The sequence below is a fragment of the Eschrichtius robustus genome, chromosome 9 (assembly GCF_028021215.1).
Source record: "Eschrichtius robustus isolate mEscRob2 chromosome 9, mEscRob2.pri, whole genome shotgun sequence".
Taxonomy (NCBI): domain Eukaryota; kingdom Metazoa; phylum Chordata; class Mammalia; order Artiodactyla; family Eschrichtiidae; genus Eschrichtius; species Eschrichtius robustus.
The window spans coordinates 15,135,465-15,564,135 of NC_090832.1; the positions used below are offsets into that span (position 1 = coordinate 15,135,465).

At 42.4% G+C, this 428,671-nt stretch overlaps 2 protein-coding genes and 1 non-coding gene across 9 annotated transcripts; all 3 read right to left on the reverse strand.

Annotated features, from left to right (window-relative positions):
* Positions 1–201: 201 nt before the first annotated feature.
* AKAP12 (A-kinase anchoring protein 12) lies at positions 202–101,291 on the reverse strand. 2 transcript variants are annotated; one of them, XM_068550744.1, is made up of 4 exons: positions 100,982–101,291; positions 45,952–46,066; positions 3,941–8,936; positions 202–2,934 (listed from the first exon to the last, which is right to left on the reverse strand). In XM_068550744.1, exons 1-3 carry the CDS (start codon positions 101,153–101,155, stop codon positions 3,949–3,951), a joined length of 5,277 nt encoding a protein of 1,758 aa, XP_068406845.1. In that variant the 5' UTR covers positions 101,156–101,291; the 3' UTR covers positions 202–2,934; positions 3,941–3,948. The 2 variants fall into 2 exon arrangements, with proteins under 2 accessions (XP_068406845.1, XP_068406846.1); XM_068550745.1 differs by lacking the exons at positions 45,952–46,066; positions 100,982–101,291 and adding an exon at positions 26,056–26,438.
* A 75,352-nt stretch (positions 101,292–176,643) lies between these two features.
* MTHFD1L (methylenetetrahydrofolate dehydrogenase (NADP+ dependent) 1 like) lies at positions 176,644–418,949 on the reverse strand. 6 transcript variants are annotated; one of them, XR_011074944.1, is made up of 29 exons: positions 418,507–418,949; positions 413,414–413,498; positions 412,196–412,246; positions 412,037–412,090; positions 407,713–407,837; positions 405,579–405,679; positions 404,022–404,158; positions 389,034–389,145; positions 382,873–382,961; positions 381,272–381,369; positions 378,149–378,322; positions 364,085–364,221; positions 362,582–362,628; positions 360,217–360,324; positions 359,259–359,333; positions 357,560–357,662; positions 346,247–346,323; positions 339,910–340,050; positions 337,405–337,473; positions 332,048–332,159; positions 301,131–301,270; positions 295,729–295,770; positions 294,559–294,659; positions 293,829–294,006; positions 270,623–270,730; positions 268,350–268,502; positions 226,132–226,252; positions 199,056–199,171; positions 176,644–176,659 (listed from the first exon to the last, which is right to left on the reverse strand). XR_011074944.1 is itself a non-coding variant. In XM_068551138.1 (28 exons), exons 1-27 carry the CDS (start codon positions 418,725–418,727, stop codon positions 226,163–226,165), a joined length of 2,928 nt encoding a protein of 975 aa, XP_068407239.1. In that variant the 5' UTR covers positions 418,728–418,949; the 3' UTR covers positions 216,812–217,985; positions 226,132–226,162. The 6 variants fall into 6 exon arrangements, 4 of the variants coding, with proteins under 4 accessions (XP_068407239.1, XP_068407241.1, XP_068407240.1 ...); XM_068551138.1 differs by lacking the exons at positions 176,644–176,659; positions 199,056–199,171 and adding an exon at positions 216,812–217,985; XM_068551139.1 differs by lacking the exons at positions 176,644–176,659; positions 199,056–199,171 and adding an exon at positions 220,011–220,371.
* On the reverse strand, positions 404,686–404,819 carry LOC137769765 (small nucleolar RNA SNORA70). Its single transcript, XR_011075077.1, has one exon. It is a non-coding gene; the product is annotated as a small nucleolar RNA SNORA70 (small nucleolar RNA).
* Positions 418,950–428,671: the final 9,722 nt, after the last annotated feature.

Below are 428,671 nucleotides of genomic sequence, written 5' to 3' on the forward strand. Positions count from 1 at the left end.
ACTGATAGAGACTTCTGTGCACTCACACAATTTGAGATACATTCCAAACTCCCACGAAGCTTTGTGGACAGTATCTCAAAGGATGATTTAGTTAAAAGTAGAAGTGAAATGTGTGATGAATCTCATAACAGCTAAGAGCAATCAAAACTGAATTATGGTGAAATTATAGAAAGAAAATCCATGGCATTTAATTAGGTTGCATTTTATTTAGATAAATGAAAATTTGCCCCCCAAACAGAACTAGGAATCAAATACTGTCTCAGATTAAAAAGGAAACTGCTAAGCTTGAAGCTTACACTGAAAAGCTAAAATTTCCAGCCCTTCACTCACTACCTGTAGTTCCAAACATCAAAGGAAAATACCGGAAAAAAGTATCTGTGTGACAGAGAGAGGCAACTCGGGTGTACCATTAGCAAAAGAACCTGAGGGGCAACATTTTATATTCTTCGATTACAAGAAATGGCGAGAGTTTACAAGTCTTGCATTGCTTTCTATTGAACATGGCTCCATAGTAATGCCAAAAATAGCAAAGTTTAGGCACTTGCTCCAACTTCTGCAGTTTGCATTTGATTATTACGTACTTCACAAATTAACAGCAGCTTTAGAGTTATAATACAGAATTGTATTTCATGCTACTGTTAATAGCATTCCTCCTGTTAATAAAACAATGATGCTTAACGGACATAGGTCCAGAGCTTGTACGGAAGTAATCCAGGGCACATCAAGAGCACAGTCACGAAGCAACCACCACCGGAAAACCAATTGTGATGGCCAGAATGACCTGGCCACGTGTATTCAGATAAGACCAAATACAAATGGGATGAAGTGGCAGGATGGAATTTACACCCCCCAAAAAATGATTACCACAAACTACACAAATCTTTAATCTGTTCAAAATAGCACGAAGTTTCTTCCTGCCGTAGAAAGGAAGTTAGTTGATATTTAGAAGTATAATGGACTCCTTAAAAGCTGCTACCATCTCCAAATTTCAGTTGATCTTCAAAAATTGACACCAGCATTTGGATTTTTTTAAAGTACCAAGTTGGAAAAAGAAATATCTTTAGATCAGAGGGTGTTTTTTTAATTTGGGGATTTTAAAGCTTAGTAATTAAGCACAAGTGGCTATTATATGTGTGAAAAACTCCCAAAAAGATACTAAATGTTTTCCAACTACAAGACCATATGCTGTTACCATGAGGGGGTCTTTCTAATATGGCCAATTTTTTTATCGTAGTCAGGTTTGTTGGTTTAGGAGAAACTACTTTCCAGTTTTGACAGCAAACTGTCTTTCTGCTAAAAGACTATTCTAGTTTTGCTAGAATGTTATACTTCAAAATAATTTAATTGGCAGTTGAAATTTAAGTTCTCAAACTGGAGTACTGAGTTTGAGTACAATTTAAGAAGTGTGCACACCAGGCCAGTGCTACCCATGAAAAACTGGGACTTTCTGGTAGATGGGGGACTGTTCTTTGTGTGGCACTTGTCTGACAGAATCCTTTAGGTATTAGCGTGAATCAGAAATCATTTTGACACTTTAAAAATTTCTTCCAAGATCACCTGTTAAGTAAGGCATTTTTACTACTAAGCCTTCTTAAAATGTCTTTCTAGAGACATTTGTCATTAACAGATATTAACAAAGAAAACTGACTTTTTCAGGAAGGCACCACCAGATGGTAGCATTGTTTCAGTACCGTCAATCTAAAAAGCTCCTGGTTTATTTCAGCGGATCCCTCTCTGCCTCTGACTTCCTCTGATCCCCAACTCAAACTGGTGTAAACTGGTGGCATCGTGTAGTGACATTAGAAACTTCTAGCTTCTCTGCTTTTAGAATGCAGTAAACATATGTCCCAGGCTTCCTATTCTCTAACAAATCCAACAAATCTAAGTGAAGCAAATGTTTTATTGAAATCAGTTGTCAAATCACAATTTATCCAAATGATGCTACATTGTTCTTAAGAGTGGGCACAAATATGGCACAGACACAATCCAGCATCTATCAAAATACCATCTGTAAAGAACCTGACTTATTTCATGCTGTGTGTGAATGTGGTCCAGCATAGAAGGTAGACTCAAAACCAGTCGATTTTTTTCTTGATAACATGAAAAACATTTCACGACTTTGCCTCAAAATTAAGCACACTCATCTGTCCGTAACAACCGTATAACAATTAGCAGAGAAGACTTCAAATTAATCTGCTACTGAAAAAAACTTCCTTCCAACCTCCACTGGGGGGACAGAAAGAAAAATTTCCCAGTAACAATGGAACATTCTATATGTTTCCCCCCCAAAAACACTTTTTATTTTTAGTGCACTGTGCATAATAGGAAAGTGACCAATTTCAGAGTGATACTAAACACTCTGAAAGGACATAATCCTTAGTGAATTTTAAAACAAGAAGTGTAGCTTCTGATCAGGAATGTTAATTCTAGGAAGCTCTGTTTTCAAAGGTTGTAACTGAGGCAGACAGCTTCCTGAGACTTCACTGTGGTTACATGCCCCGTCGTATACTGTGTGATACAGAAGGAATGCACTATACTGTAATTACCTTAAACATTAAGAAAAAAATATACAATAGATACAGAAGGAGGATTACTTAAAACATACACTTAAATACATAAAGAATGATACTCCAGTTTGAGAAGCAGAACTAGGTATTGCCAACTCCAGTTCCGGGCTAAGAATTAAGGACCTTGAATCAGAAACATTATATGGTACCAAGGGAAAATATCAGGGTGGTCTTGAAAGGAAGAAACGTTATCTGGCTACAGCTCCCGATGAAGCCTCAGGATTGTCAGGGGTTCTCTAGAAATGAGAGCAGTTGATGTTTCTGTTCTTCCGTTCCCAAAGTTCTGTTAAGATTGGTCTCGTCAGCAGCATTCGTTTTCTTCTCCCACTCGTCTTCACATTCTGGTCTTGCAAATACACAACTGTAACTGTAGAAGGAAGTCAGAATCAAAAGTAAATAACATCTCCTTCGCCTCCCTCTTTTATTCAACAACAGAAGAGTTGTGAAAGTGAGTTGCAGCCAGTGGGAACCCTAGTGAAAACCACAGTTTAACTCTGTAAGAAAGAAAGATGGTGAAGGCCCATAATACAGCATCCTTTGCTACCCGAACACCAGTAGGCAGGCTCTCACATGCCCTGGAAATTTTTTTAACTGCTTCTTACTACTGCTGGAAGAAATCCAAGTTTTCCCAGAGAGCTATAAACTAAGTTTCAAGCACTACCTTATAAACCTACCTTGGACTTCTAGTTATTAAAAAAATGCAACAAAGTAGCTGTGAGCACAACATATTTCTTATGTCTTTGAGCCAAACACACACACAGACATACTGGGGGTAAAACGAAGTCATTACTTTCGGGACACCAGTAAGACTGAAGAGCATGTCAATAAGAAAAAGGAAACTAACCCTGGGGGCTTCCCTGGTGGCGAGTGGTTAAGAATCTGCCTGCCAGTGCAGGGGACACGGGTTCGAGCCCTGGTCCAGGAAGATCCCACCAGCCACGGAGCAACTAAGCCCATGCACCACAACTACTGAGCCTGTGCTCTAGAGCCCACGAGCTGCAACTACTGAGCCTGCGTGCCACAACTACTGAAGCCCGCACGCTTAGAGCCTGTGCTCCGCAACAAGAGGAGCCGCTGCAGTGAGAAGCCCACGCACGGCGACAAAGAGGAGCCCCATTCGCCGCAACTAGGGAAATCCCACGCGCAGCAACGAAGGCCCAATGCAGCCCAAAATTAAATAAATAAATAAATAAACAAATTTTTACAAAGGGAAACTAACCTGGATCTCCTAGTCTGGTTGAGGGTTATTTCCCCAGATGTAGGTTCTGCATAAAATCCTAATTATTTGAATTCCTGCTTCCCTCGTAACAAATCTGCCATCAGATGACAGAAAAGAGGGCAAAATTACTTTCAAAAAAAAGGAAGTTACTTACGTGATGTTTTAGGATTCTGTGGGTTCCGGTTTTGCCGGTTCTCTCTCTTGGTCCTGTGTCTCCTCCTGCGTTGGTGTTTTGATCTCTTTTTCTGACTCGCTCTGCCCTTTTTCTTCCTGAAATTCTACTTCCTGGCCATCTCCCTTCTCTTTCAGTTTGGGTCCAATTGTATCTGGAGACTCGCTGGTTGAGCCTCCTGATGCCTCAGCATCTTCCGGGGCTGAGGTTTGGTTCCCGGGGTCATCAGCAGCATCACCTTTTTCATCTTCTTGTGATTCAAACGGTGACTTCTCTGTTCTTTCTCCAAACCCGGCACCACCGTCATCTTCTGGCACAGACTTTGTTTCAGGGGCTTCTCTCTTTTCCTTGGATGGGAAAGCTACCTCTTCAAGCTGCTGGCCATCTACCCGGGAACTTTCTACCCTAGTGGCCGCCATCTTCTCTAAAGCTTCATTCACATCTTTGGAAACATCTGGATGTGTGTGTTCCCCGGCACTTAGTGGGGACTCCTCTTTGGCTTCGATGGTTTGTGTTTCATCCAATGTGCAGGCCTGAAGTTTGCTTTCTTCTTTCTCGATTTTCTGTCCAGCCTCCTGGCTGTCAGCTTCCATCAGTTGAGCCTGGGTCTGGAAAGCAGCGGCCGTTTCTTCTGTACTCCCCAACTGGTCAACAACTGTCTGAATTACGTTTTGTACAAGCTTGCAGCTCTCTGTCTGAAGTTTCAAAATCTCATTTTCAGCCTTTAAATCTTCCTCTCTTGTTTTGCTTACTCTGCCTTCCTGACAACCAACCTGCTCACTGTCTCCATCTGACTCCCATTTCTGTGATGTGGTTTTATCTCCTTCCAGGTCAGCGATGATGCCTTTTTCAGGTGTAACAGATACTATTACCGGTATTGATACGGCCTGAGACTCAGTCCCTGTGGGCACCGCATCTTCTCCCGGCTGAGCAGGAGAGACTTCGTCTTTTTCTGAGGACTCTTCTTCCGGTGCTAAACGTGCCTCTGCAGATTCCAAAGTTTCCGCTGTTTCTAAAATCTTGATAGCTTCTGCTAAGACCTTCTCCCCCACTGCTGCAGCTGTTAGAGCTAATGATGCCTCAGAGCTTTGAACTTGAATTTCTGTGCATGCCTCTTCCTCGTGAACGGGCAGAGAAGAACTTCCTTCAAAACTGATGACTTCCTTTTCCCCGTCTATGACGGTTACATTCACTGCCTGAACCAGTTGCTTAGTGAGCTCTTCACATGTGGTAACAGCTGGTTTGCACTCAAGTTTCTCTTCATTTACTTGAGTTGGCTCTAATTCCGTTTTGTCCCTTCCCACTTGAACTACCCTCTCTCTCTCCACTGGGGTTGGAAGAGACTTAGCAGGACTCTGGAGTTGGAGATCATCATTCTGAAATTCAGCTTTTTTCGTAACTTCGTCCTCAAGGGCAACTTCAGTTATCTTTTTCTCGGTTATCTCTGTGTCAGCAGACACCACAAGTCCTTCGACAGATGTTTCCTCTTCGGTTTCCTCATCAGCACGTCGGCCAGCCTCTTGAATCACCTCAGTCTCTGAAAGGATGGGTACAGTTTCCACTGTTACCTCTTTATCTGTATGTTCTAGAACCTCTTCCATTTCTGAATGCTTTTCTTCCTGGGATTGAAAATTGGAAGGTTCTGGAGGCATCTCTTTCAGTGCAGGAAGTGCCTCACCTTCTGTGACCTGGTATTGGGTACCGGATAGAACCTCACCATCTTCATCGATTTCCATGATCTTGGTCTGCTGGCTTACACTGGTAGCTTCAAAATCTGCTACTGGGGTGCTTCTATTGGTCTCACTGTCTGTGAGGGTTTCAGCTGAGTCAGGAGCAACAGCCTGTTCTGGGACAGTCTCTGGTTTTACCGCAGCCACGGTTTCAGCTGGACAAGTGCTTGTAAGCTCCCTGGCCTCTGCACTCTCTGTGCCTGGAGGAACTTTTTCCAAGCTTTCTGGGGTGGCCTGTACAATCATCGTCCCCTGTGTCAAAGTCTCAGTTTTCGTTTCTTGTACATGTACTTTGGATGCTCCATCCATTGCTTCCTTCCAATCGAGTGCATGAGAATCCTCTTCTGCTTCTTCCACCTGCTCCAGTATTTTTGCTTGTCCTTTCTGGGTTGTCTGGATGGTGTCGTCTAGCCCTCTGGCGTCAGGCAGCTGTGATTCTTCTTTAACTTTTTCTGCAACGGCCTGCAGCACCTCTTGGGTCCTCTTCGCCTGGTCTTCCACGTCGGGCACGCTGCCCTCCACCTCCTGAACCGGTGTTGCTTCCTCGGTGGTGTCTGGAAAGTCGGTTAACTGGGAAACAGCCGAAACCATGTCGGTGGTCTCTTCAGCACCAGAGGCTTCCGTGGCTTCTTCAGCACCGGATGCCTCTGTGGTTTCTGCGGCCGTCAGAGCTTCGGGGGTCAATTCCACCTTGCTGGTGATTGTGTCATCAGCGGCCTCCTGGCTCTCTGGCAGCATTTTGGTATCGACGGGGGTTTCCTCTGCAACAACTTCTTTTTCAAATACCTCCCCAGATGGTGACTTGTCTTCGTCTTCTGCTTGTTCAAGAGGTTCTGTCACCGAAGCAGAGATCCAGGAAGGTGCCCTTTCTTCGATGTTGGTAACGGCCCTTGTCCCGTCCATGACAGCCACAGTCACGGCGTGAACCAGACTCTTGCTGAGCTCCTCCGACACGTCGACAGCCAGCTTCTGCTCGGGGCCCTCCTCGCTCTTCGGAGCCTGTTGTGCTTCTGTTTTCTCCCTTTCCACCGCATCGTACTCGGACAGAGGCACCACGGCTGGGACGTCCGAATCGTCCTCGTTGACCTCCGTTGGGCCCGTATCTTCCATCGCCGCTTGTTCTTGTTTCCCATCCAGCCTTTTCTTCCTTCGCCCAGGAATAAACTTCCTGATTGAAACCCAAGACTCTTCTTTCCCCAGCTCAGCATCTGAGGCTGAATATTCTAGGCCGGACCCAGCTACCAAGTCCTCGCTTTTCTCTTCCGGTTTTGACTTCGATTTTTTTCTCGAGGTGACTAATCTTTTAAATGACTCCCAGGTGGAGACCCCCTCCCCTTCGCAGGGGCTGCCGGCCTGCTCGGGTGAGGAACTTCCTGGGGGCTGGTCGTGGTCTTGGGAGCCGGCAGGGAGCGCGTCTGTGGCCGGCTCCCTGTCTCTCCCTGCTTCCTCTGGTTTTTGGCTGTCTCCTCCTCCCAGGGGTTTTGGTCCCCCTTCGTCGTCGGAAGAGGATGCTTTTCTTGCTCTTTTCTTGGATGACCCCACACAAATCAGAGCTTCCCAGGACACGGAGGTGTCAACCTTGCGCTTTGGCTCTTCCGGCTTCTGCTCCTCTCCGTTTCCCTTCCCCTCTTCCTGCACTTCAGAGGCGGCGCTCTCCGTGGAGGACAGGGTGGCGCTCTTGACCTTGTCCACTTCGTCCTCCTTGTCACTTTCAGAGAGCCTTCTCACGCGTTTCTTGGGCGTCACCATCTTTTTGAAAGATGCCCAGGGGGTAACACCTTCCCTCTTCTTCTCTCCGTCGGAAGTGGTCCCTTCCTCCGTCTCCCCGTCCTGGGGGGCCGCGGCCACGCCTTTCTCCAGGCACGTGATCTCCTCGGGCTCCTCGGGGGACGAGGCCGAGCTCTCGGCCTTGGGTTCGTCTGGACTGTCGGGAGAATCCGCTGAGGCTGGATGCTGCTCCCCGGACTCCTCGTCTCCTCCTCTTCTCCCTTTCTGTTTCTTTCCAGAGAGCTTTTTTAAGCCGCTGCTAGTGAACAGCTTCTTTAAAGGGCTTCCCTGCACCTTAACTCTCTCCTGCGAGGACGGCATTTCCGCCTCCCCGACGATGCCCTCAGGGGGCGTGGGCGGCGCTTTCGCGTCTGCGCCTGCGCCGAGCTCGGCCGGCTGGGCGTGGCCCCCGCTGGCGGCGCCCGCCTCTTCCTCCATCCTCAGCGGCGCCTCCGTGGGCTCGGCGTCCTGGAGGTCGGCGTCCGTTTCAAGCGGTTGCTCAGGCGGCGAGGGCTCTACTGTTTCTTCCACCTGGGCTTTCTGCTCCTCCGTGTCCTTCTCTGCAGTGCTGACGTGGACCTCCGCGACAATCTCTACTTTTTCATCGAATACTTCCGTTGCTAACGGGGCGGGTTTCTCTTCGGGAGGTGCTTGCACTTGGTCTTCGGGGGGCAGCTCCACTTTTTCATACTCAGCCGACAGCCTGGCATCCTGGGCACTCTCGCGGGCCTCCTGTGAGGGCGGCCGCTCGGAGAGATCTTCCGTCTTCTCGTTTTCTTCTGTGTCTGCCTTTTCTGGCTCTTGCTCCTTTTTCTTCTCTGAAGCCTCCAGCTCATCCTCCCGAGCCTTCCTGAAACTGGTCTTTTTTCGCCAGCCGGCCCAACCTTGAGTGAAGAATTTTTTGAAGGGCGATGCGGTTTCGCTGGCCACTGGACTCGTCGGAGAGTCTGGAGATCTGGCGGGTTCTTTCTCTTCTTTTTCTTCTCCTTCGTCTTTGCCTTCCTCGGCTGGTGGAGCGGACTCCGCCTGAAGGGAGACTTCTGGGCGGCTCTGCTCGTGTCTGGGCGTCTCTTCGGGTTTCTCTGTGGACCCCTTCAGTTCAGTGTCTTTGGGTGTCGCGTCCCCCGTCTCCTGGCTGGGCTCCCGGTGATCACCAGCCCCGTCGGGCCCTCCTGGCCCTCCGCCTTCCTCCTTTTTGACGGTGAGGAGCTGCACAGCGTCAGACTTTTCTGTCTTATCCTTTTTCACAGTGAATTTGAAGCCGACAAACTTGAACACCTTCTTAAATCCTACGTCGTTCGCCTGGGCCTCAGCGGGTTGCGTCAGCTCGTCTACACTGCTTTCTGAGGCAGGGGTCTGTTCCATCATCTCAGGCATTTCCTCCTGCCCCTCCTTCGTGATGTCTTGAACCGCTGCTGAGTCAGCAGCCATGTCTTTGTCTGAGTCCCTTTCACTCGCATCTTCAGACTCTCTCTGTCCAACTATTAACAGAAAAAAAAAAGAGGGGGGTGGGGTGGGGAAGAAAAAGGTTGAAAGTGATTACAATTCAAGACAATTAAATATTTAAAAAACACGGCCAATGAGTACTTTCTTTAACATCAGTCAGTTCCAAGATCGGGTAATGGTCTTACCAGTATCTGTAAATCTCAATAGATTAGGCAAAAAAATTAGTTACAGGTAAAGCGGCCGCAACATCACTAAGGGTAGGTCAACCAGACGGCGTATGCAAAGTGGAATCACACATCACACCTAGGATCTAGAATCCATCAAGCTTTAAAGATAACTTCCACTTTATAGGAAATATAAGGTTAGAGAAACTAAGCTAAATAAGTACCTAGGCAAATCTAAAGGAGGGGCATTCTATGTGATAACTACCTGGCCTGTTCAACAAGTCCCCAAAGGCGACCAGAGCTCCTTGGGGAAATTCTGGGCTAGGTCAGGGAAAGTACAAGGAACATTTTATTGCGACAAAAGGGGGTGCTCAAAAGCTTGGGGGGGGTGGTGCATATCCAAAGGACACAGGAGCCAGCTTGAAAGGGCTCCTGCTGGCCAAACTTTGAAGCGTAAAAAAAATAACAACAATGACAGGTTATAATACATTGAATAAAAATAGACTCTATGAACCAAGAGTGACACTACAAATACAACATTGTAAATCAACTATACTTCAATTAAAAAAGAGTGATACCAAAAAAGTAAATGTGAAGCAGGGGATACTTCCTTATGAAAAAACGCCGATCAATAAATTTAGATATAACTTCCACTTTGGTCCTTAGAGTCATTTCTTTAGAATTCAGAATTCTACCACATCAAGATTCATATTTATTACGGACGAGAGTTAAGAAAAACGGTTCTTTTATAGACAATTGCTCAGGCTCTTCCTAGGCCGCAGCAAACTGCCGTTCAGCCTTGAAAATGCAGAGCATCACTGTCTCTGAACACGTATTTGTATCATTCATCAAACAATTAACTTAAAGGAAATAATATAAGTGGATTTTCGCTTGCAGTTAATTTGGAGAGGAGAAAGCCATGTTTTAATTCGCTTCAACTGTAGGGTCAACTGAACTGAACTTTTTCAGTTGCTTAGAAAAATAAAAATAATTTCTCATTATATAAAATAAATGCAACACTGTTTCATGGCCAATGAGGTTACTCTTTTGAATGTGGGCCTGACTGAAGGCATTTGGAACTAGTCATATCACTATTAAAATCAGCTATTCAGAAACAAATTTTAAAAAGACAGGAATTAGGGGGAAAGTTTTTAATAGATGAGACTTGGAAGCAAAGCAAGGAAATTGACTGGCTGTAGCTTAAGCGGTTGCCTTGTTTGATAAAGCCTAGTGGCTGTTTGTCAGTAGGCTTAGAAAAACCATGTTTACTAACAACATTCTAATAACTCATTCAGTCAAGAATCAAGAGATGCTAAAACTTTTGGGTGAAAGGTTTCCAGCACACTTACAGTTTTAGAGTATCAACACACAGATTTCTTCGTTTCAAAAGCAACAACTTCCTTTATAATGGAGAAATCCGCCAGGCACCACCTTAACCAAGCAATCAGAATTAACATCTCCAGTAATGGGACAAAACTGTCATCATGCTTCGTGATGTGAGGCACTGACAAGGCCAATAAATCACCTACACAGTACTCCTGACAAAAATGTTTAACAGAATTGAATCGTGTGGAAACAGACAACAGCCCACATTGAAGCCTGGCCTGAAATATAAATGTCGCAAAGGACAAAAATCAAACATAAATACAAATGGATTGTCTGCAAGTAACTTTCAAATAGTTTAAGGAGAGAGAATGAGGGAGTACGGGTAGAGGAGAAAGAAAATGTGGTAAAATATCAGTGAATGGTGAATAAGGTCAAGTGTATATGGGTGTTTATTGTATTTTTCTTTAGGTTTGAATTTTAAAACTTGTTGGGGGTTAAAGAAGCAACTCAATGTGATTTGATAAAGGGTGGGATTCTGTGCTAAATTTAAAAATTTAAGAAACATAACAACCAGAGACAGCAGGCATGGTCCTGGGTTGGATATTTGTTAGGGCAAGCCAGCTCAATTTTTGGGTCTCCTTGGGATACTCGATGTGAGATTAGAGGAGATGAGTTCTTACCAAAATGAAAGGGTAGAAATTTTGACTGAAGAAAAGCAGGTTACCAAACAGTATATGTACTATGACCTCACTTTGGTTTAAACTCTCTCTCTCTCTCTCTCTCTCTCTCTCTCTCTCTCTCTCTCTCACACACACACACACACACACACACACACACACACACACACCCCTCACATACGACTTCTGGAGGATGGGAATGTGATATATTTTAGTTTTGCTGGTCTGAATTTTCTCATTTTCTATTTAGTATTGCTTTCTGTAATAAACAAAAAGGTCAATTAAAACTGACGCACAAAAAGGTCCCAATAATGTTGGAACAACATACTTAATGCCTGCTGCACAAAATGAAGCTTAATAATTATAACCAGTTCCAATACCAGTGCTTAGAACGTGGCAATAAGTATTTGAAATACAGAAATATGTGGAAATACAGAAACCATATGCATATCCAAATGCATAAATTCCTTTAATTTACATCATCTTATTTCTCCAAGAAAATAATTTTATACTTTATGTGAAATATTACAAACCTATGTCTACAAATTTGCATTTTACTATTTATTGGGTTTCATTTTGAAAGTGAAGCCTAGAAAGTTCACTGAAAAACTGTCCAAAGTACCACCCAAGTGAAGACCAAAGCCTGCATGCAGAGCCCTGTTTGAACATGCCTTGTACTGTGCTAGAAATCAACCTAAAGTCCTTTTCCCCTTGCTTTTTCTTTTCTAACATTACCAGATGTATGGCTAATCACAGATAAAACCTGTGACCATCTGGGCCTCTTCTTCTGCAGAGAGGAAGGAAGGATACTGAGGAGGCGCTCTGACCCTGCCCACGTACTTACAGGGGTGGGCAGGGCCTCGGCTTTGGTGACAGTGCGTAGTTGTCTCTGTAAGAGTTTTTTTTGGGAGTTTCAGCCAATTCTCATTTTTTTCTAACTGATATCAGCATCTAAGGTAGCATTAAAAAATAATAATAATAAAACTGAACTGAACATTTTTTTTTTTTTTTTTGGCCTCGCCACAAGGCTTGCAGGATCTCAGTTCCCCGACCAGGGATTGAACCCAGGCCACGCCAGTGAAAGCTCGGACTCCTAACCACTAGGCAACCAGGGAACTCCCCGAACTGAACATTTTTTAAAAAAATTCATTTATTAATTTATTTATTTTTGGCTGCGTTGGGTCTTCGTTGCTGCCCGTGGGCTTTCTCTAGTTGCGGTGAGCGGGGGCTACTCTTCGTTGCGGTGCACGGGCTTTTCATTGCAGTGCCTTCTCTTGTTGCGGAGCACAGGCTCTAGGAGCATGGGCTTCAGTAGTTGTGGCGCACAGGCTTTAGTTGCTCTGCAGCATGTGGGCTCTTCCCGGACCAAGGCTCGAACCTATGTCTCCCGCACTGGCAGGCAGATTCTTAACCACTGTGCCACCAGGGAAGCCCCCCGAACTGAACATTTTAGGTAAGGAAGGTCTGAAGAAAAACCAACTTGACTACTTTCAAGTACACTTCTTAAAGGGAACTTTTTCCTTTTCTTTTTTAAAAAAATCAATTTGAGAACCAAACACTGAACTCTAGTTAATAACATGCATGCTGAAGTGTTTAGGGGTGAAGCATACTGATGCCTGCAACTTACTTTGCAATGCATAAAAGAGAAGTAAGACGGACTCATGAACAGATACAAGGATGGATAGCTGAAGAGATATGTGAGAAGGCAAGTATGGCAAAACATTAATTATACAATCTAGATAAATATACATGTCTAATATTCACTTTTCTTTCAACTTTTTCATATCTTAAAATTTTTCATAAATAAATAAATTTGGGGGGAAAAGCTCCCCAGGTGATAAAAAAAAATCACTTTGAAATACACATTTGTGACCAACTTTAGACTTTAGGACTTCCCTGGTGGCGCAGTGGTTAAGAATCCGTCTGCCAATGCAGGCGACACGGGTTCGATCCCTGGTCCAGGAAGATCCCACATGCCGTGGAGCAACTAAGCCTGTGCGCCACAACTACTGAGCCTGCGTGCCGCAACTACTGAAACCTGCACAGCTAGAGCCCGTGCTCCGCCACATGAAAAGCCACTGCAATAAGAAGCCCGCGCAGTGCAAAGAAGAGTATCCCCCGCTCACCACAACAAGAGAAAGCCCGTGCCCAGCAACGAAGACCCAATGCAGCCAAAAATAAATTAATTTTAAAAAAAGGCCCAATACAGCCAAAAATAAATTTATTTTTTTTTAAAAATAAAGGAAAAATTACAACCCACATTAAATACTGAGGCAAATATCCCAAGGGAAAGAAAAATTCAGACATATGTGATAGACTGTCCAGAGTATCCAACCCTGACATTCCTTTCCTTCTGGGAACACTTTCTCCCCATTATTTTTTTAAAAGTATGTATAATCTTCTGAAATAAGAAGAATATGCTGTTTATTTATCTCTTGTAAAAATAAAATACAGTGTGTGTGAAAAAAAAAGAATATGCTGTAAGTTTCCATTTGTTCCTATTATAATCCAGTTTATACAGTTAAGTCTAAGGATTTCTTGAAGTTAAGTGCATTTCGATGAACTACTTTACAAATTTTCCCAATTATAAAAGCATACTCATCAGAGAACTTTCTGCAAACACTTCTAATGCAACACAAGAGATGTGACCTTTTTTTTAAAGATGGATGATACCATTGGAAATACACTAGAGGAAAAAGTCAAAGCCCAATAATAAACTCTATTCTACTATAAATTTACTAGTAATGCACACATATAAAAATTAAATTTCCTGCCAGCAAGCAGGAGGTAAAATCACTCATTAACTAACCTCTCTAGAAACCATTAGAAAATGCAGAGACGTTTTGCTAACATAGTAGGAGAAAGTAGGTGTTATACACACACCATTTCCCCCCTGTTTCCCCTCCATGCTCCTAAATCTGTGTTGCAATTTGAAACACCTTTTATAAAACTCTGGGATGACTGGAATGTTTACAGTCAAAACTCGGGAAACAAGGATGAACAGCTGCTAACTGGTATTACAAAACAACTATTGATGGTTCCTTATAGCTTAGCAATATTCAGATGTTCTCTTTAGAGTGTTGTATGGCTGAACCCATTAAAAAAGAAAAGTATTTAAGATCACAGGAAAATTTAAAATCCTAACTGGTCAACTGGTCTGCAGTCTCTTTTTACCTAAGTAATCCTAGGAGCTACTATTGTCAGAACAATCTTCCAGACTGGGCAAGGCCCCTGCTGGCCCAGATGGTGCCTTTGTGCTTTGTGCAAAAGGCTGGAAAAACCCAACTCAGCCCTGATTTCCACTTGGCCTTCTGTACCAGCTAGACCTGTACAGACCTTACAGAGAGGCCCTGTTTCCTAAAATACCCCTTTGATCACATCACGAAGCTAGCTGCCAAACATCCCTAAGGGCTCCAGGATCTAGGGGAGTGTCTTCTAAAGCACTAACCTGGCAGCCAAGGCTGTCTAAATTACATTCTAACATATAAGCCAACTTAAAAAAAAATTTTTTTATTGGATATATGCATATGTATAACTGATTCACTTTGCTGTATACCTGAAACTAACACAACATTGTAAATCAACTACACGCCAACAAAAATAAGCCAACTTTGATCGCACACTTGCGCTTTAGAGGTCTGTAATCTGCCTCAAACACGTGCGGCCACGTGGCTACCCACTCAGCTGGGAACCCGTAGGTAGTGAAACTTAGATCATTTTTTTTCAGCCTCGTTTCCTATGACTGGGCCAGGCGCTCGGCATGCTGCAGCCCAAGTAGCAAGGCCTGCTCCGTCCTGTTCTGCATCCCCCATTTTGCTCGCCTGCCTCTGGGCTCTCCGGGGGGGAGCAACTTTCTGGTCTTGCCTAAATCCTTGTGATTTTTCGAGGCCTGTATCGTTTTCTACCTCGCCCGCCTGCCGGGCAAAGACCCTCCCAGGTGACCCCAGCCTGCACAGTCTCTATCCCAATCCTCACCCCCCTCCTTCTAGGCCATTGTCTTCCCGGAGGTGCCTCTTTCCGGCAAGAAGCAACATGCAGCCTAGGGCCTCCCTTGCGCTGCGGTTCTCTTTTTCAGTCTCCGGGCGAGGTGCTGGCTCGGAGAGTGCAGGGTTCGGGCACATGCTCCGCGGGCCTCAGCGAACCCTGTGGAGTCCAGAGGGTGGCTCTGCAGCCCTGGGCATGGTGTCCTGTGGTGTCCCTTCCTAACACCCGCCCCTGCGCGCTCCTGCGCCGGCAGCTTGATCAACGCAAGGGAAAGGAGGAAGGATGGAAACCCACACACCCATGTAACTGACACCTCGGGGGGCGCTCCCGGCGATCCGGCCCGCCAGGCCACGGGACGAACCGCCGCTGGGGGGCGCGCGCTACTCACGGCAGATACTCCAGCAGGGCATGGCGCGCGCCGCTGGCCGGCAGGGGCAATCCGACAGAGGCGCCGGAGGCCCCAGCCTTCCTCTGCCGGCTGCCCCATCGCTGCATGGAGACGCCCCCGGGGGAGTCGCGCGCGTCACAAAGGGCGCAGCCTCCTCGTCAGCCTGCAACGGGAGGCCCTGAGCATCACCCCCAGGGCCCCCTCTTCCAGGCGAAGCACACCAGATGCCGGAAACCAGCCAAACCTCCCTGGCCAAAGGCCGCCAAACCTCACTGCCGCAGCGTTCCTGTACTGCCTCTCTCTTACCCGCACAACATTCCATCGAGTAGTTGATCCAAAACCCGCATTGCCTATCAGTGGCCCAGGGCATGGCAGGCACCTGTGCCTGGGCGGGTTTGTTTGTAAGTGCTTTAATTTCCTAAGTACTAGAATAAGAACTGGGTTCCCATTACGAAGCTATCATTTCCAATCATAGAGCCTTAGAGCTGGAAAGCAGAGGTCACCTGGTCCCCCCAGCTGGTTTACAGGGGAATAAACTGACTTCAAACATGGTTGTATGTGGGAAATGCAAAACGGTATAGCCACTTGGGAAGACAGTGGGGCAGTTTCTTGCAAAACTAAACACGCTCTTACCATCTGATCCAGCAATTATGCTCCTTGGTTTTTCCCTAAATATTCTTGGTATTTACTCATACCCACATCTGGTATGAGTTGAAAACATGTCCACACAAGAACCCACACACGGATGTTTATAGCAGCCTTACTCACAATTGCAAAAACTTGGAAGCAACCAAGACGTTCTTCATAGGTGAATGGATAAATAAACTGTGGTATATCCAGGCAATAAAATATTATTCAGCACTAAAGACAAGCTAGCAAATCATGAAGACGTGGAGGAGCCTTAACGAGCGCATATTACTAAGTGAAAGGAGCCAAACTGAAAAGGCTACATACTGTACGATTGCAACTCCACAGCATTCTGGAAAAGGCAAAACTGTGGAGACAGTAAAAAGATCAGTGTTACGGGGTTAGGGAGGTGGGAGGGATGAACAGGCAGAGCACGGAGGACTTTTTAGGACAGTGAAATACTCTGCATGATACTCTAGATACACGTCATTATACATTTGTTCAAACCCACAGAATGTACACCACCAAGAGTGAACCAATGTAAACGAACCCACACCAATGTAAACTATGGACTTTGAGTGCTAATGATGTCAGTGTAGGCTCATGGATGGTAACAAATGTACCGCTCTGGTGTGGGACGCTGATAGTGGGAGAGGCTAGGCATGTGTGGGGTTAGGGAGTATATAGGAACTGTACTTTCCACTCTTTCTTGCTGTGACCCTAAAACTGCTCTAAGAAATAAAGTCTATTTTTTACAAAATGGTAAACACAAAGTTTGTCTTTTTAAAAGAAAAATAAACTCCATGTACTCTCAAAGCATTAAAATTCTTATTCTCCAAGCATTGTAACTTTACAATTTGTAAATGCCACTTATGACAAGAAAAATTATTTAGACATGTCAACACCTACACTTAAGAGAAAAATTGCTATATGTCTGATGTGGACAGCAATTCAAATTCTATTTCAGTGTAAAAAGCAGTTTTTTCATGGTTACAGTCATGAAAGAAGAAAGAACACATATATCCTACACACCCACTCAAAGATAATGATTCAAAAGATCACCTGAGTACACCTGTAAATTATGTAATATTGTACATCAACTCTACTTCAATAAAAAAAATTTTTTTAATGTTGTAAGATCACCTGACCATCATTTTGTCACTTTGTCAAGGTAAAGACTGGATAAAAGCGAGAATCAATGGGTGCTGGACTTCCCTGGTGGTGCAGTGGTTAAGAATCCGCCTGCCAATGCAGGAGACACGCGTTCGATCCCTGGTCCGGGAAGATCCCACATGCCGCGGAGCAACTAAGCCCGTGCGCCACAACTGCTGAGCCCACGAGCCCTAGCTCTGCAACAAGAGAAGCCACTGCACTGCAACAAAGAGTAGCCCCCGCTCGCCGCAACTAGAGAAAGTCCGCGTGCAGCCACGAAGACCCAACTCGGCCGTAAATAAATAAATAAAAAAGAATCAATGGGTGCTAAATGGGGGAGGGGGGAGTTGGGCTGGATACTTACATGCCTAATGGTCGAAAGGGTGGTGAAATCGGACAACAGCTCAACATCAACCTATGAGGGACAGATGGACATTGTGTACAATACCTTGAGAAGGAAACAATGTCATCTGTGGCTAAGAATGCACAACCTAAATTCAATTAGGAGAAAAGAAACACAAAATAAGGAATGTGGTAGAAGTGGGAAGAGAACTATATGCTTTGAACATGCCAATATCTAAAAGACAAAGGTTATACAGATGTTCCAGATTAAAAGAGGCTAAACAGATTATGACGTAATACCTGACCTGAGGATGGATCTTGCAATGCAAGGGGAGAAGGCTAAAAAGGACCTTATTAGATAACTGACAAGATTGAAAAAAGAATGGTAGATTATAAAATAAGTATTGTGATAATGTAAATATCCGACATTGATAACGGTACTATGATTACAAAAGGAAATATCTATTCTTAGGAAATACACACTGAAGCATTTAGGAGTGAAGGACCATGAAGTACATAACCTATCCTCAGATGATTCAGAAAGCGTCACATCTCATGCCTACATAAGACATAACAGGAACCTGTATGTTGGTTTTTTATTTTGTTTTGTTTTCCAACATAGAGCGAGAGAGTAAATAATGAAGCAAATGAGGCAAATGTTAAGAAGTGAATCTAGGTGAAGAGTACATGATGTGTCCTGTACTATTTTTATTTTTGCTACTTCCTCTAAGTTTGAAGTTATTGTTTTAAACAATCAATCAGAAGAATGAACAAGTGCAGATGACTAATGAAAATATAGAGAACAACAAAAATGGAGAGGGTAATGATTCACCCTACCTGATTTTAGTGGCTCTTTGCCTCACATTATATACCATAAAACAAATTTTTTTTAAATTTATCGATTTATTATTTATTTTTGACTGTGTTGGGTCTTCGTTTCTGTGCGAGGGCTTTCTCTAGTTGCGGCAAGCAGGGGTCACTCTTCATCGCGGTGCGTGGGCCTCTCACTATCGCAGCCTCTCTTGTTGCGGAGCACAGGCTCCAGATGCGCAGGCTCAGTAGTTGCGGCACACAGGCTTAGCTGCTCCGCGGCATGTGGGATCTTCCCAGACCAGGGCTCGAACCCGTGTCCCCTGCATTGGCAGGCAGATTCTCAACCACTGCGCCACCAGGGAAACCCCAACAAATTTTTATCAATGAATTAAACAACAGAAAAACTCTTCCCCTACCCCTCAAAGAAGAGACAGAATTCAGGTAGAAAGGAAGAAGATTAAAGACCAGAAGTTCTAGAGACAGACTGGTGTTTAAATTTCAGCTGCACCACCTTCTAGCACTGGGCCCTTGGGCACATCTCTTGAAGTTTCTGTTCTTAGTGCCCTCACCTATAACATAGGTCCCCCTCCACTACTAGCAAAGGCTAGTTAGGAGGGTAAAACATCAGCTGGCAGTCTAGAATAAAAATAAAACAAAAGCCATTAGAATGGCTTTTTTTTTTTTTTTTTGCTTCACTGTTCTCCTCAGAACAGAAATACTTCCTTTTAATTACTTTTTACCAATTCCCACGGTGATCTATATGAATTGTAGATGATTTAAAAATACAGAAAATTGGGAATAACATCCATAAAGACAATGGCCAGTGATAACGGCTATTAATATCTGTATTTTCTTCTGGATAAATTATCTAATACTCTTCAAGACTATGACATACTGGTTGCATAATTTATTTTTATGTCCCCTTGTTTTTAGACAATTTATGTTGGTCCAATTTTTCATTATCACATTCACATGTATAAAGTCATTGTCCAAACCCGGGAAGGAGTTTTTGAACAGAAGAGGGCAGTCTTGAGCAGACTTCAGCTCTCCAGACCTGGCAGCCTTGAGACACTCCTAGACCTTCAGCACCACAAGACGCTGCAGAAACCCATCAATACATAACGTTTAGGTGCTCTTTCAAATTCTGTGAAGTCATATCGCACCTGTTTTTACCTCTTTGACTCCCAGCATAAACACTTCAAGGGGGAAAATGGGCATTCTGAGTTAGCTCCCTATCTGCTCTCTTCTTCTTTATTTGCACCCAGATCTAGATCCTTTTCCCCGATTTTGGGCCAAGTTAAGGTCACATGTAGATGAGCCCTACTTTCTGCCTGGAACTCCCTTCCTCCCCTTCCCTGCTTTCCCAGCCCAACTGTACACAGTACAGCAAAATCACCCCACATTTCCCAGGTTCTGGCTGAAGGCGGAGACTCCCAGACCATCATCCGTCCCACCCACGTTCCAGTTTGTGGTTAGCAGAAAGCTCTTTAAAGGTGTTTCTATGAGCTGTCTGCATGCAGGTTCTAAGTGAGTTCAAAGATCTTAGCTTGGTGAGCAAACAGGAGGCTGTTAAACGCATAAAAGAACAGCTAAATAAATAAATATCAGTGTAAAAATATAACAGTACAGCTTATAATCCATGAAATTATAATCAACTTATCAAAAAAAAAGAAAGAAAAAAGAACAGCCAAAAACTGTGGGGCGGCAGGGAGGAGCGGACCACGCCAGCAGGTTCAGCTGTTGGGAGTGGAAGAAGCAGGTGAGTGATAGGAAGCAGGTAAGAATGGTGGAGACGGCTTTCGGGGAAGACAGTCCAGTGTTCACCTGTTCGGACTTAGCGTAGCAGAATCTACTCGCAGCCACACTTACAAGCATTTCACTAATACATTTACTTTTAAATGAGTTCAAAACCTCCTCTGCTCTAATCTGACACATCAGCTCCCTATGGAATTGCTGTCTGCCTTAGATTTGTCCAATTGGATAGGAAGAGGAAAATCAAAAAGCTTGGTCATTTAAGCATCACTGATTTGGGGATGCACTTTCTTGGCATCCAAAAAGTCCTTCCACAGAATAACTGGTTTAGGGTGGGCCTTTCTGATACAGTGTATAATTATCCCTCATGCGGGGCTTTGAGTTATCCAGCCATTTTGCAGAACGCTGCCATTAATCCTACAAGTTTCTCAAATACCCAGAAAGTCCAAACACAATGCTCCCATATTCAGTGATGCTGCAGTTTACCTAGAAACTCCACGTTCTCGCCAGGTATCAAAGATGGCCAAAAGGTTGGGAAAGGGAGCCGGTCAATGTGTCAACTGGGAAAGCTCTAGGGGGCAGGACCGGCAAATGCTTCATCTTCACGCAGTCCTGCTCGTCACTGGTCCTCTCCCCACCCCACAGACACTTCAAAGGGCGAGGAAATACTACAGTCCTTGCAAGGATCCCCACACTCATCGGCAGCACCCTAAACATAGTCTTACCTGGACACGTGATTTGTGTCAACATGGTTTTCCACTAAAACCGTCAGTGGCATCAACATCATATAAGTCTTGCTTCGTAAATAAACATCAACATAGAAAGCAAATATTTCTAGTCCCTTTTTCTGGGAGAAGATTCTAGTCATACGCTTTTGTGAGTGAGTGTTACTATGTTGGAAACATTACTTGGAAAAGAAAAAGATGATTTAAAAATGACATAGGAAGTGCTTTCACTCACTTAATTGTCTGCATATGTCCCAGAAGGAGCCTCTTTAGGGTGGACATACAGCTTTATAGATGCAGAAAAGATAAAGGCGAGTGACGGGTGAAGCGACGGTGCAGCTTCTGAAGTTGTTTTATCAAAGACTTTGAATAAGCTTTTTGTTTGTCCTTATGTTTTTCTAAGACAAATGAAAGGTCTCCTTTTCTTTTCTTTTTTTTTTTAGCCACACTGCCGCTTGTGGGATCTTAGTTCCCCAACCAGGGATCGAACCCTGGCCCCCGGCAGTGGAAGTGCAGAGTCTTAACCACTGGACTGCCAGGGAAGTCCCGAAAGGTCTCCTTAAAGAAAAAAGTGTGGAAAGTGAAACGGAGAAGAAAAAGGACAGCTGGTAGGACATACTTTCTGCCCCTATATTTTTACTTTTAAAAGTATAAACTATCCTCAGGTATTACATAAGAGGAAAACTTATAGCATATCTGTAATAGTAATAACCTATGAGTTGTTTAATATTTTGAACAGCTTAACAAGCCCTTCCAAGACTAAAAAAACCTACAGAACATTAATGAAGTCAAATAAATGTGAAAATATACGAATAGTGATATCTTTAGTAATGTCGAAAGAAACCAAAACTTGAAAGCATTTCGTGGACAGAAACTCCACTTTGGAAGAGAACTGTCAAAGCTTTTCCTTTTTCGGTGTTATCGTCTACTAAACTATGTTTATCTGCAGATAAATGTCCAGTCAATCCCAATTTATAAAATCAACCACAAGAGATCTATGAGTATGGGCGAATATACATTTTCCCTGTGCAAAATTTCATAATCCTCCACCTCCCAAGCCCCAAAGGGCCCATGATCACAAGAGGTTAAAGGTCCTGTACTGAATCCTGCGCTCTCCATGCAGACACCCTGCTCCCAAGCTCCACAAAAAGCATCCACCATTTGTGGGTCCAAAAGCTGCAAGATCAGCATTCTTTTCTCACTCTTCCAAATACTCAGAGATTAAGAGATAAAAGTATGACTTGTTTTCTTTTACTTTAGAGGTTTAAAAGAAAAAAAAAACTTTTAAGGAACATGTCATATTATAGATTACAAAATGTTAAAGTTTTTATCCAAACTTAGATATATTTGTCAGATAAAAAGTGCAATATTGTGAACAGCTATAACGTTGATTTTTTTTTTCGGTTTAGTATAACCCGCGCTCTCCATTCCCCACGCGAATCGGGGCTGCTTGCTGTGACATCTGGAACTGGTTAACTTTCCCCCATGATTTGCAGCATTGCCCTGAAATTTTTCCAGGAATTCTCCACATTCTAAATCCATCTCTGTATCTTACACACCCAACCAACTATTCTCATTCTAATGCTCATCAACCACGAAACCTCCAAGGGGAGATGTGTAACTGGGGTTGAAACTCAGAGAAGCAAAACCCCACACAGGAATGCATACAGGTGATGCTCATCATTGGCCCTGGCCTTGATAGTGGCGTTCAGTGGTCCCTTAGACACCTGGGCAGGCATGTAAAAATGTGGGCACCACGAAGTCAGTATCAGCATCCGTTACACAACGAGAAAGAGGTCCTTTACAAGCTACTCTACAGCTGTGCTTCTTAGTAGCTGTGGAACACCAAGAGAAACTTAGTTTTCATGATAAAAAGGGGTTAAAAAACCACTTTTTGCAGGATTTTTGTGGGAAATCATGATAACGGCCACTCAGAGTGGGCACTCGGTACACGGCAGTTACTGGGCCAGAGTTGTGAGGGTATTAATTTCAGGTTTCACAAATCCCTTGGTAACTAGTCTGCCTGCATGGCAGAGAGAAGCAGCCATGTGGGGGGGGGGGGATTTTTTCAATCTTGTAAAGTGATTTGCATAAAGAAGTGCATTATGAATCATCTAGAACTTTTGTGAATACTGGAGGATTCTTTCTTCCCAGTTTACTTTAGAGATAAAGAATACTGTTGCCCTAATTCCTCATGATAACTCTATATTTTGTCTCAATACTGTGTGTGAGTTAGGGAAAACAGGAAAGATATTTTCGTAATTCAAAAAGGTGGTGTTTTTTTTGGTTTTTTTTGCTGGCATGCCACTGATACATGGGTGGGGAGGGGATACCTCTTTCATCATTGTGTCCAATTACTTATTTTCTAGTTTTTAAACTAAGCTACTGCTAACATGATGTGAGGGAAAGACTTCAGGAAAGGCAACAGAATGTGATGTGAATAATCAATCATCTCCTACTTGAAGGTCTGCTGTATTCACTTCAGGGGATTGTGTGCACAGGGTCTGAGGAGGGGAGAATAATGGTCAGTATTAGGTGACAGCTTTCCCCTGCTTTACAAAATGAAAACTCATTCCTAAGCAGTTCTACAAAAATGTCATCAATCCTGCTCCCTTCCTATGAATTGTGAAACTGAAACACATTCTCACATAAGGCAGTCCTACTAAAGCAGCCGAGAATAACTTTCTCCTACATTATTTATTTATTTATTTAAAAAAAAATTTTTTTTAAATTTATTTAGGCTACTCTGGATCTTAGTTACCGCATGCGGGATCTTTAGTTGTGGCACGCAGGCTCTTAGTTGCAGCATGGGGGGATCTAGTTCCCCGACCAGGGATGGAACCCAGGCCCCCTGCATTGGCAGCGCGGGGTCTTAACCACTGAACCATCAGGGAAGTCCCTCTCCTACATTATTTAAATGAGCAATCCCAAAGTTACAAAAAACCTTTGCTATTCAATTACTTCTGAATGCCAATTTTAAAAGCCTTCATTGCTTTTCAAGATCCTGACCAGTTATTTAAAGACCATTGATTGTAAATCTTCCTCATCAGAATAACTTGCAGAAGAAAAAAAAAAAAAAGACGGTTGAAACTCCTTTTTAATTTTTACTCCTTCCATTATGAAATGTTTATTTGCGATAAACTTTTTGGAGTTTAAGATTTTCTGCACACTTTCTTTTTACCAGGAAAAAACAACATTTTGCCACATCCTTCATATCAACATTGTAATAAAAGTAAAACTCAGAAAGCAATTGATCCAATTATTTAAAGTTGCCTTAAAGATTAGACAGTCCTTGCAACTGTTTCCATTCATTTAGCATCCCATTAGGATTATCTGAACCAATTTTTTAAAGCCCCCAAGTATCCCAAGTTTGTTAACTCAACTTCTGCTTAAAAAGGCCCACCTTCCTTTCCCATAAGAAACTGAGCATGTGATAAACTCATCAAATAGTGAATATAATAAAGATCATACTGTACACAAAAAGCACCCGGAAAAAGTCATCATCATAGAAGCCCCACCCCCAGCTGTGACACCCCACAAACCACACTCCCAGGCAGCCTCTCTCAGGGTTGAGCATTTTATGTCTCATTCATAGAAAAATTAATGATCTGGGGAAAAAATGAATTTTGTGTTTTTAATTTTTAAGTTTTGTGTAGTCTAATAATACTTTCTAGGTATCATGTAAATTTTCACGCTACATACAGGGTAGAAAGGCAAGTCGAGTTAACTTGGGGAAGGAATTTTAAGGAAATTTCAAAGTAAACAAGCTTATCTATAGGAAGTGAGAGATACGGAGAAAAATTTCAAGTCCTAGAAATTCTATACTGCACTTTTTGGAGAACAAAGATCTCAAATATTCAGAGAAGAGCTGGTCTTATAAACCTAAATTAGCAAATGGAGTTTAATTTTGATGAGGGCAAAAGGCAGAAAGGAGGAGAAAACAGGCAGGTTCCTAAGGATTCAGGCTGCAGTACATTAGCATTAGAAGATCAAATGACAAGCAAGAGGAGCTCTGAGTACATTCCACAAGTTTGATACCTGTAACTAATTTGCTGGAGGTAGGTATTAAACATTATCATTCACACTCAACAGCCAGATTTCTAGAAAGCAAGCTTAAGATCATACATTTTTATTATTCACTGCCCAAATACTGTAGCCTGTTAGTCACCAATTTTACAGTAACTATGGCTTTATTAAAACCACCACACAGGCCTTTCTCACCTTCTGAGATGGGCCACACTCTGTCCTGTAGAGTGTGTTTCCCTCTGAATAAATCCGCTTCGTGCCTATCACTTTGTCTCTCACTGGATTCCTTCTGCGATGAGACATCAAGAACCTGAGCTTCATTAAGCCCTGACACCAGGCAAGACTCCAGCCCCCATGACCTTCCCTGAGTTCCAACGGGTGGATTCGAACAGTTGCTAATCAAGGAAGGAGCAGCCAAGAAACCATCTGAGGCAAGATTCAAGGGACCAGAGAAGCTCCTCAAGATTAGGAGACCAACCACCTGAGACCCTGCACGCACCCTAATCTTGTCAGCAACCCCGCCCCTGAAGTATCCTTATAAAGCTCCTCATCAAATTCTGTGTCCCGCGTTGGGACACAGTTTTTCAAGGCAAGACCTGCTGTGTCCCCTTTTGCCTGGCAAAGCAATAAAGCTATCCCTTTCTACTTCACACCCCCCCCAAAAAAAACCACCACACAAACCACAGCTAATATTTTCATCCCCTAAATGGCCAAGTGTACCTTCATTGCCAGTTCCTAATAAGCAGGTCAAAATGTCAAATACGGCAATTTCTCAACAACATGAATTTACCTTTTTTTAATGACTATAGCAAGCAATTAGGCTTTCACAACCTATTTTCAAATTCACCCCAATCTAACATGCATCTGTTGGGGTGGGGTTGTCGTTCCCCTCCACCAGGGGAAGAGGTGCAACCCCTCACAAAATGCATTCCAGGTCTCCCCTGGGCCCGGGTCAGGAAGATTCCTGCAGAGGCAAAAAGAAAACGTTGGGTTTGCTGGGTGCCTGCTGAGCCGAAAAGAGAATGATCTTCTGATCAAAAAGTCAGCACAGTGAGAGCGTTAAATGCCCATCAGGATGTCCAGCCGCTGCCCTGCGGCCCCCGACCCGCCCATGTCCAAATGCAGGTTCCTCCACCTGCCACGGAGACAGGACACAGCTGACCCGGCTTCCGCCTTACCTGTGATGGCGATGATCCCCAGCATCTTGGACGGCGCACCTCCGAGCGGGGAGAGCGGCCGCCCTCGGCCTCTTCGGGCGGTTGGCTGGAGCCGCACGGGGTCTTGCCGGCGCCCCGCCCCCCGCCCCCCGCGGCGGTCTACGCTGTGATCGGAAAGAACGAAGCGCCAGGCCACCCTCGGAAGATCAGGGAGAGCCAGAGGTGCCTGCGGAGCTGCAGCCAGAAGCGGACGGAGGCTGCGTTTCCCTGGCTAATTATGCGAGGACCCACCCACCCATCCGGGCCGGCGGGCTGGGGGCCCGGGGCTGGGCTCGGCGCTCTCCAGTCATGTGTTTCGCTTTAAAGGAGAGGAGCCCTCCCCGTAGCTGGCCTCCGTTCGTGGTCAGTAAGGCTCTGCAGAGACCCAGGGAGGGTTTCCGAGTTGCTGGGATGAATAAGACCAGAGTCAGCGGCATTTTATCTAAACCGTTACTTCATTCCTGGCACCGATTTACTTCTCTGTCTCTTAGCTCTGAATATTACTTAAAGGAAATAACCACACAGATATTAAATTCCACTGCCATTTTAAAAAAAGACTGTGTTCTGTACCCTTATGCTTGTTTAGAGGCTGATGAGGTGCAAAAATGCTGTTTCCTTTTTAGCACCTATAGCATTTTATATTTTCACCATCTGCTTCTCACACAGGCACACACTCTGCACTGATCTGGGGTTGGCAACCCTCAGCTGTCCTGTTTCCTGAACTCTCTGAGAAGGGCTGTTATAAGGAGAACATGTGTCTTCAACACTTGGTCCAGGCAACTTTTTCGAAGTCCAAGTACTAGAGCCTTACGTCTGTTCCCCGCCCCCCGCCAAGCCGTGGTAGAAGTTAGTTAAACTTTCAAATCAAACTATGCCGTATTCCAATTTAGAGACACTATGGCATCTCTAACATACAGGCACACAGCATGAAAATCAGTCAGAGCCGACATTTAAAGTTCAGAAATTTTCGAGCAGCCTTAAATTTGTAAAATCTTTTTTTCACTGAAACTTCAGATTTGTTCTATATAAAGACACAGGATAAGTGAAAAGTTGGGGGGGTTCTTACGATTTTGACACACTATTTCCATTTAGGCCCTCCTGGGTTTGTTTCTTTTTTCATCCTTTTTATCACTTCATGCCTTGCCTGTCTGACCCCATTAGCACAGGCTCTCCCCCTAAGTAAACAAAAGAAAGGTTTTACTATTGCTTCTTTTCTTCAGGCAGTGAAGATTTTGTTCATCATTGCTCGGGGGCAGGGAGGAAGGTGGGGGGCTTGGAGTGGACCAGAGTGGGCACAGGAAAGAGGAGGGGGGAGGGGAACAGAATTATCAAGAAAGGCTAATAAGGGCTTCCCTGGTGGCGCAGTGGTAAAGAATCCGTCTGCCAATGCAGGGCACACGGGTTCGAGCCCTGGTCTGGGAAGATCCCACATGCCGTGGAGCAACTAAGCCCGTGCGCCACAACTACTGAGCCTGCACTCTAGAGCCCGCGAGCCACACTACTCCCACGTGCCACAACTACTGAAGCCAGCACGCCTAGAGCCCCCTGCTCCGCAATAAGAGAAGCCACCGCAATGAGAAGCCTAAGCACCGCAACGAAGAGTAGTCCCCGCTTGCTGCAACTAGAGAAGGCCCGCGAGCAGCAATTAAGACCCAACGCGGCCAAGAATTAAAAAGAAAAGAAAAGAAAAGAAAATGCTAATGAGGACAGACGTGTTGGCTGGCATGGCACGTAGTTGCTCCCTCTGGCCACCAGGGGGCGCTACGCACCCTATCAGGCCTACACCGAGCAAGGTTAAGGCGGCACCGCTGCTGGCAACCAGACCTTGTTACAGAAATCAGCTTCAGCCTCCATAGACTGGATTTCCCTCATGTTCCGGCGAACACCCAGCCTGGCCATACGTCCAAGTGGGAACAGGGAGTGATGTGCCTTGTCCTGAGGCCTGGGAGCTGATTCCCAGAGTGAGCCACTTAGCAGTTTCCTAACCTTTATCTTCCCTAGCAGAGTCTTCACTTTGGTTCACAAATTGCTTCAATTACAGTGAGGGTCTGGTGTGTGTGAAACGTTGCTGGAGCTAATGGCCCCTGTGCAGTCCATAGAGTTAAGGGGTCCGGGCAGCTCCACATTCCTCTCTTCCGCCACCTCACCCCCAACCCTCGAGAGCCCTAGCTGTGCAAATCATGGATAAAGCCGACCCTGAAGGCCGCATTTAATGTAGACCACTCTACATTAAATGAGTGGTCTACAGCCTTCCCAAGCGTGTGTATCGGCCTGGGCTACCTACGGGATCTGACCTCCCAGCTCGGCATCATTTCTCAGCACCAGCAGTTGGGACCGCAGATGGCTATCATCTGGCGCCACCTCAAATACACATATTCAAGTTCTGGGTGCATCCGTTGACTGTCACCTTGCTTGGCTGTGCCACCAGCTCCTTTCCTTTCTAAAAGTCCAAATTCTAACAATAGGACAGGCATCAGCTGTTCGCCTGAGCTGAATGGAAGAAACATCACTAGTTACAAATGCAAGGTCCAGGGCTTCCCTGGTGGCGCGGTGGTTGAGAACCCGCCTGCCAATGCAGGGGACACGGGTTCGAGCCCTGGTCCCGGAAGATCCCACATGCTGCAGAGCAACTAAGCCCGTGCGCCACAACTACTGAGCCTGCGTGCCCAGAGCCTGTGAGCCACAACTACTGAAGCCCGCGCACTGCAATGAAGAGCAGCCCCCGCTCGCCGCAACTAGAGAAAGCCTGTGTGCAGCAACGAAGACCCAAGGCAGCCAAAAATAGATAAATAAAAAATAAAATTAAAAACCAACAACATTTAAAAAGGTAAATGTATCGCTATTCAGCTTTGGTGCATAAACTTTGTTTCTTTTCAAGACATTGGTGAAGACAGTGACACAGCCTGTTTGATATTCTTGGAGTGGTGGTTTAAACCAGGAGGCAGAGCAAGGGATCACGTGGCAAGTTGTTGCCTCTCTTAGCAGACAGTCCTCCTTTGACCTCCATCCACCTTGAAGAGTAATCAAGGACAGGGCATGTGGCACGGCTGCCTGATAAGCCGCTGTGTGTCTTGGATTTACAAAGAAAGGTCATCAATCAGGATAAAAGCTGGAGTAAAGATCAGACTTGAGGTCAGTGTACAATGCAGGCAACTTTCTTTGGTTACTACTTTCATTCCCTGTTTGCTTGTCTTTGTTACATCAGAATTTTTAGAGGAAGACGTCATCACCAAAGCAAAAATGATGGGAAAATGTTTACCAATATCATAAATGGGTGGATGACAAAAAAAGTGTTTTCCCAAAACTTCATGGTTCATTCAACAAATATTTACCAAATTTTTGCTCCACGTTAATTATGCTAAGCCCCTAGGGATACAATTGGATACTGTCCTTCACCTCGGGGAGCTCAGTCTTGGGTGGTAGACACACCCAAAGGAAGAAGTAGGCATACTCCAGTTTAACCCACCTCAGGTAACATCTCTGCTAGCCTCTGAAAGGATGGGGGATGCGAGGGGATAGCCCTACCTGAGGCCCAGAGGAAGGCAGTCCCACAGAGGGCGGAAAGGCATGCCGGAACACAACATTTAGGGAATATAAGTGAGTTCTTTATAGCTACAGGCTCAGAGTCTACTCGGGGAGACCAGGAGAAGGGAGGGACAGAGGTGATAACCGGAAATGAGACAAGAAAGATTACATTGGAGGCCAGGTTATGAAGGGCTTTGAATGACATCTTAAGAACTTTGTAGCAAATAACCCAGTTTAAAAATGGATCAGGAATTCCTCAGCGGTCCAGTGGTTAGGACTCAGTGCTTTTACTGCTGTGGCCCAGGTTCAACCCCTGGTCAGGGAACTAAGATCCCACAAGCTGTGCAGCGTGGCCAAAAAAAGAAAGGATGAAGGATCTGAGTAGACGTTCCTCTAAGGCAGATAACACAAATGGCCGAGGAGCACGTGAAAAGATGCTCAACATCGTGAGCCATTAGGAAAATGCAAATCAAACCCCACAGTGAGATATCAATTCACACTCACTAGGATGGCTGTAATCAAACAGACAGACAATATAACAAAGAAAGGAGAAACTGGACCCTCATACGTTGGTAGTGGGAATGTAAAAGGTGCAGCTGCTTTGGAAAACAGTGGCGATTCCTCAAAATGTTAAACATAAATTTACCGTATGACCCAGCAATTCCACTCCTAGATATAGACCCAAGAAAAGTGAAAACCTATGTCCACACAAAAACTTGTACAAGAATATTGGTAGCAGCATTATTTATAGCAGGCAGAAAAGTAGAAGCAATCCAAATGTCCATCAACTGATGCATGGAAGAATAAAATCTGCTTTTCTTTCCAATGGAACATTATTCAGTAACAAAAAGAAATGAACTACTTATACATGTTATAACATGGAGAACCACTGAAAAGATATTGCTAAGTGAAAGAAGCTAGTCACAAAAGAGCACACAGTGACATATTATTTAATTCCATTAGGAACAGGCAAATCTATAAAGACATAAAGCGCACTAGCGGTTACTCAGAACCGAAGAGTTGGAAAGACCGCTAACAGGTAAGGGGGTTCTTTACGAGGAAATGAAAATGTGCTAAAATTGACTGTGGTGATGGTGGTACAATTCTGTGAATATACTAAAAACCACTGACATGTATACTTTTTTGGGCTGCATTGGGTCTTCATTGCTTCGTGCAGGCCTTTTCTAGTTGCGGCGAGCGGGGGTTACTCTTCGATGCGGTGCGCGGGCTTCTCATTGTGGTGGCTTCTCTTGTTGTGAAGCACGGGCTCTAGGTGCGCAGGCATCAGTAGTTGTGACATGTGGGCTCAATAGTTGTGGCTTGCAGGCTCAGTAGTTGTGGCGCACGGGCTTAGTTGCTCTGCGGCATGTGGGATCTTCCCGGACCAGGGCTCGAACCCGTGTCCCCTGCAATGGCAGGCGGATTCTTAACCACTGCGCCACCAGGGAAGTTCCAGACGTTATACTTTAAATGGATCAATTGCATGGTATGTGAATATTTCATTAAAGCTGTTTTTTTAAGAAAAAAAAAAAAAGAATTTTGTATGAGTTCTGGAGGCTGCAGGGAACCATTGGAGGTTTTAGAGCAGAGTTGGTGGCACAAAATTTGAACTGTGATTTAGAAAAAGTAACCAGGCAGTAATGACAAGGAGGAAGATGTTCTAGAAAGAAAATTGATGGAAACCGTGGTGACCAAGGAGAGGAAGGAGTCAAAAGTTACATCACCCACTGTTGGATGAAGGAAGGCAGCAGCAGCCACGTGCATCTCTGAGATCATCGGAATGGCATGAGGCAGGTGAAGTCAAAGGTCTGGAACCCTGAGGAAGAGGAATCTGAAGAAGGGCTCTGACAATGGACAGAGATTAGCGGCCATCAAGGAGAAAATGCCATCAGAAGTCCAAAGTGGAGAGGATTAGGAGATGGAAACAGTGGAAACAGTTGGACACAACTCACAAAGTGGTGACTCAGGATGAGAGCTGAGGAAGCCTGGCAGTCAGGGGAGGCTGGACTAGTGGACGAAACGCTGCAATAAAGACAAGGACCAAGACACCAGGGTCAGCACTGACACTATGTTCATTAACTTCTTCTTCTTCTTTTTTTAAAGGTTTCACATTTATTTATTTATTTATTTATTTATTTATTTATTTATTTATGGCTGTGTTGGGTCTTCGTTTCTGTGCGAGGGCTTTCTCTAGTTGCAGCAAGTGGGGGCCACTCTTCATCGCGGTGCGCGGGCCTCTCACCATCGCGGCCTCTCTTGTTGCGGAGCACAGGCTCCAGACGCGCAGGCTCAGTAATTGTGGCTCACGGGCCTACTTGCTCCGCGGCATGTGGGATCCTCCCAGACCAGGGCTCGAACCCGTGTCCCCTGCATTGGCAGGCAGATTCTCAACCACTGCGCCACCAGGGAAGCCCTCATTAACTTCTTCCAAGGAGGTGTGAGTATTTAACCCAAAATTGAGCATCATCGGGAACTGTCGACTTGGACTCACACCAAATCCAGCCCCCGCCCATCACCCCATCCTTCCGTTTTCTTTTCACCCCAGTTTTACGCTCGGAGGAAAATAAACCCAAACCCAGTGAGGTCACTTTTCCTCTGGCTGGAAAGGGCAGGTGAGATCTAAAGGAGCATCTATGCACTGTTACTCCTTTAAAATACTTCAGAGATAATCTCAGGTTGAGTTAGAAGCTGCTGCAAACTAATAACCATGAAGAAGATGAATATATACACTGAATTAAATTCATTGGGCAGGTTCTCCTGGGCTCAGTGTATTTTCAAGTCTCTGCTGCTCTGCTATGAACACAGACAAATACCAGCTAATTGGATTTTACGGTCCAGTTGAGTTGGACATGTTTGTGTAGACATGGTTATTTTGATTCAAAATCCTCAAGACAAATAATCTGAAGACTAGCTCCTCAAAGGGACTATTGTAATACAATAGAAAAGCTAAGGGGGATTTAAAAGTCACTTAACAAGATAATTTATCCAAAAAAAAAAAAAAAGAAAAAAAAAAACAGGCAAGGGGAAAATTACTAAAAAACTCAATCCAAGTAATAAAAGTGATGCAGAATAAGTTTATTTCTCCTCTTATTGAGTTCACATGTTTTTATATTTTTTGCTTTGGCAGTTCTGCTTTTATTAGCTATACCAAATGAAAGTATAGATTTACGTATGAAAATTTAACTGCTTGGGACATATAATATTTAAAGAACCTAAGTGTCCCAATACTAGGAAAATAGTACATTTAACTCTTCATTGGACTATCTGGCAAAACAACATGTTTGCAGCAGTTAATGACATGGAGAAATGCTTACATTGATAGAGAAAGCCACACACCTCTTTGTTCAGTATATAAACTATATATTCAACATAATTTTAGCTTTGCTTTCTAAAATGCATATATATCTGCACATATGTGAGGGTGAGGAAAAAAAGAGCCCAGAAAGAAAACTAACAAAAGCCAACCATAGTGGAATTATGGGCAATTTCTGCCCTGATATTTTCCTACACTTTACACATCTTCTACAACAACCTCTGTTACTTTCACGGTTAGAATGCAGGCACATTTGACATCCAGCTTGGGGTTGCACGGGGTGGTCCAGCACTGCCGGACTTTGAACATTAGAGCAATACCTCCGATTTTCCATTAAAAATGCAAGGCAGTCTAAACCATGATCAATTCCCAATCATGGAATATATAAACTAGCAAGCTGAAAGCAGATTAAAGTCAAAGTGTGATCTTTTAAAAATTAGGAAATAAGCAAAAAGGTGTTTCATTACCAAATTTGGTCAAGTATTTGCATAGATTTCAAATTCTTTCCTGAGTGCCTTGTGTTCAACTCTTCTATTCCTCTTAGGACTCTGAACTCTCATCTTTGGTTTAGTCTAAAAAAGATTCCAAAGTGTTGAAAAACTAGTTGCAGTTCTGGTTCTTCTGATAGCAATGTGGCCGGGGTAAAATATTCTTTTAAATCTCTGGGCTTCAACTGACGGGAGAATAAATACACCACCCATGCTAATGTTATTCTGAGGTGCAAATAAAGGTTAGCCTCAGCACTACTGAGTGTACTCTAAAAGCATAATAAATGTTAGCTATTGTGCTTACTTTAAACTATACATTCCCCCATGGGGTAAAAATTAGTTCATGGTTCATCTTACTCTTTATATATGAAGCACAGATTTTATATATATATATATGTGTGTGTGTGTGTGTGTGTGTGTGTGTGTATGTATATATATACATACATACATACTTAGATAGATATAGATATAGATATTACATAAACTGATATACAGTATATCTCTTCTATTAAAATTTTAGGTGGGGGGTGGGTACCGTTAGGGAAAAAAATGTCTGAAAAGACTCAGTGGGGCAGGGCAGCGGTAATGAAAAGAAGGTTGAGAAATACTGCTTTAAATATAGTTAAGCCTCATTTTAAAAATCCTTTGAAAAATACTTCTATAAAGAGCAAGAATGCCTTTTATCATCAGTTTCTCAGAAATGCATCCTAATAAGAGAAGCATCATCTTGCACTAAAAGTAATTAACTTGAGGCTCCCTCTCGATTTTTCAGAAGAGAATGAGACAATCTTTGATTTGTCTGAAGTCTTTCTCAAAAGGAGTGGGAGCGAGGGGCCAGCTGAAGGTTCACGCTGGGAAGAAATAATGATAATTACCTACCCAAGACCCACTGACATTCCACAGCTGCCCATCTGAATTGTGATGTGAACCCGTCAGCAAGCCACATGCAAGACTTCAAATTTTCTTTCTTTTTTTGGGTGCCCAGCATGACTTGCAGGATCTTAGTTGCCTCCCGGGCAGTGAAAGCGCCAAGTCCTAACCACTGGACTGCCAGGGAATTCCCGACTTTAAGTTTTCCGGTAGTCACATCAAAAAGAATAAAAATAAACACTTGAGGTTAATTGTAATATATTTTACCAAACCCAGTATGTCCAGTTACGTCAATAGGTACTCAATAAGAAAAATTATTAGGGAAATATTTTACATTCCTTTTTTGTACTATTTCACATGTAGAACACATCTCAAATAGGATCAGCCACATTCCAAGGGCTCAACAGCCACATATGGCCAGAGCACAACTTCTAAAACTACAAAAATAACTGAACATCCCTCCTTTATGCTAACTCATTTCCCAGTGACAATTCATGTGGGATCTTAGTTCCCCGACCAGGGGTGCAACCTGCACCCCCTGCATTGGAAGCGTGGAGTCTTAACCACTGGACCGCCAGGGAAGTCCCCTGCAATGACAATTCTAGCCCTGCTTCCATCTCCTTGCCTCCTGGACAGAAACAACCAAGCTATCCAATCACAGAACTGCCCTTACTTCAGCATCCAATCTAGAGATGACTCCTTTGTTGTCTCAGAATCATCCAGCATAAGCCCAAATCCTATAATAAAGTCCTCCCACCTCCCACATTACTCCATTACTGAGCCACCCATGCTAGAATCCTCCCTTGGTGCAGCAGACTAAATAAACCTAACTTGGTTTGACTACACATGAGTTCCTGCTGGTCTCTAAGTGGCAAGGAATTAAATTGCCATCGATAGATTTAATTGGTACATCTATCTCTTTCATTATCTCTTAATTTGAGTTAATATATTCGAATCTATTATTTTCCCAGCAACTTTTACTGTAATCATACACAATGGATAAAGTGCTTAAAATGACTTTTCTTTTTTTTTTTTTACTTAAAAGGTCAGCTAGTATATTTAGACTGGCTTCAAAAATAATTGCAAAGCAAAAATTTACACTTGCAGGAGTAATAAATTTATTTAACCTGTAGTCACGTGAATTAAAATTTACTTGTAAAGACAACTTTTCTACAAATCTAGAGTGTGATCGTTAAAAGTACATCTTTTTTTAAAGTCAAGGTAGAATTCACTGCCTAGACAAAGACCAAATTCTGAATGACAGAATTTACTTCTAATCCCTCCAGAAAACATAGTCCTGCTCACCAAAATTTATTGCATAAACTCCAAGGTCATGGGAATTCCCTGGCGGTCCAGTGGTTAGGACTCCCAGCTTTCACTGCTGAGGGCCCAGTTTCAATCTCCCTGGTCGGGGAACTAAGATCCCGCAAGCCAATCAGCGCAGTCCAAAAAAAAAAAGGAATGAATGTTTAGAACAAAAAAATCAGTTCTTAGAAATTAAAAATATAGTGACAAGATGAAATCTATTCTCGAGGACGTTCTCCAAGAGTAAAGAGATACAAACTAGAGAAAAAAAAAGTTTTACTTAGAACCATTCTAGAAGTTCTGAAATCTGAATAATAGTAATCTTGAAAAGAGAGCAAAGAAAAAGAGGGAAATGGAAGACATAACTTCCTGCAAATGAAGTGCATGGGTTTCTAGACGGAAAGAGGTCACACGAACCCAGCATGTTGAATAAGTGGATTCACATGAAGATCCATCATTGTTAGATCTTCCGAACTCCGTGAGATAATGAGCTATCAGAGGGATTAAGATCAGAATAGCATCAGATGCCAACAGTAATACATTTATCAAGATGACATTGATAGAATCCTACTGTGTTACAACACTGATCAGAAATTAACACAACTGGGGCTTCCCTGGTGGCGCAGTGGTTAAGAATCTGCCTGCTAATGCAGGGGACACGGGTTCGAGCCCTGGTCTGGGAAGATCCCACATGCCGCGGAGCAACTAGGCCCGTGAGCCACAACTACTGAGCCTGCGCGTCTGGAGCCTGTGCTTCGCAACAAGAGAGGCCACGATAGTGAGAGGCCCGCGCACCGCGATGAAGAGTGGCCCCCGCTTGCCGCAACTAGAGAAAGCCCTAGCACAGAAACGAAGACCCAACATAGCGACCAATCAATCAACCAATAAAAAAATAAATAAATCTTAAAAGCAGAAACCTACCATTTAAAAAAAAAAGAAAAGAAAAGAAATTAACACAACTGGGGGAACGGTCAGGGCCAAGATTTGACACGCGTGAGGAAGACATCACATTTCCGTACACTGAGCTTACTAAGTGAGGCCACAGAGCTTGAGGTGAATCCCGGGGGCTCTGCAAGAGGCTGCTTAGGGGCAAACCGTGGCTCTGCTAAGGAGACCTTTTCGACCTTCCACTTTATTTACAACTAACAATGACTTGAAAAGTGGGATTTCTCTTATTCTTATCTCTAGCTACTGTTATCATGTAAAGGCTGTCATCTGCTTATGATCATGTTGGGTGAAGTACCAAAAGGGTGACTAAGGATTCCAGCGTTAGAAATACCAACGTGCATGGATATTTTCTTCTATCGTTTTCATTCTATTTGGCAGTAGTTCCTTTAGCAACATCCTTGATAGGGGAACTCCTTTATATACTTCTGAATCAATTTACTTCTCTCCTCCAATCAATTCTTTCAGTACGTAATCCTTGGTTTAAAGCAAACTAAGCTGTTCTCATGTTTTAAAGAGTCTGAGAAATAAACGCTTCTTTAAAAGTGGGAATATTGAAATTAAAACCCCGTTATGCTTGGCAAGCTTCCATCAAGCACATCCATATCTGAAATATATATATCAGCCCTGGCATTTTTCTTTGAATGTGAGACAGCTTGTCTTCTCTGGGGCGGTTCTGCTCAGAAGAGAAAAGATGAAAGGAAAGACACGATAAATGTTTTCAAATACTTAGAGGGCCGCGATGTGGAAAAGGGAGGTGAGTTTGTTCTATGTAGTCCCAGAAGGCAGCACCGGGAGCAGCTGGAGGAGGCATATTCTCACTCCAGTGGAATAACTGGTTTCCTTTTATGGAGAAACTCCCTAAACCTTCCCGTGTTTAAGCACAAGAGCCTTCTGAGTGGGGGCAGGAGCCTGGCGTAGACAGCCTTAGAGTTCCTTCCCACGGAGGCTTCCTGGTCCCAAACCTGGCTTTCCAGCTGACAATCATAAAGGCAGGTGTCCCGGGCTGAACTGCATCCTCTCCAAATTTGTATGTTGAAGCTCTAAGCCCCAGCACATAAGAACGTAGCTGTATTTGGAGAGAAAGTTTCTAAAGAGGTGACTAAGTTAAAATGAGACTGTAAGGGTGGACCTGAATCCACTCTGACTGGTGCCTTATAGAAGGGGATTAGGACACACAGAGACACCAGGGATGGGCACACACAGAGGAAAGACCAAATTCTGGATGACAGAACTTACTTCTAATCCCTCCGGAAAACATAGTCCTGCTCACCACAATTTATTACATAAACTCCAAGGTCATGGGAATTCCCTGGCGGTCCAGTGGTGAGGACACAGTGAGGACACAGCGAGAAGCCGGCATCCACAAGCCAAGAAGAGGCCTCAGAGAAACTAAACCTGAGGGCACCTTGATCTTGGTGAGAAAATAAATTTCTGATATTCAAGCCACCCATTCTGTGATATATTATTATGGCAGCCCGAGCAAACTAATACAGCAGGATAACTTCCTGGTACTTGGTGTCAGTCTAAATACTGCATGTCCGGTTTAAGACACATTAAAGCAACCAGTTCATTCAATTAATTCAATCCAGCATATATCAGTTTTCACCAAAATAACTAATGCATGCATTGTTAACTGGGGGGCAGGGGGGACTACTTGATATCACATTGTACCGACACATTAATTACAAAAACAGTTTGTAAAAATTCAAAGTATGGCGCTCAAGAATAAGACTCAATTGATAGGCTAAAAAGTTGTAGAACTTAAGCTCAGAGAATATACCTTCCAGAGATATATACAAATAAAGATCAGAGGATTTATGTTATCAAAGCATCCTTTCATATAATATAGGGACATTGTGCTCTAGAATATACATTGCCAGGACCATTTGGGGGTTGCTGTATTAGGTGAAACTGGAGCTGTTTTAAGAACGTCTTTCAGACCTAAATGTCAAAAACCTAAAATTTTTTTTTTTTTTTTTTTGGCTGCGCCACGCAGCACGTGGAATCTTATTTCCCCCAACAGGGATTGAACCCGTACGTCCTGCAGTAGAAGCATGGAGTCTTAACCACTGGACAGCCTGGGAAGTCCCCTAAAGAATTTTTATTAAATAAATAAAATGCTAAATTTAATGTTTCCTTTCTTGGCTTAGTTACCATTAGAAAACCATTAACTGCCTCGATCCCTCCAAGGGAAAGGGTCTGAATCTTGGTATGTTACTTGGACAAGCTATAGGCCATCTTACCTAGGCTCCTCCTCAAGTGGGCCAGAGCATCCATCCTATTCATGGGTGCCCTGGAGTAGCCTCAAAATTACAGCCATTTATAGGTAAGTCTTTGCAGTAATTTAAGATTAACTGACAGTCTTTAGGGCATTTATCAACATCTTGCACTCATTCTGGGCCAGAACCAACCCCTAATTACATGATTCTGATCTCCTCCCATGTAGGGGGAGAAAAACGTTACTTTGTGGCCACATTTATGAAGCTCCTTATCTTTCTTTCATACCTAAATAATTACATATGGAGACATTCTTGAATGTTTTCCCATCCTGAACTTTTTTTTTTTTTTTTTTAATTTACTTATTTTTGGCTGCATTGGGTCTTCGTTGCTGTGCGTGAGCTTTCTCTAGTTGTGGTCAGCGGGGGCTACTCTTCGTTGCGGTGCGCGGGCTTCTCATTGCGGTGGCTTCTCTTGTTGCGGAGCACGGGATCTAGGCGCGTGAGCTTCAGTAGCTGTGGCACGTGGGCTTCAGTAGTTGTGGCTCGCGGGCTCTAGAGCGCAGGCTAGGTAGTTGTGGCGCACGGGCTTAGTTGCTCTGCGGCATGTGGGATCTTCCCGGACCAGGGCTCGAACCCGTGTCCCCTGCATTGGCAGGCGGATTCTAAACCACTGCACCACCAGGGAAGTCCCCCTTTTGAATTTTTTGTTCATTAAAGTAAAAACTTCAAATCTAGAAGATGGCTTTTAAGATCAAACTAAAAAGAAAAAACATAAAAGTGTTTTTATAAAAAGGCATAATGAAATTGCCAAGTAGATTCCCACCTGCCTAAAGTCACTTGCATATCTTCAACAGTTAATCCATCATTGGCTTTGTAATGCCTATATTACCAGTACTGCTGATGGGACTCAGTCACAGAATTTCAGAGACGGACGAGGATGTTCATTTTACAGATGAAAACTGCTGCTCAATGAGATAAAGGGATGTATTCAAGGTCACACAGAAAAACACTGAGAAAGGCAGTCTCGCCCGTGTTTTACTCTCCTGGAATTAACTGATTATAAAAGGGAGGGAGGGTGGATAGAAGCCTTACTCCTTCTTCCTTCACCCAGCCCACCCCAAATTTTCAAGTTAGAACAAAAGTAAAGGTTCATTGCACTGTCAGACTTAAATAGACTTCAGAGGGAAGAAAGCTCTATATAGCTTGGATGTTAGTTACTGAAAAATAAATCTGTGTTTCTTTAAAGATGAAAGCAGTAGAGTATTTGTACCAGAAATTTGTCAATGACATAACTAATTTCAGAGAGGCACGCTAAAAATATTGCTGCGGAGCAGAGGACTGAATTAAAACCAGTTCCCAGAAAGTGCAGACTGTAGGACTTCTGCCTAAGTTCAAGGCCTATTTTGTGAGTGTTTCAAAACATTACAAAACAGGATACAGCTTGAGAAAATGTCATGTATTAATATTGTATTTGAAGTACCAAAGCGTTGGAAGGGAGACCCCTCTCTGTCTATCCAGCCTTCATATTTCATAGCATCACTGGGCGTTCTTATTTAGTTGCAGGCAGGTCAGGGTCTGATTTCATGTTTCCAGGCAACAACACCTGGATAACCAATAGTGGGCACCTGTGAGAGCCCAGCACTGAAAAGTACCAGCTTTGTCAGTGCTGATGCAACAAAGGAAAGGGAGCCTTGGATACATCTAGAAAGCTCTGGTATTTACATAGGGAATGAATTGATATAAAGGGAAAAGCAAACAGATCCTCCTCTCCCATATGAGTGAAAATGTAATATTGTTAACTCTAACTTAAAACTGTGTCTTCACTTATTCAAATATTTTTTTTTTGAGCACTTACTATGTGTCAGACACTGTTCTAGGCTCAGGGGATTCAACACTGAAACATAAAGATCCCACCCCGACCCCCCATCCCAAGAAATGTCTGCTCTCATGGTTCTTATATTTTAGCAGAGGTGGGAGGTAAGAGACAGGCATACTAAACACCAAATGTTGACAACTGATGTAGAGAAAAATAAAGGAGGCGTGGAGGGTAGTATTTGTGCAACACACGTGTCTTCATGAGAATACTAACAAGGTACCAATTATGTCACAAATTGAAGGAGAAAAGGGATTGACTCATAAAAACATTTCTTCCCAGTTGGGAAAACTGTATCACAGAAAAACAAGTATTTCAGAGGGTCATCTTTTAACAGAAACCTAGAGCAGCACTTGGGGTACTCATTCTTCACATAAAGTTATTAAATGATCAAAAAGCAAAGAAGAACAACTTGTAACTTCCGAATGGATTTTCTGTAAGGTAACAAGATCCACGGGGAGGGCTGTGATCGCTTGGCAGTAATCTCCGGCCTTCCCATATCCCAAAGGCACTGTACACCAGAAGCTGCCAGGTTCAAACAGCAAATTCAATAAAGGCCAAGACAGTGACATTCAGCACCGTTAGAAACATGAAATTCTCCACAGTGCTGCAGATTCAGCTTCTAGATAACTGAGCAACGGATCCTCCATTTTTGTTACTGTATCTGCGGGGAAAATATCAGGACGTAGAAGACTAGAACCTTGAGAAGGATAAGGAACACACTCTCTTAAAGACTTCTGCTTTAAGTGACAAGATTTTTTTGGCGCGGTGGGTATTTCTTCTTGGGGGTGAGAGGATGTTTTCCAGGCTCGCCTCCCAGGTCAGAGAAATCACGTGCAGCGATTCACGTGCGTAGTTCCTTAAGCGGCCTCTTCACCATGCTGCTCAGCAGAGCAAAGCCTGTTCCCCCCGTTTGCTGGCTGATACTTGCGGCTGACCCCAGAGTAGCAAATGCCAAGGGCAGAGCTCCCAGCTGCAGCTGCTGGTGTAAATGCCCTCACTCAGGGTATGCAAATAGTATAAGGCATATGTGGACAAAAATTCAAAAACCAAGGAGAGGACCACCATTGTGTGTTTGTTTCACACAAGCAAATGTGACCTGTGAAGGATGGAGAAAACATAACATTCACAGGCTTTACAATGTTTGCTGTAGCTACTCTGCAGAAAGACAAATCTCAAAGAACCCCAAAAATAACTGCCTTGTAAATGATATATTCAAATGTACTAAGATCACAGTCACATGATTAACTCGTATATGGCAATGAGTTCGGTAGGCACTTTAACAAATATGTTATTATCAAAATAAAGAGGTCTCGGGACTTCCCTGGTGGCGCAGTGGTTAAGAATTCACCTGCCAATGCAAGGGACACGGGTTCAAGCCCTGGTCCAGGAAGATCCCACATGCCACAGAGCAACTAAGCCCGTGCACCACAACTACTGAGCCCGCATGCCACAACTACTGAAGCCCGTGCTCCTAGAGTCCATGCTCCACAACAAGAGAAGTCACCTCAATGAGAAGCCCACGCACCAAAATGAAGAGTAGCCCCAGCTCGCGGCAACTAGAGAAAGCCCATGTGCAGCAACGAAGACCCAAACCAGCCAAAAATAAACAAATAAATAAATTAATTTTTTAAAAAAAGAGGTCTTATGTTTTTTGATTTTGTAATACTTAATTTCCCCATCTGTTTGGAAAGAAAATAATCTGCCCAACAGATATTAAGACTGAATCAAAAAAAGAAAAATCTAAAAGTTTTAATTTGCAAAAATTTGAAATCTAAAGTTGGACCCGGACTGAGATATAATGTTTTAAAAATCATTCTTGTTCAGGCACCCATAGAAACTCATAGAAAACCATATAAACGATAGACTATAAAACAAATGATAATCTGGGTTGGGAGGGGTCTTCTTTTTTATTAATCTTTCCAGCAGAAGAGATTAAAATCAGCAGAAGCAGATTTTCCACAAAACTAATGGCACTTGTGCAGCCCCTGTGAATGCTAGGCATGGCATGGCTGGATAGAACTTTCTGGTTGGGAAAAGGCTGTATTTCTGTATAAGCATTGTGATAAATGATAAATCGCCTAAAAAGAACTCAGAAAAAAGGGACTAACTCCAAGGCTAAAGTAATTTGTTGTGAATTCTTTTTTTTTCATTTTAATAAATATTTGTTTTCATGCCTGACTGTATACTCTCTAAAAGATGGCCCCTGAAATTATATGATCTTCAAACTCCCTCCAAAACACACACACACACGTGTGTGTATATATATATATCTATATATAGATATATATATGTGTGTGTGTGTATATATATATATATATATATATATATATATATATATCTGAACCCTACTGCATAGTTTTGAAAATATTTAGTAAGCAGGTCCCTTTTTCTGTCATTTAAAGAAAGTTTACAAGGAAATAGGATTTCATTTTCACTATAGGAAGAGGATTGGTTCTGAATTACCAGTATTTCTGGTTTCAGAAAGAGAGCAAGTCAAGGTAGAAGAATATTTTGCATTCTACATTTGTCTAAATATTGTCTGTCACTTTAAATTAAAAGCCCTCGAGCAGGAAGGCCCCTCATTTGTAGTTTTCTCCCATCCAAGGATCCACCTATGGCAGGACCAAATTCCACTGCTGGCCAATCCTCCCAGGGACCAGGATGGCTCAGAGCTTTCCTTACTGAAGTGGGCAAGAGTAGAAACAAAGGCCCACCAAATCCTACAAATAAGCATTACATACCAAATTATGCCTTCATTTACATTACAGTAAGCTGCCATGTAGAACACGGATTCCTGGAAATACATAAAATCTAACCACAGGTTATCACCTATGTCAAAAGAAAAGCATGAAAATATACTGTTTAATAATTTAACATAAAGAATTTTCTGCATTTGCATTGCTAGGCAGACAAAATAGGAAAAGAAAAAATAATAAAAACAAGTGTACCAGGCTGCCTCAGAGACACCCTAACAAGCCAAAGCAATAACAGTTCTGCTTAAAACAGTAAAAGCTCAGCCCAAAGGCAGAGCCTCCAGAAATGCCTCTGGGGGGTGGCCTCTGCAGCCCTGGGCCACATGGGGGTCCTTTCTAGGCCCCCAGGCCTTTTCAGGATCTGTGACGGACCAGGTATATTAATTACCGCTCTTCCTTCGAGAGGCATCAGTATTTGCTCAGACCCCCAAGGCCATGGTAGGCTCAGGGAGACAATGGAATAATCACAGGGTGGGAACAGAGTCACTTTCCGTAAAAATCAGTGTTTAAACACATGGCTGAAAAGTGAAAGAAACTACATCTGGACTAAACGAAGATAGCCAGCTGATCTCCGGTAAACAGGCCACAGATTAGACAGGATTTCCACGCTACCTAGGATTGTATGGAAACAAGGGCATCGACTGAAGCCCCTCCCTTCTCTTATCAACACTCCACACCAGATCTGATAAAAAGGCCTGGCCCGACACTCCCTTGGGGGCATATTTCAGTGATCCCACATTGCCAAAATACTTTCTGAAGCCACTCGCCTTTCAGTAGAGCCCTCCGACCCAGCGCATTTTCGCTTCTGGGTTTTCATTCTACCCCTTGCTCAGACGATGCCATCCCAGTGGGCAAGCCTGTGGACGTGCCCCGCACAGCGGGTGAGAGCTCGTGCTTGGAAATCTGCTGATCTGGGTTTGAATCGAGATAGGACCTGTCTCACAGGGTTACTGCTAGAGGCCATACTGCACAAAAGGCACAGTTCCAGGACCCATAATAAAAGCTTGTGAAGTGCTGGCTGTTCTTGTTCTCCTCCCTTCGGCTGGCAGCCCCTGTCCCAACAAATCTAAACCTAACCTCCCCTCAGTCCCCAGACCTTATCCCACCCCCTGACCTCAAACGAGGGCTCCTCCAGAACTCTGAGCAGCTCTCATCTCTTGCAAAATTCATTAGATAATCAACATGTTGCCTTGTCTTAACCTTTTTTTTTTTTTTTTTTTTGGCCACGCAGCATGTGGGATCAAACCGACCAGGGATCAAACCCGTGCCCCCTGCATTGGAAGCCTGGAGTCTTAACCACTGGACCGCCCGGGAAGTCCCCCTTACTTTCATCTTAGGGAGCCTTCCATAGAACTAGCTTGTCTCCCCTGATGGACCGTTTCTTAGCTTTCTTCATCCTCCCTGAAGCACAGGGCACGGTGGCTTGCCCATCCATGGAAGGCTCCGAAACGGCTGTGGCTTGATTTGATTCAAAAGTTATCATGGGAAGGACAGGGCGTGGGACTCTGGAATTTGAGTTGGGGCCGTTCCAATTACTTTGGTAGAAATTATTTGAAACTCTCGCACTAGGTCGTGCAGATCCTCTTTCTGTGAGGCTGTATGTATTTCTAGCTTTATATGGTGCCTGTGGTGCTATAGAAAGATCAGGATTCCCACCAACTTCAAAAGCAGCCCCCTGCTTGCAGCAGCTCCACAGGGGCATTGAACACGAGGAGAAACAGGTTCCACATGTTAGAAGAATCTCATCTCAACGAGGCAATGGCCAGTCTCCTTTCACAAGACTTTCCCTTCATTTGTCTTATTCACATTACATGTAAGCATGAGTTCACTGTATGGAAAATGACCATTCTGAGCCTCTTCAACATCAGTGGTTAATGATTCCTTTATGACTAAATGGAACAACGAGACAAGAAACAGGAACAGAGGAAGGTTCTCCAACACGTGGCCTTTGCAAGAGACCTACTTGTCAAGGTGCTTGATTCTGACCCCCAGGTGTAGTCCCCAGCCCCTCCATGGGCTGAAATCAAACCAGTGATAGCGTGGTCACAGATGTGCTTTCCAATAACCACCTCTTGAGGATCTCTGGGCTCAAGAGCTATAACACATGCAGCATACCATAGTTTGGGCAAAGATGTATGCACCTTGAAATGCACACTACCAGAAAAATCTTCGCAAGGCCAGTAGGCTACTCTAGAGTGAGAGATACTGACTCTGAAAGCAACCAACACTTCAGCATTTCCAACAAGAATTCACATTCGACATCAGACAAGTAGTTGGAATAAGGCAACAATAACAACAACAAAAAGATCATGAAGTTTCAGGTAAGGATGCCTGAGAAAAAGGAAAAACAACTTCACTTTGGATACCCAAGCGTTACTATAAGCTCCCACGGGGCTATGCAAATGGCCAGATAAATACTTCTTTTTGCAATCAATTGATTGCTTTTGTCAACATCACCCACCCCCAGGTAGGATGACAGTGCCCATTCTACCCAGGCCTGTTTTTATTGTTCTGCGGGGATTGCAGGTGTTGTTTGTTCTCCAGCCCCCGGTTCTACCCAGCCCCCGGCAAGGTGACTTACCATCTGTGACAGTGACTTCCTCCGCCTGGCCATTCAGGGCTCCCTCCTGGAGGCCGAGCTCTCCTTGCTCGGCTAAGCCGTTCACAGTGGACAGCTGACCATTCTTCTGTAGTAGCTACGGGGAAGACAGAACCATGTAAACTTAATTTCAATCTTCACAACCAAGTTAGAAACGATACTGTAAGTTCAAGAATATAAATCATTTAGAGGAGAAATACAGAGAAATGGAGGGCTGGTGACAGTGAAGATTTAAGTCTTTTTTTTTTTTTTTGTCTGAATGATCCAGCTATCTTACAAAAGATACAAGGAGCTATGAGCAAGCAGATAGGACTCTGTATCTGGATAAAGGTACACACCATTCATGCATTCCTTCACTCTTCTGAAAAACCAGGCATAGGCATGATACACAACACCCATCATTCCAGGCCTGTTTGAGATTTCACAACGACTAAGTCAGGTGTGGTCCCAGACACTTTGAGCTTACAAACTACTGTGGAAGGCAGACAGCCCTCTGAAAAATATTTTTTACTTTAAAATAATGTTTCCTTGTGATTAGACACAAGTTATGCATATTTGGCTGGAATACATATCTAAGTGACAATGTGTCCTTCTCGGGGAAGAAGGCAGACATTTAAATAAATAATTACTGAATTGCAGCTATGGAAACTGTCACGAAGAAGGAATACACACAGCAAATGACAACAAACAGAGGGCCATGACCTAGGCCAGGGTGTCGTGAAGGCTTCTCTGAGGAAGTAAAGGTAAAGCTGAGATCTAAGATGTCAGCAAGGGGTATGTGAGCAAAAGGTAGGGGAGGCAAGTGAGAAGGCCCCGTGGTTCAAAGGCCAGTATATCCAGAGCCAAGTGAACAAAGAAGAAACGCCTAACACGTGTATTCATGAGTCATTGTATTTTCCTTAAAAATATTACTAAAACGGTGGTTTACAATCGTCCCCATAGGATAGCCCATGCAATTGACGTCATCAGATGCAAAAACAGTAGACATATAGACATGCCCAGTTTTTTTTTTTTTCCGCCCCAGGGCTTGCAGGATCTTAGTTCCCCAACCAGGGATTGAACCCGGGCCCACAGCAGTGAAAGCGTGAGCCCTAACCACTGGACTGCCAGGGAATTCCTAAGACATGCCCTAATTTTTTAAATCCTGAGAATACAGGTAAAAAGTTTTAAGCCAAATAAAAATCGTACAATAACCATTAGGAACCTAAGGATTTCAACAATGCTTTATGGTCCACATACATTTCTCATTTTCCTTAAAACCAACTTAGTGAGGTGCTAGTATTTCCATTTTACAGATGAAGACACTGAGACTCAAAGTGATTACAGAGGGGAAGGCTGGCTGGCCACGGGTCCCACAGCTCAGCCATGGCCTGAAAGCCAGAGCTCACCACCAAGTACTTCCAGAGATTTTTCTTTTTCTTCTTCTTCTTTTTTTTAATATACAGATGGTTTCTTTTTTCTTTTTTTTTTTTTTTTAGTATTTCTTTATTTGGCTGCACTGGGTCTTCGTTGCGGCATGCGGGATCTTTAGCTGAGGCATACGGGATCTAGTTCCCTGACCAGGGATGGAACCCGGGCACCTTGCATTGGGAATGCAGAGTCTTAACCACTGGACCACCAGGGAAGCCCCCAGAGATTTTTCCGCAACACAACAGAGTGTTGGAGGACGTGTTACTACGCACAATGACAAAATGCCTTAAATAGTATCCCATAGTACCCAGACCCGATCATGCCAAAGTAATCTCAAAGCTGGACACTGTTTGGCATCATTCTATGCCATTTACAGGCCAATGGAGCATGCTGGCCGAACCATAGGCTTCCATCAGAGCCTTGAAGGGAGTAGATCCAATTCAAGACGATCAATCCAGAAGGCTCGAACGGTGCTGAAATGGATCTCACCTGGCTGTTCCCTGCTCCCAGCAAAGATGCCCTGCAGCTGCAAAAGCTGCCCTCTGAAATACCGTCACTGTACGCTAATACTCTCACTACAGATGGGAGAGCTGGCTTCAAAATGCCCATGCTGAGTCCGTGTATTAGAAAGGATGCTCAGATTACACTTCCACTTAAAGTCTGCTCTTACCAAAATATGAAAGATGGGAGTTTTAAATGAAACCTAAAGACGAAAGCACAGGAGACGGGGCAGGGGGGTATCCCCACAATGCTCATCAGCAAAAATGTCAGCGTTTAAGAGTATTTTAACTAAATCCACTAGTCTTATGCACACGTTAGACTGAGATTTCATTAATAATGTGATGAAGAGCTAGTGGGGGAAAGCAGGAAATGCATATTATTGTGGGCTACATGGTCAACCAATAAATCTTAAACCTAAAATATTTAACACAGATAGCATGGCATGGCAACCTAAGCAGGGGAATGAAAGACAGCCATTCTAATACCTCGATTTCAAGTCAAAAAACGTTGGTCAACTGTGCTACTAGTTTAGGACCCAGGACTCTGAAGTTTATTACAGAGTCTAGAGTTCTACAGAGTTTCTGTAATTCTTCAGCTATTTCTCACAATTCGTCATGAATTGTCAAATCCAAGACATCTTTAGCAGGAGCCAAATTGAGTATCTTTAAACTTGAGGGATCTACAGGACACGGCACAAATTTTCATCTACTCTTTTAGAAGTGTTACACGTATACAATGATGTATTACATTAGATGATATAAAATAAAATGAGTCTTTGAGATCACCTGCCAGCCCCCTTTATAGTCAAGCGTGATAAGTAAATTGTGGATTAGTTATTCCCCGTGACCACAGGGCAACTGTCTTTACCTCAGAAAGGCACTTGCTGACTTAACTTTGGTGACAATTTATGACAGCAACATTACTGAAACTGAGTTTTGAGCTTATTTTATCATATGCATAGCTTGGGTCCAGCAAGTGTGCCCAAGCTCTGACCCATGAGTGATGTCTTGAGCATTCAAAGCCCGTGACACACCAGCCCTCCACACAACAGTGGGACGTCATTCCATTCAGCCATACTCAGACATGTCCACCATTCTGTGTTTCACTTAGAGATGCTTTTTACAAAATCTCACGTGTTCTTGTAGATGGATAATTCACTTTTTGGGCAACCCAATCTATGGCATTTTTGTTTTCCTTTTCTCCCATTCCCAACCATCTAAACAATTCACACTATTGTTAAGGGTTCAGGTGCTTCCAAGAGTGATCAGCACGTTAAAGTCACCTCAAATCCCAAGAAATCTAACCCACGGTTCCTTAACGCTTAAGTTCTTTCTGTCTTTTCTATGTGTTTACATGCACACAAGCTTTCTTTTTTTAAAAAACAAAAATGGGGACTTCCCTGGTGGCACAGTGGTTAGGAATCTGCCTGCCAGTGCAGGGGACATGGGTTTGAGCCCTGCGGGAAGATCCCACATGCCGCAGAGCAACTGAGCCCGTGCGCCACAACTACTGAGCCTGTGCTCTAGAGCCCACCAGCCACAACTGAGCCCATGTGCCACAACTGCTGAAGCCTGCGTGCCTAGAGCCCGTGCTCCACAACAAGAGAAGCCACTGCAATGAGAAGCCCACACACCGCAACGAAGAGTAGCCCCCGCTCGCCGCAACTAGGGAAAACCCGCGTGCAGCAACGAAGAACCAATGCGGCCGAAAATAAATAAATTTATTTTAAAAAAAAGAATACAGGCTTTTATAACCCGATTGCTTCGTACATTGTGGATGCATTTCTTTGTCACTAAACACACATCTGGCTCGTCCTCAGTCTTTCTCTCTTTTCTCTGTAACTCAGATGCCCACAGAAGACAAGGATTTCAGTTAAGCCCAGATAGACCCTGAAAGACGTACAGACACAACTCAGTGACACATGGGGTGGGAAGGGCCGGAGCCAGACGAGATGTGAGGGGAGGAAAGCGGTATAGGATTGAAGTTTCCAAACGCATTCATGCTGAAGCTTCCTCACATAGCTTTATCCATCCACCTTGTTCTTACTTTTATGAACAGTTAGGTCTTTTGAGATGAGAACTAGACTTCAAAGGCATGCTTTTTGCACTGAAACACAGCTAGCACCGGGAAATCTATTTTCCCACTGGATTTCTGCTTCAAAAACGATAAACGCCCCCTTTGAGCAAATCAAAACCCTAAATGTTTTCAAGCTTATCTCCCTTGAGTGGGTCAGCCAGAGTTTATTCCCGTAAAGCACTACCACATTACAACTAAACAAGCTTTAAAAACAAGTCTCGAATGCTTCCAGAAACAGTGTTGTCCTCTCATTCCTCTAAGAACAACAACAGAAAACATCAAAATGGTAGCTGAGGCATGGCAGAAAAGCCACCCAATGTCTCTGTCCCCTTTCCTTCTCCACAGGACGGCCCACACTTGCTCTGAACCCCTTTGCAGAGTAAGCTGTAGGGATATCAAGCTCTTTAATGAACATGCTAAACCATGAACAAAACAGGTGAGCTCTTGACGTGTGTCGGGATGCTGGGGGAAAAGGAGGCGAGCCTGCGAACCATTTCCTCCGCAGGAGTGATTCTCCCAGCTCCACCATCTCACTGGAGGACCAGCACAGGCGGGAGAGGCCAGAGCCCTGCAGTCCACAGAGCAGATGAGGCTCTGAGCAGTGCAACTGGTCCCAACGATAACAGCAAAACCCAAGAAGCAGAACTGTTACATGGCTGTAACCAGGAAGGAACCAGAACCTTGTCAATATAAGGAAGACACATGCACAAATGATGAGAAAAAAAAAGATAATCTGGAAATGATTTTAAATCCCATGTCAGAACTTATAAAGAAGACTCTTCAGGGACTTCCCTGGTGGCGCAGTGGTTAAGAATCCGCCTGCCAGTGCAGGGGACACGGGATCAAGCCCTGGTCCGGGAAGATCCCACATGCTGCCGAGCAACTAAGCCCATGTGCCACAACTACTGAGCCTGCGAGTCACAACTACTGAGCCTGCATGCCACAACTACTGAAGTCTGTGCGCCTAGAGCCCGTGCTCCGCAACAAGAGAAGCCACTGCAATGAGAAGCCTGCGCACTGCAATGAAGAGTAGCCCCCGCTCTCTGCAACTAGAGAAAGCCCGCGCGCAGCAACAAAGACCCAATGCAGCCAATAAATACATAAATTAATTAATTTTAAAAAATGGTACCAACAAAGCGCATGTAATAGAGATGTATTTTATGTTGTAATATTAAATTTAAAAAGCAAACTAAACAGTTATAGATACAATATGATTACAAATATATATAAGAACATACCCCAAACAGCTAAATATATGGTGATAACAATATTACCAAATTGTTAATATCACAGTATACCAAATAATCATCGGGGAGGGAACTATGAATTTTTCATATCCTTTGTTTTTCTACTTTTCTGTGTTCTGTTCCTTGTCTAATACACCTGATTACTTTTATAACTGGGTGGTGGGAGAGAAGCTTTTCCTTCACAAGTTATTGTCTTAGTTTGTTTATTGTTAGTATGGCTGGGAGACAGTTAAGAAAATTTTGCTTTACCGATTGCCAGTCACATGAATTTTCATGGGAAAAGAGAACTGCTTTAAGATAGGAACTTGACATTGAGATCATATTTCAGGAGCCTTTTCATACAAACTAAGCCATATTCACTCCTCAACCGTGGATGATATGGTGGGCTTAGAAGCACAGCAGAGGGCTGGGTGCTCTGGGGCAAGATGAACTACTTCAAATCTGGTATTTTATAATTGTCACAGGCTGAAACTTGGTAATTCCAGGTCAGCAAACAGGAGGTGGCCGGGAGAGCAGGGTCTGATCTGCCATCTACTTGATCTTTGGCCTTGGGAACGTTATTTAGCTTCTCACAGCCTCCTCTCTTTTTCTGTAAACTGGGATAAGAATTCATTTTTACCTACTGTAATGAATATCTGCAGCATCACCCCACACATGTTAAGTGGCTAATCAGTCAACTATTAACATAAGTTTTGGCAGTTTTTGTTCTACCATTTGCTCAACAACTGCGATCTAATGGGAATGAACTGTGCTGTGCCCATTTCCCCTCTAAAATGAAACCTCCAAGACTTCCTTCCTGTTGCCGCCAAGCTCTGCACCCAACAGAACACCTGGCGTGAAGACTCCTAATTCTTCTAATTTTCTAATGGTCTGGGTGGGAGAAGAGGAGCAAGGTAGTTTATACAAAGGTCTAAATGGAGGGGAGCCACCTGAGTTTTTCCTTTTCGTTTTTCTTTTCTTAACCCTAGAAGGTACAGGGGAAACAGCAGACAGAGCACAGTCAAGCTCCTGTCAGCCATGGAACCTTATCTCTGAGCTCATTTTCCCAATTATAAATTGAAACTAATACCATCTCTATTTTCAGGCTGGTTGAGATTCAAATGAAATAATATTTGGGAAAGTTCTCTCTCTAAATGGAAAAGCACTCAGAAGCCATTTTATAAGTCTGTCCACTTGATCAAATCAAGGCAAAGGTTGTACTCCAGTATTTTTCTAGCCCTTATATCACACTAAGGGTGCCTTTTAAAAATTGCCCTCATGTTTGTGTTAAAGAGGGTTTCTTTCTTTCTTTCTTTTTTTTAATTTTATTGGATTATAGCTGATTTACAATGTTGTGTTAGTTTCAGGTGTACAGCAAAGTGATTCCGTTTTCAGATTCTTCTCTCATACAGCTTTTTCAGATTCTTTTCTCATATAGGTTAGTTATCACAGAATATTGAGTAGAATTCCCTGTGCTATACAGTAGGTCCTTGTTGGTAGTGTGTGTATGTTAATCCCAAACTCCTGATTTATTCCCCCCGACCCCCCCCACCCCCGCAAGGAGGGTTTGGAAGGAGGCAGCGTTAGATGTGAGATGATAAGGAATCCAACAAAATGAGACATCTGTGTACAGGGACCGCATCTCACTATACCCACTCACGGGCACTCGAACGGGGTTGTAGCGCAAGACTCAGGCAGCCCTACAGTAAAATGGCTGTACCTTGCTTGGTCACAAGAAGAGAAAACAATGGCTGGAGAGACGTAGCCTTTTCTGCCTAGGATTCCTGCTTGGTTTGACCCTCAGGTAGCAAAAGCAACTTATGGTGCTGTGGGAATGGGGCTGTAAATGACATACCACGCATCCACACCTCCACACCCAGAGCTGCATGGGAGCTGTGAGTGAGCCCATCCATCAACACCGACCAAAAAGCTGACCATCCTTACAGCTGAAGACTCACCTTGTTCAATAGCCACAGCTCCAAACAGTATATTAACTCTAGAGCCATGCTGTCCAAACAGCAAACGCGAGGACCATGGTGAAAGTATTTCATTCCCCCTTTTATTTAAACACAGGCACACAAAGCATTTTCCAATGTATTTTAAAATTTCTAGAAATAGGCTGAAAATAAGAGGCTAAATGCAGAAACTGATGACTCCATCAGCAGTCCGTATTTATAAGAATTTTAGAGGGGCAACAGTCCTAACTGTTGTGAGCAAACTGGATTGAATTCTTTAATCCCTCTATGCCTTCCCCTACACAGCCATGCTTTCCAACAAGTTAGCCTTAAGATGCTGTGTCTTGATATGAAACCTCTCTACCACAAGGACACGTCTCCTCTGAGATGCAGAAATAAAACCGTATGAAAACATCAGTTGTTAAAATAATTTTTTAAAGATTTTCTTTAAGATTCTAAAAAATTATTGTTAATTCTATAAAGAGTGACAATAACGTGGTTAGCTTTTTATAAAGCCCTCAACTGGGGACTTCCCTGGTGGCGCAGTGGTTAAGAATCTGCCTGCCAATGCAGGGGACACGGGTTCGAGCCCTGGTCCGGGAAGATCCCACATGCCGCAGAGCAACTAAGCCCCTGCACCACAACTACTGAGCCTGCGCTCTAGAGCCTGCGAGCCACAACTACTGAGCCCTTGTGCCACAACTACTGAAGTCCACGCGCCTAGAGCCCATGCTCCGCAACAAGAGAAGCCACCACAATGAGAAGCACGCCCACCGCAAGGAAGAGTAGCCCCCGCTCGCTGCAACTAGAGAAAGCCTGCATGCAGCAACGAAGGCCCAACGCAGCCAAAAATACATAAATAAATAAATAAAATTTATTTTAAAAAAAGTCCTCAACTGTTAGAGATACATAATAATGGATCTATAGATGACATATCTTGTATTTGTTTTAAAATAGGCAAATAAAATTTAAAAATTAAAGTTAGACAAAATAAGACTGGCAAAATGTTGATTACAGTTGAAGCTAGGTGACGGGTACTTGTTGTTATTCTCTACTCTTGTATACATTTTGAAATCTTCCAGAATTAAAAGAAAAAATAAAATTTTCTTTAGTGAACCTTCTCACAGAGTTAAATTTTGGGGTATAGCCAATAAAATCTGTAGACTCAAGAAAACCCCAGTGCAGTCGAGAAAATTTCAAAATTTTTATATTTTAAACAGTAAAATGTTTCACTCCTTGGTAATGATCTAATTTCTAATTAGCTCAAGATATACAGTAAGCAGGGCTAAGGCAATTCTTAAATAGTAAGAAAGATATATTTCTAGTCTATGAATTTAAAAAAAGACTTAAGGCAATCTATAAAAGAAAAATGAGAACTTTTAACTTGCAAAGCTTTTCAAAGAGAGAGAATATGAACTACTTATCAAGTTTCAGAGGTATTGTCAAAACATCGGGCCAAAAGCTCTCTCAAACCACATGAAATTGAGAAGAGCATGTACCCCAGGTCAGGAGTGCTTCTAGTGACCTCTAAAAAGGAGAAGTCCTTGTCTCCAAGAAACTGGCCTTTAGAGATCTCTTTCTGATGCCAGTTTTCCTCCTGAAAAGGAGGACAGACCCTCCTGTCAGTGTGGCAACTGCCCCACCTCTTAAAATCCTGGTGCCCTGAAGCCTCTGATCTTTAAATAAAACCTCTGTTTATTTTTAATTTCATGCTACTTTTTTCTACTCATATATTCAGCAAAACAAAACCGACAAACAGAAATACCCCCTTACTGGCTGGTAACATTGCTTTAAATATGAGTGAGTTCATTTGAAGGACCAGAAAAGGGGGCGGCATCTCATCACCATCACCCAGAGTCAGTGCGGCCCCCTTCCTTCCAGCCCCACCCAATGAAAACAGTGGTCCAGCTGTCTGACCCTGCACATACTACCAATTTATCCTGCTGGTCTTTACTTAGAAATCTGACTGTGAGTCTACAGTGCTGTTCAACTAGACAACATCCTCCAACCCACAGCCAGAAGTAAAAATATTGGCCAGAAAGCCACATTTAACCAAGATTATACCTAACTGGCTGAGAGCAGTTTTGTTGTGCTGCTGTTTATTTTATTAATTTAATTTAATCCAAGTGGAAAAAATTCTGATGTTCAGAATACAAAGATTAATCTTATTTTGCTTTTGAAATTGCATTGCTCCCTATTTATGGAAAGTTTCTGGAACATTATCTGCACAGCACATGAGGGTCCTTAAATGCCACTTGGTGAAGGGTGTACATACCAGATAGACAGTCTCTGGTCATTGTCTACAAATCACTAATTTTCCTGTTTCTCGTAGTTTTCAGTAAAATTTGTGAAAATTACTTAATATAGTTTTAGGAGGAATAACACAGACTCACCCCTAGACATGAGAAAGAATGAAAACTAAGAGATATCCATTAAAGTCCCTAGTTTGCTTTTAGCCTGCAAAATTAAATTTCAATTCAATTGAATGTTTCTACTCAAATATTCAAATTGTTGAGTGTCTTAGAAAGTAATATCTCTCATATTATTTATTTAAATCCCAAGGGACTTGGCCACTACAGGTGAAGTCATTTTACTAGCAATGGTGTCTACAATTTAGGCCTCTAAATCTCAAAGATCAGCATTTTTCAAACTGGTATCCAAGAATATCAGTATGCCAGGTATATCAATACCTGTGTATTACCAGGCTTCTCTCAGAAGTGTTCTGGGCTCAAAATCAGCTTGCGAAACTCTGATCTAGACAGTTAAGCAGATTTACTTAGAATTTAGAGACTCTTTAATGTGCATCCTGAACCTCTAAGGAACAAATCATTACAGCATTTTCTCAAATGACTTGCCCACAGAACCCTTTTTGAACCGCATCCATTAACATCTGCCATAAGTAAAGACACCAAGATAAATGCAATATGTTTTAACACACAACATTTCAGTCAAATATTCCCCTACATTAAAAAGTTATAGTTGTTTTAAAAAGTATTAAAACTCCCGGGTTCTCTGGGAAAGTATGTAAAAGAAAACAAAGAGCTCTAAATCTGGTGAGGTAGGAGATCAGCCATGCTGATTTCAAGCAAAGGGAATTTATAAGATCTCTGCTTGAGATGAAGGAAATAAAAAGCACCACCGACCCAAGACAGCAATTCACTGCGTGAAGATAGGTCACCACAATTCCATTACGTGAAATGCCTACCTGGTATTGTTTGGAGTCCTCACACAATTGAGGTCTGTATCATACTTAGGACAGAGAGATGCTTGATAAACACAACTTAAGAAACCTGTGTGGACAACTAAGTCAGAGGACTGATACTACCTAACTTACTATAAAACTACAGTCATCAAAAGACAGTACGGTACTGGTGAAAGAATAGACAAACAAATCATGGGAACAGAATAAATTGCCCAGAAATAGACACACACAGATACAATTCTAATCTTTGACAACGGAGGCAATTTAATGGAGAAAGGAGAGTCTTCTCAACAAATGATCCTGGAAAAACTGGATATCCACTTGCGAATAAAGCTGTGTGAACATTCATGTACAAGTCTTTGTTTAGATACATGCTTTCATTCCTCCTGGATAAATACCTAGGTGTATTTCCTAGGTATTTATATATTTATATACCTAGGTTATATTGTCGGTATATGTTCAACTTGTTAAAAAACTTCCAAACTCAGAGCTTCCCTGGTGGCACAGTGGTTAAGAATCCGCCTGCCAATGCAGGGGACACAGGTTCGAGCCCTGGTCCAGGAAGATCCCACATGCCGCGGAGCAACTAAGTCCGTGAACCACAACTGCTGAGCCTGCGCTCTAGAGCCTGCGAGCCACAACTACTAAAGCCCTCATGCCTAGAGCCCGTGCTCCGCAATAAGTGAACGCACCGCAATGAGAAGCCTGCGCACCGCAACAAAGAGTAACCTCTGCTCACCGCAACTAGAGAAAGCCCGTGCGCAGCATCGAAGACCCGACACAGCCAAAAATAAATAAATAAAATAAATTTTTAAAAAAACGCAAAACTTCCAAACTGAACAACATGGATTAATTTTATTTTATTTACTTTTTTTTAAGTTTTTTTTTTTTTTTTGATGTGGACCATTTTTAAAGTCTTTACTGAATTTGTTACAAGGTTGTCTCTGTCTTATGTTTTGGTTTTTTGGCCCAGAGGCATGTGCGATCTTAGCTCCCCAACCAGGGATCAAACCTGCACCCCCTACATTGGAAGGTGAAGTCTTAACCACTGGACCATCAAGGAAGTCCCAACATAGATTAATTTTAAAATAATTATGCTGAGTGAAAAAAGCAAGAGAAAATTATACATGTGGTATATTCCATTTATATACATTTCTAGAAAATCCAAACTGATAACAGTAACAGAAAGAAGATCAGACGTTACAGAAAGGAGGGGGAGATTACAAAGAGGCATGCAATTTGGGGATGTGTTTGATATGCTCACTATCTTGATGGTGACGATGGTTAGACAGATGTAGATATACGTTGAAATTTATCAAACTGCACACTGTCAATTATTTCTCAATAAAGTTGTTAAATGCAATGAAATAAAAAAAAGAAAGAAAGAAACCTGGGAATCCTAGGCCAAGTCTCTGAATCACCAGCGTCCTCCTCTATGTGGAAACTATGCAGAGGAATTAGGACATGAGGCTTCCCTGATGGTCCCCACAGCACACGCCACGTGTGCCATCTCTCCTCAGGGGGTAGTGCTAACACTGGTTAAGGACCAGTCAGTCCTCAGCCTCATAGAATCAGAAATGAACTCTAAGGATTGAACTTGAAGAACTGTTTTTTTTTCCCTCCACCAACTTGTCCTAAACCAAGAAAACACAATCCTACTTCTATTATGTTGGATCAATGATACAATCCATCTTACTTGAGTGAACTATGGCTGAACTGAGGTGTCCAACTGAGGAAAAAGACTAAGCATAAGCAGCCCAACAACTCAAAAGATTCTTGTGTTAGGACAGGGAACACGTCCCACTCAAGTTACTCTGTAAGCTCCAAAACCTGCTGAAGTTCCCTGTTTTACAGAAAAGTGAGCACCTACCATCTGTTGGTTGGTTATTTGACTGTGGGCCCCAGTGGGATGAGGCTCTACAGATCTTGTCAAGTTAGACATCTCAGGATACAGAGCCGGAAAGCTTATATTCTCGTGTTATGACAGAGCACGAATGTCAAGTTACTTTCTTCCCTTTTGACCTGTTGCACCTATAAGATGTACAGGGCAAAGCAACTGCCTCCACAAATCCCAAAAGCAAAGTAAGAAAACTATTACTGTGAAGAGAACAATAAAAATGAGTAGCCTAAAAACACAAGATTGGTGTTTTGAAACACTTCTGACAATTGTCATGCCTAGTTCCTTTTGAACCCTTGCACCAGAGTTTCATTCTTGTAGATTTAGAAGTCACGATCCCAATTCCCACCTAATCCCTACACACCATGTCATATTCCGGGAATTACTCTCTTGTTAAATGGCTGCTTCTTTCAAAGGATGTGCGTTTGGTAGTAAAATAATTACATCACATCCTTGCTTAGGAATTTGATAATACAAGATGTTCTGAAATCCACCACATGCCATGGGAAGGCTAAATAGTTTCTGAGCCTGACAGATAAACAGTTTTGACAAAGGAGGAAACCAGCGTCATCTCAAGTAAAGTTTAGATTTTAAGGTTCAAAAAATTTTAGATGCTAATATTACTTCTTTTTCTTTTTGGCCACGCCCCACGGCTTGTGGGATCTTAGTCCCCCGACCAGGGATTGAACCCAAGCCCTCAGCAGTGAAAGCACCAGGGAACTCCCAGCGACATACCATTTAATTAGGAATATAATTGAGACCACTGTCAAAGTTAAATAGCATACTTTATCAGTATGCAAATTTAGTGGCCATACTGCTTTTGAAACACATTGCTTAAAATCACTACTGATTTAAAAAAAAAAAAAATTCAGTTAGAGAGAACATATTGATCAGCTTGTTGCTACTTCAGTTCTAAGCCTGTGATCCATTTGACTGAAAAAGAAAACAGGCAAAGTTGCTTGTCTTATTTTCAGTAAAATGAACTTAATTTGCAAAGATGGCCCATCTAAGATAATATGATTTAGAATCAACAATTGCTATCCTATAATGTTCTACTCTAAATATTTCTAGCACAATCACTGGAAAAGCTAAGATACAGAATAGAAAACCTGCCAATTGCTACTCCACAAAGAGCCGTGCTGCGTTTGCTAAAAAGCATCTATTGCTTCCTGGCCTGAATTCTAAACTGCTTTTTGATTGATTAAATGTCTGCCTCACATCTGCTTCTTTTTGAAGCCTGCTAAGCAGGGGGTTTCACTGCTAGAACCTCTCCTGCCTGAAGCTTTTAGGAGAGAAGGCACCCAGCAAGGAAGGAAGGGGAGGGGGCCAGCCAGCGGCCAGTGAGGGCTTTGTTAAGCCATCCCCAGGGACGTCCAGAAACGCCTCCTTCTGTGTGAAAAAACACTAAAGAAAGTTTCCTATACACCGTGGCATGGATTATTTAACAAAGTTATTAAACATTTAGCTCTGATAATGGGCTTGAAGATGCCATTCTGGAGGAATCCATTTAGGGTCTGTGATGGTTAATAGCAGAATTAAAATGATAAATTGAAATGGGTTTCTCTGACGTGTGTGCTTAGCCCTGTACTCCCCGGAATTCGAATGGCCTGCTGCATACCAGAAGAAGTGATGTGATCCAGTCCTGCAGCAACTGCAGTACGGCTACTGTTTATCAGTAAGTCTGGTCGGACTAAAACAAGGCCTTTGTCTAGGCCCACGGATTCATAAAGGCAGCTAATGGCAGGACCCTTCCTAACTGGTAGAAATGCTACAAAGCTTCTCTGGATCCACACAGCACAGCGCAGCACATGAAAAGCGGGCATTACAAGCAGACAGATGGGGAGGGGTGCCCAGATCAGTTGCTTATTAGTTGTAAGAGCTTTGAGCACATTTGCCATCCGCTGAGCCTCTGTTTCTTCACCTGTACAATGGTGCTAATACTACGCAGAGTTGTCATTGTGGCCACTCCCCAACTCAATTAGGCCAGCATCTCTGGGAATGGGACCCAGGGGCATAATATTGACAAAGGAACCTGATCATTGGTGAATGGGGATACCGGATTCGGTCACTGGCAGAGACTGGAACCCAGCTCTCAAAAGGAAAACAAGGGGGGAGGGATAAATTAGGAGTTTGGGATTAGCAGATACACACTACTATATATAAGACAGATAAACAACAAGGTCCTACTGTATAGCACAGGGAACTATATATACTCCATATCCTGTAACAGACCATAATGGAAAAGAATATGAAAAAGAATATGTATATATGACTGATTCATTTTGCTGTACACCAGAAACTAACACAACATTGTGAATCAACTATACTTCAGTTAAAAAAGCAAGACAGGGCTTCCCTGATGGCGCAGTGGTTGAGAATCTGCCTGCCAATGCAGGGGACACGGGTTCGAGCCCTGGTCTGGGAAGGTCCCACATGCCGCGGAGCAACTAGGCCCGTGAGCCACAATTACTGAGCCTGCGCGTCTGGAGCCTGTGCTCCGCAACAAGAGAGGCTGCGATAATGAGAGGCCCGCGCACCGCGATGAAGAGTGGCCCCCACTTGCCGCAACTAGAGAAAGCCCTCACACAGAAACGAAGACCCAACACAGCCATAAATAAATAAATAAATAAATAAAACCTTTAAAAAAAAGCAAGACAAAAGAAAAGAAAAGAAAAGAAATAGTGACTATTCTAAGAACAGGTTGATGTTGGTCCATACACTTCTTCGGTCTCAAGTGTAGGCTTCCACACCATCTTGTTGAGATGCCTCTTCCCAAGCCATGCCTCCTGGACAAATGAAAGCATCTTCAAACCAGACAAAGCAAAACCAAACCCAAACTGACGCAAACCCTAAACACGCTAGTCATCGTGTTCCCCAAGGAATAAAGAGTCACAACCAATGTCTCTGCAAGTTAAGCATCTCTCAGCCTTTACTTTGTAAATTTATGTATTTCATTTATTTTTATTTTTGGCTGCGTTGGGTCCTCGGTGCTGCGCGCAGGCTTTCTCTAGTTGCAACGCGCGGGGACTACTCTTTGTTGCGGTGCGCAGGCTTCTCACTGTGGTGGCTTCTCTTGTTGTGGAGCACGGGCTCTAGGCGCGCGGGCCCAGTAGTTGCAGCACACGGGCTCAGTAGTTGTGGCTCGCGGAATCTAGAGCGCAGGTTCAGTAGTTGTAGCACACGGGCTTAGTTGTTTGGCGGCATGTGGGATCTTCCCGGACCAGGGCTCGAACCCCCGTGTCCCCTGCATTGGCAGGTGGATTCTTAACCACTGCGCCACCAGGGAAGCCCCTTGGCCTTTACTCTGAATGAGCTAAGAGTCAAGCCTGTTACTAAAACTTCAGGAGGGAAGGTGACGGGGGCAGCCCCACTGACCTCACTTACAAAACCGGCCCGGCTGCAGCATCTACACTCAACAGCCCTTGTGCCCCTTTTCTCCAGGAAAACCTAGGCTGGCCTAGGCTGTACTAAGGAAGTTACTCTGAGAGACAATGCCGAGACTGAAAAATGGCAGCTCTGGTTTCTTTTCTTTCTTATTTTCCTGGGTTTCAAAAATTACTCAATAAATGTATGTCATTTACACTGCACAGAACACCAACTTTCTTATCAGGATCAAACTCTACCCCAGGGAAAGGGGAGGGTGTTTCTAAAGAAGTAGGCATTGCACAGAGCCTTTCCGCTGGCAAAGCCCTATAAATACCACATCAGCTACAAGGTATTTGGGGAGTTTTGCGTTGGTTTGACTGGTTTTTGCTACCAAATCTATTCCCTCACACTTCTGCTTCTGACACATACAGGTGGTCAGAACATTCACTAATATACAAACACTCTAAAAAGCATCACCTAATGAAAAATGCGTTCACAGTCTAACCAAGCATCATGGTGGATTTGCAGAGGAACTTAAAGCTGTATAACGCTCTCTCTCAGCATTTGGGGTGGAGAAGATCAGCTTCAATCTCTTAACCTGCACTTAAAGGGAAGAAGAAAAAAAAAAAAATGCCCCATGCCTAGTAAAAAAAAAAAAAAAAAAGTCCTCCAGAATAATACAAGCCTAAGAGGGGAAAGCACTTGCAATAGGTAAAACTACTTGAATAAGTGATCTTATACAAGCGCATTTCCCATTAAAAAATAATCCATTAACCTAATTTATAAATCATGTTATACCTGTCAAAATAGCTTTTAGAGCTGCCAGTTATTACAGAGAACATCTAGTAATGCCATTAATACTTTTTTTTTTTTTTTTTTGCTTTATCAGTAATACAGGGGAACACAGAGTGGGCCTAATTTCGCACATAAACACACTCAAGCAATCTGTCCTAATTCAGGAAGCAGAAAGCATTCATTAGGGAGAAACTCAATCTATTCTCCACTCTGAATGGGGGGTGGGAGCAGTGAGAGGCAATTCAGGTGCATCCCAAACGCAACAAAAATATGAATTAACTATTCCAGGAGATCTCTGTCGTCCTGAGTTATAACTACCAAATTCAGAATAGCAATTAGCTTATCACAGCACCTACTGTTTGAAAAGTCAGTTTGAAGAATGTGCTCCTGGGTTTTTTAACCTAATAAAATATATTTACCCCCATCTCAGCTGGCCTGTCCATCCCAACAACGGTGGTGTCTTGATCAAGTCAACAGCTGCAGTTCTGGTTCTTGTTTGATTGTTTTGTTCTATAAAATATAAGCCCTGACCTCCTTTGAGCTCTGGGCTCTAACCTTATTTGAATCCGATCGTTTTCAGGACTCTTAGTCAAAAGGAACAAATTACTCTGTTTTGAGACCTGGATAGACAAAGAGTAGGAAAGGGCTTGTTTCCTCCACAAGTGCTTCAATAAATAAAAATGAGCATCTAAGTGGAGATGGCTGATTCTTTTACCACTTGGCAAAAGATGTGTAAGCAAAGTAAATGATTTCCAGAAGTACAGACTTTAACTGCTGGTGAAATAGTCTCCAATACTCCCATCTGAGTGACTAGCGAGGGAAAGCTCCTTTGTTTTTGCTATTTTAGAATGCAAGCAACACCTTGTCTAACTAGGGTGGGGACTCCTCATGAAGCAGTGAGGGCTTCTGGGAAATGCCTTGCCCACTGTGCCATTGATCTTGAATCTTGAAAGCAAGCAAGGGAGAAACTACCTGGCTACCAGGACACAGAGCTGGGCAGACAGGTGCCAGCCCTCTCTGCTGACTTTATTTGAAATACGAACAAAATCCTTTCAACTTGATGCTATTCTTCCGCAAGTTTGCTTCCCCAGGGAAGAGAGCTGTGTCTAAACAGTGTCCTATCAGTGACCCTCTCTCAAAATTGCCTTCATTGTTTCTAAATTACAGCCTCCAAAAGATGATCGTATTATACATGTCAATGATCACAAAGCCTTTGCTCTTTTTGGACTAAATGCTGACTTAAATGAAACAATTTGCTTTAAATTCACAGCATGCAAAAATTACTAGAAACTGGAAAATATATATGGCTTTCTTCACCATATAGACTGTCCAAACAATTTCCCTTTCCCTCTACAACTCACCCAAACAGTAAACAGTAATACTTTGAATATTTTTCTGTTTTCTTTACATAATCGACTCCTCCCTTTTGGCATGAAACTTTTTTTCTTCCCTAAAAAAGAGTAAATTGCTACTGGAGAAGTTCGTATAAAAAAAAAAACTTTTGATTGTCTTAATACTCATTTGTCTCAGACTTGTGCATTGTTCTTTTAAAAAATCCCCTTTTCATCTTTTCCATAAACTCTCCATTGAGGATCGGAAGCTCTCTGGTAATCAGTAGTTTGAAACAGACACACACAGAAAATGAAATGCAGTTTTCTCTGATGGGTACTATTACCTCCTGGCAAGGAAAAAACAGTTCAATAGCAAACAATAATGTGAATCATTGCCAAGACAGGAAATTATTTGGTATCCATTCATATAATAATGGGGAAATTGTTTTGAGAATGAAAAGTTTTTATATCAATTAGGTTAGCAAATATCCTATAAAACTGTCTCTAGTTATTGCCTCTGGGAAACAGGGGACGACATTTTGCTTTAATATGTAAGTTTTTATGATGGAATAGTATTACTTGAACTCAATAGACTCCCCACTCTGTTGCTTCATAAATTATGTTCTTCACAGTAATTATTCTTTTTTTAATATAAATTTATTTATTTATTTATTTATGGCTGTGTTGGGTCTTCGTTGCTGCACGCGGGCTTTCTCTAGTTGCGGCGAGCGGGGGCGACTCTTGGTTGTGGTGCGCGGGCTTCTCATTGCGGTGGCTTCTCTTGTTGCGGAGCAGCGGGTCTAGGCACACGGGCTTCAGTAGTTGTGGCACGCGGGTTCAGTAGTTGTGGCTCGCAGGCTCTAGAGCACAGGCTCAGTAGTTGTGGTGCACGGGCTTAGTTGCTTCACAGCATATGGGATCTTCCCAGACCAGGGTTGGAACCCATGTCCCCTGCACTGGCAGGCGGATTCTCAACCACTGCACCACCAGGGAAGTCCCACAGTAATTATTCTTTTTTTTTTTTTTAATTTATTTATTTATTTTTGGCTGTGTTGGGTCTTCATTTCTGTGCGAGGGCTTTCTCTAGTTGCGGCGAGCGGGGGCCAGTCTTCATCGCGGTACGCGGGCCTCTCACTATCGCGGCCTCTCTTGTTGCGGAGCACAAGCTCCAGACACGCAGGCTCAGTAGTTGTGGCTCATGGGCCTAGTTGCTCCGCGGCATGTGGGATCTTCCCAGACCAGGGCTTGAACCCGTGTCCCCTGCATTGGCAGGCAGACTCTCAACCACTGCGCCACCAGGGAAGCCCAGTAATTATTCTTAAGGTCACAGAATCTCATAAGTTAGACCACTACACACTCACATCTTGCACTGCGGTCTCCTGACTGACCTTCTAAGTTCACTCTCCAAAGTCAATTGTATGAGTCTGCTCGAGCTGCTATAACAAAATACCACAGACTGGGTGGTTTAAACAACAGAGATTTATTTCTCATGGTTTTGGAGGCTGGGAAGTCTAAGATAAAGGCCCTAGCCAATTTGATTTCTGGTGAGGGCCTGCTTCTTAGCTTGTAGATGGCCACCTTCTCCCCATGCGCGCTCACACGGCGAAGGGAGAGCACCGCCTGGTATCTCTCCTTATAACGACACAAATCCTTTCAGGCACTACTCTATGACCTCATTTAGCCTTAATTACCTCTCTCCAAATACAGTCACACTGTGGGTCAGGCCTTCAACACGTGAATTTTAGGGGGATGCAGTCTGTCCACAGCAGGAAGTAATCACTAGAAGGGGCCACAGGGAGGTTTCTGGGACGCTGGGAACGGTCTACAAACTGACGTGGAAGCTCTTTACACACGTGTGTTCATTTTTAAGAAGGCATCAAGCTATACACTTAAGGTTTGTAGGCTTCACTGGATGTAAGTGGACCATAAGCAAACAAACCTAAAACCCCCTCAAACCACAGGACAGGAATAAAGATGCAGACGTAGAGAATGGACTTGAGGACACGGGGAGGGGGAAGGGTAAGCTGGGACGAAGTGAGAGAGTGGCATGGACATATATACACTACCAAATGTAAAATAGATAGCTAGTGGGAAGCAGCTGCATAGCACAGGGAGGTCAGCTCGGTGCTTTGTGACCACCTAGAGGGGTGGGACAGGGAGAGTGGGAGGGAGATGCAAGAGGGAGGAGATATGGGGATATATGTATACGTATAGCTGATTCACTTTGTTATAAAGCAGAAACTAACACACATTGTAAAGCAATTATACTTCAATAAAGATGTTAAAAAAAAAAAACCATCAATCTGGCTGCCCAGAGGACAATGGAATGAAGGAGGCCAAGAACAGAGGCAGGGAGACTGCTGCTGCCGCGTCCAGCGCAGAGCTAGAAGCAGGGAGGAGACCCTGGGGACAGGAAGGGTCAACCTGAAATAATGGACATGAAGCCAGCAGCACCTGCCAATGGAAAAAGAAAGACTTCCAGATTTGAGGCTGGGTTATGTCAGTGACAGTTCCTAAGTTTAGAAAAAAAAACTTGTCCCTGTTGACTGCTTAAAACCCCAAGCTTTTGGTCTTTATACTGAATTTCTCTCTCTTTCTCTCTTACACACACACACATTCTCTGAGCCAGAATGTCTGTTCCTGACAAGAGACCCTAGCTGTACGGTTCCTTAATCTCTACATACTGCCTGTTTCCTCACTGGTAGAAAGAGGATTTACAAGTTTACTTGTACAAAGCACTTAAGACAACACCTGACACGTAGTACACACTCAATTAATGCTAGCTATTAGTATTACACAAATAACAAATCATGCTTTTGTTACCCCTTCCCTCTGTTTTGCTAGCCAACAGTTCATTCATGTCTTTTCTCGACACTACTCTCTAGGAGAGGAATAACACCTCAGATGCAAGAGCCTAGACACTTGGGGATCACCTTGGGCTTTTCTGCTTCTCTTTCATCCCCAAGTGCCATTCCACCAACTGCCATCATTTCTTATGTCTTCAATGCTGTCTATACCCATTCCTTGATTTCTGCCCTAGCTCAGGCTTCAACGTTTCATTGAATCAATGTCTGATTTAATGCAATATCCTAAAAGCTGATCTCCCTGACTCTGGTTAGTTCTCTAACTCAATCTGTCACACCAGTCTCATTTAGTTCCTAACCGTAATTCCCCGCCATCAACTACAGAGACCCAGCCTCCTTATCTAAGAGCCTCTGCCTTTCCATGATTTCCTACTACCCTCTTCCTTAAAGGCTCCGCCCTGGGCTAATCAGGAAGAAATTCTCAATGTTCTTCACCAGTCACCTCTGAATTTTTATACAATGCAGGCTATGCTGTGGGAAGCTTCAAGGGCTAAGCTAAGATAAAAAATCTACTCCATGAGGATGCGGGACACACCCAGCACCGCACACATAATACGCTTTAGGTAAATAGTTATTGAATTCAAGTGTGACTAGCTTGAACAGAAACTGGAGGTAGACAGCAGGGAACGAATCAAGTCAACAGACAAGAGGCAAAAGGGAAAAAGCAATTACATCGAATCCCTACAAGCGATAACACCATTAGACCCAGGCCAAAGAGGCTCTCACTTTGGACAGTCCATGCTGGCCGTCCTCTGGCCCTTCCCTCCCCTACAGGAACCAAGAGGGCAAACCTACCTGAAGTTACCATCCCACCCACCCTGGGACCCAAGATTGTGGAGTTCCCCGGGCACCCCAAGGCCAGGGGCCTGCCAAAGGCTGTTTGTTATGATGGAGTTTGAGGGGTAGGGACAAAGTTTGGACAGTGGGCTGGTTAATCACATCCATGTGCTGAAGGCCTCTCAGGGGCAGCCAGGAGTGGGAAGAAGGCAGGCTGGAGGCTGGCCCCCTTCCAGCCTGCCTCCTTTCTGGTAGGGAAGGTCTAGGGGTCTAAGAATTCTAAACTCAGATCTGGCCTTCTAGGTCATTATGAAGGTATGTTTTTCAAGATAAGACGATAGCATTTCATTTAACAGTGTGTTAGCTTGATTAATAGTTTTAAAATATTTTGACATGTAGTACATGTGTCTTCATTTGTATTCTTGTCCTGGGCCCTGCAAACATGAGGGGTGAGCCTATGAGAACCAAATCCGGGTTATGAGCAGCCCAAGGCCTAAAGGGAAAAACCCAGCACCATCCATTAGAGTCAGCCCAGAGGGGTGAAGAGCCAACCTCCAGGATTCTACTCAGGCTCTGCTTCCTGGAGCTGGGTGACCTTCGTTAAGCTGCTTCACCACTCAGCCTGTGCCTCAGTTTCCTCATCTGTAAAATGGATCTAATAGTACCTACATCTCAAAAGGTTGTTGAAAGGATTACATGAGTTAATATTTGTAAAGTTCCTGAAACAACCCCTGGGACATAATAAGCACTATGTAAGAATTTGTTAAAGAAACAAAACATAGGGACTTCCCTGGTGGCACAGTGGTTAAGAATCCGCCTGCCAATGCAGGGAACACAGGTTCGAGCCCTGGTCCAGGAAGATCCCACATGCCACGGAGCAACTAAGCCTGCGAGGCACAACTACTGAGCCCGCGCACCTAGAGCCCATGCTCCACAGCAAGAGAAGCCACCGCCATGAGAAGCCCGTGCACCACAACGAAGAGTAGCCCCTGCTCGCGGCAACTAGAGAAAGCCCACGTGCAGCAACGAAGACCCAACGCAGCCAAAAATAAATAAATAAATAGAAAAATATATTTAAAAAAAGAAAAGAAACAAAACGTATGTGGAGAAAAGGAGCCACAGGAAATCAGGTCCCAACCTCACAAAGAATGCATTAACCACAAAACCCAAGACTTAAAAATCCATGATGTAAATAACAAAGGGTTAAGTTCAGGATTGGGGGCTTGGCCTGTAAACCCAATCCTTATGTGTAGGAAACTTCTAAGGGAAGACACTTCCAGCAACTCAACTCACCAAAAAAATTAGAAAAAAATTGTTTGCCGAGAGACTGCCCACAGATGCAAAACTATAAACCGTGAGTTTTGAAGCATATAATAAGACCCCAATAGATAAAATGGGCAAAGAATACCGTTCGTAACATGAAACTAAATCAGTAAATCAACACATGGAAATATATTCACCTGCTCTAATAAAGTAAAAGAATACAAAAACCGAAGCAAACTTAAGATGCCATCCTTCACCTGTCAAAGTAAACTCTACCAATATCAGTGACATGGCAGTAAAATCTGAACACTTATTTGTTCCCAGCGGCATCAAAATTAGCATGACTTGTGAAAGCACACCCTTAACCACCAATTTGTAGAGGAAGGCTCACAAGTTAAGCCACTTATCTTGGGTAAGTGGCAGACTGAGGGTTCAAATCCATATCTTGATGACAAAACATTTGCTGTTTCTACTATTCGTGAAACCGGGAAGTTTACCCTCAGGAAATAAGAGAAGAAGGTCACAGAAACAGACACTCCCTGCAGAATGGAAATCAGCTGTCAGTGTGTTCACTGGCAAATAAAAAGAATGACTTAGTTAGCTGTAATGTATTTTTTAAAATGACATGGAGACACAGGGAATTCTATAAGTGAACGCAAAATGGGAGTGTTTCACGCTAACTGCAACTCAATAAAAATTCATATGCTTATGAATCACAAAGTATGGATTAAATATACTGAATACATATAAATTTAAAATTCTTACGCCAAAAGGGAGGGAGTGTTCTGAGTATTTTTTAAAGTATCTAATATTATAATATCTTTAAGAAGGAGGGAGACAGAATACAATTATGAAACATTAGAGCTTGACGTGTTCATCTTCGAGACCATCTAGAACAGTCTCTCCATTACACTGCTGAGAACCCAGCCCTGAAAGAATGTTATTTGTCCAAGGTCACAGACCTCGTTAGGAATAGAAACCACACTAAAAAATTCTCAGCTTCAAGGCCACTGTTCCCATCTCCTTCTCTATCTCTACCTTTCTTTTAAAAAGATAACACTGGGTTTCCCTGATGGCGCAGCGGTTAAGAATCCGCCTGCCAATTCAGGGGACACGGGTTCAAGCCCTGGTCCGGGAAGATCCCACATGCTGCGGAGCAACTAAGCCCATGCGCCACAACTACTGAGCCTGCACTCTAGAGCCCGCGAGCCACAACTACTGAACCCCGTGGGCCCAGAGCCTGTGCTCCACAACTAGAGAAGCCACCGCAATGAGAAGTCCGCGCACCACAATGAAGAGTAGCCCCCGCTCACCACAACTAGAGAGAGCCCATGTAGCAATGAAGACCCAATGCAGCCAAAAATCAATAAATAAAATAAATTAATTAATTAAAATAAATAAGTAAATAAATTAATTTCAAAAAAAAAAGAAAACAATAAATAGCCCTTGGATTCTCCCTCATTGTGAGTCTATCCACATTCATACATTACAGACCCAAAGATTTCCTTCCACATAGAAATTAATATGAAATTGGAATTCCCGGGCAGTCCAGTGGTTAGGACTCTGAACTTTTACTGCTGAGGGCCCGGGTTCAATCCCTGGTCAGGGAACTAAGATCCCACAAACCATGTGGCATGGCCAAAAAAAAAAAAAAAAATTAACATAAAATTAACTCATGAACCTTTCAAATACTATCTGAAGTGATACATTTCATTTTCATCATTGTAGATGTTAAGTAAGATATGAAAATATGAAAGAGAAGATGAACAGTGTTTACTATCCCCCTTTCACAGTAGTAAGAAAAAAGAAATGTTTCTTCTCTACTAGGAACACACACACACAGACACACACTCACACACACACCTATTAGCTGTTCCCTAAGGATCTGAAAGGGAAGGCTTAACAAGTCTCATATATTCCAGTGATTAATGCTTTATTTAACATTACCAAAAATACCAGTACCAGGCGAACCAATGCAGTTGAAGAATAAATTCTTACAAAATGCACACATTACTCCTAAAATCTGTTCCTATGTATATTCTTATTAGCATTTAAAATGACTTTAATCTCTGTTCAAAAAGAACAGAAGGGAAATGCTAAAAAAGAAGGAGGATTTATAGTCCTGTTAAAATACAGTATACTAAAGAAAATGGTTAAATAGGAGGCAATAGTCTACTTGCAGGTTAAGCTTGCTCATTTTATTAAGGAAACAGGTTATTTTTAAGACCTAAGAATTAAACTCATTCAATAAATACCTACTGAGTGTCTATTACTAATCAAGCATCAAATTTTCAGTTAAAGGAATGTAACGGGAATTTTTTCAAAGTATTTCAGTTCTACAAATTTCTCTCGTTGTAAAACTCTAGATGCTTAGAAACTGTATGTGTCCTCTTTCCATCCATTTTGCATTTTAAAAACTCTTCTTCAAGAGGAGTAGATCCAGAAAATGAGTTTTATCTGCCTGGGCGTGGTTATCTTAGGAGGATTCCACCCCCAAAGAAAAACTCAAGGCTTTCCCTTAACTTAGGAACATACACATTGCTGAGGAAAGCACTCCAGTCTATGTAACATTTACAACTGACAAATGGTTCTTGTAGCCCCGTCGATTAATAAGTGATCCCCATCTGCTCCAACGGAAATCGGGAGCCCCAGTGTACAGAACCTACCTTGAAACAGCTGCATAAGTAATTACCCCTAGGAAAGGATGGATGCATTTTCTTCTGTATCTTCGAGATTTTATAAGTCGCTGTATTTGTTTTTAGGTTTGTTTGTTTTCGTGTTCACTAAATGACCATGAGCAAGATTTGTTTAAAATGGCTTAAACTGAGTATGTGCCTGTAGAGATGCACACACAAGGAATTCCTCCTCAAAACTGCCGAGAAAAAGGCAATCCTTCCATATCAATCCACGAAAGAGAGTCTTTTAAACAACAGGTCCCCTTGTATTCTTACTAATTGGATAAATCAACAAAAAGGGCTATCTAAATCTTTCACAAAAAGATAGGATTGTGATCAAACACAATCAGAGACTTCCTAGGAGGAAAAGGTAAAATAAACGATACGTAAATAAAATAAGTTCCTCCAAATCTTCGGATCTCCCGGTGTACTGTGCTCCTGGAACCACTCCCAGCCCCGCTGGCTTCCCTTTGTGTGAGCCACCGGGAAGCTCTGTCCACAGGGAGAGGCGACGCAGTGAGTGTGAGGCAGGTTCAGAGCTGGGAGGGAACCGTATCCCTTCAGCTGCCCAGACCGCTGACAAAGCTAACTTGGTTTCATTAGCCATCCTCTCTCAGTTCCACTAACGCCCTGAGCACAAACAGAAACAGCAATCCAGGGCGTTGGCACCTATGAAAATGTCTTCATCACTTTCCAACGTGTAGCGAACATTTGGAGGAAGAAATCTACATTTTCAATTCCTTCTTGGCTCTGCTAGCAAGACTTTGCAACAATGACTAACCAGCAGAACACCATGCTATTACACTGAACTTTTACAGCTATAGCTTTGCTACATTTAAATTCTGTGCAAGATTTTAAAAAGTGTTCCGGAGGTCCAAGAGAGAGGGGATATATGTATACATATAGCTGATTCACTTCGTTGTACAGCAGAAACTAACACAACATTGTAAAGCAATTACACTCCAAAAAAAAAAAAAAGTGTCCCAGGAACATGGAAAGATAAAAAAAATAGGAGATTCATTGTTCTACACTGAAAATTGTATTTCAAGGTCTCTTTAAGCTCACCACTACCCTAATGACGTTTATACACAAAATTTCAGTCTGATCAATTTGTTAACCAACAATTGTTAGACCAAGAAAAATTGTCAGGGGTGTCATCGATTAATAATTATGGTCAACCTAATTTTTATCCTTTATTAGCTATTTTCTTCCTGCAAAGATGAATGCTAATGAACACTTAAAACCAGTCTAGATGTCTAGATAAATAGAACAGTTTTCCAAGTCAATGAGGCATTCTGTTGGTTTAACCTGCATAAAGTCATTCAGCAAAAATAAGACTAGAAAACAGTCCTGCAATCCCCACTCTGGAGTGAAAAATACAAACGCACAACTTGCAGGCAGACAATGAAATGCAGGTGGTTTTTTGAGACAGGTCACAGGAAAATAATTATTTAAAATCTTATTCCTTCCAATGATAGTCATAGTATAAGATTTCTTGTTTTTAACATTCAAAGTACTAAATCAATATAAAACGTATAAATGTTCTGATTTTTAAAAAAAGACTTACTGATTCATTCAAGTGTCTCCTACAACAAAAATATGAGCCTAGGAAATGTGGCATCTCCTATAATGGAGTTTCTAAGGGAAGGTCTCAGCCAGGCAGTTTTTTTGGATCACCTTGTTGGAGGGTAGATTCATTTTGCAAAAATCTAGTCTTCAACAGGTTTTCCCCTTTTCTAGATGTAAAATGTACATGCATTCTTCAAGGATTACTCTGAGGGTTCAACATCCAAAATGCAAATAACATAGGAGACCTCAAACTTGACACAAGGGACACTACCCAGTTCTAGGTTCTCTCAGATGCAAAACCTCTGCCCTTTCCAACGCCTTCTAAACACAGCAAGCTAAGGAGCTAGGAAGATGACGGTTTAGGCACCCTTGCTGCGAAGCTCAAAATGGCCATCAGGGCGATCCATCTGCAACATTGCTTGACCACGTCTGGGTCAAACAGGTTTGTGAGAACTGGCTTGGAATTCTAACCTCTGCTTTCGTACATTGTCTCTATGAACCTGAGTTTGTGTGTGTGTATTTTTAATGCTTTTGAAGTTAGAAACTATAAAATTGTGAAATGGCACCCAGTCACAAATATTCCTTTTTTCTAAGAATATGCAAAAGAGATAACGGTTGTGTTAACTTGGAATTTCCACTTTTTTCCCCCCTCTGCTACTTTTTAATCTTTCTACAATTTCTAATTTCCATATTTATAATACGTAAAGACCCTTACCTGGTCAGGGACAGAACTTTTTTGTTTTGTTTTATAATTGACAACTTCTTCCAGGAAAAAAAAAAAAAGAACACTTCTGACAAAATATTTCTAATTCACTTTAATGAAATTAAGGTCTATTATTCTAGTCAACTGCCTTGCTTCCCTGCTACGCTACCCCTCCCTCCTCTTCCATCACCACAACTCACACCCAGGTGATCCTCAGGAACCGAGGGTAACGACCATCTTGATCCCATTTTTTTAACCAGTCTAAGCAATAACTATCTAACCATTCTCTTGTTCTGTTAAATAAATATGCTCATAACGTTTTTATCGGGAAAAATTTTTTTACCTTTAAGAGGAAAACGAAGGGAGAGAAGAGGATACAAAGGAAAAGCTCTTCTCTACAGAAGAACGCCAGATGGAGAAATGTAGAAAGAATGGTGGATGAGAAGGTTACCATTTTGCATCCCCCAATGTGATTCAGTCGAGGATCATCAATGGATGCTAAAACACTGTTTGGCAACAGAATAATCAGCATCAAACTCTCATATTATCCCACAGGGAAAAGCATGCCTTCATAATGAAGAGATCTGGTTCGAACCGTTAATCAAATCGTCAAACTCAGCATCACCTATTGATACGATCGGGCAGCCAGGCGTTATATGACTCCCGGGGTGATGTAATAGTAGGTACTCAGTAACACCTAGGTGTATGCTTGCTAAGACTGTTCAGCCTCAATCTAATCATAGAAAAAAAAATCCAATGAGCCCACTATCCAATAGACTGGCCTGGGCTCTTTATAAAAATAAATCCCACAAAAAACAAAAAGACAGGAGAAGTATTCTAGTTTAAGAGACTAATAGAAACATAACTGAATGCAATATGGGACTTTTGATTAGATCCTGGATCCAATTTTTTGAAATGCAGGTATAAAATATGTTTAAGGAATAGCAGACGTTTGAATACGGACTCTATATTAGATGATATCATCAATTTTATGTTAAATTTCTCAAGTGTGATAATGCTACTGTGGTTAAGCAGAAGAATGCAAGAATTTATTCTTAGGAGGCAGTGCTAGACTCTTTAGAAGTATTTTGATGTCTAAAAGAGTTCAGTAACCACACACACGCACAAAAGTATACAAACAAGACAAGGAAAAGCAAATCTGGCAAATGTTGATGACTGGTGAATTTACACAAGTAACTGCTACCACGTTATTTGGTGAGAAACATATTTAACCAACAGAAATTCTCACCACCTCGTCACCATGGAAACATTTAATTATTCCAGCAACTCCCCCATCTAGAAACAGTATTTCTTATCTATTAAGTCAGGACTGTAAGAACCATTTTTCAGAAGCCGGAACGCGCTTTAACTGCCAAGGATGCACAATGCATACTGTTCCCTTGGATCCGCTGTGCTGTTTGCTGTACAAACATTCATTTCAGAAGGCATCTTTATTTTTAGCTTTACTTGGCTGTATAAGAATACCAGATATTTAGCTCACTAAAAACAAATGGGATCAACATGATTGGCGATCAGGGAAATGCAAATCAAAGCCACAGTGAGATACCACTTCACAGATTACAAGTGCTGGAGAGCATGTGGAGAAACTGGAACCCTCGTATACTGCTGGGGGGAAGGTAAAAGCTGCCTTGGAAACCAGTCTGCTAGTTAACATATAACCCAGCGATTCTACTCCTAGACAAATACCCAAGAGAAATGAACACATATGTCTAAGCAAAAACTTGTACACTAATGTTCTTAGCAAAAAGTGGAAACAACCCAATGTCCATCAACATGGATGGATGCATGGATAAACAAAATGTGGGGTATAGCCACACAATACAAAATTATTCGGCAATAAAAAGAAATGAAGTACTGATACTTGCTGCAACATGGATAAACCTGGCAAACATTAAACTAAGTGAAAAAAGTCAGACACAAAAGGCCACATACTATGTGATTCCATTTATAAGAAACGTCCAGAATAGGAAAATCTTCAGAGATAGAAAGGAGGTTAGTGGTTACCAGGGACTGAGGGGAAGGGAAATGGGGAATGATTGCTAATGGCTATGAGGTTCCTTTTGGGGGTCAAAATGTTCTAAAATTGATTGTTGTGATGGTAAGTGTACGCAACACAGTGAATGTACTAAAACCCACTGAATTGTACACTTTAAATGGTAAACTGGGGACTTCCCTGGAGGCGCAGTGGTTAAGAATCCACCTGCCAACGCAGGGGACATGGGTTTGATCCGTGGGATCCGGGAAGATCTCACATGCTGCGGAGCAACTAAGTCCGTGTGCCACAACTATCGAGCCTGTGCTCTAGAGCCCGCGAGCCACAACTACTGAAGCCCACGTGCCGCAACTACTGAGGCCCGTGCGCCTAGAGCCCGTGCTCTGCAACAAGAGAAGCCACAACAATGAGAAGCCCGCACACCGCAACGAAGAGTAGCCCCCGCTCGCCACAACTAGAGAAAGCCCGCGCGCAGCAACAAAGACCCAACGCAGCCAAAAATAATAATAAATAAATAAATAAATAAATAAATGGTAAATTGTAGGGTATGTGAATTATATCTTAATAAATTCTTCCAGCAATTGAGACTAGGAAATATCTCAGAGGGAAAGTCACCCATGGATGTCTTCCTGGAGTAAATATATCTGTTCATTTCCTATTAATCACAAGCCAAGATCTACAATGTTGCTTGAGCAACAGTAAAATGTCATGACAAATCAGAGTTAAGTGGTGTTGATTCCTGAAGGAAATAAAATGCATTCTTTTAATTATGTAAGCCTCCCCAGATGTTTCGGCCAGTTCTTATGATAGAAATAAGCTCCTTTTCCACTAAATTTGGAGAGGAAGACTGAATAGGATGACAAACGAGTCTAAAGTGTTATTGAAAGATATTCTGCACTAAATTTTAAAAATTTAGGAAGGATATATAAAACAAACAAAAAAATACCCTTAAAACTCTGGTGACATTTTGGGATTATCATCCATCTTTGAATGGGCTGTCCGACAGGCCATAGCTGTCTTTAAAAAGACAGTGAAATCTAAAGAAAGCCATCTGTAGCGTCTATATTCGTACGTCTCCAGAAATCTTTTCACTTAAGATCGAACATCCTTCATCCTGACCATGAGATTTAGTCATTAGACATTAAACATTTTCCACACCTAGTACTGGGGACAGCTTCCTTTCAGCATTCTTAATACAGAACTCATATTACACTAAACTTCGATATGCCCCAAGTTCTAATTTTCTTTCTAATATTAAAACAAGGGTTTGAAAGCTGGTCAAATACCCTGCAAATGATAAACACAGGTCTGTTCCAAAATTGAAAGTTTCCATATAATGTAGGTATTTGATTAGATGTCACACCTTCACTTGTAAAGCAAAAAGAACAATATTGACAGATTCACATTAAATTTAGTTAGATATATGTATACCTGCCAAAGTTTTATTTTTGTTTTAAATACACATATTTGAGAACATGTCCCATTGTTTTAATAATGGCTACTTGCTTGGTCCCATATGAAGACTCCTGGATCTCACTTAGTAGAAAAGAAAAAGATAAAGTGGGGGTCTTGCAGGGGGATAATGGTGGGTGGTATCTGTCAGGCAGAAAGGTGATGCCCAGTGAGTGTGGGTAGGAATCAGAGTACCTGGGGAGGCCTAAAGGATGATCACTTAGCTCTCTCCATCAGCAATACCTGAAGAGAAAGGTTCAGAGAGCCCAAAGAATGGATGTCTCCCTATTGGCAATGGAAAAAACTGGCAGCCTGGAGACCTTGCCTTTGAACTATCTCAGCTGCCACTAAAAAGAAACCACATCCTACACCTTCCTGGAACTTGTCACACTCTGTTCCTGCCATTATCCCTGTTATGTTTGCCTGTGAAAAAGCCTTATTAAATTAACAGTGATATGTTACCTTGCCAACCTGTGAGAACAGTTATGGCGTCTTTCCATGGTTGCATTCTAGACATTTAATAGGCCCTGATAACAGGAGTCAAAAATGGTATACAATGACTACAGATGCAAAAGCAGGTCCCTTGTTCTACAAGATCTATAACTTACCTGCAAAACTTATCGCAGGAAACAAAGCTGACACTCTGAAGACCACTCTTTTCAAAATAACCCTATTCCAAGCCCTACATTCTCTGTTCACCAGGGTTTTGTGGATTCTGCTGTGACAACTGTCTCTCAAGGCACTGAAAATATTCATGAGTCTTTTAAGGACCAAAATCTACACTTCTGGCTTTAATGTAGCAATATCTGGCACTAAAATGTGACTCTGGGGACTAAGTACTATACTCCAAGTGGACATTGACCAGTGCAAACCACGGGACACTATTTCTATCAATATAGCATAAGAGGGACTTCCCTGGTCGCGCAGTGGTTAAGAATCCACCTGCCAGTGCAGGGGACTTGGGTTCAATCCCTGGTCCAGGAAGATTCCACATGCTGTGGAGTGGCTGGGCCCACGCACCACAACTACCGAGCCTGTCCTCTGTAGCCCATGCGCCACAACTACTGAGCCCACACACCACAACTACTGAAGCCGGAGCACCTACAGCCCATGCTCGGCAGCAAGAGAAGCTACCGCAGTGAGAAGCCCGCGCACTGCAATGAAGAGTAGCTCCCTCTGGCCACAACTACAGACAGCCCGCACCCAGCAACAAAGACCCAATGCAGCCAAAAAAACATAAATAAATAAAGTAATTAATTAATTTAAAAAAATATATATAGCATGAGTATATTTGGTATTAGCCACCCGCTCTCATTTTATACTATAGTTAACAGAAAATCAATTAAACCCCCAGTGTTTTACTTCCCTTCTGTTTTGGGGTTCTTTTAAAAATTTTTGGCTGCATTGGGTCTTCGTTGCTGCACGCGGGCTTTCTCTAGTTACAGTGAGCGGGGGCTACTCTTCATTGCAGTGCATGGGCTTCTCTTTTTGCGGAGCACAGGCTCTAGGCACGCGGGCTTCAGTAATTGCAGCACATGGGCTCACTAGTTGTGGCTCGCGGGCTTTAGAGTGCAGGCTCAGTAGTTGTGGCGCGCGGGCTTAGTTGCTCTGTGGCATGTGGGATCTTCCTGGACCAGGAATTGAACCCATGTTCCCTGCATTGGCAGGTAGATTCTTAACCACTGTGCCACCAGGGAAGTCCCTCCTTCTGCTTTTAAACTAGATCCTCTTTCATCCTAAATTCCCTCTCATGTTGATCTATCTGCTGGTTTCTCAATAAGCTTAAAAGGGGAAAATATTAAAGAAAGTTTTTAAAAGTTGAAATGACCTAAACCACTGTCGTCCTAACACCTCTTCATTTTCATGTGCTCCCTTCAATTTTTAGCCACATACACACACTTGGATTATATACGGTTCCGCATATTTTCCCCAATTTGAAACCATAACCGTCTTTTTCCCAACTTGCTACCAATTCTCCTCATGTACCCTTTAACGACAAAGGATCAGGTGTATGTACCACACATAATTCACTTATCCAGTCTTTCAAAATCTTAAACAAGACACCGATAAACATTTGTAACACATTTTATGTAACATAGTTTACCTTCCTTTATATTATTTATTTGCTGAATTTCCAGAACCAGGTGCGCTGGAACAAAGGATGTGAACACTTACATGGTTCGATGCATTGCCAAATTGCTCTATAAATTTTTTTTTTTTAAGCACGGGAATGGATGCATTTCATGGATGTTTCATAGATGTTTTCCTTCTATCGTATTAGAGGCCCTCCTTGCTCCCCATTCTTCCACAGATCCAGTGCCTTCCTCTGTCTCTACTGGATGCCCTGGGTCTGCCTGCTCCAGTGCATTGAGCTAAACTGGCTCTCCTCTTGATCCCGAAATACTGTCACCATACCTACGTTTGAAAAAAGAAGTCATCCAGCGTTTGCTTTCCAGCCTAACTTTAAAAAAAATCTTTTGTCAATTTGAGACATCTGCCTTCACTTCTGCTGCAAGGTGATAAAATAGCAGGCAACTCTTACCAGGATGATCAATCGATTATGTTTATTCAACTGTATGTGTGACTAGACCACATTTATAAGGAGAGGTGCTGAACGACTCAGTTTTGTCAGACCTCTCTCGTGAAATCCAGAATCACCATCAGTCCATTCCCCTGAAATCTTATAGTTCAGGAACCTGAACAACAATAAAAGACCAAGAAAGGAAGGGAAAAAAAAAATTAAATAAATTTGATTATTAGGTTTATTCTCAATTAAGTGAACCCAAGCTGACCCCTAATGATCACCAATTTTTTCTCACACAACTGTTGAGCCATCCATTCTAGGCTGGGAAGGATGTTATAACCTCCATTATCGGTTCCTTCTGATAAGGAAGACTGACTGATGGGGGGATGGAAGGGTAAGGAGAAAGAATGGCTTTTATATAGTTATGTATGTACTATCAGATTTTTTAAAGCACTATTATTCTTTTTTTTTTTAAGCACTATTATTCTTGAATTTTAAAAACATGAATTTAAGTGGGCCTTTCTCCACAAAGGTTAATATATTCAAATGTTTGTCTTCTGCTACAGTCTTCTACTAGATTTAAAATGCAGCAGAAGAAAATGAATTTGAAAGCTCCTGGGTTGAAGTTGTTTTAGCTAACTGATTTAATGGGTCATGAAATCCCTACAGCGACTAAACTTCAGACAGTAAACAGGAGTTCCCTTCCTCTACTTCGATTTTTGAAAAATTTTTTAGAAGGGGCCAACTGGATTCCTATGAAGGAAAGTATTAAACAGTCGTAAGAACCTAAGTCAAATCAGTTAACAAATATCACTTCCTTTTAGTCATTCAGCAATAACATTTTTTTCAGTAAAGAATGTTTTGATTACTAAAAACCATTGAATTGTACACTTTTTTTTTTGGCTGAGCCTAACACTGGACCGCCAGGGAATTCCCCTGACCTGTAACACTTTAAATGGGTGAAATGTATGTTAGGTGAATTATATATTAATAAAACTGTTGCAGAAAGAAAAAAATGCTTTCATTTACATGTATAAATTTAACTTTGTCCTTAAAAACGTAAGCTTTTACTACAAATTCTATTTACTACAGACAAATTCGGTCTGTATCATCCAAACAAATGAGATTTTTGCGTCTGAATTTACTTTTTTTTTTTTTTTTAAAGATTTAATTTTATTTATTTTTGGCCGCATTGGGTCTTCGTTGCTGCGCGCGGGCCCTCTCCAGTCGCGGCGAGCAGGGGCCACTCTTCGCCGCGGTGCGCAGGCTTCTCACTGCGGTGGCTTCTCTTGTTGCGGAGCACTGGCTCTAGGCACGTGGGCTTCAGTAGTTGTGGCACGTGGGCTCAGTAGTTGTGGCACACGGGCTTAGTTGCTCCGTGGCATGTGGGATCTTCCCAGACCAGGGCTCGAACCCGTGTTCCCTGCATTGGCAGGCGGATTCTTATCCACTGCACCACCAGGGAAGCCCCTGAATCTACTTTTTTTTACCAGAAATATTACATACATATTTATATTATATAAAAATCTATCTTTAACAGGCATTTGTGATTCCTACTATCTTGATGTAGAATTTGTTGGCAAAAGAACCACCTAGAATTTTGCATTAAATATAGATCTTATTCTTTTATGATGTTAGCAAAGCAACAAAGCAAAACTAGTAAATTGCTTTCAACACATATTTTAGAGCTAATAGGTTCTTGTCTATTGTCCTTAAGGCATTCAAGCATCCTTGCAGAACCACACCTTGCTTAAGCTTTCTTCTTGGTGCACTTAGACTGTTGGGCCATCTGCCAAGCTGATGTTCTCTGTTCCCTTCCTCTCTGTCACTCAATCCCTTCTGTGTATCGCTGGCTTTTCTCCCAGAAGTCTCCTCTCCACCTGCCCCAAGCTGGAGACTGCATGGACCATCAGGGAAGAGAGCGGGGGAAGGTATAGACTTGGGGTAGGTGGTCTCAGCTTGAAGGGGCAAAAGACAACAAACTAGAGGTGTCCCTGGCAGAGAGATGGATAGTTTCAGGATTCGACAGCATGTAGTTGTATCGAAAGCCAAGATGGTGCACAAGATATCTCCCAAGAGCTTGTGGAGCAAAAACAACTGAAGAAATAGCAACAGGAGTTTAGTATGTGTTGAATGGATGCCCCAGTGACCAGCTTTGCATGGATACAGCTAAAAAAGGACTGAGTTAGAGAAAGCCCAGTAAGTTAAGTGGTGATTCTAGTTCAGGAAGTAATGGTAATTATCCTGCCATTAAGTTATCCAGACTCTCAGCGAATCACCATGTGAGACAAAGAGAAAATTTAAGAGAAGACTCTGAAAAAGTCACATGTACACATTTTTCACCTATAAGGAAGAAATCTAAAGGCTAACAACTTCAATTAATTAACTATCTTTTATATTCAGGCAAAGAAAATGGGCTTAAACTCTGAAGAATAAGGAAATTAAGACCCAAAAAACTTGTTAAAGCCTTAGACTTGAAGTTGTGAAATGTCTCTTTAGCTTTAAAAAAAAGAACTGTAATAGTGTCCACCTGGGAAACAGTCCTGATAAACAATGGCTTCAACTGTTTTATGACAGAAATTATAAAAAGCTTTAGGAATTTTCTCTTTTTTGGAGGTGGGAAGAGGAGAAGGAAAACAAAGAATTTCTAAACTTTATTTAATTCATACCAGATACCTGCTCGTTGAAAATGAAAATGCCAATAAATCAAACGCTGGAACATTTTAAGTCAATTGGCCATGTTTCTGCTTCAGATAGAATTCCCAAAATAAAAACCAACCCAAGAATGGAATAAATTTATAGCCCAAACTATGTTTCTATACAAATATGATGAAGATACCATAGTTTTCATTTATCTTAAGATGCCCGTAGTGGTAGAAAATTGACTTCAGTTACGTAGACATTTCTCGGTGGCCATGTTACTGCAGTACATGGAAAAGTATTTAAAATCAAACAAAGGCAATAGAAAGAGCTTCCATTTATTGCTACATTCACTGACTGAATGGAAGAAAAATATATAGAAGAGCAAAAGAAAGCATCTAACAAACCACTGGTTTTTATCTTCTCTCCCAACCCTCAAGATGCAACCTGGGGAATGAAGGATAACAAACACATAAGTGTGTGACTGGAGGCAAAGAGGAAAAGTCTGGAGAACACTCTCAGATCACAGGGTTCCAGGTACTTCTACTACCTAACTATCTACATCTATAAAGCAGTCATACACAGAGAAAAATGGCTAGAAGCAGGAAGACTAGTTTGAAGGCTAATGTTGCAGTATATGGCATGAGATAATTAAAATTTGGAAATGAGAAAAAGATCTGAGGAAGCAAGTGAAAGGAAAAGCCAGTAAGACAGAACCATTCTACAAGATGCTAAAGGCACCAGAAGAGAGTTCTCTTATGGCAGGGGTCCCCAAACCCTGGGCCCCAGACCGGTACCAGTCCTGGAGGTGAGCGGCAGGTGATCGAGCAAAGCTTCAACTGTATTTACAGCTGCTCCCCATCGCTCACATTACCGCCTGAGCTCCACCTCCTGTGAGATCAGTGGCGGCATTAGACTCTCACAGGAGCTCGAACCCTACTGTGAACTGTGCACGCGAGGGATCTAGGTTGCACGCTCCTTATGAGAATCTAATGCCTGATGATCTGAGGTGGAGCTGAGGTGGTGCTAGGGCTGGGGAGCAGCTGCAAATACAGATTATCATTAGCAGAGAGGTTTGACTGCACAGAGACCATAATAAATCAATTGCTTGCAGACTCATATCAAAACCCTATCAGTGGACTTCCCTGGTGGCACAGTGGGTAAGAATCCACCTGCCAATGCAAGGGACACCAGTTCAATCCCTGGTCCGGGAAGATCCCATAGGCCACGGAGCAACTAAGCCCATGCGCCACAACTACTGAGCCTGCGCTCTAGAGCCCACGCACCACAACTACTGAGCCCACGTGCCACAACTACTGAAGCCTGTGCGCCTAGAGCCTGTGCTCCACAACAAGAGAAGCCACCACAATGAGAAGCCCGCACACCGCAACAAAGAGTAGGCCCCGCTCGCCGCAACTAGAGAAAGCCCACGCGCAACAACAAAGACCCAACGCAGCCAAAAATAAATTAATAAATTAATTTTTTTTAAAAAAAGGAAAAACAACCCTATCAGTGAGTGGCAAGTGAAAACAAGCTCAGGGCTCCCACTGATTCTGCATTATGGTGAGTTGTATAATTATTTCATTATATATTACAATGTAATAATAATAAAGTGCACAATAAATGTAATATGCTTGAATCATCCCGAAACCATCCCCCTCCGCTGGGTCCGTGCAAAAACTGTCTTCCACGAAACCGGTCCCTGGGGCCAAAAAGGTTGGGGACCACTGTTTTATGGGAAGAGGAGGCGGGCAAAGGGGACAGAAGAGAACACTGTTCTTGAGGTAAACTTGTCCAGTACATAGACGCATATGTGGGACTGAAACTTGGTGGACATAACTGAGTTTTAAAACCCTGGGAGAGGGGCTTCCCTGGTGGCACAGTGGTTAAGAATCCACCTGCCAATGCAGGGGACACGGGTTCCAGCCCTGGTCCGAGAAGATCCCACATGCCACGGAGCAACTAAGCCCGTGCACCACAACTACGGACCCTGCACTCTAGAGCCCGCGAGCCACAACTACTGAGCCCGCATGCCACAACTAGTGAAGCCCACGCGCCTAGAGCCCATGCTAAGAGAAGCCAACGCAATGAGAAGCCTGTGCACTGCAACAAAGAGTAGCCCCCTCTCGCCACAACTAGAGAAAGCCCGTGCGCAGCAGCGAAGACCCAACGCAGCCAAAAATAAATAATAATAAATAAAATAAATATTTTAATAATCGTTAAAAAAACAAAACAAACAAACAAACAAAAAACCCTGGGAGAGGGCTTCCCTGGTGGCGCAGTGGTTAAGAATCCACCTGCCAATGCAGGGGACACGGGTTCGAGCCCTGGTCCGGGAAGATCCCACATGCCGCGGAGCAACTAAGCCCGTGCGCCACAACTACTGAGCCCGTGCACCACAACTACTGAAGCCCATGTGCCACAACTACTGAAGCCTGTGCGCCTAGAGCCTGTGCTCCGCAACAAGAGAAGCCATCGTAATGAGAAGCCTGCGCACCACAACGAAGAGTAGACCCTGCTCGCCGCAACTAGAGAAAGCCCGCGCGCAGCAACGAAGACCCAACGCAGCGAAAAATAAATTAATTAATTTTTTTTTTTTAAAAAGAGAGAGAGAAAAGAATCAAAATAAAATTAAATTAATATTAAAAAAAAAAAACAAAACAAAACAAATAAAACCCTGGAAGAGCACAGTATCCCCGGAGGACAAAGCCTTGATCTGGGCTGGCAAATCAGCTGGGGGATGATCCTTAGAGAGGAAATGGAATGGGTTTTACACGGGTACAGTTGGATGGATGATGCACTGGGAGGTCAGGTTGGCAGAGCAATAGGGGAAGGGAGAAAACAGTGATTGTAGGTGCGTGGCATTCAGTCAAACCCAAATGAAAGAGAAAAATGAGTGGTATCGATTCTTTAGGTCATATGACTTGCCTCCAAGCCCAAGAAGCTCTTACAGCCTGGCATCAGCTATCTCCCCTCTCAGATGGGATGGGAAGAGTGGGGACAGGGTCTGAAATAACCGGTTGGCCCACAAAGATGAATCGTTTGCCATTTACTTGACAGCAGATCGCGTGGTACATCCTAAAATACCTAGAGAGGCAGAGCGCCCTGGGATCTGAGGAGGGTCTAGTGTGTCAGCAGTTATTAGGACCCGTCTTCTCAGCATCACAGCCAAGGCCCATTTCACACTGCAGTGGTCTCATACCCAGCAGTCCCAGCCCGGGACCTGACCAAATCGGGGGGGTGCCCTCAAGAGCTAGTGAATCCTCCCAAATGTAAAATAGATAGCTAGTGGGAAGCAGCCGCATAGCACAGGGAGATCAGCTCCATGCTTTGTGACCACCTGGAGGCGGGGGATAGGGAGGGTGGAAGGGAGAAGCAAGAGGGAGGGGATATGGGGATATATGTATACATATAGCTGATGCACTTTGTTATACGGCAGAAACTAACACACCATTGTAAAGCAATTATACTCCAATAAAGATGTTAAAAAAAAAAAGAACCTGCTGTATAAAAAGTAAATAAATAAAATTCAAAACAAAACAGAAAAAAAGAGCTAATGAATCAAAAGCTCCATAAATATTCACTTTGTTGGCTCCTTTTTTAAATGGGGATGACACCACTTAGCTCATAGAAGTTATAAGTGACCGGTAAGATAGGAAAAAGCATGTACAAGTGCCCCCAAAACTGTCTGGTACCTGATAGATACTCAACCCGACAAATGAGCTGACAGTCAGTGAGAGAAGGGACTACATTTTTTAATATTTCTACACGTACCTGACCCTTAAGGCTGTGGCATTAGTTCATCCCCTACAGCTTTCACCCTTGTAATCAACCCAGAAACACACAGTAAAATAACTGTGTGAGGAGCCTCGGGCATGGGCAGAGCACACAAAACTGGCACAGCAAGGCTCCTCTTCCACTCACAGAAAGTTCACGCTTTGTTTGAGAATAAGCACAGAAAGTTACACTGAGGAAAAGGGTCAATGCGTGGGTATATGAAACATGTTTCTATATGAGCTAATTTTTAAAGTAAATGCAGTATTAGTAAATGTTTACTAAGAAGCAGGAATCATTACTTTATGCCTAGATTGAGTCACTCCCACTTAAAGGGCCTAAAGCAATCTTACAAGAACATCCCTACATTGATTTTTAGGTTTTCCAAAGGAGCGACTTACTTAAAAATTTAGCTTCGTTAACAGTCCCAGGATACGGTTATTTGCTTTGATTTGCTTTGATGAGACTCAAGGAAAAAAGAAATCAGTGTGTGTCTCAGCTTCTTATCCGAAGCCAAAATAAGCCAGCTGGTCAGCTCATAGCAAAGGAATCAGAAGCTTTGGGGATTTTTTCCTTCTCCATGACCATAAAAAGCAACAAATGGGTGACATTTCCCTTTACTCTTATTTGCCAGAGGAAGAATTTGCAACTCCATTCAAGAAGGTTCTCTTTTGACCTTCCCCTGATCTTCGTTCAAGTTCACATACAGTTACAATACCTCCAGTATTCACTGCAGGAGCTGGAAAGGGTTTGAGGAACACAATAATTTACAGCATTTAACTCCACAGTAGTCCGATTGTCTTTGGCCCCAGAAAATCTGGTTAAGGGAAAGTTTCAGGACATAATGTGCCTTGTCCTAGGATGTTCAGCTCTACGTGCAATTAATTAAGTGCCACAGAAACTGAGTCAATAAAGTTATTGGACTCACTGCACAGTGAAAATAAAAACTAAACCTGATATGCAATTACCTGGATTATCTGAACAATGAAATAAATCCAAAGTATATTCAATTTCCAAATTTTTAATCATCCTTATTGTTGCTCCCCGCAACCCCCCAAAATATATCAGGAACTCTAACCATAACTTAATGAGGATGTAAAAATATGAAATATTTCATCTCAGGATAATCTGAGGCATTTCCCAATAATGTACATTTAAAAGCTGGGATATATTCCATATTTTTCCATTTTAATCTGAGAGTAAGAATCTCTCTACATATGGTTCATTTTAAAAATTAGATATAAAAATGCAATCATCTTTATATGAAAGAAATGAAAATCCATCCTCCTTGCTCCCCTCCTCCAAAAGAGAACAAATTTCCTTAGTATCTCAGAATTATTCTCTGTCTCAGATTCAAAATAGAAAGTTAAGTCCCCGCCTCCACCCTAACAGATGTAGATGTAGATCCCAATTAATTATTGGCTTAACATTGCCAATTACAATAAATGTAGAAGTCACATTCTGGTATTCAAATTCTCCACGGCAGAGCCACAAGATACCTTTCCTGGCTTCTCAATCACCACTCTCTAATTGTGCTCTCTTCACTAGCCTGGCATTTCCCAGTTGTATTTGGGTAAAGATGCATACTATATGTCTCCTTTGGGAGAAGCATAATTAGTAATAACATATTAAAGGTTCTGGGACTTCCCTGGTGGTCCAGTGGTTAAGACTTTGCCTTCCAATGCAGGGGGTGTGGGTTCGACCCCTGGTCAGGGAGCTAAGATCCCACGTGCATCACGGCCAAAAAACTAAAACATAAAACGGAAGCAATACTGTAACAAATTCAATAAAGACTTTAAAAGTGGTCCACATCAAAAAAAACTGTAAGAAAATAAAATTAAATAAAATAAAGGTTCTGCAGAAGTCCTGCAGTTAAAAAATGAAATCTTTAACCCAACTTTTCCTAGACTATTTTTCACTCAGTATTTGTCTCAACATGATGAGGTTCTCTCTTGCCTCCTTATTTCATTATTTATTTTTATTATTTTTAAAAATTACTTAATTATTTTCTTGCCTCCTTCTCTCAAGCATCTCCACTCTTCAGCAATTCACCATAAATTCCATTTCCTCTGTCTTAGTTCGGGCTGCTATGACAAATTACCATAGACTGGACAGCCAAGGCAACTAACATTTATTTCTCACAGTCCTGGAGGCTCAAAGTCCAAGATGAAAGTGCAAGCTGATTTGGTTCTTAGTGAGAGTTCTCCTCCTGCTTTGGAGAGGGTATCTTTTGGGGGGTGGGGAGGGCAGCAAGCTCTCTGGTGTCTCCTCTTATAAGGGCACTAATTCCTTAATAAGGGTTCCACCCTCATGACTTAATTACCTCCCAAGGACTCCATCTCCTAATATCATCACACTGGGGATTAGAGTTTCAACATATGAATTTTGAGGGACACAAACACTCAGTCCATAGCATCCTCCACGCCACCTTTCCTGCTACCCCAGTATGTGCTCTCTCTCTTGCCTTTGAACCCTGTCATGTTAGTGCCTCTTTGTCCAGCACTCAGCTACAATTCAGGGCAAGATATGGTTTCCACAGGCTTAAGTCCACAATAAACTGTGGGCACTATGGTCACACTTAGGTAGAGCGGACTCAGCTGGTTCCCGCAGCGCTTAATCTTGGCAGCAAAGAAATACCCCCAGTTCACTTAAAAGGTACTCTCTAATTTTCCTAAGTATACTTACACATCATCTGCCTATTTCCTATTTAAAAAAATTTTATTCCAAGATTGTGCAATTAAGAGAAAACACTTATCACATCTATGATTTTCTTTTTTTTTTAAAAATAAATTTACTTATTTTATTTATTTATTTTAGGCTGCACTGGGTCTTCATTGCTGCGTGCGGGCTTTCTCTAGTTGCAGAGAGTGGGGGCTACTCTTCGTTGCAGTGCGCGGCCTTCTCATTGCGGGGGCTTCTCTTGTTGCAGAGCACAGGCTCTAGGCGCAGGCTTCAGTAGTTGTGGCTCATGGGCTCAGTAGTGGCACACGGGATTAATTGCTCCGTGGCATGTGGGATCTTCCCTGACTAGGGCTCGAACCCGTGTCCCCTGCACTGGCAGGCAGATTCTTAACCACTGTGCCACCAGGGAAGCCCACATCTATGGTTTTCCAGTCACTAGTCTATAGCCCTAACTCTTTTTGGTGTTGGGAGTACAGGCACATGTGGTGAATCTGTTACTTTTAGTCCACCCCTCCTAGAAACTAACAAGTTAATTTAGCCACCTAATTTGCCTAAGACTATAGAACCCTGAGTAAGGAATTAGCAGGGACCCAGCAATCATAAGGACTGCTTGAGAAACTTTCTCTGACAAATGTAAGGCTTTAAACCATGACCTACTTCCCTGAAGTAGAATGCATTCTTCGCATTCCTCCCTGTCCTGGAGGACTGTTTATCAGGCACAGTTCCAGAAGTGACTTGAAATCTCTGTCACTGTTGCAATTCTAGATAACATTGTAGGTCCTCTTAGCTCCATTTAGGACAAAAATCTTTTCAGCATTCAAAAGACCTTAGTGTGTCTTTAATTAATAACAAAAGAACAACCAGTCTGCATTTTAATTGAAGCAAAACAAATTTCCTATATTACAAACAAAAAAGACAGCTCTAACACTGCCATCAAACTGAATTTAAAGGAAACTTAAACTCCTGAAGGTTTTAAAAAAAAATCAGATATAAAATCAAATCAATTTGAGTTTTGCACCCGGTACTGTCAAGAATTTTTGGTTTAAATTTTATACACTTTTGTCAGGATTGGAGAAAAGATCTTAATAATCAGGACTGATTTAGTAAACTTTAGTGCTGACATTTTCCACTGCTTTTCAGTAACTCACTTCATATGAAACAGAGCAGAACAAGAACAAAAATTTCCACTCAAATATTTAGATTAACATTATAGGAGTCAGGAACTCGTGTCTAAATATTGGTTAAACGTGTCATTTCTGAAACAATTAAGAAAAATTCGTCATAGAGAGACTGTCTAATTTTTAGCAATTTCCTGTAGATTTCAATCCTTTCTCCACCTCCCCCATCCCACCCCAGTTGGTACTGCAGTGTATATCAATTGTAAATTCAACCACATCTAAGGTTGAACTTTGCATAGCATTCAACGTTACTGGAGTGGAATAAGACTGTTTTACATACATACCCAAGTGAAGGATAATTTCAAACACAAGTTTCTTAAAAAGCATTATGCAAGCAGTTTGTTACCTTAGTGAAAAATTATCACCCAGAACTGAAAATGTAAAAAAAAGCAAACAACCATAACATACATCAACAATCTTGTTTTATGCATCACACCAATATGTATTTCAAAGATAAGGAAAACCATCAAGGACGTGATGAAGCATGGCTTCAATAAGGATGGTCAATATCTGGAGCGAGGACAGAAAATTGATCATGAAGCAGACAAAACCCAGAGCCTTATGTAATGGCTCAATTCAGTAAGAAATCATACGCTCAGACATGAAGAAAAATAGCAAACCATAAATCGTCCTCCGAACGACACACCGAAGGGCATACACTGGAGATGGAAAAAGTTGCGAAGAAGAAATACCTTCTTTGAAAGTGAAGATAAACCTTCGCCAAGCCACCTAGATTCTTTGCCTACAAATGGAAGAAATGCTACTCAACCATCAGTCTCTTTCATTTTTAGGTGGACCCAGATGTGCTGCGGTAAACTAGTCACTGTTGCATGATGAAGCAGTGACCCAATGGCTGGTGGAGCCAGTGTCATCTGTTTTTGCTAGTCTTCTCCTCTATTAATATTCACTGTTGCTTCCACCTTCTCCCCAGCCGCCACTCTCAGCTCCTTCGGTGTCATCACCTCTTATCCTGTGATATTTAATCTTTCCCTGTGCCCCCCACTCTGCAAGCCTGGATTGCTCCCAGTGCCGGTGATCTGGGCTCCGAGCAGATCACTACTTAGAGAAACGCTGCTGATCTCATGGATGCCCTCTGTCATTCCCTAGACTCTGCTGCAAACCTCTTCTTTACATTAAAAAAAAAATCCCAAGCTGTTACTATCAAGTGATGTTCTCTCTTCTACAGATACTCTTGGTTTAAGCGGTTGTTTGGCACAGTTGGTTACACAGCAATAGACAACTGAAACCGACATCCTGAGGGGAACGTCCTTGTCTACTGGAGAAACTGAGGCACTCCGTATTCCAAGTCTTGAAACCTCAGTTGTTTTTGGCTGCCCCCGTGCCGAGCCTACACCCTGCACCCATCCCACTGCACGGGCTAATATCTGCCCCCCATGCTCCTAGGGGTGTCCTCTCTGCCGAGTGTGAGAGGGTCTGCCTCTTTGCTTTGTTTTTTATCGGAAGCCTTCACTTCACTGGCTCTCTGCTGCCTGTGCAGCTCTTACCATGACTGACTGCAATTCTATCGGCATCTTCCCATTATCCTCTTACAACATTCAGCTCTTTCATATGCCCTGTACCTCCTGGCCTCCCGACTAATGGCCTTTATCTGCCTCCAACACTTGCCAAGATCTTCTTTTCTTTGTACATCAGTTATCTGGACAATTCACTGAATAGACATGTACCAACTAATGGCAATTCTTCTATTGTCTACCCAACTTATTTGAATCTTTCTTATTGAATCTTTTCCTCTAGAGGGATCCTATACCTCACCTAGATCCTGAGGTGCTCAAGGACAATGCTGTGTGTAATTTACCTCAGGAAGCATCTAGACCAGGGCCTTTCATAGGCTAAGTGGTTAGGAAATACTTGAGTGACTATTTTTAATGCGCAATGTTATCACACACCAAGAAAATATATTCACTTCTGAAGACAACACAGGCTCCCCACTTTTTCATATTTATGTGTGCATAAACTTACGATAGCCACGAGACGGGGGTGAGCCCAGAGATGTAGAATATAAAAGTATTTTAAACCATGGGTCTGCCATTAAAATCGATTACATTTTTAGCCACTCTCTTAATGCTTTTAACTACGTGTACAAATAAAGAGTAGGAAAAATTTTTAAAGTAAAAAGAAATCAATAAACATATATGCATATGGAAACTCGAGTTTTAACCGGAGGGACTATTTAGTCAATGGTACTGGAACAACAGGTAACCAGTATGGAAAACGAATTAAATTTCTCCCTCTAGACAGAAAATAATCCATTTTAGTGGAATGGGAGCACTTTCACCTTTTTTTTAGCACCGAGCTCTGGGATTTCTCTCTTCTTCCATCCCCAGTTCCCGGAGTACAGGTGCCAGTAAAGAAATGTTAATGAAATCAAGTGGTGGGGAAAGCCATACAGCCCTCTTCCACTTTTTTTTTTTTTGTTTAATTAAAAAAAAATTTGGGCTTCCCTGGTGGCGCGGTGGTTAAGAATCCGCCTGCCAATGCAGGGGACACGGGTTCGAGCCCTGGTCCGGGAAGATCCCACGTGCCGCGGAGCAACTAAGCCCGTGTGCCACAACTACTGAGCCTGCACTCTAGAGCCCACGAGCCACAACTACTGAAGCCCGTGTGCCACAACTACTGAAGCCCGTGAGCCTAGAGCCTGTGCTCCGCAACAAGAGAAGCCACCGCAATGAGAAGCCCGCGCACCGCAACGAAGAGTAGCCCCCACTCGCCGCAACTAGAGAAAGCCCGCGTGCAGCAGCGAAGACCCAATGCAGCCAAAAAAATTAAATAAATGAATAAATAAATAAATCTATTAAAAAAAAAATTTTTTTAGACAGCCCCCTCTTCTGATCTTCAGGAACTTGGTTAGGTGTTAAGATTTCTTCAGGGATTTTCAGACCAGCCAAAGGCCATAAACTAAGCCATCAGCTACTGTCTACTTACCCAACACAAGTGACGTTTTAAATTGATAAATGAGGGATGAGGATTAAGAGGCAGTCAGGTGGGAACAAAAAGTGAACTTTGACAAGTAGCTCCTGGCTCAGAAACGATGAGAGCATTTGATTCCACACCTATTTACCCTGAAGAGCACATTCCATTCAGAAAAAGCCTCTACTAGTAGCACACTTGGTTTCAAGACAGTGGAATAGGGACTTCTCTGGTGGCACAGTGGTTAAGAATCCGCTTGCCAATGCAGGGGACACGGGTTCGAGTCCTGGCCCGGGAAGATCCCACATGCTGCGGAGCAACTAAGCCCATGCGCCACAACTACTGAGCCCGTGAGCCACAGCTACTGAAGCCCTCACACCTAGAGCCCGTGCTCCACAACAAGAGAAGCCACCGCAATGAGAAGCCCGCGCACCACAACAAAGAGTAGCCGCCGCTCGCCTCAACTAGAGAAAGCCTGTGCACAGCAACAAAGACCCAGTGCAGCCAAAAATAAAAAAATAAATTAAAAAAAAAAAGACAGTAGAATAAAGGAGGGAAATTATGTAGGAGAAATGTTTCCCTTTATTTTCTCCTCTGTTGTAGGGAGGGGAAACACCTAATTCTTCTAGCATCATCTGAAACCCTCCCTCCCACCCACACAAGCACCAATGTCAATCAGTCTGTGCTGCTGTTACCTCTGAATGCCTCGCCCAGGTCTACACCCCAAACCGCTTCCTCCAGGCAATGGTGGCCTAACTAGGCAAATTAGGATCCCTGATGAGCATTAAGGCTACAGAATCTCAGACGCTGGTGTGGCCTGGGATTCTGACTGAATAATCTAGAAGGGGGACCAGTGGTGTCTTTAAAAAGCTCCCCAGGTGACTCAACTGCACAACCAGGTTTGGGAACCACAGAAAATTTAATCTCTCCAAACTCCACAATTTGCAATGTCTGCATATGACGAACAGAAGATCTGCCAATGATTTATAGTAATCTCCCCTTCTTAAAATTTGGCTTATCTCATTTACATAACATCATGAAGAAACTGTAGGGAAGATGAAAACCTTTGAACTTGAATGAATACTTGTATTAAGAGAAGCCTAACAGTGTCCGGGAAAGACCCTGTAGTTTCCAGTGCTTTTAACACCTACATTTTCCTGGGAAAACACATTTATTCCAGTTAACAGAGCCAGGCTGTCATTTGTTATGAGAAATGAGAACAGCGCCCAGGGGAAGGGACTACTGTTTTCCCAGGAGGTGGATTTCTGCTGCCCGCAATCCCTGATTCCAACATTTCATGGATCAGATGTATGAAGAAATTTCTGGCAACTGGATGATTTTAGATTGTTCCCAGAGGAGAAATTTTTAAACTGATAGCTAAAGAAGTAGGTCATTGCAAAGTCAATCCAAGTAAATAAAATTAAAGACAGTTTACTAATTTGGGAAGGAAAGGGAACAATAAAATACCTCAGCCCCCTTTTTACTCTAAACTTGCTTTTTCCCAATTTTGATTAATTTCTGGAGGGAAAAAGTCTTTTAAAGTTACCTAGCAATAAAATAAGCTATACCCTTTAATGCCCTGAAAGCCAGTCCAGTTCCTGATGGAGTGGTGCACAGAAAAAAAGCATATGGTCAATATACCTGACAGGGCACCCAACTTCATAATTAAAAATGCATCGAGGAAACTGAGGTGCCAACTGAGGTACAGATTGGCAAATACTAGAAAAATCTTCTATCCACTGAGGCAAGGGAAAGTGAGTGCTGCTCTCCACAGAGTAGGGATGCAAAGTGGATGAATCTCTTCAGAAAGTAAATTTAGCAAAAGGACTATCAAAATTTTAAATGCATGTAAATCCTGTGATCCAGCAATCCCACTTCCAGAAATATATCCTAGAGATACATTCGCACACATACAAAGATGTCTGAACTAGGATATTCCCTGTGTCAATTTAATATAACAAAAGACTAGGAAAATCTAAATATAAACACAGGGGATTGGTTAAATCATTACGGCACTTCAATCCATAAATGAGAAATTTATGTAGCCAATAAGAATGAGGGTAGATCTTTATGTCCTGATATGAAAAGATATCCAAACTCTAAAGTTGCAGAATATATGTGTTATGATCTTATTTGTTGAAAGCAAAAGATAGAGCTATTCTTATTTATATACTTGCACATGCATAAAGCTTTCAAAAGAATATGCTAGAAACAACCAACATTGATTTCAAACTATTGTTAACAGTGAGTACTTTACGGGTGGGGAGGAACACGAGGCTTTCCCTTTTTACCATACTCTACAAATTAAGGATCTCAACCATTAACATTTTTAGAAAAATAAACATTAAATGAATCCTGTTTGCTATGACTTTAAATAAAAATCATTTTAATAAGAGTAAGCAAGTACTGGGCTTCCCTGGTGGCACAGCGGTTGAGAATCTGCCTGCCAATGCAGGGAACACGGGTTCGAGCCCTGGTCTGGGAAGATCCCACATGCCGCGGAGCAACTGGGCCCGTGAGCCACAGCTGCTGAGCCTGCGCGTCTGGAGCCTGTGCTCCGCAACAAGAGAGGCCTCGATAATGAGAGGCCCGCGCACCGCGATAAAGAGTGGCCCCCGCTTGCCGCAACTAGAGAAAGCCCTCGCACAGAAACGAAGACCCGACACAACAAAAAATAAATATAAATAAATAAAAATTAAAAAAAAAAAAGAGTAAGCAAGTACTTTTGATCATCTTTTTATAAAGCCTTTATTATTCAAGAATGATGATGTCAGGTCTACAGTCAGATTTAAATAAGTAAACTTAATTATTCACGATAAGAAATAAAAATGTATATATAATCAAAATTATTACAGATTAATATCTTCACCTTTTATTAGATGTACTAACAAGTAAGAACATAGGTATAAAACCCATACCCATTCTCTAATAAGGTGCTAACTTGCAGGAAAATAGCCCAAAATCTAAACAGACAAGACAAATAATTATAATTATAGATTTTTAAAGAATTTATTGAAAATAAGCTTGCTGGGCTTCCCTGGTGGCGCAGTGGTTAAGAATCCACCTGCCAATGCAGGGGATACCGGTTCGAGCCCTGGTCCGGCAAGATCCCACATACTGCGGAGCAACTAAGCCCGTGCACCACAACTACGGACCCTGCACTCTAGAGCCCGCGAGCCACAACTACTGAGCCCGCATGCCACAACTACTGAAGCCCGCGCGCCTAGAGCCCATGCTCTGCAACAAGAGAAGCCACCACAATGAGAAGCACGCCCACCACAAGGAAGAGTAGCCCCCGCTCGCCGCAGCTAGAGAAAGCCTGCATGCAGCAACGAAGACCCGATGCAGCCAAAAATAAATGTAAATAAATTTTTAAAAAAAGAAAGAAAGTAAGCTTGCCTACTTACAAGATATAATGCATCTCCCTCCCAAACCCAGCTTTTTCCATATTTTTCTATTATTTTAAAATGAAACTTCTTCTAAACTATAATTTTTTAGGTTATAAGAGAACTAAGAATTGGCTTCAAGGATTTTTAGTTTTATATTTTTCATGTGATAAAAGTACTGATATATTTTTCTCACAACGCTAAGCGCTGTAGATTCTAATTTCTCACTTCATGAATGACTACAGCATTAAAAATTATAGAGGCCAAGGACGAGCACCATTTAGCTGGATTTTCTTTTCATTGGTATTCCTGTAACACTGAATAGGCGTTAAAACTGGTAAAGAAAAAGAAACCATTTCTTAGTACCTTTTATTTTATTTTTCTTTCATTTTTTAAAAAACATTTATTTATTTATTTGGCTGTGTAGGGTCTTAGTTGCGGCGCATGGGCTCTTTGTTGTGGCACGAGGGCTTCTCTCTAGTTGTGGCATGCGGGCTCCAGAGCACGCGGGCTCAGTAGTTGCAGTGCGTGGGCTTAGTTGCCCTGCAGCATGTGGGATCTTGGTTCTCCAACCAGGGATCGAACTCGCGTCCCCTGCATTGGAAGGTGGATTCTTAACCACTGGACCACCAGGGAAGTCCCCTTTGTACCTTTTAAAACAAAACATTTTATTTATTATCCTGTAAGATACCAAGCTGGAATCATCCTTTTAATGTAGTTTAAAGCTATCCCGGCACAGAGATTAGTCAAAGCACAGCGAATTCAAAGAGGATGCACATTTGGGGCCTGTTCCTCATCAAGGGAAGTATTTTAAGTGGAAATCTTCACTGATCTCACAAATCTAAGAGCTTAAAAGGCTATAATGGATTAAAGGGAAGGCACTGCAGTCCCCACAGGCTATCAGTATCCTAAACGACCATCTTCACACCCACAGCTCCAATTTCTAGACTGTGTTCTAATCAGAAAGTAGTACCTCTTCTAATCTGAGGGAAATGCACATGAATACAGGTAGCCACACACAAAAAAACCCACTCTGTTAACATATAGTTCTCTCGAAATCATCTTAAATTCTGGCCCTCCTAGTGTAAAACTGGTGACAATCACATTACAGCCATCTCCATTCCCATTCCGTAAACACAGGGTAAGTGGGAAACAGCACATACCTTGTGCTGGGAGAGGAATTATGAAATGCAGCTGGCCAAATCAATTGTCTGGGTTTTTTTTAATTTTTAATTTTATTTTATTTATTTATGGCTGTGTTGGGTCTTCGTTTCTGTGCGAGGGCTTTCTCTAGTTGTGGCAAGCGGGGGCCACTCTTCATCGTGGTGCGCGGGCCTCTCACTATGGCGGCCTCTCTTGTTGCGGAGCACAGGCTCCAGATGCGCAGGCTCAGTAATTGTGGCTCACGGGCCTAGTTGCTCCGCGGCATGTAGGATCTTCCCAGGCCAGGGCTCGAACCTGTGTCCCCTGCATTGGCAGGCAGATTCTCAACAACTGTGCCACCAGGGAAGCCCCAATTGTCTGTTTTAATGCACAAAAGGTAAGGGTGTCCTTAACTTTATTAATTGGGACAGTGGATTCTTCTATTTGAATACATCTATTTGAGTCACAGCTCTTGTAACCAAATGGAACCACAGCTTGAAAGACTGACAAGGGTCCCAGTCTCCCCACCTGCCGGGAACCTAGGCCTCACACTGTTGCAACTGAGAACTGTTCCATTTCTAGCTCTGAGTCACTGAACAGAAAAGACAGAAAGGCTAATTTAGAGGATTGTGATTGTCCAGATTTAGCCTGAAGCTTGGCTCCAGAAATCAAGATTTGCCAGAGATATGGAAGTTTGTCACTGGCCACCCCACCCTACACTGCTAACTGAGTGAAAACAGGCTTTTCATCTTTTAAAAGCAGATGACTTCAAATGTTTAAAAGCAGATGATTGAGGAATACCATGAGGCTTTGTTTACCACCTGTGTTCAGGTGGTCTAATCTTCCTGCACCCTGCAGTGGCCAAGATGGCAAACTCTCAAAATTAAACCTGGAAAATAACCGATCAAGCCATTTCCCCTCAGAATTAACATACAAAGATTGCAAAAGATTGACTGGAAGATAAGACTCCTTCCATTTCCATTAAAATACATCACAGATAAAACCAGGACTTGTCTCAGTGCATCTAAACGTGAGGCTTCAGTAATCAAGTTTTACCTATGGGGAAAAAAAATCTGCTAACAGCCTTTAATTAATGATCAGCATTCTACTGGGGGAGGAGGGAAGCATTAGTCTAAACCTCCCCAAATGTCCACAGACCCAATCAAAAAAGCTCAAGATGTAATTCATCACTAATCCAATGTATGAAGCGGTCTCATCTGAGCCACTTGCATTTATAATGCATTTGTCTATTTGAGATTAAAGGCAATTTGAAACTGCAACGGTAACAAGCCATTCTAAAGAAACAGAAATCAGAGTCCCCAAATCTTAGTTTTTTGCTAGATATTCACCTGGTCTGTGAATAACCAGACTCACTTTGACTTAGTCACTATCTGATAAGTGACACAGATCATGATGATGAGAAAGTCAAAGAACAAGTAGATGGGCCAAGGTATTCCCCAACTTGACAGTCTCCAATCAAAATCAGGGAGCCAGCATCATCCTACCGGCCAGCCACACACGTCACACATGGGGCAACACCTGTTATGAGCCAAACCAGATATGGTCCCTGCCCTTGTGGAGCATTCAGAACAGCCAGAAGAACACAAGTCACTAAACCCACAAATATGGAAACTGCTGGAAAGAAGGGTCCATGGTGCTATGGGAACCCAGAATGGCAGATGAGATTACTCAGAGGTCAAGAACTGGGGCTGAACAGGGCAAAGAGGGGAGGCAAAAGCTATGTGCTGAATCATTCTTAATTAGACCATCCTTTCGAAAAGACTTAGGTCTTCAAAACCTGAGTAATAAATTTTGCTAGTTGAAATGAAAAACTACACATTTTCTAAGGATTCATGCAAGTTTATTGATTTGTCTCCAAATTGATAACTGGGCCGTATGCCAAAAAGTTCAATGATATTCTGGATGTCATTTAGGTAATTTTTTAAAGGAGGTCATCTGGCTGTTTCAAGATGGTGGTGACTAAGAAAAAGGGAGGATAAGGTTATGGAAGAAAGATAAAGAGAACAGAAAGGAAGGAATATTTTAAATGAACACACTGAAGTTATTGAGAAGGGAATAAGTACCATATCTCAGTGTGAACTGTTGATTAAGACCTGAAGGACTGGTAAAAGCCAAGGAAAAAAATGTTCCCCAACTGCGAGCTTTTAGCAACTACACCTTAAAATTACTTTCATTATTACCGGACTCTAAATACTGGTTATACAGCCATTTTGACAGTAGTTGGCATCAAAAAGTGATGTACAGTAAATATTAAAACCTAACTGAGATCTCAAAAGGATATAGTACATTTCTTAGGCATCTCTTAGAAAATCTAGACATTCCAGGCACAGTTGGTACTTGTCAGCATCTACAGCTCTAGGGATCGTGCGTTTTACAAGTAGTTATGTTAACGACTAGAGGTAATCTAGTTAACGGCAGTCTCTCAGCTCAAACTAAACTGGGACAGCGAAAAGGTCAAGGCGATTAGGTCATATAATTGTGTGATTTTTACCTAGATTTCAGGGTTGTTGTTTTTTTCCCCCGCACTGTAAACATCTATACTTCCTGAGATAACTCCTAAAGGTCCTCATGTACTCTGTATATCCACAAATTTGACACAAGGGGTTTTCTTTTTTCCTTTTAAGTATTAAATATGGTTATCCACGTCTTCTATAAAAATATCACAAAAAGGGTTGGGTGAAGCCTGGCTAATGAACATACATGCTGGAAAATAGATCTAAAAGACAACGATCTGAACAAGTCACAATCTTGGCGACTGTAGTCGCCAAGAATAAATATTTCAGCCTTGAAGACTAAGACTATAAAATGCAAAATGTCTAGGAGGTTCAGCACTGCCTCCAGAGACCAGAGTAGAGGGAATGCTGGCTTACGCCTCTGACCGCATCCTTTGAGAACTTCTAACTACTCCTCCAGTATTTGTTTATCCAACTGAGTGCAATGAACTGAGCGAAAAGGAGGACGCCGCCGTGTTTGCGAAACCTGTCATTCCTTCTGGAAATGCAGCGTCGGCTCAGATTTTCTCTGGCTCCGAGCGAGCTACACCCCAGGCTTTCTCTGCATCAGGAAGGCGGTGTCTGCTCGAGCTGCTGCCGCAGGAGGACTGGGTACCAAACCCGGGTCGCTCCAGACACAGCTGGTATCACGGACAGTGCGCTGCGGGGAACCCACGGGTGGAGGGCTCGCCAGGCTGCAACACGCGTCAGGGCCCAACAGCGGACTTTCCGCTGGGGGAGATAGGAGGGCGGGGGCTCGACACGCTCGGCTCGGGGGTCAGTCCTCCGCGGACTCCCGCAAGCAGCTCGCCGGTACCGGGCTGGGTCGCTCCCACCGGAAGAGCGTGGAGAAAGGCTCAGTTAGCGGCGGGCAGCCGGCGGATTTTATTACTGCGGATGGCGCAGTCGCCACCCCTGGAGACCCACTACAAAGATGCAAGCCCCCCGCCGCGCTCGCCGCTGCTGTGGTCCCGCCCTGGCGCTAAAGACCCTGAAAAGCCTAGAAAGAGGGATTTATGCTCCCGAGTTTGCAGATGGGCTGGACCGGCCGGGAAGTTATCGCAGGGACGCCCCCCAACACACACACACACACACACACACACACACACACACACACACACACCCCACCCTCCGCCTCCCCGGGGCAGGTGGCCCGGCGCGCCGGTACCTTGGTGGTGGGGTCCGCAGCGGCGATGGTCGCGTCCGCCGACGATCCGGGCGCCGCCTCCGCCGCAGAGCCTCCGCCGCTGGGCTCGGGCTCGGGCTCGGGCTCGGCCGGCGTCGCGCTCCCCGCCTCCGGCTGCTCCGGGCTCCTCTGTTCGGTGGAGCTCCCGGCGCCCATGGCTTGTCTGCGGTTCTCCCGCGCCCAGCAGCCGGGTTACGCCTTCCCCAAATAGCAGGGACGCGGAGAAGAGCCAGGAGCCGTGCACCCGCGAGGTCCCAGGAGCGCCTTCCTCTCCCGTCGTCCTCCTCCGAACCCGCCCAGACAGCGAATGAAGGAGACGCGCTCGCTGCAAACTCCTTAAAAGAAAAAAAAAAAAAGCCACCTCTTCGCCTCCTCCTCCTCCCCCTTGTTTTCCCCTCGCTTCATCACATGAGCACAGCCCCAGACACGCCTTGCAGCATCTCCTGCTAGGCTGCTAGGACCCGAGGAGCGGCCAGAGCCTCGAGCCAAGGGGCAGGCGAGCAGCCCACCGCGACCCCCAGGACGCCTCCCGTTCCTGTACGGGGACAGGAGCTGGGGGACCACCACCCAGGGCTGCCTCCCCGAAGGGGAGGGGAGGCCGAGAAAGAGGGGAGGGCAGAAAGCCCCCCGAGGAGATCGGATTCCCTGGGGGTTTATTAAATGATTGATGACCCGAGGCAGGACTTCTGCTGCAGCCCACTTTCAGCTGGCCCAGAAGCGAACCCAGATCCCCGTATGCTTGCCTTCAGAGTGTTTGCTTCCTCCCCATTAGCAGGAGAAAGGCAAGCGCTCCTGGGCTCCTCCGGAGTCTGACCATATTAGGACACCTCACGTGGCAGGAGCTGGGAACCAAGAGGTTAATACAGTCAGACCACGGATGAGGTGGCCCGGCGGCCCCACGCTCTCCTATCACCCGGAACAAGTGATATCAGGCGATGCCGTGGGCAACACCGACTGCCCTCCTTCCCCGGGGAATCTGGGGAATTGAGACTGTTACTGGAAATGTGCCTGTCCTTAAGGGCCTGATGCTGGCGGTCCAGGCCACCTCTCCCTCACGCCACCGCTGAAACAGGATGACATGGATCTGCTCGTTTGCTGTCAGTATTTCTCCATTGATAAGGGCTTTCAATAATAACTGCCTAAGTGGCTTGCATTCTGTCCCTTCATACTCTTGAATATAATACTTGTCATATGAACATAGCAGGCAGTCAATATATATTTGAACTAAATTAAAATGTTAGCTGAATTATCTGGGACGTAAGCAGGAAGGTAGTGGGGCTGAAAGAAAAATTATCCCAGTTTCAACCGACAACTAGGCGCCTTAGTTTTCACAAACAGAAGCTCATTAAAAATGAAGAAACTTTTGGAATATTGCCACTAGATACCAGATAAATATCCCATACCCAGATGTAGGACAATCTAGTAGAGAATTGATGTAAACAATAGTTCAGCACCAGGATGTTTGTGCCTAATTAACTGCATGTAGTAAAATGGCTCCTTGGGAACCATAGGTTAGTTATCCAGCATAAAATTTTTCTGAATTTATCATTTTTATTTGAAAGGAGTACAGAATGGCCACCTTCTCTGGAATCTATCCCTTAAGAAGCAGTATATTTGGAAAATGGTTGGTTTTCCGAAGTTTTAAGCATTTCACCCATTTTGACTTAAATATTTAGGAAACATTTGAGTACTTACTCAGTACCAGACATTGTGAATGCACTTTGTGTGTATAATCCCATTTCATCCTTACAGCAATACTGCGATGCTGGTCCTATTGTTCTCATTTTACCAATGGAGTGGGGGAAAGTAGGCCCGGAGAGGTTAAGTCAGGCCTTCAAGGCTTCAGAGCTGGTACGTGGAAGACAGTTTCCGCCCTGGCCAACCACTGGCCAACATTTCACTCCCCTTCTGTGGGAAGCTTGGAATGTGTTCTCTCTTCTTCTCAGGGATGTCAGTGAAAAGTGGCGTTTAGACCTCACCTGGGATGTTAAGAGCAAAAAACGCTGTTAAAACCTATTTGAGAATGAGTAACCTCAGCACATATGAAAATGTACCATTAAGTAGTACAAATACTTGCAAAATTCCCCATTCTGTGAGATTATATTTATTCAGTTCTTGGGAAATTCTTAAAGCTTTTCACATCACACTAGCCTTTCAATTTTCAGAAGAGATTGCAAGGTCAAAGATTTCAAGCTGGCAGTGTATACCCGCATTTTGAGGAAGACAGTGCCAATGTCTGATTAGATTAGCAATTGCTTGCTTTGTGTTTATTTTTCAGTGTGAAATGCTCAGATTCTTACTTTTTAATTGCAAAATCTTACTTTAAGAAATGTGCATGTGGGCTTCCGTGGTGGCGCAGTGGTTAAGAATATGCTTGCCAATGCAGGGGACACGGGTTCGAGCCCTGGTCCGGGAAGATCCCACGTGCCGCGGAGCAACTAAGCCCATGCACCACAACTACTGAGCCTGAGCTCTAGAGCCCATATGCCACAACTACTGAAGCCCGTGCACCTAGAGCCCTGCTCGGCAACAGGAGAAACCACGGAAATGAGAAGCCCGTACACCACAACAAAGAGTAGCCCCTGCTCGCTGCAACTAGAGAAAGCCCGCACGCAGCAATGAAGACCCAATGCAGCCAAAAATAAAGTAAATTAAAAATAAATTAAAAAAAAAAAAAAGAAATGTGCATGTTCTAGCACTCCCTATTCTTCCTGAAACAGCACCATGATAAGGAGGTATTAAGGATAACGGGCTGCTTTGTAGATTCACACAAACACACACATTAAGTATCTTTGATTTTTAGACTGACCAAAGAATCATTTCCATCTTACTCAGAGACTGTGGAATTACTCTTTGTTATTTTTTTTAAGATGCTTCATTCTTTTTTTAAAAAATTTCTTCATCAGATCATGCATTCAGCTTTGTTTTGTTTTTTTTAAATTTTTATTGAAATATAGTTGATTTACAATGTTGTGATATGTTAGTTTCAGATGTACAGCAAAGTGATTCAGATATATATATATATATACCTTTTTAGATTCTTTTCCATTATAAGTTATTACAAGATTTTTAAAAAAATAAGTTCATTTATTTATTTTTGGCTGCATTGGGTCTTCGTTGCTGTGTGCGGGCTCCTCATTGTGGTGGCTTCTCTTGTTGCGGAGCACGGGCTTCAGTAGTTGTTGCACGCGAGCTCAGTTGCTCCATGGCATGTGGGATCTTCCCGGACCAGGGCTTGAACCCATGTCCCCTGTATTGGCAGGCGAATTCTTAACCACTGTACCACCAGGGAAGCCCAACCAAGGTTTTCTTTTCCAGAGTTTTGGAGACACCTTCAGAATTGCTTGCATCAATGTCAGCGATGGAGAGGAAGGCAGCTGTTCTCTGTTTTCCACTACTCAGTCCAAGGCTGTCAGTTACCCCGATTTCTCACCAGCAGCCCTTTCTCCTCCAAACAGCAGGACGCAGGTGTCCCCGCACATCTTCTCCCATGGGGCAGTTGGTGGTAGAGTCGTTTCCCTGAGAGAGTTAATGCTCTCATAAAAACAGTTTGAGATTTCTCAAAAACAAATACACGTTGCCCATATAGCAGGCTGAACTTGTATGTCTAATGCTTACTTCTCCAGAAAGGCAGGTCACATGGGATTTGCCAATAAAATTTAGAGTCATAGCTGGGCATCTTGTGCATACAAAGCATTTTCAAATATGTTTGAAAATAATTCACAGATGTTAATACAACCCCTTGAAAGCACAATAATAACTATAGTGATTAAAACAGAATTTAAAACCAACACTCTATCCCCCGGATTCATTCTCTCGATACAAAGCCTTCAGACAATTTCACTTAAAACTGGCAACTCTTCACCCTTGAAACTACCACTTATCACTTGTTTTCCCTAAATAAAAAGTCCACTTTTTTTCTGAAGCAATTACTTACATAAAGTTATCTAAGAGCCCAACTCTTACTCTCCTCTCCTGTATTTGCTGATTATTAACTAGAACACTAGAAAAATTAACAACTTTATTCAATTCATGAGTAGCTAATAATCCAATATTTGTATAGAAACTACAGAAAAAGTTCAACATACAGATTAAGTTCAAAGGTCAACTTCCTGTAAATATACATTATGTATATAGGCAAATGTTATTCTCCTAACTTTTAAGGAATGTATTGCTTTGGGTTTAAGTATAAAGCCTGCTATTCATATATCTGTTTCATTTACCAAGATTTAAAATTGGCTCCTGACTCAAATCTAAGATTACTCTAAAGTAACAAAGCGAGGGAGCCGTGAGTTGAGGGTTGCGGAGGTGGGGTGTTGGAAGGGGACAGTTAATTCTTTAATTCATGTCATTTACATATACATATACCTTTGTTCCCCCTCCAGCCACTGTGGAAGTCTTTCTAGAAGCAATTATTTACAGAGAACTGATTTAACATAGCTCCCACCACTTTGTTCAAAATGTGTCTAAATGTAAACAAATAAACAAATAAATGAATACTATTGAAATGTAGTCCCCAGTAGGCCCATATAGCTTTGGCTTCTCATTTTTCTAGAGTTGGGCTGCTCTCCACCTATTATGGAGTGACTAGAACGCAGATACAGTAAATGATTTGCCCAATATGGAGAGAGAGTTTCTCAGGATACATACATGGAGGGTGCCTGAAGGTATCTGGAAGGTTTCTGCACTCCAGGGCAGATCAAGTTACCATAATCCAACAACTTCAAATCCCTTCACAAATTCTTCAAAGGGTCCTGTAAATATCCAACATTAAAAAAAAATATTTTGACTTATTAATTCGACAAACTTTTATTGAGTTAAGTGCCAGGAAAAATGCTTGGGGCTTTTCAAAGCTGGAAACTGGTTTCATAAGTCAACATTGCTTACTGGAAAAAAGACATTATAGAGACATACATTTTAAATTATTGAGAGATTTTTATGTTCCTCTATTAACTTGAATACCTTTATGAATTTTTAATCTTAGATCTGTTATATGTTGTCTCTGACATTAAAAAATACTTCAATTATTTTTTGCGTGTGATTAAGAACCCAATGAAAAGACCAATGCTTGATCTAAAGAATTACTAAGATTATATAGAAGAGAGGTTGACTATTTTATCCCATGTTATAGAGCTCCCATCCAAATCTCAGAGGTTGTCCTGAGATTCTGTATTTGAATTGATCTCAGTTGTATTGGGATTGATCTCAATTCTATCAGCTGCTTTTTGTTTGTTTGTTTGTTTTTTAATGACTTCTGTCACTCCTACAAATGCAGTATTTATAGGAGAGGTAGTAGAGTCAATGGTAACTTTGAAAAGTGAAACAATCACTTGATAAGTTGTTTTGAATGTTATGATGCTCTTTGGCAATTCTATGGAAGAAATTATGAGTAAAATATTTGAATTTTCCTTTCTGTTGGAGAATTTGAAACACTGATTATTTCAGAGTGTGAAATTATGGGGTGTCTTCCTGAGTAAAAATGATGGGTTAGTGAAAATAATATCCAGTAAGTGACTGCAATATCCAGGATTTCAAGCAAAACTTTACAGAACAAATTCCATGATTGGAAGTTGCCAACAGTTCCTTATTGTTTTGACAGATTTATGGAGGTATAATTGCCATAGAAGGAACTGCACACATTTAAAGTGTACAATGTGATGGGTTTTAGGACAAATGTATACATCCTTGAAATCGTCACCACAATCAAGTTAATGGGCATAAACATTCACCCAAAAATATCTCTGTGTGTCCTTGTAATCCCTCTGTTCAGCCCCTCCTGGTCCCCATCTTGCCTGCCCAGGCAGCCACTTACCTGCTTTCTGTCACTATAGAATAATTTGCATTTTCCACAATTTTATAGGAATTCATAGAAATGGAATAATCTACTATATGCTCTTCTTTGTCTGGCTTCTGTTACTCAGCATAATTATACTGAGATGCATTCATAATTATATTGAGTTGTTGCATTTAACAGTAGTTACAGGCAGATTTTTATTTTTAAAAAATTTTGAGGGGGGTACTTCCCTGGCAGTCCAGTGGTTAAGACTCCGTGCTTCCATTGCAGGGGGTGCGGGTTCCATCCCTGATAGGGGAACTAAGATCCCACATGCCATGCAGTGCAGCCAAAAAAAAAAAAAAAATTTTTTTTAATTGTTTATGACTTTCCTAAATATTTAGTAGTGAATATGTATCAGTTTTTTCCCTTGTAGTGCAAAGATATAGGCATATGTTCATGATATATGCATACATATCTCCTCCCATTGAAATCTAGAGAATAAAAATTCAACTGGCATTTGAGTCTGAGTTAGAGGAACGCAATTCCATTCTGTATTTAATAAGTCTGTATTCACTTTATGTGTTTTTCCTGGTTCATATCCTTATTCTAGTCTGAGTAGTTGAAGGATTTAGAAAAAGAAATTAACTTTATTATCTTTACACAATAGTCATCAGTTTGGCTGGTAGTGATGCATTTTTGGTCATAATTCCAAAGCTACATATGATAGCAGTACTTTGTCAACTTAGGGGGAAGATATTATGGGAAGTATAGTCATATGCCTTAAATGTTGTTTTGTAACAATGTAAAGTGACTTATTAAAGGGTATGTCTTACCTGCTTATATCCATGACCCAGATCAAGGTGTGTGAAAGTGTAAAAATTATGACAGTTGCAAACCAATACTGATTTCACACTTTCTGCTATTGATACTAATTTTTGCATTTATTTATGAGATTTCTAAAATAACATATAAAACTATATTTTCAATATCATCTCAATGTTGAAAGAATAAAAGCTGAATGTATATATATATATATATATACATATATGTTAATGTATGTGTATATACCTAATAAAAAAAACTAGAATGTTACAATAATTCTTTCTGGATGATAGAATTTAAAATGATTTTTTTCCCCTTCATTATGCTTGCCTGTCTTTTCCCCAAATTTTCTTCATTGAATATGTGTTACTCTTCCCAACAGAATAAAAAGAATGTTAGAAATTTTAAAATTATCCAAGGAAGAGTGAAACCTGAAAGATATAAGTTCACATAGTATATTATGACAACCCAGTACACTGTATTCACAGTATTGAGTGATAAATGATAGTAATATAAAGTTTCATAAAGAAATAAACAAAAGAAGAGAGCTTAACAATTGAGCAGTATTCTCAAACTTGGCTGCGTACGGGAATAACCTGGGAGTTTTAACAAATCCTAATACCTGCATCCTAACCCCAGAGATTCTGATTTAATTGGTCCAGGGTGCAGCATGGGTATTGGGATTGTAAAAATCTCCCCAGGTGATGCTAATGTGTAGCCAGCGGTTGAGAACCACTGCTCGAGGGCCTTGAAATTGAACTGATTTTCTTGATGCCACCTGGCTTCCTGATGGGAATTAATAGTCAACTGTAATAAGCAAGGATGTGGGAGAAAAGCAATTTCCTTTTAGCACAGTTTTTAAATGATATTACAGGAGGGGAAGTTCTATGCTCTGGAATCATCATAATTACATATATTCAATCTAATCCTTCCAAGAAAATCAATCCACCTGGAAGGGGTCCAACATAGGGTTTCATGGCATAATGAATTTTGTTTTACAGTGGGAATATCTTATAGTGAGACTGTATTTTTTAAAATCATGCCAAAGAAGATGGTTATTCCAGTATATAGTTACAGATAAATATAAAATTATCTATATTCAATTATATACTACTTATCATATTCCTAGGCAGAAAACCATTAGGTTATGAAATGTTGAATATTTGCTCTTAAATATAGAATTTAATCACTATAGAAAAATATTTGGTCAGCCAAAACCCACATGCCTTTAGTCATGAAAATAACCAGAGTGTGAACTGATAAACATCTTAACTAGGAATAAATTGAAGAAAGGCAGCTAAATTCATCTAACATTTCTTTTGCATTCTTTTAAGTTGACTTGCTATATGCTTTTAAAATAAATGTAAAATAATTTTGTAACAATTTCAATAAACCCATACAAATATGAAAAACCGATTTTTTACAAAGGTCCAAAAGCAATTCAATGAAGGGAAAATACCCTTTTCAACAAATGATGCTGCAACAATTGGACATTCACAGGTAAAAATACTAACCTTGACCTAAAGCTCGTATCTTATTAAAAAAAATTAACTCAAAATGGATGATCAGGGACTTAAATGTAAAACATAACACTGTAATACTTTTAGAAAAAAAAAAATAGGAGAAAATCTTAGGGACATAGGCCTCGGCAAAAAGCATGATCCATAAGAAGAAAAACTGATAAATTATGCTTCTTCAAAATTAAAAATTTTGCTCTGCATAAAACCCAGTTAGAGAATGAAAAGATAAGCTACAGATTGGGAAAATATTTGCAAACCACATATCCAGTAAAGAACTAGTATATAGATATACAGATGTCACCAACTTATGATGGTTCGACTTACAATTTTTGGACTTTATGGTAGTGTGAAAGTGACATGCATTCAGTAGAAATTGTACTTCAAATTTTGAATTTTAATATTTTCCCAGGCTAGCAATATGTAGTACCTGCCTCTCTTGTGATGCTGGGCAGTGGCAAGAAGCTGCACTGACTAGACTAGACTAAGCTATGATATTCTGTAGGTAAAGTGTATTAAATGCACTTTTGACTAATGATATTTTCAAGTTACCATGGGTTTATGGGGATGTAAGTTTATTGTGAGTTGAGGAAGACCTGTATAAGGAATTCTCAAAACCCAACACACAAAAAAACAAACAATCCAATTAGAAAATGGGCAAAAGAATTGAAGAGACTTCACCAAAGAGGATATACAGATGGCAAATAAATACATTAAAAAGTGTGCCACTTGCGGGCTTCCCTGGTGGTGCAGTGGTTAAGAATCAGCCTGCCAGTGCAGGGGACACGGGTTGGAGCCCTGGTCCGTGAAGATCCCACATGCCTCGGAGCAACTAAGCCCGTGCACCACAACTACTGAGCCTGAGCTCTAGACCCCGCAAGACACAACTACTGAGCCCACGCGCCACAACCACTGAAGCCTGCGTGCCTAGAGCCGGTGCTCTGCAACAAGAGAAGCCACCGCATTGAGAAGCCTGCGCACTGCAATGAGGAGTAGCCCCCGCTCGCCACAACTAGAGAAAGCCTGCGTGCAGCAATGAGGACCCAACACAGCCAAAAATAAATTAAAAAAAAAAAAAAGAAACAGGCAACTACCACATGGTGCAGCAACTGCACCTTGGACCTTTACAGACTTATGTTAACACCAAAACCTGTACATGAGTGTTTATAGCAGCTTTATTTGTAATAGCCCCAAGGGAAAAACAACCCAGATATCCTTTAACACATTCAATGGTTAAATAAACTGTGGTATGTCTACACCATGAAACGCTGCCCAACAGTATAAAGAAACAAACTCCCCATATGTGCAGCAATCTGGACAAATCTCCAGAGAATTATACTGAAAGAAAACCAGCAATCCCCAAAAGTTATATACTGTATGACTCCATTTATATAACAGTCTTGAAATGCAAAATTGTAGAAATGGAGAAGAGATTAGCGGTAGCCAAGGGTTAGGGAAGGGTGAGGGAGGAGAGAGTGGGTATGGCCATAAAACTGCAACAAGAGGGATGCTTGTGGGTTGGGAATGTTCTGTACTTTGACTGTATCAATGTCAATATCCCGAGTGATATAGACTACAGTTTTGCAACATGTTACCATGGGGGAAACTGGGTGAAAGGTATATGGGCTCTCTCCTGTACTATTTCTTACAACTGCTGTGTCTACAATTAACTTTAAAAAAAAAAGATTTAATTTTTTTAAAAAAAGAACAATAAAATATATATTCTTGGATGGGCTACAGTAAAGGTCTAAGATACCTGTTTTTATTCAATTTACAGTCTCCTCAACTTTCCAGCATCCTTGAAATGCCCTTTAAAATGAAAACTAAGCCAAATTAGATGTCAACTCAGTGTTAGTAAGTTGGTATTTTGTTTTGCTTCTGAGCTTGTTAACTCTGAAACAATCAGACTTGATAAAATACAGAAACAATAGATTTCCTGACTCTGCCCTGCTGTGTAAATACACTCTTTTAAGTCCTTAGCTTTATCTGCCAATGTAGTTGTGGACCCACCTATAATTATCCTGGCCAATATCATTTCCAAATTCTCCTGCTTGTGAAGGGCCTCAAAGGAACCAGATCAAACAAGAAATGAAGCAAGGAACATCTTAGACTCAAGAACAGTTTCTGCAAAGGTCCCTCCCATTTCTGCTTCTCTCATCACCAGCGTTTAGCATGGCTTTAGTTAGCAAAATACACATAGGAATCCAGCAATATTATATCAGCTATAAGATAAAGAAAGATAAAAAAGATCAGTTAAAGAAAGAATAGGATGGGGCACTTAGGGTTTTAAAATGCTAATTTCTAGGGTAAATTTAACTGGAACAAAATTGGATTTTATACGGTTTATATTTTCTGGATTTTAAAAAATGCACATCTTTCTTTGGCCTATATTTAATAACGACTATTATATATTTGCTTTTTTAATAAACATTTGCAACATGCAAGGCAATGCAGCAAAGCATTCCCCAAGATTAAGAAATTAATAACCGTTTATAATCATGTTTTTTAAAAACTCCAGTAATGGTAAAGCTCTCAGGCAGCACATAGTAGCCACCAATATTTGAAGCTGATATTTTAGCAGAGTAAGACTCCAACCTGGGCAGTGGAGCTAGACTTAGCCCAGAAATGTCCACATGAGAGTTTTTACTTCCCACATTTCATTGTACTCAAGTAAAATGGTTTCTGGATAGTTTGGAGATTTGCAGAGAAAAATCCCATTTTAGCCTCTTTTCAAAATAATGCTATGCCTAACTTTGGTGGCCGAGAGAAGAGGTCAGAAGATTTTTAAAGATCTCAACAGTTTAAATAGCTCTTTTGCCAGTCTGGGGAGGAAGACACTGAACTTTCCCCATTCCTGTAAAGAAACTGCTCAGGACACTAATTTCCCATTGTCTCTGGCTCCCAGGTTTCTTTGACATCCGGGAGATGGGTTTGGTCTGAACAAATTAGCAACTGACGTGAAGAATGGTTGCTTTTATTATCAGATAATCTTTCTCTTACTGATTTTTCTCAGCATAAGTTGCAAAAGCAGCTCCTTTTAAATGCATTATCGTCCAAAACTCAAAGCCAAGTGGCTAACTAAACAGGAGTCTCTTCCTTCCCACTCAAGCCACAGTCGGGATTCAGAAAAGTGTGTGGAGCTGGTAAAAATGTTTGGCCTTGACCCTCACTTGGGTTCTTCTTTCCTAAAACTGCAAAGTTCCAGTTTGTGTCCTGTCACTCCATCTTTATAAATTTATTTGGTTCTGGTTCATAATTCGCTGTGGAAACTGCTGTTCTGGTTTGAAGTCCCTTGTCTGTCCCCATCCGACCCCACCACTTCCAGCTGCCCTCTCTTGGGTTCTCCTCCTGAATTCCTTTGCCAGCCCTGGGACTCCAAGGATGAGGGAGGGACTTTGCTGTGGGGGAAGCTCATCTGGGACTCCCTCCCTCTTCCTGGGGCCTCTAGCGGCCTAAGCCAAGGGTCCTGGAACCCCAGACTCCTGGAGAAGCAAGGGCAATGATGGGTCTCTTCGGAGGGGGTGGAGGTGGTGGGCTTAGAGAGGAGGAGGGGCCGATGTGGGGCAGGGCCCAAGGACAATGAAATGACACTCTTTTTCTTAAACATATGGAATTTATTGTTTTCTGGTTTTCCCTCCTGACATGATACCATTTATTTATTTATTTATTTATTATTTTTAACATCTTTATTGGAGTATAATTGCTTTACAATGGTGTGTTAGTTTCTGCTTTATAACAAAGTGAATCAGTTATACATATACATATCTCTTCCCTCTTGAATCTCCTTCCCTCCCACCCTCCCTATCCCACCCCTCTAGGTGGTCACAAAGCACCGAGCTGATCTCCCTGTGCTATGAAGCTGCTTCCCACTAGCTATCTATTTTACCTTTGGTAGTGTATATATGTCCATGCCACTCTCTCACTTTGTCCCAGCTTACCATTCCCCCTCCCCATGTCCTCAAGTCCATTCCCTAGTAGGTCTGTGTCTTTATTCCCACCTTGCCCCTAGGTTCTTCATGACCTTTTTCTTTTTAGATTCCATATATATGTGTTAGCATACGGTATTTGTTTTTCTCTTTCTGACTTACTTCATTCACTCTGTGTGACAGACTCTAGGTCCATCCTCCTCACTGCAAATAACTCAATTTCGTTTCTTTTTATGGCTGAGTAATATTCCATTGTATATATGTGCCACATCTTCTTTATCCATTCATCTGTTGATGGACATTTAGGTTGCTTCCATGTCCTGGCTATTGTAAATAGAGCTGCAATGAACATTGTGGTACATGACTCTTTTTGAACTATGGTTTTCTCAGGGTATATGCCCAGTAGTGGGATTGCTGGGTCGTATGGTAGTTCTATTTTTCGTTTTTTAAGGAACCTCCATACTGTTCTCCATAGTGGCTGTATCAATTTACATTCCCACCCACAGTGCAAGAGGGTTCCCTTTTCTCCACACTCTCTCCAGCATTTATTGTTTGTAGATTTTTTGATGATGGCCATTCTGACCGGTGTGAGATGATATCTCATGGTAGTTTTGATTTGCGTGAAATGGCACTCTTGATAAACCTGACACGTAAACTGGCACATCTGGCTTTTTTCTTGTTTGCTTTTGTTTTTTTCTTTTTGACTACGAAATAGGAAAACTTAAAAGTGATTTATTTCACCAACCACTGTGTGGTCCAAAAAGGATGTCTTGACCAGTTGTAGGTGAGGATTTTGTCTGTGGAGCAATAGCACTCAAATAAGAGGTGAGATCAATTATATTACAGCTTCACCACCTGGAGGACTTTTTTTCTAGAGGGATCATTGGCGGAAACAATAGGAATTAAACTGTCCTTATGACCAAGAAAATGAGGAGCACTACTTAGTTTGAAAATAATCATTTGGATATGATCATTATAGCACGTTCATTCAGATTCTCTCTTCCAGGTGCACCCTAGCGTCAAAATTTCCCACTAACTTAAGAATTCTGAGACTGAGATTCTACGGAAATTTTCCATGAGCAACCTTTCTGAGTGGCACAAAGGTGCATCTTGGAGGGCTGCCCCTAACAGGCCAGTTCTCAGAGGACTCATGAAGTACAGGAAGAACACAGGAAAACCTCTATTTACATGTATTTAATCTCATCCTATCTAAATTACTAATTTGAGTATATGATATGACATACCTAACATATTAGTGCTATAGGAATATAAGTATAATATTTATAAATAAATACAAATATGTATATTGGATCTGAATGCTCAAGTTTAAAAAAATTGATGCAGTACACAATTAAAAAGGCCGGAGACCACTTTGCTAAAGGCAAAGAAAATCAGTCTTCTTCAATCAAGTCCATAGAAAGTGACTTGTGCTTTATAACCAGAAATTCATAACTGGTATTAGCTGCTGACTATTAGTTCATTCACACATCACAGAGCTCCCCAAGGATGGGACCACATTTTATACCTTTTTATTTCCCCATGACCTAGCATTGTCCTTGAGAGTGTAAGAGAATTGTTAATGAGGGTAAACTGGATTGTGAGAGGAGGTTGAGAGGGATGGAGAGGAACTGTTCTTAAGTTAGTTTACTTGGATTTGAGTCTCGGTCAGCCACTTGGTAGCTGTGTGACTTCAGGCAAGTTGTTTAACCTCTCTGTGCTTTGTTTTGCTCAACTCTACAATAAGAATAATATTAATGTCTGCCTTATAAGGTCATGAAGAGTAATTGTAAGGATACATATAAAGGGCTAAGAACAGTGCCTGGCACCTACAAAATATTTCCAAAGCAGGATTTCTTGTTTTCTGGGTCAGTGGTCTCCAGCCTTTTTGACTATATGCTCCATCAATTAAAAAAAAAAAAAAAAAAGCATTTAGCTTCAATATATGTATACATTATTTATTTAAATATTCTTCTCTATAATATATTCTTTCCATTAATTAACCCCTTGGGGCACTAGTACCACAAGGCAAAATGTTACGTGAAGTTTTACCAGGATTGGACTGCATGCCTGGTAGAACATGGCAGAAGTGATGGTATCACTTCTGAGATTAGGATATGAGAGACCTCTGCTTCCACCTTGGATGCCCACTGGCTCCCACTCTCTTGTTCATTCTCTCGTCTCTCACTTTGAGGAAAGCAGGCTGCCAGCTTGTGAGCAGCCCAGTGGAGGCGCCCATGACATGAGAGACTGAAGCCCTGTGCCAGCAGCCAGCTAGGAACTGATGACACTAACCAGTTACCAAGAGAGTGAGCTGGAAGTGGATTCTTCAGCTCCCTACGAGCTCGGGGGTGACAACAACCCTGACCAACAGCCCGAAGGCAACCTCATGAGAGACCCCGAGCCAGAATCCCACAGCTAAGCCATCTCCAGGTTCCCGAGACAGTGTGAAATCATAAATGTCTATTGCTTTAAGGGGTTAAAAAATGCTATGTGTTTAAAGGACAAATAAACTACATTTTTTTTTTTTTTTTTTTTGCCACATCGTGCTTCATGTGGGATCTTAGTTCCCTAACCAGGGATGGAACCGGAGCCCCCTGCAGTGGAAGGCGAAGTCTTAACCACTGGACTGCCAGGGAAGTCCCCAGATAAATTACATTTGAATTGGTATGCCCAAGAATTTTTAGATGCTTATAAAAGAAGAAGATGGTAGATTCTTATGATTTTTAGCCAGTGTATATTCCTAGTGGTCACTTGACCTATCTGAGTTGAGGGCTCGGTATTTTTTGCGTCACAGTTTGGTGACAGCCGTACTCTGCAAGGCTGCCGCATCATTTAGTTTCCGAACAAGATCTAGATCAAGCTCTCAGAGGCAAATGTACGACCAGGAAATGAGCTCATTAAATGGCAGGCAGAGCCACAGAACAATTTCACAACAAAGATATTGCTACAGAGTGGACCTGTGCAATGACCACAGAGGCAGAGGCAGGATGGGCTGTGATAATCCCATGTGCAAATAAAAACCCAGGAGGTGCTCAGTTCAAACCAGTTTAAATAGGACTGTAGGTATAATGGCCTTTTTCTTATACCTGGGGGCTGTTTGAGAGGCTCCAGAATTTTATATGATGACACTAAAACAATACCTATTTTCAGACCTCATAGTGGAGGGGAAAATATATGTAAATTTAAATACCAAAGGGGCAAGATAGGGGTAGAGGATTAAGAGGTACAAACTACTACATATAAAATAAATAAGCTACAAAGATAGAGTGTACAACACAAGGAACATAGCCAATATTTTACAATACTTTAATTAATTTTTTATTAAAATATGGTTGATTTACAATGTTGTGTTAGTTTCAGGTGTACAGCAAAGTGATTCAGTTATGTGTACATGTATATGTATTTTTTCCCTTATAGGTTATTACAAAATATTGAGTGTAGTTCCCTGTGCTATACAGTAGATCCTTGTTGGTTATCTATTTTATATATAGTAGTGTGTATATGTAATCCCAACCTCCTAATTGTAATAACTTTAAATGGAGTATAATCTATAGAAAATATCGAATCACTCTGTTGTAATATAATGTTGTAAATCAACTATACCTTAATTTAAAAATCAAAATAAATAGATAACCAATTTTCATGTGGAATAGGCTTAGGATCTGGAAGAGTTTCCCTGGAGGTGCCGGAGGTATCTGGAGTAGCAACCAGGAAAGGTAAAGAGCCCACTGCGGAAGGGGTGATATTGCCAAGGCGGCCAAGCACAAGTCGACCGTTTATCCCATACGGATGAAACTGCAAAGGATTATAAATGCAGCAACTAAAATCAATATTTGTAAAGGACACAACAGGTTGGCTTGAAGATGATTCAAGTAGGTCTCTCAGGTCTAGGTGGAAATTTGTAGGGTCCCATCTTTTCATCGAAAGGAGTGATTTTTAAACATCTCTGGCTTTTAAATGTGAGATTTCTTTTTTCTTTCTCTCCCCCCACCCCACCCCATGTGGCTTGGGGGATCTTAGTTCCCGACCAGGGATGGAACCCCTGCCCCCTGCAATGGAAGCACGGAGTCCTAACCACTGGACTGCCAGGGAATTCTCTAAATGCGAGATTTCAGTCATATTCAGTTCTAATTTAACAAAGACAATGATTCTAGGATGTGACCTTTCTGGGCACTGTGATCTTTAATAACAGGTGGCCCACTTTTGGATTCTCATAGCAAAATTAAACAGTAGGACTCTTATGTGACACTGTTATTTAAATTTGTAGACATTGGGCCTTGTACTTTTGTTCCGTGTTGCGTCATTGCGTCCTCCAAGGTAGATAGCTGTGATGAGGAGGCCGTGGTCCCTGCTGCCCTCTGTGCACTGTTAGTGGACCCCCTGGTCCCCCATCTACCATAGGAGGTGTGTGTCTCTGTGTGTGTCCAGTACCATCTCCCCAGGTGGAGACTGTTAACATATTGCAAATGGATCAGAGTTTTCTAATTTCTTTTTCCCCCAAAACAGCATCTCCTGTCCTTCCTTGTCACCGAGATCCCATTAATTCTCCAACTTAGCTGTTTAGGCAACTTCTCCCAGTATCCTAGCAGATGGATGACAGAGTCCCCTATTTACACTGGGCTGCTGCCACTCTATGGGCTCCCCACATAGTACCCCTCCCCCGCCCCCAGCATATCTGAATTCTCTTCCTCTGTTGAATTTTCTTTTATACAAGTGCTTAAATCTATTTGAGATTTAAAAATAAACAACCAGTGAGCTTTGCTCAATGCCCTTAGAGATTGCTGTTCTTTCACAATCCAGTTTCTTGGAAGAACAGTCTCTACAGCACATTGATCTTCACCTTACCCTCTTTCATTCCTCAACTCTCTGCCATCTGGCATCTGTCCCCACCATGGCAGTGGGCTGCTCTCTTGTCCTGCTCGCCTGCAGCAGAGAACAGGCCTCAGCCCCTATCTTTGTTCCCACTGTGCAATTTGACACTGTGGACCACTTCTCTTGGGAAATTTCTTCAGCGGCCTCCCAGCTCTAACTTTTTCTCAGGCCACTGCAGGCTGATCTCCTGCAGAGGTACTTTTGACCCTCTCTCTATGTGGCTGCTCCTCCAGCCCCGCCCCACGCCCTCTCCTGTTCTTTTCCCACCTTGTCTCACACTCCATCTCTGTCCTGAGTGGCTCAGCCCATCCACAGCTTTAGAAGCCACTTCATGTCCGAATGTGCCCCTCAGCCCAGGCCCTTTCTGTAACCAGGACAGATTATCCAACTGTGTTTGGTACATCGACAAGTACAGGCAGACCTCGGAGATTTCGAAGGTTCGGTTCCAGATCACAGTGATAAAGCGAATATCACAATAAAGCGAGTCACATGAATTTTTTGGTTTCCCAGTGCCTATAAAAGTTATGTTTATACTATACTCTCTATGGAGTGTGCAATAGCATTCTGTCTTTAAAAAGACAATGTACATACTTTAATTAAAAATACCTTGGGTCCAGTGGTTAAGACTCCGCGCTTCCACTGCAGGGGGCATGGATTCGATCCCTGGTCAGGGAACTAAGATCCTTCATGCTGTGTGGCACAGCCAAAAAATAAAACCAAAAACCAAAAATATCTTATTGCTAAAGATGCTAACCATCACCTGAGCGAGTCATGATCTTTTTGCAATAATAACATCTAAGATCACCGTTCACAGATCACTTTAACAAATATGATAAAATGAAAATTTTGCAGTATTTTGAGAATTACCATAATGTGAGACAGAGGGCTTCCCTGGTGGTGCAGTGGTTGAGAGTCTGCCTGCCAATGCAGGGGACACGGGTTCGAGCCCTGGTCTGGGAAGATCCCACATGCCGCGGAGCAGCTGGGCCCCTGAGCCACAATTACTGAGCCTGCGCGTCTGGAGCCTGTGCTCCGCAACAAGAGAGGCCGCGATAGTGAGAGGCCCGCGCACCGCAATGAGGAGTGGCCCCCGCTCGCCACAACTAGAGAAAGCCCTAGCACAGAAACGAAGATCCAACATAGCAATCGATCAATCAATCAATCAATAAAATAAATAAATCTTTAAAAAAAAAAAAAGAGGCGCCTTTAAAAAAAAAAATGTGACACAGAGACACAAAGTAAGCAAATGCTGTTGGAAAAATAGCGCCGATATACTTGTTGGACACAGGGTTGCCACAAACCTTCATTTTGTACAAAACGAAATCTCTGAGAAGTGCCGCGAAACAAGGTATGCCTGTAGTTCAAAATGATCTCACTTCCCTTTCCTAAAAACTTAGTCCTTCTCTTGTATTTCCTGTCTTGCTAGTTCATCAAGCCAGAAAGCTGCAAGTCATGCAAAATTCTACCATCCTCTTCATCCTTTCATCCAGTAGCCAAACTTGACGACTTCTGTCTCTTGGAAGGTTTTGGTACTTGTTCCCCTCCGTCTGTTTCACTGCTGCAGACCCTTATCATTTAGGCCCTTACAATTCTATCTTGTTCTATTGCCCTAATGTACATCTTCAGCACAGCCATGCATAGTTGGACATGTGTATGCTTGAGCAAGTTAACTTTAATCCTCGTTCTAGAAATGGTTAGTTGATGTTTAAAAGTAGAATGGTGGTTACAGGGTCTGGGGGCGGGGGATGGGGAGTTCTTGTTTAGTGGACACAGAGTTTCAGTTTTTCAGGCCAAACTCTAATGTTCACATACCAATCCTTGAACTTGCTCTTGTCTTTCCGACCTTGGTACTTCTGCAAGTACGTTTATTCTGCCGAAAAGGCTCTTGCTGCTGCTACGCTCTGGTTGCTTCAGAGAACAGAGCCAAATTTAGGAGGCACCAAGTCCTGGCCTAGGATGGCAGCATCTGTGCCTGGAATTTTACCTTTTTCCACGATAATTTTGAGACAGGAAGGGGGGCAGGGCACAACCTTTAAAAGAATGACAGCCGTTGAGGACATGACACAAACTGGTTAGAACCAACTAGGTCCAAGATGGCGGATGATCAACTTCCACTAGACCTTGAACCTCAGTACATGGCGCTCATTGTAATACATCAGCATGCTAAATGACACACTCACAGGCACCATGACAGCTCCGAGGCCAACCGTAAAAGGTCAAAAAGCGGGCGGTAGCCCAACTCCTGGAAATCCCCACCCCTTCCCCAAAATAGTTGGAATAATCCTCCCACTCATTAGCCTATTACCCACCCCTATAAAATTACCCACCCCTATAAAAACTGACAACCCTGTACCCTGGTGCTTCTCACCTTCTGAAATGGCCCACACTCTGTCTATGGAGTGTGTATCTCCCTGAATAAATCTTCTTTCACTTTACTATGGCTCTCTCTTGAATTCTTTCCTGCGAGAAGCCAAGGACCCACACTTAGCGGCTGTCCCAGGGACTCGCCTGAGACCTAGGATGTGACCATCCTCTTGCACCCCACTTTCTTTCTTGCAACAATTTCAGCAGCCATGAAATCACCCAGCTTGCACCAAGAAAAGGATGGAGGGCTTCCCTGGTGGCGCAGTGGTTAAGAATCCGCCTGCCAATGCAGGGGACATGGGTTCGAACCCTGGTCCAGGAAGATCCCACATGCCGCAGAGCAACTAAGCCTGTGCGCCACAACTACTGAGCCCGCGTGCCTAGAGCCCGTGCTCCGCAACAAGAGAAGCTACGACAATGAGAAGCCCGCACACCCCAACAAAGAGTAGCCCCTGCTTGCCACAACTGGAGAAAGCCTGCGCACAGCAACAAAGACCCAACACGGCCAAAAATTTTAAAAAACAAATAAATAAATTTATATATATAAAAAAAAAGGATGAAGTAGGCACAACAGGGAGAAACAGAAACCACTGCTCAGCCTTGGAGAGAGAGAGAGACCCGGGGGGAGAGAGGGAGCCGCCTTCATCCTTTAACTGGTCTGGTATTCTGGCTCCCTTTCCTCCTGAGAAGCAATTAAGCAGTCTGTTCTTGGGTCCTGGGAGCGAGTCTGAAAGCTTTTTTGTAACCAACTGAGTCTTGACCAGGCGACCAGGTCTGCAGGATTACCCTTTCCTAGGGTGAAGCCAGCCCACCCATACTAGAAGAACCACCGTGGGGAGGGGGGTGACATTCTGTCCCTTCCAGAGCTGGGCAAAAGGATTTTGAAAGCACAAATAAATTGTTAATAATTTCTTCAAGAGGGGCATATATAACCTCAAAACGAAAGAAAAGTTAATAGCGTAAACTGTAAGGATTGTTTGCCAGGGACACGTTAACTGCACCAACACACGAAAGCTAACGTTCATGTGGCACCTCTTCGGGTAAGTTCTGGACAAGCATTTCATTCTAGAGTCTCCATTCACTTACACTCCAACCTGAGGCTCTTCTTAGGAGCTTAGATAAAACTGGAAATGTGAGTAAACAACACTTTGGGGTTTTAATTTAATAACAGCAGAAAGATCAAGAATAGAATCTTGATGAAGTCAATACTAATATTCTTACAGGACTTGTGTTTGTAGCTGATTTCCAATGAGAAACCGAGGGACTTTTTGCTGTCCAGCTGCACATGAGAACAAGAGGTGTCTAATCTGATGAACATCCCCCAGCCCTGCCAAGTCAAGGCATCCTCACCTGATCCTCCAGAAACACCACCTGTGGCCTGCAAGCTGATTTGCCGGTGACACAGAGGCACCTAGCAGATGCCCTGCTGGGGCGTAATCAGATTGCAGGGCTAGCTGGGCTCCTTGGGAAAGGAGCGTGGCGTGGGTACCAGGCAGGGGAAAAGTGCATTGAGAACCAGGGCAGGATGCAGAGAACGAGCAAAAAATAAACCTGAACTCCGTCTCAATTACAGGTAAGCGTCAGCCACTAGAGAGCAACTTAAAACAGAAGGCAAGCACCTCATCTGCCAACGCCTGCAGGCTCTTCTGACCAAGCCCCCGCTGTGTCGCTATTCTTAGTCATGGTTTTTCCCAACCCAATCTGGAGTAGAGGTTCAAAGACTTCTCTACCTATAATAAACGGCTGTCCCTTCCCCTTTTATTTCTTGATTTTTACCTTTTGCTCTGTAGTCTTTATTAGTGTGTGTTCTGGACATAATAAAATATGGCTAATTCATGTAAGCAAAAGCTTGTGGGGAGCTAGCAAAGCATTGCCATTAATAAGATGACTAGCTGAGGGTAAATAGAGGTCAAAACTTGTTTTCTTTGTTTTAGAAAGTCCAAACTCCTTTTCTTACCGATTATCCTAGGTAGCTGTGAGGGTTTGTTTGTTTGTTTGTTTTTTAAGCCTCTTGAATTCAAACTGGGTAACGTTTTTTTTTTTTTTTCAAATGTATAGAATAACTGGTTCTCACATCTACTGATACATACAAGGCCTCACTGCGTAGTTTCAATGACTGTAAATGCTCCCTTTAAATTTAGTGTAATTTCTTAATCAAAATGTTCGGAAACCAACAGGAATGTTTACCCGTAGGTAAATAAATAAACTATGGCTCCAACAACTTTGTGATTTTATTTCGGAAGGGATTCTTTCTTCCTTAGTAACACTGGCTGGATTGTGTTGTTATAAAAGCAGCAATGCGAATTCGTGAGATGATTTGGGATCTTCCCGGGTTCGGAGCGTCTCACTAGTCAGTTGGAGGGCAGAGGGAGGAACTGCAGTGTGAGAGGGAGCGCCTGAGTCTTGGGGGCAGCATGTACGTACGAGTGGAGACTGTGGGTGGAGAGAGAAGGAGGTGTCACACTGGGGCCCAGAACACAGCCTTCGCCGTCAGATAGACCCGGCTCTGCCACTATGTGACCTTGGAGGAACTGCTTCTTGTCTCTTAGTCTTCGTTTTCTGTTTTCTCATGTGTGAAGTGGGGATATAAAACCCAACTCACACAAGGCTGTTAAAAGGATTCCATGAGATACAAGATGCAAGGCCTTTAAGCCCAACAGATAAAGATTTGCTACTGTTACTGTTCCAATACCAGCTTCAATACTTACTGACTCTGGAAGGTTGGGCAAGGCTGAGGAAACTTGGTTCCTCACTTGTAAAATGCAGCTATTAATACCTGCTTCTGGGGTGAGTGTGAGAATGAAAGGATAGAAGAGTGTACGTTCCGAGTGCCTGACACATAGCATATGGTCACCTTGGTCCTGGTGCCTCCTTTCCACCCCTGACCCCCTCGTGAACTCAGAAGTAGATGGAATTCTGCCCACTGATTGTTTAGATTTATCTGGAATAGGTAGCCATTGTATTTGGAGCCCGATAGAAGGACTGGCCACGGAATAGTAGAAAACACCATTTTCAAATTCCCTTATAATGTGTTTTGGTCATATCCGTGAGGTTACAACATCATTTATTCATTCATTCATTCATTCATTCCTCACACTGTAGCAGTCTACTACTACCAGGCCTTGGGTTAAACACTGGAAATAGCATGATAAGCAACAGCTTCTGCCCACTGGGAGTTTACAATCTGTGGGAAGACTGCAGAGGATTACAATTCAAATAGATGGAGATGGGCTTGGGATCCAACTGGCTTCTGAGGAAGGGCTGGGGAGGATGGGTCAGGGAAGGCGGGCTTGGGCAGGTTGCAGGCTGAATCCGGAAGGGTGATGGGGTGAAGGGTAAGTCAGTGACAGCCACATGGACACAAAGGGGAATAGACTATGAAAGGCATCCACAGAGGGACGAGCATGGACAAAGGCACGAGTGAACGAGAGAAAGCTTGTTGCATCCAGGAGCTTTGGGCAGATTGGCAGGACTGCAGCACACAGTGTACATTCTGGGGGTATTTGGGGGTAAGGACTGAATATGGTGTTAGAGGGGTGGCCCCAGAGGCAAGCCAGGGTCAGATCATAAAGGATCTTATAAAGGTTAGGATATTTTCAGATGGGCTTTAGGGAGTCATTGAAGAGTTTTTGTTTTGTGTTTTTTGCATCTGTAAGAATTATTAATGCATATATTCTATTCATTAATTGGGTAACAAATAGGATTTTCATTATAATTTTTTATTTTTTCAAATTATCACATCCAAAATGGACCTTTTGGGGGGCATATAGTGTTATGAATTTGAATGCACGTGGAGTTTCTTGTAATCATCACCACAATCAAAATACAGAACGGTTCTATTACACACACCCCGAAATCCCTTCTGTTGCCTCTTTGTAGTCATACCCTTCCCCCTCACCCCGACCACCTGCAACTATTGATCTGTTCTCCATCACTATAGTTTAGTCTTTTTGAGAATGCCATACAGATGGGATCTTATAGTATATAAACTTTTGAGACTGGCTTCTTTTATTCATCCCAATGTATTTGAGATTCCTCCAAGCTGTCCTACGTATCAGTACTTTTTCCTGTTTACCACGGGTAGTGTTCCGTTGTATGCACATAGAAGTTTGTTTATCCATCCCTCAGAGAAGGACATTTCACTGAAGAGTTTTTTAGCTGTCAGAAGAAGAGAAGGGAAGAGGACTTGACAAGGGGGAGGGAACAATTTCAGGAAACTAAGACAGTGGCCATGAAGCCAGAACAAAAGGGGACAGGTAGATTTCTGGGAGGGAGAATGGACAGGGCATGAATGACTAATTGGATATGAGCTGGAGTGAGGAAGACAAGTCCCGGATGAAGCCCAGATTTCCGGTTTGGAAGATAATTGGGATTATAAACTAGAGAACTCAGAAAGAGAAGCATGATGCAAATCATGTCAGAGGCCCAGGTTTGACCTCACTATGAAAGTCCTTCGTGGAAGGATGAAAATATGTGCACATGGCACATAGCAGAGGCTCAATAAAGGGCAGACAACTGGGAACCTCACGCGTCCCAGGCACTGGGCTAGTGCTACAGGCACAAAGGTGAAAATAACACAGTCACTGATGCTAAAGAGCCAGATCTGTAAGTGGGTCATTTTAATATAACTGTGACAAGTGCTAAACTGGAGATGTGTACTGGAGATTTCCAAAGTATGCAGGAAGGGCCTTGAGCTGAGCCTGGGCTATCAGGGATGGCTTCCTGGAGGAGGAAGTGGCTGAAAGCTTGATGCAAAATCTTTCCTTTGAGAAAAAGACTCTCCTCCAGATGGAACCACTTACTTTGCAAATATCGATGGGGAGGGACGACAGTTTAACTCTTCGGCATCAGGAGCACGCTAGTCTGCAGTAGATAACCAGTCCATCTAAAGCAAAGGATGCGGGAAAAGTTTGAGTGGAGGTTCGGATGAAAACCTAGCATCTGGAAGTAGGGGTTGTTGAGTTACCTAATTTGGGAAAGCTGACTAAGCAACTAGAATCAATCAGGAGCTTTTAAAAATTCAGGTAACTGAGCCTTGCCACAGATCAAAATCATAGGCTCTCTGGGCATGAGGTATTAAAAAAACAAACCAAAAAAAACCCAGAAAATGACTCTGCAGATGATTCTTAATGTAAAGTTGGGTAAGACCCTAGAGTATCTGGATAGTTTGGCGGCACAGCCCGGGGATACTGAAAGTTACCCACCCTGATCTTTGCCACAGACACAGTCTAAATCTCCATCCTCACAAATGCCGGCCATTGGTCATGAGGAAATAGAGCGTGTGAACGATTCAGTCCAGCCCATCCTTATTCTTGAAAAACCAACTCCAAGAACAGGCTTCACTGACTAGGGGTTAGATGTCCTTATTTATAGCCAAATAACCCTACGGCACCCAATAAAAAATCATAGGCAAGTTAAATGCATGGGTTTTATAAAACAGCAATAATAGCTATAATTTTTTGAGTTCTTACTATGTCTCAATTTTTGCAAATGCATAAAAGTTTCTCATCTTTCTGACAACTTGGGGAGAGAATTGTTAAATAGGCCCATTATTACTCGTTCAAGTTTGTGCGTCTCCCAGGGCTGAACCATCAGGTTCCAAATCTCGTTCTTTCTGTTATAACAAATAAATGACCTTGAAAGATCTGTAACGAGGACAAGAGTAACCAGTCAGAAAAATGCTGCAGGAACCAGTAAGAAAAAGGAATATGGCAATTAAGTGCATAATCCATCGGGTAGAGGAGATAATGAAAACCAAACAAACGAAGGAAGAGCGGATGAAAAGAATTTAGGACAAGCATCTGTTAACAAAAGAGACTGAAAAGTCTGAGGGAATCTTTTGTGAAAAATAATAAAATAGGCCCAGTATTTCCTGACCCATGTTTTATGTGTGTGCAAAGCTGGTGTTTATAGTTATTCCTGAACACTCCTTACCCTACCCCACTTCCCGGGTTTTCTGACCTCAGGAAAATAGGTCTAAAGAAACTGTTTCTGTTGTCTCCAGCTGTCCTAATTGTCCATCAAATCCAGCCTTTGTTTCTCTTGCATCCTCTCAGCCTCTGGGTGCAGCTTCAACTTGGTCTCGAATTGTCTTAGATGCTGAGGGCTGACAGCTGAATCCAAGTCCCAGAGACACAGACCTTGACCTTAATAACACATTGACCTACAAAACACATCAATTAATATACATAGGAAGAGATGGAAGAGAAGAAAAAAAGCAGGCAAAGGATCATCAAAAGAGGAATAAAGGGATTAAGAGGCAAGCAAGCTGACCAAAGACATCTGATTAATGACAACATGGCCAAGAGATGGCTTTAACACAGGCTGTGAAGCGTCATGGTAACGAGAGCTCACAGCTACTTTTTTTTTTTTTTTCCAATCTAGGCCAAAATAAAAGAGTTAAATATAGTCTGGAATTTTGTTAGATATAAATAAAAACTTTTGAGGAGTAAGATGGGTTTTAATAAAGGAAAAGATTATACACAGAGCTATATAAATCACCCTTCTGGATAATTTTTGTTTGTTTGTTTTTATTGAAATATAGTTTATTTACAATGTTGTGTTAGTACAGCAAAGTGATTCAGATATGCGTGTGTGTATATTTTTAGATTTTAGATTCTTTTCCATCATAGGTTAGTACAAGATATTGAGTATAGTTCCCTTTGCTGTAAAGTAGGTCCTTTTCCCAGATAATATTGAGGCATAATTATTATTCTCCAGCACAAGCTATATGCATGGCAGAATACTGGGCACTTCAAATACATTCATTGCTTCATTTAATCTTTTTAGGAACTCCCAAAATAAATATTATTACCCACATTTTGTAGAAAAGTAAACTGAGGCTCAATGATGTTAAAGGGACTTCCCTGGGACACATGTAGTGAGTGGCATGGCTGGGTTTAGATCAAGTTATTTTTGACCCTAAAATTGATGCTCTTGCCACCATATCGGCAGGAAACATGGTCTTGAGTTGGTTCAGACCAGGTGATGACTAATTCAACATGGGTGGGCACCAACCCTGTCTTATCTTAGAGACTGGATGGAAGAAGAGAGAAAGGAGAAAAGAGGAGCTGAGGACCTCACATGGGACAAGCCTCATGGTACTGCCTCCAGCATAAAAGCCAAGGAAAACCTTCACCCATTTCCTTTAGGTAAACCCTTTTGCATTTGAATAGCTGATAGTAGCACTGCATTGTGTGCCTTACAAGCACTGTCCTGAGCACTGTTTTCTGGATTGCCCCAGGCCATGTGGACAGCACTGAATACAGAGGGAACAAATCTCTCACCCAGGTTCCAAATGTAAGAAAAAAGGATGTCAGCCAAAATGGCAGAGAAAGGACCTCTGAAAATTCTCTTCTCCATAAAAGTAGTAAGAAAACTGGCCTGTGTTCTAGCGTACAATTTCAACTCCCTAGGGTAATCTTAAAGAGAGTCCTTTAAAAAACTCTAAAGCCAGGTTGAAATGAAAAGACTCTAGACAGTAACTTGAATTCACATGGAGAAATAAAGGGCACTGGTGAAGGTAACTACATAGGTAATATAAAACACAGTACAAATTTATTTTTTGTTTGTCACACTTTTCTTCTCCTATCTGATTTAAAGGAGAACTTCATGCAGCAATAATTATAAATCTGTGTGGATGGGCACACAAGACGTGTGTATACATTGTATAAAAGTGTAACTTGTATGACAATAACAGCACAAAGGAGGGGAAAGGAACAGGTCTATATATGATTGTGTATATGACTGAAATTAAGTTGTTGTTCATCTAAGCTAGGTTGTTATCAATTAGGATGTTAATTTTAACCCCCAGGGCAACCACTAAGAAAACAGCTAAAAAAAAAGTTAGTAAAAGAAACAACTAGGGAATTGAAATGGTACACTAGAAAAGAACTTTATTAATTATTATTATTTAACACACAGGATGGCAGTATGGAAGAATAGAGGAACAAAAACACGTAAGACCTAGAAAATAAAGGACAAAATTACAGGCATAAATCCTACTTTGTCAGTAATTACATTAAACATAAATGGATTAAACACTCAAATTAAAAGGCAAATATTGACAGAATGGATGAAGAAAAACAAAAACAACCCTATGATCCAACTGTTTGCTGTCTACAGGAGACACAGTTCAGATTCAAAGACACAAGTAGGTTGAAAGTAAAAGTTTGAAAAAAAGATAAACCACACAAACAGTAACCAAACAAGAGCTAGAGTGACTATACTAATACCAGATAAAAATAGACTTTAAGACAAAAACTGTTAATAGAGACAAAGAATGACATCCATCAAGATTGTTCTTAAGAACAATTGTTCTCATAAGATTGTTATATCTTATAACAATTGTAAACTGTTATGGACTAGATTGTCCCCACCCCCACCCCCTGTACTTTATATTTTGGAGCTCTAACCCCCAGAACCTCAGAGTGTGAATATATTTGGATATAAGGCCTTTAAAGGCATAATGAAGTTAAAGTAAGGCCTTTAGAGTATACTCTAATCTTATTTGACTGGTGTCTTTATAAAAAGAGGAGATTAGGACATATGGAGAGACACCAGGGTGGGCAGAGGACACCCATATGAAGAAGCAGCAAGAGAATGGCCATCTGCAAGCCAAGGAGAGAAGTTTCAGAAGAAACCAGCCCTGGTGGCACTTTGATCTTGGACTTCCAGGATCCAGAACTTAAAAAATTAATTTCTATTGTTTAAGTCACTCAGTATGGGGTATTTTTTATGCCAACTCTGGCAAACTAATACATAGACATATATGCACTTAACAACAGAGTCCCAAATAAAAGAAACAAAAACTGACAGAAATGAAGCGAGAAATAGACAATTTAACAATAATAGTTGGAGACTTCAGTACCCTACTTTCAATAATAGATAGAACAACTATACAGGAGATCAAAAAGAAAATAGAAGAATAAACAAGACTATAAACTGTTTAGAACTAACAGACAGATGTTAAATTAATCCACCTAACTACTCCAACCAACAGCAACAGAATGTACATTCTTCTCAGGTGTACGTGGAACAGTCTCCAGGATAGGTCATATGTTAGACCATAAAATAAGTTTGGTTTTTTTTTTTTTGGCTGCCATGCAGCATGCAGGGTCTTAGTTCCCTGACCAGGGAACAAACCTGTGCCCCTTGCCGTGGCAGCATGGAGTCTTAGCCACTGGACCGCCAGGGAAGTCTCAACAAGTCTTAAAAAATTTAAAAGGACTGAATTCATACAAAATATATTCTCTGACTACAATGGAATGAAATTAGAAACCAAAAACAAAAAGGAATTTGGGACACCCACAAATAAGTGGAAATTAAACAACACAGTCCTAAATTAGCAATGAATAAAAGAAAAAAATCACAAGGGAAATTAGAAAATACGTTGAGATGAATGGAAATAAAAACATAACATACCAAAACTCATGGAATTCAGCTGAAACACTGACTAGAGGGAAATTTATAGCTGTAAATGCCTATATTAACAAAGAAAAAAATTTCAAATCAATAATCTAAACCTCCACTTTAAGACATTGGAAAAAGAAGAGCAAACTAAACCCAAAGAAAGCAGAAGAAAGGCTATAATAAAGATAATAATATAAATAAGTGAAATACAGAATAGAAAAAAAATAGAGAAAATCAACAAAACCAAAAGTTTATCTTTGAAAAAAATCAACAAAACTGACAATTTAACTTGACTGACAGAGAAGAAGAGGGAAAACTCAAATTACTAAGAGCACAAACGATAGAAGAAACATTATTCTAGGCCCTACAGAAATAAAAAGAATTGTAAGGAAATATGTATTTTGAACAATTGTGTACCAGTAAATCAGATAATCGATATGAAATGGACAAATTTCTAGAAAAGTACAAACTATCTAAACTGATTCAAGAAGACATAGAAAATCAAAACAGAAGATTGAATTAGTAGTAACAAGAAAAAAACAAAACAAAACAAAACTTCCTACAAAGAAAAGCCCAGGACCAAAGGCAAGAAAAGGAAGGGGTAATGGACTCATAATAGACCAGAGGTAGGAAAAGGAGGGAGAATTCCAAGCCCTCAATTATCCTAAACTTCCTTTTAAAAAAAATTTATGAGGAAAAACACATAAAATTTACCATCTTTTAACCAATTTTAAGTGTAAAGTTCAGTAGTGTTAAATATATTTATGTTGTTGTGAAACAGATCTCCAGAAAATTTTCATTTTGCAAATCTGGGACTCCATACACATTAAACAATAACAACCTTTCCTCCCCTGTTCCGGCAACCATAATTTAACATTCTGTTTCTATGAATTTGACAACTTTAGATACCCCACATAAGTGGTATCATACAATATTTGTCTTTTTGTTGGCTTATTTCATTTAGCCTAGTGTCCTCAAGGTTCATCCATGTTGTAGCATGTGGTAGGTTAGCCTAGATTTTTAAAGCTGAATAACATTCCATTGTGTGTATATACCACATCTTGTTTGTTCATTCATCCAACAATGGGTACTTGGGTTGCTTCCACCTCTTGGCTATTGTGAGTAGTGCTGTTGTGGACACAGTGTGCAAAAATGTCTTTGAGATCCTGTTTTCAATCCTTTTGGATATACATTCAGGACTGGGATCGCTGGATGCTGTGGTACATTTATTTTTATTTTTTTGAGGACCCTCCATCCTATTTCCCATAGGGGTTGCACCACTTTATAATCCCATGAATACTGCACAAGTGTTCCAATTTCTCCACATCCTCACCAACACTTGTTATTTTCTCTCTCTCCCTCTCTTTTTAATTGATAATAGTCATCCTAATGGGTGTGAGGTAATATTTTATTGTGATTTTGATCTGTGCTTCTCAGATAATTACTAACGTTAACCATCTTTTCATATACTTGTTGGTCATTTATATATCACCTTTGGGAAAATGTCTATTCAAGCTCTTTGCCCATTTTTTAATCAGATTGTTTGATTTTTTGTTGCTGTTGAGTTGTGGAATCCTTTATGTATTCTGGATATTAACCCTTATCAGATATATGATTTGCAAATATTTTCTCCCGTTCCTGAGGTTGCCTTTTCCCTCCATTGATTATATCCTTTGATGCACAAAAGATTTTAAGTTTGATGTAGTCCCATTTTTTCCAATCTTACTTTTAAGAATTTTTTTTTTTTTTTAAATTTTATTTATGGCTGTGTTGGGTCTTCGTTTCTGTGCGAGGGCTTTCTCTAGTTGCGGCAAGCGGGGGCCACTCTTCATCGCGGTGCGCGGGCCTCTCACTATCGCGGCCTCTCTTGCTGCGGAGCACAGGCTCCAGACGCGCAGGCTCAGTAGTTGTGGCTCACGGGCCTAGTTGCTCCGCGGCATGTGGGATCTTCCCAGACCAGGGCTCGAACCCGTGTCCCCTGCATTGGCAGGCAGATTCTCAACCACTGCGCCACCAGGGAAGCCCCAATCTTACTTTTAAAGCTAATTTCCCACCCCATGCACCCCCAGGTGCATCCATCTTTATTTAGTGACTCTCAAACTCAAATAGGCATCAGAATCTCCTGTAGGGCCGGTAACACCACAGATTGCTGAGTCCCACCACAGGGGCTTTATTTTTTTGTTTTTTTAGCCATTCTGTGTGTCTTGTGGGATCCTAGTTCTCTGACCAAGGATTGAACCCGGGCCCTCGACAGTGAAAACACAGAGTCCTAACTACTGGACCGCCAGGGAATTCCCTCACCACAGGGTTTTTGATCGAGTAGGTCTGGGTCTTGGAGACTGACAGGTCTGACAAGTTCTCAGGTAATGCTGATGCTGATGGTCTGGGGACCACACCCTGAGAAGTGCTTTTCTCGTCAAACTCAATCCCTCCATGTTCTTTGGAAATTATTGTCATGCCTTCACGCCTTTTCTCATGTTCTCATGTGGATGTTTCTCATCCACACACCTCCTCTGTGAACTTTCCCTGAACCCTCAAGCTGGAAGGAAATCCCTCTCCTTCTTAGTTTCCATGGCACTTTATATATTTTTTGTCCCTTACCACCTTTTATACTTATTTATGTACCAGTCATATGCTCTACTAGGATAATAAACTTTTTTTTAAATTTAATTTTATTTAATTTTATTTTTTCTTTGGCTGAGTTGGGTCTTCACTGCTGCACGCAGGCTTTCTCTAGTTGCGGCGAGCAGGGGCTATTCTTCGTTGCGGTGTGCGGGCTTCCCATTGCGGTGGCTCGCCTTGTTGCAGAGCACGGGCTCTAGGCGCATGGGCTTCAGTAGTTGCAGCACGCGGGCTCAGTAGCTGTGGCTTGCAAGCTCTAGAGCACAGGCTCAGTAGTTGTGGTGCATGGGCTTAGTTGCTCCATGAGATGTGGAATCTTCCCGGACCAGGGATTAAACCCATGTCCCCTGCACTGGCAGGTGGATTCTTAACCACTGTGCCACCAGGGAAGTCCTAGGATAATACACTTTTTGATGTCAGTACTCACGTTTAATTTAGCTTTGTGTGGCTGAAGGGTGCCCAGCACAGTACTTCACCAGTACTAGGCATGCAATGGATATTTGTTAAATGGATTATAAAAACAAGGAAATGCCTAGCGACTAAAAAGACAGCAACATTACAAAATTAAATAAAAGACATAGGAAAAGTGAGGAAATATGTAGTGAAGTGGAGTTGGGGAGGGGGAGTTGGGGAATTCTTTCCAAAAGGGAATTTTGTTTTGCCAACTAAATGGAAAACAAAAATAGACCAGGTCTTCCCAGCTGTTCTGTTTGTCTGTTTTCTTGCAGCTGTGCTAGAATTCTTTTTCTTTTCTTTTCTTTCTTTCTTTCTTTCTTTTTTTTAGGCTACAATTGCTAATCACTATGCCAGTAGGGCCCTTGTGATTTAAAAAAAAAGAAAGAAAAAGATTAATGACTTTAATTCCCAAACACTTAGGGAATTGAAGTGTGGAGGCATGCAGCGTTCTGGAGTATTGACTGGAAATCTATACTGGATGTGCTTTCATCTCATGAAAGATCAAGACACCTTTCCCCAAGGAGAAGTAGACAGGTGCTGGTACAGTGTAAAAAAAACAAGTGTTGAGGGAATCATATGAATTAGTTCTCTATAAATGTAATTTTAAACGAATGTTTATAAAATGATCCCAATGTATTGGGATGTATCCCAATGTATCTTTATTACATTTATGGTCCCACTTCTCTGGCAGGTTGGACTGGACCCGATTTCCAATTTTTGCTTCTTAGTGTGTTTATTAAGATAGCCTTCATTTAAAACTAGCAATAGGTATTCAGCCATAAAAAGGAACGAAATTGAGTCATTTGTTGAGACGTGGATGGATCTAAAGACTGTCATACAGAGTGAAGTAAGTCAGAAAGAGAAAAACAAATATCATATATTAACGCATGTATGTGGAACCTAGAAAAATGGTACAGATGAACAAGTTTGCAGGGCAGAAGTTGAGACACAGATGTAGAGAACAAACATATGGACACCAAGGGGGGAAAACCGTGGTGGGATGGGGATGGTGGTGTGCTGAATTGGGGGATTGGGATTGACATGTATACACTGATGTGTATAAAATTGATGACTGATAAGAACATGCAGTATAAACAAACAAACAAACAAACAAACAACTAAAAAAAACCACAAAAAACAAACAAACAAAAAACTAGCAATATGCAATAGGTTGTTTCCTCTGCCATACTGTGGCCTATGGATGGGCAGAAGACCCTTGAGTCTGGGAATGTGGTGCCATCGCAAACACCATGAGCCAGGGAAGGAAGCAAATCACAGAGAGCTCAAGGGTTTCTGCTGGAAATGTGACCTGAGCACCCTTTGGAAATTTCTGTGATTTTTGTCCCCATGGCAGTGGTTTACTGTGGGTCAGGGCTGCTCCCCTAGGATTGTTCTATTCAGCTGGTTTCCATTTCCATTTTTGTTTGCTTGCTGTTTGGACACTTAGGCAGATCCTATTGTGTTATCCAGTCATTTCTGTCCCCAGGTGCACTACCAGAGCATTCTAACTGCTAGACATGTGTTACTCTTTAATGGTACATAGGAAATTGAAAGAATCTCGAGAGCTGGCCTGAAAAATTTGTTAGGCTCTCACTAATGCTTCATCTTTTAAAATCATTTCTCCATGGTGTGGTTGCACCTGGAAGAACTGGAAATCAACCACTCAATTAGGAGCCTAAGATTCTATGAAATTAAACATGTCCGGAAATTAATCATTTTTTCTCATTTCTTCTGTGAATATCTCAGCAGTCAAATTATCTCCTGCTACTAGGGAATATTCAAGAGTAAGAATTTGGAAGCTCTTTCTAAAAGACTTTACCTAAGACTTTAAAATAGACTTTTGCATTTATATGCATATTCATCTTTAAAAAATTTTATCTGTGTATGCTGAGGGAAAAGATGAGGATGCCTAGGTATGTCCGTGTGGCAAAGTTAGGGCCTGTTTTTTTCTGGTTGGTGCCTTGGGGAAATTAAATTGTGGGTATAAGGTTGAATGAAATTTAACCCAAATGCTGAAAATCCTGGAGGAAATTGGATACGTCATATATGAACCTGTTCTATTATCACACGAAAGAATTATTATTATTTTTTAAAAATTTATTTATTTACTTATTTTTGGCTGCGTTGGGTCCTCGCTGCTGCACGCGGGCCCTCTCCAGTTGCAGCGAGCGGGGGCCACTCTTCGCTGTGGTGCGTGGGCTTCTCATTGCGGTGGCCTCTCCCGCTGCGGAGCACGGGCTCCAGGCACGCGGGCTTCAGCAGTTGTGGCTCACGGGCTCTAGAGTGCAGGCTCAGTAGTTGTGGCGCACGGGCCCAGCCGCTCCATGGCATGTGGGATCTTCCCGGACCAGGGCACGAACCTGTGTCCCCTGCATTGGCAGGTGGATTCCCAACCACTGTGCCACCAGGGAAGTCCCAAAAGAATTATTTTGATGTTCATCCAGGCCAGAGCTAAAAGTGACACTAAGCTGGACATCAGTCACCCTCTGTTTCTGCAAGGACTTCCAGTACATAATGACCATATTTAACCATGAATTGGACAGAGATGCTGAAATGCATTCTAACAAAGACAGAGTAGAAATAAAATTGAGAAAGATGATTTTGAGTACCCCCAATTTTTTCTTTTCCTCTTAAAAGTTGTTGTATTTTAACATTTTGGAAAATTAAAGCCATAACTACACACATAGAAGACATTAAAACAAAATCTGCCCAGTACTAACCCCTGTTCTTGGGAAGTGCTCCTTCCATCACTTCAAACCTATGATGCTTGTGGGAGCAGCCATGCTCTTTTGTGACCTGGCCCCCTGCCTATGGTTGATTGAATGAAAGGTAGTACCAATGAGTCCCTTCCCTGGGATATCTGAAACTAATGCCAGGGATGATCGTCAATATCCATAACCAGTGCATGCTGGCTGAACAACAGCCCTGTTAGAGACTAGGGAAGATAGGGAGTCCCTCTTTAGAGGCAGAAGTTGTTAAGTGTGACTTGAGGAGCCATGTTTTCTGCATGTAGACAGAGCCAATTGTAGTGAGTAGGAGTGAGGCCAACAGAGAATCAAGGGATGGAAAAAGACTCCTGAAGATGTTGAAACTCTGGGTCTCAGTTGTTCCAGTGGGCCAGCTGGATCCTTGCTCTTCTACAGCTGCATTGCTCAATCATTCCTTGGGATCTGGGAGCAAGTAAATTTCAGTTTTGGCCTGAGTTATCTCAAGTTCAGTTTTTTCCCCCATAACAAAGAGTCCTGATTCAACATTAAAAATTATATTTTCACTTACACATTACTTTTCAATCTTGTCAACAAGTAGGCATAATTTTTATACAGTTGTAATTAGCAGTTTTGCATAATTTTTATCTTGCTTTCGTATATTTAATAGTGTATTATTAATTTTTAATATATTTAAAGTATTGTTATATTTGGTACTTAAATGTCTTAAATTATATATTAATAATAATCAGTAAAAATATAATATTTAATATAAGAAGGCATATTGCTACACAGCATTCAGAGTGATCATATTTTTTAAAATAAATAAATTTATTTATTTATTTATTTATGGCTGTGTTGGGTCTTCGTTGCTGTGCGCAGGCTTTCTCCAGTTGCGGCGAACGGGGGCTACTCTTCGTTGTGGTGTGCAGGATTCTCATTGCTGTGGCTTCTCTTGTTGCAGAGCACGGGCTCTAGGTGTGCAGGCTTCAGTAGTTGTGGCACGTGGGCTCAGTAGTTGTGGCTCGCGGGCTATAGAGCTCAGGCTCAGTAGTTGTGGCGCACAGGCTCAGTTGCTCTGTGGCATGTGGGATCTTCCTGGGCCAGGGCTCGAACCTGTGTCCCTTGCATTGGCAGGCAGATTCTTAACCACTGTGCCACCAGGGAAGCCCCAGAGTGATCATTTTAATGTTTATGAAATATTCCATCTCGTGACAATTAAGAGTTATCCTTTCTGGACAAATACCATATGATATCACATATATGTGGAATCTAAAATATGACACAGGGAATTCCCTGGCAGTCCAGTGGTTAGGACTCTGCACTTTCACTGCCGAGGGCCCGGGTTTGATCCCTGGTCGGGGAACTAAGGTCCTGTAATCCGTGAGGCATGGCAATAAATAAATAAATAAATAAAATATGACACAAATGAACCTATCTATGAAACAGAAACAGACTCACTGACAGAGAAAAGAGACTTGTGGTTGCCAAGGGGGAGAGGGTTGGGGGAGGGATGGAGTGAGAGGCTGGGGTTAGAAGATGTAAGCTATTATATATGGAAGGGATAAACAACAAGGTCTTACTGTATAGCACAGGGAACTATATTCAATATCTTATGATAAACCATAATGGAAAAGAATTAAAAAATAGAATGTATATATATATGTATAACTGAATTGCTTTGCTGTACAGCAGAACTTAGCACAACATTGTTTTTTTTTTTTAATATTTATTTATTTGGTTGCACTGGGTCTTAGTTGCGGCCGGTGGGCTCCTTAGTTGTGACATGCATGTGGGATCTGGTTCCCTGACCAGGGATCAAACCTGGGCTCCCTGCATTAGGACCGTGGAGTCTCAACCACTGTGCCACCAGAGAAGTCCCACAGCATTGTAAATCAGCTATACTTCAATAAAAAAATGTTGAAAAAAAAGAGCTATACTTTCTTGAGTGTTCTTTCTGTTTCAAGTACTAGATATATATTACACATATTCCTGATAACAACCACAAAGGAATTATTGTCTCCAGTGCAGTGATATGAGAAGTGGTTTAGAGAGGCAAAGTTACTTGCCCAAAATCACATAGAAAGTAATAGATTAAGTCTTGGTCTGTCCTACTGCAAGGCCGTCCCTTCTTTCCATGCAACGTGGCTTTTTCCTACCATGGTGTATTAGCCTGCTCAGGCTGACATAACAAAATATCATAGACCGTGTTGCTTAAACAACAGATATTTATTTTCTCATGGTTCTGGAGGCCAGGTGTCCAAGATCAAGGTGTCAGAAGATTGGATTCCTTCTGAGACCTCTCTCTTGTAGATGGCCGCCTTCTTACTGGTCCTCATATGGTCTTTGCTCTGTGCGCACACATCCTTGGTGTCTCTGTGTCTAATCTGCTCTTATACCAGCACCACTTAGATTGTATTAGGGCCCACCCTAACTGCCTCATTTTAACTCAATCACCACTTTAAAATCTCTATCTCCAAATATAGTCACTTTCCAAGGTACCCAGGGTTATGGTTTCAACATATGAATTTTGAGGGGACACGATTCAGCCCATAACACAATTTACTATAGCAATTCCACCCTTGGCTGACATTTACCTTCCTGGATTTTGGATGCTTTGAATTGGGTTAGATATTTGGCTTTTAACTCTGTGCTTCTGCTGACTTTTTGAAAAAAAAATCCTTTTTTCATCTGCAAATACAAAGAGTGTTTAAAGATATGCACATTGTGTCAGATTGTTGGACTCCATTATATGTTATTCTGTTGTGTCCAGTTAGTTTCCCTTTATTAATATACTAAACAAATATTTATTGAACAGCCAGCATGTGTTAAATATGAACATGTAGTGTAAATATGAAGAAATATATCATTGGGAATATCAAGGTGAATCAGCCATGGATCCTGTCTGATGCTTTTTGTCTAGTAGAGAAAAAAAGACCAAAAAAACCCCAATAATTACAGTAAAAGGAATAAAGGTTTAAGGCAAAGTGTACTTTAAGAGATGTACAGATAAATATTGTAGAAATTCTGAGGAAGAAAAGATAATTTGCAGCTGGGAAGCCTGGGGAAGACTTTCAGAGAAGATTAGCCGGGATCTGAGCCATGAGTAGTGTTTGAACCTGTTGAAGGACAAGGGCATTTCAGGAGCAGAGATCAGCATCAGTGCTGTGCTTGCCAGACAGACCTGGAAGGCCAGTGTCCTCCAAAAGGAAGCACTAATTGAGGGCCCAGACATCTCCAAACAGCAGGAGGAGAAAAGAGGTCAGCACCGTGATTTATCAACCTGATACGTATTATTAAGCCAGAAGATGGAGTTTATTTTCCTTTCAGATAATATCACCCTGCTTATTTCCCATCCATTCCTCCATCCATTGCAATCTGACTTCTAAAGTCAACAAAGCCTCCTAAGTACCAAAGGCAGTGGTCCCCCGTTCCGTATGCATCCCACTGACCTTTCTAAGGAATTATACTTTTCTCCTTCTTGAAACTTTCTCCTCTTCTGCCTCTGTGATGCCCCTTTCTCCTGCCCCTCGTCTCCCCTCCTCTTTGGTCCACTCCCAAATCTGCACTTCCTGGCTCCATTTCCACCATGTTAACCTTGGCATTTTTAAGCGTTCACTTCCATGTTTTAGCTACTATTTGCTGACATCTTCCAAATCTGTATTTTCAGGCAGATTGCTCTTGTAGTATTTTCAGTCTCTACCTGGATGTGCCATGAGTTTCTCAGACTCAGAAACCAGATTCTTTTTCTTTTTTTATGCACTGCGGGATCTTAGTTCTCCAATCAGGGATCGAACCCGTGCCCTATGCAATGGAAGTGCGGAGTCTTAACCACTGGACCACCAGGGAAGTCCCTCATTTTCTTTTTTAAATCTGTACTCACTTCCTATGTGTTTTCAACAGTCTGTGGCTTTAAATGCCCTTCATATGGTAATGACTCCAAAGTGTGTATCTCTAGCCTGACCGGCTACCCTGAATTCCGGACTCGTGCTTGCCTTCTCATTACCTTCACTTGTATGTTTAATAGTCGTCTCAAGCTTAATATATCCAAAACTGTACTCTGGATTCTCCCTTAACTCTGCTCCTCCTGTCGTGTCCCCATTTCAGTTAATGACAACGCTCTCTTTCAATTGCTCAGATCAAAAGTCTTAGGGTCACCCTTGCATCCTGAATCTTGTCTGACAACAAATACTGTTGGTTCTACTTTCTGTGTATAGTCAGAACGTGACCACACCTCCCCACCCCACGACCCCAAACCCAGTCCAAACCATATCATCTCTCACTTGGATTCTTGCTGTAAATTCCCAACTGGTCTCTCTGGTTCTAACTTTGACCCCCCTCAGCCTGTTCTCAACAAAGCAGCCATATTGAAAACTATGTCAGATGGAGCCACTCCTCTACCGGAACCAGCCAAGGGCTCCCACATCACTCAGAGTAAAATCAAGTCCTCCTATGCCCTCAGTATGACAGGCTTTCGTTATTCCTGGGACATTGCTGTTGCCCATGGCCTCACCATGTCCATCCTGCCGCCTCTTGGCCCCATGCTCTTCCTCAAACAGACCAGCCACTCTAAGGTTCTTTTCTTTTTTAAGATTTATTCATTATTTATTTATTTATTTAATTTATTTTTGGCTGCGTTGGGTCTTAGTTGCGGCACGTGGGATTTTTTTTTTTTTTATAAACATCTTTATTGGAGTATAATTGCTTTACAATGGTGTGTTAGTTTCTGCTTTATAACAAAGTGAATCAGTTATACATATACATATGTCCCCATATCTCTTCCCTCTTGCGTCTCCCTCCCTCCCACCCTCCCTATCCCACCCCTCTAGGTGGTCACAAAGCACCGAGCTGATCTCCCTGTGCTATGCGGCTGCTTCCCACTAGCTATCTATTTTATGTTTGGTAGTGTATATATGTCCATGCCACTCTCTCACTTCGTCCCAGCTTACCCTTCCCCCTCCCCGTATCCTCAAGTCTATTCTCTAGTAGGTCTGTGTCTTTATTCCCGTCTTGCCCCTAGGCTCTTCATGACCATTTTTTTTTTTTTTTTTTTAGATTCCATATATATGTGTTAGCATACGGTATTTGTTTTTCTCTTTCTGACTTACTTCACTCTGTATGACAGACTCTAGGTCCATCCACCTCACTGCAAATAACTCAATTTCGTTTCTCTTTATGGCTGAGTAATATTCCATTGTATATATGTGCCACATCTTCTTTATCCATTCATCTGTCGATGGACACTTAGGTTGCTTCCATGTCCTGGCTATTGCAAATAGAGTTGCAATGAACATTTTGGTACATGACCCTTTTTGAATTATGGTTTTCTCAGGGTATATGCCCAGTAGTGGGATTGCTGGGTCATATGGTAGTTCTATTTTTCGTTTTTTAAGGAACCTCCATACTGTTCTCCATAGTGGCTGTATCAATTTACATTCCCACCCACAGTGCAAGAGGGTTCCCTTTTCTCCACACCCTCTCCAGCATTTACTGTTTGTAGATTTTTTGATGATAGCCATTCTGACTGGTGCGGCACACGGGATCTTCATTGAGGCATGCAGGATCTTTTGTTGCGGCGTGCGGGCTCTTCGTTGTGGTGCCCAGGCTTCTCTCTAGTTGTGGCGTATGGGTTTTCTCTTCTCTAGTTGTGGCGTGCAGGCTCCAGGGTGTGTGGATTCTGTAGTTGTGGCGTGCGGGTTCCAGAGCACGTGGGCTCTGTAGTTTGCGGCATGCAGGCTCTCTAGTTGAGGCATGCGGGTTCAGTAGTTGTGGAGTGTGGGCTTAGTTGCCCCACGGCATGTGGGATCTTAGTTCCCCAACCAGGGATCAAACCCATGTCCCCTGCATTGTAAGGTGGATTCTTTACCACTGCACAGCCAGGGAAGTCCCCACTCTAAGATTCTTACTCAGCTCCTTACACTTTACATTTTCCTTCCATACTTTATTTTTTTCCTCAGTGCTTATTACTGTCTAAACATAAGATGCATTTTACTTATTTGTCTATTGTCTGTCTCCCCATGGAGACCCAAGAGAGCAGAGAATTTTGCCTGCTTTTTTAGAGTTGTATCTCCAATGCCTAGAACGAGGCCTGGCACTTACCAAATATTTGCTGAATGCTGACACCACTTATATATAATATTCATTTTTTTCCTCAGTTATGTACCAAATCATGTACTACTTACACTGCTGTTTTTAAACAGGTACATGAACATGGTAAAAAGTTCAAATAGTACAAAATGGACTACTTCATTTGTTATGGATTCTTAGTTCAGGCTGCTATAACACATTACCATAGAGTGGACAGCTTAAGCAACAAATATTTATTTCTCACAGTTCTGGAGGCTGGGAAGTCCAAGATCAATGTGCTGGCAGATCTGGTGTCAGGTGAGAGCCCATTTCCTGGCTTGCAGATGGCCATCTTCTTGCTGTGTCCTCACCTGGTGAAGACAGAGAGAGAAAACAAGCTCTCATCTTATAAGGGCACTAATCCTATACATGAGGGCTCCACCCTCTTGACTTTATTACCTTCCAAAGACCTTAAAACCTAATGCCATCACATTGGGGGTCAGGATTTCAACATATGAATTTTGGAGGAACACAAACATTCAGTCCATAATATAGGTTGAATTATGTGTGACTTGCTCCCTCACCCCACAACAGACATATGTTAAAGTTCTAACCCCCAATACTTCAGAATATGACCTTATTTGGAAATAGGGTCATTGCAAATATAATTCATTAAGAAGAGGTTATATTGGAGTAGGGTGGGCCTTTAATCCAATATGTCTGGTGTCCTTATAAGAAGATAAGACATGTGAGACACAGGGACACAGGGAGGCAGCCATGTGAAGATGGAGGCAGAGATTGTAGTGATGTATCTATAAGCCACGTAAAGCCAGGGATTGTTGAGCACCACCAGGAGCAGGAAGAAGCAAAAAAACAAGCTTTGTCCTTAGAGCCTTTGGAGAGAGCATGGCTCTGACAACACTCTGATTTTGGATTTCTAACCTCCAGAACTATCAGATGATAAATTTATGTCGTTTGAAGCTACCCAGTCCACAGTACTTTGTTATAGCAGCCCTAGGAAACTAAAAATCATTTAAAAAATACATCCTTTATAGATATATATTAATTTTCTTGCTTAGGCTTTGTCTGACCTAAAGTTAGGCACTGAAGTATCATTGGAAGAGTGAATTCATTAAATAAGAGTATTCTTCTCAGTAGATAGTCCATTTTTAATACAGAAAAAAAATGTTAACATCCACCATAGCTTCAAATCCATAAATATCAATCAATACTTATGGATTTGAAGTAAATTACTGAAAAGTAAGTTGTGATTATGCAAAATAATGGTTTTTTTTTTTAACAAACTATTTTTTAAAATTTATTTATTTATTTATGGCTGTGTTGGGTCTTCATTTCTGTGCGAGGGCTTTCTCTAGTTGTGGCAAGTGGGGGCCACCCTTCATCGCGGTGCGCGGGCCTCTCACTATCGCGGCCTCTCTTGTTGCGGAGCACAGGCTCCAGAAGCGCAGGCTCAGCAATCGTGGCTCATGGGCCCAGTCGCTCCGCGGCATGTGGGATCTTCCCAGACCAAGGCTCGAAACCGTGTCCCCTGCATTGGCAGGCAGATTCTCAACCACTGCGCCACCAGGGAAGCCCCAATAATGGGTGTTTAGAGATATTAATTGCAGCACTGTTCACAATAGCAAAAGACTGTCAATAACCTAGATGTCCATCAATAAGGGAATTAGTCAAATGACTGATCAAACTATATCTACTCAGCTATTAAAAATTATAACGTTGCTCTATGTGTGAGAAAAGCAAGGACAGACCCTCATGTATAGGTTGCCACCATTCATGAAAAAAAGGAAAAAAAAAATTTATACACACACACGATGTGATAGAAAAATCTCTGAAAGGAAATAAAAGAAAATGGCAATACTCGCTTCTAGGGAGAAGAAACTGATGATCTTCAAATAAAGAAATGGACATATAATTAATAAATTAATGAAATTTCAAAGCGGAGTGTGCCAAAGTGTGTATGTTTAAATTCATTCAAGTGTGTCATGATGTTTAGTGGCATTTCACTGGATTTTTCTACTCTCCTGGCCTAAGGGGAATATTCTGTGATGAAAAATCAGAGGGAAGCCAAAAAGTAAATGAGAGAAAAAAAGATAACCATTACAAAGTGGTCTTTAGTGTAAATTTTTTAAACGTTTACTAATCCCACCAGACTACTTCTTACTATGTGATGTTTTTAACTGAAGTACAAAATGCACGAAGCAAAGCTCACCAATCATCTAAGTAAACACACCCTGTAAACACCACCCAGATCAAGACATGGAACGTTCCAGCACTCCCAAAGCCCCCTTGTGCCTCATCTCAGTCCTTTCCCCCGACAAAGACAACCACTCTTCTGACCTCTGTAAGGGGAACATAGTTCTGCCTGGTCTTGAACTTTCTACCCACGGAACCACGCAGTCTGTCTCCATATTCCATACCCCCTCCCGCTGTGAGACCCAACGCCATCCTGTCTCCACCGCTCCACGCCCCCACTTAGGCCCAGGCCAATTCATCCATCTATCCTGTTAATGTCCACATGGGATTTTCCACTTTGGGGCTCTTACAAATCATACTGATGTGGATATCATAGTACATATTTTCTGCTGCACAGACATACACATTTCTGTTGGGTACTGTATTCGTTTTTTATTGCTGCTGCAACAAATTACCACGAAGTGCTCAGCATAAAACAACACACATTTATTATCTCTCAGCTCTGGAGGTCACAAGTCTGGCATGGCTCTCACCAGGCTGAAATCAAGATGTCAGCAGGACTGCCTTCTTTTACGCAGGCTCTAGGTGGGGATCCATTATCTTGCTCATTCTGGCTGTTGGCCGAGCTGTTTCTTGCTGCTGTAGGACTGAGGCCCCCATTTTCTTGCTGGCTTTCAGCTGAGAGCCATTCCCAGCTTCAAGAGGCCTCTGCCTTCCATGCCTCATGACTCCTTCTCCATCTTCAAAACCGGCAGCAGTGGCTTCTAACCCTTTTCCTGTTTTGTGTCTGTCATGCATCTCTCTCTGACCACAGTGGGAAAGGTTTCTGGCTTTTAAGGATTGACATGATTATATTGGTCCCACCAGTTTAATTTAGGATAATCTTCCCATCTCAAGGTCTGTTACCTTAATCACATCTGCAATTTACCTTTTACTGCATTAAGGTAACATAGTCATGGGTTCCCAAGATTAGGACGGGAACATCTTTGGGGGAGGGGAATGGTCCTTATTCTGCCTACTGGAAGTAGAGACCTGAGAGTGTTGGGTCATAAGGTGTGCATAAATTCCACAGAGTAGATAGTGTCGATGGTTTTTCAAAAGGTACAAATTTACACTCCGGCAGTGCGTGAGAAGCCAGTTGCTCCACAGCCCTGCCAATTCTTAGTCTCGGTAGCATTTATCAATGTCCACCATTCTGTTGGGCATGGAGCAGTAAATAAATGTGGGTTTAATTTGCATTTCCTTGGTGATTAATCATGATCACTTTTCATATGTTTATCGGCCATTTGCATGACTTCTTTCGTGAAATGCCTGTTGAAGTCTTTTGCCCATGTAAAGAATCGGATTGAAAGCAGACCACTTTTTGAACTGTGAAAGCATTCATTAGGGTGGGATTTGCCATCAGAACGTGTTAAAATACCTAGAAAGTAAAATAGATCATTCAAATGCATTTAGAATTCCTTCCAGTAAAGTACCTTATGTAGTTCTTTTCTTAGCTTTTATCCTTTAAGTAAAGCTTAACCGATAATGAAATCTGAAATCGATAACAGTAACTCACATCTGCATGTGCGTTAGGACTTACAAAGTGCTTTCATATCCATTTTCTCATTTTGCTTTGTTAAGAGGAACACGTGAAATGTTGCTTGCTAGTCTTGTTTTCATACCATATATTACTTTCCCCAAATGCAAAAATCAAGGCAAAATGCATGTATTAAAAATAATTGTAGTTGGGCTCATCAGTAGCATAATTTGTGAATTTTTCTTCTTTGCTCACCATTATCTTTAATTTGGTGATAAATATGATATACGCTTGCAGAATGTCTGACAAACCCTCCAGCTCGCAATGCTGAAAGCCACTGCTTTCTGGGAGTTGCTGTTTAAATCAGGAAGGGAGCATAAATCCACAGAAGCCTGGTGATTGGAAATGTGTCTGGTGCAGAGACCGGAGCAAACCTCCATTGTTGAGAGCCGCAGAAAGACACAAATCAGGCAGACATTTTTTCAAGAAGCAGATCACAAATAACCTTTCTTTTATACATTACAGATGCTTTTTGTTTTTTCATTCCTTCCAGACTAGACACTAATTAGATTAGCCTTCTTTCCTCTGATGCTCTAATAAAGAATTGCGCTTCTGTTTTGATGTCACATCTTTCCCAGGACTAAAAGTGTGTGTCCAGGGGCGGGGCAGGCGGGGGCAGTAATATCTGTGCGTATGTGTGAAATGAGAGAAACTGTTGAAGAAAAGCACTGAACAGGCATTAAAATTCTCAGGGTAAATGGTACCCTTAAGTTTTTTGCTTCTTGACATTTTAAATACCACTATGCTATAAAATACATAGCCTCTGTTCTCATCAAGTTTACAACCTTAAAAGATAAGACAGGCAAATGCAAGAATGAAATGAAAAATATAAATTTAGTGACTTTTTTCTTTATACGGCCGTCTCAAAATCAGAATCATATCTCATAAGACGTGGTCTCCTCCTAATCGCAGTGAAAGCCACCAAGAGTAGAATGTTTTGCTTGCAAACGTGTTACCTACAGTAACTGTGTGAGGTTTTATCCCCTCTTCTTAAACCACCACTGACCCCAACACAGAATATCATCTTGAGCCCCGTCTTTATTTTTCATACTTCTGTGGCTATCCTATTACTGCATTGGACATCACGGGGCCACTCAAATTCACTCCCTTTTCCTGTAACTGTGCTGCTCAGGGTCCATTCAGGAGCCCACACCTCCCCCATGCAGCTCTCGTGCTTCCTGGAAGCTGAGCTCTCCTGAGTCTAGGAAGGACAAGAGGCTCAGGTCCAAACTCATCTACAGAATCTCATTCTTGGACAGGGATAGACACATGCCCCAATTTTCCAGAGAGGTTTGCTGGGGCTCTTGGGCATGAAGCTGCCCATTTTCCTGAGACAGCTTCCAGAAGACACCTGGTCCCTTTCCCTCTGCTTGAATTAGGAAGGCCGTGGGCCTAGGTGTGGATGGATGAAGTTGCTGCTGAAGAGTGCAGGTGAGCGATTGGAAGACACTGAGTCCTCGAGGATAACCTCAGAGACTGAAATGAACTAACGCTGGTGGCTGCCCTGACTCTCAGCTTACAGCACATCATCTCCTTTACGGCTGAAGGCAGTTTGCAACTTACAGCACATCTCCTTTACGGCTGAAGGCAGTTTGCAACTTACAGCACATCTCCTTTACGGCTGAAGGCAGTTTGCAACTTACAGCACATCTCCTTTACGGCTGAAGGCAGTTTGCAACTTACAGCACATCTCCTTTACGGCTGAAGGCAGTTTGAATTGGGTTTTCTGTTACTTACAACTGAGCAAATCTAAACTGGTATATTGTTTTTAAAATATAGTGTATTCACAGGAAACCTGAGGTATAGTAAGATCAAAAGATCAGGAGACGATTGTCGCTGAATATATAATTTCTGACTCACAATTCCCAAGAGAAAGGGGTATGCTGCACCAGGAGGGTCCACATGGGGAAGCACCAGGGTTGGTCAGGACCAGAGCGGGCAGAAGCCTATATTGTGGTTTCTGTGGGAAGGTGAGGCACGGTAAGCATCTCATGAAGCACATGAGCTTACTTTGGTCAGCATGGTTAGTTGGAATAATTTCAGTGGGATCTGGGGCACAGGGGTTGGCTGTAGGTGTTGGGTACCTGGACCTGGGGTGATTAGGGCAGATGGATAGTGACCTGGAATGTGAGGGCCTGATAAAGGGGGTGTTGGGGTGTGGGCTGTGGATTGATTGGTTTGTATTTAAAAAGCACACTAATGAGTAGGCTGTTTACTACTTCCAGGAACTGCCTAAGCCTGAAGGTGCAGTCCCCCCAGAATCAGCAAGGACCCAGATGTCAAAGCACTGGAATACAGAAAATAAAAGACATGGTTAGCACATAATACACACTAAAAGCTTAGTAAAGGCACTTAAGAGGTTATATTTTTACTATTGATATTGCAACAGAACAGGGAAACAACTAAAGCTGATTTTTCATGACCTACCACAGATTTTTCTGACCAAAAATATGTTGATTATGCATAATCTTTACGGAATGAAGCATTCTGGATTGTCAAGCTACCTATGGAGTTATTAATTACTTGGGTGTAATCACTTTTATTTTATTAAACTCCCTAATATCCTTTGCTCTTTCTCCTTTATTCATTCAACAGTGTTTTTTGAGCACCTAGTATGTGCTAGGTACTGTCCTGGGTACTGAAAACACAGCAAGGACCACGAGGAGGTCCTTCTGTTTTAGAGCTTATATTCTGGAGGTGGGGACGGTAGACTATAAAAAAGTTATTGAACAATTATATAAGATAATTTCATATAGTGATAAGTACCAAGAAAAAAATAAATACGATGGGGAGATAATAGGTACATAGATGAGGCCTGGGGGAGAATCTACTTTTGATTGATGATCAAGGAATGTAATCTGTTGCCTTCTTCTCCTCCCACGTCCCCTCCTCTCTGGATACATTCTGGAGATATCTTATTTCATGCTTAGGGCTTCGAGAGCTTCTGAATTTAAGTGTAGGTGGCTTTTGCCCCTCCTCTTCCATCCCACTGCCCTAGATGTTAAGGGTTTTTTGCCCTATGGCTGTTGTTAGAATAAAGGCAACTCACCAACACCAAAGATGTTCTCTCTTCCTCTTCCTGTTCTTTTTTGTAAGTTCAGTCTAGCCATTGCTTCCTGGGTGTCTACTCTGTACAGAACACTGTATTAGGTGCTGGGTCTTCCATCCCATCCTGCTCTATACATCTTGGCATTTCCCAGTAAGACTTGGAGTCACGGTCCTTCCCCACAGGTAACCAACTAGTGGCAAAGCATTTGTGCAAGTGCACCTAGATTTGTGGGTCTCTTGGTTGGATTCTTTTGTTTGTTTGCTTGGTTTTAGCCATGCTCTGGCCTGTCTTAGCCTGTTCTGGCTGCTATAATAGGCTCCCACAGACTGAGGGGCTTATAAACAATAGAAATTTATATCTCACAGTTCTGGAGGCTGGGAAGTCCAAGATCAAGGTGTCAGCAGATTTGGTGTCTGGTGAGAGTCTGCTTTCTGGTTCGGAGATGGCCATCTTCTTGCCATGTCCTCGCCTGGCAGATGGGGTAAAAGGTGCTCTCTGGGGTCTCTTATTAGGGCAATAATCCCATTCATGAAGGCAGAATAAATCACCTCTCAAAGGCCCCATCTTCAAATACCATCACGGCGGGGATCAGGCTTCAACACGGTGGGGACCAGTGAACAGAGGGATGGCCATGTGAAAAGGCAGCAAGGGGACAGCCGCCTCCAAGCCAAAGAGAGAGCCGCAGAGGAAGCCAACACTGCCAGAGCCTTGATCTTGGACTTGCAGCCTCCAGAACTGTGAGAAAATCAATTTCTGTTATTTAAGCCATCTATTTTGTTACGGCAGCCCTAACAAAATACAATGAAGTAGAAGGGGGTACTCTGAAGCACATTTCTTGCATATAGGACTTCTCTCTTCCATGCAGCCCATCCTCTCTCACTCATTTCAGACTTCATATCTTTGCTATTCCTCTTCTCTGCCCTAGAATTTGAACAATATTCTTCCCAGAATCCATTTCTCTCCTACTGCCAATTGCATCTCACTTTTCCTTTAAACAACCATCCTTCTCAAACCCTCAATCCAGGCAGTTTGGGTGGGATACCCCACCGAGTCCAGAGATGGGGACATGAGCAGATCTGCAGAAGCAGAGTCACAGGGATTCAGGTAGGTTGAGGGCTTCTTTGCAGCCCTAAGGAAGGAGGTATTTTCCGCCTGGGCTGTTAAATGAATAGGTTGTGAATCCACAGCTGCCAGATGCCACCCCTGGCCTGATGAAAATGCAGTGAGCTCAGGAAAGCAGAGTTGAGCTCACATCCTAACGACATCATCTGGTCTTGATCCAGCCTTCCCGGCACTTACTTCTTGCCTCTTTAATTATATGAGCCAACCACCAACCCTCACCCTGCCCACTTTTTTTAAAAGCAGGGTATAATTGAGTTTCTATAACTTGTAGCTAAAAGAGTCAAGACTTACAAACTAAACTGGACTCATTCCTAACGCCCAGCTCATACCTCATCTCCCTCATCAAACCCTTAATCATTTACTCCAGCTCACAGCATTTTTCTCCTTTGAATTCTCCAAGAACTTAAAGTTTGTGCTACACAATTGTAGACATTGCTCTACATGTACTAGTCTTTCATTTTTAGTTAATTTTTATTGGAGTATAGTTGCTTTACAATGTTGTGTTAGTTTCTTTTGTAAAAAAATTTATTTATTTTTATTTTTGGCTGCGTTGGGTCTTCATTGCGGTGCGCAGGCTCATTGTGGTGGCTTCTCCTGTTGCAGAGCACGGGCTATAGGCACACAGGCTTCAGTAGTTGTGGCTCGCGGGCTCTAGAGCACAGGCTCAGTAGTTGTGGCGCACGGGCTTACTTGCTCCGTGGCATGTGGGATCTTCCCGGACCTGTGTCTCCTGCATTGGCAGGTGGATTCTTAACCACTGTGCCACCAGGGAAGCCCAATGTTGTGTTAGTTTCTACTGTACAGCAAAATGAATCAGCTATACTTACACATATATGCCCTCTTTTTTGAATTTCCTTCCCATTTAGGTCACCACAGTGCATTAAGTTCTCTGTGCTATACAGTAAGTTCTCATTAGTTATCTATTTTATACATAGTATCAATAGTGTACGTGTCAATCCCAATCTCCCAATTCCTCCCCCCACCCCACACACATGCTATTCTTTAAGCACTTCAGGAAAATTGTGAGTTGATGAGTGTTGTGCATATAGCTTTTTAATTCTCTCACCCCTCCCTCCAGCCATACTGTGTCACAACAGACCATCTAAAACCCCCAAGTGCTTTCTCCTGCTCTCTCACTGGTTTATCTCTTTGGATTCTCCAGCCACCTGGGAAAGGTTAAGTGATCTGCCGATGGTCATGTAGTAGAATCTGGGGGGTTGTGGTGACGGTGGTCGCAGAACTGTGCTCTTTTAGCAGTTAGAATTAAATTTGCCTGTGATGACAAAAGCCCCAAATAACAACGGCTTAAATTAGATAGACGTTTATTTCTCTTTCACATGAAGGAGGGAAGGTTGGCAGTCTGGAGTAGGGGCTGTGCTACAGGGAGTCAGATCTCTGCTTCTCCCACCTTGTAGCTCTGCCATCAGTGACTTCCTCCCAAACCTGCCTCATGACTCAAGATGGCTGCTGAAGCACCAACACGCAGGGAAGAGGAGGGATGTTGTTTTTCTCTTTAAGACTCCCTGTCAGAAGTTGCACATGTCATTTCTGCTTTCGTCCCATTGGACAGAATTTAGTCACACTAAGCTGTGAGACAGGCTGGGAAATGTAGCATATATTCTGAACGGCTGTATTCCCCCGGCTAGCAGGGGGCAGGAGTTGTCTTACAAAGGAAGGGGAAATGGACACTGGGGGGTTACTGGTAACTCGAGCCTCTGTCATGTCCTCTGAGTTTTTCCTGCTCACTGGTTGCTCAGTGCAATCCCACCCTTAGGTTGTTGTTTATTGCTTCATATTTGGGTACCCTTTCCCCAGATAGTTTGTGAGCTCCCAATGGGCAAAAGTTGTATTAAACTCTTCTTTGTATCCCCAGCTCCTTGGATTGTGCTTTTTACATTATATCTTGATGATCATTAATCTATATATGGTAAGGAGAGGAGGATTTGTAACAGGACATCAAAAGCTAGGTGTTATGCAGCTTAATAATTCCTCAGAGACACCACCCGGCATGAAGCCAGGACCACAGTCTTGCCCAGGCTTTGAAATCAGACAGCTCAGTTTTAGAATCCTGGCTTTACTTCCCATGGGCTGGAAGGTCATGGAAAAGCGAGTAAAGCTCTCTGAGCCTTATTTTTCTTATCTATTAAAATAGGAATTATGATACCTTCCTTTCAGGGTTGTGAGAATTCCAAAGATGATTTATGTAAAATGCCCAGCACATTATGGGTTTCATTCATTCCTCTCTTTAATCTTCAGTAAGTGATAATGGATTGGGGGTTGGTTATAGCTGGATGCTATCCAGCTTTGTGTGTGTCTCAGTCATCAGATCACGATTACTCCAGGCCATGAGAAAAGTGTCTTTTCTTCCTCTGACTTCTACATTTAAGACTTAATCTTTGTCCTTGAAGAGCAAAACAAAGGAAGATCCTAAATATAATTACAATGTTAGTGAGCAAATAATATAATATAATATAAGAAGTATCTAGGTTTGCACACATGACTGAATAAATAGCATCTATTGGAAGATTTTCTCTGCAATGACTTGCAAATAGCAACTGTAACTTAATTATTCAGAGAAGTTCCAGGTACAGTTCCTTTGCCTTTGTACCTCCCTCTTCAGGAACATCAACAAATCATTCCCTGGGCGACTTTTAGCAAGTTATTTAGAAGGTTATTGCAACTTGGATATAGGATACTTGGTTCCAAAATATCATATTTACTAAAGGATCAACTCCTGATCAGAAAATGCCTAGAGTCTGCATCTTCTAAATATTTCTCTAAATGAGCCAATAGATCAATTTTTTGCTTAATTCGTATTAAGTCCGGTTTCTGATGTTTGCAACTGTAAGAGTCTAATACATAGGGATTATAAATGATCTTTTTTCCCCCTTGTCAAGCACATTTCTTCTGTATCTTAGGGCAGGGTTATATCCATCAAACATAAGCCTATCCTCACAGGCTTGTCTCAGTTCAGAGGGGAACCAGAAATTTCTCATGTCTAGGAGAAAGGACTACTCCAACCTAGACTCAGCCAGGGGCAAAATCATTCATACAGATAAATGTTACACTTTCTACCTATAATACTCTGTTTCATTCCTTCCAGCAAGGCACTTCTCTTTTCTTTAAACATCTTAAGCATCACCTAATTTAGCATGAGGCACTTTCAAAGCTCCTTCCTGAGCCATCTGTCTTACTTCCATCTGTGAATACTGTCCCTGTTTCAGATGCACAAGCATCAACACTTGTGACCAGAGAGTAGCTGAGCTCTTGATGTCCTTCATCCTCTGTTGTCACGCTGTGACCACTGCTACAATTCAGCTCCCCCCTTCTTGCCTGCATGTCCTCCTCAGCAAAGCAAAGTGGTCCTTTTTAGGAGGAAGATTCTACTGTGGCACTGGACACATTCATCCTTTTTTTTTTTTTTTAATTAATCTGTTCCAGCACCCTTTGCTTTTGTAATTGTTTTTGTCTCATCCCATGTGACTATAGTGTGGTTGTCAATTACAAAGCCCCAGATGTGACTCAAGCTGGTCTGTGCTCCTCACTCCTTATGACAAGTTTGGGTTGAGATGCCAGCATGGCCAGGCTAGATCATTCTGAGGGACTGAGATGGGCACAGGAGAGACCATCTCTCTCTCTCTCCTCTTCTGGCATTGCGGTCTAGAGGGATCATAAACAGAACAACTCCAGGGGCCATCTTCCCCACCCTGCAGCAAGAGCTTGCCTGACAGTGAAACAATGGAGAAGAAAGCTGGCTGGGCGGGAGAAGTGGGAGAGAGAGTCCGGTGGCCAAAAGGATGAGGCTCACCCACGCCTGGACCTTAAGTGAAGTTTCTGATGCTTAACAAGAGGAAGACTCTAATATATAGGATGTAGAATCATTTTTCCCATCCTTGTCAAGCACATCTATTCTATATTTTAGGCCAAGGCTCTATCCATCAAACCCAATCCTGTACAATTTTGGGGGCACTGACATAATATACAAATATTCACAGGCAGTACCGTTTATCTCTTCACTTCAATCCAGACCAGGACGATGTATTTGTTTAAAACCTTATTTGAAAGCTTTAAAGTTTTTCTTATGCATATATCTTGCCATCTCAATTTTGATTGTGAGCTCCTGGATGACAGCATGTATATTTTTATCTTTTTGGTGTCCCTGGACACTGCCCAGTATATTGCAGGTACACAATCTCTTACCCAAAGTCCTGGGGGCCATTTGTGTTTCAGAATTCAGAATCTTTTCCATTTTAGAAAGGTTACACAGAGCACAGAAACACCCCCACCGAGGTCCCAGGAAGTTCCCTGTAATTAAATGCAATAATATATTTGCATATGATATTAATACTGATGGGAGTAAATTAAGACTGAATAGCCTCGTATCATTTTAGGCCAAGGTTTGCTAACAAATGAGTTTTTTAATATTTTTGTGTATTGGAGCTTTTGGGGTTTTAAAATTGTGGGTCAGGGTTTGTGTCCCTATGATCTGTCTCTCATCACTCTTCCTTTCTAATATTTAGGTGTCTTTGTTTCCTTGTTCTGATTTCATTTTCCGGGATTAAAAGAGTGTTGAGAAATAATGTGACAGGGACCATTCTTGCCTTATTCCTGACTCCAGTAGGAAAGAACATATTTATAGAATTAAAAATTAAATGAACATTATTTTTAAAAGCTTTCATAGTTTTGATTTATACCATATAGGATGTTTGTTTTATTTTTTTAAACTTAAAAAATATATATATATTTATTTATTTATTTGGCTGTGCCGGGTCTTAGTTGAGGCATGTGGAAACTTTAGTTGTGACATGTGGGATCTAGTTCCCTGACCAGGGATCGAACCCGGGCCCCTTGCATTGGGAGCACAGAGCCTTAGCCACTGGACCACCAGGGAAGTCCCTAGGATGTTTAAATGGGATTGATGAAATATCTTTCTAAGTAAAAGGATCCAAACAAGGGTATAACATAAACTATTTCACAATTATAAACTTCACCACAGATTTTCTAGAGGATAGACAATTGGAGTTGGAAATATAAAGTCAATAATCATCCAAACACTGATTTATTCTCTATTTATGCTTTGAAGAAGCAGTCTTAGAAAATAAATTCAAGAAAATATAACCTGAAAGCTAAAATGAAAATATTTTAAAGGAATGGGAGAAAAAGTAAAAATATAGCTGCAATAAAGTACTCTAGAAAGATCATTGGGAAACCAAAAAAAAAAAAAAAAAAAATCAGAAACAGAAAAAGTTGTGGACAGGGTCCAACAAGCGTTACCAAACAAACAAAATAACAATAACCAAACTACACAAAACCCTACAAAACTCCAGGAAAAATATCTCACCTGTTGATGACTAAGGAACAGTGTACATCAAAACTGGGTTAGGAAAGGAGGATAAATTTAAGATGAGTTTGAAGTTTATAAGAACAGATTGAAATAAATACGGAGAAAATAAGTAAGAGAAAGGCACTGTACCGTGCACGCCGCTCCCTTAAAAAAAAAAGAAAAAAGGAATCATGGATTTGGGTACATCACAGCTGCCAACGTGTGGTAGTGAGAATGCTGTGATATGGGGTGTCCTGTCTCTGAGATTTAAGTCCCAACTCCTGGCCCCCAGCCCCCCTCCCCCGAGCCCTGGGATTTTTCCCAGGGTCCTCACTAGCTTGTTGCAATCCAGAAAGGAGCCAGAAATATTTACAAAGAATTTACATCTCCCCCACCCCTTAGGCCACTAAATTGCCTTTCACTCCAGGACTATTTGTTTAGAAAGAAATAAGTTCTGGAGAATCATGCATATCATAACATTTTAAAAGGAAAGCAAAATCCTATTTTAAGGGAAACTTTGCAGAAGCAATACTGAGACCAGCTATTTTTGGATCACAAAATACTTTCATACTTTAAAGGAGAGACTATCCTATTTCCTGTATAGCAGTTGAAGGCTATTATAGCTGTTAAAAAATTGTTGCTATTCTATTGTTTTACTTATTTTCTACAAATAATTTCCCCAGCTCAAGCTATTATCACCGCATCATGATAACTTCTCTTCCAGCGTTTAAAGTGTTAAGTTTTAGCATGTCCAAAATATACTAATGACTATGGTATTGTGACTTGCTTGCTATCAGAAGACTTGTTTTTCCTTGGAAAAGTCAGGTTTTAGCTCTTTAAAAGAAGGAGCACAGGAGAATTCCCTGGTGGTTCAGTGGTTAGGACTCAGTGCTTTCACTGCTGGGGCTCGTGTTCAATCCCTGGTTGGGGAACTAAGATCCCACAAGCCGCTTGGTGCAGCCAAAATATTATAATAAAAAGACAGAGAGACAGAGAGAGAGAAAGAAAGAAAGGGAGGGAAGGAAGGAAGGTGGGGAGAAAGAAGGAGCACGATTTTAGGACAGAATGCTCTTTCCAATTCAAAAGGATCTGAAGAATAAGGTGGAAGTTCATTTATAAGCATATGTGTTGAGCATTTACACCCAATCACCGCAGAGTAGTAAGTCCGCACCCCAGCGCTCACTGCAGTCACCATGGGAAGAGGCAGAGGGATGGCCTGCCTTCCCCTTCTTCTCCACTAGAACACATTGAACGGATTCCCTTCCGCAAAAACAAGCGCTTTAAGAGCTGGAGGCTGAGGACAGGAGCTCATCTGGAAGCTGAGCCTGGCTGAGAGCGAAAGCAATGGCCAATATCCAGTTTGGGGGATTATCACAGGACCTGGGAGCATACAGACCCCCACTGAGGGAATAAGGAAGGAAACCAGCCCCAGCCTGAAGAATATGTCTCTATGGATTGCTGTGAGTATTAAACAAAAATCAATGGGACCAACTTCTAGATCTGTGCTGCAAAGAACTGAAAGCAGGGACTCCAGCAGATACTTGTACACACATGTTCATAGCAGCGCCAAAAAGTGGAGACAATCCAAGAGTCCATCAAAAGTTAAAAGAATAAACAAATTATGGTAGATACATACGATGGAATATCACCCAGTCCTAAAAAGGAATGAAATTCCGATGTAGGCTACACTGTAGATGAACCTTGAAAACATGCTAAATGAAATAATCCAGATGCAAAAGGATAAAGACTGTATGATTCCACTTATACGAGGTACCTAGCATAGGCAAGTTCATAGTGGTAGAAAGCAGAGAGAGACAGGGAGGAGTGGGTAACGGGGAGCTACTGTTCACTGGGTACAGAGCTTTTGTTCAGGGCGATGAAAATAAAGTTCTGGAGCTGGAGAGTTGTGATGGTTGCGTATCATTGTGAAGTACTTCATGCTTCTGAATTGTACACCGAAAAGTAGTTAAAATGGTAAGTTTTATGTTATACGTGTTTTACCACAATCAAAACCAAAAAAAAAATAAGGGCAATAAATACTCAAAACTTAAAAAGAAATATTACCACAAAGTTCCCATGTCTGCCTGACACAGTGATACGCCCAGTAAATGCTGGCTTCTCTTCCTTCTCTGACTGCACACTCCCAACCCACCCACATTCCCCACACTTGGCTCTCAGTGTAATATTTAATACTCCGGGACATGACATATACTTAATTTATTCTTACTTCAGAGAAAGCTGTTCTTAAACATCCTTGAAAGAGGTTGCAAAGCGGATGTCATTCCAGGAGCTTCCTTTCTGTCTCTGGTGTCATCAGTTTCTCCCTCTCTATTTTCCCAACCGCAGACCCATGAGTGCCTCATCATTAAAAAAACGAACCAACCAATCACACAAGCAAACAAAATACCTTGAACCCATATTCTCCTCCAGAAACTGCCTCAATTCAGAACTGCCTATCTTGTTTCTACTCAACTCTGTCCTCGACTTCTGTCATCTGGCCTCCCTCCCCACCACACAACTCAAAGGACTGGTGTCAAGATGACCAGTGAGGCCCCTCTGCCCAAACCAGGGGTCAGTCTTCACCTCCCTTGGCCTCACTCCGGCACTGAGTGGTGACCACTTCCTCCTGATGCACCGTCTTTTCTTGGTTCCTTTGGCATCACGCTCTCCTGGCTTTACCCCTGCTTCACTGACATTCCTTCTCGGTCTCCTTTGCTGACTCCTTCTCCTGTATTCTAAAGTTTGAAGCCCATTTTCTTTTCTATATTTTTGCCCTCAGTGAGCTCATCCTGCGTCATGGCTACAAATGCCATTCATGTGCTGACGACTTTCAAATTTATTACTCTAGTTCTGACCTTTCTCTTGAACACCAGACTCATAAGTTCAGTAGCCTACTGGATTTCTCCAAGACTGTTTGATAGGCGTCTCAAATTTAAGAGATCTGAAAAAGAACTTTTTATCCATCTTAACCTTCCTGCTCACAAATAAGCTCTTCCTTCATCTTCCACATCTTAACAAATGTAACCACCATCTACACAGGTTCCCGCGCCAAAACCCTACAGATCTGAACCCTGCTGAAAACCCTCCGATGGCTTCCTACTGCAGTCGGAATGAATGACACACTCTAGGCAAAGTCCATCAGGCCGAGGTGAGGTGGCTCCAGCCTACCTGTGACACCATTTGGCACACCTCACCTTCTCTCAGTGTGCTACTTGGTGGGTCTTCTTTCTGTTCCCAGGACACATTGAGCTCAGTTCTACATTGGTGTCAGCTGTTTCCCTGCCTGGAAGGCCCTTTCGCCAGATGTGCACTTGGATGTTTTTTTTTGTGTGTGTGTGTGTGTGGGATCTTAGTTCCCTGACCAGGGATTGAACTGGGGCCCTCGGCAGTGAGAGCACGGAGTCCTAACCACTAGGCCGCCAGAGAATTCCCCAGCTGATTCTTTCTTGTCATTCACGTCTCTGCTCAGATTGTATCTCCTCAGAGGAGACTTTCTTTACCATCCGGTCTAAAGTACTGCTTTCCCCGCCTTTCCTGTTGTATCACCCTCTTTCATTTCCTTAGAATTTGTCATTATTTGCCATTATCTTGAGTATTATTTGTTTTGTTTTTTAGATTTTCTGTTTTCTCCAATTAGAATGTAAGTTCCATGAGACAAAGAATGTCATCTGCCTTGTTTACTGCTATAACCCTGGTGACCAGAACATGCCGGGAATTTGAGGTGCTTAATAAAAATCTGGAAATAAATGAATGAATAATTCTCTACTTTAAGAAATGCATAGCTGGGGGTTCCCTGGTTGTCTAGCGGTTAGGATTCAGTGCTTTCACTCCTGTGGCCTGCGTTCAATCCCTGGTCGGGGAACTGAGATCCTGCCTGCCCTCGGCCAAAAAAAAAAAAAAAAGAAAAAGGAAAGAGAAACGCATAGCTCACTGTCCTGCACGTTAGTAATCGGACACTGTGGTGACCCTCAGGTCTCTGTTAAATTCAGCTTCCCAGGCAAGCAGAGCGTCTCAGGGTCTTGGAGGGGCAGAACTACAATAGATGGAATATATATTAATATTTATGCAGTGGCTTTTGAGTTTATGTGCACTTTGCCTTGGTGAGGTAGAGCAGGCGGGGCAGATGGCCTGCTGAACCTGTGTGTCTGGAATGCTCTCTCTAATGAAACCCACAAGGAAGACTCTTCTATAGAATTCTGGCTCAAAAGCCCCATCTTCAGATGCTCTGCCTGCTGGATGGTGTCTTAGAATCTGAAATCATCTTGTCTGGTTGCATATCAGCTGTTTAGGAATCTGGTGAGGAAAACCACCTTGGGATTGGTTTAGAAAGGTTTCTTTTTCAAGGGAACTTTAATACCATCTGATCTGTTTGATGAATTTGGGAGAGAGAGACAACAAAGATGAACAGTGAAAACTGGAATCTGAAATAAGGCCCTGGAAAAGATTGGCTATGTCTGCCTGTGTCCTGCCAAATAGTATAGAGGAGATAAATCCCACTAGGTTAAATAAGACAGGTAATTTGCAGTCGTTGGTGGGTGTGACAGCGTTGTCCCACTTGGACAATGATGATTTTCCTAGACTGAAACTCTTTGAAGATGTGCTTGTGAACTGTAGTCATCTCTTTTCTTGTAGACCCAGAAATTCACAGCAGGTCGTCATGAAGTCAGTGACCTTGTGACCAAGTGTCTGTGCACATGGTCTCAGTTGATCCTCAGAACAGTCTTATGAGACAATAACGTAATTGTTATCAATATTACTATTGATAAATAATTCACCCAATGCTATATAGGCGGTAAAAGCAGCCTTTCCATGAACTCCTCGTCCATGGACCCTGGTTAGGAATCCTTACCCACACAACCTATGGGTGGGTTCAAAGTTCCTGCAAACTCCATGAAATTGTACATGAAATTTTTCATCTTATGCAAACATTTCTGGAGAGAGGGTCTACAGTTCTCACCAAACTTTCTAAGGGGTTGTAACCTCAAAAAATTAAGAACCACTAAGAAAGGGGAAAGGGGAAAGAACAAAAGATTATAATTTGGCCTAAAGCAGTTTTTATACTTTTGTTTGTTTCATCTACTTATCTACTCACCAAGAAAAAGACTTTATTGAGCTTTCCTTCTTTAGTGTGTGTAAGGAAAAAGAAAAACAATTGGTATGTCGATGATGCTTTTCAAAATTACACCCCCCCCCTCCACTGCCCCAAGAACCAATAACCACCCTAGACTATTTTCTTTCTTTCTTTTTTTTTTTTTTTCTGGCCGCGCCATGTGGCATGCAGGATCTTAGTTCCGCCACCAGGGATCAAACCCAGGCCCCCCAGCAGTAGAAGCATGGAGTCCTAACCAATGGACCGCCAGGGAATTTCTACCACAGACTATTTTCAAGGGCACCAAGTTCTGGCCTCTGCTCTCCTCAGAAGCCTTTTTCCTTTGGTGTCCAAATGGAAAAGTGGGTACAGCTTTGTTTTCCTTAGGATATAAATCTAAGATATGTGAAAGCGTTTTGATAGAGGAATATTTATTGAACATATATCACCTGACAGGCTCTCTGCTTTGACTGAGACCCAAACATGTTCTTGACTCCAGGGTTTAATACTTGAGTAGGGGAGACTGATATGTAAGTGCACAATTTCCTTAATTTATAAAGAGTTTCTATAAGTCAATATAAAAAACTAACTTCCCAGTGAAAAGATTGTGAAAAGGATATTAAGAGACAAACTCCAGAGAAGGAAATGCACAGAATCCTTAACCATGAAACTTTGCTTTACCTAATTCATGTGAGATATACAAGTAAAACTAAAATAAGATGGCATGGCTTACCTTCAATTGACAAAGGTAAAAATTCTGGCAATGACTGTGTTGGCAAGGGACTGGGAAAAAGACACTATCACATGTACTATTGGTGGGCATATACATGTGTATAACATTTATGGAAAACAATTTGATGGTATTCATCAACATTTAACATCAAAGGGACAGAAGAGCCAATGGAAAGAGTTCCCAAAGCTTGAACAATCTGAGCAATAAAATAAATTAGCGTTGGAATTACAACCTAGAGGATAAAATAAATATCCATGAGTCCATACTGCCATAAGTAAATGCATAAATAAATAAATAGGAAGAAGAGACAAATTTCCTATGCAGAAAAATTCCAAATAATTTATGTAGAAATTCTGCCCTCAAGGAGGTGGGACATTAACACCCAACATCTTAAGTATTGGCTGCATTATCATGGATTCCTTCCAAGAGTACAGTATGGAAAGGGGTGGGGCATGATTTTAGAGAAACCTGACACATACCATTGCAGCTAGATGATCAAGGTCAACATCAACAGTGATGAAGTTATGTGGATAGTACAGACCCTTGATATGATGTGATAAAAATGCCACTTTACTTCTGTTGTCTTCCTCCCGAAAAACACATAACCCCAGTCTAATCATAAGAAAAACACCAGACAAATTCCAATAAAGGGACTTTCTACGAAATACCTGACCAGTGCCTCTCTGTATATTTCTAAGGAGGAGCTAATGAGTGAGGGACAAAAAGAGCTGACCAGGGACAAGTCATAGTATCAATGGGTGACAACGAAGCCCAGCTGGGATGGGCAACTCTACAATTCCAGTGACAACCAATCATGTGCTTCTCTCTTTTCTCAAAGTAGCCTGTAGTAGGAGCAGAGAGGACAGACGGGTGAATAGATCCTGGATTTGTACAGTGAGTGGAACAGATGGACTAAGGCAGCAGTCCCCAACCTTTTTGGTACCAGGGGCCGGTTTCAGTGGAAGACAATTTTTCCACGGACAGGGTGGGGGTGGGGAATGTTCAGGTGGTAATGCGAGCGATGGGGAGCGCTGGGGAGTGATGGAGAGCGTTGGGGAGTGGTGGGGAGCCATGGGGAGCGACGGGGAGCGACGGGGAGCCATGGGGAGTGACGGGGAGCGGTGGGGAGTGTTGGGGAGCGGTGGGGAGTGGTGGGGAACGGTGGGGGCGGTGGGGAGCGACGGGGAGCGTTGGGGAGTGATGGGGAGCAATGGGGAGCGGCAGGTGAGGCTTTGCTCGCTCGCCCGCTGCTCGCCTCCTGCTGTGCGGCCTGGTTCCTAACAGGCTGCGGACTGGTACTGGTCTGCGGCCCAGGGGCTGGGGATCCCTGGACTAAGGGCTCTGGAGGAGAGGGCCAGAGAGCAGTGAGTGAAATGGTGCTGGGAAGGGGAGGCAGCAAGACCAGGAGGAGCAGGGTAAGGGCGGAGGGGAGGTGCCCAGGAGCAGGAGCTCTGGATTTGGTCGAAGAGTGTGGGTGGTGGGAGAGCGGAGTGAAATTCTGCTTCTGGTCCAAGTGTGGGCTTTGAAAGCATGAGATTTGAAGGCCGTGCCGTAATAAACCATCGTACATTCACATAAGCAAGTGCAAAGTAGCTCTTAAGCAAGGTAAATGGGAAAAGCAGAGGTAAAGAGGTGGGAGAATGTAAAGGGGGGTGAGAAATGTTAAATAATCCTGCTTCGTTAGAATGGAAGGTCTACGTATGGGTTATTTTGGGACATATATTGGAAAAGATAAGTCAGGGCCAGATATGCCAAGTTTTCCGGTCCGGAGAAGGGGTGTCTGCATACAGTGCAAATAATATCTTCTTGTTCAAGTCCAACCTCCTTGGAAGATTAGAGATGGAGATAGAGATGGAGCTCACAGAGGTAGATTGAAAGATTCAGGCTGAGGAGCAAACTCTCCTGGTTTCTGCAGCAGGTCAGTGGCATTAAGAAAAAAGCAAGAGGAGCAGCTGTAGATCGGAAGGGTCTTAAGAGGCAGAACAACCAGATGAAACGTTTGGCTCTTTTTTGGCTACCGACGCAAACAAACCAACTACAAAGACAGTTTTGTGAAACAGGGGAAATCTGTATGAACTGTGATTTTGATAATACTGAGGAATTAATGTTAATTTCTTTGGAGTGACAGTGATATAGTTACGTGGAGAATGTCTGTATTTTTAGAGATGCTTCCTGAAGTATGAGGGGCTGAAATGACATGATATCCAGGATTTGCTGTAAAGAAACAGGAAAAATAGGATAGATGAAGAAATATACAGATCTTGATAACTGCTGAATCTGGGGTTTGTTGCACCATGCTCTCTCTACTGAGTATGTTTGACAATTTTCATAATATAGAAATTAAAAAAATAACAGCTAACAGAAGATTGGGGTTAAGAGTCGAGTTAAAAAGGTTGATTCCGGGGCTTCCCTGGTGGCTCAGTGGTTAAGAATCCGCCTGCCAGTGCAGGGGGCTCAGGTTCGAGCCCTGGTCTGGGAAGATCCCACATGCTGCGGAGCAGCTAAGCCTGTGTGCCACAACGACTGAGCCTGTGCTCTAGAGCCTGTGAGCCACAACTACTGAGCCCACGTGCCACAACTACTGAGCCCGCATGCCTAGAGCCCGTGCTCCGCAACAAGAGAAGCCACCGCAATGAGAAGCCCGCACACCGCAATGAAGAGCAGCCCCCGCTCGCTGCAACTAGAGAAAGCCCGCGTGCAGCAACAAAGACCCAACGCAGCCAAAAATAAACAAATAAAATAAATAAATTAAAAAAAAAAAAAGGTTGATTCCACCTGCAATCCCAGGTGAGTAAGAGCCCAGGGTGACATGGCTGTGGCAGCAGGTAGGTTGTGTGGGAGGGCAGGTGATGGAGGTGGGTGGCCTGCCCCTCATTCCAAGGCAGAGCCAGGGTGGCCTCTGACCCCAACCTGAAGCTGAGACAGGGGAGTTGACCCCTGTAGGACTCATTTTCTCCTGTTTGCTCAAAGGCTGGGAAACCCTGAGGCTCCTCCTTTTGGTGTTACACCCTGCTCTCCAGCCCTGGGAGGCAGGCTGGATGATGGAAGAAACAGAAGCTTCCACTCCACTCGTGCGTTTGTGGCTACTTAGCAGTGGAGCCGGCGTGTGGTAAACAGCGATTACGGGTAAAGCTTACCATGTTGTTTTTCCCAAGATCAAAACTCCATCTCCCCTCTGTTAACATAAGCCATCAAAAGTTGATCTGTATTTAATTTTCCCTGGGTGGTCCTGGGTTGACATCTTGCCCTTTTGCCTCACCCTAGGAACTCGGGAACCCAATCTTTTGTTCCATCTGCTTCTAAGACAGCCCGCCTCCCGCTGCTGGCCTGGCGGTTCCAGCCTGGATTCCGTGTTTTGAAACCTCGGCTAATGTTACAGAGAACAAGGGATCCTTACATTTCATGTGAATATTCTGCATGTGTCCTGGCCACATTCGTGCACAATTGGTCTGCATTCATGAGAAAGCTGCAGAGTGGGAGCCAAGCTGAAAATGTGACCTCTCCCTGCTCCCACTTCTTTAAGGCTCCCCTAGACTGGAGACTGTCCTGCTGCTTGAAATGGAATAAGTGAACCCCATTCTGGTGCGAGCAAAGAGGTTCTGAGGGCTGGCCATCTGGGTTCACAGTGAACGGACCCTGCCCAGTTGGGGACTCTTCTCAGAGGTAGAATTACGGGGGTACGAGTGTGGGTCAAGACAAAGGGTGGCCGTAAAATCTGGGGGAAACCTGAGCTCACCGCGTTTTGAAAGCGCCTTTGCACGCTGGAATTCTTCCCGAAGGCGCTTCTCTTTCTTCAGTAATGAGCACTGACTTCTGGCCAGCCTGCCCCCTCTGAAGAATGCGTTTCTCTGGCACCTGCAAGGCGGGGCTTTCCCAGAAATGGAGAAATGTGCACAGGGCCACGTGCTCTGGGATCAGTCACAATGCACAGGGCGCACGGAGGCCAGGGAGAGGGGCGCAGCAAGTTCAAGGGTCCTTCCTACCTGAGCATCTCAACCTGGACCCATCCTCTCACTGCACAAAGAAACGTGCTGCTTTGTTATTTACCTTCTGGCACTCTCAGGCTACGGGACAATAGCTTTTGAAACTTAGCAGTCATTTGAAACGTCCTTTTGTTGTCCTTCATGTCCCTGGAAGTCTGAAGTCTGTTCCTGTTGAAAATCCTAAGAAGCCTGGATCCAAATCATAAACATAGCTTGTATGCAGAATTTCTATGATGTGGGCATCTTGAATTCATTACGCCTATGGCTTTATAGGGTATATTTAAAATGTATACACTAAAGTGAATATAAACTTTATGATTCATTTTGCCCAAGAGGAAGAAAAGGATGAGAGGAAATTAAAGTTGTGCCTTGGCACACTGACCTTGGTGGAGCCTCAGTCAATGACGCTGATGTACTTGGATTCCCGTGGTCAGGACAGTGCCCCCTCTCAGGTCAGCCCTTCTTTAAGAGCGTGCTCATTTCTCTGGAGGGCGATGATCTTGTTTTCCAAGGTTTTCGCTCATCAACAGCTGAGAATCTGCTAACACGAAACTACCTCATGGCTTGGAGCAAAATTGTTCACATTTTTCAGGTCTATGGATGAAAGGATACATCTAAAGGTCTGGGACTACCGCTCACCTGTGCGTGGGCATTTATCAATCCTGCCGGAGCCTTCCTGGAGATGGGTTCAGAGATAAACTCATACAGATATGATCATGAAATTCTAGCCTGAGAAAGCAGACTTGAAAAGCTCCGTTTAAGCAACGTTGCTTTTCAGGTGAGGCAGAACTCCCTGAACTTACTAACAGAAGCTCTGATGAAATGCAGGGCAGCCCCAGGTCTCCTTGGCATTCTGTCACCACTTAAAGTCCTTAAAGTCACTTGCAGCCCCTGAAAATGTCTGGATGAAGAAATGTGCTGACTTAATGGATAAAATAAACCAACATATGTAAAACAATATATATAAAATAAATCAACATATGTAAAATCGATATATGTAGAAGGGCAATTGGCACATAATAAATGAAGTATACTATTTGTTTCAAAATCTGTTTTCCAAAACAATGTGATCTGACCTATTTATCTATCATCATCTAATGAGAGACACTGGATTTGAATCCTGACCCTGACACTTTTTAGTCATGTAATTTCAGGCAAGTTAAACAACTTTTGCCCTAGGTTTCTTCCTCTGCACAATAAGAATGAGCATAGTACCTTGTAATACTATTTTGAAGTTAATTGAGTGAACAGCAAAACTCTTCGAACAGGGCTTCCCTGGTGGCACAGTGGTTGAGAATCTGCCTGCCAATGCAGGGGACACGGGTTCGAGCCCTGGTCCGTGAAGATCCCACATGCCGCGGAGCAACTAGGCCCGTGAGCCACAACTACTGAGCCTGCGTGTCTGGAGCCTGTGCTCCCAAAAAGAGAGGCCGCGATAGTGAGAGGCCCGCGCACCGCGATGAAGAGTGGCTCCCGCTTGCCACAACTAGAGAAAGCCCTTGCACAGAAACGAAGACCCAACACAGCCAAAAAAAAAAGAAAATTAATTAATTAATTAAGAACTTAAAAAAAAAAAAACAAAACTCTTCAAACAAAGCCAGCACACAGTAAGTGTCCATGAGGGTTAGCTGTTATAACTATTGCATCTGGAAAGATATACACTAAAGTGTTAAAGTAGTATTTCTGAGTGGTAGAATCATGGATGGATGTCTATTTCATCTCCTGTTGAGTAAGTTTAAGCTTCCTCCAGGACACATTTTCTTGGCCTTCATAATCTTTGTGTGCCTAACCCTGGTGCCTCGCTGATAGTAGTCACTCGATAAATATTGAATTCAGCTGTTAGGATCACACTGGGTAATCAGCATCTCTTCCAAATATCAATCTTCATTGTCTCATGTTTTCATAACTATTTAGTAAGTTTCTAGAATAAATGTAGTAAAGTGAGATGAAATAAGGCTTAGTAAATACCAGTCATTGTGAACGTGTTTCTCACAAAATTGTGTCTTTTTCAAGACTCCTTGAGGGCTTCGATAATAGGTTCTGGACTTGTCCTCTCAAATGGGGCCCCTCTGTAAGCCTGCACAGTGTGGTTTGCCATAAAAATAGCAAACTACTAGTTAATCATCTGCATATGTAGCCCATGAACTGGTGGCCCCCTGGGAATGGTAAGTAAATGGGATTTTATGGAAGTCAGACCTCTGGATAGGCAGTGAAACTGGCACTCAAGGAAAACATAAACAGCAAAAAGCAGGATAATGGGAAAGCATATATGGTATGATTCTATATGCATGTAAAATTACATATGTAAATTGGTATGTACATATATGTATAGACTGTCTTAAATGTAAGAAGAGGTTAACACTACGTAGTGAAGCTTGGGGTGATTTTTTTTTTCTCTCTTTGTACTTTTCTATGCAGAAAAATGTGTGCGCACATACATATGATATATGAGAAAAAAATAACCACCTACTTTCAATTAAGTGCTCATCCGTAGGACTGCTCTGTTCAACAGACTTCAAAAATTAACTGTAAGAAAAAAAAAATTCACTAAGGATATGAAATCTGATGTCTCATAGGGTTGCCAGACTTAGCAAATTAAAATACAGGATACTCAGTTAAATCTGAAGTTTGATAAACAATGATAAGTATATCTCATGCAATTTTGGGATATCTCTTTTCTTCTTCTATTCTATAGAAGAAAAGAGTCAATACTCCTACCATTATTTACATTTCTTTTCATTCTTTTTTTCTCTAAGTAGGTTTTTTTTTTTTCATATGGCCAAAAATCATACTGTGTGTGTACAGTTTTCATTCATTTACCAAATTTGTATTGACTTCCTCCTGTGGATCCGGCACTGTGCTAATAAGCATTGGGACTATCCCAGCAGTAACACACCACTGACTTTGCTACCACTAAATATAAAATCATTTTTAATTACATGGCTTTTATTTGAAACAATTTAAATGAGTGCATAATCTACATCAGGTTGGTATATTCCATTTTACTTAACCAATTTTCTATTGTGGGTTAATTTATTCATTCATTTACATATTGGCTTTTTGCTAGTGTAAATAATACTACTCTAAATGTCTATGTGCATCAAGCTTTTCTCAAGTTTTAGCATTATTTTATTTTTAGGTGATATCTAAAAATATTATTTTAATTTTCAGATAGATGGAATTTCATATTAATTTTTATAAAAAGGTTAATCGACTAGAATGACAAAAAGTTTGTATGTCTTGACTACTAACATGTTTGATTATCTTTCCATATATATGCTGACTAATTTTATTTTCTGGATTGTCTATTTATTTTTAGGGGTAACATCTTAGTGATTTTTCTTATCTGTTTATGAACTTGTATAAAATGGCTGTTAACTTTGTGTCATATTTGTTATTTGCATTTTTCAGCCTGTTGGTGTTTTATTTTTGGTTATTGGTTTTATTTTTATTTTTGACCTAGAGCAACTTAACATTGCATCTAGTAAAATCTTTCAGCCTTTGATTCTTTTAAACTGCTTCTCAGTATAGAATGTCATTTTGCTATCTAGATGTTTATTATCTAATTAATTCTATTTTATTATATATTATATTTTAAAATATATTAAAATCTTAAATCATCTGGAATTTATTTTGGTGTAGCCTTGTAGTGAATAACTAATAGGATTTTTTTCCCAAATGACCTACCAATTATCCCCAAAGAAAACTCCATTTTTCTTTATCTTTCCCATTGATTTTTGTGATAACTTTTTATCATATATTTAATTTTCTTACATAATAAAATGTATCTCTGGACTTTACACACTATTTCTCTGATCTGTTTAGTTGAATATAATTATCACACTTTTCTATATTATAAAATCTAATAGGGCTTCCCGGGTGGCGCAGTGGTTAAGAATCCGCCTGCCAATGCAGGGGACACGGGTTTGAGCCCTGGTCCTGGAAGATCCCACATGCCACAGAGCAACTAAGCCTGTGTGCCACAACTACTGAGCCTGCACTCTAGAGCCCATGAGCCACAACTACTGAGCCTGTGTGCCACAGCTACTGAAGCCTGCGTGCCTAGAGCCCGTGCTCTGCAACAAGAGAAGCCACCGTGATGAGAAGCCCGCGCACTGCAAGAAACAGTAGTCCCAGCTCGCTGCAACCAGAGAAAAGCCTGCGCACAGCAACGAAGACCCAATGCAGCCAAAAAAAAAAAAAAGTTACTAGTTAAGCCAACTCAATAAAAATCTGTACCTAAACAAATAGTATGTTTGGAAAGAAAGTCACAATTAGACCTAACAATATCCCTTGTATTAAATAAAAATAAATCAGTGGTTTAAAAAAAAAATCTAATAGCATTGTATTATAAAGCATTGTAGTATTATAAAGTCTATAGAATGCAAATTATTACAGCTTTACAACATATATTTTTTAATAAATTTATTTATTTTATTTATTTATGTTTGGCTGCGTTAGGTCTTCGTTGCTACGCGCAGGCTTTCTCTAGTTGCGGTGAGCAGGGGCTACTCTTCATTGTGGTGCGCAGGCTTCTCATTGCGGTGGCTTCTTTTGTTGCGGAACACGGGCTCTAGGCGTGTGGGCTTCAGTTGTTGTGGCTCGTGGGCTCTAGAGCGCAGGCTCAGTAGTTGTGGCGCACGGGCTTAGTTGCTCCACAGCATGTGGGATCTTCCCGGACCAGGGCTCGAACCCGTGTCCCTCGCATTGGCAGGTGGATTCTTAACCACAGCACCACCAGGGAAGTCCCTACAATATACTTTTAAGTGTTAGAGTTATTCCCCTAATTTTATGTTCTTCTTTCTAAAAAAAAAGATTAAGTTCTACAAAACTTCCATTGAGATTTGAGTTGAAATAGCATGAAAGCTATACATTAATTTGATAGCAAGGAACATTTCTCCACCCAGGGGCAAGGAATTTCTCCACTTATCTAATTCTGCTCCTATGTGTTAACAAAATCTTATATCTCCCTCATTTTACCTTTCTCTTATGGAGGTTATACCAGGGTTTCTCCTGTCTTTCAAGACTGACTCCCCCTAGATCCACCCCGATCTAGCCAGCTCAGCTCTGCTTTTGGCTGTTTTATATATTATCTCTAAGTACTCTTTCAGTTAAATAAAGGGTTCTGTGGTTTAACATGATTTGAAAAATTACTAGACTACTCAGTCTGTTAAAATTCTGAAAGTCTTGGTTCTGTTATCTTGTAAATGCCTGGTGCTTTCTTGCCGCTGCCTTCGCTAGGACTGTTCTTCCCGCCTGAAGAGGACTCCCCTACGGATTTGAGCCGAGCCGTTCCTTCCAATCCAACTCAGGCCCCCCTCTTGCTCCTCACGCAGCCTCTCCAGGGCTGATAGGCACTTAGTCATATACAGACAGTCCCTGACTAACGATGGCGCCACTTACCATTTTTCGACCTTACATTGATGCGAAAGCAATACACATAAAGTGGAAACTGTACTTTGAATTTTTAAAAAAATTTTTATTTATTTTTGGCTGCGTTGGGTCTTCGTTGCTGTGCACGGGCTTTCTCTAGTTGCGGCGAGTGGGGGTTACTGTTCGTTGCGGTGCATGGGCTTCTCTTTGCGGTGGCTTCTCTTGTTGCGGAGCACGGGCTCTAGGTGCACAGGCTTCAGTAGTTGTGGCATGTGGGCTCAGTAGTTGTGGCTCGTGGGCTCTAGAGTGCAGACTCAGTAGTTGTGGCGCATGGGCTTAGTTGCTCCGCGGCATGTGGGATCTTCCCGGACCAGGATTCAAACCCGTGTCCCCTGCATTGGCAGGCAGATTCCTAACCACTGCGCCACCAGGGAAGCCCTACAATTAAATTCTTATATTAGAGTGAATGAGAAGGCATGAATTTGAAGAATTGCTCACAGGACAATAGACCAGTGTACTCTCACTTTATAGTTGTGTGAAAATCTGCTTGTGATCACTCTCACACAGTCTCTAAACACTAGAAAATGTGTGAGGAATTGCCCCTTTGCGGGGAGGCGTGGCAGCTATGGAGACCAAAGAAGATTTTGTTTGCCTGTTTATTTATTTATGCCAACTAGGTTTTCCTCTGATTAAGACAACACAGCACAAACCAAGAGGGATTTGTGTTTTGGGGTAAAGCCAAGACATTCTGAATAAATGTTTCTTTAAGAGGAGGACTTAGCATCCTGAAACTTTGGCCAAAAATCCAAAAAAGGAGTGGAACCAAGTGCTGTGGGGCTGGAACAGGGCTGGGGCTGGAGGTTCCGCTCATAGCAAACCTCTTCTGAATGTATTTTTTCTGTTCCTGGTATAATACATATATATCTAGGAGAAGAATCTTTCCTGAGGGTCTGCTCCATGTCAGGTACTGTCTGAAGCACTCCCTAGCCAAGCGTCAGTACACAGCCTCTATTTGACACCTACCAGGTATAGAAAAAGTCTATAATCCCACAGTCTTGCTTCTTCCTTGCTGATCCCTTCAGCCCCCTTGATTTAGGCATTCATTTCCTGAACACAGAAAAGGAAAGAGCTTGATATTTTTTGCCCCTTCTCGACCTCACAATAGCACTGAAGCATTGCAATTCTAGAGAGCAAGTACCTTCCTAGGGCTGCCAAACAAAGTAACAAACTGGATGACTTAAAATAACAGAAATTATTGTTTCACAGTTCTGAAGGTTAGAAATCTGCAATCACAATCTTGGCTACGTTCTCTCTGAAACCTGCAGGGGAGAATCCTTCCTTTTCTCTCCTCTGCCTTCCAGGATGAACAGCCATCTTTGGCATTCCTTGGCTTGTAGATGCCTTGCTCTTCTCTCTGCCTCTGTAGTCACATGGCCATCTCCTCCCTTTGTATCTCTGTCTCGGTGTCTCTCTTTTTTTAAAAATTTATTTTATTTTACTTTTAAAAATTTTAGGGACTTCCCTGGTGGTCCAGTGGTTAAGAATCCACCTTCCAGTGCAGGGGACACGGGTTCGATCCCTGGTCGGGGAACTAAGATCCCACATGCCGCGGGACAACTAAGCCTGCGCGCTCTAGAGCCCGCGTACCGCAACGAAAGATCCCATATGCCGCAACCAAGACCCGACACCGCCAAATAAATAAATATTAAATGTTGTGTTAATTTCTGCTGTACAGCAAAGTGATTCAGTTATCCATATACATTCTTTTTCATATTCTTTTCCATTATGGTTTATCACAGGATATTGAATATAATTCCCTGTGCTCTACAGTAGGACCTTGCTGTTTATCTCGGTGTCTCTTTTTATAAAAACACCAGTTGTAGGGGCTTCCCTGGTGGTGCAGTAGTTAAGAATCTGCCTGCCAATGCAGGGGACACGGGTTCGAGCCCTGGTCCGGGAAGATCCCACATGCCGCGGAGCAACGAAGCCCGTGTGCCACAACTACTGAGCCTGTGCTCTAGAGCCCGCGAGCCACAACTACTGAGCCCACGTGCCACAACTGCTGAGGCCCCTGCGCCTGGAGCCCATGCTCTGCAACAGGAGAGGCCGCCGCAATGAGAGGCCCACGCGCCGCGGCGAGGAGTGGCCCCCGCTCGCCTCAACGGGAGAAAGCCCGTGTGCAGTAACAAAGACGCAACTCAGCCAAAAATAAATTAATTAATTTATTTAAAAAAACAAAAAACAAAAAAACACCAGTTATATTGGACTAAGAGCCTACTCTTACTTCGCTATGACCTCCTTTTAACTAATTACATCTGCAATGGCCTTATTTTCAAAGAAGGTCAAATTTTGAGGTACTGGGGGTTAGGACTTGATATTTCTGGGGGACACAATTCAACCCATAACAGAGACCATCACATCTCACCAATTCCTTTTACAACTGTTTGTTTCCAAGGGAAGTTAGAATCTCAGAGGTTGAGTTGGAGAGTAAACTTGTAGGAAATGGTGCATTACTACTCTTGGTACTTTTGAAACCCATCTTCCTCTAGATTCGGCTGAAAGGAATTTTTGGATTATAGAGCTGAAAGAAGAATGAACCAATTAGACTGCGAGAGGTCAGCAATCCAGTTTGGCCTCAGAAGCTTCTGGAACAAGGGGCTATAGAGGAGCAGGGTTTCTTTCATTCTCTTCTTTGGGCTTCATTCTCTCCATCGAAAGGACTGCTCCTAATGGCAGGTAACACGGCTGCTGTCTGGTCCGAAGTTTTACCCTTGAGCTCTCTAGCACTAGAAAGGACTGCCTTCAAGTCTGGATCTCAGGGTCAGACACCCTGCAGGAGAGAGACAGCAGCCCGTGGGGACAAGGGTGCCTAGCCATGGACCAGTGAACTAGTGAACTTTGACTGGTGGGATGGGGTCCCTATAAAAACAAGGCAGTTCCTGTAGTAGCCACGTAGATGTGGACAAGTGGAGAACGGAACCGAACAGACAATATTACAGGCGTCCAGGATAAAAAGATAATTCAGGAGAGGAAAATCCAATTTTCATGTAAATTATCCAGACGGGTTCCAATGCTGGTTCACATTCACCAGAGAAATTACTCTGTTCTCTATTTCATGTCATTTAGTAGATCAGGTTTCTATCTGTGCCCCAGGGCAATGACGCATGACATTTACGATATCTGAATTCAAATAGTAATTTCAGATTAATTTGAAAATTGATTAGGTCACATGTCTTTGTATACATGATTTTTGTCCTTTTGTGGTAGGGGGTGGAGTCTTAATATCTATTTATGGATCCAGGATTTATTTGTAAAAACAGTCTTTCAAGTCAATTAGTAACATTCACTAGAGTTTAAAAGTGATCATTTTTGGAGTCTATATTTTAGCAAAGATATCGTTCCTTTAATTTTGTTTAAAGCATTTAACTGTCAGAAATAAGCAACTCTGCAACTGCTAATTCACTCCAGGAATATAAGGAGCACATTCAATGTACTTACCTCCTTCTAGATGATCAGTACTGATTGTTCGGCTAAAAGGTAAAAGCAAGTTTTACCCGCTTCTGCTAATCTATGGAGACCAACGATTATGGGAGCATGATCTTTTTCCTACCAAAGTCAAATTCTCAAGGTCATAAGTGACAGATGGCTCTAGTGAGCGCCACGCCTGAATCCCAGCTGCTGAAGGGACATCTGCATCTGGATCCAAGTGGGCACCTCACACCCAACTTGTGCAAAAGCAACGTAACCCTCTGCCTTCTCCAGGACTCCCTTCCTCACGTGGCATTACTGTCTTCCTTGTGGATCAAGTCCAGGGCCGAGACAACTCTTTCCCCTTGTCCCTGCCTTCTGTGAGTCACCAGAATTTGATCCACGGTACTGCCCGTGTCAGTTGTTCTCAAACTTGGCTGCGTGTCGGAATCCCCTGAGGGAATTTTAAATGAATTCAGATTTGAGGTCCTATTTCTGGAGGTTCTGAGTCAGTAGATCTAGAAGTAGCCTGAAGATCTGCACTTAAAGTACCTCTCCCATGTGGTCAGGGGACTACCAGGATTTAGGAGTCAATGTCCTAAATACCTCCATTCCCACTGCTGCTACCCTAGTTCAGGCCCCACTGCCTCTAGCCCCACATTGACATCCAGATCCATCCTCTAACCCAGTCAACCACGGCAACACATGCATTAGAATGCCTACTTTTCCCAGACACTTTGCCAATCAGTGGAAGTACAAAGATGAATCAAACATACCCTTCCTCTCAGGACAACTCTTCACTGAGGGAGATAATCCAGGAAACCACATTCTGTTCATGAGATAGGTGCTCTAACCAGGACAATAGGAAGTACCCTGAGGACCCCAAAGTGGGACTTTGGGAGGAAGTGGGAGGAAGTGATGCTGAATTTAGGATAAAGATGAGTTTATCAGACAGAGAGGGAAGAGGGAGAGGACATTCCAGACGGCGTAAGCAGGGGAATAACACGGCTAGACTGGTGTTTTAGATTTATTTCCAGACTTATGTTTTGGAATCACACTTCAGAACCTCCTCCAGGCCTGTTTGAAAGCTCTGGGCGGTTCTCCACTGTCTTGGGCATCAATTCCTAACTCCGTGGTCTTGTATTCAAGGTCTTTGGTGACCCAACCGTCTCTCCATCACTATCACCTCTCCTCACCTCCTTTCCTGTGCTCTGGTCACAATGGATGATTGGCCTTTCTTTTAAAAAGCTGTGATCTTGGGAATTCCCTGGTGATCCAGTGGTTAGGACTCCGTGCTTCCTCTGCAGGGGGCCCGGGTTTGATCCCTGTTCAAGGAACTAAGATTCCACAAGCTGCACGGCGTTGCCGAAAACAAAAAACAAAAAATAAAATAAAAAGCTACGATCTCACTTCTCTAAGACGGTTCCCATCCGTCATCTTGCAGTTCTCCCCGTGTCCTGTTCTTCTGCCTTTATTGCTTTGCCCACTCTCATTTTTAACAGTTCATTTCTTCACCTAGTTCATTTCAAGAGACAAATGGACAGAGGCCAGACTAGAGTCTAAAATGAGAACTCTGACCCACCACCTGTAGCAACCTGCTCAGGAAACCAACCCCTTGTCTGCAATAAATAGACCAGGAAGCCACCCTGCTATAAGTCAGACTTGTAGGAAACCAAACTGCTATCTCTAGTGACAATTCAGGGAGCTAAACAATAACTTCTGTAACAACTGGCCCCAAATGGCCAGGACTTAACTAATAATTGACAGCCTCCTTCATTTTTATCCCACTTCCAGCTTAGGACCAGCCGCAGAGAGCCAGGTGTGCACTCCTAGCCCACCACGTGCACGCCCCGCCTCTAGTCAGCCACCTACAACTTCCTTGGCACCGCGGCCTCCGCCAGGGCGCACCTGAAACCTTCCCACTCCTCTGCCTGCCTTTGAGTCTCTGCCGAATGCAAGTGACGGTGGCCGGCTCCTGTGCCATAGCAAGCTCTTAATAAATAGCCTTTGCTTTTCTCATTTGGTTGGTGTTCATTTATTTCCACAATTTGTGAAACTGTTAAAAAAAAAAAAACCCACATGAAATGATTATATCACTGGTCCCAATTTTTGGTATATTCAAAGAAATGCCTGTTTACTTCTTTCCTTTTTAAAATCAGTTCCCTAACCTGCACAGAAAATGACTAATCTTCACACTAGTCTATAGAGAAATGGTCAGCCTCCCCAGGTCACTATGGGAATCTTCTAGCCCATTTTGCCACAGCTATGTTCTTCTTGGCAGGAGGCAAAGACCTCATAGTCAACATTTTCTAGCCCCTTAGGCAGCCTCTCGGGCCAGCCTCCTAAGGGCTTGTCCTGTCATTTCCTTCTGCTCTCTTTTACCCTTAAATATCTGATCCCCTGAAATTAGAACCTCAATTTTCCAAGACTTCCAGAAACCCCAATTAAGCAGTACAGCCTGCCAACCTGATAGAGCTATCCTGGTAGGACAAGGTTCTATACAATGAATTATTTTATCCTAAAGCAGCATTGTCAAACGCTTCAGTGGCGGGCTTCCCTGGTGGCGCAGTGGTTGAAAATCTGTCTGCCAATGCAGGGGACATGGGTTCGAGCCCTGGTCTGGGGAGATCCCACATGCCGCGGAGCAACTAGGCCCGTGAGCCACAACTACTGAGCCTGCGCGTCTGGAGCCTGTGCTCCGCAACAAGAGAGGCCGCGATAGTGAAAGGCCTGTGCACCACGATGAAGAGTGGCACCCGCTTGCCGCAACTAGAGAAAGCCCTTGCACAGAAACGAAGACCCAACACAGCCAAAAATAAATAAATTAAAAAAAAAAAAAAGCTTCAGTGGCTTTTCCACTGATACAGAATAACATCCAGATTTGTGAGCCTATCAACCAATATGGCCTCATTTCCAGCCACTATTCTCCCACCAGGATCCTGTGCTCCAGGAATGTTAAACTACCTGACCCCAGGGCATGCCTCCTGCCTGCTTGCCTTTGCTCTCCTGGTTTCTCCCGCTCAGGATGCCCTTCTACTCGCCTCATCTGGGTAGATGGCCACATCTCTCATTCCTCAAGTCTGGCACCAGCAGTGGGAAGACCAAGGACGGGGAGTCACTCTGTGCTTCATTACTTCCCAGCTGTGGGATGCTGGCATGCTGCTTCACCTTTCTGAGTCTGTTTTATCATCTGTAAACCAGGTTTAATAATAATTACCAAATAGGTCTGAGGATTTAAAGAGAAAAATGCTTATTAAAACATTTCCAGCTTAATGTTCTCTTTCTTGACATGGGTGGTTACACAGGCATTAGCTTTTTGATAATTCATTGAACTGTATATTTATGTTTGTGTGCTTTTCTATGTGTGTGTTGACATCAGTGAAAAAGAAATAACTGTCTAGTCCAGCTTAGTAGAGTCTTGATAAATATTATAAATATTGGTTATCTTTCCCCTTTCTCTTTTCCTGCTGGAAGACAGATGACCCAGAGTTAGGATGGATGGTTAATGCAGGAATGACAGATCAAGATTTGCAAGGGTTGAAATGTGCTGCATTGAAGAAATGAGAGCAGTAAGAGGAAATTTAATAGGAATCAATATGCAGGATGTTCAGAAGGAAACAGTGCAGTAACGAGTGGGAAATGTGCGTTAAGAGGAATTGTTATGAAAAAGCTCAGAGATTTCAGCTGGCTGCAAACTTGATCTGAGTCAACAGTCTAGCTTGGCCACTAAGCTCTATGTCCCTCTGCAAAACAAATAAGCAAACAAAACCCAAGCCAACCAGAACAAAACAGAAATCTCAACACAATTTTGGGTTCCAATAGATGTGTAATACTCAGATCTTAGGAGGTAAACAAACTCATTGACTCCTGTACCTGTCAGTCCACACCTGTATTGTGTGCTTTCGGTTATGAAAGCCTATTCTTTCTTTCTTTCTTTTTTTTTTGTGGCCGCACTGTGCAGCTTGTGGGATCTTAGTTCCCTGACCAGGGATTGAACCTGGGCCCTCAGCAGTGAGAGCATGGAGTCCTAACCACTGGACCACAAGGGAATTCCCTTTGAAAGCCTGTTCTTAAGATGGGCCCATACCCACGACCAGGTACAGAGTTCTATGGCTATGATGCTGAGGGGCCTAAAACCATGTTATGTGAAGATCTGGAGAATTTAGCCTTAAGAAAATATTTGGAGGCTGACCTGCACGGCTTAATATATGTAAAAGGATTTTGTCAAGAGTGATTGGTTTTACAGCCTGCTCATGCAGGGGACATGGGTTTGAGCCCTGGTCCGGGAAGATCCCACATGCCGCAGAGCAACTAAGCCCGTGCGCCACAACTACTGAAGCCTGTGCACCACAACTACTGAGCCTGCGCTCTAGAGCCTGCGTGCCACAACTACTGAAGCCCGCGCACCTACAGCCCGTGCTCCGCAACAAGAGAAGCCACCGCAATGAGAAGCCTGCGCACCGCAACGAAGAGTAGCCCCTGCTCGCCACAACTAGAGAAAGCCTGCGCACAGCAACGAAGACCCAACGCAGCCATAAATAAATAAATAAATAAATAAATTTATTTTAAAAAAGTCTGAAAAAAAGAGAGAAAATTTAAAACAGTGTTTCTTTAAAAAAAAAAAAAAGGAGTGATTGGATTTATTCTATGTAGTTTCCTAAGGCAAAATTGGAATCAATAGGTGAACGTCTAGAGGCAGATTTTGGATCATATTAAGGAATGAGGTCGCTCATGACTGAGGCAACCTGAAAACAGAATGGATTGTCTGTCTGTCATTGGCAGTATTTAAACAGAGTCTTTATGGTTATACATCATGGCCAAATCCATGCAATATCCATGACCATTCATATCCTCTGAATCCTTACTAGTCAGATAGCAATCACATAGGTAGACCTGCCTTACGGGCTTATGTCAGGACATTTGGATATCTGTGGACCACCCACAGCCACCCCACGGTGACAGTCTCATTCCCAGATGCTCTGGTCCTCGGTGCCTCCCCCAGCATGGCCCATGGCTGCTGAACCCCCGGGAGAAACCTATGCCAGTTTTCTCCCTCTCCTTGCAGTCCTGATTTCAGGCCCAGTAGAGCCCAGGACTCAGAGTTTGGGAGGTCTCTGAGGTCTGGGGTCAAGGTCAGGGAGCTTCCAGAACTCTGCCTTTGCTTACAGTAGGAATCAATAAGCTTTGGGAGCTCTAGCCAGAATATATGGAAAAAGGGACTCTGAGTTGCAAATAACTCACCTGCAAATGAACTTCTGGAACATGATCATTTGTGAGTTCAGGGACAGCCTGTGTTTGACACTCAGGCCCAGTTTATAGATAAGGTTATAACATTTGCAGCATATTGTAACATTCACCAGTTCAGAAACATGCTGAAAGAGCTCATAAAGCAACTCATTTTTCCTCCCACTGAAACTCAGGAATGTCCTTTGAGGACTTTTGCTGAGATAGTGAATGATTTGCTTTTCAAAAAACCGTAAATCAGGACCTCCATGTGATTCTCACACAAGAGCAGCTGATCATGTGCAGGGCTTCTCTGGGTGCCTGATTCTCCTTGGGGGAAAGCAAGACAAGGCCTGCATAGGCTGAGACCCAGATCCAGAGAGGGAGGGTATGAAGAAGTTCTCCCCCAGAAAAGCAAGTACGACTTGGTCCTCCCTCCTTAGAGAGCCAGCAGGAGCTTGAGTTCTTAAGTCCCTACAAGCCACTGTGTCCTGGATCCAGTGTGTGCCGCTGCATGCTCATCTCCCTGCCCCCCACCTCAGCCGCACAGCTCGGCTTCATTTCTTTACATATTGGAGTTCCACATAATATTGCATTTTTTAATCAATATTTTTTTATTGGAGTATAGTTGATTTACAATGTTGTGTTAATTTCTGCTGTACAGCAAAGTGATTTAGTTATACATATATATACATTCTAATATCATGTGGTATTTGTCTTTCTCTTTCTGACTTACTTCACTTAGTATGATAATCTCTAGTTGCATCCACGTTGCTGCAAATGGCATTATTTAGTTCTTTTTTTATGGCTGAGTCATATTCCATTGTATACATGTACCACATCTTCTTTATCCATTCATCTGTCCATGGACATCTAGGTTGTTTCCATGTCTTGAGAATTGTGAATAGTGCTGCTATGCATAGGGGTGCATGTATCTTTTTGAATTAGAGTTTTCTCTGGATATATGCCCAGGAGTGGGATTGCTGGATCATACGGTAACTCTATTTTTAGTTTTCTGCAGAATCTCCATACTGTTTTCCACAGTGGCTGCACCAACTTACATTCCCACTAACAGTGTAGGAGAAAATAGAGAGTCCACTGCTAGTGTGTGTGTGTGTGTGTGTGTGTGTGTGTGTGTGCACGTGTAGCAGTTTGAAAACCACTCTTTATGGTCTGGAAGAACATTGCAGTGGGTTGAATGGTGACCCCCCCCCCCAAAAAGATATGCCCTTGCCTTCACCCCTGGAACCTGTGATGTGAACTTATTTGGAAAAAAGCATCTTATCAGATGCAATTAAGAATCTGGAGCTGAGATCATCCTGGATTATCTGGGTGGGCTCTAAATCCAATGACAACTGTCCTTATAAGAGACAGCAGAGACACAGACACAGAGAAAGGAGGAGAAAGCCACATGAAGACGGAGGCAGAGATAGGAGTGATGCAGCCACAAGCCAAGGGATGCCTGACCCCCAGAAGCTGGAAGAGACAAGGAACAGATTCTCCCCTGGAGCCTTCAGAGGGAGCCTGGCCCTGCTGACCCCTTGATTTTGGACTTCTGGCTTCCAGGATTGAGAGGATAAATTTCTGTTGTTTCAAGCTTCCAAGTTTGTGGTAATCTGTTGCAGCAGTCACAGGAAACTCATTAGAGTCATCACGAGGCATCTGAGTATACCTGAGGGAGGGGAGTGTTGACTCCTCGCATTACTAATCCTTAGACCTACCCATTCTTGGTGTACACCAGTGATTTCAGCCCCATGTTAAAAGGAACATTATGATTCTACTGCTGGGAGTCCATCCTGAGGAAATAACCAAGAAAACATGCAAGGATTTAATGCTAAATATATCCACCCCAGTGCTGTTTGGAATAAAGGAAAGTTGGAAACAATCTGAATGCCTTGGAGGGGATCAATTAAATAAATTATGGTGCAGCCATACAAAAGAATCCTACGTAACTATTAAAATAACATTACAGAAATGTAACTATTGATGTGGAAAGATGTTACCAATTTTCTTGTATAAAAATACATTATGGGGCTTCCCTGGTTGCACAGTGGTTTAGAATCCGCCTGCCAATGCAGAGGACATGGGTTTGAGCCCTGGTCCGGGAAGATCCCACATGCCGCAGAGCAACTAAGCCCGTGCACCACAACTACTGAGCCCGCGGTCTGGAGCCTGTGAGCCACAACTACTGAGCCCGAGAGCCACAACTACTGAAGCCTGCGCACCTAGAGCCCGAGCTCTGCAACAAGAGAAGCCTGCGCACCGCAAAGAAGAGTAGCCCCCGCTCGCTGCAACTAGAGAAAGCCCGCGCACAACAACGAAGACCCAACACAGCCAAAAATAAATAAATAAAATAAATAAATTTATTAAAAAAAATACATTATGGTGTGATCTCATTTAAAAAATAACATAAATGCATGTATTATGTATATATACACAGAAAAATCTGGGAGGGAATGTCAACAGTGGTCTTCCTTGAGAAAGTGGGTGTTTCAGGTTCTTTTGCTTCTCTATGTTGTCTGTAATTAATACGTAATTTATAACAATAGTGAAAAGTATTTGTGAGAATAATACTAATAATAAGCAATGAAAGACATTTCATTTGGGGGAAGAAGAAAGCCTGAAACTTGTCATCAGCCACATGGGGGTGTCAGGGGGAGTGTTATTTTGCCACGTGGAGGCTTTAGGGGGACGGGCCTGGGAAGGGGTCCATCCAGCACCAGGACAGCCCTTACTCCTGGGAGGTCAGAAACTGATGCTGGCAGTTAGAGTGTGAGGCGTAAGCTAATAAGCAGGAGATGCTAAATTAGACAACTGCAGGACTTCTCAGGGCCTTCTGCGCGCTCATGCCACTGCAAATCTCCAAGGAACAGAGGGGGATATAATTTCCCTCCCACCTTATTTGATCACTGGGCTAGGAACATATGATAGTACAACTGCTCTGAGAAACACAGCTGGGGAAATTTTGGAATAGTATCTGACATGCACCAGTTCAATTAAGTGAGAAGCATAAACCAGCCAGATAAGAAACGGGGCAGAATGTTTTCACTTCCTAGATTGCTGGGAAAGACAGGCTGCTCCCCGGGAGCCATCAACTGAACCCAAGCAGTGTGCTAAGACAGTATTAAAAGTCTGGCAAATAAGGATGAGGAGCCTGGAGTGGACTGGCCACTCGTGGCCGTTTGGGCTCTGCATTTGAGAAGGAATGTAGACATTTTGGAGAAGGTCCTGAGGATGGAGGCCATCAGCAATTACAGGAGGCGATTATGTTATGTGAGGGTGGAAGCCAAAAGGAATGAAAGCATCGACAGGCTTCAGCCCAACATGATCTGAGTCCAAGTACTGGTGTACAGAGAAGAAGCCTGCCAGCAGCTGCCTTCCTGGAGCTGACCGCTGCGGAGACAGCCAGCCCTTTCCTAAAAGGGAGGCGAGTGTTCAGCTCCACCTGCAGGAGCTGTTCCCAGGCTGCTGCCTCCCTGTCAGGCTGGCTTACCTGGCCTTCCCTGTCCTGTGTGTGTCGACGACACACATGTACCTCATTTTACTGCGCTTTGCTTTATTGCATTTTGTACAAATTGAAGGTCTGTGGCAACCCTGCATCGAGCAAGTCTATTGGTGCCATTTTTCCAAGAGCATTTGCTCTTTTTTTGTCTCTGTGTCACGTGTTGGCAATTCTCGCAATATTTCAACCTTTTTCATAATTATTATATGTGTTACAGTAGTGATCTGTGATCCGGGATCTTTGACGTCACTGCTAAGACTCGTTGAAGGCTCAGATGATGGTTAGCATTTTTTAGCAATAAAGTATTTTTCAGTGAAGGCATGTACATTGTTTTTTTAGAGATGATGCTATCGCACACTTAAATAGATGACAGTACAGTGTAAACATCACTTTTCTATGCACCGGGAGACCAAAAAATTCGTGTGACTCCCTTTACTGTGATATTAGCTTTATTGCAGTGGTCTGGAACTGAACCCGCAAGGTTTCCGAGGCCTGCCTGTCATTCTAAGTTGGGCTTTTCTTTTTTTCTTTTTCTAAATTCTTTTCTTTCCCCCCCAAAATGAGCCTTTAGGAACCCAGAGGCATGGGCTCTATTTGCAGCTCCCTCTCAGGCTCTCGGGGGCAGAGGGCAGCGGGGGCTAGGTGTCCAGCCCTGACCTGTGCAGGATGCAGGAGGCCCGGGACCAACAGGAATGCAAGGGAACATCCTGCGTGGAGGTGACACTCCTGCAATTTCCCTTCCTGCCCCTCTGCTCCCTGCAGAGGCCTGGCTCTTGTCGCTTTCCTTCTTCCTGTTGTCTTTCCCTCTGCTCAGCACACGTCACTCAGTGTGAGGGCAGCCGAGGTGCCTCTGTGCAGGTGGTATTTAGCTCTTTATGGCTCTTAGTTTACGTTCTCTCCAAGCCCCCTGGGGCTGAGGTCCACTTCTGCCCGGATACCCAAGGCAGTCCCGCCCCAGAGCAGACCTGCTGTCCTCCCCGCTCCCCTCCCCCCACCCCCCTCACTCAAGGCTCCTGTGGTTTCCATCCTCCATCTGCAGGAAAACTACCTGGGCAGCTTGTTAACCCTAAAGTTTCCTGGCTTCTTACCCGGAGACTCTGATCGTGGGGCTCTAGGTTAATGTGAATCTGCATTTGTTAAAACAAAACAAGGCTTCCCTGTTGGCGCAGTGGTTAGGAATCCGCCTGCCAATGCAGGGGACACGGGTTCGAGCCCTGGTCTGGGAAGATCCCACATGCCGCGGGGCAACTAGGCCTGTGAGCCACAACTACTGAGCCTGCGCGTCTGGAGCCTGTGCTCCGCAACGGGAGAGGCCGCGACAGTGAGAGGCCCGCGCGCCGCGATGAAGAGTGGCCCCCGCTCGCCGCAACTAGAGAAAGCCCTCGCACAGAAACGAAGACCCAACACAGCCAAAAATAAATAAATAAATAAATAAATTTATAAAAACAAAAAACACAACAAAAACAAAACCCAAGTGATTTGTGATGGAGACCCACTGACAGCAGGTGGTCAGCTACACATGGGCACAGCTGGACTCTTCGTTCTCCCTCTCCCCCCAGGTCTAATCGCAATCCTATTTTTAAAAAATTTTATTTATTTAATTTATTTATTTTTGGCTGCATTGGGTCTTCGTTGCTGTGCGTGGGCTTTCTCTAGTGGCGGCGAGCGGGGGCTACTCTTAGTTGCGGTGCGCAGGCTTCTCATTGCGGTGGCTTCTCTTGTTGCGGAGCATGGGCTCTAGGTGCGTGGGCTTCAGTAGTTGTGGCACGCAGGCTCAGTAGTTGTGGCACACGGGCTTAGTTGCTCCATGGCATGTGGGATCTTCCCGGACCAGATCTCGAACCTGTGTCCCCTGCATTGGCAGGTGGATTCTTAACCACTGTGCCACCAGGGAAGTCCCTTGCAATCCTATTTATTTTATCATCTTAATGTTTCTCAAGTATGTCCTCTTCTCTTCATTTCTAATGCAACTGGATGGATAAAGGCCAAATCCTTAGTCTATATTATGTCTGTATAATTGCCCAAATAGTGAGTGACTTTAGTGAGCGGTGGGGACACTATCAATAATTATGCCAAGAAATAGGCGAGACCTGGCCAAGCTGGATGTATGCAAGCCCTCTGTGATCTGGCCCCTCTTTACCTCTCCGGCGTCCACTAAAGACTCTCTTCCTGGGATCCCCAGCATTCCCCACTCCCACGGATGCCAGGCTCCCTGTACTACTTGAAATTCCTCACTGTGCCTTCCTCGCTCTTTTACCTCCAGGGCCTTGATCTGGCTGCTCTCTGCCATCTTCACACAGCTAAGTCCCCCTTTTCAGCCCTCAGCTTAGGTGTTATGTCCTTGTGAAATTTTCCCTGACCACCACCCTGCCCCTCAAGGTTGGGCTAGGGCACCCACCACATGCTCCCATAGTGTGATGCTCTGTACACCCAACTGTGGCCCTACTTTCCATAACTGTCTGTACTGGTCTATCCTCCCAGGAGGCTGGAAGCTCCTTTAAGACAGGGACTAGATTTTGTTCTTTACTACAGTTAGGGCTTAACTTGTTTAGTAGGAGGGCAAGACAATCACTCAACAAGTTTGGCTCAGAAAACAAAGGACACAATACCATTTATTACTCCCCCAAATTTGTTCAAAACTTACTGGGCATGCACTACTGGTATATTGCTGGGTGCTGGGCACACAGATAAAGAAGGTCCCTGTCCTCACCCAGTTCCCTCTCCAATCCAAAGTCATTTCTCTCTTGAGAATGACTGGGAATTCCCTGGCGGACCACTGGTTAGGACTCCGTGCTTCCACTGCATGGGGCACAGGTTCTATCCCTGGTCAGGGAACTAAGATTCCTGGCAGCACGGCCAAAAAAACCCCCCAAAAAACAAAAACAAAAAAAACCAAAGTCATTCTCTCAAACACATTTGCATTTTAAAGGAGGATTTTCTGTGCAGCCTTTGTCTTGATTGGAATTTCACCAGCTTTAATTTCCAGATTAAAGGGTGTAACTGAGTCACTTTAGACCCCTTTCAAGTGTGAAACATTTTTTTCCTTGTTGGCTAAACAAAATGGCCATAACAAAAAAGATAAGCATGGCGCCTCTGTTGCCTGAGGGCTGTCAAGTCTGTGTCCTTCACCTTCTGGACAAGTTACTTACACTCTCCGTGCTTCAGTTTCCGCATCAGTAAAACGGGGATGAATAACTGTGCCTGGCACATAGTAAGTGCTCAATAAATATTACTATCAATAGATGGTGTGGTTCAACGGCTGCGTCTCTAACTAGGGATGGGCATGGCAGGTTCCCGAACACGTGAAGCGGAGAGTCAGGGTCCCCTGGAAACTGCAGTACAGTGTGCAGGCCACTCCTCATCTCTGTTCAGCTGTTGTAGAGAAACATCTGGAGGGTTAGGGCCAGCTGGAAACAGCCTTAGGCTTGGACAACAGCCACTCTCAAGTTTTGTCCCAACCAGAGCAATCTTGGCACTCAACTAGGGACAAAATAAATACAGATACAGCACGAGAGGCCGGGCATCGTGGGGAGAGCAGTGCAAGGAACACAGAGGACCCTTTTCATGTGAGATTTTCCCAAAGATTAAAGAAAACGTGATTAAAATTTCTTTTGGGGGCCCTCGATATCACCTGCCTGTCACTGTCAATCAAGAGTGACTAGTTGGTTAGTAGTGCTTGGTACACATTTCTTTCACGCCCACAGCAAGAATAATTTTGACAGTAGGAGCTCCATTTAGTGGATGAGCAAAGTAGAGAATATTGCTACTGGAGTTGAATTTGCCCAAATGCCCCCATTAACTGCCAATTGGGTTTAATTCAACCTGAATCTCTCCTCCTGGGGAGGAGCTTTCCAGCTGGGGAGGCACATTCACCAAGTGCCAGGTGACGGCTGGTGATCAAAGGCAGACAACAGACCCAGAGCATCTGCAGGGTGTATTTCTGACTTTTCAAACCCCTGTGATGCAGGAGCTTCTCTTACCCAAGGCTCCTCCCTGACCCTCCTCACCATGATCAGAGTGGCCAGTTTTGAAGGGAGAGGGCATCAGTCTGATTCATTTTCCCTCCAGGGGATTTGAGTGCAGGCCCTGTACTGGGCATCTGGGTTACAGCTCTGAACAAGGCAGGGGCTCTCCCAGGTCTCTTGTTCCTCCCCCTCTTAGTTAGAAAGAGATGAGGATTAAATAACAGCTGCCCAAGTATTGCAGACCTGGGCCTCTGCTTCTCCTGGAAGTGTGCCCGCCTAAGAGATGGCTGACGGGGTCAGCACCCAGGAGAGGAGCTGCCTGAGGGAGAGGCTGGTGAGAAATTCACGGGGATTCTGCCTGCCCCTCCTGACTTGGAGGTGTGGGACCCTGGTGTGTGTGTGTGTGTGTGTGTCTGGGGCTGACACACCTCACTGCTTACCCTTCAGCCCAGATGTGATTTATCATGGAAACCTTTTTCTGCCCATCCTCTGGGTTGGCTGCACTGCCTGCCTGGCGCCCTCTTGGTCCCCTGGGCTCACCCTGATGCGGTCCTGAGCACACGGTGCTCTAATTGCCAGCTTCCTGCCCATCTGCAGGCATCTTGACATCCATGAAGCAGGATAAATAGTGCCTGGCATGTTCACCACTATTATCTCCAGCTTAGCACAGGCCTGGCTTATGCGAGTCACTCATCAAATATCAGTTCCATAAAAAGAAGGAAAGGAGGAGGAAGAGGAGGAGGTGAGGACTGAAGATAAGAGATGAAACTGGGACTCCATTTTGCTTTACCCATGACCACGGAGCTACCACTGAACAACCCTGGCTACTTCAAGAACGCAGGTTGGCTTTGAAGACCTAGGCTTTTATCCCAGTTTCCCCATCGATCTGCCGTCTGACTTTGGGCAATTTAACATAATTTCTGGAGCTTCAATTTTTCAGCTTTCAAATGAGGATAATACTAGGAATTAATAAACATGTGGGTTTTTGGGGGGTTTTTTTGGCCGTGCTATAGGGCAGGCGGGATCTTAGTTCCCTGACCAGGGATTGAACCCACGCCCCTTGCAGTGGAAGCACAGAGTCCTAACCACTGAACCGCCAGGGAATTCCCAATAAATGTGTGTTGAGGTTCAAATAAGGTGTTTGTAAAATAGCTATAAAAATTCAATATATGTTGTAAACTGCAAAAAACCATTTTTGCGTAGAAGTATAGAATTAAGGGAACTTGATTAAAAATTTCCTAAGCCAAATTGGTAGCTGGGGGTAGAAGTTCCACCTATCGCATAAAAGGTCTGGCCAAATGCACTTCTCCTTGCCTTTAACATTTTCTGCCTGGGTCACGTTTATAGGTGTGGTGTTTGTGATACCCAAGGCATTAAGAGTCCAGGTTGCTCTATGAAAAGGGGGTGCAGGGAAGAGGAGGAGCCGTGATTCACTGGACTTCACCTCTCAGCCAGAGATGTGGGAAAACACATCCTGGACAGCCCTGAACTCCTCCCTTGTGAGCACTTTTAGCACCATATTATAGGAACAATTTCATAAAAAGAAAAACAGATGACAGGATATCAACAACACGTACACATTTGGGACTCGAAGAATTTTATTTGCTCTTCAGCCCACTGTCCTCTGGTTTCTGGCCACATCACGCGACAAAAACTGCTGTCACTGAAGTCAACTCTTCCCCGCCCCTCGGCATCTCTGGCTTCCAGAATGCCCCTCTCTCCTGTTTCTCCTCCCACCTCTCTGACCACCCTTCCTCAGGTCTCTGTGTGGGCTCTCCTTCTTCCCCTACCATGGAGGAGTTTCCCACAGTTCTGTGTTTACACTGGTTCTCACTCTCCACACTCTACCTCGCAGAGCTTTCCTTCCATGTAAACAGTTGCCACCTGTACTGGGTTGAGAGCATCGCCCCCAAAGTCATTTCTTCCTGCAACTTCAGGATGTCACCTTATTTGGAAATAGGGTTGTTGTTGCTATAATTAGTTAAGATGATGTCATACAGGAGTATCGAGATTCCTTATAAGAAGGAGGAAAGAGAGACAGACACACAGGGAGAACATCACGTGACAGTGAAGGCAGAGATTGGAGCTATGCGGCTTCAAGCCCAGGAACACTAAGGATGGCTGACCACACAGAAGGTGGAGGGGATCCCTCCTCCCCCCATCCCCCCTGAGCCATCAGAGAGAGAGAGCGTGACCTGCCACACCTTGATTCCAGACTTCTAGCCTTCGGAAATCAATGTGTCAGTAAGGCCAGTCTCTCTCTCTGAAGGTTTTAGGTGGGGATCCTTCTTTGCCTCTTCCTAGCTGGCAATCTTTGGCATTCCTTGGCCTGTAGGTGCATTACTCCAATCCAGTCTTGGCCTTCGTTGTCACGAGGTGTTCTCCCTGTGTGTCTGTACACCAGTCATATTGGATTAAAGACCACCCTCATCAGCATGGCTTCATCTTAACTTGATTACATCTGCAGAGACCGTACTTCCAAATAAGGTCACATACATATGTTCCAGGTGGACATGAATTTGCGGGGGGAGACCCTCCTATTTGACTTTTGACTGCAGTGACCCAGCACAGTGCCTTTTGATTGCAGATTCTTTCATATCTTTTTAAAAAAATATTTCACTGAAGTATAGTTGATTTACAATATTGTGTTAATTTCTGCTGTACAGCAAAGTGATTCAGTTATATATATATATGTATATATATTCTTTTTCATATTCTTTCCATTATGGTTTGTCACAGCATACTGAATATAGTTCCCTGTGCTTTTTTGTATCTTTTGAACGTTGCCTATTAAATGTATTCCTAGCCACTCACCAGCCACTCCATGCCTATTTGATGAGTACGTTTTAACCTTATTTCATCGCAGAAGATTCAAAATCCCTAAAGCGAAGCACAACACCAATGGGGACCTCCCTGGCGGTCCAGTGGTTAAGACTCCGCACTCCCAATGCACGGGGCCCGGGTTCGAGCCCTGGTTGGGGAGCTAAGATCTCACCTGGCCCAAAAGACACCACGTCAAAAGCCAGGTGTTAGCCCCAGCACTGCTTCCCCTTCCCTTTGAGCCATGATTGCAACAATTCCTGAGGCGATAAACCCTCTAAGGGCAGGGTTTTCTGCCCTTAGAAACCCTGTTTTCTTACCAACTGCAGTACCCAGGTCTTGGTACATGTTTGTTAAAGAATGGATATAGTGATGAAAAGGGATGAATATTTCCATTAGGCTTGAACGGACTTTTAGAAATCATTTTGAGCACTGGCATATTTAGGCGTGAAGAATGGAAAATGAAAAGGTCATAACCTACATGTATATATGCTTTTGACAGTCATAAAGTCCTTTTGCATATGATTTAATCTGATCCTCCCACACTCTTGAGAGAGAAGCTGAGCCCCCCAAAAATCAAGATTCTTACTCAAGTCTATGGGGCTAGTAATTGGCTGGTTAGAACCCAAATCTTGCTACTGTTGGGCTTTTAGTCTTTCTGCTGAACCAACAAGTTTTGATGAAACACAGTCCTTCCTTCTCTACTCAACTCAGTCTATCAGGAAAGAAATTTCAGTGGGGAAGACCATTTTTCTCTTTGAAAATGAATAAAAGATACATATGAAAACAAGAAAGTAAAATTCCAATTTGATATGAGAAAAGCCAAGTGAAGGTTTTTTCCGCCCTAGGCTAGAAGTTAACTTTAGAATACCTAAATATTAAACATTCAATATTTAAAGCACTTGCTTAAAAAAACTGGTCCTAAGATGCTCAGATCAGATTATTCCTAATTGTTATTATGCAACACATTTTAAACATTTCTATCTTCCTATTTCTTACTCATGACACACGGTCATCGTTGGTAACATTTTCTATGAAACTCCAAATACAAATAAATTTTTTCATCTGGATGGCCTATATCATGGGTTGGCACACTATGGCCTGTGGCCTGTTTCTGTATGGGCTGAGAGCTCAGAATGGTTATTACATTGATAAGAGTTGTAATAAGAACAAAGAATATGTGGCAGAGTATGTGGCTTGCAAAGGCTGCATTTACAGAAGAAGTTTGCTGAGGCCTGGTCTATATTGATATTTTTATATTGTTGACCTGAAACAAACAGACTGGCAGATATTATGGGTTTATTCAGATTCAGTAGAGAATTGCGATTCAGTAGAGAATTGCAATTCAGTGTCTGCAGCCTTGAGCAAGTCCCCACAGGCAAGGGAAGGAGAAGGCTTTTATAGAGAGGAAAAGGAAGTTGGAAGGGCTGAAGTAAACAAAGAGCCCATGGCTCTTCATTGGCTGAGTCTTTGCCAGGAAAGAAGAGAAATCTTTCTTCTTCCTGTTGGGCTCTGTTACTGTCACAGAACGGGGGAGCGCCCCCTTCTGGTCTCCTGACAATTTAACTGAGGTTTCCATGATTTTAAAATCCTTGGGCCATATATCTGTATCTCTCTGTCTAATCTATCTCTTCCCTCCTTCATCCCACAAAGGGTTCTATGGAAGCAGAGGAACTCCCAAAGATTCTATAAGTCTTCTGCAAAATAAACTCCCTCAGCTGTATAGTTATAGTATCCGTAGCTTAAAAGCTGATAGAGAGAATAGAGAATTGAATAGTCTGCTGCATTCAATGCAAGATAACGAGAAATGATGAAAGGCATGGAGGATGAAAGCTGATATGGAAGAGCAACCTCAGCTAAGAAGGATGATTACAATTTATATAGAACTTCATATTTTCCAAGTGCATTTTAATTCCCTTTTATCAATTTTCCAATCTGTGTTACATTAACTACAGAAAAATCACGAAAAAATAATAGTCTAAGTAGATGCTAGGCGGCGATCTGTCAGTCTAAAAATCTGTTTTCTGGTGCTATATTGATACAGATTTTAAATATTCCTGCTTTCTCTGAGAGGTGACTGAATTGAGTTCTGATATCTGTCATTGTTATGATTTCCTCCTCTGAGATTTGAAAATGGTCTTTAAGCTCTCAGGATCCCTCAGTTAAAGTGGAGATGCAAAAGGCTGGACGAGAGAAGGGCAGAACTGGAAGGGAAGGCAAATAGAAAAGAGGAGTTTTGTCCCAGATCTGGGCCTTCTACATTTGCTTTGTCCAAGACCCACCCAAAGCAGAGCTGACTTGGGGTGGGGGTGGGGTGCTGGGAGAAAGTGGAGGGGGAAGAGAGTGGGAGGAAAGCCACATACTTGAAACCTGGTGAAGCAGCCGAGGTTACAGGAATAAAAACACCAGAGGCATTTGCCTAGACACCAGTATTCAAGATGCTCCTTTGACCAAATGGATAAATCCTCCCAAATTTACATACTCAATGCTCCCCAAAGACAGCTCCGGGCCATTTACTCTTCTGGCCCTTGGGAGGATAGGAGTATGCAGCACGTCACTCAAGTAACAAAGACAGTGCGTGGTTTGCCTCTTTGATGTGTTCCCTCCCCATCTCCTTAATTATTGGGCGGCTGGCTGGCTGCAAACAAGCCTTTATTTGCCAGGAGAGAAGAGAGGAAAAGGTCGAAGTGTGAGAACCAGATCAATTACTCGCCTCAAGCTAATTCTTTTAACCGTGTGAGTAGCCCCATGTTTCTGGGAGAATTCCAGCATAGACAGAAGACTTCTCTGTGGTTCTCTGTATTCGTTTGCTGAGGCTACCTTAACAAATTATCACAAACTAGGCAACTTAAACAGCAGAAGTGTATGGTCTCACAGTTCTGGAGGCTAGAAGTCCGAGATTAAGGTGTTGGCATGGCTGATTCCTTCTGAGGGCTGGGAGGGAAAGATCTGTTCCAGGCCCCTCTCCTGGGCTGTAGATGGGCGTCTTCTTCCTGCGTCTCTTCATGGTGGCTTTCCTCTAAGTACATCTGTCTCCAAATTTCCCCTTTTTATAGGGACATTAGTCATATTGGATTAAAGCCCACCCCAGGACCACGTTTTAATTTGATTACCTCTGTGAAGGCCCCATCTTCAAATAAGGTCACATTCTGCGGTACTGGGGTAGGGAGGTTACTGCTTCAACATGTGAATGCTGGGGGGACACAATTCTACCCAAAACATCCTCCCACACTCCACTATTCACTTGCTGACTTCTCCAACCTTCTTGCCAATGTCCATGTTTTCCCTCACATCCCTGCCACCTGCTCTGTCTCTCTCCTTCCGTCCACAGGGATCACTGTGCCCTATGCACTGGGCTTTGAAAATCCATTTCAGACTTTCTCTCCATGTCTATTTCGACCACCATCCTGGATGATTTCCACTGCATGTGGACAGCTGGTTCCACACCCAAACCCATCACTTCTTTGACATCCTCTCCATCAAGGTGCTCGTCACCTTTGTTTCTTTTTAGCTCTGTAATCTGCTTCCCGGATGCAGTTTGGACCTTGGCAACCACATGAAGCTACTACGCCCCTCTGAAATCTCACAGATGCCAGACCATCACGAATGCAGAAAATAAGAAAATGCAGTTAATATCATTGGCCCTGTGATGAATGGATGCCAAATAGATACACCTGCTTAATCCAGGATGATGTCATGTCAAGACACCTTTTAAAAATAATTAATTAATTAATTTTGGGGGGCTGTGTTGGGTCTTCATTGCTGCACGTGGGCTTTCTCTAGTTGCAGTGAGCGGGGGCTACTCTTCGTTGTGGTGCACGGGCTTCTCACTGTGGTGGCTTCTCTTGTTGCGGAGCACGGGTTCTAGGCGCGTGGGCTTCAGTAGTTGTGGCACGTGGGCTCTAGAGCACAGGCTCAGTAGTTGTGGCGCACGGGCTTAGTTGCTCCGTGGCATGTGGGATCTTCCCGGACCAGGGCTCGAACTTGTGTCCCCTGCATTGGCAGGCGGATTCTTAACCACTGCGCCACCAGGGAAGTCCTCATGTCAAGATTCTGAACCCAACTGCAAAGACCCTTTCTCCAAATAAGGTCACATTCACAGGTCTGGGTAGACATGTCTTTTTTGGGGGGAGGGCGTTATTTAACCCCCTACCAGCGCCCTACTAAGTGAAGTTTCTTAGTTACTGTCTCCCACTCTCCTGGGCCACCTCCTTGTCATTTCTTGACTGGACTGTCATTAAACTGGCCTTCTTGCCCCATCTGCTCTTCTCTAGTCCATCCTCTGGGCAGCATCAAAACGATCTTTCTAAAATGTAAAACGGATCACATCACTCCTCTGCTTAAAAAAGCATGCTCCTAACAAGTGGGACTGCATTAGCACCATCATTCTGAGCATTGCAGGAAACATGTTGTAAAGGAAACATTTGCAAGCTTTCAAACTACAGAGCATTGGCTCCAATTTGTAGATTAGAGCAATTTAAATGCATTCATCTGGATGAATCACCTCACACTCTAACCCCTGAATGAATGAATTAATATCCCATGCTCCAGGTTCTACCCAGCTGTTTTCTCTAACTGGATGCAAATTAAATAGGTATATTTAGTAAAGTGAACTTGGAAACTCCACAATCCCTCAGAGGAAACAAACTTTCCAACGTTCAATATGGCCAACTGCTTCCACTAGACCTGAGCATGCGATAATTTTCCTAAGTTTTCCACACTTCATCATAAATTGAGAACAAAGAACATGAGCTAGCACAGGATAAAGGAATAGAGAGCCCAGGCCTGGACCAAATTCACTTGAGATCATGCAAACCTGCTTTACTTTGGCAAATGCAAAAAATCAAGTTAAAATGAGCATTATTTTTAAAGATAGCTATATCTCAGTGCTCCTTATAAAATGTTAATCCTCAGGGATGCATTGGGAGTCACTTGCTGAACCACTTATATTTCCACAATCACTACACAGACCAAACTCCCAATGATTCATGTGCCTTCCTTATTGGAAAGCAAATAATATTAAAAAAAATACAATTGTATCTCTGAAGCTCAGAGAATAAAGGTTTAAGACACAAATCAGAAAGTTTTAAAGTTATCACCAAGTTGAACCTTCCTCATTAGGCCTGTTCAAGGCAGCCCGGCCAGACACCCAGGCATATGCCACTTGCAGGGATTGGACTGAACTCTTCATAGTGCACCTTTTTCTCCCTTCCTTCCTTCCTTCCTTCCTTCCTTCCTTCCTTCCTTCCTTCCTTCCTTCCTTCCTTCCTTCCTTCCTTTTCTTTCTTTCTTTCTTTAATTTAATTTATTTATTTATGGCTGCGTTGGGTCTTTGTTGCTGTGCACGGGCTTTCTCTAGTTGTGGAGGGCGGGGGCTACTCTTCGTTGCGGTGCATAGGTGTCTCATTGTGGTGGCTTCACACGGGCTTCAACAGTTGCAGCACATGGGCTCAGTAGTTGTGGCTCGCGGGCTAGAGCGCAGGCTCAGTAGTTGTGGTGCACAGGCTTAGTTGCTCCACATGTGGGATCTTCCTGGACCAGGGCTCGAACCCCTGTCTCCTGCATTGGCAGGCAGGTTCTTAACCACTGTGCCACCAGGGAAGCCCCATAGTGCATCTTTGTAGTTTGGCTTTTGCTCTGATTTATTAAGTTTCTTGAGATAGCAAGTCAAAGAAATTCAACTCAAATGGGTGTAACGTTATGTGTGTTTTTACTGGCTCAGTAACTGAACAGCTTTAGTCGTAACTGAATCCAGGATGCCATCAGGATATTGTCCCTGTCTCCATCTTTCACCCTCTCTTCTGTTGGCTTCATTCTCAAGATGCCAGTCTCTAGGTGGTACCCTGGCAGTTCCAGGCTTACTTCCTACCAACTCAGCAACCTAAGTGGAAAAACTAGTACTTTGTTCCTTCAGAAACCCCACTCTCCAAAGTCTCAGGCTTGGCTTTCACAAGCCTAATTTAGGTCACATTTCCAGCCCTAGTGATGAGAGCACAGTTCCATCTCTGTATTTTTACTCTCTGGTAGTACATGGGGAAGGAATTCATTTGTCTGTAAATATATATATATATATATATATATTATAGATATTCACATATATACACAAATGTATATATATATGAACATATATGTATATATACAAATGTATATATGTGTATATATATGTATACATACACAAATGTATATATGAATATCTATATAATGTATATATATTTATACGTTATATATATACACATATATACTGATTCATATATATACATATATACATACATATAATTCATACATGCATATTCACATATATGTATATATACTCATTCATGTATATATATATATATATATGTTGCCCTTTTTATTAGAAGACACAGCTTCTGAACTTTATCAATCTTCATGTGCTGATTCATATGAAGTTCTTTTTTTTATTGGAGTATAATTGCTTTACAATGTTGTGTTAGTTTCTGCTGTACAGTGAAGTGAATCAGCTATATGTATATCTATATCCCCTCCCTCTCGGACCTCCCTCTCACCACCCCCATCCCACCCATCTAGGTCGTCACAGAGCACGGAGCTGAGCTCCCTGTGCTATACAGCAGGTTCCCACTAGCTATCTATTTTACACATTACGTAGTGTATTTATGTCAAACCTAATCTCCCAATTCGTCCCACCCTCCTCTTCCCCCACCATGTCCACATGTCCGTTCTCTACATCTCTATTCCTGCCCTGCAAATAGGTTCATCTGTACCATTTTTTCTAGATTCCACAAATATGCGTTAGTATACAACATTTGTTTTTCTTTTTTTATAAATTTATTTTATTTATTTATCTTTGGCTGCATTGGGTCTTCATTTGCTGCCCGCGGGCTTTTCTCTAGTTGCGGTGAGCGGGGGCTACTCTTCGTTGCGGTGCGTGGGCTTCTCATTGCTGTGGCTTCTCCTGTTGTAGAGCACCGGCTCTAGGTGCGTGGGCTTCAGTAGTTGTGGTGCCCGGCCTCAGCAGTTGTGGCTCGCGGGCTCTAGAGTGCAGGCTCAGTAGTTGTGGCGCACGGGCTTAGTTGCTCCGTGGCATGTGGGATCTCCCCAGACCAGGGCTTGAACCCATGTCCCCTGCATTGGCAGGCGGATTCTTAACCACTGGGCCACCAGGAAAATCCCAATATTTGTTTTTCTTTTTCTAGTTTACTGCACTCTGTATGACAGACTCTAGGTCCATATACATCTCTACAAATGACCCAATTTTGTTCATTTTTATGGCTGAGTAATATTCTATTGTATATATGTACCACATCTTCTTTATCCATTAATCTGTAGTTGGACATTTAGATTGTTTCCATGTCTTGGCTATTGTAAATAGTGCTGCAATGAACATTGGGGTACATGTGTCCTTTTGAATTATGGTTTTCTCAGGGTATATGCCCAGCAGTGGGATTGCTGGGTCACATGGTAGTTCTATTTTTAGTTTTGTTTTTTTTTTTTAATTTATTGATTTTATTTATTTATTTTTGGCTGTGTTGGGTCTTTGTTGCAGTGTGTGGGCTTCTTATTGCGGTGGCTTCTCTCGTTGTGGAGCACGGGCTCTAGGCGCGCGGGCTTCAGTAGTTGCGGCACGCGGGCTCAGTAGTTGTGGCGCATGGGCTTAGTTGCTCTGCCGCATGTGGGATCTTCCCGGACCAGGGCTCGAACCTGTGTCCCCTGCATTGGCAGGCGGATTCTCAACCACTGTGCCACCAGGGAAGCCCTATTTTTAGTTTTTTAAGGAACCTCCATACTGTTCTCCATAGTGACTGTATCAGTTTACATTCCTACCAACCGTGCAAGGGGGTTCCCTTTTCTCCACACGCTCTCCAGCATCTATTGTTTGTAGATTTTTTGATGATGGCCATTCTGACCGGTGTGAGGTGATACCTCTGTTATGAAGAAACCAAGTAATGACATTCAGGCTTATTTGTAATGAAAATGTACCATCACCATAGAGCTTCAGGGACTGATTTGCACGTCATGTACCTTAGCACTAGTCTGACTGTGAGCGGGCCATAAAGGTCAGTCCCCTCTGAAGGACCAAGACCTTCCCTTCCCTCCTCACTGCTTTAGGCCTGGCCTCTGCTAGAATCCCCCTCCCAACAGTCTGAAGTCTCTGACAGGCTGGCAAAGTAAACTTTGCCATTACCAGTTTTATTTTCTCAGCCCTAGAATGGAGAAGCCACCGGATACTGACCTATTGAGCATAATTTTTGTCTGTGTTTTGAAAGCTTAGAAATGTGTTCTTTGGACAACACACCTGACCTAAAACTCCCAGCATAGCACTGTACACATGCACCCATATCCTCACCCTACCCGCACAAACCCCACCCTCAGTAGGCTATCCACACGCACTGTTTGCAAAGATCTGTTTTTAGGACTGAACCATTAACAAAATCTTATCTTCATCCTCATAGGCTTATTGGAGACATCTAAGAAAGGATATTTGAATGGAAAGATACCTCCAAATCCATCTCCTTTCCCGTTGGTTGATTAAACCCTTTCCTACCATTTCTTGAAGATGGTCAATCGGTTCTGTTTAAGCATTTCCCCTGTGAGGAAAGTCACTAGTTAGAGATTCCCCAGCCCCTTTCATTGTAGAAGAGTTTGTATCATGAGAAAGTTCTCTCCTGTATTGATCTAAAGTTGCTGTCTGGGACTTCCCTGGCGGTCCAGTGGTTGAGACTCCAAGCTTCCACTGCAGGGGACACGGGTTCGATCCCTGGTTGGGGAGCTAAGATCCCGCGTGCCAAAAAAAATAGATAAATAAATAAAATAAAGTTGCTGCCTCCCTAACACCCGCCTCTTCAAAAGCAGCAAAGAAAGTTTTGAGGAACTCTTTGTGCCTCTTTCTAGTAATAGATCAGAGTTTGCACTTCAAACAATTTCTTGAGTGTCTCTTTACAAGTCAAAGGCTCATCACCTTTATTTCGGATCAGTAACAAGGCACGTGTCTGGAATGTGTATACGGTTTCGGTATAAACAGTCCCCACCCTCATGTATCAACCTGACAAAGTCTAGACTCAAGAGTTTGTTTCAAGAAGAAAAACAAGTCAGCTATGATAGAAAGAATCGCCAGCCTATAAATTGTGCTGAGGTATGTTTATATAACTAGATTCGAGTTTAAATAAAGCAATTGAAGAGTAAACCTAACTACCAGTCATAGTTGTAAAAGCAACCTCAGCAGAGTTGGCTGAAAGGACAGGTTACATTTGCCTTGATCGTGCACATAAGCAAACACAGATTTCTAAGCTGATGGCCAGCACGTCAGGACATTGCTTCCAGGGGGTAAGTGTCTTCATTACCATGCTCATCTTGAGAAACTGAAGTTCAAAGAGATGAATGACTGCTTCAAGTCAGACAGAGCCCTCATTTCAGGGGCCGGAGTACCTGTGACCACTCTGACCTCATCCAGGTGACGATCGCCAGCTGATTCATAGGAGCCTGTTGATTCAAGCCAGTACCCCAAAGCTACGTGCCGTCTCATGAGACAACAAGTCCACTTGGGGGTGCCCACACTCCCTGTGAATTGTCATCAGATTCTTAGAGATGTCTGTGTCATGTCCCTGCCCCCCCTCCCAGCCCATGGACCCCTAGAACTTCTGATCATAGCTCAGCCATCAGTCAAAGTTTCTAGAGAACCAGGGACATGATTTGCTCTGTGATTTTGATTTATGCTAAGGGTTAAGCAAAGACAGAAAAGGAGGACAGAGGGACCCGAGCAATATATTCAAGTGATACACTAAAAACAAGTCCGAAAAGAAGCTGTAGGAGGAAGTTTGTGGGGCTTATAAGCAAAATGAATGCTTTATATAATTTCATAGCCATGTGAGAAGTGTCATTTTAAGGCAAGCTGTTTTATGCTGTATGTGTATGATTACAAATACAAACTACATATCGAACGTATGTCTTTGAGACCTATAATCTATTAATATGAGATGCTGAAACGATTTGGGGTCCTCGCTGAATTTGTCATCAGAGAGAAACAAAGTGGACAGAAGGTACAGGCTGGTTGCTCAAAGATGCAGGTAAATGTCATTGTCCAGAGTGCTGACATATCTCACCTGGACCACTTTACTTAGCTCCCAGTTGGACTTGCCTCCCCTTTTCTCTAATCCATTCTCTCCAGGGCCTCGAGAGAAATCTTTGGTGAAAATACTTCTGTGGCTCCTCCGTGTCCCTGGAATAAAGACCACACTTTTAATATATCATTTAGGACTCTCTGAAATCTGGCCCTAACATACCTTTCTAATCCTATCACCCACCATGTCACCGGACACCAAATATTCCCCAATTATGTGTCAGGATCCACCTAAGACTCTCTTGTTCATGAAATCTTTAAGCCATGGTGCACTTTCCTACAGAAATCAGCTTTAAAGCAGAATTCTGTAAGGGCAGGTTGTATCTTCCAAAGATGGCCACCCCTACATACGTATCCCGCTCTATATGCTCTTCTTACTGCGTGGCTGACATCCGTCCCATTGAGATGTGGGTCTGTGTTCATTCCCCTTAAGTCTGGGCATAGGCTTGTGACCACCTTGGTCAATGGAGTACAGTGGAAGCAAAGCTGTGTGACTTCCAGGCTAGATCGTAACAAGGACAGAGCTTCTGTTTGGTTCCCTCTTGTGGGATGCTTGCCCTTGGATCCCAGCTGCCATATTGTGAGGAAGCCCAGTGCACACAGAGAGGCCATGGGTGGAGGTTCTAACCAACAGTCCCAGTCAGGCCCTCAGCTGGCAGCCAGCATTACTTGTCACACGTGCGAGTGACCAAGCCCTCAGATGATTCCAGCTTTCACCCCAAAAACCTTCCAGCTGAGGCTCCAGTCCTTGCGGAGCGGAGATAAATCTGTGTTCCTTCTGTGACCCACATGTCTGACCCACCGAAATTGTGAGAGATAATTAAAAATAATTGTTGCTTTAAGTCACTAAGGTTTGGGTTAATTTGATACGTGGCCATAACTAACTAATACAGTGCAGTTTACTGGGTTTTACCCGTACCAGGTAACAGATTTTGGTTGTTGGTAGTTAGTATCCAATGCAGAAATTTTTTTGTGAAGGTACCACCAAAGGCCTTGGAATTATGGACTTTATAGGAAAAAAAGAGAATATTTGAATCTTAAGAATTAAAGGTGTGTGTGTGTGTTTGTGTGTTCAGTGTTTTAAGCACAAGTACATATGACAGAATACAAATGCTGGCCAGCAGAGTTCTGCTTACAGCCGTCAGTTCCTCTTCACTAAGCCGTGGTGAGGAGCTTTAGTCACTCAGGTGCTGGGGAGAAAGTCACGCTTGGGTTTACATTCCTGCTATTTGCACCTGAGCTGCTCCTCTATGGTGTCCTTGCGATTCTTTCTCCAGGCTGTTTGTTGTGGCATTGGTTGCTTCTTGTTTAAGGATCCCATTACTGTTTTCAGACCTGTCTCCGTGCCCGCAAGGATGATTGCTCAACTTGGCTTCAACTTCCAAAGCTTCATCCATTGATTTGCTCTGTTAGAGATCTGACTCATTCTTAATGTCTACATAGTGTCATTGTACAGATGTTCCAATGATTTGTTGATGTTGTTGTTATCTAATTCCTAGGTTGATTTGCAATGATTTTCATCAACAAATGCAAATATGCCATGGTTTTGCAATATCCCACGGGCAGCCAATGTTCACTTGTACCGTTGCTGTCTTTTCTTGCTTTTTTCTCTATTTCTCTGTACGAGGGTCACTGGTGACATGCAGACATGCCCCATGTGCTTCTTGCTAAGTGCCCTAATTAACGCTGTGGTTAACGGGGACGGAAACAATCATGGTTAAAACAGACTGGGAGAATATTTGAAGACCAGTGAATCTTCATTGCATAGCTGAGAGTCAGCTGTTGTCTGCTTCAGGGACCCGATTCTCAGGCAACCAACTCTTGATTGCATTATGAATACAAATATTCATGGTGGAGGATAGGAGGAAACATAATCTAAATAGAATGCCTTTATTCTCATACATATTTTAATTATGCTGAAATAAGGAGGGATCTAATTTGGGGCGATTTCAATTACTTTAGGGCAAAAAAGTGAAACTTACTGTGGAGACCTGACTTTGCAGGAGCCAGCAGCCTGGCCAGCTTGCCGTCCTGCTTCCGGCCCGCCCTTCAGCCCACATTCTCAGGAGGCCGCAGCATGGTCACCAAGTGGAATAAGAAAGCACAGCAGAACCGGCTCCTGGCTGGACGTCGGTCTTATTTTCCAGGCTAATAGCTTTTCCAGGGAGAAAGCTTCGTGGTGGTTTGGCTCTGACGTTCTTCCTGCTGCAGTACTGAACAGCAGCTGAGAGCCTGGGCCCTGGGGTCCCCCAGACCTAAGTCCAAATCCCACTCGCTTGCTGTACGTGGACAAGTCACCGAACCTTCTAAGCCTCTGATTCCTCTCTCTCTCTCTCTCAGATGAGGATGATTATACCAGCCTCATGGGATACTTGTGAGGACTGAATGAGGTCATGCTGATAAAATGTGTAGCAGAGAGCCTGGCACATGGCACACCCTCAAGAAATACTAATCCTTGGCTATCAGAGCTGTAACGGACTATTCTTTTCAAATTTCTCCTATTACAAGTGAGGCAACTGAAGACCAGAAAGGTGAGATGACTTGCTCAAGGTCACATAACTAGCTAGAGTAGAATCTAGTAATCAGAACCAGAGCTTACCTAAACCCCAGACATAAAATGGATACAAATGAGGAGACAAATATGTATCAGTGAAGGCACTTAAAAATTGTTTTTAACGTGGCAAAGTATACATGACATGAAATTTACCATTTTAACCCTTTGTGAGTATACAGTCCTGTGGCATTAAGTACAATCACACTGTTGGGCAACCACCCCCCGCCCTTCCATCTCCAGAGCCTCTTCTGTCTTCCCAAACTGAAACTCTGCACCCATTAAACAATTGTTGATTTCCTTTTTAAATAAGTTATATACATTTTTTTTAAATTACGTTTTTTGTTTGTTTTGTTTTTTGTTTTTTTACCCCTGCTGTATCAAATTCTCATTTCATAGCACACTTGCCCCACTGGTTCATGTAAGGTCCGTTAATGTACTTTTGAGTCAGAAAAAAAATATTTTGAATTGGGAAAATAAACTTCCAGGGTATCCTAGCATATAGTTATGACTTAAAAATCTCACAAGTTCCTCCTCCTCACCTTCAGCTATTATGCTTTCTGCTTTCCGCTCCCTGCCCCCGGGTTGCACGTCCTCTGCTCCGGGGGCAGGAGACGAGCCCTAAACTCTCTAGGGTTCCACTCTTTACAGTGTGTATTCTCACTCCAGCCACTGCCCTCCCTCCTCTCCAGGATGCTTCAGGCACTGTGGTCCCTTATCTAGAGTGTTCCGCACTGATGCCAAAGTAGTGATTAAGGGAAGCAAGGAATGTGCGCTCTCTTCCCAGGAAAGGGCTGAATCCTACACAACACATAGGGGAAAATAACAGCCTCCAACCAGCAATAGCAACTCACACAGAGGAAAGCAATCGGGATGCAGTGACCGCCCAACTGTTAAAGCTAAATCTTTACTTCTCAAAACCAAACTCCTGCCGCTGGCTGCGCTCCTGGGAAACCAAAGCTGCAAAGGCTGAAGGGTCTGTTTATGTGAAATACGTTGTTCCCCTGCCGGCGCGCTCCCTCCCTCCCTCCCTAGACTGGGTTCATATCAGGCCTGACACCTTCAAAGCGGATGTTGATCCCGACCAACAATGTCCCAGTGGCCATTTTGGACACCTCCCTGTATGTCACTGGGGTCCGGAGTGGGAAGGTTGTTAAGAGGTTGAGAGCTAAAGGAAACAGAAGGTTAAGGTGCTTAAACTGGCAATGCATCCCAGCAGCATAAACCAACACAGTGCAAGTGATCAGAGCAAACAATTATCACAGCAAAAGACACTCGGTCTATTTGCCCACAGCTGTGATTCGCAGCTGCTGGGACCAGAGGCTTCCATGGGATCAGGCCGAGGGACCCCTGAGAATGACTCAGCCTGGGCTCCTCCTGCTGCCCCAAGGTGCCACTGCAGGCTCAGCTGGTGAAATGTTCAAGAAGGCTTCGTGCCTTTTCTCAACAACCAGGACTGAGTTTCATCATAAATCTTTGAGCCATGCTCTTCGGTTCCTCTCTTTGGAATTGTTAGTGCTTCTTAATCACTCTTCCCCTTTAAATCTCAATCACTCATTTAACAAAGCCCTGAATTCTGTCATGATAATATTAATAAGAACAATAGCTTAATGATGAGCACTGACTTTGCGCCAGCACTGTATTAAGCACATTACACTCCCCACACATTTTATCTTCACAACAACCCTGTGAAACAATTAGTGTCATTATTGTACCATATGGAAACTGATGCATTGTGATCATAAGCGATTTGCAGGGTCGCAGAAGCAGGAAGCAGAGAGCTGGACACAAGGCCAGGCTTCTCCAGGTCTGCCACTCTTTCTGGACCCATGTGCCTGAGAAGGGCATTTCCAGGCAGTGTGCACTGGTTACATTGGTCATGTTGGCGAAGTTCTACAAGACATTGAAAACTAGATTTTTATGTTGGGAGTAAATATCATTACCAAGACTTTAAATATGAGCCAATAAGATGTATAATTGCTCTAGTAGCCAAAAACTGTCATACTAATAGAAAGCCTGATTTAAAAAAAATTGTGCTAAAACACACATAACATTTATTACTTTAACCATTTTAAAGTGTGCAATTCAATGGTATTAATTACATGCACAATGTTGGGTAACCATCACCACTATCTAATTCCAAGCATTTTTATCACCCAAACAGAAACTCTACCAATGAAGTAACAACCTCCAGCCCCTGTTAACCTCCAATCCACTTTTTGTATCTATGCATTTGCCTACTCTAGATATTTCATATAAGTGGAATCATATACTATTGTCCTATTACATCTGGCTTATTTCACTCAGCATGTTGTTTTCAAGGTCCATCCATGTTGTAGCACATGTCAAAATTTCATCCATTTGTATGTATATTCTGCATTTTGTTTATCCATTTATTTGTTGGGTCATTTCCACCTTTTGGCTATTGCTACGAACTTGGTGTACATTTTAATTTTTTTGGCCACACCATGTGGCTTGCAGGATTTTAGTTCCCTGACCAGGGATTGAACTCATGCCCCCAGCAGTAGAAGCTTGGAGTCCTAACCACTGGACCGCCAAATTCCCCATGGTGTACATGTTTGTGTTCCTGTTTTCAATTCTTTGGGCACATACGTAGGAATGGAATCGCTGAGTCATATGTTAATTCTATATTTAACTTTACGAGGAATTTTCTTTTTTTTTTTTTTGCTATGGACATAAATAGGTTTAAAAAAGAGATATGCTGCAACTGCACAGAGTAAATTTCCTTGCTATGATTAAAAACTAAACAAAACAATCCCATTTGTGGTTTAGAATGGCAAGAATATTCTTGACTATATATATATATTTTTTTTTAAAAAAAATATATATATATATTTTTTTAATTAATTAATTAATTTATTTTTGGCTGTGTCGGGTCTTTGTTTCTGTGCGAGGGCTTTCTCCAGTTGCGGCAAGTGGGGGCCACTCCTCATCGCGGTGCGCGGGCCTCTCATCATCACGGCCTCTCTTGTTGCGGAGCACAGGCTCCAGACGCACAGGCTCAGCAGTTGTGGCTCACGGGCTTAGTTGCTCTGCGGCATGTGGGATCCTCCCAGACCAGGGCTCAAACCCGCGCTCCCTGCACCGGCAGACAGATTCTCAACCACTGCGCCACCAGGGAAGCCCTTGACAATCTATTTTTAGTTTGATAACACAAAGTTAAGATGTGAGTGGATTGTTACAAAAACTGTGTTTAAAATTCAGCCTTATTAGAAATCTGTGGTTGTATTCCAAGGATAGAGTCTCTCCGCTCTAGAGGTGGTATTTGAAAGACAGGCGGGAAGAACTGACCCTGCCTCCCTAGCAATTTTGTAGGGAGATGCTAGGCCCAGGGAGAGGCTTAAGCCTGGGAGGCCAGGGGCCTGGCCAAGGGAGGACACAGTTCTGAGCAGGTGGAAGGAAGGGGCACTTCTGAGACCCTGACTCGGGTGCAGGCTGGCGGGGAGCAGGAACACTGGCTTCTGTCTGAAGTTACTCCTTGACCACCCAAAGGCTGCAAGCGAATTAAAGATGAAAGTTCACGGAGGTTCCTTAAAAAACTAAAAATAGAACTACCATATGACCCAGCCATCCCACTCCTAGGCATATACCCGGAGAAAACCATAATTTGAAAAGATACATGCACCCCAATGTTCACTGCAGCATTATTTCCAAAAGCCAGGACATGGAATCAACCTAAATGTCCATCAACAGAGGAATGAGTAAAGAAGATGTGGTACATATATACAATGGAATATTACTCAGCTGTAAAAAAAGAACAAAATCATGCCATTTGCAGCACCATGGATGGACCTAGAGACTGTCATACTGAGTGAAGTAAGTCAGACACAGAAAGACAAATATCATATGATGTCACTTATATGTGGAATCTAAGAAAAGAGTACAAATGAACTTATTTACAAAACAGAAGTAGAGTCACAGATGTAGAAAACAAACTTATGATTACCAGGGGATGTGGGGGAGGGATAAATTGGAAGATTGGGATTGACACATACACACTGCTATATATAAAATAGATAACTAACAAGGACCTACTGTATAGCATAGGGAACTGTACTCAATACTCTGTAATGGCCTATATGGGGAAAGAATCTAAAAAAAGAGTGGATATACGTATATGTATAACTGATTCACTTTGCTGTACACCTGAAACTAATACAACATTGTAAATCAACCATACTCCAATAAAAATTAAAAAAAAAAAAAAGGGACTTCCCTGGTGGAGCAGTGGTTAAGAATCCGCCTGCCAATGCAGGGGACATGGGTTCAAGCCCTGGTCTGGGAAGATCCCACATGCTGCAGAGCAACTAAGCCCGTGCACCACAACTACTGAGCCTGCGCTCTAGAGCCTGTGAGCCTCAACTACTGAGCCTGCGTGCTGCACCTACTGAAGCCCGTGAGCCTAGAGCCCGTGCTCCGCAACAAGAGAAGCCACCGCAGTGAGAAGCCTGTGCACCGCAACGAAGAGTAGCCCCCACTCGCCGCAACAAGAGAAAGGCCACACACAGCAACAAAGACCCAACACAGCCAAAAATAAAATAAATAAATAAATAAATAAATATATTAAAAAAAAAAAGATGACAGTTCAGAGCTGCTGGTGATCTGGAGTTTGAGAAAGCAGTGTTGTTGGGAAAACCCTGGATTCCACTGCTGAAGGCAACTAAGAGCTGTCTTGGCAAAACCACCTGATGGGTCCTCAAGCTCCTTTGCTGCCTCTGAAGTATCACGGCAGAGCTTTGTTCTTTTCTCAGTTCAAAGCACTTTTTCTGCCTGTGATGCCTCAGTGTGTAGGTGGGGGGCCGAGTCTCTGGGGACACAGCTGTAACTGTGGCCATTCTGATGCCTCACTGTCGGCCTGCACAGCCCTAACCAGGTCACGTGAAAACGACACACCCTCAGCAGATGGGTAATAAAGTGACAGTGGATTAAATTCATTCATAAAGCGCACCAGCGAGTGCCTTTTCTCTCCAGTCCTTTTCTCAGGGCGCCTTGGGTGGCAGACAAGGACCAGATTGTTCTAGAGGGGCTGTCTCAGGGGAGGGCATCATCAGCTTTCCTGGGAGCCCAGGCCTGACCCTCCCGTTGGTCCTCGTCTGCGGGCTTCACATCTAAAAGGTGAGGACTCTGAGGGAGCAGGCAGGACTCTTTCCTCAGGGGTCAGCTCCCTGTGTGGGAGTTTTTTGCCCTCAGAGGTCCTGGCAGCACCTGCAATCACAGCTTGGGGCAACCCCTGGTAGGGACCCCAGAGCCGGCAGGCACTTTGCAGGGCTCCCTCCAACTCCCTTTTCCCACCATCCAGACTCCAGCACGTTACTAGATTCTACCCCTCAGGCTCGCAAGCCTCAACTTAGATACAGTACAGCTGATCCTAGAACAGTGATGCAGGGGCGGGGGGTGGCTAAGTGTGCTGACCCTCCGCGCAGTTGAAATTCCCATATAATTTACATGGCCCTTCACACACATGGTCCCTTCGAATCTGGTTCTGCATCCATGGATTCAACCAACCTCTGATCAGGTAGTACTGTAGCATTTACTATTGAAAAAAATCCACTTATAAGTGGACCCTCATAGTTCAATCCCATGTTGTTCAAGGGTCAACTGTATTTGAGCAGACGGAGGAAGTCTTTAAGGAAAAAGTCTTATTCCTTTAACTTCATGAATTATTCTCTCTGCATTACTGTTGACCCCTGGACACGTTTCAGTCAATGTGAGGTGAAGTATCCATCCTTCACTGCCATTTTCTACCAACCTCCAAGGCAAGCCTGCCATTTTCCCAATGGAGCCTGACTCAGGGGTTCTTCTCTTTGTCCTGTTTCCCGCTGCCATCTTGGGTAATTGTAATGTCCATGTTGATAATGAATTGGTTAATTCATTCATTCAACAACAACAAAAATTTTGAGCAGCTCCTGCTATGGGCTACTAAGCAGTGATAAAATAAACTACAAAATGGAGACCAGACTTGAAAATTCCCTGAACAGATAAAACCAGTTAAGCCATGTAAGGAAAAACTAATTTAGCTTATCCTGCAACACAAGTGACATTAGCTTGGGTCGCTTCTTGTAGATGCCTTTGAAAATCATAAATGAAACTTAGACTGTTTTCCAAAATTGGCATAAGATAAACATTTTACCCAATCCCCATTATTAGGAAAAACTTCAATGCTATAACCAATCACTGTAAAAAATAAACAGCCTCCAAATTTTCACTATATAAGCTGTCCTATATAACACATACTTCTGAGCTTCATTCCACTGTTGTTTTGAAAGCTCCCAGTTTGTGAACTGTTCTTATGTGTACAATAAACTCTTACTAATTACCATTTTATTGATCTGATGGTTTGAATTTAGCTGTTTCTGGATTTTTAAAATATTTATATATTTGGTTGCGTTGGGTCTTAGTTGTGGCATGTGGGCTCCTTAGTCGCAGCTGGTGGGCTCCTCAGTTGTGGCATGCGAACTCTTAATTGTGGCCTGCCTGTGGGATCTAGTTCCCAGACCAGGGATTGAACCCGGGCCCCCTGCATTGGGAGTGCGGAGTCTTAACCACTGTGACACCAGGGAAGTCCCGTTTCTGGATTTTTGACAGCAGAAAGAGAAATACTACTATCAGTAATAATGATCAGGAATCGTCCGTTTGTCGTGCATTACATTTTGCAGTGTAGTTGCCTACCCGTGCTGTGTGAAGTCCTTTTCTATCCTGGCTGTGTCTGCCTAGAGCCTGGCCTTGGTACCAAGCACAGGATAAGAACTTAACACTGAAAAATATTTGTTAAGTTTAATCGAATACCCTGTAAAACATGCTATTCATCTCTAGGTACAGTGATTCAGAGACAATTCTGTAAGACCACAGAATTTCAAAAAAAAATAAATTTATTTATTTATTTCTGGCTGCGTTGGGTCTTTGTTGCTGCGCGCGGGCTTTCTCTAGTTGCGGAGAGTGGGGGATACTCTTCTTTGCGGTGCGCACGGGCTTCTCATTGCGGTGGCTTCTCTTGTTGCAGAGCACAGGCTCCAGGTGCTCGGGCTCAGTAGTTGTGGCTCTCAGGCTCTAGAGCACAGGCTCAGTAGTTGTGGTGCACGGGCTTAGTTGCTCCGCGGCATGTGGGATCTTCCCGGACCAGGGCTCGAACCCGTGTCCCCTGCATTGGCAGGCAGATTCTTAATCACTGCGCCACCAGGGAAGTCCCAAGACCACAGAATTTTAAACACGATTATCCTAAAAATATCTGGGTGGAAATATTACCAATTTCGCCATTAATTTCTCTGTTTTGATCCCATAACTCAGGTCTAGGACCAGAGTCAGTGCCCGTGATGTCTCTTTGCAGGCTGTGCGGGATTGGTAGGTTTGCCCTGCGCTTCCATCCTCAGTGTGGGAGCTCTGGTCACAGGGTGTAGAGAGAGCTTTGCCTCCTAGGACGACACTTGCCCGCTTTGGTCACACTGAGGGGAAAGCCCTGGTGTGGAGAGGTTGGGGGCCGTGTGAGCTAGGGCACAAGCTCCGTGGTAAAGTTACTGTCTTCTTACACACATTGGAGACAGCCTCTCTGGTGCTTAACTCGATAGACCCTGGCCTTTACTCACTTATCTCCTATGTCTGTTGTTATCCAGGTGGCTGTGAGCCTTCATCTAGACTGTTCCTCATCCGCCCCACAGGGCTGGTCTCCTTCACCCTCAGTCCTCACGGGACAGTTGACGCGGCTCAAGTCTGGGACCTGCCAGCAACCGTCAGGTGTCTGCATGGATGAGGGACATTTGCTCAAATCTCTGCTCCTGCTTCAGAATCTGCTAGGAACTGAATTTTTCATGCTCGATGTCTCCTTTAGGAAAGATCAATACCGCCAGCTAATTTGGGGCTTTCATTCTCAGGTTGCTTGCCGACTTTGTTAGGGTTTGAATGCAATTCCTCTATCATTTACCTTCCTGTGTTTGCACCGGAACACGCCGTGGTGGTGAACAGGAGCCTTTTTGGGGGGACAGCATCAATTTTTTTACCCTTAAAACCTGTGTGTTCTCACTAGCTGCTTTGAACCCTCTGAATCTTTTTTAAGTGTTTTGAGTCACCACGTCTACAAATCAGCTTCTATAAACTTTAAAAAAATTTTTAATTATTTATTTATTTTTAGCCATGCTGCACAGCTTGCGGGATGTTAGTTCCCCAACCAGGGATTGAACCCACGCCCTTGGTGGTGAAAGCACGGAGTCCTAACCACTGGACGGCCAGGGAATTCCCAAACCCTCTGAATTTTTTAAAATGGGGGAGTCCCAAACCATTTGCCAGGTAACACATTCTTGCTCCCAAATCAGTTGCTACACTCTGGAGGAGAGCGCTGCTTCTAAGAGCATTTTTACCCCTAGCTCACTCTGCAGAGAAGGGGGCCAGTCCTGGGGTGGAAGGCTGCAGATGGAATGTTATTTCCATGCGCTGTGTCCTGAGGTTCCAGGAGGACCTCAAATATCTCATATAGTGTGTACTTTCTTTTTTTCATGTTGGCTGGGGTTCCATCTGTCACTTTTGCCTCGCTGAGCTCAGATTTGTCAGAAACCAGAACCCACCACAGATTCATCTTATTTTCCCTCCTCAGCCCTCACCACTCCCCCTTCCTCTCCGCCAAGGCTCAGCCCTCCTCTTCTTCAAGCCAGCTCCCATCTCGCTGGCTGTTGCCAGTTGAGTCCCAAATCACTCATCACTCTACAACTATGGCTTCCCACCTCCCCTGGCTTCTCTCCTCCCTAATTATTTAGCACTTAAGTGGATTTTTCTGTTCATCTGTAGTTTGTTGTGGATGTTTCTGTTTCTGTCACTTCTGTTCATACATATTTACAGTTAGTTCAATTATCTGTTCTAATGGCTATCGAGGTGGCATGAATAATTTAAAAATAATTTACATTTGGCTTTGGAATGCCTTTCTGTACTCCCATTTGAGTTTGGGGATGTCTGATATTCTGGGAATTCACATTTCAAACTCAGTAATGAAGCCACAGTAGAAAATGGCTTGGAAGGAGTTGGGGTGTTATTCAGCATGTTTTCCCCTGGCCCCTGAAGCATCCTTTGGTTCCCAGCTCCGTGATGAAGTTGGAAAGCATCACTTCTCATATAATTGGCTAATTCTGGCCTCAGGAGAGCCTTTCCAGTCCCTTTGGGGTGTCTGTCTCAGCTGTTTGTCTGATACACGTTGTCTCTATCAAGGGGGAACGTAATCGGTAGGCTGGCTTGGAGGAACACTATCAGGGCTCATGTAATTATCTGGGGAAGAAAAATTCCTTAATTGTAAGACTTTGCCAAGCGAACATTCATTCAATATGTCTGCTCAGTGCACACACAAATGTTAACCAGTCTGATTACTTTGAAAAATTGTCTTTGCAATCCTTATTGTAAAATACGTAAGCATCATGATCTATGACTGAACATATTAACTGGCTTTAAGCTAGCTGGGTCCTTTCACATAAACAGAGATGCCCACACAGGCTTGAGTAAACAGATGACATTCACCGTGGTGAGCCCGGGCAAAGGTTTGCGGCCCTGACCACACCACGAGAAATATTTAAGTTTAGCGGATTTGTTACATAAACACTCTAACCTCAGACTCAGTCTGGGCAATTCCATTGCCCTCCTCTGAGCTCTGCCCTGCCAAAACAGAGGAGACAAGGGCTGTTTTCAGAACAAACCTGCCTTGAGTCTCTTTCTAATCGTGGGATGAAATATGATTGACAACGTATCTGAAAGGTTGTATTTTTTAAAGCATTTCAGGGGACTTAGATACAAACCTAGGGTGCTAAAGAGAACGGAAGCCTTGCCACGGAGTGTGAGTTTATGAAAAACTCAAAAGCATGGGTATAAACTCCCTCTGGCAGACGGGTGGAAAGCCATCCCCCAATGCCTCCAGGATCCTCCCAGTGGCTTCTGGGACCATTTTACCAGCGCCCCTCCCCGACCTTGATCATCCTCGTTAATCCAGAGCCGAGTGTGAGGCCTTGCCTGGGTAGGCACTCAACCCATACTGGATTATTAGACACGAGTCTGGGATGAGAGATCCTGAACTTGACTGGCCTCGTATATTTCTTCGTTGTCCACTGAATCTTCCTAGGAGGTCTGTGGTTCCTGAGATGGTTTAAGGATTCAACCTGGGGCGGGGGGTGCTTGGGAGCCTGGAAAAGCCACAGCCGAGGAAGGGAGGAGAGAAATGCCATGAAAAACACCAAAACTTAATTCCTTGGCTCTGAAGGGGTATCAGGAATTGAGAGGGCTGTAAGGATGATGCATAACATGCAGGTAGGGCCGCCACGGGCCAGGAGACAGACGGCTAGAAATGTGCACCCAGGCTTTCAACAAGTCCTCGCGTAGCACCTTCTAGGTGTGAAGCATCGTGCTAAGCACAGTGGCGATACAAAAGCGGAGTCTGCGTTAATTTTTAAATTTAGGATGCAGGAGAATAATTTAGTGAATTGTTAAAATACTGATTCCCAGGATCATTTCTAGAGAGCTGAATATACTAGGTCTAAGTGGAGGTGGGAAGCTACTTTTTTAACAAGCATTGCAGGTAATTCTAATGCAGATGGTCCTGAGACCAGTTAAAAAAAAAAAAAATCACGATTCTAAAACCTATAAGTAAAACTAGCCCAAACGCTTGGGAGTCTGCTATTAAGTGCCCAGAGAGGATTTCGACGTTCAGCTAGCTCATATGGATTTAGCTTGCCTTGAATACACTGGTCGTGGCCAGTCACAGTGTTGCTCCATGAAAAGTGTTCATCGTTGTCTTGGACTCAGGAAAGCAATGCTAGGTTAGGTGGCTACACTTTGGACCTGAGGAGGATGCTTACCCCAGAGCCTGAGCAGCACAAAGGAAGAGCATTAGATTAACTGGGAAGACGACCCACATTGATAAGGCTGAGATCACAGGAGGATGGCACAGCAGGGCATTTCATTCTTTTTTTATCTCATGTTGACGGCTCAACTACATGGTCCTACTCCATTTTTATGAAGTATTTTCGCCATCTTTCTTGGTTCATGACATTCATCTTTTGTCCTAGAATCAACCATCTTACTGAGACCTGAAGGAAGGCCCAGAGTCATCATTAAGAATGATTCTTTGGGGCTTCCCTGGTGGTGCCGTGGTTGAGAATCCGCCTGCCAATGCAGGGGACATGGGTTCAAGCCCTGGTCCGGGAAGATCCCACATGCCGCGGAGCAACTAAGCCCGTGCGCCACAACTACTGGGCCCGCGTGCCACAACTACCAAAGCCCGTGTGCCTAGAGCCCGTGCTCTGCAACAAGAGAAGCCAGCGCAGTGAGAAGCCCGCGCACCGCAATGAAGAACCAATGCAGCCAAAGAAAGAAAGAAAGAAAAGAACGGTTCTTTGGACAATCCCCTGAATCTATGGTTGTTTTAATGCAAGTTCAGAACATGGTGCAACTGTGGGTAACATCCCACGGACAGCTGCCAGGTAGGGGGGACTCTGGCCTTTCAGGAAGGGACATAGCTATTTAGTGTCTCATCTCCAGTGACCAACGGTGTCTGCCCAGATCTGCGGACACTGGCTTGCTCTCAGGAAATTTATGGGGTCTAGCAGAAATCTTGCCTATCTCTTGATGGCTAAGGGCTTGAAACCAAATCAGATCTTCGAATTGACCAATAGCTCAATCTAAAACTGAGTAAGAGCTGTTCTCAAAGTGTGACATGGGGGCCTGTGGGCAATCTGTCAGGGACATGATGTAGGCCATGAAATCTGCCCCATGATTTCTGAAACTTTTGGTATTTATGTATCTCGATAGTTTTTCACGACATGAACTAAAATCCTTTGCTTAACGAAATCCTCCATTGGTGTACATTCCCGACACCAACTGGATGTCTTACAACTCCATTCAATTCAGTTCTGACGCTCACTACCCAGAGTTAGTGCAGACCCCACAGGTTAGAGAGCAGGGTCCCCCACCAACAGGACTGCCCCCCACTTCCAACACCAGTCACTGGTGTCAGCAAGTGGGCTGACACGTGCTCAGTCAGTGGACGGATGAATTCGCTCAGAAAATACTTACTGATCAACTACTACCTTCCATTCCACTACTCTGTGGGTTTGGGATACAGTGGGGAATACCCCAACACGTTCCCTTCAGTCATGGACCTTGTACGTCGACTTCTTTTTCTTTTTAAGACATTCTGCTTCACACATGGTAGCTGCCCAATAGGGGTTTGCAGAACAAATGAACAAGTCAATGAATTAAACAATGTTACTCAACAATGGTAAGATCCCTTATAAGGAAAACCATACAGTAAAACTTGTAATTTTGTGGGAATGGCATTTGTGGTTACCCTGAGCCAGTGGTCCCCAGAACTAGGACGCAAGCTGAGGTTCTGTGTGAGCCTTGGGGAGACCAGGTCAGGTAGAACCTTAGTTGCCAGGGGCAGCGTCTAAAGCCATGTGGGAAAGTTTGACCCCAAAGTAGGGCAGAGGTGGGAGCTCAGGAGCTGGCCCAGGGATTGGGGTTGCTAAGCAAGCTCTACATTGACACAGCACTCTACAGTTTCCAGAGCTGCTTCTATCTCATCTGAGTTAGGCTTGAGAGGGCTCCAGTGACAGGTGCTACCTGGGCTACTCCCGGAACAAGGATCTCAGATACAGGAGCCCTGGAGCAGGGACCCTTAGGGACGGCTTGGAGCACAGATGCAGATGTATTAACATCCCAGAGCATCACAACAGGCTGCAGGATTGAGGAGGTTAGAATTTCATCCAGTCCCTGGGGGTCATCACCATTTTGGTGCCATAGATCCCTTAAACAGTCAGATGAAGTCTGTGTAGCCCTTCTCAGAATATCTTTAAATACCACGTATGATTATAACGCAGAACAACAGTGAAATGCAGTTATTAAAATGTTGAAAAAGTTATCAAATTTGATTACAGCAATATATGTGGCTCTTGACACATGAAATAACAGGATAGTGGCACATCTGCCTTGTTAGATGATGTGCTACTGTGATGGGCATAATTGCTACTGTGACTCTCTGCAGAAACTGTAATATTAGAATGTCAGTGATTTCTACTGCGACAGACACAGGTACTGTGAATATTGCTGTGATTTGCTGCTGACATTCATAATGGAAGGAAATGTGACATTACAGTTAGAAGTTAGTGAATACAAAGATGTACTTTTTTCCCCCATCCAAGTTCATGGACTCTTGGATTTCAGCACTATCCCTTGTTTAAAGTGTAGCTATAAGAGCTTTTTTGGGGTCCCTCGATCCATGGCTGCATTAAAGTCTAAGGAACCAGTGAGGCTCTGATTAGTAACCAACTGTTCTGCCACAATGCTCAACTTTTTCGGTGGATATGGACTACAGGTTTGTAACAAATGCTATAAAAGTGCACTTATTACTTAATTTTTACTCCGTTGTACATACACATTTATACAAAAGCAATGGACAAATACGTGTATGTGGACTTTTCTGGAATAAATAAAGTAAGCTTCCTACACCATCTTATCTATCGGCAGGTGTAAATTATGTTAAAAAACAGTCCCTGGGTAATGTTAGACAGGAGGATTCTCTTTGAATATCTGTTGTGAAGAACACTGATGTATTGTTTTAATGGAGTCAGCACATTCCAGTTAAAACAAAGAGAATAACCCTAGAAATAGAGAAATAAAAAGAATATTAAGGAATGGATTGGCTAATTGCCTTGCCGCTACTTTCCTGAGTCCCCATTCATCTCTCCCTTGCTTTTTTGTTAATCACTATGGTGTGTTCCTCTGTCGGCTTTCAGAATATCCTTCTGGTCTGGGTCTTAACCCTTGCAGGTGTTACTTCAGGACCGTGAGCAGAGAGGGAGCAAGACCATACGTCTCGGGCTTCCCTGGTGGCGCAGTGGTTGAGAATCCGCCTGCCAATGCAGGGGACACGGGTTCGAGCCCTGGTCTGGGAAGATCCCACATGCCGCGGAGCAACTGGGCCCGTGAGCCACAACTACTGAGCCTGCGCGTTTGGAGCCTGTGCTCCGCAACAAGAGAGGCCGCGATAGTGAGAGACCCGTGCACCGCGATGAAGAGTGGCCCCCGCTTGCCGCAACTAGAGAAAGCCCTCGCACAGAAACGATGACCCAACACAGCCAAAAAATAAATAAATAAATTAAAAAAAAAAAAAAAAAAAAAGACCATACGTCTCTGCGTGCCATGGTGGTCATTGCGGCCCTCACCATTTCTGGTCTGTTAGTAGTTTCTTACATTTCAGTTATAGAGGCAGAGAGAAATCAGGATCTACCCTTCTCGGGAAGATTTCTGTCTAAAACCCGCCATGCCAAAGGTTATGTGATTTTTTTTTTTTTCATGCCTTGGTCTCAGAAGAGATGGTAGGTAACTGGCTCTCTTCTAAAATAACGTCTTCTCCTGCCCGTGAATGCCTCGGGCATCACGAGTTCATAAGCCCATTATTTAACCTGCCAAAGACCTTTCTTCTCAGTGGAGGCTGCTTATCCCTCAGCAGGAGTGTATCCTGGTAGGGTTAGCGCATGAAAGAAAACAATCCATCGGAACGTGAGTTCTGACACCTAGCAGTTAAGACGAGCCCACATGATGGGAAAACTGTGGAGTTCCCAGCAACACCTGGATTATACGTCCTTCGGTGTGAGTGTTGAGAAGCTCTCCCACATCTGTATTCAGGATGCTCCTTTTTTTTCTCTCCTTTTTTTGATGAATTGGTGAGTTGCCTGGTGAAAGCAGGTAGTAAGGAAAGAAGTCTCTGGCCTAAAGCCCTTGGAATATAGGTTTGTAAGATTTTTTTTTTTTTTCCTAAAACATTTTCAAAAATAGAAAATGAAACTTTAAATGGCAGAGGAAAATAACAAGCAGAAGAGAACTGCTTAAAAGTCACTTCGGGGACTTCCCTGGCAGTCCAGTGGTTAAGACTCCGTGTTTCCAATGCAGGGGGCGTAGGTTTGATCTCTGGTGGGGGAACTAAGATTCCACATGCTGCTTGGCCAAAAAATAAAATGAAAAGAATAAAAAAAAAAATTTAAATAAAAATCATTTCGTGAGAAAGGCTGCTCACTGGTCACATTATATAGAGAACGAATTGACTGTGAACCCTCATAATCTTGAAATAGATTCATACATCGGAGATGCTAGTTCACTGTGTATTTGGAGAGGCATACATGCAAATAAAAGGCAGGGACAGAGGGGCGGGTGGGGGTGGATGACAATGGGACCGTGACACTTCAGAAACATGAAGCAAAATTATTCTCAGGACAGACAGTCTTTGCGTGGGGAGGCTTTTTACTTATTAAACAGTGTTTTGGAACAAATTAAACTGCACATAAAGATACATTATGGGCAGAGCAGCTAACAAGCAGGGTCACTGAGGGTGCAGTACAAGAACATGCAGGATCTGATGGCAAGGACTTTTGCAGGATGTGCCTGGGGGACGTTTAAGATATTTATGGTGACTATCTTACTTATACTGCTTAGAGGACAATCACTGCTTGTTTGTTCCTGAATCCTTGGTTTTGTCTTAACTTTTATGTAATTTTATATTATTGTAGGGAAAAAATGGAAACAAGAGAGGGTCAGGAACAATTTAAGGGCTGGAAAAATGAAAAAACATTTGCCAAACACCCGACCTTTAAGAGTCACTTCTCTTGCCCTATGGGCCTGCGAGAGCTTAATGGCCATTGAGATTCATTCATCGGTGGAAGAAACTAGCATAATCCCATCAGTTTCTAGGTAAGTGATGTAAACTTCACTGGCACTGAAAAGTAGTTCTGGATATAAAATGTATTTTGTTCCAAAGGATATTACCACTTTCCAGCAGTCAGAAGATTTCACAACTGACCTGATATTTCTCTGTCTGTTATTTTTTCCTTGTTATGTTTATAAAGCTCTCATTGCATTCACAATTTTCCAGGAAATCAGTGTCAGGTAACAACCCCACCATGAAAAGCTACCTCTAGAGAGCAGTCAGTGAGTCTTATCTGGCACTGAAAGCTTGCTGGTTGGTTTTCTACATACATGTTTATTTTCAGTTCAAAGACAAAATAGAAAACTCCATCGTGGAAAATGTTACCTTTTAGTTCACACTCTTTTAATCCCCCAGTCCCCATAAAATAAACATTCTGAAGTGTAAGCAGTGGGAAATAATGTAAACTCTGCAGAAACAGAAAATAAATTAGTTTCTTTCAGACTTGGTGGAGGTCCTTTTCCTGAACACTACACTCTGTTACAAACAGAATTCGTCTTGAACGAAGAATAAATCTTCGGCCTATTTCACCATTTCCCCAGCATTGCGTAAGAGCATATTTCAAATTCACTTTCTTCTCCAACTGCAGCAAAAAGGCAAGGAGTAGTTTGTGTTTGTGGAGCCTGAAAAACAGGAAAAAAAAATATTTCGGTGGTTTAAGAACAGCTTTTTTCCTCTGGTGTCAAACTGTTCATATATTATAGCTCTGAAGTTGGAGACCACAAGAAAATATAAGAGCAGACAAGTGAGTCTATTCACAAGGCAAGGCTGGGATCATTGCTTGGAATCTTTTTACTTATGAGCAGTGGAGAATCCGATTCTGCACCACTCGGGACCGAGCCAGCACGGACACGGCAGGCAGCAGTTCTGATTTCCTAAAAGATTTTGCTTGGGGACCGTGGCTGAAATTCCATGACTTCTAAATTTGGAATCTACACGTTTCCAGGATCCTGTCAAGTGAGAACATCCAGGATTTTAGATTAGCAATCCTGTTGCCTTGGATTTCAGTTTCTCTTTTACAGCAGGCACAGAGAGCAAGGTCTGAAAAATGCATTTAGGACAAGAATGGAAGTGAGTGAATCTGGAATTTCGTGTTATTGTTAAAGCTTCGTTGTTTTCCCGCAAAGGATACTAGCACTCTCTGTCACTGTGAATTCTCCAATCTTTTAGAAAAAGAAGTGATCAAACTACATTTTAAAAAGAAAAAAGCAAACAAAACACCTGAGTACCAAAAAAAAAAAAAAAAAAAAAAAAAGTGTTCATCAGGAGAAATGTAAAATACAAGCACTTGGCCTTTGATCTGAATTTATACAAGGAGGAATTCATCCACTCGGCCAAGAGTTCAAACTCGGCTGGAATACAGCGAGCCAGCCTCCCACGGATGAGGGCAGGGTCTGGAGCCAGAAGGGATGCTTTATTAGCTTCAGAAGACGGTGATGAAGGCAGGGGACTAGGAGTTTCAAATACTCCCCGATGTCTGGTTCAAACCAGGGAAGTAAACAGAAAACAGAAGCATCGCAAGCATAGTAAACATTAACAAAAAGAAAATATTTTTGATGTTAGGAAGGGAGGTCTGCCTGGTGCGGACCTTGCCCCTCCTCTCAGTGATGTGCCAGCCTCCCGTCGGTGGCTCTGGTGACTCTAGATACGGGGCACAGTGACTACTGGGGAGGGAAGGTGGGTGGCGGGAGAGACGAGGGTGGGCTCGGTGGAAGACCCGTGGATTGACCACGTGACCTCGGTATCAACAGTTTTATAGTTAAAGAGGCTTAGAGTCTGTGGTTCCATATTTTCAGAAAACTCAAAGGGTTGGTAAAGGTATAGAAAGTCTGAATATAAATTAAAAAAAAAAATCAGAAACACAATAGCGAAGGTGCAAATGAATCAGTTGTTTATTGTGTATTCAGTGGGGCAAAAAATTTTTAAATTTCATTTAGTGTTCTCAGTGCTTTGTGACCACCTAGAGGGGTGGGATAGGGAGGGTGTGAGGGAGATGCAAGAGGGAGGAGATATGGGGATATATGTTTATGTATAACTGATTCACTTTGTTATAAAGCAGAAACTAACACACCATTGTAAAGCAATTATACTCCAATAAAGATGTTAAAAAAAATTTGATTTAGTGTTAAATCTTTTGGAAGACAGAATATGTAAGACATCCAATCATGGTATGTGAATAATAAGAAATTACAAAGTGCCCAGGCAACGTGAATGACCAGAGGCAGAGACTGGAGTGACGTGGCCACAAGTCAAGGGCTGCTGGCAGCCGCTAGAATCTGGAGAAGGCAAGGAAAGGATTCTCCCCTGGAGCTTCTGGAGGGAGTGTGGCCTGTTGGCACCTTGATTTCAGCCTGCTAATACTGATTTCAGACTTCTAGCCTCTAAAACTGTGAAAGAATCAATTTCTGGCATTTTAAACCACCAAGTGATTTGTTATAGCAGCCATGGGGATAAAACACACACACATTTCCCCCCCCCCCCCCATAAGGGGAGTTCTCTCCTATTTATTAAACTAAGACAATTTCATTGTATTTACCCTTATGTTAATTATTGGTAATGACACTTGGTTCTTGGCTTCTCTTTGCTGACAACCATCTTGTTTTGGTTCCCACTGTTGAATAACAGAGGTTTAAGTTAAATACTCTACCAAAGTGACTTTATTACTTATTATAAATTTATTTATTTTATTTATTTATTTTTGGCTGCGTTGGGTCTTCATTGCTGCGCGTGGGCTTTCTCTAGTTGCGGTGAGCAGGTGCTACTCTCTTCGTTGCAGTGCGCGGGCTTTTCATTGCGGTGGCTTCTCTTGTTGCAGATCATGGGCTCTAGGTGTGTGGGCTTCAGTAGTTGTGGCATGTGGGCTCAGTAGTTGTGGCATGTGGGCTCAGTAGTTGTGGCTCGCGGGCTTCGTTCCTCCGCAGCATGTGGGATCGTCCCGGACCAGGGCTCGAACCCATGTCCCCTACATTGGCAGGTGGATTCTTAACCACTGTGCCACCAGGGAAGCCCCTGCAAGTGAATTTAAAGTAAAAACGAAGTCAACCTCAGTAGTATTTGTAAAGTTGATGGTGACATATTTTGACAATTTTTTTAAAACCTGAAAAGTGAATAATTTGGAATCATTTATATCATGAATTTTTTTTTTTTTTTGAGATTTGCTTTTGAATTGAGGAGAAGTAAGTCTATTTATTTCTCTTATTAGTGAAACTGCATGATAGTCACTGGATGCTTATTAACCCGCTTGAATGTCTGATAAAAAATGGCTTCTGCAAAATGGAGAAAATTTCAAGTTCATAGCATTGGGTTAAAACTTTCACCCTACCTTACAAGTTCTAATTTTTTCAAACCAACTGGTAGATTATAACTAATGACATAACTGAAGCTTTTCTCCAAGCTTTCCAAGCTTTTCCAAAAGCTCATCCAAGCTTTCCTCATTGACCTATAATTTTTCTTTTTTATTTATTCTTTTTTTTGTTGTTGTTGTTGTTTTTGTTTTTTGATTCTTTAGAATTGTCTATATAGACAACCATATCCTCTGCAAACAAAGACAGCTATATTTTTTCCTTCCCAATCTGTATGTGTTTAACTTCCTTTTCTTTTTTTTTTTTTAAATTATAAATTTATTTATTTATTTATTTATTGGGTGTGTTGGGTCTTCGTTTCTGTGCGAGGGCTTTCTCCAGTTCCGGTGAGCGGGGGCCACTCTTCATCGCGGTGTGCAGGCCTCTCTCTGTCGCCGCCTCTCCCATCGCGGAGCACAGGCTCCAGACGCGCAGGCTCAGTAGTCGTGGCTCACGGGCCTAGTTGCTCCGCGGCATGTGGGATCTTCCCAGACCAGGGCTCGAACCCGTGTCCCCTGCATTGGCAGGCAGATTCTCAACCACTGTGCCACCAGGGAAGCCCTATAATTTCTTATATATTATATTAACCATGTATAAATTTAGAGTTATTAGAAAAATCATATTTTTCCAGCGTTTGATGAAATATTATTTTTCTTGGTTTATTAAAAAAAAAAAGTATAAGATGATTAGATCCACTGCCTCCTGGGAAGTTTCTTTTAAAAGGGAATTAATTAAGAATTTCACAACCGTTAAGCCTCAAAACATTCCATTTTAGTTAGATAAGGGAGATTTAATTATCACCATCTTTTAGAGATGTTAAAGATTCCATTTTAGATTTAATTATCACAATCGTTTATTTAAGTAGCTTGGGCTTCCAGCCTATTTTGGCTCCTGCCTGGGAGTGGGAAAAGGGGGCCTCCCTCTGTCCCAAGGATAGCTTGGGGTGAGGAACTGAGGACTTCTTCTTGAAGCACAACGGTGATGAACAATTTTTGAGCTGCTTCTTGAAAAGACAGAGTTTCAAAATTAAAATCAGAGAGCCCTGGAGCTCCCCCAGGAAACCCTGAAACGCTGTGGTTTATAACCTGGGGATAAGAGGCTCTGTCCACAAGCAGCGTCTGAAGATTAATTATTAAACATCACTGAAAATTTCGGCTCGAAAGAACGTTTAGGGAAGAAATGAGCTGGTATTATACTCCTTTTTGCGTGTGCAATTCAAGATAAACAATTATAGCAGGGCCAGAGTCAATTTGATTCCGTACTAACCATAACTTTGCACATCAGAATAAAGTAAGGGAGTGTTTGAATCCTTCAGGAAATCTGCCAGGCTTTCTTGAGTTCATTTGAATCCTGCCAAGGCCCAGAAATATGATAAAGCTTCAAAATGAGAAACCCAGAGGGAGGGGGGGAATCAAACCTCCAAATCCAATCATCTTCAAACAAAAGACTGACCAGTCATGTCACAGGATCAGTTTCACTGGGACAAACAACTCATTTTAATTAGTTCTATTTGGTAACATCCAGAAGAATGCATCATGCCCTTAGTCTAACAATAGTGAAAGCACGACAGGGAAGCTTTGGAAAGAAGAGGCAAGAGCTCAAATTCTGGTGATTTCCTGGCACCACCGGCTCATATTGTCTCACACCGTTTCCTAGAGGGTGAGATAAGCAGGGAAGGTGAGGAAGCGGAAGGAAAGACAGCAGTCCTCAACCGAGGGGTTTCTTCCACGTGGGACACGTCACGTCTGCAACACGTTCTGCGAGGAGTAAGGAGAGTGATGCCCTGCAGCTGAGTCCAGAGGAAGAGCTGGAGTCTGACCACGATGTGAGCAAAGCAGCCCACCGGACATTTCCTCTCCTGATGCTCAAATCTGTCCGAGTATCATCCAAGCTTTAACATTTGTATTTTATGCGTTTTTAATAGCCACAGACCTGTGACTGCTAGTAGGAGAGGTCCCTGCCTGCCGTGTGCGAGAGCGGACAGGAAGCAGGAAGAACGTCTGCGGGATCGTTATTCTGAAGGACACCCGAGAGGGAACATGTGCTTTGCACAGTGGTCTTCTCTTACAGCACCGGATGGTTTGCGATTATTCAAGCAGGGTCAAGGGATGGGTTTTGAAACACTGCCTACCAAGCCTAGAAGAAGGTTTGGCAATTCACACAGAAGAAAGAACCTTGGATAACTGAGTGGGAAAATGACATTCAATGAGAAACTTAAGTAAGAGATAGCTCTAGTATAGTTTGACTGAAAAGAATTTTGACAAAGTCATAGCTTTTAATACTCAATTATCTTTTTTTTTTTTAAAATAAATTTTTTTTTTATTTTTGGCTGTGTTGGGTCTTAGTTTCTGTGCGAGGGCTTTCTCCAGCTGCGGATTGCGGTGTGCGGGCCTCTCACTGTCGCGGCCTCTCCTGTTACGGGCTCCAGACGCGCAGGCTCAGCGGTTGTGGCTCACGGGCCTAGTTGCTCCGCGGCACGTGGGATCCTCCCAGACCAGGGCTCGAACCCGTGTCCCCTGCATTGGCAGGCGGATTCTCAACCACTGCGCCACCAGGGAAGCCCTCAATTATCTTTTGCTATGAAAACATCACCTGGTTGTCCCCAAATTATGGGTCTGTTCAAAGAGCTGGTTATCATCTCCCAGAATGGGCCAAAGTTCATTTACCCCGTGAAAATCTTTTGGTTTGGGGCAGAAAGGATGGGGTGAGACCGAGAGTAAGCAGATCTGGGTTGAGTCTTGGCTTTTGTACTTATCAGCTGTGCAACTTAGGCAAGTTGTTGATGTCCCTGGGCCAGAGTTTCCGCAGTTCTGAAATTTGAGGCCAGCATGACATGTGACCGGGGATGGCAAAGCATTTCCTGCTACAGCCATGGAACGAGAGGCAGGGCTGAGTAGTGGAAAGGCAGTATTACTCCTCTGCTATCTGGTGGATCAGGGCCATCCCTCAGCTACCCCCTCTTGTGACCACAGGGGACAGGACGACACCTGCCTGCGAGGGGTGCAGTGACTGCCCGTGAGACGTGCTTAGCACTGTGCCTGGCCCATTGGAGGGAATCCCCAAAGGCAAGTGTCTTGACCCCCAACCCCTGCTCAGTCTTTGTTTTTTGTTTTTGTTTTTAATTCTCTCTTTTTTTTTGGCCGCACCCCGCAACATGCGGGACCTCAATTCCCCGACCAGGGATCCGACCTGCGCCCCTTGCAGTGGAAGTGTGCAGTCTCAACCACTGGACCGCCAGGGAAGTCCCCCTGCGCAGTCTTTGAACAAAGTCCAGAGGGATAGTTGTCAGCGAACTTGAACACAAGGTTTTAGAGGTAGGTACTGGTAAAGCTAAGGACACGCCACCTGGCATTACCTGAGTCCCAACTGCAAGAATTAAGGCATAAATGCATTTATATGACCTATTTGGAGAGCAAATAAAAATGGACCAAAAGGCTGGAAAAATACTCATCTATCTGAGAGAGATGAAAGAATTACACACACTTGTTCTGGAGAAAAATGACAAGTGGCAGAAATGTAGCATAATGGGTTGACATGACAAGGGAAATTAGTCTGGACAGGGGTCAACTCAAAGTTTAAGAGGAATGATATTGTGATTTTCCCAAGGCCTGGCTGGGAAACCCAAGACATTCACACACACATACACATGCACAGTCATATCAAAAGACCAAAATAACTCTGTTATCAAAGCTCAAGTTTATGGGCTTCTCTGTTAAATTAGTCTCCGTTAGTTCATTTTCTGGAGTTTTCTTTTTCAGAAATGACAAAGATTTGAAATGTGATTGTGGTTAAAACTAAATACAGCTCCCACTCCTCAGCAAAAAACACATACAAACAACACCAAACACCACACACACAACCCAAACTGAACAATCCCACAACTTGTATTAATGTGTCTCTTACCTTTCTCATCATAGCCTAAGTCTTCAGTGTTTTAGTAACAAAGACTTGCAAAAAAAAAAAAAAAAATCTCCCCATGTTCACTACTGATAGTCAAACAAACAAATGTGAGAGTCCTGTGTGCTTGGCTTAGGGCATAACTCAGAGACAATTGGAAAGAAGGGTCTTTAGGTCAAGCAAGCTCATCTGGAAGGCCCAGAATATACTGGGAAGAGGGATGGGTGCTGGGCTAAGGAACAGGAGCAGGAGGGAGTAGGAAGAAGGAATGGGGGTGTTTATGGGGAAGGAATGCGTCTTGAGAATATGGTGAGGGCTTGTCTGATATATGGGATGGGGAAAAGCAGCTCCAAGTCTCTGAGACTTCTGATTGGGAGTTTCCCAGGGAGGAGGATTTGCGGGGGCGGGGGGGGGGGGGTCCTTCTTCTTCGTGATGGGAAGCTAGGACAGAAGCCAGCAGGTGTGCCTGCGGCTGCAGGACCGAGGCACAGACATGAATGAGACCAAAGGGCCCCTGCTGTGGGCCGCCTAAGCCAGCGCCAAGGCAAGCCCAACCCTCTTACACTGCGCAGACGCTGAATCATCAAGGGGTCTAATTTCTGCTGCCCTGTCCTTCCTGTGACTCACAGGGCCCTTGGAGTTAGACGATCTGTCCCATCTCTATGAATCTTTCCGGTGGTATGAGAGCCCAATCCCCCTGTTGTGCGACAGTGCTATGGGTTAGATTGTGTCCCCAAAAGGTATGTTGAAGTCCTGACCCCTAGTACCTCTGAGAGTGACCTTAACTGGAAATAGGGTCTTTGCAGATATAATCAAGTTAAGAAGAGGTCAATAAGGTGGGCCGCAATTCAATGAGACTGGTGTCCTTTAAGGAAGACAGAGATGCACAGGGAGACAGAGGAATGTCAAGGATCAATGGGCACCACCAGGAGCTAGGAAGAGGCCAGGAAAGATTCTGCCAGAATCTCAGAGAGTGCATAGCCCGGATGACACCTTGACTTTGGACTTTTGGCCTCCAGAACTGTGGGAGAACAAATGTCTGTTGTTTAAGCTGCTCAGTTGTGACACTGTTATGGCAGCCCCAGGAAACGAGCATGCTGGGAGTCCTCTGTCACATGATTCTAACTCTGTACCAAGAGATATGTGGGACGAAGGTATAGCTGGTATAGTTAATGACAGCAGATGTTAGTTTTAATTCTCGAAAAAGAATAATGAATTTACAGGGCTCCTTTGTTATAGCAAGATGCCTTAAAACGAATCTATATTCAGAGACGGTGTGACTGACTTTCACTGGAATCGGGTCCAGGTGCACCAAGGACCTGACCATCTCACTGCCTATCCACACCCAGGAGTGACCCCGGGCATGGCTGTTACCTGGTAGGAATTCACAGTAACCAACCACAGTAACAGGAAATTACTTATCAGACCATTTCTGTAATAAATATCAGAAAAACCAAACAAAATAAAACTAAAAGAGATTTGAACTAGGGAAAAAAGAAAGAAAGAAAAAGTAAAAAGCACAATAGCCTACCTGAATTGAGTCCTGTGAAAATCTTGTTCACTTAGAACAAGCCTTTAACTTGCTCCGTTTCCGTATCAAGATCTATGTCGTAGAAGCAGGGCCGAGTCGGCAGTCCTGGCATGGTGCTCATCTAGGGGAGAGAACCAAAGATTATGTATTAGCCAGTGCTGCAGAGCGACCACTCCGGACACTGTACATCTAACGACATAAATTAACTATATAATTCAATTCAGCCTCATGTAACTTTGGGTTATATATACATGTATCTTTTTAAATTCACCATCTGCTATTTCCATCTTTGTTTAAGGAAATGAAATCCCTCCATGGTCCCACAGCATATCATAGCTCCAAAACAGTGATTTTCAAACTCTTTTTCTAAGTCAAATCTTAATGCTGAAGCCCAACAAAGATAAGCCCCTCTGGCTGAAGGGGACAGTGGGTGTGGAAGGAATGAATTAATGAATAACCCCCAAGACACATTTCGGTAAAATCTTCAACTCTTGGAGCACAGTTTGAAAACTCCTGTTCTCCAGATAGCTGGCCTACTTTAGTAGCAGTAACTGTTGTTTATTGAGAACTTACTGTGTGCTAGGCACTGTGTAAGTGCTTTTTTTTTTCATCGTCCCCCAAACTCAATGAAGTAGGTACTTTTATCGTTTCCACGTTACAAGGAAGGAAATGGAGGTTTAGAGGTGTTAAGTCATTTGCCCAAGGCCACACAGGTAATAAACAGCAAAATGGGAAATTGGACTCCACGTTTGTAATCTCAAATTACTCAAATTACCACCACCACTGCTGCCTCCACCACCGTTGGGGCACTCTATACTCAGAATTTTACATAGATAATAACTTAAGCTCCCCATCACCCTTAGAGGTAGGCACTAATTTTAGCTTCACTTTACTGATGAGGACAGAGGACATTTAGGCACAAAGGCATGGGCTCAAGGATACACAGCTTAGCCAGTGGTGGAGACGGAATTGAAACCCGGCCCGTGCTTCTCACTGCTTTGCTGCACTGTGTCTAGATCGGTTCTGCAAAAAGCGCTCTTTGTCCACCTGCACCAGAGACACCCGGTGAGCTGGGGAAGCTGGCCGGTTTCCTCTGGCGACGCTCACACACTGCACACGGGTCTAGGACCCGGAGTGTGAGGACTGTGGATGAGCTGCCCCTTATCAGTTTTAGCATTCCCACTTCTTTTTACCAGGCTGAAAGTTCTCAACACCGAAGGAAGCCAGATAAGGCCCCTGTCATAGATCTCCGTCCTCTCGCTCTCAAGGTCCTTTTTTGTAGGGACAGGATTTCTCTGACACCCACTCTTCCCCCCTGTGATGCTGACAGACTCTCGCTACTCAAACTGGGGTCTGTGGACCAGGAGCGTCGGTATCACCCAGGAGCTTGTGGGAAATTCAGGACCTCAGGGCCCACCGAATCAGAATCTGCAATTTCAGCACATCCCCAGGATATCTGTGTGCACGCTTCCATCTGACAAGCCCTGGCTTAGTCAATACGGCCTAGGATGCCTCCCCCCACTCCCTCTAGCCCTGGGAAAGGGAGCTCCTGGGGAAGGGGGTGAGGTGCTGAGGAGGAAGGGGAGAGGAGTGCCCTTTCACCCCTGACCAAGCGCTGCTGCTTCTTCCCGGCCCGAGCTCCAGGTCGAGGAGGAAACCTGTGCGCCTGTGGCCTCATAACCACCTGGACGATGAGAGTGTGAGTGAGGTGGGTCCACGTGGCCAGACACATAGAACACTGTGCTATACGGTGGCCAGCTCCTGTCTTGCTAATGGCACAGGACTGCACTTGAGTGTATTATGGGCTAAAAAGGCTTCTGAGGCCTGCCTGGAATACAGGCGCCACTGATAGCATGTCTTCAGGAAAATGTGCTCTGCGTTTCAAGCGATGAACTACAAATAAAGTTCTGGCACACAACCTGCTTGTAGGTGGGGATTTCCCGTACTTTAAAACTTTAGGTATGTGGATGGCTACTTATCCTCCTGAGGTTTCTGTTCCTAGCAGGGGGGGGGGGGTAACATTTTTCTCTGGTTACTACAGTCGCTGCTCCTAGGAGACCCCAGAAAGAAACCCACGCTTAATGTTTTAGCACTGAAACATCAAACACAAAGGACATTGGTGGGAACTGTTCATATTTTTTCCAGTTTCCCGGGCTACAAACTCATACCAGTTACTCTACAACAATTTTCCTACCTGACTGCATTCTGACATGAGCATTTTAAGACGCCTTTATAATCTGTGCGGGGATATGGATTTGGAAAAAGGAACCAGCGTTTTATAGTTTAAGAAGCGAGTGACCGTATTCAGCCACAGTGAAGCTGCTCTGTCTCTAATGTAAAATAATTCTCTCGGTCGAAGGTATCTGGGTGAAGATGCTACCCAGACTTGACTGCTGCCGCTCCTGAGGCTGCAACACTGTCCACTCCAGGGCAGAATTCAGTACGAGGCAGGTCATATCTAAATCCAGACGAGGTGAGAAAACCCAGGAAGAACCCCGCAGGCAGTGCATTTGGGTTCATCTGAGCAAAGTTATAATGGAAGCTTCTACTGTGGATAACACAGTTGCACTGCCTGCTTGTTTACGAGCTTTTTTAACAGACATGAAAATTCAGCTTTCCACCATTCACTTTTAGCTGGTGCAAGACCAAGACCGACAAAGGCAGTGTGATTCGCACGCTTCCTGGAGCTGAACCACTTGGCTGCAGTGACTCAGCACGTGCATCTTTGGGTCATTCTGATACTGTCACGAAACTGGGAGCTTTTCAAAGTAGCCAAAATATTAAATGCCAGGAAGTATGAAATGTCTTTCCTCTGTTTTCAACTTACTTCTCGCAAATGGGAGAAAAATGAGATCAATCAGAAGACTCCCATGTTCCTTTCCAATGACGCAATCGTCAGTTTCAAGAATCAAGATTCCCTACTTATTCGGGATGATGAGCAACAACAGACCAGGAAGCATGTGGAGTGTGCAGAGCTGGGGGACTCCCAGCCCTGGAGACAAAGCCACCTCCAGAACATCTACGTTTAACATAAAAAGTCCTGCTGAGCAGACACAGTATGGAATTATGTTAACAAGACCTTACACATTCGCATCAGATTCTCTCCCAATAAAAAACACTCTGCTTCCAAAGGATTGGAGCCCCCAGACAAGAGTCAGCAGGGCACTACAGGAAAGAAGAATTCGGACAGCCCTTGGGAGTTGACCTCCGGACCCAGGCCTGGGGTCAGTGGTGATCTATGTTGACTTATTTGTGTGCCCTTGAAGAAGGCCTCCTGCTTAAAATAATGAGGGGCCACTAAATTGTACTTACTTGTCATGCTGCATTAATGGATTCTTTTACAAAGGCTGAAAAGCATGGGCTTTTGCCCTTCATGCCCCTAATTTTAACTACAATGAATCTTCCAAATCTTTGATTTCGGGTTAAGCTTATTTTGGAGAAACGACGAGTTATAGGAATAGCCTTTATAAACATTCATTAACACCAGCAAAGAGAAAATATTCATACACCTAAAAGTTGTCATTCAGAAGTAAGAGTAAAACACTCTTAGAATGAGTAGAAAAATTACCTAAAAATCTGTTTCATAAAGTGATAGTATCATACTTACCACTTAACCAAAATATCGTTGTAGTTAATTTTGTTGTGTTTGTGAAATAATTTCTTTTCTGACTTCTCCTTAAATCTACTGCTTTTTCCTACTGGATAAACCATTCAGATTTGTTGTAATTCAGAAAAGAAATAAGCATTTGAACTCATTATTCCTTCAGTTCATGATCTGAAAGGGAATCCCTTCTATACATTTCTTTCCTCCACCAATATGGCCAAACACCCATCATCTTGTTCCAAAAATTTAAGAACAATCAAAAAGGGACTTCCCTGGTGGTCCAGTGGTAAAGAATCCCCCTTCCTATGCAGGGGATGCGGGTTCGATCCCTGGTCAGGGAACTAAGATCCCATATGCCGCGGGGCAACTAAGCCCATGTGCCACAACTACAGAGCCCACGAGCCCTGGAGCCTGCGTGCCGCAACTAGAGAGAGAAAACCCACACACCACAACTAGAGAGAAGCCTGAGTGCTGCAAGGAAGAGCCCACGCACCGCAACGAAACATCCTGCATGCCTCAACGAAGATCCTGCATGCCACGACTAAGACCCAACACAGCCAAAATAAAAAAAGAACCACCAAAGAGACTACAATGGTTAACTACACGATGATGTAATTTAAATAAAAAGATTCTTTTTGATGAAATAATAACTCAAACATTTAAACTACTGAGCAAAAGTATTTTCTGAATTATAAGTACACTGCCTGGCAATATTAGGCCTACATTAAATATCTTTTTAAACAGATGAGTAAAATGGAGGATGATTAGAGAATTAGGAAACAAACAGAAAACTTCTCGAGGACTGGGTTTTTTGTTTCTTCCCTTCTCCCTCTTCTTTGGACATGAGGGACAGAACTGTTTACATCTAATGGTCATTTAGATAATTAAAATAAGATGATGCAAGAGGAAAAATGGCCGGTATAAACATCAAGTGAAAGGAAAGAAGAGAACTATTAAAAATCATGATAATGAGGGGGTTTCCCTGGTGGCGCAGTGGTTGAGAATCTTCCTGCTAATGCAGGGGACACGGGTTCGATCCCTGGTCTGGGAAGATCCCACATGCCGCGGAGCAACTAGGTCCGTGAGCCACAACTACTGAGCCTGCGCGTCTGGAGCCTGTGCTCCGCAACAAGAGAGGCCGCGGTAGTGAGAGGCCCGCGCACCGCGATGAAGAGTGGCCCCCGCTTGCCGCAACTGGAGGAAGCCTTAGCACAGAAACGAAGACCCAACACAGCCAAAAATAAATATAAAAATAAATTAAAAAAAAATCATGATAATGAAAACAGTGCTGCTACCACTGGGATTCCACTTGCCTGACTTAGCGGTGATGGAGGCTCTGGGATTTCTTTCTGGGTTAGGTAACATTCACCTGCACGGCCCGTGACTGCCAGGGATGCTCTGGGTGCTTGGGGCGTGTCCTATCAGAGTGCCTGTTCCTGTGCGAAAGGACAGTGAGGCTTCTTTCAACCCACAATCCTTTGCTGAGCACTCACTACGGGGATACCAAGGTGACCAGGACCTGGTCCCTGCTTCCAGAGGGACAGACCATTAAGTAGATCATTTGGGTCGAGTCACTTTTTACTTTTTAGTTAAAAAAGAAATCTTTTTCATTCTTTGCTTTTCATATAAAAAGAATGAACATAATAAATTCTTAACGTCTGATTTTCGAAGATGGAAGTCAAGTTCAATCACTATAAAGATGACTCTATCGGGCTCACATTTTGGGCCAGTATTACAGAGCTGCGACTATTCCAATTTATTTCAATGGCGTTGAATAAAAGACTGAGCAAGTACAGTTATTTCTCTCTTCTTTTGTAAAGGAAACTATAAGTCTTAGTGGTAAGAAGGCTGTTCCAAACTAACTTTTCCATTAGTTAGAAAAAACTTACTTTCAACAAAAAACACTTTCAAAAAGAAAATACTTTCAACTGAGAAGTAATAAATAATAGAAGTAAAAAGCCAAGTCTTGTTCTCCTAATACTGTTTCCTGGAGGTGACCCCTGTAAACAATGTCTTGTGCAAACTCCCCAGAAATTTTCTATTCTTATATAAGCCATGTGACTCTATAACATGTATTTATGTAGTTACGTACAGAAATTGGAAAATTCCACATGTACAATTCTGAAATCTGATTCTCAGGGAGAGTAAAACTTAAAAGAGGCACCTGGGGTAATTTCTAAACAAAGGAATGTGGCTGGAGTGGGGAGACCCAAGAAGAGTTGTTGCCAACACATTCTACAGTTGACCCTTGAACCACGTGGGGTTAGGGGCACCGATACCCAGCAGGGTTGAAAATCCAAGGATAATTTATAGTTGGCCCTTGGTAGCCGAGGTTCCTCCCTATCCACAGATTCAACCAGTGCAGACCGTGGATTGTTGAGACTGAAATACTACTGTCATACTTAGATTGAAAAAAATCTGTATAGAAGTGGACCCGCCCTGTTCCAACCCCTGTTCTTCAAGGATCAACTGTAAAGTCAATGCGCCCTGCCTTTTGGAAGATGAGAGATTAGGGAGAGTTCTTTAGAAGAAAAGAAAAATAAATGCGAGCAGGGCGTCTGACCTAATGGATGTTGACAAAGGAAACGAAGAAGTTCGGCACCTTTCATGCATCTCAAATATTACAAAGGACTAAGAGCTTTCAGTTCAAAGACCACTCTGCATTTGAGTGCATCTTTTTCCCCACCAAATAATTTATTTTTCTTTTTTTGTTCTGATTTTAAGGACGGTATCCTTAGTCAGCTTTCAACTATGCTTGCCAGGAAAGCCCCATGCTGGCTTGCTCAGTAAGACACTGTCCTTCCTGTTTCCGTGCCTGGAAGACCAGAGGTGGCATAATGCAGCCCCAGGGCTTCTCTCTATTGTCCTCTTGGTGTTGGCTTCATCCCCAGGCTTTCTGCTCTGCGTGGGCAGCTCCAGGCCACATCGTAGCCACACCCTGTGATATCCAGTGCGAGAAAGAATGTCCCCTTCAGTGACTCATTTTTTTCCCCCTGATTCCTTTCTTTTATTTACCAATTTTCAAAACAATAGTTTGGTGCCCAATGGTAATACCTCTGGGACTCTGCCAAGTGCTTTCCATGCTCTGTATCTCATTTAATTCCAACAATTCCACAAGGTGCATGTTATTACAGTTTCATTATCCCCAATTTGCAGATTAGGAAAATAAGACGAGGAAAAGCATAATAACACAAATCACACGGCTAACAGCTGGTTGAGCTGGAATTCAAAAGCAGACAGTGTGACCCCAAAGTCCTAGCTCTAACCACGGATCCCCACTGCCTCCCTTACATCATGGCATTTAGTGTCGCTGCCCCTCGGTGGCAACATGTGTGCTTCAACTGCACAAAGAAATGTTATGAGCTGCCTTTGCAATGGGAATACACGTCCTATCAAACTACTGAGATTTCAGCTACAATATTTGTGTAAATAAATTTACATGAATTTGTAAAGCAGATTCATTTACTTTACAATTTTAGTCTTGATTCCTTTTAAACTTTTAATATTTATGCAAGAAAATGTTACACAGCTTACACCCGGGGTGGTATCTTTCCAAATTACATCTTAGTCACGGTAGTCAGCAGTGAGTAAATAATACCTTGTGACTGTTAAACATTGCTACTGCTGACCAACCAATTGGTTCCTCTCTCACTTACTTTGTTCTTATTCATTCATCATATGCTTTGTTCTTATCCATTGCCAAAATGATAGATAAAGGTCATATCTACACAGGTATTACACTGTTCACATCTCACCCTTCCATATCCATTGGGGAGCTGGAGAGATTCTTCCCCATCTCTCCTCATTTCACCATAAGGACCACAGCTGAGGCTGCCAACAGCCGTGTGAGACAGGTGAGGCGGGAGAGGTCTGCGCAGCCCCACTGAGAGGTGTGGACGTGGCCTCAAGACAGTTGTGTGACTTTCCCTGGACCAATTAGGAATGGGAACGTCGAGTACAAAGGCTGGAAGAGGTAACCAAAGTCTGACGGGCAGCAGTAACCCAGGTGACTCTGAGGGGTGAGGGGAAGGGCCCCATTCCTGTACTGCCTGTGTACCTGGGTAAGTTACATCATTGAGTCTTGGTTCTTTACCTGGAAATACACTATGAATATAAACAGATCTATGTTATAGGCTCTGTTTCAAAATTAAAATGAGATAAAGTAAGAAAGGACCCTAGTTTAGTGTGTAATACACAATGGATATAATTGCTATTCTATTATAGAAGGTACAACTATAATTGTCTAGATGAAGCACAGTGCTGTTACTTATGATAGAAACAGAAAAAGGAGACTTGAAAACAAATCTGAACTGTGAATAGTTATATGTTTCTTTTATAAGAAAAAAGACGTTCATTAGTTTTGAGATTTCCCCCTAATGTTTCCTGCTCTATAAACAGTTTAAAAGAGCCCCTTTCTGTTGTTCCTACTAATGACAATCAAATCTGACGCTACACCCCATAACCAAGACCTAAGTATCGAGTAATCGGGGGCCTCTGACTGATGACCAATGTTATTTTAAGAGAGAAACCTTCAGAAGTGTGATGAGGAGCTAAAAACAAGTATGATTTTAAACTGAGTTCAGTCTTTAGGAGGAGAGGATTACTCTTTCTGCGTAGGCCGAAGAAGATGCTGTGAAGAGAAGAAGCACAAATTCAGTTCTTTACACACTGCTCCTCTCGGCTGCAACTTTTGCAGTGTCTCCTCTCCGGCCTTTCGATGGACAGGTGGCAGGCCAGGAGAACCCCCCCAGCTTTGGCAAAACAAACCAATTTTATAACGTTTCATTGTTTGGAAACTCAATATTAAGTAATCAAATGCTGGTTTCTGAGAAGCTCATCTTCTGAAAATGAACTGTGATACTCTGGGCGTGTGTTTTATCCCAAGGTCCTATTAGCAATTAAGTCATCATTCTATAACTCCTGGAAGGAGAGAGAAGATGAAGGGGAAGGGAAGAGAAGGAGGAGGGCGGGGCGGGGGGGGGGGGGCGGTGTCGCGAAACCCGCCTTGACTTAGCTGAGCTGGTCCTTTTCTTCACCGAGCTCGTTATCGTTATCGAAGACACAGCTGCCCATGTAATTTAGCATTTCCCTTTTCTTCCCCCCGCCCCTCCTCCAACCCCGGCAAAGCTCCTCCCCAGAGATAATAAGCTGCTGCAGCAGGAAAACATAACAAGACAGAGGGAAATTGTATCCATTATTTTAATGTCCCCTTTATGGCTCTCTTGGGACAGAGGCAAAGGAGTGGTCTGGGGGAGCCTGGGAGGAGGGGGAGGGGAGGAGTTATCTCATCTCGTGTTTACTAACCGGACACTTGGCTGGCCAAGGCTTGACCAGGAAACTGAATTAGGAAAGAATTCATGGCCACCCTGCCACCTAATTTAACTATTTTAAATACTAGAGGCCTATATTGTTCTGCCATCTCTCTCTTTTTTTTTTCTTTTTTTCTTTTAGGTGGTTCAGACCAGATCCCAGCTGAATGCTCAGGACCTCAGATTGGGTCTATAAGTGATTTACAGGATGTTATGGACTGAACTGTGTCCCCCCCACCCGCCAACCAAATCTATATGTTCAAGCCCCAACCTCCAACATGAGGTCATAAGGGTGGGACCTTTATCCAGTAGGGCTGGTGTCCCTCTAAGAGGAAAAGCCCAGAGATGCATGGGCACAGAAGAAAGGCCTCAGGAGAAACCAACCCTGCTGACACCTTGGTCTTGGTCTTCTGGTCTCCAGAACTTTGAGAAAATAAACCTGCTGTTTGAGCAATCCAGTCCACGGTACATTACTATGGCAGGCCTAGCAAATGCACATGTACTTATGTGGGTATTTCCTTCTCTCTACATACTTCCATGAATATCCACAAAACATGTTTTCCCCGCTTTACCTTTCTCCAATTCCTGGATGGAAAGAGTCCTAACTGGGCTACTTGCAAAGGCTTCTCTAAACACAACACTTTTTCTCATTGCAAGGGCAGCCGATAATTAAAGGACTTGGCGGGTGCAGATCCTGCCTGGGAGGTGAGCCCCCCCGCCGTCCCTCCCGCCTTTTCCCCTTCTTCACCCGGCTTCCCCAACACGGCAGGGATGCTGCAGCTGCCAGACCTGCTTCCTCTGGATTAATGCAGTGGAAGAAAAAGAAAACTGTGGACCAAGTATCTTTAAGTCACTCACAAATCATGTACCTTGCTCTCTTTCTGTTTCTCACAAACACACAGCATGTGTTAAAAGTAAGGAGAAACATCAAGAGAGCAACCTGATGGATTTCTATTTTGTAAATCTAATTTTTATCAAAGCAAATCATGTACGTGGCTTAAAAGGTCACATTGGCCCTCAAGGCATACTATAAAAAATGACAGTTCCCTGTCCACTGCTGCCCCACCCCAGCTGTATTCCAGCTCCTCAGAGGCAACCACTAGCAATTCTCAGCTCTTTCTTTTTTTTGGGAGAAGAAAGGATTTATTACTTGCAGCAAGTAAGGAGAACACCGGGGATCTTTCCCAAAGCATTGTCTCCCCAACAGCAAAACCAGGGAAGTCTTAAGGTAAGCGTACACGCATATTCATGAGGGGGCTTGGGACATCGACTGACTCCAAACTTGATTGACATCACAAGAATCAGAGAAGGTCAACATCATCATTCCTTAGGTTCCAGTTGATCTGGTGGTTGAGCGCTTCCGGCTAACCTTTACTTATGAAGCAGAACTGGGAGTCTTCAGTCCCTGGTTTCAGGACTTAATGAAGCTCAGGTTCTTGATGTCTCATCGCAGAAAGAATTCAGTGAGAGACAAAGTGATAGGTAAGAAGTGGATTTATTTAGAGAGACACACACTCCACAGACAGAGTGTGGGCCATCCCAGAAGGCGAGAAAGGCCTCTCAGCTCTTTCTTTTTATCATCCCTGCTCTTTCTTGATTTGCAACTTCAGATGCTACCTATTGGCTTTCTAACACAGAAGATGAGGATTTAGCTCTTTGACATCCTACTACCCATGCTCCCCCACCTCCACTTTCCATCTCTCAAATAAAGAGCTATCATTACTTTTGGTCCGATCAGGATTTATTAGGACAATGTAAATATTATTCACAGGAGGGCCATCATACATATTCTGATTACATTCTCATTCTTGTACAACTCCTGTTTCTCCTAGAGTTAATAACTGTCCTGTATCTTCATTAGTTTACCTTTCTATAGGCCTATCATTCATGCACTAATGCACTCTGACAGTCTTGGTCATCCCTTCATATGCCCACACATGAGATTAGTCATCCCTGTGGCCATCCGGCGGGCGCCCTTCTTCCTGTAGGCCTACTAAACAGCTGATGGTGGCATCTCCCTTTGCCATGATCCTGGGGACTCCTTTCTATTGTCTCTGCTTCCATGTGCTGTACCGTATTGCGGTTCATATACACTAGGGTGACTCCCAGTAACTCCCCCTCCTTGAGTGCAGGTGAGACCTGTGACTTACTTCTAACCAGGAGAATATGGCAAAAGTGATGGGGTCCTTCTGTCTTAGCAGATTCAACTTTCCCCCATGGCTGGCTTCTGATAAACCACCATGCCATGAGAGGGTCTAAGAAGGCCAGGTGGTAAAAATCACATGTAGCCTCTGAGACTTAAGTGTAGCCTCCAGCTGACAGCCAGCAAAAGGCTGGGCCTTCAGTCCTACAACTGCAAGGGACTGAAATCTGCCAACGGCCTTGTGAGCTTGGAAGAGGACCCCTAGCCTCACATGAGACCGCAGCCCTAGCTGATGGCAGTACTGCAGCCTGAAGCAGGCAACTTAGCTAAGCTGGGTTTGGTGTTATTTTAAAGCTGCTAAATTTGTTGGTAATTTGTTATGCAGCATAGAAAGTTAAAAAAAAAATTAATGGACTTAACTTTCTCTTTTAATTTTTTTTTCTCTTGTTTTTCTACTTTCAGCAACTTAATTTTAAAAACAGAGTGAATTATTTAGCAGCGTGGCATACGATAAGCTGCATGTGTTCAAGTGTAAAGTTTCTTCTATGCTATTACAAAACAAGCTGCTGTGAACATTCATGTACAGACCTTTATATGGACATATATTTCATTTCTCTTGAGTAAACACTTAGGAATGGAATGGCTTAGTCATACGGTAGGTGCATGTTTAGCCTTTAATTGTTTTCACATCCTCACTAACATCTGGTATGGTCAGTCTTTTTAATTTTAGGTATTCTAATAGCTATACAGTGGTATCCCATTATGGTTTTAACTTACATTTCCCTAATGACTAATGATGATAAGCACATTTTCATGTATTTATTACCCATACACAAGTCCTCATCAGATAGATGATCTGCAAATGTTTTCTCCTTTTCTGTGGCTTATTTAGTTTCCAAATATTTGGGGTTTTTCCAAATGTCTTTCAGTGTTGATCTCTAATTTAATTCCACTCTGGTTAAAGAAGATATTTTGTATGACTTGAATCCTTCAACATTTACTGAAAATTAATTTGTGGCCCAGAATATGGTCTATTTGGTAAATATTCTGTTTGCATTTGAAAAGGATGTGTATTCTGCTATTGTTAGGTAGAGTGCTCTTTTAATCCAGTTAGGTCAAGTTGGATTATAGTGCTGTTCAAGTCTTCTAATATCCTTATTAACTTTCTGTTTATTTGTTCTGAGAAGGGTTTTAAAATCTCTTACTGTATTTCTGGCTTTGTCTATTTTTCCTTGTAGTTTTCCTTCGTCTATGTTGAAGGTTTGTTATTAGATGCATAAACACTTAGGATTGTTATGTCCTGTAGATGAAATGGCCCCTTTACAAATATGAAACAACCCTCTTTATCTTTGTTAATATTATTTGCTCTAGTTCTATTCTGACACCAATCCAGCTTTCTTTTGATCGCTATTAGCATTTTCCCAGCCTGTTTCCTTTAACTTACTAATGTCTTTATATTTAAAGTGGGTTTCTTGTTGGCAGCATATAGCTGCATCTTGCATTTTTAGCCAATCTGAAAATCTCTGTCTTTTAATTTGGGTATTTAGACCATTTACATTTAATGTGATTACTGATATGGCTGGGTTTAAATCTACTGTCTTGCTATTCTTTTTCTCTCTGTCCTATCTATTCTTTGTTCTTTTTCTCCTTTTTCAGCTTTCTTTGGATAGACCATTTTTAATGATTTCATTTTATTTCTTTGTTGTTTTATTAACTATAACTCTTGGTGTTATTTTACTGGTTTCCTTAGTGTTTATGATAAACATTTTTTAAAAAAAATTTATTTATTTTTGGCTGCGTTGGGTCTTCGTTGCTGTGTGCGGGCTTCTCCTTGCAGTGGCTTCTCTGGTTGCAGAGCGTGGGCTCTAGGTGCGTGGGCTTCAGTAGTTGTGGCTCGTGGGCTCTAGGACACAGGCTCGGTAGTTGTGGCACACGGGCTTAGCTGCTCCGTGGCATGTGGGATCTTCCCAGACCAGGGCTCAAACCCATGTCCCCTGCATTGGCAGGCAGATTCTTAACCACTGTGCCACCAGGGAAGGCCTTATGATACACACTTAACTTTTCAGTCTACCTTCAAGTGATATTTTACTCCCCCACATACAGTGTAAGAATCTAAAAAAAAAATATAGGGTCATTTCTCTCCTCCTAGGCTTTGAGCTGTTGCTGTAATTTATTTTGTTTCCATGTATTGTAGAAACCCTGCATTACATTTCTATTATTTTTGCTTTATAGAGTCACTTAACTTTCAAAGAGACTTCAAAAATCTTTGTGTTTACCCACGTAGTTACTATTTCATGGTCCTCTTCATTCCTTTGAGTAGATCCAGGTTTCTGCCTGGTATAATTTTCATTCTGCAGAAGGACTTCTTTTATCATTTCTTATACTTCAGGTTGGCTAATGATAAATTCTTTCAGCTTTTACTTGTCTGAAAAATTATTTTTTTCAGCTTAGTTTTTTGAAAGACATTTTAAATGGGTAGAGAATTCTAGGTGGAGAATTTTCTTTCAGTACTTTAAAGATGTTGCCCCACTGTCTTCCAGTTTGCATTGTTTCTGACAAGAAATCAGCTGTCAATTTATCTTTGTTCCTCTGTATATAAAGTCTTTTGTCCTTTAACATTTTCTCTTTATCACTGGTTTTAAGCAATTTGATTAAGACGTGACTAGCTCTAATTTTCTTCACATTTCTTGTACTTGGGATTCCCTGAAGCTTCTTGAATCTGTGGGTTTGTAGTTTCCATAAAATTAGAAAAAAATTTAGCCATTATATCTTAAAATATTTTCAGTTCTCTCCTTTCTCTCCTATGGGACTCTAGCTCACTGATTGCTCTTTTCATTTTTTTTCAGCCTTTTCCTGCTTCATTTTGGATAGTCTCTATCATCATGTCTTCAAGTTAACTAATCTTTTCTTCTTTCCTCTAGTTTCATGAACATAAAAAAAAAAATGTCATAACTGTTTTAATGTCCCTGTCTCCTAATTCTATTATCTGTGTCATTTAAGCATTAATTTTGGTTGATTTTTTTCATTATAGGTTGTATTTTCCTGCTTGTTTACATGCCTGCTAATTTTGAATTGGATGTCAGACATCTTATCTTTTTTCATACTGTATTTTTTGTATTTATAAATATTTTATACTCTGTCCTGGGATACAGTTTAGTTACTTGGAAACAACTTGATTTTGGGGGGTTTTTCTTTTAAAGCTTTGTTGGGTGGGACCAGAACTGTGTTTAGTCTAGGATTACTTTTTCCCCTACTACTGAGGCAAGACCTTCTTGGCCCTGTGTGGGAGCTATGCACTGTTCCCTTTGATGGAGGTTTTAAAGATTACACCACTCAGTGTACCTAATTAAAGAGCAAGGTTATTGGAAACATATTATTACATATAATGACAGAATTTGATTTTAAAATAAGTAGTCCAAGAATAAAATTATACTAATAGAAAAAAAATAGAGAAAATTGTAGAAATGACTAGGAATAAGGTAATACACATTTTGTTTATGTTTATAAACTGAAAAACAGGAATAAAAAAGAGAATACTTGCTGCTCAGCTATCTGCTTTTCTCAATCAAAACAAAGTCAGTTTTCTCTGAACTTTTCTTCTTTTGGCAAGTCAGATCCTTCCTTCATTGCTTTGCTACTGACACAAGCGGCAAGAACCATTTGAAGTTCAGTAGGCCTCCCTCTGCTGCCCTCTCAGTGACCTTGGTGAATGAAAGCTTCCCATGATGGCACGTTTTCAAATAAATATGTGGCCCAGGCATCTGATGAGTGTCTTGAGTAATTCTCTAGCGTGTTGAAGGAGAGTGATACCATCAGTCCATCAGCTATTTTCCCACAGACACCCAGCCAATAAAGCCTGAATTTTTCATGTACTTGCACATAAATAACACAAAGCATCAATGTGGATGCACTTTACACCCGAAAACAGTTCCGTCAGTACCACACGTCTGCCAGCTTTGTGTGGTGTCCCTTTCTGACTACAATCTCACCTTCCAATTTCTACTTCCTCCACCTTCTATCCCCACCTCCACAACCATTCTACCTATCATGATGTAATTTTCTATGAAAATTTAACTTCAAGCACTTACGTCTACTAGACGTGGCAAGTGTACAAATAATATTTATATTTCATATGTTGTTATATTTCAGAGTTGAGGCAAAGTGACCTAAAGCAGGGCTTTGAATTCCTTCTATAAACTGGGGCTGGCTGGGCGCTCCCAGACCAGCTGTTTCCCCTCCCTGCAGCCCATGGGGATTTCCATGGGGGAAAGGAATAGGGCTGGCTATCTGCCTCAGGGAACAGCATCTCAGCCCTTTTCATTTCATTCACACCAGTACTTAGGGACATTGGGAAACCCAAAACAGTTCCCAATGGGAAAGAGGTTAGGCGGTCCTGAGACAGTTCTGTGTGCCTTATTACTCAAACAGGAAATTTCATGGACCTCTCCTTTCTTCTAAATCACAGGTTGCAAAACTATAGCCCATACACCATACATCAGGCCAGCTGTCTAGTTTTATAAATAAAGTTTTATTGGAACACACTCATTTGTATATTGTCTGTGATTGCTTTTGTGCTGTAACAGCAGAGTTGAGTAGTGAGGACAGAGGCTGTTTGGGCTGCAACACCTAAAATATTTACTCTCTGGCCCTTTACAGAAAATGTTTGTTGATCTCTGTTTTAAAAGACAATGTCACAGACAAAAGGATTTAATGAAAACCAAGAGAGACGAAGAATTTGATTGTGGATATTCTTTAACTTTCCCTAAAGACACCAAAAACATTTTATAACTAGTAAAGTAGAGGTGTCAACTGAAAAGACAGAGGCGGGTGATGGTGTTTGAATCTAGATTACTGGTTCAACAGAACACATTTTCCAAAAGCGAAAAGGTCAAGGGCACTAACCTGGCATATTCTCAGTGTTTTGGGAGACTGCTGGGGGAAAGTCATTCTCAGTTTAAAAGATGCTTAGTGGTAGGATGTTAATTTATAGTATTTTTTACTTAGAATCTACTTCAAAGATTGTAATTCATGGAGTTCTCATTTGCAGAATAAAATTCATAACACCTAATTTGTAGATTCTAGATAAACGTTTTACTTGAAGTCTAATTTTCTTTTCTTTTTTTTTTTTTGGCTGTGCCATGTGGCTTGCGGGATCTTAGTTCCTCGACCAGGGACTGACCATGGCAGTCAAATGCTGAGTCCTAACCACTGGAACCCCAGGGAGCTTCCCTGAAGTCTACTTTTCTTTGATTGGGAAAACACCTGAGTTCTTAGAGATGTGACATGCTGCACCAGAGGGCAAAACCTTCTGTTCCACTTGGGTTAGAGGTGGTAAGCCTATCTATCTGTGTGTCATCTGAAGGCTGAAAGGATGAACTCTTACTGACCAACCAGGTCCTCTGTGTATCACTGATATTTAAGAGGTAGTGTTCTACTATGCACTGAAAGAGAAAACACAGGTTCTGTGGCATGTTCAATGTATCGATGAGACTTGTTGAGGAATCAATGATCTGAGAACTCTGAAGTTGTAGCTGCGGTGATCTAGTACTTGCTGATGTCATTTTAGACCTGGCCCTGGTAATGTGGATTGATGGGCAAGTGGCACCAAAGGCCCAGATGGGCTCTGAGACAAGAGGGTCACCAGAGGGACCTTAAGAGGGAAAGTGATCCCTGGACAGGCAGTTAAATAGAACCAAGGACACTCGTAGAAAAGAAACACTGAGGCCCACTGGACAAAATAAAGTTGCCATAGCAAAGTGGTTTAGCTAATAATGGGGGGTAAGGGGGGGGAGGGGCACTTTCCTAAGATGAAAAGTTATAAATCCAGAGGAGAGGATTGCAACAGGAAAACAATACAATGGAAAATTTGGTCAAGGGTGAAGAGTAGTAAAGGGAAAAAACACGGAGTAAGCTAGAATTTATGGTATTTAGCTTCTGTGATGAACAGCCATCATCTAAAAGTCCTCTGGCCTATCAAGTCAGCAAGGGAGTAACTTGCTTATCCTTGGCTATACCTTAGCATTCCTGGCTGTAAACCTGCAAGATCAGGGTGTCCCCATTCAAAAAAAAAAAAAGAGAGAGAGAGAGGATAAGTGCCTAATTAAAACTGGCATGGACTTCCCTGGTGGCGCAGTGGTTAAGAATCCGCCTGCCAGTGCAGGGGACACTGGTTTGATCCCTGGTCTGGGAAGATCCCACATGCCGTGGACCAACTAAGCCCGTGCGCCACAAGTACTGAGCCTGCATTCTAGAGCCCGCGAGTCACAACTACTGAAGCCTGTGTGCCTAGAGCCCATGCTCCGCAACAAGAGAAGCCACCGCAAGGAGAAGCCCGTGCACTGCAATGAAGACCCAACACAGCCCCCCGCCCGAAAAAAAAAAAAGGCATGATTTCATAAATTAGGAGGTTGGGATTAACATAAACACACTACTATATATAAAATAGATAACCAACAAGGGCCTACTGTATAGCACAGAGAACCATACTCAATATCTCAATATTTTGTAATAATCTGTATGGGAAAAGAACACATATATATAATCTATATATATATCTCCACATATAACTGAATCACTGTGCTGTACACCTGAAACTAACATTGTAAATCAACTATACTTCATTAAAATTTTTTTTTAAAAATTGCATGGTTTCTATATACCTGGGTATGGGCCTTATAACTGCAATCATTTTGGAGTGAAGCCACAACTAAAAAACCCTGAGGTAGAGGTGCCTGGAGTTGGAACATGCAATCATTATTCCCCGTACCCCAGCCCCTCACCACTAGACCAGCCTGCTCCAGCCTCCCAGTCTGAATTCCTCATCTTTCACCAAGACCATCCCAAATTATGATTGATGTGAGGATTGCAATGAAACGATACCATAGTTTTAGCCCTTTCCAAAAACTTAATGAAATCAGGCAAACTGGCACAAGTCCACACGTAAGGAATCAAAGCTGGATCCTGTGATCAGTGCTTCAGAGAAATGGAGCAGAGTTCAAAAGAAATAAGGCTGTGGACAAGTATTGATATTATTCTTAAGGACACTGACGATCCCTCCTGCAGATGCATCATTGTTGAGACCACTAAGTGCAGGAGGAAGTGGTAAGGTTCTGGCCTACCTAAGGAAGTTCTTAAATTTTTAGCATTTACATGCTGTCAAGATTAACTGTCTTAGGTTGTGAGCAAAGGATTTTTAACTTAAAAAAGTTATGCAATCCATATCAAGCTTAATTTCTATTTAACTTTTGGAAAAGAAAGAACCGGGCTGAGTGTTCACAATATTGAGTCTCCTGGGATTTAGTGGATGGAAACATTAAAAGTCTGAAAAAGTACTGAAAAGGAATGAAGGTCAGAGAGTGGGCTGGGAAGCATATGGATGTTGTAACTGGACCCTCAGTTCAAGAACCTAACCCGTAGCGGCTACTTGGAGCCACAAGAAAATACCTCAGGATTTGAAAGATCTGGTAGCGTTAATAACCATGTCGAAGAAGAAAAAGTGAAAAACGATACTGGAAAACCCTAAGGTGTCTCCATCTCCATCGCTGATAAGATCTTGGCTCAAGTTCCTCTTGATGGGTCACTGGGCAAAATGCACCAGGTCCCCGCAGAATCACAATGTGGTGTTTCCACTTCGGTGCGGTCGGGGAGGTGAGCCTCTGTTGCTGCAGTAGGAGGAGTAGCAAAAACGATCTTTTGCCATCTTTTGACTTAATCAAAACACAGTTATCAGATCTGAATTCTAGCTGTTATTTTGGTTTGTTTACCCAAAGCCTCCTCTCTTGCCAATGGGGTTAACTGGAATTGTGTTGCGTGTTTATTAGCATTTCTCATCTCTTTTATGTTGCCATCCCTGAAAATAAACTTGTTATTCAAATGCTCGAAACTTTCAAGTCCTCCTGCGTCTCCCTTAGAGCCTCACTGAGTTACAGACATGCAGTCAAGAATAAGCGTCCATGGTTTACATGCACCAGAAGTCCACATGCGATACACGGGACGGGAGAGTTCATTTGGCTGGTGTCCGCACAACACTGGCAGAAAGAAAAGGAATCAGTGGTGATGCCAAGCTGGCAAGCGGCCACCGTGTTCCAATTCCTGGAGAACAGTCAACCACATGGTAAGCCTGGGTCACTGGGTTTGAGAGATTTCACTTCATCAGTACATGGAGATATGTGTGTGTATATACGTTACCCACCTTAAACTTTATTAACACGCAATCTTATTTCCAGTGTCATAAGCTGGTATCTATTATTTATGAGCTTAACAAAAATTACGATTTAAAGAACTGCTTAAATAAATATTGATATTTTAAACTGATCAAACTAATATAATTTGATTTTATAATAATCAAATTGATACGTCTTTAACACTAATGTGGACTACGAAGACCTACGCACACTGCTTTAATGAGCTGAACAGGAGAGGAATGCGATGAATAACTGTAGAAATTCTGCAGGAATAAGATGAGAAACCTCAAGTTTGAGGGGACGCGGTTAGGGGGGGTTGGTGAGGATGGCGGGCTCAAGTATCACAAAAAGGATGCACTCTGGGGAAAGGCGAGCAGCAGACTAAGGTCCAACGCACTTTTCCTGTGGTTCTTTTCAAGCCAACGCTTTATTTAAAAAAAAAACCCAATGCTACCCAATCGCTGTGAGTATGGAGACCTCTCTTTGAAGTACAAAATGGTTCCCATGGGGTACAGTCCATTCAACATGAAAATGCATAATGAGAAGGAGCGACTATAAATTGAGAGTTATGTTTTTAAATGACTTTGTATTTCATCCATGCCAACCTCTATCTATAATTAAACAAACGGTAGTTTTGGCCCATGGGAGACACGATTTATTCACTCTACAGACCACGCACAGTCTGAGCAGTAGCCTTTGGGGGTCGTGCCTGACCGGCACTCTTATCCCGGCTTTTCGGTAACCGTAGGGGCAGCTCCATGTGGTGCAGGGGGGTCTGCCTCTGCCTCGCCCACAGGATGGGCATGACAGTCACTCCCTGGCTGGACACACTGGTGGGTCAGGACGGGGATGTGCGGCAAACAGGGCCGTCAGGGGATTCCTGAATACAGCTGACCCTTGAACGACACGGGTTTGAACTGCAGCAGGCCCGCTTATACAGGGCTGTTTTTCAATAGTAAATGGTACAGGACTACACAACCCGTGGCTGGTTCACTCTGTGGATGTGAAACTGCAGACACAGAGGGCCCACTACAAGCTATACGTGCATTTGCCACTGTGCTGAAGCTGGCGCCCCTAAGCCTGGTGTTGCTCAGGGGTCAACCGTACCAATAGGCAGTTGGTGGGAGAGACAAGGTTCGTCTTCTTCCGGGATAGTGGGTTTTACGTTGGAAGTAGGTCACTTTGTGATATGGAGGGCATCCCTTCCAGAGAGGCAGGGCTGAGAAACGGACAGCAGAAGCCAGAAGGCAGCAGTGGCTAAAGCCAGACAATCCTAGAACTTCGTTATCTGGGTCAGTTCTTCTTTTTGTATACACTTGAGTTGAGTTTCTCTTACTGCCATGAAAAGCGAGTTTTGACGAGCGCAGTGAGGGTCAGACTTCGCTGGCCAGGAGCCCCTGCCTAGGCCCCCAGCCTGGAGAAGGGGCTGTTCGGCGGGGCGGGCCCTGCGGGGGACGCGGGAGAGCACTGGGAGGTGGAGCCACGGTGGCCCGAGTCCCAGGCAGGCCGTCTCTTCCCGTGGAACAAGGGTCGGCACGTCTGTGCTCCATCGCGTGCGTGAGCAGCCCTTCCTTTGCTCACAGGCGCCTCTACCCATGGCTGTGAGACGGGAGTGGCGCTGCAGACGCTCCTAAATTAAACCACACCAAAGGTCCAAAAGTGTAAAGAAATGTGCAGGAGGTCATTTACGACCATTAACACATTTTTCAAGATTAGCAAACATTTGCTACCTTGAAAAGTTATAAGCTATGATTTCGTTTAATATTTTAAGGTTTTTGTTTGGAACTATGGTGAGTATTAAACCAGTCTTCACTAAATCGCACTTAAAAACCCCAAACCGGGCTTCCCTGGTGGCGCAGTGGTTGAGAATCTGCCTGCCAATGCAGGGGACACGGGTTCGAGCCCTGGTCTGGGAAGATCCCACATGCCGCGGAGCAACTGGGCCCGTGAGCCACAACTGCTGAGCCTGAGCGTCTGGAGCCTGTGCTCCGCAACAAGAGAGGCCGCGATAGTGAGAGGCCCGCGCACCGCGATGAAGAGTGGCTCCCACTCGCCGCAACTGGAGAAAGCCCTCACACAGAAACGAAGACCCAACACAGCCAAAAATAAACATAATAAATAAAAAAACAAACAAACAAACAAAAAAAACCCCAAACCTACCAAACCTCTATTCCCAACAAGTTAAAAACAATTTAACACTTCAAGGAAATTTATCAGGAATTTAAGGAATGGCATAAAGAGAAACAATTTTAATTTATGACATGCGAAGTGAATTTTTTTGGAAGCGAACTCTGTAAGTGAAATCAGAGTTTTGAAAGAGACAACTCCTCAAATTGACTGTTTTTGCCAAATATTAACCTTATTTTCATTCTTTGATTTTTCAAGACTTTAAAATAGTGTATTTTTAAGACCAACAATTTGATTATGTATTTTGAGAAACTCTCAATCTGTGAGTTCATCCAGGAGTGGCCTGGTCCCAGTGGAAAGATTCATGACAAAGAGACACTGAATATCTTCTCAAATTCTAAGTAGCATGTGCTGGAAACGAACACTCCCAGAAATACTCATAACTCCCTGCAACAACTATAATATTATACTGCGTTTTATTCAAATTATTGCCCTCTTGAAAAAAAAATTGGAGCACAAATTCAAGTCTTTGGTTTTGAAGGTATATTTTCAAACATTTCATTAACTTCCAGCTTGAGTCCAGATAACGTGATGGACATTGCCACTTCCCATTCTTGACATCTGGCTTTTTAATTATTCTATTCGCTTAACTGTCTAAATATATTTGCATAAGTTTACAACAGTATCAGATGGAAGGCTTCATGAATTTGTCAATATTATATTTGGCTAGCTTAATGGAAAGGAAACGCTATGCTAAAAGCACAAAAATTCTGAACAGGGAAATAAGCACACTGCCCTTACATCCACATAAGACATATTTGTTGGTAAAGTATAAAAGAAAAGAAAGATGGGTGTTTGACCTGATTACTCATCTTACAAAATATTCAGTCTTTTTCTTATGCTACGCTGCACACCATCAGTTAATTATGTTTGAAAGCTGAAAGAACAAAAACTGTTTAGATGACAAATGAGGCAGTAAATGAAGCTGAGATAGGAATATTTGAGAGGAAAATATTTTGTTTCTTTTTTAATATGCATTTTGAGACTATACAAATGACCTGCAACTTATTTTAAAATCGACATTCTACCATTAAGTTTGACTCTGTACATATTACATGATATCCCCGAGACAACTCAGAATAATACAAAATTGACTATTAATAATCACACAAAAAACAGCAAACACATGTGAATGCATTCAATCTAGCCATAAAAGGGCTCGAGGGGGCATCAGAGGAGGTTACCTGTTTAGGCACCAAAGTTAACTTCTAAGACCAAAGCCGACTTACATGTGTTGAGTTAAATGGATGTCTTACAGAACTACAGTCACATTGCTTTCTAGTACTCGTCTATCCAAGTTTAAGGCCACCCAGGAATGAAATCCAAAACTAAGTAAATATGCAGCAACCTCATTTGACAGTTTTCAAGTTCCAGTTTATCCTTTATCAGAGCTTCAAGCAAAAAACTAACATGTTTTGAGTTTGACTTCTTTTCATTTCCCGTATCCAAGGGGTCACCCTGCCTACACTCTTGCCCCTGACACACCCCTAATATATTGTGTTTTTCCTCTTTCCTGACCCTAGGGAATAAGTTCGTGAAGGCGAAGACCTTGCCACATTTACCTTCTTATTCCTAGTGGCAAACAAAGTGGAAACACAAAAATTTGTTGAATGGACACAAGAGGAAAGAGATGGGAAAGGTCCTAATAATTTACTGCCCGTTGATAATCCAGACGGATTGACCATGAATGGTTGACTTAGCGGCTGCTTAGAAATTTCTTCCGTGTGGAGGCCTCGATGTGATCAACTCGACTTTTTAGGGTCCAAGGATTCACTGTGAAGTAAGTTGCATTAAGCAAACTTACAAAGTCTGTTTTATAATCTAAATCCCATTTTATTCATTTTGGGTGAGGTATGACTTAGCCATTTTGAGAAGGCAATGCAGAATGATGGAAAGAGCAACAGACATGAAACAGAAAAAAGCGCAGGCAAGCCCCATAGTAGGGTCCTAGTTTTCTCATTTATATAATGAGAGAGTTGAACTGGACGATCTCCAGCACGGTGGTTGGGAGACATCCAGGGATGGGTTTCCTCTCTGTGTGACGCTGGTTTTAGTAGTGCTAATGACTCCAGAACATTTAATTTATAGCCCAGATCTCTTTATCGAACCCTAGACCCAATAACCAATTGCCCAGTGGACATCTTCACTTGAACTTACGACAAATGCTTCAGACTCAGAATGTTCAAAACGGAATTCACTATTGTGCGGAAGAGAGAAAGCTACCCTTAGACCTGTTTGCAAGGCTGGTGTCTGGGAACTTGGCTTTTGAAAGGGTTTATACTGAACACCTGCTTCTCTTGTGGGGGTCTGGAATTCGGTGAGTGCCAGGCAGAGGGTGCCTACGTTCCTCTGGACTTCACCCCATGTGCCTTTTCCCTTAGCTGATTTTGCTTTGTATCCTTTTGCTGTAATAAACTGTAACTGTGAGTACGACTATATGCTGAGTCCCTCTAGTGAATCACTGGGGGTGGTCTGGGTTCCCCCAGCACAATTATTTGCCTCCTAAAATTGGTTTTTCCCCCTTTTTTGCTTATCTAAGTAAATGACAACCAGACCCACCTGGGGAACAAGTCAGACATTTGAGCCATTTCTGAAGTCTCTCCTCCCCTCTCCTGCTTATTGAGTCCAGCTCATTCTACCCCCATAATCCCTCTGGTACCCACGTCCTCCTCCACCTTCACTGGCTCTGCTGCAGGCTAGGCGGTGCGTTTCTTGCCTTCCTAACTATCAGCACTACCACCTCCTAACTAGGTATTCATGCCTGTCGTCTCCTTTCTCTCCAACTACTCTCCAGATGGCTCTAAACTGTGAACACAGTGATGACATTGCTCTGCTTAAAATCCACAGGTCCCGCAGAATTAAGTTCTGATTCCTGAGCTTGACCCTCAAGGCCTCGCATGAGCTGGGCCTTAGCTTCCTGCCCAGTGTCACTGCGCACGCTCCTTCCACATCTCTCGTTGCCTGCACGCACCATCACCACAGGACCACGCTCTGTCTCACCTTGGTGCTTTATGTATTGCTCTTTTCCTGCCCCACGTCACCTGACTAGCCTCTTCTCATCCCTCACGAGTGGGATGAGGCAACCCCACGCCCAGCCTGAGCTCCCCAACCCTGCCAGCTCCCAGTGCCATCGGCTCCCATGGGCTCTGGGGCACCTCTGCATCCCTCTGTCTCTCAGAAGGAAAGAGCTCTCGGCTCTTTTAGGTGTTCATATATTTAACTGCTGCCCCTCACTAGCCTGTGAACTCCATGAGGGCAAGGCCCAGTCCTTTTGTTGTTTTGTTTGTTTTTTTTCTCATGGCCTAGTGCACGGCACTCTTCGATAAATACTGTATGAGTGAATCAGAAATAAGGCATTTGTGTGGTCGCACAGTGATGCTTTCATTAAGCTCGAATGCCCTGATGAATCATCGCCATTAGCTTGAGTATCTGAAGTGCATCTAAAGGAAGAGGATTAGTCACTGCCAAGGACAGAACTCTCTGCCCGGGACTCTCCTGGTGATGACAATAAAATCGTCTTCTCCAGAGCTCCCTTTTCTCAGACCCATGTGGTCCTCTACCTTCTGTCCATAACCCACCCCGGGGCAATGCATATGATTCTTTACTATGCAAATATTAACTGAAGTGTTTTCAGCAGATTTCTCTGAATTGCTTCCCACAAATTCAGTGCTGTTTATCTTAGAGATATCCGCTTGCTGACCCTGGCTTGCCTTGCCCTTCACTTAAATCCTAATGTCCTTCTTCAAGTCTCTACTGTTCCCTTCCTACAATATATGAAGGATTTGAATTTGGAACCAAGCAGAGCCAAAATCCATTGGAAACACTGACTTACTTGTAAATGAAATTGATGACTCCCCGGTGCATTATGCAACGTGCCGAGGAAGAGCCCTTCCTTACCATCTCATGGATGATCTGTACACATGCCCTCAGGACAGAGAGCACAGCCAACCTCCAGGCTGAGTGTTTGAAATGCAGGGTCAGGTAAACTTGAGAAACTGCTCTGGCAAATGCCAATCTATGTGCTTTGATTAGCAAGAATACTTAACATCTTGGTTAGTTTTCAGGAATAAAAATTATTTAACAAAATGGTAAGAGAAGGGCCTTAGTACTTAGGTAAATACCTGATAGCTTTTAGAACATTTGCATCATTTAGTAGTTGTCGTTTCTCACAAAAGAGAAGGACATGCTCAAATTTTATACTCTGATTTTACAAAAAACCCAATCAACATCCAGTTTAGGACTACAGTGGCTTGGAGCAGACAGAGACCAGAGGCCATCATCCCATCAGCGAGGCGAAGGGCCTTGGCCTGTGGCAGAGACAAGACTTTAAGTCGAGATGTGGCAATGCCTTATCTAGGGTGCTCACCATGGCACCATCCTGCCCTTCATCCTGATGCTGTCTCACTTCTGGTGAACAAAAAAAAAAAAAAAAAAAATTCCTTCCGAAAATTTGAGAAAGGCGCAATATTGGTTCAAATGTCATCAAATAAGTGAAAACAGTAAAAACAACCCATGGTCCACACCTGCAGATGCTCTTAGACAACTCAACTTGGCCAGGCCATGCCCAGCCATGCAGACGGGGGCAGGAGTCCTTGGAAAGGAGGGGACCAGGGCTTTGCTGCAGGCACAGGGTTGGGGATGTGTGTGAGCCGTGGCTCTCCCTTCTGGGGAGGTGGGGGACAAATTACACGTACCCCACAAAGCATAATTTTCATGGTACAGCTCTATCTTGAGGGTTAAATGGGCTTCTGTAGGCGAATTATCATCGATCTCACTCAAGAATTTGCAAGTGTATAATGCAGTTCATGATTCTTGCTGGCTGTCAGCCTGTAGGTCATCCTTAAAAGCAAGCGAATAGCACATTTCTGCAAAGAGTACCAACAAGCTTCTGCAGGATCAGAAAAGCAGCCTCCACCAAAGGCCAAAAATGGATGTGACAGACCCCAAGAATCAGTGCCTCCATACTTCCTGCTCCTTTACGAAACCCAGCATGGTCCTGACCTTCCCAGAGTCTCAAGCTGCATTAGATACATATCTTTCTCGTCTCTCTGTGAAGCTATTTATATTTCATTAAAACGTCAGTGCGGTAAATCAGCTTAAGCTCTTACTGGGTACGGAAATGAAACAAGGAAAGAAGAAATTGAAACCGCTAATCTATAAGCCATGGGCTGTCCCTGAATGGCAATGAAAATAAGGATTTTGTGTACTGCTTTCCTCAAAGGTAAGACTATTCTGGGCAGTGTCTGAATTGAGAAAGATATGGTAGGAACGCATTTTATTGTATACATATTGTATGAGTGTGTGTGTGTGTGTGTGTGTGTGTGTGTTGGAAAGTCTAGATCTCTCTAGCCTTGGAGCATTCTGGGTGGTATCTTTATTTCGACTTTGCCCCCTAATCTTCTGAAGTCTGGTTTCAGAAGGTGGAGGTTTTCGGCAAACAACTTAAGGAGGCTTACTTTAAAATAAAGTTTAAGAAACAGATTGACAGAAATCAGGAAAATATACACTGAATAAACGTCAAGATCCTGTTAGAAAGTAGGTGTGTGGTCCAGGCATCCTACAATTATTAGAACTGAGCTGTTTATTAGTTTTAGAGCTTCTTGACAACCCAAGAAAAAGGGGAGAACACTCAGGCCAACGATGTGTCTTGAAAAGGTATTTTCATTCCCTTGGGAAAGCAGCACAGAAAACAAAGTAAATAACCCCAAAATACTACTGTCACTTACGATCGGAAGAAATTCATTCAGTAACTAGAACCTACTGTGTGCCACGCGCTGGGCCTGGCAGCCGACAGGTCAGGGTTATAGTCTCCAGTGACAGCAGGGACTGACTCTATTCTATCACGCTGGCTGAGCAGGTTCCTACGGCCTAGCAGATCAATCATTGGGCTGGTAGGGTTGATAATACTTTTGTGAAATTAAGGAACCAAATCAAGTCTCTCACCTAAAGAGATGACCAACCTATCCCAAAGAGAGAAAGAGGCCAGTAGAAAACAATTCTGGACCTCTTTAACCTTTTAAAGCACATTAATTAATGGGTGACAGAAACACCAAGATCCACACCAAAAAAAAAAAAAAAAAAAATAGGTGACATTATTCTGATTTAGAAGATACTCAAGGCAATAGTTTCAACCAGGAAAGCCTGGTTGAAAAATCTCAACATGTCACAATGAAAAATTTACCTTTGAGCAACACAGCTTTCTGCTAAGCAACCAAAAGTTTAGTTAGACAGTTTATCCTAAGTTACTACAACTTTAAAGCTAGAATGGAATTAACGGCTATCAAGCAATAAGGTTCTGGATACCATCTTCTGACATAATGGGATTAGTTTTAGAATAGAGCGTTTGAAGCCACTCTTTCTAATTGGACGGCTACCAGAAAAGAATCAAGGCTCATGTCCAGTAATGGATAGGATGTGAAAATAAGACTATATAATCAGCAGAAAGATGATATAATATTTCTGAGGAGGAAATGATGGGGTTGAATCATGGTTTTACTACTTACTGGCTCCAGGATCAGGGCAATTTACTTAATGTCTCTGTCCTCGGTTTCCCTCTGTGTAAACAAGGGCAGTGATGTTACCTACCTGGAAGGGGGCAGTGAGCATTAAATGAGTTAATATATACTGCTGAAAACGCTGTCTGGCTCTGATGTTAGTGCTGATTACAGTTTTAATTTTTTTTTTTTAAATAAATTTATTTATTTATTTTTGGCCGCGCTGGGTCTTCGTAGCTGTGCGGTCTTTCTCTAGCTGCTGCGAGCGGGGGCTACTCTTCTCTGCAGTGCGCGGTCTTCTCATTGCGGTGGCTTCTCTTGTTGCAGAGCATGTGCTCTAGGCACGCGGGCTTCAATAGTTGTGGCATGCAGGCTCAGCAGTTGTGGCTCACGGGCTCTAGAGCGCAGGCTCAGTAGTTGTGGCGCACAGGCTTAGTTGCTCCGTGGCATGTGGGATCTTCCCGGACCGGGGCTCGAACCCGTGTCCCCTGCATTGGCAGGCGGATTCTTAACCACTGCGTCACCAGGGAAGCCCTACAGTTTTAATTTTTATCATTGTAATTTAAGTAAACATCCCTTTGTTTCTATTTGCTTTTCCTATGCATTTTTACACTGTTGACATTATAGTCTATGAATCCCATTTATTTTCCCACTAAACAAACCAGTTATATCTCCAAGTCATTAAACATTATAAGCATATAGCCGCTGTATATATTTAGAGACAACATTCTGGTCATGAAACTATCCAGACATTAGTATCTTTAACCCTCCTTTCAAGGATTCCTTTTCGCATCACACATTACATCTGGGGGAAAAGAATGGATTATTTTGGGGGCTAGAAAGATGTGAGCTTATGCGCTCAACAGAGAAGATACGGAAGAAATAAAATCACAATAGAAGATCTGTGAAAACGTACAGGACTACCGTAGACAGAGTTTTTGTTTGTTTGTGTTTAATAACACACAGAGAGCAGTGCCTGCATGTTGATAACACAGGAAGGAGGACAGGATGTCAGGGTAAGATGCAGAGTAGCCTGCTGCACTTGAGATGAACTGGACATTCCACCCTTGTCCTCAGCTTGAATGTGTGATCGCAAGGAAGTGCTAAAGAGGGATTTATGGGCATTTTTGTTTTCAGTGCTGCAGAGACTCCCCATCAGGGTTTCCATGTACCATGAACTATTTGTTGTCCAAAGACAAGAAGACTCTGCCTGAAATTCTAATCCGTACGCTTCATATTCTTCTTCTTCTTCCTGAAATCTTCCGTTCTTTTGCCAGTGATGTGTTTGCAGTGACATATGTAGTTTTTCTGTCTGTAATGCATTCTACTCCAAAGAAAGATAGCAGGTTCCAAGTTATGCCTCAAGTGAAAACTAAAAGCACTTCCAAGAAGTCAGATAGATCTCCTTTTGGAATCCCATCGTTAGGTGGTGCCTCTCTCCTCTCTCCCTGCCCAAACTTTTCCGTCTCTAAAATGGACCACATTCCATTCTTTTTGACAAACTTATCAGAATTAAAATAACAACCTCTGGCTGTCAAAACAACTACCAAAAAAAAAAAAAAAAGGAAGTCACTTGTGGTTATCGTAAATAATAAAGAACTTACAGCTACCTATGCAATGATTTTTACCCATGTGAAAACTATTTCTTTAAATAAATGGGCTTTAGATGGCATAAAGGACTACAAATGAGTCATTTACTAAATTCATTATTTTATAAACGTTGGAGGGAACGCCAACCACATCACGGACCTGGGAGCTGGACCGACCGTATGCAGCTTGGAGAACCGACCTTTTGCAGGAGAGTCCTTGTTATAATTATTTTCAGGCCCAAACAAAAAACTGTCTCTTAATATGAGCAAGTACTTGGGATTTACACTTCAGGGAGAACTTTTCACATATCGTTGTGATTTTATAGCTTTGATGACAAGTTAACTCTTTGCCACCTGTAAGCAGACTGAACCGCTCCATAGAAAGAAAGAGCAAAGATAGTGGAAACCCAGGTTACTGGTCCCCATGGGCTTGTAACGATTGTGATAATGCCGCAAACACGCTGAAAATAGAGGATTCTAATGGGCTGGAAATATTTGTGCAAGTTCGACAAATTATGCATGGTGTCTCAGACAGAGAAGAGATTACTTCCTTTACTTTTAGGAGAATTCTCTTTATTTGTGTAATGTAGCTTGAAACAACTTTAAAAGCCTCTGACCTGCAGCAAATCACGGTCCATTCAGAAACCAAATTATTGAGGCTTAATGACTAAATGGACACAGAAATAGTACTTCACTACAGGCGACCACATAGAGTGCCGAAACAACTCATTTGTCCCCAGACACAGCCTGGAGCTGCCCGTTTTGACACTTCTGGCTTTCCTGTTTACCTAGTACAAGGTCCATCCTGGAACAGGGCTCACCAGCCTGGGCAAGGGAAACTGCTGGAAGTTTTGTTTTTCTGCCTTAAAGGCAATAGAGAATGACCCAGAGACCTTGTGTTGTGGCCATGCAGGAGGTGGCCCTGCCCATGCCCAGGGACAACCATTCACACTTACTGCTGTGAAGAGCCCCCTGGAGCTGTCAAGGCGGAGGCCTTGGAATGATCTTATTACATCCTTCCATTGGTTAAGGGCTCCCTCCCACTGCCTTCAGGGTCAAGTTCAACTCCTAACTACAGGGTCTAAGGCCCTCTGCAGTCAGGTTCCTGCCCACTGCTCTGTCTGGAATGATTCCCCCCTAAACGCTGCCCTTTTTCAGGACACCCAGGGCACTTCCAGGCAGGTTCTCTGCACGGCTGTCCTTTCCCTCGGGAGAAGCGAGCACCCCTTCCTCGTGTCTCTCTACAACCCGGCACCTTCAACACTTTGCCTGGATCTATTAGTCTGTCAGCACTAAGCGTCCAGGGCAGGGATTGGGTCTTTCCCGTCTCCGTCACCCAGTGCATAGCGCATATCAGACAGGCAACAATGTTTTGAATTGGAAGGGAACTTGGAGACTGTGTATCACCCGAATGTAAAAAAAGTCTCCATGTTTTTGCTCTGGCCTCTCTCCTGAGCTCCAAAAACGAGTTTCTAACTGGCTGATGGATGACTTGACAGGGAAATGCAACAGGCACCGCAAACAACATGGCGCTCCCAGTCACCTCCACTGAGACACCAGCTTGCTCTTCGTGCGCCCTTCCTTCCAGGTCGTCGGGAGTCACCCTGGACCCCCTCCTCATATTCCATCCATGTTCGGTTTCTGTGACTCCTAGTGGTCTCCCGGCCACACACCATCCTCTCCATTTCTACCATTACTGCCCCCATCCTGGGCCTACCACATGCACTCAAGGGCTCCTGACCTGTCTCTACTTCCTTCAGGTGATTGATGCCAGGTGGTCCTCCACCCACAAAATCTCAAACGTCCTGGTATGCCCCAGTATGTCACTCAAGGTCCCAATCTCTAACCAACCTTCCCAGCCTACGCAAAGACCCACTGTGGTCTTGGTTTTCTTTGAGGTTTTACTGCATGGATCATTTATGCCTTCCTTGTGGCGAGCAAACTGCACAAACCATTTGCTTTAATTTCCTGGTGTTGATGCTCTATTATCCAAGCATTCTGCTGTCCCTGGAGGGTGGCCCCACCTTTTATGCTTTGTTATATGTCTCAGCGTGCAGCACACACAGCACCGGGTATACACACTGACTGACCTACTGAAAAGAAAATATCAAGATGTTCAAAATTTAAGTTATTCTTGTGCAAAGATCTCATAAGCCTTAATATTCATGGAGCGCTAGAACCCTCCTTGGCCACTTATCACTAACTCGGCTCACAGGGCTGGTACGAGGAGTAATGAATGAGTTAATCTATATAAAGCATTGGGAAGAGTGTCTGGCCTGTAGTAAGAACAGCTATTATTTATTATTATTATTATTACTGCTATTATTATTCCCACTGAAATGAGGGCTGAGATTCATTAACAAGCAGTTTCCACACAAACGGCCATATGCCAAGTGATACAGCTTGATGGGATATTCGATCTATAAGTCCATATCTAAACACGTTAAGAAAAATGTATTTAGACCTGGTTTTATAGCCTTGCTGGTCAGTAACTGGTTTGAAAAGAAGGGCTACAACACTGACCCCGAAAGGCTGGAGTTACGAGCAGATAAGATAGGTGGGCATTTGAGCCTGTCCTCTTAGTTTCTTACAAGATGTGCTTTTCCAGACTGGGACTTGAGTGGAGATCCTGATACCGTGAGGTCACATCGGCAGAGGACACCTTAAGGATCCCCGTGCCCTCCGCGCAGTTGGCTGACCCCCTCACATTGGGTTGGCTCAGCCGTATGTTCTACACTGGACTCCCCAGTGTGGACAGATCAAGGGAACCAAAGGCAGGGTCTCTACCCTGGGGAGGCCTGGATTAACAGGAGACACTGGGCAAGGCGACTTGATAAAGGACAGGACACCCAAAGGAAATAAGTGCAAGAGATCTTAGCTGGGTAGAGCTGGCAGCACAAAAGCAGAGGTGTGCTTGAGGGAGAAATGCAGTGTTGGGAGGTGAGTAGGGGGTCACAATGCCAGTCCTGGGGGAAGGTTCTGGAGTGAGTAAATATGTCTTCAGAGAAGAAACGCGGATAAATTTGAGAACTGGATGATGGATTTTGGAAGGTACAAAGAAGCACGGCGGTCACCCAGTGACTTTCACAGGCTTCACACTCCCCAGAGCTGATTCTTGGGGTTGGCTTAAGTCTCAAACAGGAGACTGACATACACTATGGATTCAGCTTGTATTCTTAGCCCTAGGTTTCCCCCTCAGCAGACTGGCCAAGGGCACATACGTAATGCAGGCACCCCTGGAAATCCTTACAGAAGGGTGGCAATGTGGCTATGAATTTTCATTCTGGGTCTTCCAGGGACTAGATATATAAATACCTCCGTTTGATCACTTAACCCAACATAAATTATTTCTCTAATACCTACTTTATACTTGTTCCCTGATTTAATTAGATCTGGCTATAGTCACTGGTATAAAATGTTTTGAATTTTCAATGATACCCAGAAAACAGCAGGGGGGAACCAACTTTTCCAAAAGCAGTATACCACGAATGTTTTACAGGGACATATACTATTTTTATTTTAACATTTAATCTGATGTCCATGGGAGGATACTTTGATGAACACATACGTAGTTAAGCCTGTGAACTGCTATGAGTTCCAGATAATATCAACTATATTCCTCCCTCAAATTACAATCCCAGTTTGAAAGTGCCATATTTTTCTTCTAAATCTAGCTTTTCTTCCTATTCATTCATTCCCACCAAATGCTCAAACTGACTCTAAGGGTGGCCCAGTTATTTAATTTGAAAGCTGGTATTTTGGTTTGTATTAATTTTATTTCCCTTTCTTAAACTGCTTAGCTGCTTCCAACTATATGCCTCTTAGTAAAGACTAGGATAACAAAGTAAACGAATGCAACAAAGAGGCGGAGAATAAAGAGAAGTGCCCTGAGTACCAGATACTTCTATGGATGTCTTTCTGACTTGTGTATATCTTGATTGGCAATTTTATGCTCTGAATCCAAACTACTAAATGTGGCAGGAAACAAGTAGGCTAGAGACGGAAGTGGAAGAGGAATGGGCCAATTTCATCAATCCCCAGAGAAAACAAAAGGTCAATATCCTGATGATAGGGGTGGACACTTAAGCATCACAAGTACCCTTTTCTAGGTTCACAGAAAATAAGAAAGACAGAGCCTACACATAGGGATTAATAGTGGTAGGTTACAAATTTAACCCAATTAAAAAAAAATTAACTCAATAATAGAAATATCTGGTAACGTTATTACTCAGCACGTTTCCCCGGCTGAGGCTGATTTCATTTGAAGTAATTTTATATTTATGCTAAAAATATATTAGCATTGGGCTTCCCTGGTGGCGCAGTGGTTGAGAATCCACCTGCCAGTGCAGGGAACACGGGTTCGAGCCCTGGTCTGGCAAGATCCCACATGCCACAGAGCAACTAAGCCCATGTGCCACAACTACTGAGCTTGCGCTCCAGAGCCCACAAGCCACAACTACTGAGCCCGCGTGCCACAACTATTGAAGCCTGCGTGCCTAGAGCCCGTGCTCTGTAACAAGAGAAGCCACAGCGATGAGAAGCCCTTGCATTGCAACGGAGAGTAGCCCCCGCTCGCCGCAACTAGAGAAAGCCCGCGCGTAGCAACGAAGACCCAACGAAGCAAAAAATAAAAATAAATAAAATGTAAAACCCACATTATTTAAAAAAAAAAACATCAGCATCAAACTCAGGGAGAAAATGTCCTTGAAACAAATGGATTAGACCTAGATAACAGTATGTGGCAGAGGGGCAAACATTTTCCTGAGTCACAAAGCTTCCTGTGTCTCATCAATCTGATAAACAGTTTCTGGAAATCGAGAACGCTGCTGGTCACTTTCCTTTCGCTGAAACATGCCATACTGAAAAGGCAGTGACGAGTTCTCTCCTGCTGGAGACAGACACACGTGTGCCTCTCCTCTGGATACCGGGAAGGGGGCATGGTCACAAAGCAACTGGGTCACTTGCTGCAGCCACGTCAGGATAAGAGGAAGCGAGGGGTGCCTGCTCCAGAGGAAGGTCACGTTTGGAAGAAAGCAGGAAATTCTGATGTAGAGATAAGAAGACCAGTGGGAGAGAGACCCAAGCTGGGTGGAGAAGAGGAACCCGACCAGGTCCCCACGAATGGGGTGAAAGGACACAGCGATACAAAGAAAGTGAGGCCAGATGGGGAGGGGAGGCTTGCGGCCATTTGTGCAGCGAGTCTGGATTATTTCAAACTAATCACAGAGATTTCAGGTGTCGGTTTAACTGGGGCCAGGGAACATGGGAGTTAGGAAGGCTACTTGCAGAGACTTTTAAAAAGTAAGCTAAGAGTTTCTTTATTTGTCGGGGGGTGGGCGGTGTGTGTGTGGGGAAAGTAAGGCAAGAGGAGAGTGAGGGAAAGGAGAGAGGAGGAGTGGATTATTTTGCAGGAAATATGCCCGATACTGAGCTTCCGACAGACCTTCTGTGTGATCTCATAGGACGGGAAGCTCTTTACAACACGACTGCTTAGCCATCTCATTTAAAGGCAGCTTGGGGGGACTCCCCTGGTGGCGCAGTGGTGAAGACTCCACCTGCCAATGCAGGGGACACGGGTTCGAGCCCTGGTCCGGGAAGATCCCACGTGCCGCGGAGCAGCTAAGCTGGTGTGCCACAACTACTGAGCCCGTGGCTCTAGAGCCCGCGAGCCACAGCTACTGAGCCTGCGCTCTAGAGCCCGTGCGCCACAACTACTGAGCCCATGCTCTAGAGGCCGCGAGCCACAACTACTGAAGCCCGCACGCCGAGAGCCCGGGCTCTGCAACAAGAGAAGCCACCCAGTGAGAAGCCTGCGCACCGCAACCAAGAGTAGCCCCCTCTCTGCAACTAGAGAAAGCCCTCGCTCAGCAATGAAGACCCAACGCAGCCAAAAATAAAATAAATAAATAAATTTATTAAAAAAAATAAAGGCAGCTTGAGGAGTGAGTGTGTGTACCTGGCCATGAATCTCTGGAGAATGTGAGGAGTAGTGCATTGGGTTGAAACCTACAAGGTCTGAATTAATTCATGCCTAACCAGGTGGACCGAGTTTATGACTATGCATCCCTGAGTAGGGTCGGTGTGCCAGGAAGAAAACACCTCCCCAGTGAGCTGCAGAATAACTTCATCACGACCTGAATCAGATGCAGCGGAAACAAAACATTCAGTACATACTTTTACAGGAGAGGGAGGAGAACGGAAAACAAAGTGAGCTTAACTGAAATGTGAGAAAGAAAACGGCAATGACTTGGCTGGGTGGGGCCCCAGCTTGCTCTTTCACTGGCCCCCGTTCCCCACAGACCAGTAACTCTCCACCCAGCATTCGCTGTGGGTGACATCACTGATTTCCCAAACACGCTCCAGCAGTTTCCTGCTTTCCAGGGTCAAGCCAAGCGAGGTTGTCAGTGGGGCACCTGGGTAGAGATGTGGCCAGGTCAGGTCACAGAGTGGAAATGAAGGCCACACCAGGGCCTGTTTGCTCGTTCAATGAGCTGCTTGTTTTACTGCTGATTTTTCAGACCCCTTTCCTTGGACAGATTTCCGTGCTCTGATGGGGCCAGCCCAGACCAATCATGGCATGTACACATATTCAGTGCCCAGGATCACACAGTCTGCTCCAGAAAGAGCACAGGGACCAAAGTGAAGGGTGTAGGAAGGGAGAGGGGAACTGCCCAGTGAGAATCACTGCTCCAGACGGACTCGGAGCTCTGACGCACTGCATCTTACAGCCCCCAGCCTAGATGCTTCTCTCTCCCCATTGGTCTGTGAGGCCAAAGCACTAGGATTCTCTCTACAGTTTCAAGTAGCCACTGTGTCCCCCAGAAAGGCTCTAACTGGCACTGAACACCATGTAAACGCTGTAGGAAGTCTTAATCCCTTCAGGGTAAACTGCAGGATGGCCTAAGCCCAAGATTCCAGCTCATATTCTTGCCCTTAATAACCATTTGGTCCTAATTTTATGTCCTAAGTTTGTCAATAAAGAAGACTTCATATTCAAGAGGACTTCTAAGTTCTTCTAAGGAGCCAATCTCATTGCCTCAAAGTGATATCAAAGGAAAATAGTCCGATACACCAAAAACTACCTTCAAATGGACTTCTGCTAGGAATTCACACTTGGTTGGACACCTCTCCAAGCCAACTGTTCTGACAACGCGTCACTCTATGAGGAAGCCCCACAAGAAAACAAATTAACATGGAAAAAACGATCTTGCATTTCCTTAACAGAATTTGGGGCCAGCAAACATCTGACAAGACTCGACAAACCATACTCAGGAGTGCACTTCTTAGAGGAACATTCCAGCTCTTTTGTCCATTCTTTGGTGTCCCAATTTTCAGGTGTTAAAACACTACAAGACAGCCAGGAAGGGCAAGATGATTCTACCAGCCTAATTCCGCCTGCCATACGTGTACTCTGACTCCCTTGCAACTAACTGGCCCTGGCTAAACATTTCCCCAAGTACTTTCAGTTTACCATTTCTCTATTTATTGTATTTTCATGTTATGAAAGTGACATATACTTGATGCAGTAATTTGAAATAAGCAGAAAAGTAAAGAAAAGAAGCTGTTCATAATATCACAGCCCCCTGTCAACATTTTGGTGTCTTTTTAGTATTTTCTATATGGAATGTAATTTACTTCCCAATAATATAATTTCATAAACTTTGCTTACATATTAATGTTTTTATGTCATGAAATTTATGTCAAATGATTAAACAGCCCTGATAAATTATAAAAACCTAAAGACAATACCAAAGCAATGGGACCACCAGACAAAGACCACCTACTAAATTGGGGAAGGGGTGGGGAATGAGATTGTTTTGGAGAAGTTTTATAAGTTACGAGATTTATTGAGCACTCTAAACCATAAGCTTTGAAAGAATTTTTGGAAACTTAACAGGGTAATCTGTAGAATATAGGGTTGGAAAATCTTAAAAACCGCCTGCTCTTTTCTCCCCGCATCAAAGATCTGGATTTGCTCAACTATTTCTTACAAGGAGATGTACTAAGTGGTGGTGTGTTGGTCAAGGATTTTATACTCTTTTGTAGCTTTCAATAATACGATGGAAAGAATATACAAGAATAATGTCCTTAAAGAGAGGCAAGGATACACACGGAGCTTAGTAGGAATGAAGATATGTTAGGAAGGAAAAATGAGATAGAAAACACTGCCAGTGCACCTAAGGATGGGGCAAAGGTCTTAGATGGCCCTAGCTGAGGAACCCATGTACGACTGGGTGCTTCCATAAAAAACAGCACCAGGAAGTGAAATGTACTGGTAAAGTGTCTACACCAACTGGAGGTCACAAATTGGTGATCAACTCCAACTAAAGCAGTAACTAAATAAAACATGATGAAATCATTCAGTGGTAGAAAACTCTGGCCTATAAGTAAGGATGGAAGGTAAAAGTAAATATTTAGAAAACTAAACCTGGAGGGGAAAACACCGAACTCTCCAGCACTTCACCGTGCGATCTCCCAAAGTCAGCAAAGCTGGAGATGTTTGTTTGAGGAGGGACATGCTTGTGTTGAGATCCTCCACTTTTAGACCTACGAGGTAGCCAGGAGGACGGGCCTCCCCTGAGGACACACCGGAAGGGATTTCTCCTTTGCTATAAAGCTCAGTGTTCTGCACGTGTATGATTTTATTTGCCAGCATCTGCCATAAGGCCCCTCAGGAGAGGACTGGAGCTTGTTCACCTCCACGTGGTTTACAGCACCTCCCACCCGACAGGTATAAATGAATGCATGAATGAACGAACGAGCAAGGCAGCAAAACTGAAGGGCTTTCTGATTTTGAGGTCTCAGTCTGGGCTTTTTTCCTGGAGGGGAGAGACGGATGTGTGCTTCAGAGGCGCTCGCATAAGCCCGTGTTGAGTCAGGGTGATTCATCAGGCTAGAATTTTCCCACCTGCAGGAGCCAGTCCCCCCGGTGTCCCCATCCCCCTTTGCCTCGGTCATCTCAGCAGGAAATTACTACACTGTGTCTCCCACACGGATGATGAATCTTAGAAGCATTCTCACAGACTGTGGCAGGGCCCCGGACGGGGTCAAGTAAAAGTAAATACCAGCCCTTATTAGGCGATCCTGGCCTCCTGCGGTGCGTTTGCCCCGGACACCAGAGGCTTCCTGCTCTGTCACAGAAAGCAGACCGCAGGTCACTGCCTCCACGTGATGCTTCCTGACCTCCAGGAACTTCTTCCTTCCTCGCTCCTCACACGATTGTTTTGGAGGATTTTACCACGGGGCCCTGCTGCTTACGGCTCCACCTGGGGGTGGAGGCACGGGGACCTCCTCAGGGAGCCCAGGCAGCCAGAGGCCACCCCTTGAGGACCGCTCACACCTTCATTTTCTAACGACTAGTCAGGCGTCAAGGAGTTGCCGAGGGACGGAGGGATGCACTAGGGGTCATGCACACACACACGAGCTGTGGCTGACGGAATCCTGGCTTTCCACAACTGGTCTTTCAAGGCTGTGGATGTGAGGGTATATCAGTTGAGGTGGGAGGAGACTCACAGCATCTATTTGCTTAGTGACCCCACAGATTTAAAATTATGATTGGTATTTAATGACTCTTAAATGCTCAGATACTCAGAAGGTATCATTTACTGACTCACAATTTTTACACCAAACCATTGTCTTTTTAAATTCCCTTCTATCTACCTTTACTAGCTGCCTAAAGTGGAGAAAGCTGCTTTACTGGGGGCTCCCCACGGCATGGAGCACAGGGCCATGTGCACGTTCCCTGAATGAATGAATGAATGAATTTGTTGGGAGAACTACTGTGGGATTTCAAATCTGTGCAGGACAAGACAGGGCAGATTAGGAACTCGGCTAATTCCCTCCTCAGTTGTGTCCGCTGTTCCATGCTCTTTGGGACCCTCGTGGCTGCTTGTCCCTGGTCCCTCTGGGCGGGTACTAGCCAGCTGTGCTCTGCTAAGCAAAGGCCTTCACGGACTGAAGACCAGATCTTTGGCCCTGAGGGGCTGCCATCAGGGAGGCCATTCTAAGGAATATAAAGCAAGCTCTCCTCGTGTTTTTGTTAACTGAGGTAGGATTAAACTATACTCAATAAATTTTACCCTTTAAAAATGTGTAGGTCTATGAGTTTTGACACATGTATACAGTCATGGATCCACCACCACAATGAAAATATATAGCAGGGGTCCCCAACCCCCAGGCCATGGAAGGGTATCAGTCCGCGGCCTGTTAGGAACCAGGCCGCACAGCAGGAGGTGAGCGGCAGGCGGGCGAGCGAAGCTTTACCTGCTGCTCCCCATCGTTTCCCATCGCTCCCCATCGCACGCACTACCACCTGAACCATCCTCCCTCCCCCATCCGTGGAAAAATCGTCTTCCATGAAACTGGTCCCTGGTGCCAAAAAGGTTGGGGACCGCTGATATAGAGTATTTCCATCACCCACAAAAGGTCGCTGGTGCCCCTCTGCAATCTGTCCCCTCCCCCCTCTGCCCCCTGGACCACTGATCTGAATTTTTTTTTACCTTCAGTTGCACCTTTTCTAAAATTACCATTCAGAACCTGTTTTATTTGAACCCTTCTCTCTCATAGCACCGTTGCTATGCCTCCCTCAGTGGGAAACTCCACCGCCAGCTCCTGTGGTTACTCTCTGGTCTCCCCGTGCCACATACGATGGTTCTGCCCAGACCCTCGAGGGCTCCTGTTACCCCGCTGGCTCCGGAAACATGGCTGTTTTCCTAGTACCATCCTTTACCGCTTATTTCTCTCATGCATATCCTTGCTTCTCCCCCGTGTCCACCCTCATGTATATTCTTAAAGCTCTCAGGGCCTTCTTCCTGCCTGTTCCTTTCTTCTGAGTGTTGTGTCTGTATTTCTCATGGACTCACAGACCATTTTATAGATCCTATGAGCCCTTTCATCTGTCTACGTCCTGGCCAGACGCATTTCTGGCCCTGCCCATCTGTCTTCTTGACTGTACTCCTTCCACGACGGACACCATCACCGTCTACACTCAGGCTAGAAGTGTCCCTTCCCCCGAGACCCACGTGCAGGTGGCTACCTTCAAAATATACCTCGAATTCGTCTCTACTCTCCATATTTACTTCTACGGCTGCCACGCCAACCCTGATTACCTCTGGCCTCAGCTGATGTCTCCCTGGGTCTGGTTCTCTTTCCTCTAAACATTCTCCACATTGCTACCAGAGCTATTTTTCTAAAATATAAATCAGACATTTTTCTTTTCCAGTGGTGAGGACTCTGTGTTTTCACTTCTGAGGGCGCAGGTTCGATCCCTGGTGGGGGAACTAGGATCCTGCAAGCCACGTGGCGTGGCCAAAAAAAAAAGAACAAAGAGAAAGAATAAAAACCAGGCACAAAACCCACCTTACTGTAACTCCCCAGTGTGCATGGGATAAAATCCAAGGTCTTTAAGATGGCAGCTGAGATCCTTAACAGTTTGGCCTGGTGTTGCTACCCTAATCCCATTTCTCAGCCTCTCAACCCCTGTCCAACTCCAGCCACACTGGACCACGCTGGGAAGGGTACCATGTACTTCTGTGCCTTTGAGTCAAGATTCACTGTTTCCCGAGTTCAGAGGTTGATTCTCTTTTTCTTCCACACACCCTCTGCCCCCAACCTGGTGAGAAATACCTACTGCCTCCCCTGTGCCCTGAGAGCATTTCAAATGCCAACACCAACACCACACTTACTAGATGCCTCTGTGCTGTTCAACCCAGTGCTCGTCTTAGTATCTCTGTGCGTCACAGGCATTAAGAATTCAAAAAACGCTTATTGAAAACACTTTGCCCGGTATCAGACGAAACGTGTAAACATGAAGGCAAGCAACTCTGTACTCATTATGCACTTTCTACCCATCCACTGCTTAAACAACAGAGCCACATGGCTTATTTTAAAAATTGTTATGTTTCCTGTTTGGACTTGGATCAGCTTGTAACAACAATGACAGCAACAGAGATGATCAAGATTTTTTGTGCTGAATCTAATCCAGGAGCGTCCCATGATAAGAAGACAGACCAAGGGAAACCACCATGTCTCTGTGTGGCTATAATGAAGCATTTTAGGTATTAAGCCTATCATCGTGGATTTTAAGCGCTTTGATAAGCTTTCACTTCCGTGCTATCTCCCCGCCGTCCACGGAGAAGCTTTGAAATAACAATAACCATCCCATAGCAACAATGTCCCTTCACAGCAAGGTCAAAAACGAGAACTCATGTGATTTGCTCATTTTCTAAGGCAGAGCTCCCCCCTTAATGTGCTGACAAAGAGGTGAAGGGTGAAAGACTGATCTCCCCAGCCCTGGGGTGGGGGGCTGGTCCTGTCTCTTGGACATGGTGGTGGCCTCCATTTATCCCACCGCAGTGAAGTCTTATCATTCTGAGCGCAGTGATGTGAAGATCCAGAAGCCCTACACTAAGCCATCCCCCCATTTCAACAGCAGACTGGCTCCTCCCAAATTATTCTCTTCCATGTTCTATGAGGGGGGAATTGATTTTATGACTCAAGGGATCCTGAACATGTGGTCTAAAGAAAAGAAAAATCCAAACCCTGATGGCAGGTGCATTTTTCATGGTGGAAGAGGGTTATTTAGGAAAAGAGCAAATACTATTAATTACTTCCCAATACCCGATCTGTAAGGCGTTCCCAGAGCATAAGGATTTTAGGCATCATGACAACACAGACTGGGGAAGGTTTCTGGAGAATGTTACACACTCACCGTTCCAACCAATGGGTAAATGAACCCAGCGCCTATGCTGGCCCGTACGTCACTAATGGGTAGAATGAAATCCTTCGGTACGCCTTTCTTGTCAGGTTGGTGAGACAGGGAAAGGTGGGTCTTAGCCATGCAGATGGGCAAATTTCCAAAACCCTGTAAGAAAGGAAAGGAAAGGTGTTCCTTGAGCATAAACGTTCATCTCCTGTACTTGTGTGACCCGCACGCCACAGAATCCCCACGACTCAGATCCACACACACAATAGTGCTTGTTACTGCTTGTTCACTGAACAAGAAGATGCGACAAAAACTCATCTGCACGAGATCATCACCTGGCAAGTTGAGGGTGTCTATTACTTATTTTGGATAATTCTTGCTACAGAAAGGCAGCATTATGTGTGTCTCTGAAGAGAAGGTGGTTATTTGCAGGCAAAGAGGCGGCAGCAGCAGCAGCTGTAGAAACCACTTTCTAAGGATATTAATATCCGGCACTCAGAAAGGTAATCTGGAGAAAGGCTTTGTAACAAGGCTTTTAGTCCCGTTGTTCGCTCATTCTTAGAGGCTGTCAGGAAGCAAAGAGCCTCTTTGTGTTGTTTTATGAATCATGGCTATTTGATCTGCGATTACATTATATGAACTAAGATGAGGTCACTATTTAAGCCTCTTATTTTTAAGGACCAAAGGCGATGCCTGACCCAGAGTTCCAAAGGTGAAAGGGGAGGAAGTCACATGTGGGGTCTCACAAAAAGGACAGTGTCCTCGCTGCCTGGTCCCGATTAAGGGCACACAGTGCCTCCTTAGAGACGTGGCTAATTAACTGCAACCACATACTTGACGCGTAACTTTTAAGGAACATTCCCTCGGTGGACAGACAGGGATAAAAGGAATGCAATCTTCAGAGGTAACCCACACAGAATTTCTTATGATTCAACGCAGAACTATTTGGAAGATTTCAGAGTACTATCAACTGGGGTTGGGGGTGGGGTGTTCCCTTTACTCTTAGATGCGGATCAGAAATCTGCTGGTGGCGATCACAATTGCTCTACAGAAATGGTGCCCAGAATTTTGGGTTTCAGAACAATCAAATATTGAAATAATTTTTATGAACTGATATAGGTTTGCCAATTTAAAAGTTTGCCAGTAAGAATATATTTTTTAAAAACCCAATATGCTATATACCATCACCATATTACTTCATAAAAGAAAGAAGATTTTAAGCCTGAGAAAACATCAGGAAGGACCTAATATTAGAATCAATGATAGTCCTTAAATAGCATTATTAAAAACTTATTAAAAAAAAAAACACCTCATGACAATGACCTTTTTTTACTCATTTCATTGCAGATGAATGAAAATTTCACTGCAGAACAATGCCAGTGTGTACAGCAATGTTTGAGAATCATTTATTAAAAAGCACAAGCCAAGAGCATTCTAAGCTCTTGGAAAATCCTAAGAAGAAATGAATTGCTGACTATCTTACCAAACCTGGGAGAATACTCTGGCTAGTGCTGGTAGCATAGGACAAAATATTAAATATGCTTTAAAAATAGAATTTAGGAGTTGGGGGATTAAAAAAAATAGATCGGCGATACTCATCATGAAGCTCTTTTGCCAGCAAGCTCTTGAAGAGCTCTGACTTCTATCTGATCACAGCAAACTGGAGGGGGTGTTTGAGGCACATGGCCCCTTTGGTTAAGGTGGCCGAACACGCTGCAGTGCAGCCTATTCGACAAAACCATTACAGGACTAGACTCTCGCTGCTGAATCTTGGCCATGTGCACGGCAGAAGGTGATGGAGCCTTCAGCCATTGTGGACAATCTCAGCACCAAGCCAATGAAGCACCTGTATAAGAAAGAATACCAAGCACCCCCAACTTTATGTGCTGCAGTCCTCTTTGACTAACCTGGCACCATGCTACCATTTTTAAGACAGTAAGAGGAAGCACTACAGATTATTTAACTCTTGACTCCACTGCTGCACATCCAAGAACAGTTTCAATGTTTCTGGCTGACTAGCAGGGGCTAAAGATCACACACACGGATAAACATGGACACCGCCTATATGAGACAAATTGATAACCATAAAAGTCAATGATGTATGTACTCTCACCATAATTACAGTTAACGTCCTACCCAAGGACATTAATTCAATTTTTGTAGACCACAGAGTAGATTGAGCCAAGTTCAGCTGGTGGGACATACACCAGCTCTCAAGTCAAGGCGAATAATTTCAAAAACCCAAGCTGGATTTTCCCCCCTAGATGCACAACTTTTACCTGTTCCGTGTAACGATCTATTTTGGATTGTGCCTCCGGAGAGAGTTCAATATCTTCGGCTCCATAGACAGCCTGGGCGATGGTTCTTATCTTTTCCACAATTGGAAGCTGGAAAAACACAAATGACCACAAAGTCGTTAACTTCAATCTGGTTAAAGAATTAAGGGAGAGCTTAGTGAGATTTTCTGTAATTGCTTAAAATTCACTACCAGATTCCCTCCTCATCAACTGTAGTATTTGAAGCACTTTTCTCTTCTATCATCCTTAATGTACTGAAATTTTCAGATCAGAGATCAACTAGCAAGTAAGAAGCCTTAGATGTTCAGCCAGTTCAGAGGCTGCTTATCTAGTTAAATCATTCTTATCCACTGCATCCTTTTAAAAAATGTAGTTTATACTATGCTTTTTAGTGATCTTTTAAGTCAGAACAAAAGTCTCCTAACTAAATAGTGCTGGTGTTTAAGTGGGTCTCAACTTGGGTTATATGACAGAAATGTAGCAGTTCTAAAGAACAATTTTTTTTTTTTTTTTTTGGTGAGCAGGAATGGGTTGAGATTTTAATATAAATGCTAATGTGATCAAACACTTTATTGGAAAACCAGAGGTTGAACCTAGTGTCACTTTAGCAAATTATGAGACAACAAGGAGAATGGGAAAAACCTGAGAAGACTAGATATGGGCAAATAAGTGTGTGGGGAGGAGATGGAAAAACCTTCCACAATGTTGGATGCAACACTTGGATATAGGTTGCTAGTAAAATACTAAAAGTGGCCTTCAGAAACAAGGATGGTTCATTAGGAAAGGAATGTGTCTTGGATAAAGTGATTCTTAATTCAAGCAAAGCATTTGACAAAATTGTTCCTAATTTCACTGTGGGTAGAAAACACGTAGGCATAATGAAGACGGTTGGTGGATTTACTGTTCAGTGAATGGCTGCTGGACCAAGTGCTGATGGAACAGACGTCAACCAAGGGGCAGAAGCCTCTCATGGTCCACCTCAAGGACTTTGCTGGGCAGTGGCAAATGGTACATTTGCATGAATTACTGCTGATATATACAGGAGGAGAGTTACCTAACAGGACAAAATAAAAGCTAGCTCTGCTCTGCCAATCTGATAGTACCCCAAATTGCTTTAAAATGTGTTTTTTATTACTACAGTTTTTATTACTGTAGAGTCGCTCTGTGGTCTGGAACTGAAATATTGGATGTTTCAACAAATAAAAAAGAAATGAAGGTGCAAGTCATTATGATCTTTCGCTGAAGGACATAAAAGAGGATCTGAATCAACGGAGAGAAATACTTTGTTCATGGATGAGGAGACGCAATACTGAATAGAGGTCGGTCTCTCAAACTTAATCTATTAGTTCAATCCAATTCCAATAAAAATCCCAAGAGCACTTAGGTTACTTGGCCAACCGATTTTAAAATTCATAATGAAGAGTAATGGCATAAATAGGTAAGATAACTTCAAAAATAAATAAAACCAAAAGAACAAAGATAAGGGACCTGCCATACCAGGTATCAATCACCCTACAAAACTATGCTGATTAATTCCATGTGGTATTGGCACAGGACGAGATGATTAATCAAGGGAAGATAACAAAGAACATAGAAGGACACCTCAGCAGGTGTGGGATAGTATATAGTAGACATGGCACAAAACAGGGAAAGGACTGACTATTCAACTGACTTTTGGCTGGAGAAATAAAATTAAATTCCTGCCTCACGCCAGGCCCCTAAATAAGTCCAATATGGAACAAAGGCAAAATCTTCAAAATCAAAGCTCTACATATTGGGGGAAAAAATCGGGGAACTCTCTCTCTTTATTATCCTGAGGTACGGAAGGATTTCTTAAACAAGGTAAGAACAAACTGCGCCTTAAAGGAAATGATTTATAGACCTGACATCAAAATTTAAAGTTTCTTGTATTAAAAAAAAAAAAAAGACATCAGAAATAAGGATAAAGCATAAGGAGAAGATGCTTACAAATATTTAAAAGATTAGTTACTAGAATGCATAAAACTCCCACAAATTCAGAAAAAGACAAACAAATATTTAATAGTAGGCAAAAGAGTGACTAACAACAATATGAAAAAATGCCCAATCTCATTGGTGATCAACAAAGGCAAATTAAAATGATGAAAAACCAATTCACAACCGTGAGATCAGCAAAACTGAAAGTATGAGAATATCAAGCGTGGGTGAGGATGTGGGGAAGATGACCCTTCCAAGTGCTCTTGGTTGAGATGTTAAAGGTCTCGCCTACCATGAAAGCTTCCTAACTGGTTTCTTCACTTCTAACACACCCTCACCTCTACTGCAAGTCTAACCTTCTTAAAATGTACCTAAGTAAGAAAAACTCAAGATCACCTCTGCTAAAACTCCCTGACCGCTCTAAGATCTATCTCAAAGGCCAGCATCTCCAGGAAGCCTGTACTGACCTTCCTTAAGCACACGTGGGCGTTCTCTTCTTTGCCATCCGATAGCCCTGTAATGCTCTGACCTGGGTGTTACATGGCACCAGAGGTTCAGCAGGGCCTGGCAATGAGTGGCTGCTAGCAAAGCCCACGCCCTGTTGGGATGCGCTGATGGACCTCAGATGGTAACAGTGCCAGGATCAAACTCTGATGCTGAAATCTACCGGGTGGCAAGGGGCCTTTTGTAAAACATGTCATAAGAGAAATCAGAGAAGAATCTCCACTTCAGGACTTCCCCTGGTGGCGCACTGGTTAAGAATCCGCCTGCCAACGCAGGGGACACCGGTTCAATCCCTGGTCCGGGAAGATCCCACATGTCGCGGAGCAAGTAAGCCTGTGCACTACAGCTACTGAGCCTGTGCTCCAGAGCCCGGGAGCCGAAACTACTGAGCCCGCAACTACTGAAGCCCACACCTAGAGCCCGTGCTCCGCAACAAGAGAAGCCACCTCAATGAGAAGCCTGTGCGCCGCAACGAAGAGTAGCTCCCGCTCGCCGCAACTAGAGAAAGCCCGCGCGCAGCAACGAAGACCCAATGCAACCAAAAATAAATAAATAAAGTTGATTCTTTAAAAAAAAAAAAAAAGAAGAATCTCCACCTCTAGAAGGGACAACTCTAGAAAGAAATGATCGTTATTTTCCAGGAAGGCAGAAGGTGAAGCAAGGACAGAAATCAGAAGGAAATGTTTAAGGAAAAGCTATAATAACCAGAGCTGTTTTACTCTGGCAGAGTTCAGGGTAAGCCGAGTATGGCTCCAGGGTTGTTGCAGGAGAATGACCGCATGAGTGCAAAGTTGAGTCTGGGCTAGAGAAAACCTCGAGTGTAACTTCTAATGTAAAAGATTCCATGTTCATTAGCTGAAGAATTGAGAATAGCCTATAAACTCTTTGAGGTCAAGGACCACCTCTTGTTCACGTAGAAGTGGGATACAGTACAGCCCCTGGACTACAGAGTAGGCTCTCAATATACAGTTGAATAAATGAATAAATATTTTCTGACCTTCCTGTTGACAAAGCAAGGATTCCATGTGATGTGACAGTTACGCTTTTTCAGGGGAAGGCAGCTCACAGAATATGGTGTCACCCAAGCAGTGTGATAGGTCCCATGCAACCTGGCTCACCTTGGCTCCTCCAGCCCTCCAGAGCAGCTCAGGTGGGGGGTTTGTGGGCTGCTGTGGGACAGGAGGGCAAAGGAAGAACACAGCCCCTTAGATCTGGCTGAATCACGCAACCTCATTCCTAGCGGGAGATGTGAATATGCTGCTGTACTCATTTTACTGCAAGCACTGAAGCCACGCAGTGTGTTACAAATATCACACTGCACAAACCTTAAGTAATATTATTATGATGGCGTGAGGGCAATAGAGCTAACTAAAGATTTATGTTTTCCCTGGAAGTGAAACAAAACAACAACAAAACAGATTAGCACTACTCATGACACATTTAATGAACAGAATGCACTATTTACTGAACTCTAGATTGATCTGAAAAGGAAAAGTGAGCGTGACTTTTCTATATGATAATAATTGAAAAAAACTCACACGTGAACAAGGTAATAGTAAATGGATGACAATGAAGGAATTAGTGTGAGTGGGTATTTAACTGACCTACTTTTAGTTTTTAAACACGAAATTTTTTTTCAAGGAATACATATATTTAAGTTTAAATTGTGGTGAAATATACATAACAGAAAATTTACCATCTTAATCATTTTGAAGTGTACAGTTCTGTACTGTTAAGCACATTCCTGTTGTTGTGATGCCAATCTCCAGAACCCTTTTCATTTTGCAGAACTAAAACTGTACCCATGAAACACTAACTCCCCATTCTGTCCTCCCCTCAGCCCCTTGCTACCACCTTTCTACTTTCTGTCTCTATGATTCTGCCTACTCAGGGTACCCTGTATAAGTGGAATCATACAATATGTATCTTTTTGCATCTGGCTTATTTTACTTAGCATGAACCTCAAGGTTCAACCATGATGTAGCATGTTACAAATTTCTTTCCTTTTAAAGGCTGAATAATATTTCACTGTATGGACATACCACATTTAAAAAAATCCATTCATCCACTGATGGACACGGGTTGTTTCCACCTTTTTGCCACTGTGAATAATGCTGCTATGCTAAAAGTGGGGGGGTCGACGGACAAATATTTCTCTTCCAGACTTCAATTCTTTGGGGCATAAGGAAATACACATTTTTATCAACAACTAAACTGCCTTCCTGTCTAATGTTTTCTTTTTTTAAATAAATTTATTTATTTTATTTATATTTATTTTTGGCTGCCTTGGGTCTTTGTTGCTGCACGTGGACTTTCTCTAGTTGAGGCGAGCGGGGGCTACTCTTCGTTGCGGCATGTGGGCTTCTCACTGCAGTGGCTTGTCTTGTTGCGGAGCACGGGCTCTAGGCACGCAGGTTTCAGTAGTTGTGGCTCACGGGCTCAGGAGTTGTGGCTCGTGGGCTCTAGAGCACAGGCTCAGTAGTTGTGGCGCACGGGCTTAGTCGCTCCGCGGCATGTGGGATCTTCCCGGACCAGGGCTTGAACCCGTGGCCCCTGCATTGGCAGGCGGGTTCTTAACCACTGCACCACCAGGGAAGCCCCCTGTCTAATGTTTATTTGAAAGTGTTGCGGAAATTTCAAGCAGGTGCCAGGCTGACTTTGTGAACTGTGTAGTTGTGGTCTTATTTCCTATAGGAAAACTGCAACCACACATGACAGGATGACTCAAACAGAAGGCAGAGCAGGGAAGCAGGAAGGGGCTGGTGGTGTGAATGAGTCCTGGTCAGGCGACTTGTTTCCCCTCCTTACCCGCAGGTGCCAGAGCCTGGGGCATCCCAGCAGTCACCACGACCAGCTCCCGGTATCCTGCACTTCCCATGCCCCAGCCTCAGCCTCGCCAGCCCCAGAGAAGACGACACTCCCTCGCCGGCCTCGACATGCACAAAGCTGTCCACCGAGAGCCTACGAGAGGGACCATCACCACCTGGTGTGTGCCTCACAGCCCCACGCTGGATAAATAATGTGCTTCAGCCCATGGAGCTGGAAATCCCAAGACCAAAATTCTCTTGGGACTCTTGCTACAATTATTCTTTTTCACCTGTGTGTACAAGTGAATAAATAAAAAGAACATCTCAGTTAACACAACTTTTGGGTTTAATATAAAAACTAAAACCTGCCCTGATAAGGCAGCTTCACTGTATACCATCTATTTATATTGTGACAGCAGGAAAGGAACTTCCTGCTGTTTCTCTGCTCGATTTTGGGGAGCAGTGTCATCTTTAAAGAAAAAGAAAAAAGCCAAGTTCATGTCCAATGATCTTGATCTGAACTTGACATTCACTTGTACTGCTCATTTTAAGTGGTAGTTTTTATAAAACAAATAAAATGGTAAAATAAATTATGAATGGGTATGCATTAATCAACCCTGGCTTTGCTCCAACTTCCTAAATATTTACAAACTTATCTATTTGCCACCTCTTTCCTCCTTACATCCCTGATGTCTAGGATGGTAACTTCCAATCAGTAGGCCCTCCACAAACATCTGCTGAACGAACAACCATCTGTGGCAAGTACTTTCAAGACGTCATGGTGTACAAAGAATTTCAGAGATTTTGTGTACAAAGAATGTCTGATGGGGTGGGGACAATGACACAGTAAAGTGTGACAGAATGGAGTGTGTGATAAAGCCTCCGCCTCTATGTTACTACTCGAGTTGGAAGATCACAGATTGCAGGGGATGGCATGGAAGTCAGCATAAGTTGGTAAGACCTAAAAAGGAACTTGAATGGTGCTTGAAGGATGTGAAAGATTTTAATAAGCAATAAAAGGAAAGATTATTTCACACAAGGAGAACGGCACACATCAAGGTGTGAATGGCAGCAAAGACAAGGCTTTTTCTGGAAAGAGGGACTACTCTATTTGTATTATGCTCAACATACTCATATAAGCGACTTCACAAAGCCTGGCGTCTATACTAGGATCTTTGATCATTTTGGAACTAACACTATGCTAAATCTCCATCTTCACCAAGAATATAATTCTGAACATATTCTTCATTAATTTCCTCCCAAACCTCTTAAACGTATAAAAATAACTGAAATACTTTAGAAGAGAGCTTTCCGATGGAAGCTTCCTGTGATGATGGGAATGTTCTACAACCATGCTTTCCAGGCTAGTAGCCGCCAGCCTCATGTGGCTAGTAAGTAGTTGAAATGGGACTAGTGCAACCGAGGAAATGAGCTGTTAATTTTAGTTAATTTAAATGTCAATAGCTTTCTATGACCAGTGGCTACTGAACTGGGCAGCAGTTCTTTCTAGTTCTAGAAAAGAACCCTGACTGGGGGGTCATATTGTCTATGGTCTTTTGCTTAGAGTATGCCCACCCAGAATCCCGGCTGAGTGACACCAGGAAGGTAGGCTGGAGGATGTAGGGGTCTTCATTCTTTACCACATTCCTTGTGTAGATGTGGTGATCCAGGCTCATAGAAGCTAAGTTACTCAAAGTTAGATGGCATATCCTTCTTGAAAAGACCACTGGACTCATTACACACGCACCCAATGTTCACTGCCGCACTGTTGACAATAGGCAAGACATGGAAGCAACCTAAGTGTCCATCAACAGTTGAATGGATAAAGAAGATGTGGTACATATATACAATGGAATACCACACTCAGCCATGAAAAAGAATGCAATAATGCCATATGCAGCAACATGGATGGAACTGGAGATTATCATACTAAGTGAAGTAATTCAGACAGAAAAAGACAAATATCATATCATTTATATGTGGAATCTAAAAATATGATATAAAAGAACTCATTTACAAAACAGAAATAGAGTCACAGACAAAGAAGACAAATTTACGGTTACCAAAAGGGAAAGGCGGGGAGGGATAAATTAGGAGTTTGGGATTAACATATACACACTACTATATATAAAATAGATAAACAACAAGGTACTACTGTATAGCACAGGGAACTATATCCAATATCTTGTAATAACAATGGAAGAGTCTGAAAAGAATATATATATTCTTTTCTGAAAAGAGTGTGTGTGTGTATATATGTATGTGTATATATATATATATATATATATATGTATGTATATAAAAAACTGAATCACTTTGCTGTACACCAGAAACTAACCCAACATTGTAAATCAAGTATACTTCAATTAAAAAAAATGAAGCTGACAGAATTGAGGAAAATAAAGAAGTATGAAGGCTTTATAATATAGTGGCATCTCATCTTACTTGGATGTCAGGTTCTAAAGTCAGCAGTCCTGAAGGTCTCTTAGAAGACCCATGAAAACATGACACAATACTCTATTATCGATATTCCACTATCTCTGAAGCACATAACTGTTGAAGTGTTGAAACACACTGCTGTTTCCTCAGCCATTACACTGAATGAAAACTACATTGTTCTTTCGTTTTACCAAAGCCTAGATTGGAATTCACATAAGTTAAGTGTTCCTATGCTGTGATGTTGGCTTGAAGTACTTCAATGCTCATGAAATATTTAAGAAGAGGAATCAATTAGTAAATTTGTAAGTCGAATAAAAATCTCTGGACATACAGTAATTATTTCAATTTGTATTTTGTATTTAAAATGAAGCATGAATTTTCAGTGATCTACAAGTGCAGTTTGGTAAATGGCCTTTCCTGTACCTCAAAGAAAAGTATGTAACGTGAAACCAGCTTCCAACAGGAGCAAGGGCTTCATTGCAACATCCCCCTGGTGTCATGGGAGCAGCTCTGCGTTGTGAGTGAGAACAACAGACCCTTGTGTCTTTGACACAAAGCATGTCGCTGGCTGGAAACCAGCACATCTGAGCTACCCAAGGTGTACGTGCTGAGTGCCATGAGCCAGCTCCCTGAGTGGCTCGTCCCGCTGGCGTGTTGGTCCTGAGCAACAGGTCAACCCAGAAGAATCCCAGAAGAATCTCGCTCTCCTAAGACAACCAGGACACACGTCGGAGATAGCTGGGGTCTGGGAGAGGAAAAAAGGCTCATCGCCAGAAAGTCTGCATTTGTCCATGTGAAATGATGATGATAAGGAATTCACATTCAAATCACAAGGGTGACCTTGTATACTCGTTTTTGTTTGTTTTTTGCCTTCAGTTTGATTTATTTCAGGTCACAGGAATTTTCTTTGTCCAATTTCCTGTAGTTGGACATCTTGAGGACTATATTTCATAGGACCAAATATGCAAAGGGATCAACATCGTGTCTAACAGAGCAATCTCGAGTGATATACAGAGCCTTGGGTTTAAAATTTGCTCATTGAATATGAATTCATTTGAATTTTGTTTCATCTAGTGGGAAAATTTTAGATTTTTACTCCTAGTTGAGGATTTTTTCCTCACTACTGTTCCCTTTTTTCATTCTTAATTTAATTTTATTTAAACAATTTTTAAAAATTTTATTTTGAATTTTATTTTTAAAAATAAAATGTTTATTTTATTTTTTATTTATTTTTATTCTTTTGTTTTGTTTTTTAATTCTTATTTTATATTAGAGTATAGTTGATTTACAGTGTTGTGCTAGTTTCAGGTGTACAGCAAAGTGATTCAGTTACACATATACATGTATCTGTTCTTTTTCAAATTCTTTTCCCATTTAGGTTATTACAAATATTGAGCAGAGTTCCCTGTGCTGTATACTCTTAAACAGAACATTACAGCAACGCCAAAAGAAAGCAATATAGAGGAACAGGTGATTTTAGTGATCTCACCCAAAGGAGGGGAAAGGGCTGGTAGTGGCCCGAGCACTTGCTTGGCCTAATGATATGCATGTATGACACACCTGTTGTTCCTCCTGGCATGAAGTTACTCGCAAACCTCAGTGTGTTGTAAGGCTAATATGAATGAACACGAGGTGCAGCCTGGCCTCTGTATTCCTGGGCAGGAGTCATACTTCCCTCATTCATCTACTGGAGCAGTGCTGTCAAGGAAAAATCTTCTGGTCTAAGATTATAAGTCTCACTCAAGAGCGGAGTAAACTACTTTCATGAAAGGAAAAGTAAATCATTTTCTGAAATAAAATGATTGCTAAGACAAATCCCTAACCTCTCAGATCCTGGGGTGACTGGAAGCCTGTGCTGTTTTGAGTGATTTCCCCCTCCAGTCCTAAGGTTGTCGTTTTCCTTTTGAAGTGGTCTTTAATACACCTGTGATAATATTGAAATAATGCTGCTTGCTTTTCAGGCTGAGAAAATGGATGCTTTCCGTACTGAGTCCTCTCGTGTCATCTGAATTTAAGTCAGAAAGACCAAGGGATGGACGGAGTGATGGCAGAAGGTGACTAGCTAACACATGGTGGGACACTGACAGTTCATTTTACATCCCTGTCTTTCTTGCTTGGCCCATAATTTTGGAAGAAATAATGCATTTCTAGAAAGTTTTGCCATAGTGACATTCCATTTTTTGTTAGAAGCACTTAAATGAAATTATAGGAATCCTTGTGACATGTACAAGTGAAATGGATATAGACCACTGTTTCTTTCTCATCAGGTGCTATTTCTAGCTTCAAGGAGACAAAGCTGCGGGATGCTTTGCCAGAATCACAAAGGGCTGAATAGGGTGCATTGAGAAAGTTGGGCTGGATCTAACAATAGGTTCAGATCTGAAGAGACCTGTCAAACACAGATGGGCGAGGCAGCAGTAGGGGTAGGCCAAGGAGGTGAGTGATACACTGCTGGCCAAAGGAGTCTGGACAAAGAACCTAGAGGCCAGTGTTGGAGAACAATCTAGTTTTGATAGCGATCTAAGATGTGTTTGCAGAAGGATGTGGTATTGAGGCAGTGTGGGAATTTGCAGCTGAATCATGAAAAGGAGGCAAGAGGAGAAGAGGCTGATGAGGGAAGGGCTAGAAGCAGTTCAGCATGGATGACCAGAGCTCAACCATAAATAAGAAAGCAGCACATGAGAGCACAGGGAAGAGACACAGATTCTGAATGAGATACTTAACTGACTGGAAATATAAGGGACAGCTTCCTATAAAACATGCCAAACATTCAATTGCACAAAAGGAGGAAAGGAGAGAGCTGAAGAAAGGACTGGTGGGAACAGGCAGACCAAGGGCAGGTCTGAGGACAGGCAGGAAAGAGCCAGAGGAGGTCAAAGGCCTTGAGAAGGAGACAACAGTAAAGGGATAAGGGCATAAAAAGAAAGGTCATCATCTCTGGTGGGGCTAACGGCAGACTCTGGGAGGGCTCACACCAAGGAGTACTTCCCAGAACTTCTGCTGCCAGTGTCCTTGTCCTCACGGTGAGCCACAGCCACCCCCAGCCTCTGCAGGACACCGTCCAACACTAGCAGTATGCTGAATTTTATATATATAGAATCACATCACCAGCAAGAGGGCAGATAGCAGAAGCAAGAACTACAATCCTGCAGCCTGTGGAACAAGAACTACATTCACAGAAAGATAGACAAGATGAAAAGGCAGAGGGCTATGTACCAGATGAAGGAACAAGATAAAACCCCAGAAAAACAACTAAATGAAGTAGAGATAGGCAACCTTCCAGAAAAAGAATTCAGAATAATGACAGTGAAGATGATCCAGGACCTCGGTAAAAGAATGCAGGCAAATATTGAGACGATACAAGAAATGTTTAACAAAGACCTAGAAGAATTAAAGAACAAACAAACAGAGATGAACAATACAATAACTGAAATGAAAACTACACTAGAAGGAATCACTAGCAGAATAACTGAGGCAGAAGAACGGATAAGTGACCTGGAAGACAGAATGGTGGCATTCACAGCTGTGGAAAAGAATAAAGAAAAAAGAATGAAAAGAAATGAAGACAGCCTAAGAGACCTCTGGGACAACATTAAACGCAACAACATTCGCATTATAGGGGTCCCAGAAGGAGAAGAGAGAGAGAAAGGACCCAAGAAAATATTTGAAAGATTAGAGTCGAAAACTTCCCTAACATGGAAAGGAAATAGCCACCCAAGTCCAGGAAGCGCAGAGTCCCATACAGGATAAACCCAAGGAGAAACACTCCGAGGCACATAGTGACCAAATTGGCAAAAATTAAAGACAAAGAAAAATTTTTGAAAGCAGCAAGGGAAAAATGACAAATAACATACAAGGGAACTCCCATAAGGGTAACAGCTGATTTCTCAGCAGAAACTCTACAAGCCAGAAGGGAGTGGCATGATATACTTAAAATGGTGAAAGGGAAGAACCTATAACCAAGATTACTCTACCCAGCAAGGATCTCATTCAGTTTTGATGGAAAAATCAAAAGCTTTACAGACAAGCAAAAGCTAAGAGAATTCAGCACCACCAAACCAGCTCTACAACAAATGCTAAACGAACTACTCTAAGTGCAAAACACAAGAGAAGAAAAGGACCTACAAAAACAAACCCAAAACAATTAAGAAAATGGTCATAGGAACATACATATCGATAATTACCTTAAACATGAATGGATTAAATGCTCCAACCAAAAGACACAGGCTTGCTGAATGGATACGAAAACAAGACCCATATATATGCTGTCTACAAGAGACCCACTTCAGACCTAGGGACACATACAGACTGAAAGTGAGGGGATGGAAAAATATATTCCATGCAGATGGAAATCAAAAGAAAGCTGGAGTAGCAATAGTCATATCACATAAAATAGACTTTAAAATAAAGAATGTTACAAGAGACAAGGAAGGATACTACATAATGATCAAGGGATCAATCCAAGAAGAAGATATAACAATTATACATATATATGCACCCAACACAGGAGCACCTCAATACATAAGGCACCTGCTAACAGCTATAAAAGAGGAAATCGACAGTAACACAATAGTGGGGGACTTTAACACCTCACTTACACCAATGGACAGATCATCCAAAATGAAAATAAATAAGGAAACAGAAGCTTTAAATGACACAACAGACCAGATAGATTTAATTGATATTTATAGGACATTCCATCCCAAAACAGTAGATTACACTTTCTTCTCAAGTGCGCATGGAACATTCTCCAGGACAGATCACTTCTTGGGTCACAAATCAAGCCCCAGTAAATTTAAGAAAATTGAAATCATATCAAGCATCTTTTCTGACCACAACGCTATGAGATTAGAAATCAATCACAGGGAAAAAAAAACGTAAAAAACACAAACACGTGGAGGCTAAAGAATACGTTACTAAATAACCAAGAGATCACTGAAGAAATCAAAGAGGAAATCAAAAAATACCTAGAGACAAATGACAATGAAAACACGACGATCAAAAACCTATGGGATGTGGCAAAAGCAGTTCTAAGAGGGAAGTTTATAGCTATACAAGCTTACCTCAAGAAACAAGAAACACCTCAAATAAACAATCTAAAGTTACAGCTAAAGGAACTAGAGAAAGAAGAACAAACAAAACCCAAAGTTAGCAGAAGGAAAGAAATCATAAAGATCAGAGCAGAAATAAATGAAACAGAAACAAAGAAAACAATAGCAAAGGTCAATAAAACTAAAAGCTGGTTCCTTGCAAAGATAAACAAAATTGATAAACCATTAGCCAGACTCATCAAGAAAAAGAGGGAGAGGACTCAAATCAATAAAATTAGAAATGAAAAAGGAGAGTTACAACAGACACCGCAGAAATACAAAGCATCCTAAGAGACTACTACAAGCAACTCTATGCCAATAAAATGGACAACCTGGAAGAAATGGACAAATTCTTAGAAAGGTATAACCTCCCAAGACTGAACCAGGAAGAAACAGAAAATATGAACAGACCAATCACAAGTAACGAAATTGAAACTGTGATTAAAAATCTTCCAACAAATAAAAGTCCAGGACCAGATGGCTTCACAGGTGAATTCTATCAACCATTTAGAGAAGAGCTAACACCCATCCTTCTCAAACTCTCCCAAAAAATTGCAGAGGAAGGAACACTCCCAAACTCATTCTATGAGGCCACCATCACACTGATACCAAAACCAGACAAAGATACTGCAAAAAAAGAAAGTTACAGACCAATATCACTGATGAATACAGATGCAAAAATTCTCAACAAAATACTAGGAAACAGAATCCAACAACACATTCAAAGGATCATACACCATGATCAAGTGGAATTTATCCCAGGGATGCAAGGATTCTCCAACATAGGCAAATCAATCAATGTGACACACCATACTAACAAATTGAAGAATAAAAACCATATGATCATCTCAATAGATGCAGAAAAAGCTTTTGACAAAATTCAACACCCATTTATGACAAAAACTCTCCAGAAAGTGGGCATAGAGGGAACCTACCTCGACATAATAAAGGCCATATATGACAAACCCACAGCAAACATCATTCTCAATGGTGAAAAACTGAAAGCATTTCCTCTAAGATCAGGAACACGACAAGGATGTCCACTCTCACCACTATTATTCAACATAGTTTTGGAAGTCCTAGCCACGGCAATCAGAGAAGAAAAAGAAATAAAAGGAATCCAAATTGGAAAAGAAAAAGTAAAACTCTCACTGTTTGCAGATGACATGATACTATACATAGAGAATCCTAAAAATGCCATCAGAAAACTACTAGAGCTAATCAATGAATTTGGTAAAGTTGCAGGATACAAAATTAATGCACAGAAATCTCCTGCATTCCTATACACTAATGATGAAAAATCTGAAAGGGAAATTAAGGAAATACTCCCATTTACCATTGCAACAAAAAGAATAAAATACCTGGGAATAAACTTACCTAGGGAGACAAAAGACCTGTATGTAGAAAACTATAAGACACTGATGAAAGAAATTAAAGATGATACCAACAGATGGAGAGATATACCATGTTCTTGGATTGGAAGAATCAATACTGTGAAAATGACTATACTACTCAAAGCAATCTACAGCTTCAATGCAATCCCTATCAAATTACCAATGGCATTTTTTACGGAACTAGAACGAAAAATCTTAAAATTTGTATGAAGACACAAAAGACCCCGAATAGCCAAAGAAGTCTGGAGGGGACAAAACAGAGCTGGAGGAATCAGACTCCCTGACTTCAGACTATACTACAAAGCTACAGTAATCAAGACAATATGGTACTGGCACAAAAACAGAAACATAGATCAACGGAACAAGATAGAAAGCCCAGAGATAAACCCACGCACCTACGGTCAACTAATCTATGACAAAGGAGGCAAGGATATACAATGGAGAAAAGACAGTCTCTTCAATAAGTGGTGCTGGGAAAACTGGACAGCTACATGTAAAAGAATGAAATTAGAACACTCCCTAACACCATACACAAAAATAAACTCAAAATGGATTCGAGACCTAAATGGAAGACCAGACACTATAAAACTCTTAGAGGAAAACATAAGAAGAACACTCTTTGACATAAATCACAGCAAGATCTTTTTTGATCCACCTCCTAGAGTAATGGAAATAAAAACAAAAATAAACAAATGGGACCTAATGAAACTTCAAAGCTTTTGCAGAGCAAAGGAAACCATAAACAAGACGAAAAGACAACCCTCAAAATGGGAGAAAATATTTGCAAACGAATCAACAAAGGTTTAATCTCCAAAATATATAAACAGCTCACGCAGCTCAATATTAAAGAAACAAACAACCCAATCCAAAAATGGGCAGAAGACCTAAATAGACATTTCTCCAAAGAAGACATACAGATGGCCAAGAAGCACATGAAAAGCTGCTCAACATCACTAACTATTAGAGAAATGCAAATCAAAACTACAATGAGGTATCACCTCACACCAGTTAGAATGGGCATCATCAGAAAATCTACAAACAACAAATGCTGGAGAGGGTGTGGAGAAAAGGGAACCCTCTTGCACTGTTGGTGGGAATGTAAATGGATACAGCCACTATGGAGAACAGTATGGAGGTTTCTTAAAAAACTAAAAATAGAATTACCCTATGATCCAGCAATCCCACTACTGGGCATATACCCAGAGAAAACCATAATTCAAAAAGACACATGGGGCTTCTCTGGTAGCGCAGTGGTTGAGAATCTGCCTGCCAATGCAGGGGACACGGGTTCGAGCCCTGGTCTGGGAAGATCCCACATGCCGCAGAGCAACTAGGCCCGTGAGCCACAACTACTGAGCCTGCGCGTCTGGAGCCTGTGCTCCACAACAAGAGAGGCCGCGATAGTGAGAGGCCCACGCACCGCGATGAAGAGTGGCCCCCGCTTGCCACAACTAGAGAAAGCCCTCGCACAGAAACGAAGACCCAACACAGCCAAAAAATAAAATAAATAATAAAAAAAAAGTGTTTTAAAAAAAAAAAAAAAAAAAAAAGACACATGCACCCCAATGTTCATTGCAGCACTATTTACAATAGCCAGGTCATGGAAGCAACCTAAATGCCCATCAATAGATGAATGGATAAAGAAGATGTGGTACATATATACGATGGAATATTACTCAGCCATAAAAATGAACGAAACTGGGTCATTTGTTGAGACGTGGATGTATGTAGAGACTGTCATACAGGGTGAAGTAAGTCAGAAAGAGAAAACAAATATCGTATATTAACGCATATATGTGGAACCTAGAAAAATGGTACAGATGAACCGGTTTGCAGGACAGAAATTGAGACACAGACGTAGAGAACAAATGTATGGACACCAAGGGGGAAAAGCTGCAGGGGGTGGGGTGGTGGTGTGATGAATTGGGTGATTGGGATTGACATGTATACACTGATGTGTATAAAATTGATGACTAATAAGAACCTGCTGTATAAAAAAATAAATAAAATTCAAAAATTCAAACAAAAACAAAACAAAAATTAATTAATTAATTAAAAATAGAAAAAGAAAGGTCATCCCTTCTCCTTAGACTGTTGTTTAGCAATTACTATGAAATACAAAAGACATACAGAGATGTATGTTTTAAGTTCTATGAATTAAAACTACATATATAGTATTTATGTATACATTTTTATATATTCTAAATACATGGAACTGTATATATTTAAAAATGATTAAAATGGAAAATTTCATTTTACATATATTTTTTACCACAATTAAAAAAACTATACACATACACACACAAACACATATACTCTATATATATACATACAAGTACTTATACGTATGCATTTTTATTTATTTCCTTAAAATTTGAGGCTCTGTTTGCTGGCTGATGCCCGGAGTCTAACATACATAATTCCTCAATAATCAACGAACTCCCTCACCCCTCGATCCCCTGCCAGCAGGGGAGAAAACACTCCTAAACACACAGGCAGTGAAAGTGCAATAGTTCAGAAATCTGCGGTGCTGGCTGTGGCCCTAGATGGAGTCTTCCTGGTCTGTTTTGATCTCCCTTGATTCTAGCCCTGCTGTGATCAAGAGAATGGCTTCACACAAGGAACAGGAAAGACCTTTTAATAAAAACAAACACCATCTTCTCATGCTGTCAAGGTTACACCTCTAAACGTTTACAAGTTTAGAGGAAGGATATGGAGGGATGTGGAGATGGTTTTCAACCTTTACTCTTGATTTAACAAACAATATTCAGATGGACTTTCGGTGCCATACATTCTTTGCAAAAGCTACTGACTTTCTATTAAATCACTAACAGCTCCCAATTCTAATGGAGAAAGAATGCTAAATGTCTTGCTTTAATTTGGGAGTGCCTTTCTTTCCTGGTGCACTAGGGGCTGCTAATTGCTGGTTTTAACACACTTGAACAGGAAACCAACCCTGGAGCCCGACCTCCAGGTTACCTGAGTTACAAGACAATTCTTGAAGGTCAATTCAGGAAACCCCCTCTCTTCCTGAAGTGAAAGTGACAGAAGGAAGCGCTAACATAGATTACCAGCCTCCTATGTCCCAGCATTTTACTCCAGGACATTTCATTTGGTCCTCACAGCAACTGGGTGAAGTTGGTGTTAACATCAGACACTATTTTATAGATTAGGAAGCTGAGGTTCAGAGAGTTGTCCACATTTATATCCATAGTGGGAGGTCCCATCGAGATTTGAACTCTATTTGCAAATGAAGTTACCGACAACGGATTAGTCTCCAAAATATACAAACAGCTCATACAGCTCTATGTCAAAAAAACAAACAACCCAATCAAAAATGGGCAGAAGATCTAAATAGATATTTCTCCAAAGAAGACATACAGATGGCAAAAAGCACATGGAAAGATGCTCAACGTCACTAATTATCAGAGAAATGCAAATAAAAATTACAGTGAGCTATCATCTCACACAGGTCAACATGACCATCATCAAAAAGTCTACAAACAGTAAATGCTGGCGAGGGTGTGGAGAAAAGGGAACCCTCTTGCACTGTTGGTGGGAAATGTAAATTGGTACAGCCACTATGGAGAACAGTATGGAGGTTCCTTAAAAAACTAAAACTAAAAAAAAAAAAAAAAAAAAAAAAAAAATAGAGTTACTCCTGGGCATATATCAGGAAAAGATGAAAACTCTAATTAGAAAAGATACACGCACCCCAAAGTTCATAGCAGCATTATTTACAATAGCCAAGACATGGAAGCAACCTAAATGTCCACCGAAAGAGGAATGGATAAATAAGATATGTGGTACATATATACAACGGAATACCACTCAACCATAAAAAAGAATGAAATAATGCCATTTGCAGCAACATGGATGGACCTAGAGATTATCATACTGAAGTAAGTCAGAAAGAGAAATGCAAATAACATGATATTGCTTCCACGTGGAATCTAAATAAATGACACAAATCAACTTAGTTACAAAACAGAGACAGATTCACAGCCATGGAAAACAAACTTATGGTTACCAAAGGGGCAAGGGAAGGGGGAGGGATAAATTAGGAGTTTGGGATGAACATACATCCACTACTCTATATAAAACAGATAACCAACAAGGACCTACTGTATAGCACAGGGAACTCTACTCAATATTCTGTGATAACCTATATGAGAAAAGAATGTAAAAAAGAATGAATATCTGTATATGTATAACAATCACTTTACTGTACACCTGAAACTAACACAACATTGTAAATCAACTATACGCCAATTAAAAAAAAAAAAAGATTTGAACTCAATTCTGAATGACCCCTTTAACTATAATACATTACTTCGTCCATCAAGTGTCCATTTGTCATGGGGCACGTCCCTCACCTTCTCTGAATTCCTATTTCTGCATTTAAGATACAGAGTTGAGCTCACACACCCCATGGGATTGGATCAGATATACTTGAAATTATGTATGGAAGAGGGATTTGTTAGCTAATAAAGTGTAAATACAGATTCGTTTTTTCATCTGCTATACTGTTTTCCTGGGTGCTTGCAGATATGGAGATATATTGGTCACCTGTAAAGATATAATTGCCAAAAGTAATAATAGAAAAGATAGGTTTTGGGGAGGACTTCTAACTGCTCCTTAAAAGGAAAGGGGGCTATGATCATCACTAATGGTTGAGAGGAAATGACGCAGTGTAGTTCAAGTCTAAATATATCAATTCTCACAGGATAAACTTCCTCTGAACAATTAGGCCACTGCCTCCTATTCGGAAGTATTTAAAAAATTATTATTCTGGGAGATTGGGATTGACATATATACACTAATATGTATAAAATAGATAACTAATAAGAACCTGCTATATAAAAAAATTTTTTTTTATTCTGAAATAATCAACAGCCACCTCTAGTACCATGAACAAAAGTTGCCTCCTCTTGAATTAGAAGCTACTCTGGTAAAAGAGGTGCAGAATTTTCTCTAGAGAACAGCGACTGCTTCCCTCAATTTTTCAAAGTTCAGCACAGACTCCCGAGTCAGAAGAGCAGCTTGTTTCTCGCTTTAACTAATGGAACCGTCATCAGAAGGCCTCATGCTCTGTGAGTTGTCCGGCCTTACAGTGTCACTGAGGTCAGGTAAACACTATTTCTCTCTAGCTGTTCCTCTTTCCATTTGGGGTTTTGAGGCGATTTCTACTCCCCACACAAAAGCAATCATGCCCTGTGCTCCGACACTATTTCCAATTTCTCCAATGAGCTCAGGTGTCTTTCTTCTGTAACACGAGACTGGGGCGGGGCTGGAACAGGAACTAAGATGCCATCAATCCTGCGCTGAATACATTCTTGGTGGAATAGAGTCTGGGATGATAGCAAAAGGCACACAGAAGCCCAGTTTGTGCAGAGAAGCAAAGGCAGCAGCGTGTTTTATCCAAAAGCATTTTGTCACTTCTTTTTTTCCTGCAGGGCAGCCTGATACCTAATTGAGCTGTCCAGCATCAAAGGGCTAGTCGTGGGGGGAAAACAAAGGGAATTAAAGGGTTTCAAGAAAACCATTATTACTTAAATAAAAATTAAAAACAAAAAAGAAAGAAAAAAAAGAAGAAGAAAACCATTACTTAGTCCACAAAGGCTCACCAACACTGACTATGCACGTAATTGTGGCGGGAGGGAGGTTGAGCTCTGTTACCGCCTGCAACGATGACTTCAGATTTCTACACCGTTACAAGACAAGATTGTAAATGGTCTTATATTATCGAAGATCGACTCGCCAGCGTGAGCGACAGAGCTATCAAGGAGACAGTCCCTAGTGAGCCAGAGGCAGCAACAGCTCTTTTCATAAACTGTCATGTAGCAATAATAGCCTGCGCTGCTGATTCTTTAAGAAGCAATTACGCAGCTCACATCTAATTTCTGTGTTATAAGAAAAGGGAATTGTGTATGGCAAAGGAGGCAAGAATCCTATCAAATATGACTTTAGACCACATTATTATAAAATTGTTCCCCTTTTCACAGAAGAGCAGACATTTTAACAGCATTATCTCCACAAAAAAATGGGAATTCAGGAAAAAAAAAATTATGATATTGGTGGAAAGGAAAAGGGTTCATTTTAGGGATAGTACATGTTTAAGACAGCACAACTCACAAAACATTGCTTCTATTTACTGACCTTTTCACTTTGGATGGTTTCCTTGAAAAAGCCACACTTTGTGAAATCATTCGTTTAAAATCTGCCATTGCGGGGCTTCCCTGGTGGCGCAGTGGTTAAGAATCCGCCTGCCAATGCAGGGGACCCGGGTTCCAGCCCTGGTCCAGGATGATCCCACATTCCGAAAAGCAACTAAGCCTGTGCGCCACAACTACTGAGCCTGCGCTCTAGAGCCCGCGAGCCACAACTACTGAAGCCCGCGCGCCTAGAGCTCGTGCTCCACAGCAAGAGAAGCCACCGCAATGAGAAGCCCACACACTGCAACGACGAATAGCCCCCGCTCGGCGCAACTAGGGAAAGCCCGTGTGCAGCAACGAAGACCCAACGCAGCCAAAAATAAATAAATAAATTTATTAAAAACAAACAAACAAACAAACAAAAAAACTGCCATTGCCACTCAGAGTGGGGTGGCTCACGATCAGAGTGGGGCGGTGGCCGGAGGGTTTCCTGACAGTTGTTTGTGTAAAAGGGCCAAGAGCTGCACCAATTCATGAGGGCTGCACCCTCATGACCTAATCACCCTCAACCCAGCAAGGCTTCCCTGGGCATCAAGGCCCAGGAAGGAACACAAGATTACCTTGGCCAGCCACCATCTGAGTTGGCTTCCTTCCCCGTGATGAGCCCACTGCAGGGCTGCATCTATATTATGCCCAGCATCTCCAAAGAACAGTTTCTAATTAGGACATCTTTCTTCCTGTAGAACCCAAGCCCACCGCCCTCCCCACTGCCACATCCTGCCCCCAGTTGATCACCACCACCTCTATAAGACAGAACATTAGGGTCTCTCATAAAATGACCTTTGAACATGACACACTTTTTCTGAGCTAACCATCCCAATTCATTCCTGAAATCCTTCCTCCCACAGTTACCAACTACCTGCAGTGACCCCATCTGGCATGGATGCTTTGCCCATCATGGTCCTTCCTCTTCAGGTGGGTCACTCAGTTGTTGCCCATTTGAGAGGAATCCCCCCATCCCAACCGCCACTTCTGAACACAGTACTGGATTCTGAATGACAGAGTAGGATGATGGCCTCCATCATTCCACACACACTCCCCCAGCTCTGCCTCTGTCTGGCTGTGGGACATAGGGTAGGCTACTTAACCTCTTTTTGCTTTAGTTTCCTTGTATGTAAAATATGGGAAAAGCAACAGTTTCTACCCGTCGGGGAAGTAAGGACTAAAGAAGTTAACAAGCACAAAGTGCCCGTATGCCTGGCAGACAACAAGTCCTCCTTAGACGTAAAGTTATCATCGTGTTCTTCATGATGTAACTCTAGACTCAAGACTAACGGAATTTGTGAGGGATGAAGGAACCAGAGAAGCCACCAGTTTGAAGCCTGAGCACTCTGGCAACCAGGAACTACCTATGAGAACAAATCCAACAGCCAGAGCTGGAGCCAGCAAATCCAGAATGGAGATGTTTGGGTGGCAGCAAAGATGAACCAAGAAGAGTGAGGTCCCGAGAAGTTCAGATATTCTGACTGAACCCTCATTATCCAGCTGTGTTTAAAAAATACACTAGACAATCCAGCAACTCCTCTTCAGCGTATATGCCCAAAAGAACTGGAAGCAGTTTTACACACATGTTCATAGCAGCATTATTTATAATAGCCAAGAGGTGGAAGCAACCCAAGTGGCCACTGACAGGTGAATGGATAGCAAAAAAGTGGCATAAACATACAATGGACTGTTGTTCAGCCTTAAGAAGGAAAGAAGTTCTGACATATGCAATAACGTGGGTGAACCTTGAGGACATTATGCTAAGTTAGTGCTACGGACTGAATGTTTGTGTCCCCCCAGATTGGTATGTTGAAGCCTAATTTCCAATGGGATGATATATTAGCACCTGAGGCCTTTGGGAGTGATTAGGTTGATGTCATTAGGAGATGGGGCTCTGGGGTGATTAGGTCATGTGGGTGCACCCCTCATGAATGGGATTAGTGCTCTTATAAAAAGACAACCTAGAGAGATCCCTCCCCACTTCCACCATATGAGGATACAGTGAGAAGACTCCCATCTATGAAATAAGAAGCAGGCCCTCACCAGACATCGAATCTGCTGATGCCCTGATCTTAGACTTCCTAGCCTCCAAAACTATGAGTAATAAATTTGTTGTTTATAAGCCACCCAGTACTGTGGTATTCCTTATAGCAGCCTGAAAGGACTGAGACAGTGACTAAGCCAGTCAAAAAAGGGACAAACTTTATGGCTTACTGGTATGAGAGAGCCAGCAACAGAGGAGAAGGAGAACTGGGGAGTTAGTGTTTAACAGGCACAGAGTTTCGATTTTGCAATTTGAAAAGACCTATGGAGAAGGAGGGTGGTTGCACAACAATGTGAAGCTACTTAACACTAGTAAACTACTCACCTAAAAATGGTAAAGATGGTCAATTTTATGTTATGATGTATTTTACCACAATTCAAAAAATTTTAAAAATATACGAGGCATAGCTCAAGAAAACCATGGTGCAAATGGGCTATAGCAGAAACGGACAAGGAAAATATTGCCCGTGATATCCCATGCCTTATGAAGTTGCTCAAAAGTCTTGTTCCTGTGCAAACCCTGTTGAACCCTGTACTCCAAAACCCCTCTGCACTGAGTGTAGAGCACAGGCTTGGGGGCAAGGAGCTGGGGCCCCTTGGCAATAGGACCTCGTCAGATGGCTTAACCTCTTTAACCTTCGGTTTCTTATCTGCAGAGCTGTTGTGACAACCCATGTGAAGCTCTCAGCGCTGGCCTGGCATACAGTTAAGGTGCCAGACCCGTCAGGCACCATTATCATTGTGCTGGATCTTACCTGCACATCATACAGGAATTGGAAATGACTCTTTTTACTTGCAGCTTCTCTCACAGCCTGAGCCAGGTCCACCGACCCTTTCCCACCAATCGACCAGTGATAGCAGGGCACTGCATTAAAGGCGCCAGCCCGCTTTGCAAGCTCACACACCAAGTCAATCTCCGCTCGGGTGTCGGTCCTGGTGATGAAAATGTTTGTGGTTTTGCACCTGTATTCATTTAGCGATGTTTTTAAAGAAAGACTAACTGCTTATACAGAACTTTGCTCCCAAACACTGAATATATTTTAAACATCAAAAGTGGTTACACTGTGCTTAAATAAATCAGACCTTAAGAAAAGCATGGGGGAAAAATCCTCTCCAACATGACTCAAATATTTCAAGTTGTTAAGGGTTTTACTGAGAAAATTCCATAACATATCCCTTTGATCATCCACAGTCTTTCCGTCAGAAATGCTGGGTGGAATTAAGAAGAAGAAGAAGAAAAAAAAAAAAAAAGCCAAAGAAATGGTAACTCACTATATAGATTTCACTTCCCTGATAACATTTGAAAACATTTCTGCTAAAGTAAAACCAATTCAAAGAAAATCAAACAAATAGAATGAGCAGAGTATTTCTCTATACTTTCAGATGAAGCAGAGAAAAGGTCAAACATCCTCAAAACACAAATGCAGTTAGTTCACAGGGTGGCCCAGCGATATGACCACATTTAAAGTAGGACACTTGACTTACTTGAAGACATTCAGAGCCACGACAACAGGGACCCCGAAGAGGTGAGCAATCTGAATTTGCTTCTCTAGGTTACAGCAGCCATCTGCCACCAGCTGGAGGTTCTGTAAGAAAACCAGGCCCCCATGTATCACCTCCCATCCAACCTGCCAAATTACACAGGCAGGCCCACTCTGGCAGGTTTTGGGTCTATCTATACTCATGTTATACGTTATACTCAAGTCATCAATCACTTTTTCCCTCCAAGAAAAGATGGCTGCAGAAGGAGGAGGCTCATTTTCCAAATAAAGTCTAAAATTATTCTAGATCCAATGGCATATGTGGGTCTTGAGCCAGGCAGCTATTTCTGCTGCAGACTGGTGGCCAGGACGTCAGCAACATGCCCACGCTCTGTGCGCTGGTGGACCAGAAGGCGTAAAGTCCCGGGAGGGCGACGAGCACCGTCCAGCTATTCCCTGCTCAAGTCCCTGGCGCCACCCGTAGGAGCTAAGAGGTACTGTTGCCAGTCAATCAAAGTCTATTTACTCAAGCAAGTCATAAAGCCAATTGTATATCTTCCAAAAGTCAGTATCTGCTACATCAAAAGAATACATGGGGGGGGGGCTTCCTTGGTGGCGCAGCGGTTGAGAATCTGCCTGCTAATGCAGGGGACACGGGTTCGAGCCCTGGTCTGGGAAGATCCCACATGCCGTGGAGCAACCGGGCCCGCGAGTCACAACTACTGAGCCTGCGCGTCTGGAGCCTGTGCTCCGCAACAAGAGAGGCCGCGATAGTGAGGGGCCCGCGCACCGCAATGAAGAGTGGCCCCCACTTGCCGCAACTAGAGGAAGCCCTCGCACAGAAACGAAGACCCAACACAGCCAAAAATAAAAAATATAAAAATAAATAAATAAATAAAAGATTACTATTAAAAAAAAAAAAAAGAATACATGGATGTAAGAGGCCTGCTCTGATGGCTGCCCAGGGGGTAGGCACTGGACAGAAAGCCTACACCCATCTTTTCTTAAGACTGGAGAGTTAACTGAATGGATTTTATCCCTTCCCCCACCCATTTCCTCTTGGATTATTAGAAAAGCACTTTTCTAAGAGGCCACTGGTGGAGGACCTATTCCCTGACTGAGATTCAACTGCTAGTCAATGGTTAACTGGATCTGAATAATTCTTCACTCTTACCTCTTCCGTATATTCTTTTTTAAGAGGGACTCCAGCAGTTACCTGAGATAAGAAAAGACAAAAATTAAGAATAATCCTATCAAACTGTTCACTCTGATTAAGATCTGAAAGAAAAACAAATCATGGTCCCTTTTGGGGAAGGTTCATTTAAAAAACACATTTTGTGCTTTTAAACCAGTAACTGGCAGCCCTGGCTGAACATAAAGTCTTGTAGGTGCTTTTAAAAATCACTGATGCTTGAGCTCCACCCTGACCAATTAAACCAGGATTGCTGGGAGTGGGACCCAGGATCAGTGATGGTTAAAAACTTCTCAGGTGATTCTAATTTGAGCTAATATTAAGAACTTTCATACTGTTGCCCATTATCCTAGCATAAAAGGGAACTCACAGTATGATTAATACCTGATTTATACAGAGTGCATAATCGTTCTAAATAAATTCTAAGTCATTTAAAAATAATTGCCATTAATTTTTCCCTTTTTTTGGCCTAGTTTCTTACAGAAGCCGATGGGGTTGGCAGTTTAAAGATAAGGAAACTGAAGGTGAGAGAAGGCAGGTATCTTGCCCACAGTTACACAGCAAATGAGAGGCAGAACAGGGGCATGAGTATAATAGGGTTCTGAAACCCCAATTTAGTGCCTTTTCACAGTTCCCCATTGTTTTTTTTTTTTTTTTGTCTATAGCCTGCAACTGGTTTCAGTGAGAAACCCTAGACAACATTTTAATTCACTGAGGACGTGGTGACTTATTCTCCTCTCAGCGAAAGAGGTCTTGAGAATATTAGAAATCCTTTGAAAAGTTACCTCTATGACAGATTGTTTTTTGAGATTGTGAGGAAACATCATAAGGTATTTTCAGATGGGTTTTTTTTTTCAGCATTAGCATAAACTAAAACACACAGTGGACCCTTCAGTTGGAACAACCAAAATTCTGGATTAAAAAAGGAACATAAAGTACTGCTGAGCTTGAACATATGCAAAGTTCTGCAAAATCAAAAATTAGGCAAAATCAAGAAAAATGGGTTGTATGCAAATGCCAGAAAGTAGAGGGGATCAACAAAACCAAAGCTGGTTCTTAAAGACTAACAAAATTGATAATATTCTGGCAAGAGTCTTTTTTAAAAAGGAATGAAAAAAATATTATAACTACACATGCTGTAGACAGAATTAATAGGATACTGGGACAAACTTTATACCGATACTTTTTAAAAGATAGAGAAACTTAGTATGAGTTTTAATATAAAACTCATTTAGGAAGAAATAGAGAACTTAAACAGTTCTCTACTCATTAAAAGAAATTAGGTTTGTAGTTAAAAACCTACCCCTCACCAATAAGCAACAGGCCCAGGGAGTGTTATAGGTGACTCCTTCCCATCTTTGAATAAATAGATTATTCTAATGTTACAAAATCCCTTAATGAGAATATAAAAAAGAATCAATAAGCAAAATTCAGTTATTCATAAAAAAGATAATGAAAGGTTCATTTAATATTTGTAATATAATTTACAACATTAATAAAGAGAAAAATCATATCATCTCAATAGACGAAGAAAATTATTCAACATATAGTATAACAACTTGACAAATAGCAACAGAAGGCAATTTTCTTAGCCTGATAAAAAACATATACTGAAATATTACAGAAAACATCATATTTAGCGATGAACTATTAAAAGTGTTCTCTTGCTGATAAGGAATAACAGTAGGATGCTGGCTATCAACACTATTTAATACTGCATTGCAACTAGAAACATATGGTTAGTGATGAAAAAAAAGTATCAAGATTGGAAAGGAAGAAACAGAACTGTCATTATTTTCATATGATTGTCCACATAGAACTCTCTAAAGTATTTACAGCTAAATTAGTACAATTAATAAGAGAATTTTTTAAGTTATAGAGATTTAATAAAGAGCATGGTGACTATAGGTAAAAATATTGTACTGAATATTTGAAAGTTGCTAAGAGAGTAGATCTGAAAAGTTCTCATTCCAAGGAAAAACATTTTTTTTAAACTATGTATGGTGACAGATGTTAATGACTTATTGTGGTGATCATTTTACATTGTATGCAAATACTGAACATTATGTTGTATACCTTGAAACTAATATAATGTTGCATGTCAATTATACCTTAAAAAATTTAGACAGGTCACTGGATATATATATATAAGAATCTAGAAGTAACCTGTGAAACTATTTAAAAATATAAAGCACATGGGAACAGATCGGTAAAAGGATGTAGAAGTCCTCTGGGCAATAAACTGTAAATGTTTATTAAAATATATTTCAAAAGACCTAAATCAGTGAATATCCCAAGTTCCTAGATATAAAACTGATCTACTGATTTAATGACATTCAAAAAAAACCCCAAAATCCTAGAAAGATTCTTTATGGGACTTTATGATTAGTTCAAAAATACATATGGAAGTGAAAAGGACTGATAAAGGCTGGGCACCCATGAAGAAAGAGAACTACCAGGGAGAGACTGCACTACAGACTTAGTGTAGCACAGACACAATTATGTGTAAATAGACCAGTGCAACCAAACGAAGGTCCCAGAAAAACACCTACACATGTACGGAGAATTGATTTATCACAAAGTAGGCTTGAAGATGAGAAAGGAGGGACTAATCAAAATAAATAGTGCTAGGCCAGTTGGCTATTAACACAGAAAAAATAAAATTAGGTCTGGTCATCACACCACACACCAAAAATCAGTAATGAGGGCAATGGTTAATTTTGTGTGTCAGCTTGGGTGATGGGATGCCCAGATATTTGGTCAAACATTATTCTGGGTATTTCGGAGAGGGTGTTTTTGAATGAGAATAACATTTAAATTGATGGACACTGAGTAAAGCAGACTGCCCCCCATAACGTGGGTGGGCCACTTCAATCAGTTGAAGGCCTGCTATAACAAAAAGAATCTGTGCAAGAGAAAATTTTCCAGCAGATTGCCTTCAGACTGGGACTGGAATACTGGCTCTCCTGAGTCTCCAGCAGTGGCCCACTCTGTAGATTTTTGGACTTGTCAGCCTCCATAATTGTGTGAGCCGATTACTTATAACAAATCTTTTTATATAAATACACATCCTATTGGTTATGGAGAACCCTCCTTAAGAAACTATGTTTAAAGAACTAATTATAAAAGACATATCTGAATCCAAATGTATTAGTTCTTCCATTGCACCAAGAATGGCCAGCATTTTGGAAGACAGGATATGACTGGGGCTAAAACGGGCAAGTTCAAGGGTCATAGGATTTTCCACTGCATAAATTATGTAAAAAAACAAGCTGAATAAACATAAGAGGCAGCCGTGGTTATTTGTGTAATGATATCAAAAGGAAGTAGGAATTATAATGGATCAAAAACATTACTATGGAGTTGTTTCAAGTAAGAAGGAATGACACTGAGGTGGATAACGTGGAATACAGGATTAAGAAGATCAAAGTTCATGTATTATTCAATTACTGAAAACATTTCCTTGATACAGAGTATGCCGGGCATGAGGAATACACAAATTAATAAGATATAGTCCTTAATCTCAAGGAATTCAGAGTCGAGTGGGGAGGTACACATATAGACATTCATAAAATAATATGATGCAGAAGCACTGCTGGAGTCCAGGAGAGGAATGCTAAGCTTCATCTGGCTTCCTGACCCTCCCCTTTCATTATCCTCCACCCATATCTGTGCCTACTAATCTCGAGCCCTGTTACAATCATCACTAGCATGGAAACACGACATGAAAGGGAACTGAAAGAGGTACCAAGGATTAAGGTGAGCAGAAAATGCAACCACTGTACAACAGAGCACACACATTAAGATGAACTGAAACAGGATTATAAATCATGTAGTGAATTTTTATAGGACAGAGACGAGATTGGAGTGTGCAAAAGCACTGGACTAGAAGTCCGGAGACCTTGATTTCATGTCTGATTAGTGCCCTAAATAGACGGAGGATACTAAGCAAGACCCGGAATCCTCCAGCACCTCAGTAATTTTATCTTTGCAAAGACTGAACCAGACTAATTTCTAAGCCCTTTCCAGTATTAAAGCCCTTTGATTTTATAATTTTCAGGGTGCAAAACAGGCAGGGGGAATTTCAAATTTATCTTATATAGGTAGAGATCGTTTTTGGAAAATGGAAGTTGATACAGCTTCAGAGTCTGAACTCAAGGAGTGATTGGTAGCAACAATTGGTGTTTTGAACAAAATCAGAACTCTTTAGCACTACTATATTATAATACCTGCTGTGTCAATCTTGCCTTTGATATAATGGTGAAGCGCTAGGCTAAAATGAAGTGCTCAAGTGTCTGGTATTAATGAGCTGATTAGGGATTCAGAAAAGGTTTACCCTTCATTCATATTCAGCTCTGAATGCCTCACAAAAGTGGAGAATCTGTATCTCAGCCCCAGGCTTGAGATTTGGCTCTCTGCTGGCCTGGCGACATCCCCTAAACACATCAAACCTCAGCTTCCTCATCTGTAAAATGATATAATGTCTGCCTCTCCTAGGACAAAGAATTGCTAAGATGATTAAACAGTGCACATTATGGCGTTTCATCATGTCAAACTTGTTATTTGTTTATGCTATATTAATTAATCATTGTGTGATATTTGCAGACACAGTATACTAATTAAGAAATCAGATTTGGCAGTTTGTGTAATATATCAATAGTATAAGTGATAAAGAAACTCCAAATGATTTTATTTCAAAAATGGTTAATCAGCACAACATTTCTTATTCTCCCTTTGGAAATCCCTAAAAATGAAAAAGATAAAGAAAAAGAAAAAAACCCAAAAAACTACATCTTTGCTGTGGAAAGGTGAAAACTCCCTTTCAGGTGTGTGTGAATTCTATACATGATAAAGTCTCTAAAAATGTTAAAATAGAATTTGTGTTTTCTAAGCAAAGCTCTCTTAGAAATAACCCAGTGCGCTAACAGAGTTATAAAATGAAATCATAATAAACAGAAACAGAAGGAAAATAGCGCTAGATGAAATCTGACGAGATGTAGCGTCAGTGAACCAAAAAACTATCTGTACAAGCACTGAACAACCTCACCCACAAAAGCAATCACTCTAACCCTTCTGTTCTTCATTCAGGAACCAAAGCCTCTATCCTCCCATTACCACAGGGTTATAAAATGTTGACATAAGTTTCAGTTTAGACTCTTAGAACTAAAAAATGGTCACATTATGCTCCTTTCCAAAATACTGCTTAGAAATAACTTTGTGGGTGTTACTAATTACTTGATGGAACTGAACTCTAAGTGCCCTGTAATGGTGATTTGTGAAAAAGGAGATATTCTAGAAAACTGCAGTTATGAAGCAGGTTTGGATGTTTCAAAGGCTCAATTCTGCTTCCTTCTGTTTTATTAGAAAGGAAGCATGGTGCTTACACTTGGTCCACCTCCGTGCATCTTCAGAGCCCGCACCGTCGCCACCAGCACCACAACACTGGGCACCAAGCCAGAAGCTCTGCACTTGATGTTGAAGAATTTCTCCATGCCAATATCAGCACCAAAGCCAGCTTCAGTCACTGTGGAGAATCAAGTTTGAAACTTGCTATTACCTTCTAAAAACAACAGTAGGTTTTGACAATCATTGATGTGGTTCAAATTCAAAGGATGACAAATTTTCCTCCGCGTTCAAGGTTACTATACACCACTGCATCCTGTTCATATACAAAGGTAAAAAGATGTTTCCATGGTTTTAGAAAATGTCCTACTTCCTTACATTCCATAAAAAGATGACTCTCTACTCTGCTTCACACCACTGTTCCTTAAGGATTCATTGCCATGGCCAACATTTTTCTTCCAGTATAGAAGGTCAAGGCAAAGCTTTTCTTAACACAGATGGGATTTCCAACTTTTTAATCAGGTTCCAAAGTGTGTCAAAGAACATTGCTGGTATGCTTAGTATGGAAGATCTTTCCTTACTCTTCATAAGATACATACAGAATCATTTATTTTCATTCCATCTGGCCATTTCTATTGATGGACAAAATTGAAGTTAGTTGAGTCGTTTAAGGAGGTTGATCATCAGGCTTGATAATAAGATGGTATCTTTACTTCACAACCACAGAGGACACTCATCTTTAACCATCATTTCCCCTGCCCCCAAATTGCTAAAAATGTTACTGAGGCAGTTACGGCTATAGCAGGGAGACTATCCAACACTGCCTTCCAAGATAATACTCCTGACGCTGGGTAAGCTGCATCATCTTCATACACGAAGCGGAGCTCTGGACCAGCCACATCAGCAGCCCCTGGGGGTTTATCAGAAATGCAGACTCTTGGGCTCTATCCCAGAACTACTGAATCAGAACCAGCATTTTGAAAAGATCCTTTAGTGAGATGAATGCCCATTAAAATTTGAGAAGCACACTGCTCTAGGGAAGGAATACTATTAATGTAATAGATATTAAATATTTATGGAATATGCACTATATACTTACAGTACAACCAAGGCCATAATTTATGGCAGAAATAGGAAGAGGCAGTAAAAAAAATTTACTAAGATAAAATAAAAACCATTTAACATGTGAATAAATGAGGATATTTGTCCCCAGCATTCATTGAATACACACATTTTAATAAAAATTAAGAAAAGAAAAATAGAGAGGACAGACAGACAGCAGAAGCAAGAATAACTACAATCCTGCAGCCTGCGGAACAAAAACCACATTCATGGAAAGATAGACAAGATGAAAAGGCAGAGGGCTATGTACCAGATGAAGGAACAAGATAAAACCCCAGAAAAACAACTAAATGAAGTGGAGATAGGCAACCTTCCAAGAGACAAGGAAGGACACTACATAATGATCAAGGGATCAATCCAAGAAGAAGGTATAACAATTGTAAATATATATGCACCCAACATAGGAGCACCTCAATACATAAGGCAACTGCTAACAGCTCTAAAAGAGGAAATCGACAGTGACACAATAATAGTGGGGGACTTTAACACCTCACTTACACCAATGGACAGATCATCCAAAATGAAAATAAATAAGGAAACAGAAGCTTTAAATGACACAATAGACCAGATAGATTTAATTGATATGTATAGGACATTCCATCCAAAAACAGCAGATTACACTTTCTTCTCAAGTGTGAACGGAACATTCTCCAGGATAGATTACATCTTGGGTCACAAATCAAGCCCCAGTAAATTTAAGAAAATTGAAATCATATCAAGCATCTTTTCTGACCACAACGCTATGAGATTAGAAATCAATCACAGGGAAAAACCCGTTAAAAACACAAACACATGGAGGCTAAACAATACATTACTAAATAACCAAGCGATCACTGAAGAAATCAAAAAATACCTAGAGACAAATAACAATGAAAACACGACGATCCAAAACCTATGGGATGCAGCAAAGGCAGTTCTAAGAGGGAAGTTTATAGCTATACAAGCCTACCTCAAGAAACGAGAAAAATCTCAAATAAACAATCTAACCATACACCTAAAGGAACTAGAGAAAGAAGAACGAACAAAACCCAAAGTTAGCAGAAGGAAAGAAATCATAAAGATCAGAGCAGAAATAAATGAAATAGAAACAAAGAAAACAGGAGCAAAGGTCAATAAAACTAAAAGCTGGTTCTTTGAGAAGATAAACAAAATTGATAAACCATTAGCCAGACTCACCAAGAAAAAGAGGGAGAGGACTCAAATCAATAAAATTAGAAATGAAAAAGGAGAGTTACAACAGACACCGCAGAAATACAAAGCATCCTAAGAGACTACTACAAGCAACTCTATGCCAATAAATTGGACAACCTAGAAGAAATGGACAAATTCTTAGAAAGGTATAACCTTCCAAGACTGAACCAGGAAGAAACAGAAAACATGAACAGACTAATCATAAGTAATGAAATTGAAACTGTGATTAAAAATCTTCCAACAAACAAAAGTCCAGGACCAGATGGCTTCACAGGTGAACTCTATCAAACATTTAGAGAAGAGCTAACACCCATCCTTCTCAAACTCTTCCAAAAAACTGCAGAGGAAGGAACACTCCCAGACTCATTCTATGAGGCCACCATCACCCTGATACCAAAACCAGACAAAGATACTACAAAAAAAGAAAATTACAGACCAATATCACTGATGAATATAGATGCAAAAATCCTCAACAAAATACTAGGAAACAGAATCCAACAACACATTCAAAGGATCATACACCATGATCAAGTGGGATTTATCCAAGGGATGCAAGGATTCTCCAACATAGGCAAATCAATCAATGTGATACACCATACTAACAAATTGAAGAATAAAAACCATATGATCATCTCAATAGACGCAGAAAAAGCTTTTGACAAAATTCAACACCCGTTTATGACAAAAACGCTCCAGAAAGCAGGCATAGAGGGAACCTACCTCGACATAATAAAGGCCATATATGACAAACCCACAGCAAACATCATTCTCAATGGTGAAAAACTGAAAGCATTTCCTCTAAGATCAGGAACACGACAAGGATGTCCACTCTCACCACTATTATTCAACATAGTTTCGGAAGTCCTAGCCACAGCAATCAGAGAAGAAAAAGAAAAAAAAGGAATCCAAATTGGAAAAGAAAAAGTAAAACTCTCACTGTTTGCAGATGACATGATACTATACATAGAGAATCCTAAAAATGCCATCAGAAAACTACTAGAGCTAATCAATGAATTTGGTAAAGTTGCAGGATACTAAATTAATGCACAGAAATCTCTTGCATTCCTATACACTAATGATGAAAAATCTGAAAGAGAAATTAAGGAAACACTCCCATTTACCACTGCAACAAAAAGAATAAAATACCTGGGAATAAACTTACCTAGGGAGACAAAAGACCTGTATGCAAAAAACTGTAAACACTGATGAAAGAAATTAAAGATGATACCAACAGATGGAGAGATATACCATGTTCTTGGATTGGAAGAATCAATACTGTGAAAATGACTATACTACTCAAAGCAATCTACAGCTTCAATGCAATCCCTATCAAATTACCAATGGCATTTTTTACAGAACTAGAACAAAAAATCTTAAAAATTTGTATGGAGACACAAAAGACCTCGAATAGCCAAAGCAGTCTTGAGGGGAAAAAACGGAGCTGGAGGAAACAGACTCCCTGACTTCAGACTATACTACAAAGCTACAGTAATCAAGAAAATATGGTACTGGCACAAAAACAGAAACATAGATCAATGGAACAAGATAGAAAGCCCAGAGGTAAACCCACGCACCTATGGTCAACTAATCTATGACAAAGGAGGCAAGGATATACAATGGAGGAAAGACAGTCTCTTCAATAAGTGGTGCTGGGAAAACTGGACAGCTACATGTAAAAGAATGAAATTAGAACACTCCCTAACACCATACACAAAAAAACTCCAAATGGATTCGAAACCTAAATGGAAGACCAGACACTATAAAACTCTTAGAGGAAAACATAGGAAGAACACTCTTTGACATAAATCACAGCAAGATCTTTTTTGATCCACCTCCTAGAGTAATGGAAATAAAAACAAAAATAAACAAATGGGACCTAATGAAACTTCAAAGCTTTTGCAGAGCAAAGGAAACCATAAACAAGACGAAAAGACAACCCTCAAAATGGGAGAAAATTTTTGCAAACGAATCAACAAAGGATTATCTCCAAAATATATAAACAGCTCATGCAGCTCAATATTAAAGAAACACACAACCCAATCCAAAAATGGGCAGAAGACCTAAACAGACATTTCTCCAAAGACATACAGATGGCCAGGAAGAACATGAAAAGCTGCTCAACATCACTAATTATTAGAGAAATGCAAATCAAAATTACAATGAGGTATCACCTCATACCAGTTAGAATGGGCATCATCAGAAAATCTACAAACAACAAATGCTGGAGGGGGTGTGGAGAAAAGGGAACCCTCTTGCACTGTTGGTGGGAATGTAAATCGATACAGCCACTATGGAGAACAGTATGGAGGTTCCTTAAAAAACTAAAAATAGAATTACCCTATGATCCAGCAACCCCACTACAGGGCATATACCCAGAGAAAACCATAATTCAAAAAGACACACGCACCCCAATGTTCACTGCAGCACTATTTACAATAGCCAGGTTATGGAAGCCACCTAAATGCCCCTCGATAGATGAATGGATAAAGAAGTTGTGGTACATATATACAATGGAATGTTAGTCAGCCATAAAAAGGAACGAAATTGGGTCATTTGTAGAGACGTGGATGGATCTAGAGACTGTCATACAGAATGAAGTAAGTCAGAAAGAGAAAAACAAATATTGTATATTAACGCATATATGTGGAACCTAGAAAAATGGTACAGATGAACCAGTTTGCAGGACAGAAATTGAGACACAGATGTAGAGAACAAACGTATGGACACTAAGGGGGGGAAGCGGTGGGGGGTGGTGGTGGTGGTGTGATGAATTGGAAGATTGGGATTGACATGTATACACTGACGTGTATAAAACGGATGACTAGTAACCTGCTGTATAAAAAAATAAATAAAATTAAATTCAAAAAAAAAGAAAAGAAAACATCACCCATAATTTCAGACTCTTTTTGACTTTTTTAGTCAACTAGTTGTCCTAATTCTTTATGGTTTCCTTTTAGTACCTCAAATTCCTATATAATTTTTAACGAATAGGTAGAATTTTGTAGTCTGCTCTTTTACTTTAAAATTATCAGAGTTTTCTTGCTGTACTACAAACTTCCAAGAATTATAAGTGGCAACTTATAATTTTGTTGTTGATGTACCAAGATTTGCAAAATTGTTCCCCCTGTTATTAGATGTTTGGATTGTTTCCAATATAAATAATGCTGCAAAATAGCTGTGCATATGGACTTTAATCTCTTCCAAATTATATTCTTGGAATAAATTCCCAAGGGTGAGAGTATGGTGCCAGAGGGTATAAAATTTTTTTATGACTGTTGATACGCCTTTGACGAACTGAAAAACATTCCTTTGAAAGTATTCAATTTGGAATGAACATAGCTACAAGTCATTTTCTTCCCCTTTACTATATTTCCTTTGAACAAGCGATGTAGCTATGCTATGATATTTTAAAAACTGTTTAATGTCACCCTATAGTTAGAAGTAGACTATTATGTACATTTCACATAATGGGGTTTGATCAAGTGATCGCTAGTCTTTCCAATTGGATGCACATGTCCACTTGAAGCTCCCCTATTAGACTGTAAACTCCATGAGGATAGGGACCATGTCTGTTAACACTGCAAGGCACATAGTAGGCACTGAATTAACGTATATACCTCCAAACCAAACAAAAGGCAATAGAAAGTTTCAAAACACTTGGTCAAAACACTTGTTTTATTGTGTTATTAATATATTAATAACACATTTTATTTATAAACGTGTAATTCCCTTGCAAAAGTTGCATGCTCAAATTCTCTTCAAAAAAACCTGAACTCTTCCCTTCCTCAGCCTTCACATATAGTTACCAAGTTCTCCTACCTTCATCAGCTCAGTGCTGCCAAAGGAAAAACTCCCAAGATCCCTAACGTAAAACCGAAGGCCACCCTAATGTAACTACCTTCACTTTCCTCACCCTCTGCCTCAAATTTCATGTTTGAGTAATACCACTTCCTGGAGAGCCCACACAAACCATGTGACTTGTCATCCTCACCCCTCTTCTCCCATCTGGAATGTTCTTCTCTCCCCTCTCCCTTAAAGCCTTAGCTCAGATGTCTCATTTCCTGGAAGCTTGCTCTGAACTTCTCAGGCAGAGGAAGCTACCCTTTCTGCCCCTCCTAGCCCTCTGGTTTGTTGCTCCACGGAGCCCACATCTATCTCTGCACGTAGCATCCTAATCAGACGTATGCGTCACCTCCCATGTGGAGGGCAGGGGCCAGATCTCATTCACCTTTGTATCTCTAGTACCAAGTGCAAAAAAAATGAGTGAATTAACAAAGAAAAGAAGAAACTATCAGAGAGGGAGCCAGCTATCATTCAACAGAGAAAGGTAGATAGACATATATACATAATACAGAATTTAAACAGAATTAATGGTTTTCTTACAGCTCCCTAGCATATCTTTTTTTCTTAAAATACCAAAACCATTTTAATAAGAGCTATAAAGGTCATATCTGAAAAAGATAGACCACCTCAAATGCCTACATAAGCTAGACAAGATTAATGTCCTATTGGGAGGGAGGAAGCACAGTAACAAAGAGAACTTCAGTTAGGGAAGGAAACAGGATGCGGTAATAAAGGTCTAGGACTGTGGCTTCCAAATGCAAAGGAAATATGGAGGCAAACAATATGAAGAAAACAGGAGGAAGTGCCAGATTCTTATCCGTTGAAAACTGGAAATACTGCATGTATTTTTATTTGTTTGCAAATATCAGACTGCTAAGGAAAACAGAAGGTACGCTGGTGGGTCAGTAATTCCAAAAAGTAAGGACCACTTAATACGGTGTCATCAACAAGAACTAACTTCGACATGGACACCGTGCAGTGCTGTGTATCTGTGTCTTAGTCCCACGGGCAAGGGGGACAGTGTCTGGTTGTGATAAGGGGGCAAGTTCCATTTCCTAGGCAAATTCTGGGACTGGTCGACATCGAAAACCCATAAGTTAAGTTTTCCCAGTGACCTGAAATAAGCAATTTATTCCCTTACTGTCTTTGCTGCTCTCTATAAATTTTAAAACAGATACGGGAGAAGGAATTATTTAATGTGGCCTGTAGCATAGACTTGGTCTTGTGTCATGAAGCAAGTACATTTACTATGATTTAGCAATCCTGAAGAGCACATAATGTAGACTTCTGCAAGCTGCATGTTTTAAAAGGTTTGCGAGAAACTGCCCATGCCACAGGAATTATTTGTCTTGGCAATCTCTTTTTTTGGGGGGGGGCAGGGGCGAGGGGGTTGTTTACATCTATTCAACTTACAGCGTGAATGGAAACAGGAAATGCTGACTGATACTCTGTGTGAGCACAGAAGCTCGTAGATAGGGATTTTGTAGCCTGGCTTGATTCAAACTCCAAAACCCATAATCTGCTCAGAAAGGAACTGTCAGTGGGTCTGCTCTGGGAAGGGACTATTTGGACAAATACTCTTCGTAACCTGCACAGGAAACAGCTCTGGGTAAAAACCAATAATGGACAACTGGGTGGCTGGCTCTCTATGCTGATCTGCTAGGACACCCCGAGTCACATGGTACAAACTGAACAGAAACAATTAACAACAAAAAACCCACTACTGACAGGCACACTTGCTATCTACGAAATTCTTCAATGAGGCAGAGAGAATGATTTTTATATTTAAGTTATTCTATCACATCCCCAACTTGCTATACACAGAGAAGTTGCAGTGACAATCGGGACTCAGATTTTAGAGTAATCACTGATCTGCTACCTTAAAAAAAAAAAAAAAAAAAGCATTAACGTCATGACATCATAGGCAGGCCCTATAAGCCATGGGTTCATAAAATTCTAGAGCTATGAGGGACCTTTAGGGATAACATACTCTAACCTCTTCAGGACTCCTATGTGCCAGGTAAGCTCTCTTCTTGAGATAACAATGAAGAACCTGCTATGCTGTCCCAGGTCCCTCTGATGCCTGGCCCAGAGCGCTCCTTTCTATATTACATACTCTCTGCCATTCTGCCCAAAAGCACTCTTGATTAGACATATACACCCCAGAATTTAGGAAAAGCCTTTGTTTCTTCTCATTCAATAATTACTGAACCTCTATTACCCTGCCAGGCATCTAAGCATTTATCAGTGTGCCCCTGTCTTCACTTAGTGAGCAAACAGGGCTGCCAGCACATTTTTTTTTTTTTAACTTTGGGTTTATTTATTTATTTATTTATTTATTTATTTATTTATGGCTGTGTTGGGTCTTCGTTTCTGTACGAGGGCCTTCTCTAGTTGCGGCAAGTAGGGGCCACTCTTCATCGCGGTGCACGGGCCTCTCATTATCACGGCCTCTCTTGTTGTGGAGCACAGGCTCCAGACGCGCAGGCTCAGTAGTTGTGGCTCACGGGCCTAGTTGCTCCGCGGCATGTGGGATCTTCCCAGACCAGGGCTCGAACCCGTGTCCCCTGCATTGGCAGGCGGATTCTCAACCACCGCGCCACCAGGGAAGCCAGCCAGCACATTTTTAACAAGACACAGATGAGGAAGATTCATTCATTACCTAATAACAAAGGAACATCTTTCTAACCTTTCTTTTCATTTTTTTCCTGCTTGAATTCCCTTTGATACTTCAAAATGTTTATTTATCTATCAGTATGTAGGCAAATTTGAATCAACTCTCTTTCGCGATTACTTCTAGATGATCTCATGGGTTAGTATGTTTATTGAACCCATTTCTATGGAATCACAATCTTAAGTGCAGTTCAGTCGTTCTCAACTGGGGACACGTGTCAATATCTGGAGTCACTTTTGGTTATTGTAACTGGCATCTAGTAGGTAGGAGCCAGGGACGCTGCTAAACATCCTAGAATGCAGAGGACAGCCGCACACCCACTTAAAACAACAACAACAACAACAAAAAACCCACCTGGAATTATCTACCCAAAATGCCCAAAGAGGTAGACACTCTGCCCTAGTTCAAGCAGGACAAAGGAGCCTTGCACTTTCTAGACACTCTTCCTGAGAACGTTACAAACGCATTTGCTGCATTAGAACAAAAAGGCTGTACAAGATTATGTTAACGATAATCATATGAGACCCTGAAATGTCAGTAAAAACTCCACTCAGCAAAGTCTGATGCGCTGTGCCAACGATGTGTTTACTACAACATGGCAGTTCCTGGTGATGAAAAGTAGTGTCTCACAGGTGACTGACGCACCAACTTCGTAAGGAGGCGAGGAATACAGGACAACGCGGGTGATGGCAATGATCTGTCTTACTACTAAGAACAAACATATATGATGGGGAAAAGCTATTCAAATAGAGACTGGGGCTTGGGGAGAGGCACAGACGTTTACATTTACTGACATGCCTGTGTGCCCGGCAATGCACTAGACATTCTTCATCTCACTTCACTTTTTATCGCCTTCATCCTCTGCTTACAGATTATGAAGCTAAAGATGTAAAAGTTTAAATAATTTTTTCCCAAGGTCACACAGTTAGAAGGCGATAGAGCTTGGATGGAAACCATGGCCCATCTGACTGCAGGCTAGGCCCCCACTCCATCCTGCCCCGTCCACGTATAACTGATCCTGCAGCATTTCTTTAACTCAGCTGTTTGGCAAGTTGTGTACCAAGATGGAAATCTCAACACCTTGTACTTCAATAATAATTTGATATCTAAGATGTAGCTCTAAGATTCTTTTCCTGAACCCCAGACTTGTTTTCTAATTGCAATGTGGCCCTGCTGTGATAAAAGAAAGTAAGTTATCTGCAGTCTTCTTCTCTACTATATTTCTCCCCTCCCTTCCTTCCCTCTCTCCCTCCTTCCCTCCATTCTCTCTCTCTCTCTCTCTCAATTCAGGAAGTTCTTTTCTCTCTTAGAGCAATTCATTTAGGGATAATGAATCTCATCCTCTCCCAGTTCTCAGCCTACAGTGCTGAGTTCTGGGCAGTGGCGGGCAGTATACTGGTGAAAAAGAAAGAGCTGCAAGGACCAGCTCCATCTGGGTTTGGTATCCAACACCAGCAGAAACAGGTCACAGGTAGAGAATACTTGCTCTGCAATCTGGCCTCTTGAGAACCAGATGGTATTCTGGGAGTCACGGGGTATTTCACCACCTTTCACTGGATGAGTCAGATGCCAAGATGGGTCTTCCCAGCCTCTTCCAAGCTAGGCGTCCACCCTCCAGCACTGGCTGGGGAAATGACCAGCCCCAACTCTCTTGCTTGGGTTTTCCTTTCCAAATTGCACACCACGGTGGGAGAAAAGGCAACAAATACTTCAGATCTGAAATTCTCGTTTCTGCTTTTACACTGGGGAAAACCCTCCTTAGGCTCTGAGATAGAGTTAAATTGAGGCACCAAGAGTTGTCCCTGAGTTTCTGGCTACTTGAGACACCTGAATATTGTCACTACACCATAGCAAATTGAATTTCCACCTTGCTGTGTCACTAAGGGTTTACTCCATGTGTACTCAGAAGATTAGAATTTTCAGATTTCACAGCCACTTTATAATGCTAATAATTTTTCTCTCCATGATACATGCAACCAACATACATATCAAATACACAACCTAGTGAGTCCCCATTACTTTGGGACATGAACTTGAATTTATGGACTGTTAGAGGCCTCACAGAAGAACTAGCCTTTGCAATCAGTTTAGCTCAAAATAGGTTGAGATAAGAAGTATGTCTGCACAGGGCAGATTTTGCTAACTTAATCCTCAAAAGAATTTCTAGTAAACAGAGGGAGAAATAAAACCATAGCTTTCATTCAGTTAGCACTTAACTTTCTCACGACAAATCAGAAATGAAAACAAAACCTTTGTACAGGAAGAAGTAAGGTAGATGCCGGACTAGGCTTCATTCTGAAGCACTGTGGCTATAATTCCTGAACAATGCTAAAGGAATGGAAACTGGACTCTTCAAACTGCCTTTTTCTATCCTATGTAAACATGTCTACTCCGCTGCAGCTGTCTACAGATAAACTCAGGGCAAGTGGAGTTCAGAGTCACAGAAGCACATAAACTGTGAATTGGAGCTCAAGGTAGGCGCTGGCCTTCGAGGATTTTAATTATTTTTTCAATGACTAGAAGGAAACTAAGTAAACCAGGATGAATCAATAAATGACAGGGGAAGCTCTGTATTATTACTACAGCTGGAAAAAAAAAGGGTGGGGGGACTTGGTTTAGAACGTGTTAATTTTATTTTATTTTTTAATATTTTCCTCTTTTTTTTTTTGTAATTCTTTATTTTATTTATTTTTATTTTTGGCTGTGTTGGGTCTTCGTTTCCGTGCGAGGGCTTTCTCCAGTTGCGGCAAGCGGGGGCCACTCTTCATCGCGGTGCACGGGCCCCTCACTATCGCGGCCTCTCTTGTTGCGGAGCACAAGCTCCAGATGCGCAGGCTCAGTAGTTGTGGCTCATGGGCCCAGTTGCTCCGCGGCATGTGGGATCCTCCCAGACCAGGGCTCGAACCCGTGTCCCCTGCCCTGGCAGGCAGATTCTCAACCACTGCGCCACCAGGGAAGCCCTAGAACATATTAATTTTAAGGATCCAACTTAAGTCTATGAAGTTCTACAAAAAATTCAATCCTTTCTGCTCTTTCGGACTTGTCTTTGCTCTTCGGTTTTATTAAATGTCTTAGGGTCAAATTTTCATCAAGTATACAGATTTAACTGGGCACATATTAGGAGATTTAAAGGAAAAAGAAACCAATTAAAAAAGAAAAAAAATATTAATATTAACATGTGCCTTTCCTCTTTCTTACCTTTTTGGTGATGGCAGTGCTTACACACATTAGGGGAAGTTTGGTAGTCATATAGAAGCATGAGAAGGTTACAGGGGATTTATTAGGAGAAAAGGAAAGAGAAGATAAGGAAAGTGTAAAAAGGACATAGGTCCACATGAACTATCTGTTTTTGGTAGTAATAAAAACTTTGAAAATACCAGTAATGCCACTTAGATGTACGCTGGTATCAGGATCCAGAATTTCCTTCTTCCAGAGAATTAATTAGGTACAGACACTGGTTCCCGTTATTTGAACCCATTGTTATACATCTTGTTTTGTAAAATGATTTTGACCAAAGTGAAATCTGATTTTGAAAAAAATGTTTAGATGAAAATTAAATTATACATGCTACTTTTTACCTCCTCTATAAAAATCCAACTGAATTAAATTCATAAATTCATTATCCAAAGATGCCATCTTCTTGTACAGATCATGAGCACTTGTACAATGTCGTTGCTTTGACCAGGGTTTTAACCCTTCCATTTTTAGCAAACTGTGGTTTGTGGTTTGCTAAAGCCAAAGTTCTGGCTAAGGGCCTGGATTTTTGGATGACTGCTTGGGGCAGAGCTGTTCTCTTGCAGCTCCTGAAAACCGGACACTAGGAAAATAACTTGAAACAAATTCTGAAAGTCTTTGCTAACAACATGCCTTAATCTAAAGTAATGGAAAGATGAAATAGAACATTTTTCATCGAGCAGTTGATGAAAACCAAGCCAAGGAGGAAAAAAGCATAAATGTCAAAAGGTAAATACGTTTTATCTCAAAGGTTCCCAGGGGAAAAAAACAACATCCAAAAACCTATATTAGCTTCTTCTGCGACTGCAAGAAACCCAGCAAGAGAAACCAAGATTCCTGAGTTTGGAAACAAATTAAATCTACCAACATTCCTAGTATGACAACTTCTATTATAGAAAAAGAAACTAAGACGGAAGGAAAACATTCTAAACTTGAAAGCTGGAAGATTCTACAACGTACTTAACTAAATAAAAGCAGGCAGGGCAGGAATTTTTGAACTGAAGGTAGAGACCCGTTAGTGTTTTACATAATCAATTTACTGGGTTGCAACAAGAATTTAAAAAAAAAGAAGAAGAAATAGGATAGGAAATATTAGGATACATGACATATGATAAGAGAAAGTAGTCTTGTTTCATAAGACATTGATTCCATTTTTGCACACGTGTGTGCACGTGTGCACATGCATTTTGTGATATAAAATGTACTTTATGCTCTGGGTTTCAGTCAAAACATCCAAGAGCCACTGGCCCAGACTCTGCAGATTTCTTATCTAGGAAGGGAGACAGACCGGCTGGTTTTACAGTCATGTCTAGCCCCACTGGTTTCTCACAAGATCAATTTAATGATTATCCAGACCTGGTTCCACTCTGCTCAGCACTGGGACAAACGGCACAGGTAGCTCAAAGGAATGACGACCCTAACCTCAGTGGTATCAGCCATTACCAGTACATTTAGGGGCACAGATGCAATGTTACTCTCACTGATTCAGTGGCTCTTTTGGGCAGAAATGGTCTCCACGGTCCTTCTTTCCATGTTTTCTTCAGTGTGTCTGACCTGGTCACTAGCAATAGACAAGCCCCCCTGCCTGTCCAGTGGTACAAGATCTTGAAAGGATTCGATTTAACAGAACACATGAGGACTCACTGAAAAGGCCAGTAATTCCTCCTTACAAGTCTAAAAAACTCAAAGTAAAGATAATTGCCCCGAAGGAGGGATGAGCATATTTTTTCCTTGGCTTATTTAAAAAATAATCCGTTCCGTCTATAAAATGAATATATATGAGTAGAAACATATTATTGATTACTGGAAAATCTGGCGTGAAGGAGAAAATATATCAGGCCCTTCTAACCGTTTTCGCTGTTATTTATGTCCTTGAATCTCTGTACTGTTGACCACGGAATATGCCCTTGAGATGTCCAAGTAAACACAGTTTATAAGGGGAAGGTAACAAAGGTAACAAAGCGTCAGGAATAATTCTCATGTTCCCACCTCTGCACCTCTACCCCATCCCTATGTGCAGAAGGAGTTGATACTAAAGTTTGGTATCATTCTTATTTTGTATAAACAAAGAACAAACCCTCATTTGCCACCCCTGTTTCTTTCTCCTGCTCTTGGTATGTCCCCAGCCTGGCCTTATATCTAGAAGTGGGGTCCAACTTGGGTTAAGTACCAATAATAAAAATATGATTATTTGTATCACACAAGAAAAAAACTGATCTTTGATTTACTTAAGAATGAAAGTGGGCCTGTCGGTTTGGCTGATTTAGAAGATAATCCTAAGCATGTTTGTGTAGTGAAGTCAAAGAAGTCAAAGGTCTACTCTCTCTAAACACTGGCAGATATTGTCTCACACACACACACACACACACACACACACACACACACACACACAAAAGAGAGAGAGAGAGTGAGGTATAGTGACATGGATGACTTGGCATTAACTTGATTCTGAGTCTGGGAAAACCTCTTGAACTATGTCATGCTAACCTCACCATTCTATTTAAAGGAGCCCATACAGAATCAGAAAACGTCTTAGCTTCTCTTGCAGCTAGGTATGGCTAAGAGACCAAGGTTGTTAATGAGATGTAAACAGAAGTGTTGTATGACTTCCAGTAAGGCTCTAGAAAAGGTGATATGCCTTTGATTCTCCTTCCTGCTGGCTGGGTTACAGATGTGATGGCTGGGGCCTATGCAACCATCCTGGGCTACTAGGCACACCCTGATGACTGAGTAGATGACATACCAGTTGAGACTGTCTACCCTGGATTTCTTTTACATGGCAGAGAAATAAACTTATATTTGCTTTGGGCCACTTTTTTCACCATTGCTGTTATGTGTGGGTGAACCTAATCCTAGCTGATTCCTTTGTGAAAATAAAGCCTACTTAGAAACGTGATAGCATTTTTCATTTCTATCATTTCAGTTTGCACATAATTTGAACGTTATGCAGTGTTTTCTTTCTCTGCACAACAGTAACTCTGGGACTAAAGACAACGTTACATTTCTAATTTAGAAAAGATGTGAGATTGGCTCAAAGTTTTGCTGATGAAAAAGCTAAAATTTCTGAGGCTGAGAGTGGCTGTAACTCTTTGATAGATGCCCCAAAGCTATGCCACTGAAGGTAAGTGAGAGAGGGTCTAATCGAAAGCTCCAGACACAGATTTAAAAATCAAGACAGCAGAAACCGGTATGTCAGTCTGCAGTAGAAGAGGACACACAGTAGGTCTCAAGAGGGTTTCCTGTTCATCTGACTTTCAGAACTGTTCCCACTCTAAATTCTATCTCCCCTGTGTATGTGCTAAACAAAGAAGTGTTCTTTGAAGGCAAAAAAACCTATTTTCATAGTTGTTTCAAATATTTTTAGAATTTATTATTAAACTATTGCCTGACCCTAGAAAGTAAAAACAATCCAGTCGACCAAAACATTCATGCACTTGTATAAAACAAACAAAAAAGGACTAAACAAGACTGAGGTGGGCTGGGGCGGAGGGCAATCAAAAGAAGGTACTCATATCGCTGGTGTCTAAAATTCAGTATGTCTGTGTGCATAAACACTTGAATATATGAAAAATAAAAATTAAAAAAAAACCCCTCATTCTTTAGGACATAACTGAACATCTCAGCGGGGAAGAAGGAGTTTTTAGTGGATGAATAAGCCATCCTCACTGCCTCTGGACAGCAGGCTACAAGGGCAACCTCTGAGCAATCTCTTCACTTCTCCCCAGTGAGTTTGTAGAGAGAAAGTCTCGCCGGGGCTCAGGCTGTCTCATCCCTCAGGTCAGCCACTGTCCGCATCTCTACCATGCCCGTTATCAAGGGAGACGGAAGAGCATGGATGGCTATACACAACCATCGCTCCTGCCAGAAAGCAACGTGAAGGCCCTGACCCACTGAACATGACTGTCAGCGTCCAGATTTAGCTCTCAAAAAAGTAAAGACTTGACCACATACTAATGACAACTGCCAATCTATGCGTCTAGCCTCAGCCTGTCTCCTCAATTCCAACCTATATTCCTCCCCCGCCTTGCATAAATAACAAACATTAACATTTTGCCACAACTGCTTATTTTCCTTTTACAAAGAAGTAACGCAGCACAGATAGAGCTGAAGGCTATCCTCATGCACGGGTACCCAGTTCAGCTCCTTCCCTTCCTCTCACAGTCAGCAATTCTTATTAACTTGGTGCTTATGCGGGTCATGTTTTCATTCTTCTGCGCATGTCCAAAGGCATAAACAAAATACAGTGCTGTTTGTATGTTTTTTAAGTGTGTGAGACTGTATTTACGATTGCACTAGCTGCTTTTTCACTCAACATTGTATTTCTGAGCTCTTACCTTGCGGAAATGCCCAGAAGTAGTGCTGCTGGTTGTGAAGCACCCACATCTGTAACTGCTAACCGAGTCCTTTCCTGGGGAAGGGGCCCAATTAGATAACCCTCTGGCCTCTCCTCCCCCTCAATCATTCTCTTCAGGAAGGTGGACTGTCTTACCTGATGGGAAAGGGGTAGTTTGGGAAGAAACCCCATCTTCCAGTGGAGTCCTGATAACAGTAACACTACAAAATCATTCCGGAAGTTCTCATGGATCAGAAACTGTATGCTCTTCTCCATGACCTTTAAGGACGTTGAAAATACATGTCCAGTCTGTTTTCTCTGCCATATCGCTGAGCTGGATGAACTCCTGGTGATTCCCTGAACACATACTGACCTTTCCCCCTCTGTCCCCCTTTACTGGATTATATCTTAAACTTTTTTCAAAACCTCCCTCAAACGCCATCTTCTCAAGGGAATCTTAATGGAACCACTATTGAAGAATTGTCCATTTATCTCTACCAGTAATTGAAAGCATAACATTTCAGATCGGCATTTATTCCCCTCCAAATGACCCGATCTAACCACGAAATTCATCTCCCCCACGTCTTATACTCCAGCTAAACTATCCTCAGAACCCACTAACTCTTTCCCATCCACATTCATTTGTTTGTTCTGTGCACTCTGCCTAAAAACCATTTCTCCCTAACTCTGTGTGTCAAATAACTTCAGATTTTAAATCAATTTTTCCTTTTTTTAAAAAATCACAAAAGTAATGCACACTAATTGTAAAAATTTCACGAATACCAAAATACGTAAAGAATACAGTGAAGGTCACCATGACCCCATTTCCCACAGATGAATAAAAGTAATCATCTGATATACTTCTTTCATACCTTTTCATTGCAGGTATATATTTATTTCATAATTTTAAAATGCAAGAAATACATTATAAATATTGCTTGGCAGCGTAATTTCTTTTACTTTATATATTGTGAACTTCTTTCCACGTTCTATACACATCTATTCTTTTTAATAATCTTGATGTTACACCAATAATACCATACTTTTTGCTTTTTTTCTTAAAGCTTTATGTTTTAACGTTCACATTAAAATTTAATCCATCTTTATTCAGAATAAATTGTGATGAAGGACTCTAAAGTTTATGTTTAAAAATTAATAGTCATGGGACTCCGCGCTTCCACTGCAGGGGGCACGGGTTCGATCCCTGGTCGGGGAACTAAGATCCCGCATGCTGTGGTGGGGCAGCCAAAAAAAAAAAAAAAAAAAAAAAGAGTGCTCCAGGCAGAGAGAAGAGCCAGTGCAAAGATCCTGAGGTGGAAGCACCCAGTGTGTTTGGGGAATAGCAAGAAGACTAGTGTGGCTGGATGGGAAAAAAAAAAAATTAATAGTCAAATGTCTGAACATCATTTAATCAGTGATACATCCATTGGCCACTGATTTGAAATGTTATCTTTATCAAGTTATTAATATCTACATATAATGCAGTAAGTCTGATTAAGGACACTCAGGTATTCTTTTGATACCAGTTTTCTTTGTTTATTCCTCTTTATTGTTATGGCAGTATTATCTTGTTTTGATATCTAGTTAGGTAAATCATCCATCATTGTTCTTTAAATTTTTTTTCTTGTCTATCCTCATGATTTATTCTTTTAGAATCTAAACAAATGTTGCTATTGATTTAACTATGAAGCTCATCTTCCTCTATTTTTACAGTAACCATAGGAGAGCGAAATTTTCCACCCCAAAATGTGTCTCTTTGACATGAGGGTTATTTTATGTTGATTATTCTTAAGAAACAGAACACTCAGGAATTCTTTCTTTTTACTTCCTCCTTAACTGCCTGAAAGAATTTAGATAAAGGGCTTGATCCAGGAAGAGCACGTTCACCACAGATACCTACAAAGAATATGGGTCAGGTGTACGTGGGGGGGCGGTACTCGGCAGGGAGATCAAAGTTCTCTTTGTGTCCCACTGTCTCTGCATAATCAAGGAAACATTTGTTTACCAAACATTTGTTTTTTCATCTTCCTGTGAATTGCCTTCATAACCTATGAGGTCCCAGACCCTACAGCCTTCTCCTTAGTCCAGGATGAAATATATACTTCATTTTACCTGACTGTCTTTGGAATCTCTCATGTTCTGATTCCCTGTACGTACATGATTAAATTTGGTTTTTCTCCTGTTAATCTGTCTCATGTCAATGTAATTATTAGGCCAGCCAGAAAAACCTACAAGGGTAGAGGGAAATTTTTTCCTTCCCCAGCATAATTACTGTGCTATACCATAATATGGTATGATATATAGCACAGTAATTTTATAGTAATTTACATGTTAGTTTGACAGAGGAATGATGATTAACACTGACTATTCCCATTCAAGAACATGGCATATGTCTATGAAAACACGACAACCCAAAACCTATGAGATGCGGAAAAAGCAGTTCTAATAGGGAAGTATATGGCAATACAATCCTACCTCAAGAAACAAGAAAAATCTCAAACAACCTAACCTTACACTCAAAGCAACTAGAGAAAGAAGAACAAACAAAACCCAATGTTAGTAGAAGGAAAGAAATCATAAAGATCAGAGCAGAAATAAATGAAATAGAAATGAAAAAAACAACAGCACAGATCAATAAAAACAAAAGCTGGCTCTTTGAGAAGATAAACAAAATTGATAAACCTTTAGCCAGACTCATCAAGACAAAAGGGAGAGGACTCAAATCAATAGAATTAGAAATGAAAAAGAAGTTACAACTGAAACCACAAAAATACAAAGGATCATAAGAGATTACTACAAGCAACTCTATGCCAATAAAATGGACAACCTGGAAGAAATGGACAAATTCTTAGGAAGGTATAACCTTCCAAGGCTGAACCAGGAAGAAACAGAAAACGTGAACAGACTAATCACAAGTAATGAAATTGAAACTGTGATTAAAAATCTTCCAACAAACAAAAGTCCAGGACCAGATGGCTTCACAGGCGAATTCTATCAAACATTCAGAGAAGAGCTAACACCTATCCTTCTCAAACTCTTCCAAAAAACTGCAGAGGCAGGAACACTCCCAGACTCATTCTACGAGGCCACCATCACCCTGATACCAAAACCAGACAAGGATACCACGAAAAAAGAAAACTACAGGCCAATGTCACTGATGAACATAGATGCAAAAATCTTCAACAAAATACTAGCAAACTGAATCCAACAGCACATTAAAAGGACCATACACCATGATCAAGTGGGGTTTATCCCAGGGATGCAAGGATTCTTCAATATATGGAAATCAATCAGTGTGATACACCATATTAACAAATTGAAGAATAAAAACCATATGATCATCTCAATAGATGCAGAAAAAGCTTTTGACAAAATTCAACACCCATTTATGATAAAAACTCTCCAGAAAGTGAGAATACAGGATACAAAATTAATACACAGAAATCTCGTGCATTCCTACACACTAACAACAATGAAAGATCAGAAAGAGAAGTTAAGGAAATAATTCAATTTACCATTGCAAGAAAAAGAATAAAATACCTAGGAATAAACCTACCTAAGGAGGCAAAAGACCTGTATGCAGAAAACTATAAGATACCGATGAAAGAAATCAAAGATGACACAAACAGATGGAGAGATATATCATGTTCTTGGATAGAAAGAATCAACACTGTGAAAATGACTACACTACCCAAAGCAATCTACAGATTCAGTGCAATCCCCATCAAATTACCAATGACATTTTTCACAGAACTAGAACAAAAAATTTTACAATTTGTATGGAAACACAAAAGACCTTGAATAGCAAAAGCAATCTTGAGAAAAGAAAAAAAAACACAGCACTGGAAGAATCAGGCTCCCTGACTTCAGACTATACTAGAGGGCTACAGTAATCAAGACAGGATGGCACTGGCACAAAACCAGAAATATAGATCAATGGAACAGGATAGAAACCCCAGAGATAAACCTACGCACATATGGTCACCTAATCCATGACAAAAGAGGCCAGAATATACAATGGAGCAAAGACAGCCTCTTGAGTAAGTGGTGCTGGGGAAACTGGACAGTTACATGTAAAAGAATGAAATTAGAACACTCCTTAACACCATACACAAAAATAAACTCAAAATGGATTAAAGACCTAAATGTAAGGCCAGACAGTATAAATCTCTTAGAGGAAGACACAGGCAGAACACTCTATGATATAAATCAAAGCAAGATCCTTTATGACCCACCTCCTAGAGTAATGACAATAAAAACAAAAATAAACAAATGGGACCTAGTTTAAACTTTAAAGCTTTTGCACAGCAAAGGAAACCATAAACAAGACAAAAAGACAACCCTCAGAATGGGAGAAAATATTTGCAAACGAAGCAACTGACAAAGGATTAACCTCCAAAATATACAAGCAGCTCATGCAGCTCAATATCAAAAAAACAAACAACCCAATCCAAAAACAGGCAGAATAGACATTTCCCCAAAGAAGATATACAGATGGCCAACAAACACATGAAAGGATGTTCAACATCACTAATCATTAGAGAAATGCAAATCAAAACTACAATGAGCTATCACCTCACACCGGTCAAAATGGCCATCATCATAAGATCAACAGACAATAAATGCTGGAGAGGGTGTGGAGAAAAGGGAACCCTCTTGCACTGTTGGTGGGAATGTAAATTGATTCAGTCACTATGGAGAACAGTATGGAGGTTCCTTAAAAACTAAGAATAGAACTACCATGTGACCCAGCAGTCCCACTACTGGGCATATATACCCATAGAAAACCATAATTCAAAAAGACACATGCACCCCAATGTTAACTGCAGTACTATTTATAATAGCAGGACATGGAAACAACCTAAATGTCCATCAGCAGAGGAATGGATAAAGAAGATGTGGCACATATATACAATGGAATATTACTCAGCCATAAAAAGGAACGAAATTGGGTCATTTGTAGAGACGTGGATGGACCTAGAGACTGTCATACAGAGGTGAAGTAAGTCAGAAAGAGAAAAAGAAATATCATATATGAACGTGTATATGTGGAATCTGAAAAATTGGTATAGACAATAGGGGAAAGGGGGGGGGTGGGATGAATTGGGAGATTGGGATTGACATATATACACTATTGATACTACGTATAAAATAGATAACTAATGAGAACCTACTATATAGCACAGGGAACTCTACTCAATGCTCTGTGGTAACCTAAATGGGAAGGAAATCTAAAAGAGGGGACATATGTATATATACATATATTTGATTCACTTTGCTGTATGGTAGAAACTAACACAACATTGTAAAGCAACTATACTCCAATAAAAATTAAAAAAAAAAAACAAACAAAACATGGCGTATGTCTCACCAATGATTCAGACTCAAGAGTCCTGCTTTGTGTCTTTCAATAACATTTTATGGTTTTCTTTCTATATGCTCGTTTCTTGTTAAATTTATCCCTAGGTATTTTATAGTTTGGGGACACATATAAATAGGATATTTCCCCTTTTACAGTATCTGGTTATTGCTGATATAAAGAAAAACTATTACATACTTACATTGCATCCAAATAACCAATCAACCAATTTACTTAAATTTCTTGAACTCTATTATACAATCATACTGTATATAAATAGTGGAAAATTCATCACTTCCTAATATTTATACTTTTGTATTGTTCTTGTTTTATTACATTGGCTAATATTTGCAGAATAATGATGAATAATGATGGTGATCATCAAAAGTATTCTTGTCATGGCCTGAATACATTCGTGTACATTTAGGACTTCAACATTTAATATGATGCTGACTGTTAGTTTCCGTTTTTCAAATTTGTTTAAATTCTTCTATTGCATGAGGTCTTTATCATTACACTGAGATACCTCTTTCTTCAAGTAAAGAGTTACTTCTTTACTCTGCTTTATTTTGAACTGGATAACCAAGCACTTTGTAACTTGCCATAGTTCTTTTAAACTTCAGGTAGTTTTAAAAATTTGTTACTTACATCAAAACATTAATGGCTAAAAGAACATTTATGGTTGAAGCTAGCAAGAGGTTGAGACTTTTAGAAAGCCCTAAAAATCCAATTTTCTCTCCCCTCCCCCAAAAAGATATAAAAAGAATACACTACTCATTTAGTGACAGTCAGCTTCCTTATATTCCTTACTCAAAGTTCTACTAGGTTTTCTTTGCATGAGAACAGAGCAATATTGTAATTATATCAAACATTGCTAAAAGCTTAAGAACAACCTCATATAACTGCAATTTTCTAAACCACAATTTATACATTAAGTAAGGGTAGGTGGACATCTTATCAGCAGGCTGAAAGTTCACAGCCAAGATGGGGTAAGATAGTAGTCAAACAATATAAATTTAAAGTCATTGCATAGTGGATATTTTTATTTTTAATCCTCAGAAAGCCTATGCATTTTAAAATCATTTTATGTTAACTTTCACAGCACTAATCCCTGCAAGACAGTGTTTTGACAGGGGTCTTATTTTAACTCCATGTTTTATGATAGTAAGCAGAACTACATTACGACCACATTACTTAGAATACACATAAATCCTAAGTAGGGATAGGCTAGATAACTCATTGAAAATAAATTTGCATTTTGTGGCACACAAAGAAACAGTCAAGGTCAGGTTAGACATTCCTAAAGTTCAAAACTCCTTTCAAAACTGTTTACTCTTCTTATTTAACTACTCTTTTAACTAACGAATTGTTGCCTCAAAAAACCACCGGGCAAATATGCCAATGTTTACCATAAAAAGCCAAGAGGAAATTCAGACATGTTTACCAGTAGATAAGTTATTCAGTAAACTGATGTGTATTATTAATCTTTCATTTAAAAAAAACATTTATTTAGTGCCAGTTATGTGCTAAGCATAGGGCTATGTGATACTGGTGATACAGAATGAAAGTGCACATTTAGGAAGCAGTAAAGCACAGTGCTAAGAGCAAAGGCTCGGTGCCGGGGCTTAGACTCAAATCTCTGCTCCCCCCTTGCACTAGTTGTTAGCCTTTGGGCAACTACTAACTCAGTTTCTTCACCTGTAAAATGGGGTGTATTATGGCAACTGCCTCCTAGGGTTGGTATAAGACATATTAACATATACATAAAACACAGAGAAAGTCCCCAGCAGGATGCCCAGCACACAGCAGGCCCTCAAGATGTGGGTGGGGCCAGGATACTGGAGACCTTGCACCATGCAGGACAGTCCCACGAAGATTTGTCCCCTGCCCCACATGATTTTCCCTCCACTCTCGTAGTTGGAAAACCTGGTTATGATTATATGACCTTAGAGCCCTCCCCGCAATCTGTTTTACATAAAAACTCCAAATCAAGCTACCAGTAGCTATCATTTTTAAGGAATGCAAACAGGAGTGCAAACTGAAGGAAGGTTAACTTTGTTTTCTTTGGAACTCTGCCAAGAGATGTTCACTTTTGCAGAAAATTGGATCACCAACGCCAATAACCACTTGTGACATCTGAGTTGCCGAAACACGCCTAATCCGTCCGCACCTGTGGCTGCCCTGTGAACGAATTCTTGTGTATGTGCAAGCACTACTCAGAATTCTATCTTTTAGTGTAGTCGAAACAGTTCTCCTAATTAATACATACTGAAATACATGTTACCATAAATACTTTTATATCACAACTAACACATTACATCGTGTTTTGAAATTACCTGTGCAAGGTTATAGTACCTGAGTTTTATTTACGATAGTCAAGTGTTTGGTATAAGAAGAGGGAATGGCTATGCTGAGCTTGAGAACACACTGGGCCACATAACTCATTCAAAGTCACAGCTGATAAGGAACAGAGCCGGTATTTGAACCAGGGTTGTCCTTAGAATGCACGTTTGTAATTCTTATACTTCTGAGGTGGACAATTAATGGATGCTCCCCACCTCCGTGGAGTTCTTTGAACTGGGGAGTCACTTATTAGATATTTACTCGGAAGCTCAGAATACAGCAGTGAACAAAAGGGCCAAAGTCCCAGTGCCTTAAAGGATTTACATTCAGTGGAGAGACAGACAGTGTTCACACAAATGCCTGCATGTCTAGTGGAGCAGCACAGAGGACGGGGGTGCTGGCGGGGGGTGGGGGAGGCGGATGCTCTTTCAGCTAGAATGCATGCAGAAGGCCTCCCTGACGCATAAGCAGAGACTTGAGTGAGGCAAGGGAGCAAACCATGTAGTTATGAGAGGAGCTTTGAGAGTGAGAACAGCACATGCAAAGGCCCTGATGTGGAAGGCGGCGGGGAGCACCATGCCAGATGCTCAGCAAACTGGGGGAAAGGCAGGGCAGGAGATGACATCAGAGGGGCAGATGGTGGAAGAGATTATGTTTGGGTTTATTCTGAAAGATACAGAACTGGATGGTCTTGGCAGAGTCAGGATGGAGTGTGACTTAGGCTTCAACAGGACCACTCTGGTGGCACTGTGGAAACAGACTCTGTGGTCAGGGAGGGGTGAGGGGTGGCTGTCACAAAGCCCAGGACAGAGAGGGTGGTGACCGGAACCAGGTGGGGCAGCCATGTGCCAGGCGTGGTTGGGTCACATCCATTCTGAGGGACTGGGTTTGGGGTGTGAATAAAAAAGAGGAAGGAAGAATGATTTCAAGGCCTTTGACAAAAGCATCCAGAAGAATGAAACTGTCATCAACTGAGATGGGGAAGCAGGATTGGGACCCATGGAAAGAGAATCAAAAATATGGCTTAGAAATTTTTAAGTGTGAGGAGGCATCTGGATATATGGTGGTCAAGGAAAGGTCCTGGCTACGTGTGGAGATGGTCAGTCAGGTTCTAGGGTGAAAGTATAAGGCAGCAAGAGAAAGGATCTGAGGATGAGCCCAGGCACCGGGACGACGCTTCAGCAAAGGAGCCTACAGAGGAAGGAGTAGCTGGAGGAGGGCGAGAGGCTTTAACAAGGGAAAATTCTTGTTTTATGTTATTCACATGTAGGATGTTACCAGCATATTTAATCCTTTCCTAGGGTAAAACTCTTGCACAAGTGCACCAGGAGATAAGAGCAAGAATGTCTGCTCATCACAACATTTACTGTTTATAATAACACAGCAACTGGAAACAACCTAAATATCTGTTGACAAGAGAACAGAGAAGTGATGGTATATTCATCGTTGCTAGATGCAACTGGTTAGAGAAGATACAACACCACATTACTTTTGTAAATTCTAAAATCTTTTTCCTGTTATTTCAGTAGTGAGCAAGTAAGACTTTAAAATTTGAAGAGGGAAATGTACTGGATATCATGCACCTGTGAGTTTGCTGGGTTCCAGGGCATTCTGCTTTCTCCCTCGTAACTACACAGCATTTCCAGAAGGATTCCAGAAGGATCCCCATATTTCCAGAAGGATTCCCCTAACCCAAAGGAGTCATCAGACCTGCTCAGAATCTCAGATCCCTTCTATGGATAATGGTCCTAAACGCCTTTGTCTGAGAAGGGAACATTGTCAGAACACAGATATTCTTCACTTGAGAGAATTCATTAGTATTTGTGAAGGTTTATCTTAAAAGTAAAGATCGTTAGCATCTTAACGTCGTAACAGCAGCTGGCGTCCACTGTTCTGTCTGGGCCAGAGTCACCAGGGTCTGTGCTTTTCCAGCATTACTGCACTAAGCCCTGAAAACAAGCCTTGAGTTAGGTAAGGAGAAACCAAGATTCGGGGAGGTTACTCGACCTACCTAAGGTCACAGTGGGCACACAGCAGAGAGCAATTCAAACCCAGGAGGCTGAAGCCTGCAATCTAATTCGTGTGGCTGCTCTCCATTACCTGGATTTTCAGTATTATAGCAGAAAATGACCAATAAACCATACTGGAATCAAAATGAATACCCCCCCCCCAAATTAGTCTAACTTAATATTATTCTAAGTGAATTCTACTCAAGCATTGGAAGATCAGGTTGTAAAATTTGGTGACCTGTAATTAAGAGGTCCTACTCCTAAGTTTTAAAAAAGTTTATGAAAATCGTTGACACATACCAAAGAATATATGTAAGTTAGCAGCAATAACTAAAAACCTGAGCATCAACACCCCAAATCCAGGACGGCGGGCACTTCTAGTGGGGAGGGCAGAGAAATGAGATTGGGGTGGGGGGGCATGACTTCTAATAATTTCCCATCACACGTGGGATCTTCCCGGACCAGGGATTGAATGCATGTCCCCCTCATTGGCAGGTGGATTCTTAACCACTGCGCCACCAGGGGAAGTCCCTTTTTTAAAACAATCAATCTGTAGTCCATGGCGGTTTATCTGTTCTGAAGGCTGGTCATTTGTCTGTTATCTTTGAAAATGTTTCCTCCCAATCTGTCCCATGCCTTTTTAATCTTGTACCTTTTATCATGAATAATTTATTTTTTAAGTGTAATCCAAATTACCAATCTTTTTGAGTTTGAGCATTTTTGTATCTTAAGAGAGATCGTCTCCTATATACAACGACTTTTCTATGGACATAAATTCATACTCAGACTTCAGACAAACCCGTACTACTGCATTTAACTTCTGTAGAAGGATGTTAAAATGGGGGTCTTTGGCCTGACACCCCAAAACCATGTCAATTGCTCACATGCCAAAGGACGATGCTAGACCTAGCAGCACGTGCAAAGGAACTGTTTGAAAATACACTTTGCATCCCGTAGTCCAAGAGATACCTTTCAAAGAAAGGGGTTGACAAGGAATCCCGGGGAAGGATTTCTTCAAAGAAAGTTAGGGATGTGCCAGTCCCACCCCACGCCTCCAGTGGGAAGGAGGCAGAGCTGCTGCCCCCTTTTCTGGAGCTAGTGAGTGAGGCTGTAGCAGAACAACTGCAAAGAATCAAGAGTGACACTGCCATCAGGGACACAGGGGTGGACTGGGGTATGAAAAACGTCCATGAGCTGAAAAGAAACAGCCCATGACAGGGTTGTGCGAGAGACGTAACTGCGTTCCCACTGATGGTAGGTCAGAGGTCGAAGGGCTGCGGTACCTGGAGACCAGGTGTGGAACCAGCAGCAGGATTTTCTGAAAGGGAGATATACAGCCCAGAGGTCTTCTGCCAAGAGTGTGGAAGAGGCCAGACTGGTACCATCGAATGGCCAACCTTCAACCCTGGAGGGGCCAGAGTCGACCTAAGTGCAAGGTGAGGGGGGTCAGAGAAGCAGCCGCCTTCCCCTTCCCCCTGTCGCCCAGAGGCAGACCCAGGAAGGCAGGGTGAAGCTTCAATTTGAATGAAATTTGGAGCTTTCATGAGACTGGACCCATATCCTTTTAATAAAATGAGACTATTTTTGTGACCAAAGTGACTAGAGGAATGTTTTAAAAAATATTTTAAAGGAATCAGATATTAACTGGGAGCAAGAGCAATCTACCATAAGTTTATTCCAAGTGCAAGGAATGAACCAGCCCACAGAGCGGGCTCGACCAGGCAATGGGGAAAGAGCGTTGCTCCTTATTCCCACTGTTCAGGACATTGACTTTGCTCCCAGCATTTCATGGATCAATTTGCCACCTTCGTGAGAGTTTAACACCACAGGTCTTGAGTCTTGTGGTCTATACTGATCTAAGTCACTGGTGTTACACAGTTATACATAATGGACCGTGATCTTTATATATTAAAAATAATATAAAAAGAGATATTTGTACACTCATATTCATAGCAGCATTATTCACAACAGCCAAAAGGTGGAAGAAACCCAAGTGTCCATGGACAGATGAATGGATAAACAAAATGCGTTACATACATACGATGGAGTATTGTTCAGCCTTAATTAATTAGTAAGGGAGTTCTGACAAATGCTACAACATGGGTGAACTTTGAGGACATTATGCTAAGTGACATAAGCCAGTCACAAAAGGAAAAACACTGGTATGAATTATCTAGAATAGTGATGTTCAGAGACTGAAAGTAGAAGGGTGGTTTCAGGCACTGGAGTGGTGGGGAGTTGTTGTTCAACGGATAAAGAGTTTTAGTTTTGCAAGACGAAGAGTCCTGGAGATGAATGATGGTGACGGTTGCACAACAATGTGAAAGCATTTCACTGAGTGGTACACTTAAAAATGGTTAAAGTGGGAACTCCGTGGTGGTCCAGTGGGTAAGACTCTATGCCCCCAACGCAGGGAGCCCCAGTTTGATCCCTGGTCAGGGAACTAGATCCCGCATGCGTGCCACAACTAAGAGTTCGCATGCTGCAACTATAAGATCCCACATGCCGCAACTGAAGATCCCGCATGCCACAACTAACACCCAGCGCAGCCAAAATAAATAAATAAATAAATAAATAAATAAATAAATAAATAAATAAATAAATAAAAATTTAAAAATTGGTTAAAATGATAAATTTTATGTTCTAAGCATTTTGCCACAGTTGAAAATAAAAACTAAATAAAAAAGGAAATTTAACCTCCATTAGTCATGTATCACTAATGGAGTGAATAATGAGAAGTGGCTAAGAATTATCCTGTCTTACCATGTGTCAGGTGCCATGCCAGGACTTATACATGGTGTCATTTAATCCTCATTTCAAACCTATGAGGCAAGTCCTATTAAAATCCTTACTTTACAGATAAGGAAACTGAGGCACAGAAGGGTTACCTTGCCTAAAGTTACACAACTTGAAAGGAGTTGACAGAGATACTCTGATTCTAGAACTAGCCTTCTAAACCTCCGGCAGCGGACAGATTTCACTGTCACTGAACTATCTCCCATTTACAGCCTCTTAGACTAGAAGAGATCACAGAAATAATTCACATAATTATTGACATTTGCATAGTTCTCTAGGTTTAAAAGCACTTTCTCTTTTGATATTACTCATTAAAATACTGCAGCACAGGTATTCTCCTTTTATCAGAGAGGACACAGAGACTAGAGAAGTTAAGTAAATGGCTTCAAGTCATGTTACCAGGCAGGGTTCCGATTCCACAGCTTCTAACTCTGGGTCCATGGCTAACGATCCAGCTCCAATTCCTTGTCTAGTCCAGCTTCTCATTTTTCAGATGAGACTGTCTACAAGGGACACGCCCAAAGATGCTAATGGCTTGTCCAAGGTCACACAGAGAGCTAGTATGTTCTGTGTACATCACCAGCCTATGCCTTTAAAAATCCTTAGCCATGACAACACATATTCTATAAATATGTGTTGATAAAGGAAGGATTGGCACAGAGGCAGAGAGCTCTGTCAGCCTAAGATAGAGTGCTTTCTTCTAGAAACTCTTTTATTTGTGGAGTTGATGCTTTAGAACCTACACTTCACGTAAGCATCCAACTTTTCAGTGCCTGCCCTTACTCAACCTCCTCCATTAGCTCTACAATTATGCTGTGATCAATTGAGCAAATCCACTTAGACGGCATGTCTAGCTACTCTCATAGCGGATTTGGTACCCAACCAGCAAAGTACACGAGAGCTGTATAATGCAGACCTTTGAGAAATGAACTATATAAATCCTCATTTGATCCTGACTGTATGCCTGTAAGGAATTCTTAAAACAGACTCAACCACCCTGAGTGATCTTTTTAATGGCCGAGTGTAAAAGTGCAGAGCTAAGATCTTTTGTCCAGCAGAATCTTTTCATGTAAAATAACTCACTTCTGAGATACAAGGCTAATGATCAGTGTGAAAAAAGCAATTGCTAGACTTGATTATAGACACTCACGCAGTGAATGTAAATTACTTGTTGGCATGTGAAAATCTGCCAGTGTAATGCCTCAGATGTCAAATTAAGGTGCTATTCCATGAATCCTTGTTTATCTTTTTCCTTCTTACAATCTTAATATTGTGGGTGGGATTGGGGCTGGCACGGACTGAGCAAACTCTATGGCAGTGTCCCCCTCTTTATGGCTGGAATATCCAACAAAAGCCAGAGAGAAGCAGGTACCACAAAGAAGAGCTTCACAGCAGCAACACATCTGAGGCCCTACTAATAAAAATGTCCTATTCTAATGGTTGGGAATCTCCCCTCCATTAGGCCACAAAACCACACTCGGATTCAACGAAGAGCAGACTGATTTCATTTCAAGTAATCAGTATTACTATTACTGCTAGTATTGGCTAACATTTAATGAGCATTTTCTCCTGTTAAATTACACACACAGTATGCTCCAGCAGGCCTCTGCTTTGCTCACCGTGTAGCCACAGCTCTGAGTCGCATGCCTTGTATGTGTTAGGTTGTCAGTAAATATTTGTTGAATGAATAAATAATCTCATTTGGTTTTCAAATAACCCTATAAGGTTTGATACAATATTGTTATCACCATTTCTCAGCTGAGAAAGCTGAGGCTCAGAGGTCATTACACTGTACCCAAAGTCACGTCGTCAGCAAGTGTCAGAGCTTATATTCTAAACCACGTGCACCTGACATCAAAATCTATGGTTCAACCACAATGTCATGTCACTAGTACAGCCCAGACCTTAGGGTTTTTCCAGTACTGAGGCCATCTCTGAAAGGTGGGCTTACAAGAATATATTTCAAGTCAGAATGGATCTCACTCTGTTCCAGCCATCACCTTTCAGATTTCTTCAATATTCTTCAAAAACTGCAATTAAAAAAAGTGACTTACCGACATATCCTTCTTCACCAACCAGTTTCAGGGCAATTTTATCAGCCAACACTGAAGAGTTGCCATGGGCAATGTTGGCAAAGGGGCCAGCATGCACAAATACAGGCGTCCCCTGTGGAAGCGGAAGAGGAAATTTTAAAAAGCTATGAGAATGAGTTATTTCCTATTATAATTTTGATAAGCCACTGTTTTAGCTGTCTCAGTGACCATGAAATAAACCTTATTTCATATTAGCTGCATTGTATTGTTACAAAGAATGGAATTAAACCTTGATGGTCTAAGAGGCTTGTTTAAATTGTTTACCCCATTAAGAAACTAACCAATTCAAGAAAAATCCAATCATAAAATCAACACAGTAAATGAATCGTGGGAATCATGGCAGGGCAAGTACATTTTATTATAAGCCATTTTTATATTTACAATAATAATCTTATTCTGATTTTTAAAAACTTTGTCTTTCTCATTGTTTCTCTTACCTGTTAATTTTTTAAGTTAAGTTACCTGGTAATTATTAAAACAAAAGAAAAAATTCATCCATACTAAAATGTTAGTTACTAAAAAGGCAAAGAAAAAAATAAGGGAATTCTCAAAAACTTTAGATTTTAATTATGTAAACAAAATCTGTCATATAGTCATTCTTACTTTCATTTCTACACTTCTCTTTTGTCAAAGAGAAGAGACTATAGCCCTCTCTAAAGAAATCACCCACATGCATTAAATTGTTTAGGCTGTACTCAGAGTCAGCCAGGGCCACTGAGGTCTGTGTGTGTGAAGCCTTGGCTCCACCTGTGAAAATACAGGCTGCCCTTTCACTGACATGGGGAAGGCAGGGAGTGATGCAGGGGATGGGGCCTGGGAGCCATGGAAAGTTCCCATGAACCAGGATGGGCTGTGAGCGAACGTGTTTCAAAGCTGAGAGAGGTGAACAAAAGCAGGAAGAAAGGCAGTGAAAGAAAAATCATCACTGAGAGTGAAAAAGAATTTATCAAACCCACTCAGAGTTTTTTTTTTTTTTTAAATTGATTATTTTTCCATATTTATTTATAACCATCAATAGTACTGTTACTTTTTTCTTTTCAGTTTTTTTTTTTTTTAAACTTTGGGTTTATTTATTTATTTATTTTTGGCTGTGTTGGGTCTTCGTTTCTGTGCGAGGGCTTTCTCTAGTTGTGGCAAGTGGGGGCCACTCTTCATCGCGGTGTGCGGGCCTCTCACTATCGCGGCCTCTCTTGTTGCGGAGCACAGGCTCCAGATGTGCAGGCTCAGTAATTGTGGCTCACGGGCCTAGTTGCTCCGCGGCATGTGGGATCTTCCTAGACCAGGGCTCGAACCCGCGTCCCCTGCATTGGCAGGCAGACTCCCAACCACTGTGCCACCAGGGAAGCCCCCACTCAGAGTTTTCTATTTACTTTTCCCCCCAAAGTCCTCAGGAGGGACAGTCACAGAGTACGGACACGGCCATACAAATGTCTGTGGAAATAATACACTGGGATACATGTTTATGGAAATGCATACATGCGTGTTTACTGTCTAGATCTCCACCTGTCTATCCATCTATAGTTCCTCACTGCTATGCAGATAAGCCTTTTAAGTGCTTTGACGGAAACACTGTTTAAAAGGTATTAATGTCTCCATCACCTCCTAGCCTTGTCAGTCCTAGGATGTGGCTGCCTGTGGAAAGCTAGCGGAGCTGATGAGAAACGTTTAAAGAGACCAGGTCACAGGCTCCACCCCTGGAGGGGCGGCTGGCTTCACTCTCCTGTGCCCTGCAACCCTCACCCTGGCCATCTGTCTGAGAAGCACCGGGCACCAGTCTCCAGGGCGACAGGTGACAGGGTATGGCTGGATCAGCATAAACACATTGCTATTCCTGGGATAACACTCTGGGGACTAGATGGGAGCATCTAATTTTAATTTAAAATGAAATTAAAAGCCACACAGCAGATTAATCACGAAAGCAGCATTAGAGCCCTGGTTTTTGAACTCCCAGTATGTGGTTTAGATAGAAAAATTCTTAGACCACCATTGTTGGACATTCAAACACAGACACAAATACACACTCAAGTGATATTTATACTTATATGATGCAGTATACTGAGTTAATACTTTGTTTACGAAATTCTATCACTAACCCAAAGACATAAAAATATCTATCCTGAGTTCAATATTTTATTTTATATGCAGAACACTTAGGAAAGTAACAACAGGAACTATCTTGGTTTCTATGATGACAAAGCTGTGAATATTCTCCATAATGGACTTTTTAAACATTTCATAAGATTAAAACTTCAGTTGCTCTTTGCTGACCAGAGATCTAAAAAAGCATTATCCAAAGAACTTTCTGCAGTGCTCTAAATATTCTGTATCTGCACTATCCAATACAATAGCCACCATCCACATGTGGCTATGGAGCACTTAAAATGTGGCTGGTGAAAATAAATAAATAAATAGAAATAGAATGACTGCAGTCATTATGACTGCAGAACTGTATTTTAATCTTTATTTAATTTAAACTAATTTAGATTGAAATAACCACAAGTGGCCAGTAGCTCCCATATTGGACAAAAGACCACAGCAAGTAGGTGTTTTCCTCAACACTGCATACAGTTAACCCATGGTAAAATGTTAAGATCTTTTATTCTCTCTCTTCCACAGGGAAGCTCTCAAGCTTATATGTATATAAAGATCACCCAGGGTATCCAAGCTTTACCTGCCACACATTCTAGAGTTCACTTTGTCTGGGGGAGAGCTTGGCATCAGCATCTTTAAATCTCTCCATGAGATTCTCATGTGCAGCCAGGGTTGGGAACTACTGGTCTCCTGGCACCTTGCAGCAACGGAACCCTTGATAACCTCCTCTGGGACTAACAATCAAGTGTGTTCAAACACGAGCACTAAAGCAGAATCTGTACATTAACCAGTGATTTTTAGATCATTTGTTGATTTAGGTTCCTACTGCCACTGATTAGCCAGGTTAATGTGGAATGAATATTTAGGACGCAGGTAGCAGAGTTCATACATGCAGATATTTTAACTGAATGCTGTGTTCATTTTTCAAACAATGCCCATTGCCTGTGACATCAAAATGACATCACAAATGTGAGCACGATAAGAGCTGCTTAGGGGCAGTCCAACCCAGTAATTCATTCAACTAACAAGAAACTAGCCTTTTAGAGTGGGATATGTATGAAAGGTGGGAGTAATTTTTAATCTAAGAAAGATAATTATTATTATTATTTTTTATTTAGCTTTTAAATAAAGGAATCAGCAAGATAATACAAGAAGAGGAAAATGATTATGTAGTTTATACCAAAATAATTTTTCTAAATTTGAGACAAAATTAGTTTATGCCCTTATGGGGGAATAGAACCATAACCTTTAAAGTGATCTCTTCTTGACATTTGTATCTCTACAGGACAGAAATCCTCAAGTTAACCTACAGTCATAAAGTTCTTAGATAAGCCTGTGACACTACTCTAGAATGACATTGTGAGGCTATGCAAGTTTCTTTTTGGTATTTCCAAGTTTGGGGTAATTTTTCTAAATAGTTATAATAAGACTAAACACAAAGTATTATTTATCTTAGAAAAAGATTAAACAGGAATATGATTCTAGTATATAAGTATCTATTTTCTGCCTAAACTTATAAGTACTAAGTTCATCCATAATTATGTTTTGTTTTTTTTTTTCACACACACACACACACACACACACACACTGTATTTTATTTTTACAAGAGATAAATAGACTGACACCAAGCATTGTAAATGGATGACCACAACAAAAGCAACAATGATTGCAATTACCAAATTATTTAAAACAGTAAGCTGATCATCCCTAATGATGATGATAATGTGTTCATTTTTGAGGGGGAAGTGTTATGATGAAGCAGTATCATGTCTCTTTATACATTTTTTCTCATTCATTTAGTTATTTATTTAACACGTATATATTTTTAGGAGCAATGGAGTAAAAACAATAAATATCCATTTAATTCTTCAGCAAGTGTTTACTGAGCACTTAATATGTGTGAGGAACTTTCTAGGAGCTGGCGATATGATGGTGAACAAGATGGAAAAAGTCCTGCTCTCATCCTGGTGGGAGGAGAGATACAGTAAACAAACAAAGAAATAGGGGCTCTCAGATAATATTTTGTGCCATGTAGAAAATGACAAGAAGGTGGGTTTTGGGCTTGAACCACTGACCAGGTTTGGGGGATGGAACGAGTTGGGAGGAGGTAGGAGGTGGATAGGAATCAAAGATGCTTTTTTTTTTTTTTTTTAATTAATTAATTAATTTTTTATTTTATGGCTGTGTTGGGTCTTCGTTTCTATGCGAGGGCTTTCTCCAGTTGTGGCAAGCGGGGGCCACTCTTCATCACGGTGCGCAGGCCTCTCACTATCGCGGCCTCTCTTTGTTGCGGAGCACAGGCTCCAGACGCGCAGGCTCAGCAACTGTGGCTCACGGGCCCAGTTGCTCCGCGGCATGCGGGATCTTCCCAGACCAGGGCTCGAACCTGTGTCCCCTGCACCGGCAGGCAGACTCTCAACCACTGCGCCACCAGGGAAGCCCCAAAGATGCTTTTTTTATGCATACCTTTGAAAAGCCTTTTACCCACCCTAGCAGCTCTTGGTAACCACACTTACAAGTCTGAAATGCTGAGGTCAGGAGATTCAGAACCAGAGTTCAAGGGTTATCACATGGCTGATACTGGAGGAAAGCGCAGCTGGAGAAGTGAGAAGAAGGCAGTGAAAGAGACGGAGGAGAGGCCACTGAGAAGGTCCAGGAAAGCAAGGCGTCAAAAGCAAGAGAGCAAGCGCTCCGGAAGGAAAAGCATTGGCTGTGTCAGCCCCCACTGAGCAAGCCATATACAAAAAACGACCTTCTTAAAAAAGTGGAGCACAGCACACTTTCCTGGAAAACATTTCTCAGCATTACTTGTGTGTGTGTGTGTGTGTGTGTGTGTATGTTTAATTTTATTGAATACTCTGCGTTTTGCTTGGAGAAAAAAAAGACAACAAACCTAAACTCCCCAAACTTAAGGATTATGAGAAGCTGAGTCAAAAAAAAAAAAATGCAACATAGAAAACATCATGTAAACGTGATAAACGTGGCTACACAAGTTACTGAGATATCAGATACTGAGTTTCTAAGTTTCTCCTCTGGTCAATTAGTACTTCATTAGCCAAGATATGAATCATATCAAAGAACTTTGAACTTTTGGGGGGATGACCAAGCAGTTACTCTGATGCTCCTCATGGGCTCACATTGGCTGGAAATGCTCACGTGTGGGAACGCACAAGCAATCTAATTAATGCAACTCTGTCAACAATGTCTATGAAAAGAAAATCACTTACTTCTAGGGTCTGCATCAGATTTGGTTTTATCGCGTCTTTCATCAGAACAGTCAAAGCACCTGTCACCCCCTAAGGGAAAGGGAGAAAAAGCCCACTTATTTAGATTATTGACAAAAAATCGTTCGCACAAGGGTCTCTCAGCCTTTTCTCACCAGCCTACCTCCTACGTGGGCATCCCCACCGGCCACCGTCACCTCTGAGCTACAGGTGACACAGCGCTCTTGCCTCTGTCCATCTCTCCTCCACCTGAATGGATGTCAACCCTTCTAAGATGTGATGGGGAAGTAGTAGTCACTGCATTTTTCTAAAAAACCTCCTTTGATGGAAATAAGAGGCTTGCCATACCTTTCAATTTGCAATTATGCACATCATTTTTCATTACCAGAGATTACACTGTTGCCCCGACAAATCAGATGAAGAACAAAAACAAGGCTTGTTACACAGAGGGAACGAAGAAAGGGAAAGGGACGTGTCTAAAGGCACCCATTCTGGTTTCCCACCCTCTCTCGACCTCTCATCCCACAGATAACAGAAGGCACTCAGAACACTGTTGCATTGGAAAGCCTTCTCCTTTTCTGTCTCTCGTGCTATGTCTGCCTAGAATGGAGCTGATGCCACTTGTACATAGACTGTGGCTGCTTCCTTCCAATCCTATAATGCTTGAGTTGGGCTCTCTCGAAGCTCCCTAACCCATTCCTGGAAAAGAAGAGGTAGAGGAAGAGACACAGCAGGGATGAAGTCTGAGAGCTACTGGGGAAACTATTTGTGCCAAAGAAGGCCACAAGGGGAAGCTTTTTTTAAAAAACTCCCTTCCACCTTTTCTAAAGACACTGGGCAAGTACCTTTCAACAGATTAGTCAGTTACTGGAAGGCCATAATACGAGCAAATGCATGTGAACGTGGCCCTGAAAAAATAAATATGGCATGCAACAGATCCTAACAGATCAGGTGGTAGAATCTAGAGACTCTTCAGCTCTCCAAGGTGCATTCGTTCATTACTTTCTCCTTCTACCTCTATCACCAACAATGTTAAGTGTTTCTCGTATATGATCAGTTTCTATTTTTGTATTTTTATAATATTTAATCATTGAAGATTTCTTTAAAAATCGAATTTACTTTCTACTTTATTGCAGAAAATAAACCTTGCAAGAACTGTAACCTTCCTATTATAAATATATGAAGAAATCAGGTACCTTCTGCAAACAAGAAACACAAAAGAAAACTAAAAAGAGTTAACTTTGGGTTTTTTTGGTCCAGATCCAAGAGTTTTATTACAAACCAAAAGAGTAAGTTTAGGGAAATATTTGTGGATAAAGTTTCAAACTACTCCTGGCACATATTTATTGATACCTAAGATTAAGAAGATACAGATAAATATTTATACAGAAACTATTATACGCAAGTTCAGAGAGAAATGTTGAGATGTCGATAATTTTTAAAAAGCAGTACTTTTACAGCAACCTGGGTTTGAGTTTTCTCTTTAAGCCTCATACTAAGCATTCCATGGGCTGCTGATATAAATGTATCTATTTAATCTACTTGACAAGACTCGAGTCATTCAGATTCATCTCTTCAAAAGAGCCAAAAGTTAACCAAGACATTTTGGCAAAGGTTTAAAATTATATCCCAAGGCCCTGGAATTAATAAAATATTAATTTGCCTGTCTTCTTTTCACAACTGTTTTTCAATCATCAGTGTGCATTTAAGATTCCATTATGGTACGTGACTCGATATGTGGGAAAGTAAGCTTAAATTTAGAGTAATGGCTGCCTACGTTGTACTGAGTACTATGTGCTTATAAACACGTACAAGCAAATGAAATAGCTACACCATTGATGGGGATTAACAGTAAAGTTGGTTATTAAAAAAAGGAAAAAAGATTAGCATGCCAAATCACAAAAAGCACTAAGAAAGGTGGTGGTGTGCCAGGGTACCATGAAAGCTTTGTAAGAAGCATCATTCCACGCAACAGAAAGCTACATGAGTAAGAATGATTAAGGGGGAGCTCTGTTTTTATAATGTGAAACCCAAGTCGAAGGCACAAAATTAAACAAGCCAGGGCGCCCAGGGAGCAGGCTGGAGCCAAAAATGTGCCATTTTTAACTTAACCTTCCCTTTCATGAAGGTGGAGTCACTTCTTATTCCTTGGAAAGGTGATTTGCCCTCAATTTAAAGCCAGCATAGATCACACTTTTTTAAAAAAGCCACAGGCTGCAGGATGACCGCACCCCAGGCAGAGCAGAGATCAGGACTGGAAAGGATCGTGAAAAGCTCATGAGATAGATTTCATATGCTTTGGTTGCAGTCAGGTACAAGCATGTTATAAACGCCTGTGAGAACATGATGAAGCTGTACGACAAACGGGATCGTGAGTAGGAAAATGTGCGCAGAAACTCTCTGAATTCCCACTGTTACCCAGTGATGTAAGAGGAAGAAAACCTTCCTTCTCCTGATCACCAAAGAACAGGGGCAGTGAGCTCTCTGGAGCTTCTGAGATGGACGTACCAAATCACCTGTCGTCACGGGCTGCCCGTTGCTGTCACTGGCCACCACCATTCTGTCCAGCCGCTCCTTCATGTCCGCGAGGCTGTCAGTCAGAGCCAGCACTGCCATGACCTCGCTGGCCACGGCGATGTCAAACTGCGCCTGAAAAGGCAAAGCCAAGGTACTGGTCAGCTGCAGCTCCACCTGGATGGCCATTTCCATGGGGATCTGTATTGCAGCAATTCCTGCAGGCCCAGGGTTTAACCCTCGATGGGCCATTCTCAGAGGCACAAGTTTCCAGCACATGCCCGGTCCTGGGATCAGTGCTCCCTAGGGAGGCCACCCCTTCCTCCATTTGCTGTGCTGAGCACGGCCTGGCTGGGCCCCCCGTTACAGCAGCTCACGGCGCTATGAGATTTGCTTCTGTAGCACGTTTCAGCCTTGTCATTATTAATGTGATGATCTGATGGACGCACGGCTCCACCAGTGGACTGTAAGTGCCGTGAAGGCAGGGACCCTTTGGGGAGGGATTGCTCCTGCGTCCCCAGCTTGGAGGCCTGAGTGTGAAATGCAGGAGGCATTCAATGCATACCGGCAAAATAAAGGAAGAGTCTGCTGCCTACCCCTGCTGTTGTTTATGTGTGTCAAGGGGGATGCATGTGTCTGCCCAGCAAAGAGGCGAGGAGCAGATCGTGAAAAAAGTGGGTTCTGAGGCCAGTTTCCCAGACTTCGAGCTCAGCACAGCGGTGAGGAGACCCTCGACTGCTGTTATCCCCCCGGTCATAAGGTGACATGGAATCAATTCTGAGCTGTCCACGGAGGCTTGGCCACATCAGATCATGAATTGTCCAGCCATGAATGCTGGAGAGCGGCTACTTCCTAAGAAATGTTCCTGGCCTTCCTATTCCCGCTCCTGGCTCTGATTCCAAGCTGGACACAATCCGACAGGAACCAAAAGAGACACAACGACCGCGCACGGCCTCCCCCTCTGCATTCAGCCACTGGACAAAACCACTCCATGACACTCCTTCCCAAGGGGCATGTGAGCCAGACAAGTTCAGTCTTACATAGAAAATGGCTGTGCCCTGGAGGGATCACCTCAGGAGATATTTTATTGTCCATTTCCGGCACCCACAAGAAAGGAAGTGAAGGAAAGAAGGAGCTTTCTGGCTACTTCCTGGTTGAGATTTCAGTAGTCATTGATTTAGTGAAAACACATTACCTGAAAGGCAAATGCACCTATACTCAACTATTACATTCTCAATATAACCCATTCCAAACCTAAGTGGTTTTTCATTGTATGAAATTTAGGGTTTTCTACACCACCGTTCCATTAAAAACAGTACCTATGAAAAATAACTAAAAATGATGAGACTTTCTGCACAAAACCTGAGGCTAGAAATACTCTTAAAATATTAACTGTGTAAGTGATAAGTGGAATGTATAACACCCATAAGTTCTTCATTTGTAATCGTTACAATTTCAAAATTTTGCATCTCTAGCAACATCAGAATGAAACAAGGATCAGTATATAGTTACTCATTTTATGCCTGAATGGTAGAGCTAATAGAGGGCTGCTCACTTTTGTTTTGCAAATAAAATACTTCTAAATCACATAAAGGTGTAGATGAGATTATTCTTATTGTTTATCACAGATTTAGACAAAAGACAAAAAGCCACGTTGACAAGGATGCGAATCCCCTTTGACTCTGCAATTATGGATCTGTTTATCATGTGTATGTTACAGCTTATTTATGATAGCCCAACACTGCAAACACCCTAAGTGTCCATTAACAGCGAAATGGTTGTATCTATTATGGTACATCTACAAGATGTGGCATTATATAGGCATTAAAAAAATGATGATATAGGGAATTCTCTGGCGGTACAGTGATTTGGACTCTGCACTTTCACTGCCAAAGGCCCGGGTGCGATTCCTGGTTGGGGAACTAAGATCCCACAAGCCGTGTGGTCCCACAAGCCAAAAAAGATGATATAGATCTACTTTTACTGACATAAAAAGATGTCCTCAATAGTTTTAAGGTTAAAAAAAGCAGTTAAACCTCTTAGATATAATCCCTTTTTACTTAAAAATATGCATGCATAAAGCAATATAGAACATAACCTTGGACAAGTCACTTAACACAATATGGCAACTTTTCTCATTTGCAAACCAGATTTACAAACTAAATGTGCTCACGTATGTAATGGGCCTACCAATACAAGGCACAAAATAGGCATTCAGATCACAGCAATTGTTAATCCTGCATCTCTCTAGTGCCAAGATAGAGTACAAAAATACGCAGAGAAAATGTGAAAGAACTTCCTTACTATTTCTCTTCTGAAATCAGAAGTCACTGATTTCAGAAGGTGAACAGCTTTCCAGCTTCCATTTTATGTGTTTTTACACATATAAAGACGTATGCTGGCTTTTTCTTAACATAAACTGGATTACGCTATATTCATTTTAGTCCAACTTCTTTCAACGTGTGTTTTTTTCTTTTCCAAGATTTTATTTTATTTTATTATTTTTTTGAATTTTATTTTATTTATTTTTTATACAGCAGGTTCTTACTATCTATTTTATACATACCAGTGTATACATGTCAATCCCAATCTCCCAGTTCATCCCATCACCCCCCCACCACCACCACCACTTTCCCCCCTTGGTGTCCATACGTTTGTATGTACAAACTTTCAATTTCACAATCTGTATGAGAGCTCTATGTCACTCCCCCGATATATACTTTATCATTTTCAACGGCTACCTGTTTCTGTTGTGCAAAAGGATACACCAAATATATGTAATCACCGCTAATGATGAACACTGGATTGCTTCCAATGTTCACCATTACAAAAAATGCTGCAATTAGTATCCTATATATAGATTTTTTTTTGTACCTGAGTAAATATTCCCCCCCTTTTAAAAAAAAATCTGTAGTCCTGAAGTTAGAATTGTTCTGACATTTCAAATTTTAAATACTAACAAACTATCATCCAAAAGGCTTTACAATTTATATTCTCACCAACACTGTATAAAAGTCTCTATTTCTTTGCATCCTCACTAACGTTTAATATTAATTTATTTATGTTTTAACGAGCTCATAGATAAGTCTTATTATCTTCTACTTATCCTATTCATTTCTTTAGTATAGATTTATTAAACACCTACTACTCCTATGTAACAAAGTCCTATGCACTGAGAATACAGCAGTGAACAAAACATACCAAAACCCCTGCCCTTATGAAACTCACATCTCAGTGAGGGGAGGCAGAAAATAAACAAATAAGTAAGGATAGCAGGGAAAGAAAGAGGGAGCTTGGGGACAGGCAGGGGCAGTTTTAAAGAAGGTGACCAGTGAAGGCCTTGCTGAGAGCAGGATTAGAGTATTAATTTATGGAAATTCTTTTTATGTTTGGCACTTTAACCCGTTGTTATATTTATACTGCAAATAACCTCTCCTAGACTGTTACTGGTCTTTTACTGATTTTGTAAATCATTTTTCCATATGGAAGATTTTAATTTTTATTTATGTCAAAATTATCTATTCGTTAGAGTTTCTGCTTTTTATGTCAGTGCCAATTCTACTAGGCCAAACTACTGTGTTTGACTTATTCCAGCTTATTTTGTATTTTCTGTTCCAAATTTTTCTTTCTTTCTACTCAAGGATTCTAGATTGAAAATCCTGTTCCTTCAGAACTCCAAATCAGTGTTCCCAGTGTCACCTCGCATTCAGTGCTGTCAATGAGAAGTCTGATGACAATCTGAATCTTACTCCTTTGTGACTCATCAAGACTCTTTTCCTCTCTGGCAGCTCTTCGGAATATTTTTTTTTTTTTTACCCTTAGCATTGTGAAATTTCAACATTATGTGTCTGGGTGTAAGTCTACTTCATTTATGCTGCTCAGCACTTGTTAAGTCTTTTAATATGAAAATTCTAAATTTTGTTTAAAGTCAATAAATCCCCTTTTTATTATTTCCTCGAATACATTCTTCCCTACATTCTCTGGTACTTTCACCGGTAACTTGAGATGAGTATTAGAACTTCTCGGTATGTCTCGTATGTCTCTTGATTTTTCCTTTATATTTTCTATGGTTTCCCTTTTGGTAGTATGTTCTGAGAGAGTTTCTTGGATTGAACTTTCCTCTCTCATTCAGTTAACCCTATTTTTAAATTTTTTTTATTTTTTTTATTTTTATTTTATTGATTAATTGATTGATTGACTGATTGCTATGTTGGGTCTTCATTTCTGTGCTAGGGCTTTCTCTAGTTGCGGCAAGTGGGGGCCACTCTTCATCATGGTGCGCGGGCCTCTCACCATCGTGGCCTCTCTTGTTGCGGAGCACAGGCTCCAGACGCGCAAGCTCAGTAGTTGTGGCTCACGGGCTCAGTCGCTCCGCGGCATGTGGGATCTTCCCAGACCAGGGCTCGAACCCGTGTCCCCTGCATTAGCAGGCAGATTCTCAACCACTGCGCCACCAGGGAAGCCCAGTTAACCCTATTCTTATTCAATCCACTAACTGGATTTTTATTTTGACACTACAGTTTTATTTCCAAGATTTTAACCCATTTTTTTCCCCACAACAGCTAATTCTCAATCCTTGTAGGACAGCTCCCTTAAGCCTCTGAGAATACTGATGGTAATCTCTTCAAAGTCCCCCCTATCTGATCTGCAATCTTGTCTAGGGCATCTAAGCTTCTCTTTGCTGTGTCTGGTGTCCATGTTCATGATATGGGTTTTCCTTTAATACGGACGATTCCTGGCTTTGATGCTCTCTTTTCCTTGTCTGGGGACCTGATTTCTGACAACCTCACCCTGTCTCTAGACATTCAAGACAGTAGGAAATAGGACATGTGGCTCCTTGGCTTCCCGTCCTGCAGTCTCTCACAGGATTCGTCCTGAGGTTGCCCACTGTGCAAATGACAAAAGGCTGCCCTTTCCTAAGTGTCACAATATACTGCTTTTCCTTGCACTGCCAGCCGGGAAGCACGGTACACAAGCAAATCTGTGACGTTGATGTAAGCCGCCCCCCATGGCTGGGCCCCAAGGCTGAGACCAACGTATCCACTGGCTGTGTCTCAACACAGGTGTCCTAGGAAGGTGCCTGTGCACCAGTTTTTTGGGAGCTGTCCCCATCCCTCTCCTGTATCTGAGAAGTAGGGTGTCTAATGCCTTTGAATTTAGCGACCCCCTCCAGTACTTCCACCATATTTTGGTTTGTGCTTTTCTCCACCAATCCAATTCCATCTTCCTATCTTTCAGAAGCTTCCCCAAAGAGTATGGCCATCACTCTGGTTTTCTAGCAAGGATATTAAACTATTTGAAATCTGTTTGTGTGTGCAAGTTCCAGGATTTGGAGGAGGGATGGAGTAGGGGCTTAGCTTGTCTTCTTGATTCAATCCTCATATTCACTTTTTAAAATTTAATTTAATTTTTTTAAGTTGAAGTATAGTTGATTTACAATGTTGTGTTAATTTCTGCTGTACAGCAAAGTGATTCAGTTTTATACACACACACACACACACACACACACACACATTCTTTTTTATATCCTTTTCCATTATGGTTTCTCACAGGGTATTGAATAATAGTTCCCTGTGCTATAGGGTAGGACCTTGTTGTTCAGATTCACTTTTTAATTCAAATATTTCAAAAGATCCAAAAGTCTATTTGGTATGAGGACTGAATACTATAGTAAAAGTGATTCTTTTTAGGTTAATAAAAACTTAACAATGTAAAGGCCATAAATCTAAAAGTGTCTTAAGCTATAAAGTTTACTACAAAAAATAATAATTTAGAGGCCTGCTGGGCTTGGCTGAAAAATCATAGAATGAATTTATATTCACTAAGCACCATCACCCCACACTGGAGACCTATTAAAATGAACGTGGACATCATAATTTATCTTCTACATTTGCTGGATGTGGCTAATAAGACATTATCCTTAACAACTTCTCAGGCTATTAAGCCAAATAACTGGGTGTTTGCTCTTTGGTTTATGAAACGTGAGTAATGTGTCTGAGATTTTCATTTTTCAGTTGTTATGCAGATATAGTACTAACTGCGTGGGTTGGCAATAAAACATGTTAGAATGTATATTCAAGGGACACCCTGAATGGCTCTTACCAGAAACACAACTAAAATCACACAGAAAAAGGATGGCAAAATAATACTGGGGACTTTCTGTCTCCTGATGATTTCCCAGTCCTGCTGAGGGACTGCAAGAAACACCTTGACTCATCAGGGGCCCACTGGTTACAGCGGGTGGAAGGACAGGAGGAGAAATGTGGGGAACCAGCTTCTGGGCCGGTTTAAGTGTGACAGCAGAGCCCTCCCTGGAGAAAACACCACCTACCTGCCGGGAATAGCCCTTCTCTGTGCTTCCCTGCCCGATGGTTATTTTTCGTAGAAATCGGTCATTTGTATCCATGACTGGAAGAGAAGAGAACAGAGCATCAACAAGCAGGGACTGGCCGCCCAGTGTGTGTCTGGCATTATTCTGGGTGTTGCAGAGGCAGCAGAGAGCAAGAGATCAGGTCTGGCTTCCCTGAGCTGATGACCCCGTGGGAGGATCACAGAAAGGGGTCAAATAAACTAGGGATCACCCAGCTAGCACTAAGTGCCTTCAGGAAACCCAGGGGGGGATATGACGGCGTGGGTCGGGAAGGCGTTTGGGGTGGGGTGCCGTCTTGAACGGGCAGTAAGGAAAAGCATTTCTGAAGGAGTGTCCTTTTTACACTGAAACCTGAGGCACAAGAAGAAGCCAATTAAGCCTCTCTGAAGGATAAACATTGAACAAACACATGACCCACCACTTCCAGGTATATATCCAATAGAACTGGAAGCAGCTATTGCACACCCATGATCATAGCAGCGTTATTCACAACAGCCAAGAGGTGGAAACAGCGAAGTGTCCACTGACAAATGAATAGATAAACAAAATGTGGTATAGACATACAATGGAATGTTATACAGCCATAAAATGAGTGAACGTTTGATATATTATGATACAACATGGACAGACGTTGAAAACATTATGCATAATAAAATAAACGAGATACGGTATGATTCCACTTGTATGGGGTTCTTAGAACAGGCAAATTTATAGAGACAGAGAGTAGAATGGTGATTACCAGGGGCTGAGGGGAGGTGAGGACTTATGATTTAGGGAGTGTTGAGTTTTTGTTGAGGATGATGAAAAGGTTTGGGGTGTAGTTAGTGGTGATGGTGTAACCATCCCAAGCCTTGGCCTATATGCCATTCGTGGCATATATTTAATGTCATGAATTGCACGCTTATGAATGATTAAGATGATATGCTATGTATATTTTACCATAAAAAAACCCCCAAATAAATAAAGTAGTATATGTGGGGGGAGAAGTCAATGATGATTCGAGTAAGTATCAATTCTCTTTACTCTTTTCACTGGCCTGTACGAATTGCACTGATTTACATTTTGTTTGTGAAAACCGAATCTACAATGCCAGAAAGTAAAGCCAGAAGGACATAGACTTCACTAATAATTTATACCGCATCAAATAGCAAGCCGTCCACACTGACAACTTAGATCCAATTTACTAAATGTTTAATATGGCTCTGACAAAAATGGTGGCGGGAATTGTGTATTTGGGGATTACAAGCATCCTTAGGATGAAATTGTGACTGTTTTCTTCCACACACGAAGCACGACCAGACCTGCCAAACTTGCCTGCCTCTGTAGCTCCCTGACTCACTGCCGGCCTCTTTCTCTACGTACAGTACTCTCCTCTCGGGACTTCCCTGGTGGCGCAGTGGTTAAGAATCCGCCTGCCAATGTAGGGGACACGGGTTCAATCCCTGGTCTGGGAAGATCCCACATGCCTGTGGAGCAGCTAAGCCCGGGGGCCGACACAACTACTGAGCCCACATGCCACAACTACTGAAGCCCATGCGCCTAGAGCCCGTGCTCCGCAACAAGAGAAGCCACCGCAATGAGAAGCCTGCGCACCGCAACGAAGAGCAGCCCCTGCTTGCCGCAACTAGAGAAAGCCCGTGCGCAGCAACGAAGACCCGACGCAGCCAAAAAAAACCCCAAAAAACAAAAACAAACAAACCCTCTCCTTTCTCTCACACATACATATATACATTCACATTACCGCACACCCATACAGGCACCCAGGCAACCCTCCTCAAGCACACAGAAACCTCTCTATGACTTTAAGGCATAAGCAGAGGGCATACAGAGAAAGGAATGCCTCTCACTATTACCACTAGCTAGTACTTTATTCCCAAGACCAATGGTGCAGAATCATATAAAGTAAAAATATTTCCTACTCTCATGTGTAGTGTACACAATCCTAACGTGATCTTTTTATTGGAATTTCAGCTGGTTTTTATTTAGCAAAGAAAACACAAACAAGAACCGACCCCCCCCCCAAAAAAAAAAACTTAGTAAGATCAACTATAATCAGCGGCATCAGAAGGCCACCTGTGCGCTTATTAGCACAGCCCTGGTAGAACAGGGCGTCTCACCAGGCTTTTGATGTCCATGGAAAGACATGTGTGAAAGGACAGTGAAACATAAGAGAAATGTGAAGATTAAACTCTGATGCACAAGAAAGATGGACAACAGAAAGTAACGCTAAGTTAGTGATACGGAATTCCTGCCCTCTAAGTGACAGAGCTAAAGATGGAATGAGAAACGTACTTATTCATTTCAGGGCTATTTACTGAGGGCCAACTTTGTGGCAGGTCCTGTGCGAGCTGTACAGGGATACAAAGACGGACAAGGCATCATTCTCTGATGGAAGGCACTCACTGGCAAGGGGAGAGATGGAGAGCGCAGGTAGGCGTGGAGGGGGGGGACCCTGCAGAGGGGAGAGATCTGGCTTTTCACTCTTTGCCCTAGACGGTCCCTCTGTTTTGAGGAGCATCCAGAGTGTGCCTAGTGGCTTGTTAGAACCACCAGCACCAGCTCAGGGACTGGGAAATACAGGGTAGGACATCGAGGCTAGGCCCACTACTTTGGCTTTGGCAGAAGAACTGTACCGATTCCCTGCAAGGCTGTAGGGGAGTGCTGGGAACTAGTAACTGGATGTCAGTTCCCTGGAGACTGAGGCTTCTTGGTCTTCGGTCTAACGGCCTGTGAGGCCCCAGGGGTTCTGACACTCAGAAAAGCAGGGTTCACTTCCTTCGAGGAACAATAAAATGACTTCATGTCCACTGTTTCTTTTGCTTATACTATGTGTTTCTGGAATACTCTATCGGCTCCCAGTTCCACCCTGTTACCAGGCACTTATGAGGCCTTCAAGCTAGTGACAGGAAGCATAGGAGAAAACAACCACGAGTTAAATTTCTTACAAAGGATAAAAGGGAAGAGGCGAGCATTAAATATGCGACATCTATGGTCTCAGAAGAGTTTTTTAGCCCCATGTGGTCACTGAGTGTCCCCTCTCTAGTTATCAAATTATAAAAGCATCTAATCTCACCCAAAGGCTATACTCTTTCTAGCTCTGAGCCAATATTGTCTTTAAAAAAAAGAACAACAAAAAAATCTTACTATTAAATGACCTCAATCTATTTGATGGAGAGCCCTATTTCTTATATTAATTCATGGGAATAAGAGCCAAACTAGCTATCAAATGTCATTCCAAACTCCTCTGACCTAGGTGGCTTGTCTACAGCAATAATTAGCACTTTAGTGCCCTAAACAATAATACAATTCTAGTATTTATCTGGAGTAATTTTTTAACATTATCACTCACATTAAAAGTGATTTGCAACCATGGTATGCGTCAGTCTTTTCATGCTTCTTGGGGAAAAACCCATCTGCAAGGTGGCCCTGGATACATATGAGGGATTGTGTAACCTTTCTTTTTCCAAGGCCCACTGGATGAATCGTGGCCCTATTTCTGGTGGCTGCCTCAGCTGGAGCCACAATGCAGATGTGGAAGAACGTCCCTTGTGTAAAAATTTCTTTTTTAGCATATCCCCATGCTAGGTTTAAAATACACTGATTTCCAGGGCTTCCCTGGTGGTGCAGTGGTTAAGAATCTGCCTGCCAATGCAGGGGACACGGATTCGAGCCCTGGTCCGGGAAGATCGCACATGCCGCAGAGCAACTAAGCCTGTGCGCCACAACCACTGAGCCTGTGCTCTAGAGCCTGCGAGCCACAACTACTGAAGCCCATGCCACAACTACTGAAGCCCGTGCGCCTAGAGCCCATGCTCCGCAACAAGAGAAGCCACCACAATGAGAAGCCGACACACCACAATGAAGAGTAGCCCCTGCTCGCTGCAACTAGAGAAAGCCCGCGCGCAGCAACGAAGACCCAATGCAGACAAAAATAAATAAATTAAATAAATAAATTTAAAAAAAATACACCGATTTCCACCTGCATTAATTTTTTGTTCACAAAAATGTTTTAAAGAGTAACACAACCTCACAAATGCCTTGAAAAAGCTGACTATGCATTTCAGATATAATGGTATAGTAATAATTAATCCTAGTTATAAAAAAAAGTTAGGACTTCCCTGGTGGCACAGTGGTTAAGAATCCACCTGCCAATGCAGGGGACACCGGTTCGAGCCCTAGTCAGGGAAGATCCCACATGCCGCGGAGCAACTAAGTCCGTGCGCCGCAACTACTAAGCCTGTGGTCTAGAGCCCACGAGCCACAACTACTGAGCCGGCATGCCTAGAGCCCGTGCTCCACAACAAGAGAAGCCACCGCAACTAGAAGCCCGTGCACCGCAACAAACAGTAGCCCCTGCTCGCTGCAACTAGAGAAAGCCCCTGCACAGCAATGAAGACCCAATGCGGCCAAAAAAAAAAAAGGTAGTAGACTTCCCAATAAAATGCTGAATATATTCATATCGGTAATTAAAAATAATCTTGGTCTTTTCAATAATAGAGGCGTGCTTAAGTAAGCTGTGGTTCATCCATCCACAAAAGACTTTTCTGGAATCATTTAAAATGACCATTACCACAAATCACTAACAAATCACTAACAAATCACATAACAAAACATGCTTATTATGATATAAATGAAACTCGTAGGATATAAAATCTACACCACTAATTATAATTCAAGTTATACACAAAACATAGATACACAAAAAAAATTTGAGTGGTAGTTTTATTAGTACAGTAAGATGTTTCTGATTCTTCTTAGATATTTCCAAAATCTGTATAATGTTACCACTTTTACAATTAAAAAAAAAAAATCTTCAAAAGTTTGTAAAGAGATTTTACTCTCCTTTAGGAGTTTGAGAGACACACATACACAGAAAAACTACTTCACACAACTAATACCACAGTGGCATCTGTGATCATCTGAGTGGCACTTCAGGGTTTGGAAAGTATTCTCATGTCGCAGTAGAGCCGCACAAGGGAAAGGCTGCTATTATGACTCCATTTAAAGATGAGGAAGTAAGTCATTTGTCCACAGCTGCATGGCTCGTAAATGGCAGAGCCACGATTGGTTCCCTGGTCTTTGCTTCCCCACCTCACTAAATTCTTAGTGAACAGGTTGAATGGATTCCCAGGAGGGAAGTTTCGTGGATCGAGGGGGCCTGAGGTGTGTCTGGGAAGGCAGACATGGAGATGGGGTGGAGCAGGGGCAGGCAGAAGGACAAAGCAGACAGGAAGCAAAGGTATGTGGGGCCTTATGGTGGTGGTCCTGAAGGCCATGCTATGTGATGGCGATTTTACCATCCAGGCTGGAGGCTTCTGAGCGAGGAGGTGACAAGACATCTCTCTCTATGCTATAAACCTACAGAATTGGGGGTTGGAAATGGAAGCAAGAAAATGTGTTGAAAGGTAACTTCAGTGTAGAGAATGGACTTGAGGACACGGGGAGGGGAAAGGGTAAGCTGGGATGAAGTGAGAGAGTGGCATGGACACATATACACTACCAAACGTAAAATAGATAGCTAGTGGGGAGCAGCTGCATAGCAGAGGGAGATCAGCTCGGTGCTCTGTGTTCATCTAGAGGGGTGGGATAGGGAGGGTGGGAGGGAGACGCCAGAGGGAGGAGATATGGGGATATATGTATATGTATGGCTGATTCACTTTGTTATACAGCAGAAACTAACACACCATTGTAAAGCTATTATACTCCAATAAAGATGTTAAAAAAAAAAAGGTAACTGTAATAAATCAAGCATATGATAAAAATGTTCTGGAAGTGTGTAGAAATGGGGAAAGGTGGCGGGAGGGGAGGTCTGAGAAGAACAACACAGGAAGGATCAGGAATACACACCATCAATTAGGAACCAAGATGGCGGAGTAGAAGGACGAGCTCTCACTCCCTCTTGCGAGAACACCAGAATCACAACTAGCTGCTGGACAATCATCGACAGGAGGACACTGGAACTCACCAAAAAAGATACCCCACATCCAAAGACAAAGGAGAAGCCACAATGAGACGGTAGGGGGGACGCAATCACAGTAAAATCAAATCCCATAACTGCTGGGTGGGTGACTCACAGACTGGAGAACACTTATACCACAGAAGTCCACCCACTGGAGTGAAGGTTCTGAGCCCCACGTCACGTTCCCAACCTGGGGGTCTGGCAACGGGAGGAGGAATTCCTAGAGAATCAGATTTTGAAGGCTAGTGGGATTTGATTGCAGGACTTTGACAGGACTGGGGGAAACAGAGACTCCACTCTTGGAGGGCACACACAAAGTACTGTGCGCACTGGGACCCAGGGGAAGGAGCAGTGACCCCAGGGGAGACTGAACCAGACCTTCTCTAAGTGGGAAACAGAAGAGAAGAAAAGGACCTACAAAAACAAACCTAAAACAATTAAGAAAATGGTCATAGGAACATACATATCGATAATTACCTTAAACGTGAATGGATTAAATGCTCCAACCAAAAGACACAGGCTTGCTGGATGGATACAAAAACAAGACCCATAATATATGCTGTCTACAAGAGACCCACTTCAGACCTAGGGACACATACAGACTGAAAGTGAGGGGATGGAAAAAGATATTCCATGCAAATGGAAATCAAAAGAAAGCTGCAGTAGCAATACTCATATCAGATAAAAAAGACTTTAAAATAAAGAATGTTACAAGAGACAAGGAAGGACACTACATAATGATCAAGGGATCAATCCAAGAAGAAGATATACAATTATAGATATATATGCACCCAACATAGGAGCACCTCAATACATAAGGCAACTGCTAACAGCTCTAAAAGAGGAAATCGACAGTAACACAATAGTGGGGGACTTTAACACCTCACTTACACCAATGGACAGATCATCCAAAATGAAAATAAATAAGGAAACAGAAGCTTTAAATGACACAATAGACCAGATAGATTTAATTGATATTTATAGGACATTCCATCCAAAAACAGCAGATTACACTTTCTTCTCAAGTGTGCACGGAACATTCTCCAGGATAGATCACATCTTGGGTCACAAATCAAGCCTCAGTAAATTTAAGAAAACTGAAATCATATCTAGCATCTTTTCTGACCACAACACTATGAGATTAGAAATGAATTACAGGGGAAAAAACGTAAAAACCACAAACACATGGAGGCTAAACAATACGTTCATAAATAACCAAGAGATCACTGAAGAAGTCAAAGAGGAAATCAAAAAATACCTAGAGACAAATGACATTGAAAACACGACAATCCAAAACCTATGGGATGCAGCAAAAGCAGTTCTAAGCAGGAAGTTTATAGCTATACAAGCCTACCTCAAGAAACAAGAAAAGTCTCAAATAAATAATCTAATCTTACACCTAAAGGAACTAGAGAAAGAAGAACAAACAAAACCCAAAGTTAGCAGAAGGAAAGAAATCATAAAGATCAGAGCAGAAATAAATGAAATAGAAACAAAGAAAACAATAGCAAGGATCAATAAAACTAAAAGCTGGTTCTTTGAGAAAATAAACAAAATTGATGAACCATTAGCCAGACTCATCAAGAAAAAGAGGGAGGGGACTCAAATCAATAAAATCAGAAATGAAAAAGGAGATGTTACAACAGACACCGCAGAAATACAAAGCATCCTAAGAGACTACTACAAGCAACTCTATGCCAATAAAATGAACAACCTGGAAGAAATGGAAAAATTCTTAGAAAGGTATAACCTCTCAAGACTGAACCAGGAAGAAATAGAAAATATGAACATACCAATTACAAGTAACAAAACTGAAACTGTGATTAAAAATCTTCCAACAAACAAAAGTCCAGGACCAGATGGCTTCACAGGTGAATTCTCTCAAACATTTAGAGAAGAGCTAACACCCATCCTTCTCAAACTCTTCCAAAAAATTGCAGAGGAAGGAACACTCCCAAACTCATTCTATGAGGCCACCATCACCGTGATACCAAAACCAGACAAAGATACTACAAGAAAAGAAAATTACAGACCAATATCACTGATGAATATAGATGCAAAAATCCTCAACAAAATACTAGGAAACAGAATCCAACAACACATTAAAAGGATCATACACCATGATCAAGTGGGATTTATCCCAGGGATGCAAGGATTCCTCAATATGAGCAAATCAATCAATGTGATACGCCATACTAACAAACCGAAGAATAAAAACCATATGATCATCTCAATAGATGCAGAAAAAGCTTTTGACAAAATTCAACACCCATTTATGATAAAAACTCTCCAGAAAGTGGGCACAGAGGGAACCTACCTCAACATAATAAAGGCCATATATGACAAACCCACAGCAAACATCATTCTCAATGGTGAAAAACTGAAAGCATTTCCTCTAAGATCAGGAACAAGACAAGGATGTCCACTCTCACCACTGTTATTCAACATAGTTTTGGAAGTCCTAGCCACGGCAATCAGAGAAGAAAACGAAATAAAAGGAATCCAAATTGGAAAAGAAAAAGTAAAACTCTCACTGTTTGCAGATGACATGATACTATATATAGAGAATCTTAAAGATGCCATTAGAAAACTACTAGAGCTAATCAATGAATTTGGTAAAGTTGCAGGATACAAAATTAATGCACAGAAATCTCTTGCATTCCTATACACTAATGATGAAAAATCTGAAAGAGAAATTATGGAAACACTCCCATTTACCACTGCAACAAAAAGTATAAAATACCTAGGAAAAAACCTACCTAGGGAGACAATACACCTGTATGCAGAAAACTATAAGACACTGATGAAAGAAATTAAAGATGATACCAACAGATGGAGAGATATACCATGTTCTTGGATTGGAAGAATCAATACTGTGAAAATGACTATAGTACCCAAAGCAATCTACAGCTTCAATGCAATCCTTATCAAATTACCAATGGCATTTTTTATGGAACTAGAACAAAAAATCTTAAAATTTGTATGGAGACACAAAAGACCCCGAATAGCCAAAGCAGTCTTGAGGGAAAAAAACGGAGCTGGAGGAATCAGACTCCCTGACTTCAGACTATACTACAAAGCTACAGTAATCAAGAAAATATGGTACTGGCACAAAAACAGAAACATAGATCAATGGAACAAGATAGAAAGCCCAGAGGTAAACCCACGCACCTATGGTCAACTAATCTATGACAAATGTGGCAAGGATATACAATGGAGAAAAGACAGTCTTTTCAATAAGTGGGGCTGGGAAAACTGGACAGCTACATGTAAAAGAATGAAATTAGAACACTCCTTAACACCATACACAAAAATAAACTCCAAATGGATTTGAGACCTAAATGGAAGACCGGACACTATAAAACTCTTAGAGGAAAACATAGGAAGAATACTCTTTGACATAAATCACAGCAAGATCTTTTTTGATCCACCTCCTAGAGTAATGGAAATAAAAACAAAAATAAACAAATGGGACCTAATGAAACTTCAAAGCTTTTGCAGAGCAAAGGAAACCATAAACAAGACGAAAAGACAATCCTCAAAATGGGAGAAAATATTTGCAAACGAATCAACAAAGGTTTAATCTCCAAAATATATAAACAGCTCACGCAGCTCAATATTAAAGAAACAAACAACCCAATCCAAAAATGGGCAGAAGACCTAAATAGACATTTCTCCAAAGAAGACATACAGATGGCCAAGAAGCACATGAAAAGCTGCTCAACATCACTAATTATTAGAGAAATGCAAATCAAAACTACAATGAGGTATCACCTCACACCAGTTAGAATGGGCATCATCAGAAAATCTACAAACAACAAATGCTGGAGGGGTTGTGGAGAAAAGGGAACCCTCTTACACTGTTGGTGGGAATGTAAATGGATACAGCCACTATGGAGAACAGTATGGAGGTTCCTTAAAAAACTAAAAATAGAATTACCCTATGATCCAGCAATCCCACTACTGGGCATATACCCAGAGAAAACCATAATTCAAAGAGACACATGCACCCCAATGTTCATTGCAGCAGTATTTACAATAGCCAGGTCATGGAAGCCACCTAAATGCCCATCGATAGATGAATGGATAAAGAAGATGTGGTACATATATACAATGGAATGTTAGTCAGCCATAAAAAGGAACGAAATTGGGTCATTTGCAGAGACGTGGATGGATCTAGAGACTGTCATACAGAGTGAAGTAAGTCAGAAAGAGAAAAACAAATATCATATATTAACGCATGTATGTGGAACCTAGAAAAATGGTACAGATGAACCGGTTTGCAGGGCAGAAATTGAGACACAGATGTAGAGAACAAACGTATGGACACCAAGGGGGGAAAGCAGCGGTGGGTGGGGGTGGTGGTGTGATGAACTGGGCGATTGGGATTGACATGTATACACTGATGTGTATACAATTGATGACTAATAAGGACCTGCTGTATAAAAAAATAAATAAAATAAAATGCAAAAATTCAAAAAAAAAAAGTTGGAAAAAATCTTGTCATAGTTGGTACTAAAGTAATAGCAGCTGTGATTTAATTCTAAAAATAAAAAAAAAAAAAAAAAAAGGAATACACACCATCTAACTCTTTGGTAGGTTTTATCAAGTGCTATTACCACATGCCTGTAATTGTATATTACCACCTCCATTTCCACCTCCAAGAGACCGGGGCCCAGAACAGGTATGTGACTGGCTGAGGGGTAGACACCCACTCAACGCTCCTGACTCCACATTTAGTGCTTTTCCCCACTATCCCACCCCTGTGGAGGGCAGTGCGGGAGAAGTGAGGGGCGTCACAGCCAAGAGGAAGACAGGGAGGTCAGGACAGATGTCCCTCTACCCCACATTTGAAGTGCTGAAGGGGATTCTACTAAGTGGCTGGAAGCACTAGACTCAGAGAAAAGATTCTGCACTGAAAATACAAATTTCTAAGCTGCTTAGAGCTAGTGGTGAGGAAGAGAGGAAGAAATTAGAATGACGGGTAGAGAGGGCAGCAGGACAATTAAGGGGAGAGACACAGACATTTTTACCTCCAAAGAGAATACAGGAGGCCACAGATGAGACAGGAAAAAAGTAATTTTCCTTGGAAATCTGGAAGAGATGGGGTGAATGGGATGAGCTAAGGGTACAGCTTTTTCTCCTAAATAGGAGGCAAGGATGAGAGAAGAGGCTGGTAAAATAAGTGACCGAAATAAATGGAGGGATTATGTAACACAAGCTAGGAAGACAGTGGGGAGAAATACAATTGTGCGTTTATGAAGAGCTCCAGCTGGAAGACACGTCACCCTCCCCATCTAGCCACCAGCACCTACCTCTCTGCCAGGTGATGGTGGAGGGGTCAATGTCAAGACGGGCAAATTTCCTCATTTCCTCTTCTGTCAGAGTGCTCGGATCAGTTTTATTTATTCCCAGTTTCTAATGATTAAGAAGAACAAAATATGTTTTAGAAGGAATAAAAAGCAAGATGGAACCAAATTATCCCCCTACTTTTACCTTCTCCATGACTAGTAAAGCCTTTTTAAAAACTAAGCTGAACTTCGAGTAAATGGTAGGTTAGTCTAACTCATAAATGAATGAGTCCAAACACCTCCTAAAATGGGAGACACAGATATTTGTAATAATACACCCTTTGAAAAACAGGTGACAGTACGCAAAGAATAAGTGCCGTATTGTCTGTCATGGCCTGAGGCTCTCTACGTGGTCACCACGTGCCGTGCACAGAAGGGGCATAAAACTTCCATCTAACTGATGCTCCAGTTCACTAGTTGCTCTTTTCAGATACAAATACCAATAATTTTTTTTTAAACATTTTCCTCTTTTATTTATTTATTTTATTTTTATTTTTGGCTGTGTTGGGTCTTCGTTGCTACGCGCAGGCTTTCTCTAGTTGTGGCGAGCGGGGGCTACTCTTCGTTGTGGTGTGCGGGCTTCTCGTTGCAGTGGCTTCTCTTGTTGTGGAGCATGGGCTCTAGGTACGTGGGCTTCAGTAGTTGTGGCACACGGGCTCAGCAGTTGTGGCTTGCAGGCTCTAGAGCGCAGGCTCAGTAGTTGTGGCTCGCGGGCTCTAGAGCGCAGGCCCAGTAGTTGTGGCACACGGGCTTCGCTGCTCCGAGGCATGTGGGATCTTCCCGGACCAGGGATCGAACCCGTATCCCTTGCACTGGCAGGCAGATTCTTAACCACTGTGCCACCAGGGAAGTCCCTACCAATAATTTAAGTAACGATTATGTCTACGTTTTCAAGTTATTTCTAATTCCACAAGAAAAAAAATTAAAACTTTTAAAGCATCTCTTTCTATAAAGAAAACACTCTAACGAAGTGGTTTTTGATAAAGTATAAGAAAAGAATCTGGGTAACAAACTATAAACGTTGGAGATACTGAGGATACCATATTGTGCATTATTCTCAACAAACTGAAGTTGGTTCAGTAAGAAGCCAGGGGATGAATTTTTTAAACCAATTCTCACCAGCCAGTGGCTGTAGATTATACCATTATAGTTATTTTTTAATCTCTGAAAAAAAGCAAAGGGAAAATCTACGTGATAGTAGGGCATTAAGTAGCAAACAGCACTAGAAAATGGTAAAATGGATAAGAATTAAGAGCACATCCACAAATACAATCTTAGAATCTTGCTACAATAAAAACTGAAATAGATGAATTTTCAAAGTCTTTCTTAAAACGTTAAGAAATGCCATGAGAAAGGAAGACTCCTGGCAATCCTCATTTGTTAGAGTTCTCAGCAGAGTGGTGCTCTCGTTTTATAGATGAAGAAGCTGACATCTATAAGGGTGAACTAATTTGTCCACCTGCTTTTTGGTGCAGGATCAAGGCCTCAGGCATCTAGTTCTGGGCAATCTCTGTTACATTGTTCTGTCTATTTAGAGTTCAATATCCAAAAAAAGCAACTGAAAACCAAAATCAAACCAAGTTCAAAATTTCTGGTTCTGACAATTTTTCTGATTTGTTTCCAGGGTATTTTCTTTTTAAAGAACCATTAACTAGAAACTTACTTTCAGCCGAGCAAGTTGAATTTTTGAAAATTCTCTAACACCATTCACTGAAGCAACCAGTCGATTATACAGCGCCTAGAAACGCAAAATAAAAACAAAACTCACAAAAGTTTAAGGGCCAACCATGAACTTGGACAATTTACAGAATATGACAAAGTTCATTACATTTATAACCAAACTGTTTAGATTACAGACCCTATTAAAATTCTTGGTTAATGTAAACAATTTAGACTGAAGTTCTGTCATTTTAATAAATCTGACTAGATCTGCAATAATGCACATTGTAAAGGGCTTGTATGAAAATACATTTCTTGATCTACGGCCTTATAACTATCAAATTAAAATTTATCTCTATATTTATTTTTGGCTTCAAAAACTCACTAGGGAGTTAGTTTAATTGGAGGATGTCAGGACCTTTGTAAAATGTGTCAGAAATTCCCACTTTCATCCATGTCCTATGTCTATGAGGAATTAGCATCTAGTAGTCTGTCCCCTTCAGGTGTGTGATTTACCTCTCAGACCCTACAGCCCTGAGGCCCAAAAAGGGGGTCTGACCTGTTTAGCAGGGCATCTAGGATAGCTGCCTGTAACATCAGAATCTTAAAAAGATATCTCTCCAACCCCCTTAGCAGAGACCAGAGATTACACCCATGGGCAAAACTAAGAGAACTTGTCTACCAATTACCTTTAAAAGTAAAGGTTCGTCTTGAAGACAATTTGGCTTAAAAAGTGCAACTAGCATAATTCTCCCAACAACTTGGTAGTGGTCATAAACTCATTTGAGAACCTTACCAAAGTACAGATCCTCTCCTTAAGAAATAAGGACATATATACAATTCACAACATTTTGAATACAATTTCAGAGAACTTTCGGACTCCAAAAGTTTTTTCATGAATTCCTTAATCCAGGAATCCCAGGATAAGATGCCCAAAATGGCCAACAAGGAGCCTTTCTCACCTTATCTGTTTGAGTATTTTCATGCAAAATCCTTGTGTCGATAGCAGCGGCCAACAAGTTATTAGCAGCGGTGATGGCATGGATGTCCCCAGTCAGGTGAAGGTTGAACTATAGAATGAAACGAAAACATCTTCCTACTTGTTTCAAACAACCATTGCAGTACTGAAGGACTTGCCGAATAAACAAAATATTATGCTAATGACATACCCTTACAATGCTTAGGATATGTTTTATATAGCCTGAATCCGAAGATCAGAAAATGTCAGAGTCTTCCACTTGACAACAAAGAACACTTGCACAGACTTTCTATTGCAAATTCTTCCTTTCTCAGGTTAAGAGTGAAACAATTCTGATGGACTTAATGATTGGATTCCTTATTTTGGTTTTCTTTTTTCATGTACTGTTTTATAATTAAGAAAATAGTACCATATCAAATATACTTTGGAATAAGGCAGGGAATAAAACACACAGTAGCAATAGAATAATATAGAATGTGACAGCCTGAGAAATAGAAAAAAAGTATCACTCTCACAACTCTCTATTTCTGTTATTTTTCTTCTAATCTTATGTGCACACATGATTATTATCTGCAGAATCAGCATGTTTGTAATTTGCTAACTTCTTCAGATAGTTCTAACTACCTTGCCCCTCAGTTTGGCCCAACTTGGGCCATGCAGGTGATGCCATATGACAGCAGGTCACCAGCGCCCTTTCAGTACTCGATGGCTCAATCCTGAGCTGTTCCCCAGGCCACGTTCCTTACACTCCATCCCCAACCTGGCCCCCTGGCTCCGGAGCTTCCTGGCTTGTGACTGTTACTCATCCTCCTGCAGATGTGAGGCCTGGGACTATTTTTCTCAGCCAAGCCTTGACTATTCTTTCTCACTCCCACCCCCAATATTTTGACGATTATCCAAAATTTCCCTCTAGCTTCCATGATGCTCACATCTCTGTGGGTAAAAAAAAAACCTTTCCTATTCCTTCAACAAAATCAACAAATATTTCCTAGCGAGCACCTCCTACGTGCTGGGCACACTGCTAAGTGCTGGGGCCCAGGGGGTCTAACCCCTCACGGCCGATGGGACCACATGGAGGTAAACACAGAGCAGGAGGGGATCCGTGGGATGGAACAGAACCTCGACGGAGCAGGTACCATTTGAAATGTGAGCTGAGCAGGGAAGGCAGGAAAGGAAGGGAAGACCATTCCAGGCTTGGAACCAAGAGACAACAGGGCAAGGAGTTTGACAGGGTGGAGAGAGGGAGGGTGGCGTGGGAACCTGAGACACTGGGGGCAGAGAGACGGCACACAAGGAGCGGCCGTGCTGTGTTGGACAGAGAGTGACGGAGTAACTGCTGAAACGCAGGCAACAGAAAGGGACATGGGCTTCAGGAAGACTTCTCAGGACCTGAACCAAGAGGCTGATGTGGAGAGTGGAACTGACAGGACCTGGTCACTGGTTAAATCCAGGGGATAAGGAAGTGTTAATACAGGGTGTAGAAACTGGTCTTGTAGAAATAAGAATTGACACCATTGGCCTATTTGGACCATTTTTTTTTTGGAACTATGGTTGTCCCTCAGTATCCATGGGGAATTGGTTTCAGGACCCCCGTAGATAGCAAAAACCACAGACCCTCCAAGTCCCTTATGTAAAATAGTGTAGTACTTGCGTATAACATACTCTCATCCTCTGGTATAATCTAAATCATCGCTAGACTACTTATAGTACTCAATACAATGTAAATGTTACGAAAATAGTTACCAGTGTGCATTAAATTCAAGTTTTGATTTTTGGAACTTTCTGGAAAATTTTTTTTCCTGAGTATTTTCAAGCTGCAGTTGGTCAAAACCATGGATGTGGAACCTGTGGATACAGATGAGCGACTGGATTTGATTCTGGAGTCTCAGTTCACAGAAGTGAAGAGTCCAGGCCTTCCTGAATTCGGCAGTATAACAGATGATTGATGGAGATAGAGCTCTGCATCCTCTCATCCAGAACCCTTGAGGTGGGTTTTGGGATTCAGAATTTTTTGGAATGTAGAAAGGTAGTGTGATGGACACATAATTTATTTATAAAACATTCCAAGCAGGGTCCAGGTCAGCATCCATTAATCAAAAATAATATTTCTGCAGCAAAATATATGAATATTTACACCAAGTGGCATAGACAAAATCCATAAGTAGCTCATTAACAGTAAATGTCAGGTTTTCCCCCAAATGGGTCAGGCAAACATTTCTGGTTTTCAGAGCCTTCAGAACTTTGGGATCAAGGATGAAGTACTGTGGGCCTGTATTTATAGAAGCACAGAGAAAAGGTTCCAGGAGGGAAAAACAGTGACACAAGACACATGTCTCTTGGAATCTTACCTCTTCCATAGGGATGACCTGGGCGTATCCGCCACCTGCAGCTCCTCCTAAACAACAGAGCAGGTACCATTTGAAATGAGTTGCCAAGTACAGGAGCCCCAGGGACACAGCCCCCCAAGTCCAACAGGGAGGCACGTACCCACAAGATGTAATAAAAACAGGCAGTGAGAAATAATACCTCTCAGGCAAAGCAGAACAGAAGGTGAAGAAAGTTCACCCTACATCCCACTATATAATTTAAGGACTTCGGTCTCTTTGTTTAAAAGGGGGGTAAGCAGAATACAGCAAACGTCATTACAGCAAACACGAGATTCTTTGGTTAATTTATTATTAGATCTATGTGGTTATGCTTCACCTAAATTGCACATGCATTTAAAGTACCAAAAAACTTTCCTAAATAAAATCTACCTGATCAACAGACTTACACATTACAGACTTCTGTCAGTTTATTTTAGTTAATAGTATATATGATTTGTCATGCTGCTTATCCCTCAAAATAGTAGAGTTATTACATTAAAAAGACTTCTCTATCCTAAAACAATGATACCTTCTGTGTCCACATCATTTTACAGTTGATCTTATTTTTATACACTATTTTGCCTCACGATAATCTGGTAAGCCTAGTACTATATACCTTTTACACTTTTACACATGCGGCTCAGAGAAGTTATGACATGCGGCTCAGAGAAGTTATGACTGGCTAAAGGTCACACAGCGGTAAGATACACAGCCACAAATAAAACCCCAGCCTTCTTGCCCACGTCTAGTGTTCACTGCACTACATAATATATGACATTCTAAGAGTAATTAAAGTTAGGAGTTCTTAATATTTGTAACAGTAATATAAATATAATACTGCTAAAAACCACAAAGTACCAAGAACAAGCAGTAATTGCAGCAGTAAAGGCTATTGTAAAGTGAGCTGAAGAATGATTCACGATAAATCCATGAAGAAAGACTAGTGACTGTGGAGGTGCCAGATCTCAGCCCAACCATAGCCACAGAGGAATTTCATCACATCTCCCGGTCCACAGCCAGTTTCCAGAGCTCCTCAGGGCCCACGCAGCAACTCCGACGACATGAGGCTTGGGGCTGACCTAAGGGACCTCTGAACGGTTTGGATGGAAAGACCTTTTAGCTTGGCTGGGATGACAAAACACCAATATGAACAGCAGAGTTTCAAAACCGCTCGGCAAAGAAGGTACTGATGAAATGGAAGGCTTCTGCTCAAGGCTGGAGTCCTGAGCGAGAGCCCAACCATCGCTCAAGGGAAGCAAGGGAATCGGCTTCCTGAGGGGCTCCGCTGAGACCTCCCCCTGAAGCTCTCTCTGCGGGAGGATCATGTTGGGGCGACCTACTGAACGTGCAGGGAGGCGGGTGAGGGGTGGAGGGCTGCGGGAGTGCACGTAGAGATGAAATGTACCAGCTCCTCTAGTAAGTTGTAATTCCACATTTGTTGGTGATAAATTTTGCTCTGAAAAATATACTAGTTAAACAAACTACCTTTAACTCCAAAAGTCGGTCCTTGAGAAGGCTGCCTCAGACAGGCAAAGGAGTTGATGTTCAGGTGCGCAGTCAATGCCTGCACGAGCCCAATGGTAACTGTACTTTTCCCTTCTCCAAGAGGGGTGGGTGTGATCCTGGTTTGGGGGAAAAAGAATAGTAAATTTCATATTTTCTAGACAACCTATGCACAATCAATGTGTGGTACAAGAACCAACTCGGAGGAGACCGGTAGAGACCAGGCCACTCCAGAATCACTGAATCATTCAACCTCCTTGGATCTTTTTATGGTCTACCCACATCACAAAGGCCGCGCTTAAGCTAAAGTCAAGATATAGACATACCTTTACCAAGAGTGCCAAGAAAGAAAAGTTATTCAGCAGTAGTGCCAATAACACTATCAACTTAAAGAAATGGCAAAGAATTATCCATCAAAATGATTTAAATAATTAAGCCGATGTCATTTTCTTGCTGATGGATAATTTGGCATTTGTTCTTCCAGGGCCATTTACTGAGGGCATTAAGTGGGCACGAGGCCTAAGTCAATGGTCCATGGGTGGTGAGGCATGGCCAGACTCTCATTTTAGAAGGGATTCTAATGTCCCCATTCATCCATCTCCTTCTGGATATCAGTGTCCGGGGCTTGTCCAGCCATGTTTAAACACAAGCTGTGCTGGAGGCTCATTACCTCCAGGGTGGCCCGTTCATTTCCTGATAGCTTTTACAGTTAGACAAGTTCTTTGTCCTAATGAGGAGATATCTGCATTCCTGTAGCTTCCTACAGACACACTCAGCCTCTCCCTTCCCATACAACAACCCTTCCAGTATTCGGAAGGAATAAGTCCACAGCTCCTAAGCACACTAAGGAGGTTAACTCTGCCCTGGGAGCTCACTGTTGAGCACACACGCTACAGAGCCAAGCATCAGAGGCTCACAACATCAAAGAATTAAGTAACGGGACAGGCGTATATTACATTCCCAAGTAAAGACCCATGAAATTGTTCCTTGGCATATTCTAACCACTGTTACAAGTTTAAAAACTTATTTTGCCTTACAATTTAGTCTTCTGTGGGTTAGATGCTGTGAGCCAGATTGTCTAGGACACTCAACCACAACAAAACTGATGACAGAGTTTTCTGACCCGTAAATCCCAGCGATGTGACCACAAAGAAGCAATACAACTATCTCCGTCCACCACAGCAATACAATCAATCACTCTTTCAGCAAATATTTCTTAAGTACCACTGTGTCCAGGTAACTAGACCCCGGGGACACGGTGATGACCACACTGGACTCCACTGCTGACCTCACAGAGCTTATGGCCGATGGGAGACGTGGAGAGATAAATCGGCAGTGACAATGAATGTGAGAAACACCGAGACAGAGGAAACAGGGCAATTACACTATATTATGAGAGCACATAGGAGGACGATCTAAGTAGACTTGGGACAGCAGGGAAGGCTTCCTGGCCGAAGTAACATCTAAGCTGAGACCTGACAAATGAATAAGCGTTCGCCAGATAAAAGTGAGGGTGGGTTTGGGGTAGTTAACATGCTAGGTTCTGTGCTTTATATTTGTTGGGTTAATCTTCATTTGATAAATGAGGACACTAAGGCACAGGAATTTTAAGTATCCTGCCCAAGGCCACACAATTAGTAAGCAGTAGAGCTGGAAATGAAACCCAGGCAAGTCATCTGACTTCACTAGGTTATTTCTATGGATGGAAATCATTATCGATAATGACTAATTTAAAGTATGGGAATGGGGACGATCAGTCAGTGGAGTGAACAGAGTACAAAAGGGATAAAGACAGAACTGTTAAGAACATTGCCTCCTCGGGAAGAGTTAGAAGAGAGCAAAGGGAAACTAAGAAGGAGCAGTATTAAGTTAGGGAAACCCTGACTGGAGGCAGAGGTGTGGCAGGGGAATCTCCAAAGGGAGCCATGGAAGCATCCACAGACTCAAATGCAGTCCAGTGAAAAGCGGTCACTGGATTTAGCAACAAGGAGGCCACTGGGAGGGAGCTAGTGATCCCACTGGAATGCTGACGTACACTTCCAACCAAGAGCCACAGGCATCACGATCTTACGTAAAGAAAATGCAGGTCAGATGTAGGGTGGATTAAGTACTGTACTGGTATTTACTTCTTGCAAAGGAATAGAGGCTTTACTTAAATGTGTCACATGAAGGATTACATTTTCATCCCTAAGGATACGCTCACAATGCTGCTGGAGAGAGCCAAAAGCAGACACGCCCAGAGATGACCTCCCAAAAACTTCAGCTAAGCATCCAACTCTTAATGAGAAACACAGGACTGCAGAGCGTTCTGCCAACTGATACAATTCGGGAAAATCAGAAAGTAGGAAGTATTTATGGGGAGCAATCAAAGGAGAGCTACCATAAAAATTTTATTTCACCTCATTCCTACAGTTGGCATCAAAATTTGGCTTAATTGACGTCTCACGATCCTTAGCTCACATTCCAAACTATCAAGTTGACTGAGGAAAGAATGAGCACCATGTTAACCTAATTTCTTTTTCTGTAAGAGCCTGGAGTTTATGGAAATGGAGCTGTGGGTTCTGCTCATTATCTTCCTCGTCTTCTCCTAGGATATTTATCTGCTCCCTCTAACTTCCCACAGGACTCATTTCGTGCTTATTATCTAACTTTTCAGGGGGCGTTATGACTACAAGCTTGCTAAGGTGAAGGACTATTTCCATTGCGTTTCTGTCACATGTCCAGGCATAGATGAGCAAAAAACATTAGAAAAAGGAATGACACCTTTTCTAAGACAAATGTTATTCACTGTCAACTACAGTAAAAATGAATTGAACGAAATCAATTGTCTGTGACAACTTGGACACGTACTAAAAGAAGCTTACCATTTACTCAAAGGTCAAAGAGACTGCTTATGCAGAGAGAAGTCATAAAACTGATCCGTTCTCAAAATCTAGAATCCTGTTGGACAGTATTATTGCCATTAGCCATGGGTCGAACCATGAACTCCAACACTCTTTGACTGGAAGGTCTTTTAACGCCTTTTTAAACTAACAATAAAAATGGATAAATAGGACCTGCGTGGAAGGGGAGAGGCAGTACGTTGAAAGGAGTGCCTCTGGAGTGTGGATTTCCGGAGCTTGGAACCATGTGGCTGACAGGGTCTTGGTGCTCCAGCCAGGTGTCAGGCCTGTGTCTCTGAGGTGGGAGAGCCAAGTTCAGGACATTGGTTCACCAGAGACTTCCCGGCTCCACACAGTATCAAACGGCAAAAGCTCTCCCAGAGATCTCCAACTCAACGATAAGACCCAGCTCCACTCAATGACCAGCAAGCTACAGTGCTGGACACCCTATGCCAAACAACTAGCAAGACAGGAACACAACCTTACCCATTAGCAGAGAGGCTGCCTAAAATTATAATAAGGTCACAGACATCCCAAAACACACCACTGGACGCAGTCCTGCCCACCAGAAAGACAAGATCCAGCCTCATCCACCAGAACACAGGCACTAGCCTACATAACCCACTGAACCAACCTTAGCCACCGGGGGCAGACACCAAAAACAACGGGAACTACGAACCTGCAGCCTGTGAAAAGGAGACCCCAAACACAGTAAGTTAGGCAAAATGAGAAGACAGAGAAATGCACAGCAGATGAAGGAGCAAGGCAAAAACCCACCAGACCAAACAAATGAAGAGGAAATAGGCAGTCTACCTGAAAAAGAATTCAGAGTAATGATGGTAAAGATGATCCAGAATCTTGGAAATAGAATGGAGAAAATACAAGAAACGTTTAACAAGGGCCTAGAAGAACTAAAGAGCAAACAAACAATGATGAACAACACAATAAATGAAATTAAAAATTCTCTAGAAGGAATCAATAACAGAATAACTGAGACAGAACGGATAAGTGACCTGGAAGATAAAATAGTGGAAATAACTACCACAGAGCAGAATAAAGAAAAAAGAATGAAAAGAATTGAGGACAGTCTCAGAGACCTTTGGGACGACATTAAATGCACCAACATGCGAATTATAGGGGTCTCAGAAGAAGAAGAAGAAAAGAAAGGGTCTGAGAAAATATTTAAAGAGATTATAATTGAAAACTTCCCTAATATGGGAAAGGAAATAGTCAATCAAGTCCAGGAAGCACAGAGAGTCCCATACAGGATAAATCCAAGGAGAAACACACCAAGACACATATTAATCAAATTATCAAATATTAAATACAAAGAAAAAATAAAAGCAGCAAGGGAAAAACAACAAATAATATACAAGGGAATCCCCATAAGGTTAACAGCTGATCTTTCAGCAGAAACTCTGCAAGCCAGAAGGAAGTGGCAGGACATATTTAAAGTGCTGAAAGGGTAAAACCTTCAACCAAGATTACTCTACCCAGCAAGGATCTCATTCAGATTAGATGGACAAATTAAAACCTCTACAGACAAGCAAAAGCTAAGAGAATTCAGCACCACCAAACCAGCTTTACAACAAATGCTAAAGGAACTTCTCTAGGAAGGAAACACAGGAGAAGGAAAACACCTAAAAAAACAAACCCAAAACAATTAAGAAAATGGTAATAGGAACGTACATATCGATAACTACCTTAAATGTAAATGGATTAAATGCTCCAAGCAAAAGACAGACTGGCTGAATGGATATAAAGACAACACACATATATATGCTGTTTACAACAGACCCACTTCAGACCTAGGGACACATACAGACTGAAAGTGAGGGGATGGAAAAAGATTTTCCATGCAAATGGAAATCAAACCAAGCTGAAGTAGCAATTCTCCTATCAGACTAAATAGACTATAAAATAAAGACTGTTACAACAGACAAAGAAGGACACTACATAATGATCAAGGGATCAATCCAAAAAGAAGCTATAACAATTGTAAATAATAATGCACCCAACATAGGAGCACCTCAATACATAAGGCAAATGCTAACAGCCATAAAAGGGGAAATCGACAGTAACACAATCATAGTAAATAAGGGACTTTAACACCCCACTTTCACCAATGGACAGATCATCCAAAATGAAAATAAATAAGGAAACACAAGCTTTAAATGATACATTAAACAAGATGGCCTTAACTGATATTTATAGGACATTCCATCCAAAAACAACAGAGTACACTTTCTTCTCAAGTGCTCATGGAACATTCTCCAGGATAAATCATATCTTGGGTCACAAATCAAGCCTTGGTAAATTTAAGAAAATTGAAATCTCATCAAGTATCCTTTCCGACCACAATGCTATGAGAGTAGATATCAATTACGGGAAAAAATCTGTAAAAAATAGAAACACATGGAGGCTAAACAGTACACTAGTAAATAACCAAGAGATCACTGAAGAAATCAAAGAGGAAATCAAAAAATACCTAGAAACAAATGACAATGAAAACACGATGACCCAAAACCTATGGGATACAGCAAAAGCAGCTCTAAGAGGGAAGTTTATAGCAATAAAATCCTACCTCAAGAAACAAGAAACATCTCAAATAAACAACCTAACCTTACACCTAAAGCAATTAGAGAAAGAAGAACAAAAAAACCCCAAAGTTAGCAGAAGGAAAGAAATCATGAAGATCAGATCAGAAATAAATGAAAAAGAAATGAAGGAAACAATAGCAAAGATCAATAAAACTAAAAGCTGGTTCTTTGAGAAGATAAACAAAGTTGATAAACCATTAGTCAGACTCATCAAGAAAAAAAAGGAGAAGACTCATATCAATAGAATTAGAAATGAAAAAGGAGAAGTAATCACTGACACTGCAGAAATACAAAGGACCATGAGAGATTACTACAAGCAACTATATGCCAATAATGGACAACCTAGAAGAAATGGACAAATTCTTAGAAAAGCACAACCTTCCAAGACTGAACCAGGAAGAAATAGAAAATGTAAACAGACCAATCACAGGCACTGAATTGAGACTGTGATTAAAAATCTTCCAACAAACAAAAGCCCAGGACCAGATGGCTTCACAGGTGAATTCTATCAAACATTTAGAGAAGAGCTAACACCTATCCTTCTCAAACTCTTCCAAAATATAGCAGAGGAAGGAACACTCCCAAATTCATTCTACGAAGCCACCATCACCCTGATACCAAAACCAGACAAAGATGTCACAAAGAAAGAAAACTACAGGCCAATATCACTAATGAACATAGATGCAAAAATTCTCAACAGAATACTAGCAAACAGAATCCAACAACACATTAAGAGGATCATACACCATGATCAAGTGGGGTTTATGCCAGGAATGCAAGGATTCTTCAATATATATAAATCAATCAGTGTGATAAACCATATTAACAAATTGAAGGAGAAAAACCTTATGATCATCTCAACAGATGCAGAGAAAGCTTTTGACAAAATTCAACACCCATTTATATAAAAACCCTACAGAAAGCAGGCATAGAGGGAACTTACCTCAACATAATAAAGGCCATATATGACAAGCCCACAGCCAACATTGTTCTCAATGGTGAAAAACTGAAACCATTTCCTGTAAGATCAGGAACAAGACAAGGTTGTCCACTCTCACCACTATTATTCAACATAGTTTTGGAAGTTTTAGCCACATCAATTAGAGAAGAAAAAGAAATAAAAGGAACCCAAGTCAGAAAAGAAGAAGTAAAGCTGTCACTGTTTGCAGATGACATGATACTATACATAGAGAATCCTAAAGATGCTACCAGAAAACTACTAGAGCTAATCAATGAATTGGGTAAAGTAGCAGGATATAAAATTAATGCACAGAAATCTCTTGTATTCCTATACACTAATGATGAAATATCTGAAAGAGAAATTAAGGAAACACTTCCATTTACCATTTCAACAAAAAGAATAAAATACCTAGGAATAAACCTACCTAAGGAGACAAAAGACCTGTATGCAGAAAATGGTAAGACACTGATGAAAGAAACTAAAGATGATACAAACAGATGGAGAGATACCATATTCTTTTATTGGAAGAATCAACATTGTGAAAATGACTCTACTACTCAAAGCAATCTACAGATTCAGTGCAATCCCTATCCAAGTACCAATGGCATTTTTCACAGAACTAGAACAAAAAATTTCACAATTTGCATGGAAACACAAAAGACCCCAAATAGCCAAAGCAATCTTGAAAAAGAAAAACAGAGCTGGAGGAATCAGGTTCCCAGACTACAGGCAATACTACAAAGCTACAGTAATCAGAACAGGATGGTACTGGCACAAAAACAGAAATATAGATCAATGGAACAGGATAGAAAACCCAGAGATAAACCCACGCACATATGGCCACCTTATTTTTGATAAAGGAGGCCAGAATATACAATGGAGAAAAGACAGCCTCTTCAGTAAGTGGTGCTGGGAAAACTGGACAGCTACATGTAAAAGAATGAAATTAGAACACTCCCTAACAGCATACACAAAAATAAACTCAAAATGGATTAAAGACCTAAATGTAAGGCCAGACACTATAAATCTCTTAGAGGAAAACATAGGCAGAACACTCTATGACATAAATCACTGCAAGATCCTTTTTGACCCAGCTCCTAGAGAAATGGAAATAAAAACAAAAATAAACAAATGGGACCTAATGAAACTTCAAAGCTTTCGCACAGCAAAGGAAACCATAAACAAGACGAAAAGACAACCCTCAGAATGGGAGAAAATATTTGCAAATGAAGCAACTGACAAAGGATTAATCTCCAAAATTTACAAGCAGCTCATGCAGCTCAGTATCAAAAAAACAAACAACCCAATCCAAAAATGGGAAGAAGACTTAGACATTTCTTCAAAGAAGATATACAGATTGCCAACAAACACATGAAAGGATGTTCAACATCATTAATCATTAGAGAAATGCAAATCAAAACTACAGTGAGATATCACCTCACACCGGTCAGAACGGCCATCATCAAAAAATCTACAAACAATAAATGCTGGAGGGGGTGTGGTGAAAAGGGAACCCTCTTGCACTGTTGGTGGGAATGTAAATTGATACAGCCAGTATGGAGAACAGTATGGAGGTTCCTTAAAAAACGAAAAATAGAACTACCATATGACCCAGCAATTCCACTACTGGGCATATACCCTGAGAAAACCATAATTCAAAAAGAGTCATGTACCACAATGTTTACTGCAGCATTATTTACGATAGCCATGACATGGAAGCAACCTAAGTGTCCATCGACAGATGAATGGATAAAGAAGATGTGGCACATATATACAATGGAATATTACTCAGCCATAAAAAGAAACGAAATTGAGTTATTTGTAGTGAGATGGATGGACCTAGAGTCTGTCATATAGAGTGAAGTAAGTCAGAAAGAGAAAAACAAATACCGTATGGTAACACGTATATATGGAATCTAAAAAAAAAAAAAAAAAAAAAAAGGTTCTGAAGAACCTAGGGGCAGGAGAGGAATAAAGACGTAGATGTAGAGAATGGACTTGAGGACACAGGGAGTGGGAAGGGTAAGCTGGGACAAAGTGAGAGAGTGGCATGGACATATATACACTACCAAATGTAAAATAGATAACTAGTGGGAAGCAGCCGCATAGCACAGGGAGATCAGCCTGGTGCTTTGTGACCACCTAGAGGGTGGGATCAGGAGGGTGGGAAGGAGATGCAAGAGGGAGGAGATATGGGGATATATGTATATGTATAGGTGATTCACTTTGTTATAAAGCAGAAACTAACACACCATTGTAAAGCAACTATACTCCAATAAAGATGTTAAAAAAAAAACAATTAGTAAAGCTTGTCCTAAGTCATTAAAAAAAATAATAATAAAGTCTGTTTAAAAAAAAAAGGATAACCATGGTCCATTTGGTTGTTTCCCATCACACTTGACTGAGGCAAATAGTTCAAAGTCCCTGGCCGCTTGTAAATACCTTTGTTCAGCTCTGCCACTAATGTAAATAGAAGAAAAGCTCACAGATATTTAGATAGTTGCACAGGGCAGAAAATCGAAATCTTAGAGGAATCAAAAGAAGTTATTTTTACACTGACCAAAATGGTTTGTAACATTAAAAAATAAACAAAAATAAAACAAAATCAGGTATTTGGCACTCTAGAGAAAAAAATAGTGATGGGAATATTTTCCTTTAATGTGAAATTCAGTCTATTCACACTTTGAATTTGGGCTTCTTTTTTAACTGCTGGGTCCAAGCGATTCAGAGAAATTCTAAAAACTTCTGCATGGAAATCAGTAAAGGGCGGATGGAGACCCATTGTGCATACACTTTCAATGCCCTGCAGCTGCACTCCGAGTCAAGTTCTCAAACAAATTCCTTTTCATTAGTGTAACTAGGAAAATATGTAAAACTCAGGAGACCCTAAGATTCTTTTGGCATATTTCCCTGAACAATTCCCAATACTTTTCATTTTGTCAGGCAGAGCAAATAAAGTGATGTGTAGGTGTAAATACCATGTGAAGTGTAGCTGATGAAATACAGATGACTCTGACGGAATAAGAAATTCTGAAGTTTGAAGAATAGCTTTTTAAAATGAATTAATCTGTTTTGCATTTGGGTTATTAATAGTAGAAGGTTTTTTTAATCCCATGGTTTTAATATTTTAATCCCACTGTTGATATATTCAAATCACATTTACACATGAATTCAAATGTGCAATAATATTTTGTTATCTAGGTTTACTGAAAAATTACTTGGGCATTTGAATTCTTCTAAAGCATGAGAGAAGACTTATGTTATAGTATTCAGGGATAAAAGCAGGACACAAAATGGTATTTATGGCATGATCTCAATGTGTAAAAAGGATAGATGCAGAGATATAATCCTGGAAGGAAATATAAAAATTTTGAATACTTCTGAGTAATGAGAGATTTCGTTTTCTCCTTCTTTTTACTTTTCTTTACGCTAATTTTTATTCAATGGGTCAATATTATTTTCAGATTAAAAAAAAGACCTTCCAGAAAAAAGGAAAAAATTCTTCATTTAATGGACAGGTAATTTATATTTCTTTTTTTTTTCTAACATCTTTATTGGAGTATAATTGCTTTACAATGGTGTGTTAGTTGCTGCTGTATAACAAAGTGAATCAGCTATATGTATACATATATCCCCATATCCTCTCCATCTTGGTCTCCCTCCCACCCTCCCTATCCCACCCCTCTAGGTGGTCACAAAGCACCGAGCTGATCTCCCTGTGCTGTGCGGCTGCTTCCCACTAGCTATCTATTTTACATTTGGTAGTGTATATATGTCCATGCCACTCTCTCACTTCCTCCCAGCTTACCCTTCCCCCTCCCCATGTCCTCAAGTCCATTCTCTACATCTGCATCTTTATTCCTCTCCTGCCCCTAGGTTCTTGAGAACCATTTTTTTTTAATAGATTCCATATATACGTGTTACCATATGGTATTTGTTTTTCTCTTTCTGACTTACTTCACTCTATGACAGACTCTAGGTCCATCCATCTCACTACAAATAACTCAAATTCGTTTCTTTTTATTGCTGAGTAATATTCCATTGTATATATGTGCCACATCTTCTTTATCCATTCATCTGTCGATGGACACTTAGGTTGCTTCCATGTCATGGCTATCGTAAATAATGCTGCAGTAAACATTGTGGTACATGACTTTTTTTGAATTATGTGGACGGGTAATTTATATTTCTTAAGAAGTTGCAACCATGTGTATAAGGGCTTGATAATGTCACTTTTCCATAACTGACCTGACAAAAATTAAAGGTGATTTTATTTCAAATGACGTTTTCATTTTAGATTATAAATGATTGTCTTGCGGTTTTAAAATGATTTCAAACATCCAGCTATCAAAAGATTAGATAACAAAGGCAGTTTACACACTTAAAAAATATCTCTTGTTGTGTTGGTGAGGGGAGTTCATTCCTCTCTTATAGAATACACTGTTATATGTCTTTTCTAAAAACCTCCACGCTCTGAGACAGATGCATATATACATCTCAAAATCCTACCCTCACAGCTTTTCTTTTTCTTTTCTTTTTTTAATTTATTTATTTATTTATTTTTGGCTGCATTGGGTCTTCGTTGCTGCACGCAGGCTTTCTCTAGTTGCAGCGAGCGGGGGCTACTCTTCGTTGCAGTGTGCGGGCTTCTCACTGCAGTGGCTTCTCTTGTTGTGGAGCATGGGCTCTAGGTGCACGGGCTTCAGTAGCTGTGGCACGCAGGCTCAGTAGTTGTGGCTCGCGGGCTCAGTAGAGCGCAGGCTCAGTAGTCGTGGCGCACGGGTTTAGTTGTTCCGCGGCATGGGGGATCTTCCCAGACCAGGGCTCGAACCCGTGTCCCTTGTGTTGGCAGGCAGATTCTTAACCACTGCGCCACCAGGGAAGCCCCAGCTTCTTTTTCAATGCAGGTGAAAGCAACACAATTTGATTTTTGTTCCTTCATAGGTCTTCGTTATGTAAGGGAATTTATACCACAATTTCAGAAAAAGAACTATTGATGTCCTGGGGTTAAATCTGTACTTGAGAATTCAGGTTTAATTTTGGCTTCTATGTATAACATGGCAGCCTGGCTTCTTCCGCTCAGTTACACACATAAAGGCCAGCAGAGACAGAGTGGAACGATGTTCTACTGGGTATGGACCAACACGTAGTGGCAATCCTAGGCGGCCAGGCTGGCGGTCACTCTCTGGCATGCGGCTGGAGGCCAGGTTATGACTTCAGGTTAGGAATCTGATAACAGTACCAACACAGGTTTTGTTTTAGAAGTATCAATTCTGTGTTCCCAGTGAAGGGCAGGGCCATGTGTAGATTTGTGCTTTTATTTCCAATACTGACAAGCCCAAAACAGAGTAAATCACAGCCATTCCATGTGAAAAATGGCTGCATGATTCTTCCTTAGTAAACTGAGACCACATCCTCCTGAGTTTTCCTAATTCTTCCTACCTTAAACAGGGTGAGAAAACCAGCAAACCCACCTACCAAGAGCACCTAAATCCTGGAAGAAGGGAAGCAAATCTGTGGATAAGATGCTAAATTTGCTTCTGAAGTTCTTTATGTCTCATAGTTAATTTACTCACTGTAAACAAACTTGCATGAAGCACACTTCCAGAAAAGCAACACTGACTGACTAGATGTTTGCTCCAAACTCTGGGACCCAGGAGTACCCACTCCCTGCCGTCAGCCAGCTCCTTTCACAGATCTGCCCCCAGAGGGTGCCTCAGGTGAGGCCAAATCTCCCCTCAAAGAGGTTTCCTACAGCTCAGTTATGGGGACATCAGGGCTGGGGTCGTAGGCTGGAGAGGATCCCATTAGGATTGGGAATCCAGCGGTAGTGAACCTGGAAGTCTGAGAGAGGTTTAAGCCACAGGCAACTGAGGTGCTGCAGCAAGGTATGAATTCCTTAAAAACACAGCCACCGAATGACTCTAGCTGTCCATCCCTCTTAGAAAACAGTAACAGAAGGAGATGGAGAAGGAGGAGCTGGGGGGTGGGATGGAGGGTGAGGTGGGGGGGTAGAGGGAGGCTAAAGGAAAAAGGGGAAGAGATATGAAGAAATTATTATACCATTAAAGAGGTGATATTATGGATGCTATCTTGCTTTATTTGTAGTTTTATCTTTATTTGTAGGTATGAAAAATTGAATTCATCTCTAGGGATTTTTCCTAAGCAGATCATTGGATAAATGCACAAATACGCATGCCCATGGTTGTTAATTTCAGCGCTGTTTGTAATGGCCAAAGATGGGGAACAATTTGAGAGCCCATCAATAGAGAATTGGTTAAATAAATTGTGGGACATCTCTATGTTATCTTCAAACCTTTTTTCTGCCTTAATACACTTGAAGAAGAATTAGAAACATGCTTTACTATCAGTGGCTGAGCCACAGCTATGTTTCTTGGTGCTGGGAAGATGTGTAGAATGGGACCCACCCTCATCCCAGGCATTTTTACCACTCCCCCCAAGCCCAATCCCCCAGCACATTGAAGAATCTGGGATGTGAGCAGTAGCATGTTAGGTAGTCATGCAAAATGATAACATAGCTCTATCCTGACTTACATGGAGCTAGGTATACAACATATTGTTAATAATCAAGTTGCTTACAGAACAGCATGTGTACAATGACCTCATTTATGACAGACTGCATCTGTGTCAAGATGGTCTCAAATGTGAACAGCCGTTTATACTTTCTTGTTTTTACTTTCTGTATTTTTCAAATAATTTTACAAGTATGCATGACTTTTATAACCAGAAAAAGAAATAAAGCACTTACACAAGTAATTAGATATATAAAAACCAAGTTAACTATGAGTCAAGTCCAGTTACAAAAATGTCTCTGTTAACAAATAGGGTTTTGTGCCCCAAGCCTTGGCTTATATATCATTAGTAAGTCAATGTAATGACATTTCAAGACAACAAAGGAATTTATATGGTCTCCTGATGTTCCCTTGGGTCACATTAAATAAATATTTGAAATCCCTTGTTTTCTATTGTTTTTCAGCTGGTGAATGTGTTTCTTTTTTTAAAAAAGAGGCAAAATAAAGCAAATGCTCCTTTTCACAAAAACTGTGCATTTGCCTTTTGTAAAACGAGCAACACAAATGTAAGTGGCCCAATATTAATTCTGAAATGCAAGAAAGAGAAATGAGTTTCTGTAATGCAAATTCATAAATATTAAGGATACTAATCAAAAAGTCTAAGTCTCACACAATGATCTGTTCATTTTCCAATGTTATTTCTAAGTAGAAAAACAACCCATTCAGCTCAAAATATTTTACTTTCAATTCTTATTTTAATTTTTATCATGAAAAGCGAAATGAAAAATCCAAGGCAGAACCAGGGTGACCAAAACACAATATGTGAAACAAAAAGCAAAGTCCTGTATTAGGAACTCGTTACACTTTATATTCTGTGGAGGAGACTCATTTGTTTTACACTGAAAATAAAAACTTACCTCATGTCAAATGAAGGACTGCCAAGTGAAATGGACAAAATAATGTCAAGCTGGAGAAGAGGATGGATTTGAGGGGTGTGGTGACAGATATAAACAGGGAAGAGAGTTTTATAAATGTCTTCTTAGTAAAAGAGATTTTAAAAGTAGTCTTACCCAGCAACTAAGACGTATTTTCCATCTGCTTGATCCTTTAACCTTTCTAGCAGGGACAAACGTACTTTGGCTTTGCTTTTGCCATAGATTTCAATTTCATCTGCAAGCAACCCTATCTCCTTGGCAAGGATATCCACAGCTTTTGGAGTCTGTGCTCTTGAAATCTCGATATCACTGGGTGGGGAAACATAAGAGGCAAGGGAGTCTGCTCAGCTTAGGTGGTCGCTGCTAGAGTAGAAAACAGCCGTACACCATGCCAACAATTAGATCAAATGGCTTTGTGGTCCTTTTTCCCAAGTAGGATTAAGTACAACCGCTAACAATTAAAGTGCATAAGAAAACGGTACATTGCTTTAGATAGAGAAGCAACTCTTAAAAACTAGATTCTAGAATTCTTCCCAGGTGCCAGGATACACCTCTGCCACAGGAAAGGAGATGGATTATTACAATGTGTCCAAAGGCCACCCCTAAAGATAACTCCATGATAGTATTACAATGTGTCCAAAGGCCACCCCTAAAGATAACTCCATGATAGTATTACAATGTGTCCAAAGGCCACCCCTAAAGATAACTCCATAGTATTACAATGTGTCCAAAGGCCACCCCTAAAGATAACTCCATGATAGTATTACAATGTGTCCAAAGGCCACCCCTAAAGATAACTCCATAGTATTACAATGTGTCCAAAGGCCACCCCTAAAGATAACTCCATGATAGAGCCCAGTGTTTCTTATGGGTCATTGCTGAATTCTTTAACCAGGAATGGACGGGTTATTGCATAATGCTTTATTACTGGGCTAGCCACATGTGTCTCTTGGCAATTCAAAAATGTGGAAATACTCTTTTGTTTTATCTGTGTCCATAGTTTTCCCTCTCAAGTCAAAAATCACATTTCAAAATATTTCATTAATTACATAACTGTCGGTAAATGGAGCTAGTGCCTGAGGCTCAACTTCAGACACAGGAAATCTTAGGAACTCCAGAGTGTCGCTGGGCAAACAACTGAACTATTCTATTTCACTAGTTAAGATCTGCAGGCTGCTGCTCATCTTAACAGGAGTGCTATGCAAACCAAAAGACTTCTCAGAGAGAGTCTCTTGGGGCTCCTGAGCTCAGCCGCTTCTTTTATTCGGGGTCTGGCCCATCCATCTGTCTGTGACTTGGTCTTGAGGGCTGATGTCTGACAATGCAGCAGTTTCCTGATTTACCCTGGGGTCCCTATTTTGCGGCGCAGCGGTCTCTCCACTGGTAGGCAGCCCCCTGCTCTATTTTTTTTCTGTTGCTACTGTGGACAATCTCTCAGTCCTCATGCTACCCTGTGTTCTCCCCCATGACCCCATGGAGCCTGACTCTGGTGCAAGAGGTAACAGTAAACCTACTTCCAATGCCCACTAGAGCGGGAGAGGGGGAAGGGTGCCTCTGCCCAGATGTGGGCGGAGCTCTGTACCTGCAGCTAGGTAACCCCTTCCCCAGGTCCACCTGCATTGTCCTTTCTGATTCTCCCCCCGCCAACTGCACCCCAGCCTTCACTGTCCGTGCTCCCACTTCATTTCACCTTCCTGGCTACACCTTTTTTTCTGTTTCTCTCCTCCCACAATCTCCTAAATTGAAGAGCCTACTCTTGGAAAGCCTCCACGGTTTTCTCTTCACTAGCTGAAGAGTGATGGTGACATCATTTTGATTTTCTGAGTGATTTATAAACTACTCAGCCTGCCTTTCTTTCCCCAGTGGCTGTACGAGTCAAATTTGGTTAAGCAATTTAGGGGCTTTTCCCCCCAAGGGGAATTTATTTGGATTTGTACACAATTTGGCAGAGTCCCTCTCAAGTTTTTTTTAGCTCTCTGTAAGTAGAATTTACTCATTGACCTTTAAAAATGAAGGTTCTATAACAACGTAAGTAGCCTCAAAAACTATTTTATGAAACAGATTGCACAACTACAGGGCTGATATCACAAAGAACATTTCTTGGAATTTATGTATTAGTGAACACAGAAGATGACTAAGATGTTTAGTCTATTTGAGGCGTGAAAACATAGCTTGGAGGGTTTCACCAGCCTGGTGGGTATAATCGAACCTTAGTGTTGGGCTGTGGCCCAAGGAAACACAGGTCAGTTCTGAAAAGCAACTGGTTATCAGGTGAAAAATGAGTCAATTCCGGGTGGTGTTATCTCCTACGTCCTGTGTATTCCATGCTGGCAGACGGCATCACCTGGTTAAGCGCTGGACTTACGGGCGCCCTGTAGGAAGGGGATTGGGCCAATTCACAGGAGGAGGGGTGGCCATGGGGGATTCACTAGGAGGCTGGAAAATGCATTTGCCTGGCTCAGATAGCTTATCTAGAGAATTGTTCCAAAATCACATGCTGAGACTGTCCTGCAGTTTGTATTTCCAAATTTATACAGAGGGAATATGTAGCTTACACTTCATTAAATACCACGCTGAAGAAAATATCCATCTGGACCCTCCCAGAGTGTCCTGTCAGAGAGCAGATACCACCACGTTCTGAAGAAGGCAGAGCTCCGGTCCCACGTCTAATGGCCTTTGGTTTGGTTGGTCATTTACCCGCAGCGTAGAAACCTACGAGGCCCTGAAGACCAAGCTGACGTGTGTTTGGGCATTTCTAACACTGAAAAGCATATTCCAAATATTACATTACTGTATTCTGCCAAATCTAAGATACCATTATTTTAAGAAAAAACACTGCCATTGAATACAGGGTACATCATTGACAATAAGGTGCATCCTGATTTCAGAAATTTAAAAAATCTATATCTTAGAACTGATAGAATATGGTCAACATGTTCATTATCATTTAATTTTGGAGGAATTAAATGACAGAAAAAAATAGTACAGCAGGACTTCCCTGGCGGTCCAGTGGTTAAGACTTCACGCTCCCAATGCCAGGGGCATGGTTCGACCCCTGGTCGGGGAACTAAGGTCCCGCAGGCCGCACAGCACGGCCCAAAAAGAAAAAAAGAAAAAATAGTGCAGCAATTTGATTAGAGAAAATTATCCACCATCAAAGCCATAACACCACAAGTTGTGCCCCCATCCAATGGGTAACTTTGGATATCTAAGGCACTTTGGTGAGCCAATGTCAGTATAAACAAATCACCTGAATACCTTGGTACGGGGGACAGAGGCTGAAGTTTCAAGCAGTGAAGTCTCCACCTCCTGTACTGCTGCTCACGGAACCATCTCCTTCTGCCACTAACCATGTTCTTCAATAGGGATAGGAAGGAAAGCATGTCAGAAAAGTAAAAGCTGACAGGTTACACATCTAAACTATGAAAATATCGAATATTGTTCAGGGATATTGTCATGAAAAGGAGTAAAAGTTGCACAGTAATCCGAGTGAACATCAGGACTAATTTTATTCATATATAGTTAAATGTGCAGATCTTTCTTAAAAAAGAAAATGTGAGATACAAGTACTATTAAAAAAGTTTGTATTCACTAAAGTCATCAAGTACAGGGATTAAAATTATAGCATCACCTCAGAGAAGAAAAATGAGGGAAATATGAGAATGCATGCCTGGCTGGCTGGGATGCCCAGCTTCACCAAAAATTTGCACCATTGCAAGCATAATCCTTCTACAGTTGATATAATAGAACAAGCAAACCGAATTATCGGTGATACGTATATATATATTTACATACACACACACATATATATAGAAATAATATTTGCCTTTAGTTGCAATGTAACAGATGCCTTACAGAAATGCACTACGTCCCATTTTGAAGTAAAATTTTTAATTGTGTATTGCATGTATTAAGAAAGAAATGAACTAAAACCTGCTTCTGTTTAATTAGAGGCTCAGGTTTCTCTACCGCTACTTAACGCCTCTGCTGGCCGGCACCCTCACTGCAGGCTTCGGCACCAGCCTAGCACACAGCAGTGGGGAGCCGGAGATCTTGGGCTTCAGGTCACACAGATAGCGGTGGTTCGAAAAGATGTCCACAAACTCTTTAACACTCCTGTCTTCAAGAGGTGAGCCCAGTTCCCTTTCCCTGGGTTGTGAACTAGATTGGTGGCTCAGTTCTAGCAAAGAAGAAAAGAGGAAGTGGTGGCATGTGACTTTGGAGAGTGGGTCATAAAACCTACTGCAGTTTCCTCCTTGCTCTCTCCTTTGATCCCTCATGCTGGGGGAAGTCAGCTGCCACATCGTGAGCAGCCCCATGGAAAAATCCAGGTGATGAGGAACAAAGGCATCCTGCCCGTAGCCAAAGAGGATTTAAATACCACATGCCAACAGCCATGTGAGGGTGCCATCTTGACTCCTCTGGCCCCAGTCAAGCCCTTCAGATGACTACAGCCCCGCCATCTTGATTTCAACCACATGAGAGACTCCAAGCCAGAACCATCCAGCTACGCGGCTCCAAATATGTGACCCACAGAAACAGTGAGATAATAAATGTTTGTTGTTTTAAATTGCTAAATCTGGGGGGTAATTTATTACACACCAATAGATAACTAATAGAGGACCCTGATGTGGGTCCCTGCCCCATACTTGTCATGTGACGATTTCTCCAAGTCTCCATTTTCTCATCTATCAAATGGGAATCACACTATCTTACAGGATTGTTGTGAGAATTAAATGACACCATGTTTGTAAAGTGTTTGACACTGTGTCTGCTCAACAGAAAACACTTCCAAATGTTAGCAACTATTCATTGAAGCTCCAAACTCAAAAATTCTCAAATAGCTGTGTCAGACAAACCTGAATCCGCAGAGCGGCAGCAAGGAGACTCACATCTTCTGCGATGGGACCAGTACCATGGACACCGGGAGAACTGCATCCAAGCTTCCCTGGAAAAAAAAAAAAGACTTTCAGCATATTGTTCCTTGTAAAATGACAGGACGTTCAATGATGTTCTCGTTTTCAACCAAGGAAGTTAGGATGTCATGGCACAGCTACAGATAGGTTACCAGGTAGGTCCTGGCACAGCCTTGGGGCTCTCAATTGGGCCTCATGTTTAGAGTGTTGACCGGCTTAAAATCTTGCCCCTACCTCTTACTAGCAGTTGTTACTCTGGGCCTGTTAATTAATGTTGTTCAACCTTGTAGAGTTTTGTGAGAACTGAATGTGATATGGTAATGTAAAGTGCTTGTCACATTGTATGCATGTTTAAACAATAAATTAAAAAATCAAAGCAATTTCATGTGTGAATACAAAGTATTGGGTTGGCCAAAAAGTTCGTTTGGGTTTTTCCATAACATCTTACGGAAAAACCCGAACGAACTTTTTGGCCAACGCTATATTAAAAAGGAGACCTAAAACACCTACAGGACAAGCCCAGTTAAAGTGTTCTGTGAACGACCAGGCTTTCTTGGATAATTTTTTTAAATCCCTGTCATAAAAGTGACAGAGACAATTTTCCATCAAAACTGAGAAATTATATTTTAGGGCATTAATTTTGAGGATTACCTGGATTTCAAAAGAGCGAGGCATTTTATAAGAATTCTACTGTGGTTGGCACTTAGGAAGTTTATGAAAAGTAAACACACGTAAAATGCTTTAGTCTACATCCTCTCTTAGAGAAGAGAAACATTGCTAATAGTAACTTTTTTGAAGTAAGAAACTATTTTCTTCTTTTTCGGACCACTCTACTTTTTATTTATTTATTTATCTATTTATCTATTTATTTAATTTTTTTTACCATCTTTATTGGAGTATAATTGCTTTACAATGGTGTGTTAGTTTCTGCTTTATAACAAAGTGAATCAGCTATACGTATACATATACCCCCATATCCCCTCCCTCTTGCATCTCCCTCTGACCCTCCCTATCCCACCTCTCTAGGTGGACACAAAGCACCGAGCTGATCTCCCTGTGCTATGTGGCTGCTTCCTACTAGCTATCTATTTTACATTTGGTAGTGTATATATTGGACCACTCCACTTTTTTTTTTAAAATCAATTAACTATGTATTTATTTTTGGCTGCGTTGGGTCTTCGTTGCTGTGTGCGGGCTTTCTCTAGTTGCGGCGAGTGGGGGCTACTCTTCCTTGTGGTGCGAGGGCTTCTCATGTTGCGGAGCACGGGCTCTAGGCACGCGGGCTTCAGTAGTTGTGGCACATGGGCTCAGTAGTTGTGGCTCACGGGCTCTACAGCGCAGGCTCAGTAGTTGTGGCGGACGGGCTTAGGTGCTCCGCGGCATGTGGGATCTTCCTGGACCAGGTGTCGAACCCGTGTCCCCTGCATTGGCAGGCGGATTCTTAACCATTGTGCCACTAGGGAAGTCCATGACCACTCTACTTTTAAATTATCCATTTTCCTGGAAGTTCTTTGCAAGAAAGAGCATGAAACAAAAGTAAGTGTTCTGTGATGTTCTATTGTCAAATGTATTAAGGGTGTTGGAAAATCATATCCCTCAGGTGTTGTTTAAAGATTAGCAACACTTCAGTTTTATAAATCATATTTAGGCAAAAGCCAAGAGTCTAGAGAATGAGAGAGATTTGTTTTCTTCTGTTTGAACCACTAGAGATCTGATCTAAAGGTCTTATCCAGCCACTAAGGAAAAGAAATATGCTTCCCTCTTTCTTACCTCTATCTTTAAATGATGGAGAAATAAGAAAAAGCTACATTCTAGGATGTGATCTCAACTTATAAATGCATGTTACAGGAATAAATCACAAATACCCATGTGAATGAAGACTATTTCACCTACAGAATTACACAGTGAATAATTTCTCCCATACTCTTAGCCACTGTCTTGCATAAAATAGAACATGGCTAAAACGAATGAAGACTTTAAAACACAACACAAAAGACACATACACTCATATTTCAAACTGTAGGAGAATCTTGTAGGGACCAATATTTTTCTTTTTGAAGAAGAGTTATCTGAATTCCAGCAATGCTTTTAGTATGTTATTTTCTTTTCCTTCTACTATATTCCATCCAATAAAACTGAGTGTAATTTTTTCATAGGAAAAAATCTTAAGATGGTTATCTCAAGTTGACTGGGTCAGAAGTTACTTACTTTCTTTTCTATTGTATACTTCAAAAATTTTCTATCATAACCACTGTATCACTTTTGTAGTAGGAATCAATGCAATCTTAATATGGATTGAAAGTTCTGAACCTGGAGAAATTGAAGCAATTAAGATGGTAACTCAGTGAATCAGGAATACATTCTTAATAAATTTCTTGGCTAAGGAGAATTGCAAAAGGAAATCATTACATCACCCCCTTGCCTATGTAGAGGCAGGGCCCCACCCGGAGGGGTGTCCACACTCAGGCTGTGAGTCCAGCGGGCTCCCATCCCAAACCAAATGGGTCTTTTCACTTCCCACTAACCACTCCCCATTAACTCACAGTTCCTTCCTCCAGGGACAAGTCAGTGAATCACTTTAAAAGATGGCCTTTCATTTATAATTTTTCTTATAATAACCAAACTTGCCACAATCGGAAAATTTAAGGCTAAAGTGTTACAATACTTCCCCTGGAAATCAGGACAATCCTTTTCTGACAGGAGCTGTTCCGAGGCCACCCTGGGAATTTTAGCAACTTTGATTAGCATGAGTCCTGGGATGCAGCCCAGGGCTCCCTGCTGACTTATGTTTGCTTAAAACGATGCTGTGAACTACTCTGACCCATAAAGTTGCTGTTTTGATCCTGTTCTCTGGGCCCAAGTATTAAGACCAGTTTCTCCTTTGTCCCATTTGGTACATCAGAAAATAAGTTTGAATATTAGAGTGCACAGTGGTTTTGCTTGGGATGAATTCTGACCTTTAGCAAGCAGAGCATTACAAAATCACAGCCCACTTCCTTCATTTGAAATAATTTTTTAAAAAATAAAATTATGCTTATAGCTAGAAAACTGAACACTGCTATGTCCCTGTTTTCAATCTAAACATTAGACTCATGCCATAGAAGAGTGAACAGATCCAACAAGTTAGGTGTAATTGTTTTCCAAGCACTGCTTCTGGGATATCAGCCATCAAGAAAATCTCTCTGGGGATTAGGTATTCAATAAAATGCCTCTATAGAATTACCTCATCATAAATCACCATATCCTATCTATTTTTACAAGGGGGGGGGAAGGGGAACCCTGTACCGTTAAGATGACTATGAAAATTTCATCATAAAGCCCTGCCTTCACCCAGTCATAAGTATATTAAAAATTCTTTTTCTCTGAAGTTTAAATAAAAGCAACTTTCCTTTTAATAATGCTTGAAAAAGGTCTTCATTTGTTTAAAGTGGAAAATTATATATAAAAGAGAGGGAAAAGGCCTTTCTCCAATTTACTCATAGATTAAAATTTCATACTAATTAAAGTTGCTAAAATTAAAAGTTTTGGACTTCCCTGGTGGCGCAGTGGTTGAGAATCCACCTGCCAATGCAGGGGAGATGGGTTCGAGCCCTGGTCCGGGAAGATCCCACATGCCGTGGAGCAACTAAGCCCGTGTGCCACAACTACTGAGCCTGCCCCAGAGCCCGAGTGCCGCAACTACTGAAGCCCGCGCGCCTAGAGCCCGTGCTCCACAACAAGAGAAGCCACCACAATGAGAAGCCCGTGCACCTCAACTAAGAGTAGCCCCTGCTCGCTGCAACTAGAGAAAGCCTGCGCGCAGCAATGAAGACCCAACGCAGCAAAACCAAAACAAAACAAAAAAACTTTTGACAATTGAGAAATGTAATGCTATTATAAATAGTACCGACTGGAAAACATTCATCCATTTAATCAGTGTAGCATTTTTCATCTCTGCTTTTGTGCCGTCAGTCCTGTTTTTAAGTGGGATGCAAGTTCAAGGAAATGTCTCTATATCTGCAACTAACATAAAAGTGCAATCAATTAGAGTACAATTCTGAGTCCATGTTTATTCACTCAGTATTTACTGACCCCTTCTATGTGTCTGGCACTATTCTGGGCGCTGGGCATTCAAAAATCAATAAAACCACTACTACTGGACCAGATAAATTGAAAATAAACTAACTGCAATCAGTCTACATACAGAATTGTTAAAACATAATGCTTGGTCTTATTTTTTTTTCCCTCAAGAGAACTGCTACATCTAAATCTAATGTTTTTTAAATGCCTTTAAAAAATAGAAGTTCTAAAAAGAAACATCAGAAATGGGGCACCGTTTCACCAATAAAACATATGGCTCATGGGGACTCCCAAAGAACACTGAAGCAGACTCTCCTATCTCCAGCCAGGATTGTACCAAAATCGTCCTGAACATATAAACTCTAATAAAAAACAGCAAGTAAACATTGTAGCAAGGAAACATTCATTAAAAAAAATAATAATAAAGTCATAACTGACTATCCTAGTCCAACGAGGATTCTGAGCAAATCTACCGTGCATGTCCACTGTTAATGGGTTAGGCATTGTTTTTTTCAGGAAAAAAAAAAAGAAGCTGTACCCAGAAATTACATATATTTCAAAAAAGTAATTTAGTACATGCTTTCTGTATGCTAAAAAGAGCCATTAATCCCACATTCGTATTATATTGTACCTCTAATTGCTCTATTCATGTGTGTGCTCATCTGTGAACTGAGTACACGAGCATTTTGGGAAATTCCTGAGCATCTTCCTTTCAAAGCGCCCCAAACAACCCCCTAGCCCTTCAGCTCCAAGGGGTTTTTAATCTGATTGGTCGATTCTGGGAGGAGCTACATTTCCCAGAGAGGAAGGTGCATTATTTCTCTTTTTGAAGAAAGAGTTAAATGAATTTCAGTAGAGCTTTTAGCATATTACTTTCTTTTCTTTCCATTGTATATCAATAAAATTAAGTTTAGTGCTTTTTTAATGGAAAAGTGTAAAATGGTTATCTCAAGGTGACTGGATCAGAAGTTACATTTATTTTCTCCTTGATACTATTCTCTATTTCACTCTGTGTTCCGGGGCTGCCTAAGTTTCAAGGTCTAGAACTCCAGTGTGGTACCGGTAGAGACCCCTACTCCTTTTGGCCCAAGTTCTGACCAGCTTTGGGGGAAAAAAACGCCATCCTCCTGGACAGTTCAGTATAGCCTCCCCTACCACATGTTGAAATTTGGAGGCCACGGGTAACAAAGAGGGTTCTCTGTCTCCCTCTGCAATTGTCTCTTGCATACACATGTCACTCAGGGACTTGAGGGGGTGGGCTGGGTGTGTTAAAGCTCTCTTAGCCCGAGTGTCTTTCTGTGAATGAGAAAAGGGTATCCCTGCTGGGCCAGCTCCTGCTGGCCCCTGGGCTGAGTGCCCTGGGGCTGGCACAGCTTCAGCTACCCTGAGGGTGACCTGATGTGTGGTCCAGGACGTTCCTGGGTCCCTTGGCAAACACCATCAAATATCAGCACCTATCCTAAGACCTCTTCTGTTTCTAAGGGTGACTTTCACAGTGTTCTGAAGTGACTTTGTGGCTCCAAGGGAGTGCTTGAGGGGGTCACTGCAAAGGGAAATTACAAACACAGGGGAGCTAGTCTCCACTCCCGTCCCTCTGGTAGCTGTGTTTTCATCTGCTTTTACGTGTTGAGGTTCATCTAAGACTGCTTTAGGAGAAAGGATTCTGCTGGTTTTTGAAAGACTGTGAAAACCACTGTTTCTAGTTTACCTCACACATGTAAAAATTTCCTACTTTAGGTCACAACCGACTTGACTGCTTGATGCTAGAGGCCAGCAGGGGACGTGCTGATGAAGGGGAAGAACGGAACGAGGAGGAGGAGGAGGAGGAGAGGCCCTGACTGCAGCTGGCATCTTGGCTGCTCTCTGCCCGACAATATGGTTCCCATACCAAGTAACCCAAAAGGCAGGCACATGACATGACCTGTGTACATATGTTGACAGCAACCATCATTTCAGGAATATACTCTTCTGAAGAAGATTAACTTTTCTCATAGCAATCTTACCTATTTTGATCAGTGGCCTGGCACCAATTTGAAGACATTTACCTGACAGAAAGTCATGGGAACAGTTGAGAACAGTAGTTCCTGGTTGAATCCAAGAAAGGGGAATCTCTTCCGGCTTGGGTGAGCCCAAGATCACAATGTCAGCCTCATGAAGCTAGAAAGAAAAAGAAAAACACCACACACATTTTCAACGGTAGCATAAAGACGTGACGATCAATGTCAAATGCCTTCAATGTAACAGACAACAATCTTCAGAGTTCAGTTCCACACGGATGCACTGACAGAATCACTTTACTAATTTAATAATGTAGCTCATATTAGTACAAACCAAATGTGATCATCATATCCTAGGGAAAAAAAGGAAGCTTTAAAAATTTCTTCAGGGGGACTTCCCTGGCAGTCCAGTGGTTAAAACTCTGTGCTTCCACTGCAGGGGGGCTCGGGTTCGATCCCTGGGATGTGGCATGTGGGGAACTAAGATCCCACATGCCGCATGGCATGGCCACAAAAAAGAGAGACAGAGAAGGACAATTCCATCATTGTGATCTGTACAGCAACAAAGAAAATAAAGTGTTTACTCTTATTAAAAAAAAAAAAAATTTCTTCAGGGCAGTCACTTCAGCATATATACTACGTGTAGTCTTATCATTTACATGTTTTCAACACTAACTGCAATATCAAGTAAAGGATGGGGCCAAGGAAGCTGCACTGATGGGAGGAGGAGACTGCAGGCCGAATGGGGTGGACAGCATCCTGACTCCTGCAGCACCCTGACTTATGGGGGAGACAGTGCTGGTCGCAATGAAGCCACTTGAAGATCTGACCAGTGCAGGGAGCCTTCCGGCCTGTACAACTGCATAATCAAAATTAGACCCATATGGAACTTTTACTAGATCCAAGGACAGATTTTCAAGAGCTCAAGCAAGAATCTCATTTTCCTTGAGGTCCTGGTTAGTCTCTTGTCAAACTGTTTTTGTTTTTTTTTTTTTCTTAAAGAAAAAGGAAACAATGCAACCACTATTACAAAAGACATTCACATGTCTGCCCTGTTTGTATTTTGATAACACAGCACAGGAGGAACATGTCTGGAAGGACAGTTATGAAGTAGGGTAAGAGGTTGGCTCTGGCCTCAACAGAAGAATGACCACTTGTCCCAGTACCAACTAAGCAACCAAAGACTTCAAACTGGATCCGTATGTGGAGGGAGAGAGCTGAAGAAGAAATCTTAGACCCATGGGGAAAATACCAACAACTGCGCATGTCAGCTCACAAATACATGAGGTTGGTGTCATTATACCCATTTAATGGACAAGTAAACTGAGGCTCAGGGACTGTAAGTGCCTCTATGGTATGTCCTGTCTCCCCAGCAAACCCAGCCTTGGAATACTCAATACTCTATGAGGCAGAAAGAGAGGGAAGCTGACAGCCCCCCACTCTGTAGCGCTGATGGCCCCTCCCCCATTGTTTTTTCCACAGACTTCAATGCCCTGCAACTGACTGCAGACTCTTCAGAATCAAACAGACAGGAACGGAAGACAAAACACAAAAACTCCCCCAGTGCCACTACAACCACCCAACAGCCCAGGAAGTGAACGGGCTCCAATGGTCCTCATCCGCTCTCAGCTTGGACATGCTGATGGCTGAAGATCGTGGGGAAGGACCAGGCCAGCTCCTCAGCCTGAGTCCATAACACTGTTTGGGCAAGAGGCTGCATCAGCTAAAGTCTCAGGAATCTTGGGAACAAAAAAGCCAAGATCTAGAGCAGCTCCGAGCTCCCGTGATAGAGGAGAAGCATGGTGAAAATTTAAATGCATGTCTTTTCAACGAGCCGATAAAGCCAACTCTTACAGGTTAACATCCCAGGAACACTTGATCAGCTGGATCATGCAAATAGGGGAGAGCAATTCAGTGAGTACCGCTAACAAGGCCCAAAGGTGCTCACTGCTTTTCAGCACCGCCCTTAAAAGGCACAGGAAGAGGAATACGTTAAAATGGTATCTCTGTGAGTCTGTATTAGTCACATTCAAAAAGAGGTCCCTACTGGAAAAACCACTTTTTTAATGCCCAAGTCACAGCACTGTGAACCCGAATTAAGAGGTTTACAGCCAATATTCCCAGCAATCTAGTACGTTAACGTCCCATGGGTTCTGTACAGATAGAGCTGAAAGGCAGCTAGACTTGCAGGTGATGTTATATTTAGGGGAAAAATGTGTTCTTACAGAAAGAGGATTTTAAACATCTGATAAGAAAATATCTGTGTTCCTTTACCACTGCAGACACTCAACCACAGTAAGACCTGAAACACAGATGCTTAGCGTGTGGCAAATGATCAGCGGATAAGAAACGCCATTTCGCTGCATTTTCCACGCTCGACGGCGGCAAAAACAGAACATGTTAAAACATCTACAAAAAGGAAGTTAATATGTACAAGACTGCAATGTTCATTTTGGAAAAAGCCAAGGATCACAGGTTTAACTGAGTCCCCTAAGAGTACTTAGTTTCCTACATGTGGTGTCTTCGGTACAACCTGTTCTTTTCATTACCGATAAATCTCGGAAATCTCATTCCGACCCCTTAACTGTGTACCTAGACTCAGCTCGAAAGCGGGCTATGCTAACAAGCAACTGGGGGGGGCAGTTGATCCCGCAGAGAAAAGGCCAAAATCTCCTCCCCCAGCCGTGATCGCATCGGAGATGCTAATCTTCCTGGAAAGGAAAAGTGCTAGATGCTTAAATCAATAAATAACCCACGGAGGCCCAGGCGAGGTTTTTAATGATTCAAGGAGAATTATCATCTCACTGGCTGTTTCTACTTTCTTCCTCCCTAATGGGAAGGACCCTGGCCAAAGCCTGGCTTGAAACTTTACTCATAACAAAATATTGCCTTCTCTGCTGAGACTTGAGTGGAAGCAGCTTTCAGCAAACCGCCCACTCCCCAGGCAGAAGACCAAATGTTAAAACAATCGCAAGACACAGATATGCAGGCATTTAGTGTGGAGCACGTGGGAATGCAGAGGGTTTAGATACCATGAAAACTACTTTTCTGAAGTCACTGATTTTTCAGGGAGTGTGGGTGGGGGACAGGTCTCAGAATACGGAGGGGGAGATGGAGGACAGATAGGACTTGCAGAGTTATAAGGAACCTCACAACTTTGTATTTAGCAAATGAAATGCATTTTAAAATGGAAACTCCAAAAAGGACAGCCCCACCTTCCTAGTTAGAAGACAGGACTTATGCTATCAACGGTTTTGAAAGGGCATATATGAATCTCAGGCATGAGATCTGTATGCCTACAAAAGGTAGGACAGGTTAAAAAAAAAAGGTTTGGAGCTATGTCCTGAAGCATCGTGACTGAATTACCTGAGACCTATCAAACCTGCTTCTACATCCTTCAAAAGTTATCAACACAATTCAGAAAATAAAGTTCAAAATGAAGAACAATACTTAAAAAAAAAATAGGTACTTTCTCCAGCAAAGACACGCTTCTCAAATTACAGTGACTGAAGAGAATAAAAGAGATCCAGGATTCTTTAGTGAATATACTCATTCACCTGCCATCTGTCAAGTGCCGCCTGGGGCAGACACTGAGGTTGCTGAGGATCAGAATATAAAAATCCCTGCCTACAGGATTTGAGAGCTGGGGATCTTCAAGATGGAGGCGCAGGGCAAACCACTGGAATACAGAAAAGAGACAATTAAACATTCGATTTCTACTTCTTTTGCCCACACAGTTGGTAAAATACTTAAAAACTTTGCTAGTGTTTAACATCCGGCAGTCCGTGTGTGACAGGGACATCCGGCAGCTGTCACACACAGTTAAGTACAGGGAGGGGCCCCGAGGGAGGGAGGGTGGGAGGTGACCCGGCCCTCATTCTTTCACTTTCAATGAACTGGGACACTTTGTGGTTAGTGGAAGCCGGGTGAGTGGCTTTACAGATCACATCATGTTCCGCAGAAGAGTCTTCACAGTGCTCTGCAATGACAGGGCGTGTCTGTGAGATCTCATGTGGCGTGGAGGCCCCGTGGCTATCTCATGGCAAAGTCCTAAAAAGAGTGAAGTGTTTTTCTTTTTTATTAAATGTCACTTTCTTTCAATAAATGCCAAATTCCCGAATTTGCTGGCCTCTTCTTGATAACAGATAAGTAGTTGTCAGACCGGGCTACTCTGGTGGCCCTCACACCATCAGCTGTGTTTTAGGAAGATTACTCTGGATGCGGGATTGAGAAGGATCGGAGGGGCTGAGAGGGAAAGCATTACACTGCAGCAGGCAGAGGGCAGGTCTGGTAGGAAGCTGGATGCCTGGAACCGAGGAAGGTCAGGAGGATGGGGGTGCAGGTTGGGATCTGCCAGCATTATAGACATAGTTAAAACTAGCAGCTTGGACAAGATCCCCGAGGGAAACAGGTAGAATGGGGAGAAAAAGGTGTTTAATGTATCCCTTGGGAGCACTCATCTTAAATGACAAAAGAAGGGAATAAATGACATGACTCTGGTGCGACCCCAGACACAGGAAGGAGGACTGGCTGCCTTCAAGCAGGCTGCTAAGGGGAAAGGGTGTGGTCAGCCGGTTCCAATGACGCCCAATGGCTAAGCAAGCTAAAAGCAAAAAAACTCCGTTTTTGGCAATTAGGAACTCATCAGTGACTTTATTATAGACATGGGTATTGGCAACCATGCCTGGGTAAACTCTTGCCCTTTGAGTCCAGTGTGTTCCCTGCCTATGGAGATTTCACTGAGGCAGAGTTTTTCATGAGCAGAGTCCCTGTTTATCCATAAATTATTCAAACTTAGAATGTCTAACTTTTTATTCGAATTAACTGAATATCTACCAAAGGATTCTTGCTTTGTACCCATGGATAAATATACATATTTTCTTGCAATATTAAGCATACTATCAAATGAGACCAGCAAAATAACTGTGTAAACACTCTAAAATAAGAATGTCAAACCATGTTCATTCAGCTGTTGTAATACTTTGGCAAGATAAGAGAATGAGTCTCAGCAAAAGGTACCTCCCCCACTTCAGCAAGTGATCTCATCCCAGAGACTTTTTTTCCTTTCTGGAATTGCCTATGTTTCTTTTTTCCACTCTCATCTGTGATCAGTAGGACATTACTGGCTTTTAAAATTAAGACCTATTTCATAAATCAGAATGACTACAAGCCAAATGGATAATTTGGGAGTATGATCACAGCACTTATCTCCCCAATTTTTCCCCCAAAGGTTAATAAATGACCTTCCTTTTTCTAAGAAGTTCACGTCTTACCTCATCATTCAACATATTTACTGCTCAACGTATGAGAAGAGTGTATCAAAGATAGCCAGTTGTGTCCCAAATGATACAGAAAAGACAGTTAATCCCTCTTCAAGTTTACTTGATTCTCACATAAATTATGATGGATGATAAAAGGAAAACGCAACCTCAAATCCAGTAATGGATATACTTTGATTCATCAAGAATAATTCCCTTTCTCACACCCTAGGAAGAAATAAAACTAAAAAGTAGGGCTGAGACACAGAGAGAGAGAGAGAGAGAGAGTGTGAGCTCACACCTGTGTGTGTGTGTGTGTGTGTCTGTGCGTGTGTGTATGTGTGATGAGAGATAATCTGACAAAGACTCAGAACCACGTAGCACAAAAATGTGGAAAAGACCAAGTTATGGTCCCCAGATCCACGAGAGGCAAGCCGCACTTCACAGAGGCAGGACAGCCTTATGATCTACGGTTATGCCGCGTTGAAGTTAAGGTGAATTGATGTGACTGTGGGAAATTGAGCGTTGCGTCGCATTTCCCGCCATACTTGTGCTTTCCAATCCTAAACCCTGGGCTGCACATAGGATTTCTGCATCCCACTTCCCCTGAGTAACTCTCTGGCCTCAGTTGCCTCCTTGGAGAAGTGAAGAAGCTGCACTTGACAGAGAGGAATTGAGGTGCAGAGGGAAGAGCGTGGCAGGTGGGGTTTATAAGACCCGGATTCATATCCAGGCTCTGCTCCTTTTCACTGACAACCAGGGTCAAGGCACCACACGTAACACCTTGCTTTCAGGATATAACGCTAGTGAGCTAGTATATGAAAAGACTTTGAAAACGAAATCTGTACACAAATATAAGGTGCTTTATCATTATAGATTATGTTAAGACCTACCAACTAGAGTATTCTAATTCTACATCCTTAGGAAGCATTTACACTGGAGAGGAAGGAGTAAAAGACAGAGCCAGGCTCTGCCGATGGTGCGGACAGGCAAGCAGGGACGATCTGCAGGTGGACGGGAGGTGATGTCACTGGCCTGATCTCTGCAGGACACAGCCTGGAGCCCTTCCTTTGTGCAGTACCTGCCTTGAACCATCTGAGACTTCACACGCCCCCTTTGGATCTCACGCCAAGTTTCAAGAGACTCTCTCAGATCCCTTTCTCAATGCTGCTAAATATAAATGGCCTGATTTGGGGGCTTTTTAAAAAATTCTATTCACCTCCTTCTCTGGTGTTGATAAGCCAGTCAACGATCAGGCAGAAGCAAGAGTGAGAAGAATGGGAGCTGACATCCAAAGGCATTTTCAGTCCATGAACACTGAAAAATCTGTCAAAGAAACTCAGGGGGCTACACGATCCAGGTCACTTAATCACACATTACTCAGTAGCCTTGGTATTTGCTTGGCACAAGATCTGTGGTGCCCCGGGGTCGGTGGTATCTATCTTCTCCATCCAGCCACTACAGGGGAGTGGGGTGGCGGGAGGGACTCGCATCAGTGAGGCTGTACTGCGTGTCCACACACCTGACCAGGGTGCCCCCCACCCTGCCCTCTCGAGAGGGTGGACACATCCCTTCTGAAGGGTGCCCCTGGAGGGGTGGTGAGAAGCCCAGGGCTCAGGGAGCAACTGGCTTACTTACCTTAGGAAGATATCTGTGGGACTATTAACTGTGGGAATGAAACAATGGTGAACTCAACCCAAGTCTAGTGTCTTGGGCCTTGGTCCCACTGATGTTCCCCATGCGAGCTGTCAGATACTTTTGGGTTTTAAAGATTAGACTTTAAAGGCACTTTTAAAGATTGGGTTTTGTGATTATCTGGAATACGAGCAGACTTGGGATAGTGGCTAAAAATACTGGCTGTACTGCCACCTCTATCATTTTTAAATTATGTACATTTGCATAGTCTCTTTACCTCTCCGAGCCTCAGTTTCCTCATCTATGATATGGGAAGAGTGAGAGTCCTGCCGAATAGGATGGCTGCAGAATCAACGAGATAACACAAGTGAGGGACAGTCCTGGTTCATAGTAGCCACTAACTCAATGATTATTAGCTCTCCTTACTGCTGTTACCATATGTTACTGGTTTAAGTGTAGCCTCTCTGGTGAAAAAGAATTATCATGCTCATCAGAAATCTTGGAGGCCAGAAGGCAGTGGGATGACATATTTAAAGTGCCTGAAGAAAAAAAGATCTGTCAACTGAGAATTCTATATCCAGCAAAACTGTACTTCAAAAAAAAAAAAAAAGGGGAGAAATGAATACATTTGCATATTAAACAAAGTGGAGGGAGTTCGTTACCATTAGACCTGCTCTACAAGAAGTGAAAAGACACTAGTCAGTAACTCCAAGCTGTGTGAAGAAATGAAGATCTCCAGAAAAGCCAGTATTCTTGTATTTTTGGTTTGAAACTACACTTATAATTTCCTACTTGATTTAAAAGACAAATGCATTAAAAATTATAAACATAGAAAAGAAAAAAAAACTCGTGTAACTTGCCAATCTAGTCCAGTTTAAAAGCTAGGGTTTTCCAGGAATTCCCTGGCGGTCCAGTGGTTAGGACTTGGCGCTTTCACTGCCGTTGGCCCGGGTTCGATCCCTGGTCAGGGAACTAAGATCCTGTAAACCACGTGGCTCGGCCAAAAAACAAAAGCTAGGGTTTTCCCCACAGTCTCTGGAAAATAGATTACTTTTTCAAGATCTCATATGTATAATACACATATATTTAGAATTTTCCAATTCCCTTTTTAAGGCCTTTTGTAAGCCATGCTATGTACCGAATTTAAAGCGGAAATGACTTTGTGATAATTTAGCTTTGCTCAAGAAAACAGCCTACCTTGATCCTTCAAGTGTGAAAGACCTGTATTTTTTCCTTCTTCTGTTAGTGCCAGTTTTGATGATCTCTGTGCTCAGGAGAAACAAGATCCCCTGAGACAAACCAAATACAACGGTTCTCTTATTCCGGGGTTATTTCTTATACACGCAGCTGGGATTGACCTGATTCGTTGCAGCTGGAGGCCGTTTTGCCATCATCTTCCAGCTGCGCCCGACTGCAGATTCAGAAGAGGTTTTCCAGCCAGTGGAGCAAGTGAGGGCGTGTGAGCACAGCCCCGGGGTGCCTGCCAGCCTCTCTTCCCTGGAGAGGGGTACCACTCCGCCTCATAAATACTAAACGCAGAACATTTGCTTTTGGTACCAGAGTGAACTCCTTGGGGTGAGGAAGAGGACATCTCCAAATCTAGGCCAATTCTCACAGGGCAGATGGCTGTCCCCTCCTACATAAGGGTGTCTTTCCACTCCAGGGGCCTGGGGAGCTGAGTGAGGGGCCTTCGTTTGGGCGGAGGAAGGAGGGCGATTCCTCATCTGGACCCAGAAACATCACACCCAGTGCTTTGGGGTACCAACAGCTGATGCTCCAAGCTGTGCAGCTAATCTGGATCAGTGCCCAGACATTCTTCCCCTCTCCCACGTAAATGCAGAATGCATCTCAAAGCAGCATGCACCTTTGTTTTGATGCTGCAGAACAAAGCAGGAAACCTATTCTTAATTTTCAGTCACACACTCAGAGGGGCATAAACTATCAAGCTACCAAATACAGAAGTCAACTCTCTTTTCTGTACTTCTCTAAAAAGGCAAATCTCAATTCTCATGTTCAGACTCCATGAGATTTTATGCGTAATCAGTATCCAAAGACTATCTTTAGATCTAGGCAGGCTGTTAGAGAAGGGATCCATTTCTATTTCACTGTAACTCAATGGAACTACTCCTCAAAATCGTAGGAAGGACTACTATTCCTGGAAGGAGTGATTGGTAAACCAGGAATCCCCAGGAGACATGATCTGAAGTGGAGTGGCTTCTGAGTAACACAGGCATCAGGGAAGGAAGAGGTCCACAGCCCTGGAGGTGAGGACCAGAGGGAGAGCCCGGACTGGCCAAAGCTGGGCACCCACTCTCTCAGGGACACTGCCTCTTACTTTTCCTCCAATGAGGAACCCTGGGTCCTGAGTTTTTAGTACCTCCTTACAATGTGATTACCCACTGGCCTTTCCATTTCCACACTGAGGATCAATTGCACATCCATATGGTGAAACTTGCCAGTGTCCTTCCTGACTCACCATCAATAACAGCCAAGCTATTACCAGGGATCCTGTGCTAAGCAAACTTATGTGATCATTGAATTCTCACAGCAGCCCCATGAGGCAGGGAGTATTATGATCCCCATTCTCCACATAAGGAGACAGGCTCAGAGAGGTTAAACAACAGATAAGGCTTGAATCCAGAGCTGTCTCCACCAATGCCTATGTTTTATTGCTTCCCGAGAACACAAATGTCTCTGACTCCAGACCTTCAAAGACAGTTCCTACTGGTTGCAGCAGGCTGCGACTGCTTCAAGGTCATCCCAAACTTGAAAGGCTACATGTAGTTTAGAAGGTGGTGGACAGGACTCCAGTGTTACAGTCACCCCCTGATCCCCAAACACTCACCCCCCTGGTTTTGGAAATCTGCCACCAGATGGCCAACAGGGGGTCTTGTCCCATGTCAGGTACAAATAAGCAGGTAAGAAATGCTTTTCAAAGATAACGTCCTGTGACCTAATAGCTATAATCCTTTCCTTGCTCTTTTCTCTCCCTGATACTTAGCATTGTTGATAATGAGAAGCTAAATGGGCCATAATCTTAAAATGCAATGTTAAGATCCACTTATAATGCACTATAATCTTAAAATGCATTGTTGATGGAATCAGAAAACAAAAATCCGAATCTGTTGTTAAATGTATACTTTCAAGGATTCTCACAGTGAAGGTGTTCCAAGGGTGGACACAGCCTGTCCCTTTCAGGTGTCCTAGGACACTAATGTGTGTCTTGGTGTTCTTTGCACCACGTTAAATGCCATCACTGTGGTCTGCAGAGGGCGCACTGACCCACTGAAACCAGGCCCAGGAATGGCCTGTGTTTTAGAAATAAAATACAGGAATAGTGAAAAGTCAAATGTCAGGCAGAAGCACGGAGGCATATCAGCGGGAGGTAGGTGACTAGTGAAGTTGGCTGCTAGCACCAAAAAATGGAAAGATACAGCCTTATCCTGTGGTGTGAGGGGAGCCTGTTGTAAGTAAGTAAGCCAGGTAGAGAGGGCCAAACACCAGAGACCAAATGAACTTTAAAGCCAAGTATAGGGAGCCCTGAATCCTTCCCTATTTTTGGCTATAAAGTTGAAGCAATAAAAAGAGTGGAAGTTGACGGCCTATAAGATTCACAGTGGTGCCACTGTTAAGTGCCAAGGACTTAAGAAAACAAAATGTGTGTGCAATGTCAGCTATTGAAAAGAGCCTTCTTAGACATGCGGGAACCAGAATGTTATTCAATTTCTAGATTCTCTAGAGAATAAAGCCTCGCAATCATCTTCTCAAAGTTAGGGTGAGCTTTATCCAAAAGAGTCAAGGTGATTTATTTCCATAATAAAAAAAAGCACTTTGAAAGATGTCTTTGTTGTTCAAAAATACAGATACAACTAGCAAAAGTATCTGTGACAGCTGCGAAAACAATGAATTGCCAATGAAGGCATTTTTCTCTTTTTCGTCACAGCTGTCCAGTTCAGGGCAAGTTTACTGTCCTCTTCTACTAAGCTTCCCAACCTAAAATCCTGGCCTCTAAAGTGTGAAACATTGTCCTTGAATTTTCTTGAATAGGCTGCCACCACGTGGTGACCACTAAAAAAGCACATAGGTTTGAGTTTAATTGCAAGACCATGTTGCTGGGCTATTTTAAAACAAGAAGGAATTACATACAGCAGATCCACCTGCCACTGAAAAATTACATATCTCAGTCGAGAGGCCCGTCTCCCCTGGACAGGACTACAACTTGTTTGTTTTCATCCTCACGCTGCGAAGTGAAGAACAGGTATTTTTAGATTTTAGTAATTTATTGTACTTAATGCACTTTTAATTTAACTTCACTTTGCTTGAAATTTGTGAAATTCATTGTCAGTTTTTGAAATTAAAAACTTTATTAACTATTTCAGACACGAAAATGTAAAAGAATAACATAACACACCTGGACATCCCGCCCATTGCCTAGTTTAAGGAAAGGCATGACCAACACAAGGGAAGGTCCCCTAGTCTCCTCTTACCTACCTGCACATCTTTGTCCTGTCATGGTTTTCCTGATCTGGTTCACAGTTTCCACTCCTTTCTTTATACTTTTACTTTATATGTATGCAGCCCTAAAAATATACACGCGGTATTGATTTAAAACCCTACATAAGGCTTCCCTGGTGGCACAGTGGTTAGGAATCTGCCTGCCAATGCAGGGGACACAGGTTCGAGCCCTGGTTCAGGAAGATCCCACATGCTGCAGAGCAGCTAGGCCTGTGAGCCACAGCTACTGAGCCCACGCTCTAGAGCCCGCACGCCTAGAGCCAGTGCTCCGTGACGAGAGAGGCCACCGCAATGAGATGCCCGCACACGGCAGTGAAGAGTAGCCCCCGCTCACCGCAACTTAAAAAAAAAAAAGCTTTTGCACAGCAAAGGAAACCATAAACAAGACCAAAAGACAACCCTCAGAATGGGAGAAAATATTTGCAAAGGAAGCAACTGACAAAGGATTAATCTCCAAAATTTACAAGCAGCTCATGCAGCTCAATAACAAAAAAACAAACAACCCAATCCAGAAATGGGCAGAAGACCTAAATAGACATTTCTCCAAAGAAGATATACAGATTGCCAACAAACACATGAAAGAATGCTCAACATCATTAATCGTTAGAGAAATGGAAATCAAAACTACAATGAGATATCATCTCACACCGGTCAGAATGGCCATCATCAAAACATCTAGAAACAATAAATGCTGGAGAGGGTGTGGAGAAAAGGGAACACTCTTGCACTGTTGGTGAGAAGGTAAATTGATACAGCCACTATGGAGAACAGTATGGAGGTTCCTTAAAAAACTACAGATAGAACTACCATACGACCCAGCAATCCCACTACTGGGCATATACCCTGAGAAAACCATAATTCAAAAACAGTCATGTACCAAAATATTCATTGCAGCTCTATTTACAATAGCCAGGACATGGAAGCAACCTAAGTGTCCATCAACAGATGAATGGATAAAGAAGATGTGGCACACATATGCAATGGAATATTACTCAGCCATAAAAAGAAACGAAACTGAGTTATCTGTAGTGAGGTGGATGGACCTAGAGTCTGTCATACAGAGTGAAGTAAGTCAGAAAGAGAAAAACAAATACCGTATGCTAACACATATATATGGAATCTAAGAAAAAAAAAAAAAAAAGGTCATGAAGAACCTAGGGATAAGACGGGAATAAAGACACAGACCTACTAGAGAATGGACTTGAGGATATGGGGAGGGGGTGGGGTGAGATGTGACAGGGTAAGAGAGTGTCATGGACATATATACACTACCAAATGTAAAATAGATAACCAGTGGGAAGCAGCCGCATAGCACAGGGAGATCAGCTCGCTGCTTTGTGACCACCTAGAGGGGTGGGATAGGGAGGGTAGGAGGGAGGGAGACGCAAGAGGGAAGAGATATGGGAACATATGTATATGTATAACTGATTCACTTTGTTATAAAGCAGAAACTAACACACCATTGTAAAGCAATTATACTCCAATAAAGATGTTAAAAAAAAATAATAATAATAAAGTGCACATAAAAAAAAAAAAGCCCACGCACAGCAACAAAGACCCAACACAGCCAAAAATAAAATAAATTTTAAAAAAAGAGGGTAACTGGGAATCTGCTTTTAAAAAAAAACAAAAACAAACAAAAAACCCTATATAAATGGTGTTAGATGAAATACAGCCTTCTGCAACTTGCTTTTTTCCAATGAATGCTGTTTTTAAAAATTCTTCTTGTTGATATTTACAGCTCTAGTTTTCTTCAAAATTGTCTTGTTTTTGTCCCTGTGCTTCCATGTAAATGGAATCAGCTTGTCAACGTCTACACAATAATATTATGTCAGGATTCTGATTCAAATTTATAGATAGATTTTGGGAGAATTAGTATCTTTAAGATGAGTCTTCTTGGGGCTTCCCTGGTGGCGCAGTGGTTGAGAATCTGCCTGCCAATGCAGGGGACACGGGTTCAAGCCCTGGTCTGGGAAGATCCCACATGCCGCGGAGCAACTAGGCCCGTGAGCCACAACTACTGAGCCTGCGCGTCTGGAGCCTGTGCTCCGCAACAAGAGAGGCCGCGATAGTGAGAGGCCCGCGCACCGCGATGAAGAGTGGCCCCCACTTGCCGCAATAGAGAAAGCCCTCACACAGAAACGAAGACCCAACACAGCCATAAATAAATAAATAAATAATAAAAAAATTTAAAAAAAAAAAAGATGAGTCTTCTTATCCGTGAATATGGTATCTCTGCTTTTAACTGGGTCTTCTTAATGACATTCATCAAAATTATATAATTTCTTTCTAAAGGTCAGAAATAACTTTTGTTAAATATATTCCTAGATACCTTATATTCTCATTGTTATCATAAATTGTATTTCTTTAAAATTTAATTTTCTAACTGTGGGGAGTAGTGTTTAGAAATGCAATTGACTTTTGCATGTTGATCTTATATCCAAGAACCCAGATGAACTCTTACTAATTCTGATATTTTAATAGGTTCTTTTGGACTTTTTATGTAATCATATTACCCAGGATTGATGACAGTTTGGTGTCTTCCTTTCCGATCACTATGAGTTTTCTTCCTTTCTTTCTTCATATTACTGCATTGTTTAGGAATTCCCACACAATGCTGGTTAGGAGTACTAATAACAGGCACCCTTGTCTTTGCTAATTTAAGAAAATGTTTCTAATATTACACTGTTAAATGAGATTTTTCACTCTAAGTTTTTATAGATGTTTTATCTTGTTAAGGAATTTCCTTAAATTCCTAGTCTAATTTTTTTTCAGGAAAAAATCATAATGAACATTTGATTTTATCTAGTGATTTTTCTGCATCTACTGTGGTGACAGTATAGCTTTTAATCTGATAATGTGGTGAATTACATTAATACTTTTAACAGATTTTAATGTTAGACCCCCTGCAATCCTATGATAGTCCCAACGGGATACTGGATTTGGTTTTCTATTTTGCTAACGATTATTTCATCTATGTTCATAGATGAAATTGGCCTGTAATTATCCTTTAGCATCTTGTCATTTTCTGCACTGGGCACTCATACAATGAGTTAGGAAATGTTCTTTTTCTATTCTCCAGAGAAAATGTTCTTTACTGTGGTAACTCATTTATAAAATGACCTAGTGCCCCTTTTTTGTTTGCTTGTTTGCAGGGTAGACTGATTCAATGTCTTCAATGTATATAAGACTACTCAATTTTACTTGAATCCATTTTGTAAGTTACAGTTTCTAGGAAAGTTTTCATTCCATACACTTTTTCAAATTTATCAGCATAAAGTTGTTCATATTCTCCTTCTTAAAAAATAATTTTTGCTTCTGTGGTTATGTCCCCTTGTTCGTTCCTAACATTGCTGGTGTTCTCTCTTTTTGTCTTAATTATTTTGGCTAGTGGTGTGTCTATTTTACTAGACTTTTCCAAGAACCACCTTTTGGCTTTGCTAATAATCTCTCATATTACATATTTGTTTTCTATTTCAGTAATCTCTGCTCTTTTGTTTTCATCCTTTGAGATTTTCTGCTGTTTTTTTCTCTAACTTTTTATGTTAAACGATCAGCCTATGCATTTCAGTCCTCCTTTTCTAATATAGGCATTGAAGGATATGTTTCCAACATGGAAGATGCTTACCTTGCTTTGAAGCTGAGGTGTTTTCCACTGGGAGCTCATTGTCATGGACCCTTTTCTCTGGAACAGGCATTGCAGGGTGGCTTCCAAAGACCCATGGGCTCCTATTACCAAGATCTTCTTTCCATCTAAGTTGACACCTACCCACCAAATGGAAATTCAGTATTATAATCAAAACTTCAAAGTCTTCCTCCCATACAGCTTTAATGTAAGGAAAAATAGCTTTTATTTTAATTTAATTTGATTTTTGGACAGGAAAGCAGTATTTACTGGTGGGCCTGAGTAAGGAGGGGACAGCGCCAATGTTCTCATGAGTGTAGGGCCCCCCATTTGTCCAGGGGGCCACGATTAGGGATGTATTTGATCCCACAGCTATCTGGGATGAGCCACTTTTCTACCACCATGTTTTCATATTCATCTGCATTAAACTTAGTATATCCCCACTTCTTGGAGATGTGAATCTTCTGGCGGCCAGGGAACTTGAACTCGGCCTGTGCAGGGCCTCCATCACATGCTCCTTGTTCTGCAGCTTGGTGCGGATGGACATTACGATTTGGCCAACGTGGACCCAGGCCACTGTGCCCTGGGGCTTTCCAAGGGCACCGCACATACCTGTCTGGAGCCCAGACTGGGGACAGCATGGCAGACATGAATGTCCACTGGAAAGGGCTGTCTCGAAGTCCCTTAGGGCAACCCATACAGGCAAGAGGCTGCGTGCACTACCAAGGAGGCTGCTGTTTGCAGCCATTGCACACGGGGCTCCCACGGGGGAAAGAGCAGGGTTGGCTTAATTGGCTGCAAAAAAATAGCCTTTTAAAACTTGGCCCTCTGAGCCCCAAACCTACAATGACTATAAGCCATAACTTATCCCTTCTTTGCAAACTTTATGGTAGAGTGACCTAGAATCATCATCCTAATTATCCATATGATGGAAAAACACTGTCTATATGGATTATCTCAGAGATTTGAGCTTAATGGCTAATGTCCTAAAGGTATATCTTGAAAGTTAATCTTCTAATAGAACTTTGGTATATATTTTGGAATTTTTGTTCAATCATTTCATGTTTGGGTGTAGGGGAGGGGCATTCTCTCCTTTTCACGCAAGCTGGTGTACAGAAAAAATTAAATACTGATTATTGAAAGAGATACTGCTCACTGATAGACCCTAATCTAGGTTTCTATACCCTAAACTATATCTGACAGCTTCTTCATTTAAGTTTTAAATATAAAACTTATCTAGGTTTACATATTGACAGATTTGAGAAGTTGAAACTTGAAACATTTTTCATTGTGGTTATTTTGAGGGTTTCATAAGAGAAACCGAGAAAACACAGGTTAATCATTCATCTTTACCAATTTCTCTTTAAAATTATAATACAGTTAATCTTATTAGAAAAATTTGCCAGTCATTCATATCTCCTAAAAGATGAGAAAAATAAAGCTGACACTGAATACCGCTTCTGTGTTTCAATAAGTATATTCCAGAAACAAATCCTTACTAAAAACTCACATAAATAACAAAAAATAGAAAATAGCAACATTTCTGAAGGAGCATCATACCTGACTTTTCAAGAAGTTCAATTACAGCTCTGGCCACAGGTGAAACAAAACACTCATGGGCATCCCCACGTACCAACTTCCCCAGGTTTACATCCGTTACTCTGAATCCAAAAATAAGAGAACAAGTAAGTCAAGCTTGGCCAAAACTCACTCATCTGTAATTCACATGTATTAATCCCAAATAACATCCAAGTCAATATTTGATATGATGAAATAAAATTTATCTTTTAAGGCAGGACAAGAAAAAATTACATATAAAATTCTCTCTGTGTAAACGTTTGTTTGGGCCTCTTCCCTCCCTCATGTGCAGTGTGTATCTGGGTTAAACATTAACCAGAGCTCCTCAAAGATGAGAATGCCTGCTTATTTTTTTCTTCTGACACTAGCGATGTAACTTCTTAAAAGAACAGTGTTCTTTCCCAGCTCTGTAGGGGGTCATGGTGACTTGCTGCTCACTTTGTACATGCTTACCTGGACTATATATCCTTGATGAACTTTATGTAAAACATCAGTACGTCATTTTGATGTGCAATCCTTTCTCTCAAAAATGTATATGACTGTGCCTTCGACTTCTAACAGGTGGAACAGTTCTCAGAGCTTCCTGAGAATCTGTTTCCTGGGTTATAATCCTCGGTTTGGCTTGAATTAAGTTCCCTTTTTTCCTTCTTAACTTGATAGTTAATTGAATTTTCATCGACAGATAGGTAGGATATATTAAATTATTAAATAGAAATGAAAGAGTGGGCAGGAATAGAGGTCATTAGCTTCTAGAGCAGCCCCTCAGGCAACTCCAATGTGGTCCCTATGAGTCAGGACGACATTGGGCGTTCTGGTTCTGCCTGGACAGCAGGACCGCAGCTGGAGGCCACGTGGGGCTTCACTGCACAGCGCTACGGAGCTCCGTTCAATGGACTACATGGAATGGTGGCCCTGGACGTGCGCAATGCCAAGGTCCTGCAGTCACTTTATCCTGAGGAAATCTACATCTCCATCAACATCAAAGTCCAGAACCAATCCTAGAAATCAGGGGTGACCTAGCAAGACTGATCCCCACTTGACATCGGTACTTATCTCCTTAAGGAAATCAAGGAAAAAAATGAGGGACCATATCCTTTCAATGCCTTCTGTGTTCTTCCTCGGTCAAACCCAGGACAAAATAGTCCCTAACTAGTTAGCTTAAATTGATGGTCTCAATACAGGTTAGTAACAAAATGGAGATACTTGGAAAAGTTTTCATAATTCTCTCTTTTTATGAAAGACTGGAAACTACACCCTGATACCCGGGGATTCTGGATGTTTTCTAATTGACTAGAGCCTCTTCCCCCTTTATGGTTTGTCTGCTATAGGATCGGAGATTTTCATGACAATTTTCTACCCACATTTGAGTCTGCCCTAAGTCACAACAGGAGGCTAGGATAATGGGGGAACCTGGGAATGTCAGTGAGGTGGTGGTCACTCAATCCAGTCCCTACAAGACTAACGTTATAAATTTGCTTACGACCCTGGAATGCTAAATATATCATGTTCTTTTTGGTCACGATACAAAAATTTCTCATTTCCATGTAGGAAGATGAGGCTTTTAACTTCCAGGAAACATCATGAACTCCCATAGGGATGGTCAGTGTTCCTTGTCCCATGAAGCTTACGTCATGACATGAGTCAAGACCAATATCAGAGCACCTGATAGTCATAGTTTTTCCCTCAACTTTCAAATAAAACCTCACGTTATGAATGTAAGTGCTTGCTTTGTTTTTCTCTGCTGGCCTGGGACTAAGGCAGAATGTGCTACTGTGGTGAAGCAGGTCCCTGGGTTTTTTCTCTGGTTTATCAAGGAAAAGGAAAAGCTATCAGAAGAGGAGAGCTGGCTAAGGACTCTGTAGGTCAGACAGGAACTTCTCAAATGAGTATGACTTGGCCAAAATGGCACCCAAGCACTACAAAAGGGCAAGTGTATTTTCTCAAATACGTACTTTCTTAAGCATAATTTTATAAGCCCTCCAACTCCTGAAATATTTAAAATGATTTCATTCATGGCTCAATTACTGACATAGTTGAAAGAGCAGAATTTTAAAAAATTCACAGTAGAAAAACTAGTTTAGCAATGAGTCGATTGTTTTCTTTTATATGTTCTCACCCATCCACATCTTTTTCTGGTTTCAAGGCATTGAGGATTTTGTCGCTAAATGAGGTCTCGGAGATCTGAAGGGCAAGGCCATGTACTCTGGTGTCTTCATTAATCTTCAGGATCTCATCTATAATCTGAAGTGAAAACTAAAGTCAGTTTTGCAAAAATAAGACCCAAGAAAAGATGCTTTATGTAAAAATAGATTCATAAAAATGCATCTGTTTTAGTTTCTTTTTTCTCCTTGTTGAAGACCTGGTGTAAAGCGGAATGAAGAAGTCTATGTTCCTTCTAACCACGTTTATAAAAGCTTGGCTGGGGCTTCCCTGGTGGCGCAGTGGTTGAGAGTCTGCCTGCCAATGCAGGGGACACGGGTTCGAGCCCTGGTCTGGGAAGATCCCACATGCCGCAGAGCGGCTGGGCCCATGAGCCACAATTGCTGAGCCTGCGCGTCTGGAGCCTGTGCTCCGCAACAAGAGAGGCCGCGATGGTGAGAGGCCCGCGCACCGCGATGAAGACTGGCCCCCGCTCGCCGCAACTAGAGAAAGCCCTCGCACAGAAACAAAGACCCAACACAGCCATAAATAAATAAATAAACTAATTAATTAATTAATTAAAAAAAAAAAAAAAAAGCTTGGCTGAATTTTTTAGTGACTTCAAGTCTTTCTTACCGCTCTATTCTGTGCCAGAACAGAACAAAACAAAACCAAAGCTCAACAGTGAATAAAGTTGAGATCAGCAAAAGACAATTCCCTGTCCACAATCAGATTTGAGCCCAATGTAATGCCAACTTTCAGGGAGGCCAGGACTCAGGAACCTCGAGCATTCCAACCTGGCCCAGAGAAGCCTGTGTTTCAAGCACACTGTGCTTAACCAAAGCTTACTAATCATGACACTCAGGCCCTCCTGTTCTCTGGACCAGAATGGCATGTAGAAAGCATTTCCAAAGGCTTATGACAGAAAACCTCTAAGCACAGATAGCTCCATTTTACAGGAAACACTAAAATAATTTGCTATTTATGAAAAAGACCAAAGCAGTTTGGGAAGCTAATATAACCGTTATTGAATGGCCAGGTATGTCTTTAAATAAGCAATGCTCTGGCCTCTCTGTTTACCTTTATTTTATGCCAGGATTTCACTGAGCAATGTTACTTGTTCATAATTAAGAGAGATTCTAGCTCGTAGATGTGGATCTCACTATGAGAAGTGTTGGTTTACCATTTCTGTTTTACTATCTAGCAAAAATCATGATGGTATTTCTACCCAGTAAGAGAAGAAAAAGCTATTTGATATATTCAGAAAACTCAGAAAGAAAATTCTGTTTCATTTAATATTCATCATTCTGTCATTCATTCAACAAGTGTTGAATGTTCTGAATATCTACCTTGTACCAGTTCTGAGTAAAGGAAATACAGTTGTAAAAAAATATCTGCCCTTATGGAGCTTATATTCTAGTAGAGAAGACAAGACCAATAACAACAACAACAGGGACTTCCCTGGTGCACAGTGGTTAAGAATCCACCTGCCAATGCAGGGGACACGGGTTCAATCCCTGGTCCGGGAAGATCCCACATGCCTCGGAGCAACTAAGCCTGTGCGCCACAACTACTGAGCCCGCGCTCTAGAGCCTGTGAGACACAACTACTGAGCCCGCGTGCTGCAACTACTGAAGCCCACTTGCCTAGGGCCCGTGCTCCACAACAAGAGAAGCCATAGCAATGAGAAGCCCGTGCACCGCAACAAAGCATAGCCCCCGCTTGCTGCAACTAGAGAGAAAGCCCGTGCACAGCAACAAAGACCCAATGCAGCCCCCAAAATAAATAAATAAATAAAATAAAATTACAAAAAAAATAACAACAATAATAGTATAATCTCTGAAATTGATATGGAGTGATGGCGGGTAGGGGGTGGTCAGAGGGGGTGGCATCTATACATAGAGCCCAGCCAGAACGAAGTGAGGGTACTATTGTTACCTCTAACTAGAATTTGGTAGTTAGAGGTAACAACGACAACAAAATCTTAATAAATTAAGATCCTTACTCTTTTCCAACATAATAACACCATCATATAAATTCCCATTTATCAGAATTTCAAAGAAAAAGAGCGAATAAGTGACTCCTTGTCAAAAAAATAAGCCAAGGGGAACCTAAAGGCGAAGGAAATCCAAAAAAGAGGGGATATATGTATACATATAGCTGATTCACTTTGCTGTACAGTATAAACTAACACGGTATTGTAAAGCAACTATACTCCAATAAGAATTAAAAAAGAAATACTGTGACAAACTGAAAAAAAAAATTTTGAATGAAAAAAGTTAAATAAGCCAAGGGGGAAAAAAAAGTCAAGGGCTAGCAATACCAGTGACAAAACAGTCTACGAACATGCAAATTCTACTGCAGAAAATGAGTGTCCTTCTGCAAAGGGAAAACAAATTTCTCTGCACTTTGTTAGTACTGGTAGGACACGTGTCAATATTTGTAATATCTTACAGTGGTAAGTGTGGTAGAAACTGTTTGCCCAATATCCGATTTCTGTTCTTTCTTAGTAATGAACTCTTAATTTTTAGCTGTGCTAAGAAATGATCTAGGGCCACTTGGTATAAAGACCACATTTCTCGCCTCCCTTGCAAAAAGGCCAAGCAATTAGGCTCAGGCCAGTGGAATGGAAGCAGACTTGTGACTCTCAGGAGAAAGACTGGGACCCTGACTTTGGTCTTTGTCCTTCCTTTTTCTTGCTGGTGATAAGAACTTGCTGAACTAAGCCCTGTGATCCTGGAAAACAGGGATGGTTAAAAAATGCCCCCATCCTTCGTGTACTGCAAAGAACCACCTTCCCCATATGATTCTGACAAGACCATCCAATGCTCCCTAGTCTACAGACCCCACAAAGTTCTACTCTTTGTTCATAAATGATTTACTTGAACTGCTTGTCTCCACTGATCCATCAGCACAAAATGCCTGTTAATCAAACTTCGGGTAAGCTTCTTTCCTTCCCCCCAGGTTCTTAAACTTTGACCTACCCTCGGTCTGATTGGCCAACAGCTCTACCACCACCCCACCTCCCGGGGAGAATAGGCTGGCCTCAGGGTAAAACATTCTCTAATCTGCTATCCCATCAAGCCACCCTTTCATCCCACTTTTCTCACACTGGGTTCTTTCCTCCCTATAGAAGAGAAGTCTTTTGCTTACCTCTCAAAGGTGTGTCGATTACCGGCAGAGTGGGCAGTCCCTTTCCCCACCTTGCAATAATCCTTTCAGATTATGTCTCTCTTCACTGAGTCTGGATTTATTTTCTCTTTGACACTGGCTGGAATGTGGATGTGATCTGTAGTGCTGAATCTGCCATCCTGGATGAGGCAGCACAACAAAGACCACAGCGCAGCAAGATCCAAGGAGCCTGAGTTCCTAACGACTCAGTGATGCCACCACACCAGCCAGGGACTGCCTACTTCTAAACTTTATTCACATACAAAAAACTTCTGTGTTATTCCAGATTACTTAAGGTTTTCATCACTGCCATAGCCAGTCTGAAGAAAACCTAGCCACAGAAGGAGCAGACACCAGGATGGCCCATGGTCCAGTTTCCTAGGCCCTACTTAGAGGGGTGACTGCTTCTCCCAGGCTTGAGATGACACTTAGGAGGACTGGTCTTCCCTGCTGGTGGAAACAACTAAAGCACATACAATAGCAGCGAAAGAACCCTATGGTGGTTTTTCATCAGCTGCCCCAAAACCACTGAGGGATTCACACAAGGTTAGCCTGAAAAAGATCTTCTCCTTTATTTTATCGACAGGGCAACTGAGACCCAGAGAAACCAAAGAATGGTCCAAGCAAGGTCAAACAACCTGTCAGGACACTGCAAACCAGAACTAGTCCTCCAGACACTGATAATTTCCACTAGACGACGCTGTTGCTACAGCTGAAGAAACACAACCGAAGTCCCCACATCATAGGTCACATTGTCAACAGAAACACATGGTAAGGAGATAAACAACGAGGTCATCCTGTATAGCACAGGGAACTATATTCAATATGGTAATAAACCATAATGGAAAAGAATATATAAATATATATGTATAACTGAGTCACATTGCTATACACCAGAAACTAATACAACGTTATAAATCAACTATACTTCAATTAAAAAAAAAAGAAACATGGTAAGGGGCAGATAGATCAAGCAGCATCTACACTAGTGGAAAAAGTGAACTCTTCCCTCTAAAAGTTCAGCCCTAAGAAAAGGCTGGCTCAGTTCCGACCACAACTAAGAGACGTTAAGAGGTCTATTAGGACTGAAGAGGAACACAAAATAAGGGTTAAGTGTGCTGCCGTATTACCTCATCTTCACCGCTATCTGCAGGAAGGCAGATGTGAGTGATGTTCAGACCAGCCTGCAAAGAGAACATAGGGCGATTTTGTCACTGAGAGAAAATGAATCTATCATCCTAAAATTAAAATGAATTTTTAAAATCATTCAAAAAACCAACAATCCTTACCTCCTCAGCCAAGTTCTGGTTTATTTCCTGCATCAAGTTATCATCACCTGCCTTGGGGAAGGAGAGCAAGAAGGAGAATGTAACAACATAAAAATATCTTAAAAAGGTACAAAACAAAATACAAAGACTAATTTTGTGATTATACATTACCTGACTACAAAGATGACAAGGGAAATGCAGAAAAAGAATCTTATTGCTCATAAAAGGGGACTAAGGGCTGGTATTTATTAACATGTCAGTTTCTCAGGCTTGAAGATATATCACTTTTGAAAATAATACTCCTCACAGGGCATATACAGTCACATAGGCAGCATTCCTTTCTAAGTGAGGACGCCTAAGACAGGTGTTTAGGACTTGCCCTTGGGTGAAAAGCTACCAATGAGCAGAATTCCAGGAGGCCAAGCTCTTGTTTCGCTTTTCTTTCCACTCTTCTTACTTGCTTATCTTTGTAGGGGGTGCGGAAACAGACCCCAAAGAATGCAGACCCCAAAGTGACTTGAGCATAGCTCTCCAGTCTTGAAATTACAGCATTGATGAAACTAGAGGCTGCTATTCTGATACATTAAGCATGCACCAAAAACAACAGAGGCAGTTCAACTGCTGGGCTGTGTGACCTTACAGGCTTGGCTCAGCGCACCACTTCCCTGCACCTGCATCATCTGGGTGTGCCAATAAGGGTGGCAAACAGTGCCAACTGCAGCTGGCAGTGAAGGGGCCGTGGCCAGAACACAGACATCGAACTCCAAGTCCTTCTGCCGTGCCATGGCTTTTGGCCCCTCAGACTCATGGCAGGCTTTAAAAGACTGAGTAGTAAGATCACCAAATACCATGTCTTGGCAAGCATCTGCCTTCCACAGAAACAAAGGGGAATGTTTTTTCCCATCCCACTCAAATCACATCTGATCAGCATTTATAATGGACCACAATATATCCTGTGTAATGCAACTTACGTGAGCACCTACCTCCTGACCTCTGAAAGCTATCCGCACCAAAAGGAGACAGACTCAAACAGAGTGGTACCTAACCTGTAACCCTGAAGCAGCAAAATGACCAGATAAAGGGGGAAACGACAACATTTCCACCTGAGCTTTCTCCTCCCTCCCCTAAGCCCGAGTGGGACTTCTGTGACAAGAAGTGCAGCTGGTGACCTGTGTACAATTGTCTTCTAAATTAAAAGACATCCTAAAATAGCAGGACAGAACCACATTCTCAGCTTACCTGAATAATAGCAAGAACCGGCTTAAAGGCAGGGTTTTTTCCTTGCAGTAAACTCAGAACTTCTTTCGAATTCTGAATGACTTCTCTGCATTGAGAAAGAAAAACAACATAGTCAGGTCTAGGTTAATGACTAGAAAGGATGGATACAACACATGTTCTTAGAAGGTCTGCTACTCTAAATGAAACTAATTAGACAGCACAAGGACGGGCTCCTCCAAGTGTGGAAAAGGTGGAGGGAGGGGGAGGAGAACAATCATGAAATACCTGGCGTAGGGCTTCCCTATTGGCGCAGTGGTTAAGAATCCGCCTGCCGCTGCAGGGGACACGGGTTCAAGCCCTGGTCCGGGAAGATCCCACATGCCGCGGAGCAACTAAGCCCGTGAGCCACAACTACTGAGCCTGCACTCTAGAGCCTGCGAGCCACAACTACTGAGGCCGTGCGCCACAACTACTGAAGCCCACATGCCTAGAGCCTGTGCTTCACAACGAGAAGACACTGCAATGGGAAGCCCGCGTACCGCAACGAAGAGTAGACACCGCTCGCTGCAACTAGAGAAAGCCCGTGTGCAGCAACGAAGACCCAATGCAGCCAAAAATAAATAAATAAAATAAATTTATTTAAAAAAAAAATCTGGCATAGAATGTGACAATCTCTAATTTTCAAAATAAGCAGAGGTAAACAAACTAGATGTTAACAGTAATTTTCTTTTTTTAATTTTTTTCTCCTTAATACGGCTCATTAGGTGAAATGTGCCATATAAATGTATTTTCTCTAAAAGAGAGACAATGGACTTCACTGGTGGCGCAGTGGTTGAGAATCCACCTGCCAACGCAGGAAACACAGGTTCGAGCCCTGGCCCGGGAAGATCCCACATGCCGCAGAGCAACTAAGCCCGTGTGCCACAACTACTGAGCCTGCTCTCTAGAGCCCGCAAGCCACAGCTTCTGAGCCCATGTGCCACAACTACTGAGCCCGTGTGCCTAGAGCCCGTGCTCTGCAACAAGAGAAGCCACCGCAATGAGAAGCCCGTGCACCACAACAAAGAGTAGCCCCTGCTCGCTGCAACTAGAGAAAGCCCACACGCAGCAACGAAGACCCAACACAGCCATAAATAAATAAATAAATAAATGTATTAGGGAAAAAAAAAAAAAGTTGGCTCTTACAAATGAACTTATTTACAAAACAGAAACAGACCCACAGACATAGAAAACAATCTTATGGTTACCAAAGGGGAAGGGGGGGGACGGATAAAATAGGAGTGTGGGATTAACAGATACACATTACTGTATATAAAATAGACAAACAACAAGGACCTACTATATAGCACAGGGAACTATATTCAGTATCCTGTAACAGCCTATAATGGAAAAGAACCTGAAAAAGATATATCTATACATATATCTATATACATATAGAAATTTATGTATAACTGAATCACTTTGCTATATACCTGGAACACAGCACTGTAAATCAACTATATTTCAATATAAATTTTTAATTAAAAAATATTAAATAAAAAATTAAAAAAAGAAAGTTGGCTCTTTTTCCTCTCATGATAAGAGACAAAAGGCTTAGCCAAGGCAGTACCCATGCTTCAGTGCTTAAGACCACCTTTAAGTATCATCTCTTGTCTCCATCAGGGTCTTGCATGCACAACAGGTTTCAAAAAATGCAAGGGGAACTTCCAGCCAGATCCCATCAGCAATAAATGGCCATGAGCAAAGGGACAAGGCAAAATGGCCAGGGGCAAAACTCCTCCCAGTTTTAGAGAAGAATTTGACGAATGTAGCTGGCAGGCACTGCTCTTGTAGGTGGATGAGGAGAGAAGGGTGCTCAGAAAACGTTTAAAGGCTTCAAAACTCAACCAGGAGGAGCCTTCCCACAGTCAGCTGGGCTAGAAGAGAGAGTAAATGGGCATGCAGCTGTGTACAACCCAGGAAGGTTTTGGTTTGTTTTTAAACACTTGGGATAAAGCAACTTGATTCCCAGTGAAACAACTGTATTGTTGTGTTGATAAACCAGACTACATGTGAAAGTTCACAAATCACCTTATAACTGAGCAAGAATCTTCTGTCCAACAACATGCGGCTGAGGACCGCATGCTGTATGCAGATTCTCTGCCTTTCTTGGCTGCGAATTTGGGCCATACTGGGTCCTCATTTCTGGCTAGTGTGGGAAGGCACTGGAGTGCGGGTCCCACGTGGTTCTTGGCAATGTGTATAAGGGTCACCTGGAAAGCTTGGTAAAGAGAAAGGTTTTGTGACTCAGCCCGGAAAGTCGGACTCCCTAAGTCTGCATGGGGCCTGGGAATGTGTGTTTTCAACAAGGAATCTAGGTGGCCCCGAAGCACTCAGTGGAAACAGCCGAGGACCAGTGCTCAGGCCTCTGGCTGACTAGCGCGGGCAATTCATTGAGCCACTAAGGAACCCGTTTCCTCATCTGCAGAGCAGGTGTACTACAAGGGCTCTACCTTTGTTCTTATAATTGTACAGCGTTCTTCTGGGCCTCAAAGCTACACTTGAACACTAAAAACACTCCTTCCAAAAGCAATTTTCCCAGAAACACTTGTAGCACCTACCCCTCAATAAAATGAAGGGCACACGACTGTAGAAGCTGACACCTGTCACCAACTCAGCTCATAAAGTTGGCTAATTCCCCCACAACTTGTTACATGTGTAACATTTCATTCTTTGGGGTTACTCCTTATTCTTCCATTATTCTTACAGTGCCAAGCAAAGCAAGCAAGGAGTTACCAGGCTCAAGAAGTCTAAAAGGTAGCACAGGTGTTTCTCATCAGAGATTTTTCTGCCCTGGGTGAGAAAAGTTGCCTCCTCAACTTCTAGTTGGAAGGTGATTTCTGCATCCTATACTGTCTTTGGACCCTTACCCTGAAACCAAATCCCCCTAAAACCTCTTATCCAGTTTATGATTGATCTCTCTATCCAAAACTTTATTCCTTTTCTTGTCCCCTTAATCCTGTGCTAAATGAGCAATAATCAACCAGAGTCAGATGACTAAAATTGCTGTTGTTGGTAACATCGTTAATATACTAAAATGCTATCATAGATATCTTCATTAACTACAAACTCAAGCTGTTTCTCCGGGGCAAGATGAGCTAACAGACCTCTGGCCAAAGACCACCCGGCTAGAGAAGCATAAACCAGAGACATCCCGACTGCCGAAAGAAATGTCGGACTTCCCTGGTGGTCCAGCGGTTGACTCCCCGCTCCCAACACAGAGGGCACTGGTTCGATCCCTGGTCGGGGAAGATCCCACATGCCCCGTGGCTCGGCAAACAAACAAACAAAAAAACCCCAAAACCTCTATCTCAAAGACCAAGTTGGAGTGGAGTGGATCTGAGGCTTGTCCCCTACTCCCCTGCTTGGTATGCTGCAACAAACACTGTACTTGCCTACGTCACAACCCGGTGTCAGTAGACTGGGTTTGCTGCACATCTGGCGAGGGTACCCCAGTTCGGTTTGGTAACTCCTTAAGATGAGCTCAGCTGTACACTGCTTAAAATCTAATGACCGGGGGGTTCCCTGGTGGCGCAGTGGTTGAGAATCTGCCTGCTAATGCAGGGGACGCGGTGTCGAGCCCTGGTCTGGGAAGATCCCACATGGCGCGGAGCAACTAGGCCCGTGAGCCACAACTACTGAGCCTGCGCGTCTGGAGCCTGTGCTCCGCAACAAGAGAGGCCACGATAGTGAGAGGCCCACGCACCGCGATGAAGAGTGGCCCCCGCTTGCCGCAACTAGAGAAAGCCCTCACACAGAAACGAAGACCCAACACAGCCAAAAATAAATAAATTAAAAAAAAAAAAAAAACAACTAATGACCGGAAGAGACCTAACCGCGACGTCCGGAGAGAAGACAAGGTAAACTAAAGAGTCCTTGGAGTCATGGGCCACATCATGAAGCGCCTTGGAAACAGAGGGAGTAAAAAGGTAAATTGATTTCAGAATGAAGGCTAGAGGGAAAACATAAGAGGATGATGCCAGTGGATGGACGTGAAGAGCTCGCTCCGTCACATGGCATCCTGGAACTAGGAATTCTAGTTAGGGAAGGGAAGAAAGGGCTTTCCCGCGACCCCCAGGCATGTCCTGAGCGCTTCACTCTACACCCTCTGGGTCCCCAGCTAACACACTTCTCCAGGAAGGGGCAGACAAGGCTCTACTTCCCCTCGCTCCCACCGAAGGGCTAGGGGAAGCGGCTAGGGTGTGTGTGAGGATCAAGGCGGGTGGGTACGGGGGTGGAGGGGGACCCGCGAACGTCTCCGGTGGGGGACAGCGGAAGGCCGGCCCGGGGCTCCCAGGCAGAGTTCGCCTCTGGCTCGGGAGAGAACTTTGGAAATAAGGCTGCGCTGGGCATTCCGTGCCCACGGTGCAGCGACGCTGGGAACGAGACGGCCCCGACTTCTCCGGCCGCCCTCCGCGCGTCACTGGGTGGGCCGGGCCGCAGCCCTCCCACGCGCAGAAGGCTGCGGCGTTTTGGGAGCGCAGACCTCACCGCAGTCACTGTACGCCGCCCGCAGCCAGCCTCCCGGAGGCGGAGCCCCTGCGCAGACAGGCGCCGATCGCTGGGCTCGGGGTGCACCCGCCGCAGCCCCGCAAGCCCGCAGCGCCCTGGCCCCCACCCCGGATCCGACCAGCAGGCGGGCGGGAGCGGGCGCCCCTCCCCCTCGGGGCTCCAGCCCTCGCCGCACCGCCCCTTTCCTGCCCAGGCCGCGCCCGGCGCGGCTGCATCAGAGCAGGCGGCGGGAGGTGCACGTGGAGCGAGGCGCGCGGTCTGAGCTGCTCAGCACCCGCCGCGGATGCCCACGCCCTCCCGACCCCCCGCCCCTCCGACCTGGGCCGGCCCCGAGCGTCTCCGTCCTCCGGCGCGCCCAGCCCGCCCTCCCGGTGCCCGCGCTGCCCCCCACCAGCTGCCGTCACCCCTAAAAGTTGGCACCAAACACTCGCGACCCCGTGCTCAGCGAAGCCCCCACGGAGGCCCCCGGGGCCTGGCCGAGACTCGAGAGCTCCGGCCGCCCCACCTCCTGGGTCTCCCCCGGCCGCCGGGGACCTGGGCGGCGGCTAGCGCCGTACACTCACCGGACGATGGAGTCCCGCGCTGGGGGCGCCCGGCTGCCCGGGCCCCGGCTGCTCCCGGCCTGGGTGTCCCGCAGCCGCCGCTGCCCGAGCAGGCCCTCCCCGCCGCCACATCCGCCGCCCCCGCCGCTGCTGGCGCGACAAAGCTCTCGGAGGCGGCGCGGCGGGCCGGGGGGCTGCAGGCGGCCGAGCCGGCGCAGGACGAGCGGCAGGCGCGCGCTCATGGCGAGGCGCGGGCGATGCAGCTGGAACGCGGCGAGGCGGCGGAAGCGGGAGGCCGCGGGTTTTCCCGCGACGCGGAGATGCGGCGGCTGAGCTCAGAGACGCAGCGGCTCACGTCCCTCCTGGGGGTGGCGGGGCGGGCGCCAGGCGGGAGAACCGGACCCGGCCGGTAACGGGCCAGTGGCAGGAAGGTCCTGGCTATTCTTCCTCAGCGGAGAGGAGCCCCTAGGGGGCACTGCGCTCAGTGGCCGTGACGTTGGGAAGGCGGGGGCCTGTGGGGCGCGGGGCTGCTGTTCGAGTTGCCTGGACGTCAGGGACGGGCACTTTCTGGCACGTCCAAACACAGACTCGAAATTTGGCTAGGGGTAAATATCAGAGGAGGGTGGGGCGTGAGGATGGGGCTCCCGCCCTGTCCCGAGACAGTACCTTCTTCCTCCGCCTAGGCTGCCAATAACATCCTGCCCTCGGGTGGCAGTTTGCTTCCTGGAAGGGCAATTGGTTTAGCTACCAGGGATTGGATTTATCAGGCTGGAGGCGGCCGAACAGTGAACACCGTGTGGGCCTTGGAGTTCAAAAGCTGACTTTGTAGCCGTAGGCAAGTTACTTAACCTCTGTGAAGCTTAGCTGCCTCAAAACGAAATACATTGTTTATAATCTTATCAGGTTTATAATTCCCAAGTAAAGTGGGAATAAAACTACAAATTATAAACACTGGCTTTCCATCAGCTAAACCCTGTAGGAGGTTCTGGAGAGACACTGAATTTAATCCTAAAAAACAGTAATGTGTTTTGTCCTGATTTTCAGCCTCGAGGAAACTGGGTCCAGAGAGGTCAGTTTGGTTTGCCTGCCTTCATTGATCATGTCTTAATCGCATGCTACTGTCTATATTTTTCATTGTAAGGCTGATTGCCACATCTCACACATGAGGGTACAGCAATAGCTAACATTTCACAAACCTGTGAGGTAGATATTACTGAAACAGGAGGGAAGGGGCAGGGCAAAACCTTTGAAAGAATGACATAGCCCAAGGACATGACGTAAACTGATTAGAACCAAATGGGTCCAAGATGGCAGACAAATCAACTTCCACTAGATCTTGAGCCTCAGTATGGGCTCACTGTAACACATCAGCAAGCTAAATGACACACCCACAGGCGCCATGACAGTTACAAGACCGACCAGAAGGATCAAAAAGTGGGCGGTGGCCCACTTCCTGGAAGTCCCCGCCCCTTCCTAAAATAGCTGGAATACTCCTCCCACTCATTAGCCTATGAAATTACCCACCCCTATAAAAACTGACAACCCCATACCCTGGTGCCTTTCTCACCTTCCGGAATGGCCCACACTCTGTGTATGGGGTGTGTTTCTCTCTAAATAAATCCACTTCTTACCTATCACTTTGTCTCTCACTGAATTCTTTGTGGGATGAGACATCAAGAACCTGAGCTTCATTACGTCCTGAAACCAGGTGTGTGATCTCAGTTGGAAGACTGTGGGGTTTGGCTGGGTTCGAGTCCCGGCCGTGTGGGTTCAAGTTCCAGCCTGGGTTTTGGCCGGGTTCAAGTCCTGGCACAGGGGTTCAAGTCCCAGTCTGAGGTGCACGGTTTCATTACCACCTTTTTACACAAGAGGAAACAAAATCACAGAAGTTGTGTCTTGTACAAGTGTTATCAAACTAAACTTGGGTCCACTCGCCAGGGTGCAGTAAAGCCAATCTACTGACACCAGGTTGTGGTGAAGGAAAGTGCAGGGTTTACTGCAGGTGCCATACAAGGAGCATTGGCAGCTAATGCTCAGAAGACCTAAATTCCCCAGTGGTTTTCAGGGAAAGGTTTTTAAAGACAGGGTGAGGAAGAGGGTTTTGAATGCGTGATCAGCCCATGAACATCCCTAGTGGGGGGTTCAGTATCTACAGAACAGCTCAAAGGATATGGTTCAGAATATTATCTATAGCCCTTGAGGAGGGACTAAGGGTCCTTGAATTTGTCTAATGACTAAACTATTATGATTTTGTCTTGCTTGACTGTTTTGCTTTGTTTCTGCACTTTCTCACTTCTCTGATTAAGTTTATTCTTTGGAACTTGAGGAAGGTTTAGGAGGTTAAAATTTTTCTACAAGCAAGAGGCAGGTGGAGGACATTGGGGGGGCAGGGGGGCCTGTCCTGGGAATGCCCCATAGTGTCCTGCTTGGTTACACAAGCATATAAACATCAGAAAGGAGACTTGAATGGCCCGTTCACCTACTGTCCTGATAATCTTGGGCAAGTCATAAAACCCTTAGAGGCTTGTCTCATTATAAATTGGGGACCACTCATTCAATGGGCACTCATTGGACACTGCTGAACACAGGCCACTGGCCATGAAGATGAAAATCACCCAGTCCACAGGGAGTTTATGGGAAATCTCCATACCTTCCTCTTAAATTTGCTGTGAACCTAAAACTGCTCAAAAAAAAACAAAGTTTTTTTTGTTTTTTTTTTTAACTTATCCAGTCTCTACCCTCAGGAGTTTCCAACAGTAACTCCACCAGAGTAGTGACAATTTGTCAGTCCATCTGATGAGTGCCAACCATAGTGATGTTTAAAAAGACTGTGGACACCACATATTATATGATCCTGTTTATATGAAATGTCCAGAATAGGCAAACTTATAGAGACATAAAATACTAGGGTTTGCTTATGGCTGGGGGCAGGGGAAATAGAGGGATTGGAGGTTAGAGCTGATAGGTACAGGGTTGTTTTCTGAGGTGATGAAAATGAAATGCTTAACTGTTTATGGAGGAACATCAGAGAAAACACCAGAGGATCCGATGCTGGAGCTGAGTGTGTTTTTCAAATATATATACTATTTATTTCTAATGTATATAGAGAAAAGCATAAAGTAAAAAATAAAATCACCCACAATACTATAGCCAAGTCATAACTGTTAATTTTGATCTCTTAATTTTATTTTAACTTGTTTTACAAGACTGTGACCATATTATATATATAGGTCTCTTCTTCACTTGCTGTATCTATTTTCATGAAACTGGGAAGGGATAGTACTTGAAATCGTGACTTATAGTGGCTATATATTATAACCCAATCTATATTGTGGATAGACCATAATTTATTTTACCTTTTCCTGATGTTGTTTGTATTGTTTCCAGTTTTGGTGTGAGAAATAGCATTCTTTCATTCGCTTGTTCAGTAGCTGTGTGTTGAAGGCTTTCTATGTGCTGGGGGAGGGATAGGAAGGTCAGTCGGGGCCACACCTGTGGTGGCAATATTTACCTGTAACCTTTTGCAGAAGCAGTTCTCAGAAAATTTATAACTGCTAAAAATGTTAAGTGGAGAAGAAACAGCACAGGGAAGTGGAGAATAAACAACACAGCCACAACTTCATATAAAAAGGCAACCCTTCCAATCATACTGAATTGCACGGAAAAGTGTGGCATTTTTGTGAATTGCATGGCTCAGCATGGCACAGCAGGCCCCAAAGAAGACTTCCCAACACTTCATGAACTATTCTGTATGGAAGAAAGGTTTGAATAGAAAAGATCAAGTTTAAAACTGTACACCTAAGCTAAATTGATTGCGAAGGGTGAGCCACCAAAACCAATTTGTTACTGGAATCCCTAATATGGAAATGACTGAGGTCATATAGATGTGCTACAAAGCCATCTTGAAGAAGGCACTTTGGAGGCTGTTTTCAGTCGTCACCAAAAACTTACGGCAATCCACACCTTTAAAGCGATACTCTATCTCTTTTAATTAGATCTCACATTAAAGTATAATAGGGAATTCCCTGGCGGTCCAGTGGTTAGGACTTGGCGCTTTCACTGCCGAGGCGGGGCCTGGGTTCAATCCCTGGTTGGGGAACTAAGATCCCCGCAAGCTGCGCAGCAGGGCCAAAAAAAAAGTATAATAAAGTTCACCTAGAAGCCATGTGGTTTTTTTGTTTTCTGTTTTTTTTAACTGAATTAACATACTTTCTTTTTTTTTTTTTTTAATTTTATTTATTTTTGGCTGCATTGGGTCTTCATTGCTGTGCACGGGCGTTCTCTAGTTGCGGCGAGCGGGGGCTGCTCTTCATTGCGGTGCGCGGGCTTCTCACTGTGGTGGCTTCTCCTGTTGCAGAGCACGGGCTCTAGGCATGCGGGCTTCAGTAGTTGTGGCACAAGGGCTCAGTAGTTGTGGCTCATGGGCTTAGTTGCTCCGCGGCATGTGGGATCTTCCCAGACCAGGGCTTGAACCCGTGTCCCCTGCATTGGCAGGCAGATTCTTAACCACTGCACCATGAGGGAAGCCCAACATACTTTCTAATCTTAAAAAATTTGAGGTGTTGACACTGATGGTCAACAATGGTCTGTCCCATTATGATATGATTAACTGTCATCTTATGTAATTTTAAGAAATCACTTTAAGGTCTAGGACAGCAAATGCCTGTGCTGATCAAGCCAGTTCAAGTATTTCACTCAAACTATTCAGGTCCTCACGTGGATGACCATGGAGGCCTCTGTCCTCTGCTCACCTTCAACTCCCTCTTGGGTGCCACCCTGAAGTCATTCCAGATGATAGCTATTTGGGTTCTTACACACTCATAATACACACCTGTAGGAGAGAAGGATAGGAAAGGGAGAAAGACTTATGGAAGTAAACTTCAGGATCTTTCATATTCCCAGGTTTGTTTCATGGGGAAGTGTCAGGATCTCATTTGGAGATAGTCTGAATCTGTTTATCCCAAACTCAAATATATATTGGTTTACTTAGGAAAAGTCAACTACCCTGGGAGGAAAGGGCTCTACTGTGTTGAAGCCCTTAAAAATGCATTAACTCACATTCTTTCCCTGGTGGATATAGGTAATTTCAGTGCACTTTGAGATGACATTTGCACAAAGGTCAAAGAAAGTTTGTTTCCAGAATAAGGAATATATATATATGAAGTTAATATGATATTTATGGGTATATAGAGAGAGTGAGAGTGCATTTGCTCTATATTAGCCTCTATGCTAGGCATGTGGTGAAGGAATCAACTTTGAACAAGACAGACACAAGCTCGGGTGTCAGGGTGTCAGAGTTTACTGTGCAGAACTGTATAGTAGAACACAGGCATGTTGATGGAAAGCTATAAAGCCTAAAGGTTCAGAGAGTTATAAGTGTTAAGAAGAAACACCTTCCTAGACCTGGAGAGTCACAAGAAGCTTCCAGCAGATCAACTGGAACCTAAAGGATGATGATGTTGACCTTTTCTGACTTCCATCAACTAAAGCTTGGACTCTGTTGACCTTTGCCCCAACTCTATGCTGAATTCTCTTGCTCAAGCCCCTTCATGAATATGCACGTACCCTTAGCTTAAAAACTTCCCCAACTTTGCTGTTAGGGGAGACACTGCTTTGGGTAAGATCCCTGGTGTTCTCCTTTCATGTTGCAAGTAATAAATCCTTCTCCAGACCTTTGGCATGGTTGTGTCTTTTAGCCTGACACCCACCAAGAGGGGAGCCCAATTTTGGGGTAACAATGTGATTGTTCTGAGACACTCTCTATGGGTTTCCTGCATTTTGCATCTCTTCCTGTCTTGTATCAATTGGTCTTGTTCTGAGCTAGTGTTGCAAGGATATTTGCATAGCAAACAACCTTGGAAAATAGAGAGTGTTTCCCTCCAGGGCAGAGGGCAGATATGTTTGCTGCCCACAGTGTAAAGGTAATGCCTCCCTCCAGGGTCAAAGATTGGGCAGGTTTGCCAGTAGCTCTTTAAGATAAAAGATTCCTAAATCCAGTATTCCTCAGCTGTGAAACCAGCCCACTGTGTGTGTGTGTGTGTGTAGCACATACTTGGGCTGCTCTGCAGGCCCCTGGGGGCCTGGAGAAGCAAGGGAAACCAATGCATTCATGCTGCCTATCCTGCCGGGAGTGATCATGACCTCGGATACGGAGGCAAGCTAACTTGTTAGCGTGCAAGCTGAGTAAAATCCCAGACCCTCCACAGTTCTTTTTTTAAAAATTTTTATTTATTTATTTATTTTTGGCTGCGTTGGGTCTTCATTGCTGTGCGAGGGCTTTTCTCTAGTTGCGGCGAGCGGGGGCTACTCTTCGTTGCAGTGCATGGGCTTCTCATTGCAGTGGCTTCTCTTGTTGTAGAGCACAGGCCCTAGGCGCATGGGCTTCAGTAGTTGTGGCACGCGGGCTCAGTAGTTGTGGCTCACGGGCTCTAGAGCACAGGCTCAGTAGTTGTGGCGCACGGGCTTAGTTGCTCCACGGCATGTGGGATCTTCCCGGACCAGGGCTTGAACCTGTGTCCCCTGCATTGGCAAGTGGATTCTTAACCACTGCGCCACCAGGGAAGCCCTCTCCACAGTTCTTAATAGTGATTTTTGAGCTGAGTGTTGAGGACCGGGCAGGTTTTCTCCTGGATGGTAGTGGGAGGGTCATGCAGGCAAAGGGAGCAGCTCCTATAAAGGCAGAGACAGATTTGGAGGACTTTGTAGAAGATTGGATTCTGTTTGTGTTTAGAAATATTATGCTGGCTAAGATTTGGGAGGATGGAGGTGCACAAGTCTGAAAATGGGGAAAACTGGCAAGACAACCAGGTAGGAAGCTAGCACTACAACATCATCTCTTTATGTTCGGGGCTTCAGGTAGTTGAGCACTTCAGGCTAATCTTTACCATTGAAAGAGAACTGGTAGTCCTTACAATGATAAGGACTTTGCTGTTTTTACATCTCTTGCCTAATAACAGTTTGTTCTTTTGTTCCCTTGGGATCATTAAGTACTGAGACCTATTCAAGGACGAGTGTTTTGGCCAGGCTGAGATCCCAAAATGGCTTAGGCCCAAATGGCTTCCTCGCCTGTTTCTTTCTCCAGGGATCTGCTACCCTATCGGCTTACAGGATGATTTTCACCTTTAAATTCCATCTTCAGATCTTGGAGTCACCTCATCAGAAGCCAGCCCCAAACAGGCTAGATCTAATTTTTTTTTTAAAGGTGGAAACCTGGATTTTCATGTTAAACCTTTGTAAAACTGTACAAACCAGATTCAGACTCTGGGCCACCAGTTTACAGCCTCTGATTTAACTAGTCTATACAAGAAGGAATCTGCTTACCCATGGTCTTGTGATGCTTATATGGAGAGCCATACCTTGCCATACAAACAATAGAACATTTGGGGGCTTGTATTTGCCCTGTAGAGCGGATGATTTACTTACTATCCAAGCCCTGTTCTTTTACGTTTGAGCTGAATAAACATGGTTTTAGAACTAATGAAGTGGAACTGCTTGCTTCTCTTCCTTTCCTATTGTGTGATGCATTGTGAATAAGCTATTGTCTGGAAAATCAAGCTTTGTTGTTTTTCATAGATACACAAAGTGGGCTTTGCCCATGGGCTTGCACCACCAGAGTAAAGTAGGCAAGTTTGCCTTTTGGCACCAAAAAAACCTCAGCATTCTGGGCCCTTCCCCTCCACCTCACCTGACTTTAACCCCACAGCTGTACGTCAAGCTACTCTATGATCTTCTCACACCATCACAACCAGTTACCTGGAAAGGCACTTGGTCTAAAGGGAATTTCAGAGAAGGGTATGATAATCCCAGGCTAAATTCAATATTTGAAAAGTAATCAAAAGATATAGAAAATGGTCAGTCACAGGCCACTGAAACATGGTATGTCATCACTACCCTGAACCATTTTCTTTTTTTTTTTTTTTTTGGCCATGCTGCTCAGCTTGTGGGATTTTAGTTTTCTGACCAGGGATTGAACCTGTGCCCCCTGCAGTGGAAGCTGAGTCCACTGGTCTAACCACTGGACCGCCAGGGAATTCTACCCTGAACCATTTTCTGCACAGCTCATAAGGCAAAGTGTTATAACTGAGTATAGTTCAGAAAAATCTTGATCTTTCTAGAATTAACACATTAATTCACACTATATTTTACTTTGTACTTTACAAACTTTATTAAATAATGAGCATTACTAACTTTCATTATCATATATACAGTATTTAAACTATGTTTTCCTAGATGCATGGTTTTTTGTTTGTTTTTCTGGGGGTTTTTTTGCACAAAGAATAGAGTAGGTGAAAAGTGAACTTATAAAAAAAAATTGAACCTTCAGTACAGAGACTTAGTAAGAACTTGACATCCATTTAAGTACATATAACTCTTTTCCCCCAATTATATACATCCCTACCCCACCTCCCAAAGAAACTATTTTAAACAAAAGCACTCATTGAATAACTTGGAGGGAAAATACGAACTTGAATATATATATATACACACAGATCTCAAAATCTGTATCCTGGCTGACAGAACGGATGTATAGAACTGCAGATTTGTCCTAGAACCTGAAGACAACCATACAGACATTTTATACAGTATGACAGCAGCCTCCGTGCAGCGGGGTGTGTTCCTATAAGTGACATCAAAGTCGTGCAACAGGACATTGGTGTGGAGAATTAATAATTTCTGAGAGTAACACACCACAGTAATATGGATAATACAGAATTTGGGTCTTACAAACCAAAAAGCAGAGAAGTGGGAAACTGCATTCCCGGGACAAGAAAAGTCAGGTAACTTTGTTTTGTAAGCGCCCTTACAAATACCTCTAGCAAGTCTGAGAATCTGTACTCAGATACAGTGCTTCTCTTTTCTGATACTGCTTATTCTTGAAAACTCATATCATGTTTAAAGAAGGGCAATGAAAGAAGGAATGGTTCCAGAACGATGCTCGTCCATATGGACTTTGTTTTCTAAGCTACAAGAAGAAAGTACGGTATGGAGAAAGAAGAAACTTAGGGTATTTTTGGTTACTTAAAAAGGAAAACGAATGCTTTAGGTACCTGTGTATAAAATAAGGATGGTCACATTTTTGTTTTTAAGAAAAAGAGGCATAGCACTTAAAGAGAGAAAAAGAATTATGGTAGATGTCACTGATTCAAATCAATATCATTGCTTATCTTTAAATGAAAAGCCCAGATCCCCTTTCCCTACACAGATTATCGTATCTTTTAAGATGAAAACTGACAGGGTGGGGAAGAGGCCACAGAATGTAAAATGGCTTAAAGTGAGAATGCGAAAGCCACTGTTCGAGAAAACATACTTGTTACATTGGTTGGAGTCTTCAATAAAATATTTTTATAAATCTGCCTTCATTTTTCTCTTTAGCTTCTTTAATTTTGTGTTTTACTCACAAGGTCTTGCGTTTGTTTCTGTTTCCTTCCATAAAGAGTTGTATTAGTACATAATATCACAATGAACCACTATTTAAAGACCATAATTACAACTTAAAAGATGTGATTAGTCAGAATTTAGTAACCAAAGATTCTGCTCTTCTATATGACCCCAAACAGTGAAAAAAGACCCCCATATTATGACTGGATTAGAAAATAAATTTCACTGCAGTCAATAAAATTCTCAAGGCTGGGACCAGGTCATTTGGCTGAGTATAAAATTCATGAAAGGACATCTGAAAAACTGCTCTGGGAAGAGTAGCTTTAAAGCGCTTTGTTTTATTTTAGTTTATGGTTTACTTTGTGTTGATTAGAAACAGGCACAAAAAATAGTGAAGGGTTCTTTCTATCCTCTCCCCATCCCCAACTGTCATATAATGAGATAATCAAATTGTACCCAGACGTCAACCCATCTTTTCTAATAAGTCAATTTGCATTTTTTTGCACTTGGTTTTAAACCATTAAGGGAATCATTCATTTAACCCCATGAAATGTAAAATAAGTGACGAGCAGCACATTCTCCAGGCCTTGTTCAGGAAGACAGGGAAGGATTTTTGCTTACAGAAAATTGGTCATGATACATTCTAATTTCCAATAGTTACATATTTTCTGCCTTATAATGAACTAGATGCAGGAATGCCAGCATAGAAACCCTAAAATGGGCACCTAGACAATACTCCAATTAGAGATCCCTCATTTAAGTTATTCTAGGGTCTTGTCACAAATTTAACAAAAATGTCAGAGGTAAG

Excerpts from the sequence above, each read along its gene's own strand:
- AKAP12 (XM_068550744.1), bottom strand. The coding sequence starts at position 101,155 with ATGGGCGCCGGGAGCTCCACCGAACAGAGGAGCCCGGAGCAGCCGGAG. Across the intron at positions 46,067-100,981 it reads CTGCGGACCCCACCACCAAG|CTACTACAGAAGAATGGTCA; the intron begins GTACCGGCGCGC and ends TCTTCCCCGTAG. Across the intron at positions 8,937-45,951 it reads GGAAGTCACTGTCACAGATG|TTGGACAGAGAGAGTCTGAA; the intron begins GTAAGTCACCTT and ends TTCTGTTAATAG.
- MTHFD1L (XM_068551138.1), bottom strand. The coding sequence starts at position 418,727 with ATGAGCGCGCGCCTGCCGCTCGTCCTGCGCCGGCTCGGCCGCCTGCAG. Across the intron at positions 407,838-412,036 it reads CAGATAGCGGTGAAGATGAG|ATTATAGATGAGATCCTGAA; the intron begins GTAATACGGCAG and ends TTTTCACTTCAG. Across the intron at positions 294,007-294,558 it reads GTGGCTCTGAATGTCTTCAA|GACCGACACCCGAGCGGAGA; the intron begins GTAAGTCAAGTG and ends TTTCATCACCAG.